Raw genomic sequence first — 559,264 nt, 5'->3', positions numbered from 1 at the left:
CATTTACTGTATTTATTTTCCCCAATTTGAACTATAAAATGGTGATTTCCTGTCATATACCTCTGGGTGAAGGTGCCATTGCACTCTGGTCCTCAAACCAAGGGAGAAATGAGTTGTGAGGTGCCAGAGCCGATGGAGTTTGTTTTTCACCTGATGTGCTGGGCACTGACGGAGGAGGGACCATGTCTAAAACAGAATCAATCCAGTAACTATAATCAGTATTCACTGCTATTGTTGATTTCATTGATGGTAGTCCCCTCCCCCGTCGTCCCCCTTGCCAATTTGCATTGTGTTTCTTTTGCACTGAAATCAATATTGTGGAACAATGTAATAAATGGTTCTATCCAACTTAGTTCTACTCAGAGTAGACCCCTTGAAAGTAAAGGTCAGAACTTGTTAATTTCAACAGGGTTATTTTTGAGTACAGCTTGCAATGTAGGTCCCTGGCAGCTGCTCAACTGCTCTGACCCTTGATGGTGGTCTGGCCAATCAGATAAGGTCAGCCTGAGCCATTATGAGGCAATAAATGCAAATGGTTTACCTTTACTCCATCAGGGATTGTTTGCTCCTTCTTTGTAATATACTTTGTCCACATGTTCCATTGTCCAATGGCTGACTGGTGGAATTAACAGTCCCCAGTTAAGGAGAAAAGGCTGTCAGGAAAGCTCAGTTCACGGCAGCAAGGCTGACTTTGCTTATTATTTCAGATTGCAAAATTTGGATATGTTTCTATGTATGCCTTCTAAACAAACAGGAACAACCCAAATGCTGCCAAATTATGATTTTCGTACAGAAGGGCAGTTATAGCAGTAGCCCACCAATAATTTCTGTCTCCCAGTTGTGTAACAATAGCAGCAACTCCCCATTCCACACACCACTTTCAAATTACACTGCAAATGTAAAGAAAAAGTAAAGAAAAACCATAGGGAAGGCCAGGAATAGAAGGCTCTGTCAGTTTCAGATCTCTTTCAGTTACTCTAAGGCGATTATCAGAGAGTTCCTATGACCTTCCAGATATTGTTGAAAACAATATTATTATTATTATTATTATTATTATTATTATTATTATTATTATTTACATTGTTGGATTTATGACCTTTGTATCAACATGCACCATTTTATGAATGGTTGCCTACAACCCTGGGATTCTTCAGGTTGAAGGGTGGGGTATAAATCAAATAACAGCATAAATCAGGCATCCCCAAATTTCAGCCCTCCAGATGTTTTGGACTACAATTCCCATCTTCCCCAAACACTGGTCCTGTTAGCTAGATATCATGGGAGTTGTAGACCAAAACATCTGGGGGGCTGCAGTTTGGGGATGCCTGGCATAAATAATCCCAGGTCATTCTGCTTGGGCTTATGGGAGCTGGATTTCCCCATCCCTGGTGTTCAGGATGATCTTTCTCATTCTCTGGGACCTATTACAAAACAATTCAGTGTCCATACTGGAGATATGATGCTTCGTGATGCATAAGCAAAGCCAATTATTTAAATTTGCATGAGTATATGTATTTAAACAGACCTCTTTCTGGAAATATGTTGTTCTTTGTCAGCTTGATGCTTTTGGGATGTGGATGGTTATCATCCATTCCCATCATAACTTCTCGGTAATAATGGCCAGATTTTTTTCTTCCCTCAGCATTAGTGTCATACCGTGGCCAACAGAATAAAACCCTGCATACATGGAGTGATATGGTCATCTATTAAAAAAGAAGAGCAGCTGAAGATTGTTCTAAGCTAGAAGGCATAGTCATCCATGTAGACCTGTGTCTTGGGAAGGACCCATTAATCTTAGGCTCGACTCTATCATGTGCCAGCCCTCCACCAGCCCTCCAGTGCCTAAGCCAAAACCAACCTACACCTGGAATCAAGAGTTGGTGGGGCCACCTATGGTCTGCACCACAGCAAACTGGAAAAGACCAAGGAGCCACAGAGTGGACATGGTCATCTATTTAAAAAAGAAGAGCAGATGAACAGAAGGCATAGTCAACAACTTGAGTAGGGATCAGTGAGCTCTGCCTGACAAGCAACTTATTAGGCATTCATCTTGATTTGCATGCACAAAGCTTATGCAGAAGTTAGATTATATCTGGACTTTATGGAGCAAGCTGGATGATAGAGGACTTCAATCCACTTTAACTGCACCAACCTAAATCTCCTGTGTACACTTGAATCCCTCCCACAAAATACTAACAAGGAGGTGGCCAGAGAGATTGGCAGCTTACCCAGACACGGGGTGGGCGGCTGTTGTGGCCCATTGTGGCAGGCTCTGACCCCCAGGAAGCAACACTGCGACTAGGTGGCTGGCAGCTGGGGAATACCTATGTCGGCCGCTTGCATTTGCAGGCTTTCCCACCATCCCTTTATTTGAATTCTGGCCAATATGGCCACGCTAAGTGGGCAGGGTTTTACTCCGGTCTGCTCCCAGCCTATAAAGGCTGGCTGTTCCCAATCCCAGTTGGCTGAAGAACACCCCTCCTTTCCCACCCTATTCAGTAATGCTGTGGGTTTTGTACTGTATATTAATCTTTTGCTTCCTAGGGTACTGGTGGTTCTGTAATGCTTGCTGTTTTCAGAACCAGGAAGCCATTTGCCTGTAAACAGATTGGCCCCATTTGCAAGTTTGGCCTAATCTAACCGACACTTGGAATCAATAATGTTGTAGCCCAATTTTAAATCCCAGGACATTGTCCTGCCCCATTTGTGCACCTAACAACTTACGTTTTTGCAGTGTCACTGCATCAACTGAAATGCCCTTTGTGCACCAAATACTGTAAGCTCAATATAAACTTAATATTGGATTTGCCTTCCCCATAACAATAGCCACAACTTTGGTGGAGAAGGCATTGCATGAAATCCTTTCTTTCATCCATTAAAAAGAAAAGGAGCAGATGCTGAATGTCCTCATACATACTCTATCATGTGCCTGTCCTCCACCAGCCCTCCAATGCCTAAGCCAAATCCAGCCGATATACACCTGGAATCAATAATGTTGTGGCCTACTTTTAAATCCCAGAACATTGCCCTGTCCAGTTTGTGCACCTAACAACTTACAAAAGGGGGCATTTTTTTAGCAATTATGTTGCAATAAATGCAAATGGTTTACCTTTACTTCTCGGTGGTAATAATCACATTTTTTTTCTTACCTCGGCATTGTTGCTTCCAACCAATTGCACCAAAGCAATGATTAACAGTCCTCGGATCCACATGGTAATCTATTAAAAAAGAAGAGCAGATGAATATTGTTTTTAGACAGAAGGCATAATTTTAAATCCCAGAACATTGTCCTGCCCAGTTTGTTCACCTACCAACTTATATCTCTTCAGCTCATCAGCTCAAGCTGAAATGCCCTTTGTGCACCAGATAAGCTCAATATAAACTTAATATAGGATTGTGATGTAAACTGATACCTCTTGCTTGAATCAGTAGCTGAACAAACTAAACAGCAGCAGGGGTGCTAACTTGGAAAAACTATTGGGGGGGGGCAGGTAAGGGCTGCCCTTCATAATAGAAAAAAATGACATGGTATATGCACACTATTTCGATGGTAAAATTGTAGAGTTGGAAGGGATCCCAAGGGTCATCTAATCCAACCCCCTGCAATGCCAGCAACCTCCTAATCTCAGGGTCGTGGGTTCGAGTCCCATGTTGGTCAAAATATTCCAGCATTTTGCAGGGGGTTGGATTTGGTTATCCCTCATTGCCCCTTCCAACTCTACAATTTTCTGATTCAAGTGTGTGACCATAACCTCAGAACCATAAATCTTTTTTTATATATATTGTAAAAACTGGGAAGTTCATTACAGATTAAAATCCATCCATGTATCCATTCCTTTATCCCACTTTTTATAAGAAAAAAGAAAAAGCTTTAAACACCCTTCAGACTAAAAGCCCTCAGAAAACAAACAAACATAATGGGATCCAGTATATTCTAAATGCTACTTTTTGTTGTATGAGCCTCAATTTAAGGTCCAGAGACACCCTTGTTATGTGTTTTAATATACTTAAGCAATTATTTATTTATTCCTGTTTCACTGTATTTTATTCTTGTGAATCGCTTTGGGACATTACGTTGCGGGAAGTAATTCGTACACTTAATAAATGAAGCTGAGAGGTAGTTCCATACTTAGTCTTGGTTTAGGAGAGCTGCCAAGGGGAACATTTTTTTTTCTTTTTTCATTTTCTGTTGCATAAGATTTTTCAACTGTTCTTATATGTTCTTTCAATGCTGATCTGAAGTCAGTTTTGTTCTGTAAGCTCTAGTTTTTTTTCAATTCATGTTTTTCACTTTTCACCACAATCTTCGTTTTTTGCAATGCAAGAATTCAATATTTTATTAAATACATAGCCAAAGTAGTACAATATGATTTTAAATGTAAGTGAAAACCATGAGGCGGGATGGAGGGAAGTCGACAGCTCATATGAGCAAATAATGAAAGAGTTTTATAAGGATGTAAGGATGTAATTAAGATTATAAAATGGAAAACTTAATAAATATATTATTTCAAAAATGAAAAAAAAAGATTGTAAAAGAAAGGAAAAAGACTGTAGACAATAAATCTTCTTGTAATTACTACCACTGCAGGCTGTTTATATACATATGTCGGCAGCACATCCGCACCAGCTCGGGTCAACACTGTACAAAGTCTTGCTGCACTATTCAGATACAACAATTCTTGTCTTCATGCAATACTCCTTGCTCTTTGCAGGCCAGTTTTGCCAGGCTACAGTCTATTCCAAATCCTGTTGAAACGGGATTTCTAAATAAACACACATAGGATTGGACTTTATAGGAGCTCTCCTATGCAAGACACTTATGCATAGTTACTTTGTAGTATGTTGCACTGGACTCAATGGAACTTACTTCCATTTAATGTTCAGATGATAAGAGTGCAAAGGTTCATGTGCTACAGATATTTTTTTTTTAATAAAAATTTACTTTGGATATTAATCTGGTTAAGTCACTATTTTAAATATCTGTGTTTATGTGGCACATATGGCAATGTGCAAATAGTAATTCTAAAGGATTAGCATCCAACAAATATTGCAACAGAGACATGGAAATGTGATATCAATTAACACATTCAGTGTGATTCTATGACAGATTTATGACTGAAATATGAGGGTAGTCTCAGGAGCAAAAGCAAGATGGAAACAGCAGTGTGCCTGCTTTCTGAAGTCTAGGAAAAAATAATTCCCACATGGAAAGTTTATTCTAAATATAATAAAAGTTTCAAGTCAACACAAACCTTATGTCAACTTTTCTTCAACTGAAAATCAAGATTGGAAAAAATGCAGTTCGGATGAATTGAAGATGGTTGCATCAATCATTTTTGTTTAGTGGGTATAGTGGTTCCAGTGTCCAGTGTCCAGAATTATTTGCAATGTGTATTTTAGGTATGGCTCAGCTGAATTTTTGTGAGTTTCAGTCACATGGTATAGTCAACCATATGATCAGCAGACCCACTGTAGCATGACTCAGGAACTTGATGGGTTTGGTCATTTATATCAGTGGAAATGGCTGCTTTGGACCAGAGTGGAATTCTATTTTTGCTAGACTTAACCTGCCAGGTGAGCTAGGAAGGAAAGATCAGCGTGGTAACTTGGTTCCTGGCATAAATAATCCCAGGCAAGCCACACAGGTGTTGAGTTCTATGTATTTTAAAGTGGAGAAGCTATAATCATATGGATAATGAAAACTTTTCCACAGTTATATTAGGAAGTTTCCCGAATGGACTTCAGACTAGACAGGGACAACCATTATTAAATAAAGTTATAATAATAATTGGAAGCGGGTGGCACTGCGGTCTAAACCACAGAGCCTCTTGGCCTTTCCGATCAGAAGGTCAGCGGTTCGAATCCCCATGACGGGGTGAGGTACTGTTGCTCTGCCCCAGCTCCTGCCAGCCTAGGAGTTCGAAAGCATGCCAGTGCAAGGAGATAAATAGGTACTGCTGCGGCAGAAAGGTAAATGGTGATTGTGTGCACTCTGGTTTCCGTCACGGTGTTCCGCTGTGCCAGAAGCGGTTTGGTCATGCTGGCCACATGACCTGGAAAGCTGTCTGTGGACAAACGCTGGCTCCCTTGGCCTGAAAGCGAGATGAGCGCCACAACCCTATAGACGCCTTTGACTGGACTTAACAGTCCAGGGGTCTTTTACCTTTTGTTGTTGTTGTTGTTTAGTCGTTCAGTCGTGCCCGACTCGTCGTGACCCAATGGACAAGAGCACGCCAGGCACTCCTGTCTCCCACTGCCTCCCACAGTTTGGTCAGACTCATGTTCGTAGCTTCGAGAACACTGTCCAACCATCTCGTCCTTTGTTGTCCCCTTCTCCTTGTGCCCTCAATCTTTCCCAATATCAGGGTCTTTTCCAGGGAGTCTTGTCTTCTTATGAGGTTGCCAAAGTATTGGAGCCTCAGCTTCAGGATCTGAACATACACATACACACACACACACACACACCTTTTTTAACCTATATACATACACACCTATTTTTACCTTTTATTTACTTATAATAATAATATTATCCTAATTTATTTCTTATACCCCACCAATATGACCGGGTTAGCCCAGCCACACTGGACAGCTTCCAACAAAATATAAAGGAACAAAACAAAACATTCAATTTAAGCATCTTGAAAAAAGGCTGACTTCAGATGTCTACAAAAAGTTTAATTTTTTAACATCTGACATCTGATGGGAGGGAGGCCAACAGGGCAGGCACGACCCTCTGCCTGGTTCCTTGTAACTTCACTTCTATCAGTGAGGGAACTGCCAGAAGGCCCTCGGAGCTGGACCTCAGTGTCCGGGCTGAACGATGGGGGTGGAGATGCTCCTTCAGGTATACAGAGCCAAAGCCATTTAGGACTTTAAACACTTGGAAATGTGCTTGGAAATGTACTGCACATATGAAGTTCTAGCTACAAAACATCTCAGTTTAGGGTTTGAAGTGGTTTCTTTTTTTCTTCTCCCACAAAGGTCCAAAATTACAAAGATGTAGCCCAATATTTTGTATTGAATGTGCAGGTATCTGCACATTTTCTAAGTTGCTCAAAAGTTTTGAACTTGCCTTAGGATCTTTGGGGTGAAGTACTTACAGTATTTGTGCATTCAAGCTGCAGCCGAAACAGTCATTAAAATGCTAGTGAACGACAACTTTAAATGCACTGGTTAGCTTAAACAAGGTGACACTGAAGTCTTTTATTTTTATACATTATAATTTTGTCTGCCAAGACAACTTCTAGCTTTTTAACCTGCATCACACTGTGTCATTTTGAGGCTCCAGATGGCATCCCCATTAAAAAAAATCAAGTGCAGGTTGTGAAATGTCTTTTTCTTTGACTCACTGTGCCTATTCTTTGGGTAACTTTACATGTTAATATCAAACCTAGGCCATTGTTGGATACCTCAGTGGTAAAGTGAATTATTTAGAAACAGAAGGTTTCCACGTCAGTCCCTAGCATCCCAAGTTAATCAAGCAGCAGGTGTAAGAATAGGCAAATTTCTCCTCATTTTTTTCATTTTTCTAATCTTAAATTAAGGTTCACACATTTCCACAAAAATGTAATTAAATACAGTAACAATCTATGTGGAACTTTGTAGAATTTTGGTGTGGATTTCTCTTAGTAAATACATTTTAAGTTCCAGTTTTGATCAATATACACAATTTTGCAAGCTATTTTCACTAATATATGCCTATTCACTAATCAAAATTCATGTTTCCCTTAATAGAGGCATTAGAAATGCAGACTTGCCAAGTGTCCATATTTTCCAGGAACTTTCCTATTTTAGAGGAAACTGTCCCAGTTTCTGATTTGACCCTGAAATGTCCCACTTTTCCTTAGGATGTTCCTATTTACATTGGAGAAATGTTGGAGGGTATGGAATTATCCGACCCCCAAAGCCATCTGAAAGCAATCCTAGGTAGGGAAGCTTTTAAAAAAAATGTTTAATGTTTTACCATGTTTTATATATATGTTGGGAGCTGCCCAGAGTGGCTGAGGAAACCCAGTCAGGTGTGTGGGGTATAAGTAGTAAAATTATCATTATGAAATGAGATGTCCCTATTTTCATCAGAGAAATGTTGGAGGGTATGGAAATGCTAATGATTAAGCAGTATATAAGTGTCTTAAACAAAATAATTTTGTAAATCTTGTTTGGTTGGAAAACTGCACCACCCGAGAAGTGTGAATTTTACAGGATAGCTCTGTTTCAGTTTGTACTGTATGTTGTTTCAGGAAGTCCACATTAGGCATACTTGTCTTTAATTGTGAATTTAATCAAATTTTCCCTTCCTTCCCCTCACTAGTTGTGAAAGACATTTCCCTGAGACTCTGGTGATCTACTGCCTGTTAATATAGAGAACACAGGACTAGATTGACAAAGAGACAGTAAAATGCAGCTTTTTTGTTCTTTCGGTGCAAATGTACTGCACGGTTGAGCTTGCAAAACAGCCAATGAAATTAGCAAATATTTCTAGTCATTCTAGTTAGTCTTGGCGGGTATTGGTCTCCAATCAGATGTCAAGGAGATGAGTAACTATATAACCTTTAGAAGACATCTGAAGGCACCCCTGTATAGTGAAGCTTTAAAAAAATTGTTTAATGCTTTTTACAGCAGGTGCATATTGACAACAGCAAAAGTTTGGTCTGGTTTCTAGTCAGGTTCCTATAGGAGGGGAAAAAATAGGCTTGGCAGATTATTGTTTGCTCAAATTTTAATGAAAATGCTAATGCTGTTGCCAGACCTAATTGTTTAGCTGGAAAGGGCAAACATGATTTACATTAATTTGAACACCTTAATAACTAATTAAAATTATAGCCTCGTAGCCTTGCTCTCAGACATCCTTGCACTTTTACAAAGCAACAAAGTATTGCTAATCACTCTCTCGTGTGAAATTTTGGTTTGATTTATTGACACTTTAAGGGCATCTTGCAATTTGAACCTAATCAAACTTAACTGCAGATTTTGCACTCCGTGTGGCTCAGGGCTTTTATTCAACAGCTTACCTCTAAATATTGCTTTTCAAGCAGGATTTTCTCTACTGGTTTGCTCTGAGCAGTTTATCTTGGGCCAATTTTGCCCAGTGTGTTGGTCAAGGATTTTACAGATTTAAATCTCATCTGCTAAAGATAAGGGGGAAAACATTTGAAGAAGAAGAAAAACCATTATGGCTAAATAATGCTCTGTTTTGCAAAATGAGTAGTTTTATAATTTACCTGCCCCTTCCCCTTAGCAGACAGTTGTAATCTAAATTTCAGAAAATTAAAAAGCAGGGGATTTCAAGGCTAGTCTTCCACAGGGTTAATTCTCCTGTGAACACTGGAGACACATACTGTAGTGGGCTTTTTCTGTCATATGATTCCTTACAAATATATGAATTGAGCATTGGAGAGCAGGCAGGCATCCAGCCACACTGCAGACTTTAAAAACAGCTCCAGTTATCCAAATACAACTGGCATGCCCTTCGAGCCTCGTAGGGCTTCTCCTTGCCTTGTATCTACAAAACTCTGACTCTTTTCTCCTTTACTAGCTACATTTTAATTGTCCCACATGCTGCTTCTTGAGCACCTCTCCAAGAAGCAAGTGAGATGCTTGCATCAAACAGGATCCAGCAGGAGCTATACAACCAGTGCATTTAGGCAACAAAGTGTACAAGGGCTTTGGGATGCCATGTTGAAGATCCAAAAAGGATGCCTTTGGAAACAAAACTAAAATAGACTTTAGACCTTTGGAAACAAACTAAAATAGACCAATGTCAGCACTGACATAGGATAATGTCAAGCATGATGAGGTTTCTGCATAAGAAGTCCTTGCTTTGCAGGGCAGGCCTGGACAACTTGTAGCCCCATTCCCAGCCAAACACATGCCACCTCACAAACAACGGGTTTTGGAATCTCAGATGTTTTAATCCCCCCCCCCTTTTCCCCTGTCCCGGCCAGGCAACATAAAGTGGAGTCTTAATTCACTCCTTGATACAGCTAAATGAGCTGCATTCACTTTAATGCAGACCTGGCTTAAGAACGGTGTGCAACTGAACATCTTACCCATTATACATGCATGCTCATATACTTCTCCATGGGTGCATGCAATTTGATGACATGACTCCATGTGTCAGGGAGGAGGAAAGGTGGGCTCCCCCTTTTATGAACCTTCTCAAGGGCAGGGGGACAGTGTTGATTTAGAACAGTGGTTTGCAGAGGGGCATAATCCAGAGGGGAAAAGCTGGGAAATACTGGGTGAGGAACAGCTATAAGAGTGCACACCAGGGGAGAGGCAGCTGGCAGATTCAGTGTCTTTGAACAGCATTCCTGACCCCCCTTCGCCTGAGACTAGACCGGCTTGGAAAGTGATAGAACACAAAGTGCTAATGCAACAAGCTCAGATTACCCGATGTAGGAGTGACATAGATTAATGGGGACGGAAGGAGTGAACCTTTACTGGGAGCAACACCATTTTTTTTAGAGAGAAATGCATCCCTTTGTCTCTGGCTCTGCTTATTAAAGAACTTATCTGGTAAGAATGCTCCTTTCATTTGATCTGCTTAATTACTGCCACCGGGGGAGGGTTCTGATTCCTTGAAGCCTGACACCATGTGTACATACATGCATTGCAATGTACATATTATACCATCAAGTACAATGACTTGTACACAGGTTTTGTTCTATTTTCTTAAGATCAAAGCCAGCCCAAATTAAAATATCCCCTGTAGTTACTGAAATGTATTCAGCCTCAAGATCTGCCAAACCTCAAGGTAAGGTTGTCTGTCCATGGTTTGTTTTCATTTATTTCAGTTGCCTGAGATAGAGCAGTAAACACCCATCACCATCACCAAAATCAGGGTACAATATTGAAGGCTGACAAAGTTATTTTGGCGCATGTGGCAGAAAATCTCACAAGCACTTGTGTCCGGAAGTGAATACAGTACAAAAATGGTAGCAGCAAATTGCTGCCCTGTCGTGATGACACCAGAGTCAGCTGTCTGCTGAGAATATGTTACTACGAACCTTTATTATTCATTCTTGACTCCTGGAGGAAGGAATATGAAACTATGGGGGAGCGAAAAATAAAAAGTGTGCAGCCATGCAGATTTACATGTTTCCTGCTCCCCCCGCCCTTTCCCAGTACAATTGGAATTGGGTAATCGTTCATGAATGACAGAGGCTATATTGCTTTCTGGAGTATATGCCGGAGTGCAGCAAGTAATTAACATGCCTTTCCACTGTATGTTTGAGGGTATTTTGTTTCAGTGAATGGAAAGTAAAGGCTGCTTGCTCTCAGGAGAGGGATTTGAAAACCGCAGCTCCACCGGTTGGATGCTGGGGACAGAATTAAAGGTGGGGAAGGGTACAGCCACTTTTCACCTCAGTCACAGATTCAACACGGGTCTCAAATAGCTCTCTGCTTCAGCCCATCACTTCAATCTGCAATTTGTGGTTGTTTAGTTGTTTAGTCATGTCCGACTCTTCATGACCCCATGGACCATAACACGCCAGGCACTCCTGTCTTCCATTGCCTCCCACAGGTTGGTCAAACTCATGTTGGTAGCTTCGAGAACACTGTCCAACCATCTCGTCATCTGTCGTCCCCTTCTCCTTGTGTCCTCAATCTTTCCCAACATCAGGGTCTTTTCCAGGGAGTCTTCTCTTCTCATGAGGTGGCCAAAGTATTGGAGCCTCAGCTTCACAATCTGTCCTTCCAGTGAGCACTGGGGGTTGATTTCCTTCAGAATGGATAGGTTTGATCTTCTTGCAGTCCATGGGATCTCAAGAGTCTCCTCTAGCACCATAATTCAAAAGCATCAATTCTTCGGCGATCAGCCTTCTTTATGGTCCAGCTCTCACTTCCATACATCACTACTGGGAAACCCATAGCTTTAACTATGTGGACCTTTGTTGGCAAGGTGGTGTCTCTGCTTTTTAAGATGCTATCTAGGTTTGTCATTGCTTTTCTCCCAAGAAGCAGGCGTCTTTTAATTTCGTGACTGCTGTCACCATCTGCAGTGATCAAGGAGCCCAAGAAAGTAAAATCTCTCACTGCCTCCATTTCTTCCCCTTCCAGTTGCCAGGAGGTGATGGGACCAGTGGCCTTGATCTTGGTTTTTTTGATGTTGAGCTTCAGACTATATTTTGTACTCTCCTCTTTCACCCTCATTAAGAGGTTCTTTAATTCCTCCTCACTTTCTGCCACAACACAACATGTGTTTGGGTTATGATTGCTTGAATATTTGCTGGGATGCCTAGGTTTCAGCAAACCATACCATTTTTTTAAAAAAAATCTTCTAAGTGTGATTTTGATTGTTCCCTGGCAAGTGAGGCTTGCATTTGGTACCTTTTAAAGTTGGTACCAAATGCAAGAAGCCCTACTGGGATTGGTTCTGCTGGGGAGCTCCAAATCAGAGCTCTGAAATGGATTCAGCTCTAGCCAAAAGCAGGAGCAGCATTGCCGAGTACAGGGAACTTGCTTTGCAGTCTGGCTTGAGTTAAAGCTGAGCTGCAAAGGAAGAAAGGAAAGGACTGGATGATTGTTGGAAGTTGGGTCAGCCAGGGCTCTCTGTTTTTGCAGGTGGAACTCACCGGAACTCAGTACTGGCACCTCTCAGGTGAGCATCACTGCCACTATAAGAGAACAAGGGAGGCGTTCGTGGTGGGTTCCAGCACCTCTTTTTCTAGAAAAATAGTCCTGGGGTCAGCTGGTGTCGTGGTGGTACCTGAGTACCAGGCCCACCAGACTATTATCCCCCTTTGCCACTGGAGATGAATTTCACTGCCAGCCAGTTATATGGGGTGAGCATGCAAAAACACACAGAGGGTAGGGTAGAACTTAACCTCTGGCTGCCATTTTTTTTGTAGCTGCTACATGTTAAGTGTTATGTCTAATTCTGCCCTAAAATAGAAGGCAGCAAGGCTTTATGATCCCTTAGAGGAAATCATGAATTTCTCCCTTCCTTCAACACTGAAGTAACCTCAGTGCCCTCAGGTCATAAGAAGACGTAAATGAGAGTTTCTCAGTAGTATGGAAATTGAGAGTAGCTTACACATTTATGATGTGTGGAAAGCTCGAGGTCTTTCCCCATGTATTTTTATTCCACCATTCAGTGAACTGCAGCTTCTTAGACTAGAGGTCTCTCTCTCTCTCTCTCTCTCTCTCTATATATATATTCCATATGTAGGCATAGAGTTTTTTTGATCTCTTTTTTACCAGCCCGATTCCTCTTCATTAATAAGTGCAGGATAGTTAATTTTCAGCATGACTCTTACAAAAGAGCATTAACATTTGCTGGCTCGAGGGTGTCATCTTGTACCAGTTCTAATTTATAGTCTCAGGAAAGAAATCATTAAGGGCCTAAGTGAATGAGCTGTCTATTCCTAAATCAGGTCGATATAATTTGGTTAGAGGTCCCAGACCTAGAGGACAGTGAAATGGCCCACCTGAGTACAAACTGCTCTGCTGAAGTACACATATTGGAAACACATTATGAAGATTTCCCTGGCAGACTCTTCCAATGTCAAGGCATTAATTTCAACCTTTAATCTTGTATTAGAACCGAGCATGCATCGGTTCCGCTGAAACCAAACTGCCGTGTGTTCCTCTTCTCTGGTGACTAAAGCCTTTATCACTCATAAAGAGACTTTATCACTCATAAAGATGGACTTCAGTGGGGAATGCCCAGGTTCACATCCACACTTAGGGCTTGTTTCCACTGACACTTACCACAGTGACTGGGTCACAAAGTGATGACTACCAAGTGTCATCCTGAGCCACAAGAGATCAAACATTCCAGATCAAGTGATGAGTGGGCTTTCCCCAATATGCATCTATGGTTTGCTGGGTGTCAAGAGTTCAGATTCCCAGCCTGATACACAGTAAGCGTGGGTCATTAAAAAGGAGGATTTATTGCAATAACAAACAGATAGCTCCAGAGGGTTCTAACACAGCTGCCGGCATTATCACTCAAGATGACCCTTCTGAAGACCCCTACAGAATAGATTGAACTGGCGTGCCTTGCTTCTCTTGTTTTGCTTCTGATCTAGCAGCCCTCCCATTCTCCGACTCTGGACTGATTGGATTAGCTCCAATCTCTTCCTATTCTGACCCACTGTCTCTGTGCCGGTTCGCTCTTGTTTGTGCTTTCTGAGAGCTTTGGCTGTGTTCCCATCCACTCTCCACTACAGCTGTCAGGGATGAGCCAGCGGATTCCAGTTCCCTGGAGGGGGACCAGGAGGAGGGAGATGATGAGGGAAGAGCTGTCGGAGTAAGTCTAGAGGCGAGAGTGCCAGGAAGTTCACAGGAGCAGCAAGGGTTAAGCTCGAGCTCAGAATCGGGGGGGGGGGAGGAGGTTTGCCCCAGCTACCCAAGACATGCAGAAAAGAGGAGGGCTGAAAGGCGGGGCCAGCGCAGACCTCAGCAGAGATCTGAACTAAGTGACTCTGATGAGTGATTATGATGTGCTAATGACTTGTAAATACTGTAAATAAGCCATAGTGTGTTTTTTTGAGGAAAAATAAATATAAGATGGTGTCCTATTTTCGGAGAAACACAGTAGCACTGCCCCAGGAAAACAGCCACAGTAAGCATACCACCCGTTCAAGTGATAGATAGGGAGTTTTTATTTTTCAGGAAAAGGGCAGAAAGGTAGGGAGTAAAATTTTGGCCACTTTCTATATCCAAGGTGAGATCCATATTGTACAAATCCGTGTGTGTGTGTGTGTGTGTGTGTGCGCGCGCGCCCTACCTACCTTGGCATTAATTTTCTGGAGGCAATTTCGTACCAGACCAACCTTCGATTTTTCAAAAATCTTTGGGTGAACTATTTCAGCCAAACACTCATTTCTTCCATGTGTTGTCCGCGAATAATGCAGGGAGTGGGAAGACACAAGGGAACTGAAGGAAGCAGGAGCTATGAAACTTGTGCATTCAATATACAATATTTAGAAACCAGAAAGCACACTCAGAAGGGTTCCTACTGGGTTGGTTCCAAATGGAAACAGCGACAGCTAATTCAGAACTTCAACATCTAGGGAGAAATGTGGTTGAGGAGAATTTTAGAACATGCTTATTTCAAATACCATATTCTCTAAAGGAACTATTTCACACATTGAGCTGCCAGGAGCAAAGTGAGAAATCCAGTGTCATATACTGTACGCATGGCTGAAGTATTCCACAGATGTAAAGTTGCTGCTTGGGTGACCTTGAAAAAGTTTTAAAGAAAAAGTCTACTTCTTTCTTCTTGATTATATGCATTGTAGAAAGCACCACCTTAGACGAAGCCTTTCTTCCCATGCGCCTCATGATTTTCTAGGCTAATGTATAAAATAAAATAGAATACATTATGATGCAGCAACATTGAAACACCTTTCTGAATATAAACAAATGAATCATGGTTTTTGTGTGCACACTCCCCCTACCATTATTTGGATTTGGTGCACATTATTTGGTCTGGAAGCTGCATCATGAAATTCAGAAGAGTGCAAATTTCAAAGGATGGCAGTTTTTCATTTTGCATTTTGCTTTAGGTGGTCCAAATTAGGTAGATTCACATTAAAATCCTAACCAAACCGAATTTCTCCTCCATTTCTGGGTCCACCTTTAGAGGGTGGGGAAACCACACTCTTTCAATGCCATTCATAATTTTCAATGCCATTCATAATTCCCCCTTTATATTAATTCCCTCTCCTCCAAAACAAATTGAAGTCTCCAAAAACAGCATAGCTTTTTTTTTTCACAACTTGTTGAGCTTAGTTGTTATCTGGCAGCAACCAGAGGAATGCTTGTGCATTTAATATCCAAGGCCATTTGAATGATCGACATGCATTTAAGGGCATTGTTTTATTGCAAGACTAGAAGTAATCATTTGACGTGGTAGATTTTGCTATCAGCTTTGGCAAAGTATTACATTTACATTAATCTCTGGACATGCCAGGAGCAACAAAACCTGTTCCTTTGCCATTAAATGGCAGCACAAGCTGCCTTTTTTCTCCTTTTTTGGAACTGATGACATGGCTGCCAGCTGTTTCCTAGTATAACTCATATCAGAAATGATGGGCTTAGTTTGCCTTGTACTCAACAACCATGCCCATGGCTGCTGGCACACTGATAGAGATCCGTACTTCTCTTTTTAGGGGCGTGTGCCCATTTTGCCTTGGCCGTCTTGCATTCCTTGGAATCTCACCAAACAAAAAGGAGGACCTGTTTGGAACCCTTGCCTTGCCTCAATTGTATTTGTGGTTTATTAAGTTCTTGTCTGGGATACAAATAAATCTTGGTATCACCCATCTGCTGTTGCTTTTTAAAAGGAAAAAAATCTCAACGATGCAATTAATTGTCTTGTAGTTTGAGTTTCCTTGCCAATTTCATTGGCCGTTTCAACTCCCGCCAACTTTTTAGGAAAAGCTGCTGCTGATAACAGAAGATACTAAAAACAATTTAAAGTGAACAAGATTGCTTTTGGTCTATCAGTGGATAATGCTTGGATGTGTTCTTGCTTGGTCATTCCAAGCAAATTTATTGTACTTGCAATCACCACTCCAGATGGCAAGCTGGAAAAATAAGCTCCTAGCTTTGCACTGGTTATTATAGCAATTCCTATAACACTTCTTTATTTTTTATATGTGTGATTATTGCCTGTAGCAACTTAACTCTTTGTCTGTATTCTTGCATAGAACTAGTTTTTAAACAGTATTACTTCCAAGCACCACTTACTACTTGAATGTGCCTATTGTATATATTTTCTTCAATAGGCTACTTAGCACTGATTAATTAAGCATGGCATGTGACTAAGTTAAACTTAAGTGTAGTAGTAGTAGTAGTAGTAATAATAATAATAATAATAATAATAATAATAAGTGCTCACAATTTACATTGTGGGTGCCCTTTGCGGGATTGTGCATGGTGCTACAGTTCCCAGGGGGCTTATTGGCAAACAGGGGCTGGCTTGCCTCTCAATGTTAATTTTTGGAGGTTCACGGCCAGCCTCAGTAATCACGTTTCTTGCTGGGAGGTGGGGCCAGCCCCATTTATAAATAGGAGGTGGAGCTGACAATAGCCAGGCAGTTGGCTCTGGAGATTCCCCCTCCCTTTGTTTAATGTTTCTTGTTTGCAGGTTAACTTTTTCTTCCTGTTTAGCGGGCCCTGCTGAGGTCTTTGACTGGCTGCTGTTGAAGGACTGGGAAGAAATGTTCCTGCATTGGCAGGTTTTGTCTTCCCTGTAGCAATTCGTCACAACTTTGGTGGTTATGGCCTTGGGTGGAATCCTTTTCTTTCCTTTATTGGGGGGGGGCATGAAGTGGTGACTCTTAAAGGGGTCTTAACCCCTCTCCCCTCTCAAAGGGGTTATATGCCGAAGAATTGATGCTTTTGAATTATGGTACTGGAGGAGACTCTTGAGAGTCCCATGGACTGCAAGAAGATCAAACCTATCCATTCTGAAGGAAATCAGCCCTGAGTGCTCACTGGAAGGACAGATCGTGAAGCTGAGGCTCCAATACTTTGGCCACCTCATGAGAAGAGAAGACTCCCTGGAAAAGACCCTGATGTTGGGAAAGATTGAAGGCACTAGGAGAAGGGGACGACAGAGGACGAGATGGTTGGACAGTGTTCTCGAAGCTACGAACATGAGTTTGACCAAAATGCGGGAGGCAGTGGAAGACAGGAGTGCCTGGCATGCTCTGGTCCATGGGGTCACAACGAGTCAGACACGACTAAAGGACTAAACAACAACAACAAAGGGGTTATATATATGGGTGTCACTGGGCATACACTGAAAGGTTGTCAGTGAACTACCCTGCATGCGGGGATATGGGCTGGGCTGCCTGCTACACTTATGGTACGTCTCGCAGAGCACCCCCATATCTCATTTACCCTGATGTGCCCCAGTCCCCCCCCAGATATACGCTGGGAGGGATACATGCTCAAGGCCTAAGCCAAGGTCTTCCTTCATTCAGAAGTTTAATAAAGTTGTGGCCTAATTTTAATTCCATATAATGTTGTCAGAGTCTTTATTTCTTCCTTATCATCCCTGGGGGCTGGGGCTGTCACCGCTTGATCACGTAGTAATAATAATAATAATAATAATAATAATAATAATAATAATAATAATATGAATACAGTACGTTTAATAAAGTGTTCAATCTCATCATGGAGATGATTGCATTTATAGAAGAGTATTGTTTGGCAGCATTTCCCATCTGAATATGAAGTACTGCATGGCACTTTTATATCATCTATATCCCACCTTTTTACCAAGAGTTAACAGAAAGGTGTGGGGTTCTCTCTTCCTTTTATCCTCTCAACAGCAACCATGTGATATAGGTTAGCAAAGAACACCCAGTGAGCTTCATGGCTGAGTGGGGATTTAAACTCAGATCTCCCCAATTATTATATACCATGCCAGCCCATGGATGAGGAATCTTTTTGAGCCTGCACCTTTGTGTCTATTGAAGATACACACACAAACACATTCTTTTTACTCACATTTATGTCAGTAGTGGTCAATATGAGCAATAGTATTTCTCTCAGTTAGCCCCCAAGGTGGCCAACAAAGGTAGACTTGTCCATGAAGTTGTCTAATCTTTTTCTGAAATCCATACGGAATAGTAGTCTTGGGGCAATAAATGGTTTCCTTCATCTGACTCTGTCTTTGCATCATCCTGCTTTGATTTATACCCTATTAGGGTGCCTGAAACCACAGCAAAGTGAGCTTGTCACATGGCGGCAATATTAAAGAGGTTCCTTGATTTTAAATGATGTTTTGAATCTCATTTGACTGGTGTTTTGAATTTGAATGCATGTTGCCGGTTAGTTTGTTTTCAGTTTTCACATTTTATTTGGTTAGCTGTCTTAGACAAAGATTGACAGCTCCTTTATAGTGAAATACATAGGAAATATTTAGGATCTCAAAACAGGAAAGAAATGACAAAAATTTAAATGGGGAAAAAAATCCATAATGAAACAAATATTTCCTGACCAGGCACATTCTTGTAAATCCACTTCTGAATTTGCCTTGAAAGTGACATAGCAGATGTTGGTTGACTGAGCAAAAAAAATAAAAATCAATTCCACCTTGAAGAGGAAAAATTAACCAAAATGTTAAGTAGTTTTGGTACTGCCCTCTTATTAGGAGGCTTTCTTCTGTTTACTACTTCTGTTGAAATAATAACATATAATTCATATTATTTCATCCATTGATATTGTTACAAAGGTAGCACACCAGCCCCCAATCTCTGCCGAGGGGTGCACAAGATTCCAGGGGGTACCTGGGGTTGTGCTTCCTTTGAGAATCAAGACGCAGTGGAATTTGACTTCAATATATATGGTTTATCACAGGTATGCAACCTGAGTGTACGTGGAGGAAGTTGCAGCTGTTACAGCATTGTCCTCTCAAGTGTTTCTCCCTGCTTCTCTCATGGCTTCAGCCAGCTTCAGTCTAGTCAACCATGTTCCCCAGTCTCTGGGTTGCTGCCTCTCCAACCAGCAGCTAAGATGGTTCAGGCGCAGGCATCCCCAAACTTCGGTCCTCCAGATGTTTTGGACTACAATTCCCATCTTCCCCGACCACTGGTCCTGTTAGCTAGGGATCATGGGAGTTGTAGGCCAAAACATCTGGAGGGCCGCAGTTTTGGGATGCCTGGTTCAGGGCTTTCTTCCTCTCCTCCTCCCCCTCCCCTCCTCCTCCTCCTCCTGCTCTACAAAACACAGCCCTCCTTTTCAGCCCCAGCTATTCCCAGCCTCTTGCATAAAGTGCAAAATCCTCCTTTGACATTGCATCTAGTTACCCTGGTAACCTTCCAAATCTCCTCGGAGCAGGGTCTTTTGCATTATCAATGGCACTTAATGGCCCTGTATTATTGATTAATAACCTTGCACTTGGCTAGTCCAGCCAGGCCGCTTTGCATGTGCTAACCCATAAATTCCTCTGCACCTTGTAGTTTCCCTTCATATCCCATATATTATCTAAATACTACCATTTATTAATTTCTGCTGGGCACTAATAGACCCCAAATCTGTAACAGTATCAACCATATATAGCAAAACATAATCCTCTCCGATACTTGTTATTTGCCCCAGGAATTCTTGTTATTCATCTTGACAAAGGCAGAAAATAAACCCATGGTTTCTGGTTTCTTTGGATTGTTGACAGCGAATATTAATTTAATTGACACAGGGATCTGTTAGGTTCACTGTTTATCAGAAGCCTACCAGAAAATTTTCCCCTATTATTCTATTGCTGGTTTGACAACCTGTATGATTTGTAGATCCCTTGTATCGGTGACAGTGAGCCAGATGGAAAGGCCTTAACATGTTTCTGACAAATAACTAACATAATGTCCCCTGATGATGATGTTTTGTGCCATCTCTTCAGCAAACACTGCTCAGTTTTCCCTTGAAAATGTCAGCAGCTGGAATTTGAGCTGGTTGACTAATAAGTCTGAATTAATGGCTGCTGTTAATTTTAATTGGGATTCAAAATGATCCAGTTTGGCATATATTTAAACTACTAATTAAAGTTCACTCTCTGTATTCATATTATATGAAGCAATTACATGATAGCGTATCTTTGAGTTCAGGTGCCCAGGAACAGAGAATGCGGGAAGGAAGACTGTTCATTGCAGTAATCAGTACGGCGCATTTAACTTCATTGACATTTTACAGAATGCAACTGACACTCCAGTCCTAAGCTTCTGTGCTGGTGCATTGTTGAAAAATGGCTTGATCACCATGTTCTGTAACTTTGAGCTGATGCAGCTGCTCGTGTTCCCCATCCGATTACCTCCTCTGTTGACATAGCATGCCTTAGGATTAGGCTCTAAGGCGTCAATAGTGAGAGAAGCATTTCAATCGCAAGTGAAGGATTTGATGAGGTGTGCAGTCTTTGTCTGGTTCCTTTCTTCTTGGTTGTGGCTGTCTAATATTTTACACCAGGCACCCCCAAACTTTGGCCCTCTAGATGTTTTGGACTACAATTCCCATCTTCCCTAACCACTGGCCCTGTTAGCTAGGGATCCTAGGAGTTGTAGGCCAAAACATCTGGAGGGCCGCAGTTTGGGGATGCCTGTTTTACACTATAAAGTTGGTAACGCAGAATGCTTCAGAGGTCTCACTTCAGAGACCATGTGGCAACATGAAAAAACAACAACACATACACATAGCTGCCAAGTTATCCCTTTTTTTCAGGGATTTTCCATTATGCTGAATAGGCTTCCTCACGAGAAAAGGGAAAACTTGGCAGCTATGCATACAGTGGGACCTCTACTTACGAATTTAATGCGTTCCGAACGCACATTTGTAAATCGAAAAAAAATTGTAAGTCAAATCCCATAGGAATGCATTGGGAGAAAATAATATTGTAAGTCGAAGTAACCCTATCTAAAAATTCATAAGTAGAAAAAAATCCTACCTAAACCTCATCCAAGATGGCGGACGGAGTTCCGTTCGTAGGTAGAAGCATTCGTAAGTAGAGTTATTTGTAAGTCGAGGTACCACTGTATTAGGAGAAACACACAGAAAAATTGTGCACAAAATTTCAAGTGGACTTTTTCTTTTAGAAAAAGCTCAAAGACTGATGAAGAAATGGTGCAAAATGGTGCACTTAAAACTGGGCAAGTTGGAAACCCAAATTAACAGATTCAGTCCTTCCCAATCTAACTGCAGCGGGAGAACGGTAATTTCAGGGCTAACTACTGGATAGTGAAAGCTTAACCTTTACTCAGACCCTGCTTATGACCCCTCCAAATGACCCCTTTCTTGTTCCAATTAGGCTTGGTGGCCTTTGGTATATGCAAACCCTCTGTGCAACACCTTACCCATTGCGGTTTGTTAGTAGACAGATGTTCACGAAAGAGCAAAGCCAGATTTTGATTTCAAGTTGTTAGTAGACAGGGGAAACTTGAGGCAAAGAAAAGTGGAAATACAGTAGTTCTACACACCCACCTGCAGTCCAATGGGGCAGTTAATTGCTATAGTTTGTTCAAGATTTTTAGGGAAATGTGAATTCTACCTTGCTTGTGTGTTTTAGAGTATAGCATTTTGGGCAGTAACCAAATGATGCACTTGCATGACCTGTGCCACAAACTAGATTAATAATGATCACCCACATCAGAGTGCTATGTAGATTGATAGCTATAGTCTTATATATCCTAACCTCTTATGATCTAAAATAAAAAAATTCCTTCGATTTTTTTTTATTTTTTATTTTATTTTACTTCGATCCAGACCAACACGGCTACCTACCTGTAACCTCTTATGATCTGCCACTCTTGTCTAATGTTCCCAACCCTTCTTTAAGACTTTCCTAGCTTCCTTTAGGTTCTTTATAGACTTTCAACTCTTTTTAGTTTTTCAAATCGTTTCTCAGATTTTAAATGATTGTAACCGCCCCAGCCCACCCCCATGCTGGTCTATGACCGTAATAAAGATTTGATTTGATGTACATACTTGCATGTACATGAATTTGCATGTATATGAAACAGCTCTTCTTCTCTAAGTAAGCTGGAAAATTGCTCACTGCTGTCACTCGATTGGTGTACTGTGCCACAAAAATATTTACTTTCCCCTTTCTTGTATGAGTTTTCCCTCGGCTGCACATGCTCTCGATTTTCTTTGATAGGGAGCTTAAGTGTGCTTACTTTACGGCAAAGATCCATCCAAACGTTTGTTGATATTATCCCAAAGCCGTCTGACCAAAGTGCCAGTTAGGTGGCAATAGTGCAACCTGCCAAAGATGCTGTCTTTACTGTGGTTGGCTGAAAAGCCATTTGTGTAAAGCTTTATAATGAGAAATCTTTACAAAAAGCCCCTCTCCTAATTGCTACAGTGAAGAGGCAACTGCTTTTCCCGGTTGCTCCTCCCTCTTGTGTTCTCTAAGCCTATCAGCTTTGAGGTAAACAAATGAAAAGCGACTTTCTGGACAGATGGCTATGTTGTCTCTGCATTCTAATTCACATGCAAACTTTGTAAACAACTCTGTTTTGGCCATATGCACAGCTTTTCATATTCCCCAAACAAAAATATGCCGAGGGTTTCTCACAGTGCAATATTATTAAATGTGCCTATGTCAGGTGTTTATGGGAAGCATCATAGCATCATAGTTGAATGCAAAGCTGCAATGTCAAGCACAGGGAAGGAAGCTCAGGAGGAGGATAAGATTCTCCTGATGGTAATTTATAAGGCGTCCATGAAATGAAATACGCAAATTTTAATTACTTAGCAAAAAGTAAGAGATGTCTTAGGTGCCTATCCAATGTTAGCCATAGCATAGAATTCCAGAAGGTCTACGCTGAATATGACTAATATTGGATATCAATCTAAGATGTGACATGCTAAGAATCTGCTGGCTTTTTATTTTATTTTTAAGCCCCCTGGAGATCAAAACTGAGTGCACTTTCCTAAAAAGTTGTGCTGAACAGAACACACAAATATGCACACCTAGTGGCATTTTCCTTTTATGAAAATTTACAGAATGAAGAGAACATGCACTGAACTTGACAAATTGTACAAAATCTGACTACCCCTGTACAGTTAGACAGATAAATCAACCTGTCCCTAGACTCCAGGTAAATAATTAGGTTTTCTTTTTGGCAGGGGGCTTCAACATGGTCAGGCATTATTGAGAACATCTGGATAACGCCAAGTTAGGTACCACTTAGCTACTTAATCTCCATGCATAATCCTGTAAGTATAACTCATGCTACTACTACTAATAGACATATACATATTGGGGTTGGATCTGATATGTCATGTTCAAAGAAGACCCGCTGAAATAAATAGACATAAGCAAGACTGTCTGTCTATTGGAATAAATGGATCTACTCTTGGGAACGAAATAGTTGGATAGAATCCACTCTGACGGTGAAAAGACCTTATACAACTTAATGTCCATATTTAATTTCTGACTCCTATATTATAAAATAAATGGAGTCCAACGTTTCTCAAAATATTATTGCCAAGGCAAGATAGGACAAGACAAGAAATCCACAGTTCCTTGTTCTTTCCAAAATTATTTTCAATCTCACTAATGCATGCATGTTATATTCCTAATCTTTCAATCTGACATCATTTAAGGAACCGTGACTTTTCTTGAATAAAAAAAATTCAAACATGTTTCTGTCCTTCTGTTATGTCTTGATAAGAAGTGATAAGATGTTCAGTGTTGCAATTTGGTGTTGACAATGTGATAGATATAACATATTTCATATGCATTTTTCAGCAGTATCTGAAAATGGAAAATTTCATGGACATCAACAAAGCCTGTGAACATATCCCTAATTACTGTAGCTTGCTTAATTTATTTTTATTTTTAAAAAGAATACTTTATCACTATTTTGTTCATGTAGTTTGGGTCTTGAACCAATTTGGGCTTTAATATCACTTCTGCCGTAGGTGGCATAATAGCAGTAAGTACAGGGTGAGCTCCCATTGCTTGGTCCCAGCTCCTGCCAACCTAGCAGTTTGAAAGCTCATCAAAGTGCAAGTAGATAAATAGGTACTGCTACAGCGGGAAGGTAAACGGCATTTCCGTGTGCTGCTCTGGTTTGCCAGAAGCGGCTTTGTCATGCTGGCCACATGACCTGGAAGCTATACGCCGGCTCCTTCGGCCAATAATGCGAGATGAGCGCGCAACCCCAGAGTCGGTCACGGCTGGACCTAATGGTCAGGGGTCCCCTTTACCCTTTACCCTTTACTAGCAGTGTGGCTGTGAAATTAGAATTGGAGGGGAGTGTTGAATGCATTCCACAGTTGCAACCTCTGTACTAACACTGGTGGGTTCAAGCAATCACCAGAGCTCTATTTCAACCACATCTGGAGTGGCATATAATAAGCAGTAGTGATCTGAATGGTTGAGCAGAGAGCGGTGGAGACACCCTCCTTTCCTGACACAAGCAACATAGCTGCTTTCCTGGATGGAGTGACAGTGAGGTCCCGTGGTCCCTTTATGCTGGCCTGAGACAAACCACTCACTACTACTCAGCATTTGTTTTGCATCTGTAAAATGGGATTAAGGAAATATAGTGGTACCTCGGGGTCGGAACTTAATTCGTTCTGGAGGTCTGTTCTTAACCTGAAACTGTTCTTAACCTGAGGTACCACTTTCGATAATGGGGGCTCCCGCTGCTGCAACCTGGTATGTTTAAGCCAATTAAATTCAAGAGGCTTCATTGTTCTTACTGTGCATCAATTTGCAGCCAACGTTTTCAAATATTCACTTAGTGCTGTGTAAGAGAAACGTCTCTATCACATTCAATGTTCTTGTGTTAGTTCACAAAACCCTACACAACTTGAGCCCAAGAGCCACCTGATTAATAATAATAATAATAATAATTTATTATTTATACCCCACCAATCTAGCTGGGTTTCCCCAGCCACTCTGGGTGGCTTCCAATAGAATATTAAAATACAATAATCTATTAAACATTAAAAGCTTCCCTAAACAGGGCTGCCTTCAGATGTCTTCTAAAAGTCTGGTAGTTGTTTTTCTCTTTGACATCTGGTGGGAGGGCATTCCACAGGGCGGAATGCCCTACCTTCATCACTGAGCTCATCTGATGGGTCCTTTTTAGAAGTCCCCCACGCTGCTGAAATTTGGTCAGCCTTTACAGGGTACTGAGCCTCTGGTGTGGCAGATTGTACCTTTTGGAACCCCTTGCCAATAAAAGTCCAGCAGAAGCCACTGTTGCTTCCTTTTAGCCTTCTTTCGAAAACTGTCTTGTGCTGTAGTTTCTATGAAAGTGTGATTTATAAATTGTTCTTGGCATCTATCTGTCTCGAGAGGCAATGGAGTGTGCCCCTGGAGGTGAAATCAAAAGGCTGTGTCAGCAGCATCAAAATGACCTCCCTGGGGTGCAAGCCTGGGCAGTGGAGGTCCAGGGATGCCCAGGCAACAAGACCTCCCTCTCAGCCTCAATGGTGTGGTCCAAAGGAAAGCAGAGCAATATATCTGGCACCAGCTTGGCTGCAGGAGTTGCCAGGAGGAGGCCTACAAGGAGTTTTCCAACCGTTTTAGGGACTCCACTCCAGATTTGTTTAGCACTTACTCTTAAGCCTTTTTCTCTCTCCCCAAGATATCCCACAAAGCAGTGGAAGTTTAGGATCAGAGTTTTCCTTCTCTTAGATGGGCTAATTTCCCAGGTGGAGGAGCCCCATCTGTCCCTCACTTCCCTCTACAGCATGTGCAGAAACCAGCTTCCTGACCATTGGGCCCATTATTAGTCTCGTCCACTCAATCCACCAGAGTCTGTATTCACACACAGGGGAAGTCCCTAACTCACCAAGGGCTTGAGACTCACTGGCTCCCCCGATCCCTGGGCCCATAACCTATGTCAGGATTTCCTACTCTCGAGTAGAACCTTGGCAGGGACACATGCCCAGCTGGCATGTTCTCCATACCCTCCAACTCCCGGTAAGAAAAACCCGGGATCAGCAGTGGCGCGGCACCAGAAGTCACTTCTATGCATGTTTGGACATGCGTAGAAACAACTTCCGGTGCCGGCGTTGCCCAATTTCCGTTGCCCAGACATGGGCAGAGCGCCACCCAAAATCGGTTCTGTGCATGTCCAGACATGCACAGAAGGAGCCTCCCTGGCAGGTAGGAAATCCGGGGGATTTACGGGATTTTTCTCTATTTGGGATAACAGCGGGAAATGGGTTTAAATATGGGGGTTTCCCGCGAAAAACTGGAGACTTGGCAGCTATGATGTTCTCTCCCTCCTGATAGATCGTTCGGGAGCTTCACAAGCATTCTCCAGCCTGAACATCACAGAGACTGATGCCTTGGAGACATCAGCACACTCAGGGGATCCACAGAGGTTTGTGCAGTTGCGTAATAGAACTCAGTAGCACAGCACTTTATTTACATATAAACACACAAGGAGCACTGCAACAGGGCTCCCCCTCTTTCTCTAGCATCAAACAGCAAAGAGAAAGAACAAAGGCCAATAGTCCCACTTCTGGAACACAGTAAGACAAACATCCTGTCTACGTCCCTTCCCATTCCTGTGGAAAGTAAACACAGTCATGTGATATACAACAAACCCATGACTGCACATGGGAATGAATCTCCAACACTGGCTACCCTCACCTGGTTTAGCTGGCCAGTCAAAGCCATTCCCTGGGTGTGGCCGCTGCCACACGCTGACAGCTTCTAGGGGCCACAGGTGAGACTTGAGTGCAGGGTGAGGACCAAAGGCGGAAAAACTTTTCCAGAAGGAGCACATAACGTCAGTGTGGGCTGAAAATAGTTCCCTGCTGAGTTTGCCCTTAATCACATTCCCGGGCTTGCTACAGTGATATGTGTCAAATGGCCTTTAGTGCAAGTCATTTAAAAATGTTCATGGCAATACAATGCTCATTTTCACAGTCAGTGATATTTATGGTACTTGGGGATGAGCAAATATGGCAATTGTGGCTTCTCTCCATTTCTCAGTGTCTATAGCATGAAGTTTTAAACAGAGAGAGGAAGGGAGTTGGAATATGGAAGGCAAATGCTTAGCAGTATAACAGATGAAGAGGAATGAAACTGGAGTGCTTTTGAATGGTGCTCTGGGAAGGGAAGGGGAGTGGTGAGTTGCTTAGTTACTCAATTAACCTCTGAAGAGGGTTGATTCGTGAACTGTCTCTTATTGCCCTGAAATTCCAATCGTTTCCAGACCAGAAATTGGCGTTGTGCTAATTGTAGGTTTCTCTTGCAAGTTTAAAGGACAATGAAACACTTTTCCCCTGATTTCAGGCTTCAGACCTGCTTCTTGTTAAAGCATATTATCAAATCAAATTTGAAGAAATCTAGTCATTATGGGCTACATTTTTGTCCCTTTACAGTGCTAAAGTGGCTTCACTCTAATAGCTTCTTCCAAGGAAAACCCAAGATGTGTAGCTATTTGAAGGTACCGAGACTTCCCACCCCTCGCTTCTTAAATGTGGAAAAACTTGCTACTTGCAATTGTGTCTAAAGTGAAATTTGATGTTGCACTGTTCTTCACATAAATAGGAGGTCTGAGGAAAGCCAGTTGGAATTATGAGAGGATTTCCTGGGGAGTGGCCAGATTGTGTGTTGGTCACATATCAGCCTAGAACAAAAATTTATGACAATGTGGAGCTTCACTTTCAAGCAAAACGCCTGAGAAGTTTTGAGGGAAGCCAAAAGAGTTTCAATGAGATTAGCAAAATTTCCCAAGGCAGGTCTACCCATCCCCATTCCTATATTTTACTGGGATTCCTATGCTATGTATTAAAACCACATTTAGCTTTCTTCATACATAAATGCTCATTTGGCACCTGTCATTTAAACTTCTATGCTGAATGAATTGAAACTATTATTATTTGTTTTCAAGGTTTTCAAGAATATCGTCTCCCCCTCAATGTCATTCTGCCCTTGCTATTGGACTGCATATCTATGAAGGGGAGGCAGTTTCATAAAAATCCACATTACGCCCCCTCCCCACTATTTTTAATTCGGTTGACTGCATGCCATTCTTTACAAATGGTATCAGAACAACTGGTTACTGAATAAAATATGTGAGGGTTTATTTCATGAGTTCATGATGTGATTCTCATAGTAATTCCCCCCCCCCCCGTGCCTGTATTACTTGCAATCTATCTTACCAAGCTCCTCGCAAATACAGTAACTTCCAAACTAATGTATACGCTCCATTTATAAAAGGAATAAATCATGACCAAATGCAATTTCTCTGTTGGAAATGCTTTTTATTTGTGGTGAAAAGAGGATGCAGATGAACTATAAAGTAATCTAAATATTCCTGCTTTGTAATCAGATGCATAAAGAAGATTAGTAATAGAGAAGTTTCATGCTTTGAAACTAAATTGACTTGGATTCCCCACCCCCACCTCAATGTATCTTAGAGATATTCATATTAGGAGCCTTCCAGCAGAATCCTAGATGCTGTGGAGTAGATACAAGTGCCATAGAATTAAATAGGGCTCATTCAGTGAGTATAGGAGTGCAGTGTTAGGGAGCAATTCTGTGCAGTTGTCCTATGCTGTCTTCCTTGGAAATATGCTAAGTCCCATTGAGGAAAGCATTATTTGTCAGCAAGGATGCATGAGATGGGACTAAAACTCGGTGTACGTTGACATTTGGAAAGGGCTACAAAGTATGGTTAAATAATGCCCTGAAAGGGTATGAATGCATAAAAATGGTGCTTTCCTGATTGAGGTGTCCTGATATTATCATTCCACCCACCTCTTTTTTTTTTCTAGCTCTCAGAATAGTGAAAATCTATGTGTTTGCATAGGTTTGGAAACTGATCTTGAGTTGTTTGAAAATGTGTAATATTACGTTAATATTTTGTTGTCTTGATTTGATTCTCAGAGAGAGAGAGAGGGAGGGAGGGAGGGAGGGAGGGAGGAGATTGAGACTTGAGACTCCCATGGGTGCAAGTAAATACCGGTAAAGCTTTCATTCTGGTCTTCCTGGCTGCTACTGGTTAGCCCCTCCAGCCCCACACTCAAAGCTTGATTCAAATTTATGAAGAGGCAGCAGAAACCCAGTGGTTCCATCAAACACCTGGCTTGGCTTCATCGTGGGATGGATTGTTGCTGTTTTTATGAACGTGAACATGCCACAAATTACGTCCAAATTAAGTTGCTTCTAAGCATGTCGCGACTTTTGGTGCCGCGACGCTTCTGATCCCGCATTTTTCAGCGGGAGACTTGGCAGCTATGGTACCCATCACTAGTACATTTATATTTGTGTGGTCCTCTGTCAGATTGATGGCAATCACATACCACTAGGTGTGTGTGCCTGGCATACATATTGGCATCTGTGGTGTAGGGCTAGCCCATACATTCTTCTTTTGTACATTTGGTTTCCATGGGTACCAAGCACCTGAACAAAGCTGTTGTTCCTGTTTTATTGGTTGTTTAGGGTGCCTCCATTTTGGAGGGGGAACAAATACGGGTCCCTATACAAAATAAGAAGCTACCAACATGCGCTTGACCAAACTGTGGGAGACAGTGGAAGACAGGAGTGCCTGGCATGCTCTGCTCCATGGGGTCATGAAGAGTTGGACACTACTAAACAACTAAACATCAACAATACAAAATAAACAGATTAAGGCCTTAGCTGCACCTGGAGACCTTATTGTGCAGGGTGGGAAGCATCATATAGTGAGGAAGATTCTATTTTTGGGTGTGCTGGCTTTTGAATGTGTGGCTTCATTGGGCTATTATGTGTTAGTTTTAAAAATCGTGTTTATGCTGGTTACCTGCTGAAACCCAGTGAGTGCAATCTCCATATTTGACAGCACCCTGGAAGGCATCTGCATGCGCCTGAGCCTCCTGAATTTCAATTCCATCCCAGTTAGTTCAGGAGGAGAGGCAGGAGAGAATTAATCAATGGCTGCTCCTTGGTCTATTTATCAAAACACGAAGGCCAGGATTAATACATTCTGGGCCGTGCACTGTGTTGCAAGGAGTTTCCAGCCGCAGGAGTTCTACTTTCAGAGTTCCTAGAGAATTAGCTTTTTAACAAGATTTGGCAATGTACATTTCCTATAGCTTCCTGGATTGGAAATAAATGCAGCCGTTCACTACTGCCTCCCAAGGAAAAAGTTAAGGCTTGCATTCTACCCAACTCATGTAAGTATATTTTCCTTGCAAAAGTTTACTCCTAATTTCCATTTACATATATTCTCACATGTCCTCATTGACTGGACAGATAAGTGACAGGTCATCTTGTGCAGGGTTCCAAATTGTGATTATCATGGCTCTTTTTTCAGCCGGAACTCAACAGAACTCAGTTCTGACACCTCTCAGGTGGGTGCCATTGCCATTATAAGAGAACAAGGTGAGTTCTGGCACACACACCCTGGAAAACTAGCACTGGTGAGGATTATAACTGTGTTCAACTGAAAGTCAGTAGCCTCTTCCTTCAGACCTTTGTGCTGAACATGCCAGGATTGGGAGAGGGGAAAGTGAGGGGCAGTGTCAGGGACTGGTCTGGGCAGGAGAGATGGGAAGGGCCCCCTCAGTCTGCTTAGCTCCTCTCGGGAGAAGAGGAGGAGTGGGAAGTTTCGCCCTCCCCTGTCTCCAGCAGTTTCACAAGGAGAAGAAGACAGGGCTGCTTCACAGCTGTGGGAAGAAATGCCTAGCTACAGGATAGTGGAGGGGCGTGGAGTTAGAGAGCAGCCAGCAGAGACCTCCCTGGAGACCTCACCAAGGGCTCGTAGGTCCCTACACATTCAAGAACAAAGAATGCAAAGGAGTATGGCTCCTGGGACTTCCCGTAGATTTTCAGGATGTTGTTGGGGACTGGAGAGGAGGTGCTCAGAGTGGCCAATGTCTCCGATGCGTGGAGACATGGATCTTTTATCTTGCAACTAGATGGCTGAATAAAAAGCCATAAAATACAAACTGTTTGTTCCTCTTGCCTCTGAGGCTAACTGAGGAATAGAGGATACTCCCACGCCTGACAGGCAGCATGAACAGGGCCTTGTGGTTAGGGAGGCACACATGCCCCCCACCATCCCCTATACAGTTTGAGCCCTCACACACTCACCTGGATGCCTGGGGAAGGCTTATGTCTGTCTTCTTTTTTAACAAAAAAATAAATAAATAAAATTCCTTCCAGTAGAGGGAGACCAACTAAGTTTGTCATTGGTATGAGATTTTGTGAAGTGTGCATGCACACGAAAGCTCATACCAATGACAAACTTAGTTGGTCTCCCTCTATTGGAAGGAATTTTTTTATTTTGTTTCGACTACGGCAAACCAACACGGCTACCGACCTGTAAATTTTTTAATGAGTTACAGAAGCATCAGAAGTTCTGCTGCAGAATCATGTCTTACCTGGCAAGGTTAACTTGCCCAGATATCAAAATAAGTAGTTTTCCTTTACAGATGGAGTGGAGGGTGTGTGTTTAACCACAGCTGTTCTACCTCTTAATACCTGTCCCCAAAGGAATGTGTCTAACACATGCAAATAAATAACTTGCTTAAAGTGCTATGTGCCGTTAAAAGGAGAATGTGCTGCCTCAGCTTATTTCAGGGTCGTACGCTCATGTGCAGACACAAAGTTTCCACGCAGAGGAAAGAAAAGCGAAACGATGCAAGAGAAGCACAATGTCAATCTTGTTTGGGTAGGGAAAACAGTTACATGGGTTGGTTTCATCTAGCTGTTGCTATAACAAATCGACAACGTGTGAACTTTCTCTAGTGAAATAGAAGACACAAGGATTTGGGGTAGTGCCGGATTGTCCTGTTGGAAATATTGTGATGGCAAAGGAAATCTCTAGGCACTGGATTCCAAGCACCCAGTGAAGCAGGCAGGCTATAGTGCAGGAATCCCCAAACTTCGGCCCTCCAGATGTTTTGGACTACAATTCCCATCTTCCTCGACCACTGGTCCTGTTAGCTAGGGAGCATGGGAATTGTAGGCCAAAACATCTGGAGGGCCACAGTTTGGGGGTGCCTGCTATAGTGAGTCGGCACTTCATTGACCGGGGGCTGCCCAGCTTAAGTTGGGCAGTAGCGTGTACGCGCACACACACAAACACACAGTATACAAAAGCTGACTGGACAGATAGTTGAATCATATTTTAACACTGGCAGTAGAACAGAGTCCTTCACAACAAGAAAGAGCAGCACTTTAGGTGGTGGAGGAGAGGCCCAGACATGTGTGCTTACTTTCAGCCACACAGCATCTTTCTCCTGAGACAAATGCCTCAATCTGCCTAATGGTAGGGCTGCCCCTGCTTATTCAAGGAGAAATTTATAGGGGGAAGTGTTCCAGGTTTTATCTAGATTTCTCTGTTCCGCATGTCCCCAATTCTAGCTACTGAATAGGTAGGTCAAGGTAAAGGACCCCTGGATGGTTAAGCCCAGTCAAAGGCAACTATGTGGTATGGCACTAATCTCGCTTTCAGGCAGAGGGAGCCGGCGTTTGTCTACAGACAGCATTCCTGGTCATGTGGCCAGCATGACTAAACCACTTCTGGTGCAACGAGACACCATGATGAGTGCCAGAGTGCACAGAAACGCTGTTACCTTCCCACCACAGTGGTACCTATTTATCTACTTGCATTGGCGTGCTTTTGAACTGCTAGGTTGGCAGGAGCCGGGACAGAGCAACAGGAGCTCACCCTGTTGTAGGGATTCAAACTGCCAACCTTTTGATCGGCAAGCCCAAGAGGCTCAGTGGTTTAGACCACAACGCCACCCGCATCCACACACAAACACACAATATACAAAAGCTGACTGGACAGACAGTTAAACCTTACTTTAACACTGGCAGAGGAACAGAGCCCTTCACAACAAGAGCGAGCAGCACTTTAGGTGGTGGAGGAGAGACCCAGGCATGCTCACTCAGGATCTTTCTCCTGAGACAGCTGCCAATGGTAGGGCTGCCCCCTGATTATTCAAGGAGAAATTTATAGGGGGGAGTGTTTTGGGTTTCATCAAGATTTCTCTGTTCTGCATGCCCCCAATTATAGCTATTGAATACGGGTAGTTGGAAAGCATGGTTGTGCCCTATAGAATTAATAAATACTTTCCCTTAGTTCTTCCATCCTTCCTGATGCAAAAGTTGCCTAATGTCTAGTGCTGGGGAGCAGTCATAATCTGTAGTGTGTGTTGGACCAATGACATATGTACGATATGAAGGGTGTGTGTGTGTGCTTTTAGCAGGACCTGTAAAAAAAAAACAGACAACAACACAAAAATACAAGCCCTTCTCACCGAGCTCAAGGAGAAAGTTGCAAATTAGAAAAACATCTGTGTGGATAAGCTTGACACCAACATTTTCAGAAAATCCCATCCCTAGCAAGAACACATACATCAACTTTTCAAATAATTATAGAGAGGTGGGGAAAGAGTGCAGTTTCAGTCGATATATACAGGCAGTAGGTGCTACATTTTAAAATTAGGCATGGGTACAGCCCAGTGGTTACTGATTTCTTAAACTCCTTCTGGAAAAGAGCATGGTTGTAAAGAGAAGGAGAAGGATATAAGCTCAAAACTGGTAATTTCTCCACTGAAGACAAAAGCAAGTAATTTCCTTTTTTGCCTTTAGCACTTTCTGTCACCAAACTGAAGCATTCAGTCCACTTGAAATGTTTTCCTACTTGTTTATTAGGTAATTAAGCGGAGTTTCACTCCATAGCAATTCCCACTTCTTCATTAGCAGATTAATTGAATGCAAATTGCTCGCTCGATGTATCACTTTGAATGGAGAGAAGTTGAATAAGCTGGCGAGAGCATTAACATGTTTATCAACTAGCCCCTGTTTTCATTCATATGCCTCATTGAGGGTCAATGTGCGCAACCCACAATGCATGAAGGCAAGTGGGTCAGGTGGAAGCTTCTGGAAGCTGCCCGCTTGGGGGAGCAGTTGCTTTGCTGAGGCTGCTGGAAGAAGTAGTTGAATAAAACAGACCAAATTCAGAAAGGAAAAGGCTTGATTTTTTTTTAGTGAGGCATAAACAGATAGCCTGAACAAAACTGAAGCAGAGAGACTGCTGCAAATAGCTGTTTCCAGAAGAGGACCCCTTGACTAAGAAGCTAGACTGCAAAGCGTGTGAGACCAGACTTCTAAAGAAATGAAACCATTACCACAAAACATATTAGATAGGCTAACCTTTTAACATCAGAAACTCAGGCTGAGGAACACTTCTTTGGTTCCATCTGGTGAGCCTTGTTTCATACCCTCCACCATTTCTCTGATGAAAATAGGGATGTCCTATTCGATAAATAGGAACTGCTACAGCCGGAAGGTAAACAGTGTTTCCATGTGCTGCTCTGGTTTGCCAGAAGCGGCTTTGTCATGCTGGCCACATCCACATGACCTGGAAGCTATACACCAGCTCCCTCGGCCAATAATGCGAGATGAGCGGGCAACCCCAGAGTCGGTCACGACTGGACCTAATGGTCAGGGGTCCCTTTACATAGCTGCCAAAGGGAAAACCTGGCAGCTATGTCCCTTTACCTTATTCCATATTATTATTATTATTATTATTATTATTATTATTATTATTATTATTATACTAGTTATACCCCATCCATGTGACTGCTTTGCACCAGCCACTCTGGGTAGCTTTCAACATATATAAAAACATAATAAAACATTAAACATTAAAAACCTTCCCTATGCAGTGGAACCTCTACTCATGACCACAGTCCGTTCCGGAGGCCCGTCCTTATGGCGAAACTAGGGATATCCTAAGGAAAAGCGGGACATTCCAGGATCAAATAAAAAACTGGGATGGCTTCCGTGAATCCAGGATTGTCCCTGGAAAATAGGGACACATGAGGGTCTGTTGTTTGGAGCCAGGACTCTCTGGATGCAACCAGAGCTGTCAAATAGCTCTGCACTGTGAATGATCCTTGCGATTACACCTTAACTGCTTGAAAACTCTAAAAATAAATTAGCCCTTAGCTTTCACTTTTGGGGCGTTATCCCCTGCAATAGCTATTCCCCACTCCTTGTTCCTGCTAGATTAGCATTTTGGCCCGTGATCTGAGCCATCAGATGAATCAATGGAGCCAGTGTCAATAAAGATACAATAAACTTGACCTGCTAATCACCCTGTTAACTAAAAGTGGCTGTTAACTACAACATACCAAGGCAAGATAAAGTGGGAATCATGAAAAGTGTTCGGCACATATGTAACGCTATAAGATTACTTAGATCACCTGGGAAATTTTTCTCATGAAACCATACCATATATACTATACATCAAGGCAGTGACCAGAATATGGACACCTTCCCTGATCCCTTTGCTCTGTGAAATGCTCTTTCTTCCGCCATTTGTGAAATACTATCCACCAGCTGCTTCAGATGTCTTGTAAAGATGCGTCTTTTTGCCCAGCCTCTCCCCAACCCATAAGATTGAGTCCAGTTATTACTGCACTTTCAAAGCCTTTCAAACTTTAAATACATTAGACCTCTCTACCCCTCTCAGAAAACCATACAATGATTCTTTAAATAATTAAAAAAAACATACACCCTTCAGCCACCATTCTGAACATTTTGGGAAATTAAAAACTCGTCCCTTTCACCAGTCAAATTACAGCAGGAGCCACCTAAGGACTGGTTCACACTTCCGGCGCTGCAGCCATTTTGGAAATGGGCAGAGCATGCGTAGAAGCAACTTCTGGTGCCCCTCTGCCCAGTTCCAAAATGGCCGCAGCGCGACTTCCAGTGCCACACCGCTGCCGATCCCGGATTTTTCAATCCGGGAGTTGGCACCTATGACACAACCTCCTCCTCCAATGGCATCCATAGCCTTTAGTTAAACTGTCCTAGGCCGGGGCTATTGCATGACTTCTGATCTCACAGGAGGAACTCTGTACAGATTGAGTTCTAGTGCTTGGACATATTTGCCCCTAAAACAGCAGGTGTGAATGAAGACAAAACTTTTTTTTATAGTAGTAGTAGTAGAAGAAGAAGAAGAAGAAATAATTTAATTGTTTATCTGGTTGGGTTTCCCCAGTCACTTTGGGTGGTTTCCAGCAAAATATAAAAAACAATAAAATGTCAGACACTTAAAACTTCCCTGAACCTTCAGATGTTTTCTAAAAGTTGCATAATTCTTTATCTTATCTGATGGCAGGGCATTCCACAGGGAGGGTGCCACTGCTGAGAAGGCCCTCTCCCTGGTTCTCTGTAACTTTACTTCTCGCAGTGAGGGTACCGCCAGAAGACCCTCAGAAATGGACCTCAGTGTCCGGGCTGAACGATGGGGGTGGAGGCGCTCTTTCAGGTACACTGGGCCGAGGCCATTTAGGGATTTAAAGGTCAGTACCAACACTTTGAATTGTGCTTGGAAATGTACTGGGAGCCAGTGAAGATCCTTTAGGACTGGTGTTAAATGGTCTCGGCGGCCGCTCCCAGTCACCAGTCTAGCTGCCACATTTTGGATTAGTTGTCGTTTCAGACAACAGAGCACATTGTCATGATCCAAGTGGGAGATAACCAGAGCTGGAAAAGGTCCAGCCTCCAGGACAGACAAGAAAAGGCTCCAACGAGCTATAAGGATTGCAGAAAGGGTAATTGGTGCTAGCTTGCCTACAGTAGAGACAATCTATGCTACCAGAGTTAAGAAGAGAGCAGAGAGAATTGCAGCAGATCCTTTACATCCCAGTCATCATCTGCTAGATTTACTCCCATTTGGACGTCGCTACAGGTCTTCATATACAAAATTGGCCAGGCACAGGAACGGTTTTTTCCGTTGTGCCATTAAATTGTTAAATTTGTAGATGTGTAGCTGAAGGGGAAGTCAATTATGGGTAGATCTCTTTGCTTATTTGTATTGTAAGTGGAACAGTGTGTGTATGTTTACATTGCAATATAGCCGAAACAAATTCCAAGTATGTTGGAAAATGTACTTGGCCAATAATAAATTATTCTTATTCTTATATATACAGAGTTTTGTGAATGCCACATCTGGTTGCCACATAACCACCTCAGCTTGTGATAGCATGGTCAAAGTCACTGGACAAAAGCAAAATGTTTGTCATTTGTGAGGAAGTCATGCTAATCGACGTGTGTGAACAAACCCCACTCACACTTCACCTTCTCCTCTCTCAAACATAAGTAACAAGTAGACAATTATCTGTGTTTGTGAGAAGAAAACATGAATGCAGTGTGAGAGGAATTAATGTATACCAGGACTTAATCTTCCCTTTCCATCGGTTTCTGGTTAACAAATGCTGTGTGTAATATACCCTGAAAGAGCACAAATTGAAGTGATGCGAACCCACTTGCCGTCATAGTTTGTGACCTGTGTGGATGCTCGGCTTTCATTCATCGACCGGTAAAAATGCACAGCCAGACTTAGTTCATTGTTAAATGTCTCAGCCATTGACCAGTGTCTAGCACAGCGTTTCTCAACCACTGTTCCACGGCACACTAAAGAAGCTGGCTGGATGATCTCAACCTGAAACTTGCTGAGCAAAGGATTGTGCTGGCAGAGAAATCAGCGGCTTGTGAAGCCTTATTACAGGAGATTGCAACCAACACAGCAATTGGCAAGTGTTTCTTACAGTCATAATTATATAGTCAATATAGGGCGGCACAGAGTTAATTTTTTAAACTTTTTAAATGGTGGTGTGCCTCGTGATTTTTTTCATGGAACAAGTGTGCCTTGGCCCAGAAAAGGTTGAGAAACACTGGTCTAGCACATTAAAGCTTCCCTTAAAACAAAGTAGGAATGACTGACTTTGATGCATTTTAGAGAAATTCTAATGAGCTGCCAGCTGATTCCTGCCAGCCCACAAGTTTTACTATATCAGCTTGGGTGCCAAATTCGACAAGATCCAAAAGATCTGTGAACAAACACCCAACGGTTTATTTTCACCGTAAAACGGCCATGAAAGGTTGCCAGTTGTGAGCAAGGGATTGGAAGAGGGTGGAGCTGTTTATTATTTCGCGCTTCTTGCCATTCACCTGTTCAAAATTGCCCTAAGCTGCAGTTTTCCCCACAGGGTAATAAGATTCAGAGGTCGAGGGAGGGCATTATTGCCTAATGCAGGCTGCCTCAAACTCGGCCCTCCAGAAGTTTTTGCCTACAACTCCCATGATCCCTAGCTAGCAGGACCAATGGTCAGAGATGCTGGGAATTGTAGTCTCAAAACATCTAAAGGGCCGAGTTTGATGAAGCCTGCCCTAATTGGTGGTATCCAGCATGGGGAATTCTGAGCAAATAAATGGAAAAGAAAGAGGCAAGCACTCTCTCCCCCAGTTGCTCTTTCGCTATTGACTGAAGTAGTTTAAAATATCACAAATTTGCAATAAGCGATATTGAGTAGGTTTGCTAATGCTATTGAAGCTGAGTTGTACTCATTCAGTCTCCAGCTTTCCCCAACTGGGGTTGCCAATCTTTCATATCCATGAAAGTTAAACATAATTAGCACAAGACAAAGCCCATTTTGAAATATTTTAAAGTCCTCGTTCTGTTGTTTTGATGGCATTTGGAACGTGGTACTGAGAAAGCCAAGCATTTATATACAGTGATATAGCTGGTGATTATCCAGATGTCTTATCACAGTGAGTACAGTGGTGGATTTTGCCTTTCAAAATATAGCTATGCATTTTAAATTTTTGTTATGTTTCATTAAAAAAAAGAAGTACAAACTTTTTTCATTAGCACAGCAGCAAAGGAAGAATTAATAGACCCAGGTTTTTAGATTTTGTACAAAAAATATCACACTTTATTGCTCATTCCCCCATTTTTTCTATAATGCGTATACAAATATGGGCTGGGAGGACAGAAAGCAGAAATACTAAGCAGGGAGGATAACTAGGAAAGAGGGCAGAAGGAACAGATCCTTCTGTTGAGTTTTAGATTATAATGCAAAATCTTAATATTTGCTGTCTCCTTGTTTACATTTATGTGTTTATTTGATTCTATTTATGAATTGTTCCTCAAAGCAATTTCACAGCCAAAATAAAAACCAATTACAAGCAGTTCCATATGTAAAAGCAATTCAATATGCAAACAATTAAAAACAATTACATACTTATAAGCTATTTAAAATCCTGTACGGATACAGGCTAGGATCACCATCTCCACTTGAAAAGCTTGCTGAAAAAGGAAGGTCTTCAATAGATGCCTCAAAAGCTAGTAGAGATGGCACCACACTAAACTTTAGAGCAGGCATCCCCAAACTTCGGCCCTCCAGATGTTTTGGACTACAATTCCCATCTTCCCCGACCACTGGTCTTGTTAGCTAGGGATCATGGGAGTTGTAGGCCAAAACATCTGGAGGGCCGCAATTTGGGGATGCCTGCTTTAGAACATATTTATGAATAGACATGTTTTAGGTTGCACGGATTATCAAAAGGGTTTTCCAAGATGAGGGTCTCGGGACACTGAAGAACTCCAGCACAGCACCCAAGCACCTTAACTCTGCAATTCCCCAACAGCTCATCCAAAGAGGGAACTCCTGGTTTTGCCAGGAAACCATTGAAATTCTACTCAGTATTGATTCCAGAGTACTGTAGAATCCTGATGTACAGTTAGCAGAGTAAAAACTTAAACATGTTGCAGGATTCGCAAAAAATAGACCAGAAGCAATTAATATTTCATGCAGCAGAGCTTTACTGCTACTGAAGGCAAATGAGCAAAATGGTCACAAATCCAATATATTCAGGATTGGCACAGTCCATAAGAAATCCAGTTGCAGCAGACTTAAACTTACCATAACTTATAATAAGTATGAACCTTACACTAAGCCAGTGTTTCTCAACCAGTGTGCCTCCAGATGTTTTGGGACTACAACTCCCATCATCCGTAGCTAGCAAGACCAGTGGTCAGGAATGATGGGAGTTGTAGTCCCAAAACATCTGGAGGCACACTGGTTGAGAAACACTGCTAAGCATACTATGTACAGAATACCACATCAGAAGGAAGCAAGATAGAAGGAGAAAGTAAAACCGAGGCTCCTTCTGGGGTCTCTCTTCTCTCTCTCATTTTTATAAATACAGTAAATGGACAAAAGCACAAAGTTTCATAAAATGTTTAGGGGTATGTGTACCCCTGCGTTCCCCAAGGGAAAAAGCACCGGGAATAACCCAAACATTGTGAACCTTCTGCTTGTTTCTTTCACACAGAGAAGCTTCCAGAACCCTCTTGGATTACATAGGGAAGATCTCTACACATCAGGTCAATACTTTCTGTACTAAGAAATGCAAACTGGCAATCTTTACCTGCCATAATATATGTAGGGCAGGTGGGAATGACTGGAGTGAAAGGGTATTGTGGGCCACATGCAGGAGACTCAGGCCCACTGAAATGCTAAAATGTAAATTAGTCATGAGTAGGTCCATTGATAAGACACAGATGGTGCTGTGGTCTAAACCACAGAGCCTAGGGCTTGCCAATTGGAAGGCCAGCAGTTTGAAAGCCTGTACTGCTCTGGCAGGAAGGCAAATGGTGTTTCAGTGCGGTGCTCTGGTTCGCCAGAAGAGGCTTAGTCCATGCCTGCCAAGTCTCTCGCGGAGAAATCTGGGATCGGCAGCCGCGCAACACCAGAAGTTGCGTAGACGCAACTTTCGGTGTCGCTTTGCCCATCTATGGGCACCAAAAATGGCCGGCGCCAGAAGTCGCGTCTATGCATGCCTGGAAGTGTGTAGACACAAGCTCCGTTGCTGGCGCCAGCCATTTTCGGTGCCCATCGATGGGCAAAGCGACACCGGAAGTTGCGTCTATGCAGCTTCCGGTGTCACGATCCCGGATTTCTCCGCGAGAGACTTGGCAGGTATGGACTAAGCCGCTTCTGGCGAACCAGAGCAATTGGTACGTCAGACCAATTCCCTGTCAACAGCTATCAATCAGTCAATCACCCATACCCCTCCCCACCCGTTCTCTACATATAAGCATCCGGGGACTTCTATTTCAGTGTATTTGAAGACGTGTGCATGCACATGAAAGCTCATACCAAAATAAAAAACTTAGTTGGTCTTTAAGGTGCTGCTGGAAGGAATTTTTTTTATTTTGTTTTGACTACGTCAGACCAACACAGCTACCTACCTGTAACTAGAACCAGAGGTTGCATCTGCACACTTCTGGACATGCGTAGGCGCGACTTCCGGCACCAGCCATTTTCTGGTGCACATAGATGGGCAAAGCGGCACCAGAAAAATGGCCGCCGGCAGGAGCCAAAATAAGGGAGATTAACGGGAGAGGAGCTGAAACGCGAGATCGCCAGGAAACAGTAAGGAAAAACGGGGGTTTCCCGGGAAATACGGGGTACTTGGCAGCTATGGCTTAGTCATGCTGACCACATGACCTGGAAGCTGTCTGCGGACAAACGCCGGCTCCCTCGGCCTATAGAGCAAGATGAGCGCACAACCCCAGAGTTGTCCGCGACTGGACCTAAAGGTCAGGGGTACCTTTACCTAGGTCCATTGATTTCAAATGGTCTGTCCTTAGGAAATTACAACCATGTGTGGGGAATTTCCATGCAGTGGAAAACATTTTTCAACCAGAGTTGCTGTGGGTTTTCTTTTTCTAAAGGACTAGCAGGGTGCTTTTGAAAAAAAGAAGAGTCAACAATAAGTTAATGTTTTACTTTTTGTTACAGGTAGGTAGCCGTGTTGGTCTGGGTCGAAGTAAAATAAAAAAATTCCTTCAGTAGCACCTTAAAGACCAATGTTTTATTGGCATGAAACAACTAAGGCTTCAGTGTCAGGTGTCCAAAAGCAAATTTCACCTTCAATTCTAATCACTATTTAAGAAGTTACTCAAGTTAATGAGCTCACAAAGGTGGAATGCTAGACTACAATAGACCATGGAAGTAGATGAAGTATGTTCCTCTTTAAGAATGCTTGCGGCGATTAGAAGGGAGCTTACCTCTATTGGCACATATCAGCACTTTTTTTTCAAAATCAAAATCCTCCAGCTTTCTTCCTGGAGAAAAATTCAGAGCTTTAGGGGTTTTAAGGTTTTATTCCCTGTCTAGTGAAGGATGATCTTTAAAAACAGCAGCTTTATTTTAAAATTGTTCAATGATGACAAAAGATTGAAGATCTACTACTAATCTTAGGTGTGTGCAATGGGATACAAATGCAGAATCTGCACATCGGTTAAAGACAAGAAGTGATATCTTAAAGGGTAGAGAGGCATATTAGAAATTAATGTTGAGGCAAATTGATAGCTCATGATAATGGCTAACAACTAGCAGAAGCTAGTTATCACTCTTCTGCAAAGGTAATGTTTCTAATAGAACAAGGGATGCCACCAAATTCTGCAGCACCCACACTTCTTGATGTTGGGATCTCTCTAGTGCAGTCTAGGGGATTGGAGAAAACTGAATTCAAAGTGCTTCCTCCAAGTGAAATATTTCCGCCCTCTGGAGACATCTTAAACCACTTCCCTTGGAGAGGGAGCAGTGATACAGTCAACTTGGCGGTGCTGTTAAGTGGGAGAGGAAAAACCATTGTCTCAATTCTGACCCAAATGGATAGAGCCGAATATCTTCAGAAAATATAATTCAGCCATTTTATGCTGGAGCCTCCCCTTTGAAACTACCTTGTTTGAGACTTCCAGGAAGGTAAGATGGCAGATTGATCATCTTTCTTCAGCTGAGAAAACCCAAAATTGTCAGATTCGCCCATTCCTACTGTTATGTCGTGAGTGCAGTCAGCAAGGAACTGCTAGGAGTCAAGTATAACAAGAACAATCTTCTTTATTGCAGTAGGAATCTTGACTAAGTGGAGGGGAAATGGTGAGCTCCTTTTATACTCTCAGGAGCAGGGGTTGGGGAAAGGATACATTTAGATTTTGGCAGGACCCTATCAGAGTGAGGATCCAAATTGTGCTAACAAGTTAACCAACAGCAACTGTCACCATAGCTGCCAAGTTATCCCTTTTTTAAAGGGATTTTCCCTTATGCTGAATAGGCTTCCTCGCGAGAAAGGGGAAAACTTGGCAGCTATGACTGTCACTGCACCCATTTGAATCGCCCTGGAGCGGGAAATGTAGTTACAGGACTAGCAGAGGAACTCATGTACACAAATTAAACCAATACATAACATCTACTTTTTCCAGTGCTTGGTGCTGCCTTCCTTCCAGAGGTTTTGCCATCCTAATCAGGTTCGCAAAACCAGAAATGTATTGAGTTCCTGCTGAGACACCGTTTGCCTTAAAAAACCTCTAATCGCACAACTGCTTCCCTAGATAGGTCCTATCTGGAAGTTAAACTGTAGTACTCTACCGTTTTATTCTCCACCCTGATTGTTTCTCCAGACTCCCATGACTGATTACAGGGTCTCCAGGTCTGTCCCATCACAGTTTCTTCCTCACTTTCCTGCTCCATCTAACCAAACACCTTGCAACAGAGTGTCTGGAGTGAGAAGCTTCCTGCTTCAAGCATTTGCCTGCAGAGAACTTTGTCATGCCCCCCACCTGCCCCAAAACTGGAGCAGGAGGATGCTAGTATGACAATGATTACCAGTGCCACGGATACTCCGAAATGTGTTTTCCCCAGATCACAATAATAGTTCCCTCCATTGTTGGAGGCAGAAGTGAATATGACGTGATTTCTTTTGCGATTTGGATTAGAATCGGAGCTAGAGAAGAACGGGGGTCGGGCGACCTATTTGGGTACTTTGTGTGTGTGTCGATTTTGTATCCCAAAATGGAACCTTTACAAAACTCTGAGACATCCATACTAATTATGCATTTCCCACAATGATGCACCAGCAGTTGCTTTTGAAGCAATGTTACACAAGGGCACATATGGCATGCTGTCAACATGATAGGAAGGCAGGGACACAGTTGGCTCCTTGACATGGCAATTAATGGCCAGAAGGCTGCCAGGTGTATATGATCTGTCTCGCATCAGCCAGATAGGATATATAACACTTGAAGGATGTTTGGGCATAGCTTGTGAAAGGTACCTAGATATGAACAGTGGAACCGACTCCTTGAATGATGTGCAGAATCTCCCTCACCTCCCCACTGTGAACCTTTTAAGGATGATTAAAATTTGGCTATTAGATCACATCAATATGTCAAGGGGGGGGGAATCCATTACTTGAGCTAACTGAGCAAGGGCTCTTAGGCATATTCTATCACACAAAGAAACAGGCAGCAATTGATTTATTATAGGCTCTTCAAGGTTTCTGATATGGAACTACCAACTAACAAGGTCTCAACTCTTTTTCTATCATCTTGTCAGTTGCAGTTGCACTATGTCCGAAGTTTCACCTTCCTATCAGAGTTGCAATGTGCATGATATTCAGTAAAAAATATCAGGATATCTATAAATGGTCAATTGCAAATGTTTCTAATTTTGGCCCCGATCCAGGGGGGAAAAAATATGCTGAAATCCCATTAAAGTCAACGGACCAAGATTGTTGCAAATAACTTATGCCCTATTCATTTGGGTGAGGCTTAAGCTTTCTCCGGATTGGGGGTGAAATGCACACTTCAGAAGTAAAAACTCACTTTTGGAGTGAAAGGGTTTCAAAAGACTGGGTTAGTTGAAGCACCACACATTCAGTTCCATGTATGAAAATCTGCAAGCATTTTGCAGGTCTTCCAAATTAATGGAAACCTGCCACTATGGAATTAGGGTTCTACAAAGCCTAATATTGCTCTTCCCATACACTAGCATTTGGGACATTTATCCACAGAAATGGATGTCTTTACTATCTTGTGAAATGCATGTCATAGCTATACACTCTTGGCTGCACCTCATGTCCCCCATTCAAATGCACAGACTGGGACTGTTACACCTGGCATGTTCCCTACAGTTTGCATAACCAGTTATTACATTTTGAGTCTCATATGGATCTGACAATAATATTTTCAGACCTGCTGCCTATTCAGCTTTTGCACCGAGAAGCATAAAGGCTCATATATAAAGGCTCAGATATTAGTGGCATCTTTACATGAAATGTTAGCAGACCTGATGCATGATACAGGATTCTAAGTCATCTCAACAGATCTGGGGACCATACATTGTCCTTAGGGACCTGCCGTTGTCAACGGCTCCCTGGAACAGATTTCTTGCCCCAACACATTGTTAGTCGGCTGCATTCAGTAATACTGTCCCCAGCTATGTGAAATATTCTAATGTTTTATTTTGCATGCAGTGCATGCCCCAAAGTAGTAATCCACAGCTTGGCAAAGAAATGAGAACAAGATAGGTTCAGGAGAGATTTATTTTCCACCTGAACATCAGTTACTTATTATTGTCGAAGTTGAGAATCAACATCACAAAGAGACTTCCTGCTCTGCTTGTGATGAATGAGAAATTCTCATCTCATTTTGTGCCTTTCATAAAAGGGCCCTTTTCACTGTAATACTACCAATTGAACAGCTTTCCTGCCTGGGCCTGCCACTATCCTTTCCTGGATGAAAGTATAACTATTGGGGGGGGGGGCAATCCTATGGAAATAGCCATTATGTTCCCAATCTTGACTCAGCCAAAGATATGCTGGTGTAGGTCTCCAAAAAGGGATGTTATAGGAGTATGGCCAGGACAGGACCAGAGATGGGGGGCTTAGGCTGGTACAGGGAACCTTCCTCTTTTTGTGGGGCTGGCATAAGTTTTTATTTAAATTTCCCACAGTGTCCTTGATGTAACATAACTCCTTAGCATGGTATGTTGAAGTAAGCATAGCAAAAACGCATCTAAGAAGCTAAAATAATATATGTGACGGACACCCTTCTTTGGAAATTAAACCAATCTCCAGACTTTAACATTCAAAAACTTTAGTTGCCAAAACTTATAGATGAATGAAAACATAATATTTGCACTCACATCCTTCTCCAAGCATGGGCTTACATCTTTTCTTCCAACTTCCAAACAAACTGTATTTTCCTCTCTTTCCAGAGCTCAGCACTCAGTCTTCTGTATCTGAATTAGGCTATGCCTTGCAGCTCCTATGAGAGATTTCCACTTTTACATTCCCCTGCAGCTTTGCTCTCTTTCTTTCAAGCCGAGAAGCAGCACTCTATTCATCTTAGCAGTGTTCACAGTGGATTCTAAAACACAGTCATCTTGTTTCACATAAAATAGGGTCTTTCCTTCATTAGATACCTCCCATGTGACCAACATTAGAGAATCACATGAGAACTACGAGAGAACTCTCAGTTACCAACCAATCAATTCTAAACACACAGTAATGCATGCAAGCATTTACAATTTCAGTGAATTAAATTGCTATACTTAACATGATAGGAATGCAAAATGAAAGCTAGATCCATTCTGCTAGCTTTGCTCAGGGCCCTGTTGCCACTACTTGCTTCCACCTGCCAATGCTTCCAGGTAAGCCTATCAGGGGTCCACCTTGACTAGGGCCTCCTCAAGCTATTGGCTGGCCCTTCTGCCTGCGTTGTAGCTTATTTAGTTCAGGGAGCCTCCTGCAGTTTAATTGGATGAGCTCAGGAATTGCATAGCTCAGGAATCCCCAATGTTCAGAAGCTTTCCAAAGCAATGGCTCATGTGGACTAATGGCTTTGGGACTACGCATTCCCCCAAAGCCTTGAAAATGAGCCCTTGGGAGCATTTCAGTGGTTCTTTCTGAGCTGTGATTAGTATCTGGGTCTCAAATTAAGAATTGACAACGCTTCGAGAGGACAGTTGAAAGCTCATTGAAAAATGGTTGTTTACTTTCTAACCATGTTTTTGTGGGGTGGGATGCAGGTGTCTCTCTCCCTGTAAAGGGAAGGAGCAACCAGGATGTTCCTGAGAACGTTTACTCCAAGGTAAATTCCCAAGCTGATGAGATGATTGAAAGAGCAGCACTATATCTCATCTGTCTCCAGTTGAGGGTCTGCAATTAGCTCCCTCGCTGAGAGAAGTGGAAACTCTTCCTCTGTTGCCCGAGCAACCTAGCAATGCCACCTTCTTTCCTTTCTAGCTAGCAGGCAGGCAAAGTCAAAGAGAAGATAGGGGTCAGCCAAAGCGAATCAGCAAAACAAAGGCAGGCGGGGGCCATTTCAGAAAAAAGACTTCTCCAAGAAATACAATTTCTGATTCCTACCCCCACCCCCTCTCTCTGGTAGAATCACTGTTTTGGTTTAGCCCCTGCGTGTTTGTGTTTCGGAACTGAAGCTGGATGTGCGACTGCACCTTTGTATGTTCTGTGCATTTATGTGACGTGCCACTGTGTTTATGCACCTAGTATGCTGCTATACAGAGTGTCAGGTAGAAGCAGACTTAAGGAATGTAGCTTTCCCTAGTACAGTAGTATAAAAATATCGTGCTATTAGCTGCCACCATTGCGACTGAATGCAGTGGGCAGGTAAATGAGTGGAAGGGATGAGGGAAGGGGGAGGGCATTGCAGATTTGTTGCGGGGAAGGAGAAGGACTGGATGATATTGGGGTGGCCGTAGTGTTGGACCCGATCACACCCACCCTACTACAAGGGTATTCAGGTTGCTCACCATTTTCTGGGAGGAAACAGCATTATTTCCAATTAGACCTGAGGGAGCTGTTGTTGTTTAGTCGTTTAGTCGTGTCCGACTCTTCGTGACCCCATGGACCATAGCACGCCAGGCACTCCTGTCTTCCACTGCCTCCCACAGTTTGGTCAAACTCATGTTCGGAGCTTCAAGAACACTGTCCAACCATCTCGTCCTCTGTCGTCCCCTTCTCCTAGTGCCCTCAATCTTTCCCAACATCAGGGTCTTTTCCAGGGAGTCTTCTCTTCTCATGAGGTGGCCAAAGTATTGGGGAGCTAATGGGAGCTAACTAAGATGGGGAATTGGGCTTGCTGGTTTCCCCCCCCCCAATCTGTGTTTTATTGTTGAAGACTGTCCCCCACTTCTGAACTCTGACACTCACAAATGTAGCTGACCATTATAATACTAAAAGTCTTTGGCTTCTTCAAACCCTCCCGACTTCTCTGTATACATACTAATATATGGATCACAATATAGTGATCCTAAACTTCAATTTATGATGTAATAACTCACACCCAGGTGCTCCTGCAGCCATTGACCTTCAGCCCTGTGTATAACACATTAAATGTGACTTACTGCATAATATCTCTGGCATTATTGTGATTCATAGCTTAACCATAACACCATGTAACTGCTTGGGACGTGGGAGGAACCCTAATAATATTGTCACTATGACACGGTAAATAACCTCACCTTCAAGGATAAATTCAATAAATCACAACAATGCTCACTTACAACTTCCTCATAAGACTCTCAGGGCAGGACTGGTTCTGTTCAGGTCAATGGGAACATAGGCATAGACAGAGAGTTTCCAGCTGGGCAGAATGAAATGCCTTGGCTTACTCCTGTAACTTGAACAGTATATTTATATGTAGAAATCAGCCGGCGAAGTGTTTAGTGGGATAGAAATAAGCACAATAAACTGTTCATGTCTACAGATTGAGCTGTTGTTAAAGACTCAGGATCACAGAGTGGTACAAAAAAGTTAACAATCCTATGTAAACATAAAACAGTGTGAGATTAAGATAATTGAATAGATCAGCCTGTCTTAATGAACTGTTTTCTTGAACTTATGTATGCCAGACCCTGATTCGGGGACACTTCTTTGAATTGGCCTTACTGGTCCTTCCAGTAATACTGTTACAAAAGGTGGGTGCCTCCCCCCTCTCTTGGCCAAGCAGTGGCAAGAGCTAATGGGGTTCCAAGGTCTGTGGTCCTCTGGAGAATTGAGACATGGTGGAGACTGTTGTACCTTTGAGAAATAGGGTTTATTCACTTATTTACACCTTCTGTCTCTACATGGAGTCCAGATCTTGCAGCACGGTCATTTCAAGAGGGCAACTTTCCAAACCCAGTCTCTGTTCACACCTCAGCCCATGTCCCTCTATGGCCCTATACTGGCCAGGTCGTTTTGCATAGGCTAGCCCAGGAATTCCTCTGCAGCTTGTATTCTCCCTTCACATAGTGACATAGCATTTATTAATTTCTAAGGTTTATGGGGGTTCCCCTCCCAAATCTGGGTGGCGCTGTGGGCTAAACCACTGAGCCTGGGGCTTGCTGATCAGAAGGTTGGCGGTTTGAATCCCCACGATGGGGTGTGTTCCCGTTGCTCGGTGCCAGCTCCTGCCAACCTAGCAGTTCGAAAGTACATCAAGTGCAAGTAGATAAATAGGTACCGCTCTGGTGGGAAGGCAAACGGCATTTTCGTGCACTGCTCTGGTTCACCAGAAAGCAGCTTAGTCATGCTGGCCACATGACCCGGAAGACTCCCTCGGCCACTAAAGCGAGATGAGAGCCACAACGCCAGGGTCGTCTGTGACTGGACCTAATGGTCAGGGGTCCCTTTACCTTTACCTTACCTCCCAAATCTATAACAATACTTTCACTCAGCAGCTTTAGATAGTCAAAAGCTCCATAGATCTTGGAGAAAACGTTCTCCACAAGGTCCCCTGCAGATCAGTGTGCAGGATGCATCAGAATGTATGGGATGAAACATACAGGGAGAACTGGTCATGAAAGCACCCAGGTCTTAAGCCATTTAGGGCTTTAAACATCACCTTGAACTGAGACTAGAAGCCAATAGGTAGCCAATGCAGATCTAATAATATAGGAGTCATACTCCACCTACCTAATCCCAGATAACAATATGTCGGGCCATTTTTGACCAACTGACTTCCCAATCATGTTTCAAATGCAGCTCACATTGGGCTCACTGGGTGGGCTTAGGCACATCAGTATCTCTCAGCAAACACTACCTCACAGTTTTGTTGTGAGGATATAATTCAGCTTTTTGTAAAAAGGGTCAGATATAAATATAATCAAATAATGGGAGGGCTAAATTTGCAGCAACAGTATTTTTTTGAATCTCCGTACTCTATCTTAATCAAAATTTTCTCCCAGTTGTATTTTTAAAATATAAGATACTCTCCTTTTGTCTTTGCTTCCCACACGAGCTAATTCAAAATTGTTTACAACTAGAAAAATAATAAATATCCATAGCACTCAAATTAGTTTCAGGGTCTGTCGTACTGTCTATGGGCTTACAAGTGTGCTTTTTCTTTTTCTTTTCAAGATTCATAGCGAGTTTGGTTTAGAATGATCTGCAAATCTCCCCCAACCCCAGGAACAACATCAACACAAAATAAAAGCTACACACATAAATAGTTTATAGCAGCAGGAACACAAGAAAGGGAGAGAATGCTGTGTCGAATCCACCAGGAACATCTTGCGAACAAGCCTCATTAAAATTGATTGGAGTGTGGCGGGCTTAGAAAATACTAGCATCTTGTGGAACAGGTATTACAGGTCATGAATTAGAGAGAAGGAACTCAAATGCAGAATAAACATGTTGTATGTTGAGTTTCCACTGCAGGCTCAATGTGCTTCCTCTCTGTGTGCTCAGAAAGGGGAAGTAGGGACAGGGAAGAAATTGGATTCAACTCACACTGAAAGGCAAACCTACTAGATTTTGACTTCCCAAAACAATGTATACAATATATACAATATATACATATATACAATATCTGAATCAAACCATAACCACCCTTAGAAATTCAAACTTCTTGGAAACTGCGGTGCCAGATAATGCATTCAAAAAGGGAAAAGTGTGCAGAAAAATGCATATGTTGCTGAAAAAAATCACATACAAATGCATTATATTATGCAAAATTAGTTAGAAAAATGTGTGTATCAGGCTAAATTCACACTACAGTTTTGATGACGACCTTTTAAAAAAGGAACAAAGCAAACTGATGTGGGAATGTGAAGAACTGAATTTAAGTTTGGAAAAAATGAGAAAACAGAGAAGCCATAATGGGCAAATTCACCTAATCCTAAAGAAAACACAGTGGGCTGTTGATGTAGGAAAAGAGTGAACTCTTTTATTTTATTCATATTTATTTGTTTATTTTTATTTTAAAGTATTTCTAAACTGTTTAATATTTTACCTCTCTAAGTGGTGTGCAAAAATGCAAGCATAAAAGGGATAAAATAGTATAGTAAAAACAGATTAAAAACAGAAAATAACAATAGCAGAGTCCAGTTTTAAAGGCTAAGGAAAGCCTGGGTAAAAACCTTGGTTGTCAAATGGCTTGGCTCCCAAACGCTGCAAACCTGGAAGTAGGTGTTGCAGTTTGCGAATGTTTTTTGGAAGCCGAACATTTGATGTGGCTTCCGTGGCTTTCAATTGAGTGCAGGAAGCTCCTGAAGCCAATCGGAAACCACACCTTGGTTGTCAAACGGTTCCGGGAGTCAAATGGACTCCCAGAATGGATTAAGTTCAACAGCCAAGGTACCAATGTATTTCTTTACAACACATCTGAAGCAAGTGATGGATGGTACTTCGTATATGGCAAAGGGAAGGTGTTCCAGAAGGTTGGGGGTCACACACACTGTGATATTCTGGAGAGTGTTTTGCCATGAGTAAAATTTCCCTATACAGTGGTACCTCCGGTTGCGGATGGGATCCGTTCTGGAGGTCCGGTCGGATCCCGAGGTTTCCACCACCTGAGGACCGCTTCTGCGCATGCGCAGACTGCTTCTGTGCATGTGCATGCGGTGAAACCTGGTAAAATACTTCCAGGTTTGCTGCATGCGCATCTCAAAGTTTACGTAACCAGAGAGTTACATAAACGGAGGTACAACTGTATGATCTAAATGATCTTACAGGTCCATATAAGGGTTGGCAGTCCTTCAGGTAACCAACTAGGTCTCAGGTTGTTCAGGGCTTTATAAGATAGCAAGAAGATCCCAAATATAACCTTCCCTCAACAACCCTCAACATCCTTAACCAACCACAGTTCCCAGGATTTTTTGGAGGAAACCATGACTCTATGAATGTGATAAGATGCTATTTTATATGTATAGTGCAGAAGAGCGAAAGAAGCAAAAAGGAACTGGTCTTAGACACATGAGAACCTTTGTAAGTGCTATTTATTCTTTTATGTGCTATTTCAAACCAACACTTTATTCCTTTATAGTTACATTTTGTTATAATAAATACTGTATATTCCTGCATATAAGACTACTTTTTAACCCAGGAAAATCTTCTCAAAAGTCATGGGTCGTCTTATATGCTGGGTCGTATTTCTTACACGGCAAGTATATCCCAAACTCTAAATTTTAATTGGAAAAGTTGGGGGTTGTCTTATACGCCCAGTCGTCTTATACGCCGGAATATACGGTATATCATTTGAACTTGTATCTTTCACTGACTGGTTTAGAAAGTCAGGAGACATCAACGAACTCTCTGTTTGTATCTTCAAGAAGGGTAGTAGGATCTCAATTGAACAGTGTTCAATAAAAAAATAAAATCCTACAATGTATGCATCAACACTGCTAATTTCACACTATATCATATGTGCCATATAAATGTTGTCATCTCCAATGCTAGAAAGTATCCTGTGTTTCTTCTTGCATGTAGTATTGTACATTTCACAGGAAGATTGGTGGTGCTCTTTTGAAAAAAAGACTCAGTTAACTTCTACATTGTCTTCTGGCTCTTCTGTCTACAAAGACATCATCACTTCATTGATGATTGAAGATAATGGGAGAATAAAGGCCTTAAATTAAATATACTTTCCAGATATGTAAAGCATGCATAATCCAAATTCCATTATGGAGAGAAAATCCTTGTAAGATTTAAAAGCACATCCAAGTCATCAATGAAAAGAATCATATTAGAAAAATGTAAATCTGTCAAAGCAGTTTCCTTCATTTCAATGAATAACCTTTTAAATAAAGGATTTTCCCCCTTTAGAAAGTCTTAAATAATTGTCTGATACACTGTAGATGTGAATGTCTTGTGAATTCTAAAACAGACTGAGGATGAATCAAAGGAGTACCAAGTCATTGGCAAATTAGAAAACATGGAAGTGTGATCCAATTACAGTTAGGCACTTTAAAATGCCATTCGTATTAGAAGGAGATATATAAACACATGCTTAATATAAGCGGATGGGTGGGCGGATGAGTTGAATAACACAGCCAATTTGAGTGGGGAACAAGACATTCCTACTCAGCCCCCTAAAAATGACTGGCTGATTGTCCACTAAATCAGGGAGGGAGCACTGGGTGCCAGTAAAACACTGAAGAGATCAGGCAGAGGTTGTTATGTATACTAATCTCCAATGTGTGCATCATGTGGGATGTAATCCATTGGTGTAGTCCAGGGGTCCCCAGACTACGGCCCAGGGGCCGGATGCGGCCCAATTGGCCTGCCAATCCGGCCCGCGAAGACCCTCGCCGCCGGCCGCCGCCACCCGCTCTTACAGCGCGCAGCGTGGCAGCGCTCTTCCAGGTCGGGAAAAAGCGCCGAAAATCCTTTGTGCGCATGTGTATGGGCCTCTCCCGACCCGGAAGAGGTAATTTCTGGTGCACTTCCGGGTCGGGGGAGGCCCATACGCATGCGCACAAAGGAATTCACATTCCTTTGTAAGAAAATATGAAATAACGTAAAACCATGTTTGCAGGGGGGTGGTTAACAAGAAATTTTCCACACCGGGTACCACCTGACCTTCCTACGCCTCTGGGTAAAGGTAAAGGGTAAAGGGTCCCTGGAGGGTTAAGTTCAGTCAGAAAGACTCTTGTGTCTTTATTCTTTTAAGAGGGATCTAAAGGGGACACATGGAAATAATCTTAACTAAGAGATTCAAACGAATCTGCAAACTAGCTTCCAGCTATTGAGGGGAATCTGCTCTGCTACATCACTTACTAACATGAGTAAAGGAAGGATAATACTTATTCAATGTATCCTTTCCTACAATCCTTAACATTCCCACACATTGTTGCAAACATTCACCCACGTGCCAAGACTTCTGCCATGACTTCCTTCCTTCCTTCCTTCCTTCCTTCCTTCCTTCCTTCCTTCCTTCCTTCCTTCCTTCCTTCCTTCCTTCCTTCCTTGTATCAACACAGACCTCTCTCCAAGAGAGCATTCCCTAGCGAATAATATTCTCTTTGCCTGATGATTTGCTGTGAAGGAAGGTAAGATGTCAGGAGCTGTAGGAGAACTGACACAGCCTTAGAATTTGGAGTTCGTTGGTCACATATGAGTCAAGGACTGGGGCGTGGGTGAAGGAAAAATGGGCGAATCTCTTCTTTTACCACCACCCCCTAATTACAGAAGGCTGCTGGAGGAATTCAGATCAAAAAAGCTTGAAAGAATGGACCAAGCCATTTTCTTCCCTCCCCACCACGCACATACACTTTGCACACCTTCAGCAGTCAGAAGGGAATGTGTTTAAGGTTAGCTAGTTACAAAGCTACTTTTCAGTGAACTACAATTACGGCTCTCCAATGAGTGTGTTGCCTCTCCAGATTCTCCATGAAATTACACAGATCTCTTGATGGCATCCGTCTGTCTCGGGAGACAATGGAAGAGTCAAACTCAAACTGTTGGAAAGTTATAGCTCCTGCCATGGCTGTAGTGACCATTACTGGAGAGACGTGTTTTGTTGCAGCCAGAGCAGATGAATGCGTCCGGTTGTGCTGCTGAAAAAGCATCATGGTGTTTCTTTCACTCTGCTCTCCTTCCAGCGGTCATTCCTCCTCTGGTCACTGCATGACCTGGCTTTCTGTAATGAATTCAGACTCTCTCATAATATCTATTTTTTTTACAAAATAGTTTTTGTGTCCACACTCTCGCACATCCTCATTAATTTTAAGATAAAGTCTTCAAATAATGCTGAATAAAGCTAATGATTAGAATATGCATAAATGGCCGACAACCCAAATCTTTAGGATAATTGCATATGCATGAATATTGTCTGTGATTTGCATATTTCCATTTACCTCATGTAGGATTTGATTTATAGGGTACATAAAGATTTTGCTTAATACTTTCTCTAATGCGTGGCTGTTCTGTCATGTTTTGACTCCTGAGAGAAGATTACTAATACATATTTAAACAGAAATAGTATTTAAACATCATTTAAAAAATAGTTTTGCTATTCCCTTGGCCCTAATCCAGTTGGAACTCCTTGTGATTAAGACTGCAGGCCTATACACACATATTTGGGATTACATCCATTGAACTAAGTGGGACCTTGGTGTAGACATGCATAGAGCTGCATTTCAGGCTATTACATTTTTGTCCTTGGATCCTAGTTCTGGTTGAGGGGCAGTCCTGCGGTCAATAGCCAGGCCAAAACAAAACAAAATACTCTATTCTGTGTATTTAAAAATCATTGATGATCTGTAGTTCCATGATATACGTAGTGCTGTCACGAAGCTAGGTGGCACACTTATTTTGTTAGCTACATGTTTTGAAATGTGGGCTGATCATTTTCAAAGAAAACATCGATAAAAAGTTAATAACGAAATAATGGGGGGCATCCGTTGTTTACTGAAATGCACTATACATAGGACTGCCACTGAAGATGGTCCAAAAACTTCAGCTAGTGAGAATTCAGCAGCCAGGATGCTCTGCGGGACAAGACAGTTTGAGTACATTACACCAATCTTTGCCCAACTGCATTGGCTGCCAATTAGTTTCCAGGGCCAATTCTAAGTTTTGACCCATAAAGCCTTAAAGGGCTAAGGACTGCAATACCTCAAGAACTGCCTCTCCCTGTATTAACTGACCCAGACCCTGCCTTCATCCCCTGAGGCCTTTCTTCATGGGCCACTTCCACAAGAGGTCTGGAGGCCTTTTCTGTGGTGGCTCCGAATTTGTGGAATGCTCTCCCCAGGGAGGCTCATCTGGCGCCTGCATTACATATCTTTAGGCACCAGTGGAAAACGTTTCTCTATAACTACGCCTGATTAAACACTTTATGGTCTTTTAAATGTGTATGGGTGTCTGTGTGTTATTGGTTTGCTTTTGTTTTATTATGTGTTTTGTGTTCTCATTTTGTATATTTATGTTGTGAACTGCCCCTTGCTCTTCAGATGTAATAATAATAATAATAATAATAATAATAATAATTTATTTGTACCCTGCTTATCTGGCTGGGTTTTCCCAGCCACTCTGGGCGGCTTCCAACAAAAATCCAAAATACACTAAAATGTCACACATTAAAAACTTCCCTGAACAGGGCTGCCTTCAGATGTCTTCTAAGTGTCAGGTAGTTATTTATCTCTTTGACATCTGATGGAAGGGCGTTCCACAGGGTGGGTGCCACTACCGAGAAGGCCCTCTGCCTGCTTCCCTGTAGCTTTGCTTCTCGCAGTGAGGGAACCGCCAGAAGACCCTTGGAGCTGGACTTCAGTGTCCAGGATGAGTGATGGGGGTGGAGATGCTCCTTCAGGTATACTGGGCCGAGGCCGTTTAGGGCTTTAATTTGAAGCACCAATTTGAATTGTGCTCAGAAATGTAGGGTGGTATAAAAATTTAATAAATGATAATGCAGTGACCTTGTTCAATGGGGCTTCTTGTTCTTTTTCTCCTTCCTCCAGCCCCTGATATGTTCCCAAAGTCTGCTCCAGTGGGTTCCCCAACTCTCTGGGGCAGATATTGGGGGTACACATGACTGCAGGGAGAAGGAGAGAATGGAAAGTCCAGATGAAAAGATGTCTATTTCCATTACAGTGGTTCTCACGTTATGGACTCAATAATGGCTGGTTCATCAGTAAAGAGAATATACAGCAGTTACCTCTTCATGATACAAATGAGCTTCTAGCTCAGGAAATACTGGTGGTTGAAACCAGACACATCATTAACACATTATGCAAAGGGGCTGCATTGGTCCGGTCGTAACTCTCTTCCCTCTGAAATTTATAATAGAAGACTTGATGAACTTTCCAAATGCAGGGGTAGCATCAAGGGAAGAGGTCTCAAGACCTTAAAGATGTTGGAATTGTTCACTGGCCCAGAATGAAAGACAATAATCTGATCTGTGATCAACATAAAAAGATATTACTTTATATACCACACCGGGGGGGGGGAGAGTTCATTCTTGAAAGATGCTTATCAGATTTTTGATAGATTTTTTCCTCCTCCTCTGACAGCCACTGTGGTTTCTGGAAAAACAAAGGAGCTGCACATATGATCTTTAAAGCATGGTAGATTCACAAGAAAAAAATATTGACCTTTATGCGGTAGCCTTTGTTGATCTTACAAAGGCATCTTATCCTTTTTGCAGAGATAGCCTTTGGAAATAACTTGCTGCTAGACTTGGCTGCCCAGAGCCAATTATTACTGTGGTCAGGCAGTCTCATGACAGACGTTGAGCATGACAAGGAGAATGTTCATCAGCCCTTTCTTGTAACTAAGGGGTTATTTTTTTTTAATCTGAAAAGGCTGTACATTATAACTAACTAATAAAAAATGTTCATTATACTCTTGTTGGGGCCATGCAAGTAAAAGTGTATCACACATAAACATATTTAATTGGGGGTTATTCATTAGCCCCCAAAAGACAGAGGTTTGATATCACCAGCCTCAAATGAGATTGATGCTTCATCAAGACATTATTAGCAGAAAGAACTTTCTCCAACTGCTCAATAAATTGGGAACTCTCATACTGTGGCTGGACCGTATCTTGTGAATGAAAAGATTAATGACAAAATCACTGATGGAAAAAGTAGTAGAGCGCATGGCAAACATCGCTAATATCAGGGTAGCATACGAAACTATGAGATTGACCTCTCTTCTATACACTTGCAAAATGTGGATGATGTATTGCTAGTGTATTAAGAAAGCACACCACTTTCACCTGGACTCAATACTGAAATTCCACCTAAAGTGAAATAGGAAGGAAACTGGGGAATGGGGTCTTTTCAGGCGAAACCCCTGAGGTATTTTGAGGAAGAAGAAATGCAGAAGGAGGAGCAGAGCAATCAGGAGCAGGGAAAGAAGCAGTGTTTTGGGAAATGGTGTTCTAATGCTGTTCTAATAGGGGGAAATAATGTTAAGCAGGCCAGTGTAGATCTGGCCCTAGTCATATTGGTTTTCCAATGGGAATCAGAACCTGGATGGAATCACTCATTATATTTGTTCCCAGCATGTGGTACTGAGAGGTGCACTGCTTGTAGATGTGAAGATTAGTGAATATGTACAGTATAATAAGTGTTCAGAAATCTAGCTCTAGGAACTTTGCTCAACCCTTTAGAAAAGCCATTTCTAATCGTGTGTGTGTGTCTCTCTGTGTGTGTTATTAGCAAACCAATTTGATATACAGATATTGGGGGAGGATTGAAATAAAGAATGAGAAATCTCAATTTCAATCACACAGTGGGAAACTGTTTTAACTGCTATAACAAGGGTGTTTCTGGATCTCAAATTGAGGTTCATAATAAAAATTAGAATATACTGGACCCCATTACGTTCATTTAAAAAAGGGCTATCAAGGGTATCTAACTGTCGGAGATGCAATAGGGATAATGCTTCTCTAAAACATATGTTTTTTTCATTGTCCTATATCGAAAGATTTTTGGCAGAAGGTAACTGAAACCATCAACAGAACTGTATGGAGCAACCTTACATTTACAGAGCAAAATAGCCTCCTGAATTATATACCCAGCACATGGAACCTTACAAAAGGACAATACGAGTGGACTCTCTGTGGCCTTCACAGCAAAAAGACTGGTGATGATGAATTGGAAAAATAAAAATGCATCTCCCTTCTACGATTGGATTGAAGACTTATACGAACTCGCAACATATAACAACTTGCATATAAATGCAGACTTGCCATGGACAAATTCAATGATATTTGGAATCCATTCTTACAAATACTGTAATAGGTTAAGATCTGGTGAAGTACAACAACAATCTTGTAAAAATAAAAATCGTTGTCACCACTCTATGTCTCAGCAAATTCCTTAAACCAATTATGAATGTATGATGAAGTATCAAGCTTCCAACAAATGCTGGACTATCCCAGAAATACCAGGAGCATATTCTGCACGAATTTTTGCATCCTTTCAGCTGTAGTCTGAGTCTCTCTCTACAGCTGGGGAATGGGAAGGAACCTAGCAGCCTTTACTGCCATTACCCTAGTAAGTGTTGAGTGCCAAAATGGCTGACTCTCCTCAATAAAACTGACCCTGCTGAGGGAACAAAAAGCTGCACTCTGCAGTGGATACTGATGGAAAATCACTACCAGCAAGAATTCAAGTCCCTGAACTGAGACAAGAGGTCCATTTCTTTGCAAACTCAGCATTTGCTGCTGTCACGTCCTACTCAATTTATGACTGACTAACCATTTATCTTCTACATGGGGACATACTGAATCTCTGGAGTGGCGAAATCTCAAATATTTTAATATCAATGGTGTTGATGTATTGTCAGACTTGATGATCCAGCTTCTTAAACTTACTTTTTATCCTACAGCGTCTGGAAAGTATTTTTGAGAGAGAGAGAGAGAGAGAGAGAGAGAGAGAGAGAGGTACTGCTTCTTATGTTTAGACACCCCACATATTCCAGCATCCAGACTCTATGCTGGTGCATTTTAGTAAGAAAATGTTTACATCCTGTATGTTCTTAGAAGCAAAACTGAAAAAGAAACAGAGAAAACATAAATAGGATACATTCTCCCCGGAAAAAAGACGCTATGTATATAATCAAGCTTTCACAGTAAGTACATAACAGCAATCGAAATTGCCGCTTAATGATTTACTGCCACACATGCTGATAAAATAAGTAGGCATTGTAAGACCATTCCCTGAACTCTGACCTTTAGCTGGGGAAAAAACATTATTTTCACTAATGATCTGTACTGCTGCAGCACTGCCTCGAGATTGGATTGCTCTATTTGTGCTAGTTGCTTTATAAAACAAAACAAAGGATGGCTCACATGGGTCAACTGAGGGATTTGCAGAAAAATCCTCCCCGTGCATGGATGAAAAACTCTGTAAGAATGTGGGGGATCTCTGTAGTCCCCCCCCTCTTCGGTCTCCTCCTCCTTTCCTATTACAGACTTAGTTCCTGCACTGCTTGGTACAATGGAACAATATGCTAGACTGCACCAGCTTATGAAGGCAATGGGAAGGGGTAATGTTGTGCGTGTGACATTGCGAGGTCCTGTTCTGTAACTTCTCGACATCCGAACATCATGCACGTGGTCAGGATGCCAGAGGCTGCTTTGACCCTCCTTCCCCTCTGAGTTGGCCGCTGAAGCAGTTCCACACTTCACCTCTGTGCTTTTGGAACATTGGGGGTCCCCAGCCCTGACCCCCAAAATATGTGCCCTCTTGCACTTCCCATAGTGTTTACTCAGGGAATAGCATGTACAGTGGGAACCTGGAAAACAGAGGTGACATTCCTGTGGATGCCTGAGTCTTCTGCAATAAGGCCCTCTCAAATGGTTACTGCAGGCTGACTCACGGTATGGTAAAGGCAAGGTAAAGGACCCTAGGATGGTTAAGTCCAGTCAAAGGCGACTATGGGGGCGGGGGCTCATGTTGCTTTCAGGTCAAGGGAGCTGGCGTTTGTGCACAGACAGCTTTCCAGGTCATGTGGCCAGCATGACTAAACCGCTTCTGGCTCAATGGGACACCGTGATGGAAACCAGAGTGCATGGAAACGCTGTTAACCTTCCCACCACAGCAGTACCTATTTATCTACTTGCACTTTGACATGCTTTTGAACTGCTAGGTTGGGCAGGAGCTGAGACAGAGCAATGGGAGCTCACTCTGTCACAGGGATTCGAACTGCCGACCTTCTGATCAAAGCCCAAGAGGCTCAGTGGTTTATGTTTGCACAGGTGGCACTGTGGTCTGTGTGACTCCCAGTATGCCACAAGCAACACTATATGGAGTTGAGCATTGTTTTAAACCCAGGGATGAGGAACTGGAAGCTTTCAAGTGCTCTCCATCTGGCCTGTAGCATCCCTTCCTCCGCCTGCCCCTCCAAGCAGATTTTAGGGTTGGGGGAAAAGCCTCTTGATTAGAAGCAATAGGATGCTTGTTTAAGCGTAGCTGTGGTGTGCAGCAGTTTTTTGGGGGTGGGGTGGGGGCTTCCCTTCACTGCATGCTGTGTTTCCGCCTCAGAAAATACCCCCATGCCACAATTAGGCTTAAAAACAATCACTCATTTTGAAGCCTTATTGCAATGCAGCGGGTGCATCAGTGATGCTTGTGAAGACTGCAGCTGAGGAGGAAAGAGCTGATTCTCCGCTTTCCAGCTGCAAGCTCCATGAAGATCATACGTCCTTTTTAAAAATATTGTTTTTTTTAAACAACACTCCCAATAAGCAACATAGAATAAAAATAATAAGTGAAAGAAATGGTATACTATATCACTAGAAGAATTAACAACTACAAATACATATATACTTATCTAACATATAAATATTATTATTATTATCCAAATACAAATATATTTTGGAAAAGGAACTGGCAATCCACTCCAGTATTTTGCCATGAAAACCCCATAAACATAAAAAGGAGAAGCTTTGAGAAGGAAGTGAGAGTTTCCAAGGCATGCTCTGGTTCATGGGGTCACGGAGACCCGGACACGACTAAGACAACTAAACAACAAGTATATTTATTTTTAACCTATATTTTGTATAAGTGTGTTCCATATTTCATTATGCTTGTCCATGCAAAGTCTATGTCTATAAGCAATCCACTCATACGTGGCAAGTGTAGCCATGTCCGCAATGACCTTTGTCACCTGAGATGCAAGTGCAGTCGTACCTTGGAAGTCGAACGCTTTGCCAGTCGAACGTTTTGGCTCTCCAACGTCACAAACCCGGAAGTGGTTGTTTCGGTTTGCAGAAGTTCTTTGGAACCTGAACATCCGTTGTAGCTTCCGTGGCTTCCGATTGGCTGCAGGAGCTTCCTGCAGCCAATTGGAAGTCACGCCTTGGTTCCCGAACATTTTGGAAGTCGGACGGACTTTCGGAATGGATTCCGTTCAACTTCTGAGGTACCGCTCTATTTAGGACCCATCTGATTCTTGTGAATGCAATAGGTTTTATTTATTGATTTTATTCTGAATTTTGAATTGTGGTAGTGCACCCTGTGACCTGCTGGTGAAGGATAGGTAGCAAATATAATTTAAAACATAGAACACAGAGGACACCTAGTCACAGTCTGTCCCATTGTGGTGGAATGTATTTCTATTCAAAGTTTTAGCAAAGTTTGCACCCTTTCATATAAATAAGCATATGCAGATGCCATATAAATGTGTGTCCTATGGTGTGCATTTCCTCTCTGTTTTTTGTTTGGCAATGCATAGGAGGCATAGCTGCCAAGTCTCCTGTATTCCCCGGGAAACCCCCGTTTTTCCGGCTGTTCCCAGCTGAAAAAATGGATTTTTTTTGTTTCCCCCGGTTTATTCTGGTGCAGCGGCCATTTTGGAATTGGGCGGAGCATGCTCAGAAGCGACTTTTGATGCTGCTGTGCCCAGTTCCAAAATGGCTTCAGCACGACTTCTGGTGTGGTGGCCATTTTGGAAATGGGCACAGCAGCATCAAAAGTCACTTCTGAGCATGCTCCGCCCAGTTCCAAAATAGCGGCAGCGCTACTTCCGGTCTGCTACTTCCGGTCTGGTCCCTTATTTCTCAGGCTGGAACTTGGCAGGTATGATAGGAGGCCACTCTCATGGCCCGAGAAAGGCTCCCACATAACCATTTCCTCTCCAGCTCCTGGGGACAGTGCATCTTTCACCTGGGGGTGAAAAAGCAGCTTGGGTGGGCAGGTTTGACCTGTAAAATCAACCCAGAAACTAAAGAGTTTGGCAATGGTCCTGTTCTTGGCTTTCTTCCTCTGCAGTGCAGACTGCAGAGACTGTTTGGGGTTTAAAAGAAAAAAAGTGTGTGGGGGTGTGTGTGTGTAAATCATGGCACTCGGCGTAACATGTAGTTTCAACTACATTCTAAGCAAAAGAAATCAACAGCGGATCACATCAACGATGGTGCTTTGTTCTGCCAATATCCACTCTAGTAATGCTTATCACCAAGGCACCTGTGTTGTGCAAATATCTAAATATAGTAGTGGATTTGAGAGTCCAAATGCATTAAGCTAGTTTCTCATGAATCTCTGTTGGATTTGGATTAGGAGCTAGATACACAAAAAAGGCCAGTGTTTGCATATATTTACAGCTCTTTGTAATCCTCGGAACAGAAATTAGCCTCGTATCCTCCTGCCCAGCAGAAACAATTTAAAGTTTCCTGTTTGACAAAAACCCCATTTTTTTTCCAGGAAAGGTGCTCGAGAGTTGTCTCACTCTGCTTTTATCCAGGAGGCATCTTTATCTACATTTAAATCGCAACATCAGAGATGCTATGATTAATTTATTTTAAAGTGGGCTTTGCTGTCAGGATCATTCTCACTGGAGCAGAATTGTATCTCTCAGCTGGTTTGTGTAAAAGGAAAAGCAAAGTCAAGGGAACTAACCCAAAAATAGCTACACATACACAGCTGCAAAATTAGTCTGATTACTAAACATCTAATACGTTGCTTGAGAAAAGAGGCGGGTGGCGCTGTGGTCTAAACCAGGGGTGTCAAACTCAAATTCATCAGGGGCCGCATCAGCAGTTTGGTCACCCTCAAAGGGCCGGTTGTATCTGTAGGACTATGTGTCCACTCTTTATTATTATAAATTATTGTCACTGCATTCAATTATTACTGTTTTTGTAATAATGTAAGTAATAACTAACATAGTCAGAATAATGGCAAGTAGATATTCAAATGTACAATTATTGTACAATTTATTGAAAAATGATTTTTGGTAACTGCACTGGGTGGTGGAGGCTCACTAGGGTTTCATGCAGGAGCTTTGCAGAGCTGGAGATGCTGGGGTCCTTCTGCATGCAGGACAGATGTTCTGCCAGTGAGCCACCACCCTTCACCAAAGGGACTGGCTGAGGTTGACTCACTGGAGCTGTTCTCCTGGTTCCAGGGTTTAAGGGCCAGAAGTATAAAGCAGCATCCTATGTTTCTGAGGAGAGGGAGAGGGAGGGGAGGGAGGAAGGGAGGAAGGAAAGAGGGGAGAGAAAGAAGAGTAGGAAATAAGGAAGGGAATAAAGAAGGAAAGAAAAAGAAAGAGGGAGAGAAGACAGAGATAAAGAAGGAAGGAAGGAGAGGGAAAGAAAGAATAAGAATGAGGGAGAGGAAGAAAGATGGGAAGGACAGAAGGAAGAAAGGAAGGAAGGAAGGAAGGAAGGAAGGAAGGAAGAAAGAAAGAAAAGAGGGAGCAGGAGGGAGAGAGGAAGGAAAGAGGGGAGAAAAAGAAGAGTAGGAAATAAGGAAGGGAATAAAGAAGGAAAGAAAAAGAAAGAGGGAGAGAAGACAGAGATAAAGAAGGAAGGAAGGAGAGGGAAAGAAAGAATCAGAACGAGAGAGAGGAAAAAAGAAAGGGAGGGGGGGTCGCCGCCTTGATTCAGCGCCAGAAAAGAGCGCGGAGGGACCCAGGGGCAAAAAGCATTTCCCGTGCAGCGTGAGGCAGCGGGTGTCCATTTTAGGAGACGTGCGTAAAGCCTCAGAGTTGCACGTTCGTGAGGCTGAGCCGCTGCTGAGCTCATGTTCATGAGGCTGAGCCGCGGCAGGAGGAGGAGGAGGTGAGGCAGGAGGAGAAGAAGGCGGCGGCTTGCCGGGTCGGTGCCCGGCAGCGCCGTACGGAGAGTCCCGAGCCTCTGGGACGCAGCAGTGCTCTCTAGCACTTTGAATCCTCCTCCTCTTCCTCCTCCACGCGGCGCTGTTGTGTGCTTTATCTGTGCTTCAGCAGCAGCAGCCGTTTCCAGGCGCCGAGCCGTGGCAGGAGGAGGAGGATTCAAAGTGCTACAGAGCACTGCTGCGTCGCAGAAGCTTGGGACTCTCCGTGCGGCGCTGCTGGGCGCTGACCCGGAAAGCTGCCTCCTTCTCCTGCTGTGGCTCGGGGTGCTCCACGCAGCGCTGCTCCGGCCGCCTTTCTACCCCCCCCCAGGCCCCAGCTGTTTGTCGACGCTTTGTTGGCGCGGCACTTCAGCAGCAAGGTCCTGCTGCTGGGTCCCGCTGGCTGGGGCGCTTGGCGGGCCACATGACGAGGTCTGGCGGGCCGGATTTGGCCCCCGGGCCTTGTGTTTGACACCCGTGGTCTAAACCATTGAGCCTCTTGGGCTTGCCGATCAGAAGGTCAGCGATTTGAATCCCCACAACAGAGTGAGCTCCCGTTGCTCTGTCCCAGCTCCTGCCAACCTAGCAGTTTGAAAGCATGCCAGTGAAAGTAGATAAATAGGTACTGCTGTGGCGGGAAGTAAATGGCATTTCCGTGCGCTCTAGCTTCCATTACGGTGTCCTGTTGCACCAGAAGCGGTTTAGTCATGCTGGCCACGTGACCCGGAAAGCTGTCTGTGGACAAACACGGGCTCCCTCAGCCTTAAAGCAAGATGAGCGCCCCATAGTCGCCTTTGACTGGATTTAACAATCCAGGGGTCCTTTACGTTTAACTTTTTTACCTATGTTGCTTCATGAATGAGAAATTCATGTGTGGGTAGCGAGGTGGGTGGTGATAGGGCCACTGAACAATGTACATAATAAAATATTATCACATACATTTAAAAAATCCTATGAACACTATGAGCACCACCAAACGCAATTGGACCTAGGTCTCATCTGCGCTATGCATTTAAGCACCATCTTACCACTTTAAACAGTCATGGGTTCCTAGGCACTTTAGTTGGTTAAGGGAGCTGAGAGACAATTCCCAGACTGGTTTCACAACCAATTCCTTTCCCCGTTAGGAGACCCCTGTGATAGGAATAGGGGTCTCCCAACAGGGAAAGGAATTGATTGTTAAACCAGTTTGGGAATTGTAGCTCTGTGGGGGAATAGGGGTCTCCTAACGGCTCACAGCTCCCTTAAGAAACTACAGTTCCAGATGCTTGTGTTTTTACCCCAGCCAATAACGTTACTTTAATGAAAGTGACTTGCGATATCACAAGATTCAGAGTTTTATGTGTACCACAGCATACCCTCCAACATTTCTCAGATGAAAACTGGAATGTCCTATTCAACAACATCAATAATAATAATAATAATTTTATTATTTATACTCTGCCCATTTCCATTTGTCTGGGTTGCCCCAACCACTCTGGGCAGCTTCCAACATTATATATATATATATATATATATATATATATATATATATATATACACACACACACACACACACACACATAATAAAATATTAAAAATAAAAAATAAATTTCCCTATAAAGGGCTGCCTTCAGAGGTCTTCTAAAGGTTGTATAGTTACTTAAAGTATCTCATTGGTTATCCAGTAACTCCATACCCTCAACCATTTCCCCAATGAAAATAGGGACATCCTAAGGAAAAATGGGACATTCCAGGATCAAATCAGAAACTGGCATGGCTTCTGTAAATCTGGGACTGTCCCTGGAAAATAGGGACACATGGAGTGTCTTCCACAAACCTATGTACGCAAAGAGATTTGCCCAGCATATTCAGGGGAAGGAGAACCAAAATTTTCTGTAAAGTACAGCAATTGAGGAATGCATTTATTAACTTTAAGCTAATTGCATTGCTAACAGCCCAGCAAACCTTAGTGGTACACATGGCAAGAATGTGACTGGCCTTAGGCTATGCAGACATTTCAAACAGAAACCTTTTCTCTTCTTTTCCTCATCTCTTTCCTATCGATTTAGTTTGAAGATAAATTACTTTGAAGCTGCAGCCTAGAAAGGTAATGCAGGAAAAATGAAATCGGCACACCCACTCAGTGTAAAAATATATAAATGTTTACTTCAGCTGTGCTATTACGTACGTAGAGCTGGAGGAAGGTATTGCCATTTTGCCTGGTCCATGCTTCAGACCATCTTCTCATGATCACCTATATTTCTGACCAATTATTGTTGTTGTTTAGTCATTTAGTCGTGTCCGACTCTTTGTGACCCCATGGACCATAGCACGCCAGGCACTCCTGTCTTCCACTGCTTCGAGAACACTGTCCAAACATCTCATCCTCTGTCGTCCCCTTCTCCTAGTGCCCTCCATCTTTCCCAACATCAGGGTCTTTTCCAGGGAGTCTTCTCTTCTCATGAGGTGGCCAAAGTATTGGAGCCTCAGCGTCACAATCTGTCCTTCCAGTGAGCACTGGGGGCTGATTTCCTTCAGAATGGATAGGTTTGATCTTCTTGCAGTCCATGGGACTCTCAATAGTCTCCTCCAGCACCATAATTCAAAAGCATCAATTCTTCGGTGATCAGCCTTCTTTATGGTCCAGCTCTCACTTCCATACATCACTACTGGGAAAACCATAGCTTTAACTATACAGACCTTTGTTGGCAAGGTGATGTCTCTGCTTTTTAAGATGCTGTCTAGGTTTGTCATTGCTTTTCTCCCAAGAAGCAGGCGTCTTTTAATTTCGTGACTGCTGTCACCATCTGCAGTGATCATGGAACCCAAGAAAATAAAATCTCTCACTGCCTCCATTTCCTCCCCTTCTATTTGCCAGGAGGTGATGGGACCAGTGGCCATGATCTTGGTATGATATGTGGTATGATATGTGGTTATATTTACGCATATTCATTGGTTCTGCATATGGAAGCCTAGTTTTGACTATGGTGGTAAACCTATGCAGGGGTGCCAACCTAAATAAAATATTGGGGGGCAGGTAAGCCCCACATAATCAATCACATGACAGGGCATACTCACACTATTTGAATGATAATGTCCATCAACTTGGGGGGTGGCCCTCTCAAATATTTTATGGGGGGTGGTGGAAGGGACCTTGGCTGGCTCCTTTGAACCCACGTCTGATCTGTAACCCTTCTTTATTCCATGGGGGGGGGGTTATATTATTGAATGTCCCTCTATGCAAAACACAGAGAAAATGAATATCCCAAGATGAAGGACAGAATAAAATTCTTCTCCCTGACCTAAAGTTGTCCATGTGCATTTTTTTTAAGCAATGAGGAACGCTGATCCATATGAAATATCATGAACAATCTCAAGTAGCAAAACCTATGTGTATTCAGAACGCCTTACATGTGCATTCCCTCTGTCTCCACTCTCAAATTATAGTCCCCGGTCACAACAGGAGAACATAAATTAGTTCCTGTTTACAGAGATCAGTGTAAAGGAGTTGCCAGAAGGAGACCCAGAACATGTGTAAAAGGTAAAGTTAAAGGACCCCTGGATGGTTAAGTCCAGTCAAAGCCGACTATGGGGTTGTGGCGCTCATCTTGCTTTCAGGCTGAGGGAGCTAGCATTTGTCTACAGACAGCTTTCTGGGTCATGTGGCCAGCATGACTAAACCGCTTCTGGCACAACAAAACACTGTGATGGAAGCCAGAGCGCATGGAAACACCATTTACCTTCCCGTCACACCTATGGATCTCCTTGCACTAGCGTGCTTTCGAACTGCTAGGTTGGCAAGAGCTGGGACAGAGAAACGGGAGCTCACCCCATTGCAGGGATTCGAACTGCCAACCTTCTGATCGGGAAGCCCAAGAGGCTCAGTGGTTTAGACCAGAGCACCACCCGCGTCCCTAGAACATGTGTGACCATTGCTCACAGTGCCAGCTCCTCCTTGTCTTTCCACCGAGGTAGATGTACAATCCACAGCACCAGAATAAAAACAGAAATGGACATAAAGGTCCAGACTTTGAATCATCTAGGGCAGTTTCATGCAGCTTGTCATTGATGCTCTTTGACCGTGCAACTCTTTGAGTTTAGATTATTCCTCAGGGGGACCTAGATATCTTATTATGATGAGATAAAAAAGAAAGGTTAACACAACAGACATTCTTAATGCTGGCAGTTTAAGGAGCAATCCTATGCACAAGAAGTTGGTGTAAAGCCAATCAGTGCAAGCTAAGCCAGCCTAAAGTTGTGCCCATTCCAAAGCTGGTTCATCAGTGGGGCTGCTGCTGCTCTGCCTACCTGGAAGAGAGGGAAATACAGTAGCCTTTTAAATTGAATTCTACATTACGTCGTCCAGTCATGTGACCAAGATGAAAGGACTTAGAACAGGCATCCCCAAACTTCGGCCCTCCAGATGTTTTGGACTACAATTCCCATCTTCCCCGACCACTGGTCCTTTTAGCTAGGGATCATGGGAGTTGTAGGCCAAAACAGCTGGAGGGCCGCAGTTTGGGGGTGCCTGACTTAGAATCCACCCATCTTGCCCTTGCCACAACCCTTTTTCAGGATGTACACCAGCCTTGGCTGAGCCAGGGTTAAGGGGTTAATGCCATCTGAGCCTGGCTGAGCCGGGAATCAGCTTGCTGAGCTGGAAATCCATTGCATCCTAAAAGGCTCTTCCTGGCTCATCTTGCCATAGGATTTCCCTTTAATATTGAATATATTGAAGGCACCCAATTACAGGTTGTTGAAACCTTGGCCTTCATTTCTCCCATCCACCCCAACCAAAATCCCTTTTGCACCCCCTGGTAAAACCTGGTGGCCTCCCAGGAAGCAAATGCACCCCTGCACCATCATCCCAATTCTTCATTTTTTCTATCAAGCCTTTCCTTCGTTCCACCTCCAGCTACTTCTCCATGGAAAGTACTTCACTTCACATAACAGCTTCAATAGGAAATAATTAAAATACTATTCCTTGTCTTTCATAGTCTGCCTTGGAGAAGTCTATTCTGCAAAGTTCCTTTTTTTAAAAAAAAGCCACTAATTAATCATGGAGTCAACTGCTGAATAAAACAGTGCAGAAAATTGCCTGCTTATGAATTTCCCAATCCCGTTCCCGTGCACGCTTCAATTTTAGCAAACTAGTAAATTTAAGATTTTTGTTACTTCTGACAGCGCACATGATTTATTTCCCTCTTCATAAGGAGAGAGTCAGCAGAGAAGAGCCATTGCTACAAGACATCAGTGCCCTTGATGTTATAGCAGAGGCCTGGGAGCTGCTTTTGCTGGTTGAGGTGCAGGGAGGCCATGGGTGGTTGAGGCCTTGGCATGACAATGTTGCAACAAACACAGGACAACCACTTGGGATTTAAACACACCACAACTTAACTGATGACAGATGTCAGCCAATCCATCTGCTGGCTGATAATTTGGCAGGGTTAAACAATGATAAAAATCACCCTACGGCGTACATCAAATCAGGGCAATCCCTCCAAGATTAGCATTTTGAGGGTGCTATGGCCCACCAGCCGCCATCTGGTTGGCTGGAAAGAAGCACATCCCCCTGGATCCCTTTAAGGGAATACCCCGAGTTCCAGGACTATCAGAACCTGTGCACCTAGAGTAAGGATTCAACCCAATGCCTCATCCACCATCAAGTTGTAGCAACTGCTATGAGTTAGGCAAAATCCCCAGATGGGTTCAATTTATGTCAGGGACTGGACTGAGGAGGAATGGTGGGAGCCCCCCCCCCCCGAACCTTCCCAAGGGCAGGAGAACAGTATTGATTTAGAACAGTGGTTTGCAGAAGGGCATAGTCCAGAAAGGAAATGCTGGGAAATACTGGGTGATGAACAGCTACCGGTAGAAGAGGGAACACCAGGAGAGGGACAACTGGCAGATTCAGTGTCCTTGGACAGCATTCCTGACCCGCCCCCTTCGCCCAAGACTAGAAGGGCTTGTAAATTGTTAGAACAGAAAGCGCAACGGCAACAAGCTCAGATTACCTGACGTAGGAGTGACATAGATTAGTAGGGATGGAGGGGGTGAACCTTTACCGGGAGCAACACCATCGCTGCAATGGTTAAAGAACTTATATGGTATGAATGCTCCTCTCGTTTGATCTGCTCATTTACTGCCACTGGGGGAAGGATCCGATTCCCCAAAGCCTGACAATTTGTCTGAAGGGAAATTCTTCCCTGGCCCTGAATATGGCAACCAAAGACTTCTATGGCAAGGTCTTACACAGGGTCTGCTCTCTTATCCTCAGGCAGTCCTGTAATATAAAGAGTAGGTTGGATGGAGAATCCAGTGATGGTGGAGGCTAAGGCCTGGGCATGGCTGGCTTTTATACACTGGGAGAGGACTAGAGGGAAGAAGTTTGGCCTGCTCCCAAAACTGCACCCCATAGCTCACCTGCAATTGGCTTCAACCGCGGGGGAGCCCCATTAACCAGTGTGACTGGAGGAGTAGGACATGACCTCCTCCCTCAGCTGTGCAAGAGCCAGAAGATCACTCCAAACTGCCATGGCTGTGCATGGTCACAACTGCCACTTCCTTCAGCTGGTGGTAAGTGATCCTTCTTTGGGTTCATTCCATAACTGTGCTCCAGGAAAACCTTGTGGCTGGGACCCATTACATCAAATCTTAGCATTGAAGAGAGCCTGCCTTTTATAAGTGATCTTGTCTAGGGGTGGCAAATCTGCAGGACCTCCAGAAGATGCTGAACTACAACTGCCATTATCCCAGCCACACTAGGTGGGGCTGATGGGAGCTGGAGTCCAACCACATGCTCTATACCGCATAGAACAGATATGCAGGTTATCTACCCTTGATGTAGTCCAACCCCCCCCATTCAAAGCAGAAAACCTTGACCACCTGTAACAGATGGCAGTCCAACCTCTGCTTGAAGATCTCTAACAAGGAAGAGCCCTCCACCTCTCTGGTAATGTGTACCATGCAACTGATACTCAGCCAGGATTAGAGACAATAACTGGGTGTTGAGGAGATACCATACAATGAGCTCCACTGCGTATTCATGGGCCATTGCAACCACCACATAAATTATCACAGGGTGTTATCAGATTGCTACTGTAACATTGAAAGGGCAGCCTCGATGCTGTCAGATCTGATGCACAAATTGCTTCACATCCACTTTCAAACTTCTGCTAATCAATCTTTTAATTGCCTCACACCCTATGGTCACATGTCATGATGCAGAGATGTAGAGTAAGATATGCAACACTAAGAATGCTACTTAGTGTTGAATGCACAGAATATAAATTGCAGAAAACAATAATTTGGGTGGATTATCTCTGCTTCATGCCACATTTTTCTCCAAGCCTGTGTTTAGGGAGGCTGGCATCTCCCGCAACAGAAATTTGAGGGATGCATTTTCCACCCCAGTTAATCACACTAATAACATTGTGTTGTGAGCTGTTTGAAATGAATCCCTGTGTTTGATTGCAGACTTATTTTATGTTAGTTGAGAAGAGCAGTCAACAGATAACTGCAGGAAGACTGTGTTATCTGTTTTCCAACTTGTTGGTGTTGCCTAGACTCAGCAGTCCTGCTGCTGATACAAGAATGGGCGCTTGGCAGTCACTGCTGTTTATAGACTTCTTGGATTACACCAACATTCAAGGGTTTCCATAGGACAGTGTTAAAAGATAATTCCTGTCTGCTATGGTGTATCAAATAAGAAAATAGCTGTCATCAGGGCAACATCTAACAAAGTGAAAAGGCAGTGCTGTCAAACACAACAAGATTGTTTGTTGTGAACTCAGAAACAAAACAAGGCTGAGCTCTATCACCCCAATTATTTGGGATTCCTGGGGCTTTAATTGCAAGGACATTATCACAAAACCTGTGTGTGGGAAACAGTTAAAAGATTTTTTTTTTTTTGCTAAAGATGTGAAAACTGCTAAGTGGGAAATATTGATGCGCCATATTGTGATCAATATGGTAAACTGATTGTGCTTTTCAGTGTTTCCCCATCAACTCCTGACAATTCAGTAAAAGAGACTCTGAAGAAAGGAAGCCATATTCCATATAGGGGAAGCATAACATCAGTTCATCTTAAACAACTCCTCACCAACAATAATACAACCACCAGACTTAACATGGACACTGGTACCAGAGACTGCAATAAACCCAGATGCTAACTTTGCTGCCACATACACCTGGACAACATCATTACTGGCCCCAACAACATCCAGCATACCATCTCAGGACTATTTAATTGCTCATCTTCTAACATTGTGTATGCCATCAAATGCCAACAGTGCCCTTCAGCTCTCTATATTGGACAAACAGGCCAAACCCTACGCCAAAGGATAAATGGACATAAATCTGACATCAGGAACCACAAGACAGAGAAACCAGTAGGAGAACACTTCAATCTCCCAGGCCATTCTATAGAAGATCTCAAAGCAGCTGCTTTATTACAGAAAAAATTTAGGAACAGACTGGAAAGAGAAGTTGCTGAATTGGAACTCATTACCAAGCTTAAAACCATGGAGCCACCTGGGATGAATAAAGACATTGGATTCTTATCTCATTATGCATGATCAAGCTTTCTTTAGCGCCTCAGCCCTTGCTTTCCCCCCCAGGACCAATTGCAGTCATCAGCAGTTGTTAACAGCCATCTACAGGTTTACCACTCCCATCAGCCCATCAGCCCATCACCCATTCCCACCCCCCCACCCTCTGTATATACATAAGGGTCTGACTTCTGTTTCAAGTGTATCTGAAGAAGTGTTCATGCACACGAAAGCTCATACCAAAATAAAAACTTAGTTGGTCTTTAAGGTGCTACTGAAGGAATTTTTTTATCAGTTCATACTGATTAACTGGGTTACCTTATTAGTGCCGTGACACCTGAACCTCAGTCCTTGCATTGTTGTGAGGGAAACTTGGATGGGGAAGAGATAACAGGCAGCATAATGAAGGGTGCCACCTGTCAGGAGTATGGGCAGGAGTCAGGCTCTGGGGCCTGTAGTGCTTTGCAGGACTGGGGCATGCCTCAACTTGTGCTGGAGAAGCAAGGAGTAATCACCCAGGTGAGGCCACTTGAGATCTCACTGCACCTGGTGGCAGGAGCTGGGAGGGATAAAAGCCCAGCATTTCCCTTCAGCTCTTTGCCACAGCAACGCTATCCCTGCCTGGTTGCATCTGGCCTCCTGTTCCTTGGACCCTTGCCTTGTTGCTGCCGTGCTTCTTGGACCCCTGCCTCGCCTTCGCCTTGCTCCTGCCCCGTGGACCTTTGCCTTGCTTCTTGTTCCTGGATCCTTCGTCTTGCTCCTTGCTCCTTGGACCCTTGCTTCGCCTTCGCCTTGCTCTTGCCCCGTGGACCTTCGCCTTGCTTCTTGTTCCTGGACCCTCGCTTTGCCTTCGCCCTGCTTCGTGCCCCGTGGACCTTCGCCTCTGCCTTCGACCCTGCTTCTTCACCACCATCTTGCCTCTGGTCCTGACGCCCGCCGACCGGACCGTGACACCACCTTCACTTCTGCTGTCCCTGTCTAAAGATGTGGCCTTTGCCATCATCGGACTCTGAAGATGACTCCGTAATACAGCATCTCCAAAGGCCCTTCAAAGAGGACAATCAGCTCCTCTGAGGAGACAGGGCCAACTGCAGAGCAGATCTTATCAGCATTCAGGCGGCTTCATGGCCGAGACAACATTCATCCATTATACACAACAGGGAGAAAGCGACAGTTACTAAAGCTCAGCGAGAGCTTTTTGTGGTTCTAAGGAGGCTTGTCTGATTCCGAACACATCTTGCCAGTTCGAGCAACACCTACCTGACCCTGACTTTGTCTGAGATGACCCTGCTTCCTATAACTGCTGGAAGAGACTTGACCCTATTTGAGCTTATTGAAAGCCTCTGCAAAATGGGATAGTTACAAGGATTGGTGAAACATCAGCACCCTTTGCAAGCTGAATGTTATCTGGAAAAAGAAGTATACAGGATAAAGACGAGGGACACCCAAGACTGATATTGCTGAACAATACCCTATAGACCAGGAATGTCCAACTCCCAATAGACTGCGATCTACTCACAGTATATAAAACAACTGGTAGTGATCTAACCATTGACATTGGATGGACCTAAGTTGTTGAGCTTTTTTTTAGGAAAGGCAAAATTGTTGAGCCACAGTTGTTTCTCCCCATTTTATGGGGGGAGGGAGGAGATCACTGAGGGGCCGAAGATCTACCAGGTTCTACGAGGTACAGGTACACCCCGCAATCTACCAGGAGATCAAGATCTACCTGTTGGACATGCCTGATATAGACTAATGAAATGTGGTCTACACAGTACTTATATTTTTGGAGGGAAACTTTTATATTTAGAGGCAAGTACGCTAGCTTATTTGGAACTAGCAAAACTTTTTAACAATCTAAAAATAAAGAACACACACAGAAACACACACACACACACACAATTGCAGACTCATTAATTTAAACATAAAATTGTATTTTCCTTTCCCTAAAGATGGTGAACTGGAATTCACGCTCCTGTTTCTTATAACCTATAGATCCCTGGGCCATCTTAAATAGTATGCTTTCTTAACTGTACAGAGATTATCCTGAGCTGGATGTGTGTTAGAAATGGTCAGTGGAAAAGCACATCAGAGAAGATTGCTTTCTTATCCAAGAGAAAATTATTCTAACAATTTACTTCTGTCATGTTGCAGTTCTACTTGAAATATTTATACAATTCTGCTACTTTCCCAGTAATGATACTGGAATGAGCAAATAGATCTCTTTTCATTATGTGACCAAATTTATGATAGCTTAGGGGGGGGGGGGAATAAACAGTGACCTTTTTTTACTTGTCACTCAGCCTTGCTGGGTCAGACCAATTGTGGTTTTTGTTTTGAAGCTATTACAGAAGTTCAAAATAGCTAGAACACCACCTTTCAGCGAATTGCAAATGAACATCCATAACGTCTTCAATTATAACTGAAAAGTTACTTTTTTCTGACTATAAAGATCCTTCCTCACAAGAACTGTTGATTATGATTTTCACATTCCCAAATAAACTCAGCTTTGCTAAATTGCTTGTGATTCTTTGGATCACAACGATTATAAATTCAGAAAACTTCCTTAAATTAAAAGCAATTTAGAACCTTTGAAATATTTGCAAATCCAGTCTAGTTATTGTTTTGCCAGAGGGTGTGCTGAATTATGCATAATCAATATTTATGATTGAAATTATATTAACATTACTAAAATCTAATCTCAGTGGGTGCGGGTTTCCAGTAATTATTCCAGGTGTTGGCTGTGTTGTATGAAAACCACACTTCCAACACTTCCCAAAACAATATAACTTGGGATTATTATTTTTTAGAATTCTTAATGAAACTCCTAATTTGATTGCTGTCACAATCAAATACTAAGTCACATTAACAACAAGCATAGCTGTGCTTAATGAATTCCAACTCCCTGTTGCCAAAACACACAGCAGCAACAACAAGAAATCTGATCAGGGCGTGCATGCAATATGTAGGAATGAAAAAAGGTTGTTATCATGAACATTGTTTCTAGGTATCAAGTTCATCTGAAATAATTCATTCTGACTAACAGTGGCATGGTGTTAAATAAGAGTCCAGTGACTAGTTATTACCATGGGGACATATTTATCGTCCAAACTCCAAAGTTATACCCAAGGCGGTCATCAAATATTGGTATCATTTGGCATCAACCAAAGTCCATGTCAGACTCTGGTTGGACATAGAGGAATTGGGGGGGGGGAGGAACCAGCTGGGGAACCATCAAGAGAAGAAGGCTCAGAGCCCAGGGATTGGTGGTGGGATGACAATGAGCGGTCAGAGGGAGAAAAGGGAGAAGACTGGGAAGAGGAGGTGTCAGAAGCTGAAGGGGTAACAGGACTTAGTGAACTGGGAGAATCTTTGGCAGAGAGAAGGCAAGAATAATCAAGAGACGAAAGCTGAAGCAGGCAAGTGGGAGGAGGGAAGCCCAGAGACAGAGATGAGTCAGGCTGGTCAAGAGTCACTGGTATCTCTCCCTCCTGCTGCGACCAGCTCCCCTCCCACTTTGACTCCCAGTACCAGCTAAGGCATGATATCTGAGCAACAAAGGAAGTCTGCACACAGACAGTCTCTGATTGCTTGGAAGAAGCCCTGTTGAGGAGGAAACCTATATGGCTGACCTTTAGTCTCAGCAACTGATTTCATGGAGTAAGACCTACAGGGAATGAGCTGTTGTGCTCATTAGGTTGTAAACTCAGCCAAGCCTATGAAGATCATGTGACTGGTAATAAAGAGTTAACACCAACTTTGAACTGTTTACTGACCAGCTCACTCTGTGACAGCCCATATCCCAATGAAAGTCCCACTGCCAATCCATAGGGTACTCTGCTCCTCTCTGGAGTGTGCATGCACAGCGTCGCTCCGGAGCGCTCCAGGGTGGGTTGCCGCTGGCGGTGCTAGGACCCCAGCGCTACAGCGCCAGCAACCTGCTTTGGACCGTGCTTTGCAGGAAGAAGCAAAGCAAGCTCTGGAGTGGGTTTCTGGTGGCAGCGCTAGGATCCCAACCCTGCAGCACCGGCAACCTGCTCCGTACGGCGCATTACTGCACATGCGCTGTACGGAGCGGGTTGGCGGTGGTGGCGCATGAGTGCCGTGATCCTCTGCGATCCCGGCGCTCGAGTGCCGGTGGCAGCAAACTGCAAGCAAGCAGCGGCAACCGTTGTCGGTGGAGGTGGGGAGGGGTTGCTGCCCCCCCAGAGTGGAGCCCGGGGCACCCCGCCCCCATTGCTATACCTTTGGCTCCTCTTTGAATGTGCTACCTGTTCACCTGCCCTGTCTGAACATGTGAAGGAGTGATGAGAAGGAGCAGTAGCCTCTCCTGCTATCTCCTACTCCCTCTGGGCTACCATCCTGGTTGTCCCCAAAGGAAGAGGACAAATGAATGAGAAGGGATACCAGGTGCAAGGATATGGTAGTGGCAGTGGCTCACTAACAACAGCTTCTCCGAATATTTCCTAAAACTTTGAACTATCACTACTTATATAACAAACACCACAGACAGCTTTTGCCACCAATAGAGATTGTGCTATCTGATCAGGCAAACATGGGGTAACAGTAAAGAATCATGGAAATGATGGTGTCAGAAACATCTGCAGAGGACTGTCTGAAAAACTGGAGAAGTCCTTGTCAGCTGTCAAGTTTATTGGTGACAAAGTTTAGAAGATTACTCACAGCTGTATCTTCATGATACTCCACACCAACTTGCTATGGATATTGACAGGAAATGGGCTTGATTCACTTTCTGCTTAGGCTGTCTACAGCTTTACAGTAGCAAGGGCATGCTCTGGTTACCTTTTTACCTTTCGCTCTAATTCTCCTGCTACCAGCCACAGAGGAACAGTGCCAACCCATGTCTCAGTGGGTGTAACCCCCGCCCCCACAAATGTCTCAGATAAGACAGGGGTAATTAGTGTTCTTTCAACAAGAAGAAAAGTAATTGTTTTGTTTGAAGAAAATGGTGTTGGAATAAATAGGGTCGGAGGAGGTTAATTATAAGTCTGATTAAGGAGAACTATAGATCAAAGTATAAAATGGAAACATTAAATCAGGTCATGAGTACTTCGATAAATTTAAATAAAGTAGAAAATAATTTAGGAACGCCTATTGTTGAAAAATGCTGAAGAACAGTCTCTTTGCTTTATTAATTGTGTTTAGTTATGAGAAAAAAAACATAGGCTATATGCCTATGAGTCCAATATGGAACAGGACTTCTAGAGATAATGCATTCCTGAGCCAGCTGGACCATAAAGAAGGTTGATCGCCGAAGAATTGATGCTTTTGAATTATGGTGCTGGAGGAGACTCTTGAGAGTCCCATGGACTACAAGAAGATCAAACCTATCCATTCTGAAGGAAATCAGCCCTGAGTGCTCACTGGAAGGACAGATCCTGAAGCTGAGGCTCCAATACTTTGGCCACCTCATGAGGAAAAGATTCCCTGGAAAAGACCCTGATGTTGGGAAAGATAGGGGTACAAGGAGAAGGAACAACACAGGACGAGATGGTTGGACAGTGTTCTTGAAGCTATGAACATGAGTCTGACCAAACTGCGGGAGGCAGTGGAAGACAGGAGTGCCTGGCGTGCTATGGTCCATGGGGTCGGACACAACTAAACAACTAAACAACAACAATGATTTGATATGCATTCATTTTAGTATACAGTGGTACCTTGGGTTAAGAATTTAATTCATTCTGGAGGTCCGTTCTTAATCTGAAACTATTCTTAACCTGAGGTACCACTTTAGCTATTGGGTCCTCCCACTGCCTCTGTGCCGCCGCCGCACAATTTCTGTTCTCATCCTGAAGGACGAGAGGACGAGATGGTTGGACAGTGTTCTCAAAGCTACCAACATGAGTTTGACCAAACTGCGGGAGGCAGTGGAAGACAGGAGTGCCTGGCGTGCTCTGGTCCATGGGGTCACGACGAGTCAGACACGACTAAGTGACTAAACTACAACATGTCAAAACCAGCACTTTGAATTGGGCTCAGAAACTAATTGGCAGCCAGTGCAGTTGTACAAGGATTGGTGTAACATGCTTAAACATCTTGTCCCGGTGAGCAACGTGGCCTCTGAATTCTCAACCAGTTGGAGTTTCTGCACCATCTTCAGAGGCACTGCAGTCATCTAACCCAGAGATTACTAGAGCATAGTCACAGGAGTTCGGCTAGCTGGTGCCCAGACAGGGACACACCTGGTCCACCAGCCAAAGATGATGGAAGGCACTCCACACCACTGAGGCTGCCTGAGCCTCAGGCAAAAGCAAAGGACCTAGAAGTACCCCCATGCTACGTACCTGCTCCTTCAGAGGGAATGTAACCCCCATCAAGAGCAGGCAATCTCCCATCTATCCGGTCAGGGGAACAATCCACTAACAGTGTTTCAGTCTTATCTGGACTGAGCTTCAGTTCATTGACTCTCATCCAGTCTGTTACTGAGGCTAGACAATGGTGCAGCATATCCTCTCCCTTACCTACAGATGTAGAGTTGCATGTCATCAGCATATTGCTGACAATGTTCTCCAAACCTTCATGTAGATATTAATCAGAATAGGGGATAAAAATCAACCCAGGAACCCCATATTGAAGGCTCCACGGGACCGAAAAGCATTCCCTGAGCATCACCCTTTGGAAACGACCATCCGAGTAGAACCAGAACCACTAACTTGGACAGCTCCTCCAGAAGGATACCTTGTTTGATAGTAAGGAATGTTGCTGAGAGGTTGATGAGGATGATCACATTTCCCCTGTCTCTCCCAACAGAGGTTATCATAAAGGGTGACCAAGCAGTTTCAGTACCCAAACCGGATCCAAACCCCTAATTTTAGCTTAGGGTGGGTGGGTCGTGCTGCTTTTGAATGGGAGACAATATCGGTTCCTATCTGTGGTGACCACCCATCGTTTTAATTTACTCAAAATGCCCTGCCCCATCTATCTATGAAATTTGGAGCAGATTTTCATGGTGCAGCTAAAGGGGAATGAGAGGGAGAGAAAGTTCCATCTGCTCATGCAATGACAGTGTCGGATACTAATCTAGGTACTGATTTATGGGGCAAATTAAGGTGTGTTGGAAAAGACTCATTAATTCAGCCCACCAGCCAGCATAGGGATCTCACTTTCTTCCCATGTTTCCTCCCATATATTAAGCTTTGTCTTAATTATTGCGTTTTTTAGAAAGTACTTCAGAAACTCTAAGTTTCTCTTCTTTGATTTCAATTTAATCCAATATGACTATTATCAAAAATAAATGAGATAATCTAACCAAATTCCCATTTCTACCCAAATGCAACTTGACAACATTAATTAATAAAAAAATTATCAGCTGTAATAAATGTGGTCCCAAACATAATGGCAAAAAATTAAATTAAAAATATGAATAAATGTCCATTAAATTCTACACTTGCTCTGGCATAAGTTAGAAGCATTCGGTTCTTCACTGCTAGTTAAAAGACAAAGCAAATTAATTCAGTTGCAAATAAGAAATGGTATCAGTCAGTGAAAATGAATAATCCTTTAGGAAAATAATAAAAGTGTAAACGTCTTAAGCATGCTTATAATTAAACATTTAAATAGAGGATTTTTCTTGTTGTCTTGTTTGTTTGTTCATTTTTCTGTATCACTCTTCATCTGAGCATCACAGGGAGTTTGAACCTTGCTCTCTCAGGTCCTAATCTGACACTCCAGCCACAACACCATAACTTGTGAGTTTGCAAGCCCACTTCAGTCCACAAACCACCAATGTGACTCACAAGAGGCTCAATAATCCTCATGGCTTTGCAATCTGTCCATCACTGTCAAGAACCTGTAAGGCCTCACAGAATAACTGGGGAGGTGCATTTGGCTAACATGAGTCGTAGAGGAACAGCATAAACCAAGCTTTAAAAGGCATATTTTAAAATTAAATGCCTTTTTAAAAAAGGATTGCTTCCAAAGGGCAGCTTTTTTCTATTTCCTATTTCCTCCTTCTTGGATGGGCAAATCTGTCAGTTTGAGTTTTTCGTCTTCTCGTTTTTCCAGTCTTCTCCACAACAACAATTTATTTGTGCCCCCGACCAGATGACCGGCTAGGAGCAATGTGGGAAGTAGAGGTGTGTGTGCAAAAGCAGAAAGAAGAGAAAGAGTTCAGAAATCCTCTCATACCAGCCACTCATCTATTTTGATCTACTGTATATGATTCAGATCGTGTCACTGCCACATCCAGTTAACTCCTTAGGCCTGTGAAAATTGCATGCATTAAACCTGGGTATAGACACTTCTTAATTTCCTCCTTCTGCTGTATATCATTCACAAGTTTCTCCATATTAGCACTTTTGACTTCAGTATTTAGACTTACAAGAGAAGTGTAAATATTTGCCTTGTGCAGTGTCAACCTAAAACTGAGTTTCGTTTTGTTGCTGTAGTTAAGAAGAAAGAGCAATAATATACTCTGGATGAGTAAATTGTAGGTTTACTTTTGTTTGATAGAAATTTGTTAACACAGAGATCATGAACATAGTATTTTAGACAAACCCACCCACCTCAAATATTAGATTCGTTTTTAAATATATATATATATATATAAACCAGATAGTAGTTGCATTTATGTTTCTCTTAAAGAATTGTGTAGATCTGGAAGCTCTGTCGATCACACTGGCCATTCTAAAGATGCATATGAGACTAAGGTAGATTATTTATTCACAGGGTTACTAGGTTGCAATCAGGAGATCAAGACTTTCTTAAATCTTGTTATATATTGCATCAAGTTCATCCAAAGGCACAGTCTGAAGAGTTTTGTGGATCATGGCTTTAACAAGTCTATCTCAGATGCTAGGTTTCGGATATCAATATTTCAAAATTGATATTGTACATATTTTAACCAAGTTCTCCATCAACTGAGATGAAACACACATGCACGCGCACACACAATATTTTACAAGATTACCATAAAATGTCTTGTTCTTGAGGCTTAAAAAAACTACTTATCTGAAATAGCAATGGTTATTTTCCTGCTCCTCCCAAAAAAGGCACCTATCTGCAACTCTAAAATACAAAGCTTAATTATTTCCATAAGACTTAAACTTAGTGGCTATTAACCAGTGAACATCAACTGCACATAGTTGTGCCATCGCCTATGGAACTATAAAGAATTGTGCTCAAGGATCCCATAAATCTTCTTCGCCAAACCTTTATCAGGCATTACAAATATAGGTTATTATAAAACATCCATATTTTAATTTTTAAAAATATATACAAATGAACAGGATCCCATAAATCATTCACCTCCAACTTTTCAGCACCACACTTCAAAACCTGGCTATAGCCTAAGTCCATAATCTTATGTATATTTACTTAAAATGGGGGGAAAGGAGCATTAGGAGCAATGGGTCATGCCACTGAGAGTACTTGAGGACAGGCTGCGTGACCCACTGGAAATTTTGATTATTTTTTCCTAGATTGTGACGTGTACAAAATTGTACTTCTGACTACTTTCTTATTCCTATCTATAGTGCAGAAGTCCACTGACATGTAGGGAAAATCTTCATCCCTCTAAAGCTGAGAAAGGGCAAGTTTCCTTAGTGCAGATCGATGGATTGCTTGAACCCATTGCTTCCCCATGATCTCCATGTATATTTTCCCCCCACGACCCCACATCTGGAGGAAATATATTGTTATAGATTTTGGGGGATCCCCTAAACCCTAGAAATTAATAAATGGTAGGATTTTGCTTATTTGAGAAATGGAGGGAGAATACACGCTGCAGATGAATTCCCAGGCTAGCCTATGCAAAACGACCTGGCCAAGCTAGGGCCATTAAGGAACAATACAGGGGGAATTGAGAGCCATTGGCATTGCAAGAGAACAGTCCTCTCCCCTTGCCCTGAGATGTGCACAGAGACTGGGGGCTTGGAAGGTTGCCAGGGTAACTGGGTGTGAGGTGACAGGAAAGGAGAATTTTTAGCAGGGTATTCTGGGAAGAAGAAGAAGAAGAAAGACTGGGATCCATCTTGGGCAGGTTGACTGAAGGCTGGCTGCACTGCTGTGGGGGACAAATTCCCTCTTGAAATGACCATGTTGTAAGATCTGGACTCCTTCCATGCAGACTGAAGATGTAAATAGGTGAATAAACCATATTTCTGAAAGCTATGACAGTTTGTGTCATGTCTCAATTGTCCAAAGGAACACAGACCCTCGGTGAGTGCTTGGAACCCCGTGGGCTCTTGCCACTGCTTGGCAGAGAGAAGGGGAGCCACACAACTTTTGTAGAAATATTGTGAAGAATGTATGTTTTATCAAATGTATGCTGAGATTTTCTCTGTTAAAACAGAATATTAGAGGAGCCAAAAGAGAGATAATGGTTTTGTGAAGCATGTGGCACTACTGAGCTATGCTAATGTGCAGCTGCTATATACTTAAACCATATTATGATAGGTGACATTCTCTAGACAGAACTAGCTGTATACACACAACTCTACAAGCCAAATAAATGTGTTCTAAACCATCAACATCCAGCTTTTCCAAGGCTTCTGAAATGTTGGGAATAAATTTCACAGACACATAGTTTGACAGAACATAGAGCTTTAGAGCTTCATGTTTATCTTTCTCCCTCCCTCCGCTTTCTCTCCATGACTCTCTCAACCACACAGTATAAAACAAATAAGCTCATTAACGTTGATTTATTTTCTTATTTTGATATTTTTAACAGGCCTCTCGCTGAAGGTTCAACCTCCCAAAGTGATTCGGGGAAGTTGAAAAGTCAATTCAAAGTCACAAAAATAAACAAGATCCAATGATTAAAAATGATCGATAAAAAGAGCCAACAGGAAAAACTGGTTGCAGAAGCACAATACAGGTATCCTAAAAGTCCCAACCCACAAAAAGACCCTCTTTACACTCTCTAACACACCACATGGATCTCATGAGGAAAACTCTCATGGCAACTCTTTCATGGCAAATGTTTCTCCAGTTCACTTTAGAGTTTTCTAGTAACCAAAGGACCTGTGAGAGGGCCCTCAACAAGGAAGCCTCCACTCTTCCTAGCACCTTCTCCAAAGTGAGTTTGCCAGACGAGGAGGGTAGCAGTGAGGATGGGTGATAGAACTGAATGGAACGGCTGCTTAGTTCTAGCCATTTGGTACTGAACCCAGGACCAAAAAAAGAAGTACTGTACCAGAGAAAGTGGCTGCAGCAGCTGCCACCATCTTCATCTCCCAAGAATGCCTTTGGGCCCCCAATGTGTATTTTGAGGGCACAGCCTAAGACGTTGCAGGTAATGAAGATGCCAACAGTTGCAACCCAACTCACCGGGCATTACTCTCCTCAGCCCTGGCTTTAAAACTTAAAAAGATGCCAACAGAAGCCATGATGAGCTCAACAGGGCTAATAGATCCCAACATTGGCCTGACAATGTTTTGTGCTGGTGCTGAATCTGAATAGCCACAACAGCTAACAGCACATCTCTACCCACATCTACTCAGAAGCACCATGTTTTCCTGAAAATAAGACACTGTCTTATATTTATTTTTCCTCAAGAAGACACTATGGCTTATCTTCAGGGGATGTCTTATTTTTTTATTACGCGTCCAGCCTCGCCTCTTCCTTGGCGCCCTCTAGAATTGTGCTTATCTGTTGGGTTTTTTGAGTAATCAAATTACACCTGAGCCGGTCTGATGTCAGTACAGTCAGTTTAAGAAACAGGTGCCAGTGTTTTGTTCTTAATTGCTCCTAAGCGTGGGCATTAAATTACTCTGTGTATATAAGGCTCTGTTGCGAAGCAGTTTCTTGTGGGGAGTTTGAGGTGTGTGGAAGGTTGGGAGTGTGAGTCCACTGACAAAGTGTGTTTGGAATTAGTTTTAAAAGTCTCTGGGGGAAGGCTAGTTGATAAAGAGTTCTAAGTTTGTTTGCTTAAAATTAAAGTCTAGGTTAGAAAAGCCTTTTGTCTCCTGGTGACTTGCTTCAGCCAAGTCAGTTTTTGTTGCCCATTTTTCTTTTGATTCTGCAGGAAGCATACTTTCATGGGCCACTGAAAACTGGGGTGTGAGTTTTTCTTTTGCACCTTTTTTCAGTACCCAGTTATTCTCAATGCTATCACTATGTCCTATTTTCGGGGTATGGCTTATATTGCGCAAATGCGTAGAAATCCTGCTAAGACTTATTTTATGGGTATGTTTTATTTTTGGGGAAACAGAGTAAGTCCTGTTGAATTCAGTGAGGCTTACTCCTAGGTATGTGAGGTTAGGATTGCAATCCCTTAACCAGACAATTGCTATGTGTTTCCGCAGATAATCTTTCACCCCACAAATGCATGTTCTTTTAGATGTAGCACTTGACACAGGAAGACTCACGCCAATCACATATAAGTTTATCAAAGACTGCATTTCATTTGTTAAAAAGCAGCAACATCTTGGGCTTCTTCTCTTCTTTACACCGTTCTACTGCTTTTGGCGAGAATCTTTTTTAAAATCCCAGCTTCCATAAGATCTATACTGCATCCATAAAATTCTGTGAGTGTTTTTAGTTTTAAAAAATCAAGAAAGTTCTCACACCTTGAGTTAAGGCAACAGAGACCAATAAGAACAGATTTATTTTTTGGAAATATTATTTGAAGCTCAGTAGTTATTCAATCAAGCATGGGCAAAAAGCGTGTTTTCTGAAGTCTTTCTCTGAAAGTGTTCACTTGACATTTTGTCAATCAAAATTGATTCCTGAAACCTTAAAGACAGGCTTTGTATATAACTGTGTACAGTATTGCATAGGCATCATGGGATTCTGCATATGACAGATATATTTTTATATGAGTTTGCATATAGATATGAATGAAAAAATAAAATAGTTTACTTTTGAAGCCATTGTCTTGAGGCAGCAACTTCAGACTCTTATTTGTGAGTACTGGTAAGTCCCTTTGAAGAAAGACTTACCTCCGAGGAAACATGCATCAATTTACATCATAATGGTTTTACCCAATATTTAATTAAATGCCCATTCTGGATAATCTGTGCTGAAAAGTTCACTGATTGGAGCATCACAAAATAGCACATTTAAGACAACTCAAACTAGCTCTGGGATTTTGGAATGTCTTCCAGGTTTTCTGTCATCTTTTAGAAGGCAGGTCAAGCTCTTCATACTCTGTTGTGTTTTTAGAAGTTGTATCTGTTAATGTAGCTTTTCCTCCTTTCAACTGTTTCATGATTAGACCATTGGTGGTTTCTATTGTATGGTACCCTGGAAATTTGTTTTTTAAAGTGGTGGTGGGTGGGGAATCTTGTAGACAAAATAAAACTCTTTAATTCAAATGTCAAATTGCAGCATCAAAATCTGAGTGGCGAACATGTTGTATGTGCTGGTGTTATCATTGGGCAGTGATTCATTTCAGATCTAAAGGGGGGGGGATGATGACAAAATTGGGGAAAGCAGACATTGTTTGCAAATTATGGGAAGGGCTAGAGCTCAGATAGAGCACATGGTCTGTATGCAAACCATTCCAAGTTCAATCTCTAGCATCTCCAGGTAACACTGAAAAAGAATCCTGAGTGAATCATAAATAGCTGGGACTCGGAGTCAGTTTCAGCAATAATTCAGCAATACTGAGCAAGACCTGGTGTAAGACAGCTTTCTATCTCCACCCCAATATTGAAACAGAATTGTCTAGTGAGTCCAGGGAACTAGGAAGGGAACAAGTGCATTTTTTTTCTTATTTACAGTGCCTCTTTGGAAAAATAACTCCCTTTTGCTTTTATTAGCAAAGCACACCATTAAAATGACCGGTGCATTAGCAAGTCTAACAAGTAGAATAAGAGAGCAAGAAGAAGAGGTATTTAAAAAGGAGTGGGATTTTTTGTTGTTGAGTATATTGAAAACAATTGTGCACAGTTGAAAACGCTAGCAGTATTATAGTGAATTCAACAATATAATACATATCAAAGTGATGTAAGATAGGAAAATAGAATTAGATGGCTAAATGAACCTTGGAAGGAGAAGGAGGAAAGTCAATGAATGTATGGTATAATAAAAGATGTTTTATTTGAAATGGAAGATTTGAAAAGTTAATAACAATTATAAAATAAAAAAGGGCCAGTGTAATCTGGTCAACAGCACTGCATTGGCCACTCCTACATCACATCATGTGATAGGCCCTTAAAATCACCATCTCTATGAGCAAAATTCAGGTGCCAGATACCACATTTTCCATTTCTTAAAGCTACAAGGAGAGGAGCCCCACAAATCTCAATCTCTGTAAGTACCTACTAGTTCACAGCTAAAGCAATGTTGGGTGCACTTTCCTCATTTAAAGCAGCCACATTTTCTCTTCAATATTTAACAAGATAGTTGAGTATCAATTTTTTATCGAATGCAAACGCAGCATATTATTCCACTAAAATAAGAATTATTTCAAGCTTGCTTAACCTCTCAGAGGGAACAAATAGGAACTCAGATGTTCACCAACAGAACACTTTCCCAAAGTGGAGGGGTGAATCCAGGAAACCAGTCGTTTCACCTCTAATGCAGAGGCAACACAAGCATACATCATGTCCAAATTTTGCAGTTTGCAAGTCTAAGTTAGCATCCTGCATGCCTGGCTTAAAATCGAAATGCATATCAGAACACTGCAATACAGACCCGTCACAGCAGAATGTTAGCCACAAAGCTTTTCTGTGCTGGGCCAACAAAGTGAAAAGTAGGGTCACATCTGCACCGTACACTTAAAGTACCACCACCTCCCCAAAAAGGGTAATTGCCAGGGGTTACAGACTGACTATGGGCAGGGTTGAAGAAAATATTGGGTGTGGCCAGAACAGGCTACTGCCACCCCTGCTCTCTTTCCCCCTCTCCTCTCTCCTCTGCCCCCATCTCCAGTTCAGGGCCGTCTTCAGCATATGCAGTACAAAGATCTCCCCAGTGGCCCCCCCCAGGGTGCCCAGAGTTGTCATCCTTTTGGGGGGACCCCAAAGTTGTTAACCTTTTTTAAGGCAGGCCAGCGACACCTGGCTGGCCGCCTCAGCAGCAACAGAGGAGCCAGAGGAGGCAGCGGCAGCAGCAGAGCAATGCCAGGGCTGGGCGCCTGGTGGATGGGGGTGGGCAAGCAGAGCCCAGCACAACAAAAGTCAATCCCAAGGCGGCAGAGGCGACTGGGCGAAGCCGGGCACCTTGTGTGAGCAGTGTGCGCTGGGCAGGCCTCTCGACGGCCCACCAATCCCAGGCATGCAGGAGGGCGGAGCCAGCTGGCTGACTCAGCGCCTCGCTCGTCCACAGCAGAACAGCTGCGGCACTCCGATGGGCTCTGCTGCACTCAGCAGCAACTGTTGGCTCTTCCCAATCCCCAGACTCCAAATCTTGGCCCCGGACTCTCGGCCTGGCACCCCTGAGAGCCCAGCGCCCGGGTGCCCCGCACCCCTAGCACCTATGGGTAAGACGGCCCTCATCCAGTTATCTTCTCCTGCCCAGCAGGCTGCCTGGGAAGGGGCAGATCACTCCCGCCAGAATCTACAGCAGCCCTACCGAACACCCACATCTTCCCCATACCTATTCAGATCTATGGCTGAACAACCATATGATATGGAAATAATTGTGGTAATTGCTGGTTGAGTGCCTTTCCGCCAGGATCAGGTTTCTCAAATGTGCAGTAAGTCTCCACAGCTACAAAAACCTTCCCACTACAGACAGCCACTTGCTCTGAGTTGGAAGGTGATGGAAACGGGAATGAAAGCCATGGAAATAGGATGCTCATGCCATTGTGTTTACTTTCCACAGTTTTTAAGAGGGCTTGAATATTTTCTAATCGATAGGTAGTGATCCAGATGTTTCCTTCCACCACTTGATCAAATGCTAACCATTTGTTACTTATGGTAGTAGCCCACAGGGAGAGTCTGATAGCATTTTTAAATGCATAATGCTGTTTTCCCAGTTTAGCCGTGAAAACAGAGAGATCTATACTTCTCTTTTCTGTAGATGACACTATATTTCAGGAAAACTGCTGCATTTCACATGCAGTCTACCTAGTTAATGTTATCGCTGCTAACATATGTCAGTGCATTTTTCCTGCTTAGACTTGTCAGGATTTGCTATTAACTTTTGGTTGTTTCCCAGGAATGTGGCTAGCAGGGTTTCTGAAAGCTGCTTCTACACCTGTTACTAAATTCACACTGTGGGTGTAATAATATCTGTTAATGGCTTTGTTCTAATTGAGATTGGTCACAAGCCGAAATGAATGACAGTCTGCTCTCATTTATCTAAATGGCTCTGAGAATTTCCAAAAACACTGGAGTCACTTGAAAGTCTGATGCTTAAACAGTAACCTCAATGCTATATTTAGACTGATTATGTGGGGGGCTAAATAATAAACACTCAAGGTCTAACTAAACACAATCAGAGAAGAGGTATAACTTCTCTACACTTTTTAAAAAAGAAAAGAAAAAGAAAGCTGGAACTCCTAGTGTGGGGAAGGATCTTTCTTATTTAATAACTCAATTTTTGTCCTTTTGGAACTTTGCCTTCCCCACTAACCCCTGGCTTCAGCACAAACTCTATGTTACTGATCATTCGCAGGCAGTATGTAAGAAAATCCATTTAATCCTCGACAGGAAGAGATATGTAGCAGCCTTCCATTGACACCTTACTGTGTCATTTATTTATTACATTTAAATCCGCAGATATGTCCAAAGAGTTCAAGGTGGTGTCCAGTGCCCACAGTTTTCCTGCACCACCATTTTGTCATCGGAACAAGACTCTGAGGAAAGTGAGGCTGAGAAACAGCAACTGACCCAATATGAGCTTCATGGCCAAGTGTCACGGTCTGGTCGGCGGGCGATTGAAGCCCTGACTGAGGACGTCAGGACCAGAGGCAAGATGGTGATGTAGAAGCAGGAACAGGTGCAGGGCTGAGGGTCCAGCAGCAGGCAGTCACAGGGTCAAGGAGCAAGGCAGAGGCAAAGGTCTGGGAGTCAAGGAGCAAGGCGTTGGCAAGGCAAGGGTCCAAGGGTCGAGGATCAAGGCTTCAGCAAGGCAAGGGTCCAAGGAGCGAGAGGCCAGAGGCAACCAGGCAGGGGTAGCGTTGCTGTGGCAAAGAGCTGAAGGGAAATGCTGAGCTTTTATCCCTCCCAGCTCCTGCCACCAGGTGCAGTGAGGTATCAAGTGGCCTCACCTGAGTGACCACTCCTTGCCTCTCCAGGACAAGCTGAGGTCTTCACCTGAGTTGGCCACTCCTTGCTTCTCCAGCACAAGCTGAGGCAGGCCCCAGTCCTGCAAAGCACTACAGGCCCCAGAGCCTGACTCCTGCCCATACTCCTGACACCAAGTGAGGATGTCAACACTGGTCTCCCAGGTCTTAGCCCAACACTAAGCATTATACCACACCTTCTGTTTCCCCACTGGAAGAGGCCAGGTGCTCAGTCCCAACACATCCAAAGTATGCATTCAAAACATTTCATTGTAAAGGCAATGGAAAAGTAAAAGACCCCTGGACGGTTAAGTCCAGTCAAAGGCAACTATGGGTTGCGGCACTCATCTCACTTTCAGGCCGAGGGAGCCGGCATTTGTTCACAGACAGCTTTCCAGGTCATGTGGCCAGCATGACTAAACCGCTTCTGGTGCAATGGAACACCGTGACGGAAACCAGAGCACACAGAAATGCAATCTGTGATTGGATTAAAGACTTTCTGAGGGATCACACACAAATAGTGAGGATTGGGCCTGTTACATCAACCTCTCTGAAGCTGAGCACTGGCACCCCGTAGGGATGCATGCTGAGTCCCTACCTGTACTCGTTGTATACATATGACTGTATTTCATCCGATCCATCCAATATAATTATTAAATAATAAAAATCCTTCAAGTAGCACCTTAGAGACCAACTAGGTTTGTCATTGGCATGAGCTTTCATGTGCATGCACGCTTCTTCAGTGTGTTTAACTTTATTAAGCTTGCAGATGATTCCACCATAATGGAATCTGGATTAGAGCCCGAGATGAATCAGCGTATAGGGAGGAGGTTCAAAAAGTCTCAACATGGTGCCTAGAAAACAACTTGCAACTAAATATCAGTAAGACAAGGGAGATGGTGTTGGACTTTCGAAGGAAGAGAGGGGAACTAGCCCTGTTGTATATCGCGGGGGGGGGGGGGCTGTGTGGAGAGTGTCTCTTCCTTTAAATTCCTGGGAGTTGACCTTAGTGAAGACCTCACTTGGAAAATCAATACAACCCAGGTGGTTAGGAAGGCCCAACAGAGACTCCATTTCCTCAGAGTCTTGCATAAGAACAATGTCAAACAAAAATTGATAATCTCTTTCTACCGGTCAACAATAGAAAATATCCTTTCATACTGTATTACAGTGTGGTATGCTAGTTTGACAGCCACAGACAGGAAGTCCCTACAGAGGGTGGTGAATACAGCACATGATATCATGGGATGTTCTCTGAGTTTGCTAGAAGAAATCGCAGGAGACCGCTGCCTCAGAAGAGTGAGGAAAATTCTCAGGGACGACTCACACCCAGCACCTCTTTCATATCCTACCTTCAGGCAGGAGATACAGAAGTATAGTCAGCCACACCAACAGGTTAAAGAACAGTTTTTATCTGTGGGCTGTTGGGCTGCTGAATGGCAAAAAAATAGTGGTGCAATTGACTTCCGACAAGCACACAGGGTGCGAACAAGACTGAGTTTATTGGGGGGGTTGTTTAATTTCTCTGCACACAGGTGGTGTAGTGACAATAGAGGTTTATTATTTTTTATTATTATGTTTACCTTCCCGCCACAGCGCTACCTATTTATCTACTTGCACTGGCATGCTTTCAAACTGCTAGGTTGGCAAGAGCTGGGACAGAGCAATGGGAGCTCACCCCGTCGCCGGGATTCAAACAGCCAACCTTCTGATTGGCAAGCCCAAGAGGCTCAGTGGTTTAGACCACAGCGCCACCCTCATATGCCCCAATTTCATTGTACATGTGGCTAAATGATAACAATGGGGCAGCCTTTCAACCAATATCACCATGGGAAATTTTAATAGTGTTGTTTGCACTCCAGCTTCCTGTCTCTACCTTCTCACCAAGTAATGATAGACAACAGTAAACCTTGTCCCCTTCATGGACCAGGCCAAGTTCAAATATGTGTGGTCTGCTTTTGTCCACTTAGAAGTGACACTTGTATTGATATTAGAATCTAGAATGCCAAATGAGAATTTAAATATTTGTTTCTTTTTGATGCAGTGTGCCCTATTGTTTGATTTCCTGTTACTATGCATTTCCCCCTGATTTAAACTTTCTTATATTGGACATGGGTTTGACTGAGTCCCTTAGCATTCCAAGAACTGATTCCTCTCTAGGCAGGCCGACTTAAATTCAGATGGGGAGAATTATAGAAGTATCCCTGAAGAGATCTAGGATGTGAAATAATGGGATTCCTTGACATATTCTTAGATTTCACAGATATTGGAAATCTTTGGGAATTGGAAAATCACGGGAGAAAAACGAAGGCACCAGGAGAGGGTTTTTGGGGAAATATTTTACAAATAGGGAGACACTGCAAAAAAGACCTGCTCTTGTATCTCCACCCTCTGGACCTCTTGTGAAGGGGCCTGGGTTGGTTCATATGTGGTCCTTGATATATTGCAGTCCTGAATAGGGTTCTTTTTTAAAAGAAGTAAACAAATATATCAGGAATAAGTCCATCAATACCTGTTAAGGTATCTTCTGAACCTGCATTGGCAGACACTGCAGAAGGTACAACAGCTGATGAATTACTCTACAATTGTACTGTGTCTTTTATTCTTTGGAAGCTGCCTGTGACCTTATATTAAGAATTACATTTCGGTTCTACAGACTGTTTGAATTCACCACATAATGTTATACAGTCTGCAAGGACAATAAATCAGCCGGCATGCTGATCATTACAGAAGACTTATAGTTTTTTATTCAGTAAGCACCTTCAGGCTACATTATTCAAAGAGTGTAGATTTCTCCTCCCCATCCCCAAAGTTGGCATAATGAAAATGAGAAAAATGACTTATTGCTACAGAGGAGGATGGGGGCACCACAGTAGGGTTGTTAAGGGGAAAGTGCACTGAGGTTTCCTTTTTACATTACACTTTAAGGACACAAAATGAATGGATGTTGGAAGTTTGTTTCATGTGGAGCCTCACACTTCTCAAAAATTGAAGATGAAAAGTATTCCTAATAAAGCATTGGCTTGGGGGATATTGTTTTCTACAAGTAAAACCTCTTCTCCCTGTAGTTATAAATAGGCACAAACTTCCCGAGGAACTTTGCTACCCTTCTCAAAATGCTGCTGGTGCCCTGGAAATCTCTCAGATGCTTTGCCCAAGGAGCAGCCCTCAAATTTCCTCTGAATTTTGCTTTAGGTGAAATCAGGGACAACTGTGGGAAACTCTGAAAAATGTCAGGGGTTTTTGACTTCCCTCAAAATTCACCAGGTTCCACTTTAAGGAGACATGGAGTTTTGTTAAACAGATATTCTAGGGGCATCTCTAAAGCCATTTAGATAATAGATAATACATGGTGTGGATTATATGGCTTCTCCAGACCTACTTTTTTATTTCACATTCATTATAAATTGTGGTCACACACAATCCTGCTTTCAATGCTGTTTATACCTGCAGATTATTATTTGTGGGAAGGCAGAACCGGCCCACATACAAGGTGGGATGAAGCAGCTGCCTCAGGTGATAATACTCTGAGGCCCTTCTTCATGTCTGGAGGGCAACAACATGAGAATTGGCCTTTTCTACGGTGGCTCCCCATTTGTGGAATGTTCTCCCCAGGGAGGCTCAGCTGGCACCATCTTTATACAACTTGAGGTGCTAGGGGTCTCACTGGAAGGACAGATCGTGAAGCTGAGGCTCCAATACTTTGGCCACCTCATGAGAAGAGAAGACTCCCTGGAAAAGACCCTGATGCTGGAAAAGATGGAGGGCACAAGGAGAAGGGGACGACAGAGGAAGAGATGGTTGGACAGTGTTCTCGAAGCTATGAACATGAGTTTGACCAAACTGCGGGAGGCAGTGCAATACAAGAGTGCCTGGTGTGCTATGGTCCATGGGGTCACGAAGAGTCGGACACGACTAAACAACTAAACAACAGGTGCTAGGGGAAAACGTTCCTCTTCAAGCAGGCCCTTGGCTGATTAACATCCTATACACTTTTAAGTGTGTTTGTTGGGGAGGTGATAGGGATTAATGGTTTGTTGGTTTTTTGCTCTTGTTTTTATTATGTATATTGCTTTTTTATCTTGTAATTTTATGTTGTGAACCACCATGGGATCTATGGCTGAAGGGCAGTATACAAATTTAATAAGTAAATAAAATAGGTTGAGAAGGAGAGGAGGAGGACAAGTTCTCGGATGTAAGTTCTTCCAATGACTTGCTGGGTGGAAAGGCTCAAAGAGAGGAGGAGCTAAAAGTTGCTGGTCTGTCCCAATGAAGTAGCCCTGCATCCCTTCCCTATGTGAGTGGTAGCCTGATGCAATCTGTGATCCTATGTGGCAGTGGATAGAATGAGAGATCTGGCTTCTCAGAAGTTCTGGTTAGAGCTCTGCTTCTATTACAGTGGTACCTTGGTTCTCAAACTTAATCCGTTCCAAAACCAAAGCATTCCAAAACCAAGGCGCGCTTTCCCATAGAAGAAGAGGAGGAGGAGGAGGAGTTTGGATTTGATACCCCGCTTTATCACTACCCTAAGGAGTCTGAAAGCGGCTAACAATCTCCTTTCCCTTCCTCCCCCACAACAACCACTCTGTGAGGTGAGTGAGGCTGAGAGACTTCAGAGAAGTGTGACTAGCCCAAGGTCACTCAGCAGCTGCATGTGGAGGAGCAGGGACGCGAACCCGGTTCACCAAGTTATGAGTCTACTGCTCTTAACCACTACACCACACTGGCTCCCATGTAGAAAGTAATGCAAAATCCATTTTAAAAACAACCCCTAAAACAGCAATTTAACATGAATTTTACTTTCTAGCGAGACCATTGATCCATAAAATGAAAGCAATAAACAATGTACTGCAGTCACACAATCGATCAATCAGTAGCTGAACTGGGTTCCACACAGCCACACACAGACCCCCCCCCCAAAAAAAAGAGCCACAAAAACAAAAATGCAAAATAAACAGCAAAAAGTGACAGACCTCAGCGTAACACTCAAAACGGAAGTGTGGCACTCAAATTGGCAGCGCAACACTCAAAAGGGAGCACGTTCAGCTTCTGAAAAAAGTTTGCAAACCAGAACACTTACCCCCGGGTTTGCAGTATTTGGGTTCCAAGTTGTTTGAATACCAAGGCGTTTGAGAACCAAGGTTCCACTGTATACTCCTCCTGCTGCTATAGCATGATGTAACGCCTACTGCAAGGTGACTATTATGTGCAAGGAGGGCTTTGTTTTGTGTTTTAGTGGATGAGTATTCAAACATGGAGCCTTTCAACCTGCAAGACTACAGTCCAGGAAAATCCATATCACTCGATTCTGTCAAAGGTATAAACCAACTCTAAATTTAAGGCATTTAAGGAGAATTTGGAGTAAGCGCACATTTTCCACCCCTGGCTGGAAGAGCAAGGTTTGTCTGGTTTTGACTCTGGCAAATTAAACTGGGCTGTGTATGAACATTCATATCAGCACTATAGTCAGGTAACCCCAGAGTAGGCATCTGCTGGAATTCTAAACGAAACTGCATGGAAATGATAGTTTCTTCTTTAGCTGGGTAATGTTGGAGGTATGTTGTTTATTAACAACATTTCTGAGCAAATCCTTCACTAGTGGAATTTCTCCTGAAACACAGCAGAAGGGTATTACCCTGGATGTTCAATCCCGTGGTTGCAATCTTTCTCCATAATGACTTCCTCTCAGTACTGTAAATTGAGTTTGTGAAGCTATCTATTAGCAGGGCATGTGACAGTCTGAGGTGCTTAGACTTCTGTGGAAAACATTACTTATGAATTTTATTAACATGCCTACTCTCCTTCAATCCCTGTATTTCTTTCAAAGTATCCCCTTAAGGTTCTCAGCACCTTTTCTCTGAATTACACCTATATTTCTCATTTGCTCTGGCAGCATTAAATTCTGAGGCAAACACACACACCCCTCATCTTCTGCTCCTGTTGTCCGGAGGCTTTCCACCAAGCCTACCATTTAAATTAATTTCCTTCAAAACAATGACAAGTTCACCCTGATAATGAAGTCAAGCAGTCTGTCAGATTCAGCAAAGCCAAGTGCCACTTCAAATCCCACCATTCATTAAGGTGCCAGAGAACTCTGCCATCAGCAACTGTTTTCTTAATCTCTTCCCTCCCAAAAATGCTGAATTCAAAGAACCAATGGAGATGTTGCCCACCACCATTTGTAATAAACCCTCAGACTTTTCTCCAGCACATTCATTCTGAAGATGACTTACAAGGGGCCTGTTTACTTACTTACTAAATTTACACACACACACACACACACACACACACACACACACACACACACACACACCCTTCTTCCCAAAGCAGCCCAGGACGGCAAACATGCAAATTCTAAAACAATTAAAACCTCTAAAAAATTCAAGTACAGATGCAGACTGGGAAAGAGCTCTCCTTTAAAGGCTTGTTGGAAGAAGAAGGCCTTCAGTGGGACTCAAAAAGACAACAGACACAGCATCTGTTAAATATGTGGCTGCCATATTTCCAGAGGTAAAAATCCAGACAAACAAAGTTGTTGAGCCCCAAAAGTAAAGCTTTTCATCAATCTAATGTGTCTGGACAATATTTTTATTCCAAAAGGAATCAGTTTTTATTTATCCAGTTGCTTCATGCTGCACAATATTAATATCTGCAATGAAAGGTTGGTCAGCTCCGCGGGGTAACATTCTGAAATGGCATTCTGGAAGTCCTTCAGTGTTGCTGACTGTATCACAAAGCAGGCAGTGGATACCATCAAGCCTGAAACCTTGCTGGTTGAAACCTTGCTGGTTCAACCTGTGGAAGGAACACACTCACAATTTCAGGCGATTTCCAGGCATTGCCACTGAGGTGGGGAACATCGTGAAGACTGTAAGGAAGTTGGTGGCAATAGACCTGGATGAGGGGCAACAGGCCTTGAGTCTGGAAGAGCTGGAGGAACTGGTGAGATTGAGTTCCAGCTCTGAAAGCGGAGATGAGGAGGAGGAGGAGGAGCAGGATGACCACCCACATGGACCTTGAGCTTTTCTGAACTCTTTGATGCACTTAAAGATGCATGTGAATTATATCATTGCACAGTATGAACCCACCATGTAACGTAGCCTGATGAACAAGTGTGTGGTTGCAGACAGTGTGCGGCCATACAAGGTGTCTGACCAGCTGAAGAGGCAAAAGTTCCAGCTGCCCACCACTGTGTTCCTCTGCAAGATACCATCAGCAGAAATTGAACCTGACTGGCAGCCAAAAACTTTGGTGTACTGATCTACTCCGTTTGTCATTGTTTGCACATAGTCCTCAAGTGATGAGGAAGATTGAGAACTACTATTGCCACCATTCATACTCATCTGGTAAGTGCTGCTGGTTTTTTTTAAGGGTCTTTCAGGAGTTTTCAGAGGTTTAGAGGGTATTTACAGCCCTGAGTGCTCACTGGAAGGACAGATCGTGAAGCTGAGGCTCCAATACTTTGGCCACCTCATGAGAAGAGAAGACTCCCTGGAAAAGACCCTGATGTTGGGAAAGATTGAGGGCACTAGGAGAAGGGGACGACAGAGGACGAGATGGTTGGACAGTGTTCTCAAAGCTACGAACATGAGTTTGACCAAACTGCGGGAGGCAGTGCAAGACAGGAGTGCCTGGCGTGCTATGGTCCATGGGGTCACGAAGAGTCGGACACGACTAAACGACTAAACAACAACAACAACAACAACAGACTTTTTAGATGGTGTTCCCAATACATGCAATTCATTTGCCCACGTGGTACCTGGGAATGTTACCTTGGCCTAAGTGGAGAGTTGATTGCAGTACTTACTTTTTTAGCTTTCTTTTGTTTGTTTGTACAAATAACTATACCAGGTTTTCATCATTGACTTTAATAAATTTTTAGTCCAGAAATTTCTTTGCCTTTCCATTGGGAATAGTAGGAGTAATAATAATCAGCTATTGTTAATATTTGTCTGAGCAGCCAGAACCACCACATAAATGATTTCCCTCCTCCTTCCCTTTTGCAAGATGGTCCCAAATAGCCACACTCATTGATTCCTGTTAATTTAAAATACATAACAGAGTGGCAAGGGGTGTGTGTGTGAAGGCTTTTTCAGGAGGGAAAAAATCTCTCTAGCGCTTACTGCAGTTGTGCTGTTCATACATTTTACAACAGGCAATTGTTTTGAGAAGTTTTGTTTGCATATTAGAAAGCCCCTGATTTTTCCTAAAGCTATTACATTTCCAAATGGAACTTCGGAAACCTTCATCTCCCCACACCCATTTTTCAAGCTTTGCTTTCAAATACCTGGAGTGCAAGTTTGATGGCCCATTGTGGCTTGTGCTCACGGCTGAAATGTAAATATACGAGGCATTCTGGGTGAAAGGGCGCTGCAGGATTTAATGTAGAAAGGAATGCAAAGTGATAAATTTCCAAACCAGTTCCCCAGCCATGAAATAGCTCTCCCCTCCCCCTTCTTAAAAAACAATGACTTTTATTTTCAGAGATCTAGAACATAGTAAGCCCAAGGCACACATTTTTAATTTAAGAGATTCATTCTGGCAGATATATAATCAAACCCTTCCCTCCTAGTACCCACTGATCTCCAGGTGTTTACCTTCTTTCAAACTGCAAGGGCACTGGAGAATGTTGTGCACTCCTGCCTGGGGCTGAGATGCAGCTAAGTGACTGTTACAACCTCTGGAGAAAAGCCCCAACATGTAGTGTTAACTGTTAGGTTACATAATTTAATTGTGCCAGACTTCCCTGCCTAATTGCTCCCTGCAGCTTTCCCTTGCTTCTCCAAACCTAGGAGATATTGATCTACACCATTCTCACTCAAGACAATTGAGAAAGTATTATGCAGGTGAGGAGCCCATGATCTCTTAATATTCTCAAAGATCAGGAGGGAAAGAGGCTGTGGAAAAATAAGAAGCCCAATAAAATGTCAAATGGTATTTCACACTCCACTTTTAACAACAAAATATTGTTTAGTTCTCTTTGGCTACTTTTGCATGTAGAAGACCATTACGTGGGCCAAGGAAACTATATGACTAATCCACAGACATGTGGATAGAAAAAAAATATAGGCACTGTGAGTTTATCAAGTAATAGCATAAGCACAAAGGGATCTGGGCAATGAGGGTTCATTATGGAGGACCAAGAGGGTGACTGACACCTGGCTGCCCCCTTAAACAGGCTGGGGGGTGGGCTGTTTGCAGCCCCAAAGCCCCAGCCTGATTGGCTGAGTGGGCACTGCCCACCCTTACTTGGGATCCCTCCCCCAGCTGCACTGAAAGATGCCAGCCTCCTGAACCAACCATGGATGTGCCATGCGGCAACAGCCACCCACCAGGTGAATGGATATTATGGAGGGCCAATAGTACTTATTCCTGTTATTTGGGGCGGCACAGAGAAAGTATGATTTGGACCAGTTTTTGCATCTTGAGCTATCTCCTACAGGCCCATTTATCCATCGGGAAATGTAATCCAATGGAACCTAGTGGTGTGTGTGTGTATGGGCATAAAAATCATGGTGGACAATTCACATCATTCTTAAAGGCTCAAAGTGCTGTCAGATCCCCATCTGATTTCTTGACTGATTGCAGAAATAGAACCATATTAGCAATAGCAACTTCCATTTGACACAATACATACAACCCATATTTGGTGTGACATGAGTAAAAGAAAACATGCCACTTAAATTAATCATAGGGTGTCATTTCCCTTTTTATTTTTGTCTGGTAACACCACTATGCCAAAGACGTGTGTTGCCCACTATCAAAACTGGCAACCTACATAATCTAATGAAGGAATTGGCACAGGGCTACCAACTTAACTTGAATAAAAAATTGGGAGGGGGCAAGTAAGCCCTGCCCCCACATAATTGATCGCATGACGTGGTGCACACACACCATTTAAATGACAATGGCCATCAACCTGGGTGGGGTCGGCCCCCTCAAATATTTTAGGGGGGGGGATGAAGACCCCTGAGCCCCTGTGAACTGACACCACACCTGTATGGTGTGATCACAGAGCATATTTCCCCCCCACAATTGTTGATTGACTATGGTTTGTAGCCAATGCTGCAGCCAGAATTCTGTGTGTGCAACAGAATTTCCTCTCCTGTCCACTCCAGCTTGCCCCCCATGCACCCTCAAAATCAGTTATGGAGGTTTGGGGACTCATCACTGTACTGTAGAACTGAGGGATGCACAGGCAGATGTGCACAAATGGAAGTCCTGTCGCATGAGCGTTGGATACAACCCATGCATTCATGAATATATATATTTTTAAAAGGGATACCTGGATATTAATGTCCTCCATTTCCCCTACAATGGCTGCTTACAATTTTACAGAATGGCGGACTTCAATGCACTGTATTAAACAGCATTGATTTTAGCTGGGGGGGGGGGGAACCTGTACGCATTTTCCTTCACCCTCTGATATACGGGACTTAAAATGCTTGACATTAATTGGATCGTTCTCTTTGCATACAGCAGGCTCCCTTTTTCAGTACATCGAAGGAAGGGCACTTCAGGATGCCAATTTGTTGAAACAAAAACACCACTGGACTCTTGTGTTTTTCAGCAGCTTGACATTTAAGAATTAGCAGGTGATAGGCTTTCCTTGGCATGGAGATAAACATTGTCACCTGCTGCTCACGGCAGCAGATCAAGCAGATGTGAAAGGCAAAGCGGCAAGAGCTGCAGTTCAAAAGTTGTCAACCCTAAGGGCATAATGTCCTTTAAGCTGGATGAAATAAAACAGAACTCCATTGAGGCCTCTTGCTATGTTGCCTTTGTGGTATCTGCAGTTGGATGATACGCTGCTTGAAAAAGGTACCGGTAAGAACACAGCACCCAAAATCAGAGAGCTAGCTCCCTTTAAAAAAAGGGCTTGGGGAAATGCACAGAGGAATTTTGCTAATGCAGGTGGCCACAAAAAGAGATGCAACACCATTTGGTTGGTTCCATATTGGACAATGCTGTGCTTCTGTCCGGGTGGCACTGTGGTCTAAACCACTGAGCCTCTTAGGCTTGCCGATCGGAAGGTCAGCGGTTCAAATCCCCGCAACTGAGTGAGCTCCCGTTTCTCTGTGCCAGCACCTGCCAACCTGGCAGTTTGAAAGCACGCCAGTGCAAGTAGATAAATAGGTACCGCTGCGGCAGGAAGGTAAATGGCATAAACGACTTCTGTGTAGATAACTTGAGTAGTGTTGCTGATCTTCAATTCCACAGCCAAATGCAGATATGGAAAATAGACGTAGGCAATTACCTGAAACTGTAAACAAGCCAATAAAAAGTTTTCACATGAAGGGATATATTTGAGTGTGATTGATAGTCCTGGTCAGGTTTTATTCTGTCATAACTGATGTGCCAAATTGTTGCAAATGATACACTCTGAACTGCCTGCTTAGCTTTTCTGCCCAACCACTTGAATTCCTACAGAAAATCTCTGACAGAAATGATGCTTCAGCTTTTTCGGATCTATCTCACAAATGAGCCCCCCTGTGTTTATGTTACATTGCGTAACTCAGGCATTTCCCCATGGTGTATTTTAAATATCCCTGTTATCACTAAATTGAGACTAACTTCCAATCACAATTTAAATTATTTCTAAAACCATGCCTTCTTTAGCATTTTTATTAGGCAGAAACATTATGCAAAACACTGCTGGGAAGGAATGCCAGGAAATAATACACACCTCAAGGCATTATGAATAAGAGACAAAGTTTTATTCGTAACAATTCTTTTTGCCCACTGTGAAACTTTGTATCATTGTTTAATACTTCTGACTCTTGTTTTAGCTTCACTTTATTCCTGAATGATGGGGCCTGACTTTCTGGTCTGCCTTCATTGTTCATTTAAGTGACATATTTGTTCATTGTTCATTTAAGTGACATTGTTCATTTAAGTGACATATTGTTTTAACTTATACTCTCCATCAATAGTCCTCTTAAGAATGAATAGTCCTCTTCAGAATCCTCAATCAGGCAGATTCCATTATGAGGTGGTCCATGGTCTGCATGCCCCCTCCATTCTTCCTCCCAAATGTTTCCTTTAAAGCTTCTAAAACAGGGTCTTCAGCCATTCACAGCCTGAGTGGCTGGTGCGCAGGACCCCTTGCCACTTCTATGCACATAGAGTTCATCTGCCTGAAGTGATGGGTCTTGACAACATTTTGTTGCCCTACGCAGGAATGGTAGGCAGATGACATGCCTGCTGCCATGTAAACATGGGGACATGGAGGGGTTCTGTGACACCATTCAGTTTGCTTTTCATTCAGGGATCATCATATTTTGTCAGAAGTCTAAACTCCCAGCAAAAATAAAAAATGGAGAGGAGACGAATTCTGGAGGTATTATTATTATTATTATTATTATTATTATTATTATTATTATTATTATTATTATTTGCACTCCGCTCATCCGGCTGGGTTTCCCCAGCCACTCTGGAAGGTATTAACCTCTGGAAGGGTGCAAGAATAAATTGTGCTATCTAGTCATCTCATTTTAATTATAAAGACTTTTTCCCCATTCTTTTATGCTTCCACCCATTTCCCATTCATTTTAGTAATTCTTTATTCTGACTGATAAGTATACACTGTTTAATTGTTATTTGCTGATGTTTAATTTTACTGTTTACTATTAGATTTTAATGGTTTATTGAATGTTGCTTTATTTGATATAAGTTGTTTATTTTAAAGTTATTGTGATTTTTTTATATTGGATCAGATTGTTACTATTAAAGTTTGATGTTTATTGTGTTTTTATATGTAGTGGAAGCTGCCCAGAGCCAATAAATTATTATTAGCATTATTCCCTTTGCAACAGGCCTGTGCAGTTTTCCATGAAGACCAAATGAAGTCCACTTGCCAGGTATGATGCAGCCTGCTAGAGGTTCAATAAACCTATTTGTGCTGTATGGTTGGAATCAACAGAACAGGAGGGTTGATCAAGCACAAGCCCACAAAATGAGATTGCTGGGCTGAATTCAATCTGGTGAGTGACAAATTGTGCAAGCCTGCTTTCAAAATTCAGAGCTGTTGCAGAACCGCTGCTGGTGCGAATAGCATTTTGTTTCCAGAATTCCTGACATCCTCAAATGTTGTTTCCATGGTCGATTTCTCCGCCCCACCGTATAACGGAACCTTGTGACTTTTAAAAAATAAATTGGGGATCAAAAGGTTTAACGGAACCTTATCTCAGCCTCAACATGGCATATAAAAACTAGAACAGGACCACTGGGAAAATAAGCTAAGATTCAGCGTGTGTCACAAAATGCTTCAGGTCAGCAGCTCAATAACTACCCCCAAAAAAGTGTGCAAGGAAGAGATTTGTTTATAAATGTCTGGAAATGGGAGATATAACTGAACTGAAATTGGACAGCCTCCCTGGTTGTTGTTGTGGTGGTTTTTTAATCTTCACACACAAAAAAGGGTTTCTATTTTGCTTGGGGGGGGGGGGGAGAGCAAGTGCCATTTAAAAAAGAAACACCCCACCATTTGATACAATTTAGCATTGAAGATGGAATTTTTCCACTAAACCCGGGACAAAAGTTAGGTACTAATGTGTTTCCCTTTAGAGCTTAAAAGGCATTCAGTACTGAAAGCTTTTGAACTGAGCACTGCAACAATTTTTGCACTTCTGACTTTTGCACTTCTAAACAGATGCCCTAATAAATAATAAATATCACTGCATTTTCAGGTATGTTTCCTCCTGAACATTGCCATATATCTTCATAGTAAGACAAATTTGCCTTTATGGCAGTCATACAAATAAGAACAAGCAATGTTAGAAATAACTAAAATTTCTACCATATTTTTTCCCAAAGCCTATTTTTTAAAATATTATAATTATTATTATGATTTTCAATTTTATGCATTTCAATAATTTTACAATCATTTTAACATTTCAAAACTCGACTTCCTTCCTCTTCTTTCTGCGGTTCCTTAAACTTATTTTTTTATATTTTCTGCATATTCCAAATTAACTTAACTTAATCATTGATTCATCTACGTTAAATGTATACTCTTACAAAACTGCAGGTTATTCCAATAGTCCTGCCAATGTTCTTATCTGTTTACAGTTTGTTTATAAATATTCCATAAACCATTTCCATTCTTTTATAAAAAGTTTGTTATCTTGATTTCTTATTCTTCTGGTAAGTTTCAACATTTCTTCACATTGCATTTTTTTTTTTTTTGCATCCATTCTTCATTTACTGGGACTTCTGCTTCTTTCCATTTTGGGACAAGTAATTATTGCTGCTGTAGTCGCGTAGATGAATAAGTTTCTATACAGTTTAGGTACTTCTGTCCCTGTAATCCCCAAAAGAAAAATTTCTGGGTTGTTTTTTTTTTACAAATGTTATTTTAAACATCCTTTTCATTTCATTATATATAATTTCATTTCATTATATATCATTTCCCAGTAAGCCTTAACCTTACTAGAAGACCACCACATGTGATAAAAAGAACCTTCTTTCTCTTTACATTTCCAACACTTATTTGATTTGGATATATATACATTTTTGCCAATTTACTATATGGAGTTCTGAAGGAGGCAGAAAGAATTTTGATAAAGTCTTGCCAAGTCTCTCAAAGGAAAGAAGGAGAGAGGGACCACACAAAAAGACAGTATGTGGAATGCTGCCTGGACAAATATTTCAACCCCTTTGGGGTTCTTTAATATATTACTCTTGATTAATAAACTTTGGCTTTGCTATTAGGATTTCTTAGGTGATGAATTGTGCTGATGTGAGATTTCTTTTGAGTGATGGCGAGATTTCCTTTAGTTTAATGTAAGAAGACAAACAGGTCTAAGCCCTTACTCAAATAAGTACAGTGGTACCTCAACTAATGAAGGTGATCCATTTCGCGGTACTCTTCGGAAGTCGAAACCTTCAGAAGTCAAAGTGTGATTTTGCACTTTGCGCATGCGTAGAATGTGTGTGGCGCAAAAATACTTCTGGGTTAGCGGACTTCAGAAGTCGAAACCTTTTGAAGTCGAGGCATTCGTAAGTTGAGGTACCACTGTAGTTTCAGGTATCATCACACCTTGACCTCACAGCAGTTTTTCCAGCCTATGGACTACTCAGAAAAGTAACTCCAGAAAATAGAAATCTAGGACATATGTAGAAGTAAATAGATGAGGTTGTCATCAAGTTGAAAACATGTGGTAGTTTGCTGGTTACTACTGTGGATGAAGCTGTGAAGTTGTTCCCAACTGTGGAACAATTAAGATGATGGCATTCCCCCCTTTCTTTTCATGTTTAATTGCATTTTTGCAGGGACCCTCCCTTTTTAAATTGGTTTTGGGTTGCATCCAACTAAATAAAACAAGTTTTTATGTTGTACTTCCCCTTCCCCCTTTTACTGATTTATTGTAAACCACCCAGAGAGCTTTATGTTGTAGGGTGGCATGTAAATTTCATGAATGAATGAATGAATGAATGAATAAAAAGTGGTTGCCCAATTTCTCTGCCCACATAGGGTGGGTGATTTTGAGAAGCAATGTGCACACAGCTCCGATTCAGACGCATTAACTTCCCTCCTGCTTTCAGAGTTTGACATTCCACAAACAATATGTGATGCTCCCAGAGGTGACCAGCATAGCTGAAGTTAACACCATCATCTGTGTTTGTGTGCCTGCCTTTTCTAAGGAGATTCCAAGCATTACTTTTTTATTCTCCTTGAAGAATCCTGCTGAACATTCTTTCAAAGAAATTCAAAAGTTGACTTTTGAGGGCAGTACTATTCCACACTCAAAACTGCCCGTCTGAACTTTAAAGGGAATGCTTTCAGTACCAGCTAAATCTCCTGTAATTCTTTTATTTGGGGTGAGGGGGGTGGGGCTCTTGCGTGTGTGCACTGCCTTCCTTTAATTATGTAGGAAATCAATATAGCTGATTTTGAGAGCAGACAACTATTCACATCTCCCACTGAGATTGGATTGCTCAGCCTGCTTGGAAACCAGACCCTGTGTGTACCTTCAGATTTACACTCCATGAGACTGGTTTTGTTACCGCCTGTGCCAAATATCCTGTTACTTTCATGTTTTATTCTGGATTCTCTCTCAGCAGAGCACTGACAACCGGAGTGGTGGAGCGATTGTAATATTTTCTTCTCTTATTCGCCATATCTTAGTGGAAACTCTTTCAAAACAAACAAGAACAATATTTTCATAGAACAACAACAACAACAACAAAAATCCTTGGGGTCTTAAGAAGTCAACGTTCACCAACAATCAAGCTTTCCAGCAAAACTCATCACTTCCAAAATATATTGCTCCTACTAGAGGCCTACAAAACATGTGATCCAATGAGCCAAATGCAGCCCACTGGCCTGTATATATGGGAGTTTGTTATACCTCCTCTTGTTGTTACCTGCCTGAGACTGCAGAACCATAATAAATGACTAGTGGGCGGCATTTGATACGTTGGGTCACCAGTTGTCCATGTCTGCTCTAAGCCTACCCACAAATATTCTAATCACTGTATAAGCTAATTGGCTTGCTGATATAATTGGAAGTGTTTTGTTTCCTAGTTACGTGAATATTGTTATTTTACAAAATCAATTTCATCTGCACAAAGTGGAAAGTTTGTAATATGAAATTGCAGGTGATTAAGTGGTGGAAACTTGCTTATGGTTAATTCCACCTGCACTCCCTGACTTGTCAAAGAGAAACCAAACTAATGGCCATGGACACATTCACTTACAAATGGTCAGAATTATTATTCAATCTACCTATGCTGAAAATGTCACTGAAAACAGTTCAGAAATCAATACTTCAGTGAGAATGAAGGCAAATGTAATTTTTGTACAACAGCTGTACAACAGCTTAAAAATATTCTCAATAGCCCACTTTGGGCATTCACAAACACCCAATGGTAACTGAATCAGGTGCATAAACTCCACTCTCTCCACACTGTCGCATTGGGACATTTGGCAGGCTGTTCCCCCACAGACTTGCCCTCAAGGCATGAGGAAAGCATCAGAAGGGGTGTGATCATTGGGGGAAGACTGTACATGCAGCCCTTCCCTTCTGTCTTACATGATTAGCATCCCTGGGTGAAGTCTGACATAAAACATTTTGTGCTAAATCAGTGTGGGCAGAAGGTGAGAAGATAAATCTAAGCTTCCTGGGAAAGGTGGTGAAGAGGCTTATAGCCAGAGGTTTTAAAAAGGGTAAAGGACCCCTGGATAGCTAAGTCCAGTCAAAGACGACTATGGGGTTGTGGCGCTCATCTCACTTTCAGGCCCAGGGAGCCGGCGTTTGTGGCCAGCATGATTAAACCACTTCTGGTGCGACAGAACACTGTGATGGAAACCAGAGTGCATGGAAACCCCATTTACCTTCCCACCACAGCAGTACCTATTTATTTACTTGCCCTGGCGTGCTTTCGAACTGCTAGGTTGGCAGAAGCTGGGTCAGAGCAATGGGAGCTCACCCTGTCATGGGGATTCGAACCGCTGACCTTCTGATCAGCAAGCCCAAGAGGCTCAGTGGTTTAGACCACAGCGCAGCCAGAAGTACTAGCATGTTAGGACTTAGAACTTCTGGGAGGAAGTTGCTTTGCAACTAGTACTGCTTGTGCCGTACTAACTTTCCATCCTCCTAAGCTATACATTTGGCAATAGTTTAATACAAAATACACCATTCATCACCAGTACTTATGGAGAAAATTCATTGTGTAAAAGGCTGCGCTAGAATTGCTCACCATTCAGGGAGAAGCTGAATGATGCATTTGTCCTATAAAAATGCAACAGTATATCTGATATGAAGAATGAATCTGGTAGTTCCCCCCTTTCAACTCTTAGTCCATATAAAACACCTGAGTTACAACCAATCCTTGATTGTACGGTGTGTTTGCTTGTAGTGGTCTTTTTAGGGACAACTATTTATGAATGTTTCCACTGGAAGTATTTTAGTTTAAACAGAAAGGTTTATGCTATTTAGCTTTCATTTACGGTTAAGGGCGAAGGTTTCCAAACACTGAAGTAGTATATGATATAGAGCTTTCTGCAGCGATATAGCAGAATTTGAACACAGTCGTGGTCATTATGAATTCATAGTCTCAAAGCTTTCTGTGTGTGAAATATGAGTTTTATGTAGCAGAACAGCACTCATCTGAGTGGTATATAATCAGCTTTACTGACTGTCATAAACTTTGTATGAAATCACACAAAAAATATTATATGGTCTGCTTGAAACTTTTCCAAACCAAAAGCACGTAGAAAGAAGAGAAAGTCATGAGGTTTTTTAAAAATAAAAATAACTCCAAGCCAAACTGCTATTCAAGGAAGTACACTTGGGAAAAGTTTTACTTTGATCTTGTGTGCTTAGGCTAAAATCCTTTAAACACTTATTTGGGTGTAAATCCAAATATTTTCAATATGTCTTACTATCAAGTGAGCAGCACAAACACCAGATGTGATGGGAAAGTGTCTGAATTGTACCACCTCAGACTGCAGGTGAGGAGTAAACAGTTCTATTTTTCTAGAAAAAGAGGTGCCAGAACACACCATAACCCCTCCCTTGTTCTCTTATAGTGACAATAGTGCCCACTTAAGAGGTGCCAGAACTAAGTTACGGCTGGGGGGGGGGGAACCCTGGGAGTAAGAAGACTGAATACTCCTACATACAATTGCTCCTCCCTCTGAGCACAGCACTAAATGGCAAAGAATCAATGACTTGCTAGTTTCTTTGCGTTGGGAATTTTGTGGGTATGTCAGGTAACATTTCACAATGGATGCACCAAGCTGTGGTCAGGAGTGACAGCCCACCTTGGTGCTACAGGGTAATTGGTTTTCTACAGACATTTTCTGATAAAATATTGGGGCATGATTTTCCTTTGAAAATGTTTTCCCCATGTTTCAGAAAACACATATTGCTATACCCACAACTGCTACAGTTGGAGCAGAGGGGGGTGTTGTGCCATTCTGTGTGATATGAGTCATTCATACTCTTGAACACCAAAGCATGAAAATTTTGGTGGTCAAAATGGATCTGATAAGAATTCATTAGGTTGCACACAATTCTTTTAAAGTGCACCTACTATGATTGTTTTAGCTGTGCAATGCACAGAAATGGCATGTGTTAGTATCACACAACAACATTTCCTTTATGAAGACAGAAAAGCTTTAGAGTGACCAGAATATATTGTAGTGATCCAAATGATAATTAATCCTTTAGCAGCTTTCAGAATAAATGACTCATAAAACTTACCTTAGGAACTAAAGAATTCCCCACATTTCTGTTCCTTTAAATCCACAGGGTCTTTTTTTTGGGGGGGGGGGCAAGTGAACCAAACCTCATGGCCCACAAGCAACCTAGAGTTATATTACTGAATAATTCTCTAGTTCAGCACCAAGGCCAGCGCCAGCACCCAGTTACTTCATAACTGAAGAACATATGGCTGCTCTTAGAGCCTTGGCTTTTTATACATTTAGAAAGTGCATTAGGAGAATTTATTGCAGATGATATCTCAGAAGCTGCCCTCCCCCCCCCAAAGGAAATATAGGAAAACAACCTACATAATCACATGAGCACTGTTCCAGAGTATTTTTTATTCTCATGAATACAGTGGTACCTCTGGTTAAGAACTTAATTCGTTCCGGAGGTCCGTTCTTAACCTGAAACTGTTCTTAACCTGAAGCACCACTTTAGCTAATGGGGTCTCCTGCTGCTGCAGTGCCGCCGGGCACAATTTCTGTTCTCATCCTGAAGCAAAGTTCTTAACCTGAAGTACTATTTCTGGGTTAGCGGAGTTTGTAACCTGAAGTGTTTGTAACCCGAGGTACCACTGTATTATATCTATTCAAAAAAAGGTTGGTTTATGAAGAAATTACATATCTTTCTACTTACGAGTGTTTATTGAACTAATTGGCGGATGAAGAATTCAATGAAACAGTAGTTGCTATCCGGAAATCACTGTTCAGCAGAGTTCAGAGTTGGACATCAGAACTGGACAGTGCCGATTACAAAGCTTTACAGCTTGTTCTCCACCGGGTAAAGTCTGGCACCGTGATTCATTCAGTACTCTCAGAGACTTTAGTTTGTTAATCTTTATGTTTTGAATTATTCCATAAAGTTTCACATTGAATTGTTTTTGGCCATCGTGTTGCTTTTGATATTGCTGAGCGCAAAAAAGATTTAGCATTTTATTTAGACGTTCTAGCTACAGTGAATCATTTAGTGGAAAGGTAGGACTCACATTTAACAAATAATAAATAAAAGCATGTGTCTGCAGCTTTGGAAGCCATGTATCAGTTCTGCTAGACACTTGAAGATACAGCGATCCAGGTAGAGCATCTATGCATGTGATTGGACCCTTACAGTTTTAGAGATGGGATTATTTACCTTTTAGAAGCTCTAGGCTGCTTGGAGACTCAGAAACTGAATGGGAGTGCTTTACAGATTTGTGATTTGGCCTTGTATAGTTGTGCCTTTTAATTATGTATCTACCTAACCATGCATTGTTTTGGTGCACTGCCAAGACTTTTTAGCTTTTTAGGAAAGGTAGGGAATGTGGACTGTGTGGTTGTTGTTGTTATCTACTGCTGTGACTTCTTTATTTTGCTTGCTTATTTTATTATTTGTTCATCTTCCACCCAAGTAGGGTCATTGAAGTGACTAGCAAAGCTGACCAGAACAATGAAGCAATCATTAAACCAACTGAATAACACAGCAGCCAGAACAAAAAAACAAAACAGCCCAAACTAAGTTTGTACTAAACTACCTTCTAAGTTTTAAAATAGCCCTTTCCCCCCATGAAAATGAAGCCAATTTCCTGGTATTTTCTAATGGAAGTGTTTACCAATTATGCTACTGAGTCTCACCTGGAAGAATGACTGACAAAAAAAAACTATGGATAGAGCCTTAGGTGACTATCTGAGAGCCATAATTCCCATAATGCCTTGGGAGTACCATATTATGTGCTGATGTAGCATCACTTCAGAGGCATTCCAGGGAGCTGCAGAGAGAGCCTTGTGCCACTCTGAGTGATACTGGGATTTTCCAAGGTTAAGAAAGCAAAACAAAACAAAAAACTGAAAAACTCTCTCCACCTCATAAGATTAAGCAATGTATGTAGTGTCCACTTCCAAAATTTCTGAACAAAATTTATTTCTCCACTCTTTCAAGAGGGTTTTGTTTCATCCCAATCCCCACAGTGAATGGTTGAAAAATAAGTTTTTGAAATTTTTACCACAGCTTTAGATGAAACAGCTTTTGTCAAGTTGGAGAGGTGAGGAGCCAGATCTCACTTTTGTCATCCATCCATTTATGTTTCCATAGCCACATTTTAGTTACAATAACATACAAAATAAATTATTTTAAGCAAAATTGCATACAAAAAGTGTATTTGGGGAGAAAGGCACATTAAAATGCTGGCAAATTTTCAAGAGGACTGTCAAAAAACAAAGTGATGCAGAAATGTGGCAAATGGAGTTTACGACTGGAAAAGTAAGAAAGAAACCTGAATGGATAGATTTGCTCATCCCTATTTAAAACCCAATTTGTAGCTTTCAATCCTTTCTCTCAGAGTCTCCTTTATGCCATTTATCTCCACTAGGTAAACTTATTCTACTAGAGAATACTAACACACCCCTTTTCAGTTTTCTCTCTTAATATGCTAAATAAGCACATGTAGCCTTGGTGCATAAGGTATAAGGTAAATTCTCAATTACTGCACTCTCATTTGTTAAATATTGTACAACTGCCATCTGTTCAACAATCTGAAGGCATAACCTCAACTTTCTATTCCCATTCCTGCCAATGGTGAATGCCTGCCAAACCTTTCTGCTTTCTATACTATTTATGAATTAGTATAAGCATTTAAAAAAATTGAAATGGTTTTTATGTATGCTTAGGATGCGTTGGATCTCCAGCTCGATTACATTCCAAACAATGGCTATAAAAGAACATTATATGAAAACTATATGCAACCTAGTAAACTGGCTAAAATGCATAAGAAGGTTCCTCATAGCTGTGGCAAAGTTAGCAGCTAAAATAAGAGAACCCAATGATGGCAGTTTTGTGGAAGAATGGAAGCCTTTTTTGGACTGTTTGATGAAATATTATAGTTTGATGAATTCACGAGCAGGAAATTGGAAATTTGAGCAACAGAAAGATTTAGGACTTACTGCAATACCGTTATGACCATAATACAGAGAAGACAGGGTGAAGCAAAGGGGGAGAAAACATAATCACAGTGGAAAACGGGATGGAAAGTTGACAAAACAAAAAACATAGTTATGTATTGGGGTGTGTATGTGGATTTCTTTTTTTATTGACATTTAATTTATTAATTATTTAAAAAAAATACATTTCTAGCCTTGGCTCAACCGAAGATAAGCCAGTCCAATTTGCTCATCGCATGTCAGTTAGTGTCAGGTTTCAGTGAATTCCAATCCTCTCCCATCTCTCAGCAGAGAGTCAAGGAAGTAGACAGGAAGCTCTTACCAAGCCTTTATTCAATATTCACAGCGAGAGGCCTCTGTACGCTCCTTCTTAGGTTAATGGTGCTGCTCCAACTGAGCACCTCCTCCCTCCCTCCCTAGCTCCAGCACTTCCCCTTATGGTGACCACCAGGGGCTAATTGTCTCTGAGTCCTTTGCTCTTCCACTTTCAATGCACGCCAGGTTCTGGAAGAATGGGGGTCAGAAATGCTGTCCAGTGATAACGTGTCAGCTGGCTGCTCTGTCTCTGTCTCCCCCTTCTCTTCTCACAACACCCCCCCCCAATTCTTCTGTTCACCTGTCTCTGAGCTGTGACCTTCCTCAAACCACTGCTGTAATTCAATAATGGCTTCCTCTTCTCTGGAATATTCGGGGGGGGGAGAGGCGGTCTCCAGCATTCCTCCTCAATCTAGTCCCCCTCAGTCCAGTCCCTGACAGCTAGGGCTAAACCATTTGAGCCAAAGATGGCTGAGCCAAGGCATTCTAGGGACCATGGTGGGAGCAGGACTATAGAGCAGGGACTTAGACTCGATCGTAAGCCTGTTCAGCTCAGTCATATGACCTGGCAACTATTTTAAAGGCTTGCTTTTAAAGGCTTAGGCAGAGCAGCAGTCACAGCCTAAGCAGGGTTTGGATCTTGTGCAACTTTACGATGACTTATCTGACCCTGGCTTGCTTAATGCCAGTTCTTTCCACATAGGATTGCTCCCTGTACCTGTGAAATGTTTGCAGATTAACATTCCCCTTCACATTCCTGCAGATCCCAATTATCTTGATCAGAAAGTGGCAAATTATATTTACCAAGGTTTTTAGTAGTCTATCATTAGTCAGTGTAAAATGCTGTAGAATGCAGTGTTAGAGAGCAGCTAAGGAGTGCCAATTTCAAGGGTTTGAAATCGGAAGATGAGGAGAAATTGCACTTAAACTGGGGGAAGTGAAAGCAGAAATGTGTCAATAGAAATTTACTTCACAAGTTTCCCTAACTGATGGGGGGGGTGAGTAGAAAGATTGGCAAATGCCTCTCAGTTAAAACAAACACACAACAGTCCACAAATCCAGCAATTGTGTGGCTATTCTCTGAAACTGGTGCTCATTGCAGGAACACAAAGGTCTGCTGCCTTTTCATGATGCATGCTCAATAGATAAACTATTGATGGTGGTAAACCATCAATTCATTTGCATATGTATATACTGTATAGCGCTCGTTCATTGTTACACTGGTGGTGAAGGCTGCGAGTGCACCCAACAGGGCCGGAGAAGGCAGGGAAGCTGAAAGAAAACAGCCTGGTTGAACAGGTAGGACAGCATGAAGTCCAGGCAGGTCTTCCTGCACTCCTGCTGTTTTTGCTGCCACTGCCACCACCTCTGCAGAGGGGAGGGGGATGAAGGTGAAACCTACTTTATTCCCTTTATCTCCTCCCCCCACGGTAGCAGCAGCACATTGAGGAAGAGGCCTGAAGTGATCCGATCAGAAGAATATTTGCACTAGCCACTAGCCATAGCAATAAAACGAAATGTACTGAAGATAGAGGTAAGAACTTAACTATACAAAATACATTTGGGAGGCATACACCAATAATCAAATAATAGAGGCATGAATTGATTAGAGGGAAGGAGGGTTAGTGGGAACAGAAGGACTAGCAGCTTCAGCATGTCTAGTCTGAGTTTAGGCTACAGCTACATTCTCAGCTCTCCCTCCGCCCAGCTCACCTCTCTGACTAATAATAATAATAATAATAATAATAATAATAATAATAATAATAATATATTTGTACCCCGCCCATCTGGCCGAGTCCCCCCAGCCACTCTGGGCGGCTCCCAATCAAATATTAAAACAATACAGCATTAACACAATTTCAAAAGTCACAAACAACACATAAACCACATTTAAAAAATACACAACCAAGGGGAAAAGAAGTAATAATAATAATAATAATAATAATAATAATAATAATAATAATAATTTTATTATTTATACACCACCCATCTGGCTGGGTTTTCCCAGGCACTCTGGGTGGTTTGCAGCACATACAAAAACATAGCAAAACATTGAACATAAAAAACTTCCCAATACCTTGAGATACCTTCTAAAAATTGTGTAAATCTTTATCTCCTTGACATCCGATGGGAGGGCGTTCCACAGGGAGGGCACCACTACTGAGAAGGCCCTCTGCCTGGTTCCCTGTAACTTCACTTCTCACAGTGAGGGAACCAGCAGAAGACCCTCGGGGGAGGACCTCAGTGTCCAGGCTGAGCGATGAGGGACATGCCCACTGTGGCAGCTGAATTATGTAGGACAAGGAGGAAGAGTGGAAGCTCTAGCAGGCCCAGCCTTTCAGTGAGAGGAGAAAAAAAAACACCAGCAGAGCCAATTGGGTGTTCCTGCCAGCATGTTTGCACTGCACTGACCTTGCTGATGCCACCCCGCTCTCCATCCCAGTATGCAGCTGCAACCCAGCCAGGAAGATGTTAGGTAACCAGTGCAGCTCCACTGTGCCATCCTTTGCCAGTTAATTAAGACACATTAAGAACAAGTATTTTGTTTCCCATTCAAATGGAGATCCAGAGGGAATCTAATCCAAATAAGTATGTTAGTGGTTGGACATTTGGGGATATGTAAGGCAAAAAAAATCCACTTCACACTTGACTGGAGAGTCTTGCAGGAGCACTAATTGAGTGTATATGGGTGAATAGGTAAATCAATTAGCCTGTTGGTGCGTGCAGATTGAAGTGAGTGGGTCAAATTGTATTTTCCTTGATAGTGAAAAAAATGTTTATCTTTTCCTAGTCAATAAAAGATCAGACAGATGCAGTACAATTTCTGCAGGTGTCATTCTATAAGTTTCTTAGTGTCACGGTCCGGTCGGCGGGCGTCAGACAAGATGGTGGTGTAGAAGCAGGAACAGGTGCAGGGCTGAGGGTCCAGCTGCAGGCAGTTGCAGGGTCAAGGAGCAAGGCAGAGACGAAGGTCCAAGGAGCAAGAAGCAAGGCGAAGGCTCAAGGAACAAGAAGCAAGGCAAAGGCAAAGCAAGGGTCCAAGGAGCAAGGAGCAAGATGTCGGCAAGGCAAGGGTCCACGGAGCAAGGATCAAGACGTCGGCAAGGCAAGGGTCCAAGGAGCAAGGATCAAGACGTTGGCAAGGCAAGGGTCCATGGAGCAAGAATCAAGGCGTCGGCAAGGCAAGGGTCCAAGGAGCATGAGGCCAGATGCAACCAGGCAGGGAAAGCGTTGCTGTGGCAAAGAGCTGGGCTTTTATCCCTCCCAGCTCCTGCCACCAGGTGCAGTGAGATATCAAGTGGCCTCACCTGAGTGACTACTCCTTGCCTCTCCAGCACAAGCTGAGATCTTCACCTGTGTGGCCACGCCTTGCTTCTCCAGCACAAGCTGAGGCAGGCCCCAGTCCTGTAAAGCACTACAGGCCCCAGAGCCTGACTCCTGCCCATACTCCTGACACTTAGTTTTCTTCCTCCTCCAGTTCTTCCTTTCTCGTTCTCCTTTATTTTCTTTTATGTGGTGCCATATTTTAGAATGTAAAGCTCTGCAGGATCTGTGACTCTTAACATATATATTTTTACAGCCTATGTACAGACGGACCTGGCCATGACTACCGTAGTCATGCACTGATAACATCCAAATTTGTCTACTGCAAAGCAGACTACATGGGGCAGCTGCTGAAAAAGTTTGGAAGCTGCAACTGGTCTAGAATGCAAACAGCAGTGATCTGAGTAGGGCAAAGCAAATCATAGAATCCTAGAGTTGGAACAGCCCCAACAGTCATCTAGTCCAACCCCCCTGCAGAGTACATTGGCACCTCGGGTTACAAGCTTAATTCGTTCTGGAGGTCTGTTCTTAACCCGAAACTGTTCTTAACCTGAGGCACGCTTTTGCTAATGGGGCCTCCCACTGCCACCGTGCCACCGGCACACGATTTCTGTTCTCATCCTGGAGGAAAGTTCGCAACCCGGAGGAACTACTTCCAGGTAAGCAGAGTTTGTAACCTGAAGTGTTTGTAACCTGAAGCATTTGTAACCCGAGGTATCACTGTTCTCCACTTTTATGCAAATTTTACGGGCTACTAATTTTCTTCTTTGCTCAAGTTCTAGCTTTAACATGAAAGGTCCTAAATGGTCTGGGGCCAGGGTGTCTGAAATACCACCCCCTCCACACACAGACAGGGGCGTAGGAAGATAGGGGTGGTGGGGGCGGGCCGCCCTGAGCGGCGGGATCCCAGGGGTGCCATCACGGCTGCCCACCCCGCCCCAAAACGCATGCCCTGCCCCTGCGTGCGGTGCGCCCCGCCCCCAGAACACGCACCACGTCCCTGGGGGCAGTGCACCTGCTCTCCGCCCCCGGTGGCGGAGCATGGAACTCTGCTGCTGCACACAGAGAGATATGCAAAGACCTCACCACTGAGGAGAACAGGGGTGAGGAATTAGATCCAACCAGTGAACTGGGTCCCTAATTTCCACACACCCTTGTGGGCCAGCTTTGACACTTGCATGGGACCTGTCAAAGGAGGCTTTCAGCTTTCACCCAATACGGAGAAAAGGGAGCAGAGAGAGATGCCAGACAGACAAGTATAGTCCAATTGGTATAAAGGGGGGAGGGGTTGTCATGTCACAAAGGTCTTTGAGAGCAGAAGCAGTAAAGTGTTGGAAAATGCTGAAAAGTGCAGAATCATTCAGCATGCTGACTCACTATGACTCATCCTGTGTATGACTCATTCTTTATGCAAGTATTGTCTCTATTACAGGGAGACACAGTGGAGCCAGGAAGGATAGATGCAATGAGCCCAGTCTGTGCTCTTTAGTTAGTGATAAAGTCTGCTCAATCTCTGTGTGTTTTTCACTCTGTATTCCAGTTCCTACTGTGCTGTTTATTTGTAAAGAAGTCTGTTATTGCCTCAGTAAAGCTTTTCATTTACTGTGAAGACACTGTGTTATAACTTCGCTGCGTGACAGGTTTGCCACTAGCATAGCTGCCAAGTACCCCGTTTCCCCCGGGAAACCCCCGTTTTTACTTACCTTTTCCCGGTGGTCCCCCGTATCACTTCGTCTCCCGTTTTTCTCCGTTATTTTCTCCTGCTGGCGGCCATTTTTTTCTTTCTGATTTGCCCTTCTATGGGCACCAAAAATGGCCACCGCCGGCTTCAAAGGTCGCATCTACGCATGTCTGGAAGTGCATAGACGCTACTTCCGGTGTCAGCGACGGCCATTTTTGGTGCCCATAGATGGGCAGAGCGACACCGGAAGTTGTGTCGACGCACTTCCTGACATGCGTAGAAGCGACTTTCGAAGCCGGCGGCGGCCTTTTTTAGTGCCCATAGAAGGGCAAAGCGACACCAGAAGTTACATCGACACAACTTCCGGTGTCACACGGCTGCCGGTCACGGATTTTGCAGTCCGGGACTTGGAAGGTAAGCACTAGTATGGCTAAACAGAAAGGGGTAAAGAGAAATCAAGGGGGAGGGAGAAAAAACTGCCAATTTTACCAGATTCGTCCAAATCTGGAACTGCTTCAGGCCAATTTGTACCTTGTCTGGAGTTGAAGGAGTTACGGGCAGATCTGGGGCTATCTCAGCCTGGCTTAACCAACACCCTGATTCCCCCTCAGGCTTTGTCTAAATCTGGTGGACAGTTCTACTATTTAGCATAATTCTTCAAGTAGCTGTGTGATTGGTTAGTAATGAAGTGATGCCATCAGGCATAGGGAATACGAAGACAATGTATAAACCCCCGAAGTTAAAAGCGAATGCATGGCCAAAAGTATATCAATTATTTCACGTGACATACTTCCTCTGAAAGAAACCATGGAGGCCTGTCAGCTCAGCGTGTGCCACAGTTAGAAATTTCATATTATCCACAGATGTGTGAGCAGGTTGAATTTATGCAGGGACCATCTGGTCTCTGTCAACTGAAAAGTCATCGGAGCTTTTGACACCTTTGTTCACCGAGGTATAAAGATCTCCTTGCTTGGGATTTATCACTAGATATTTCATTTCTAATTGAACTACGGTTGTTTCCCAGGCAGGAGGTATCAAATTTTGAGTTGAATTGCTCCATAATTGGATGCAAGAATAATATTACGAAACCAATATTTTTCAGCTTTTCTCCTTGAAAGATCGCAAAATTTCCAAGACACGGTTGTTTTATAAACTTATATCACAAATAAATGGAGAGAAAGCCTTCTGTGACCTCACTTTCCATTGCTTGTTCAACATTTTAGGAGATGTCAATTCATAAGTTAGTAGTAGAGCTGGCTCAAGACCATGGGAAGGCAAACTAAGGCCCGGGGCCGGATCCGGCCCAATCACCTTCTAAATCTGTCCTGCAGATGGTCCGGGAATCATCGTGTTTTTATATGAGTAGAATGTGTGTTTTTATTTGAAATGCATCTCTGGGTTATTTGTGGGGCCTGCCTGGTGTTTTTACATGAGCAGTATGTGTGCTTTTATTTAAAATGCATCTCTGGGTTATTTGTGGGGCATAGGAATTTGTTGATTTTTTTCCCCTTCAAAATATCGTCCAGCCCCCCACAAGGTCTGAGGGACAGTGGACCGACTCCCTGCTGAAAAAGTTTGATGACCCCAGCTCAAGACATTTTGCTGCTTGAGGCAAAGATCAAGATAGTGCCCTCCACCCATTTGTACATCCAGAATCAAACCAGTTTGACAGGATCCCCCCCCAACAGTTGGGGACAGGACAGAACCCTCCAATGCACCTGACGACAGCAGGTACCTTGGGGGGGGGGTGGTCTCCATGGGGGGGCATACTGCTTTAGGGAGGAGTTAGGATTTATGAGTCTCTCTCTCCTGCCCCTTGGCCACTGTGACCTCTGCCATGGACACCTGCTAGACACCTGCTCAGTTTGTCCTCAATTTGTATTTTATAGTGCCACCTATCAACTACCACATAAGCTGCAGCATGATGGCTTTTTTTTTCTTATAAAAATACTATACAGTAAGAAATGCAAATTTCGAAAGAAAACACATTTAAAACTTGGTATTTAAATGTATATATTTCCATGGACTTTAAAAAAGAAAGAAAGAAAGAAATAATCACAGACTACACTTGCTGCTGTTGAAGAAGAAGAGTTTGGATTTGATATCCCACTTTATCACTACCCGAAGGAGTCTCAAAGCGGCTAACATTCTCCTTTCCCTTCCACCCCCACAACAAACACTCTGTGAGGTGGGTGGGGCTGAGAGACTTCAAAGAAGTGTGACTAGCCCAAGGTCACCAAGCAGCTGCATGTAGAGGAGAGGAGACGCGAACCCGGTTCCCCAGATTACGAGTATACCGCTCTTAACCACTACACCACACTGGCTCTCCAGTGGAATAATTATTTATTTGGCCTTCATTTGTTTACATTTCCTAAGAAAATAACTATTGTATCATATCATGGGAGTTGATTTCCTGCCATTTCCTAACACGGCTTACTAATATTTTTTTAAAAAAATATTTAGACAGTACAAATATAATCTACTGTATGGTTATTTCTTATGTTCCATGACTGAGTCCAAACACTGACAAAAGGTTGCAGAGCTAATCTCAGTTAGGTCTAGTTTTTTTAAAAATGGGGTTTTTTTTTGAAAATACGGCTGCCTTCATATTTATGCATGAATAATTTTGCTCATTGTTCATCATTCTCTCAATATTTACACTTTCTGTCCTTGCATCAGAAGAAGAAAATGTCAGACTTAATTATTCTATAATTACACAGAAGGCAAAGTTAATAGACTTCCTGTGAAAAGGGTACTATACTAACAGGTTTTTCCATTCATTTTCCGGTAACCTAAAATATTTATTTTCCACCAGACTTCACAATATTAATTACTCTTGCTGAAAAATTTACTACTGTTAAATTATCTAGAAGAAACTCGTCACTGCTGAATGTAAATGGGTTGTGTCAAGAAGGATTTGAATGGTGTAGGGTAATGTATACCTGCTAGGTAGCTGTCAGGAAAAAAAGCTAGAAGGAAAAATTCAGCACCTGAAGTAAAAATTTTTGAAAGTGAACTTTTGAGATTCCTGTCTGAGCAAAATGGGGAAGAAATAAAGAGTTACATAAGACTACGTTTTTCAGCAAAAAGAGGGACAAATCTGCTATACAATTACCCCTTTACTGCCCAGAATCTCCATTTTCTATGTACTGTACCTGTTTTACTCTTTCATGGATCAATCCAAAAGGCTGGAGTCAACAAAACAACAACAACAGCTCCTTTTGGCATGAAGAAAAGGCAAGCTATTAATAAAGGGAAAACAAACCATTAAAGAGTCTTGTGGCACCTTAAGAATTAACTGACTCATTATGGAAAAGAAACAAATAAAAGGCCTTTCACGCTGAAATATGGCATTCATTCACTGGCGTGAGGAAGATAGTGGCTCTCATGTTGTGCTGTACTGCTATTTATGGTGACTAATTTGCAAAGCAGTTTATAATCTTTATTATGTCTATGCCTCACAGGAAGATCATTACAACCCCAATTTGTAAAAGTGAGACAGAAGACAATCAGAGAATGGCACCGAGAAGTTGCCACGCATCTAGCTAAAAGAATTTCTATGCTTGCACAGGGTTGTTGAGGGTTTTTTATTTTGTTTATTTTGTTTATTTCAGCTATTCTCCATCAGGTGCCACTCCACAGGTTCCCTATTTCAGTTGTGTGTTTGGTGCAAAGGTCTCTAGGGTAGGGATATGGGAGAAGTCCTAGGAGAATGTAAGTGGGATTTGAAATGGATGGTGTTCTCTTTTTTTTGTTTCATGTCCAGAATGGAAATGAATCCAGCAAATATGATTGGTATTTGCTGGTGCTGGTGCTTTTAGTGCACAAACAGCATGTAACTAATTACATCCACCTTTATTTGCATTGTCTCTCCTTTGCGTTGAAATGAAAAGGGTAGAATAGCATGACAATGTGATTGCGCAATATTCGAGGTCCGTGCAGCAGATTTGGCCAATGCTCAAGCCAAGTCCCTATTTAGAGGGACTTGGGTATTGGATGAGTCAGATTCAGACAGCCAAAGATTTACATGGATCAGGACAGGGTATCAGGCAAGAAGAGTAAGGGACACGGGTGGCACTGTGGTCAAAACCACTGAGCCTCTTGCACTTGACGATCAGAAGGTCGGCAGTTTGAATCCCTGTGACAGGGTGAGCTCCTGTTGCTCTGTCCCAGCTCCTGCCTACCTAGCAGTTTGAAAGCATGCCAGTGCAAGTAGATAAATAGGTACCGCTGCGGTGGGAAGGTAAATGGTGTTTCCGTGCACTCTGGCACTCATCACAGTCTGCCGTGCACCAGTAGCGGTTTAGTCATGCTGGCCACATGACCTGGAAAACTGTCTGTGGACAAACGCCGGCTCCCTCGGCCTGAAAGTGAGGTGAGCACCACAACCCCATAGTTGCCTTTGACTGGACTTAACCATCCAGGGGTGCTTTACCTTACCTTACCTTTTACCTATCAGGCAAGAAGGAGAGGCAGGGAAGGTGGCCAACAAAACCTAACCAAAAAGAGAGAGGAAGATAACCTCTGATCATTGGCTACATCTTTTAGGAGGAGGTAGACCCAGCTTTCTTCTTACCTAGCACTCTCCTTGCCAGCCATCTCATGTCAAGCTGTAACCCAGGCATCCCCAAACTGTGGCCCTCCAGATGTTTTGGCCTACAACTCCCATTATCCCTAGCTAAGAGGACCAGTGGTCAGGGATGATGGGAACTGTAGTCCAAAACATCTGGAGGGCCGAAGTTTGGGGATGCCTGCTGTAACCCATTAGTGGGTCCCCAACCCACCAGTTGAGACCAATGGTGAACATTGTACTGAGCCTGTTTCAACTAAATAATAGTTTGAGTCAGCAGAAAAAGTCCCACTAGTGCTATGGGGCTTTCTTCCATCTCTCCCCCCCATGTGCCCCCCACACCCCTTTCAAACCACAAATCCTCTGGGTGTAACTCCATTCCACACATTACCCCACCCTTGCGCTTTTACACGGGGCTGTTCTGTGCTTATCTGTCCAAAATATGGATCAATGGCCAGAAGCAGAAATAATGAAATGGCGAGGATTGTAAAGGCTAACCATGCATAGCTTTGTTCTGAGCAGAATAAAAATGGAAGTGCTCGAAAAGCAAAGCCGACTTACGCTGACAGGAGGAATGCTTTGAAAAGTGTTAAAACATCGCCACCCTTCTCTGCCCTCAAACAACAACATATGCCCACCTGTCGTCAAGATAATGTGGATTTTGCTAGAAACATTACTGGTCTTGGGCATCAAACAACAGCTCCTGCCAAACAGTTACAGAAGGAAGGGAATGAGAATGTTCTCTGCATTTCTTTTTGATTAGGAAATAGAAAAAGAGGACCCATGAATTAATTATCTCACAGATCTTGCTATTCATTCTACCTCATACTAAATGAAACACCAGGGAGTCACTGAGACTAACACAGAAGGAAGCGCAAGCAAAATGGTGCCTCAGAACTACACAATTCCATTAGCTATCCTTTAAAAAACAAAAGTTGCTTTTAAAATTTAAATATTGAAATGAATACATGCGCTCACCTCAGGCCTAAAGCTATGCACACGAATTCTCAGGATGGCATAAATCCAGGACATTATACTAGGTATGCAGTTTATGGATTTAAAATGAGGTGTCAGATTTGCAGGTATTCATTCGTAAGTCCCTTCCATTCTATTTCTACATTAATCTGTGGTTTGTTTGTTTTTTAAAGCAAAAGATCCGCATCAAAATTTGTATTTGGATATTATTTAAACATGTATTTTATCAAAATATGCATAGCTGGAATGCACTACAGTGGTACCTTGGGTTACAGACGCTTCAGGTTACAGATGCTTCAGGTTACAGACTCCGCTAACCCAGAAATAGTACTTCGGGTTAAGAACTTTGCTTCAGGATGGGAACAGAAATCGTGCTGCGGTGGCGCTGAGGCAGTGGGAGGTCCCATTAGCTAAAGTGGTACCTCAGGTTAAGAACAGTTTCAGGTTAAGAAGGGACCTCCAGAATGAATTAAATTCTTAACCCGAGGTACCACTGTGTACTTTAATGTATGCATATCTAATCGTTGTTGTTGTTTAGTCGTTTAGTCATGACTGACTCTTCGTGACCCCATGGACCATAGCACACCAGGTACTCCTGTCTTCCACTGCCTCCCGCAGTTTGGTCAAACTCATGTTGGTGGCTTCGAGAACACTGTCCAACCACCTCGTCCTCTATCGTCCCCTTCTCCTTGTGCCCTCCATCTTTCCCAACATCAGGGTCTTTTCCAGGGAGTCTTCTCTTCTCGTGAGGTGGCCAAAGTATTGGAGCCTCAGCTTCAGTATCTGTCCTTCCAGTGAGCACTCAGGGCTGATTTCCTTCAGAATGGATAGGTTTGATCTTGTTGCAGTCCATGGGACTCTCAAGAGTCTCCTCCAGCACCATAATTCAAAAGCATCAATTCTTCAGCAATCGGCCTTCTTTTTGGTCCAGGTCTCACTTCCATACATCACTACTGGGAAAACCATAGCTTTAACTATACGGACCTTTGTCAGATATCTAATCATACTTTGTCCTAAAGCATACATTTTAAAAGTAATCTGGCATTATTATTTTTTCAACTGACAACCACATCACAAAATTCAGAAAGTATAAAAACCATACTTTCTGATCACTATGGTAGTCCTGGAGGTGTGAAGATGGTTCACTTAAAAATGCAGACAACAAAATTCTCCCCCATCCCTGTGTGTTAAGACACACACAACTCTGTCATACCATGTACTTCCAATTATTGTGTCTCTTTGATTGTGGTCAGCACACTTTTAAACACTGAAATGCAATTGTGCTATTGATTTTTAGGCTGAAACTTATAATTCCTTTCCACTTTTATTATTTCTCAGAGTTGGGAAAGTGAATTATACTGGCCTCTTTTGCTAATGGACATTTGTGCCTTTTGCCTCAAAAGTAGTGAAGTTCACATGCTGTGACTGTGAAATCCTAATTTTCACTTGTAGGCCATGAGACCCAGGCTCATTGTTGTGGACAACTTCCCTATGTACTAACCAAGCAATCAAAATGTACACAGGCCTAGGTTACCCTTATTCTGGACTCTGTTTAGTAGCATCTGGGAGGGGCCACTGCTGACTATGTCAGCAGGTATGTGGGCCTGAGTGTTGTGGTTTGGGCCCCAGGTCACATGACTGAGCTGAAAAGGGCTTGCAACAGGTATAAATCTCTCTTTGCTCCATCCTGCCCCCCATACCGCCCAGAATGTCCCTTTTGTGGGGCTTATGGTGGCATAAATTCTGCAAACTTAAGATCTGCTGAGTGAACTAGGGTGCAGGACTTATAATGATGGCATATCTCCTTCTCATTCAGTGTATGGGACATAGCCAGAAAACCCTCAACTCTGCCAGATCCATAGCTGCCAAGTTCTCCCTTTTTTAAAGGGAAATTCCCTTATGCTGAATAGGCTTCCTCGCGAGAAAGGGGAAAACTTGGCAGCTATGGCCAGATCCAACTCTTCCACTCCAGTAGAACTAGGGCTTGGATTTTTTGTGGGATAACAGTTGCGTGTGTAGACCTTTTAACCACCCCCCAAATAAATTCAGACAAGACTCATATTTTAGGTTTGGTTTTTGGCAGAATTTAGGCCACAACTTAATTGATTACAATCAAGTGAGTGGTTGCATAGGCTCTGGTTCGACAAGCTCCCTGCACCCTTTCAGGTAGCGCTGACCCTGGGCACCAACCATAGGTCAGCCTCAGGTAAACACCTAGGACAGTGGCAAGCAGGAGCCTTGCTAGACCTCCACCCAGATGTCCCCTGGACTCAGGCTCTGGGCACAACCCCTCACAGGGAGACCAACCATGAGTCCGTGGATTCCTTTAGCAGAATACCCAACGCATATGGATGGCTAGGCATCCGGCCACCCTTATCACCTGAACCAGTGCCATTCTACAACCTTACAGTTGTGACGATTTGCTACGCAGCAGGTGAACCCCAAGTGGCACCAGCCAATCAGCCAAGTGGGGAAATTCCTGCTGTGCCCCTGTCCCAAAGACAGACGACACACGAGGGCATAGCAAGGTCAAGCGCAAGCCCTAAATACAGGGAGAGGTGGGCGGGTGTTCCGATGCACAGAGCCCCAAAGAGGAATCTCAGGGACACATGCATGGGCTTAAATAGGGGTCCCTCGATCACTTTGACTGGCGTCCCTTTGGCCCAATTGCACCCAGGATCGAGGGACCTCCAATAGGGTGTTGTGGCTATCCAAACGTTCCCACCCACAACACAGGGTCTGGTTGCCAGGTCGCACCACAACACGTGCCCTCTTGTTAGGGAGGACCCAATTTATCAGCAGAATTTCATGCCTCTCTGTCCCAAGGAAGGAATATACCTAAAACTGAGTTCTGTATTTAGTCTGTGTAAAGAGTTTTAAGGCTATCACTTTCCTACTTTTGGCCCAATTCTAGCCCCAGAGAATTTGAAATAGCTGCAAGAGATCCATAATGCATTGAAATAATTTTTAGGGGTATCATAAAAAATGAGGGATAGACACACAAAATTTGTATGGAATAAATCTTGCTTTTCTCCCCCCCCCCCTTTTGGAGGTGGGGGAACAGCTCCTGAAGTCCCCAGGTTCAGTCTTTCAACTGCATACTGCATCCCAACATTTTCAGAAACCATACCACAATCAGGCAATGCATTAATTGGGGTATAATTGCAAGGCCAAAACCAACCCTTTAACCCATTTTCAACAAGTAGCAATGCGCACAGTGTTTTATTGTTCGCAGTGCGCTCCATTTTCACTCCATGCAAAGCAGCTGGAGAAGCAGAGACCTTTTGGAAGGATTGCTTTAAGAATAATCATAACTGCACATTCTTTTGCAGAAATAAAATCATCATATTTTTCCTTTCTTGGCAGCTTTAAAGAAAATGTGTCTAAACGAAGCTAATGAAAACCAAATTAACATGTGCTAATAGAGATTTTTGTGTGCCGAGAAAAGGGATATGGAGAAGAAATGCTGCTGTCAGAGGAGATAATTACAGTGTGCAGATGGTCAAAGAGGTGTCATAAGGCGATACTGTCAGCAAGAGACATAAACATACTTTCTCCAAGAGAAACAGCATCCATCTTCTCCTACCCCGCTCCATTGGTCTATCGTTGCAAGCTAGAATTGTGTCTGGCTAGATTGATTATTCTGTCAAGAGAAGAAAGAGGAAGGAGGGCATGTGATATAGTCCTTCATGTGATTGGATCACCTCAAAATGTCAACTCCTAGGGGCCAAGGTCCCTTCGGCCCTATCAGTAATAAAACTTGTATATGCTAGCTCCAAATCCATACATTCTCTTTGGAGATCCTGCTCTAGGTAACCTCACTAAATGAAGCAGCTACCAAGCAGATTACCTTTTCAGTAGTGCTACATTATCTATGACAGGCTTCCTCAAACTCCGCCCTCCCGATGTTTTTGGCCTACAACTCCCATGATCTAGCAGGACCAGTGGTGAGGGATGATGGGAATTGTAGTCTCTAAACATCTGGAGTTTGAGGAAGCCTATCTATGAAATGGCCAGCACCAACTGAAGATGGTTTTATTCACCTAGTCTTTGAAACTTTTTTTAATAAGAAAAAAATCCAGGATGTAAATTATTTGATGCTACCTATATGCAAGAAGGTGTTTTGCTGTCTATTGGTAGTTTTTGATTGTGATTGTATATTGCGTTTTCAATATTTTGTTGTAAGCTGTCCAGGGAATGCCTATATAAATCAAATGAATGCTGATTGAATGAATGAATTTATATCCTGCCTTTCTATTAGCATACTAACAAATTATGCATTAGTAAGCAAGTATACATCAGGCAGCTAACAAGATCAAATAAATGAATTGCATGACAGTACAAAGTAGATTGATAGCTAGAAACTTATTTTGGTGCTGGGAATTGATCGTTTTGAGCAAGGCTGGCCCACAACATTTTGGCACCTGAAGCAGACCACAAGATGGTGCTCCCTCCCTGCCATGGAAGAAGGGGTGAAAGACAATCTACATCAGGAACAAGGGAGGGGGAGAAAAATTGACACCAGGACTTGCTGCCCTGGTATATCTTGGCGCCTGAGGTAGTTCCCTCACCTTGCCTAATGTTTTGGCCAGCCCTGGTTTTCAGTGGCCTCGTCAGAGATGGTAGAAGGATGCAGTCCTTGATCATTCCTTTTCCTACTTTCATAGAGTTGTTCATCCAATTTGCTGATGACACCGAACTGGGAGCTGTAGCTAATGCTGCAGCAGACAGAATTGAGTTTCAATATGACTTTAGAGAACTGTACCAAAACTAAGAAAATGTATCATTAGTAGCGACAAATGTAAGGTTCTGCATGTTGGCAAGAGTAACCATTTGCACAAATATAAGATGGGAGACACCTGGCTTGCCAGTACAGTGGTACCTCGGTTTATGAACACAATTGGTTCTGGAAGTCTGTTCATAAACTGAAACGTTCATAAACTGAAGTGAACTTTCCCATTGAAAGTAATAGAAAGTGAATTAATCCATTCCAGATGGGTCCGCGGCGTTCATAAACCGAAAATTCGTAAACCGAGGTTTTCATAAACCGAGGTCCCACTATAGTACATAGGGAAAGGATCTTGGGGTCTTAGTAGACTACAAGCCTAGCATGAATCAACAGTGTGATGCAGGAGCAAAAAAGCTAATGCTATTCTAGGCTGCACCAAGAGAAATCTAGTGTCCCAATCAAGGAAAGTAATAGTACCACGCTATTCTGCCTTAGTCAGACCACACCAGGAATACTGTGTCCAGTTCTGGACACCACAATTTAAGAAATATATTGACAAGATGGAACATGGGCAGATGAGGGCAACCAAGATGATCAAGGGTCTGGAAACCAAGCCTTATGAGGAACAGTTGAGGGAGTTGGGTGTGTTTAGCCTGGAGGAGACAGAGAGGAAGTATGATAGCCATTTTCAAATATCTAAAGGGCTGTCACATGGAAGATGGAGCAAGCTTGCTTTCTTCTGCTCCAGAAGCTAGGCCCGAACCAATGGCTTCAGGTTACACGAAAAGAGATTCCAACTAAACATCAGAAAGAAGTCTCTAATGGTAAGACAGTGGAACAGACTGCATTAGAAAGTGGTGAACTTTCATTCACTGGAGGTTTTAAAGCAGAGGTTGGATGGCAATCTGTTGCGGATGATTTAGTTGAGATTTCTGCATTGCAGGACTTTGCGAACTAGATAAACCTCTAGGTCCCTTCCAATTCTACAATTCTACTACTACTACTACTATTACTATTACTATTACTATTACTATTGGCTGATCACCATCCCACAGAACAGAGACCTTATTTCTTTTTAAACCTGAGAACAGGCTTTGAAATCTAATCGTATTCATGAACATGCCTTCAATATTATTTATTTCTGCATGTCTGTGTTTTGCAAAGTAATTATAGCTTTAAACATTGACCATGCTAATGTGGCATATCCTGCCAACATAGTGCATGTTCCCCACGGTAAATCCCCATTTTCAGGTTTTATATCACAATCATTTGGAAATGTAATAGGGCTGAAACCTGGGATTGATTTTGAAGAGGGTGGGTGGGTGGGTGGGTGTGGAGCAAAAACTGTTACATTAAGTCAAGGAAATAAGAGACCAGTTTCAGCTTTCTGCCATTCATAGGGGTATAAAACACATTTGCTTGCATTACCTCATTTTGGTTTTGTGGTGCTGCTGTCCAGTGTTTTGAAAAACAAGAATATACCTTACATTTTAATTTGGAAGGAAATTACAACAAGGATGCCCATGTTGTGCTTTTTCGGTGAATGAAACCTGTGGACGGATGCACCTTGCAGCTGCTTTCCCTTTCTAATTACTGTTCTGGTTCTGATTGACATGTCAGGTCTCCTGAAACAAGCAGGCAGCAAGGTATGGAGAGCATTTAATTAGAAGTAGGCTCAAGCTACGACTTGTGTTGCTTATCTCCTAAATACACAAAGGGAAATGTCCGGGCTGCAGTCTGAATCTGCAGCTGAGGCCTGTTTTCACAATACCCACAAATAGGTAATTACCAAATGATACTGTGTAGGTCATGGAGTATAGGGAGAGGACCAAAATGTAAGGTGGGCACCACATAGATTGTGATAAGTTGGGAATTTTTTCATGCAAAGCCCTCTGTTGACATGTAAAGGCGAGCTAGAATTATTACCCTGGGGGGCAATGAATTGTAATTGCTTGCTAAACCATTGTGTAAAGGGCCTCTGCCCCCTCAGTTAAATCTCACAGCACTCACAGTTTAATATAGGAAGATGTGCACTTTGGACACAGTCTAGATTTGGATTTATTTGGTCCTCTGCAAACTCAAGGTTTCGATGCTGATCTTCCCTGATTGGCATCTCTTGCTTCCGCTGACCTCTAGGATTCATTGAAGCCATTGTGGACCTTGAATGTCAGGCTCCAGGGAATTGGCTTCCTCCCCCCGTGGCAGTAGAAAAGCAGAACAAAGGAAGTTTCTTACCAGTTAGAAACTTTAACAATCACAGCGAGAGAACAAAAAGCCCATCTCCTAGAATGGAGGTGCTCCCAATTAAGGATCCCACCCCCTTTAATCCCTATTAATCTACATCACTTCTATGCCTTGTAACCTGAGCTTGGACCCTCTTTGCTTTGTGTGCTATCTGTTCTGTCACTTTCTGAGCTCTTCTTGACCTTGGGGAGAATGGAGGAATGCTTTCCAGAGACAGTGAATCTGTTAACCCTCTCTCTTCCAGTGTTTCTTCTCCTAGCTGTTTCCTATCCAGTACTTCCCAGCTTCTGCCTTCTGAACTATGTCCCTCTGCAAACCACTGGTCCAAATCTATACTGTCCTCATGCTCCTGGGAAGATTCAGGATCCGGATCAGAAGCAGGGGGAGAGGGAGGCTCCCACCATTCCTCCACAGTACAGCCCTCCTCAGCATGGTCCCTGACATTGAATGAACAACAAAAGACATTGAGCGGCACAGACAGAATAAAGCATGTACAACCTTTTTATATTCAGCTCGCAGACAGCCCGCAGACTGTCTTGCCAGAGTGGTGCATGCTCTGGTTATCTCCCACTTGGACTACTGCAATGTGTGAGGCTACCTTTGAAGGTGACCTGGAAACTGCAATAAATCCAGAATGCAGGAGCTAGACTGGGGGCTGGGAGCGGCCGCCGAGACCACGTAACACCGGTCTTGAAAGACCTACATTGGCTCCCAGTATGTTTCCGAGCACAATTCAAAGTGTTGGTGCTGACCTTTAGAGCCCTAAATGGCCTCGGTCCAGTATACCTGAAGGAGCGTCTCCACCCCCATCGTTCTGCCTGGACACTGAGGTCCAGTGCCGAGGGCCTTCTGGTGGTTCCCTCACTACGAGAAGCCAAGCTACAGGGAACCAGGCAGAGGGCCTTCTCGGTAGTGGCACCCGCCCTGTGGAACGCCCTCCCACCAGATGTCAAAGAGATAAACAACTACCAGACTTTTAGGAGACATCTGAAGGCAGCCCTGTTTAGGGAAGCTTTTAATGTTTAATAGATCATAGTATTGTCTGTTGGATGCCGCCCAGAGTGGCTGGGGAAACCCAGCCAGATGGGCGGGGTAGAAATAATAAATTATTATTATTATTATTATTATTATTATTATTATTATTATTATTCACCAGTTACAAATGTTTCCTTTGTAAAATAGGATAGTTTTTTTTAATGAACTGTGTTTATTTTGAAAGGTAAGAATCTGACTCACACCAAGTGAAACCATTGGTCTATCTAGCTCAGTGTTGTCTACACTGACTGGCAGCAGCTGTCCAGGATTTTGGCTGGGGGTGAGATGCTAGAGATTGAAACGACGACTTTCCACATGCAAAGCACGTGCTCTACAACTGAGCTACAACTCTTCCCCTTTTGTTCTTGCCTGATCAGGAGCAGAACCTGATCCAGCATATGTTGATTAAAAGTGATTGAGAGATGACTCCATTTGCTGCCATTCTGCCACAAAAAAGGTTGTAATAGATAACACATCTGACCCCTCCACTGACAGCTCTGTCTGAGTTACAACAGATGATCATTACCAAAAATCGATAAAAGTAGAACTTGGGGGCACTAAGTGCAATATTATTGCAGGCTTGACTCTCATTTTCTCTGGCACTTTCCATTAATTTATTATTGCATAATGACTCTCTATATTCTCTGCCGCTCCTCTGAATGATTTGCCCAAATCTCGTTAATCAAACTACCAACATAATCTTGAAATGATAAGGTGGTTTTCCTCCCATACCTTCTTCCTGAGCCTGCCCTTAACAATACGATGGATTTAATGTTCCTACTCTTCCACTAAAATCTAAGTCATTAAAATCACTTCCTAAGACTTTCAAGATATTTTCCTAGAGATAATAATAATGGATATGAAAGGTCAGGAGATAGTCAACTCATATTGTTAATAATAAAAAAGTCAGAACTGTGGACAGAATGAAGATAGTGTTAGGCGTTCAGAAGAATGGTTTTATTGAGAACAATTCGTTTTGCTAGCCTTTAAGGAAAGTCTATGATGACAAAACACATTGCATTTTCTGGAGGAGAGAGGATGTGCTTTGATTAAAATGGGGATTGTATTCCATGCTAGTGCAACACACTTCTAGGTGTGCAATTGAATTTCCTCTTCTCCTGAGCTCCCTGTGCACCCCCAATATTAGCCCAGGGGGTTGGGGAACATCCCAGAGCAGATTAGGGCATGCAGAGGGAGAGAAGAAGAAACCGAGGTCCCATTGCACTGGTGGAACTGCACACGAGGCTTTGTAGCATATCAGCTTTCTATTGAATATACAATGGAACCTCGGTTTACGAACACCTCGGTTTACGAATTTTCGGTTTACGAACGCCGCGGACCCATCTGGAATGGATTAATTCACTTTCCATTACCTTCAACGGGAAAGTTCGCTTCAGTTTATGAACACTTCAGTTCATGAACAGACTTCCGGAACCAATTACACCCATGCTTCGGGTTAAGTATGCTTCAGGTTGAGTACTCCGCGGACCCGTCTGGAACAGATTAATCCAATTTCCATTACTTTCAATGGGAAAGTTCGCTTCAGACTTCCGGAACCAATTGTGTTCATAAACTGAGGTACCACTGTAGTGCCTGACTCACAGTAACTACTCAAACAGTTATTTAGACAGGCAAAGAGATATGAATATAGACGTCTACTACTAGTAGTATGGGGACCCAGGTGGCGCTGTGGTTAAACCACTGAGCCTAGGGCTTGCTGATCAGAAGGTCGGCGGTTTGAATCCCTGTGACGGGGTGAGCACCCGTTGCTTGGTCCCAGCTCCTGCCAACCTAGCAGTTTGAAAGCACGTCAAAATGCAAGTTGATAAATAGGAACCGCTACAGTGGGAAGGTAAACGGCGTTTCCGTGTGCTGCTCTGGTTTGCCAGAAGCGGCTTTGTCATGCTGGCCACATGACCTGGAAGCTATACGCTGGCTCCCTCGGCCAATAATGCGAGATGAGCGCGCAACCCCAGAGTCGGTCACGACTGGACCTAATGGTCAGGGGTCCCTTTACCTTTACCTTTACTAGTAGTATGAGGATGAAGAGGATTAAGATACTGAAACAGGTTTATAAAACCCTTGAGATGTAATTGCCAGGGAAAAGAAGAAGAATGGATATATTAATGTGTATTAATGTCCTTGTATACAATGTGTATGGTTGCAAAACTGGAGCATTAAAAGCTTTCTGCACTCAAGGGTGGGATTTTACGAGTGTGACATGATTTATTAGCAAAACATTTGGATTTGTACCAGCTCCATTTGAAATACTTTATTACAGAACTGCTGCTCAAGGGGCCATTGTTGAAAACTACTTAAATGGAGTATTTTTTGGTATTCCTCTATGCTACTCTGGTTTACAGGTGAACAGAATATCAGGCACATGTCAGCTAGGGGCAAATTTGCCCTTGATTTCCATATTGCAACAGGAAGGTGCATTAATCTTATAGCCATGTTGCAGATGGGTAATTGATGCTTCACCCACCCCACAACAGTACGCTATAGTCCTAATGAGAGCAGAACAATTCAATTGGGGGCCCTGCGTGACAGCCTGAGTTATTATTCAACAATCTCCTTATGTTGCAGTTTTGGATATCGGTGGGGCTTCTGAATAGAAATGAAAAACACACAACAAAACTTCTTTCAGATTGTACTGGAAATAGTAATGAGAAACCCAGCAATTCTGAAGCTCCAAAGGGCTGAATTCAAATTACATAAAAGGGTTAGCGGTGTACTCTTATAAACGTGTCTGTTCAGAAGGATGCTCTATTGAGTTCAATGGGAATTGCCTTCGAGAAAGTGTGCAGCCGAGGCTGATTTCCCACATCAAAGCCATCAGTGATGATAATGATTGTTGTAAGATACATTAATAGATCCTCTGCAAGCACTAGTTTCATTCAATGAAACATTTTGAAAGAAGAATGGATAACAAAGTGCCCAAGTATGGTTGCCAATTGGCCAGTAAACAGTGGGGAGCAGGAGACTGTTGGGTTGGCAGCTGGTTCTCGGGTACTCTGCCAGGAATTATTATTATTTTATATTTTTTTTAAAAAAATGTGGGCTGTTGCAATCATTGAGTGAGCAAGCATATTAATTTAGCATGCATATTTGAACTGGCTCAGTGGGGCCAGTCATTGGGTGTCATATGCTACCGAGTGTGAGACTGCAGTGTTTGTGGTTGCAGATCATCCACAACCTCCTTCCACAGGCTCTGTTTTGCTCAAGGTGGAAGACCACAAGAAAAAGGAGAATAATCTGTATGTATTGCGACAGGTTGCTCTCTTCCTTGTGCAACTAGCTTCCAGCAACCAGTGCTAGAGACCAAGTATAGATAGAAATTGCCCACCACAATAATAATAATAATAATAATAATAATAATAATAATAATAATAATAATAAATTATTATTTATACCCTGCCAATCTGGCTGGGTTTCCCCAGCCACTCTGGGCGGCTTACAACAAAAAAATGAAATAAAACAATTAAACATTAAAAGCCTCCCTAAACAGGGCTGCCTTCAGATGTCTTCTAAATATCTGGTAGCTGTTTTTCTCTTTGACATCTGATGGGAGGGCGTTCCACAGGGCAGGCGCCACCACCGAGAAGGCCCTCTGCCTGGTTCCCTGCAACTTGGCTTCTCGCAACGAGGGAACTGTCAGAAGGCCCAAAGTACTGGACCTCAGTGTCCGGGCAGAACGATGGGGGTGGAGACGCTCCTTCAGTTGGTTATCAGCATGAGTCCCAGGGATATGCAAAAAGGGGTCCTATTTTTGTACTTCCTGACTTGCACACCAGGATATTCAGGGTCCATTTGATTTTATTATTTCTTTCCCAGGGTGTCCTCATTTTATCCTCTTGGCAAACCTGCAAGGTAGACTAGGGGGTGAGATAGTGATTGGCCAAAAGGCTCACCCAGCAAAGTTTTAATACTCTAGCCCACAGCTAGATTCTGTGGGCCTTCAGGTGTTGTTGGACTCCAACTCATTTTAACCCTATCCAGCATGACCAATGATCGGGATGGCGGGAGTTCCTCTGGAGAGCCACAGGTTCCTCTAGCCCTGCTCCAGCTCCTATGTCACATTGGTTCTGCTCTTGGACCCATGTGGTGTGTCCGGATGTTTGAAATCAAATGTTGGCAAGCCTGTGCTTTATTACTGCATGTGTCTGCCCATTCACTTCAGTCTGCATCCTGCCCTGTCCTAATTATTGCCAGGTCCTGGTGGAGGCCACTGTACTGCTGAGGCCACTTGTGCCTCCAGCGACAGCAGTGGTCCCAGAAGTGCTTCCAAGTTGCACAGCCCACTGAACCAGTCTAGGGAATGGCCTGCTAATGGTGCTTCCATGTGTCAGGGACTGGGCAGAAGAGGAAGGGTGGAGACTGCCTTCCCAGACTGACCCTTCCAGAGAAGAACACTTCGGAATTACAACAGGGGTTTGAGGGAGATCACAGCTCAGAGGCAGATGAGGGGGAAAGCTGGGAAATAATGGGAGAGGAGGAAGAAGAAGCACCAGAAGGGTGACAGCTGTCAGACACAGTGTCTTTAGAAAGCATTCCAGATCTCCGTTCTCCCAGAACCTTGTGAGCAGTGAAAGTAGAAGAGCAAAGCTCAAAGGCAGAGGGCACTTCTCAGCACCCGTAGTGATGATGTATGGAGAGGGAGTGGGGTGTAGACTCACTCGGGGCAACTCCATTATTCCAAGAGGCTGCATTTCCAAGCCTCTCTCTGTGAATATTCAATAAAAAGCAGTTGGTAAGAACTTTTCCTGGTCTTATCCATTCCTGGCAACCTGCCGTGGGGGTTGGATCCTCTGCCGCCTGACATATATATCGTATCAGAACTGCTTTAAGGACAGTTTGAACCATGTTTCCAATTGTTGGCCTGGACAGTAAAGCATACAACAAAGTTCTTGACATTTACACTAATGCAGCTGGCAGTGGTCTTCAAAATGGTAAATTTATTGTGTCTTGCCTACTTGGGCATGTGTCCTTAGCTCCAGTTCACAGGTCACTTACTCCAGTGTAGCTTCCCTGAAGGACTAACAGCTCAGTGGCAGAGCACCTGTTTTGCATGCAGAAAGTTCCAGATTCATCCCTCAGCAACTTAAGGTAAGGGTGGGAATATCCCCTACCTGATTCCGTGGAGGGCTACTGCCAGACATAATAGGGATACATGTGATTACATATAATCATTTTTCAGCGCCTTTCTTTATCAAGACTTTGACGAATTTTCCAATTCGTTAAATGAATCCCAATATCCTCTTTCTTCTCCATACAAAACAGTTCCAGATTAATCACAATTGTTATGCCTAGCCAATTTTTATTCATGCATACAGAGTTCCATTCTTGGAACAGAATGGAATGAACATCCATTGCAAACAGTACCTGAAAACAACCAGTTCTATATACCAACCCTGCTACAACATACAATGTAGTCAGATTCTGCAGAGCAGCGTTCAAAATTCATCGGACGATGGCCTGTGCCACAAACTAGATTTGATGAACACTCACATCAGAGTGTTCTCTAAACTGATAGTTACAGTCTTTTATAAACTAATCTTTTATGTTCTTCCATATCTGTTTAACGCGCCTAACCCTTCTTTTAGATTCTTTTAGTTTCTTATAGTCCTTTAGATATACCTTCTGTTTTAATACTTTTTAGCTTTCCAAAACATTTTGCAGATTCTAAATGATTGTACCCCACCCTACCTATGCTGGTCTATGATGACCGTAACAAGGATTAGATTGATTGAACCAGTTCTATATTGTAAAAGATACGTACAGGCCTTTCTAATTTCACTAGGCCATAGCCTCAAAAGAAAACGGAATCATCAAAACCATACAGTTTCTGTGAAATTATTATTTTCTCCATCAGACTGAGTTGGTTTAAGGCAACTTCCTATGTCCCTGTAAAGCATAATTGAAATGGACGGCAAGCAAAAACTGAAGTCAGGTTCCATTTTAGGGTAAACTTTGAGAAAGTTGTACTGTCCTTCCACAAATAGGATCCCCCCCCCTTGTCTGGTGAAATATCGATTCATTATTATTGTAGCTTTGAATGCAGAGATGACGGGAAATTGAGGAGATGTTTAAGTATTGATTTTCTTATTTTTATGTGCATGGGGTTTTGCGAGCAATAGGGCTGCTTATCTTGCTACTCTTATCACTCAGAAAGAGTTTGTGGATTACCTTGCAATTCCTTGTGGATACTAGAATGATCATACATCAGATCCAAGTAATCTTGCACTGAATCATATCTTAATCTGCAACTTCTACTGATACCCTTTGCAGAGTAAGTTCCAAACCCAGTTTTCCTTTCCTGGGGCAGAGCTGACTAGTATGAAATGCAGTAATGTAGTGACAATGGCCTCATGCTCCAATTATCTCTATTTACCAGGGACCATCCTACTTTCCCTTTGGAGGAACTGACAGGGTTGCCTTTAAATAAAATGTGGTCATATGAATTGCTAAATATGTTGTGAAGCACCCTGAGATCTACGGGTGAAGTGTACACATTTTATTATTAATAACAATAAATTTCCAATCATCATATTTCAATCTCTAGCCCCAGATTAGATGAGCTCCCAAATTCTCCATTCTTATGTATGGAGAGAGAAATTCACAGAACAGTTTGTAAGGTTTAGGGTTCACAACTGACAGTTTTTCGTAAGCTTTGTATTTAATTTACTTAATTTTTGCAGCTTTCACTGCAAGTGAACACAGATTTAAGCAGTTTCTCGGGAAAGATAAATTGTGGATTTGGCGCGTGCGCACGCACGCACACACACACACCCCTACCTTCTGGCCATTGGCTGCTTTTAATTAGTTGCTTTCAAATATGTGAATTCAAATTATTCTAAGACCTGCACATTATCACATCATGCTTGTTGCAATAATCAAAAACCGATAAAATATTTATGATAGCCATGAAGATACATTCCATAATCAAGCCCACCATAAATTTAACAGAGTTGGCAAAAATAAAATGTATTCTAATGCTATGATCTTCAACACCAAGTAGAACTGCAGATTCTGCAATAACCATAATTTAGCCCTATTTAGAGGGTAAACCTGTCACAATTTATTTCTCAAGTAAGATCCATATTGGTTTTTTAAAAGACAAGAAAGAATCTATAATAATGACCCACAGAACTGAAAAATAACACAGAGAAACTATTCTTAGAGGCCACTGGTGTTTTTTTAGCATAGTAACTGTGTGTGTCCTTGACAGTAGTCATATTTTGTAGCAATAAACACCACTTTCCTATTTGCTATTAATAACTTGCCGTCTTCCTTACCCAAACATGTGAGAAAAGATTATACAATGAAAAGTAGAATTTCCGTATAGTAAACTTAAACATAATAAAGTATAATTATCTGCATTTACTGGGTCAGTAATTAATCCATCTAGCCATTTGCTGTCATAGAATGTGTACAGAAAATGAACTTGGATATGCCATTATTATTTCAAATATTCTCCCAATAACTCATCTTCCAGAATCTCAAAGGCATCTTTATAAAGACCTCCTTTATTCAAATAGCATAGTAATTGTATCTTTTTATCTCAGGAAGCACATATATGCAGAAAATGGGTACTTCAAAAACTTATGCACTGACCTTTCAGATCCACCATTCTTCTAATCCAGTCAAACGTAAAGGTAAAGGGACCCTTGACCGTTAGGTCCAGTCGTGAACAACTCTGGGGTTGCGGTGCTCATCTCGCTTTACTGGCCGAGGGAGCTGGCATACAGCTTCCAGGTCATGTGGCCAGCATGACAAAGCCGCTTCTGGTGAACCAGAGCAGTGCACGGAAACGCCATCATTCTTCTAATCCAGTCAAACGTACCAGGTAGCAAATCAGTTGCCTGGTTTCAACAAGTACTGCAGTTGTTCTCTTTCTTTTCTTTTAAGAATGGCAGTTCTGCAAAAAAAAGTGAAGCTGCCAAAAAGTGCATATAGCAGGAAATCCAGAAGTTTTTTTTTTAAAAAGTGGTTAAGTACTGGGGGCTCAAGGTGGTTCAATATTAAATGAATAGTTTAATTTGAAGATCTCAACTCTACTGAAACGACACTGATCATTAACATGATCAGCTTCCATCACCTGCTTAAAACATTTCTCTTTTCTCAAGGTTTTGCATGAAATTAGCTCTTGGGTGGAGTCTTTCCTCAGCATCTACAGGCAGGGCTGCCAGAAACCCTGGCCCAAAATCCTGGGGGACTCCTGCCAGTCCTTGTAGACAATGCAGGACTTGATGGACCAATGACAAAGTAGTTTCCTATGTTCCATTGTTTTTACTGGTGTCAAGCTTCAGTTGGATGGCGATCTGAACTTATTTTGGTGTTTTGTATTGCTTTTCATTATTTAACGTTATCTTCTTTGTGTTTTGATGTACTTGAGGGACGTGGGTGGTGCTGTGGTCTAACCCCCCGAGCCTCTTGGGCTTGCCGATCAGAAGGTCGGCGGTTTGTATCTCCACAACGGGGTGAGCTCCCGTTGCTCTGTCCCAGCTCCTGCCAGCCTAGCCGTTCGAAAGCATGCTAGCGCAAGTAGATAAATACTTGCCGCTGTGGCAGGAAGGTAGACAGCTTTTCCATGCGCCCTGTTTTCTGTCACGGTGTCCCGTTGCACCAGAAGTGGTTTAGTCCTGCTGGCCACATGACCTGGAAAGCTGTCTGTGGGCAAATGTCGGCTCCCTTGGCTTGAAGCGAGATGAGTGCCGCAAACCCATAGTCGCCTTTGACTGGACTTAACCATCCAGGGGTCCTTTACCTTTACCTTTTTTTCTTTTTCTTTTTACCTTTGATGTACTTACTGTAATCTGCCTTTACTGGTTGGATTGAAACTGCCATGGGATTACGATGTGATGAAGGGTGAATTATAAATAAGGTGAATAAATGAATAAAAAATAAATAACAGAAGAACTGCGCTCTGTTTAGGCATTTTGTTGGAGGACTGGGGGCACAAATGTGTCAGTGGTGTGGGGTTGTGTATGCTATCCCCACCTGCAGTTTCGCATGTGCATGATCCCGACCTCCTCCACTCCCAATTTTCATGTATTCAGCATGAGGAACTGAAGGCATTCAACTGGATAATAATAATATAACAATTAAAACAGAATTAAAATGAATAGCCAAAATGTCCATCTTTGTGACGGACATGTGTAGAAAAAGATCTTATGTTTGCCATGGGGATGCAGCATGTCTGATTGCAGCAGTTTCTCAAACCACAGTGCTTTTATTTTTCCCGGAGTGAATACCTGTCATTCATCTATGTGGCTGACAATGAAGAGGTGCAATTGGGGTAGCATGGGAGGTTGGGGTAGATCTGCTTCATGCTCCTTGGAAAACGAGCAACCGTAGGTTTCAAGAATCAAGTTGAATCCTAATTTGCATAACCGCACACTTTTAACTACATAGCCCCACTCAGGATTCTATTTCTTAGTTACCCTAGAGTGTGATGGAACCATTGGAAATGCTATGCAGATATCATGATAAAGGCATGCATAACTGTCTTCCAAGACAAGCCTATTTTGTGCCCATCATTCCTGAAAATGTGCAAAGGCAGTGCCATTTTCCATTATCCATATGGGGAAATTGAGCTTAATTGAACAAACAAGTAAGTAAATAAGCATTTTTCTATAAGCCCTTGAAAGGTAACTAAAGGAAAAGGCATGCTACAACAACATTCTCCCTCTTTGTAGATTTTACATCGGAGGGCAGGAACACATTGATTTATTTCTGTATTTGTTTTAGATATTTATATATCCTGTCCTTCAAAAAAAAAAAAAGATCCCCGATTGGCTTTACAATGAAAGCAAAAATGCAACAACACAACAGGACGTGCTACATTTTAATACATTAAAATGAAAAAACAGCAATAAAATCCAGAACACCAGATGGCAGAGCAGCATAAAAACCATAAGTGGGAATAAAAGTACCGGTACTTTTTCAAATAACTGGAGGAACAAAAGTATCCTTTCCCAGTGCCAAAAGGACACCAGAGAAACTGTCAGGGAGCCCCCTTGGGAAGAGCAATCCACAATTAGTGTGCCAACACAACAAAGGCCAAGATGGAGAAGAATGAGTGTATGCAAGCTGGTTTCACAAGATCAGGTCACCACACTGATGCTGCTTCTCTTTTTATATAATGACAACCATCCCGTTCTGTACCTTAAATAATGCTGCCAAACCCAGATTTTAAACTTGGATATTCACTGAATTTTCTGCTCTGTTTCTTCAGGAAACTATCCCGGAATCTGTTTCCACTTACTAAAAAACTTGAGCGCTCCAAGGAAGTACCATGAACATCAACATCATCGCACCACCAGAAGAAGTGTATGGACATTAAATCCTGTCGTGTTTTAGAAGAATCCAGAAAAAGGGCTGAATTATCTTGAAAGATGTAAGATTTGGTGTTTCTGTTGCGGTTATGGTGGCCATATTCCTCTGGACAAAGTTGTTGTTGTTTTGTGTGTGTGTGTGTGTGTGTGTGTGTGTGTGTGTGTGTGTGTGTGTAAAAGTTGGGATCATCTCTCTCACCCACTCCCCGCCCCGCAAAAAAACCCCATCATTTTTGGGATTTAATTTAATTTTCTGGGAAAACCATATCTGCATTTCCCTGAACATTTTGCCAATTCAGCAAAAATCCACCTGGACGCCTTTTTGGGGGGAGGGGGGGGCTAATATTTGTATTAATTTCCACAGAGAAAAAAAAGAAAATCATTACATTAAAGGAAAAAATAAAAATAAAATAAATCATTTATAGCAACTGTATACACAATCCAAAACCACATTATGGGATTACTTGAATCCCCCGACTTCCCTCTACCCCTTCCCTTCGTTCCTTTGTATTATCTTCATTCTGGATGCAATTTTCCAGCCTGATGTGCGGCAGCCCTAAGCATGCTCAAATAATTCAGCTCAGCTGGGCTGTTGTTGGAATTTATTGTAAAATAAAAATAAAAATGAGAGTAAGTAGATGGTAGATGTATTGTTTATCTACTGCAGGCTGAAGCGCTATTGCTGTATATTGTGTCTCACCCCAAAGAGCTTTTATAGCTGGTTTAGGGATCAGTGAGCTGTGGTTTCTCTCAGTTTCTCATATTCCCTATTTTATATTCAATTGAATTAATTTTTCCACATTTCCACGCATGGTTGTGTTTTTTTTTTAAAGTCCTCATAAAGGTTCGCCAGCATTTTAGTGCACTTTTCTGCTAATATACATTTTTGCCTAATATGGCATATTTTTGCAAACCAGTTTCCCCTAATATAATGTTTTTCTATGTTGCTTGCATTAGTGGAAAATCAGCCAAAATTTCAATGTATGGGTGTTTTTCAGTGGGCATATTGTTTTAGAGAGTGCATATTATTTAGATTTGCCCTGAAATGCCGTCAGAATCGAATTTCCCCCTACCTCTGAGCTGAAGGCCACGTGCTTCCAGGTCTGGGCCTAGCAACATTATCAAGTTATCATTTTATAAAAACTTACAGAATCAATACATTTGAAATTTCTTTCAGGCAACAAAATGATATGCATTGCCAGCAGTGGGTTCATTCATGTGTATTTTTGTAAGCTACAGAAGGGCAAGGAGAAATATATACTTTATAGTGAAAATGGTTTCTCAAGCTACATCATCATTCATAGACAATATCATTTGTTTCTTTTGTGGATAAATCCCCTGTTGAAGTGGGCTGTTTGGCTTCAGGCTGATGTATTTTGCCTTCTTATGATTTGGGAATTCCACATTTCCCTTTGATTGAAAAAAACAAATAGAAAACAAAATACAGTTGTATCTAAAGCAGTTTCTTTGTACTCATTTGTCCCTATGTATTTTGTCAGCCAGGTTTGCTGTCTTTGATTTCATAATCTTCCCCCCTCCCCCCTTTAATCTAACAGGGAAATGAGCTACAAAGCATTGTCTCAGCCAGGAAGGGATTGTCACCCACCAGCTTCGTACAGAAACATTTCCTTCGACTTGCATAGAACAGACTTTGAAGGAGAACAAATGTTCCCTGCAGAATATTTCAGGTTTGCTATTAAGCACAAAATTGGCACCTGTTAAAAGCAGACTTCATGAGGTTGCAAGTATTCTGTCCTTTGCAAATCAGTAATGACAACAACAAAAAAGCAACAGTGATGCACAATGGAAGGTTTTTTGGTTTTTGGTTTTATGGTTACTAGAGGTTACAAGTGGGAGACGAATGATTGTAAGAACTCCCTAGCAGAAGTCAGGAGCTCAGAGTGTGAAGATTATGTCATTGTGCCACACCTTTTAAAGGTAAAGGTAAAGGGACCCCTGACCATTAGGTCCAGTCGCGGACAACTCTGGGGTTGCGGTGTTCATCTCGCTTTACTGGCCGAGGGAGCCAGTGTACAGCTTCTGGGTCATATGGCCAGCATGACTAAGCCGCTTCTGGCGAACCAGAGCAGCACACAGAAATGCCATTTACCTTCCCGCCACAGCGGTACCTATTTATCTACTTGCACTTTGACGTGCTTTCAAACTGCTAGGTTGGCAGGAGCAGGGACAGAGCAACGGGAGCTCACCCCATCACAGGGATTCAAACTGCCAACCTTCTGATCGGCAAGCCCGAGGCTCTATGGTTTAACCCACAGTGCCACCCGCATCGCCGCACCTTTTAGTGTGGGCCTAAATTAGGGAGATAATAGCAAACCCTCCAAATATCCCTATTTTCCAGGGACTGTGATGTATTTAATGAAGCCATCTGGTTTCTGATTTGGCCCAGGAATAATAATAATAATAATAATAATAAGAAGAAGAAGAAGAAGAAGAATTTATTTATACCCTGCCCATCTGGCCGGGTTCCCCCAGCCACTCTGGGCGGCTTCCAACAAAATATTAAAATACAGAAATCCATCAAACATTAAAAGCTTCCCTAGACAGGGCTGCCTTGAGATGCCTTCTAAAGGTCTGGCAATTGTTGTTCTCTTTGACCTCTGGTGGGAGGGCATTCCGCAGGGTGGGTATTCTTTTGTTCCTTACGGTGTTCCTATTTTTGTCAGAGAAATGTTGGAGGGTATGGAGCTTTATGATTCCTGAACATACCTATACAACCTCTGAAGACAATCCTGAATTGGGAAGTTTTTAATGTTTAATGGTTTGTTATGTTTTAATATATGTTGCAAGAGGGACACAGGTGGCGCTGTGGGTTAAACCACAGAGCCTAGGGCTTGCTGATCAGAAGGTCAGCAGTTCGAATCCCTGCAACAGAGTGAGCTTCTGTTGCTCAGTCCCAGCTCCTGCCAACCTAGCAGTTCAAAAGCATGTCAGTGCAAGTAGATAAATAGGTACCGCTCCAAGCGGGAAGGTAAACGGCGTTTCCATGTGCTGCTCTGGTTCGCCAGAAGCAGCTTTGTCATGCTGGCCACATGACCTGCAAGCTGACCTGCTCCCTCGCCCAATAACACGAGATGAGTGCCGCAACCCCAGAGTCGGTCACGACTGGACCTAATGGTCAGGGGTCCCTTTACCTTTATATGTTGCAAGATGTTCAAAGTAGCTGGGGCAACCCAGTCAGATGGGTGGGGCATAAAGAATAAAAATGTTGTTGTTGTTGTTGACATCCCTATTTTCATCGGAGAAATGTTGGAGGGTATGTAGCAGAAACCTGCTACCTATAAATATGTTTGCATATTTCGTGGGTAGGGTTGATGATTCTGCTGTACTTCTGTATTTTGGATCTGCTAGTAGTTAATTGTTAATATGAAGTGTGCTAGCTGTTTCGGTTTATTTTTATCTAAAGGATATATTATGTAATGGTTACCGTGGTGCTCTAAAATGTGGAGGATTTTTTAAACTTTTTTTGTACTTGATGTTTATTTGTGATATTTTTAGGAAGCTGTAAACTGCAGATATATTTTCCTGGAAATATGAAGCAATATATAAATTACCCAAGTAAATAAAATAAACAGAGAAATGGATTGCATGTGGTGGCAGGGATGCATTGGGAAGTGATTGGATGGGCAGCTCAGGGACCAGAAAGGCATAAGGGCCAAATGGAGGAAGAAGCAAGGGTTAAAGAAGGGTAATAAAACAGTTTGGTATTGCTCAGCTACAGAAGGAAAACAGTCTCTACATGTGTAAAGGTAAAGGACCCCTGGACAGTTAAGTCCAGTCAAAGTCAACTGTGGGGTTGCAGTGCTCATCTCACTTTCAGGCCGAAGGAGCCGGTGTTTGTCCACAGACAGCTTTCTTGTTCATGTGGCCAGTATGAGCCTCGAAAACAGTGGAAGGGCTGGGCTGAGAAGCAGGCTGCCTTCCAAACTGCTGAGCCAAAGACCCCATCTCAGTATTAAACCTTGACACAGCCGCAATATCGACCATAATTGCACCCAAGCGATCCAGCGTATGCTGGGGAACCGCTGGGGGAGGTGCTGAACGGAGTGACTGAGGCGGGCCTCTGATCACCCTCTTGGAAGGGAGAGCAGGACTGAAATTCCTCTAAACAGGCATCCCGAAACCTTCTTAATAAAACAAGGAAATTACAGAAAATACAAACGTAATTAAAAAGGGCAGTCTGCAATCAAAATGGCCCTCCCGTCAAAACTAGCTAGGTGAAGACCTCCACTACTAGAAAAGAAGGTACAAAAGGGTGATCACGTTAAACTGGGGGGGGGGGAGGGGGTTCCCGGCCCCGGGAAATTCCCCACCAGCCCCTTAAGCAGAAGAGTAGCAAAAAGCAATTCGCTCAGAGAGGGAACTCTCCGCGAAGCCCAAAGCGATGATCGGCTGACCAATAAATTTTCCAAGCCCCAAAGCTGCAGCCGCAGCCGGGACTAGTGAAGGGAAAAGCCGCTGTGCGAAAGCCCCCTGGCAATTAACAGGCAGCAGCAAGCTCCACAGACCGGGAGTGCTCAAGGGGCCAAAGCCCCGTGGGGCAAAAGCCCCTCCAGGGGGAAGGGGAAAACAAGGAAAGGAAGGGAATTAACCAAGGAGGGAAGAATAACTACTGGGAGAATCAAGGGGGAGAAAGGAAAAAGATCACCAAGGACGATCCATCGAAGATAAATCATTCTCTCTCTCTTGGCTGCACAGAGGACATGCTGTTGCTGTTCCAAATGCACGCACCAAAAGAGGAAGCTCTGGGTCACATGCATGGGTAAGTATAAGTCCCTTGATCTGTTTGGACTGCACCCCATTGGCCAGATTGAACACAGCATCGAGGGACCTACTAATCGGGTGTTGTGGCTGACCATTCTTACCCACCCACAACACAGGCGGTCAGTCTCCAGGTCTCACCGCAACACATGCCCTCTTTGAGGGAGGACCCGATAAATCAGCAAGTGGAGTTTTACAAGGCATGGAGGTAAGGACCATAAAACTGCTAATCTGCACTTTGTGAAATTTCACATTTCAGCTGATGGAGCTACTGTTTGAGTCGCAGGACACGGGGGCCATAAAAAAGACATTGTCAATGCTATTTTTCTCAATGAAAATCCCACTGAAATGAGCAGAGGCATATGGAAGAGCGCAAGTGTTGCCCAGAGTGATTGCATCATTAAGCAGTGGCTAGCTAAAACGCTTTTCATTTCAAAGAGGCTTATGCATGAGGAATGAATGGTGGACTGAGACTTGCACATTTAGATTAAATGGCCTTGCATGTTTTTTAAACACTCTGCTTGGGCCTTACTGTCCCCTGTGTGCATAAGCACTGCAGGACTCCGAGGATCATGCTTCTCAGAAAACACAACAGAAAACACTCAGCCAAAGCTCTGTCAGATTCACTGATAGATGTAGAGCTATTTAAATTGAAATATGACATGATTGAAATGTGGCATGCCCTGTATTTTATACTGACAACTTCATCATTTCTTGCTTGCAGGAAATCTGGCTTTCTATATTAGCATATGTGACATGACTGAATTTGCATAAATATTTGATTCAGAAAATGCCTTACAGGCGTAAAAGTAATGGGTAAAACATGGAAAAAGAACATAGTGCTACACCTTTTTTCAAAGACTAATCTTTTGGAAAATTAACTCATTCTCCTGTAATATCTTTGTAAAACTGAACGGAGAGGCTTGGCGTTCAGGATTTTAGCTTCTCAGGAAGTGTGGGGTATGTATATATTGCTTGCTTATTGGTGGGTATTTTTGCAATACTATACCTAATTCCAGCATTGTGACTATCAGATAGTATACATATGTAGATGGACATAAAGAACTCTGTTTTAGCATACATGGTGGGATACAATGATGTGTTCTTCCAGAATCTCTGATCAATGAATGGGCACTAAAACACTGGAATTTATCGCTGACTTGTACTGGCGACCATAGAGCCAATGTGTTATGAAATCCTGACAAAATTTCAGTCCTCCTCTAAATTTCAGCACAGCAAAAAAACCCACAACCCTAAATATAGAGCGGGCGGGCGGGAGATCCATTGCAAGCACCCAAAAGCGTAAGCGCAAGCCGCTTGCCCCAATATATAGGCTGTGGCTGTCAATCAAAAATAGTAACATAACATTCTCCCCAGCAACAATACCCTCAGTGGCCATCCAAACTGACCCGCCCCTACTGACCCGCCCAGAGTGGCGGGGAAAACCCAGCCAGATGGGCGGGGTATAAATAATAAATAATAATACTGACCACAGGGAACGTCTTGTTAACTCTTCTGCAACCCATGCTCTCCTTAAGGGGAGAACCTGCTTTATTATTTTTTGAAATGATTTTGCTCTGTTGGGACTTAGAGCTCTTTGATGGGAAGAGAATACCCATCAATATAACAGAATCCTGCCACTTGTAAAAACAACAATAAGAGTACTTCATGGAGGGGTAGTTAATATAGTAAACAAAAGATGAAATCCATGTGAGATCCAAGAAATAGATATTTGAATAATGAAACAATTGGTTATGTACACTGCATATTATATTGGCATATTATTTAAACGTGAAGTGTGAGTCTAACTGCTAATGATCTTTTCAAAAATAATTACTAGACCAATTTGTTTCGGGCTGCTCAGACATGTAGGTCACTGTTGTGTTTGCCGAAATGATGTGCCTAAATTATAGCTCTTAAATGGCTGGAGTGATTTTGTTCTGAAAAATGTGCTACTGTAATTGATCAGCCAGTTAGTTGGCGGGGGTGGGGTGGGGTGGGAATGGTGGGAAGGGGAAGAAGAGCATCTCCAGCTCCACCAAGCAGGAAAATAAATACATTTCCACTTGTTCTTTCCTCTCTTCATTATCCCAGCTCCCTGGTTCTTCCACATGTGGCAGGCGACAGTGTGTTGGGATGATGTCCAGCAGCATCACTGGGGGAGGAAGAGAAAGAGGCAAGTCCCATTGTGCAAGCAAACAGAAATCCTTGCATTAATGGGAAACATTAGTTGGATACTGCCCCATATCGAGAGGGGGAGATGCTATGATTTCTGCAAGCAAAACCTGTGCTCTATCACTGAAGCTGCAGACCTTCCACATTTATTATGTCATTTTCACTTATTCCCTTTCAGGAAATTTGGAAGGCTTGTATCTGAGATGCATTTTCCCACATACTTCCTCCTAATCTAACATTTGTTTCCCTAAGGAAGACTATAGCCCTGGTGTGCCCTTGAATTCTAAACAGTCCCATTGCTTGATGAACACTAGGAATTAAATTAGGGCTTTGAAAGGATCAATACACTTTTCCAGCTCCGTATATGTGAATAGGTGGTTGCTCTGGGTTTTGATTGACGAAAAATATTTTCGCATGGCGTGAAATACCTGCTGTATTATTGATTCCCATTTCACTATTCCATTTGTGGGTTCAGTGATGACATTAAGCAGATCAAAAACCATTTTTAAATCACATAACCGGAAGAACAAGTATTTCAGGGTACTTTAATTGTTGGGAAATATTTGTGGCAAAATAGGACTGTATCATTGGTTGTTATAGTTGGAAATTTTAGAAGAAAACATTTGTGGAGGAATGTGTGCCGAAAATACAAATGGCTCTTGCTATGACATAATGCACAACACTGAAAATTGTTGCTGCGATCCAGCACTAAATTAAGTGTGCTTTGCAGCCCAACAGTGATAAAGGCAGTGCTTTTTTCTGGGGGGGGGGACACATACCCTTAAACATTTTGTGAATCTTTGTACTTTTGTCCATTTACTGTATTTATTTTTCCTGATTTAAACTATAAAATGGTGTTTTTATTGAGTCGAAATGAGAGTAGCCCTAAACTTTTTTAAAAAGGAAAACTTTTTTAAAAAGGGGGGGGGGAAGCACTGGATACAGGTAGCTTGCATCTTATGTGGGGGTTACGCTCCTTTAAGCAAAATTGTGTAAAGCCAGAACAACCCTTAGAAAAAACATGTATTTATTTATTTTTAATCACTGCACTTACTGGTGAGGAACAAATGCAGTTCTTAAGTCTTCCACCTCCTCTCTCTCACTGAATGCTGCTGCAGAGGATACGAGGACCAATGGGGTTGACCTGCAGCCAGAAGAAGTGCTTGGCTGTAGTTCAATTCCAGAGGTGGTTTGTCTGAGCTCATCGGCTGCTACAGATAGTTTCTTGGTAAGGAACATGGTGATTGGCAGCAGCTGGTCTCTTGAGCTCATCAAACATTTCCTTGTATAGTCTCAGGTTCTCTTTGATCTCATTTATGATCCCAGCAGTACCATGAGGCCACGTTCCATGGAGGGGCCAAACTCTGCAGTCAGATCATTGCTGGGCTCTTCCCTTGAATGCGAAGTGAACTGAGATCTGCAAAGAAAGTAAGAGATTGTAAGCAAAAAAAGCACACCTAGGTTTCACATAAGACAGCTCTTAGAACTGCCATGTCATTGCTAGAGAAATGCATAGATATGATTGCGTAGACCAAATGCGCAGATTGATCTATATGAAGGGAAAGGGTCATAGCTGCCAAGTTTTCCCTTTTCTCGTGAGGAAGCCTATTCAGCATAAGGGAATTTCCCTTTAAAAAAGGGAGAACTTGGCAGCTATGGAAAGGGTTTTTTACAATATGACCGGTGTTTTAGCAAAGAAACGGTCTCCCTGCTAGGAAAAGATAGCAAATGGTGCTGCTATCACCATTTTTCATGAATTGCTGCAGAGTTGGATCCTGACATGCTGTCTCGTACACACATCAGCACTGCCTACTGCTCTTGCTATGACTCTTTTGCTGTATAGCTATGACAAAGTCACTTCAGGCCAACTGTGCTCTAGATTTCTATGCAATCCACAAATGACTACATCACCTGTGGAATACCCTCCCACCAGAGGTCAAAGAGAACAACAATTACCAGACCTTTAGACATAGCTGCCAAGTTTTCCCTTTTCTTGCGAGGAAGCCTATTCAGCATAAGGGAAAATCCCTTTAAAAAAGGGATAACTTGGCAGCTATGCCTTTAGAAGGCATCTTAAGGCAGCCCTGTTTAGGGAAGCTTTTAATGTTTGATGGATTTCTGTATTTTAATGTTTTGTTGGAAGACGCCCAGAGTGGTTGGGGGGAACCTGGCCAGATGGGCGGGGTATAAATATATTATTATTATTATTATTATTATTATTATTATTATTATTATTATTGCTTCCTCTTGATGGTGGAAGTTGCAGAGGGGCAAAGCAATCAATTTCAGGTCTGCATTAATTTTGCATATGCACACCAATAAAAGTCCATTCCATCTCTCACATAAACAAAACTGCATTTAAAAAAAATAAAAGAAGAAAATCACTACAAAATGTGCATATAAATTTCTAAGTATGTATTTTTAAAGAATATTTAGTCTCCAATATGCATCCTTAAATATATTTTTCTCTCAAAATACAGATTGATATGCTTTTTGAGCCAAGAACTGCATCAAAACATTTGGGAAGTGCAAAAGCGGGTGAAAAACTCTATTTCCTCCCTCTATTTTGGGTTGTGAACTGATCAGATCAGAATTAGATCAGATCAGATTGTGTGAAAAGATCAAATTTCTCAAGCATCTCAAGCAGAAGTGACAGACAAACTGGTGTGACAGCTAGAGATGGGCAACTGTTGATTTCAGGTTTTTTTCAGTTTCCCATTTTCCCATTTTAAGTTCACTTCTCTACAGTTCCACATTAGTTTGCGATTTAATTATTTATTTTTAAAGAAGTCCTCCTGAAAATTCCATCAGCATTTTAGTGCAAATTTCTCACACTATACACATTTTTGCAAAGCGACGCCCCCCCAAATGTAATGCAATTTTTACATTATTTTCACTAATGTGTGCCTTTATATGTGCATAATACTATAAAATATACAGATTTTACAACTGTTTTAGCAGTTAACCATAAAAGCAATTACGATATGAAAATAACATGGGGGAAGCTTCTCTCTAAACTAGGGATGGTGAGCCCATTACCCTCCAGATGTCGCATGGCTGATAATATTAGGAAGGTGACAGGTTCACCATTACTGATCCAGGAATAGACTGTCTTCAATCTATAGGAAGCAAAGGTAGATGATTGGTCTATCTAGTTCACTATTGTCTGCACTGACTTGCAGTGGCTCTTCAAGATTTCAGGCAAGGTTTCTCCTAACCCTACTTAGAGATGCTAAACATTGAACCTGGGATCAGATGCTCTGCCACTGAACTACAGCCCTTCCTCTAGTTTAGATTTCTTTCCTACCTAAGCAAAAACCGAGCAGTAAAACTATTGGAACTACACACACAGAAAGTGCATAGCTAGACTATGGAATTTGCTCCCACAAGAAAGAGTGGTGGTCACCGACCTGGATGGCTTTAAAAGAGGACTAGACAAGTTCATGGAGAAGCCAAACAATGGCAACTGTCATGAATGAGCCAGCCCCCAGGGGAAGTTTGCAGCCAGCTCCCAGTGAAGGACGTTGCCAGGAAGAGAGAGGCTAAATGGCAAGACTTGCCGAGAGTCAACTCCCCCCACCCTTAGGAATGTCAACTGCTAGCAGAGTTGTGGAGAGTCAGCCGACAGTTTTTTGGAGAATGAGGAAGGGGTGGGAGCTGATCCCCTAAGCCCAAGATCTAGGAGTAATTGGGGGGGGGGAGAGATCTTCAAGACAGAATATGTCACAAGAATACGTCATCTGTTTCTGGTCTCGCCGGAAACACCCTCCTTAGAAAGGACATCTTTGATTTATAGACAGATGGCTGTGATCGCTACTCTGTGGAACTCTGTTTTGGCAATAAATCTTCTTTTTAATTAACTACTTTGATTACTTGTTAATTATTTTAATTAAATACGTTGATTACTTGTTCTGCAGATCTTCTAAATTGTTATATTTCTAAAAGTATGACCCTTTTCCACCACAGTTTTGTCTTCTGATTCTTCTTTATGGGTTTGCTGGCAAACTATTAACCCAGGCTTCCTGAACCTCGGCCCTCCAGATGTTTTGAGACTACAATTCCCATCATCCCTGACCACTGGTCCTGCTAGCTAGGGATCATGGGAGTTGTAGGCCAAAAACATTTGGAGGGCCGAGGTTGAGGAAGCCTGTATTAACCAGAAACTGCATCATGGCAAGCAACTCTGCCTCCCTCCCTCTCCTCTTCTTCAGTCTTGTAACAAATGTGACATTCCTTGTCTTGACATTTTGTTTCATAGTGTCAGTTGGTGATTCCTTTGTTATTTTGTGGGGAGGTGAGAATGAAAAGGATTTTTTTCCTTGCAGATTAAAATACATTTAAAAATAAAATATGGAGGAATTGTTTAATTAATCTATCCACCCAGTCCATCCACCCATTTTTATTTCGAAAGAGTTCTAAAAAGAAGACTTGCTTCTTTTTTAGCTCAATAATGCAGAGTTCAGAAGTCTGCAGACCACTCTGTGGTGGGATTGCTGCAACTGTTTGCCATAGCTAGCTGTAAACCAGTGAAAATCTCCCTTTCTTGACATTTCCAAGCACCCCATCAAAACTATTTATAGTCTGTGATTCTCCTAGCTTTGCAGTAGCTCCCCTATTTTGACACTAAGATAAATGTGGTTGTCAAAAGTATCTTTTAACTTACCCAGAAAATAACGTCTCTGCTAGGAAAGCGTAAAGCTAAATCTTAATAACCAAAATCAGCTTCAGTTTTATCTCCATGACAGAATGGAAGTTACTTTATTCCATGAAGAACCCACTAAATATTTCTGCAAACATCTAATTCCCTTAGAAACAACAACCACCCTACTCATTAGGAAATCTATAAATAAATAGACATATAATTACATTTGTTAAGTATGCTGCTAATGCAGAACCAGCATGACAATTTTTTTCCCTACTTATACTACTTTTTTTCCTACTCTTTGAAAGGGATGCTGAAATAATGTGATTCTAGAAACTGACCAGATCTACACCTCTTGGGCTAATGGACAGATTGGAATGTACTTCTCTGTCACATTTAGCACTTCTTTGAAATTTGTGGTACAATTCCAGGTCTGTTCTTTCCCCCCCTTTCTAACAAAATGCATTACAAGATGCATATTTTAGAATAAAATGCATTTGGAAATGCACACACTGAAATAATTCTAAGAGCATAATTTGCAGCAAAATGTGCTTTTACATATGCATTTTTGTGCAGGGTTTTTTTTTAAAAAAAAGGCTGAAATGGACTTAAATTAAGATATATGATAGTGACACGGACTGTAAATAGACTAATCCACCCATCCCTCACTCTTTACATAACTACATAGGTAAGGTAAAGGTAAAGGACCCCTGGATGGTTAAGTCCAGTCAAAGTTGACTATGGGGTTGCGGCACTCATCTCACTTTCAGGCTGAGGGAGCCGGAATTTGTCCACAGACAGCTTTCTGGGTCATGAGGCCAGCATGACTAAACCGCTTCTGGCGCAACGGGACACTGACGGAAGCCAGAGCATATGGATACGCTGTTTACCTTCCAGCCAGAGCAGTACCTGTTTATCTACTTGTGTTGATATGTTTTCAAACTGCTAGGTTGGCAGGAGCTGGGACAGAGCTCACCCCGTCATGGGAATTCGAACCGCCGACATTCTGATGGGCAAGCCCAAGAGGCTCAGTGGTTAGACCACAGCACCACCCTCAATCTCATAATTACATGGTGGATGGTTGGATGCAAACATGAGACATAGATTGGGCCTATTTTGTCACTACTGGAGTGAATGTGGATTTTGAATGTGGTCAAGTGAGGCTGGTTATCCCACACCATGCTGTAGAGGGAGCATTGAAGGTAAAGGTTAAGGGGCCCCTGACCATCAGGTCCAGTCGTGTCCGACTCTGGGGTTGCGGCGCTCATCTCGCTCTGTAGGCCGAGGGAGCCAGCGTTTGTCCGCAGACAGCTTCCGGGTCATGTGGCCAGCATGACAAAGCTGCTTCTGGCGAACCAGAGCAGCGCACGGAAACTCCGTTTACCTTGGAGCGGTCCCTATTTATCTACTTGCACTTTGACGTGCTTTCGAACTGCTAGGTGGGCAGGAGCTGGGACCGAGCAACGGGAGCTCACCCCATTGCAGGGATTCGAACCTCCAACCTTCTGATCAGCAAGCCCTAGACTCTGTGGTTTAACCCACAGCGCCACCTGGGTCCCTAGAGGGGGCATTAGGTCCCTAGAGGGGGCATTAGGAATCCTCATTGGCCCAGGCACTCCCTCCCCCATGTAGAGAGCTATATCTCTATGTCTGTATGTCTCTATGCCTCTATGGCCCATTCTCACTGCATCAAAGCACATGACTGGTGGGGTAGGCACCAAATGTGGTCAGGGTGGAACTAGATGGTGCATCCCCATATCTGTTCCACACACGAAATGAATGTGTAAGCGGTGGTAGTCACATACGTCAGAGACTTACTGGTAGTTGACATAGAAATAGAAAGGAAAGAAACAGGAACCAGACAGACAGTGAATAAGATTTTGGGGGGAATCTATCCCATTTGATTGACTCTTTCAGATTGGATGGGATTTGTGAATGCTGTGAAAATCAGAACTCCGTGAGCTTGGTTCTGAGCATACATTTCAGCCTAAGCATTAAATTTGAGGTAAGCTACCAGGGCAGGTAGATTCACATGGTTCATCTTTTCCAAAGCAAGTTAATGTTGCGCAGTCATCTCCTGCATTTCAGATCACATGTGAGTATTCCCGAGAAGCACTTATATCTCTGCTTCTGTAATGCAATGTAAAAGGTACCCAAAACAAACGCTTGTAACATAAACTGCTTTTTGCAGTTTGCCATGGATGAAAGATCAAGCCTTTGAAGCTTGTGGCAAATCTTCTCCCCTTCAGCTGTAAGGCTGGACTCAGTGGGGTCTAGATGGAAGCCAAAGCAAGTCCTGAAAATTTGAGTTTGTACAATGATCTAAAGGGCATTTCCAGTTGTGGCTCGACATCTGTAGAATGCTCTCCTCAGTGAGGTCCCTCTGGTGCCTTTGTTTTTGACATCTTTATTTTTCAGTTTCAGATAATGCATATAATCAACAACCCCCATATACCCGTAAGAAACATTTCATGCATATATAAAGTAAATGATAGAGTCTGACATTAAGCTGGTATGTACAATAGTTTAGAGTTGATTATAGCAGATAAATGCCTTACACTCTCCTTCTTAGCAGATTGCCTTTGTTGACATATTTCTAGTGCCTGGTAAATACTTTTCTTCCCCCAGCTTTTGATTTACCAAATTAATGTTGTTTTGTTACTAATGCATTGCCAGAGCTTCCTGTGGCTGTTGTAGGGGTTGTTCGGTTCTATTACTGTGGTATGGTAGATTTATATTTCTGTTTTAAATGTGTTGTACGTCACTTGGAGACCTTCAGGTAACAACAAGAAGTCCAGTTTGTAAGAAGTTGCCTTCAAAAAGCCTATTTTTCCTGTATGTTCAGAGGAACAGCCAAAGGAACCCAGCAGCATGGTTGCTGTACCATTAACAATTTCCTGAACCAGTCATATAACTGTTGCAACTTGATGAATTAAGGATGCTTTCCTTGCATGATTTAATTCATGATTTAATGTATTTTTAATTTTCTCCTCCTGCCTGCCCTCCTTTTCAGGCGTTTGTCTTATTTGATATCCTTACCCCACTCTCTCTTGTGCTGCTCTTTGTTTATTCTTGCGGTATTCTTTTTGTTGTCGCTTCCCTGCTGTTGTGATAGCTTGGTATCCTCGCCCACACTGTGATGTTCCTGCCACTGCCAAGAAGGAGCCCACAGAATGTTAACACAGCTATCTGATCAGTGAAGTAACAGTTGATCAAAAGCAGTTTCCGCATACCATTTGTGTGTGTGCTTTTTAGAGTGCATTTGGAATTTCCCTAGCAGCTTTAGAAAGCTATCCTGCTTGCCTATATGAACCCACTTCTGCATTCAGTGAACAGTGTGGGGTGAGAGCCACTGTGGTGCTGTGGTTAGGGAGGGGGTCAGACTAGGACCTGGGAGACCAGGTTTCAAATCCCCAATCAGCCATGAAGGTGGCTTGGTGACCTTGGGCCAGTCACTGCCTCTTAGTCTAAGCTACTCCGCAGGGTTGTTGTGAGAGTTCAATGAAGAAGGGTAAAGCATGGGCACCAAAACTGGGCGCTATATCAATATATCATTCAAAACTGGTTTGAAGTCCATATCGCGATATCGGTTTCATAATTTTTTTACCTGGCAATATATCGTGAATCATGATGTTTTATAGGGCTGTGTGATATTGTCACGCCCTTCTTGACTTAAACACGATGCAGAGTTCCCCAAAAATAGACCAGAGGCAATCATATTTCATCCAGCAGAACTTTACTGCTACTGAAGGCAAATGAGCATAATGGTCGCAAATCCAATCCAATCAGCATTGGCGCAGTCCATAAAAATCCAGTTGCAGCAGACTTAACCTAAACTTAACAATAACTTATAATAAGACTAAACATTAACACCATAGCATACAGAACAGAACACCAGAACAAAGAGACAGAAAGAGAAATTAAGCGAAGCCCAGGCTCCTCCCGGCCTTACTATTATAGTCAGCATGACCTTGAAAGAAAGATAACAGAACCATTTTAAACCAGCTGTACTCAGCTTCCCAGAAGGAATAACTCAAACAACAGAAGCCTTCTGCCTGATTCCTTCACATAAAAAGAAACCTTCCAGAACACTCCTGAGTTAATCAGAACAGGAAAGATCTCTACACATCCGAGCAAAACGTCTTGTACTAAGAAATGCAAACTGACAGATATATCATCCAAAACCAGTTTGAAGTCCATATCATGATACTGGTTTCATAGCTTTTTGACCTGGCAATGTAGTGTCAATCATGAGGGAGGGGTGTGTGTACGCGCTATGCAAAAACCACAATGCGGGGGAAACCGTGAAGCCGACCAATGCATCTACAAAGTTCCATCCTTATTTCAGACACCACAGTACATGGGTACATTATGCTGTTTAGCTGGTGATACGTTGTGGTCTTGAAAACCGGATATCACCCACCTGTAATGCACACCACCTTGAGTGCCTTTTATGTATATAAATAAATATAAGGTAAAAGGTAAAGGGACCCCTGACCATTAGGTCCAGTCGTGACTGACTCTGGGGTTGTGCGCTCATCTCGCATTATTGACCGAGGGAGCCAGTGAATAGCTTCCAGGTCATGTGGCCAGCATGACAAAGCCGCTTCTGGCAAACCAGAGCAGCACATGGAAACGCCATTTACCTTCCCGCTGTAGCGGTTCCTATTTATCTACTTGCATTTTGACGTGCTTTCGAACTGCTAGGTTGGCAGGAGCAGGGATCAATCAATGGGAGCTCACCCCGTCACAGGGATTCGAACTGCTGACCTGATCAGCAAGCCCTAGGCTCAGTGGTTTAACCCACAGCGCCACCTGGGTCCCATATATATATATATATATATATATATATATATATATATATATACACACACACACACACACACACACACACACACACACAATAAACACATGAGGAGTGAGCAGGATCATACCCACTCTCCAGGACACACATTTGTTGCTCTCCATGTTCCCAGCAGCCATGGAGGGAGAATGAATATGAAAGGGATCCTGGGTGCATAGTGTATGAGCATAGGGCCAATGGCACACACCAGGGGTGTGGGCAGAGGACCCACCAGCATGAGGGGAAGGCATAGCCAGCAGGTGTGATAGTTTGTAAAAAGGTAAAGGCAAAGGACCCCTGGACGGTTAAGTTCAGTGAAAGGCGACTATGGGGTTGTGGCGCTTGTCTCGCTTTCAGGCTGAGGGAGCCGGCGTTTGTCCGCAGACAGATTTCTGGGTCATGTAGCCAGCAGGACTAAACCGCTTCTGGCGCAACGGAACACCGTGATGGAAACCAGAGTGCATGGAAACTCCATTTACCTTCCCGCCACAATGGTACCTATTTATCTACTTGCACTGGTGTGCTTTCAAACTCCTAGGTTGGCAGGAGCTGGGACAGAGGAACGGGAGCTCACTCCATCATGAGGATTCGAACTGACGACCTTCTGATCGGCAAGCCCAAGAGGCTCAGTGGTTTAGACCAAAGCGCCACCCATTTACTGAACATGTGAAGGAGGCGGATTGTATGAACACCTCTTCTGCTGTTACATAGCTATGGGAACATTCGTGCCCCTCACCTGCTAGCATGTGTTGGTTTGAAATGCAGTTAAAACAGCACCTGAATAGAGCTTTAAATAAACAGAGCATTCTAGATCAGGGCCCACCTGGATTTTCTAACACCCCCCCCCCCGAAAGGCATCCATTGCAACTCTCCATCTTAGACCTGCTCTAGCCCTTGCCTCAAGCCTACACAACTGCTAGAATATTTAACTTTCAAGAGTTTGCAACCCTAGGCATTGGACTGTTTTTTCAAGCTATTAGAGAGAGAACCATAGGAATGAAGACGCCCTGAGCATTCTGCGGGAAGAAGGATTTGCTTGTGAGCTGGAAGCAGATGACATAGAGACCTAAGAAGGGAATGGTGGGGAGATTTAAGATGAGAAATGAGAGCAGCTAGCTGAAGAGACTCATTTAGGTTTCTTTTGTAAATGAGGTACCTTGGTTATAGGGCGGCCATGAGCCCTACTTTACAATCCTCTATTTGGTGTAGTCAGTTGTTTGAAGGGTTAACCGGCTGGTTCAAATCTTAGAAGGGGAATTGCTCATCAGAAATTAGGGCCTGGAGAAGCTGATAGAATTTATGGAATTGTCTGAACTGACTGGGAGAATCCGTGATCGGGGAGAGGAGACGGTGGAAGAAGATTGGAAGAAATTCAAGATTTATTTGGAGAAGAAATATAAGATTAAAAATGGACAATAAGGGAAGTGGAAGTACAAAGAGGCTGAAGAAGCAATTAGATATAGTAAGGAGGAAATAAGATTAATTGTAAAATAATTATCATGAGTTCTAGATCCAAATGATATTTTGAAATATTATTTGTGGTTAAAATGGATCAAGAATAAGATTTATAATGAGTATTTTAGAAGAAGAAATGATCTAAGAAGTAGAGAGTGCTATATTAGTGACAAATAGAAATGCGGAAGGGGGGGAAGGAGGATAGAGTAAGAAAATATATTGGAGCATTATATTGTTAAGGAAACTAAAGCTTGATGAGATGCTTGCTCAAATGTGAATAAGTATTTGTTTTTCTATGTTCTCTTTTTGTTTTTTCTCTTTTATTTTTTTGTTCTGTTTTTTGCTTTTTCTGTTATATTTTTTTGTATTAGTTATAAAACCAATAAAAAATATATTAAAAAAGAAAAGAAATTAGGGCCTGGAATGCACACTTGGTGCCCATGCAAGACACCTGGTCACAGTCTTTGCTGTGCTTGTCAGATGTTTTATATTTCTGTTTAAATTACAGTAATTAGCATATGCAAATTGCATGCTTATCACAATCCTCTCTTCTCCTCTCTTTTTCCTTGACAATGGCAAGGTAAGTTTGTGCATTTGAATGTGGTAATTTTAGAATTTGGTGCAATTAAATTTGGTGCAAACTGGAATATGCAACGTAACAGATGGTGCACAAATATCATTTTTGGGAAAAGCTGGTGGATCGAGGGCAGAAAATAGCAGAACTGATCCTTGGCCCAAAACAATTCAAAGGCTGGCCTTGTTTCATCCATTCTGGTTTCATCTCTTTAATGAGGCCTTCTTTTGTCACCAAGTTGTCCTTTGTAAAAGGAAATGCCCTGAGAATGTATCGGAAAACAGCTGAAAAATTAAAGAGCATCACAAAACCAAATTCACTTCATGCTTCTTTGCCAAATTTATCAGATGCTAAACATTTGGAGAGAAGTTCTCACACATTATGTGTCTCCACTTCTGTAGGCTGGAATAAATGTTATGTACTTCTCCCCCTCAAGCCATCATTTGTGTTTATTTCATGATATTTTTTTCTGGTTTTTTTAAAGGGTTCTTGATATTGTGACTTTAAGATAGGACATAAAATGGCTCTTTTCCCCTGCCCTGGATGAAGAACTATGTCAATATCCTAAACTAACTCCAATCCATATAACTCTCTGCTGAGTAATTTACAATCTCCAAAAAAGCAACCAGTTCAAAAAGTCCAGCCAACATAAATTAGTAGTATTCCATCTGAATACTACTAATCTGAAGAAGTGTGCATGCACACGAAAGCTCATACCAAAATATAAACTTAGTTGGTCTTTAAGGTGCTACTGAAGGAATTTTTTTATTTTGCTTCGACTCAGACCAACACGGCTACCTACCTGTAACTAGTATTCCATTGTAAGAGTAGTTCAGAATACAAGCAACTAGCCCAAGACCAGTGCATTGTCAAAAATTACTCCTGTGATTTTTTGACCACTCTTCCGCAATGAAGGAGAAAAGAAATTGCATTCAAAAACTACCAAAGGGGAAATTTTCAAATGTTGATGAAATTCCAATGAGCAGAATTATTGTTGCATTTACCATGCTTTTGAGGTGCCCAATGGGCATTTGAGACAAAGTGGCTGGGGCAACCCAGTCAGATGGGCAACATATAAATAATAAAATCATCATCATCATCATCATCATCATCATCATTATTTGGACTGCACTCTGCAGCCTCTCTAGATGTCCACACTTCCTGAAAAACCTATATGTTTCAGGCCACGTGTTGTTTTAGAAAATGTGAATTACTGTAGTTAGGTCTGCCTTTAAAAGAAAATTTCTCCCCATCTTGTAAAGATTTAACTACAAAGCTTCACTTTTTTCCCTTTTTGTCACCACACTGATTCATATGGCTGGGGCATTATAGTTCAGTAAGCACTAAATAATCACTTTACTGTGACAATGTAGAGAGACAGGAAGCCTGTAAACAAACAATTTAGTCACTGCTGAAGTAACCACTGAATGATTAATAGGTTTTCTCCCCAGAGTTGTGTCATCTCTAGCATAATGCTTGCAAACCTTCTAATTAGGGTTGTGTATAAATGAAACATATTTTCATGTTTTATCCACTATGCGAGTTTCTTTGTGTTTGCTAATTTCGTTACTCTAACAAAACTCAAAAGCTGCACATCCGACCACACTCTGTTCAATAAACAGCCAGCACAAAAGCCTGATATTTGTCTAATGCAAGAGCTGAGATTTTATTCCCACAATCCATTTAGGTGATTAAGCTTCCACATGATGTATCTTCTAGCAAGGTTCACCTTTCTCTTCATTCTCCACTTGCCTCTAAAGCTAACAGGATATGACAAAATGATGATTGGAATAGTTCGTATGATAATGCCTCAGGTAAAATCCCAATCATTTGATAGCCAAAGCTTCTGCTGCAAGGGACTGTGGGTTCCGCTGATGATCTGTTCAGGTTTTTTGTGGGGTTTTTTAATGTGTTGTAATTGTTGTAATTTGCTGCAAAATTGTGGTGCACAAATGTTTTTATGAAGGAATAAATAAAACATAGAGAGAGACACTTTTGTGAAAATCAGTAGGGTGCTGGATTGGGGGGGGGGTCGCAAAGATTGTCTGGGGTACGTCAATGCATATATTAGTGAAGATAGCATACAAAATTCATTGTAGCAGGATAAATTGATTGCAAAAATGTACATGTAATAAATGTGTTTATTAGGAGCACCCAAAACTCCTTTCCTGCAGACTCCATCCACATCAGCTCCTTATGATGGGCCATACCAATGCAAAAAGGCTAATTGGATAGCGCCTAAAGGACCTTGAATAACAGAACAACCTGGCCATCACAAAGGAATCCTGCCCCTTTCTTTTATCAGATCAAAATGACCTGAGAACAACAAAAGTTGCCAGATTCATTGAGGGTGCAATGAGACTAAGGGCTACCTTTTAAACGATAATCATAGTCATATGACTGATCCTTTTATCCCTGTTTTTAATTGTATATTGCGTGTATTCTGTTGCTATGGCTGTCAGCTATGCAAATAAAGTTTATTGATTGATTGTTTATTAGGAGACACTTGCTGAAATAATTTCATTAGGAGATATATGTGAACTTATTTGCAATTTTCTGCAAAAAAACATGAGGTACTGGGTTTTCAATGTGGGGACGACCCTGGAGAACCCAAAAAAGACCAATTTATCCACCCCTAATCAGGACTGGGGAACGCTTTTCATTTCAAATGCCGCATTGCCTTGTGGGGAATGTTCTGGGAACTTCATGCCTGCGGTGGGTGAGCAAAAGTGGAAGGAGCATTAGGACTGACTCTTACAATAGTCTACAGTTCAAAAGTCAGGGGTTTCAACTCAGTCCCACAGTATCACATCTCTCCATTCTCAATCCAGGCAAGCAAGAGGCATAATCACAATGACAGTTCAAGGAAACATGACATCCAAGCAAAAGCACTTGAGGGGGGCACAGAGAAGGGCTACTGAGGGGTGTGTCCTGGAGGGGTTAGGGTGAGACTGAATGGCTGGAGAGAGAGGCCTGGGGGTCCTTATTTGGCTCCTGGACCCACCCCTGACATCAAATATTAATGTCCATTGCTCCGGGTCACAGTGCTAATCTTCATTGTCTATTAGCATCCTTTCCAGAACCAGAAAACACAATCTGAGATTGATAGATGATAGATGATAAAGATATAGATACACACAAACAAACACACACACTATGGGAAAAGATAAACGTGGGTGGCACTGTGGTCTAAACTACTGAGCCTCTTGGGCTTGCCGATCAGAAGGTCAGAGGTTCAAATCCCCGTGATGGGGTGAGCTCCCATGGTTCTGTCCCAGCTCCTGCCAAACTAGTAGTTTGAAAGCATGCCAGAGCAAGTAGATAAATAGGTAATGGCGTTTCCGTGCGCTCTGGTTTCTTTCACGGTGTTCCATTGCGCCAGACGCAGTTACGTCATGCTGGGCACATGGCCCAGAAAGCTGTCTGTGGACAAACACCAGCTCCCTTGGCCTGAAAGTGAGATGAGCGCCACTACCCCATGGTCACCTTTGACTGACTTAACCATCCAGGGGTCCTTTACCTTTTACCTTTCTATGGGAAAATGTCTTTGGTTTGCAATATTAAATTGATCTCTTATCTACGTGAGTAGGCTGGCTCGCTATGCTTCTTGCTTCAGAGTGCACAGGAAAAGACAAGCACATTATTAATCATGCCATTTGCAATTTATCTGGTGGCACACGAAATGCTACGCACAGTGTGTGTTCTGGTATCTATAAGCAATTACTTGGAGTAGAAGGTTACACGGCAGTCTTTCAAGCCTAACACTGGCAACATATTTCCCCACCCCCCAAGGATAATTAACATCAGGAAGTGACACCTCAGATGGTGTCAAGGGGAAGATAGATTGTTTGATTTTTAAAGAAATAGAAAATTCAAGCTGCATTAAGTGGATTTGAATACTTCCATTCAACGTGTTCTTTTCTCGGAAATAGCATGCTCCTACTGCGCTGCTTTGTTCTCTTGCTTTAGGAGGCCCTCGCCAATCTTTCTACCACCTGCTCATGTATTTATCTCATGCCAGGATTCCTAGTTCAAGACTTAGGAAGGATTCCAATGAATGAGATGTAACTTAGCATTGCTTTTATAAAAAAAAAAGGGAGGAAGAATAGTGGGATTTGCACTGGAGAAAAAAGATACAGAAGGCTTCCAGATATCAGTGTCTGTTGTAGCATTCTGTACTGCCAGGTAATGGAGAGTGCTAGGCATGCCACCTGAAGGAAAGATTATAGCAGTTTACAGCCAACATAATTCCCTAGCATCTGACAAACAACTAGTAAGGAGGAAGGAATGTAAGTACAGGTGCTGAGTATGGAGAATGGTTTTGGTGGTGCCTGGATGCATTTCCTCAGAATATTCTGCAAGCCTTGGAGAAACAACTAGATGCCTACACCTATTCCAAGGAGAGGGAGGACAGCCATGTGTTGAAACAACAACAACAACAACAACAACAACAACAACAACAACAAATAATAATAATAATAATAATAATTTATTTATACCCCGCCCATCTGGCTGGGCTTCCCCAGCCACTCTGGGCGGCTTCCAACCGAATATTAAAAACATTCCAGCATCAAACATTAAAAACTTCCCTAAACAGGGCCGCCTTCCGTTGTCTTCTGAAAGTAGAATAGTTACTTATTGCCTTGACATCTGCTGGGAGGGCGTTCCACAGGGCGGGTGCCACTACCGAGAAGGCCCTCTGTCTGGTTCCCTGTAACCTCACTTCTCGCAATGAGGGAACCGCCAGAAGGCCCTCGGTGCTGGATCTCAGTGTCCGGACTGAATGGTGGGGGTGGAGACGCTCCTTCAGGTATACAGGCCATTTAGGGCTTTAAAGGTCAGTACCAACACTTTGAATTGTGCTCAGAAACGTACTGGGAGCCAATGTAGATCTCTCAGGACCGGTGTTATGTGGTCCCGGCGGCCACTCCCAGTCACTAGTCTAGCTGCCGCATTCTGGATTAATTGCAGTTTACGGGACCCGGGTCACCTTCAAAGGTAGCCCCACGTAGAGCGCTTTGCAGTAGTCCAAGCGGGAGATAACCAGAGCATGCACCACTCTGGCGAGAAGAGAGATTCAGTTTACTTTGCATTTCAACGACAACCTGCCTAATTTGCGCTTCCCAGAACAATGCTTGAACCAGAATGCAGTGAACCTTTTAAATTCGCACCCCTCCGAATTTTGCCACAGTTTTCCGACAAAATAATCTGTACCAAAATGCATCTGTTAGGAGCAGGTGCGCATAAAAATGCATGCATTCCTGAAAATAACATACAGAAATGCATTCTGTTAGAGGGAATTGCTTGCAGAAATGTGGATATTCGGAGAAATGTGTGTTAAAATGCTTGGAAATTTTCACATTTTTTTTTTAAAATATATATATATAAAGCCATCTGGAAATGTGGAGAACTGAACTTGAAGACAGAAAAAGGGAGAAACTGAAGGTGATACATTTGTTTATGCCTAATCGTGAGTTGTGAACTCTATGCATGAGAAAGCGAAATGCTGTTCAACAAAAACTGCAGGACATATTCATTACAAAGATCGCGTGAACGCTTAGATTTATTGAGCTTTTTTGAGGAACAAGCAACCCTCCTTCACCGAACATAGAAGCAAGATACCAGGCTCCTATTCAGTGTAGGGCTAAAGAAAACGTTTTGTCACTGCAAGGCATTCTTCTTGCACAATGGAACATTCCCCCCCTCACTTCCCTCCACATGCCCCCTAAATTTGTTTTGGGCTTCTCCTCCACCCTCTAGAGCAAATTTGCAGTTTGTGCAGGAGAGAAAGAGGGGGAATCCTATTGCACCTGCATTAATTCTTGCACTTGTACAGTAGTACCTCGGGTTACGAACACGATCCATTCCGGGTCGCAGTTCGTAACCCGAAAAGGTCGCAAACCGAGCGCCATTTCTGCGCATGCGCAAAGCGCGCACACCACTTCTGCGCATGCGCGGTACGTGCGTGCGACGAAAACACTTCCGGGGGTGCGGAGTTCGTAACCCGAACTGTTCGCAACCCGAGCGGTTCGTAACCCGAGGTATGACTGTACAAATATTTCATGGAAAGTTCCCCCTGATGTTTAAAGAGAAAATGTTTCTTTTTGATTTGATGGAAAACCTAGGGATCTTGTCCACACATGACCTAAGTCAATATGTTGTTCATGGTGTGATAATGAGGCGGCTGAATGAGCAATCCAATTCCAGCGATGGGTGGTGGCATGCCCCCAGCATATTTATTTTTTCCCAAAATTAAGTTCAGACTCACACATTCTGTGACAGCACATCAAGCTGGGTTTATTTCATTTCCAACGCTGCCAGTGTCTGAAGCCTTATTACTGCGTCAGCCAAACTGATTGACATCTAGAGTTTTCTTAACAATAACTAGAAGGGGAAAGTTCTACTCTTCAGACAACAGCAGATTTAGGGTGTGGGGGAACTGCTGAAGAATTTCTTTACTAGTTCCTCTCCCCTTGATCCCAAATGAAGGATTTCATTGCTGGTTCTTTCCCCCTGTCCAGCAGATGAGAAATTCCACCCAAAATTCCTCACTATAACATAGCATTCTCGTTATTGGGTCTGCCTTTCTAAAAGTCCTGTTAATGAGTGTAAGCATTTTTCTCCAAGAAACATATCCGTTTATTTGGCTGAATATGGTTAGCCCTTGATGCTAAGGCAAGAATAGGTGGTACTACAAGTCATACCTCAGTTTAAGTACGCTTCAGTTTGAGTACTTTCAGTTTAAGTACTCCGCGGACCCGCCAATCCACTTTCCATTACTTTCAATGGGAACGTTCGCTTCAGGTTAAGTATGCTTCAGGTTAAGTAAGGACTTCCAGAACCAATTGTGTACTTAAACCGAGGTACCACTGTATTCCCAACTAAAGAAATTCATTCTTTGCATGCTCAGAGCATGCACCTCAGCCCTGAGGACTCACTGTTTTCCTCTGCAGCCATTCCCGTGGAATTCTTCCAGCTTGGTTTTTCTTCCTTGGCCCCCAGAAGAACTAAGCTCAGCTTTGTGGATGCAAAATGGACTCTTGTTCAGTGGGGGCCCACCACCAACATTGGCACTTAGAAATCACACAAAAGGTCAGGATTGAATCCCCTTCAGAGGCAAGAAGGGAATTATGTAGAGGCTCTTCAAGACCTTAAACTAACATGGGGAATGTCAAGGGCATTCAAAAACCCTTCCACACAGCGGGGGCAATGACACAAGTGCATAAAGGAGTCACAACGCAGTACAAAAACAGTGTTTAACAGTGAAACTCCAAAATCACCTTTTTTGGGGTGTGGAATCCTAAAGCAATCTGAAAAGCGGCAGGACTTCTGGTGAAAAGGCGGTTGTCACTTTTTAGTATTCTTAAGGCATGGGATCCTGAGAATGTCTATCTCATATAATCAAGCCTTCTACTACAGCCATTAGCAGGAGCTGGTGGCGCTGTGGTCTAAACTACTGAGCCTCTTGGGCTAGTCAATTGGAAGGTCGCGATTCGAATCTATGTGACGGGGTGAGCTCCCGTTGCTCTGTACTAAGCATACTAACATGAGTACTAAGCATACCAACATGAGTAGATAAGTAGGTACCGCTACGACGAAAAGGTGTGTGCTCCGGCACTTGTCACAGTGTCCCATTGCACCAGAGGGGTTTAGTCATGCTGGCCACATGACCCGGAAAGCTGTCTGCGGAAAAACCCCAATTCCCCCGGCTTGAAGGAAGATGAGCATCACACCCCATAGTCAAGGTTGCCTGGATTAAATTGTACAGGGGTCCTTTACCTTTACCTTAATACAGCCATTGTTTGACTATTCAGGAACTTTAATGTCAGGAATGAACCAGCTCCTAGTGGAACTTTGCAGGCGCCTGCAGAACAGATAGGTTTAGATTTGACGCAGGCTGAACAGTGGCCAGTGCCAACTCTCTTGGATATTGCAATGCTGGTTGCCAAAGGAACAACTGAGAGCGGGCTGGAACAAAGCCAAAGCTCTCAGGAAGCTCAAACAAGCACGAACAGACACAGAGACAGTTTTGTGGAACAGGAAGAGGTTGGAGCTGATCCAATAAGTCTGAAGAGTCGGCAAATGGGAGAGTTGTTAGGCAGGAAGCAAAACAAGAGATGTAACGTGCGAAAGATCAATATCTTCTGTAGGAACCAGAAGGAGTCTTCAGAAGGGTCATCTTGAGTGATAATGTCAGCAGCTTCGTTAGAGCCGTCCGGAGCTATCTGTTTGTTTTTGCAATAAATCCTCCTTTTTAGTTACCTACACTTACTGTGTTATCCAGCCAGGAACCTGGACTCCTGGCATTTAACAAGCATAAAACAATGCAGTCACGAAATCGGGTCTGGAAAAGACCCTGATGTTGGGAAAGTTGGCGGGCACAAGGAGGAGGGGACGACAGAGGGCGAGATGGTTGAACAGTGTTCTTGAAGCTATGAACATGAGTCTGACCAAACTGTGGGAGGCAGTGGAAGACAGGAGTGCCTGGTGTGCTCTGGTCTATGGGGTCACAAAATGTCAGACACGACTAAACGACTAAACAACAACAACAAAACAATGCACAAAAAGCACTAATCCCACTGGAGAAAACCCAAGAATTATATTTTACTAAGGACGTGTGCGTACATGCGTGCGTGCCTGGGAAGATCCCACCTGGGCTATCTCCTTTCTATTCTGTGGTCCTCAATACTGAAGCCTATAAATGCCCTCACATACTAGAGCTCGCCTGAGTGGCATTCCTTTTCTGCTGTAGCACCTTCTTTCCTTTTCTCTTTCGCAAGCTTGTAAGCTCCCTGTTGGTTTCTGCCTTGCATCTTGGCATCATCACTCTGTCTCCTGTGTCCAGACATGGTCAAAGTGAACAGACAGCGAATAACGTGGCATGTGCAACAAATGCAATATTGAATTTGGACCCTGATTTGGCGCTTCGGAAACCTGCCCGCTTCAACCCAAAGTGCTTTGGAGTCCGTCTGACTGAGCTCGGCATTGAGATCTCAACATAGCTGCCAAGTCTCCCGTTTTCCCCAGGAAATCCCCATTTTTCTAGCTGTTCCTAGCTGAAAAAAAAGGATTTTTTGGGTTTTTCCTGGTTTATTCTGCCGCGGCGGCCATTTTGGAACTGGGCGGAGCATGCTCAGAAGCGACTTTTGATGCTGCTCTGCCCAGTTCCAAAATGGCTGCAGTGCGACTTCTGGCGTGGTGGCCATTTTGGAACTGGGCAAAGCAGCATCAAAAGTCACTTCTGAGCATGCTCCGCCCAGTTCCAAAATGGCGGCAGCGCTACTTCCGGTCTGCTATTTTCGGTCCGGTCCCTTATTTCTCTGACAGCAACTTGGCAGGTATGGATCTCAATCCACTTTAGAAAAATGAAGCTTAGTGCTTTGGCACAGTTCTGGACTGACTGCAGTTTCCAGGAAGTGTTCAAAGACAACTTTGCCTTCATTGCTTCACTATAGTTCTATTGGGAGGTTCCCACGGCATATATAACTGTAACCAGGCTATCTCTGCTCACAGTGAAAGCAGTTGTCACTTCACTGTTTCAGTTCATCATTGCTTTGGCTTCCCAACACGTATTTATATAAAAGATAGCAAAATAGGTATTTGCACTGGTGTCCTAAAAAAATGCAAATCTGTGGGGTTTTTTTCTTTGACCCCGTCTAGAGTTAATTTTAATGGGACACGGGTGGCGCTGTGGTCTAAACCACTGAGCCTTGGGCTTGCCGTTCAAAAGGTAATCAGTTTGAATCTCCACGATGGGATGAGCTCCCATTGCTCGTTCCCAGCTCCTGCCAACCTAGCAGTTGGAAAGCATGCCAAAAGTGCAAGTAGGTACCGCTCTGGAGGGAAGGTAAACGGCGTTTCTGTGCACTGCTCTGGTGTCGATGTTCCATTGCGCCAGAAGCGGCTTAGTCATCTTGGCCACATGAAAAACTTTTCTGCGGAGTGGACAAACGCCAGCTCCCTTGGCTTGTAAAGCAAGATGAGCGCTGTAACCCCAGAGTCGTTCGCGACTGGACTTAACTGTCAGGGGTCCTTTTACATTTAGGTAGAGCTAATTTACAGCCCAATCCTATACATGTTTAAGCATTAGTTCTCTTGTGTTCAGAGGGGTTTAGTCCCAGGTAAATGTGTGCACAACATCGCTGCTTTACTATGATGATTAATGATCTAAAGGCTGTGTTGGTGGAATATTATTTGTAGGAATAGACTGAAGGGTCACATTTTTGCTTTTATTTTTTGGAAGCCATTTCAGTTTTGTTGTTTTACTGCAGGAGAAAATGAAAATATCCAAATGAGTCTTTCCATGCCCTATATTTTGCTTTTGGTAATGTGAAGATTTAAATATATGTAAATACTAACAATTGAATGAGTAGAACCCAGATGGTTAATCAACAAAAAAGTTTTCATTGGTATACCATTTCCTCCCTCTGTATAGAAAGTACAGATGAAATTATAGGACAAATATCATGTCTGATATCATGGAAACTGACTTTCAAAAGTATGTATGAAAGAAGTAACTTTGATTAATGAAATCCTGTTAAAAAAAGACGACATCTATGCACTTTGAATTGGTTCCTGAAGACACCTATAGGGATAATCATGTGCATCACTGACAATGAAATAACATTTAATCATCTTTCTTACAGGTGCAAATTAAAGACTGGGGCAAAACCAAATGACAGAAAACAATTTTCTGCTTTAGTTGTCGCATAAATCTTTGTTGTTGTTGTTTTAAAAAAGTGCTAGGATATGTGTGTATCTTTTCCTTTTGAATCCATTATGGAGTTGTTGCTTGGCTTTGCTGAAGCTCAGATTTCTGTATTGCATAATGTGTTCCGTAAGGAAGAAAAGGAGGAATTGTCTAGGCACTCTTTCCCAACCTTGATTCCCCAGGTGTTGTTGGACTGCACTCTTGCCTGCTCCTGCCCACATGGCCAACCACCAGGAATTATGGGAATTGTAGTTCAACAAGTCCTTGGAGACCCAAGGTTGGGAAAGCCTGCTCTGAGGCAAGGGTTGGGAACCTGTGACCCTCTCTAGATGATGCTAGACTCCAACTCCAGTCAGTCCCAGCCAGCATGACCAATAGTCAGGGATGATGGGGTTGCAGTCTCACAACTTCCAGAAGGCCACAGATTAGCCATTCTTGCTCTAAGGCAGGCATCCCCAAACTTCGGCCCTCCAGATGTTTAGGACTACAGTTCCCATCTTCCCTGAGCACTGGTCCTGTTAGCTAGGGATCATGGGAGTTGTAGGCCAAAACATCTGGAGGGCCACAGTTTGGGGATGCCTGCTCTAAGGGCTGATCTGCACATTGAGATAGACTGACATGGTGCATTTCTGAGATGAACCACTTGGTGGGAGACTGCACAACTAATTGTCCCCATGTAGCAAAAACTCCATGTCCATAGGAAACTAGCTTTTCCAACAGAGGAGTTCAACCTGCCATTTCAGTATTACTTGTTAACTGGAAATTTGTTTCAAAAATTAAATTATTGCAATAAAGAATCAAAGCATTGCAATAAGCAATCATAGTGGATGCTCTTAAAATAGTCTTGAGGATATCAGATATAAGAACTCATATCTCTGTTGGTACATTTCCCCCTCACAAATGGTACCCTAGCAGCAATCTTTGGATTTTATATCTCCAACCAGTTCATATTCTGAACCATTACTTTCATCTTGCATTCTCCGTGGAACTCTGAGAAACAGCAATGAAACTTGAAAGATGCATGTTGTTGTTTAGTCGTTTAGTCGTGTCCGACTCTTCGTGACCCCATGGACCATAGCACGCCAGGCACTCCTGTCTTGCACTGCCACCCACAGTTTGGTCAAACTCATGTTGGTAGCTTCGAGAACACTGTCCAACCATCTCGTCCTCTGTCGTCCCCTTCTCCTAGTGCCCTCAATCTTTCCCAACATCAGGGTCTTTTCCAAGGATTCTTCTCTTCTCATGAGGTGGCCAAAGTATTGGAGCCTCAGCTTCACGATCTGTCCTTCCAGGGAGCACTCAAGGCTGATTTCCTTAAGAATGGATAGGTTTGATCTTCTAGCAGTCCATGGGACTCTCAAGAGTCTCCTCCAGCACCATAATTCAAAAGCATCAATTCTTCGGCGATCAGCCTTCTTTATGGTCCAGCTCTCACTTCCATACATCACTACTGGGAAAACCATAGCTTTAACTATACGGACCTTTGTAGGCAAGGTGATGTCTCTGCTTTTTAAGATGCTGTCTAGGTTTGTCATTGCTTTTCTCCCAAGAAGCAGGCGTCTTTTAATTTCGTGACTGCTGTCACCATCTGCAGTGATCAAGGAGCCCAAGAAAGTAAAATCTCTCACTGCTTCCATTTCTTCCTCTTCTATTTGCCAGGAGGTGATGGGACCAGTGGCCATGATCTTGGTTTTTTTTATGTTGAGCTTCAGACCATATTTTGTGATCTCCTCTTTCACCCTCATTAAAAGGTTCTTTAATTCCTCCTCGCTTTCTGCCATCAAGGTTGTGTCATCTGCATATCTGAGGTTGTTGATATTTCTTCCGGCAATCTTAATTCCTGCTTGGGATTCATCTAGTCCAGCCTTTCGCATGATGAATTCTGCATATAAGTTAAATAAGCAGGGAGACAATATACAACCTTGTCGTACTCCTTTCCCAATTTTGAACCAATCAGTTGTTCCATATCCAGTTCTAACTGTAGCTTCTTGTCCCACATAGAGATTTCTCAGGAGACAGATGAGGTGATCAGGCACTCCCATTTCTTTAAGAACTTGCCATAGTTTGCTGTGGTCGACACAGTCAAAGGCTTTTGCATAGTCAATGAAAGATGCATATAGCCTCCTATTCAGTCTGAGAAGAGAATTCCGCTTGCATTATTATTGCTTCAGTATCAGTTCTGGCAAAAGAGAACATGCCTTTTTGTCTTTCAACATAATGGGAACCATGTTGAATGATTTTTTATTTTTTTGTGAGTTAAAATTAAACCTTTTCTTTGAGTAAAAATCAGCGTTCTTGCACCAGTTGGGCAAATGAACATCCTTTATTTTGAAAGAGGACGTAAGGTGGAGGTCAGCTTTGGAATACGGAAGAAAGATAAAAGTGAATAAATAAATGAATGAATGAATGAATAAATGAATAAAAAGATTAAAATAAAATAGAACTCTTCAAAATAAGCTAACATACTTTCCTTTACGATGTGTTTCTGGATTTTATCTTTCATTGCTGCAATTGTTGACTTCAGGGAGAATTTCAAGCTGTACTGCATAACATTGTGGTACTACTCTGCACCAGGTCGTTCATAGGATTAACTGTGAGTCGAGAACCCACCACCCGCTTGGTAAATAAAGACACAAGGACACAATGTGTTATAGTTAATGGGTGGAAAAGGCCACAACTTTATTGGTAACAGCACGTGAGTGGTATTGGCTTAGGCATTGGATCAGACAGACTAGAAGAATCCCCCCGCTCAACGTGGAGTCATCAAAGGTTAGCAATGAGAAGGTGGAGCCTGTTGATGCAAATACAAGTGAAAGCTCCCCATGATGCCACTGGGGATCGTACCATGGCCCTAGCCACCAGCAGTGCATTGGACAGGATCCACAACCACCAGATTCCTTTAACGGCATACCCTAAAGATGGAGGGGTAGGCGATGGCCCGAACCTTGGCCCTTCCGACACATCATGGATATACCAATGCCTAACCGCCAATAAAGTTGTGATGATTTGCTACGAGGTAGGCGAAAAAACCAAGAGGCATGAGGGTGGGCGGGAGATCCGAAGGAAAAACCTAGCACAAAATGGAGGCTGAGATCTGCTGCGGCTGCAATAAGTGCAGCTTAATCCCACCCCACGCCAGACCTATTGGCTGGCTACCGGAGGCGTGGCGCGACAATGAGGGGAGGTAAGTCAATGGGCAGAAACACCCCCTTGCCTACGCGGGAGCGGCTTCCACTCACAACCCCTCCCCTCTGTAAAGAGGAGAGACTTTGTTCAAGATCAACACTGTTGGGAACTGATTGCAGTTCCACTCCTGCAAGGACCACTTTTCTTCTTGCCATGTACAGCATAATACTGCAACACAGTAAGAATTTTGCTGATGATACATAACTGGGAATGGCTGAAGACCCAACAATTAGAACCTAAACATCCTGCGATCCACTTATCAGTGAAGGAAAAGAGCATGTTCCTACTGCGCTGCTTTGTTCTCTTGCTTTGTTCTCACTTCAGTAAAGGAAGTGAGAACAGCAGAGCAATCTTGTATGGTCATGTGTCAAGCTGTAGAATGCTTTTTAGCTGGTACAATGTGGGGTTTTCTTAAAAAGATATTCCTGAATAAATCGACTAATAATAATAATAATTTATTTATATCCCGCCCATCTGGCTGGGCCTCCCCAGCCACTCTGGGCAGCCTCCCAAAACACTAAAATACAATATTCCTTCAGATATTAAAAGCTTCCCTAAACCAGGGCTGCCTTCAGATGTCTTCTAAAAGTCTGGTAGTTGTTTTTTCCTTTGACATCTGGTGGGAGGGCGTTCCACAGAGCAGGCGCCACTACCGAGAAGGCCCTCTGCCTGGTTCCCTGTAACTTCACTTCTCGCAGTGAGGGAACCGCCAGAAGGCCCTCGGCACTGGACCTCAGTGTCCAGGCTGAACGATGGGGGTGGAGACGCTCCTTCAGGTATACTTGGCCAAGGGCATTTAGGGCTTTAAAGGTCAACACCAACACTTTGAATTGCGCTCGGAAATGTACTAGGAGCCTTGAAGGCTTTAGTCCTATGCTCACCTACATGAGAGTAACTCCCACTGAGCACAGAGTGTCTTGGACCCCAATTAGACATGGTATCCCATGTGTCTCACATTGGATGGGCACATAGCAGCTTCTGGAGGGGCTGGTAATTTCTAGGATTCCAAGTGTTGGGGAAGAGGCAAAATTAACCCTTTCCTCCCTCCCTGTGTATTTACTGTCTTGTGTTTTCAGGCAAGCTTTTTTCTATTGCTAGGTTTGGGTATTTCTTTAATGATTCATTCTCAAACCACCCCACCCCCGACACAATTGTTCTGTGCAAAAGGTACTGGCCCCACTGAACTCACAGAGACTTCCTTCTGAGGAAAAATGCATAAAGACAACAATTGTATAATAAACATATTCTACATGTAAATTATGTAGAATTCAACTAACGTTATGGGGTGCAAATGTTTGGTGCTGTGGGTTAAACCACAGAGCCTAGGGCTTGCTGATCAGAAGGTTGGTGGTTCGAATCCCTGTGACGGGGTGAGCTCCTGTAGCTCGGTCCCAGCTCCTGCCAACCTAGCAGTTCGAAAGCACATCAAAGTGCAAGTAGATAAATAGGTACCACTACAGCGGGAAGGTCAACAGCGTTTCTGTGTGCTGCTCTGGTGTCATGCTGGCCACATGACCTGGAAGCTGTACGCCGGCTCCCTCGGCCAGTAAAGTGAGATGAGCGCCGCAACCCCAGAGTCGGTCACGACTGGACCTAATGGTCAGGGGTCCCTTTACCTTTACTTTCCGAACAGTATTGTGACGGATGTGCATTATTCTGCACATATCCATCCCTCAAAGGCATAAGGTTTCTCCATTATGGAACACAAATGAGGGTCTGAGATAGGAATACATACTGCATTTATCTACTGCATACATGTAATGCAGAAATCAGTGTGTGTGAGAGAAGAATGAAATACAGGACTTCTCTTGTTTCTTATAACTTGCAAACCTTTTTAGAATCCAAATGGAAACAATACCTTGATTAAATTTTGGTTGATCTGTGTGGGGGCTGTTGTTGTTGTTGTTGTTGTTGTTGTTGTTGTTTTACTCAACACCTTCCTCCAAAGGAGCCCAGGGCTTTGGTGGTCAGACTCTAGATCCATCCAAGGGCTGTCAGTTGTCTAGATTAAATTTTTCCCAAATTCCCAATATTAATGGATTGATTTTCTTTCAACCTCAATATATTTTTCATCCATTCGTTATCATTCCCCCACTGTAATTCTAAGGAAGGTGCCACATTTATCAAAATTATCATGTGCATTATGTATGTAAAAGGAGATGATTTGCAGAATGTGTATGTATACATATATAACTTCTTCCATGAAAGTTACCCTTCCCCAGGTCAATTTCATATATTTACAATGTAGCCCCTAAATGTAAAGTCCCTGCACTCTAGCTACTTAATATCTATAAATGCATTACTTTCTTATTTACAGTCCACATAGTCAATAAACATTATTTTCTATGAGAACATGCATACGGGACCTTATTGTGTAATCCCATCTAGGAATTAAGTTAATATTGACCAGCTGGATGGAAACTCATTTTTCTTGTTGTCACTGTATGAACCACTGAAGAAATGCATTATTAAAAGGCTGAAGGGGGGCGGGGGGGCAGGGGGTTGCTGCAGTGCAGTAATTTTCAGCAATGTGGCCAAGCTGCCAGCTGTTTGGGAGATTTGAAATGTTCATCTTTCATTATATCTGTCCCTCTATCCTCCCCACCTGCCCCTGTAAATGCACAGGCTAGATGGACGGTCAATACAAAACTACAGGACAATGCTCTCTGCCTTTCTTGCCGTATAGCTTTCCATCCTTCAGCATACTTTGATTTCACACACACACAGACACACACACACACACACACCATTTAAAAACCCTCTCACACTCCCCCCCTTTTTTCCTGGAGCAAATTTTCCCTCTGGTCTTATCCAAAGGTTATTTGAACAAGTTTAATGTACAAAATAGGGTTGAAAATGGCCAGTACAATACTCTCCATTGACTAACAACTAAACAGACTGCTCACTTCTGAGTCAGGGAATGCTATTAACAGGGCCGGCTCTACCATGTGGCAGAGTGGAACGGATGCATCAGAAAGTTTATTTTGGGTTTCACAAAAGGGCAGCAAATGTCTACATATGTAATCCATATTTGTTGTATTTTACTGCCAGGGAGGAGGAGGAGAGGCCCCTGAGGGATTCTCTGCCCTTAGATCTTCATCTGACCTGGGGTATTTCTTTGTCTGCCTAAGGCAGCAAAATGCATTGAGCTGGCCCTCAGGCTGCATGAGTGGAATCACCCTGAAGCCCAACAAAACATCATAGTTCATAGTTTCTTCAGATTTCACAAGCCAGTAGCACAGAGATCTGAGGCTCACAAACAACTCCAGTCAAAGATGGTTAGTGTACACAAAATATGCGGAGCCTGTGGCCCTTGGAGATGTTGTTGGGATCCGACTCCCATCAGCCTCAGCAAGAATGGCTAATGCTCAAGGATGAGCACCTTGGATTGGTAACCAGTGCAACTCCTTCAGGTCATCCTAACAGATGTCTGAGACCCAGGAGAGTTTGACTATGCTCAGCTTATTGGATCACAGATTGTGTTGGCCATTAAATCCCCCCCAATTAATAATCATAAATAAAAAAGAATAAAAATGTGTACCCCACCACTGAGACCATTCCATTCGAACTATCCAACCTCCCAAAATTTCAGCACCTCTTGCGATGGTTTGACCCCTTTCTGTTTTAACGGTACAAATTCTACAAACACCCTCCATATCTCCTCAAAATCATTTCTCCTGCATATTCCCCATCTTACCATAATGGCACGTGTTAATTTATTATTAATAGCTATATCCCACACCTCTTTATGCCATCCTCCATTTTATATTCTGCTTGCCCCTTCCACTTCCTAGCTATAATAATTTGTGCAGTTGTCAATAAATTTGTGAGCAAGGCCTTCATAGCCTGCGAACCTTCAACCCCACCATAAATTGATAATAGTGCTGGACTTTTGGTCAGCCTTAACCCAGTGATTTCTATTATCTCCTTAAACACCCCCCCACCCCAAATTGTACATATTTATACCCCTACCACGTGTGAACATAAAATTACCTGTTTCCTGGCATCCCCTCCAACATAACACTGAATATTTCTTGTTTATTTGATTTAATTTGACTGGCGTTAAGTACCACTTCCAAACAAATTTATAATAAAGGGCATTTTTTAAAATAAAAGGAATTGCTTCCTAGAACACTCCTATGTTTTGACAGGTCCAGATATGGAAATAATGGCTGTGCCTATACAACAGTGGTATCTTGGTTTAAGAACAGCTTAGTTTACGAACAACTTGGGTTAATAATGCTGCAAACCTGGGAGTAGGTGTTTTGGTTTGTGAACTTTGCCTTGGAAGCAGAACATGTTCCACTTCCTGTTGAATGTGTTCCATTTGTAAATTGAGTCCCCCACTGCTATGGGAAAGCATGCCTTGGTTTAAGAATGCTTTGGTTTTAAGAACGGATTAAGTTCATAAACCAAGGTACCACTGTAATTGCATGGTATGGCAATTCTGGAAATGATGCAGTTTGTGGAGTGAAACTTTCATTTTTTTACAGTTTTTGGGTGGGAAACGTGTAATTTGACAAAACTTTAATGTTCTAGGCAACTCTTAAAGATATAAGACAGCTCACAAAATATGTAACTCTCCACAATAACATGGGGAAGCGCTTTGAAGTATACACTAACAAAAATGTCACCTAATGCTTGGCCTTCATACCACAGGAGTAAATAAAACCACTGCAGACAGAACCAGTTGGTCAAAAATCATTTAAACCACAACCACATTTATTTATGACTTCAGCAAAATTGGCATACAGGATTTATTTTGCTGAGAAAAGGGTGAATGAGGGAAGTATTCCATGAAGTAGACCATTTGTCATCATCATCCAACCAGCAAATAAATCACAAGCCATTTGGCACGAATACACATATTCAGTACATCACTTGATAACTATTTGGTCTACAAGAGCAAAGGTGTTTTAAAATGCTGTATTAAGAAATCTGGCAACAAGTTGGAATTAAAAGTTGCATTCATGGGAAACTTTTCTTTACGAAAATGGAGCAAATGAGCTGTTGACAGTCAGTAGCACCCTATCCCAATATTCTTACTATAAAAGAAAGTTATGGTTAGGAGGTTTCCATAGCAACAATGAAGATATCATGAGAATGACATGGCTTGGGTGGAACGGAGACAGCAAATGTTCTGTCTGAAATGACTCAAGAGGCAGGAAATAATCCCTCCTCAAGTCTCCCACTGCAGACTGGAGAAGAAGATTTTGCAGACTTACTGGCAGAGAAACAAAACGGTGATGAGCTCTGTGTCTAAGCTAAACTGAAAGAAATCCAGGGGTGGGAAAAAATAGGGCTCCATCCCACATTAAACCTTTTACTATATCTATATCTTCAGCTGTGCTCTAGGCCATGGGGGTGGGAAAGGAGACAAAAAACAAACAAACACCATGCGATCAAACTCCTCCTTCGATTGTACCTTCTCAGACTGTAGATGGTGGATCACGTGACTGAATGCTCTCTCACAAAGTAAAGCTCTCCCTGCTCATAGAAAAGTAGACATTTATACTTTTCACCTCTCCCCCCCCCCCAACTTAGTAGTTTTCTATTTTCCTTTAGCTTTCTTTAGTGCATTACTCGTGTGAAGGGGCAAAACATTAAAAAGCTATGGGTCCAGAGGCACCATCTTCTCTTGGGCATTGAGGTGGCCCACAAATAATGTCATGTGACATCCTAATGTCACTTGTTCAGGGGGCCTGCTGAACATTGAGGAGGCCCAGCCCCTGAAAAGAAAATATCAGGGGGCCTACAGTGCCTCAGTCTCCAGGAGCCAGCACCCTTGTATGAGGCTATGAATCTGCCCCACCTTGAAACAATATTTGGCTCCCTACACTGTGTAGGGATTTTCATGCAAAGGCCTCGAACAGTGCTCTGAACCACTTGTGGCAAAGGCAATGGCATGTACCAGCAGCCCCTTTTCTGCACACTTTAACCCTTCATTCATGCAATAAGTTTATTGTGCTAACTCTGATTTCTCTTTAACCCTTCATGCAAGTAACACGAGAAGGGGGCTTAAGTGTAGGAGTATTCAAACATGAAACCGGATGTCTAGAGTGATACAGTTCAGGAGCAGTTTTACCATGTGATGAGCAGGCCTCAGTGATCCCCTGAACTAAGTTTTCAAATATACTTGCTCTTTCTTTTCTCTTACCAAATTAGTGCCTCCCTCAGCGCCTTGGGTTTGTCGACTAGAAAAGCACAGGTAGCTTTCAACCAGATGTTGTTTAACCTCCAGTGCCCATGACTAAGCCTTGTGAGGAACAGTTGAAGGAGCTGGGTATGTTCAGGCTGGAAGAGAGAAGATCTTTCTGACAGTGAGAGCTGTTTGACAGTGGAACAGTCTCCCTCAGGAGGTTGTGGGCTCTCTTTTCTTGGAGGTTTTTAAGCAGAGGTTGGATGGCCATCTGTCATGGTTGCCTTAGCTGAGATTCCTGCATTGCAGGGGATTGGGTCCCTTCCAACTCTACAATGACCTTCAGCCAGGATGGCCAGTGGTAGTTGTGGTTCACCAGCTTCTGGAAGGCACCACAATGGTTACTGCAACACTATCTAACATCTAATATCTAATATCTAATATACACTGCTTTCTGGTGACTCCTTGAACACAAAGCCATTCTAGCATTTTGAATATGAACTCAACTTTAGGCTAATTTGAGGAAGCATCTTTATCCGTTCAAGCAAAAAATAGCTGCCACCAAATTGGAAACAGACACATACTAGGGTAAACTATGTGTTTAGCTCAGTGTTGTCTATTCTGACCAGCAGTGACTCTCCAAGAGAAAGCTATCAGAATTGCCAGGGACCCAGCCTGGAATACAATGCACAAAAAACACATGCTCTGCGGTTTACTTTCATGACTATGCTGGAGGTTAACTATAGTCTAAGCCAGGAATGAGGAACCTAGGTCATCATCTGCACATCAAGGCATGCATAATTATCCATTTTCTTGCTTTTATACCCTGCCTTTCTTGCATCATGGCACCCAAGGTGATGCACCTATGGTTCCCAGGTGGCCACCCATCCAGGCACTGACCAGACTTAGACCTTCAGCGAGATGGTGGCTTCATGCACCTCTTCAAGCCAATTTGGCTTCTGCAAGCTATGTATTAGATTGCAACCTATGGGTTTTGCATATTCAGTTTTCTGCTATGCAACATAATCTGTTATACCCGCCAACTACTTATGCGCCACACCTGCTTTTAAGCACTTCAAAAACAGGTGTCAAGAAGCCGGAAAAAGTCCCAGTGTGTGATCTTGCAGACCAGCAGGTGTCCTTGTAAGAGCTTCTTAATGCTTGTTATAACAAGTGACTCAAAGTTCACATTAACCCAGTATATGAAATGCAATTTATCAGGTTTAAAGTAAATTGCATTCAGTGGTTGAAGTTTGAAGTGCTGTCGAACTGGCAATCGTAAAACTATTGCTGGGAGAGTATGGGTCTGTTTTCAGATGTTGCTATTTTATGTTTAATTGTCTTGTTTTCACGGTGATGTGTTTGCTTCTCTGGGAGGAAGGGTGGGATAGATATCCAATAAATAAAATAAATATGGATCATCCAGCTCATTGTGTCTCATTGGGACACATATTGTAGGCTTTGCTTAGATCCACTCCAATCTGCTTTTGTTCTGGCCATCGGACTGAGTTGCTCTTGCTCACCCTGATGAATGACCTTTGTAGACAGCAGAACCAGAGCAGTGTTATCTTGCTCTTCCTTCTTGATCTCTCATCAGGTTTTAATGCCATTGACCATGGTATCCTCCTGAACCAGCTCTGGGGAATGAGAATTGGGGGCACTGTACTAAACTGGTTCTGGCCCTACATCCAGGAACAAGTCCAGAGAGTAGCATTGAGAGAGGGCCTTCTTGGTCGTGGCACCCACCCTGTGGAATGCTCTCCCATTGGATGTCAAGGAAATGAGTAACTATATAGCCTCTAGAAGACATTGAAGGCAGCCCTGTTCAGGAAAGCTTTTCACCCCCTGCCAGTTACTTTATCTCCAATGGTATTTATTATCTATAGGAAGCTGTTGGGACCAGTCATTAGGAGTTTGGGGGCAAGCTGCCACCAGTGCTGTGATGACACTCAGCTCTATTTCTCCATAGCATCTGAATCAGGACAGGCTGTGCAGACCTGCATTGGTGCAGTGGTGTGACAGATTAGCAAAAATAAGATGAGCTTGAGTCATGGTCAGATGGAGGCACTGTGGGTGAATGGTTCCTGTGTCCAAGAAATTGGTCAAATGCCTGACCTGAACAGGGTTGCATTCCTCCTGAAGGAGCAGGTGAGCAGTCTAGGATTGCTTCTGAATCCAACTTTGTCACTGGAGGTACCTAGGTAGCATAGGAGCCAACTCCTAGGGGCCGTGGGGGCTTCGGCCCCCACGACAAAATATTTGAGGGGGCAAGCCCCCACAAAGTTGATGGGCATTTCTGTTCAAATGTGCACTGTGTTATAGGATCAGTTATGTGGGGCAGGGCTTACCTGGGCCCCCACAATATTTTATTCAAGTTAGCACCCCTGTTAGGTAGCCTCAGTGGCTAGAAGCTCCTTTTATCAGCTTCACCTGGTGTGACAGATCCAACTGTTTCTGGACAAGGACAGCTTAAGTACAGTAGTCAAGACACTGATGATTACAGTCGATCAGCAACTTATGTGCATTTAACTTGTGAGAATTCAATTTGACGCACTTGACTGAAAAACAAGCAAGCAATAAAGCAATAAAAAGGGTTGGGGCAGACAACAGAGCAGAAAAAGTTGGCAATCCCACCTGCCATTGGACTCATCTTGGGAGAGCGTTAAGAGGTGCAGCAAAAGTGTGTTTTGACTATACACGATTATGGCTTTATCTGCTATCCCCAGAGCATAACCCTTCATAAGTTGAGATTCTACCACACTGCATTGAATTCTATGTGCTGGTTCCCTTGAACTGGATCTGGAAGCTATAGTTAGTGTGGAATGCTGCAGCATGGTTGCTGACAAAATATAACAGCCTGTATTGAACATTGTCTGTCTCATACATTTTATATCTGCAGGCATAAATCAAGCCTTTGTGGTAGTGGGCAATGATACACCTCTTTTTTAAAAAATGCTAAATATATTTTCCACCAATTATCATTCACTTTGTGGAACCATCCAAAAACTGTCCTTGATTGGTAAATATGAAGACACACAGAGCGTCACTGTGGGACACCTGCCGAGGTCCATATTTCACCTGGTGGCCCAGTGCTGACCATCAGCCATTGCACCATTGCCACCCACTCTTTCCATCTGGTCCAGAAGGAGATGGTGAGTAATGGGAATGAGGAGGAGCTATATCCTCACAGCCAATGAAATGGTTGCATATGGACCAGCTCAGGGGCGTAGCCAGGATGAAATCAGGGGGGGGGCCAAGGGGCGGGGAGCAAGGGGCGGGGCCAGGGGGCGGGGGCGGGGCCACATCGGAGCAGCCCGAAATCGGGCTGCTCCAACTCCCTCCTCCCCCTCCGCGATCGGAAGGGACGAGGGGGAGCCAGGATCAGCCCGAAATTGGGCTGCTCCGACTCCCTCCTCCCCCTCCGCGATAGGAAGGGACGAGGGGGAGCCAGGATCAGCCCGAAATCGGGCTGCTCCGACTCCCTCCTCCCCCTCCGCGATCGGAAGGGACGAGGGGGAGCCAGGATCAGCCCGAAATTGGGCTGCTCCGACTCCCTCCTCCCCCTCCGCGATAGGAATGGACGAGGGGGAGCCAGGATCAGCCCGAAATCGGGCTGCTCCGACTCCCTCCTCCCCCTCCGCGATAGGAAGGGACGAGGGGGAGCCAGGATCAGCCCGAAATCGGGCTGCTCCGACTCCCTCCTCCCCCTCCGCGATAGGAAGGGACGAGGGGGAGCCAGGATCAGCCCGAAATCGGGCTGCTCCGACTCCCTCCTCCCCCTCCGCGATAGGAAGGGACGAGGGGGAGCCAGGATCAGCCCGAAATCAGGCTGCTCCGACTCCCTCCTCCCCCTCCGCGATCGGAAGGGACAAGGGGGAGCCAGGATCAGCCCGAAATCGGGCTGCTCCGATCCCCTCCTCCCCCTCTGCAATCGCTGGGGCAGGTGGAGGGAAAGCCCCAGAGCCGCGCAAAGCGGTTGCCTGGCTTTCCCTCCGCCCGCCCCACAGCCAGCCGGCTAGAAGGGACGTCTCCCTTCTCCCTTGCTGGCTGTGGGGCGGAGGGAGGGAATGCCAGCCAAACGCTTTGCGCGGCTCTGGTGCTTTCCCGCCGCCCGCCCCACAGCCAGCCAGGGAGAAGGGAGATGGCACCGGGCGGGCAGTGGGGCAGGCTGGCCAGTGGCCCTGCTTCTAGGGGGGGACAATTGCCCCCTCCTGCCCCCCCTGCCTACGCCCATGGACCAGCTGCAGGGAGAAGCACATTGCAATCAAATTCCTCATGCAGGTTCCACACACCTCTCCGTGAAATATAATGGCATACTCAAAGCTGTGCAGCAGCCAAATCAATCATTTCTTTTCTTTTAAAAAATGTGGAGATGAAAAGCTCAGACCACATTTTATGTATGGCCTACTTGAGAAGTGAATTCCTGGGGAAAAAGAAATCAAGGAATTCACCCCCATCCCCCCCAAAACCTTGCCCACTATGTTACTCAAGTGAGCAACAATTGCTTTATTTAAGTTACTGAATCCTTTAAGACAGAGAAGAGTGTTCTGAAAGCTTTCACACAACTCTCCTGGAACAGAGGGCCCAGATGAGCATCCAGAGCACGGTGACAAAAAAAAAGGTTCTGGCCTTGGGCAGGGATGGTGAGCCGTCACCCGGGCATTACCTTCCGTGATGTGTCCCTTTACAGGCTTGATGGGTTTCATCTGTCTGTGATTGGGAATGATTTATGGCTGACCTATATGTCAGCGGGGTTAAGGGATTGGTTATAGGTGTGAGTGGTTGGCGGCGAGCGCAGGCTCGTGTGGCAGATAGGCTCTGGTTCAGGTGATAGGGATGGGGGAACTCTCGCCACCCCTATGTGAAGGGTATTCCGTTAAAGGAATCTAGGGACTCAATGGTTTGGTCAACCCTGTGAGGGGGTTGTGCCCATGCCTGAGTTCAAGGGGACACCTGGGTGGTGGACACAGCATGTTCCTGGCTTTCCGCCTATCTGAGTGTTCACCCTAGGCTGACCTATGCTGAAACCCTGGGTCAGTGCTACCTGCAATGGTGCAGGGAGCTAGTCGAACCAGAGCCTATGCAACCACTCACTTTCTGTAATCAATAAAGTTGCGGCCTGAAGTCTGTCAAAAACCAAACCAAAATTTGAGTCTTGTCTGAATTTATTTAAGGGGGAGGTTTAAAGGTCTTCACACACAATTGCTTTATTTAAGTTACCGAATTCATTAAGACAGAGAAGAGTGTTCTGATTCTGAAAGCTTTCACACAACTCTCCTGGAACAGCTACTTCAGTGGAAACTGATACTTTTGTGGATAAAAGTAATAATCCATGAAGCAATAATCTTATTCACCATTTCCAAATCCCACAAGAATTCCCTCAGTTTCTAAGCTCTTAGCAATCTCTCACACTCTAACCTTTACACAATAAATCAAGAATATGTTTGACTTCACCGGATATATTCAGACAAACTAACATCCCTAAAGTGCAAAAATATGTGCATCTCTCCTCAAAAGTAAGTCCAATTGAGTTCAATGGGCTTTACTTTCAGCTACCTGTGGACAGAATAATAAATAAATAAATAAGAAGAATAATAAAAATTTATTTATACCCCGCCCTCCCCAGCCAAGGCCGGGCTCAGAGAAATCAGGTCCCACAGGGCCCTGGTCTCAGGAGACAGAGTGTTCCACAAGGTCGGGGCCAGTGTTGAGAAGGCCCTGGTTTTAGTTGAGGCTAATCTGATTTCCTTCGGGTCCGGGACCTCTAAGGTGTTACTATTTATGGACCTTAAGGTCCTCTGCGGGGTGTACCCGTGATGGTCCCATAAGTACGAGGGTCCTAGGCCGTAAAGGGCTTTAAAGAACTACAGCCCTAGATTATTTCTGATTATTTGGGCTGCCTAAGCAAGGCATATGGAAGTAAATGATGTGCTAGAGTGTTGAATGTTGTGTGCATGCGCAAATTTTCCTCTACACCAAGGATCACATTTAAATTGTGCCCCAGGAACAGGCACTCCAACTAATCCATGTGGGAATGCAATTCCATCCATTACAACAGCCAAGAAGAGTTCCCCACCACCCTGTGGCTATTTTCAGCAGTAATCACACTATTGTAGGAATATTTGAATTGGCCCATTGTGAGAAAAAGAGCTAAATCAAAGTAGGGGCTCACTAAACTGGCGGAAAAAATAACTCTATGTTTTACAAAGTGTATATTCTAGGCGTGCATAAGATAAAAAGATGCAGTATCCTGCTAATTGCCCTTGAATTTATGAGCTAATCATCAGCCTTGAATGGTTGATGTGTTACAACAGATAACATGGAATCGTGTTCTTTTCATATTTGATTAAAGTATGATATAATTAGTTGGTTTTTTTTAAAAAAAAGTGACTGGGAAACAGTTGAGAGGAGAGGTAAATGGAGTCCACCCATTATTAAAATTTTGACAGCATTTGCTTGATGGCTTTATCAAGCACATTAAAAAAGCAACATCAAAAAAAAAATCATAAGCATTTGTTAAAGGACCATATCATGAAAGTTATTTTTCATGTCCTTGTGACAAATATGAAAGGTAAGATCCCAGAGAGCACCCTCCCTTCCTTCAAGTAGATGACCTCCCTTGAAAGGAGACCAAGAAAATCACAGATTGATTTCAGCAATAAACTCTCTTACCATCTGCCCCAAATCTCCTTGTGTCTAATGAGTTGTCTCAATGTCCTTTTTGTAGCTTTGATTTGCTGTGTGGGCTTAGCTTTGTTGCAACGTGCAACTCAGCTTGCTGTTCATCAAAATCCTGAGCGTATTTTTTTTTGCACTGTTCATAACCTCGGATCCCTTTGTTGTCTGAAGACATGAAGGAAGCCATCAAGAATAGCATTAATTCAGGACCCTTTATGGTTCTGTTCCAAACAAATATGGAAACTGCTACTGTATAGCCATATTAATTCTGCAATACAGTTTTTATATCTGCTTTATATCAGCCCAGGTTTTTCAAAAGAATCCTGGGAACTTTAGCTTGCTAAGCATTCAATAAATCTTATTTTAGCAGACTTCCTCAAAGAACCCTTCCTCAAAGAACCACATTTCCCAGAGATCCCTGGGCAGATTAAAAGTATAAATTTGCTCTCAATGTGATTCAGAATAATCACATTGGCCTGCTTACCTGCACCATTGTTAGCAAGCAAATAAAGCCTTTGGGAACACAATGGCAAAAGCAAAGGCGAGATTCCCAAGCAACTGGTGGAGCCATGAAAGAAGACAGTTTTTCAAAAAAAATATAAAGTAGCAATTGACTAGATTATGAGCTGGTTGCTATCTGCAATTCTTTGCAACGCTAAGTCATTTCCCCCATAGTCATGTTTCCCCATGGCGACTCCTCTCATAAGCAATGACTTGCACTTATACACATCCTAAACAGATTCATATTTTGCCATAGTACAAAACAACATTTTGCTGGCGAGTTCAGTGCGAGCTCTTCTGCTGTGAAGTGAAATATATCAGTCACATTGGGTCACTTATTCTGAGTTGCCTATACCCCGATCAGTCTGGTTATTCAAATGCCATTCAATGTCTGGATGATAATAAGAACTTGTCTTGTGCAAGTGAGGTCATCACTCCTATGCATTTTGAACAAACAAGAAAGAATTGAGTAGAATAAACAAGCACCAGAGATTTGCCTGGTGGAATGGAAAACCAAGGAGCTTAGGTTGTGGCAATTGCGGCGGGGGGGGGGGGGTGTAATTTAAGCAAAAGAATTCATTTAAGAGGTGTTTTATGATCAAGTCAATTTCCTTTTAGCTCCATGGTAGAAAAAGCAATTATGGTACTAGGGGGAAATACAGTCCCCCTTGAGAACTGTGTGTCACATATACCTTTTCTTAGGTTAGTTTCAGAATAGCCCTTATTTGGGCTGAACGACCAAATGCAACTTTATGGATTCTTGGCTATTTTTATAACTTGCTCATAGAAATCGAGAGAGTTCTAGTAGAATTCCAGCACAATTCCAGTCTAAACAGCCTCCCAATAGCTTTGGCACCCCCCCCCCAGTGTATATGGGAAGTATTTAGACATATCTGTCAGAGATTTCGCTACTTCATCTGTTGCATTTGTGAACTAAGCCTCCTTATTATTTACATTTATAACTCAGCTTATTAGCGGGCAGGCTCCTACCCATGTCCTGACCAAGCCCGGGCCAGCTTAACTTCTACAATGTTTTGATGCTTTTGATCATGTTGTGTGAACTATGACATTTGTCTGGCCCAAACTACCCAATAATCTTCATGACTAATCAGAGATTCGATTCAATTTGATTCAATTCATTATAAATAAATAAATAATAACTTAACACAGCACATACGCTCAAGGTGACATCTTACAAATTAATATTATGTGGTTGAACAGAACTGATGGACTACAAACACCGTTCTCTAAAGTTCTGAGAGTTACTTCTGACACTTCAGAATCTTATGGACTCTGATGTCTGCTTCCCAGTGGGGAAGGCAGATGCTCTGAATGGAGTATGACCAGCACAGATGGAACCATCTGTTTCAAGTTGTGTTTAGAAGTAGCCATCAATCAGATGATAGCTTGTTGAGCCACTATTTTTTAAAAAAATGGATTTTAAAGGTTCGGCTGGCCAGGATTTGCTGGAAAAGATCCTTGCCAATTATCTACTCCCCTTATCAGTTCCTCGAAAGGTTGTACTTAAGGAATGAATACAGAAGCCAAAAGCAAAAAAAAATCCCCCATCGCAACCACCACCCTTTAATTCAAGTTGTGTGTTAAAAACCAAAATCTTAGTTATAATATAGAAATATGCATGGGGTGGGAGATCAAAATGCTTTTAGGGGGGGAATCCCATTTTGGAGTCAGTTGAAGGGACGCAGGTGGCGCTGTGGGTTAAACCACAGAGCCTAGGGCTTGCTGATCAGAAGGTTGGCGGTTCGAATCCCTGCAACGGGGTGAGCTCCCGATGCTCGGTCCCAGCTCCTGCCAACCTAGCAGTTCGAAAGCATGTTCGAAATTTTAGGAAAGCAAGTTCGAAATTTTAGGAAAAGATCAAGGTTTTCACAGTCTTGTGGAAGTAATCAGCGGAGGGCCCACATCAGTGGAATACAGGATTATGCTTCCAAGCATTAATTTAGCTACTTCTGAATTTATCTGGTTGAATTAGCTGCTTTACAACTAGTCAAAATGACTTAAATTTGATCACAATGTTGCACAGCGCCCGCTAATTTCAGTGAGGCTCGCACAAGAGAACTTCCTGGTAGATTGAGCCTCGGATGCACGTAAGAGCTGCATTCATTTCTCTGATCAGTGATCTGCAGCAAGCAAAAGTTGCTGAAGTGCCATTTGCTGACCCCATACAGGCAGAAAACGCTGCAAAATAAATGGTTAATTATATTCGTATTAGTGTCTCCAACCCTGCCGGGCAATTTCCGTCATGTAATTAATATTTAACATGATAGCCTAGGGTTAGCTACATCAAATTCACAGGGAAACAAATGTGAACTGGCATTTATTAATCTGCCAGCTGATCTCTAATGAATAACTTTTAAAGCGTTTTGCCACATAACTATCACATGCATAATCACCTTGCATAGCTGTTCTGCATTAACCCGACTTCACTAATAAGGAAACATAGACAGATGCCCCAGATCCTTTGATCCTGCAGAGAGACTCCAAAGTATAAATGGAGCACTTCCTTCCCTGTTCACTCATTGCCAACTCTGCATGCAAAAGTGAGCCTAGAGTTTCTGCTTCCATTGAAGTTACTGGAAAACCCACCTACGCAGAAATCAGCTCTGCTAACTTGCAGAGATTCAGGGTATGTTTTATTGCTTTTCTGTCACACCTAACCAGCACTTTTTTTTCCCCTAGAAAAAGAGATGCCAGTCTTCACCATGGAGTTGTTACAGTAAGTGCCACACTTTTTAACAACAGCAACAAAAAGGTGCTGGTACTGGGTACCCATGAGTACCCATGAGTATCACACAGTGATAAAGCCAACTAACATATCCACAATCCTTGGCAGCAGACTTCAAACAATCACTCATTTGACAGTACGGAGGGACAGGCTGCTGGGGGCGGATACATTCATTTTACTTTTTAAAAAATCCCATGATCAACAGGGATCACCCAGGGATCTACCTGTCGATCGCAGTGGACCGGTTGGATATCGCTGGTTTAGAAGAAGAGGACAGGGAGAGCAAGAGCATGTTAGTCTCCTGTTGCACCAGTGCAGCTGGTTAGCCATCGTTGAGGGAGTGCCAAACTTTGGCCTCTCATGGGGCACCATATTACCCGTCTTGCCATAGATTTCTACCAAAAGGGTGGGGAACCTATAAGCCTCCATATGTTGTAGTACTCCAACACTCATGAGCCCCTTGGCCACTAGTAGTCAGGCTCACCATCCCTGATCTATTGAAATAGACAAGGGAGTGTTTGTCAACACACACACTGGAAACACTGGCATGGAACCTCCTGAAATTGATACTCAATCTTCCCTCATTCATTATCAAATAGAAGAACACTGTATCATCATCAGTGCCTGGAGGCAGTGATTGGTTGAATGTGGGTGAATAAACTGAAGCTGAATCCTGGGGAGATAAGAATCTCCTATAATTATTGCCTTTTTCCCTAGACTTTCTCAATAAAACTCATTTTCTAGAAGAGCTCTGATCATCTATCTGTAGTTCCCTGGGTACCTTACATGATTATTCTGCTCTCCAGATATTGACACAAAGCTATACCCACCTTTCTCCTTTGTATCGGAAAATAACAGCAGCACCACATTTCTGCTGAACAACCAGCAGCCTGCCTTCCAGTAGATTAGAACCAGGATATCTTTGGGAAATGGTTCCCCTACCACAAATGAGCTAAATTCCCACCGGAAATTCTGTGTTCCAGAAGGGCTTATTTTTCTGAACATCAAGAAGAAGTCTGCAGATTTGCAGATACGCACTTGGCCTCAGAAAGTGTGATAAGTTGGAACAGATGGCCAAGCATTCAAAAGGAAGTGAGATAGTAGTAATGGGGGATTTCAACTATCCTGATATTTGTTGGATGTCAAACTCAGCCAAGAGCATAAGGTCGAACAGATTCCTCACTGGCCTTGCAGACAACTTCATTGTCCAGAAAGTGGGAGAAGCAACAAGAGGATCAGCCATTTTAGATCTGGTCCTAACCAATAGTGATGACTTGGTTAGTGGGGTAGAAGTGGCAGGATCATTAGGTGGGAGTGACCATGCTCTTCTGGAGTTTATTATCCAGCGGAAAGGAGCAACCAAGCATACTAAGGTCCAAATTCTAGACTTTAAGAAAGCCGACTTCAGAAAACTTAGGGAAACGCTGGGTGAAATCCCATGGACAGTAATACTAAAAGGGAAGGGAGTTCATGATGGTTGGGAGTTTGTTAAAAGGGAGATATTAAAAGCACAACTTCAGGCAATACCAATGAGACGGAAACATGGAAGGTGCCTAAAGAAGCCAGGCTGGCTATCTAAAGAACTTTTGACTGAGTTAAGATTTAAAAGGGATATGTACAAAAAATGGAAAAGGGGGGAAATCTCCAGAGAGGAATTCAAACATATAGCCAGCACGTGTAGAGACAAAGTCAGAAAAGCTAAAGCACAGAATGAACTCAGGCTCGCCAGAGAGGTTAAAAGCAACAAAAAGGGCTTTTATGGGTATGTGGCTTACTGACCGAACCCAAAGGGTGCTCATCAATGGCTCCTCCTCATCCTGGAGAGTAGTGACTAGTGGGGTGCCACAGGGTTCTGTCTTGGGCCCAGTCTTGTTCAACATCTTTATCAATGACTTGGATGATGGGCTTGAGGGCATCCTGAGCAAGTTTGCAGATGACACCAAATTGGGAGGGGTGGCTAACACCCCAGACGACAGGATTACACTTCAGAATGACCTTAACAGATTAGACAACTGGGCCAAAGCAAACAAGATAATTTTAACAAGGAGAAATGTAAAGTACTACACTTGGGCAAAAAAAAATGAAAGGCACAAATACAGGATGGGAGACACCTGGCTTGAGAGCAGTACATGTGAAAAGGATCTAGGAGTCTTGGTAGACCACAAACTTGACATGAGTCAGCAGTGTGATGCAGCAGCTAAAAAAGTCAATGCAATTCTGGGCTGCATCAATAGGAGTATAGCATCTAGATCAAGGGAAGTAATAGTACCACTGTATTCTGCTCTGGTCAGACCTCACCTGGAGTACTGTGTCCAGTTCTGGGCACCACAGTTCAAGAAGGATACTGATAAGCTGGAACGTGTCCAGAAGAGGGCAACCAAAATGGTCAAAGGCCTGGAAACCATGCCTTATGAGGAACGGCTTAGGGAGCTGGGTATGTTTAGCCTGGAGAAGAGAAGGTTAAGGGGTGATATGATAGCCATGTTCAAATATATAAAAGGATGTCATATAGAGGAGGGAGAAAGGTTGTTTTCTGCTGCTCCAGAGGAGCGGACACGGAGCAACGGATTCAAACTACAAGAAAGAAAATTCCACCTAAACATTAGGAAGAACTTCCTGACAGTAAGAGCTGTTCGGCAGTGGAATTTGCTGCCAAGGAGTGTGGTGGAGTCTTCTTCTTTGGAGGTCTTTAAGCAGAGGCTTGACAGCCATCTGTCAGGAATGCTTTGATGGTGTTTCCTGCTTGGCAGGGGGTTGGACTGGATGGCCCTTGTGGTCTCTTCCAACTCTATGATTCTATGATTCTAAGTTTATGCCAGATGGGCAAATGCATCATGCCACTTCCTCCACTCGATCTTGCAAACCTCTCTTCATTCCCTCACCTCTGTTTCTTATTAGCTGGCCAATTTTTTTAAAACCATTTGCCTGAATAATGCACAGTGCTGCCTTAAAATTATCCATGTCTTCGTCTATGGATAGAGAGAAATTTCCCCATATGGAATCCTCAAAGGGAGTCACACTCAAAAAGCACTCCTATCAAAGGAAATATTGCATCTGCTCAAATCCTTAAATGTGAGCCACATCTAAAGAAGCTGAGAAAAATAAAAAATAAACACCTGAAAAGCAAAGCGGGTGGAAATGACTAACAAAGACCCAAAACTTGAATCCACAACCTGATGAGCTAAATCAATGTCATTCGGGTGAGCAAGGTTCATAAATTAGAAATGTCACCCATCTAGTATGGGTCCACACCCAACACATCTGATCTCTCTTCCCCCCCCCCACCTTTCCGGGCCTTATACAGGAAGGTGTTACAAATAAAATATTTTCCAGCAGGTCTCTTTAATGAGAAGCAATTGTTCTAAAGGAATTGTTTACTCATTAAAATGATTGACAGTACTCCCAAACGAAGCAAACCTCCCATTTCTTTGACACTTGAAGTTGTGTGGGAAGCTCCTAATTTAGCAGCAAGGTGAAATATGTGTCCCACATATTGCTTAAGTTTAAGTTTTGGTAGACACTGCATGGCACGATTATCAGGCCGATATAACGGGCACTGGCAGGTTGCTCAAAGCACCCTAAACAAGTGTTTCCAATAATTGAAGGGGCTATTTTTACAGCAAGTGTTGCGTTATGTGGAATGCGTGCCCTTTGGGTGAGCAATTATCTATGCATTCTGAACCATTAAGCATGAGGGGCACGCCTTTCCTGCAGAAAATAGGGATCCCAGCTGGATATTTTCCATGCATCCAGAAGTCCATTAACTGCAATTAGCCCCCCACACAAAAAATTACACAATAGAGCACTCTACAAATAGTACAGCATAGAAGATTCTAGCACATAATGCTAGAACATGGTTTGTTATGTGCAGCTATAAAACTTTAACAACAAGACCTCTCTTCCTTACAGAGGGGAGGGGTTGTGAGTGAAGCCGTTTCCCATGCCGGCAGGAGGGGCGTATTTCCCCCCCCCCTGCATCAGCTAACCAATGCTGCTGCGCCAAGCCTTTCAGCTAGCCAATAGGGCTGGCTGGGGGGCGGGGTCTAGCTGCATTTGAGCAGCCGTGGCAGCGATCTGAACCTATTTAGCTTCCTGCTTACTTTGGATCTCCCGCCCACCCTCCCTTTAGGTCAACTTTCTATGCTTTTGACCAGGCATCCCCAAACTGCGACCCTCCAGATGTTTTGGCTTACAACTTCCATGATCCCTAGCTAACAGGACCAGTGGTTGGGAAAGATGGGAATGGTAGTCCATAACATCTGGAGGGCCAAAGTTTGGGGATGCCTGTTTTTGACCTTGCTATGGACTTCGGTTGGTTGCCTTGGTTGCCCAAGAGGCCTGGTAGAAATTTTTATCCATTTGGTAAATTGGCTCCAGCCTCTTGGTTTTTCGCCTACCTCGTAGCAATTCACCACAACTTTCTGGTATTGGCGGTTAGGCATTGAAATATGTGCACTGTGTTGGAGGATAGGGTGTGGTCATTACCTATCCCTCCTCTTTTGGGTATCCCGTTAAAGGGATCCGGCTGTTGTGGATTCTGTCTGATGCCCTGCTGGTGGCAAGGGCCATGGCACGACCCCCGGTGATGTCAGGGGAAGCTTTCAGTTGTATTTGCATCAACAAGCTCCTCCCACTGTTTGTTAACTCGAAAAGTGACTCATTGCCAAGTGGGGTGGAGTCAAGCGTTGTCCTCTTGTCCAATGCCTAAGCCAATACTACTCACATGCTGTAACGAATAAAGTTGTGGCCTTATTTTGCCCATTAACCTAAAATAATGTGTCTTTGTGTCTTATTTAACCATATGCTGGTGGCAGGTCCTCGACTCACAACAACAAAACACCTTACTGGATCAAATCAGACTGTATCAGATCAAGTCTCTTGCTATGGCTCTCCAGATGCCATTTGAAGCAAGAAGTGGCAGTGATTTCCAGAGTGTTAGCTGCTAAGTATATTGCCTCCTAGTTTCTGTGGTCAGACTGCCAAAACTTCCCCTTTAAGAATGAATATAAAACAGAAAGAAATAGAGGAGCCACCGGGAATGATTATGAAATGCAGTAGAACTATGATGATATTCAGAGCCTTCCAAACTTGAAGCATGGGAAGTCCCCAAAAATTTACAATTTGGCAGAATATTTAGATTATTTGATATGTATATGTATAATTTGGAATATTTAATGTGATTTGATTAGACTGTTAAAGTGGAAAATTTATATAAAATTTTTATTAAATTGTCCACTTTAACAATCTAATCAAATCACATGAAATATTCCAAATTGTACATATACATATACATATATACACACATCCCTAATGAAAGTATGGATTGGATGTGAGTTTAGCTGGCTGAACAGACATACAGCCCAATGTGTGTTCAAACTTGCTCTTTGCCTACAGCACTTGCTAATCAGAGATATGCCACTTTTGAGGTTCACAGATGTTGGCCAACCTGCCCATCACGAACTTGCCTAATTCTATTTAAAACAACAACCAAAGCTTATCGCCATGGCGACACATATTGCGGTAGCCAATTCAATTACCTGAAGAAATACTTCTATCTTTCCGTCTGATGAATGTCACTGAACAACCTCCCAAGTTCTTGCAGAGTTGTAAACAAAGTGATAACCACAGAATCTGAAGTGTTTTGTTTTTTTAAAAAAGTATCTAGTCAACTAGTCCTCAAACTCTGATATACACACACAACTCTCTCTTCAGAGGCCACCTTCATTCATATAAGTTGAGCAAGTGAATCTGGATTGGCTTTCCGTGTCAAATTGAATGGAGAGCTCACATGAGCCAAAGCTTATGGGATTTTGGGTTGGGGTGAAATTATCCACCCACCATCGCAGAAAAATAGGGAAATGGAGAATGAAGGAAAGGAAGGAAAGCAAAAATCCAGAGCATGCCCCCTAAGGAGAAATGGAAAAACACACTGTTTCCAAATATGAAAAGCTCTGTATATGTGTCCAAAGGCAGATTTTGGGGGCCCTGTGCAATGCCAAAATTTGGCGCCCCACCACCTCTCATGCACTGTTCTACAGCTTTGTTGTGGCACCCCCTGCAATGTGGCACCCAGTGTGGTAACACTGCTCATGCCACCCTAAAAGCTCAGCAAGAAACGTGGACAGTCACATCCCTGCTCAGGAGTGCTTGCTTGCTTCAGAATATTGATGGAAATAGTTACTTGTCCTTCTCGTACAATTTTGGGGAATTCAACCATTGCCAGATTGGGGTCAATTTTTCCCTGAGCTCCCAATTTGTGACAGGACAAATACTTGAAATAATTAGGTGAAAGAAACAGATTAGCAAATCCTTATACTGTATAAACAAATTCTGTGACTATTTCCTTCCCTGAAGTTCCTTTTTCCTTCCGTTTTCTTGTTGCTATGGAAACCTTAGAGGTTGTATTTTCATAATAGACGTCTTACATTTTGTGCCCATTTTTGTCACTCAGCAAACAATCTACATTTACCAATATCTGACAGGAGTGTGTAATAAAGATGCATGCATTTTGTGTGGGGGGGTGTGTGGAATCCAAAGAACTATATTATGTAGTAAAAATTGGGACAAAAATCAACATAAGTTTAACTTATGATTGACCTGAATACCAGGGTTGTAATTATTTGAAGCTGAATACCAAGGTTGTGATTATATTATTCAACCCAGGGCCGGCTCTAAGGCAAGGCTGGGTGGCGCGGGTCGCCACGGGGGGCGTTGCGTGGCTGCGCCCGCTGCAGCAGCGCTGCGCCCACCAGACAGCTGCAGTGGGAAATGGGGCAGGGGGGGCACCGGAGCGATCTTCGCACCACGGCGCCCGGGCGCCCGATATGCTTAAGACGGCCCTGATTCAACCAACGGCATATAGACACAAATATTGCTAATGGCTCAATTACACTGAGCTCAGGGAGCCTGCCTGCAGGCCTGTCTGGACAGAGATAGTCTAAATTCTGTTGTCTATGTTCTGGTAACCTCTAGGTTAGATTTCTACAACATGTTATACATAGGGCTGCCTCTGAAGACAGTTCAGAAACTTCAGCTGGTACAGAATTCAGCGGCCAGGTTGCTCACCAGGGCAAGATGGTTTGAACATATTACACAGATCCTGGCCCAACTGCACTGGCTGCCAATTAGCTTCCAGGTCCAATTCAAAGTGCCTTTTTTGACCTATAAAACCTTAAATGGCTCAGGACTGCAATACCTCTAGGACTGCCTCTCCCCATATAAACCAACCTCCATGTGCCTCCTCTACGAGAGCTCCAGAGGGTGGCAACACGAGAATTGGCCTTTTCTGCAGCAGTTCCCTATCTGTGGAATTGTCTACCCAGGGAGGCTAATCTGGAGTTAGCCTTCATTATACATCTTTAGATGCCAGGTGAAAACGTTCCTCTTCAATCGAGCTTCGGGCTGATTAATATTTACCGCCTTTGTGTTTGTGGGCAGTGGGGTGTGTGTGTTGTTTTGTTTTAACTATATTTACTTTGGGCTTTTATGCTAAATTTTTATCTTGTGAACTGCCCTGACATCTTTGGATGAAGGGCAGTATATAAATGTAATTGATAAAGAATACATAATAATAACAATGCATCAAGCTAAAATATAGATTCAAAGGGCTGAAACAGCTGCCTCCAAGGTTGCCAATAAGTGTCACAAGCTTCCTGCACAATCTCCTATACAGTTGGCACATGTTTGCAATGGTAATATTTGCACCCACATCCAAACGCAGAAAGTATTGCACAGGTAGCTAATGATACTTCTCCGCAACATCCAGAGTTGCTAAAGGGGACATCATGCCCACCCTCACTGAATTAATTCACATGAGGTGGTAGTAGAGAACCAGTTCAGACATAACAATCTTGGTCTAATAAATGACAGTGTATTAGATTCAGTGATAATAGCTACTGTGGTCCCTCCACCCGACCCATCTGCACCTTAAACTTTTCCAATGATTGTTAAATCACTGTTCCCCATGACATCTGAACCAGAAAACTGTGGTTTAAACTCAGTCTACAAATTAGAATATCAGCCCGATTAGATGGTTATTTTGGAACAGGCAGAGAGTCAAAAAGGTGCACACACCTTACCAAGAAAAGATATCTCCAGAGGACTCGATGATGAATTGAGCTGTATCCTGCAAGAAAATGAAAGGGACGGGAAGAAGGGAGAGAGGGAGGAAGGAAGATCAGGGTTGCTTGACCAATTCCTTTTCAACCCCAACCTGACAATCAAACAAATTTTCAGCTTGAACGGTCAACATTCTCCATTCTTCCACCACATGAAATCTTTCCCCTCCTGTGTATTGATCAATATATATAGCTATTCAGTTAAGGACTTCGCCAGCGCTGTTCCTAATGAGACCCCACTTACATTCCTTTGCCATTGAGAAGGCCCATTCTTCTCCAGACCCTTAGTGTGCACCAGAATCAGGTGCATAGTGGAAGTAAAGTGCATGCTGGGAAAAGCAGTGAATCTCTCACTTACCGTATGTCAGGCTCTGGCATTATTGACAACAACTGAGATGCTGCATTGACACTATGAGGAGAGAATACCTTACCTGAACCACAAGGATCCCCCTCCATTCAGAACTATGCTCTTCAAGACCTGTGGAAAGTCTTTCAAACAAGTAGCTGTAAAATATAACACTTTAATTCCTTGTGTGTAAAAAAAAAAGTAAAATGTAACGGACCCCTGGACTGTTAAGTCTAGTCAAAGGTGACTATGGGGTGTGACGCTCATCTCTGCATTCAGGATGTGGGAGCTGGCGTTTGTCCACAGGCAGCTTTCTGGGTCATGTGGCCAGCAGGACTAAACCGCTTCTGATAGAAGCCAGAGCAGACAAAAACTCCATTTACCTTCCTGTCGCAGCGGTACCTATTTATCTACTTGCACTGGTGTGCTTTCGAGCTGCTAGGTTGGCAGGAGCTGGAACAGAGCAACGGGAACTCACCATCGTCGATCGGATTCAAACTGCCAACCTTCTGAACAGCAAGCCCACAGTTTAGACCACAGCGCCACTCGCTCCCTTACCTTAGCTTGTGTGTACAGTGCTTTCATTCAGCACTTCCTTTCAGCTTTGCATTCCTAGGCAATCGTGCTTCTCCATCTTCATTTTCTATATAGCTGTCAAGTGACTTTCTTCATTGAAACCTCCATTTCAGCACGCACACACACACACACACACACAGGCGATAACCAACAGCCAGCCTGGTGGCAATAAAATAGCATGTGTAGGTAAAGTGGAAGCATAATTGCCATAATAAAAGGAACCCCTCCCACCCCAGCTATTTAACTTTTTTTAAGGTTGTGGTTTGACTTCAAGTTGTTTGCTTTTAGCCAATTAAAGTTAATAGCAGCCTTCCTACTGGGCATGGGAATCGTCACATTATGGTTCCCCCCTCCCTTCTCTCCAGTTGGCAGTCCAGCATATGCCAGTGAAAATACTTCTCTCAGATGGCACTCCAGAGTAAACGCACCAACTGTGAGCAGCAGGCCTGAAATGATATACTGGTGCATTTTATTTAGTTGTTAAGCTGACTGATTGTGCCTCGTATGCCAGATTTTTCTTTTTATCACAAGCAAGTGGGTCAGAGGCAGTGCAGTGTCAATTGGCATCTTCTTGGAAGCTCATCCTTTGAGGAACCAACGATTAGGAGCCATCGCGTTGCTCTTCTCTGTTTCACATTTACAACAAAAGCCATACTGCTCCATAGTACCTCTTTTGTAGAAACATAGCTCTCGGTGGATATTGGAGACAGTGGCATATTTGGCAGTTCACCTTTATATAACGCTAATTTGCTCAACGTTCCTAACAAATAAGGTTAGGGGCAACAAGACCTATATGATATCTATTGAGTTTCCCACAGTGCTTAGCAGCAGGACCTCTAAGGCTTCAATACTATACAGTCGTACCTCAGAAGTCAAATGGAATCCGTTCCAGAAGTCTGTTTGACTTCCAAAATGTCTGGAAAGCAAAGCACAGCTTCTGATTGGCTGCAGGAAGCTCCTGCAGCCAATCAGAAGCTGCGGAAGCCCCGTTGGACGTTCAGCTTCCAAAAATAGTTCGCAAACCAGAACAATCACTTCCGGATTTGCGGTGTTCGGGATCCAAAACTCTAGAGAACTAAGCTGTTCGAAAAGCAAGGTACAGCTGTAGTTACATACCTGGGAGTAATCCCCATTTAACTCATTGGGACTTGGTCTTCTGAGTAGGCATGTACAGGATTGTGCAGCAAACTATGAAAGCCTAGAAAATGAGGTGCAGTTTGTGTACCTTGAAGAGATTACTATCACCAAAAATCTAGTCAGCTCCTGAGAAACCATGAATCAAATCTTCTGTCAGCCATGGATTGTCCTCTTGAGTCAGCTTGGCTTCTCCAATAATGCAGTGAGTTGGTGTGTTTTCCTCCCAGGAAAAATGCCTGCCTCACAGATTATTGTAAAGATCGATGAGGATTGACTACAGCAGAGTAGTAACGGGCTGCTTCCATACTAGGGCAGAAGTTGGCCATTAGCGAAAGAGAGCTCAGAGCATGTTCTTCAGATGTGCTTGGAACCTACCTTCAAGCCTGAACTGACAAACAATATTTAGCAGTCCATTCTGTGTTGGTGTTCTCCTACGAGACTCTGGCCCACTGCCAACTAGTGCTATTTCAAAATCCGCCTTCTATTTTTTCAAAAGTTTTCTTTTGCAGCAAAAGAGGGTTTGTTTTTTCTGCTTCTTTTTGGATAGAAGCAGTAGTACAGGAAGACATTTCTCAAATGCTCTGCAGCCTCCCGAACATCATCGTCTGAAAAAAAGCCCAGTTTGTTAATCTTCTTAATATTGTCAAAATTCTTTTCTCTTGAACATTTGCATGGAAGCAGCAAATACCAAATTTACTTTCAGATTTAGCCTTTGGTCAGAGTTGCCTCCAGAGTTTTGCTGCCTGTGGGAAAATAGCCAATGGTGCCCCTTTCTCAAACTCAGGGTGCATAGTACCCAAAACCAGTCTAGTTATTTTAACACCTTAGGCAGAAAAATACCACAAACATCTTGCCCTATCCTTGACAATAATAATAAACAGTAACTTATTCCCTTGGGATGTGGTGGACTCTCTCATTGGAAGTTTTTAAGCAGAGGTTCGATGGCCATCTGTCGTGGATGCTTCAGCTGAGATTTCTGAATTTCAAGGATTAGATGACCTGCAATGTCCCTTCCAACTCTACAGTTCTATGATGTCTGAGGTGGCTGCTTCATTTTGCCTAAGCAGTAGGGCTGGTCCTGCCTGAGTTTTGATTAAATCTGCTGTAGAGACTGGAGAAAAGTAATGCTGAAATTCCTCCACCGTTTTTACTGGTTAGGATCCCCCATATTTGTGGGGCATCATTATGAGTAAGGGAATGTTGGATCTGTTTCTAAAAGACTTCTTCCTATTATTAGATTTGACCTACAATCCTACAGGCACTTATGAGGAACAAAGCCTTACTCAACACAGTATGTCTTACTTCTGAGTAAACAAGCACTGTTGGCTCTGTAACATGAGTGGCGAACATTCAACAACAATAGGTCCCACTGACATAGTCGACAAAGCCCCAGGATTGAAAGCCCCTGGGGCAACGTCTCATGAAGAAAAAACTGCCACCAGCTTGCACATAAAGCATTAAGAAAATTAAGAAGCCAAGTGATATTTCTTGTTCCAGGGAAGGCTATATCACATCTTTACTGGGAAATTGGTACACACACACACACACACACACACAGACACACACACACACACACACACACACACACACACGAAATTTCTTTCACAGTTTCCTTCCACAGAAACCTAACACTAAATGTCTTAATGCAAGTCGCAGAAATGTCAAACTCTGATAATAAGTAATTGTGTGCAATATGATTTTATGCTCAGTTGCTGGCAGTTGCTGGAAAAAAATGAAGGGGAAATGAGAGGCTGTCATTAGCTTCTTGAAATTGCTTAATTCAGCCAGTTTTTGGATGCCCACCTAATGATGCTGAATTCAAGCAGTGGTGCACTTGGACCTCAAGGACCTCCGCTCTAGGTTGGGTGGAGACAGATAACCACCCAGAAAGTTGCTGGTGATGGTGCAAGCAGCAAACAGGTTCTGCATCAGTACCTGGATCACCCTGGGAGCATGGCAGGTCTCACCACTGGGACTGATGCTGGCCCCTGCAGCATCATTTCTTCTTCTTTTTTTAATAAAACTTTTTATAGTCAGAGGGGTGGATGGGTGGGCATGCACATGCTAACAGATGCTCATGTTGTTGTTTTTACTTTGCAAATACGTCATCCCATAAATTGGTGCTTAATACCAAGTAAATGTGCTAAGGAAGGAACGGGAAGCTGCATTTTAACCCTGTAGTCAGGATGGTGCTAGGATCAAAGTGAATTTAAATTTGAAGCTGTGCATACTCAGTAGCTTGTGTCCAGTTAGGTGTGACTCACAGCAGATTCGATGAAATTAATTTATATGGGTCCTCTTTGAGTACAACTTAGTTGGATACAATCCAGAGTTGTTTTAAATCAGGATTGGCAAACTGTTTTATTTTGTTTGTTGCTGTTGCTGTTGTTTAGTCGTTTAGTTGTGTCTGGCTCTTCGTGACCCCATGGACCAGAGCACAGCAGGTACTCCTGTCTTCCACTGCCTCCCTGTTTCTCGCCCAAATACTTTTGGCAGCCATACTTTTCCTGTTTCTTGCCCAAATAATTTTGGCAGCCATAACTAGGATGAAAATCTTATAACAGCACTGATCAACTCTTCGGAACCAAGGCAGAAGGCCTTCTATGTAGTGGTGCCCGCCCTGTGAAACGCCCTCCCATCAGATGTCAAGGAAATAAACAACTACCTGACTTTTAGAATACATCTGAAGGCAGCCCTCTTTAGGGAAGTTTTATCGTGTTTTTAATATTCTGTTGGGAAACCCAGCCAGATGGGCGGGATATAAATAATAATAATAATAATAATAATAATAATAATAATAATAATAATATTGAGTGGGATTGGAGGAGACTGGATTTGGTCACTAATGCTCCCTCTGGCCAAGCAGCTGATAGGTGTAGTTGCAAACTTCTCCCTACAAGTGTCCCAATTTTCCAAGGGCAGACCCAGATTTACTGAAGCCGTCCCGGCTTCTGATTTGATCCTGAAATGTCTTGCTTTTCATTTGTTGTTGTTTAGTCGTTTAGTCGTGTCCGACTCTTCACGACCCCATGGACCAGGCACTCCTGTCTTCCACTGCCTCCTGCAGTTTGGTCAGACTCATGTTCGTAGCTTCAAGAACACTGTCCAACCATCTCATCCTCTGTCATCCCCTTCTCCTTGTGCCCTCAATCTTTCCCAACATCAGGGTCTTTTCCAGGGAGTCTTCTCTTCTCATGAGGTGGCCAAAGTATTGGAACCTCAGCTTCAGGATCTGTCCTTCCAGTGAGCACTCAGGGCTGATTTCCTTCAGAATTGATCGGTTTGATCTTCTTGCAGTCCATGGAACTCTCAAGAGTCTCCTCCAGCACCATAATTCAAAAGCATCAATTCTTTGGCTATCAGCCTTCTTTATGGTCCAGCTCTCACTTCCATACCTCACTACTCGGAAAACCATAGCTTTAACTATATGGACATTTGTCAGCAAGGTGCTGTCTCTGCTTTTTAAGGTGCTGTCTAGGTTTGTCCTCACATATAATAGGCAAGTGTAAATCATGGAATGGCCCAGGGTGAAGGAAGAAGAGAAGAAGGGGAATTGTGTGCTTCACACATGGTCCTCTAATGTCCCCCACACATAAGACCACATAAGATTTAAAATTACCAAGGTGCACAACAAGCCAAACCAAACCCACTGGCAAAGTATTGGGGCCTGCCATGTGACTGACAAGAAAAAATGTGTTCTGTAGACGGAAGAAAACCGAAGGTCTACAGAGCTACTGCTAAATTACTAACCAATGGCAGACTCCTCTGATCCCAATTTGGGATGCCCATATTTTCTTGGTGACCACTGCAAGCCACATCACATCTCCCAGTACAGTGGGGCCTAGGGCGACCTCCCTGAGACCGCTCTAGGCATTGTGGCATCTCCTGGCACAGCGGGTCCTAGGGCGACGTCCCTGAGGCTGCTCTAGGCATTAAGGCATCTTCTGGTGCTGCGAGGCCTGGGGCAACCCCCCCCCCAAAGCCACTCTAGGCCACTAGAGCAGGAGGCCGAAGACAGAGAAGGGGAGAGGGGAGAGGGAAGTAGAGGGTGATCAAGCGGGCGAGGAAGGGGTTAACGGCAGGGAGGGGAAAAGTGACGGAGAGGGAGGATGGTGGCGTGGTGCTCCAAATTTGTATTACACAATTTTTGAGGGCATGCAATGGAGGCAAATTGTGCACTGCCACACCAACCTTAGTATGCCTTCAGCCATCGGCTCAGGATCCTCCTACTGTTGACCATCCAGCCTTCTGCCCTACCAAATTCTAGCCAACACTGCTATTAATACATGGCTGGTGGGGTGTAATCAGCATGGTGAGTCACAAATTATTCAGCTTTGCCCTAAAAGGACTGCTTAAATTCCATTCCCATAGTGAGTTCTGCACTTCCCCAATTAAAATAGGAAACAATGGCCCTAGAATTCAAGATGCAGTTATGTCTTCCACATCTAGGTCACCCAAAAGCAAAAAATAAACTGCATTCTGCAGCTATAAATATGCTGACACTCGTTAACAATTTGCTGCCAAAAGTCTGTTGTGGATGATAAATGCTCTGAATGAATTATCTGTGTGCTGTAGACTCCCCGTATATTATCACAGTCGCTTTGGGTGCTAAATATTCCTGCTCTGTACAAAACGAAGTACAGACAAATAGAAGTTTGTGATCCTTTTCTTCCTACCATCAGAATCCCAGTGTAAGCAAAATTCGTTTTGCAATACAATGCCACCATAAGGTCTGCGAAGCTCCTCATTCTTCACTGAGCTGACCTTAAACTTATGTAAATTAAATGACTGGGAATTTTGCATTGGCCCTCTCTAGAATGACAGATTCTTGCTTTTCTGCCTTATTCTCAATGGGAACTGCTGCTGTGAAACCCATTGGTTGCAAAGCAGCTGCCTTTGGATCAACTGAATTGTGTGTGAATAATATTTTCACACGGGTATTGATGCCTAGTGAACCCATGAGTCAGGGTATCCAATCCCTGTCAATATCTCAATTGGCATATATTTTCCCTTTCAGTCTTTGAGTCCTAATCTATGATCAATGTATGCCAGGCACATTGTTGCAGCTCAAAAAATTTGGCTGCCAACTTTTGAGGGTCCATTTTTCTTAGTTGCTATCCAATTTACCCTACAGCAAATCTGAGATGGATCTGTGGAGTCCCTGTTCAAACAGAAATTTCAGTGGAAATTAAACAGAATCAGCATCATTTCTCCATGAGTCTTTATATACTTTTGTACGATCAACACAAAACCCTATTTGAAATATCATTAGACTGACATGTGATATATATACGGGTTTAAACAATTATAAGCACATAACCGATCAGAAGGTCGACGGTTCGAATCCCCGTGATGGGGTGAGCTCAGGTTGCTCGGTCCCAGCTCCTGCCTTCCTAGCAGTTCGGAAGCACATCGAAGTGCAAGTAGATAAATAGGTACCACTAGAGCGGGAAGGTAAACGGCATTTCTGTGTGATGCTCTGGTTTGCCAGAAGCGGCTTAGTCATTCTGGCCACATGACCCAGAAGCTGTACGCCGGGTCCCTCGGCCAATAATGCGAGATGAGCGCCACAACCCCAGAGCCGGTCACGACTGGACCTAATGGTCAGGGGTCCCTTTACTTTTTAATCATCTTGAAGGTAGCATTTTTCTCAAATGACACAGTTTGGAAGGCAGCAGTTGCCTTCTTTGTCATTCAGTTTTCCAACCACTTTCCACACCACACTGAGGGTGCATGAGGAGAAAGGCATACAAGGTGTGTCTTCAAGGAAGGGGCAATTGTCAGTGGTAGAGCCCATGTCCCAGTATCAATCTCTGGTGTTTCCAGTTAAAAGTATCAGCAGTGGATGATTAGGGGGACCCCACTGGAGACCTGGGAGTAAACACTACTTGGCTGAATGCACAAATGATTTGGCCCCCTATCAAATTTGGCACAGAGTCACCCCAAATGATCTAATTTCAGCTTACTTACAAAGTCTAATCCACTGGAAGTAAGGATGCAGCTAGACACAGCAGACTGTGGAGAAATTTGACTCGGTTCACTTTTCCAAATAATCTTCGAGGTGAAGCACAGCCGTCTTCTGAAATTCACACTTCTCTGAATTTTGCAGTGCAGTTCTCCGGACAAGTAATGTGTACAGAAATGCATATACTAAGGTAAAGTGTACATAAAAATGCACATGTTAGGGAAAAGTTAATTATTGGGGAAAATACACTTTGTGCAAATGTGTATTTTAGGCAAAACTACATTAAAAATGTATCTATTAGAAAAAATATATACAAAAATGCTGGTGAATTTTCATGATGACTTTTTTCATTTTAAAGAATTGCAAAAAGATGTTGGAATGTAGGGAACTGAATGTAAGATTAGGGGGGGAAAGAGAACTAAAATGGAGAGATTTGCCCATCCCTAGTGTAGAATCCTGTGTCTAATTTGCTCCCCCACGGCAACTATTTCAGCACACTTACTCATGTCACAATGGGTTTCTTCATATCCACTCAAATTATTAACTGATACTGGCTTGGGAAACAACACAGGCAAGCATCTTTATACCATAGGTGGGGGTACTATATAGAGATGCTATTTTTGGTGGCAGCTTCATGTAAATCCAAATCTGATAAATAAAAAAGAAATTAATGCTGTGATCCCATACTCACTTACCTGGGAGTGAAACCTATGGGACTTCTGAGTAGACATGTACAAGGTTGCACTGTAAAAGACTTTTCAGATCAATGACTAACGTTTGAAGCACACTCTCTTTGAGTGATATTCAGAAATGCTAAGTTGGAGCTACTGAACAGCTCACTGATCTTTGATTCACCTTAGGCTCAGATGAGAAACAGATTGACTCATGCGCCTGAACTACTTTCCATATGACTCCACATGAGACTTTCCCCTTGGAAACAAAAGAGATGCGAAATTCACTTTGAATCTCATGTTGCATATTTGATGTGGAACTTTTGAGCCAGTGAGAATGAAAATAAATAAAAACTAGGTTGGGTTTTTTTTTTTAAGAAAGTCACTGCGATAAAGAGTGAGATCAAGCTCCTGCTCAAATGGCAATGCATCAATCTCTGATTAAATGTTTTATAATAGGATGTATCCAAAGTAGCGCTGTGTAATGTGTCTTGGAATTCTGCTTGCACAACAGAACCTTTCCCTCTCCATCCTCTGTGAGCTCTCTAAATCTGTTATTGGGGTTCCTTCAACCCTCAGGAGCAGATATGGGGAGGTTATGGGAGACACTCCGGTTGGGAGGAGAGGGGGGAAAGTCCCATTGCAAATGTAGATGGATTTTAAAGTTAATGGACTATGCAGAGGTGTCAAAGAGTGGAGGTTCTTTTTGGAGTATTTGAGGTGGAAAACTATAGCCAAATGAAATCATGAGCAGGATTTGAATAACAGACAAGGGAAGGAGAATAAATAGATGATTGCAATGTAAGTTATAATAGGCCTACAATAGAAAATAGATCACAGTTATGGCAGCAGATAAAGGAATACGACAGGAACATCATGATTGTAAGGATGGGAAGTCAAAATGTAAGCAATTATTATATTGAAAGTGAATTGAATAATGTCAAAATATGTATAATAATAATAATTAGTAATAGTAATAGTAATAGTAATAGTAATAATAATAATAATAATAATAATAATAATAATAATAATTGCTGTTTTTTAAAACAAAAAACAGGGATTGCAAGTCCATGTTTCTCCAGATAATTTAGGCCTAGATCTTCCATCATCTCCAATCGTTGGCCATACTGGCTGGGGGTGATGGGAGTTGGAGTCCGTCAACATTTGGCAGGCCACAGGTTTGCTATCCCTGTTTTAAAAGAGCTAAATCATTTCTCACCCTGAACAGAGAGTCCGCTAAGTAACAGAGGTGGTGGAGGCAACTGGGAGGGGGAACCAAACATAATGCATATCTCATGTTGGAAAAATGATTTCATTAAATATTCACAAGCTGTTCAACCAGTTCCATAAGGTGAATAAACAACAGGGAGAGATAATCACGTGTATTTGGCTTGAAAATAAATGGCCAGGATGAATTATTGAACTGACTCTAATCTCAAAATCACATACTTTTCTTAAAAAAAAAATGCTTACCTCTTTTTCCCCATTATGTGACTTGAGGCACATAATGCTTAAAGGAAATAGCTGTTTCTCTTTCGCATTTCCCCCAGTGCACATGTGCTTGCATATTTTTATATATGCACAAACACACCCAATCACTTTTCGCCCTCTAGAATTTATATAATGATGACCTGAGGAAGCAATGAAAAGCTGATCAGAGGATCAAATGCCTCTCGCTGGTTGAAAATATTGATTAGTGTTGTTAAATTAATTTCTGATTCCCTCTGCTGCTCACAATCATCAGCCCTCTTGGGACAAGCTAGCTCTTATCCTCATGCCTCTAAGGGAAGAAATATTGATAGCAAACAAACCTCAGCCATTTAATAAAGCAGAGATGCAGCTGGAAGGGTTTGTGTGTTTATGCTGGAAATGTGTCTTAGATAGCCTATTGTGTACCCTCCAACATTTCTCCATTGAAAATAGAGATTTCCCCTCCCAACATTCCTCCGATGAAAATAGGGACGCCCTAAGGAAAAAAAACATCTACTTCTGCTTCATTGACTATGCAAAAGCCTTTGACTGTGTCGACCACAGCAAACTATGGCAAGTTCTTAAAGAAATGGGAGTGCCTGATAACCTCATCTGTCTCCTGAGAAATCTCTATGTGGGACAAGAAGCTACAGTTAGAACCAGATATGGAATAACTGATTGGTTCAAAATTGGGAACGTACAACAAGGCTGTATATTGTCTCCCTGCTTATTTAACTTTTATGCAGAATTCATCATGCGAAAGGCTGGACTGGAAGACGGAATTAAGATTGCGAGAAGAAATATCAACAACCTCAGATATGCTGACACAACCTTAATGGCAGAAAGTGAGGAGGAATTAAAGAACCTTTTAATGAAGGTGAAAGAGGTGAGCACAAAATATGGTCTGAAGCTCAACATCAAAAAAACTAAGATCATGGCCACTGGTCCCATCACTTCCTAGCAAATAGAAGGGGAAGAAATGAAGGCAGTGAGAGATTTTACTTTCTTGGGTTCCATGATCACTGCAGATGGTGACAGCAGTCACAAAATGAAAAGACTCCTGCTGGGAGAAAAGCATTGACAAACCTAGACAGCATCTGAAAAAGCAAAGACATTGCCTAGCCGACAAAGTTCTGTATAGTTAAAGCTATGGTTTTTCCAGTAGTGATGTATGAAGTGAGAACTGGACCATAAAGAAGGCTGATCGCCGAAGAATTGATGCTTTTGAATTATGGTGCTGGAGGAGACTCTTGAGAGTCCCATGGACTGCAAGAAGATCAAACTAATCCATTCCGAATGAAATCAGCCCTGAGTGCTCACAGGAAGGACAGATCCTGAAGCTGAGGCTCCAATACTTTGACCACCTCATGAGAAGAGAAGACTCCCTGGAAAAGACCCTGATGTTGGGAAAGATTGAGGGCACTAGGAGAAGGGGATGGCAGAGGATGAGATGGTTGGACAGTGTTCTTGAAGCTACGAACATGAGTTTGACCAAACTGCAGGAGGCAGTGGAAGACAGGAGTGCCTGGTGTGCTCTGGTCCATGGGGTCACAAAGAGTCGGACACGACTAAACGACTAAACAACAACAAAGGAAAAACAAGACATTTCAGGATCAAATCAGAAGCTGGGACGGCTTCTGTAAATCTGGGACTGTCCCTGGAAAATTGGGATACTTGGAGGGAGCAGTTTGCAACTACACCTATCAGCTGCTTGGCCAGAGGGAGCATTGGTGACCAAATCCAGTCTCCTCCAATCCAATCCAATCCCACTCAACAACAACAACAACAACAACAACAACAATTTTATTATTTATATCCTGCCCATCTGGTTAGGTTTCCCTAGCCACCCTGGGTGGCTCCCAATAGAATATTAAAAACATGATAAAACATCAGACATTAAAAACTTCCCTAAAGAGGGCTGCCTTCAGATGTCTTGTAAAAGTCAGGTAGTTGTTTATTTCCTTGACATCTGATGAGAGGGCGTTCCACAGGGCGGATGGCACTACACAGAAGGCCTTCTGCCTTGGTTCCGAAGAGTTGATCAGTGCTGTTATAAGATTTTCATCCTAGTTATGGCTGCCAAAAGTATTTGGGAGAGAAACAGGAAAAGTACATATTTACAAAGAAGCAACTGTGAGTCAAGTGTGAGTTATTTTCTGTATTCTGTTACAAATCTACTTTGGTTTAATGCCCAATTTCCCTTTGCAGTTGTACCTTGGTTCTCAAACGTAATCCGTTCGACTCCCAAAACCGTTCAAAAACCAAGGCTTGGCTTCCAATTGGCTACAGGAGCCCCTTGGCAACACCTAAAGACCCTCATCCACTATGTGTTGGGGTGGATTGTACCTGCACCTTGCAGAGTCAGACCCAGCACTGGTGGCAGCAGCAAGCAGCTCTGGCTCGCCCAGCCCAACCCATTGCCCAGCGGTGTAGTGAGCCGCCACGACACCCGGGGTGGCAAATTGCCATGCACCCAGGGGTGTGTGGCGTCGCTATGTAAGGATGCATGTGTTTTATGTAACAATGCACGTGTCGTTACGTGGCAGGGTATCGCCACCCCCGCACCTTCAAAGCCGCGTGCCTCCAGCGCCAAGCTCCAGATAGAAAGCCTGCTTGGTGTGGCACGTCCGCCACACCAAGCAGGCTTTTTACCTGGAGTTTGGAGCTGGAGGCGCACGGCTTTGGAGTCGCAGGGGCAGCAATACCCTGCCACGTAACAATGCATGCGCAACATCATACTGCGCATGCATCGTTACATGGCAGGGTATTGCCGCCCCCCAGTGACTCCAAAGCCACGTGCCTCCAATTCCAAACTCCCCAAGCCCGCTTGGCACAGTGGGGGGGGGGTGCCACCTGGTGCCCCCACCCCCACGACTTCCAAACCGAGCCTCCAGCCTCCCGGTAAAAAGTCGTACCACACCGAGTGGACTTTTTACCGGGAGGCTGGAGGCTCGGCTTGGGAGTCATGGGGGGGGGGAAGTGGCACCCCAAGTGGAACCCTGGGTGGACTGCCCCATCACCCCCCCATTGCGACTCCCCTGCCATTGCCGTTTCACCACCACACTTACCTGACCTGGGAGTTCTGGATCGCAGGTTCTACTGGTCAAAATGGGAACCGCAGCGATCACCTCTCCCACCAGAAACAAACCAGGATTACTCCAAGAAAATGCACGTGTGAATAAGGAGCACTAGGCCCTAGTGGGGCATCCCCTTACCTGCTTGTGATTGGCCGATCAGCTAGCCAACCAATCAGGAATTTAAAATAAGAAATGATTCCCCCCCCTTCACTTCTCACTCCCCTCTGTGTCCCCCTTGCCTCATGCTGTGCCCCTCCTCCATTTATGCATTTTTCACCTGTGCCCCACTTGGAATATCCTGGGACATCCCGTTGAGAAACACTGATATAAATAGCCTCACAACTTCTACATCCTATTTGTGGGCAGAAAAATAGGAGGAGGGAGTCTTCAACAATTTCTCATGGGCAGGGCCCACTATTAGCATAGAACAGTTTCTTTCCTTTTCTAGTCTGTCAACTGCCCAGAATTGTGGTTGTCACATATCATACAGATTTTTCACATCTTAGAGTGATTCACAAGATGGCACCTTCATTGAGCACAGTCATCACAGGTTTTCACTTTTGCACACCAACGAGAAGGATTGCATTGTGACATTTGGGTGAGTTTTGTTTAGCTCTTGTTAACAACACCAAATCTGGTGGAAAACTGTAAATGAGCGAGGTGGAAATGATTGCGTCGTAAATGAACAGAGAAGCAGTGGGAGCAATGTGAGTGGATATTGCCTATCAAATTAATGAGCCCCCCCCCTTTGGAATTTGCTGTAAAAATCACAGATGTGATGCAAATTCAAAGTTTTTGCATTTGCACTTTTCATAAGTTTGTCATAGATTTGTTTCACTCTGAATATTGTTTCCCAGTCTCTTCCCGAAGGTGTATAAATACTAATTAAGTTAATGCAGAGAGAAGAATATGTTGCAACCATTCTGAATGGGGTTGTTATGGTCCAGGGAGCTTACATTCAACATCCTTGTTGTTTGAGCTCCATTTGACCTCAACAGCTTGGAGCACCTTTTACCTATGATTGTTTTCGGATAGAGATAACTTGGCTACAGTGACTGATACACTGGTATCCTTGAGACTGAATTGCTGCAATCTGTTATAGGTGAGCCTGTCCTTGGGGTTGGTCTGGAAGCTGCAGCTAATGCAGAATGCTGCTGTTAGGCTACTGAATGAGGCACTCTATCATCAGCATGAATAGCACCCCGTTAAATGATCTGCACTGCCAAAGCTGATGGAAGGCACTTGTGTCAACTTCTTCTGGTCTTCCTGTGCTACTGTTACTATCCAAAAAGTAACATGGGGTTGGATCCAGACTTAAGGTCATTGAACTTATCTTCCATCAATTTCCATGAGATCTAAATTCAAGGGGCTTGAATTGGATTCATTCCTGTTTTTGTTTTTGTTTTGCAAGTTCTTGTCGCCATCATTGTAGTTGCTGGATTCTTACCAGTCCTTCATCATAAGATCGTATGGCAGGTTACAGCAAGATAAAACAGCTAGATTAAAATCAGCTAAAAATCAGCAGAATAAGATGGGTCCTAAAACATATCTCAGGTGTAGAGAGATGCATCTTCAGCATATGTCAGAAGTTACACAATGAAGGTGTCTGACAGACCTCTGAGAGAGGGAATTTCACAGCTCAGGGGCTTCCAAAAGCAATGCCTTTTCAATGGCCTCCATTCTCTGAGGCTCTGGGGTTAGTAGAAGTACCAAGAGGGCCCCCTCTGACAATCTTAACACCCGAGAAGGTCTGTGGGAATGCAGGTGGGTTTTCATATTGTAAGGGGGAGAGATTACAGAGAACCTCCCCCTCTCATCAGGAGCAGTTCGTCCCCAAGCAGTCATGAAAGCGCGGGGTCTGAAGGGGCTAGTCAGGAAGCGGAGAGAGAGAGCCAGATCTCCGGCAGCATGGGAGAGACCCTGTTCCACAGGCAGGAAAAGAGAGAGACGGAAAGGAGGGAGAGGGAAAAGATGGAGTGCAGACCCTTTCCCCCGGCACCGGAATTAAGGAGGAGGAGAAAGGGGAGGAGATTCGCTGTCCTGAGACTGCTATGTTGGTCCAAGTCACGAAAAGGGGCAGTGCCAGATTCTGAGACAGAGTAAGCGGACATGAAACTGACAGCTCACCACACTGTAAATAACGTGCAGCAATAAAGACTCTTTTAAAGACAAGTATGTGGGAAGTCGTTACTAAAGAGTAGCCGTAACAACCTCTGAAAGATATATTTTAGGCGTAAGACATTTAGGGCTTTAAATAATAATGTGATACCTTGGATTGAACCCTGCAAGAAACTGGCAACTGATTCAGGTGTTTTAAAACAGGAGTTAAGTGAGTTCTAAATGGAACCCTAGCCAGTAATCTGGATGCTGCATTTTGAGCCAGTTTAAGTTTCCAGGTCCTCTTGAAGGGCAACCCCACTTGAAGGACCTTCCAGATGTTGTTGGACTACAATTCCCATCAGCCCCAGTCACCATAGTCAACGAGCAGGGTGGATGAGAATACCCAAGATTCTCCATCCATGATCCAATACTAAACAGAATGCTAAAATAATGGAGTGACTGGCTTTTAGTTTCTATTCAAATCTAAAATGAATGTCATTTGCTGTAAAAGGGGCTGTTCATCAAATCTTAATGCTTCTTCCAGATAGAGGAGGAGAAACCAAAGAACTAAGTTGCCTTTTTTTATGAATAAGTGCAATAAGGGTGTTCCATCACATTTGTGGCAAGAGGAATGCAAAATCTTTATAGTAATCTGAAGACGTTCCTCTAACTGCGATAAAGATGAAAAAGTAACTGGTACATAAAATATGCCATATACATTTTATTGCTGTGGTCATTAGTGTTCCAGGCTTAATAGGTGCTTTATTATCTAGAAATTCTTTTGCATTTGCATTTTAACTGGGTCGTAGCCACGTTTAGCCTTTTTTTTTTCTCCTCCACAGTACTGTTTCACAACTGCTGCAAAATAGTGAACAAAGACAAAGACACTGACCCCTCTCCTTTCATGCAGCTCCACTGTCGCATTTCCGGGTGGATTAAATATACATGAACCCTGAAGACTTTGTGTTACCTGATCCTGAGGCAGTTGTTTCGCCTCCTAAAATGTGAGACCTCTTAGTTGACAGACAATTTTGTTCATTCACCTTGTTGATTTAAACTTTGTTCTCGAATGGTAACCCCTACAAGACACAGTGTCTCCCTGTCACTTCTTCCAGCAGCAGAGAGAGCACACAAAAATGGATCATTATAGTAAGCAGTTCACGTTGTTTCAATAAAGCTTTGAGTAAGCCATAAAGTGCACTCAATATACTTGGGGAAAGTAAGATGTAAAGCGGTCTTACATTTCCCAGTGTCAGCATTCACACCATTTCTGCTGAAAGGGAAATGATCCGAAATGCATTTTCAAAGGCTGTTGTGCCTTCCCTATGCTGGTTCATTACAAGGTCTCTTGTGTTGCTTTCAGACACAATCAATGCCCACAAACATCCAGCTCCCCCCTTGGTAGTAGACACCCGATAACATCAATTTGAGATTCACAAGTATGCATACAGAAATCACAGCTCTTAAGATCAAATCTGTTCTGTCAAAAGCCATCTTAATTCCTGCTAAACAATTGCTTGTATGGTCAATCTCATGGCATGCATGGGTCTTCATTCAGTAGGCCTAAGTTGGAAATGCTGCTGTTATTGAACAACATAAAGCAATTCATATCTCCTGCCTTACTGAAATAATGCTTCTTCCATTACAATGTATACAGTGTATTGCAAATGGTTTCTGATTTATGTTCAAATTGAAAATCACAGCCTAGCTACTCCAATTTAAGGATATTACCGCTCATCATAATTTGCAGAGCTGACTTGGTCTTTAGATGGAATTTCCCAGCTGGAACAGATTTGGACATTCTGAGGCTGAATTTGTGTTCCCAGAAACCTGGAACATAATCCCCTGTAGTTTCAATTCTGCTTACATTTGTCATCATGGCATATTTCAATGCAAGCAGTGAAACACTCAAGAGTTTGGCTCAGCCCTAGTTTTTAGGAGTTCCAAGCAATACATTGACTATTGGTTTTGTGTAAAATTCTTTTTTTAAAAAAATATTTATTGAATTTTATAACAAAACACATAAAAACAAACCATATGGAAAACACACCATATGGGATACAAAAAATACACAAAATATAAGCATACAAAAAGAATAACATACAAAGACAAAAACAATACAATACAACAATAAAGAAAAATAATCCTGTTTATATATCTAAATCCCTGACATTGTTGACTTCCTCATGTCCCTCCTAACTGCGTTTCATTCATTATATATCATCTTTAGCAATTTCTAAATCATGGTTCAAATCTTGTTTTAGCATTACATAACCTATTTTTTTCTTTTATTTCACAATTCATAAACCATTCAATTCTTGATTAGCACTTATATCTATATCTATCTATCTATATATATATATATATATATATATATATATATATAAACAAATCCTTTTCTACAACCTCTATGTACTTCCAAATCTTAAACATTTTGCAATTTTTTTAATAATAAATTTTAAATTTATTCCAATCTTCTTCCACCGACTCTTCCCTCTGGTCACGGAGTCTCCCGGTCAGTTCTGCCAGTTCCATAAATTCAATCATCTTCGACTGGTTTTGTGTAAAATTCCATGAGACATGAACATTATTTGTGCACTGGAAGATGAGCAGCACATGGTTCCAACAGGAAGGCATGGACAGGAATGTGATAGGCATGCACACAGCGTTCATGTACAAATGCCTTAACTGTGCACACTGTGCAATCCCATTAGCTCAGGCATGCAGCTCAGGGTATATTAGCACACTCTGCTCCAGAGGATTGTGGGACCCTGCAGATGAGATTTGGGGGGCACACAGAGAGAGGAGAGGAAGCTCTGCTATTAGAGCGGAATTCTACTCATACAACATTGGAATCCCAGGGTGGTATACGAGACAAGCAATTAAAACATGCAATACAAAAATCAAACACACACAAAAAATTCAATCGTAGAGTATCAATGCAGCAGTGGAGAAATAGAGTTCATTTTTCTCCCCAAAGGGGGTGGGGGGAATTGCTTTAATTCATGCCAGAAAGCTTCCAACAAGTGGCACATCCATACCTCCAGGGAAAGAGAGTTCCACAGATGGTGCACAAAGACAAACGAAGTTCTGTCTCATGTTAGTATACTATGGTCTACTGTTGCCAACAGGACCATCTGCAAAGCCTCCCTTGAAGTTCTCAAAAGTTAAGTTAGCAGGTTTATTGAAGCGGGGGGATATGTCTCCAAATGCTTGGATCCTAAGCCATTTGAGATTTCATACAGTAATGTCAACACCTTGAATCGGGCAAATAGGCACCCAGCACAGCTCTTTAATGATTGGTGAAGTATGACCCCATAGTTCAGGAGCTTAGCAACACAGCCTGCACCATCTGGAGCTTCCTGGCCACCTTCAATTTTAACCCCATGCAGAGCACATTGCAAGAGTCTACATGGGATGTTTTCAGAGCATGTAGTCGGGGAGATTGGTTGCTTTCATGCCCTGCTTCTTGGATTTAGGATGCTTGGTTAGTCCTGCCCTCTGTTTAAACCAGCAAGTCTCTTCTTATGACCTGTAGCTACTCCTGTGGAATAGCCCTCATGTCCCTGAGAGAGCAGAACTTTTAAGAGTAGTCAGTACTATGGCAATGTATGCACCCATTCCAGCTGGGTGCAGCTAAATATGTTGCTCTACAGAATCCTCTACAATGGTGGTGGTCAACCTTTTGGAAAAGCAGGACAAGCTTTCGGACAAGAGTTGCCTGCCCTGTATCTCCTAATACTGAACTTGACAGAAGTCCAGAAAAGTGCCCTGGTCTTCAACTGAAGCAGAAACAGACTCGCCCTTATAAATCTAAAGTGGAAGAAGAGGCAGTGGTCAAAATGTCTTTCTCTGAGAAGATGGACACTTTTTCTTTGACAGAGCCGAGAAATAAATTCATTGTGTGTATATTTTTCACCCCACACATTTTTGTAATAGTGGACTTTCATGACAGTATGTCAATAATCTGAAGTTGTGGTGACTGAAGGGGATGCCCTGATATAAGACATGCATGAAGCATCCTTGAGACAAAGTTTTGATTCTCCATTTCAGTGGCTCGGTTGTCTCATCAATCTTCTGCAGCCATACGGGGAAATCTATAAAAGTGGAAGAAATTCTGGCCTTAAGGACCACTGAGGGACCAAACTTGTTCTTATCTTCACTTTTAAAACTTCAGTTGCAATAAAAGCCGAATATATATATCACACTATGACACTCAGCCACCTCCCTATCATGAAATGATTTCGAGACCCACACTGAAATGCTCGAAATGGATTTTTGTTATTTATTTTTTTACAAAAGTAGAAGTAGTAGTAAGTCTTAGATGTACCTTTTCACATTAATTATATGAAGTGGATGAGACAGGGATGGGTGGATATTTATGTTCTGTGCAGTTTTGCATGTGTTCATTCGTAAGCCTATTTCATTTCCACATCAATCTGCAATCCTTTAAAAAAATGCACAAAACATCACTTTTTAAAAACATTTTTTTAAACCAAAAACTACACATTTTTGTACACCTTGCACATATTTTTGGTGCGTATTTGAGTCCAGACCTGTACCACAAAATGAAGATAAGTGAGAAAAGTGAATGTTAATGGCATATTACGAGCAGGAAGTGTTAATCAGGTCAATTCACAAAAATGAGAACTGGACCAAATTGTTGAGCAAGCCTAGGAAGAGCTAGGCAGGCCGGTTGCATGGTCTAGGGCAGACTGATGGGATCAACATAATCAGTAAATGTGCCACAAGAAGAAAGCAGGAGCTAAACATACAGGCAAGCAGTGGGCTACAGGTGGAAAAAAGGCAAGCTGCCACCCCCACCCCATATATATATCACACAATATATAACTATATTGCTATGACACAATTCACAGAGCATTTGTCCCATTATATATCTAAGGAATTATGGGTCATGGTAACAACAACAATCATTGAACAAAGGGGAAGAAAAAATACAAGACTATCACAGCATATTATGGTTTAGGAGAAAATTATATGAAAATGATATATTGTTGGTATCTAAAGGAAATCCGCCCTGAGTGCTCACTACAAGGACAGATCCTGAAGCTGAGGCTCCAATACAGGCATCCCCAAACTGCGGCCCTCCAGATGTTTTGGCCTACAACTCCCATGATCCCTAGCTAACAGGACCAGTGGTCGGGGAAGATGGGAATTGTAGTCCAAAACATCTGGAGAGCCGAAGTTTGGGGATGCCTGCTCCAATACTTTGGCCACCTCATGAGAAGAGAAGACTCCCTGGAAAAGACCCTGATGCTGGGAAAGATTGAGGGCACTAGGAGAAGGGGATGACAGAGGATGAGATGCTTGGACCGTGTTCTCGAAGCTACGAACATGAGTCTGACCAAACTGCAGGAGGCAGTGGAAGACAGGAGTGCCTGGCGTGCTCTGGTCCATGGAGTCACAAAGAGTTGGACATGACTAAATGACTAAACAACAACAAAAAAAAAAAACTGGCAAAAATGTATAAATCTAAATCAAACAAATGCTGGAAATGTAAAGAAAAAGAAGGTTCTTTTTATCATATGTGGTGGTCTTGTAGAAAGGTTAAAGCTTACTTGGAAATGATATATAATGAATTGAAAAGGATGTACAAAATAACTTTTATTAAAACAAAAACAAAAAACAGAAGCTTTTCTTTTGGGAATTTTAGGGACAGAACTACCTAAATTGTATAGAAATTTATTTATGTATGCTACTGCAGCAGCAAGAATGTTACTTGCCCAAAAGTGGAAAGAATCAGAAGTCCCAGAAAGGAAGAATGAATACAAAAAATAATGGAATATGGAGAAATGGCAAAACTTACCGGAAGAATAAGAAATCAAAATAACAAACTTTTTATAAAATAATGGAAATGGTTTATTTAATATATACAGATAAATTGCAAACAGATAAAAACATTAGCAGGATTAGTTTTATAAGAGTATATATTTACAGTAGATAATTAAAAGAGCAAGTCAAATGAATTTGGATATACAGAAGATATTTTTAAAAATGAATTTAAGGAACCGCAGAAAGAGGGGGAAGGAAGTCAAATTTTGAAATGTGAATTGATTGTAAAACTAATGAAACTAATAATAATAATAATAAAAATACAAGACTGCATAAGAAACACACATGTATGCGTGTCTTTGATTACAAATGCATGTGAATCATGATTTATCTATTTTTTATGCAAGCAATGGTATGTTTTAAAAGCTTCCCTAAACAGGGCTGCCTTCAGATGTCTCCTAAAAGTCTGGTAGTTGTTTTTTTTTTCCTTTGACATCTGGTTGGAGGGTGTTCCACAGGGTAGGCACCACTACCCAGAAGGCCCCCTGCCTGGTTCCCTGTAACTACACTTCTCGCAGTGAGGGAACTGCCAGAAGGCCCTCGGCGCTGGACCTCAGTGTCTGGGCTGAACGATGGGGGTGGAGACGCTCCTTCAGGTATACTGGGCCGAGGCCCTTTAGGGCTTTAAAGGTCAGCACCAACATTTTGAATTGTGCTCGGAAACACACTGGGAGCCAATGTAGGTCTCTTAGGACCGGAGTTATGTGGTCTCGACGGCCACACCCAGACATCTGTCAAGCTGCCACATTCTGGATTAGTTGTAGTTTCTGGGTCACCTTCAAATGTAGCCCCACGTAGAGCACATTGCAGTAGTCTAAGCGAGAGATAACCAGAGCTTCACCACTCTGGTGAGGCAGTCCGCGGGAAGATAGGGTCTCAGCCTGCGTACCAGATGAAGCTGGTAAACAGGTGCCCTCGACACAGAATTGACCTGCGCCTCCATGGACAGCTGGAGTCTAAAATGACTCCCAGGTTGCGCACCTGGTCCTTCACACACAGCTCAAATGTCTGATGGATGGGAAGGATTTCTCATGGGCCCACTTCACAGGATGTATATGTGAAGGAATCTCCCTCCTTTCAGGGAATTACACTATCAGCATGGACACCAGGGGGAGGGAATACTTTCTTTAAGCCTGCTTCCTGCTTGCACATTCTCCTTACCTGTGGGTAGAATGCCCAAATAGGGTTTGAACGTTTTTCTCATCTACAGAAGTCAACAGAGCAATGTAAGCCACACGAGGCTGCATTTTTTCTGAGGTTTCACTGTATGCTTCAGTTTTCAAAACTACTTTGCAATCAGCCCATAAAATACTGCACATTTTCAAAGGCACTGGCTCATGGTCCTGCAATTTGGGAAACTGAAACATTTTCTGTAGTCCACGTAATGGGACACATCTGCACGCCATCTTTTCCATGAGATGGGAAGTTTCCATCTTCTATGATAGCACCATCTGGCTGTTAGGGATCTTCAGAGAATAAAAATGTTCTGCAGCCAGATTGATGGTGTTCCATAAGCAAGTGTAAGATACGTTTAAAAAAAAAAACATTTAGGAAGAAGCATTTAAACCAGATCATTTGTTTCTGCTAGTACTTAATAGAGGACTTCTAGTGAAAGCTCCCCTGTCATATTTTTCCTTGCCAAATATTAGCATTCCGTGTTTGGAAACAGTCATCCATCAATTTTTGTGACGGCAGGATTGTCCAGAACTGTTGGTTGACATGTGACTTGATGTGCTAGCTTAAAGCTTCCTCCTTTCCTAGCATTCAGTGTATCAGGAAATTTCTTAACACTGTTTCTCATTGAAAGTGCTAAGCGTTTCCTTTTCCTTTCTATGCCATTGGCTTAATTTTGCATCATCAGAAGAGCTCTGCTGGATCAGGTCAAAGACCTGCCAACTAGGTCTACATCATCAACTTCTTCCCTTATAAGGGAGTTGAAGAAAGAAGGAGAACACTTCCAGCCTGGGTTTCCCAGATGTTGCAATACAAGAAAAGCAAAGTGGAATGACTGTATGGAAGAGTGTCAGGCGGCAGAGGAACCAAACCCCCACAGCAGTTTGCCAGGAACAGACGAGACAAGGAAAGGTTCTTACCACCTGCTTTTTATTCAATATTCACTCACAGAGAGAGGCTTGTGAATGCAGCCCAAGTGAGTCTACACCCCCTCCCTCTCCATGTGTCATCGCTACAGGTGCTGAAAAGTGCCCTCTGCCTTTGAGCTCTTTGCTCTCCTACTTTCTATGCTTGCCAGGTTCTGAGGGGGGGGGTCTAGAATGCTTTCTAAAGACACTGTGTCTGTCAGCTGTCTCCCCCGGTGCTTGTTCCTCCTCCTCCTCCTCTTCTCCCATTATTTCCCAGGTTTCCCCCTCATCTGCCTCTGAGCTGTGATCTCCCTCAACCCCCTGTTGTAATTCTGAACTGTCTTCTTCTTCTCTAGAAGGGTCATGCTGGGGAGGCTGTCTCCACCATTCCTCCTCTGCCCAGTTCCTGACACAGAGCAGAGCTAGACTTCTACTCCACAGTACTTGAAATATATGAACTGAAACACAGCCATTCTACAAAATTCACGCTTCTCTGAATTTTGCAGTGCAGTTCTCCAGCCAAGTAACATAAACAAGGGTAAAGTGTGCATTAAAAATACACATATTGTAGAAAACAACTTCAAAAAGGCATTATAATGGGGAAAATGGCTTTATATCAGAGAAAAGTGTTGGCTGAGCCCCAGCTGAGCTGGTATGAGCAATTTATCTTGGTGTATCCTCAGCTGAGCTAGGGTTCGGGGCATTCCTATTATTATTAGGAATAGCACTAGATGTGGTGTGTGTATTTATTTTTCCATTAGCAATTGGATCATTCCCAAGAAGAATATTGTCTGAATTTAGCCCACATTCTCATCCCTTTTCAACTAATAGGGATTTATAAATGGCACATTGTAATATAGAACAGTGCTGGCAAATTCAGACTTCTAACCTTTTAAGAACACTTTAAATTCCATGCCATAAAGACTTGCGTTGGTATGTTAATTGCCCAGTCATATGGCAACTGGGCTACCTTCTGGCCTCTGGCATATTCAAAGTTCATTAATCTCTGTTCCTCACCATTCTTTGTGGCCTTCTTTTATTGAGAACCTCTGACTATATCGAAGATTATAAAAAATTCTGGCAGATTGAGATGGCTGTTATGATAAATTAAAGCTGGCACTTTTGTTTTTAAAGCAGCCTGATCATCTGATAATTATGATATGGTATGAATAGCAAAAATATGATTTTTAAACAACAGATGTTGCTTGCCTTTGCCTTCCCCCATCATTAAATCCCTTGCCTTTGTTTCAAGAATTTTAAATTCCCCCCTGGATCAGTTAGGAAGTCAAGAGCCGTCTTATGAAGCTGGCCAGAGGAAGGCTCAGATTACCCCCCAGGGCCCCCACAGTAAGAAACACATGGTGGTGGGGTCATTGGACCACTTGGGCTAGTCTTGCCCCCATTGCCTGCAGCAACTACAACGTCCTCTGTCCACATGTTCTGTGCATGTGAGAAGGGATTATACGTCCAGTGTGGGAGGAGATTGGTATTGGTCCAGGATCTCCACCTGCATGCAGAGTTAGTATCTACCTAGAACCACTGGGGAGGAACGGGAGTACGGAGGTAGAGGACCACCCCCAGCACCACTATTCCGGTAGGGTGCCATCACAGCGCCCCTCGGACATGCACTGCTCACCCCCCCTCATTCCTGGCACCACACCCCCACAGGCTTCGCGTCACGTCCCCAGAACGAGTGCCACACCCCAGTGGGCCGTGCGCCACGCCCTCACGGGCAGCGTGCCATGCCCCGGGGATGTGCACCATGCCCCCGGGGCACACATCATGCCCCCCGGGGGTGCCAGCCATGCCCCCGCCTGCTCTCCGCCCCCAGTAGCGGAGCATGCAGTTTTGCCACTGCCTAGAACTCCTTCAACTGCAGGCCAAATATATGGCTAGTGGTATAAATGGAGGCTGCCCACACGCAATGATGGTGGGGAGCATGACCCCCACCAGGCGGGAGCCGATACTCTCCATCATATTGATGGAGGGTGTCTGATGTATCTGAGCCAAAGTATAAGGACATGATCAGCATTGAGACGGAGGTAAGCATGGCACCACACTATGATTACCTACGAAAGGGGAAGGGAGGAAGAAGGCAAAGAGGTTGAGGGAACGTTCTTTCACATGTGGTGGACTTGTAAAAGAGTTTTGGGAAATAATCCACAATGAATTGAAAAAAAATGTTTAAAATTACTCCCCCCCCCCCAAAAAAAAAAAAAAACCCAGAGTCCTTTTTGCTGGGGATAATTCAGACTGAAATCCCCAGGTGTCAAAAAGAAGAAGAAGGTTATTTATGTATGCCACTACTGCAGCCCATGTTTCGTTAGCCCAAAAATGAAAAACGAACGAGGTCCCAACTAAAGAGGAATAGCAACTTAAGCACAGCTTGCAGACTTAACATCTGTAGAATTAGAGAACAAGAAGAACACACTCTTAGAGAAGATTGGGAAACGTTTATTGAATATATGGGGGGGGGAATTGTGTACACTTGGAAAAGTTGGCAGCCTTAAGATAAATTCAACCGTTTTGATGGATGAAATAATGGAATACTGAATGGTTTAGTTTCTGTAAAATATGCAGGGATTTATGATGTGCAAAATGAACCATGGAAAGAGAAGAAAGGAAGTCATTGATATTTTAAGGATGCCTAAATGAGTATTTTAAATCATAAAACACAAAATTTAATAAAAATTATATATATTTTTAAAAAAGAAGAAGAAGAAAGAAGGCATAAAAGGGAACGAGAAGATGGAATGGGAAGAAACACACAATTAGCTCTTGGCATACTGCAGATCTGTTAACAAGATTACGTCATCACCAAAGCTGGGAGTGGGGGTGCTGGTAGAGAAATGGTATCACCCAGAAAAGAATGAAAATTGCTTTTTATCCCCACAGGTTTATGATTACAAAGTGAACACTTCCTCCTTAGATTAAAATCAAACAAGGCTAATGGAAATATAACAGGTTCAAAGTCCAAGTGTATTGTGGAAGAGGGGAGTGGGAAACCTTGGTAAGCAAAACTATATGTATTTTGTCCCCTGATGTGCCCACCCACCCACCCAAAAAACACCTCCCGTGTGTCTGCTCCTAAGGTTGCTCTGCTGCAGACACATGTCAACTAATCTATCTTCACTTGGTAGAAGTTAACAATATAAAGCTATACTGTCGCTATAAAGCCGGCTGATTATTCCATGCAGCCGCCACTTTCCAGGTGTGATTTATTTCCCTAATAAAACACAGCAACTATTCTCTGTTCGCTCTGTGCAAGATATAAATAACACAAACTGTTCAAAGGGGGGACAAAATGTATTAAGAGGAAGGGGGAACCAGAAAATGACTTTGGCCTTATAGGTCTAAGGTCCATAGGGTGTACGTTTCAATCTCCAGTCGGATGAATTGGCTCAACATCCCCCAGGGAAACCAGCAGAATATACTTTATCACGGCTAGAAAATAGGAATTGCTTGCTCGGTTTCATTTTAGCTAAATAGCTCATTCTGATCATTAAGTATTGCAACTATCCAACCTATTGGTCTGGGTTCCTTTTCGGAGTATCTGTCTACCCACCCACCAACCCACCCCTAGGTGCTCCTATTGATTTCCCCCTTTTTGATAGCTCTTCACACTATAAGATTTATCCTACAGAGGTAACATTTCTCCTCTGCTTTAGACGGTTTCCAGCTTGCTATATAAATATCAGCTAGCAATTGTTCTCTATAAAGCAGTTGCCTTCATTTCCCATATATATATATATATACACATACATACATACATACATACATATAGCTGTTGCTGGTTGGCATATTTTGAAAATTATACATACGAGATTCATTTAAAAAAGAAGAAAAGCTCCCCCCCATGCTCTTTTGTGTAAATTACTCCTATAAGTCTCTAAGTCAGGACAAGAGCTATATGCTGTGTCATATAATACCACGTTCCTAGCACCTTGATGTCACAAGTTCCTTTAATGCAGGGATGGGAAATATGTGACCCAACCTATATTGTTGGAGTCCAACTTCCATCAGCACCAGCTAGCATGGGCAATAGCCAGAGCCAGCCTTTCTATGACACAAATTGTGGCAACTGCCTTAGGTGAAAGGAGCAGACTGGGCTTTCCCCGGGTGGACCCTTTGCTTGTTTCCCCTGCCTGCTCACTTTAAACTTCAAAAGCGTAAATCAGGCATCCCCAAACTGCGGCCCTCCAGATGTTTTCACCTACAACTCCCATGATCCCTAGCTAACAGGACCAGTGGTCAGGGATGATGGGAACTGTAGACCAAAACATCTGGAGGGCCGAAGTTTGGGGATGCCTGGTGTAAATGATATTTTAAATTGCATGTTAAAGCAGTATTTCAAAGTGCTAACCCTAAGTGACCATAAAGTGCTAACCCTAAGTGACCATAATGCCTCACTCTGAGGAAGGGCCACTTCCTCGAAATGGAGCCCGGAGAGCCCACAGATGGTTGCTTAGCCAGGCAAGGACGTGAGTTCAGAGCAGGTAATGTGACAACAGAGGAGGAAAGCAGCTTGTGAAGTTGAAAAGTGTGTGGGGGGGTGTAGGGGGAGAAACAATGGAAGAGGAGGTGGCCCTGGGGAGGGGAGAGGCAGTCAGTGGCATAGGAAGGGGGGGTCTGGTGGGTGCGGGTTGCCCCTGGTGTGATCACTGAGGGGGTGCCAAAATGGCAAAAAATGTGTTTTATAGATGATAGAGAGATAGATAGATAGATAGATAGATAGATAGATAGATAGATAGATAGATATTAGGCTCATGACACCTTTTTTGGGGGGGGGGGGAACAACAACTCCTGCACCCACCACACACATCCTATGTCATTTGGTAGCTAGGTGAGGTGGGGGGCACTGGGCGCCAAACCACGGGGCCTTCAGCGTGCCTGAGTCACGCGTCTCTCCTGAGGGGGAGGAGGCGGGCAGACTGCCTGCAAGCTCCACGCTGCTTTTTCGAGCAACGTGGGGCTTGCATCTGCCCACTACAGCCACCCTACAGCTGAGGGGGAGGCTGTGGAGAGGCTCCACGCAGAAGGCCCTGCCCTGGCTCACCCCAACACCATGGGCGGCTCGCTCTGCCCCCGCTGCAGGATGTGTGCACTGCACTGGGCACCCGAGCAGCTAGCTATGCCGCTGGAGGCAGTAGCAGCAGCTGGGTCAGACTCTGACCGAACAATGTCTTATGCTGACCCTGTTCCAAGAACAACTCTGCCCTCTACAGTCCAGATGCCTCCTTCTTGTTAAGGAATCTTCAGATCACTAGAAATCGTCCTTCTAGAACCAGCCTGCTTCTCAACAAGGCCTTCTGCCACCTACACCTCTGAAAGGATTCGTTCTGCTTTCTATAGTTTGGGGTGGGGGTGGGCAAATGAAAAACAAAGAGGGATCTATTCATCAGAGCCAACTCCTAGGGGCCAAGGTTGCTTCACCCTCCCAATAAAATATTTGAGGAGGTTGCCCCCCAAGCTGATGGGAATTGCCATTCAAATGGTGTGGGGGGAGTAGAGGGAACTGATCCCCCTTTTGGTGTGTGTGTTTATACCGCAATAAAAACATGAGCTCTTATCTCTCTCCCATCTTACCAGATGGCAAGGAATGGAATGAACGGATCCCATTTAAAAATGTATAATGGTTTTTGGCATCCTGGCTTCATTTTATTATTCTTTTTGAAATATTATTTATTAAGTTTCCCCTTTCAATAAAAAACAATGAATCCCAACAATTATCCATACATCTCCTTCCCATCGCTCTGCCAAGCTTTTGACTTCCCTCCATCCCACCATCAGGCTTTCCTTCTTCCAATCTACATATCGCAGTCTCTTCTTATAATCCAGTCTACACCGTAGGATTTATTTCAATCCTGCTAGTGTCTTCAAACCTCTACAGTTTTTATTCATATAGTCAATAAATTTACTCCAGTCTCTTTGGAATTTTGCTTCATCCTGGTTTCGGATCCTGCAGGTTGGCATCCTGGCTTCAGTGCACCTGACTATCTTTATAAGTTGCTTTGAAGAAAGGTTAAGAAAAGAGACCCATTAGTCCTCACCGGACACTGCTTATCCTGTTGTTTGACCTCTCCTCTTTCTTTTTCCTAGCACTAAGCGTTTATTTCCAGCAGGTGTACTGCTGCCAGAGTGAAACTCCAGGCAGTCATGAACAGCCTTCATTCCTCAAAGTGCTTTTGGGCCTACATAAGATTGGGGCACAAAAGAGATCCTTGGCACTGGGGCCCTAAAAGACCCTGTAGGGCAGCCTATATGACTGAGTAAGGGATGTGTAGGTGAAAGAGTCCGCCTCCCAGCCTTTACAACAACAGCAAAAGCCACAGCAGGAGTAATAGCACTGATATCGAACTCTGCTCAGAAAGACTGCTGGTGTTACACAATACAATTTGCTGCATGAAATTGCTTTAAAGTGATGCTTTCATATTCTTCTCACTTTTTGCAGAGAGTCCTCCTTACCCTGCTTCTTGGAAATGAGAAAAGGCGAATTTCTTCCCTGCAATAGACACTTTTTTCTTGTGTGAACAAAGAGGGCCTATTATCCCATATAGCATTGACTTTGGCACTTGGTTCATTATGGTTTTCTTTTTCCATTGCTCACATCTCCGGTTTGCTTTGTTTTCTTGAAGCAAAGGGGGCAGGAGGATTTCCGGGGAAAAAATAAAATACTGCGTCAACTTTTGCTAGGAACCAGCTATAGGCAAGACATCCAATGCAATGCCAAATGGTGTTGGCACCGCACTCCTAAACATGTTTTCTCAACTTCCACTGTGTTCTGTGTAGCTTATTTCCAGGTAAGTGAGCATAAAGTTGCACCATAATTCTCAGTAATGTCAGTGATCCATGCTTCTTGGTGTGTCTGCTTAGGATTGTTCTACAAAACTTCTTAAACAAGGCTGATTCTAATCTTCAAACCTGTCCTGCATTAAAATCCTTATTGCACTTTTTTTCTTTGCAAAGGATGAGAACCTTCCGTTATATTTAAAAAGCCATTTAAGTGGGAGAAACACATCAGCATTTCTTCAAACCAATTTGAAGGGCAAAATAGCAACCCCATAATAATGTTCTGCTTAAACGTACACAGAAGTGTACTGTCTTGCAAATAGGGGTGCATCTCAAGGCTGCTAGTCATCCTTTGAAGACAGGCATCCTTTGAAGATGAAGTTTCCTGCTTGGCAGGGGGTAGGACTGGATGGCCCTTGTGGTCTCTTCCAACTCTACGATTCTATGATCCCCAAACCTGGCCTTCCAGCTGTTTTGGGACTACAGCTCCCATCATCCCTAGCTAACAGGTCCAATTGTCAGGGATGATGGGGATTGTAGTCCCAAAACAGCTGGAGGGCCAAGTTTGGGGGTGCCTGCTTTAAGATAATTTTTTCAGAATAAGATTTGATGGCAGCACAATCACATATTTTGAATGCCATCCTGTGCTTAAACCTCACTGGCCTTGAAGGTATTTCAGACACTTTAAGGTTGTATCATTGCCATCTTGGACAATGGATGCTATGAAAAGATACTGTTACAAAAGACCGGCTCATCCCACTTCCCAAAGCAAAAGAGCATGTCTGGAGGGAAGGTGCTTTTGAATTATCAGCAGCATTGTTTGTTAGAGGCCTGGATGGCCACCTGCTGCCTGTATTATATGTCCTTCTGTCTGTCCTCAAAGATGCTGTAGCAGCAGATTTCAAAAAGTGACAATCCGGTCAGAAAAGAGTGGTTGAGATTATTTTAGTTTTTTTGAGCTATTTCTGAGGGAAATTGGCAAAAAATGACACTGCTGACATGGGCTACCATACGTTCAGATTTCCCAGGACATTTCGTCGATTTTTGCCCGATTTACTGCTTGTGGCTGCAGTATTCCGTATATGTCTGGGAAATTCCATATGTATGGTAGATCAAGGCCAGCCCACCAATGAGGCAAGGTGAGGCAGGGTCCACCAGGGCAGCAGATGTCCAGCTTTCCCTCCCCTCATCCCACCTATTCCTGATGTAGATCTTCCACGACCCCTTCTTCCTTGCTGGGGAGTAGGAGGGTGTTGGCACCATTTTGGGGTCCATCTCAAGTACCAAAATCGTGGACTGACCCTGCTTCAAACTCTAGCACTTTCCTTGTGATGTGGGAAAGCACATTAAAGAATTTAAACAAAATCCTTTTTTGCAATATGATTTTTGTTTCAAAAGAAGGCAGCCCGAACCACTAAGTTGGCATAAATTCCCAAACAGCAGAACTTGTGGTGACCTCAGTTTTATCAATCCCAAGCTAAACTCCTGTCCTTGTTCGGTTTGCAACTGTTTTAAGTCACTATTTTATATCATGAAATTAATGTCTCTTTCCCCCCTGTAGTAGAACACAGGACCCAGACTCCACCTTCACAATATAGTATAGCAGTATAGTTTAATTGTGAAATATATAAAATACACAATAAAGGAATCTCATTAAAACGTGAAGAAACTTAGGTCAAGTGGTCAAGAGAATGCCTTTCCAATTAGGAGCAACAGCTTATGTGACAGGCTACAGAAGCTGAAACATCCCCTTTTACACAACTAATAACATTGTGAGGGCTCTCCCCATTTTTGCATCGGGCCCAATTTCGATATTTCAAATGTCAGCAGTGTTCTCCAAGCTCAATCTGCAGCACTAACCCCCAGGGCTCATGGAAGCCCACTTCAAAGGAGAGGTGACCTTTCCAGGCTCCACAATTCTTCTCTGGCTTGGATTGAAATCTGGGGTAGAATTCCTGGTCTCCCCATTCACATCTCCACCAGCTCTTGCTTTTCCTCAAAAGTCCCCCCCCCCGCCATCTCCTAGCCCCCTGAACACACTCTCTTCTTCTTCTTCTCTATGTGCACATTTCAAGTGGTAGGAGCAGCAATAACATGTGTTATTGAAGACAGAGCACATACCCTCCAATGTTTCTCTGATGAAAATAGGGATGTCCTATTCCATAATAACAATAATTTTATTATTTATACCCTGCCCTCCTGACAGGGTTGCTCCAGCTTCTCTGGGTGGCTTCCAACATATATAAAAACACCATAAAACATTTTTTAAAAAAATTGAAAAAAAAACTTCCCTATACAGGGCTGCCTTCAGATGTCTTCTAAAAGTTGTACAGTTACTTATCTCCTTGGCTCAGGGGTTGCATAACTCCATACCCTCCAACATTTCTCCAATGAAAACAGGGATGTGCTAAAGAAAAGTGGGACATTTTGAGATCAAATCAGAAACTGGGATGGCTTCTCTAAATCCAAGACTCTGCCTGGAAAACAAGACACTCGGAGGGTCTGAGAGCATTTTACCCTTCCCTCTCACCCACCCACCCCATTCCCCTGACTCCCTGGTAGTAGCACATCAGGATATTAAGCCTTGGGAACCATGGAAGATGTTGTTACCCCTAAGGAAACAAATCCATCCCCAACTCACTTTCAGAAAGCTAAGGTGGGGAGTAGAATGCATAGCTGCCAAGTTTTCCATTTTCTCGCGAGGAAGCCTATTCAGCATTAGGGAATTTCCCTTAAAAAAAGGGAGAACTTGGCAGCTATGGTAGAATGCTAGGCCCACCTAAACAACAAGAAGAACAGGACCTATCTTGCTCCATGTGCCTCTAACAGTAGCAGGATTGACAACATAGATGGGAACCACTGGCCCTCCAGATGTTGTTAAACTGCAACTCCCATCATCCCTGACCAATGGGGGAGCTAATGATTATTGCCTCTTATTGTCTGCAGCTCAAGCTCCTTTTAATGTTCGGGTTTTTTTTTTTTAAAAAAAGAGTTGGCAACCCTGGGTGCATGTAAACAAGCTTATGTCCAAGTACATGAGCCTAAGTGGCTCAAAGATAGCACATAAACATCACAATCTCTTACCCCTCCTGCCTGCAAATTACCAGTTGCTGCTTTGCTTCGGCTTAATATAGGGAGTGTGGCCAGCTGTGAAATTCAAATTAGGTTCAGGCTCCAAAGCCATATCTTTCCTTGCTTAATTTGCAAACTGTTACCATCTCAATCAATCCTTGTTCATATCCTCTGGTAACTGGTTAAATGAATCCTTAGAATGGATTTTGAAAGCATTACAAATTTCAAGGTAAAACTAGCCTTTGCTTAAAATAAGGGGAAATTAAGCATATTCCCTCAAATCCTCCTTCTAGGGCAGAGTTTAATAGTTGTTGGGAAAGGCGGAGAAGGAAATTGATGCTAATTTAGTCAATTCAATGATTCAACATGCCTGTCTTTGAGATAAGAAGTTTTTTAAATTCAGGAGATTTTTTTACAGCCTGAATAGTGCAAATTGAAAACTTCACAATTTCACAGAAATCAAACAGACTTGTAATCTTCCATGGATTTGCCTAATACAGTATAGAGCTTGAATTAATTTTTTTTAAAAAAATATTTATTACATTGCATAACACATAAAAGTTTCAAGAAGGCTGACCAGATGCAAAAGAGATTTTAAAAAATCTTATTTTTTTAAAAAAAAATCCCATCAGAGAGGAAAATGCAACATGACAAGCCATACCTGCTGAAATTCCCTCTCCTGCACAACTATTAAAGCTGCAAGAACTCTGTCTTCGTTTGCACATCTCCACCCTCCTTTCAGATTAGTTTTTCAATGTTGTATTTATAATTAACCCTGTCTCCAAAGAACTCAAAGCAGCAACACCCACTTAGCTTCAACAGTACCACAATACCCAATACACCCAGATATTTTTTGATAAGGTCACACTCATGGACCTTGGTAATAATCCTGGCCTATTGGTTCTAGTAGTCATAAGTATTAGTGTCACTAGTTTGTAGCTCCATGATCACTGCAGATGGTGACAGCAGTCACAAAATTAAAAGACACCTGCTTCTTGGGAGAAAAGCAATGACAAACCTAGACAGCATATTAAAAAGCGGAGTCACTTCCTTGCCGAAAAAGGTCCATGTAGTTAAAGCTATGGTTTTCCCAGTAGTGATGTATGGAAGTGAGAGCTGGACCATAAAGAAGGCTGATTGCCGAAGAATTGATGCTTTAGAATTATGGTGCTGGAGGAGACTCTTGAGAGTCCCACGGACTGCAAGAAGATGAAACCTATCCATTCTTCAACTGATGTTGCTTCCCCATTCATGTCATTTCAGTGATGTGGAGTTACATTCCACTTGTTGAATTTCTGTCCATCATGAAGCCAGGACTGGCACAGAGCAGAGGTGGTGGTCCTGTGCTCCTCGAGAACTTAGAATCAGAATTGTAGAGTTGGAAGGGACCATGGGGGTCATCTATTCCAACATTGGGAATTTTTAACCCAATGAGAGTCTGAAACCTATGACCCTGAGATTAAGAGTCTCATACTCTTTCAACCAAGCTAAACCAGCAGTTCAACTCCAGTACCCATATGCAAAGACCAGTTTGAGAAAGCAATGCTTCTGAATACCAATTGCTGGAAGCCACAGGAGGGGAAAGGTCTCTTGTGCACAAATCTCACTTGCAGGATTTCCACAGGCATCTGGTTGCCCAGTGTGAGAACAGAATGGGCTACTGGACAATATGAACTACTGGCCTGTTCCAGCAGGCTCCTTTCCCCCTCTCTACCCTCTCTCTGTGTGTGAAAATTTCCTATTATTGATGTTGGATTGGAAGGATCCATTTTGTTTGGGGAGTTTTGCCTGCATAAAAACATGTTGTGCATTTGAAGATTATTATACAACATCTAGTATCCGTGAAGTTTGGGAGATAATCCCCTTGTTGATAATCTCATTCAACTCTCGTATTATTTCCCTCCCACAGTGGTGCCCATTAGCACAACTAAGGTTGCCAAGAGGAAGTAGCAATTAGCCAATTTTCATAACAGAGCAGATGTTCTAAGAACTCAACCTCCTGCTGTAGGGGTTACATTTCAGAAAGGGCAGCTGCTGCACTTGTTAGGGGGAAAATAACCTGTTTAAAAGTTTGGCAGTTTATGTTTTCAGGGCAATGTGAACTACGTTAGAAAAGTTTGTGATAGCCGCATGCTCAGCATTACACACACACAGAGAGAGAGAGAGAGAGAGAGAGAGAGAGAGAGAGAGAGAGAGAGAGAGAGAGCATTTCTGGAAAAGTTCTTGGGATCACCAGCAGTTCAAGCTACAGATCAGCTCCTTCACATAAGAAAATGTATGACAATCTCCAACATAAGGAATGTCATTGGGTGAGAATCCAGAATTCCCATGTTGTGATTTCAGGGTAAGGTGATCAGATGCAAAGAAGGCAAACCAAACAAGGGGTCAAAAACACACATAAGTGTGAAAAAAATGTAGTCTTATACACTTATGAATAAAAGAGAAAGAAAGGCCCCCAACAGAGTGTCGGTCTGCTTCCAGGGCATGGTCTGGAGGCACATGAAGCCAGCATCTTGTTGAAGCTAAGGAGGTCGGGCTTTAGTCAGTGATGAATAGGTGACAATCTGAGAAACACATGCATACTGCCTGAGGTATGGCAGAAATTAAGTGGAATATAAAATGCAAGAAAATCAATCAAGGTTAAGTGTTCATGAACACCACCTGCAACTACAGTGCACGTAGAAAAAAATATTGTGAGAATGCATCATAGCTCTAGGCAGGGTGAAGTTTTTTTGTCATGCATGCAATTTACACAGCACATATAACAGAATTTAAAGAGGAGTCAGCTCACCAGCTGTGTATATGAATGTATGCTTCCTAAGTGTGCAAATTCAGACCTCTTCATGCATTCAGAAGGACCCATATGGGCAGTGCTATTTTTCATCATCACCATCATCAAGGTGCCGTAACTCGCCATGAACGCCTCCCTTGTTCTCTTATATTGGCAAATTGTGCTCAACTGAAAGGTGCCAGAACTGAGTTCTGGTGAGTTCCAGCTGAGAAAAAGCCCTACATGTGGCTATGAAGTGTTTAGGAGAGAGGGCACTGGACTCAACCTCACTGCCAGTGCCCTAATGCAGGCATCCCCAAACTGCGGCCCTCCAGATGTTTTGGCCTACAACTTCCATGATCCCTAACTAACAGGACCAGTGGTTGGGGAAGATGGGAATTGTAGTCCAAAACATCTGGAGTGCCGAAGTTTGGGGATGCCTGGTCTAGATAAAGGGAAGTAATAGTACCACTCTATTCTGCCTTAGTCAGACCACACCTGTAGTACTGTGGCAGCTTCTGAGTACCAATTTAAGAAAGATATTAACACTGGCTGCACTGCCATGAATCTGCGTCTGGATATGGCTAGAAAGGGGCTGGGGAAAGTCTCTTGAGTGGCATCTCAGGTACTCAGTAACTCTGTTGATAACATAACAAGAACCCTGCTGGATCAGATCAAAGATTCATCTAATGCATGCTGAATAATACTGCGGGGTTCCCAATCGCAAGGAGATTTTTGAGTGTATGCAGCTGCAAGCGATTAGAATACTCCTTCAGACAATCCCACTTGATATAGAAAGCTTGAGAGTGGAGTGGGCAAGGATGGGGCATTGAAGGTGAGACCCATGCACACACAATCACATCCTTGACACAGTTTATGCACAAATGCATTTTAAAAATTCATCGGTAATATACTGCATGTGTTGCCACTTTCCATATTTAATATAGGGTGCTAATTTCCAGGTAGCGATATCACCTATAACAACAGTGGAGAACCCTTGGTTTGCCAGATGTTTGGGGGCTACAACTCCCATCATCCCTGGCCATTGACCAGGCTCGCTGGGACGGATGGGAGTTGTAGTCCAGCAATGTATGGGAGGAGGGGCAAAGGTTTCCCATCCTGAGGTATAAAAATAGGGTATCTGATGAACCATACAGTAAGTATTTGGACTCATAGACACCAAATATGTAATGCATGAAGACAAGTATAGTTCATCTACTGGTACTCAGGAGCCTGGAGAATGTACAGGCTTTCCCCTAGGTCAAGTCGATTGAGCCAAGAGGCATCAAAAACTTAAAATAAATAAATAAATGGAAACCCTGGGAGAGAGTGCAGTTGAGTACAGAGGACCTTCCCAAGGAATCTTGCAATACACTGGCCCTTCTCCTGCTGCTGTCGGTTATAAGGAAGGGTATTTTTGCCAGCCAAAATAAAGAGGGCACAGACCACACCTTTGGTCATTGCCTATGCCAATTTGAAGCCCTTCCTCTTTATTTTAATAATAATAAATATTAACAACAACAACAACAATAACAACAACAACCAAACCCTTTGTCAGAATGACACGGGAAAGTGTTTCCTCTGTGATCACATGAATGATCGCTCCTCTCTTGCATACTCTTAAGCCAGTGGGGTTCCATCTCAACAAAGTCAAAGCTTGTTTCAAAATTCCCCAGACGTGAATTCCTAGACTTCAGAGGTGCAGCAGCTGTCAGTGCAGGCTTGAATTTTCCCTTTGTTGAATGGGTGGCTGTCTAAAATGATAATGAGACCTCTGCCATGAAAAGGCAGCCAGCTGACTTGCTGCTTTCAACACGAGACCCCCTGCTTTCGCTAGGCGTTTGTACTCTGTTGTTGAAAAGTGAGACTCACAAGTCAGAGCTGCTGTTGAGATTCCTGTTGTTTGTTTTGGCTGTTTTTAATTAGACCTGATGAATATGTTATTGAGGGCACAGCCAGCTTGTTGGCACTTGTCACCTAGGGTTACTGCCCCCCTTCTATCCCTGGGCAGGTTTCCAGTACTTTTGACATGTGTGACATGTGTGACAGTGAAAGGTGAAGCTTTCCTGAGCATGGTGTAGCAATGCTGGGGGGCACTCAGCCAGTTTCTGCCCGTTATATAGCCATTAAATGCTGCTTAACCCCCACTAGGAAACACACCTTCCAGACAATGTATTTGCCCCGTTGAAAAACTTTACAGCAATTTTCTCCATATCTCTTGATTCAAAAAGATAACTTACAATGTAACCTGTTAGATGTCTACATAGATATAAGTCCCACTGAGTTCAGTGAGGCTTATTCTCAGGTAAATCTGTCAATTTCAATTTTTCAATTTCAAGAATTCAGTTTTCCACATTGCCATGTGTATTTCTATTAATAGAAATACACATGACAATGTGGAAAACTGAATTATCGTATTTCATTTATATCATGCCTTGCCGACAAGGAGCTCAAAGAAATCAATAGGGGTTCTTCCCCCTATTTTATCCACAAAAGAAGTCTGTGGGCTAGGTTGGACTTACCAATGGTGATTCACCCAAACTCACATTGCGAATTTAATGGCCAGCTAGGTTTTGAACCCAACTTCCCCAGTCATAGTCTGACATTCTAAGCACCACACCACCCTAGCTTTTGATTGTATATCTGTCCACCAAAAATCAGTGCCCAAACATTTCTACCCCCACACTTATAAGAATACAAACAGCTCATCCAGCTGCCGTATGCTGTATTCGATTACTCCATAACACCTTCATATGTGTTTGTTTCTGACAGAAGTTGCTAGGTAGGCAAACGTCTACACCAGGCACCCCCAAACTTCGGCCCGTCAGATGTTTTGGACCACAATTCCCATCTTCCCTGAACACTGGTCCTGTTAGCTAGGGATCATGGGAGTTGTAGGCCAAAACATCTGGAGGGCCGAAGTCTGGGGATGTCTGGTCTACACAGACCATTCACATATCATATTTTTGAGCTGAAAGGGGACTTTGGAGGACCTGCAATAGTTCCTGAATGGCTCAAGCTGGGAATATTAATCACCACAATATCCCTTCTTTTTGTTTCTTTTCAGCTGGGGCTTCCTCAGAAGGGTTATATAGGGATGGTTCCAACCAATCAGTGATGATATCCAACCAATCAGGGATCATCTATACACTGGGGGCTGAATATTATTTATTTCTTATTTATTATATTTGTAGCCCACCCCTTTTCACCAAGGAACTCAAGATAGTGCACATGGTTCTCACTGTCTTCATTTAATCCCCACAACAACCCTGTGAGGTAGGTTAGGCTGAGAGACAGTGACTAGCCCAAGGTCACCCAGTGAGCTTCATGACCAAGTGGGGATTTGAACCCTGGCCTCCCAGGTCCTAGTCCAGCATTCTAATCCTTGCGCCACACTGGCTTTCTGCGGCTGTGAGCCCTCTCTGCCTGCATAGGCTCCCTGGATGAGGAATTGGGTTGTATCTTAGTCCATGTAGACACATTAAAATCAAATAACTTAAGCTATCCATGAATTAGCAAGGTCATTGATTTCTACAGGTCTACTCAGAGTTTGTTGAATGATTTACAATAAAATACAATAAAAAAATACAATCTTCTGTGTTTGGGTAACTTTAGGTTCATTCTGAACCCTCAAGGATATTATGTAGTCTGTGGCATGAAGAAACACTTACATGGAAGCAGAGTGAGGTGATGTTGCAAATGAAAAAAACAAGGAGATGAGTTCACCATCCATCCTTGTTCAACTCATTACTTCTCTTAGTATGTCCTAAAAAGCAGAGAAGTCTGCAATATCAATAATCCTTTTTAGCTTATTTGCCCAGTTCTGTACTGCACAAAAAATTAGTTAGGCAATGATGTTCATGAAGATGTATCCCTAATGGAAAAAGTGAACTATTAGGTGTCATTGGAAGTTTCTTACTTGAATAAGGGTAATATTTTAAGAGCAGCTTTTACTTATATAAGAGTAGCTGTGATGAACTGAACTGAAGCTGTACATTGCTTTTTGCTGTGAGCTACAATGGAAAAACCTAATGATTATATAGTTTTTTCCCATGCACAGGCAAAAGGGGTGTGTATGTTAGGGAGAGGGAGAGGGAGAGGGAGAGGGAGAGGGAGAGGGAGAGGGAGATGTGTGACTATTTTTAAGCCTTTGACCAGTAACTAGAATCATAGTGTGAGGCAGGTTTCCAGCACTTTTTTTGAATAAAATTTGGTTTGTAATTTCCCTATACTGTATTTACCCCATACAGTGGTACCTCGGTTTACAAATACAATTGGTTCCGGAAGTCTGTACTTAACCTGAAGCGTACTTAACCTGAAGTGAACTTTCCCATTGAAAGTAATGGAAAGTGGATTAATCCGTTCCAGACGGGTCCACGGAGTACTCAACCTGAAGTGTACTTAACCCAATGTATGAGTGTAATTGGTTCCGGAAGTCCGTACTTAACCTGAAGCGAACTTTCCCATTGAAAGTAACGGAAAGTGGATTAATCTGTTCCAGATGGGTCCGCAGAGTACTTAAAACTGAAAATACTCAAACCCAGGCGTACTTAAACCGAGGTATGACTGTAGTTTTAGTCAAAGGAAGTAGGGTTGTTGATGATTGGAACAGCAACATGACAGATTGGCAGTGGCAGTGTTTAGAGCTCAGTCATCCATCCATCTTTCTTCATGGGCAGTTACTAGAACTCAAGTATAAGCTCAGTCCAAAAGTAGCCAAAGGAGTAAAAGGTTAAAAGGTAAAGGACCCCTGGATGGTTAAGTCCAGTCATAGGCAACTATGGGGCTGCAGTGCTCAGCTCGCTTTCAGGCCAAGGGAGCCAGCATTTGCCCACAGACAGCTTTCTGAGTCACTTCCTGTGCAACGGGACACTGTGATGGAAACACTGTTTACCTTCCCGCTTCAGCGCTACCTGTTTATCTCCTTGCACTGGCGCATTTTCAAAGTGCTAGGTTGGCAGGAGCTGGGTCAGAGCAATGGGAGCTCACCCTGTTGCGGGGATTTGAACCACTGAGCTTCTGATTGGCAAGCTCAAGTGTCTCAGTGGTTTAGACCACAGAGCCCCCTGTGTCCCTAGAGAAAGGAGTATCATCAGACAGAACCCTTTTTGCTTTAGCTCTACTCCTGCTGAGGCATGTCCTTGACTTTTCCCCGGCCTCTACACCAGGTACATACTCCATACCACACACCTGCATTTATGAAATCAAAATTTGGCAGAGTCAGATCTTAAATAACAACAAAAAAACCTAACCAATAAACATATACATTCATCACCAACATTTTTGGGCCCATGGACACATCTGCAATCAGAGAAATAGTTGTGGGACCACCACCCTACCACGCCAACCTACATACAACCAAGCATCCTCCCCTGCAACCTATTCTATGAGCTACAATAGAATTTTCTTCCAAGCCAAACTTCAGTGGTGGGAAGGAATCCTGCAGGCGAAAGGAAAGGCCTCTGCAAGCACATGTGTGCCCATGTGCATCATGTTGCTGACCTTTGCTCTGCTGTATTATTATGGATATTCTTCAGATAGTGAAGGCTTGCATGACTTGTGACATGCATGGTCAAATGTAGCCCATAAAATAAAATTTCACTTACAGGCTATGTAGCATGACATTCGCAGGAAAACCAAAATGCTTGTTTACAAAGCTATTGTACTACCAACCTTACTGTATGCTTGTGAAGTGTGGACCACTTAAAAACGCCATTTCCAACTCCTCCAAAGATTCCATCAATGATGTCTCCGAAAAATTTTACACATCACTTGGGAAGACAGGTGAACTAATGCCAGTGTACTGAAAGAAGCAAAGATCACTAGTGATTTCATTGGACTGGTCATGTTGTGTGGATGCCCAATGATCGTCTTCCAAGGCAACTACTCTATTCTGCACTTAAAAATGGAAAGCGTAATGCTGGTGGTCAACAAAATAAGTTTAAAGACTCTCTCAAGGCAAATCTAAAGAAATGTAGTATAAAGCGACAACTGGGGAACACTGGTCTGCAAGCGCTCCAATTGGAGAACTGCCTTTACCAAAGGTGTCATGGGCTTTGAAGATGCTTGAACTCAGGATGAAAGGGAGAAGCATGCTAAGAGGAAGGCACACTTGGCAAACCCTCACCATGGTCAACTCCCATCTGGAAACCTATGTCCCCGCTGTGGGAGGACGTGTAGGTCCAGAATTGGCCTCCACAGTCACTTACGGACTCACTGTTAAAACCGTGTTAATGGAAGACAATATTCCTCAGCTACAAGTGATCATCAAAGAGAAAAGAACATGGCCTGACAGGTGAGAACCCTGATGTTTGGGAGATTCCACAAAGGTAGCAAAAAAGCAGAGGCTTACCGGGTCTCTGGTGGGCCACCACATACAGCTGGTAAAGTTTCCTTTGCTTGGTGTGTCTGAAGGAGTGCAGGTCTGGTCCAAACAAGCAGGAAGATGGAGAATCATCTGGGAAGCCTATGTCTACTTTGCTCTTAGCTGTTCTGGAGAACAATGGGGATGTCAATAACTAGTTACTAGCAGAAAAGAATTGGCCAAATGTCACTGTACATGTTGAGCTAAGCCTCAGAAGCCGAAGTGATAATTAAATTATAAATAAAATTAATTGCACATGCCTCTTAGACACACATTATCTGGTTTTCTTAGGGCATTTCTAAATTAGTAAGCTCTTCCTCCTGCTCCGCTATAATTGGGACTGTGTTTTGAGCACACATGAGAACTGAAATGTAAATATGAAGCCAGTAGCAGCAAATGAGTCTCTACACTGGAAGTTTCTCTGCAGATAACACAACACATTGCAATTTGCCTGGGGGGAGGTGGGGGAGAAAGGAGAAAAAACGTAAGTGGTGTTTCTTATGGGTTTTCATATAAAACTGTTTGCAGTGCTCAGCTGCTACTGTTTAGTTAATTGTATAATCTGTTTCATAATTAGATTTTGTTTCGTTTTGCAAAAAAGAAAAGAAAGTTGTTTCAGGAATCAAACCTCCTAGGCTAAAAAGAAAAAAAAGAAAAAGCCCATATACACCCACACCCACCCAGGAACTATAGAAATGATCCCAAATGTGTATAAGGATCCGTTCGCATGCAGAGCTCAAGTTAAACAGAAGAAAATTGGGGAACAAACATAACAGTAACAAAGTTCAATAAGCTTTTTTTTTACCAAAGTTACCTTCAAATCATTTTAGAACTCTGTGACTGGAATCCCAAAGTGCTTTGCAACTTTCATAAAATGTAACTATGCAATTTGGCATCTTACCATTTTAAAATTAAAACCATAAAAGAAATAGATCCACATGGGGAGACTGGGGTGACAGGAGAACAGGAAAACTTATTTTTTTTCTAAATATATATATATAAAACACTCCTGGACATAAACATGTTTATTTGTGAACAAACAAATATTACAGAACATCAGAATTCTCCAGCATTCCTGTCTTCCTTGTAATCCGATTCTGTCCCCAAAACTTCCTATCACTCAAGAAAAGAGGCCGAGGAAGTGCAAAACACAATATAATGAAATCGGATATGATACTTGACTAAGCGGCAATTGTGAAACCTCACTGTTGCTGAGAATGTCATAATATTTTAGAAGTAATTGAAAGATAAGGAATATTTTCAATAGCATGTCAAGGAAATGATGTACAAGTACTTTTAAAAGGTAGCATCTTGCATTAACCTCTATTGCAAGCTCTCAAAAACCGTGACTTCTTCAATAATGGAAGCAGAAATATTGGGGGTGGCAGCAAGGAGGACGGAAACACAAACACACTGCCACTGTTTTAAGTACCTTCCAACTTGTGGAAGGCAAACCTATGCAGCAGGGAGACATTTATATCTACAGAGAGTCACCACATGTATTAGAACAGTGCCATTCAACCACCACCAGATATTGTTGGGCTATAATTCCCATCAACCCTGACAGGGATGGCTTGGGTTGATGGGAGCTGGAAAATCGGGGTCCAAAAACACAGGGGCAGCCTTCATGGATACATAAGGCTCCCTATTTTACACAGTGATATAAGAACAGTAACAGGGAATGGAAGTAGATGATCCATCCCTTTTCATCCCTCCCCACCACAGTGTGTCTAGATGTACCAACTGTAACTCTTGAATAGGACTGTCTGCATCATACTGAACCTGATTTTTTTTAGATGAACTCTTGCCACCAGAGACAGATTAAAAAGCCAAGGGGCACAGCTAAATTGGAGAGAGTGCATCTAAATTATATTTATCTAAAAGTCTCCAATACATGCATATTTGGAGTTTCTACTGAAGGTTCACATAAAGTGAAATATGAAGCAAATCTAGCATTTCCCTTCCTCTTTCAGGTGAAACATCCAGGTGAGATTTCTTTTGTTGACCACCAGCATTATGCTTTCCATTTTTAAGTTTGGAATAGAGTTGTTGCTTTGGAAGACGATAATCAGGCATCTGAACATGACCAGTCCAACAAAGCTGATGTTGAAGAATCATTGCTTCGACACTGGTGATCTTTGCTTCTTCCAGTACACTGATATTAGTTTCCCTGTCTTCCCAAGTGATGTGCAAATATTTTCAGAGACATAGTTGCTGGAATCTTTTGAGGAGTTGGAGATGGCGTCCATGTTTCACAAACATACAGTAAGGTTGGTAGTACAATAGCTTTGTAAACAAGCATTTTGGTTTTCCTGCTAATGTCCCGGACCTCAAATGCACTGCTCTCGCAGAGCTCAGGCGATGCTGTATTTTGGCATCAATGTCGGCACCTGCCTCATCGGATAAGGAAAATTAGTTCCCTCGAATCCTAACACACTTCCCACAATTTTATAGGGCTGGTTGCCCCCAGAATGATCTGTAACAATCTGGTCCTATGCATCATTTATATACATGAATCTTGCTGAATTTAATGGGACTGAATTTAATCTTGCTGAATTTAATGGGACTGAATTTAATGCCCAAGCAAGTGAACATATTGCACAGGTCAGCTTGCCTAAAGGCAGATATATTAGAGATCACAAACCCAGAACATTGCTGAAAACTGTGCGCAGATGCCAGGCTCTTGCTGCTAATGAGACCAAGAAAGCAACGCTAATATGGGTCAGTTCCAAGGGGCAGCTTACTTTCTGCCTCAAGCGTGCGATCTGTCTCAGGATTCATTCCTTCATCAAAAGAAGGCCCTTCAATGGCCCAGTTCTTGTGGACAAAGGTCACGCTGCCTGTTATGGGGTGCTGCCAGACCAAAGTTTCACCGGAAAGCCTTCCCAGCATTGCAGCAAGAAGCTCATATACATTAATACGTTATGTCCTGTGTTAACAGCTTCCTATATTCCAGGCCTTATTAATAAACCATGACCTGCTGGACCTAGGATTCCCGAAGGCAGATGTGTGAAATTATCCTCAGATTTCAGAAATGCACTAGTTATACCCAGCAACTGGCCATTATGATGGAGCCAAGGAAGAAATAAGCAGACTATTTAGTTATCTGTCACATTTTCATCATGCTTCACAATTATGGTTTGACCATTATGTGGAGATGTCTGCTAAATTGTTTGTTGTTTAGTCGTTTAGTCATGTGACTCTTCATGACTCCATGGACCAGAGCATGTCAGGCACTCCTGTCTTCCACTGCCTCCCACAGTTTGGTCAAACTCATGTTGGTAGCTTCAAGAACACTGTCCAACCATCTCATCCTCTGTTGTCCCCTTCTTCTTGTGCTCTCAATTTTCCCCAGCATCCAGGTCTTTTCCAGGGAGTCTTCTCTTCTCATGAGGTGGCCAAAGTATTGTAGCCTCAGCTTCAGCTTCAGGATCTGTCCTTCCAGTGAGCACTCAGGGCTGATTTCCTTCAGAATGGATAGGTTTGATCTTCTTGCAGTCCATGGGTCTTCCTACATTTGAAAGTTAAGTTGTGCCCAAATGTTAATCCATAACACGTTGTCATGTGTCATTATTACTTCCTGGTGGACCCTGGGGGCTGAGGTGGTCGCCGCCTGGTCACGCAATGGCCTTCCTCTGTAATGGCAGAAGGGTAATGGCAGAAGGGTGGGAAGGGAACAAAGAAGGAAAGAACCTGTCCTTCCAAACTCATCTCTCACCAGCCAGCAAATATCTTGCAGTTCTTCATTGAGATCAGATTTTACCACTGTTTGTACATCACATTATGCATAGAGTTGGAGAGCTAGATTGCATCCTGCTTGCATATTTGTTCAATAGAGGAACTGAAAGAGCCTACAGATGTACAAACTTTGTATGCATAGACTTTATTAATGTTATAACAGATCCCTGGATCTGGCAGGGTCCAAGATTGCTCAGAGAAAGGCTATGCCTGTGCAGTTTTTAGGTCACTTTAATACTATCTGCCAAAGACACAGGGGGCTCAGGGGTGGAGCCAGAAGCTAAGAGTGGGCAGGATCATATCCCCCTGCCCCCACTCATGTTCCATGTAACATATGAACACTTCTCTAATGTTCTCTTCCACAGACTGTGCAGAGGTGCATTCCACTTTCTTGAGGGACTTTATTTTTCCACAGCAAAACCTAGAAATATAGCACAAATCAGTAACTTCTCCTCAGATGGCATGTGCTGGGATGCTGCACACTGACGCTTTAAAAACACAACTGGTGTGAATGCTTTTAGTTGAAAGTCACACTGAAAAATGCTGCATGTTGATTTCATTGCCCATCAATAGGGTGTGCTACTGCTATACTGAACTCCTTGGTAGGATGTATTCAGGATACAAGAATCTCCACCTAAAGCTATTCCAAACAACATCAACAAAAAAACATGATAGCTAGCTATCTTGGTGGTTATTGGACAGCCATAATGCATTTTCTGCAAGATCTCTACGCAAGTTCCCTTGCGTAGCCAGTTCATATTAATCAAGGACCATGTGAATACAGAAATCGGGAAGCCATTTGTTTACTGGGAACGGGTGACACTAAATATTGGCAGGGATGTGACACTATTGGCTCATTTCACCACAGGAGGTTGTATTGCCCTCAGGTTTAGCTGTTTTGGGTGGAAGCCTTTAAAGAAATTGAGCAAATTACCAAGCGACAGATTTTAACAAACTCAAGCTTTCTCCTCTTTCTATTTTTGACTTCGACATAGAAGCTTCACTTTCTAATGACATTTTTCTTTATCTTATTGTAGCAACCAGGCTGACAATAGCAAAACATTGGAGAACCCTGAATACCAATCTGATGTTGGAATATGGTGTTCTTGAGTTGACTACAGGTGGTGGTGGGGTAGCCGTTCTGTTTCATATTGAATTTTTTGCAATTGAAAAACACAATCATGGACTTTTTTTAAAAAAAAGAAGCATTCTGTTCATACAAGAAACCTTAACTGCATGAATATTATGCCATATAAAATTAGCTTTTATATAAGAAGTTGTTTGAAGGAAAGCTGGGTCAAACTCCCCTGCTTTTGGGAACCATTCATCCCCCATGAAAATATAAAGGGGGACTTTTGGCATCTTTTGGGTAATAGCCATCTTCCCTCTGAGGATCAATACAGTCAAACCTCGGTTCCTGAAAGGCTCTGTTTTGGAACGTTTCGGCTCCCAAACGCAGAAAACCCAGAAGTAAATGCTCCGGTTTTTGAACTTTTTTCAGAAGCCGAACATCTGACGTGGCCTCCGCTTGAGTACAGGAAGCTCCTGCAACCAATTGGAGGCCGTGCCTCAGTAGTTGAACATTTTGAAAGCAGAACGAGCATCCAGAATGGATTACGTTCGACAACTGAGGTTTGACTGTACATCTTTCTCTCCCTCTGTCCCCCAAATGCAGTTGGTTCATCAAAACACAGCATCAGTCCCATGGGGGCATTCTGTCCCAGAACTGTCCCTGGACTTCTGAAGGCATCCAATTTGCCACTTGAAAAAGTGGTCAAGGCTTTTATGGCGAAAGAAAGAAAGAAAGAAAGAAAGAAAGAAAGAAAGAAAGAAAACACCTGTCAGGACAACTTTACATATGAGATCACCTCTCAGAAAACACTTAGAATCCTCCCCACCCCTGAAGTTTAATCTAATCTTCATGGAGCATTTTCGTTCACCTGTCTCCCTGAAATGTACAGCCATCACTGGGCCAAATATGTTAGCCTAGCACTACTTCAAACACTTTTCAGACCCGCACTCCACCCTGCTCCTGCTGACATTGATTGAAAATCTCAGCGGATGCTGTCATCACCTCATGTCTCTTGAAAGGGGAATATCTGAAGAGCAACTTTATTCCTCCAGCACCTATTCTTCACACTGAATATTGTAAACTTAATTGAAACGATCATATGGACTAATTTGCATCTAGGAAGAGCAACTGCCTGAAAAAAAGATCACCCTCTAATTAAAGTTTAAACATCAACTGACAAATTTGATGGGGATCAATACTGTCAAAGAGCTGCTTCTCAGAAAATAATTATTTCACATTACAGCAATTATGAGGCAGTCTTAATTCTCAGCGAGGTCCTGGTGGACTTCCGCATGGCTTATGCCTGAATCCCAGTAGAAAATGGTGTCTACAAGCTGGCAAATTCTGTGACTTTTGAACAAACTTTTGAACATTTGTTATAAAGCTATTGGAACGGTGAACAGGAGATAAGAAATTACCAGAGGCTAGCAAATGGTATTTATTTATTTATTTATTTATTTATTTATTTATTTATTTATACCCCACCCATCTGGCCATGTTTCCCCCATCACTCTGGGCGGCTTCCAGCAAATACCAAAATACATTAAAATATCACAGATTAAAAACTTCCCTAAACAGGACTGCCTTTAGGTGTTTTCTAAATGTCAGGTAGTTGTTTATCTCCTTGACCTCCGATGGGAGGGCATTCCACACGGCGGGCGCCACTACCGAAAAGGCCCTCTGCCTGGTTCCCTGTAGCTTTGCTTCTCACAGTGAGGGAACCACCAGAAGGCCCTCGGCGCTGGATCTCAGTGTCCGGGCTAAACGATGGGGGTGGAGACGCTCCTTCAGGTATATAGGACCGAGGCTGTTTAGGGCTTTGAAGGTCAGCACCAACACTTTGAATTGTGCTCGGAAACATACTGGGAGCCAATGTAGGTCTTTCAGGCCACCCCCAGTCACCAGTCTATATTTGGGAGTGTGTTAAATCCATTCCTGGATATACAGTATCAGACCCCAGTCCCACACACATTCCACTGGCAACCCCCAAGTGAGATGCTAACACTAGAGCTGCTTCCTACAAGGTTTCATGAATGGGTTGGAGTAAAATTTGAATGGATGTCCACACAGGGGAGTTTCTTGAATGCTTACTTAGTAACATGGTGCCCAGTAGGAAGCTGAGGGTTCAAATCTGCTGAAGCAGGACCCCATCGAAACTACTACTGAAATATTAGCAGTATCATGAGTCCTGGAAGCAAAAACAAAACAAAACACAATTTCCTTCGCAATAGGTATCAGTACCAACCATGTGGTGCTGGAAATCTTTAGTGCCTATTTTTGCAGTGCACAGCCTGCTAATAAAAATGAGAATGATCACCAGATCGGACCCATGAAGACATTAATAGCACCACACTTTGAAATCTCCATTCAATGAACTGAAGCTTGTGCAGATCAATAGTCTACCTGACACCATCTCTGTCTTCTTCTCAGTCTTTGCTCTCAGTGTTTTGATGGATGAGGTACAAAGTTTGCTGGCTTTCATTAGTCTAGTTGGTAAATTAATTAGCTAAAGCTTTTAATCAACTAAGTGGGTCCAATGTTAATCAGTGGGGATCAATATGGAGAGTTATGAGCAAACTTGTTTCTTTTATAGGCTATTTTGTTTTTGGTGTGTTATTGCAATGAAAAAGAAAAGGTGAAAACAAACTTTCCTTAGTACCTTCAGCTAATTAAATGGTAAGTTATCACACACTTTTTCTGGTCTCTCAAAAAGGTACCTAGGCTGAAGCTTTGGAAACATGCCAATTTATTAGAATTTTATCATTTCTTTAATTGATTGGTTAACCGCAATGTTTTTAAACAGATGCACAACCCTACCAAAAGTAGTATCTACAAGGCTCATGCACCTCTTGCTGTAAGAAGAATACTGGTATATATGCGCATCCAAATTAGGGGTTGTATTCAGCTACCGCATTCTGCTAGCAGAAGCAAGGACAATGTCTCCTGCTAGTGCAGTGCCCCCCCCCAATCCACTCTGGAGGGTTGGAAGGTGCCCCCTCCCACCTCCCCAGCCACGAGCAGCATGTGGAGTGAACAGAGGGGGAAATCATTCAACTGGGCAAGCAGAAATGCTTGCACTGAAAGAACAGTTTCCTTTGTGTTATGTTGAACCACACCCCAGGTATAGAAAAATCAGTCTGCATCAGCTTTACATGTATTTTGTACATTGCCTTGAAACATATGTGTGGAAGGAAACCAGTTCATAAGCTTGTTCCCCTCCCACTTCTGCTTCAATCTGCAGTAAAAAACAACAACCCATAACACATACACATGAAAATGTGCATTATTTTTGTATCCATCTCACCCTAAAAGACACATTGAATGCACATTTTGGTATTCATTTTTTTAAAGTTGGCATCATGTTGCAAAATCTGAAGAAGTGTGACAACTAAACACAGTTAATGGCTACCTAAATCTCTTATTGTTTAAGCTTATTAATCCTGTTCCAGTGTAAAGGTAAATTGGCACCTTTTTAATATTAAAAATGCAGTGTAGTTTGGGAGTCCCATTATATACTTTAAGTGTATAGAAGCGCCTTCATTACATATCTATAAGTGTCGGATGAAAACATTTCTCTTCAACCAGGCATTTTGGCTGATTAACATCCTATGGCTTTTTAAATGTGTTTGTGGGAAGGGGTTATTGGTTTATTTTGTATTCTCATTTTGTATTTTTCTGTTGTGAATCGCCCTTGTATTTTTGTATGAAGGGTAGTACACAAATTGGAATCATCATCATCATCATCCATGTAAATCAGGTCACCCCCCTTAAAAATGAGGATCAAATAATCAAGCACCCCTAAAATTAACCTAATTCAAATTTCTAGGATGACAGGAGAGGATCCATGAAGGTAGAAAGTTTGGAATCCACTGTGATAGACCTACTGCTAAATGAAACGTTCTGATACATAAATTGTAAAGCAACCCTGTGGATGTATTGTACCAAGGTAGAAGTGATAGTACTTACATATCAAGAGAAATGAAATTCTTTTTTCAGCAAGTGTCCTCATGTCACTCCTCTGTCCCTGGAAAAAAGAAGAAGCTTCTTTTGAATTCCATTGTCCTGTTTTATTTCTGACAAGCTGTCAACAGCTCAGTGACATCCTATCTGCCAGAGCAGATCAAAGCAGACACTGTGTATACAGTACCTTGTGCACAGCTCCCAACAAAAGAGCTCAATTGGCCTTTAAAGATATAAAGTGTGACAAGTAAACATCAGTCTGCCTGTAAGAGTCTAAATATGTAAATCTGAATGTGGAGCGATTTTGCCTGGACACCTCAACATGCCTTTTACAGAATGCACTGAAGCAATCATTGTGGATTTAAATTCCATGTTTTGAAGTGCTGAACTCTGAGGTGGATTCACAGTCCGAAAGATATTTCCCTTGAAGCTGGACGAGAGAAGGCAATAAGATTATTGCAGAAGATTAAAACCTTGAAAGACTCCTACTGCAACAGGATACTGCTGATGAAATTTCTATCCTAAGTTCAGATTCTCTTCTGCCTCTAATGTCTTAGGGCAAGAGAGACAGTCAGTTGTGAAAGTCAAAGGGGGGGTCAAAGCTGTCGTCTTTTAGTTCAGCTGGGCAGCAACCCAGGCCAACTTGCCACCTATCTGCACTGCAGTCAGGGCCCCATCCTTGGAGCCAGTCAGCTGGGCTGGTTGGCTTTCTGGGGGAAGGACCTCAGTCTAGGCATGTCCAAAGTTCATTTTGGGGGCCTAATCTGGCCTGCCAGTTGGTTTAATCCTTAAAAAAAGCTCAACAACTTCAATCCTAAAAAAAGGTTAACGAATTTGGTTGTCCCTCACGGCCCTTCAAATCTGGCCTTCCTTGAAAAAAGTTTGGACTGGGTGGACCAAGGAGGGAACCTGTCCTGCTCTGTTCCTAGACAATAAATTAGAGCAGTCCTGGCAGGGGCTGATGGAAGCTGCAGTCCGGAAAACAAACAAACTGGAGAGCACCAGATTCAGGAATGCTGAATTGCAGGCCTGGGCTGGACTTCAGGATTGCTGTCACAAACTTCCCCCCAAGCAACCATTGTCTTACTCATTACCTTGTCATTGGTTGTTGGCATCCATCTGTCTTGAGAGACATTGGAGGAGTGCGCCTTTGGGAGTGAAGTCAAACTGTTGGAAAGCTGCCATGCCTGCTGCAACTGCAGGGACCGATACGGGAGAGACATGCTTTGCTGCAGATGCATTTCTTCTCTCTCTGCTCTACTCAGTGGTGATTTCTCCTTTGGTCCCTGCTGTGGATGCCCAAACTGTCTGTCTGTCTACAGGCACTGCAGTCATATGCAAGGGAATCCCAAACAACAGGACTGATGTTGCTAGCCTTCATATCTCATTGCTGTGTCCTTGAGATCCTGCCATCTACTTACTTTGCCAAACCTTTATTAGAGGCCATCATAAAACATCCATATATAACATTTTAAAATATATACAAATAAACAGATGTATAAAATATGTAATAACCAGGATTTTCATTGGTTTTTCTTCCCACTAAACAGTGCCATTCACCACTCTAAGAGATACTATTGACAAAAACTCAGCCACCCTTGCAGTTGCTTCCAGGTTAATGTCAGACAGATAGAATCTGATATTTTCATTGTTCTGTGATGTTAAAGGGACCCCTGACAGTTAGGTCCAGTCATGGACGACTCTGGAGTTGCGGCGCTCATCTCGCATTACAGGCCAAGGGAGCCGGAGTACAGCTTCCGGGTCAAATGGTCAGCATGACTAAGCCACTTCTGGTGAACCAGAGCAGGGCACGGAAACGCCATTTACCTTCCTGCTGGAGCGTTGCTTTCAAACTGCTAGGTGGGCAGGAGCTGGGACTGAGCAACGGGATCTCACCCTGTCATAGGGTTTCGAACGCTGACCTTCTGATCGGCAAGCCCTAGGCTCTGTGGCTTGGATCACAGCGCCACCTGTGTCCAAAAAGGGGGATAGCATGTGTTTTTGTAGCTGGTTGTACAATGGACAGTAGAAAAGAATATGTTCTACAGTGTCCGTCTACACAATGTCCATTGTTTCTCGGGATGGGATCCTGCTATCCAGCAGGGTAGCATCAGTTGTTGGCACCTGGGGAGGACACACATGCGCCGGGTGTGGAGCAGCCCAGCCCTTGCTGCTTATGCTGCCAGAGCCACCATACTCCCACTGGAGCAAAGCAGGCTGTGCTGAGCCACCGGCTCACCTGCGCATGGAGGGGGGGCAGCCAGCGGACCCTCTTCCCAAAGTGTGGTGCTTTAAGAAATACTGATCTTTAATTGCTGTACTGTGGCGCCTCAATTTTATCTTATTTGAGGTGCGCATTTGGCAGAAGAAGGCAGTGTATCTCATGCTTTATGAGCCATACCACTGCTTTGCAAAATGCATATACCCATTCTCACGCTTTTAAGATGATGAACTCACAGCCCGTGTCCATGCTTGTTTCAGACTAGCATGAAATGGAATTGCGTAGCTGAGGAACTACAGACGAGTTTGGAACATTAGCATTCAAGCTCTGCACACACCATAAAAGCACCCGCCAGCACACCTCGCTTTCTCTTGCTTCCTCTCCGTACACTGCACTGTATTATATATAATTAAAAGGATATTATTTGTCTATATTGAATGGCTGGTTTTTCAATTCCATGGTTCGCCTGACAGCCATTTGTATTTATCTTACTCAATGATGGTTGACAACATTCCAGTCACTTCACACATTCATTTGCATGCCCCCCCCCAAACAATCCTGAAAATGTATGGGTTGTTTGTCTTCTAACTTTCAAACATTTGTATATGCCTTCCTCTTCTCCCCACACCTAATAATAATAATAATAATAATAATAATAATAATAATAATACCCACCACAAAGGGTAGTCCGTAGAGAAATCATACGTCCGGACAAATGCCACTTAGGACACATCAATGCTTTCTGTGGCTTCTTCTAACTTACCTCCGTCGGTGGATTAGGGGTGAGGCAATAGAGGGAGTTCACATATATGCAGAGAACCCTGGGAAGTTCATTTTGTTTCTCTGTGTTCTTCAGAAAGTATCCCTCTCTAATAGCCTTACCCAACCTGGTACTCTTCAAATGTTTCTGACTGCAAGCCCCATCGACCTCCACACACACAGTTTTGGACAGGGATAGAAGTCTTCAACTGATTAATTTATTGGAGTCTTCCTCAATTTTTCAAGCTAGGGCTGAGGGGAGCAGGGGCGGAGGAAGGGGGGTGTGGTAGATGCAGGCCACCCTGGTTGTCACCACTGAGGGGGGGGGGGTGACAAAATGCCGGGCGGCACTCACCGCGGGGCCTGCAGCGCGCTGGAGCCACACATCTCTCCTGGGAGAGACGCGGTGGTCTGAGCGTACACAAGCTCCGCGCTGGCCAAACGGTCCCCCCCCCCAGCTGTAGGATGGCTGAGTGGGAGGAGGCAGGCAGACTCCAGAGGCCCTGCGGTGTGTCACACTCCTATGGGCGGTGTGCCCTGCCCCTGGGCGTGCCCCCCTGGGAGCCCAAGCGGCTTTCTTCACCACTGGAGGGGAGTTGTAGCCTGAAATATTTGGAGGGCACCCAGTGGGGGAATCTGCTCTGTTAGATTCCTGACAGTAAGGGCTAGACTAGCTAATGTCAATCAGGGATGAAGAGCAAGTCTGTCTCAAAATAAAAATAAAAATGGTAGCCATACAAAGAGACACATTTTGGAACTATTTTGCGATGAAGGGGGAAGCTGCCTCATGCTCCTAGTGCCTGCTGTCCGGGGAGATCCGGAGGTTTTGCCCTCATTCAGCTGTGCCACAGACGACAGCCCTTTTATTTTATCCCACAGGAACTAAGGCCTAGTTTGCACTTGATGGAGAAGCATGAAATGAATGCCCTTTTCCTGGGACGTACCAGTTCAGACTGCAAGTGAAAGTTGACCTATTCCCTCTCCTAAGAAATAATGTGCGTGCAGAAATAGCTTCAAGTTAAAAGAAATGAGATTCCGGCTAAACATCAGGAAAAACTTTCTGTCAGTAAGAGCTGTTTGACAGTGGAACGGTTTCCTGCAGGAGGTTGTGGACTCTCCTTCCTTGGAGGGTTTTAAGCAGAAGTTGGGTGGTCATCTGTCATGGATGCTTTAGCGAGGGTTCCTGCATTGCAGAGGGTTAGACTAGATGACTACAGTTCTATGATTCTGTTATTCTAGGGCCTCAAAAAGGCACATTTTTCAATAATGCTTCATTGCTTTCACATGCAGGTTTGTAATCACATTTGTGAAGTCTCTCAACACCTCACTTTCTGCTATTACATCATTTCAAGTGCTGCTTGAGTCCCTGCCCATATCATTCTACTTGCTATTGTCTTCTTAAACTACAAGGGCTTTTCTTCCTATTGTTTTTTAGACTAATCAAACAGTGCCTCTAAACCATTTGCAGATTCACAGTCAGATGTTACTGGTGGTGTGTGTGTGCTTGTGTGTGTGTGTTCATTTAATTATTCGGCTCCTGGAAATTCTTGGTGCCAGCACTCACATTTCATTCACCACAGGCAAATATGTTTTATTCCCTGGACTTCCGCAATTCTCTCCAGACATACTGAAGTATCTGTCAATCACTATTCCGTGTTGGGGCGCAGTGCATAAACAACATTTTCATAAATTAAGCTTCTCCTTAGCATAATTACTTTGTGTGCATCTCTTACTGAGAGGAAAGGAAAATGTTTGTCTTTTGTTTACTGACTACGGAACTCATTTCTTGAAATATGACTATTGTTGGTGCATATTCCTTTGAACAATAGCCCCAAACGGTTTAAGATAAGCTTTCATTATTGAATTTGCATGCTTCCTGTGTGTATGTGTAGAGCACAGAGCCTTGCTTTTGTCTTCCTTAGAAAGATGGCAAGACCTGGGTAAGAATGCTACATCTGAATTCTCAAAATTTGGATGGCCTAATTTGCATATTATGCCCATTTGTTGCTAATTATGTAAATCAGGCACTTTACTTGTTGATCTCTTTACCAGTTCCTTTTTCTCTGATCTAAGCAACTATCTCAAAAGTTGAGGAAGCATCAGAGGAAGCGTATTTTTGCATGACCACTTGCTCCTGCCAGGTTTTGCCTAAGCTTTCTGTTTAGGTAAGGTAAAGGTAAAGGGACCCCTGACCATTAGGTCCAGTCGTGACCGACTCTGGGGTTGCGCGCTCATCCTGCATTATTGGCCGAGGGAGCCGACGTATAGCTTCCAGGTCATGTGGCCAGCATGACAAAGGCGCTTCTGGCAAACACCGTTTACCTCCCCGCTGTAGCGGTTCCTATTTATCTACTTGCACTTTGATGTGCTTTCGAACTGCTAGGTTGGCAGGAGCTGGGACCAAGCAACGGGAGCTCACCCCGTCACAGGGATTCGAACCGCCGACCTTCTGATCGGCAAGCCCTAGGCTCAGTGGTTAACCCACAGCGCCACCTGGGTCCCAAGCTTTCTGTTTTGAAGACAGCTAATACCAGTAGCTTGTTGGGGTGAGATGTAGCTAGCTGCTCTGTCCTAAGGTTTCTAGTTCTGTTGCTCCAGGACCACATGTTTCTATATCCATAGAATCCATAGATCCATATGGATCTAAAGTCCATATCTTAATTAATGTCCAATAAAAGTTTCAAGGGTGTACATGTCTGAAGTTCTTTTTTCTTCTAAGTCTTGAACCTGGCAGATGGGTTCTTTCTTTTTTAAAGCACCCTCATTTAGCCTGCAGAGATTATCCTTGCTTAGAAGAAAATGGATAACTCCAGGTTCGGATTAAGACCCTTAGAGGCCCTAAGCACTTAAAAGATTTTGGTGCCCCCATGCATATCTAATTCAAAATATAAACAATAATAAACTGTAAAATAAAAATTTTATTTTTTGAAATGAAACAAAACCTACATTAAGATGGTAAATAATGATGATTTTTTGTACACTTCCACTTAATGTATTACTATTTTTATCATTATGTATTTTTTATTATCTATATATATATATATATAAATGTAAAAGGTGTTTGTGTGTCTCCACGTTTCTCCAAAACCGCTTGACTGATTGCGTTGAAATTTGGACACCATGTCCCATGTGAATAGGCGAGTGATCATATACAGTTTGCGTAGACAGATGCCATTCCTGTCACAGGTAAAAATGTGATTATTATTTTTTTGAAAAACAGGAACAGGAGAGGTTGCAAAACATCGCCCTCTAGCGACGACTCCACTAGTACTGCAGCTCCCAAAGCTTCCCTCTACAAAGCAGCTCAGCTCAGGTTTGCAGGGAACCCCTGCTGGACAAGAGCGAAACTGCAGACTGAGCTGAGTGGAGGTGGGGGGTGGCCAGGGTGGGGTGGGGGGAGGACAGGGTTGGGATGGGTCATGGGTCGGGACAGGGTGGAGGGAGTCACAGGGATGAGCCACAGCAACGCGTGGCTGGGTACAGCTAGTGGTGTGTGTGTGTGTGTGTGTGTGTGTGTGTGTGTGTGTGTGTAATTTTCTCATTTACTGTGGGAGTCTTTTTTGTGGAACTTGGTTCAGCTGCACCATATGGACCATGGTAAATCCAGCAATGGAAAAAAGTGTATTGCTCCCCTTCCCTTGATGCCCCAAGCATGTGCTTATGTTGCTTAATGTTTATGCTTAATGTTTACTGCAGCCCTGGATAACTCTCATAGTCTCATGAGACTGTTTGAATGGAAGGGGCAAAGTCAGCTCCAAACCCATAGCCCCATCCACAGATACCTCGGAATTTGAACATAATCCATTCTAAAACATTTGAGTTCCAATGTGCATCTTCCGATTGGCCAACAGCTAGGTTTTCACACAGAGGAAGCCGCGTCATATGTTTGTGTTCTAAGGAACATTTGAAAACCGGAGCACTTACTTCTCAGTTTTCAGCATTCAGAAGCCGAAACATTCGAGAACTGAGCCGTTCTTGTTCCAAGGTAGCACTGTATTGGGTTCCACCTTCCATGAAGTGTAGGAAAGTTCAAACTTCACCTCTATCAAGAATTTATGTGAATTTTACCCCAATACTTTTTTTGCCAACAGGGAGTCCTCTCCTCTGTAGACCATTCTTTGCATGACTAGAACACAGTCCTATGTTGTAAACTGTAAAAACCGCCACTGCCGTGTTTTTAGAGCTTTTAGCTCACACTTTATAGCTGCTCATTCATTTGAATAAGTTATTGTCATGCCTGAAGAATGTGCCAAAAAATTAATGTCTTAAACTTGAGCAGGCCCACAGGACTCTCACAAGTTCTGAATACAAAGTGTAAAAATGCCAGCACTTAGAAAATGAAGGCTTTAATTTCCCCGTTATTAGTTTTGCATCTTTTCAAGCACAATAGCAAGGCACCCTCTCCTCACAGGCGTGTGGGAAAATAACTGCTTTTGTAGAATTGCTTCTGACCCCAAAAGGAAATTGTTCTAGAAGCACAAAGTTATCATATTATGCATCACAAAGAAATAAATCAGTTATGTGTTGCCAGCAAGTATTTATTCCCATTCAAAGGGTAGTAAATTTAACAATGCAAAGTAAAATTAATAAGAACAGTCCTGCATTCTTCATTTGGATATTTTAATAAGCAGTTCTGAAGGATAATTACTGGAATTTTTATATAGTTTAAAGCTGGCTCTGCACTAAAATGGGTTTCTATGAATAAATAAAATGTAGCAATTTTCACTGCATCTGTTAATTAAGATATGTTAACTAGATAAGTAGCAATGCCATTTACTCATTGTAATTTTTTTTTTTTTTGGGGGGGGGGAGTAAATCACAGAAAGCTACCTATTATCCCCTTCACAATCTTAGCCCACATACTGAGAATGTGAACTCCATGTGGAAGCACAGCAGGGAAGGTATAAAACTGAGGTTATTTGATGAAGGCTTCTTTTGCTGTTGTATTGATTATGTTTCTCTTCCCTGCTTAACAGAATGTTGCTGCAGTTCCTCTGATTTTTTTTTCTAGAGCAGAAAGTATTGATAGATATACTATTCATACTGTATATTTATAGAACACTTTTATTTCGAAAAGGGAACAACATGCTAACATCTCGTGGGGGATCTGCAACAAAATATGTCATATATCACTAGGCCCGGCACTTCTTAAATGTATGGAATCCCCGCCATAAAATGCATTGATTGTGTTGACAAAGGATTAGACAACCCACAGACATTTTATCAATGAAGATTAATCATAATGGAATCTTAATGGAATCCTTCACGTTTTGAACGCCTGCAGTGTACCTCTGAATACCTGATACTGAAGATAAAGGGTTGTATCCAAAGTGTCACTAAGGAAGCCTTCTGTCAGAGCAAAGATTTTCTGTTGCACAATGGGGTGTGCTCCCGTCCATTTCACTGGCATGTTCCCTAAATCTGTTATGGGGGTTGCCCCATCCCTCCAGGGCAGATTTGGGGAGGGGAGGATGTCTCCATAGGGAAGGAGAGGGGCAAAGTCCCATTGCACAAACAGAAATCAATGAGAAGATGGGATACGTTAGTTGTATACTACTCATAGACCAGAGGAAGTTGGTTACCTTTATGCCATCCTACTTAGCGTTCTGTAAGAATCTGACTGGACTTCTAAGCTAGATTGGCCATTATTGTAACCCAAATTGTTGTTTTTGTCCTGTGTTCTTAGCTGAAATCTATTTTATGATTTAATCTAGAGGGATGAAACTACAGGTGATATGGATGCGTTAGACATACACAGAGTAGACCCATGGAAATTAATTTACTCAATGGGTCTACTCTCTGTTTGTGGCTTATTTGGCTAATTACCCAATGTGCATTAAAAAATGTTTCATCTTTGCAAAACTAGCCTTGCTTTGTATTTTTTCGGTTGTGTACTGGGATCTTCAGCTAAAGGGTGGTATACACATGTAATTTAATATTACTAATAATTATATTGAATACAACTCCCATTATGGGAATTATGGGAGTTGTAGGCTGAAACATTTGGAAGGCACAAGATTGGCGAAGATTGGCCTTGATCGTTGTCCAAAAGCACATGATGAAGCAAAATTAATGAGGCAAGCTGGTCTGGGTTCCTGAGAACTCTATATTGTTTGAGCATCATGGATGAAAGGTGAAATAAAAATAAATAATTTAAATAATTTTTTAAAAATGCAATGAATAATAATATGTAATAAATGTAATAAATAATAAATAAATGTAAATAAATAATTGTGGTGTCACAAGAGAAAAGATCCTGCAGGTTGAATGAAATAGAGGTATGGAGTCCTTAGCAGGGGACCATTACTTGTACTAATACAAGCACTGCAAAAGTAGTTGATTGTTGTTGTTTTTTTTTAAAAAAAACGAATAAAAATAAAATCTGTGACCTACAGAAATAAGCTTTTAAGATCCATGCACTCACTGGTACTTACATTGGGGCTTACGTATTGGCACTTAGGTTTCTGAAACAGCTGTCCCCTGTGTCAAATAGAGGATCTTTCAAAAGTAAGATTGTTGGGTCTGTCATTCCAAGAACAACCATAAACAATCCCCACAGGACACTTCCTTGGACCTTAGGCAATGTGATGTGCTATTTTGCTATAAAAGCCCCCCTCCCAAAAAAATTATTTTTAATCTAAGAAGTTTTCAATTATAGGAAAGGACACTAAGCACATCAAACCTAATCAGTGGTGAAAATAAACAAGAGATAGTTCTATTGCACAGGAGCAATTTAGACCAATTCACCAGTGGAAGTTAGTTTTGGAAATAATGTTTTGTTGTTGTTTTTCCAGATAAAAGGAGCACAGAAATGGAGAACAGAGCCTCAAGCAGGCTATAACTCCAAATAGAGTTTTTTTTTTGTTGTTCAGTTTTTACAAAGGAAGATCAAGACAGCACCTCCAGGTAATGTAAACATCTTTAGATGGAAAACTTTTCCATCTAAGCAACATTAAGCTGATTGAAATATCAAGTACTAGGTGAATGCAAGCTATCTGAAATATCATTAACCTGACCGTGAACATATACAGTTGTATCTACCTGCAGTATCAGCATAACACCATAGTTTATTATGGTTTACTGGTGCACCAGTAATCGTCTACATTGTCACTTTCAACATGCGAAGCAGCTTAAGATGCATGAAATAACCTGCATGAAATAATATTACTACAACAGATAACCTGGCAAGGAAAACACAGCCCATGTTCAACAGAGAAGAGACAACCCAGAACCAAAGTTAGATGTTATTATTCTGCCTGATCTAGTGAGGACTATAGTTGTTTAAGAAATGTATGCAGTTCCTGTGCTATTATTTTATGAAATGAATATTTAATTATGGCAAAGCCATTTGAAATGTGGAAAATTTCCAACATTAATTCATACTATATCAAATTTGGGATGAAATAGTCATATCCAATTTTTAATGTGTTTTTATGTTGCCTTCTGTGAACATATATATATAATGAAGTGTACCTATTGACAACACAGTTTCATCAGTGCCTGGTGACCCCCCCCCCCGCAACCTGGATTGGCTAGTTACTGGTTTTATTACAGCAGTTTTGTTCTTTTTGTTCTCAATAGCAGAGGGTATTGTATGAAAAAATAGTATTTCTACATCACTGGGTTCTCATGACAACTCTGTACATTATGTTGTTGTTGTTGTTTAGTCATTTAGTCGTGTCCGACTCTTCATGACCCCATGGACCAGAGCACGCCAGGCACTCCTGTCTTCCACTGCCTCCTACAGTTTGGTCAATCTCATGTTCGTAGCTTCGAGAACACTGTCCAACCAACTCATCCTCTGTTGTCCCCTTCTCCTTCTGCCCTCAATCTTTCCCAGCATCAGGGTCTTTTCCAGGGTGTCTTCTCTTCTCATGAGGTGGCCAAAGTATTGTAGCCTCAGCTTCAGGATCTGTCATTCCAATGAGCACTCAGGGCTAGTTTCCTTCAGAATGGATAGGTTTGATCTTCTTGCAGTCCATGGGACTCTCAAGAGTCTCCTGCAGCACCATAATTCAAAAGCATCACTTCTTCGGCGATCAGCCTCCTTTATGGTCCAGCTCTCACTTCCATACAGTACATTATGTTAGGCGGTGAGATTTGTCCAAAGTTACCAAGAAGTTTCATGGTCGAGCAAGGATAATCTCATAACCAAACACTGTCTTGCCCCAGTTGCTGAACTGGAATGTGGAAAGGTGTATGAAACCTTTGGGTATGCTGTTTGTTTACAAGATATGTTTCTTTTGCTGCCAGGATGCCAACATTATCCATCTTCACAATCTTGGTTGGAATGGAATCAACCATCACAATTAGGTGGCATTACTCTACATAGCAGGCAATGAAAGGAGTTTTCGCCAGAGAACATCAGCTGCCCCCCTTTTGCATATTCCTTCATGAGCACGTTGGCTTCCATTTTGTCTGGAAAGAAAGGCTGGGGAAATCTAGAAAACTAGTTTCCCTCAAACTCTATTGAAATGCTCAAGAGACAATATCCAGTCTCTTTACAGTGCCATGGATGTCCTGAAATTTTTATTGCTTTTCATCTTCCTCTTTCCTTTGCTTTGTGGCAACATGCACAACATGCTACACTTTTGATTGGTTTGGAGGGAGGGGAGTTTATTAACTAAGCCTTATTAACTACCGTTAAAGTAGTTATCTATACCCTCCAAGCTTCAGATAAAATAGCAATGCTAAAGTAGATTCTAGCCATTATGAAAGTTCACTTAGGTCAATGTTAATGGTCCTAGGAAGCTCGATGTTCAGTTGAAATGCAGTGTGTCATTTCAGTTTGATGTTATAAGGTATAGGGAATTCCAAAAGCTAAAGCTGGCACCTAACTACATTGAAATTTTGCAAGGAGGTTAAAGCTGCAGTGAGGTTGATAATAGCAGTTCTCATGACACAGTTTATCTGGCTTCAGAGAAACTACTTTTGTGAAATACAAAATGACAGGCTGCTGATAAGGAATGAAGCACCAGGGATTGAGGGCAGAATCACAGGAAGCAATGTGCTGAAGACACAGTTTTTGCAAAGTAAAGTGTTTACTTAGGTCTCTCTGGGGTCAATGGTTAGATTGAAATTTTATTTACATAAATGGCTTACATGAACAGTGGAAAGTAGGAAGTTCAAAGGGATTCGTCAGCCGTCCTGCTGGGTGTCATGGTTTGGTCCTGATGAATCACTGCAAATTCTGTTCTTTCTTTTCTGTTGTTGTTGCTGAAGCTAACTTTATCTTCCAAACAGAAAGAGAGATTTGCAATAGTGAAAAATGGAATCGGCTTAGGTAATTAAAAACCAAACTCAGGCTGTTCTCTCTGAGTGTCTTTCATCTGGCTCACAATCTAATTTGTGTTGCATGACAGTAAATATTTGGGTCTGTGAGCCCAGGTGAGAGTTAAAGGGAAAGTAGTTGACCTCTTTGTCTATGGAAGAAAATATCTGGGGCTCTGCTCATGGGGCTGGATCCTTGCGGTGCTAGCCTTTCCCATGTCCAAGGGCAGAGTCAATCTTCTGTTTCTATACAAGGAAAAGAGGGGTGGGGGAATAATGGTCAGAGAAAATAAGCATTGAGTTGTTTTGCTTGAGTACTCTGGCATCAGAAGAACATATTGTATAGCCCATCCAGTACATCATTCTGTTCTCACGATGGCTAACCATATGCTTTTGGGATACTCCAGTAGCCCTATGTGTCCCTAATTCCCAGTTGTGATATCACTTTAAACATCTTCCAGCTTGTACAAGTTGAGGTTGAATCATGACAAGACAGAAGTACTGTTTTGGGGGGACAGGGGGCAAGCAGGTGTGGGGGGCTCCCTGGTCCTGAATGGGGTAACTGTGCCCCTGAAGGACCAGGTGTGCAGCCTGGGAGTGGATTTTGGACTCATAGCTGTCCATGGAGGTGCAGGTCAATTCTGTGTCCAGGGCAGCTGTCTACGAGCTCCACCTGGTACGCAGGCTGGGACCCTACCTGCCTGCAGAGTGTCTCACCAGAGTGGTGCAGTTATCTCCCACTTGGATTACAGCAATGTGCTCTACATTGGGCTACCTTTGAAGGTGACCTGGAAACTATAACTAATCCACAATGCGGCAGCTAGTCTGATAATTGGGAGCAGCTGCCAATACCATATAACACTGGTCCTGAAAAACCAACATTGGCTCCCAGTACATTTCTGAGCACAATTCAAAGTGTTGGTGCTGACCTTTAAAGCCCTAAATGGCCTCGGCCCAGTATACCTGAAGGAGCATCTCCACCCCCCATCATTCAGCCCAAACATTGAGGTCCAGCTCTGAGGGTCTTCTGGCAGTTCCCTCACTACAAGAAGTGAAGTTACAGGGAACCAGGCAGAAGGCCTTCTCGGTAGTGGCGCCCACCCTGTGGAAAGCGCTTCCATCAAGGAAATAAACAACTATCTGACTTTCAGAAGACACCTAAAGGCAGTCCTGTTTAGGCAGTCTGTTTTGGGAAGTTTTTAATGTTTGAAGTTTCATTCTGTATTTAGTGTTCTGTTGGGAGCTGCCCAGAGAATATTATTATTATTATTATTATTATTATTATTATTATTATTATTAGCATACAAAGATCATACAGATATTAGTTGTATAGAGAATATTTTTGATAGGCAGCAGATCAAGGTGAATTCCACAGAGATAAATTATTTTGTTCCTTCTTCAGAAGAAGCCTATCCAAAATATTTGTGATTGCCTCTGCTTTTGCATAAAATACTTTGAATGAAGGGATTGTGTGTATGACACAGTGATTGGTCTGGCTTAGATGATACATCCCTTGGTTTTGTGCCAGTGCAAACTAGGAATGCTTTCTATTTTCTAGTCCAAGTGACTTCCAATCCTCATACATATTTCCAGATACAAAATATTGAAATATATGCATAAAATAATTTAACTTAGGGCTATGTACAAATAGCCTCAGACTTTTCAGGGGCCTCATTTTCCCTTTGGAGACCACCCAAAAAAAAAAAAAAAACCAGAGAGGGGGACATTTTGGCTATTTGCAGAGGGTGCATAAAATGTTAAGGATGGGGAGCAGGAAATTCACTAGTATTCACCCTGCCTCCTCACTGTTGCTAGTCCTGTATATTCCCCTAGAACAGACTTCCCCAAACTTCAGCCCTCCAGATGTTTTGGACTACAATTCCCATCATCCCTGACCACTGGTGGCTGCCATCCTCCCCCCCCCCAAAAAAAAAAAATCAGGGGAAGTCCTCTCAAAAGGCACATTTAAATATGTTTTCAAATATATATTTAAATGTGTATTCCGCTGCCGCCGCCCCTCAAAATCCATTTATAAATATGCTTTTGATAAATTGCTGAGAACTACATTATAACATTCAGGGAAGTGCAAAATTCATTGCAGAGCTATGATCCAATGTGCAGCTTAGTCCAAAAGATGTAGATCACACCAGTTCATATGCAAATTACATATGCAAAGATCTAATCCCTCAAGCATCCCGAACCATAAAGTGGAGATTGTCACTTGCAGCAATTAATTATAGCCCTTATCCAGCAGAGGTTTTGATCTATAAAGCCTGAAATAACAATCCTGATATGTTATGAACACCAGTTACTATTTAATTTGTGCCACTAATGAGCTGGATGTTTTACAGAGCACAGAGAGGACGTGGCACTTAGATGCTTGAAGAGGCCAAGGGCTTCCAAAGTTTGCATTGACCCCCCCCCCTACTGCCCTGGTTGCTCTGCTCTCCTCTTACCAAGCTGTGGGAAAGGGAACAAAGAGATCCCCTACCATCAGGATGGAATGCAAGGGAATTGATCCTGTTTTCTTTATTTTTCCCAAAAACAGAAAAAAAGACATTTCCTTCCCTTCCTCTTCTTACTATGAAGCAGGGAAGGGAAAAATTGGTTTCATATTTTAACTTTTCTTTATACATTTTTAAATGAAGATTGTTGTTGTACCGACACCAGCACACCAGAAAACTACTTTTAAAAAGTTTTGAGGGAAGGTTGAAAAAAGAGAGCCATTTGACCTGACCGCCTGCCTGGTAGAGTCCCCTGGTCTTTTCTTTTCTTTTCTTTTAAGTCATTTATTTATTTATTTTACCATACGGAATTATTATTTAAAAAAATCAAATACATAACCATGCACAGAGATTCCTCCAAATCTCAGGACTCTCCCCCCTCCTCCCTGGAGTCTCATTTTAAACATTAAAAACTGCATCTTCTTCCGTACTCTAACTACCGTATTATAGCAATCCATATTTTCCATGTTAATTGTTACCCCTGGTTTTTTCTTCCCCTTCACCATTTCTCCCACAACTTCTGCTTACTAGGTGGTGCTGATTTCATAAGTGCTCTCAGAATGAACCTACAGGCAGTTGCACTGGCCACATGGGGCCTAGAGGTACCATGAAAAATAAAAAATGGCAGCTAGAGCTGTCTTGAGTTGGGATGAGGAACCTTTTGTGGACTGAAGGTAGCACCCCTTCGTGAGCAACCTCCCCAGGGCCACATGCTCCTGGTGGGCAGCCTTCCAGAGGCAAAACCAGGCAGAGCACCATTCATGAACCCTTACCCCTGTACAAATGAATGCATTTCAGCCATGTGAAAGTTAGAGATTTTTACACAGACATATTTCCATCCTCTATTCAAGTAAGCAAGAAGCATTGTTCAAGGGCACATGCTAGTTAGACAAAAGCACAGAACAGGGATGCTGAGGGATGTGTCTTGGGGAGAGGATATTGGCTGAGGAATGATCTGAGGGCCAGAAAGAAAGGTCTGGAGGGCCAGATCGGAGTTTCTCCACTCCTGTTCTGGAGCATGAGTCTGGCAGCAGCATGTACACTGTATAATGTGTTTCTTTTGTTTTTCTTTTAAAGGAAATGCATTATGGGGGATGCCAAGAACTGTTCCCCACAATCCAGCCCTTGTGGGATCACTGAAGACAGCAGTGATGTGGTCCCTACCCAACAGCAGGGGCTGACCAATCAAAATCTTAGAAAGCCAGCATTATTCACAGTGCGGTAAATTGTGCCCGTGTAACTTATCAATATTCCAAATTTCTTTAGGAGCAGGACTGAGTCAGCTGAGCTGGCCCAAGGCTGGCAAAGGGAAGAAGAAGAAGAAGAAGAAGAAGAAGAAGAAGAAGAAGAAGAAGAAGAAGAAGAAGAAGAAGAAGAAGAAGAAGAAGAAGAAGAAGAAGAAGTTGCCCTAGCCACTCTGAGCTGCTTCCAACATATCGTAAGGAAATACTACTGTCACAGTCCGGGCTGCTTACGAGCAAAGTCCCAGCAAGGAGCATCGGGACCGGGGGCAAGATGGTAGGCACGAACGTCCAGAGAGCAGAGGTCCAAGGGTCAAGAAGCACAAGGGAAGAAGTCACAGTCCAAAGGTCGAAGCACAAAGTCACAGTCCAAAGGTCGAAGCACAAAGTCATAATCCAAGGGTCAAAGCACAAAGTCACGGTCAAAAGGTAAGGAGGCACACGGTGAGGCAGAGAGTGCGCTGCTGTGGCAAAGAGATGAGGGGAAATGCTGGCCTTATATCCCCTGCCGGCTTTTGCCACTAGATGCAGCGAATAGCAAGTGGCCTCACCTGTGCAGCCGTGCCCTGCCTCCCCAGAACAAGACGAACAGGATCCCAGTCATGCAAAGCTTTGCTGGTCTCAGGGCCCGGATCCTGCACAAACTCCTGACAACTACACATTAAAAGGCTTCCCTATACAGGGCTGCCTTCAGACGTTTCCTAAAAGTTATATAATTGCTCATCTCCTTAGCATCTGATGGGAGGGCATTCCACAGGGAGGGCACCACTACTGAGATGGCCCTCTGCCTGGTTCCCTGTAGCTTCACTTCTCGCATTGATGGAACCGCCAGAAGACCCTCGTTGCTGGATCTCAGTGTCTGGGCTGAACAATGGGAGACGCTCCTTCAGGTATACTGGGCCGAGGACGTTTAGCTCTTTAAAGGTCAGCACTATCACTTTGAATTGTGCCTTTAAAATAGAGTTTGGCTTACACACACCCCTTTTGCCAGTGTAGCTTCTTCCAGGTTCCTAGGACACATGATGAAGCGGAATGGTGTTTGGAATAGGTGTAAGTCTCCCCCTGCCATGCCACACCCCTGGAACATCCCTTTGGGGGGGGGGATGAGCCCCAGTTGACCCAGGAAGGAGGACTTACAGCAGCACATCTCCAGCTGAGATGGGATGAAGGACTTCACCTGGCATAGCCCCATGGCAGCCCAAGCTCACCTTCTTCCCAACTCTGCTCATCGCAGCAGTTCTTGACCTTGAATTGCTCCCTCCTTCAGGAGTGTATATTAGGGTGATGACTTTTTTACAACCTCATTTCCCTGTATAATAATTTGATGAGCTTTCATTAAAGATTAGACAAAATCTTACTTTCAAAGAGATTTGATTAAAAAAACCTCACGCACAAAATGATTTTAAAAAATTTTATTTATCAGTTTTTTGACCATTTTTTAAGTCACTGTAAGCAAATATAAAACTGAACCCAAGCTTTAGAGTCATATATATATATATACAACATTATATAGGGTCATCAAACACACAAGGAAGCTTTTTTTAGCTGCAGTAACAGTATAGACGTCACTAGAGGATGATGTTTTGCTACCTCTCCTGTAGGTTCTTTTCCCAGCATGCCTGGCAGGGTCTGCAGGCTGAGTTTTGAGGTCCCCAAAAGGGGCTTTTACCTTGCGCAGGTGTGACATTTGTTGACCCTATGTTGCTAAGAACACTCCCCATTGTGGAATGTGGTGTTGTGTCCAAATTTGATACGAAATGTATATAGAATTGTTAATACAATTTTATGGAATGGTAAAACGGCATACAAAAAATTTTTAAACGGTTTGTGCGTAACCTTTTTTAATATTTCAATGGAATATACCTCATTTTAGTCATTAATAGGCAAATGTTCATCCATTTGTGCTACAGGAAATAATTTTTGAGAAAAGAAATGAAAAAGTCATCACCCTAGTATATATGTTTATCTCATACAATTACATCAGAGGTCTAATATTATTGTTTTTTGGAATGGATACCAATAGCAAGCTCCTACAAAATAGTTGCCTAAACTGATGGTTCTGAAGAAGCCACATTGAATAACAGTACCCGTGCTAACTTGTAAATTTATTCTAAATGCAACTCATGAGGCACCTAATGGTATCATTGGAAATGAAAGGCTCAGAGCCTGCAGTTAAGAAGGCAGACAGATTAGAGACAGGGAGGGGTTGTGATGCTGTTAGGCTGCTATCTTCTTTAAGGGATATGAAGCTTTGCATATTTTCTTCATTATGTTCCTATTTCAGTGGAAGCTTTTGTGACAAGCTCAGCTTCTTTTCAGTCAAAACGCTACATCGCCGGACCTGAGAGCAATTCACATATGCTTCTCTGTGATGACTCAGCCCCAGAAGCTACTATCAAAAGAGTTTTACTCCCTCGGGGAACTTCTGTTTTGTCTCTGTGTACAAATAAACGCAAAAGCAGCCACTTGGAAACACACACGGGAAACTGATTACACCAGTCCCCTTCGCGAAAGTGATTACAATGCTGATGATAAAAAGAAAGGAAAATGAAAAGACAAAGAGAATTCCCTGCAGATGGTTTTTGGATAATGCACACTTTTGGATAGAAAACTCCTGTTTTGTTTTTGCAACTTAAAACAAAACAAAAATGAATAGGAAAGCATTTGGGTCTGTGTGGGAAGTGGATGCCTTTGTGTGTGGGGGGGGGGGAGTATAAAATGCTGCTAGTTGTTCTAAACAGAAATCTTAAAAGAGGCCTGCACAATTTGGAGAGTCGAGCCAACGAAGCTCACAAACCTTTAAGTGGAACCATCAGATTCAATCTGGGAAAATCATGACCGGGATTGGATCAGGAGTCCACTTCAGAATCTGCCTTTAATGGCATAGCTGCCAAGTCTCCCGTATTCCCCGGGAAACCCCCGTTTTTCCAGCTGTTTCCCGCTGGCAGCCGGGATTTAAAAAAAACCCATAAATCCCCTGGATTCTTACCAGCCCGGGGAGGCTCCTTCTGTGCATGGACATGCACAGAAGTGATTTCTGACGCTGCGGCCATTTTGGAAATGGGCAGAGCATGCGTAGAAGTGACTTCCGGTGCCGCTCTGCCCAGTTCCAAAATGGCCGCAGCGCGACATCCGGTGCCGTGTAGGTCATCCAGCCACTCATGGTCTGGAGCAGCTGTTCTGTGTGGGGCTCTGTGGTGCCACACACTTTGAATAAAACAGAGTACTGTAAGTCCCCCTGGGAGCAATGGGACTTGATGATGTTTGGTCACTTTTAGGGGGAATTGTATGGTGAAGAATATTGATGCCACCATGTAAACATATACATGCTGCATTTCCTCCAGTTTAAATCACCTCCACAGAAGACATTTACTCCGCACAAGGAAACCTATGGGCATCCAGAGGCTTCCTCCCTCATCTCCATGACAACAAAGCATACACTTCTTTCCTGTCCTTGCCACACTCTCCTTGCCCTTCAATATTAGTGGCACCTTCCTTTTATACCAGGCTTAGGCAACCTTGGATCTCCAGATGTTTTGGAACTACAACTCCCATGATCCCTGACCACTGGCCCTGTTAGCTAGGGATCATGGGAGTTGTAGTTCCAAAACATCTGGAGAGCCAAGGTTGCCTATTCCTGTTTTCTACCCTCAGCCAGTCTTCACAATCATCATAAGATCGTGCCATCAGAGGTCCAGCAGCTGCTGCTGTCTTTCCCCCAGGGTGCCCTGAAGAGGATAATCTTTATTTTTCTTAACTGAAAAAAAAAGAATAACCTGTTGCCAAGGATTTGTAACAGGATACTGTTGAGTTGGGACACCATGCTTGCAATGCTGGTGTGAAAAGGACAGAAGTTAACTTGAACTACTGCTCTCTTGAGGCATTCAGTTTCCCTATACAATTCAAATTATGTGAGGGAAAATTGGGATGTGATTGCCACATCCCTTCCCCTTCTGTTGTGCCCCCATGCCAGTTATCATCGCATGCACCAATCTCTTGAAGTGTGGATGTCTTCAGGGGGGAGCTTGCTGTACTTGTGACAACCCATGATTGAGAACCTTGATCATGCAGTGGACAAAGATGGCACACCTTAGATGGCCATTGACAGATTGCTGCCAACGGCTCTCTATTCCTTCGCCACCCCAAAGCACATTGCTCATGGTCATGCCTATGCAATATTCATTTCCGAATAGCTCTGTGAATGGTGGCTGGCTGTGCTGCTTTCAAATGGGAACCAAATTTGGTTCCCATCTTTAGTGGCAGGCCATCATCTTAATTCACTGAAAACACTGTGCCCTAGCCTATACATCAATAGATTGTATAGCTCTATAGAGCGATATTTTATAGATTAAATAGATCTAAAGGCCAGGACTTTGTGTTTTCAGAAAATGAAGGTGCCGGTGCAGCTGGCAGGGAGAATGGGGGGTAGAGACCACATAACACCGGTCCTTAAAGACCTACATTGGCTCCCAGTACGTTTCCAAGCACAATTCAAAGTGTTGGTGCTGACCTTTAAAGCCCTAAACGGCCTCGGTTCAGTATACCTGAAGGAGCGTCTCCACCCCCATTGTTCTGCCCGGTCACTGAGGTCCAGTGCCGAGGGCCTTCTGGTGGTTCCCTCGCTACGAGAAGCCAAGTTACAGGGAACCAGGCAGAGGGCCTTCTCGGTAGTGGCACCCACCCTGTGGAATGCCCTCCCACCAGATGTCAAAGAGAATAACAATTACCAGACCTTTAGAAGGCACCTTAAGGCAGCCCTGTTTAGGGAAGCTTTTAATATTTTGTTGGAAGCCGCCCAGAATGGCTGGGGGAACCCGGCCACAGATGGGCGGGGTATAAATAAATTTATTATTATTATTATTATTATTATTATTATTATTATTATTATTATTATTAGAGAGGCATGACCAGGTCAGGTCAGTGAACCTTCTGATCCCCTATGGCTCTTAGCCAATGCCCAACCTAGGTTGCTATTTCCACCAGACCTGGCAGAACACATTAACAAGTACAAAGGCTCCCTGCTGCAGATGTTTTCCCTGTAGTGCATGGAGGAGGGGGAAATTATAGGGACATGACAGATGTGGTGGAGCTAGTTAGTGCATCTTCACCCATGAGGAGAAGAATGCCTGAATAGGACTAATGGCTACTAAATGAAATCCAAGCTCGAAATGTTGGCAAATCTCTGATTCAACCTCTCATCAAAGCCAAATGCAGCTGCGCCTTCCCAGTACATCCTGGATGGAACAAAGTGAGAACAACAGGAACAACGGGAGTTATCCCTTCTTACATCAAATTTCTGATCTTACTCATCTCTTTCAAAAAGGTATCGAACCTGTTTAAGGAAAACAAAACACAACTCAGCAGGAAATATAATTTCCCAGGGCCTTGTCTAGTTTCTCATTGAATCATAAAAAACCAAGACAACTATTTAAAACGGGTGAGCAATTCTTGAGAAAAGATGACTGCCAGCACACACACACACACACTAAATTACTCTGACATTAGCCTAATATTGAAATTGTTCCTGTTTTTAGCCAAGGTGACTTATTCACTGATAAGGGGTGACATGCAAAAGCAGACAAACAGAGCTTGCAAAGGGCTCTCCCTGGGAAATGGTTTCTCTGGTTGGATTCCTTTCATACTACACAGCTAAAGTGAATGTTCAGTTGGGGTGAAGATAGCCAGTGAAGCAAATGATGAGATTACTGTTCAAGAAGAAGAGATAGGAGGAGGGGGTGGGAGGAAACAATTATTAACATGAATCACTCTGATGTTTTTTTTCCCAAAAGCAAGATACAGGTATTAATAATGCCAATCAGAGATATTAAGGACATTGTAAATGCCTTCACACCTTACTTACATAAAAGGAGAGAGCCATTAAAAGTGGTTGGGGTCACAAACATTTAGCTGAACTTTTGGTCCTTACTGGGGAAACCCAGCCAGATGGATGGGATATAAATAATAAAATTGTTGTTGTTGTTGTTGTTGTTGTTGTTGTTATCATCATTATCATTATTACAGTCACGGTTTTTGAAAAAGCTTGAAGAGGGGAAGGCTGCTGAATAATAATAATAATAATAATAATAATAATAATAATAATAATAATAATAATAATAATATTTCCTTTATTCAATTATGTTTCTCCCTTTATCCACGGGTGATGTGCAACATTAAGAACATATCTTATGCAGCATAATCATAAAAACAGAATACACAATGTGATAATACAATAATCATAATAACTCCACCACCACCCCCCATTTAACTTGCCATAGACTAGCTAATGGCCATTTAAGGCAATGGAGGTGGGGGGCTCTGAAAATCATTCTGCCGCCATCTGCCTCTGGTGGAGCTGCTCTTTGAGCCTTGGATTCCCAACCCAACTCCTCGTGAGGAGCTGTGGCTCGGGCTGCTGAAGACAAACCAAGCCCCCTCACCACCCCTGGCTGTCATGCCACAGGTGTCAGCCAGTGTGATGTGGCTGGAGCAGATGGACTGTACCTGTGAGACGGATCCCTGCACATTCGCAGAGACAGTCTGCTTGTGCTCATCAGGCTTTCCCACTTCAGGTCTTTCCACAACCCTTGACTGAAGAACGGTACACTCCTTCTATTGGGGATCGTCATCCTCTTCCACCGAGCACGCAGCTTCAGGAGGGACGCACATGGAGCAGTGAGGGAGGAAGGGGACACCTGCCTAGCCAACCACATCATTCGAATCAACTATGGCGATCAATGGGCTGACAGATGTCTCAGCCAGATCGCCCTCACATCCGAAAAACAGTTATGATGTCCCTGTGGAGATGTCAGTATTGAGTCAGTGGCTCATGCACTTGCACTCTTTATAAAGATTTGAGGAGTGAGGTCATTACCCCTCTATTATTGTTCCTGCCGGGGACAATAGCTCAACCATTGCTACTGTGTCCTTTCTTTTAGCAAATCAAGATGATCAGGTGACAGCAAAAACTGCAAGGTTTTTAGCAGGGGCAATTCGAATAAGATCTATTATTTGATTATTGATGTAAACCCCCAAAATGTATTCTCTATAGTTATGTTTTTACCTCTATCTTCAGTACATTTCATTTTACTTTATTGTTATGGCTAGTGGCTGATGCAAATAAAGATTCTTCTGATTCTTCTTCCCACAATGTGTGGACAGCCTGAGAACAGGGCCTAGATAAGCCTGTGCAACTTTGTAAACTATAGTAGTGGGGTGAATATAAAAAAGAAGGAAAGGAAACATTTGTTCAATTTAAACATTGCTTCCTGCTGTGTTTTCTAAAGCACACACATTCACTGGTAGTGCAGAGAAGCATATACAATTGTACTAATAGTACAGTGCATACTTCAACTCCATAATGTAATTTTAGAAATTACCCTTTTAAAGCTAGAGCTTAGAAGGAGTGGAACACAAGGCAAAGCAAACCAAGGGGGAAATAAGAGAGCATAACTAAAACAAAACAAAACAAACATTCTCAGCGCTAGTACAAAAATTTCCGAGACATGACAGTTGCTTGACAATAATGGAAGTAAAATATTTATACACCTGTCCCTCAAATCAAGAGACATGAAATGTATCCAAATGGCTACGTTTCTCCCAAAACAGCTGCTGATCATATGTAGCCAAAGACACCATGATTTTTTTTTCTCCAAAAAAGAAAGAAAGAAATACTTGTAAATCTCTTTCTCAAAAATAATATCCCCCAAAATTGTTAGAGCACTTTCATGCCACTTCAAAACTTAATTGGAGATTCCCTGATTGGTAGTTTAGTCTGAAAAGGATTAATCTTAAGGATTAATACTCAAAACTATAATCATAATGGAGAACAAAATTGTCAATGTTGAGCAAATCAAACCATGCTATGAAACTGTGGCTTGAGGAAGTTCAGAGACTCTCCACTGACAGTTGAATGAGGAGGCATTCTGAGTAGCATCAGAAACACATGTGGTTTTGAAGTACAAGCAAAATTTAGTACTGCAAACATTGAAGAACGGAGAGCTAGAGAGCGAGAGACGTTTATAGGTTTTACATAGAGGTTTACATACACATAAATTGCTCAGTAAGCTCTGTTGGCTTCTTGAACCAGCTTCTGAAAACTAACAGTCACTCCTTTAGTAACAGAATTAAACAAAATTAGGCGTTGAACTGGGACCCAGGTGGCGCTGTGCGTTAAAGCACAGAGTCTAGGGCTTGCTGATCAGAAGGTCGGCGGTCCCATTGCTTAGTCCCAGCTCCTGCCCACCTAGCAGTTCAAAAGCACATCAAAGTGCAAGTAGATAAATAGGGACCGCTCTGGTGGGAAGGTAAACGGCGTTTCCGTGTGCTGCTCTGGTTTGCCAGAAGCAGCTTTGTCATGCTGGCCACGTGACCTGGAAGCTGTCTGCGGACAAACGCTGGCTCCCTCGGCCTATAGAGCGAGATGAGCACCACAACCTGATGGTCAGGGGCCCCTTTACCTTTACCTTTAGGTGTTGAACTAGAATCTCAGCAGGAGACATGGAATGAAAATCCTGGTTGCCAATGCATAGCTGCAAAGTGGTGTGGGGAGGGTGGAACTTGAAGCAGATAAGCTGCAAGTGGGGACCCAGTGCTTCACCCTTTCCCTACCTGCTGCTTCCCCTCTTCCCTCTCCAAAAGCCTCTTCCTCAGTTGCTTTCCTGTGATGTGATATACACAGGCCTGGGAAACAGTTGGAGAAAGTGGGTTGCAGGAAGAAAACAGTAGGTGAAGGAAGGGGGCCGATGTGAGAAATATTTACGCCACAAGCCCGCTAATAATAACTGCCTTCAGGTACTCCATTGAAGTCATTTGCATTGCTCAAATTGATGCTTGGACAATTAGTAGGCTTTGTGGATGATCTTTTCTGGGTTCTGCTAGTAAACGCCTAGCATTATGCTGAACTTTGAAGTCTAGATAAATAACATTGTAATAACAGTCTCTCTCTCTCTCTCTCTCTCTCTCTCTCTCTCTCTCTCTCTCTCTCTCTCTGTGTGTGTGTGTGTGTGTGTGTGTGTGCATACACACACATATGTACTAATTCAAGAAATAATGAATTGTCATTCCAAATAATGCATTACAGACAACAACTTAATGTTGCAGAACTATAAGTAACCCCATGCTGTGGGGAAAGGCTTATGCCTTCCTATATGTGTACCAGGCTGATTGCTACTTTAATACATATCACAAAAGGAGAACAATGCCAGATTTCAAATTTTTAGTAATTTGAGAAGGCAGGCTATTACAGAATTTGATAATAATTTTAAAGTGTATCATTTTCACGGACATCAACTAGTCTTGATGCTTTTCTTATACAAATATTTATTAATATAGGGAACAACAGGGGCTCATTTCAGACAAGCCAGGTTGTTGCAAGAATGAGCATGCACTTTCTCCCCCTCGTCTATCTTCCTTCAGACACAAGGGAAGAAGACTTGAAGCTTCCACTTTTGGTTTGCAATCCCATCCAAATGTAGCAAACTCCAGGATCCAAAGCCAGAATTAAACTTTGGGTGGGATTCTGGACTGAGAACAAACTATGGCTTGTGTAAACCAAGGGTTGGGTAACTTGTAGCCCTCCAGATCCTACCAGACCACAACTCCCCTCATCACTGAACATTGGGACATGTTGGCTAAGGTTCATGGAAGCTGGAATACAGCAGTATCTGCAGGATCACTGCTGCCCATCTGTTGCAGAAATCATAGCCTGCTGTCTTGGGGAAAAAAATGACTAGAATTTTCAGAGATCCACTACATGTTTTTCTAGAAGGTGTGGCATAACAAAATCTGGAGTAGTTCCAACTCACAGCCAGGGCTGTCTCTAGGCCTGGGCTGGGTGGCGCAAGGCACCAGGACGCCTGGCCACCAGGGGCACGGAAGGGGCGCCAAACGGCTGGTGTCTGGGAGCAGCTGCTGCCGGCGCCCCCCACGGTTGCAGTAGCATGCAGCCATTGAGCTTCCTCCATGAAGCAGAATCAGCGAGACTCCTGCCTAGAGTGGCACCACGCGCCTGCTGCCACTCTAGGCAGGAGTCTCGCTGATTCTGCTTCATGGAGGAAGCTCAATGGCCGCACGCCACTGCTGCGTCCCAGAGCGGCCGCTGGAGGGAGTTGCCAAGGAGGGGCCGGTCCAGGGCGGGAGGCTGAGCAGCCCCCTCTGCGGGAGGTGGGAGCTGCGCCCAAGCCAGCCCCCTGCAAGGTGATGCGCGCCATCCAGTCTCCACCATCCTCCATCTCTGCCCCTCAGCCGCACGTGACTGCTGCAGTGGGGGGGGGAGGGGCGCCGGAGGATTCTTGAACCACTGCGCTGGATACCCTTAAGACGTTACTGCTCACAGCTTATTTGGGATTCATGACTCCCTCATTCTGCTGGGAGTTCAAGACTCCAGGACTGACCTGCTGGGAGCTTGATGGGCCCTGCCCTGCTTCTCTCCACCCTGGCTTGGGGCGGGGCATGACAGGCTCCATAAAGGACTGCTGCTGCTGGGCAGAGAGGGCTCAATTTTTGTTTTTGTTTTCTTTTTGTTATTAAACTGCTTTTATTTTTTATCTACAGACACTTCAGGTTAGAGACACTTCAGCTAACCCAGAAATAGTACCTCGGGTTAAGAACTTTGCTTCAGGATGAGAACAGAAATCGTGCGGCAGCAATGGGAGGGCCCATTAGCTAAAGTGGTACCTCAGGTTAAGAACAGTTTCAGGATAAGAACGGACCTCCAGAATGAATTAAGTTCTTAACCCGAGGTACCACTGTATGTCATTTAAAATTGTGATTGATATTAATCCTGTATTCTTACTTTTAGATTTTATGATTTATGTGGAAATTGTTTTCCATTTGGTTGTGTACTTTTTGATGTGTTTTATTTATTGTTTATGATTTCTGTTATGTTGGTAATTATGTAAATCTTGTCATGTTGTGAGCTGCCTTGAGCATTGTTTTAACTATGGAAAGGTGGCATATAAATAAAATGATGAATGAATGAATGAATTCTTCAATCTTGACCAGGCTTCCTCAACCTCGGCCCTCCAGATCTTTTGAGACTACAATTCCCATCATCCGTGACCACTGGTCCTCCTAGCTAGGGATCATGGGAGTTGTCGCCCAAAAACATCTGGAGGGACAAGTTTGAGGAAGCCTGATCTGGATGTACCATGAGAATCAAAACTTAGAACACAAACCAGCAGCAGCAGCAAAACAGGGACCAAGAACAAAGATGGAAAGAGTAAGCCTCTAGTCCTGCAATGCTGACATGCAGATAATTACAACTGGTAATTTGCATATGATTCCTATGTAGATTTGGCAATGGCATCTAAGAAACTGGAGATCAAGAGTTGAGGGCTTGACTGGAGGCAAGTGAACCCAAATCCAGGCCTGCAAGGAGTTCAGTAATGGAGTCCAAGCTCAAAAACAACAGCTCAGTAGACGAATTTCCTGGGCTCCCAACTCAAATTTATTTTCAAGTAAGCTTCCTTGCCTCAGATAATAATCTTCTGCTAGTAATTTAAGAACATTGCTAGAAGCTTTTTAAAAAAGGTTATTTCTTTTACATTGCACAGGGGTGCTGTTGTGTCCTATAGATGCTACCCCAAAACCTGAATGAATTAAAGAAAAGCACTGCAAGTTATTTCCTGCTGAAGTGGAAGTGGTTCTCTTTTTTTAATTGTACAGAATAGGGTTTCTTTCTTCCCTCTCTTCTTTTTCTGAGGCAATTTGGAACTCTTGCTTTAATTTTGTGTTCACAGATACTGTTTGCCATAGGTGAACCACTTGGTTTTTTTTTGCAATAAGGGGATTTTGCCAATCACTATAGGTGTGCTCTCTAAGTTCAGCCATATGAATTGGAAGTGGAAGCTCAAAATGCAATAGTACTGAAGTGTAGGTGGGTTACCATGAGGCAAGACACAGTGATAACAGCAAGAACCTTTATTGAACTAAGAGAACTAGGCAATGGGGCAAACTAACTGCTTATACTTATTTCTGAAGGCCTGGGCCACTCCCACTCCCAACGTGATTGGCTGTCTAAACTTCCAAGCTGTGACTCAAGACTCAGAGTTTAAGGGCCAATGACAGAGGCCCAAATCCTGAAATATTCTGTGATTGGATATCATGTATCAAATCAGAACACAGGGGCTCAGAATCCTTAGTCCAGACTCAAGCTCAGGCCATTCCAGTCTTTAGGCTTAATGGATGACTCGTCCCAGAAACCTGAGCTGCAGATCGCTCACAATTAATTGAACTGTATTAAGGACCGAAAAAGGCAGGACCATTTTACGAACAATGTAATTTTTTTGTAATTGAAATGTTTGTTTTTTTAAACTGTTTTAAGACTGTTTCCAGTAAAGCTTTGAAACTTATTCTTGTGGTGGAGAGCAAATTCATTTCTGCCCTGTGCAAGGTCCAGATAAGAATGAGTAACTGAATGGGAAGAAGGCAACAAGAACAGAGTTTGTGGGCTTGCGAAGGGTTTGGAAACCTCATTGTATCATAGCTGCCGAGTTATCCCTTTTTTTTAAGGGATTTCCCCTTATGCTGAATAGGCTTCCTTGCGAGAAAAGGGAAAACTTGGCAGCTATGCATTGTATTATCTGATGATGTCATCAGGAGTGCAATGTGATTGTTAAATTTGGAATTGAGCTTGGTGAAAAACCTGTGCTTTATTTCAGATTTCTTTTCTTTCTTTCTTTCTTTTTTGGTGGTGGAGGTGTAATTTTGAATATCAAGCCCAAGTCCAGGGGGGGGGGGGGCTTCATCCTTCACTACCGTGTTTCCCCCTTTTTAATACATAGTCAGAAAGTAAGCCATAGCAGGCTTTTTAAGCATTTGTGCAGATTAAACACCCCCTGAAAATAAGCCATACCTCCGCGCAGCAGCGCCGCTCGCCTCGAGGCAGCGGGACCCAGCAGCAGCGCCGTCCTTGTCTTCCCGCTGCTGTTGCTGTTGCTGCTGCCGGTCCAGGAGGAGGCGAGGCTGCTGCTCGCCCCTGTGGGCTGCATGGCCCAAGGCTGAGCTGCGGCGGGAGGCCCGCGGGCGCTTCCTTACCGCTGGAGTGATGGACGGTGGCGGGAGCGCTGCTGGCCCCTTCCGCGATGCCGGAGTGTCATGGGCTGCATGGCCCAAGGCAGAGTGGTGACGGCAACACAGCAACAAGGGCGATGGCTGTGCGACCGTGGGGGCTCTCAGTGCCGCCTTGCCCGGGCCCCACATTCCCCGGAGGCCTGTCTAAGGCCGGGCGGGATCCCTCAGCCCTGCTCATCCTCATGCAAAACACCCCCCCAAAATAAAGTAGCAGGAACCTTGGAGCGGTTGGCAGGGGGGAAATAGAAGAAAGAATTAAAAAACCGAGACAAAGGCATCGCCGGGCGGAGAGCCTAGCCAGCGGCCTGGCCTCTTCATGGCCCGGCCGAGGAGGCCTGCCGCCCCACCGCCCGGAACCATAGATACCATAAAAACATAATAACAATAAGACATCCCCTGAAAACAAGACACCGTGTGTGTTTTTTTTGAGGAAAAAAAGTTATAAGACGGTGTCTTAAAAAAGGGGAAATACGGTATATTTAAACTTTGTGCTTCTTTTTGACAACCATAGGTCCGTGCTGCAGTTTCAAACATTTAATTCTAGCAAATTGTTACTGCCCTCCTTTTAACACAACTAGTAAAACAATACTTTATGCAATCACAACCAAAACCTGATTTTTTTAAAGAGCAAGGCTGATTATTTTTTAGTATTCACTGCAAACATTCATTCGTTCATTCAAAACCTATGGCTAATTGCCAGCACCACACATTGAAAAATCCCCAGGTGACCCCGAGATAAACTCTAAATCCAGAAATCCATAACAGACAAAGGGCTGCTGTCTAATCAAGCTAACTAGAGGATTTGAAAGCTTCCAGCTCCTTTCAAAAGGGCAAGAGGCAAGCAAGTGCACCAAAACACATACGTAGTTATAAGTCTCTTCGAATAATGAGATAAAACACTGTTTCCATTTTAAGTAGATAAATGAGTACAAAGACCAGGAAATTTAGCTAGTTTTCTACACACAGAGAGAGTTTAAATATCTATTCCCCATTTGTGTTTTATGTGTCCTACTGAGGAATTGCTGTCGAAAGATCAAAGATAAATGCAATAGAACAATTAATTCTGCTATTTATTTATTTTTTGGTCAGAGGAAGAAACATCTTTATTAATTTTTAAACAGTAGATGTATCTAGCTTTATAGTTTCGCACAAAGTCTTTTTAGTTCCATTTAGATGTAATTCAGTTTTGGTCAGCAGCAGAATCACCCAAGCATTTAAGAGAGATTGCCAAGACTGAAGTGGATAATAGTCCATTTTATCGACAATTGTGTAGATATCTTCTATAAAATGTTTTGGAAGGATAAAGCAAAAAAAGACAACGAAGTAGAAAACTTCAATGAATACAATTTTTCAACTACTATCCAATTCTCCCACACCTAGCAACATTGTGCTAACCTCCTAACACAGTGAAATGAGAGGGGAATCAAACATTTGCAGTGCCTGTGCAAAATGAATAAAATCAGACTGGAAATTCTCTGTAAGCATCAGATCTTGGGTTCCAAGCCATTCTGGTAAGCTCTTGTCCATTTTATTATTTGTAGGAAGCACTAGTAGAATTTTGAGGGTATAAAACAAATAAGCTGTAAGCACCAATGTGGTTGGGCAGAGATGCAGACAGGAGTGCCAGCTTGGCCCTGGGACCGTGGGTGCCATGCAGCGTATATGGCCCTTGCACTGAAATTTGTGGGTGCCTGACCCCTTCATTGGGAAATTTGTGGGTGCTTGAGCACCCAGGGTCCCAGTGAGTTGGCAGCTATGGATGCAGAGCTGTCCTGACACCACCATATCACTACAGCTTAACTGGGTGGGACTGAAGCAGGTCAAGGCAGAGGGTGCAACTGGGGTCCACTGACACACTGGCCAAGCCTATCCATTGCTCGTACTGGTGCATCCACACAACCCCAGCCCTGCTGTCATCCTGCTCTGTCCCAGCCAGCCCTATTTAGCAAAGCTGTAGGAAGGCAGGTGTTGGGATGGTGGCTCTGAAGAAGAGTTTGGATTTTTATATCCCACTTTATCACTACCTTAAGGAGTCTCAAAGCGGCTAACACTCTCCTTTCCCTTCCTCCCCCACAACAAACACTCTGTGAGGTGGGTGGGGCTGAGAGTCTTCAAAGAAGTGTGACTAGCCCAAGGTCACACAGCAGCTGCATGTGGAGGAGCGGAGACGCGAACCCGGTTCCCCAGATTACGAGACTACCGCTCTTAACCACTACACCACACTGGCTCTGAGGCTCTGCCCCCACCAAGCCTGCCACCACTATCGATAAGAATATGACATCTTTCTCTTCTGTTTCAAGATACAAGAACTGGGCCTTTCTGAAGCTTAGTCGTGCATCAATAGGGAAATAACAATGGTGGCGATTTGTATTCTGCTTACAATGGAGGACATTACAGAAAACCAAATGGCAGTTCCAAAAGCAGCAATTAATAATAAACATTGGCAATGAGTTCTCTAAGCTTGTAAATGGTCAGGAATATTAAGACTTTATTCAGATATTTTTTTATAAAAAAAATTAAACCCTCTTTCACTATAGCGCTTAGTGTGTTGTCTGGGAACCTATGCATAGCTGCCAAGTTTTCCCTTTTCTCGCGAGGAAGCCTATTCAGCATAATGGAAAATCCCTTTAAAAAAGGGATAACTTGGCAGCTATGAACCTATGGTATTGTACGCATGGTTGAAAGCAAGCAGGTGCGAATCTAATCTTAAATGAGAGACCTCAGGTAAGCCATTCTTGAGTGGTTTTCTTTACAAGGAGAAGACCACTGGTCTTTAGAGTGCATTCCTGACACACACACACACACACACCCTGAACCTGGTGAGCATTGAGAGTAGCAGAACAGAAAGCTCAGAGGCAGAAAGTACAGATCAGCCAATGTAGGGATGACATATAATAGGAGAGACAGAAGGGGTGGGGCTTTACTCGGAGCAACGCTGCGACGAAGGTCCCTTCCTTTCATCTTATAACTTTGACCTATCAATTATTAAAAGAACTAACAGGGATTTCTGAGGTAAATCAAACCTCCCACTTATCCCTCTAGCCTTTCTTTAAACCCTCTAGCACTCGTGGGTTTTTTAAATAACAGAGAGTCCTCTTCCAGCATAAACGTGACCACGTACCCTTTTAAACTCTGGGCTTTAAACGGGACTATCCCTTGTGTCCTCAGTGTAAGGGGTTCAACCACTAGAAATCCCCTACTGTAAAAGCTTGCCTCTCCCCTGAGGTAACTTTGTGACACCCTGGGTCTCTCTGCCTATTTCGCCCCTTTAGTGCACCTCAAAGACACAAACTAACCATGCCACTATTGAAGGAAGTTTTGTCTTTTTAAAGAGTGTCCACACAAATGAGTTTCATGTGCCTTTGCTGGAAAATAACACAGGCGACTTTATGACTGGCACTTTAACGATGGAAATTTAATTGCTTAAGTTCATAATGGTTGCATCAAGGTTTCTTGTGAACATGCTTAGTTTCAGTGGTAATATCTTTGCTAATCATATAATTGATAACCTCACAAATGCCTAACCTAAACCTACTCTCACAGACCTTCTTTTCAACCACCCTCACACTCCCGCTCCCAAGCACCCTCTCAACTGACAAAATGGCTGCCCATTCTATTAAAACGTTCAGCCGCCCCTCCCCTCATGGAATGTTCAGTCAGTTCAACCTGGAGTCTGAGTTAACCCTTGATGGGTCTGGTTGAAAAGGATAGAACAAACAGTGCAAAAAAAAAAGTCACAAACACCATTACCAAAGAGGCTGCATTTCTATACACCTATCTCTGGGAATGTTGAATAAAAGACATTGGTAAGAGCTTCTTGTCTTTCCATTACTGGCAGCCTGCTATGAGGGAGGGGGATCAGAAGCAGCATCGCTAATGCAAAATTCACCATATACGACATCCATATGGTTTCTCCATCCAGATAGCACTGACCAAGCTGGAAGCAGCTCCCATGCCACCATTGCAATTTATGCATTATGCCTGAAACCAGCCCATTAAAGATCATGTTTGTTTGTTTGCTTGCTTGCTTGCTTGCCACGTATTATTTATTTAGCACACATTGTATATAATGCAATTCGCCAGGAACATTTGTGCTCTCATTTAAATATAGAATACAAGACATTATCCCCAGAGGACTATACATTTCCCCACAACTATTGATACATATCCAGCTGCAATGGTCAGCAACATGGATATGGTTGCTTGGGACTCCTGGCTTTCCAACAACATGTATCACTGCCCATTACTAAGAGGAAAGAGCAAGACAGCGGGGAGTTCAGCATGGTGAGGGCACAGTGGCAGAAAACATCAGACTGGTAAACAGCAACAATTTGTGGTGTTGGGAACCTTCATCCACTCTGCCCGGACAGGAGCTACTCCGTATAAGACATCAGAAGTACCCAAAATTATGAAAAGCATCAATGTGCCAGCAAGCAATTTATTATGCATCATCACAATGTCTTGTCAGTATTGCACAGAAAACTGCCTCTTTCCCATGCTGCCATTGCTGAATTTTATTCTGCAACGATATCATTTATTTATGAATCTTGTTTGGGGGCTGGGAGTGGGAACAGACTTTTAATTCAAGTTTCTGCTATGTAGTCTGACAAGTTGAGTAGCACAACACAGAGAAACAGGGATCTCCATTAAATGAAGTGGAAAGAAGCAAAGCAATGCCTGTGAAATGTTTTGAGCTTTATTTTGTTCCCACAAAGAAATATATGTGCCGTGGTATTGGAAAGCACGTGTTTTTTTTTTTCAATACAGCTGGGACAGACATGCGGAGCAACTGTGGATATTTTTAATTGTGCTACTAATGCTACAAAAAGTAAAGTGGAGACTTTGATTTTGTACCAGATTAAGAACTTTCTTCTTAACTGTCAAGGGATGTTGGCTGGAGGGAGGTAGGACAACCAGCCTAGGTGTGCTCTCCTGCCAGAGATACAGCTGGCACCTCACATTAGGAATGGATGAATTGATCTGCTGCAGTCCCAGTAGCATTGCCACCCTCCCCCAGGCTGTGGTTGAAATAAAGGCTGGTAAAATGAACTCAGGCAAACAACAAACTGGATTAAAAATGGCCATAACCTTATTGATTACAGGTGTAAGTGGAACTTTGGGTTATAACTGTTCCAGTCTCCTACCAAACGGCTGAAACCACCCCACCCAAGATGCTGATCTTCAGAGGCCAGGGAAATTCCCAGATAACCAGCCAGCAACTTTATGGTAGAGGGAGTAGAGTGCCCCCATAAACTACCTGGAAGGGAGTAACAGGCAAGAGCTTTTCCATTAAATGAGAGTCTTGTTGAGAAAATGAAATAGAAGGCAAATTGCAAGGTGGATTACTGAAAGCCTATCCAAGAAGGGAGAGAGGGCAGCAAGATATGAGGTAGCAGTATGAAAAGTGTGGCTGTGCAATGATACTTCAGCATTGGAGGGAGAGGAGGGGATTGAAACGGTGGAAGCTGAAAAGCTACAGAGAAAGAGAAGAGAAGAAATCAAGGGGAATGAAAGACAAATGAGATGTTCTGATTGTACACCCATTCTTCCTTATGATCTGTCCAAAACCCCATTATAGAGAGAGGAAGCCAGGATCTTCCAAAGCAGAATGAATCGAAAAGAAGCCAGAAAGAGCATTTCTGAGCCCCAGCAACTCGTTACTGAGCAAGGATTGCTAGGTGAGTGGAGACAAGTATTGAAAGCTGGATGTAGCAAGAGTTTGTCAGGGCTGAGCATTCTTAATTCAATTTATATTCTATTATTTAGATTTTGAATCCTTGAGCTTTTAAATTTTGAAGCTTTAATTTATGTTTTACATTTTTGTATATTTTATTATTGTAAACCATTTTGAGACCCACATGGTGGAAATTGAGGTTCAAATTAACAAAAAAAGCCAAGAAAAGTGTTGTCCTGAAATCTCACCAAGCTCATGGCTCCAAGACTCAGACTGAAGGCTCAGAACCAGAAATCTAACCCCCCAAAAAGTAGGGGTGGGGAACTGGAAGAAGAGGATGATTGTCAAACCTTCTTAAGACAAGGAGATGTTCAACTCTAGTTGGGTGTTTTCATTGGTAATTGAATAGTTAGCACAAGAACTCAGAGCTCTAATTGTGAGTTAATAAATTGGAGAGCGGTAGCTTGATTGAATCAGGAAGATGTGATATAATTTAAACAAGTCCAAGGTTTCCCACCACAACACAGGACACTTTCTTCTCAATTTCAATAGACAATATCAACTGGGATAGCAAATGTTGTTGTTTAGTCGTTTAGTCATGTCCGACTCTTCGTGACCCCATGGACCATAGCACGCCAGGCACTCCTGTCTTCCACTGCCTCCCGCAGTTTGGTCAAACTCATGTTCGTAGCTTCGAGAACACTGTCCAACCATCTTGTCCTCTGTCGTCCCCTTCTCCTAGTGCAAATGTACACTGCCCTTTGTTTTAAGCAAAAATCTGCTCTTATTCCCTTATGGGGTACACAAGAGCCTTATTGGGTTCTCCATCGGTCGGAGAATATATAACAGAGGCCAACCAGAGAAGTTTGAGAAGCAAAGCCTTTATTTGCTGTTGCAACAGGGTCCTTCCCCTCACGCAGGAGAACAAGGAAGGAACCCAGAACAAAAGAGAACCTCCACTTTTATCAGTTTTCCCATCACCAAGAAACGCCCCCAATACATCATTCCTACATCACAGCTATGTAATCAATACCTCACAAAAAAGGAGGGTTCAAGGTAGAAATCTGAGCACTTTTGACACCTCTCCTAGTCCTCCTATTACCCCTCCCAGGTGTGAATTCCTAAACACAAAGAGAAATTAACATTTTCATAAGAGTTGATCACTATCTTTTGTTCAGAGGAGTCTTCCATTGTGAATGAGATACCATTGACGGAATTATGGCTCCCAAGTTGCTAGTCCTGTGGAAATGTGTGCATATGCTGATCCTTAAGCCTTCCTTAAGGCAGGGTTGAGTCCAAGCGGGAGGGGTGAGGGTCTCTGGAGTGGAGCAGAGGCGAAGAAGGTGGTGTTGCGAGGGATTCTGGGTAAATGCAGCTGTCAGGTTCGGTCACCCCTCTCTGTTCATTAGTAATGGTGTCCTGCAACCCCCTCATAATTTTCTATAACACCTTCATTATTAGTCTTTGCCAGCTAACGTTACAGGCAAAATAGAAGCCTGAGAAACATCAGGGTTGAGGCATCTGCCATTGCTGATACGCAGGACAGCACATTCTGCATCTGGGGGCAAAAAAATTAAACATTCAAAACTCCATTGACATAAGAACGTTAAAAATATGAAGAGATGGACAGGAGATGGGGGTACCCAGAGGATGCGAGGTTTGAAGCACCTGCAAAGGTTTCAAGGTACAGAAAAGCTTGCCTGTGAGCAAGGAAGAGTGGTAAGTTAGGGACTGTCCAGAGTAGGGCCCAAGGATTGCCTTTACCCAAGTTCAGTTTGTTTTTGCTCCACGGGGAATATTTTGGGTTTCAGTAACTTTTAGCCGTCACATTTCTTTCTCTTTAACATTTATGTGTCTTATTCTCTTTAACCTTCTTATTTAAGTAAATGTTTCTCTTGTTTCATAAGCTGTGTGGGGTCTCAGCTTTTTCTAACCATTGTGAAGCCTAGAGTCTTATATTTCACCCTCCCTAAGGAGGCTTCAGAGAGACCCCAGGGAACATTTGAAGGCTGTTTGATAAGGGGCAGCCTGGAAAATAAGAAATCTCATAGCTAAACTTTTAAGAGGGGCAGATTCAACTGTGATCAGGCCTCCCTTTCCCAGGCGCCACGACACACAGTTGGTGGTGATGCGGTTGTCACATATATTATCACCACCATAAAAAAAAAAAACCTGTAGCTGATTTGAAGGCATAAAAAGAGGGGGCAGGGGCTATTATGTATTGAAATGCTCAGATACAAGTTGACTTTAATTATCTATCTAATTCTTTATCCAAACTTAATTAATGCATTTCCAAATTTAATTAATGAAGCTTTATTTGAAGATATTCTGAGCGAAACAACTTGGTCTTTATTGTTCATGGCCTAATGACTATCATTTGGAAGTTATTCTTAGGGAAGATTTATTTCTTTTGTATTTCTTTCCATCATGTGTCTCTTGAAGATCAGTCTTTATTACCCGAGCTAATTGCCCTAGATAGACTGGGCTTCATCTAATTAATTTTTAAGAAAGGCAGTTTTGAGAGAGAGTTTGAAGCCAGAAACCTCAGTTTTATTTTCCCCCGGTATCAGGCTCCATCTCTTGTAGGCAAAAGTACTGCATTTTAAAAATGATTTCCTATGGATCCCCACCACCAGCCTTGGAAAGTTTTGTAAGCCACATTATGCAACGCTCATTAGATGAGATGCTGCAAACTTTAATAGAAGATCAACAGGTATGGGGTGCTAGCCATAATATTTTCGTCTTGTATGGTTTCCTAACTAAAATCACAGCCTAGCTGCTTCTTGTCCTACAACAGAAGACATACACATATTTCATTTTATCCATTACAGGATGAAATGCAGCTTGTGTAATTTTTTTAGTTCAATAACAGCACATGTGGAAAAAGTGACCGAACTTCATGTGTTTGGATATCACAAGAAATTTGACTCAACACCTCATCCTTTATCGCTGTCGGATTGTGATCCTTTGTCTGGTCAAGATGTGAACTGGCACCTTATCTTATCACTGTATCATTTTTTTTTTATCTCGAACAGTGATCTCTGGGTGTTATTCCCAAAGATCAAAATGGTGACACAGGAAGCAGACAAAGGTCAACCTACTGTGGTTGTTTTTTTTATCAACACTTCAGTTGTGCTGCAACAAGGAGTGTTTGGATGACAGAGAAGCCTTCTACGATGTCCCTCTTAGCTACTATTTCAGAAGACTACAGGGAAGTCACAATTTGGCTACAACTGGAGAAAGTCATTGAGTGGAGTGTAGGACTTTCATTAAGGGTCTCCTACATCTTTCCCCCAATCAAGCACTTTTAACTAATTATACCTCTTATTCCTCTTTTTCTCATGGTCACTTTATCTCAAAATGGTTCCAGAATTATAGGCATGTGAGGGATTTCCCCCCCCCCTCGTCCTCCATGAAGGAGAAACCCATTTAGCAGAAACTAAAACAGTGAAATGCTTTGAGTCAATTCTAGTGGAAATCAGGAAAGAGGGCAAATAAATATCCTCAGTTTTATCACTCAAATTTTGCTAAAGTGGTGAAAAAACATACATACACAATGATCAGGCGCTATATATGGACCCATTCAAAGTGCCATCCTTGTCGTTCAATGAATATTCCATTTATGGAGTTCTTCTTCCAGGAGACTTTCTATTGTTATTTGCGTTTTTTGTTTTGTTTTTTGCTGCTGTATTTCCTAAGCAGAAGGCTGTATTTAATCACACAGAAAGCCAGCTCCTTCCTTTATACTTCTTTGTTTTCGTTTCAATTCTATTCACCAACTATCCTTGGACATGGCAAACAGACACAATAGTGAAGATGATTCATTGCACCATTCCAGCACAAGGATAAAAGCTATGTTGAGATAGCAAGCACAGTGAATTTAATTTTCCCTGACCAAGGCTCTTTTCTTTTCCCTTTGAAATTATTTTATCAAGGCTCCCCTACCCCATCCCACCCTTTGACACACTTACAGAGCAATAACTTTAGGTTACTTCGGGGGTGGCTGCAACTGGACCAGTATGCCTTCCAGCAAATATGCATTAGATCAAATTTCTTTATGGATGGAGCGGTGCTATAAAAGTGGAACACATAGTGTTATTGATAAAAGCACCAATCAGCTTGCTGCTGAGGCAGCTGCCATGTTGCAATATGAATGTCAGCATTGGAGAAAACATTATGGTTGCTATCAGAATACCACTCAAAATGACCTAGCCATGGTGAACTATCACTGCCCCACCAAGTAAGAATACTCACCTGACAGACTAGGGCCATTATTTTTGTTTATCTCCATTTTCCTAATAGCCTCTGTGAGGAACAAATGAAGAACCTTGATCCATGTGACGAGTAGTCAAACATTTTGGTAGTACAAGGGTGATCTGTAGTGGAAAGGCCTATTTTTGGTGAATCCTACTGTTGTGTGGTTAAGAACGGATCTCCGGAACAAACGAAGTTCGTAACCGGAGGTACCACTGTACATGAAACCTTTGGCCAATATCTTTCAAAACTACATTTCCAGGCCATAAACAGTAAATGTTAAGTAGCCTAAGCCAGGAATTTTAAAAGTTATTAAATACTTGATGATGATGATGATGATGATGATGATGATACATCATTGTATTCTGCCTTTGATTTTAACTGGGTCACTGACTTTCATTTCAAGACAGAGGAAGGAATTCTGTGCCATGCTAAGGCACTGGTTTCATTGGGGCAAACATTTTGGCTTACCTGACAGGATGGTCTCCCTCTCCTCCCCCTGTGTGCTGTTCTGGGGGTTCTCCCAACCCCACCCCAACCAATTTTGGGGAGTGCAGGGGGAGGAAAGGGGAGCACAGCTGGCTTCTTCCGCATGGCTTCTTCTGATGGGAGTCATTGGATGAATCCCACCCAGAGTGCACACTGCAGACTATCAACCATAGAACAAAAGTGATAACAATAATTACTGAAGTAGATACAACACTCCCATACAAACAACCCAGGAGATTGCTGCTTTGTTTTGTTACTGCTCTACAATGGCTTGACAGGACCATGACTGAAGAAGCTTGGTCATCTCTTTTAGCTGTCATCTCAACTGTCTAAATTTATCTCCACTCCATAAAGTATGACAGGGACAGAATCCACATCAGAAGGCATTCTCCTCCTTGACTGGCACCTGATTGTAACTCCTGCCAAACTATGTGACAAGCAAGGAGACAAGCTTAACTTGTCAGATGGCATAACCTGACAGAGAAAGGGGGGAAAACAGATTTAGTGCCCAAACACTGCAGTAGTAATCCTTCAGCATTGCAGAAGGTCTTCACTTGTATAATGTTCCAAAGCAATGAATTAACTTCTTCCATGTGACTGCCTTGGGACAGGTTCTTGCAGCTGGACATCACTAAGTTTTGAGGGCACTTGTCAGTATGAATATAGTATGCGCACCCAATGTGTCATATCACTTTTTGCATTGCCCAAGATGCACGCACCCACCCACACCCACCCTTTGGTTTACCGGAACAGTACTTAAGACAGAGCAGTTGTACAGCCATGACCCCAACGTGCCAACTCACACAATCCATAGGCACTTGATGGAAGGTGTGCATTGGGACTTGGCCTATAAACATGTACAAGCTAACCTGTGCACCTACTGGACCATGAGTTAATCTTCACCAGAAAAACCACAACCATTTCATCTGCCTGGCACAGCTTGAAACATCTGTCTCCGTGCCTTTTTCAACTGTGGATACATTCTAAGTCTGTTTAATGCTTTACACCAAGTTACTAAGTTATAGGTAGCCTATGTACCTGTGTATACAATAGTGGAGCTGCACACATCAGGACACACACAAACACCCAAGTGTAGAGGAACAGCATGCACTTTTTGTTCAGTGTAGCACGCGAACAAGTCAACTGGGGCACCAGAAAAAAACCCTGCTTCTCACCTTGCAAACAGAGAGGCTGGAGAAGTGATAAAAAGCACCCCAGGGTGCAATCCCAAATGGGGAGGGGGAATTATGAAGGTGCCTCATCCAATGACTTACCAGGCAGTTGCTGAGAGATATGGATAAAATGATGTGTGTATCTATAAATATAAATATATAAATGCTCTGAGATAGTGGTTTTAAAGAAGGACTAGGTCTGAAGAGACCGAAGTTCAAAACCCCATTGAGCCATGAAGTTCAGTGGGTAACCTTGAACCCATTAATATCTCTCAGCCTACATATCAGTACTGCTGTGAATATGAAGGTGGGTGGGAATCATTTGCACCTTTGAGTTCCATTGAGAAAATGCAGGATATAATTAAAATAAATAAACGAATATGAAAAAATTACAATATGGCATTCTTTTCCCCTTTGATTTTGTTTCCATAGTTACAAAGGATTTCCATATGGCTTCTTTGCATTTTGTGGTGAAAACTTCTATTTGTGAAAGAATTTTGCCTCATACAGCAAAAACATTCATGTTATAATTGTAGCCTTCCATACAAAGACTTCCTACAGCATCGTCCGAGTACAGAACATGATTGGATTGGATTCCAAAGAACTAGCACACCTTGCAAAGGTGGGCATTTTCTGGAATGCTGAAATTAGCTCCATTTGAGACAAATCATGGGAAAAGAATAGAAAAGCCAAGTGTAATAATTCTTCCACATCATATATTGTACGATTAATGGCTTGTGAGATGCCAGCTTTTCGAATAGTGGCACTTGCTGCTTCCTGTCATTTCTCATTCATGCTGTGAAAGATGAAACATTTTTAAAAGAGCAGGAGCATTTTTTGGTCACAAGAAATTATTCAGACCTTACATCATCTTGCCTGGATCTGGCTCTGGCTGCAGGCCCTTACTTATTTTTCAGGTTGTCTTTGCTTATGCTGGGTTTGCAGGGAAGAGAGTCACCAACCATGTGCCAATCTAGAAACTTTGCCACTCCTTTTACAGCAGGGGTGGGTAACTCATGGCCCACCATGAGTATGTGTTCTTCTATGGTACATGGGTGAATGACTGTTGTATGACGAGCTCCGGACATGCCTATTGGCATGAATCTCACCGCCACCCAACTCCCCTTGCTTGTGGCTCCCAGGGCCAAAACAGTTGCCCACTCCTGCTTTAAGAGACCAGAGACACAGATAAATTTTAAAGCTGTGGCACATCCTTTCACCTGTCTTTCTCTGCTGCCTGTCAAATGCAACTATGATCATGTTTCCTACAAGAGACAGGAAAACAGACCCTCGAAGGAGCAGGTTTGGGGGGGGGGCCTCTTTCAGCATACTCTCTTGTTTTCTCTATCAAAACCAGTTTAGAAAGCCACTTTAGAAACTTGTGCTGGAGAGACGATTTAGAAATGGGAGTGGGGGATTTGCCAAGCCAATGGAACCTACAGGCATACCACATTGCTACTGCCACCCACTCTCCACATTTTTATTCTAAGAAGGAGGAGGTAGTAATTGCTTTTTAGAGTTGTCTTCAATCTTTTCAAACCAATGACCCACTTTCCCCCAAAACATGCATTTGGAGACCCACTTCTTATTTTGTACCGTGTATCTGTATGGCAGTAATACTGCTGTTGTTACACACACACACACACACACACACACACACACACACACACACAACCCCTGACAGTTCAGTCCATTTGCGAACGACTCTGGAGTTGCGGCGATCATCTCACTTTACTGGCAGAGGGAGCCGACGTTTGTCCATAGACAGTTTTTCCAGTCATGTGGCGAACCAAAGCAAGGCACGGAAATGCCATTTACCTTCCCGCCGGATTCCCACCTATTTATCTACAGTGGTACCTCGGTTTCCAAACACAATTGGTTCCGGAAGTCTGTACTTAACCTGAAGTGTACGTAACCTGAAGCGAACTTTCCCATTGAAAGTAATGGAAAGTGGATTAATCCGTTCCAGACGGTCCGTGGAGTACTTAAACTGAAGTGTACTTAACCTGAAGCAAACTTTTCCATTGAAAGTAATGGAAAGTGGATTAATCCATTCCAGACAGGTCCGCAGAGTACTTAAACTGAAAAAACTCAAACCGAGGCATACTTAAACTGAGGTATGACTGTGCTTGCACTTTGATGTGCTTTCGAACTGCTAGGTTGGCAGGAGCTGGAACCAAGCAACGGGAGCTCACCCCATTGCGGGGATTCAAACCGCTGACCTTCCAACCGGCAAGCCCTAGGCTCTGTGGTTTAGACCACAGCACCACCCACGTCCCTTGTTACACAATAGTGGTTCCAAACTCACCTGCTTAAGACCTCTCTTTCACGTAAGCCAACCAATTATTGATATTTAGGTTTCCTCTTACCTTTTATCAGCTTCTACCATTGCAAACTTTCATACACAATTAGGGTCCGGCACCATTTCACCCTGTGAGGTTTGTGTGTGTAGATTTAAGTCAGCTGTAAGAGCTAGTGCGTTTTTCCTCCTGGCCTAGGCAGAGTCTCTTTCTGGGAGCCGAGGATTTGCTTTTCAGTGAGCAATGGTGTTCTCCAGGTGTTACGGTATCTTATGTTTGGAAGTAATAGTGAAGCCTGTTGCTGATGCTACTAGAGTCACTGGTGCATAGTCTGAATTTCAGAGCCAAAGAGTGGATGTACATTCATCTCATAATACCAACCACAGAGGACCAAGAACTCTCCCAGAGTAAGGGCCAAACCAGAACATACAATAGATTCGTATCTGTGCCCTTAAGTGCAGGGTTTCTTTCTTTCTTTCTTTCTTTCTTTCTTTCTTTCTTTCTTTCTTTCCATAAATTGCCAGTGCAAGTGACCCTCCCAGTCTGGATTGGGTCCTTGGCATGAATTGGTACCCCGACTTTAACTTCTTGCCCCCCATTACTGATTCAGATTGGGGAGCATGCCTTGCATATGTAAAAGTGCTCTCTGTGAAGCAAATGGAATGTTGTTTTCCTGTGCAAATAGCAGGAGAGAGACCCAATATGAATTGGGATTACTGTAGGAGGAAAACATCAAAAGCCCCTTAATTTACCCACTCCCGAAATGTGAAAGAGATTAGATTTATGTCTTGTTTGAAGCTAAATCTATCAAATTCACACCTTCCAAAACAATATGCAAATGGGAACACGGCTAAGTATTCAAATTGGCACTTACGTGAATTTTTGCTACATCGAGCAACCAATGTTTGAAAAAAATTCATATGTTAGGGGAAGTGTGGATAAAAATGAAAATACTGGTTTAAAACGGCACACAAAAATGCCTACAAAAATGTGCCCATTAGTCAAAACTGCATAGGAAAAAAAGTGTCCATTAGGAGAAATTAACACTAAAATGCTGGTGAATTTTCCTGAGGATAATTAAAAACAAAACAAACAAAAAACCCCTGCTAATTGCTGCAGAATGAAGAGAAATTAATTTAAGATTGAAAAAATAGGAATAGAGGGGACTAACATTGGCAGATCCTCTCCTCCCACTCTCCCCCCCCCACACACACACACTAGGGTCCCTCCCAATCCAAATTGTTCCCTCTGCACTGCCAATTTGTGTTAAAAACAAAAAACCCAAACCCTACAAACCCTTAGCAACCCTGTGCTTAAGAGCATAGATAAGAAGCTAAGATATTTCCAGTTTCTACCTTGAGTCCTGCACCACATGGAAAATCTAGGCTATCATTCTGCTCACAGCACAGGCTATTTGAATCCTACAAAGTCAATAAGACTTAAGCAGGGGAACTCTCTGAAGGATTGCAGCTTTAACCTTTTAACTTAATTATCTTCCCCACATTTCCCACGGCAGCCTCTAATATCCAGCAGAGCCATCCATTTCCTGCCTGCCATTGACTCAGCCATCCTATACTCTCGTCACCACATCCACCACCCATTCAATAAGGTGTCACTGTGTGCGGAGAGCACATGTAAGGGTGTAGGGAAGGGGGGGAAAGTGTGGTCAACTGTGTGAGCAATAATTCCAGACTCTCTGAATGTATCGGAATGCAAAATCATTTAAAGTCTCATCTTGTCATCTTTTACATCACATTTGCAATAGTGAATGAAAAGCTCATTGCAATCTCTTGTGCATGCTTAAGGGCCTTTGCTTCCACTTAGTAAAATTACATCATTTATTTCAATTCCTTTCAACCCTTTGAGTCTTGGGGCAGTTCTGAACTAATTGAGTGCTGGAAATGTAAAGAAAGGGAAGGTATCTTCTACCACATGTTGTAGACTTGTAAAGAGGTAAAGGCTTTCTGGGAATTGGTATATGATAAGTTAAAGAAAATGTTTTAAAATACTTTTGTTAAAAAAACCAGAAACCTTTTTACTGGGTATAGTGGGTGAAGAGATATCAAGGGAAGATAAAAGACTGTTTATTAGGACGGTCCATAAAAAAACTTTTCTAAGAAAAATGCCTGCTCCAGAGGTCTTAACTTTACTACACTAGGGATTATATAACAACTGTATATCTGAAAATTTATGCATATCAGTTAATATCTTGACCCTCCTCGATGAAAATAGCTGTTTACTTGGCCGTTTTCCTATGTCGTGAAGGCTGACATTTCAATTCAGTGGAGCAGCGTCAAGATATTAACTGATATGCATGAAATTTCAGATATAGCTATATAATCCCTAGTGTAGTAAGATCTTTGGAGCACGCTTTTGTTAAAAAAAAGTTTTTTATGAACTGCCCTACTGTTTATGTATGCAACAACTGTGCCAATAATTCTTTTAGCCCCAAAATAGAAACAACAAGAAGTACCAATGAAAGAAGAGTGGCAGGTGAAGATGATGGACTTTGCAGAACTGGCAAAGCTGAGAGGAAAAATCCGAAACCAGCACAATCAAGTATTCCAAAGGGATTGGTGTAAATTTATACGATATCTGAAAAATTATTGTAAGCAATTAACATGACTAGCAGGGTTGTCTGAAGACTTGTAATGAGGAATTTTCTATCTTTATTTAAATTTTGAGCCATTTTGTAATGAATGTAATTAGAATTGGAAAACGTATAAAATGCAATGATATAAAGGTTAATTTTGAAAGCCAAGAGGCGGGAGGGAAGGATGTTGATAGGCTCTAAAGAGCCAGGGTCGTAAAGTGGATAATGAAGATGTGAATGTATAATATTAAATGGAAAATAAATGAAAATCATACAAAAAAGAGAGGTAGGGCAGTTCTAGACAGTCATTATGTTGAAGTGGGATTCAATTCAGACCAGCAAATTCGGGTTGCAAAATTATTGCGGGCTGGGAGGTCTTGCAAAACAAGCCCACTTCCTCAAAAGATTGGGCATTTTGTGAGAAGGAAATTAATGGGGGAAATGTACTGGAAAGTGTGGAATGTAACTCCAGCAATGTCTTATCTCCCTGCAAATGAATTAGAATGAATGATCAATAAACAGGTCACCTGACTAGAAGTACATTGATTTAAGGAAAAATACTTTAAATGTCTGATAGAACCAAGGACAGCTTATGCAGATGAAGAGGAAGGATTATACGAAAAGCAGAATCTAGTGTCAAACTTCATGGATGCTGTTGTCTGAAGATTTGTACTGACCACCTGTTTTTCTTGTTAAGTAACCATGTGAGGAGGAATTAAATAACCTTTTAATGAGGGTGAAAGAGGAGAGAACAAAATATGGTCTGAAGCTCAACATCAAAAAAACTAAGAGCATGGCCACTGGTCCCATCACCTCCTGGCAAACAGAAGGGGAAGAAATGGAGGCAGTGAGAGATTTTACTTTCTTGGGTTCCATGATCAATGCAGATGGTGACAGCAGTCACGAAATTAAAAGACGCCTGCTTCTTGGGAGAAAAGCAATGACAAACCTAGACAGCATCTTAAAAAGCAGAGACATCACCTTGCCGACAAAGGTCCGTATGGTTAAAGCTATGGTTTTCCCAGTAGTGATGTATGGAAGTGAGAGCTGGATCATAAAGAAGGCTGATTGCCGAAGAATTAATGCTTTTGAATTATGGTGCTGGAGGAGACTCTTGAGAGTCCCATGGAATACAAGAATATCAAACCTATCCATTCTGAAGGAAATCAGCCCTGAGTGCTCATTGGAAGGACAGATCCTGAAGCTGAGGCTCCAATACTTTGGCCACCTCATGAGAAGAGAAGACTCCCTGGAAAAGACCCTGATGTTGGGAAAGATTGAGGGCAAAAGGAGAAGGGGAACAACAGAGGATGAGATGGTTGGACAGTGTTCTCGAAGCTACCAATATGAGTCTGACCAAACTGTGGGAGGCAGGAGTGCCTGGTGTGCTCTGGACCATGGTGTCACACGACTAAATGACAACAAAACCATGGATGGCAGAGTGGACTGTACTAACCGTCCATTAAGCACACAAAAAGGAAAAACTCTGTGTGTGGTACACAACTGGTTCCTAGCTACGATGTTTTTATCCCAATACTTTGCCTGCATAAACTATAACACTTGCACATGTCAGCATTTGTAGTGTCAGAGGGCACACCACACGCAGATCTGATGTTTCACACATTTGTTGAACTGCTGGGAACTTTATGGAATTTTGCTAAGATTGAACTTAATTAAACTGCAAGGCAGTTGAAAATGTAGACATTTTAAGCTTATTGTATTTGAATAACAGGGTGGTTATTCATACCTAGTGGTGGGGGAGTAATTCAATACTGTTTGCATGAATGCCAACCTGCACTTCTTGAACTAATATGTGAATAGAAAAAAGTCAACCTTTAAAATTCACATTTTTTCTCCTGTCAAGTAAAATGGACAGAAATGCATATATTGGGGTAATCTGTGCATAGAAATTCATATATTGATTAAAATAATATATGAAAATCTGTTATAATTGGAGAAAATGTTTTGCAACAATGTGTATATAAGGGAGAATAGCATACGGAAATGTGTATATTAGGAGAATTTGCAGAAAAATACTAATGAATTTTCAGGATGAAATTTTGGGAGGAAGGAATTGCAAACTGATGTGGAAAAATGGAGAACTAAATTTAAGATGCGGAAAATGATAAACTGAAAACCACAGCAATAAGATTCACCCATTTCTACACTTAAATGGGTTTACAAGGTCCCAAAAGTGTTGATGAGTGCAATAACCTGTCATAGTGGCAAACAATATACGGTACTTTATTTGAAAAATATATGTACAAATAAAAGCTTATTTTCCTCCCTTTTGTTTATTAAAAGAAAATGTAACAATACCGAACAGCAACGCTTGCTTGCAGAGGTATTTTTCACTGAATTTCCAGTCATATAATACTTTCCATAATTTCTTTTCTTTAAAAAAAATAGATATTTTTGCACACTTTGAGGAGGTGGGGGGAGTAAGAATGACCCAACTTGATAATGCTGCTGTTACCATTCTCTTAATGCATGGTGTTATTTCAAAGGTCTAGCAAAGGCAAGTTGCTTCATAGCCAAGGACTCCAGATGTCCATGGCAACAACTGCAGTACTATCTTTTTCTGCCATCCATGCAGCTCCCACGCTATAACAACATGAAGGAAAATGTAGACGATAAAGACTGACAAATATGCTCTGAGAATTAAGCTGTGTGGGTTTTTCTTTAAAGGAGCTTTGCAGATATCAGTGGAATCAGACATTCACAAAAGAAGCTAAAGTGTGTGAAATCACCACCCCTCGCTCTCTTAGTAACATCCATTACCCAACAGCATTACCAACATGATGACATTTTATGAATGATTCATAGACATGCCTCTGAATTCCATGCTTAGCATATGTGCCCTAAACCTTGAATTTTGGAATAGGTCAACATATCAGGACACAGGTGGCGCTGTGGGTTAAACCACAGAGCCTAGAGCTTGCTGATCAGAAGGTCAGCAGTTCGAATCCCTGCGACGGGGTGAGCTCCCGTTGCTCAGTCCCAGCTCCTGCCCACCTAGCAGTTCGAAGTGTAAGTAGATAAAGTGTAAGTAGATAAATAGGTACCGGTAAACGGTGTTTCCGTGTGCTGCTCTGGTTTGCCAGAAGCAGCTTAGTCATTCTGGCCCCATTACCCGGAAGCTGTACGCCGGCTCCCTTGGCCAATAATGCGAGATGAGCCGGAAGCTGTGCGCCGGCTCCCTCGGCCAATAATGCGAGATGAGCGCAACCCCAGAGTCGGTCACGACTGGACCTAATGGTCAGGGGTCCCTTTACCTTTACCAACATATCAGTAGAAGACTTCCCTAGAGGGAGCGGCTTAAAGTCTGCAGATGAACACTTCCAAAGCAGGAAGGATGCCAGGAATTTACACTCAGCTGTGGGAGGAATGAATGCTAGATGTTTCCATCCAGCTAGAGGGCTATAGGCATGCACAAGCATATAAGCTTCTTCAACCTGTGGCCCTCCAACTGTTTTGCATTACATAGGATTGCCATATTCCCAAAAGTGAAAATTTTGACATCCCCCCCCCAAATGTCTTTGCCTCTCTCTTTTTTTTGGATTTTTACTGCATTTTTATTTATTTATTTATTTATTTTTTTAAAAAATCACCCTAGTTGCCATATGTCTGGGTTTCCCTGGACATTTTGCCAATTTGGCAAAAATCCACCCAGATGCTATTTTGACAGTCCGATTCCCGGACACATCCAGGAAAACCCAGACATATGAGAGCCCCCATTATCCCAAGCCAGCATGGCTGTGCTGGCTGAGGCTGTTGGGCACTGTAGTCCAAAATATTTGGAGGGCACCAGGATGAGGAAGATTGAGCTAGATCAATGGGGAATCTCTCATGCATGCAGGTACTGAGAACATGGTTGGTTTCCCCTTCCTGATACAGGAGCCATCCTTCCAGACATGTAGGCTTCTGTGGGTGGGGGTTGAAACTGGCTATTCAAGAAAAGATCTTCCCCACCCAACAACAAACACACCGCCACAGCTGATTCATGTGACTGCATGCTTTGAAGAGAGCTGTTCTCATTGCAATTTGTAGTGCAATAGACTTTAGTAGGGTAACTGCTTTTGAGATGACTTTTCTTGTAATTAGATTCTGGTTTCATATACTGTATATACTCAAGTTTTTATGATTTGGAATGCAAACTACCTTGAACACACGCAGAGAGAGAGAGAGAGAGAGAGAGAGAGAGAGAGAGAGAGAGAGAGAGAGAGAGAGAGAAATATGGCAAATAAAGTTTTAAAATAAGTATAGTTCACACTTTTCTAGATGGCTCTTATTTTTAAACATCTATTCACGTAAAAAATAGAAGCCAGATCTGATTGTTTTTCAACTTCCTTAAACTTCTTTATATGCTCCAGCGAGCAGTGCTGTAGATCTATGGTGTGGGAAAAGAGTGTGGTGTGGAAGAATTGTTCTCCCTCTGTCCCCCATGAAGGTAGCCTCCAGCATGACCTGGCTCCTCTGCATAATCACCTGATCACACGGAGGCCCAATTCATGTTATCTGCACCCACTTTTGAGATGATGAAGGATCCTAGAAACCTGGGCTCCAGGCACTGGGTTATTTACGCAAATAGTTGATCTCATCATGTAGTAGATGCAAGGGAGAAGAGCACTGTCATCTGAATGCGCCTGAAAAATAATGTTCCATTCTGTTGATGCTCTTCTGCTGGTGGCCCTCTCCTTAAAAGAGGCCAAAAATATACAGGAGAAAGGAGGGAACCCTGCTCCAGTTCACTTCTCGAACTTGTACTATGTGAGACTGCCTATGAAAAATCACTGTTGATGACTTTGATTTAAGAAGTGCTATGGGGCAACTTAGTGCTCTTGCACTAGTTAGTTCCAAACTTTCTTACACAGCACAAATTTGGATTTGACATTAATTACATTTGTGTTTGGTATGTTAATGAACATGTTTGAGTTCTATTATGCTCCATACAACCTATTCCCCAAGGCTTCCAATCTGCAGGAAAATTATGTGGAATGTGATGAAACTTCCATGATTTTACTCAGGAGTTGCTTGTTAAGTTCAGTGTTTTCCAAGAGAATTCTAAAACTCTAGGAGGAAAAATTAAGCTGGCCAGTGTCCCAAGGAATGCCCCCAGGAGTTAAGCAATCAAGAATACATACTACCGGGTAGTCCTGTAGATTTCTGGATGAGAATGTGCATCTTACTGAATCTGGACCACCTCTAGCTCTTTAAGATTGGATCATTGGTTACAAAATCACTTTAAAACACAGCTGCTTAAGTGCTTTGCCCATGGGTGGATGGTATAAATGTGGAAGAAAGGAAGAAGGTAACTGTGTCATGCTGAAATACATTTCACTCCATCAGAGAAGGGGGAATTGCCTTTCCTATGTCCTCAGGAAATCTTTGCTGATCTACACACAGCAAGAAATTACCAAACAATATTTCTCTGTGCATAACCTTTGCTTAAACTCACAGTACGATAACAGTGACCTTGCATTCAATCACACACAAAGTAAGATCCCCTCCCCAGTAGTTTAATCTTATTAACACACAAAGTACCAAACAGAGAAATTGTCTGCTCTGGGGAGAATAGAAATAAGAGTAAAACGTTAAAATAATGGGGGATGACGAGGCAGGGAGGGATGGCAATTCCTTTTGTTCCGCTTTGTGAAGCTTTTTCTCTGTTCTTTAGCCCTGAAGGTTTGGAATTTCTGCTATTTGTCATGCAAACAACAAAGCACTAGGGCAGATAGTTGAATCAAAGACAGTAAGCATTGCAAACATGCAGACTTATAATGATACAAAAGCACATTTGGAGAACATTCCGGTAAGGACACATCAAAGAGACTGCACAAAATCAACCAGAGCTGAGTCTTGGCTAGCATTGGGTGGGATTTCAAGCACATTGGCACCCCAGGGATCATCCTATAGAGAGAGAATAGCATTTCCCAAATGCTTGATATGTAGCCCACAACTACCATCCTCCACCATGGACATAAACTGGAGGCACAATTCACTTTCACTTGTTGATGCTTTATTTTTCTCTAAAGGACTGATGATAGCCTGGATAATATGACCTCCCAGCCCTTTGCCCAAGTCAAGTCATAAATTCTGGATACTGATGGTGGTTTGTCACAGAGGCTGCATCAAGAAATCCCACTGCAGCCTTACACTCTCCCCTGGGAAGATGACCCATCTACATATTGGTACAGAGACAGTATCAAAGTGGCATGGAGCCTTCCTGCTCCAATGGGCAACACGTGATCAGCAAATCCAACATGCCAGCCTGATTTTGCAAGGCACACTTCCGTCCACTTGTATAAGGCTAATGTGACCCAGCACACAGTTTTAGAAACTCTGAAATGGGGCACTGATTCTTGTCCCCCCCCCCCATAAAAGAATTACATAGACCTGTTCAGCAACTTGTTAGCTGAAGGGCTACATTTGGCCTCCAGTCTACACCTGTTCCTGCTATCAGTTGTATAGCAAATGTTTCCTCAAGTTAGGCAAGCAGGTGGGATGCAATTGGAGCAGGGAAGTATAGTAGTTTAGCATAGTTTAGTGTGGATTGACTTGGATATCGGAAAGAGGAACGTAAGGAAGTAAGGAACAGTCAACGTGTCCTATATCAGAGTTTGGAATTTCAAAGTATGCTGATCTGGTGAACTACGCACATTTGAGTGACTTAATACAGGTGCTTCAGATAAATCTTATGCAAATGAAAATGAATTTTGTGTACATGGTGATAATGGGCAGAGGTCACCCACACTACCTTTATTTGTTTACAGTGGAGACTCACCAACATTTATGTTCATGGGATTTGGAAAACAGTCCCTGCTTTCCCTCATTTTTTCAGCTTGGGCAAAACCTATTTGTTTCACAGGGTCTTGGCGGATAGGCTGTTCAGGGGGGAAATGATGTAAAGGACTGTCAAAGGCAGGATGTAAAGGACTGTCAAAGGCAGGCTTTAGCTGTAGCAATACCTTGCAGATTCTTGGTACCTCCTTCTCGTGCTGAAATAGCCTTCACTGGGTAATCAATCACAGCAGCTCATTGGACACACTTCTTCTGTATTACAAGCCCCCCCCCCAAAAAAAATCAATTTATTTACTTTTAAAGCAAACCTCTTCTTTTTGTTTTTCTTTCTATGTTATATAACTTTTATGCTGTCACTCAATATACTTTATTTAAACAAACAAACAAAACGAGAACCCTTGGGAAAATGTCACGCATTGCAAAAGGATTGCAGGCTTGGTAAGGAAAAAGCGACAGAGAACCATTCCAACAGACAATGTTACAAGAAATGCTCCACGGCAAAGAGTTTTAACATTTATGAGATTCTTTAACACTTGGTAAGAAAAACCACACTTGATGGGTTGAAGTATATTCCTTAAAATGAGGAGCTGGTTAAAAAGAAAAGAAAACGGAAAAGTGAGCTTTTAATTTGCAAGGCCTATCTACGCTACGGATTTATAGTCATTTTTATAACTGTCATGGCTTCCCCCTCCAAGAAAAACAAAACAAAACAAAACATGGGAAATGTAGTTTGGCAAAGGTGCTGAGAATTTCTGCTGGGTTATCTCTGCACACATACATGTTGTCACAGAACTACAGTTCTCAAGGGCTGGGCGGAGGGAAGGGAAGGGAAGGAATACTAAACCAGTTTTATGTCATTAAATTAGGGATGTCCAACAGACATGGTGGGGTAAACACTTGTTGGATGTTAGTGATCCTTGTGAACTTGGTGGGGTTCTCTAATGCACAGACAACACATTCTGCATGGCAAAGCAACATTCCAATATCTTGCGAGATTAGAAGGCTTCACTTTAGTTGAAAGTCCATGGCTCCGTGGTAGAGGAAATGTTTTGCATGTAGAAGGCCTCAGGTTCAATCCCCAGCATCTGTAGGTAGGACTGGGGAAAGGCTCCTGATACTGTGGAGAGCTGCAGTCAGTGTATATAAACAATACTGAGCTGGGTGGACCAATGATTAGTATAGGGTAGCCTCCTGTCTTCCTTTCATAATGTGAACAGTGTCCCCAAATCACTGAAGAACCTCCATGTGCAGAGTGAAATGAATACATGAGACACCCTGCCTCCCCCCCCCAGTGGTGAAGATGCATGTTCCGCTACCGTGGGTGGAGAGCAGGTGGGGGCATGGCTGGCGCCCCAAGAGGGCGTGACTTGCATCATTGGGGCATGGCACACCACCCACGGGGCGTGGCGCACATCCTGGGGGAGTGGTCCTGGGGGAGTGGTATGCCATTCTGGGGTCGTGATGCGCCGCCTGTGTGGGCATGGCGCACGGTGCATGGGGAGATGCACAGCACATGTCCAGGGGGGCTGCCACGATGGCACCCTACTGGAATAGTGGTGCCGGGGGCGGTCTGCTTCCTCCACACCCCCGTTCCTCCGCCAGTGGTCCCTGTCCCCAAAAATGTTGACATGATGGCTTTTATTGTCTTCCCTTTATTTATTTATTTAGGGGGTATGCAATTCACTAATTCCTGATCTGTGCGCTGAGTACATTAGCGTGCCAGGAGAGAATTCCTAATGTAACGTCAGTAATAAATTGAGACAGCAATCCTCGATGCGGGAGTAAGCCACATTGAACTCAGGTAGGACTGAGTAGACCAGAAGCAGCTCGTGTGGTGGGGTGGAGCCACAGTGCCAGCTTCCTGGCAGTGGCCATGCTGTCACTAACCAGGAGGGAGTGGTGAAGTGATGGGAAGCTGGCATGGTATAGGTGGCTCCCACTATAGTATCTATACCATGCTAACCCCATGTCTTGTGTTTTGCCGTTTCAGCAAGTGGCAGGGACACCACTACCAGGAAGCTACTCTGCAGAAAGGTCTGGGATTGTACTGTTAAAAAAAATAACTACAGGGTATTGCAGGCCCAGCATACTTACTCATAGAGAAGACTTGCACTCTTTGTGATTACTATCTTGGCCTTCTTCATATCCACTTCAACCAGGGGAAAAGGAAATTCTGCACAGGATGTGACTGGAGGTCACCTATCATATATCTAGCCTGACTCGACTCCCTTTTAAAGTAGGGCACATGCTGAAATTAGCAGAACTGCAAGTAGTGGGTTTCCCTAAGACTGAGTAATCCTTACTTTTTAAAGACCCTAAAAATAATGGCATCTGGCTGTTTTCCACCATAGGGGTGTGCCTTCAGTTTTGATTCTGACAAAAAGAAGTGCACCTCAAGTATTTGAAGCTGGGGATACACTGCTACAAGCAGTGACAGAAGCAGAAATGTATCGAGAGAGTAACTACGGCCCATCTCTAGCCATACCTGCCAAGTTGCTGTCAGAGAAATAAGGGACCGGGCCGGAAATAGCAGACCGGAAGTAGCACTGCCACCATTTTGGAACTGGGCGGAGCATGCTCAGAAGTGACTTTTGATGCTGCTTTGCCCAGTTCCAAAATGGCCGCCATGCCAGAAGTCGCACTGCAGCCATTTTGGAACTGGGCAGAGCAGCATCAAAAGTCACTTCTGAGCATGCTCCGCCCAGTTCCAAAATGGCCGCTGGGCCAAAATAAACCGGGGGAAAACAAAAAATCCATTTTTTTCAGCTAGGAACAGCTGGAAAAACAGGAATTTCCTGGGGAAAACGGGAGACTTGGCAGCTATGTCTCTAGCATGATGAGGTTAAGTAATGTCAACTCCCCTGAAGAACCACTAAGTCAGAGGTAGAAGTTGCAATAGCAAGGTGTTTATACAGATTGGCTGCAATGTTCTATCTCTGTGGTTGGAGCATAGAAGCTGTTCGCCTGGGCCTTATCACATTAGGGCCCAGAAATATCTGTAGGACTCCCAACTCACTTTTAAGTATGGAGTAGGATGGAGTGATGATGACATAGTTCTCTTGCAAGTGATTAGACAGTCACCTCAGGAGAGTTTCCTAAGGGAATTCAGTGCCTGTGCAGTTTCTCACCTAGTTTGCCAACCCTAGATCATGATTCTGGAGAAATTCAGTTGCAACAATCCTTTGCAGGATCAGAATTTCAGCTACGGTTTGGAGTTTAATAAGGGCCTTTGTCATTAGAAAGATGGCGAGCAAAACCAACATTTTAAATGTGAACTGGTGAGAAATCAAATATTCATTAATAACCTCTACTAAAATAAAAAAATTCCTTCAGTAGCACCTTAAAGACCAACTAAGTTTTTATTTTGGTATGAGCTTTCGTGTGCATGCACACTTCTTCAGATACAGTGAAATGGAAGTTTCCAGGCACTTATGTAGAGAAGGGGTGGGGAGGGGTGGGGATGGGGAGGGGGGATCACTCAGAAGGGTGGTGGAAATGGGTGATTGACTGACTGATAGCTGTTGATGACCGCAAACGACTGCAAATGGTTTTGCATGAAAAAGCAAGGGTTGAGATGGCTGAAGATCGCTTATCATGTATAATGAGATAAGAACCCGATATCTCTGTTCAAACCAGGTCCCTCCATGGTTTTGAGCTTGGTGATAAGTTGCAATTCAGCAACTTCTCTTTCCAGTCTATTTCTGAAATTCTTTTGTAGTAAGACAGCTACTTTGAGATCTTGTATAGAATGTCCTGGGAGATTGAAGTGTTCTCCTACTGGTTTTTCTGTCTTCTGGTTCCTGATGTCAGATTTATGTCCATTTATCCTTTGGCGTAGGGTTTGGCCTGTTTGTCCAATATAGAGAGCTGAAGGGCACTGTTGGCATTTGATGGCATACACAATGTTAGAGGATCCAACCTACAGGCCACCAATCAACCTACAGGCCACCAATCAAAACAAGATCAACAACATTGTCAATCTTTCACAGCAAACACTCAGCCCAGCTGAGGAATCCGTCCTTTCACGGGGACTATCATTCTGCCCTGCCAAATCCCAACACATGATTCAGTTCTGCGGGGACCTGGAAGCATTTTTCCGCCGTTTACGCCTGAAGGAGTATTTTCATCACACACAAGAACAAGACAAAGTAGAACAAACTACATCCCCACAACACAACACCTCTCAACTTACTGGGGAACAACCATCACCCTCCAAACGCATCAATGAACAGAACATTGACCACCAACTACCACCGAAAAGAAGTTACACAAAAAGGGACTCCACATGGACCCCTCCTGATGGACGCAATACCACACTAGATCTGTACATCGAATGCTTCCGCCACAGAATCCAAACGGATGTGACCAGAAAACACCATCGCTTACAACAAAATCTAAACCATGCTGAAAGGAGAGCCATAGAAAATCTCAGGAACAACCCAGACATTATAATTAAAGAGGCAGACAAGGGTGGAGCTGTCGTCATCATGAACAAAACTGATTACATCCAAGAGGCCCACAGACAACTTTCCAATACTGCCTTTTACATGAAATTGGACTCAGACCCCACACAAGCATACAAAAAAGAACTGAACAAGATTATTAAGGAGCTACCCCTACACATCCAAGAACAGATCCTCACAAACACACCAGCGGAACCTCGGCCAGGAACTTTCTATCTTCTACCCAAAATACACAAACCAGGAAACCCAGGACGCCCCATCATCTCAGGTATTGGCACCATTACAGTGGGTGTTTCCGGCTATATGGACTCTGTTCTGAAACCATATGCTATCAGTGCTCCCAGCTACGTACGTGACACCACAGATTTTCTGAGGAAAATACAATATTTGAACAATCTTCCTAACAATACTATACTAGCCACTATGGATGTGGAATCTCTATATACCAACATCCCACACAATGATGGTTTACAAGCCATAAGGAACACCATTTCAGATAAAACCACAGCGGACTTTGCTACCAAACTCTGCCACTTTGTCCTTACCCACAACCACTTCAAATTTGGTGATGACCTGTTCCTCCAGATCAGCGGCACAGCCATGGGCACCCGCATGGCCCCACAGTATGCCAACATCTTCATGGCAGATTTAGAACAACGTTTCCTTAACTCCTACCCACTCAAACCTCTCCTGTACCTGCGATACATTGACGATATTTTTATTATCTGGACACATGGACAACAGACCCTGGAAACCTTCCACCAGACATTCAATGACTTTCACCCCACCATCAACCTAACAATGAACCAATCTATGCAAGAAATACATTTTTTGGACACTACTATAAAAATACAGGATGGACGTATAGACACCACCTTATACAGAAAACCAACTGACCGACAAGCATATCTACATGCTTCTAGCTACCATCCCAAACATACCAAACAATCCATCGTATACAGCCAGGCCTTACGTTACAACCGCATCTGTTCCAACTCTACAGACAGAGAATCTCACCTAAGAGATCTACAGCAAACCTTTTTAGAACTAAAATATCCACCTGATGAAGTTAAACAACAGATCAACAGAGCCAGACAGATACCTAGAGAGAACCTGCTGCAAGACAGACCCAAAAAAGAAAATAACAGAACACCACTAGTCATCACATACAGCTCCCAAGCTAAAACAGTACAACGCATCATCAGAGATCTACAGCCTCTCCTGGACAATGACCGCTCCCTTTCTCAAGCTCTGGGAGGAAGACCTTTCATTGCCTACAGACAGCCACCCAATCTTAAACAACTCCTCACCCACAATAATACAACCACCAGACTTAACATGGACACTGGTACCAGAGCCTGCAATAAACCCAGATGCCAACTTTGCTGCCACATACACCCAGACAACACCATTACTGGCCCCAACAACATCCAACATACCATCTCAGGACTATTTAATTGCTCATCCTCTAACATTGTGTATGCCATCAAATGCCAACAGTGCCCTTCAGCTCTCTATATTGGACAAACAGGCCAAACCCTACGCCAAAGGATAAATGGACATAAATCTGACATCAGGAACCAGAAGACAGAAAAACCAGTAGGAGAACACTTCAATCTCCCAGGACATTCTATACAAGATCTCAAAGTAGCTGTCTTACTACAAAAGAATTTCAGAAATAGACTGGAAAGAGAAGTTGCTGAATTGCAACTTATCACCAAGCTCAAAACCATGGAGGGACCTGGTTTGAACAGAGATATCGGGTTCTTATCTCATTATACATGATAAGCGATCTTCAGCCATCTCAACCCTTGCTTTTTCATGCAAAACCATTTGCAGTCGTTTGCGGTCATCAACAGCTATCAGTCAGTCAATCACCCATTTCCACCACCCTTCTGAGTGATCCCCCCTCCCCATCCCCACCCCTCCCCACCCCTTCTCTACATAAGTGCCTGGAAACTTCCATTTCACTGTATCTGAAGAAGTGTGCATGCACACGAAAGCTCATACCAAAATAAAAACTTAGTTGGTCTTTAAGGTGCTACTGAAGGAATTTTTTTATTTTACTTCGATCCAGACCAACACGGCTACCTACCTGTAACCTCTACTAACTTCAAGATCTCACCACTGAACAGAAAAAGCACCTCGCATTCCCCACCTAGTTATTACCTGTGCTGTGTTCCTGCAAAAACTGACTTGCAATGAAATAAGTACCCCCTTTTGCCTTGCCACACTTGTAAAATTAATTTGGTGTCACAAAAACAAGAAAAAACAAGAGTGGTGCTTCCCTCTCCCTCTCCCACTCCCTCTCCCTCTCCCTCCCCCCCCCTCTCTCTCCCTCTCCCTCTCAAACACACAAATGCATCCCTAACAAACAACTCCATAATATCTAGCTATGCAACAAGATCATAACTAAATGAAGTATAAACTAAAATACTAAAACAAACTGTCATAACTAATACAATCTTTTCTTGGCTCTGTTTCCTTATTCAAACAATAGACCCCGCCCCCCTTCTGATACAGAGGCCACAAATTAATCAATGGATTTAAGAACTATATCTTCCTTTGTCAATGTTTATTACAATAGAATAAATCTTTTATTTATTTATTTTTAATGGAATACCCAACATGTTTTGAAGGACCCAAGCAGCTTCATCTGTATAAAGCTGGATTTAAAATACACTAGAAGTAATATAAAATATGCATACAATCTTCAACAAGTGACCCAAAACAGCATAAATCTTACATATACTTACCAAACTTAAATAATTAAGACATAAAATAAGGGCATGTCCCTCCAAACATATTGGGTGTTGCCACAGGAAATAGTAGTTCTATTGTCTTACAATAAATTTTGAGAACATTTTAAGGTACTTTTACAGCTCTACTTTGCACTCCAGTGATGTGCATGTCTTGTACTGGTGCTGCCCTTTGGACCATTGCATTGCACGACCCAGACCCGTTTCTGGGAATCGCCTCGTTTGCCTTCAGGTTGTTCGTTGCACCCAAAGTCTTCCCATGGATGCTGAACCTGACATTGGAATTGCCTGATAATGCTCTATATGCCATCCTGTGAATATACAGCAAATGGCTATGACAACACCTTATCCAGTGACAATTTTCTTTTTTGGATTTAGAGCAGCATATGATTGGTAATATCTTATCTACATTCACCAATCCCAATGAAGAGCAGGCAACCCAAGCTGTTGCATAGCTTAACACATAATAAAACAATGACTTAAAAACAAAACAAAACCGAGAAAGCCTTTTCATCTTCTCCTTCATTGCAGAAAGACATTATAAATTGTTCGATTTATTTTTTTTTAAAAAAAAATCTCTTGTTGTATTTGAAATGCTGTTAAAAATAGCAGGCAAAATAACAATAAAAATGGAAGCAACAGCTTCGATACCACTCAGTAACAGCAAAGTTCTGGCAGTGGGAGGGTGGAGTTAGGAGGTTGTTTCAATAGAATGCTTGGTTCATTAGCTCACCATGGATGAGAAGATTAGGATTGGCCCGTTGAAATGTGTCACCCCCAATAGATGTTGACATGTAAATAAAATTCAGATGGGTGTTAGTATGGGCAGACACTAAAATGGCACTTAACTGAGTAATTCCATTACACCCTTCTGAAAGAAGTAGCATTCCTGGGATGTATTACAACAGAAGCGAATGACCTCTCCCCATCATTACCTTAACCCCTCTAAACTTATAAACAGAGCTAGACATATTATTTCAACTATCCAAATAAGATTTGTTCTTCTCACAAGTAGGCATCACTATAGACTCACTGTAGCTCTGGGTATATTTAGGAATATTAAAGTAATATTGGCCATTGCTTGGTTTACTTAGGGTATCGTTACTGATACTGCACCACAAACTTTATTGAGCAATTAAAAATATACACAAAGGGACAATCTTTTCCTTTGGGTCATATATTTTTCTTCTTCTTCTTCCAAATTTGACTTTCTTCCAATTGGAGAACCCAGTTTCAAATGTGAAAAGGGCACTTGTTTCTACAGTAACTGTGTACATCAGTTTGCTCCAAGTACTGCATTTCTATAATATATTCAGATAAAGATTGTTTGCTGTTAAACCACTGTGTCGTTATGTCTCCAAGTTGCTTGGGGAACTAAAATGTTCCATATTTGAGGAATGATAACAATAGCTTAAGTTGTTCTTTCAGATTCTATTTCTCCATAAAGTTCAGCTAGCTTCTTAAACTCTGGTCCCCAGTCACCAAGGTAATTATAATCCTGGTCAGAATGTGTAGTGGCTGAATCCAAGGAGCTGATAGATCCAGCTTCTGACCTTTGACCCTCATATGCGTAAGTCTGTAGGGAATCATATGGGGGCACACTAGGATCGAGGTCTGCTTCTGCCAATCTTTGCTTAATAAATTCCTGAACATCTATACTGTCAAGAGAGGATGAAGTAGGATGCTTGGGGGTGGGTTTGACTTCAGGCCGGACATCCCTCCGATACTTCCGTTCCTCAGCAGCTGATGGGTTTCGCAGGGCAGCGATGTCAAAAGCTTCAGTGTCTTCCTCACCTCCTCCTTCATCATCATAGGTAACAACATTTTCCCGAACGTCCTCCTCAGAAATAATCAGAGGCTCCTTTTTGCTGCGTCTTAGTGTGATGAAAAGGACCACTATTGCTGAGAAAATTCAAGATAGCAGATTAGAAGGGCTGCTGGCTGATTAAATGATATATTTTTTTTTGCTGATGAATCATATAGCTTTTAACAGATTCATCTATCAATTTATTAACTGATTAAAGTGAAATAAATGTGCATGATACCAAAACTTCTAATATAGGTTCCTCTCTGAGATACTGTAAGAAGTGAAAGTTAAACTAATCTCTCTCCCCCCACCCTGCCCCATAATATTACATAATCTAATTACAGGGTATCAATGTATTTTCTGGAATTTGACAAGACCCATATTTCATATTCCAACAAATATCAGCCAAGTATCTCTCAGTTTCTTTGAATAATCTATCCTTCTCCAGTTGTCAGCTTGTTTTATCTGTGTCACACACACACACACACAATTTTGGCTACTTTCCAGATTTTAAATATCTAACCTTTATACTCTGGGAGAGTTTTCACTTCCTCATGCTTGAAACATTTGCTTTACTTGCTACTAACATATCCAAAACAACAGCCTTGAAGAAGAAATAAAAATATGACTGGAACCCTTCTCAGTAAATTTGCCTACTATCAAAATATAATTTACCACTCAATGCTACCATTAATTGTGAAAAGGAAAGCAATATTTAATAATTTCCTTTATGGGCTCAATTCTAGTCACACACCAGGACAACAATAAATGAATGAATGAATGAATAAAATAACCAAGTCTGCCCTTATGTGCCACACTTATTGATTAAAATTGGCCCCACCAACCATCAACAAAACTTTAGTTTACGAATGTACCAAACCAATTAAAGATTATTGTTCTCGAGATTAAGTTTGCCTGACAGGTCGATAGACATTAAACACCTGCCTTCAGTAGATTAAAGCTGTAGCAGTGGTGTATATATAATGATTCCATAATTAAATATATCTAAATCCTAATAATATTGTTACATGCCCTCCCCAATCTCCATTTCAGTGTGGGATGTCAGGGAGTTCCAAGCACTCTTACCAGGGTCTGTGTTTCCTTTTGGACAATGAAGCACAACTGAGACGGTTGTGTCTTTACCATATACAGTTCATGTACACATATCTGTAACCTGAGCATACAATGGAGGGACTTACAGCATTACAATCTGAGAACGTTCTTGGTTCTCCCATGGCCAAAGTCTTGGATGCCAGCAGAAATAAGCCATGACCCTCTGTCCCCTGTCCCAACTTGCTGCTTAAAGACTGACACCTTTCCCCCTATCTCACATCAGGCAAACTGAAATATTGACACTTCCACCTCCTAAAAACTCTCACACTGTCTTTTGACAACTATCGCTCAGTGGAAAGAGGGGCTCCCACTCACTTGTTGTATGGCACGGCCTATATCTGCCTATACCTGTTTCTTAATGGCTCTTCTCCTATTCCCTTTCTTATACTTGATGGTTCTTCTCCCAGGCAATCTCCTGAATGGGAAAACTTGTCTGGCAGCCCCTCTTAATGCTCAAAAAACTGGTCAAACACCAGCACTCACTAAATCCAGGCACCCACAAACTCTAGCATCCCAAAACCCATAATATTATATTTGAATAGGTCTAAATCTTAATGATTTTTCACATAAGTTAGGAAGATACTACTTGCCACATTAATAATTTGTGCACAGGTATTAATAGGGGGTGGTGGAAATCTGGTTTGTTTGTTTGTCTGTTTGTTTGTTTGTTTGTGTTATGGTTGATGGATGAAAGGCTGCCACAAATTATCATCACAAATTTTCTTGGAACTTAAGCATAACTAACTCTTTTTTTCCGGGATTGGGGCCACTGGGAATGGGTATAAGCAATTGTAAAATGGACACTGGTCAAAACCACTCAGATGAGGACATGGCGGGAACGAGGGATTTCAATATCACTTAATGAGACTATAAAGGTTTTATGGGGGGGGGCAAGCAAAAATGGGTTGGGCCTTATCAGAAATTTCAAACAATAAAATAAAAATTTCCCTGGAGAATGGAAGCAACGAAGATTGCTAATGGAGATATTTAAGAATAAAGTCATACATTGAATAACTTCCTTTATCTGGATAAAGATTCACTGCTTTAATTTCTACCAATATTAGTATATGGTTCATTATAGATTCATCCCATTGTGAGCAGCATTTGTTCTTCAAAGGGACTTTCTTCTCAAGCTCTGTTCAGTGTGCAAATATACATGTAAAGACAGTATGAACAGGTTGAGTCAGAGCCAAATGAGAGGGAATATTAGCTAATGGGTACTATTCAGATAAAGCTAAGCACATAAAGTATTCAGAGGAAATGCATTTCCAAGGACATTTATCTAATAGAGTCATCTTCTTGCCTGCACTGTCCCCTGCCCCTCTTGATGATGCTTTGTGTCGTTATCAGCTCATCCCACAGAGATAATTAGCAAATGGCTTTCATACACTCCTGAAAGTCCTTCTGGCAGAGGAATCTGTTTCAAAAAGATTCTCCTCCCTTTCTTCTTTTTATTACTCCCCCCAAGAGTACTGGACATGCAACTCGAATTGGTGGCTTCCCGAAACCTTACCAAATTACCTGGGTAGATCAGCAGTGCTAATTACTTAGTGACCTCTGCAAAATTAATTCCACAGGATGCTAGCAGTTCAGCTATCTACTTTAAAGGCTTCTCAGTCCTATTAATTTTAGCTAAAGCCTTTACCTATATATATATATATATATATATATATATATATATATATATATCAAAGCTTTGTATTTCTAATTACCTCCTATCATAAGTGATTCAGAATGGCATTATATTCTAAAAAGCCACATTGTTTCTGTGATCATCTGAAGGCCGCAGAAAGGACACCGGTACTGTATTTAATTCTGAGGGAGGCTTACCCAGGAGAATGATGACACACAGCAAGATGGCAATTAAGGCTCCTGTACTCAATCCTGCAGAGGAGAGGAATGCCTCTGCGTGGCAGGTCCTCACCCTCCCATCTCTTTCACATGCACACACTCGTATCACAAGGGTGGCGCTACTGCTGAGAGAAGGAATCCCTCCGTCAGAGATCACCACGGGGAGGTAATACACATCCTGGGTCGTCCGACTAAATCTCCTCCGCCTGGTCAGGATACTGGCTGTGTTATCTACAAGAAGAGAAAGTGAGTCAGAGTGATCTTAATCATCATCATCATAATCATCATTTATTATTTATTCCCCGCCCATCGGGCTGGATTTCCCCAGCCACTCTGGGCGGCTCCGAACAGAATACAGTGGTACCTTGGGTTACAGACGCTTCAGGTTACAGACTCCGTTAACCCAGAAATAGTACCTCGGGTTAAGAACTTTGCTTCAGGGTGAGAACAGAAATCGTGCAGCGGCGGTGTGGCGGCAGTGGGAGGCCCCATTAGCTAAAGTGGTACCTCAGGTTAAGAACAGTTTCAGGTTAAGAACGGACCTCCAGAACGAATTAAGTTCTTAACCCGAGGTACCACTGTATTGAAAAAAACACAATAAAACATCAAACTTTAAAAACTTCCCTAAACAGGGTTGCCTTCAGATGTCCTCTAGAAGTCTGGTGGGAGGGCATTCCACAGGGCGGGCACCACTGTTGTTCTATGCCTGGTTCCTTGTAACTTCACTTTTCGCAGTGAGGGAACCACTAGAAGGCCCTCGGAGCTGGACCTCAGTGTCCAGGCTGAACGATGGGGGGTGGAGATGCTCCTTCAGGTATACTGGGTTGAAGCCATTTAGGGCTTTAAAGGTCAGCACTAACACTTTGCATTGTGCTCGGAAACATACTGGGAGCCAATACAGGTCTTTCTGGACCACTGTTATATGGTCTCGGTGTAAGGTTACCAGATGTTTTTTCCATTGAATCCAGGGACACTTTTTAACTTCAATGAATTTTGTTCAGGGACTGATTTGTAAATCCGGGGCCTGTCCCTGGGAAACGGGGACATCTAGTAACCTTATCTCGGCAGCCACTTCCAGTCACCAGTCTAGCTGCCGCATTCTGGATTAATGGTAGTTTCTGGGTCACCTTCAAAGGTAGTCCCATGTAGAGTGCATTGCAGTAGTCCAAGTGGGAGATAACTAGAGCATGTGCCACTCTGGCGAGACAGTCTGCGGGCAGGTAGGGTCTCAGCCTGCGTACCAGATGGAGCAGGTAGACAGCTGCCCTGGACACAGAATTGACCTCTACCTCTATGGACAGCTGTGAGTAAAAAATGACTCCCAGGCTGTGCCCCTGGTCCTTCAGGGGCACAGTTACCCCCATTCAGGACCAGGGAGTCCTCTATACCTGCCTGCCCCCTGTCCCCGCAAAACAGTACTTCTGTCTTGTCAGGATTCAACCTCAATATGTTAGCCACAATCCATCCTCCAATCGCCGCCGGACATTCTGGTCTTATCCCATGCCCTCCACTCCCTCACCCATATAGATGTGCTAGTAGCCCACAAGGCAATAAAGGGGCAATCTCAAGCTCCATCTTGGTGAAAAAGTTCATACAACCCTTTTCAACAAGGCAGAATCTCTTCTCTCTCTCCCCCCCCCCCAGTTGTGGACAACGAACAGCAATACAATGTCACATCACACCATTTGCATCTATTTAAAATCAGGGCACTAAGTAAGAGTCAATCCACTTCTAATATAAGATTACAATTCAAGCAATATTATTCTTGCTGGATTCCTTTTTTATTTTTACATATATAACAAGGGGTGGAGGAAGCCGTCTCCTTTTTGCCTTTTTAAAAACAGTGGCTCTGCTTTCTTGCCATACAAAGTTAATCACAGACCTTTTTTTTTTAGTTTCTCTTCAAATATTTCATAGGTGATTTAGCTCAACTACTAGTTTATTCTGTCATGGATGCTTTAGTTGAGATTCCTGCATTGCCTGGGGTTGGACTAGATGACCCTTCATCCAACTCTACAATTCTATGATTCCATTATTGTATCTCTTCAGTTCAGAATTCAAAAGGAGTGAATTTCTGAAGCACCCCCCCCCCCAATGGAGCTTGCCTTCTTGTGGGGCTGGAGTTTATCATGGCTTCAAGCTGTTGTGGTTTTCAAATCTGGCAAGCTAGCTTATTCGCTGGGCCCACATTTGAGCTCTGCCTTCATCAACACTTGCTGGTTTTGTTTTTCCCCACCAATCACTTGCATTATGGGGCTGGAGTCCTCGTAATGGACTACACCGATTTCATTTTCCCGAACAACTGATTTGAAAAGGAGAACCTTTTGGCATTTTGTGAGTAGGCAGGCAAGATCTGCCCTGGTTCTGATTTTCCTGCACACGGTTTCATTTAAAGCCTTGATTCAAAATACTAGTAAGTGACTTCATATCACATCCACACACTTTTGCAATCAATAAAGATACCGTATCATGTATCATTGTCTATACAGTACATTTCACATAAAAATCTAACCTGAAGTAGAAAAAAACCAACATAGGAATTTATCTTTTTCTGCTACGGCATGATGTAGAGAAACTAGTTTAAAAGCTTTAAAAGTATAAAAGCCCCTTGTTGCCTTACTCTTACTTCTTCTTTTTTTTTTAATATGAAAGTAGTAGCAGGGTCTGACTTCCTTGCTTTGCTGTCGGCTAACTGAAAAATCTTTAATAGTTGCAACAGCATTCCCCCCTGAAGTTATAATGAGATTCTATGAGATTCTACTGGTCTAGATTCCAAGCTAATAAAGAGTATGAGAGCCTGAATAGACTGGCATTTATGAACGCTATACTATTTAAGAGTGACTTCATGAAAGGGTTGCAGCGTGATCTTCAAAATTTCATTCTGCCATAGGTCAGCTCAAATGAATAAAGCCAGCAGAGCAGTTTTAGAAGGGGAAGAAAGCATGGTCCCTGCAGAAATATATACACCATACTGCTGATAGCATACTTAGAAAGGTGCATCGTCATATCCTATAGTTACATAAAGGTAAAGGTAAAGGGGCCCCTGACCATCCGGTCCAGTCGAGTCCAACTCTGGGGTTGCGGCGCTCTATAGGCCGAGGGAGCCGGTGTTTGTCTGCAGACAGCTTCCGGGTCATGTGGCCAGCATGACAAAGGTGCTTCTGGTGAACCAGAGCAGCGCACGGAAACGCCGTTTACCTTCCCGCTGCAGTGGTCCCTGTTTATCTACTTGCACTTTGATGTGCTTTCGAACTGCTAGGTGGGCAGGAGCTGGGACCGAACAACAGGAGCTCACCCCGTTGCAGGGATTCGAACTGCCGACCTTCTGATCAGCAAGCCCTAGACTCTGTGGTTTAACCCACAGCGCCACCCCAATTTAGTTACATAGAGTTGCCAAAAGGTAATGTTGAGTGGTTCCTTCCTTGTCCCAAGACGGAGTTAAAAATTGAAGGTTACAGCTCCTGGATAAGTGTCTTTGTAGTTAAAGAATGGCAACATCAACCCCACCCATGTGGGAATCCCTTGCAGATGACCACAGTGGCCACTCTGGGCGGCTTCCAACAAATACCAAAATACATTAAAATATCACAGATTAAAAACTTCCCTAAACAGGGCTGCCTTTAGGTGTTTTCTAAATGTCAGGTAGTTGTTTATCTCCTTGACATCTGATGGGAGGGTGTTCCACAGGGTAGGTGCCACTACCAAGAAGGCCCTCTGCCTGGTTCCCTGTAGCTTTGCTTCTTGCAGTGAGGAAACCACCAGAAGGCCCTCGGCGCTGGCTGAGCAATGTGGGTGGAGACGCTCCTTCAGGTATATAGGACTGAGGCCGTTTAGGGCTTTAAAGGTCAGTACCAACACTTTGAATTGTGCTCGGAAACGAACTATTAACAGCAACCACAGCCTTGAAAATACAAATAGACCAGGTTAGGTGCTCCATCCATCCATTCTCTTGCTTAACATGCCTGGGATTATTGGCTAGGCCAGAGTTAGCCAACATGGTGCTGTCCAGATAGTATTGGATTTTAATTCTCATCACTGGCCAATGCTTGCTGAGGGTGATGGAGCCCAAGATATGGAGGACACCACATTGGCTATTGCCAGGCTAGGCAGTCTTTTTACAGCTGATCAGGAAAGCATAGCCTCCTCTTTGCCCCATGCAGCAATCATTTTTTGAAAAAAGAGTAAGTGACCCATTACATTTGGGTACAGCAGCCATGACAAACCTGCTGACTTAAAAAGAGAAGACGTGGAGACAAGCTTTTCATGAGCGGAAAAAAGTGAGCCAGGGTGGAATAAAGTTTAAATTCACACAGAAGGCATGAGTAGCAGTCAAGGGATGATGAAAGAATTTAAGCACAGAAGATTAGCTGCAAAGCTCCAAAGGGTGGGGAGAGAATGGAAATGGGAGGGCAGATATGAGACAAAGGAACAGATAACAACAGACAGGGAAAAGGATATTCTGAAGATGAAAATCCAAGCCAGGGGTGGGGCGGGGGGTAAGAAATGAAAAGCACAAAAGATGGAAAGGATGTATTTTTTTAAAAAAAAATCCCAAGGCAAGTTTGAGACACAATGAAACAAAATCTGAAAGATGAAGTTGGCAACTGTAACAATATAATGGTTGAAGGAATCTAGGAAGACCAGAGCTTTTTTTAAAAAAAAAAGCGTTGGAAAAGCTTGTCAAATCGGGGTGAGGTGAGGATATTTGCAGGATAAAATAAATATGTACAAGTCATTATTTTATTTTTTCTTTAAATACATCAATCCTCTAAAAAGGAAGAATGAAGCAAAAGGTCATGATTCCAAAAGGCCCCTGACCCCTGGACTCCCTTTGAAAGCTTTGGAGAATGAAGATCTGTGCTCGTATGCAGTCAGGCATTTGTCTTTTTAAAGCAACTCCAATGGCCTTATTCCAGATCCTGATCCGAAAACCCAGGATTTCACTGTGGTTGTCTAAAGGAGGCCACTCAGGTGACAAGGAGGGGAGGGATAGTCTGGGTCAGATTGAAGCTGTTCTGGAGCGCTGGAACAGGTCCCCAAATAGAACTGGGGGACTGTTCACAGCCCTAGTATTAAATAAACTGCATTGTCTTTCCACTGGAACTCAAACACTTCACTATACTCAACAGAAACATTTCTGAGTGAGAATATATTGCAACAAAAGTTGGGTGCCTCCCCCCCCCCCCCCCCGCTGAATGACAGCAAGACTCCATGGGGTTCCAAGCACTCACTGAGGGTCTGTGTTCCTTTGGATAATTGAGACACTGTGGAGACTGTTGTAGCTTTAAGAAATATGGTTTCTTCACCTATATACACTTTCAGTCTGCATGGAGGGAGACCAGATCTTACAGCATGGTAATTTCAAGAGGGGTTTGTCTCCCACAGCAGTGCAGCCCTGAAGTCTAAGCCATCTTTACCAGCCAGCCTTCAGCCAGCCTGTCCAAGATGGCTCCCAGTCTTCTTTTTCTCCCATCTTCTTCCCAGCACACCTTATTAAAAAAACTCTCTTTTCCTGTCACTTCAAACCCACACCCCATCACCATGGCAACCTTTGCCTGCCCAGACCATCAACCCCATTTCCCATGTTAATGACTATCCCAGGTAAGGCTGTGGCTTGGGAAGGAATCTTAGCCTGTACTTTTCCAGTGACCTCCAATCTTCCTTTCAATACTACAGATAGTCAAAACCCTACCTATTATTAATTTCTAGGGTTGGGAGGGAGGATCCTCCCAAATCTTTAACACTATTTTATATTCTGACATGAGTATTCTTCATGAATATTTTTTTTTAAAAAAATCCAGCACCTATCACTGTTGGTACCATAAGACCTTTTATTGGTCTAGATCAGGCATCCCCAAACTTCGGCCCTCCAGATGTTTTGGACTACAATTCCCATCATCCCTGACCACTGGTCCTGTTAGCTAGGGATCATGGGAGTTGTAGGCCAAAACATCTGGAGGGCCGCAGTTTGGGGATGCCTGGGCTAGATACAGCCAAGTATCTTCTGAACAGGCTTGTCAAATATATTTCTTTTGACCTTACAATCTAAATAGTAAGGCATATTTTCTTGAATAATGTGAATCTTGGAAGAAAGGAACCTGAAGCTCCTGAAGAGTGAGGTACTGAATTAAGATGAGGAGATTGCCTGGCTCCCTGTTCAAACAGGGTTGAATCAGTGTGACTTTTTTTGTTTTGTTAAATCTGCCAGCTGGAACTTTGTAACGAGCCCATCAGCACATGCTTGACTTCCTGGCCAGAAAGACAGATGATTATGTATTCCATTTTTCCACATGAATCTCGCCTCACATGGAGTTAGATGGTTATGCAAGTCACCTCAGCTTGAGGATCCTAATTATATAAATTTCAGCCTTGGAACTTTAGCTAGCAGATAACATCTGCCTGAAATGCAACAAAGTCTATAAAAGTTTGGAAGCATGATTCCCCAAAACCCACAGTCCACCCAGGGCAACTGTATCCCTCTTCCTCCTTGCCAAAGAGTATGTTTATCTCAGACTAGTTATATTGAGCTACTGTACTGGAAAATGTATTGAATAAAGACTTTGGGGAAACTCCCAAAGCAACAGAGATATAATGGTAGAGCTATGGCAAGTGAATACCAGAGCACTTCAGAGAATACTTGTTCATTTATTATTCACAATTTGAGGATTTTTTAAAAACATATTACCATAAAATACCAGGAGAAGCGGATATGGCAGATCCTGCCTTGTGCTTTTCCTTCTGGCAAATTTTAATTCGTTGCCCTACACTACTTGCATGAAGTCTTTCAACTGATTTAGGCTATAAAAATATGATTAAAGATGGGTATTATATATCTGTATCTTTAGGTTTCATTTTATAACATTTTTCAGGTGAGACCTGACAAATCTTACCTTGTTCACAGGTTCTTATGTTTTTTTGGGGGGGTTCAGCTATTTGCACACATTTGTATTCTTTAAGAGAAACAGCAAAGCCCTCCACATATTTAAGGGCCCAATAAACAGAACTCATGTGCTTTAAAATCACACAAAAAATATCACTGTTTCAAATTCTTTTTTTATCACTGTTTCAAATACTTTTTGGGGAAGGGTGTAATTGCATTTTGATCTACTAAATGCAATGCCCAAATGGTTAAGAAAGTAGAAACCCTAAATGCCGTTCTTTGGATTTCTCAATTGTCTTTAATTATTGTGAAGTATCGTTCTCATTCTTTTGCTTCAACGCTTTGTGTGCTTGAACAAATGTAGTGAAAAATCACACCACCTACACCTTGGCACATTCGGGGTAGTCCCACAGTTTGCAGAGGTCCAATGATATTTAGGGAAACAAACAAACAATCCTAATGTGACAGTGCCTCCCAAGCCCCCAAATAAATGAAAATTCATTTGCCACAGAATGGCTAAAAGCTGTTTTGTTTTGTTTTTAACTAAATAAACTGGGAAGGAGGAAGAATGGAATGGTGTGACTGGCAAAAGAGGATGAAGAAAGAGAATGGTGTAGTTATAAATAGGGTACAGAAAATTATGTTGTCTGGATAGGTGGTGTAAGTGGTTAAGAGCGGTGGACTCGTGATCTGGGGAACCGGGTTCGCTTCCCCGCTCCTCCTTATGCAGCTGCTGGGTGACCTTGGGCTAGTCATACTTCTCTGAAGTCTCTCAGCCTCACTCACCTCACAGAGTGTTTGTTGTGGGGGAGGAAGGGAAAGGAGATTGTTAGCCGCTTTGAGACTCCTTTAGGGGGAGTGAAAGGCAGAATATCAAGTCCAAACTCTTCTTCTTCTCCCTAGTTTATACTAAGAAGCTCCATTCAACTTCAAACTCAATATGACTTTAACAATTGGTGCCTGAGTTGCCTCTCCTGCCTGCCCTCCCCATCCCCCTTTCCTTTAATGATGTGTATCTTGGCTTTTAATGCAATGGGTAGGGAATGTCCTCTTATTTCTTGATTGTATGCAAGCTGCTCTGCGAGCCCGTTTGACTGAAAAGTGTGATAAAAATGTTATAAATGAACAAACAAATGAATGAATATGGAAGCTATCTTTAATGTTTTCAGGGAAGGATGTGAAAGCTGTTCATAGACTCACCTTCAAGAAACAAAAATGGAGAAGGAAAAGATGATTGAAGAATAAGCAGGCACAGAACACTGACTAGCTGAAGGGGGCAGGGGAGATGCTTATTCTCACCAACCCTTTTAATAATAACAGATATATTTGTTTGTTGCTTTTAAATTCTTGCACCAAGTGATTATCCCCTTGTTAAGAGTTAAAATGGTTTTATGCCACAGTCTACTAGTTTTAGATTATTTGCATTTTAGATTATTTTCATAGTGCTAATTTATATTGTCTATAACCGATTTCATTGTTTTGAACTTTGCTTTCCATTTTGTATTGTTAATAATGTTTGTAAACTAGCCAGAAGATTTATCCATTATACAAGTAATGTATAAATGCAACAATTTTTTTTTTTAAAAAAAAGTAGTCTCCGTTATGATGCTGGTCTTAGTGTTACTCAAGCAAGAAGCTAAAGTACAACTCTATAACCCAACAGAACTCTAAAAAAAAAAAAAACCACCTTTAAATAACATGCAGAGTAAGCTAATAAAATACGGAGCAGGGAGGAAATATTACAAGGTTATTTTCTTCCAAAACGATTCCTAGATATTCATCATTCACAACGCAAAGGTTATGAATATGAAGTCCTTGCTATATAAACCACTTCTGCCATGACAGATGGTGGTTTTCACCCACTGACAAAAAAAAGGATAAGAGAAAAGATGTCATTCTGTTCAACGAGACATCCCAGGCAAACACCAAGCCTTGCTTGCTGAGCAATGTGTGATTTACCTTCATTGTCCTTTAGCGTAAAGTTGGGATTCAAAGGGAAACTGTTGTCCAGAGAAAAGTGGAATCTCTGACCATTTGCAAAGTCATCTCTGTCCGTGGCACCGATAGTCTGGATAACCTGGAAGGAAAATTGAATTGTGGATGTGATGAACTTTGAACTGGATTCAAATTTGGGCAGAACTTGGCAGGATCTTGTAAGCTGAGCTTTCTTTCACAATTTTCTACATGTCTAGTGTCATAGTATGACTATTTTTCCATTAGCTGCATCATCATCATCATCATCATCATTGCTGCTGCTACTACTGTTTTATTTCTTTGCTCAACACATTTCAGCAACAATGTCAAATGAACTAAACACATGCTCAGAATGTATGTCATTCTGTTTTAAATTCTTAAATTCAAAGACATTCTGTTAGTAAGACATTTGCATTAATACTAACAGAGGAGGATTAACGTGTCACTTAAGTATTTTCACATATAAGTTTATTTTCATAACCAGGCCTAATATTGGCATGCTACAGTTCAGTGATTCCATTCTCCTTGGGATTTCTAATCCCGCCCCTGAGAATTTTTGTTTGCCTTTGCTTGATTTTCTTTTGCAAGAAATTTATTTCCCAGCACAAAATTCCTACCTTGCATTGGATCCTATTGTGTAGGATAAAAAAGGGAAATTCAAAGAACTGCCCTTGTTAACAATTTGCAATAATGGTGTACAAATATTTGGAATTGCATAGATGCTTCCAAACTTTCACTTATGGTTAGATTCAAAGTGAGTTGGTGGGGCAAGGGGTCCTCCTCAGGGAAAACATCTGAGGAATTTTGAAAGAAGTCCAAAGAATTGTGATATGTTTACTGCTGATTCTCAGAGTGGTTTGAAATATTCCAAAGAGAGTCGACTCTAGAATGGAATAGAATTCATACCATGTAATCCCATTATTTAACATTCCAGAAGAGAGGAGTGAAGCATTCTCACCTACAAGGTGTAATGAAGCGAATATACATCAGATATCTGCAATCTGTGCTCAGTATTAAGCACAATGGCACTGCATTGACATTCAAAAGCCATCTTTCAGTTAGAGCCAGCATTGCTGACATAGTGCAATAACAGTTAACATTTGCATTGCCAGGCAAAATGATTAAATCTGAGAGACAGTTACACCAGGGTTTATGTTATTTCCCCTGTTGTAACTCAGCACTGAATTGCAGGATAAGAAAAGACACAGCAGCTATGTGGTTTTATTTTGTCCTATGCAAATATGAAGATAAACTGTTGAACAACATCATTCTAGCACTGGGAAATAAAATACAAGACCTGGGAAAATAAAACCTCTGTCATCCACCCACATCGGCAGATTGCTGGAATACAATTCAAAATGGATGCATTTTATTCTGTGCATTTGCACTTGCCATCCGATGCCCTTAAAAACTGTTCTTTGTGGTTTTATATTTTGATTTCATTCTGTGAACCACCCTGTGACCCCCCGGGTATAGGGTGGTATATAAATTCAATAAATAATAGGTTACAGGGAACCAGGCAGAGGGCTTTCTCGGTAGTGGTGCCCAACCTGTGGAACGCCCTCCCATCAGATGTCAAAGAGATAAACAACTATCTGACGTTTAGAAGACATCTGAAGTTTGACATCTGTGTAGGGAAGTTTTTAATGACTGATGTTTTAATTACAGGTAGGAAGCTGTGTTGGTCTGGCATAGTCAAAACAAAATAAAAAACATTCCTTCCAGTAGCACCTTAGAGACCAACTAAGTTTGTCATTAGTATGAGCTTTCGTGTGCATGCACACTCAAGAAATATCTGAAGAAGTGTGCATGCACACGAAAGCTCATACCAATGACAAACTTAGTTGGTCTCTAAGGTGCTACTGGAAGGAATTATTTAAATGATGTTTTAATGTATTTTTAATCTTTGTTGCAAGCCACCCAGAGTGGCTGGGGAAACCCAGCCAGATGGGCGGGGTGTAATAATAATAATAATAATAATAATAATAATAATAATAATAATAATACCGGTAATATACTAAGCAATTCTAAAACATCAGAAACAACTTAGCCAGGAAAAAGGTTGACAACAAGTATGGGAATTTGAGGTGAGAGTTCTGTGCCTAGTCACCCTTTAAGGAGCCCACAGCAGCAAAAAGTTTATTGATGGTTGTATACCATAAGTTACAGGACCTTAGAGGAGATGTAGCTGACATGGACAAACTGCTAGGATGCCATTGCTGCAGTATTCAAAGGAGTCCACTTGTCATCAGCATGCCTCTTGTGTGAGCTATTCACAAAGCCATTAAAAAACATCAACTCCTACACATTGTTGGACCAACTTTCATCAGGACGTGTCTTCTTCCAGATGAGTATATCTTCTGAAAGCTTCTTCCTCTAGCACATGGCTTTCTCTGTGGCCCATGCCCTCTGGGATTTTCTCCCAAGGAATACCTATCTGGCCTCTTCATTGCATATGTTCAGGAGATTGATTACTGTATATTTCTTATGAAAGATTTTGGATTCTTAAGCTCTAAATCAGGCATCCCCAAACTTCAGCCCTCCAGATGTTTTGGACTACAATTCCCATCATCCCTGGCCACTGGTCCTGTTAGCTAGGGATCATGGGAGTTGTAGGCCAAAACATCTGGAGGGCCGCAGTTTGGGGATGCCTGCTCTAAATCTATCTATCTATCTATCTATCTATCTATCTATCTATCTATCTATCTGGTGGTATTCAGTCCTGGTCCTATTCAGACCCACTAATAAGCATGACTAACATAGGCTCATTAATTGCAATAGGTGTACTCTGAACAGGACTTGGTTAAGTACAACCCTGTATATATAAAAGCACTGTATGCTGTCCTGTAGATCTCTAGTGCAGTCTGAAATGTATAATTCAAATTACATATTTGAATCACATGGCTACATACACATACATCTACAGTCTCCTCTATTAAACAAACACTTTTTAAAACTATGTGCCTTTCAAATATATTAAGAGTGTGACTATCAGGTTACCTGGTTAGGCTTTGCATTCTCACAGACAACTACGTCATAGTCTCCAGCAAGCTCTGGAGGGTTGTCATTGACGTCAAGAATTTTTATTCCAACAGGGACATGGCTCAGGAGGCCTGGACTTTCTGTAAAATACAAAAGAAGAAAGTGATTCAGCTGTTTCAGAAGACACTTACACCCTTGCAGCTTGCCCTCAAAGCAATTTTCTGGCACTGAAAGTGGTGTTCAGAACTTGATGTAAAACAATGGCTTGTCAGATATTCGACATGCTACAGCAGAACCAGACTGATATGGCAACCTTATGAAGATGTAGTTTGCTAAGTCTCACTGGCTTTTTGCAAACGGAAATCAAAGTCAAGACTTGAATGTTAAACTATAGGTTTATGACATCCAAGGGTATTACATGGTAGTGAAGTGGGAATAAAACAGGAGAAATTTTCAGAGTCTATTGTAGACTCTCATGTTGTGGGCCAGGAATTAATCAAATGGCTTTATTTGATGTTATGGTGTCATGTCAAAGTTGAACAAAAATCAGGAATAGATTAGCTGATCTTTTTAGAAAGAAATAGTAAAATGTAGAACAGGGTAAAGATATTTTTTTTTTTAAAGTCTGATTTTAACATTTTTAGGTTTGCTATTCTGGGCACCTTTGGAAGGGTAGAATTCAAATTTAATAGCTAGCTAGGATGCTGTTTTTGACTGTTTTTTATTGCTAAAATTGCTTTTTAATTGTATTGTTACATATATGTAGAAGATATCAATTGTATATATGGCTTACAATATATTTTAAGCCAGCTGGAGTTGGGTTTTTATCATAAAAAGGTTCTAAGCATATGACACAAATTCTGAAAGAATGGCACTGGCTGCTAGTTTGCTACCAAACCTGATTTAAGGCTCATTTATTGCCCTAATGATCAACTGAGCCTACACCCTGAGAGAGGGAATTGTCATTGTCCAGGACAGATAGTTGCATAGTTTCAGCTGGGAACCATGGGGGGTAATGGTGCTCTGTCATTCCCTCTTATTGTCCTGTAGCTTTCCATATACAGTCATACCTCGGTTAAAGTATGCCTCGGTTTGAGTATTTTCAGTTTAAGTACTCCGTGGACCTCTCTGGATTGGATTAGTCCACCTTCCATTACTTTCAATGGGAAAGTTCGCTTCAGGTTAAGTACGGACTTCCGGAACCAATTACACTCATACTTTCGGGTTAAGTACGCTTCAGGTTGAGTACTCCGCGGACCCGTCTGGAACGGATTAATCCACTTTCCATTACTTTCAATGGGAAAGTTCGCTTCAGGTTAAGTACGCCTCAGGTTAAGTACAGACTTCCGGAACCAATTGTGTTTGTAAACCGAGGTACCGCTGTATTGCTGAACAAAAACTCTCCTCATTCTCAGCCAACATGCTAGTGGCCACAGATGATGAGAGTTTTAGCTTAGCAACTTCTGGAGAACCACTTGTTAGGGAAGGGATTATGTAGTCTTTGCAGGGCCATACTGGAAATAATGGTGTACTGTTGGTTCAGTGCAATAATAAAGTTCCTGGAAACAAAACAAACTAAAGAGGACCCTCATTGTGTGAGCCAACCAGGAACGTGTCAGAATACCTTCAAACAAGCAATCTCCTGCACAGCTACACAATTGAATTGGCTCTTAATTTCATAATGCCAGTGCTTACCATTAAAGCTCTTTGTCCTATTACACATAAAACAAGTCATTACATATTGATCTAGCTTCGGCTCAGTAGGTGTGTAGGACAACATTGTTCTGATTTATTGCAGATGCTTTCAAAAGGATCCTGTTCTTTCATTTGTACGCTGCAAGATACACTTCAATGGAAGTTTTGCTTTGTGGTTGCTAAAACTATAACAGAAAATAGAGCAGTCTTTTCTACCGTTGAAAGGACTTCATTGTAAGTTGTATTTATTTGATAGGGTACGCACAGAACAAAACAACTGGAGTTGATACAAAGGTCCTAGGTCTTGTATCTGAACCTCCTACTTCCTTTGCACATAACTTTAATGGTGGAGCGCAGATTTGTTCTCTGCAAAGATGCTTCAAGTTCATCGATCAAAGTAGTCTGAACCCAGTGTCAATGAGAATTAGAAGTATTTTCAGCTAAAAGCATGTCAGCGGAAAATGGTCTCCTTGTTACATTCATCACCTCGAAATGAAACTGAAGTTGCTCAGTCACTATATAATAAATGAAAGGGGACTCTCCCTGAGATGTTTAAATGAATTCAGGACTATCTGTTGAGTGCCATGTCCTTTGGAAGCAGGAGCATAGGCTACAAGTTGCATGACAAGCCCCTTCATTCTAGCTTTTAGATGCATGGTAAAATAAATAAATGTGTGCTTGTGTGCTTAAACATTTGATTAAGAGTTTTCTAATTTAATGATGACTTCATTGTTGTTTACATTTTAGAACTTTGTTTTAGATATAATTTGTCTTTTCCCCGTGTCTTACACTGCATTGACAGCTGGAGGAGACTCATACCGAGTGAAAATCATGGCAAACTCAATATGACCCTTAGTGGAATCTTAGGAAACCTCAGTGCAAGTAAGTTTTCCTTGCCAAGGTAATGGGAGTAGAAATCAACCCCCATATATTAATGAACACCTGTTGAGACTTAATTTGGTTTGGTTACATTGGATGAATATGACTAGTTTGTTTGTTTTGCAGGTCCTCAAGTGGCTGTATATAATAAATATAACCTATTTATCCACATTTGGTTGTCTCAGCTCTTCTTCCTGGTGTGCTGGCAATTGTGGGTGAGCTAACCACCATAGATCAGTTGGTCTCTGGGTCTCTAGAAGACCCCTAGGGAACATATGGTGGGCCAGATTAGGCCTGTGAATTGGCAGCTCATGTTCTGCCTCTGGTGTCTGAAACAAATCTGTTAGAAAAAGTGAAAAGGAAATAGCAGTAGCATTTGAAAGAGGCTGTCCTTGAAATAATCCACCAGACAGTAAATCTGGCCACTAGGACCAACCAAATAGTTGCATTAGCAGTGTCACTGCATAGGCAATCATCCAGGAACCACTGCCAAATACAAGGCAGCTTAGGTGATTAACATGCTGTAACAATTATGTGTGCGAATGAATTTTGCATTATCTGTTCGAGTTGCAATCCTGTAATGAAGTTTGAACAATGAAAGGTTGAACTCATTTGCTTTAATTATCAGATATCACATATTAAAATCACCTGATAAGTTGTTGTTTTGGGAACAACAGAAGAATGAGCACAAAGCAGAACAAAAACTGGTTTTTCTCCAGGAAAAAAATGGGGAAATTTTCATTTGTTTTGAATGACAATACTTCCTGGCTAATTGTACAAAGGAAAAGCTCTACTTCCAGAAGCCTTTTACTCAAATGTTTTCAATAAGTCTGGCAATTGCCATGTTTTCTAGCTGCTGCAAGCTGCTACAAACAGCTAGAAATGCTTGTTGGAAGGAAGGAAGGACCAGGGACACTGTTGAACTACCTTGTAAGTTATTCCAAAACAATTTAAATTACGGAAAGTGTGTGGATTTCATTTAGGATTTTCTCTAAAAGAATTAGAAGGGAATGAACTTTGTAATCCACTTCTGATTGACCAGATCGAGACTGTTTCATCAATCCCTAATGCACAGTAATTGTGGACTCAGGTTAGAAGTTAGGAGAGCCAGAATTGCAGCATTTGAGAATCATGGAAACTATTATTTATTGTGATGAGATCAAGCCTGGCCTACCCCTGGACTTAAGTGCTCTCCTTTTCCTTTTCTTTATCTGGTGTGACCACAAGGAAATCAGAAGGTTTTGTTTCCAATCTCAATTAACCACAGTTTATCAGATTTGGGTGACTTGGTAAACTGAGGTTAATCAAGAGAAAAGTGAAATCTTCCAAACTGCTTGTTGCTGTGCCCAAGAGGGAGCATGTGAATCCGAGATGAGGCTAGGATCATTCGTGTCATAATAAACCATGGTTGGTTGTGATGTCCAAATCTGGTCAATATGTACACCAAGTTCCCTTGACTGCAGAGGCTTTCCCATCCACGTCAGTGTGTCTAATGCAATACATGTACAGAATTACCATCGTGGTTGGGGGGGGGGGAATAAAAAAGGCCTCTAATACACCAAACTCCAGCTTTGTGCTACAGTGTACATGAAGTTCTGAGCCAGGGGAGTGATTGCTAAATTCTCCACCACTACCATCCCATAAGCAGTCATCTTATTCACATTTCTGGTTCTGCTGGTGTATTTAAGTTTTGGATTCAGTTGTGTGTGTGAACAACCAAATGGCTTGTCTCTGCTTCGGAGGAACTGCTGAGAAAGGTTGCCTGCTGTTTTGCATGTTCCAGTCTTCTTTATTTTGATTAGAATTCATTGCTCCTGCTTCAAAGTGCCTTTGAAAATGTCGCTACCTTGCTGGGCTATTGTACAGACTGCATTTTCTTCAAATTGTTTTCAATTCCTCTGGCATGCAGCATAGAAGATTTTATCCACATAGCAATGAGTAGTTGCTTTTTTTTTTCATTTGTGCTTTCCCTTTGACAATAAACTAACAAATACCTAATTTTTAGTACACAATTCTGGGGGGGAAAAACCTTTAAAAAAAACCCACCCACCCCCCAACACAATTCATGTCCCCCCCCTATTGCTTACATAATTATACCCTGGAGGATTTTGAATGTCTTATGAAATTATACAGTTGCTCAAGACCATTTTTTTTTTCATAGGACAGGCAGAGATCAAAGCTGTGTGCAGACACAGCTGCCTTTCCTGTGGTCATTTTTCTTATACTTTGGCATTTCAAACAGTCAGAGCTTAATAAAGCCTGTGGTAATCTGACATTTTCGCTCTTTGGGTATCTCTGTTTGTCTCAGGTCCTTTTTCTTTGCACCTGTTCTCTACAGCTCTGCTCAGCATCTTCTTCTGAAACAAACAAAAAGAATCTAAAAAGAGAAGCCCTGGCTTGATCTTTGCAAACAATCCATTTATAGGATTGTTTCTGAAATAAACCTCCATTGTTGGAGATCCACTTTTATCATTTCCTTCTGTAGAGAAATTTCAGAACTATTTTCTGTCCTTTTACCTCATAGAGCATAGGGTAAATGGATACGCTTTATAAGATTTTCTTAAAAGCTACCCAGAACTATTATGGCGTGACACTATAATATAAGCATAAATAGATGGAAATTATACTTTGGAAACTTTCACTTTTAAGAATGTCTGAATCTGAATAGCATCTGAATGAGAGATATTGCCTTGAGTGAACATGTCCTCTCAAGGAGAGACTGGGGATAACCGTTCCTTATATTTATGTGCAATGGACAAAGGCAGCAATCTGATTCCCTCTTACTATCTCTGCACTATCATCGATTAGCTGCAATTCCACTGTTATGTACTGAGCTGAATCCTAGAACAATAGGATTCAGAATCAGCAGTCTGATTGGTCCGCAGGAGCTACCCAATCCAACTCCAGGTGGAAGTGAATCCGCAACCTGATTGGCCTGCAGGAGCAGCCAATCAGGTGGCTGGTGGAAGTGAATCTGCAGCCTGATTGGCCTGTAGGAGCAGCCAATCAGGCTGCAGGCAGAAGTCAATCCACAACCTGATTGGCCCACAGGTGTAGCCCTGAAGTAGCCAATCACGCAAGGCCCATTGTGTAAATAATGTATATAAGCAGATGGTTTTGGGAAAAGAGCCATTCTTCTCTTCTTCTCCCTGATGACTATGAGCTGAATAAAGAGCATGAAATTCACTCTCGACTCTGAGTATATTTCATCCACCTTGCTAGAGCAGAGGGGGAGATACGGAAGCAGGGCCTACTTTCAGTTTTGGGGCCACTGCCCCTACATCCTCCAGTGTAACCAGAACGAGGAGATTGGAAACTTTTGCTTCTGTTTTCAACTAACTGTGGTTTGTTGTCATGTGCAAACCTGAAACCATCATCAATCTTAGCAGCAGTTGATGGCTTCAGAGCCTGGCTATGATCAGAAACTTATTTTATTGATTGATTGACCGATTGATTGATTAGAATTATATACTGCCCTTCATCAAAAGATCTCAGGGTGGCTCACAAGATAAAAAGCACAAAAGCACAAATAAGCAACAAAATAGTAAAACAAAACAAAACACCCACCCTCCCACAAACACATTTAAAAGGCTGTGGAATATTAATCAGCCAAAGGCCTGGTTGAAGAGGAATATATTTGCCTGGTGCCTTAAAATATATAATGAAATCCCCAGGAGAACAGGAGAGAGCAGCTCATCAGGCTCTGGAGATTTGTCTTAAATCTATTTTGAATTGAATCAAAGTAAATTTGAATTGTATTAAAGTAGCTAGGTGTTTTCTTGCCACCTATTTTCCTATCTTGCGCTGCAGTTGCCTCCTTGCATCATTTATCCTGTTATCATTATGTTGGGCACAGGTTTCCTTTGGGGAGAAGGCAAAGGAAAAGTAGGCGTTGAGCTGTTCCCCCTCCTCTCTGTCACCCAATAGCATTTCTCTGTCTCAACACTGAAGACTGCAAGCCAGCGTTGTCATTCGAGAGAGATGGCCTTGTGCTGAGCCACCTGTTTTGTCTTCCTCACATTCAGCGTGTTGCTTTGTGATCGCAAATGGTTTCTAAGAGGAGGCTATAAAAGAGCTGCAGATGGTGCAACATATGCTGGTGTGTCTTCTGAGAGATAAAAGGTGACGGAGGCCCACCAGCCCAATGCTTTGAGTGCAGCACTTGCTCCTTGTCCAATCCCAGGTTTGATTTCGCGTTTCTTGTCTGTCATCTTATTTTTGTGCAGAGGGAAGCATGAAAAGACTGAAGGCATAAATTGAATATTTGATAGCAAAACCAAGTCTAGCCCAAGCCAATTGCTTAATACGAGCTGAGGGTGTGTTTGGAGGGAAATGTGCTTAACTCTCTCTTTCTTAGTGAAATCAACAAGGAAGAAAAGAGCCATCTTTTCTGTTCGTCTGTATATGCAATTATGCATATATAATCCGGTAGGCAGAATTGTAGGGGGGGGGGGATGCCATTTTGTACAGCATTACATCATTGCTTCAAGCCATCCCATTTTAATGGAAAACATCACTATTCTTACTGTCCTTTTGTAATATAGCATTTATGCACATATGCCAAATAAATAATGTATAAGAAGGCAACATTGGAGTCTGATGGTATTGAGAAAGTCTGATGGTATTGAGATTGATTTCTCCTAAACAGCTATATCAGGTAACTCTCCTGGTTTCTCTGCCCACAGTAGCTAGCTAGCGGTATGCATGCAGCTTTATGAATAAGCTCCAATGAGGCTTTTAAATCTTAATTAAAGCTTGGTCTTGCTGTACACCTGCTTATGATTAGGGCTAAATTATAGCTGAAAGCATGCTGCACTGGAAATAAAAACACCGCGTGAAGAGACTATGCGGCCCATATCAGGTCTCAGAGGTTGAACTCTTAATGGTTAACTATAAAACTGTAGAAATTTACTTAGTCCAAAGTATTAAACCCAATCCCAAGTGCAGAAATAACTATAAAAATCAATTTGCTGCCTTCATAAAATACCTATGCACAGCATTAATGGAGCATTTTCCTGGAGCATCCTCTACGAATGAAAGTGAAAAGAAAACTCCATCATCTGGTAGAAGTGAACCATAGAAGGAAAAATGATGGGTTAAGACCCTCCAAGTGTCCCTATTTTCCAGGGACAGTCCCAGATTTACAGAAGCCGCCCCAGTTTCTGATTTGATCCCAGAATATCCCGCTTTTCCTTAGGACATCCCTATTATCATTGGATAAATTTTGGAGGGTATAGAGTTATGCGACCCCCCAAGCCAAGGTGATACAGCCTTTAGAAGACATCTGAAGGCAGCCCTGTGTAGGGTTTTTTTAAAGTTTAATGTTTTATTGTGTTTTATATATGTTGGAAGCCGCCCAGAGTGGCTGGAGCCACCCAGTCAGATGGGTGAGGTATAAATAATAGTATTACAGTCATACCTCGGGTTAAGTACGCTTCAGGTTGAGTACTTTCAATTGAAGTACTCCGCGGCCCCATCTGGAATGGATTCATCCACTTTCCATTACTTTCAATGGGAAAGTTCACTTCAGGTTAAGTACGCTTCAGGTTAAGTACGGACTTCCAGAACCAATAAAGTTCTTAACCTGAGGTACCACTGTATTATTATTGAATAGGATGTTTCTGCTTTCATTGGAGAAATGTTGGAGGGTATGTGGGTTAAACAGGGAAGGCCTACCATTTTTCTAACGATTTTTTTTCCCCAACTTCCCTGGTGATTAAGGGCTACTGGAGTCACATACCCAGTAGTAAGCCCTAATGAAAACAATGGGATTTAACTACTAAGTAAACATTCATAGAAGTGCGAAGTATGGAATATAAAAGAATAAGGAGGAGAAGCTCTGAAAATGGTTCTCTCCTGGAGCCATCATACTAGTAGATGCAGAAATGCTTAGTTCTCTTTATTTATCACACGTCCCCTGTTGTTGTTTTTTTAAACTGGTGAGGATTTTTCCAAAGTAAGCATAATAATAATAATAATGATAATGATAATGATAATAAGAATAAGAATAAGAATAAGAATAATTTATACCCCGCCCATCTGGCTGGGTTTCCCCAGCCACTCTGGGTGGCTTCCAACAAAATATTAAAATACAATGGTCTGTTAAACATTAAAAGCTTCTCTAAACAGGACTGCCTTCAGATGTCTTCTAAAAGTCTGGTAGTTGTTTTCTCTTTGACATCTGGTGGGAGGGTGTTCAACAGGGCGGGAGCCACTACCGAGAAGGCCCTCTGCCTGGTTCCCTGTAACTTGGCTTCTCACAGCGAGGGAACCACCAGAAGGCCCTTGGCATTGGACATTTTGAGTTGGTTTTTTTTTTTTGCTGTTTTTGGTTTTTGATGGTGCTCCCATTTTCCCTCTGCGGAGGTCACATTGGTCTCCCCCCTGGTTTTCACACATCTGAGTCCAGAATTCCACTGAGTCTGCTGCCCTGATCTGGATCCTAGTATTTCCAGCCCAGGGGTAAAATAATGTGGCTTAACTTTTAAGTACATGTAGCAAGGTCTGAAAAGATACCAAACTAATTGCGTTCCACCTTTCGCTCTTTACAGGTTAAGTGCATTGCAGCTTCCTAAGTCATTTTCATAGAAAAGTGAAAGAAACAGAGAGTTTATGTAGAAAATATTGAGCAGAGATATGTAGAGCATCTACTCAGAAGAAAGTCCGATTGAGGCCAATGAGACTTAAACATAAATGGGTATAGGATTTCGCCCTCAGTTACTGTCTGGGAACAAAGCCGATCTCAGGCCATTTATTTTCTACATCCGTATATTACTTACTGTGGTTACTAAGTGCCCTTATAACATTTTAAAGGAGCTTTTTGACATTTAATTTCATAGGTTATTAGTAAAGGCCTCCAAAAATAGTACACAGGGCTTAATCTTTAGTTCAGTGAGGATACTTTCAAATGTCATATACTTCATCGTAATGGCAGTTCCAATACAGAGCTATGTGAGAGCTAAAAGTGTAAGTCTCTGGCTCAGACTTCATAAAGTCAGGAGGGAAGAGCACCATTTAGATATTGATTTGTTTACTCATCCTGATCAACAAAGGATATGGAGTGTGCTGAAAGCTCCAAAACTGTTATTGAAATAACAGTTTCAATAACAGGGGGGGGGGGAGATGCTCCGGAGCATGGTCTGAGGGCACATGATACAGCTATATTGCTGAAACTAAGCAGATCTGGGTCTGATCAGCGATGGGAGTCTGATGGGAGACTACAATATATGCTGCCTGCTGCCTCAGATTCCATGGTGGCAGAAATGGAGGCTAGAAACATGGTAAGAAGTAAGCGTAATGTTGATCGAACTCTAAGGGTTGTTTGAATCACATCCATTTCCACATCGTTACCACCATCACTAAGCAATCCTTCCTTGTCGCGTGGGAGCACTATATGGCGGATTTGTTTTTAAATTGTTTTTATATTAAGATTTTCTTGGGTAACAAAAACACATACACACATTTCAGTTCAGAGTCCTTTACAGATGAGTTACATTTGATGTGAGAGACTAAATGCTATAGACCAGGCATCCCCAAACTTCGGCCCTCCAGATGTTTTGGACTACAATTCCCATCATCCCTGACCACTGGTCCTGTTAGCTAGGGATCATGGGAGTTGTAGACCAAAACATCTGGAGGGCTGCAATTTGGGGGTGCCTGTTATAGACAGTATGAGGTTGGAGGTGAAGAGAGGTGGGGGCCCCCCACAAAATTGTTACCTACCAATTTCAGAAGCTGTGACTGTTATGTTGTACCAAGGGGTTTCTTCTCTGTCGAAGACCTTAGCTGTTTTAATGGTCCCAGTGTTTGCATCAATGGTGAAATACCTATCTTCTTCTGCGTTGTGGTCAATGAAATATCTAGGAAGGACAAATGAAACAAAAATCAAAAGTTACCCTTATATATATCAAAGTTAGAACATTTAGCAGTGAGCTAATTTCTTACCCATTGACATCTGCACTCTGTAAGAGGCCATAGCTCAGTTGCAGAGCACATGCTTGGCATGCAGAACTCCCACGAATCCCTGGCACCTTTGTTAGTTAAGTGATCTGCATTCTAACAGATGAGGTTGGGAACGTTGTCTGCAACCTTTGATGATAAGCTGCTGCAAATAGACAACTCCCAGTTTGCTTTTTCAATGGCTTAATTTAGTAGAAGACATATTAAAACACACTGGGACCCAGGTGGCGCTGTGGTTAAACCACAGAGCCTAGGGCTTGCTGATCAGAAGGTCGGTGGTTCGAATTCCTGTGACAGGGTGAGCTCCCGTTGCTTGGTCCCAGCTCCTGCCAACCTAGCAGTTCGAAAGCACGTCAAAATGCAAGTAGATAAATAGGAACCACTACAGCGGGAAGGTAAACGGCGTTTCCATGTGCTGCCCTGGTTTGCCAGAAGCGGCTTTGTCATGCTGGCCACATGACCTGGAAGCTATACGCCGGCTCCCTCGGCCAATAATGCGAGATGAGCGTGCAACCCCAGAGTCGGTCACAACTGGACCTAATGGTCAGGGGTCCCTTTACCTTTACCTTTATATTAAAACACATCACTTGTGAAATCAAGAACCTGCCCAAGGAAACCAATGTTTGCATTCCCACATTATTATTATTAAGTGGGGGGTGCAAACAGGGGCATAGGAAAGGTGGGGCAGGGGGCGGGTCGCTCCAGGTACCATCATGGAGGGGGGTGACAAATTATCAAGGAACAATATATTGATCCTCCTCCACGAAAATAGCTGTTTACTTGGCCCTTTCCCTATGTCGTGATGGCTGAAATTTCAATTCAGTGGAGCAGGGTCAATATATTAACTGATATGCATGAAATTTCAGATACAGCTATATAATCCCTAGTTTAGTAAAATAAGACCTTTGGAGGAGGCATTTTTTTAAAAAAAGAAAAGGTTTTTTTATGAACCGCCCTACTGCCCTACCCTGTGCTGGGCTTCCCGGGCCCTGGAAAGTTGGCCTATGGAAGAAAACGAGACTAGGCCGAGTAAATTAGATAATATAGAGCATGGTGAAATCACAATAAATAAAACCTCCCCTTCAGTAGTTTCAAGCACTACTACAGGTTCCATATAATATCTGTACTGCTTTGTTTACTGTGATAGCACCTGTACTTTGGAACTGCCCGCCTATTGCAACAAAGCACGTGCCTTTGCTAGACTCTTTTCGGGCGCCTGCTAAAAGCATTCTTCTTTAGGCATGCATACCTAGATGCTTAGGAAGTTGAAGTAATTTTAATCTTAATATTTTAGGCTTTTGTATGTTTTAAAGTAGGATTGTTAATTTCTCTTGATTTTACTGCTGTGGTGTTTTTGTTTTTTGTTTGGGTAAACTACTTTGCAGGTTTTTAAAAAAATAAATTTAATTAAATAAATGAATAAAGAATAAATATAAATAAAATAACCCAAGCCAAAACACCACAATCCATCCTGTACATTTAAGTGTCTGTCCATAGTCGCCTACTTGTTATCAGAGGCCCAGAATCCACATTCCTTTGTAAGAAAATATGAAATAACGTAAAACCATTTTTGCAGGCAAAAAACAAAACAAAACAAAACAAAAACCAACATTTTTTTGCGGGGGGAATTGACAAGAAATTTTCCACACCGGGTACCACCTGACCTTCATACACCTCTGGGTGCAAATAAGCATATATTGGATTGTTGCCTCTAAGTCAAAGAAAGAGGGAAGGGAGGATGGTGGGGTGCTGGCGGAGGAAGAGGGGGGCAGGGAAGTGTACCGCCCCTGGCACCATGATCCGAGTGGGGGCCAGCCGCGCTGGGAGCTCTGCCCCCACAGGCGATGTGCCACACCCTCAGGACGCACGCAACTCCCCTGCGGCTGGCATGCCACGCCCCCAGGATGAATGCCACATCCCCGGGATGCACGCCAGCCACGCCCCCACCTGCTCTCCGCTCCCAGTGCCAGAGCATGAAGCTCCGCCACTGCGGGGGGGGGGAATAACTTTGTGTTTGTCATCTGGAAATGGCTGCTTCTGTTGACTTTGCCTCCCCCTCAGATCTTTCACAGAAGAACTCTGAGAAGACTTTAAGTTGAGGCATAACACTGGAGAGTGTTTCTATGTCCTAATGCTATCAAGTCCTGGAGCTACTTTTGGATGTGAAGTCACGGCATGTTTTACTTGCCACATTTGTGAAGTTTATTGTTTCTTTAATTTTTATGCTTATATGTGTGTCTGCGACATTGTAGTGATATACTTTTTATTACGTAATCATGTTTGTACTAGAGAATTTAGACTTTTAATGTGAGCTGCTTTGAGCACAGATGTACTTGTGGAAAATGTGGTTTATAAATAAATTGATGATGACTAACAAAGGTGGCACACGGTCAGAGAGAAGAAAACAATAACAAACAGAAGAAGCAAGGTGTAGAATAGATATAAGCAGACAAACATGAAAAACTGGAAGCTGTAGTCATGAAGGTGAGAAAGGAACACAGCATTAAATAAAGTCTTCATAGCAGAATCAAAAAATGACAGATTTTGGAGATGCTTAAAAGCTGAAATACACAAGACTGTGCTGTAGCCATGAAAAAAGAAGTTCAGAAGAGAATGGAGAATCAAATGGAACCCCAAAGGTTATCCATGTGGGCAGAAGGACAGACGGTAGCAAGATTTCAAGGCAAAGTAAAATAAGAAAGAAAGGCTAGATTGCCAGAAAGGCAGACAAAGAATTTCATTTTAAAGCTGTTAACTTTTTAAAGAGGAAACCAAGGCAAAACAGCAACAGGACATCATAGCAGAACCATTAAACAGAGGATCTAGAACCAAAAGTTGTAAATTATTCACACACAAAATGTGATATTGTGTTTATCCCAAGGCAGAACTCAAATCGGCAGCCTCACTCATCTACAAGCAATTAATTAGTGAGCCTATGTGACTTGTGACTTATGGCAGATTTGTGAGGCGGACCTGAGATTGCAAATCAGTGAGCAGAAGTGGGATCAAATTTGGTCCAAAGCTCCATTGAAGGCAGCATCCAGCTAGGATTCAGAAGGCTATTCTTGAAGTTCTCCTGAAGAGGCATTGTACACTGCCACAGCTTTCCAAAATTAATAGGGCCATTTCCCCACTTTGCTGGCAGGGTTGCGACCTTAGAGGCACCTGCCTTCATATGTGATGGGAATGTGGGGAGATTCGTGTGCATCTTTACTGCATTATCTGGTTTCATAGGTCAAACTTTTGTCTTTAGTTCTGTGGTCTCTGAAAATGGCCTTGAATCCAAAGATGGGATAGGAAATGTAAATCCTTGCGCTGACAGAATGGTTACTTAACACGACATTGGCTACAAGCTCAGGGGTGCCATCTTGGGGGAGGAGGAGCAAATCCCCCACACGCAATGATTTCTGTGGCTTGCAGTGGGCCCCATTGGGCCTTCTCATGGTTGTGGCAGAGTCAGGAGATGCTGTGTAGGTTGGTGCAAGCTCGTGCAAGGTGCGCCAGTCCCCATTGTGTCTCCTGATGCTTTGGGGACCAGCACGGCCTAGTAGAAGGCTGCACCAGTCTGTGCAACATTGGGAGATGCATTCGATTTCACATGTGCATGCCGGGCTCCTTCAATCTTGGGGGCAACCCAGCGCCTATGGTGTTGCAGATTATGGGTTCCCACTTTCCATGATGGCTCCCATGTTATATATAATACAGGATGTAGTTTTCTTATAAACCATGAAAGCAGAAATGAGTTGCATTTCCACAAAGGTGACAACAGGATCAGGGATGGCCAATCAAGGGAGCATCACAATAGTCCCAAAGTGGAGAACAGCTCTCCCTTTAACTCTCCTCTGCTGCTGCCATTCTCTCTTCCACTGAAAGCGAAGGCCTTGAAGTGGAGAGAAGAAACATACACAATGAGGAAGCAGATAAAGAGAGATTGACAAGCAATGTCTTTCCAAGGATACTTTGCTGAAGGTCACCGTTAACAATTGAAGCAATTACAGTCTTCTGACGGCCTGCAGACCAGCTTATGAATCTTGATTGAAAATTAAGGGAGGCGTTTATTTTCCAGAAGTGTGGCTTCACTGATACCCACAGAGTTTCAATGCGTCATTGTGCATTGTCTTTTGTTGGAACTATTTTCTACACTCCTCAATTATTTCTGAACAGTCATGCAGGGGAAAGTGGATAGGGACTATAATAGCATCAGAGCTTAAGAGGAGCTTTCTGGATCGAGCCAATGGCCCATATCCAGTCCAGCATCCTGTTCTCACAGTATCCAATCAGATACCTGTGGGCATTCTGCCCACCTGTGATTGTCAGCAACCGGTATTCAAAAGCATACTGTCTTTAACAGTGGAGGTGTAGCAGCATGGCTGTGTGGCTAGTAGCTGTTGATAGACATATCCTCCATGGATTTGTCTAATCCTCTTTTAAAATCATCCATGTTGGTCGCCATCACTGCCACCTGTGGAAACAAGTTTTACAGCTTAACTATGTGCTTTGTGGAAAAAGTTCTGTCTTTCATCGATCCTGAATCTTCCAACGTTCAGCTTCATCAAATGGAATGCGAGGAGGAAAAAAAAAAAACCTTGTTTCTACTTTCTCCATGCCATGCATGGTCTTATAAACTTCTGTCATGTCACCTCTGACTCACCTTTTCTCTCAACTACAAAAGTCTCAAATGCTTGTACTTTTCTTCAAAGGGGAGTTGCTCCATCCCCTTGGTCATTTTGGATGCCCTTTTCTGAACCTTCTTCAGCCCTATAATCTCCTTTTTGAGATGGTGTGACCAGAACGGCACACAGTATTCCAAATATGGTTGTACCATACATTTGTGTATCGGCATTAGAGTATTGACTGTTTTATTTTCTTTCTTTCTTTTTAAATGTTCTTCTTTTAATTTTATTTTACATTTAGTGTTTACATTCGGACATAAATCACCACCACAAAAATATAGGATTCCCCAAATCCTTGAACTTCCCTCCACGGGTTCCATTGTTTATCTCTTTCCACTGCATCTTATATTGTCCTCGGGTTTATTTTTTATTTTATTTTTTTAAAAAAACTCAATTGTTTCCATAGTTATTGTTACCTTACAAGTGTTATTGGAGTCCTGGTCATGTTTTAACTGTTTACAGTGTTCTCCAAGGTAAATTATAATTTCCCCCCATTCCATATTAAAGTTTTTATCTTTCTGGTTTCTGATCCTTCCAGTCTTTTTTGCCAATTCGACATTTGCTGTTTAGTCGTTTAGTCGTGTCCGACTCTTCGTGACCCCATGGACCATAGCACGCCAGGCACTCCTGTCTTGCACTGCCTCCCGCAGTTTGGTCAAACTCATGTTCGTAGCTTCGAGAACACTGTCCAACCATCTTGTCCTCTGTCGTCCCCTTCTCCTAGTGCCCTCAATCTTTCCCAACATCAGGGTCTTTTCCAAGGATTCTTCTCTTCTCATGAGGTGGCCAAAGTATTGGAGCCTCAGCTTCACGATCTGTCCTTCCAAGGAGCACTCAGGGCTGATTTCCTTAAGAATGGATAGGTTTGATCTTCTTGCAGTCCATGGGACTCTCAACAGTCTCCTCCAGCACCATTCGACATAATCCATCAATTTGATCAGCCACTCTTCTCTGGTAGGGATTTTGTTATCCTTCCATCTCTGGGCTAAAAGCATCCATGCAGCTGTCGTCATACAAGCTGCCGTTTTATTTTCAGTTCCTTCCTGAATAATTCCATAGCATGCTGTACACTGGATCGACATCTTCATTTAACTATCCACTATGACCCTGAGGTCTCATTCCTGACCAGTCACTGCCTGTTCAGATCCCATGACATGTATGTGAAATTAATGTTTTCCCCCTTACATGCGTCACTTTACATTGACTTAGACTGAATTGCATTTGTGATTCTTCCACCTATTCAGTCAGTTTGGAAAGGTCTTTTTGGAGTGTTTCACAGTCTCTTTTTACTTCAATGACTCTGAAAAAGTTAAACCTTGGCAGCAAATTTGGCCACTCCACTGCTCAGTCCGAACTCTACAATAATAAAAGCCCTCAGTTAATGACTTTACTGCACCCTTCCCCAACTGACACACTCCATATGTTTTTGACTACAACTCCCATCAGCCCACCCAGAACAGCCATGCTGGGGTTGATGGGAGTTGTGGTTCGAAACATTTGGACAGCAGCAAAGGAGGACTGCTTTACTGGAAGGAATTCATCAACCTCCAAGTTAAGACAATATATAAATACAATTAACATTTAAACAAGAACTGGCATCAGAGGCAATGTTATCCTTTTATCAATTTCTTTAAAACCATTGCTTAAAAAACAAATTGCTTTCAACGCTACAGGTGTTTTCTTCCATGAACATGCTCACGGTCTTCAAGTAACTTGAATACATTGGAATATCCAAATACTCAGAGCTTGCTTGGCAGACTTTCTTAACAGATAGATGCAGCCCATTTTCTTGAAAGTCATTTAGAAGGTTCAGTAACATAGCAGCATCCACATTCTTCTCAGTGTAGCCTGGAATCCAAAAAATGAATTGGAAAGCCCAAGTATCTTCTAAAAAGCTATGGATTGCTGCAAACTGGATGTAAACTCAGCCTCACACGCTGCAGGCGAGCCAGTAATGTTCCATGCCACAATGAAATTGTATCTTTACAGAGACTATGAAAAAGAAAGACTGCAATGTGAGATGAACAGAGGGTATCCTCAAGGCAGAACAGGGGCTGGCAAGCTACCCTTCTACAGATGAAGTCAGAGAAGACAATTAGAGCTGAAAAAACACACACACTACAACAGCCTTCTTTTCTGAATTTGACTGGATTTAAGCGACATTTATTCTCAACAAATTTAGTTTATTTTAATTTGGTTGATTGGACAATGTATTTATTTATTTTAGCTCATTGCTTCCTGTACAAGGTTAAGAAATGCAAATAAATGTAACACTATGAAGGCTGGTTCACATGGTAACAGTATAATGACTGCAATAACACTTTGTGAAGGAGTCATCATGTAGTGTTATAAGTCTTCAAACCAACCCAGGAGCAACACTTTACAATGAAGTCAGGCCACACATTCAACAACAAGTTATCATTATAGCAGCTTTCCCCAGCCTAGTACCTTTCAGGTGCTTTGAACTAAAATTCCCATCTGACCCACGCTGGCTAGATCTGATGGGAGTTGTAGTCCCAAACATCTGGAGGACACCAGGTTGGGGAAGACTGGTGCAGAGAACTGAAATTTGTATATGCATGGGTGAGCTATGGGCCAGATTCAACTAAACACTTGCACTAGTGGAAGCCAGAGCGACGAGTCCTGCCAACACAACTGGGGCTAACCATCTCACCTCCCCACATCGGCTCTAGAGGGTCAGGAGAACCCCCAGAACAGCACATGGGGATAGGAGAGGGGAGATCATTCCATCTGGTAAGCAGAAATCAGCAACACTGAGTTCCACTCCTTGAATTTACAAGAATTTCCCCCTATCTTTCTCTTTCTACAATTTTCCAGCCATGTAATAAAGTAAAACTTTCTGTGGCGACTGGTCATGTCGGCTGTTTATGTTCTCAAGTGAAATTTAGTATAATAAACTATCAAAGCAACCATGTGATAGGCAGGAAAGTGTTTGTATCCTACAATAATACCACTGAAATGTAGCCCAACTTTGTGTGCCCTGGATACAGAGGCACACTAGGCACTCTCTCCCATTCTGTGGGATCTAGACCCCTATCTGTAAGAGTAGCTGTCCAGCGCCAGAAGAAGAGTGATACACTTAGAAAACCTAATGGGTTGGGATCTAAACCTGGTCCCTGTACTTGATGACCCCAGCAATTAAGAATCAAGCATACTTATACTAATGGTATATAATACTGTCCCTTCATCTATCCAATGAGGCTGAATGTTGGAAGATTTAGGACAGTACTTCTTCATGCAGCGCATAGTCAAACTATGGGACTCACTCCCCCAGGAGACAGAGATGGTCACCAACTTGGATGGCTTTAAAAGAGGATTAGCTAAATTCACGGAGGAGAGGGCTATCTCAATGGCTAATAGCCATGATGTAGCTATGCTAGGCCTCCACAGTTGGAGTCAACAATGCTTCCCAATACCAGTTGCTGGAAACCACAGGAGGGGAGAGGCTTTTGTGCTCATGTTCTGCTTCCTGCTTTCCCACAGGCATCTGGTTGGCCACTGTGAGAACAGGATACCAGACTAGGTCTAGGGCCTGATCCAACAGGCTACCCTTATGTTCTTGCATTCATAGTTCCACAACTGGTTATGTTTATGGGCATGGCTTTAAGAAAAGTGGGGCAGAATGTTGCAAATTGGAGGAAGCGCACAATATATTAATTGACCATGGTGAGATAGAAGGTTACAAGCCAACTTTGGTGAGCTAGGTGTTAAAGTCCACCAGTGCTACCTGCTAAAACAAAGGTGGGTGGAAAATGGGCTCTTCTACAGTGCCTGCAGGAACAAGTATCTCAAGTACCACAATATATCACTTCATACTATGTAATACTGCACAACAATTAGACAAAGTGGAAAGCCAGAGGCAGCAATAAGGCTCTGTGCCATGCTCCACTAACTCCTCATAAAATGAACACTTCAAAGTGCACAGAAAACACTTTTTAAAAATTGTGCAAGGTTGCTTTAATTTGGGACTTGCACTCCACATTGCCTGGAAATAAAGCAGGTGCATTAAAAAGGGGAAAGAAAAAGGAACAGAAGAGTGAAGCTTGTTGAAATATTCCCTCTGTTTACTAGCATTTAGCTGCTAAGCAAACCATGTAGTATAATTCCTAATGCAGTCTGCAAAATGCCAAGATCACTCGAAGCTCTCTATCCCTCATCAGTCACAGCAATGGTTAATGAACAGCATTACAATGGACAGGATCAATGCCATGGATACAAACAAACAAAATACTCAAGTTTACAAAATACAAACAAAATACTCAAGTTTAATTTCCAGTCATCTCCCATTGCAAGGTATGCTATAACGATACCATATATATATATATAGGGAGAGAGAGAGAGAGAGAGAGAGAGAGAGAGAGAGAGAGAGAGAGAGAATCTTCTAGAAACTGTTGTAGCACTAAGTGAAGATATTTGATGTATTTATTTATTCAATTTATATTCTATATGTGTTGTACCTTTTACATTCATGTGAAGGTGTAATTGCCAAATTTTCTGCACTCAAAGAGCATTCAAAATATATTTGTTGAAATCCTGGCTGTTAACAATGCTGGACCCCAAGACAGAACAGCAATTCCCCATAGCCCCCCCCCCCTCAAGTCAAGGCACATCATGCCTAAGGCTGAAAAATTTCAAAGCTACCTCTCTCTGAGGATAAAGAAATAACTTAAAATATATTAAATAACTAAAAATAAGCTGTCCTTTCATTACATCAAAAACCAGCTGTCTGACTGAGGCGGTAGTATGTCCGATTGTGGGGCTGGCCCCCTCTGTTAAGAACATGCGGGAAAACAGCTGAAATTTTATTCAAATGTTGCCTTATCTAATCAACTAAGGGAATTTCAGATGAATATATTCAACTCTTGCAGGGGTGGGATGACAAATGATGCATTCGTTTGCATTTACTTCTAGTAATTCTTCTTCTGACTACACCAAGTGGCCTTTAAAGTCTGACGTAAAACCAGATCAAAGCCCCTCTGAAGACTTCCTGTTCCAGAAATAAGAAGTGAAGGCAACATTATGACTAGAGGGAACATCCCCTTTCAATAGCTGCTCAAGGTAATGGTTCATCTGTGAGAGTGTTTTGCTGTTGATGTATATTTAACATCCAACAGAAGCGCTTCCATCTGTGGGGAAAAGCAGTGGCTTCCAACCTTCTCGTGGCTGAAGAACCCTTGTGGCCTGTTGTGATAGCCTGTGAAATCCTAACCCCCTCTCCTCACCATTAACCCAACACAAAAAGAAAAGAGAGAGAGTGAACACTGGTGATAAGTGATGTATTGAACATTCAAAAGGCAAATTGGTACTAATTCACGATACATCTATTCAAGATGGCTGAACAATTGAAAATTAGAAATTTTCATAGATGTTATTCAGTGAGTTTATCCTCAAGAGTTCAGTGAAGAACTCTGGTATAAAGACTGGATGACCTCAAACCAGAGAAAGTTGGTCAGACTGAAATCCCATCAATTTTAATGAAGCACAGGCACGTAGCAAGGGAGGGGCGAAGGGGGCGGGCCGCCCCTAGCTCCACTCTAGCAGGGGCAGTGCGGGGGCAGGGCCTCCGGCCCCTGGCCCACACCTTGCCTCCTCCGCCCAAGCAGGAAGAAGCAGAACGCGCTACGGAGTGGGTTGCCGGGCGTCAGCCAAGTAGAGCAGCAACGCCAACCCGGACTGACTGCGCATGTGTGGACATGCACAGTCCACCCTGGCTCATCCTGGCTTGCGCGTCGTGCATCATAACATCATGATGCGTGCGTCAGGACGCATGTGCACTTCGGAGCGCTGCCCCGCCCCCAGGGGGTGCTGCCCTGGGCAGCCAAGCGGTACCGTTCACCACTGATGATGCATAAGTACAACTACTTTTCTTTGAACTGAGGTCACAACCCATGTTAAATATTGTAGCCTAAGCAACTTATATGACTTTCCTCCTAATTTAATAGGTGGGAAAGTGTCAATTCCTGTTTGCACATGAAACATTTTTAATTAACTTGTAGAAGATGAAAAGTATTCCATGTGAATATCCAGATTTTCATAAAGCTTCTTCCAATTCAAAGGAAAACCATGTTATGCTTGGTCATCCCACTATGTATGTATGCATTTAGAAAACTTATATGCTACAATTTCTCAATAGACCACAGGGTGATTTACAGCATAGAACACAAACGTCAGTACGTAACATATCAGAATTCCTTTCCAGGCAAGTAAATTTCCTCAAAATTAAGATTCAGCTCAAGTAAAACCACACAATATACAGAGATGCCACTAGATGTCACCTGTAGCAAATTGGGAGAGTTCCACTCAGATAAATCATCTCTAAGAATTTCAAGGGAAGGTAAAATAATGTTTCAGTAACATCAAGATCAACATGTATCAGCAGCATTTATTGGTCGGAGGATCGGCACACTTCTCTGCAAATCTGAGCTATTCTAACAAACCAGAACACAGTCAAAGAGAGGGAACATGATACACGTTTAATGTTATAGTGCAAGCCTTTCAAACCTGGTGCTCTCCAAATGTTTCAGACAACAACTCCCAACAGCTCCAGCCATAATGGTCAAGGGTCAGGGATTACAAAGGCTATAGTCCAAAGCATATGGAAGGCACCTGGTTGAGCAAGGCTGTTCCAGTGGCTAGACATCACTACAGGATTGGGCTGTGGAGTTTTGAAAGTATGAAGAGCACAAAACTCTTAATCTCAGGGTTGTGAGTTCAAGCCCCACACTGGGCAAAGGATTCATGCATTGCAGGGAGTTGAACTCAATGACCCCCCTGGTCCCTTCCAACTCTACAATTCTGTTATTTCTAATTTCTATGAATTAAGGTTTTTAAGGTGTAGCCTTAAAAATGAGCAATCCACCCTGAGGATTGTTACAGCACCATCTAAACCAGGCATGTCAAACCTGCGGCCCTCCAGATATTTTGGCCTACAACTCCCATGATCCCTAGCTAGCAGGACCAGTGGTTGGGGAAGATGGGAATTGTACTCCAAAACATCTGGAGGGCCACAGGTTTGACATGCCTGATCTAAACCCATTCCAAACCCAATCCAAAGGGAAACAATCAAACACAGCATATGTATTGCTGAACTCTCATGAGTATCTGCTTCAGAAATGTCCTAATAAAACAACCAGGGCACACAAAGTGGATTGCGAGAAATGTTCATTAATTGTTTGTTGGATTAGTGTCATCCTTCAATAGCTCTCTCGTCAGAAGCCAAGTGGCTTACAGCCAGCACTGTAATCAGATACAGAGCACAGCTTGATATTGATATGACACAGAGCTCATGGAATTTGCATCTCGTAGCTAATGAGAGCCATTAGGATGGATAAAACGTATCAAATGAGACACCAGAGCCATCTTTTTCATAAACCTTCAGCCTTGAACATACAAAGTACCGTGTTTCTCACATTTTAAGACACCGTCTTATAACTTTTTTCCCTCAAAAAAACACTGGGTGGCTTATTTTCAGGGAATGTCTTGTTTTTATTACGTCAGGAGCAGTGCCCCTCTTGCTCCCTGGCTCCCTGCGGGGCAGGATTCTTGACTGAAAGAAAAGGACGGGCAACAGCCACCACCAAACTCCGTGAGAGGGAGTCTGAGGGAAGGGAAGTGTGTGCGTCCCTGGCCCAGCCCTCTCTCCCCGGCCCTGGGATGTTCGTGAGGGAGGGAGGGAGGGAGCTCCTCCGAAGGGCTGCTCTCTCTCTCTCTCTCCTCCCAGGTGGGGACTCACTTAATAGCAATCTGCTACACTGGAGCTTCTTAAATTTAAACCAGTACAGTATAATGGAATCTATCTGTGTGATGCAGTACGTATAGCAAATAAGGATCTCTACCAGCCAGCCCAAGACTTAAGAGCGAAAGTTCCAACAATGTAGCACTTTGTAGCACTGATAGCAAAGAGGCTACCGGCTGATAAGAGATACTGTAGAAAACAAGGCAGTTGAGCAGCAATTAAAATGGTAAATGGTAGCAATTGTAGCAATTGAGCCAGCAGGAAAGCGGGGTGAGATAATCTGCTGGTCCTAACTGCTTCTCTTACCCACAAAATGTTAACTTTTAGCAGCTCCTAAACAGCGAGAAGCCACCGGCAGCGATCCCGGTACCAGTAAAAATCCTTAAAGGGGCAGCTCTACAGACAAGCAATAGAAAGAAAAAGAATCCTCACTTTTTAAAAGGTTTTTAAAAGGGGGGAAGGTGGGGGGAAGCGAGAGGTGGGCTCTGTGTGTGTGTGTGTGTGTGTGTGTGTGTGTGTGTGTGTGTGAGAGAGAGAGAGAGAGACACGCAGGGGAGAGAGAGAGAGAGAGAGAGAGACGCGCACACAGAGTCTCTCCCTAAAGGGGAAGGCAGCGTCTTCAATCGCCCCTCTTTTCTTCCTCCTGTTTCATCTCCTCCCCACCGCAAATGCCACTTTTCTCCTCTTCACTCACACAGCCTAGCTAAAAAAAAAAAAATCGAACGGGAGGGGAAATCACGAGTCTGCAGCAACCAGCAGCTATGGCTCTTCGGTGCATTTTTACAAGCTTTTAAAAGAAATACGTGTCTTTGGAGCGACAGCAAAATGGGGAGAGATTTTTAGGGGGGGGAGTTTGCTGGCGGGAGGGGGGAAGGGTCTATCACTATGTCTTATTTTCGGGTTATGGCTTATATCGCACAATTGCTTAGAAATCCTGCTATGTCTTATATTATGCCTACGTCTTAAAAAAGGAGAAACACGGTAGCCTCCCACTGTTTGACTCTCAGTCCACCTAGCTCAGTGGAGTCTACTTAACTTAACAGCAGTGTTTCAAGTCCTAGCTATCCAAAGACTTCTTCTCACCTTTGCTGTCCAAGATCCTTGTAAGTGGAGGTGTCAGAGATTGCAACTAGAACTTTAAGAATGCACGTCACGTGCTATGCCCTCTGCCAATATAACACTGCTTTAAATCAGCCTCCCACAATCATATACCCTCCAGATATTTTGAACCATAACACTCAGCACCCAAAATATCTGGAGGCCACCAAGGTTGGTAGAAAGCCTGTCATAGAACAATGTTCTGTCTGGTCTAAAACACTCCATCTCTCCTCTCCTCACTGGCTCAACTCTCCAAGGGCCAAAGTTTTCCCCTGGATAACCTTGACGGTCCATAATATGAACCTCATATTTTCAACACACAAAGCATTTTTGACGGCCCTTTGCATGGGTAAAAATAGTTCCACAACAGGATAAACAGAGACAAGTGCTACAACATTGCATCACTTCTAATACATAAATGTTAAAACTTGGGGCTTTGTGCCAAAACTACACGTGATTGTGAAAAGACTCTGACCAAGAACTGCCAAAGTTTTACCATAGAGGGAAAAAATATTTCAAAAAAATTACTAAGTGCAAACCAACAGAGTCAGAAGAAAGAGCTGGAAAGCATGCTGGTGTACTCATACATGAATTTTGTCAGGTGAAAAGTAGCTGGTATAATAAAACCAGCATGCAGAATGAGAAACTAAAGAAAATTTCCTAGCACTAGTGGTAGATTTTAAAAATAACTCTTTTTAAAATCCCCTTTATCTTAACAAGCACTAGCGTATCTAATGACATGGAAGCTGACATTGTATGCTCTGTTGAACTCATAACTAAAATTTGATGAATTATAATACTGAAATCCAAGAAAGCAAGTATAAAAGGAGAAAAAATGAAAGGAGGGGAAAGCTGAATGGAAGACAATTAGAGTGGAATAGCTAGCATACCTTCAGATAAGTTAATTGCATTTTAACTCATCATCTCTTTGTCTATATCAAAGTGAAAACTCCAGGAGTCCAAGGGCACCTAACTCTGTAAACTTTACAAAATTGAGGTCACAATTTCCATTTACTCATTAAGGAGCCCTTCATTTTCCTCACAAGTGATTGGTCAATGAACTCTGGGTTGTATCCAACTAAATTTTACTCAGAAAAGATACAGTGAAATTAATTGACCTAAGTTAGTCTCTTTCACTAATTTGAATAGGTGTACCCTGAGCCAACAAAGGTCCGTATAGTTAAAGCTATGGTTTTCCCAGTAGTGACGTATGGAAGTGAGAGCTGGACCATAAAGAAGGCTGATCGCCGAAAAATAGATGCTTTTGAATTATGGTGCTGGAGGAGACTCTTGAGAGTCCCATGGACTGCAAGAAGATCAAACCTATCCATTCTGAAGGAAATCAGCCCTGAGTGCTCACTGGAAGGACAGATCACGAAGCTGAGGCTCCAATACTTTGGCCACCTCATGAGAAGAGAAGAATCCTTGGAAAAGACCCTGATGTTGGGAAAGATTGAGGGCACTAGGAGAAGGGGACGACAGAGGATGAGATGGTTGGACAGTGTTCTCGAAGCTATGAACATGAGTTTGACCAAACTGCGGGAGGCAGTGCAAGACAGGAGTGCCTGGCGTGCTATGGTCCATGGGGTCACGAAGAGTCGGACACGACTAAACGACTAAACAACAACAACAACCCTGAGCATGGCTAACATTGGATGCAATGGGTTGTGTGTGTGTGTCTTCTTTTGGGGGAAAATCATAGCATATAATTACTAACAAAAATCAGAATTAAAATTTTGTATATATTAGGAAAGTTAAGAGATCCAGTTTCCTTGTAAGGCAGGCAGATAAACGCCAGAATCAAGTAGTTTACTCAACAGCAGAACCCAGCACATGACACTGACGGTAAAAATGTCAGTTTGTCAATACTATGTTGCAATTAACCACTGTGAGCATTTTCCTTACAGAAAAATTATATGGAAATTTGGTGGTGTTTTCTGAAGGAAAAAAAATATATATTACATTTCCAAAGAAAGGCAAAAGACTTTCAAAAACACCAGTAAAATTATTCTTTTCATCCTTAAGGCTCTTACTAAACAAAATCTGAAAATGACATTTGATGCAAATTTGGATGTTTCTTCTCATGCAGAACATCTTATTTTAAAATAAGCTAAAAGTGTTTCAGTTACTAGTGACAGATTAGCCCCCCCCCCCAGGTAAAATCAAAGGTAAGCTCTTCTAGTATGAGCAATCTCACTTGCCCCAGGTAAAAATTGCTTGGTTTTCTCAGCCTGCTGCAATGTGCAAAATGGGAACAGTGCAAATGCAGTGCAAACCTACTTGCAAGGATGGCAGATTGGCTTCCCGGGCACAGGGGCAATGTCCCAACCTCCCAACCTCATTTCCCATCCTGGCTTGCACCAGGGAACAAGCTCATGAAAATATCTTAGATGCAAGGAACTGCTGGACTTGTTGCGCCTATAGCATCTAGTCAAACCCACTGAGTACTCAGGTGCCCTTGAAAATTGTGGAGCCTTTGGTTCTTTGATGACCTGTGCATGCCGAGAAGCTCAGCTAACATTCCATACCAAAAAATCACCTCTCAGGAGCTGATTCAGAATGCAGCCAAGCCTTAAGAGCTGGAGATTTGTGTTCCAGACCAAATAATAATGAATTCTGGCAACATCAATGTGAATAATACTAGCCATACTTCTCGGGAGGGTTTTATACATTTCAAGTGTAATAAGAGAAGGGCAGGAACATTGTCTTTATGTTGTAACTTGACAATAGATAATAGCGGGGTACTGTTTGATAGCAAATATTTCTGACTTTCAGTGCATGAAAATGTGCCTTGGGATCTTAAAAATGGGATCCTGTAAAATTTCATGCTAATCATTCAGCTATGTTGATAAAACCATGCATAGAAGATATGTGTTAATTAACATCTATCTATCTACACACACAAACACAATTAAAAGTTAGAAATGTATCTACAGTACTTTCCAACACTGTTAATGAAAACCAGAAAATAATTTACAACCTTTTCATAATAAAAGGATTAGGTTACTGCAGCATATATCCATTACAGATTTGCATACCTTTTGCTAAAAGGGTTTTCTGTAATCTTACCTTGGTTTGTTTACCCTCCGAATTCGCTTATTTAGAGCGTTTGTTTACCTTCAACATTCAATTGTTTAGAGACAGCTACACAATCTTAATTTTTTTAAAAAGAAAAATCCCTCCCACTTCCCATAGGATCCAGAACAAACAAGCAAACCGACAAGCACACTAAAGACATAATGCTAGGTTTAATCTTTCATCTAAGCCGGAAGAAGCAATGCAATTTTCATTTTAGGCAAAGAAAGTTGATTCAGATTTGGAGACTTAAAACCCTAATCTTAAAACATTTGCATCATTATGCAACTCCATAATAACATCCCTGCAACGCTGGCGTGATTTCATGATTTGTGGCTTCATGCTGATGCCTTGTCTTAAACTCTGTTATTCTAAGTTGTGCAGAATGAATCTTTGAATATTGCATATTTGTCTGATTGCTTACAAAAGTCCAAGCTGCTGCACACAACCAACCTACCTCTCTGAACCATTAAGCACATGCTCTCCCATTGAAAAGGGATCGATGGTGGGGGAAAGTGTGGGTTTTGTGGGGAGGTAGAGGCTGCAGGAAACTTGGGTCACCAGAGACAAGGAATAGTTTTAACTCCCACATCAGAAATGCCTCTGGATTCACAAGTTTATGTTCTGTAAGACATCTGCTTACTGATATGGATCGAGGAAGTTTTCCATAGTACAGCTTTATGAAGATGACAGATTGCTCCCCGCTGTTTCCCCACCTCCACCCCATACTGTTTTTAGTTAACTGAAGATCTAGGAATATTCTAGCATACCTTACTACATTGTTTGCGCTGTCTGGGTCTTGTGCTGTAACTGTGCCCACCGCAGTCCCAATCTCGGCATTTTCGTAAACATCCATGACATAGGAAGGCAAAGTGAACAATGGAGGCTCATCCACGTCCCCAACAATGATCTTCAACATAGTTACATCTTTAAAAGGTCCTAAGTGTGAGAAGCGGAAATCGAGGTGGGTATTTGCTCCTTCTATATTAAGAGTATAGGATTTCTTTTTTTCATAGTTCAGTGGCTGTGGGAAGAAAAGAAATGTCACATTACCACTGTGAGTTTGGGTTTAAGTTATTTCACAAAACGCATTATTTCGCTGCCTCATTTCCACCATCAGAGAGGGGTTTTCTAGCCTCAGAATTGCTTGTGTAATATAGTTTGAACAGACTTGATCACAGCGTCCTTTACTGCACTTTAGCTGTAGCACCTTTATACTGTATTATAGTGGCAGGCTTTGGTAATGCTGAGTTTATTCCCTCCACTTCCTGTAGCTTGAAACTATGTACTAAGTGCATAATGGCATCTGACTCCTGGAAATAAATGAACACTCTTGAGTTTGCAATGAGATGATCACCTGCACCCGACTCGTGAAAAAGAGGTGTGCAATGCCCCCCCCCCAATATTTTATTTGAATTGGCACCCATGCTACAGTGGCAAGACACAAACTCTTAAAGGGAAACACTTTTACAGCAATATCTATTGGACTAATGCAGAATATATCTGAAATTAAATCGGACAGATGTAATTAATGGACGCTTAGGCCTGGAAGGCTGCTGGGTGGCCCAATTGCAATGCTTCTGTACAACAATCATGACAATGTGGTTGGGATATCACTAATCATTGTGTATTATCGGTTGTGTTAGATTTATATCCTGCCTGATCCCCAAGGCACCAAGAGGCTTATGTACAGTGAAATGAAACTTGCCTAATTGACAGTGCACAGTCCTGTGAAAGACTGGTCTGTGGAGCTTGCAAACCTTACACTTAATCCTATGGTCCTTGATTATCATCGCACCCATGAACACTCAGATGGGAGTAAGTTGGCTCAGCATCCTCCTATGAAGCAAAAACTGGTAAGGGGTGCTAGGATCCAGTTCCTACAGGATTCTGCACGGGCAAAGTTCAGAAAGATATCTTTGTAGCAAAGGAGTGGCCGCTTTCTGCGTCTATGGGGTGGAACAGGTGCAGAACCCTTGTGCTCCACCTTCATTCCTGGCAGCTAGAGCATGCTTGCCTGCTGGCCGCTGCTGGGGAATTCCCCTTGGCCGGTGGTATTGAGGGCGGTCTTCCCGCCAAAGAGGGAAAATGTGAATGGGCCAATCAGAGGTACCGCTTGGGGGGGTGCTTTGCTGGCTGCCCAGGCACTGGCTGTTGCCCTGTCCTGCCTGGCAGCAAGGCTTAAAAGGCTGGCTGCATGTGGCTTCCACAGTGCGGTTGGCTGAAGAGCAAAACCTCCCTACCCACCCCTTTTTATCATTCTGTTTCCATGTCAGGCCAATTCTTGCCATGCTTCTAAAATCTATATTCATTTTCAGGTCCTGCTTAGTGTCGTTTTCCCTCTAGCTAGGTCTTATTGGTTTAACCAAAGGTTTTCTTGTTCTTCCTGATCTTGCTATGGTCGCTAATGGTTGCCATATTTGAAGCCAGGAAGGAATTTACCTGTAAACAAATGTTCTGCCTTTCCCATAGCAACATGTCACAAATGGTTAAGGCATTGGGTGGAATCCTAGTCTTCAAGCATGGGATGAAGTGGTCCACCACCCAATATAGTATCAACATAGGGCAGATTGACCTATACTAGGTGGTGAACTGCACTGTAAAATTCAGAGAAGTATAGATTTTGAAGGATGGATGTGTTTGTTTTGTTTTGTTAATGTACTGTTTTGAAAAGTGCAGGTGAGTTAAGATCACTTTTAAATGCAAAAGGGGATTAAATTTCTCCCCATTCCTAGTTCTTGTTTTCAACAGTGAGCAACACTTGCCATAATTTACTAGAAGGTTACTTGATGGGTAATGGCAATGGTTTCTTGCCACTGATAGGAACAAATATAAAACTTGGGTCAGCCTTTCGAGATCATGAGATCTTTCAGAGGTTTCTATAGTTTCCCATCAGTTTTATCAACGGGATCAACACATTGAGGCCCAAGTGGTTCCAGTTTATGTAGTACTGTTTCTTAATATTGGCATATTTTATGGGATACCCTTTGATGCTGTTCAAAAGAAGGCTAAGAGAGGCCAGTGTTTATATATTCCTTTTATTCTAGCTAGTCTGTAGAATGGCACTGAAAATGGTGCGTGCAGAATAATAAAACGCCAAGGAGGAATATGTATGCTAACAGATTTCTCTGTATCATGCTTTTCCACGATTGTTTCTCTATAAGTGGTATACAGGAGTGTGGGGTTGTTTTGCAGTGGGGTGAGGGAAGGTTAGTCTAAAATCCTCTCCCCCCCCCCCAAGAGGCAATTCTGAAGCACTTTTCTGAAGTGCTTATTTTCAGCAGCCCAAGTATAATATTAGCCCAGCACTGCCACATGCCCTTTTGTACTGAAGACTACAATTCTATATACGCTCACCTGAAAGTAAGTCCCATTGAACTCAACAGGGCGTACTTTTGAGCACACACACAGAGAGGATTGGGCTGCCAGTCATTTGCCTCACTTGATATTTCATGTGGCAATACAAAAATGGTCACTTGGCGTTTGTGCCATGAGGACAAAATGTGGGGTAGGAAAACTGACATTTCCCACTTCTGATAATGTAAAACCAAAGGCAGCATTCACTCTGTGAAGAATGTGTCCTCTTTACACATCTCAAAAACAGATCCATTGCATCTTTACAGATCATGGCCCTCCTGAGATTCTGAAGCCATGGCCACTCTCATATTGTATAACAGAAGGTCCACTTTTGTCCACTGTTGTATTAGAGACTGCACAGTTGTGACAACAAAATAGGTCACACTCAGCACAAGCTGGTAGGAAGTCTTGAACCCTGCTAAAAGACCTGCCCTGAGACACCCAGAATTGATTATTTCCGACATAACACCCTGTACACAAACATGTTTCCATGGCATCAACACACATTTATCACAGCAGCTTGCTGCTTAGCCAATGATAACATAGGAATGGGCTGTGTTGTCTGATTCCTTCCCATTTCAGGTTCACTGCTGTTCAGTCAGAAGTCCATTCCATTCTGATTTGTATACTTTTTTTAAAAAAATTCTTTATTATCGTATTTTCTGTGTATAAGACACCCCCTATTTGGGGGGACTCCAAAATAAGAAAACACCCCTCAGCACTACCCGTGTATAAGATGAGCCACAATTTTAAACCTAATTTTTGGTTTAAAAACCTAGTCTTATACACAGAAAAATATGGTCATTATTATTTTTTCAATACTTGGTACAGATATGACACCCAATATCATAAAGTGAGGCCTTGGTCCTGTATACCTGAAGGAGCGTCTCCACCCCCATTGTTCAGCCCGTACACTGAGATCCAGCGCCGAGGGCCTTCTGGTGGTTCCCTCGCTGCGAGAAGCAAAGCTACAGGGAACCAGGCAGAGGGCCTTCTCGGTAGTGGCACCCGCCCTGTGGAACGCCCTCCCATCAGAGGTCAGAGAGATAAACAACTACCTGACATTTAGAAAATACCTAAAGGCAGCCCTGTTTAAGGAAGTTTTTAATCTGTGATATTTTAATGTATTTTAATGTGTGTTGGAAGCCGCCCAGAGTGGCGGGGGGAGGGGGACCGGGCCATATGGGTGGGATAAAAATAATAAATTATTATTATTATTATTATTATTATTATTATGAGACAGAATGCATAATTTCAGGTAAATAAAGGTGATGTCATTATCAACCCGTGACCAGAAATGCTTAGGAATCACATCTGACCACAAGGGTCTTTTGCAAAAACAGAGGAAGTAATCTACCATCTTGTTTATTAATATAAACAATGAAGAGGTATCACATAATGGAGAAAGATTTCTGCATTTTTGAATCCCCTAGCTTGTTGCTTGCACTCCATTGATTTTTGTGCACTTCTTTGTATGCACCTTAAAGCACACATTTTTTTTGTGAAACTTCTGATAAACAGATAAAACACGCATTTCGTATGCATATTTTGTGCACTGAAACCACATACGTTGGAAAGCAAAAGAAGCATGTGTGAAGATAAAAGTGCTTTCAAAAATAAAAGCACTTTGGAGGCAAGTCCTTACAAATGTTTGCTTTCTCTATTTAAAAATGTAGCTTTACCCAACCCCTTTCTACACTTGGAGGCAGCTCTGAGCTTAAACACATGGCTGTCATTTCCAGTTCGGCCCTAAGGCTGTGTGCCATGACAGCCCTAAGAGAATTTCATGTCTATCACATGTGAGCCTTTTCTAAAGGCTTTGCTTACCTTCTTCAAGGAAATAATCCCTTCTCGTGTTTCTCTGTCAGTTGATATGGAAAAGACTCCGGAGCCATCCCCATTCATGACTGTGTATTTCATGTCTGCATTTGACCCCATGTCCGCATCATTAGCCTTGATCTTGCCTACTGCAGAACCAACTTGTGCCGACTCAGGAACATACAGCTGATAATGTTCTGGAAAATATATTCAGGCAACATTTCTAGCAATTCTGCTGCAATAACACTTCAGATTCTCAAACATCTCTTCTAAACGGGAAACATGATCGCTGAGTTTAGTGCAAATGCACCAAATATTATTTCACTAAACTGCGGAGCCTAGCTATGAAAGCTTTTCCTCACAGAATGAAAAGCACTGCTCTCTGACAGGAATAAAGTATTAAGAGTATTAAAAAGAACTCTGCTAGATTAAATCATCAAGGCATAGCATTCTGAATGGGAAACTCACATACACAGCATGAAGGCAAATGCACACTCCTGTTGTTCGTTCCCTCAAACAGATATTCACAGATTCAACAGCTATTGACAATCCACTGATCTATCTAATCCTTCTTAAAGTCATCTAAAATATTAGCCATCACCACATCTTGTGGCAGTGAATTCCATTGGCTCATTATGTATAGTGTGAAAAAGTGCTTTCTTTTGTCTGTTCTGAAATGCTAATCAATGGGGTGAACCTGAGTTCTAGTGTTTTAAGTGTTTTAAGTAATTTAAAACACAGCAAGCAAAATTTTAAATCAACATAAAGCATCTAAGATCTTATCTTTTGTTTCCCTGAATTGCCTGACATTCAGAGCTGTAGCAGCATGTATATCTTTCAGCCGCAAGAGAAAAATATAACACTTTTGTGCTCTCTTCATTCTCTCTTCCCAAATGGCCAAGGAAACAAGGGCTGTAAATTTCCCCGAGTTAAAAGCTAAGCAATTTTAAAAGCCTGGAGTGAATTCTCCGCCTACCACATTGATGTGTCTTGCAATTGTGAGAAACTTTTACTACTCAAAACTTTATAGCACTCAGCCAAACCAGATTATATCTCAAATGAACATTCATGCACCCCACCAGCCGACCTTGATGTTAAAAGAAATAAAAGCTTATCCAGAGCCAAGGGGCTGAGAAAGGTGCAATTATGGCTACTATGGCTTTTGCAATGCAGCTGAGATAACACTTTTCAGTTCACTTATGCTACCCTGAGAAAATGGGGAGGGGGCATAATTACATAATTATTCAAAAAATTAATATCCATAAGAAATATTGCAAATAGAATAGGAGAGGAATGAATCTTAGGGAAACCTAAAGTTGTACAAAACCATGAGTTTCATATACTGTATGTTATGTCATTTTTAGCACCTCCATTTTTAGCAGATTTTCATTAGCCAAAATTTGATTAATGGGAATGTGGTCTTTGACAGTCTTGATGACCTTCTTCTCCCACGGATTGGTAAAAGATATAGGATGGTCTATGTGCAGAATACTATATATGCAATATCTATCTGTATATGGGTCCCTCTCCATATGCAAGCAAAGTATCGACTGGGTTAAAATAAATGGCAACTCTACATTTCAGCCAAGCTTCTTCGATAAAGGGCACACAGACCAGATATGAAACCTACTCCTACTTTTTGAAGTAGGGACAGGTCAAATATCTCAAGAAAATATTGGACAGAGTGTGAAATAAAGACAAAGCAACATGAAAAATCAAGAAAAGAAAAAATCATTTACAACTGTTTTTGCAATAATAAAATCTTATTCATACCTGGGCAGGCTTACCTAGACATGTTTTGGACTGTAATATTACTCTGCTATAAAGGCTGTATGGATTAGTCATCTACAGTTTATTCCAGTTCAATACCAGATTTAAGAGGTGTTTCTGGTTATGGGGGACTTCTATTTCCGGATGGAATTATTTACATGTAGGGCAAATCTGTCTATTTCAGCTTCGACCTGTTTCTCAATTTTCCAGTCTAAAGTTCAGTACATATTTCCATATCCAGGTTTGTTTGTTTGTTTTTAATGTCTTCATTAAAATCCACCAGCATTTTACTGCAAAGTTCTCTTAATATACACATTTCTTTATGTGATTTTGCAATTTTTTGAAAACTGATTTCCACTAATATGACAATTTTTCATTCAATATTTTCAGCAATATGTGCATTGTTCTGCACACTTTACCCTAGTACATGCACTTTTGTATACATTACTTGGTTGGCTAACTGCACTGCAAAATTCAGAGACATGCGAAATTTAAAAGACGGCCGTCTTTCAACCTTATCAGACTTTCTTCTTGCAGGAACCATGAGTTGTTTGTAGATAAATTCCAACATGCCAGCACTTGCTCACATATAGGGATCTCTGTGGTTGAGGGCAGCTATGCACCTGAGTGTCCCAATTGCACAAAGCCCTTACTTGTAAAGAGAGAATTTCTCCACTGACATTCATGCACAACATGTGGTTCTTACAGAAAGACCTCGAGGCAGGGAGGAGTATTAAAAGTGTGACCAGTTCCACCAGCAACATGGGTATGCCCTACATCAGGCATCCCCAAACTGCAGCCCTCCAGATGTTTTGGCCTAAAACTCCCATGATCCCTAGCTAACAGGACCAGTGGTTGGGGAAGATGGGAATTGTAGTCCAAAACATCTGGAGGGCCGAAGTTTTGGGGATGCCTGCCCTACATGCATGTAATATATCCATAGGGCTATTGTGAAGGTTACATGTGATTTGACCACGAGGACTTCTCCCTGTGTGTGGCTCTTTGCTGCCAACATTCTCTGGCTGGTTGAGGGCAAAGCAGTTGTATGCCTCTCATCCTGGGTTGGTTTGGGAGGTTGCAGAAATGTAAGAGGGATCATTTTGGAAATCCCTGCCACAAACTTTCTAATGAAAGAAGAGAGACCCTCACGTACTAGTCCCCAGACTAGCTGCTCAAGGGTGCCCTGGTTAGCTAGTGGAGCCTAGAGTGATATATGCCACATACGTCTCTAAATTTCCACGGTGTAGACAGCGTCTGAAGACAATTTGTCTCCTTAACTGTGTTCCTCCCCTTCTCAATTTCACAGACCGCCTGTCTTCTCATTTGCGATCACATAACATTCATTCAGCAACTGCTCACATAAAAAAATAATTATGGAAGCTCCAGTTACGACTCCACAGTTAAGTTTGTGGTGAGCTGTGCACTTAAAGTAGGAAATAGACTTCATTGCCATGCATAAAGAATACAGCAGATCTTCATAAAAAAACTATACCACTTATTCTTTCAAGCTTCAATTCAGTAAAGCGTTTAACCGAATGACTATCACTTAAGACCATGCTTATTAAAAGAAGGCACATGCTTGAAAATTACATTTCCTTGAAGAAAACCACTAAAACAGGCTTTTCATACTGGTTGTGGTTTCTTAGAATTTACAAGTAGCCCCCTTAAGTAAATTTGTCAAGACAATTTTTAAAAACTGGGGGCAGGGCAGGGAAGCAGGTTATTGTTTTGTTTTGTACTTGTTCTTGTTTTGATTATGTATTATGTATTTTGATCTTGTATTTTTTTATCCTGTGAACTGCCCTGAGATCTACAGATGAAAGGTGAAATATATCTTGTGTGTTGGGCCCCCATGACCACCCGTTCCCTAGGAATTAAAGAATTAGACAATAAACAGAATGTTGATTCTATGGGATCAAATAAGGCTACAACTTTATGGGTTATAGATGTGAAGGTTTGGCCCTAGGCACTGGGCTAAGCCTCCACAAATACCACTCCAGCCCATCTTCTAGGAGTGTCTCTAAGAGTGAAACCAACCAATAGTAGTAAGCTTCTGTAAGCACTGTGATATAGTAAGCTGCTATAAGCATTGCTGAACAGTTTTTTTAAACAATACACAGTGTTGTAAACAACAACAACAACAACCTAGTGAACTGATCAAAGACAAGAGTGTTCCTAATGAATAAACACTTGGTGTCTGAAACAGTGAGAGGGACTGACTCTTTTCCTCTCTAAATGATGCCCGTTTCCCCTTTGAATTTAATAAAGAGAAATGGCCCACAGTCAAAGAGTGCTGTAGACTAATTAACTAAGTAATTTACAAAACTAAAGAGTGTGCCACGAAAGCTTGTTCTCTCATTCCTTTGAGACTTTGGTCTTGTTAATACATTAGCAGAGCAATGTGGCTTGATCTTACAATGCTCTTATAATGACTTAAGGCAGGAATCATGTGGGATGGGCAGATCAGGTGGACACTACCCATGTCAGTATTGGTGGAATTGACTGGGCAAATTGGGAGCTGAGGTTCAAGTTGCCTGGACTTCAGGAAAAGGAATGACAGGGGTGGACAAGGGGACGGTGAGGTGTGCTTTCCTGCGCATCAATGGGAATAAAATGGAGCAGCAGCCAAGAAATAATAACAAGGCAATTTAAAATTATTAAACTCACAGCAAGATCTTCAGAAAAATGTTCAGGCATAAAACTAGGGTTGCCATATTTTAAATAGTAAAAACCAGGACACCCCAAAGATTGTTGATATTTTTTTTAGGAAGCCCTGAAATTCCGCCTTTAAAATCGGGGTCAGACACAGGCAGCCCTAATAAAACCCATGAATGGAGTTGGACTGACAATGTTATAAACATCCTTGCCACTGTCCATAGAGTATGTCATGCTTTTCAGTATTTTCTATAACCTTCTTGACCTTGCCATTTTGACTCGGTTTAGACAGTGGCTCGGTTTGCATGTAATACTGAGTCAAATTATCGCTTAGCGTGAAGGCGCAAGTATGCATTTAGAAAATAATGGCTCCTTCACTCCTTCCCTGGTCCTTCGGATGCCATGCAGCAGATACCAAACCCTAGTTTGACTTAGCATTCAGTACAAGTGAGGCCAACATTTAATACTCACAATTGTGGAACTCTGCCTGTCTATTCCTCCTGTCCCCTACATTTGATACTTTCTATATAGACCCATTTGAAAGTGTATGTTAAAATGACAAAGCTATCTTCTTTGGACAGGTCACAAACTGTCAAACATTTATCATGCCAAAGAGAAAACCTGCCCCCAGAATGCTTTCTCCTTCAGACACTACTCACCGCTGGCTCAAGCACACAAGCGGAGTGGAGATTGTAAAATGCTATGCTGTCCTCCGAGGCTTGTATTTTTTAACACTATTTTTCTATGAAGGGACTTGTTTTCCCTCCCGAAATAACCCAGTGTCTTTGCCTCAAGCACACTTGCTAGGCAGGATAGTCCAACTAGTTATCGTCATTCAGGAAGCAGGGATCCCGGCAGATTTTGTTCATCTATTACTTGAGCCAGCTACCTCGGCCACCAAAAGCATCTACAGTGGAACCTCGGTTTATGAACACCTCGGTTTATGAATTTTTGGTTTATGAACACCATGGACCCATCTGGAACGGATTAATTCATTTTCCATTACTTTCAATGGGAAAGTTCGCTTCAGTTTATGAACGCTTCAGTTTATGAACAGACTTCCGGAACCAATTACACCCATGCTTCAGTTTATGAATGCTTCAGTTTAAGTACTCCGCGGACCCGTCTGGAACGGATTAATCCACTTTCCATTACTTTCAATGGGAAAGTTCGCTTCAGTTTGTGAACGCTTCAGTTTAAGTACTCTGCGGACCGTCTGGAATGGATTAATCCACTTTCCATTACTTTCAATGGAAAAGTTCGCTTCAGTTTATGAACGCTTCAGTTTATGAACAGACTTCCGGAACCAATTGTGTTCATAAACCGAGGTATCACTGTATTTTGGTCTCTCCACACCTTGCTCTAGTCTAGTTTTCAGCTGAGAAAATTGTTCAGGGTCAGCATGCTGAGAGACTCACCATCTAACCTCTCCAACTCCTAGCCAGCTTTGCCCTTAATAAAAGGTGCAGGGCATTTGCTATTTTTAAATAAAGAGCAATTAGTTTCAAGTACATTGAAAACTTGTTGCATGGAGTATTCATTTGTTCATATGAGGAAGGAAAATCAATGTCTGGAACACTAACCAATTAAATGAACTCCTATCAATAATTTACTATTCTCTAAGGAGGCCAGATGAAAAACTTTATGATCTACCTGAAGAAACATCTGCAGCCTGAAATTTAGCAAGGTCACACACTTGGTATTTGCAAGATATGGAGCAGGCAAAATTCAGAATGCCTAAATAATGCTTCTTTAGTCACTAACACATGCTAGCCTGCACCAGCTAGTAATGCCAATTGAACTTAGTAGTCCGTACTTCTGAGTAACCCTCCTTTGAATTGTACTGTGAACACCATTCATTATTTACAGGTAGGTAGCTGTGTTGGTCTGATGTAGTCAAAACAAATTTAAAAAAATCCTTCCAGTAGCACCTTAGAGACCAACTAGGTTTGTCATAGGTATGAGCTTTCGTGTGCATGCACACTTCTTCAGATACACTGAAACAGAAGTGCAACAGAAGGGAGGAGGGGGGGATAATGTCAACTCTTTCAATGGAATTGTAACTCTCTCAATGGATATTTTTTTTTTTGGTGGGGCGTGGGGGGATACCCCACCCATCTGGCTGGGTTTCCCTGGGCAATCTGAGAATCATAACAAACAAAATCATTAAGAAAAAGAACCACAAATACTATTTTTAAATTTTATTTTCTGACATTCATAGCCAACCTTCTTTCCCTCTTGGAAACAAAGATGGGATTCCGATGATCCCCACACTAGTTTTCCCACTCAGGCATTCATAAGATGCAAGCCTGCTTAACTTCAGCAAGATGGTGGGCTCATATGCCTTCAGACCATACCTTGAGGCTTTGAAGCTGTTTTGTCCTTGTTCAGGGTTGAAGTAAGCATCTGGTGGCAAACCAGTTTGGGATGTGGATCTGTCCCCCCCCCCAAAAAAAATTGCTGCAAAGTCATTTTTTGGGGGGGGTGAGCAGAGGGGTCATTTGACACAGTGGGGAAAGTGTGTGACTGCTTAAATCCCCCTGCTTGCCATTATGACCCCAGTTACATTGTCCCTAGGTTTTTTTGTTTGCAACTGGGCGAAAGCACAGGAGGCAGGGGAGATAGTCAGAAGACCCCGGAAGTTGAAACACCCACTTGACTGCTGCTTTGGTCCTGCAAATTGCTCCTGACACACTCTGCAGTGAAGTCATGTTGAGCTCAGGTTCTCACCGTCAGGCGGCAGAGGAACCAACCCCACGGCAGGTTGCCAGGAATGAGTAAGACAAGGAAAAGTCCTTACCATCTGCTTTTATTCAGTATTTACAAAGAGAGGCTTGGGAATGCAGCCTCTTGGAATAATGGTGTTGCCCTGAGTAAATCTCCCCTCCCCTTCCTCATTCATCATCTCTACAGGTGGCACTGAGGGCCCTTTGCTTCTGGGCCTTTTGCTCTCCTATTTTTAAGGCTCGCCAGTTTCTGGAATGCTTTCTATTGATAATGTGTCAGCCAGCTGCTCCGGCTCTGCCTCCTCCTCTACCATTATTTCCCAACTTTCCCCCTCATCTACCTCTGAGCTGTGATCTCCCTCAACCCCCTGTTGTAATTCTGAACTGTCTTCATCTTCTCTGGAAGGGTCAGGCTGGGGAGGCGGTCTCCACCATTCCTCCTCTGCCCAGTCCCTGACAGGTTCCCAGTCTCATGTTTGCCAATGTACAAAATTCAGCCCTGATATGCAATCCACTGATTTCCATCATTTGGTGAAACACACACAACCAGGAGCACATTTGCAAAAAAAAGAAAAGAAAATGGCAACCGGAAATGAAGAAAGTAGTGACAAATAAAACTACAGATAAGCGTAACACTGCAAACGCTATCTATTATTGAGAGCAGAAGGTACCCCTCTGAATATGACTCCTGGCACTCTCAAATCTCTGTTGATTATTCCTGCTTCTTAACCAAATACCCCTGAAATGAAAGTAACTCTTAATTACTACAGGCAAAGGTTTAGTCAGGAGGGGGAAAAAAATCAGATCAAACCTTTACATACTCTGAGGGAACCTGGGGGGATTATCGTTGACATCGGTGAGGGTGATATTGACAGTGGTTGATCCAGACAACCCTCCAACTTGTCCTGCCATATCTTTGGCTTGAATGACAACCGAATAATGTTCTCTGGCTTCTCTGTCCATGTTATGCAAGGCTGTCCTGATGACTCCTGTGATGTTTAACAAAAGGAGAAGGAGGAGAAGAGGTGGGGAGGGGAAAAGAGAAATATTATTTCTCACATTTTTAGAAAGGCATAGAAGGAACAGATACCCTCATAGCTCCTCTTCCCTACAGAATGACACCTTAGAAGAAGCTGACGTTAGAAAAAAAAAAACAATCACCATCTCTCATAAATTCTGCTTTGCATTCAGCCAATTCTCAGCCTCCCTTGTACTGCATCTGTCGGAGAGAGAAAATGGCTCATATCGGCATTTTGAAGAAATGTGAACCCCCCACTGCACCGTTGCCTTTAAAGGAAAATGGGGTAGCATTTGATAGTCGGCTTGCTGGAGGGTATGTAGAAATTAAAAAAAAAAAAAACAAAGCACAGCAAAATACCCCTGTTATGAAGAAGTATAATGTATGGATATGTGGATGATCTGATCCATGCAAAACAGAAAGAACCCCAGATGCAATGCCAAAAAAGAATATCATTTCACTGCACATAATTGCTTTAGCAGCAGCTTAATTGAATTATTAATGAATGCAATATTGTGCCTTATGTGTGAGGTCTTTAAAAGAAAATTTGATTTTGGAAACGGGAGCATGTTTTGTTTGCCATTGATAACGTAGCTGCATTCTCATGAATGACTCTGTGAAATTATGTAATTATATAAATTGTGAAAGCGATGCTAACACATGATGACCTTTTTAGGAAAGCTCAAAGTCAGTGGGCTCCAGCGCAACATTACTTCATATACTGAAAAGCTACATATAATTCTGATGTATACATTCCCTTTCACCAACTGTGGGTTGCCTTAGTTGTTTTGGCTCGTTACCTGAGACTTCATTCCTATGCCTAGGAGTTCAGGACAGCTGGATTTTGCAATAGTTCATACAGAAAATTGGGCTCAGCGACCAACTTTGTACACCAAACTTTCAAGCTGTTTTGCATATAGGTCCAGCATCAGCACTTGATCCCCTCTGGCAGCTGACGGGGGGGGGGGGGGGGACACCTTGTCAATATATAGTGCTGATGCTTGCCCTGAGCCCCATTTACTCATCTGAATGAGTGGGCAACCTTTGATGTTGCTAAACTACAACTCCCAATAGCTTGAACTATATACCCATTCCAAATCGAAACAACAGCGCATGTGCTTCTCCAGTGACTTTATTATAGAGACATTCATACTAGCCTCGTCTTACCATTACTGCATAAGTACCCTTGGCACACAGGACAATTCTATACCTCCCTACTGCTTTCAGATACCAATCCTGCTACAACATACAACATTGCCAGATTCTGCACAGCAGCGCTCAAAATTTATTGGGTGATGACCCATGCCACAAACTAGATATCATGAGCACTCATATTAGAGTGCTCTGTAGACTGATAGCTATAGTCTTATATATACCAACCTTTTATGCTCTTTCACTCTTGTCTAATGTTCCTAACCCTTCTTTTAGACTCTCTTAGCTTCTTTTGGATTCTTAAAGACTTTTGTATAGCTGTACCTTGGAAGTCGAACGGAATCCATTCCAGAAGTCCGTTCGACTTCCAAAACCTTTGAAAACCAAAGCGCGAGTTTTGATTGGCTGCAGGAAGCTGCGGAAGCCCCGCCGGACATTCGGCTTCCAAAAGAACATTCAAAAACCGGAACTAGCCTGTTCAGCTTCCAAGGTACGACTGTATATACTTTCTGCTTTAACTTTTTTTAGATTTGAAATGATTGCCCCCCCCCACCCTCCTTACGCTGGTCTACAACTGTAATAAAGATCTGTTGTTGTATGCCCATTGTATGGAAATTGATAACAGGATAGTGAAAATTGATTCTACTCACCCTAATGGTGACCAAGAGACTGATACCATAACAAGTTTTCTTCAACAGAGGGACTCTCCCCCCCCCAAAAAAAATTATCTTCAGATGTCAGGCATCATTTACCCAAACACTTCTGGGTTCTCCAGGAAATGCTCTCTTAGTTTCATTTAATAAGGAGCTTTCTCAAGGATGTGGGAATCCACATTCATCTCCTGCTCTATTACTGTTAAAGATACTCCTTGGAAAGTAGGGCACACCATCAAGGCACAATTTCTGCATACATTATAGCACTCAAGAAATCAGTCCAACAGGAAAGGAGTAAAAACAAACTTGTACACTTACCAATATCCCCCAATGCCTTTAGCTATATGTACCAAGACTTACAATTTATACTTGTACCATGTTCAATTAAATCTCAATCTCCTGAACATCTTTAGGTCTAAATATGTAGCAAGGTGAATTCTTGGTCCATGCCATTAGCAGCACTGGCACTAGACTCAAACATCAACCATGATTGTCCTCTTGACAGATCCATGGAACATGGTCTGTGCTAGATGTATAGGTGATTTGTGAGGTTCTTCAATGATTCCACACACACACCCTGGATTAAGCCCAATATTTAATTATTTTTATGTAACCACACACATTGGTCCCAGAACTATTTAGGTTTCTAAGCATAGTGTTGACCCTGGATTTGTTCCCATATGAACAATCTTAGGAATGTCTAAACGGCCTCGGCCCAGTATACCTGAAGGTGCATCTCCACCCCCATCGTTCACCCTGGACATTCAGGTCCAGCTCCGAGGGCCTTTCTCTTACTGCGAGAAGTGAGGCTACAGGGAACCAGGCAGAGGGTTAGCCAGTGGCACCTGTTCAGACAAAATTTGGTGGCATCTCTAATACCTTTGCGACCTCCACGTGAAACAACCCTGGATCTCCATAGGAGCAAACAATTCCTGGGCCTGAGGCTTTTCTTCCAAGTATGAGTTTGTCACCTGAAAGACTGGGAAGGCCACAAAATTTCATCTCACATGGAGTGCTGCTTTATCTTTTGGTAGAAAATTTTATAACAGAGTTAGCAACAGACCAAACTTTGATTAAAGCCATTTCATCAAATAGCACAATATGCCACTCTAGAAAAAGAAGATAAGATGAACACTTTTACTACTCCATCTGATGATTTATTGTCTACTCATTCAACAAATGGCCAACTGAGCTGACAACTGGTGTGAAATATTTTTTTTGTTATTTGCTGTTTTCTTTATTGTTTTGTATTGAGCAAGCAGGTGCTTTGACATCAAGAAGATGCTGAAAGGTTATATGAAGAGAACTGACTGAAAATCCTTTCAAGGAGCCTATGACAAGTATCTTTACCAATACTGTATTATGATTTGCCAACATCTTTTTCTATAAAGTTATATAATGTTTAGCTATTGACTTTGTTGGCATTCAATCAAGATTTATTGACCAGAAAGTTAAATAATGGTTGCTCGGAAGATAAAGGTTTATCTGAAGGGTCAATACAACATAAAATTTATTGAAAACAAACATTCTGTGTTTCAATGATACATGGATGATATTGCTAGAAAAGAAAATCTTGATTTTTTTTTTTACATATGTTTTAAGATACAGTAATCTGCAAGTTAAGGGACGCAGGTGGCGCTGTGGTCTAAACCACAGAGTCTAGGGCTCAGTGGTTCGAATCCCTGCAATGGGGTGGGCTCCCATTGCTCGGTCCCAGCTCTTGCCCACCTAGCAGTTCGAAAGCACGTCAAAGTGCAAGTAGATAAATAGATACCACTCCAGCGGGAAGGTAAGCAGCATTTCCATGCACTTCTTTGGTTCACCAGAAGCGGCTCAGTCATGCTGGCCACATGACCCGGAAGCTGTACGCCGGCTCCCTCGGCCAGTAAAGTGAGATGAGCGCTGCAACCCCAGAGTCATCCACTACTGGATCTAACGGTGAGGGGTCCCTTTACCCTATACCTTTTAATCTGCAAGTTGCCAGCACACCAGCATGAAGAGTCAAGGCAACCAAATGTGGATAAACAGGTTAATTATAACAACTTGAGGATCTGCAAAATGAATTAACTAGTCAGATTCAACCAATGTAACAAGTTGACCAACGTTCACCCCAATATGTCCATCAGGCTAAAGAGCACCTCCCAGTGTCTCAGGCCATGCCTAACAACTGTGACTAAGGAATGCCCACAATACAACACTGCCTCGGATAAGCGTTCCATTCTTTCTTAAATCTTCTTGCCTACCTGGACTGCATGCCAAACAGAAGGGCCTTTAACAATAGAATGGTTTTTTTTTAGGCTGACAGACCACCTCTCCATCTTGTGGACTCCACTCTAAATCATAGCTTTGGCATCCCAAGTGGTGTTCTCAAGGTTCCACGCCCGGTGCAACTGAACTTTTCGTACTCCACTAAATCCCTGAAAGTGTCCCAGAAAACCAGAACATCCCATCCCCCCCCCGCTGTCATATATGCTGGCAGGCACGGGTGTTCCCAATCTCTCTGGGAGCTTCCGATAAGAATTAAGGAACCTCTGGCAGGTTTATAGTCTGTTTTATTTACAACAACATCCTGAGAGCAGCATGGGGCCACCCTCTATCAGGATGTCAGTTGCTCACTCTGAATCCCCTCCCCTTCCATAGCAGGAAGTCCGCCAAAGACCACCTGTCCCTCCCCTGTGCTTCTGCTGTTCTTTAACCCTTTCAGTACCCCGAGTTTGACGGGAGGGAGGGATTTCCCTGCCACTCTCGATTGAAGAATCCCCCAAACGCTCCCTCCCTCCTGGTTGCCTAGCTACTATCTCAAAGCTGTCTAATTCTCCCCCTGACTGTGCGGCTTCTGAATCTGCTTCTGGGAATGTTGAAGGAAGGGGTGTGTGAATCCCCCCCCTTCTTCCTCTATTAGAAGCTGTTCTGTCTGTGACTGCATTCCCCCATCTTCAGAGACAGACCAGTCTCTGGCATACGATTCAGACCAGGCCCTGACACATGTGATAGCATGATGGCCATTTCAGACACTGTGTTTTGGGGCACCATGAGAACATGCCCCCCAAAAGTGCATATTTTGGGCTCAGTGATTTCCAGATGAGTTCTTCTTCAGTCACTGGTGGTAGCTTTTTTGTGGTTGAGGAAGGCAAACAAAGTGTCTTCCTCCAGGTGGTGGCAATGTTGTACTTATTAGGACAGGGCAAGGTGGGGGGGGGCTCTAGATTGGAAGAAGAGTTGCAGAGCCATGCCCACCTGTTACCAACATCACTGGCACAACCTTTTATGGGATAATGTCCTCCCAGTTCACCACTGATGTGAGGAAGTAAATTAGCTCCAGAACAACTCTATGATGTGACAGATTTTGATGACACCCTGATATTGATTCCAGGGGATTCCGATGAACGCATGCCCACCATCTCACCAACAAATTCTAGAAAGAATGGGTTGTATCTAGCTAAGACGAACTCAGAAGAGGCTCATTGATTTCAATGGCACTTCTCCAGGTATGGTATGGTAAGTCAGATACAACCGTATGGAATTCAGCTGCAATTGTCATTCTGGCACACAAAGGAAGTCTTTGAAGAGTGATCCATTACATTAATATGCTATCATTTAGGATTTTGCAACTTTATTTTTATGAACTGCTTTGTGGAAACCATTTGCAGAAAAATGACTGAAGAAGAGACATTTATTATCCTTCTGAAGTGGTCATTCATCACTTGAAAAGTGATCCATGAATATCCTCTAAATCTTCAGATATTTAAATGGTGAGACAAGCATATTTTGCAGAAGGACATGAATAGACTATTATGCTGTGAGTGATGCATTTTTCTCATGCGGAAATTGCAAAGAAATGAGGTTTCTGAAAGCCTTGAATTTTAAGAAAATATTTTAAATTAAAACTAACTGCAATGTAAAGAGTACTGCAGCCAAATTATCTGACTACTCATTTCCACTTAACTTATGTATATATACACAATTCAGCCTCACACTCCCTCCTGGGATCCCCTGCATTATCACCTCCTCAATAATGCTCATTTGCCAAAGTTCTGACCTTTTTCATTCAAGTGTCCAGGTGAAATTCAGCCTTCCTGACACTGAAAACAACCTTTCATTGTGTTGCCAACATGTATTTCCCTTCTATAAATATTTTCTCCTCCCTTCTAATGGAAAGGGAGGAAGACAGCTGCAGAAATTTGATATTTGAAATTTGGGGGGGGGGGGGAAGCACTGATAGTTGAAAACATGACACTCCAATATCATTATATATTTGCAGACTTTTCATAACATTAAAAAGCATGGATATTTTAAACAAAATATGGCAAGGTAAAGGAAGGAAAATTCACTACAGACGGAGGGGAAAACTGAAACCTGGGGGTTGGGGGAATAAAAGTAATTAAGCTGTGGGGAATTCATAATGTCTGAATCTGCCTTGGAAGACTGACTTGCCCATGGTCTTACCCCTCTCATTAAACTTTATTTGAACCCACATCCATAGCAATCATCCTCAGAACTTGCCTTCTCAAAGAATACTCCATTGAAGAACTTCTGGTGGTTTCATTTCTTGTATACATTTGTTTTTCACTGAGAAGAGAGAAGGGATAAACTTGCCAAAATGTTAGGTTCCATTGAAAATGATTTGCAGGTGTGCGATTTTGCTCACAATACATTATTTTCTATAGGTGTTTTTTCCTTTCCTTTTCATCAGGAAGATGGTGTTGTGCTACTAGGAGAAAATGACCTTGTAAAAACCGACTGTTACGATCTTTGAACAATTGCCACACCATTCCCCCTTCTGACAACTTTTTCTAACTGTCAGCCTTACAAAAGATGACAAAGCTCCGTTTTGTTCTTGTTGTCTGGAAGTCCTCTTTACTTCAGGATTGTGTGCACGTGTGTGTCTTAACCACACAAAACTGACAGTTATCACAGAACTACATATCATAAATACAAAATTGAAAAGAACATATCAAAGAAATGGTTCTGCAGTGCATGTTCAACTGTAAACTGGAGTTTGCGGGTTTTTTTCATATAATGTGTTTCCATTTATTTATTTTTATTCATTTAGTTAAAAAGCTAAGAGTCACTCAAGAGATTTATGGTCTAATATTTCTTTCCCTCCAGATTTGTGCCTTCAAGTAAAATAAGCTTAAATGATGTGGAATTCATAATTCAGATATGCTAAATCCCTTCTAGTGTAAAAATGCTGTGGTGAGTTGCACAATGTGATGTAATATAGCACAGTGGAGGGAAATGTTGTTACAAAAAAGTATTTTTATTTTTTAAATCCCCTTTCCTTGCTGAACTGGTTTTATACCATTTTAGAGGCATTTATTCCCCCCCCAAAAAAACCTCATAATTCTGTAGCAAATTTGAGGCCCCCCAGTACACTCTGTGTGCTTTTAAAAGATTTTTATACAAGAGAAAAAGAGCACCCTCTAGTTAATGATAATGGACACATTTGCTAGTCTCTTCCTTTGCTTTTTACAATTGGAATAGCACAAAGACAAATATCAAGAGAAAGAAGGATTGTCTATTTTTATATCCAGGGGAAATATATTGTCCACTTTAGAATCTGAATGTGTCTGCCCAAACTAGTAATCCTCTGATGCAGTTGAAGTCTTGCCTTCCAGACTTGCTAAGCTTTATGCCTGAGCTTACATATGTGCCTATTACGAAAGGTTGACAAAAACCACCTTGTCCTGACACAATGTGAGGTAGAGCCACACTGTACATTTACAGTGCATTCAAAACAAATTTAGAGCATACGAGTTCCCCCAATTATCCTGAGAACTGTAGTTTGTTAAGGGCAACAACTTCTTATTTGTAACCCGCACATCTGGCTGGGTTGAGTGGCTTCCAACAAAAGATTAAAAATACATTAAAAACTTCCCTAAACACCCAGAAATTCCCTGGACATCCAGAAATATAACTGGAAGTGGATTCCAGAATATTTGGTGGCTATATCATCATTAAATTCAGTTATTGTTGGTTTAGGTGACTGATACCACTAACACTATAAAGGAAAGTTAGTCTACTACTAAATGCATTGGTGACCATAGGAGCCAACTCCTAGGGCCAAGGTACCTTCAGCCCCCCAAATAAAACATTTGAGGGTGCAACTCCCCACCAGCTGATGGGCATTGCCATTGAAATGGTGTGTGTGTGTGTGCGCGAGAGAGAGAGAACACCATGTATTGTGATCAATTATGCAGGGCGAGGCTTACCTGCTCCCCCATATTTAATTCAAGTTGGCATCCCTGGTGGTGACCAAGTCGGGGTTGCTAACCTGTAGCAACCCATATTTTGCTGGGCTACAATTCCCATCACTCCTGACCATCAACCATGTTGGCTGGGAATGACAGGATCTTGAGGCTGGCAACTTCCAAAGAGCTGGGGGCAGCCACTCCTGTGGTATAGCTAGGTAGAATTGCCAACTTATTTTTATTTATTTTTAAGGTAAATCATTTTTATTAAATTTTCCACTTTAAACATCCAATCATATTCCAAATTAGACAAATATCAATTAAACAATTGATCCAAATATTCTGCCAAATTATATAAAAAAATTAATCAGACTTCCCATGCTTCAGGCTGAGAGGGCCTGATCATCCTATAATATACTGCATTTCTAATCAATATAGCCCAAATCATTTCCAATAATTCTATTATTATTCTTCTATCTTTTTTTTCCTTCAAGCTCCTGAGTCATTCCAGCAAGTGAGTTTAACCAAACAATATATGATTCTGTGTGAATGTTATGCCTATGATTCCCATCTGTGAGTTAGCAATGTCTCCTCACACGCTGGTATCTTGCCAAGTCAATCCAGGAATCCAAGAGTCTTTTCACAGCCAGCAGCCGCCATCTTCAAACAATTCCAATAAATCAAATCAAGCCTCTGTTCATTAGTTTCTCAAGACCAGCTACATAGTACACCCTTTTCATGAGAGATATTGCCAGATCAAAACTGGAAACACACATCTAATGAGGATAATTATGACTCACTTCCCCTTTGACTGTTTGGTAGCCCGATCTTGGCTCCAACATGGTGGACCCCAATTATAACTGCGGCATATCCAAGAAACGTCTTGACCAAGCTGCAGCTGCTAACAAGATTGCTTCTCTTTGATGTTCCTGTTTTAGGGAATCTTAAATCACCTTCCAGGCAAATCCAAAAATAAAAGCTTTAATTGTTTATATTTTCATTTCCACACAGTCTTTTTTAAAACAAAACAAAACAAAACAAAAACCTATATTATCATAATAAATTCAACTTTCCATTCTTGCTTGCTTTATAAATGTTATAGACGATTCTTCTAAGGGAGGTTTTGTTAAGGCACAGCAAAAGAAAGTCTTGCCCCCCCCATCAGCTCCATCACATACAATTCTAGCTCTGGTGTAATCATTCTTTGGTTGTCTTTCATTTCCTCAGAGGCTAGGTTTAGCAGAATAAATCTTCCCTCTTCGTCTGAAGCATGTCCAAAACTTAAATCCAATTATTATTCTTAAGCCATGGAACTTGGTTCGCTCATAAAAGTGGTGTCCAGGAGTGCCAGACCATCTCGGGGGCTTCTATCCAGTGCCCCCAGCCCCTCCTTCTTTCCGAAGTCAAAGCTGGTTGATGGGCATCTGCGGATGAGACTGCGTCATCCCATGCCCCCCGGGAAGATTTAGGGAGGCTGGTTACTCCCATCTCAGCCTCTAATTACCCCATGATGGCTGGAGAGATGTTATTTTCAGCCATCTTCTACGGTACCCCAAGCGGAAGTCGGAATTGCCCACCACTTCTCCAGTGACATTAGCAGCAGCCTGATCTGCAAGCATTCCCAGGCAATAAAACTTAGGTTTGTCCAGTGAAAACATTGACTGCTGATTTCTGCATAAGAAAATTGATGTTAAAGGCAAAAGAGCAAGTGAGGGGCATTTTCCGCTAGTCAGCAAGTAGCTGTATTGCATTGTTTCATAGTGAGGGTAACTATTTGTTTATAGTATTTATAAGTTCCCTCAAGCAATCAGCTTCTAGGTGACTAAAAGAAAGTGGAGCTGGATTTTTATTTATTTGTTAATGTTAAATAAAATTGTGGTGGCACAGACAAAAAAAAGTTCCCCCATGTGCACAACTAACTCTGGGACACCCAATGAATACTAGTACAGAGAAGAGGGATTAACTTGCCCCCCCCCTCCTTTGTTGAGTTGGGTTCATGTTGTTTGGTTTGGTTCAATATTACAGATTTTGCCCAATACTAGTTAGAGAACATAACTAATTTGGCATTATTAATTTCAATATTTATTCTTTGAATATAATTTTGTGGATAGAACCGTACGGAACCATGGTAAGACTTCCAAATGAACTTTTTTACAGTAACCTGATCAAATAAATATATTGAGGTTTCATAATCTTAGCACCTGTAGCTTTTTGAGTACAGTGGTACCTCTACTTACAAATTTTTCTACTTACGAATGGAGCTCCATCCACCATCTTGGATGCGGTTTAGATAGGATTTTTTCTACTTACGAATTTTTAGATAGGGCTGCTTCGACTTATGAATTTTTTCTCCCAATGCATTCCTATGGGATTTGACTTACGAATTTTTTCAACTTACAAATGTGTGTTCGGAACGCATTAAATTCGTAAGTAGAGGTACCACTGTATGTGTTTGATTTGTGTTTATTTTATTTATTTATTGGATTGCTATCCTACCTGCCTGTGTTGAGGTAAAGTCATTGATGTCAATAATTACTGACTGGGTGGGTTCCCTCTCCAATGCTAAAATTAACCATGGGTATGTTTCAAGGATGCAGGCCTACATATTTGTATCTGCAAGCAAATCCCATTGAAGGCAACTAGGCTTACTTCTTAATAGCATCTGTAGGTTTTTGTGGTGTTTTTTTAAAAACAACAACAACAACAACAAACCAGCATAATACAAGCATAATGCAAGCAAAAGTAAATTTGAACCTCCAGGGAGGGTGAAAGACGCTCTACAGCAAAGAGAGTAGGCTCAGGAAAACTAGAAATAATATGGGAAGGAGAGAAAAAAAGATGTTCAGATGGTGACAGTGCAGGATCTCTTGTGGATTTTACACGAGCTCCGGACATTTCATAATTAGTCATTTAATAGTAGTATTAGTAATAATAATTTTATTTGTATACCTCCCTCCCCTGCCAGAGCTGGGCTCAAAGCAGCTAACATCATATTAATAACACAATATACATAAAACAAGCAATCAATCGATTAAAATGCATCCCAAGATTAATTCAAACAAATTATAATGAAAATTAAATTAAACAAATGACAGTCCTTAGGTTAAATTGAAAGCAGCTAATACTTGCCAGGACCAACTGTTTTCACTATTATAAGGAACTGTGAGCAGACTTCTATTATCTGAAGCAACCGCCACCAAAATAATAATTGTTTTCCATTCTTTCTTTGAAAGAACACACAAAGAACAGAGGGAACACATGGAAACATATACTGTATAGGCAATGACTTAAGCTGCAAACCATGGAGCTTTATGCTTTAAGAGGACAATAAAAAGAGAAGGGAAATGCGTGTTGCTGGCTCCACATTTCAGAGCTTTTAACTAGCCTAGTGCACATTATAGCCAATTTGATATTTCATTTTTGCTGTCTGCAGCAGTGCCTGTATTTCACACTTTTCATGGCAGTGATAGCTGAGTGGAGATAACTACACTCCCCCCCCCATATTCCTACATACAGCTGTTGAGCAACACTGAAATCATTTTCCAACTCATTAAGTACATTCCTCCACCCACAAAGACTGAGCCGCTGATAGTAAAAACAGAGATTATTCACACAAGAGCATGCAGGTGCAAATCTGTCAAACAGCAAAGCACTAGAAGGCTAACCGGCTCCAAACCATCACTTGCAATCCTCTTCTTGCAGAGACTTTTATGCACTGGGTGTATAGACCTCCTGTGCAGATGGTATATTATTGTCCTGTAGTAAGTGAACATTTCCACAGCCAAAGCAACAGCAGCCAACCCCTCAACCCCCAAAATCTGGATAAATTAGACAACGTCAGCATCCAGCAGGGAAAGGCAACCCATTACTGAAAAGCCAGGTGCTCACATAAAGCTTCAGGAACACTTTTACAAATATTAAACTAATCATCAGGCTCTTAAGTATCTAAATGCCAGTAAGTTATAGATGCAAAAGCAAGGGAGTTTGGGATATAAATCTCCTTATCTTATGCTGTGATACTCTGATCTGTATTCGCTTCCTCTCTCTCTCTCTCTCTCTCTCTCTCTCTCTCTCTCTCTCTCTCTCTCTGTGTGTGTGTGTGTGTGTGTGTGTTTATCACATCGCTGTGTACATGACAGTTTGATGAGAGTCATTGATAAAGGGTTCTTCTTCAATTTCGGAGGACTCCTTGAAAGTATGGAGAGTTTCCCATAAATGAAACTTCTGTTATTTGGCACAGGTAGTTGAAAAAAATGAAACAATGCTCTGCCTTGACCTGGATTGCATTATTTACTTCATAGACAAAACATTGACTCAGAAAACTTTTAGTCAAAACTCTCCCCCATACAGGAATCATATGCCATTTTTTTTGGTCTTCTTTCCTTCCTTTTCTGATAGCAGTCTCACATACTGTATATATAGTTTGAAAGATGTAAAGAAAGGGATAGGAGGGAAACTGACAGGTGAGAATACTGGGAATAATTCTGGGAGAGAAAAGGTACAGTATATTTTTTAAAAAAGGTAAAGGAACCCTGGACTGTTAAGTCCAGCCAAAGGCAACTATGGGGTTATGGTGCTCATCTCACTTTCAGCCAGCATGACTAAACCCCTTCTGGGACACCATGATGAAAACCAGAGTGCAGGGAAACGCCATATACTTTCCCGCCACAGCAGTACCTATTTATCTACTTGGACTGACCTGCTTTCGAACTGCTAGGTTGGCAGGAGCCAGGACAGAGCAATGGGAGCTCACCCCTATCGCGGAGATTCGAACCGCTGACCTTCCGGCTGGCAAGCCCTAGGCTCAGTGGTTTAGACCACAGCGGCAAAAGGGTCCCTACACTTAAGACATGGGAGGCTCTGGAGGTGAAGCATTCCTTTTTGTCTATGCTGTAGCTCATCCGAGAGCATCAAAGTATTCCACACATATTTTATTCTGCTGCAATAAATCTGTTTCTGTTCTTGAAACCCAGGACTTGTGCATTAGATATGTATGGGGCTAAATAAAGGCCTAGACAGGCAGACAGGTAAACAGGCAGACAGATAAATAAATAAATAAATAGGTGTGTGTGTGTGTGTAAATGGCCCTTCTCCATTATTTGCATCCCAGCCACCCGCCCTCACTACCTTCCACATGTAAGAGGGGGGAGCAGAATGCCTGCTCGTGGCATGTAGACTTCCCATGAGATTGAGAACTCTACAGTCAAAGCAACCTGGCTGCATTTCCAGTAGCTGCAGAATAACCCCAGGCTACCTCGTTTTTCTTGTTTAAGAACAGGAGGCTGACAAAACTATCTGCTGCCTTATCTGAAATAATAACGGAAGGTAACAGAAGTAGCTGAAAAGACCTCCTCTCTTTTCACAGGCATGAATGACCTTGCAAAATGATAGACAGCATGTTTCAGAAATACGCTCCTGAAATTCTCCTATTTCTCATCACCTATATTTTGGAGTTTTGAATCTTCTCCTGTTTCAATGTGAATCCAAGTGGAGTGGAATGCAATACAGAATGAACTGGAGAAACAAGAGAAGGGAACAAGGGGAAATCACTCATCCTGAAGCATCTCATGAACAGCTGAAATTTTAAAACAAATGTAAGGGAGTTCTATGAACCGAAAGTAATCCAGAATTCCTGCCTTGTCTGAGCCAAAACCTTTTCGCAGAAGCCTAGGTAGATGTTACAACAGACAATGACGGCACCCACCTGGGTACAGGTACCAATATATTACAGCTTAGTTTGAGGGTTCATAGCATGCGGTATTTATAGAGAAAGGTGGTTGCCAAGTATAGCAAGTATGAAGTTAACCAGCACTCCTGTGAAGCAGGAGAAAAGGTTGAACAATGGAACTGTTGGAGAAGCCATTCCTTGTTTTCTCATTCCAACTTTTAAAGTGATAAAGCAAACTCTCCAGATATAGCACCTGGCAGGGCTAACCAGAAGACATTGTTATGCATCCTAAGCAGTAAAAAATGCTTAACTGCAGGGCAATGAACCTTCAGATTCTTAAAACAACAAATTTACTTAAGAAAAGAGCAGGATTCTGTCCCACATGGTTTCAGAGAGGAGTTTCAAAACTAATAACATATGTTCAGGGAATGCGGGAAAAGCTTCCGGCAGATAGGGAATGACATTTCAGTCTTCTCCATGGTACGGTTTTCCCAGTAATTTGTATGTAATGCCTACCATCCTTGAATCTCATTCTTCTCCTGCAATGCAGGAAAATTTCCAAATAGTTTTCCCTACCATGAGGGTACAGCAAGAAGTACTTTGATGTGGGCTGTTTATTTGCACAAAATGTGGTTGTCATCCTGCACTTTGTAGTGCAATTATTCTGTCACTTTCCTAACTGAAAAAAAAAAAAGCCTGAAAAGATAAGTGACAGAAAATTGCACTGGAAAGCGAGGGGTGACCACGTGGTGGCAAGGCCATATAACCTGTGCAGAAACAAATCAAGATTAGGGATGGAGGATCTGTTGATTTCATTCTCTCTGTTTCTCATCCCCCCCCCCAAAAAAAATCTTAAATTCAATCCTCTATATTTTAAAGCAATTAGTGAACTTTTTAAAATTCTCATGAAAATTCATCAGCATTTCAATGCAAATTTCTCCTAGTAAACACATCTTGATATGTACATTTGATGTCTGTACATATTTTAAAAAAATTCCTTCAGTAGCACCTTAAAGACCAACTAAGTTTTTATTTTGGTATTTGCTTTCGTGTGCATGCACACTTCTTCAGAAGAAGTACATATTTTGTAAGCAATGTCCCCTAATAGAATGCATTTCTCTATGTAATTTTCACCAAACTGCGGGAGGCAGTGGAAGACAGGAGTGCCTGGCGTGCTATGCTCCATGGGTCACGAAGAGTCGGACACGACTAAACGACTAAACAACAAAAAAATGTTATTTTCACTACCACCTTCATTCTCATGCACACTTTCCCCTAATCTAGGCATTTCTGTAAAAAAGAAAAGGAAAAGGAAAAGAAATAACAGAAATAACACTGTGAGTTGGGTTGAGCTGTTTTTCTTTTTCTCTGAAAACTGATATTAATTATTCAGCACACAGCAGTTTAGCAAAGGAGCTGAGTGATTTATGCATGAACCGTTTAATCACATTTGAGGGGGAAACGCACCCTGAATTCTGTTTTATTGTGAACAATTCAAGTTCTTCCTTTGTATCCATGTTATCTCGCCCTGCCAACATCTGATGCTTCCTAGGGTTAGCATCAAAAGTTTAATATAATATTTGTGCTGATATCTTCAATACATTTAATTTTAATACGTATAATTGCATTTTTTTAATAAAAAAGCTTCTCCATATCTGAATAGGTCACCCTTTAAGAATGACTATGCATTGTGAACTTTTTAAAGACCAGGATGGCTTCAGTTCTATGGATCCATCACTGCTTCGCAACAGTGGCTCCTTATCCTTCTCGGCAGCTTCTGTAGACAGGGCTATAACCTGTGGTTTTAATTTCCTGTTTTCACCATAGAAGATAAGTGTCCTGAACAGGCTTCTGAATAATATGTGTGGGTCCATGAAGCAGTAGCAGAATTGTTATGTAAGAGGTTTGGCATCGAGCTATCACACACACACACACACACACACACACAACACACTAGCTTAGCACTAAAAAAAAAGAGTAAAGATAGAAAGACGGACAGAAGAGAGAGAGAGAGAGAGAGAGAGAGAGAGAGAGAGAGAGAGAGAGAGAGAGAGAGAGAGCAGAGCTCTGGAAGTTTTGTCTTTAAGCTGACTCTTGGTTATTTTGCTGCACAATCCTAGGCATGTTTACTTTGAAGTAAGTTCCACTGCAAAAAGCAGAGACATCACCTTGCCTACAAAGGTCTGTATACCGGTAGTTAAAGCTATGGTTTTCACAGTAGTGATGTATGGAAGTGAGAGCTGGACCATAAAGAAGGCTGATCGCCCGGAAAAAGAACCTGATGTTGGGAAAGATTGAGGGCACAAGGAGAAGGGGACGACAGAGGAAAAGATGGTTGGACAGTATTCTCAAAGGGACCAAACTGTGGTAAGCATTGGGAGACAGGAGTGCCTGGCATGCTCTGGTCCATGGGGTCACGAAGAGTCGGACATGACTAAACGACTAAACAACAGCAACAAAATGATTGTGCCCTAGAACAGTTGGTGTCAGGTATCAGGGAATATGGACCCCCCCCCAAACAGCAGGCTGCCAGGGATAGACAGAGAAGAAAAGCTCTTACCAAAGTCTTTTATTCAATATTCACAGAGAGAGGCTCAGAAAGGCCACCTATCGGAGTAATGGCGTTGGAGTAATGGACTAACCCTCTTCCCCTCTCAATTGTCAACAGCACCACCCACCCTATGGTGGCCATTTGCCTCTTAGCTCTTAGTTCTTTGTTCTCCTACTTTCAATGCTTGCTGGGTTCTGGGAGAAGGGACATCTGAAATGCTTTCCAGTGATAACATGTAAGCTAGCTGCTCTGGCTCTGCTTCTCCCTCCTCCCCCTTCTTCTATTATTTCCCAGCTTTGCCCCTCATCTATCTCTGAGCCATGACATTCTGCAAACCACTGTTGTAAATCTATACTGTCTTCCTCTTCTATGGAAGGTTCAGGAGGAGGGGAAGGCAGTCTCCTCTTCAGTCCAGTCTCTGACAGTTGGTCATGGAACCGATCAGAAAAGCAGTGACCCTGGAACTGATCTTGAGTGGCACCCAGGACTTGGTGCGAGATCTATGTGTTGCTGAGCTGTAACTCCCATCATTGCTGACCACTGATTATGGTGATGTGGGGGGGGGGGCAGATGGGAGCTGCAGTCCAACAACTACTTGAAGAGTGGCAAGTTCCCCATCCCTGTCAATGGGGAACAGTAGATCACCCCCTCTATAAGGCAAATGTAAGTATCCTGAGACTGAACTTTGGTACTGATCAAATGTTATAAGATTAACTTTACCTCCATTTTGTGGTTTCTTAGACCACAACATACTGAGCCAATCCTTGGAGAGAGAAGAATGAAACAACAGGGATAAGAATACCAATGGATCCCTTTGTAGCAGTACTTGGATACTGGAAAGTGGAATAAAACATTAGGTCCAACTCATATTTAATTTATTAGTTGCTTCAAGGATGCTAGTTTCACAGTAACAAAAAACAAAGTTGTTACCCTCACTCCGCCAAAGGTTAAACAAGAGATGGTCCATAAGGGACTCATTAAAATACCATATTTTGTATTAGATACAGAGGGTAGAATACATGCTATGGATAAGCTGCAAGTACAGTGGTACCTCTGGTTAAGAAATTAATTCGTTCCGGAGGTATGTTCTTAACCTGAAACTGTTCTTAACCTGAGGTACCACTTTAGCTAATGGGGCCTCCTGCTGCTGCCGTGCTGCCTATGCACGATTTCCGTTCTCATCCTGAAGCAAAGTTCTTAACCTGAGATTAAGACAGGCATGATTCTGGTGGGTATGTGGGCTGGATTATGACACTGGAGAAGAGGGCAGTGATTTGTCAGGGAAGCTTCAGAGCTGGAGGAAGAGAAGGAAGGGGCAGAACAGGCAAGCGAAGCTCCCAATGCTTCAACACCCTCTCCCAGAACCAGGAGAGAATTGAAGTAGGAAGACCAGAAACAGCTTCTGCACAGGCACAGTCTCCAGCTGTGTGTGCCAGTCTTTTGGGGGGAAGGTACATAAACTAGTAGAGGGTGAGTGGTCCCCTGTTGCTACAATTGCTCCATAGAGGGTGGACCTAGGAATAGCTGCCTAGATGCCAGATTGGTGTGCTTAGGTATCCAGAGCCATAGAAGTGTCTGTGAGTGCTGCCTTGTCAATAAAGGGTTAACCCTCTGCCATGTGCATTCCTTTGGTAAGTGCCCTTGACAAGCTACTGCAAGTCTCTTTATTACATTTGTGGCAATAGATAAATATCATTATCCCTTTGTGTGGGTGGGTGGGTGGCACATATAGGAATATGCACCCAGCTTGAGATGTCAGAGAATTCGTCTGTAAATTGATGCAATCATGGAAGTTGCTGCAGTTCACACGTTTGCCTATGGTCAAGAATGATGCACAATTGATGGTGTAAATCATATACATATGTAATACATATGTACAGTAATGAATGACATTTTCCAGTTGCTTTGATGTTTCCTTTTCATTGTAAGGAATACTTTCTGCAGGGTTGGTCAGAAACACACACACACACACACACACACACACACACAACACCTACCAAGCAGGACTGAAACGTGGTTATATTTCTGCAGGGTTGACCACAATTATGACAGAAGTTGGGCAGAAATGCAACAGAAATTAAGAATAATGCCAGCATGGCAGGCAGCTGAACAAATACGGTAAAGTAGCATTTGGTGGAAACTCAACTATGGCAGAACAGAAAACAGTGCAGGTAGGAATAGAAATTGCTGCATATCTACCTCCAGCCCAACTCAGGAGTTCCCTTTGCATGCAGGAAGGAGCCCACCAATGTCTGGTTGGATCTTTGAAAGCCTCTTGCTTCAAGCAAAACATATGCCGACCCAGACCTCTATCAAACCATTGATATGCCAAACAGATACTGTTTCACAGAAGCAGGACCAGCTTTTCAGCAAAGCGGCTGAGCATACGCACACAAAATCACAACAAACAGAGCAGGGTTATTATGCGGAAGTTAAACAAAGCAAAGGGGTAGGATTGTAGCAAAATGGATTAGCTCAATTTGTACACTCAAATTTAAACCTTCATGCTGTCCGTAATCAATTCCAAAAGACACCAAATGGCTTTGTCTGAAGGAAATGAGTTTGGGCTGAGGTACATAGTGAATAGCAAATAGGATTTTTTTTTTTAAAAAAAGAATCCAGTTCTTTCTTCCTTATCTTGTCCGTTTTTACATAGTTATCCAGTAACATGCCTACTCCCAAATATCACTGATCCACTTCAAGGTGTTTTTAAATAAAGAAATGCAAGGATAATTGCAAACACAGGATGGGGTAAAGTATTAAGGCCAACTTAAAAAAAAAACCCTGATAAAACAAACATTAAACACTCATCCTATTGTGACACTCACTTATTTACTCGGAAGCCTAGCAAAACCAGTTTCTTCCTGTCTCTTTCTGCCTTGGCATGATAACAATAAAGATTCTCGGTTGCTTCCAAATATGTTTTATTCAGAGTAAACCTATTGAAATTAATGGAGTTGAGTTAGTCCAGAGAATATTAGAATGAGCTGAAGACTGTTTATGCAGCATTGCTGGAGAGGGATTTGATGTTGGGCAGTAGTCAACTAAATAATTGTGTGAGCAGAATGTCTTCTTGCACAATGGGAATTTCCCTACTCCTCTCCCTGAGCGTACCCTGCAGCATCCCCAAATTTGCTCTGGAGGGTTGGAGGAAACACCAGAACAGAAATATGGGGTTTAGGGAAGTCCTGTTGCCCAACACATGCCATTCCACTAAAGGCAATTATTTTGTTGAATACCACCCAATTCTTTTATGCATTGTCTTTTTTGCAATCCTCCTTATGAAAGTGATGAAGGATGAGATGTAAGTGTGAGCACTAAATAATAATAAAAAAGAACAGAGTGACTTCTGCAAATTAGGGCACACAGCCCCCCCCCTAACAGTTACAGAGGCTTTGGTGAGGTCCTTGTTTACCACACACCTCTGTAGCACATTCTCATTTTGGTTTGTCTTGGGCTGGATCTACACTGATCTGTAAAAACACTTTAAAAATATAGCTCTCATTGATGACCGATCACTGCTCTACAGCTCCCTCTGGTGTCACATTTTTTTAAATAACAAATTTTAAACATTTTATCTGACCAGTGTAGATTAATGCTTGATTTGCATACCTGAGGCAGGGGCTGAGATGCACCAATGGGTTTTCCCCAACATTACTGCTGCTGGGGCAAACTGGCTTGGTAATGTATGAAGTGATGTACTATATTACTCAAACGTACCAACATTAATTGCGAAAAAAACCTTGAGCAACAACTTGTTGATTGCTTTTATGTTTCCAGTATAGCCATATTCATAACTAGAGTTGTGTAGGAGCTGTGGGGCCAAATGCACTGGTCTCACCCTGGATGTCAGCATCCCTGCAGGTTCTGCTTCAGAGCTTCACCTGCTCTGCATGAAGCTCTGAAGATGCTTTCTACATATTTTCAGCTAAAAGCCTCATTAAGATTTTCCGGCTCAATGCACGAAGGTTTGCAAAGAAACAGACAAGGACAGGGATGTTGAGAGCTGCCCCTTTTGCCCCAGCACAAGTTATTTAACCCCAGTCTTGATAATACCTAAATAGGGCTCATTGTTCATATATATATATACATATATAGAAAATGTTATTTTGGGAAACATTTTTCCCCTGCAGCAATGAATGAATCACACCTGAAAAGGAAAACAATGGATGTTCACTGCAACCCAACTTGAAATAAGTACAAATAGTTGTTTTATTTAGGCACATTTTAATATAGTTCTTAATAACCTCTTGTTAAACTGTAATTATTCTTATAGGAAAATATCAAAACCAAAAGAAAGCGAAACCCTGCTCGCAACTTGCCTCTTATTTTAAAATGCCACTGCATTGTTTCAGGCAATGTAAGCCTCTGCCATTAAAAAAGAAAGAACTATTTTAATTTTATACCAAATGACACGATAATAATTAATATGTGAAAAGGCAGCAAAAGTGTATATATACATACATGACAGGCCAGCTGAGCTGAGCTGAATGATGGTATAAAAGGGTGCTGGTGCGGGGGAGGAAGGTTCCTTTAATTTTCCAGTTCAGAGAAAAGATGGAATGGGAGCTATCAATTGGTTATTTAAATATGCAATAATAGAGGGTAAATGATTTCAGCTGTAATAACCAGTGTGTGTGCGTTTTGTTAAACTGAACATATCTGAAACTACGAAATGTATTCTAAATCAGTCTACTCCAGACTTCCTCTAGATGTTATTTTAGGGACGACAACTCCCACCAGTCTTGACCACATGAGAAACCCAGGGAGTTGATTCATGCCAAAATACTGGTCCATGTAGCTCAGAATCGAGTGGTTCTCCAGTATTACACAGATAGAGTCTTTCCCAGCTGTATCAGTAGATACTGGGGACTGAAGCAGGCACCTTTTGCATCCAAGTGCTGAGCTCCAACACTTCCTATGTTGGCTAGGGCTGGTGGGGGCTGGAGTTCAGAAATAGCTGGGCAGCATCAAGTTGGAGAAGCTGCTCTGCTCCAACAAACAGTAGCTTTCTAAGGGCTCTGGCAGAGTTCTTCCATAGTTCTGCCAGCTGAAATTCTTCTACTGAAAAATGCCAGGAACTAAGCCAGGGACCATGTGCTCGGCCAATAGGCTACAGGCTACAGTTGTTTCCCTTCAACGTGCCTTCCAAAACAGCCATTGTTTTTATGAGTGCAACATTTATGCAAGATTATAAAAACTACACTGATATGAATGGGTAGGTATTTCAGTAAAATAGAGGAGATTATCCATGTTCTCAGGCTTAGATCTAAAATTTCTTATGGGGCAGGGACACAATTTCATAGTGTGTGTTTCTGGGGTTTGGGGAAGGGTTGCTGGGCAGAGCAATCAATAGGGGAGGCAATAGTCATAGCAGTTTTCAAAGGCCAGCACTTTGGTATATTTATATTTTTAAAAAATGTATTGGATTCTTGAGCACATATGGAACTATGAATTTGTTTTTTACTGATTTGGACCACTGATCCATCTAGACCAGGGCTGTCGACTCCAGCCTTCCTCAAGAAGATGTTGCTAGATTACAACATCCTTCATAATAACAGTGTTCACCTCCTGTCCCAGATAAGGAAGGCACACGTCTGATAGTTTACTCTTTTATTGGTGAAAGAAAAACTTACAGCAGCTTCCGCAGTGCTCCGGATACAGATTCTCATATGCTTCTAACCTCTAGGCAGCTGTCCACAGGTTTGAGTCCTATGGAGCAGTTGCAGCAACAGCGAGCCCCCTCCCTTCCTCTGGACATAGCTGCCAAGTCTCCCGTATTCCCTGGGAAACCCCTGTTTTTCCAGCTGTTCCCCCCCCCCAGTTTATTCTGGTGTGGTGGCCATTTTGGAACTGGGCGGAGCATGCTCGGAAGTGACTTTAGATGCTGCTGTGCCCAGTTCCAAAATGGCTGCAGCGCGACTTCTGGTGCAGCAGCCATTTTGGAACAGGGCAGAGCAGCATCAAAAGTCGCTTCTGAGCAAGCTCCACCCAGTTCCAAAATGGCGGCAGCGCTACTTCCGGTCTGCTACTTCCGGTCCGATCCCTTATTTTTCAGGTAGGAACTTGGCAGGTATGCCTCTGGATGATATGTCCTCCTCTAGCAGGCTGTGTATCCACAACCTGAGACTTCTCCTGCATGGAATTCATCACTGCTCTTTCCTTTCCAAAACTCCTCCTGGTTGTAGGAGACAGTGGGGTTGGGGAAGGTGGGGAATCTACTGATCTGCCCCTCACCTGAACCCTGGTTTCTCCACCACATCCTGGTGCCTTCCTCCACTTCAGACTGCCCTGCTCTCCCTCCTCCCCTCAACTCCTGCCTTGTGGGTGGTATGACACCCCATAAATCACTGGCCCCCTCTCCTGGACCACTCCCCTAGTCCCCTCCCTCCCCCACCCACTCTTTGGGTGTCCCTGACAGCAACTCATGTCAAATGTTCACTGTCCTATTTTGTGCTTTCCTCAATGGTAGATAAAATCAATGCACTAAAGTAGGAAAAGAAAGAAGAAAAGTATACAGTAAGCTTTTACAATTAGGCCTAAAAGCAAAGGAGAATAAAAATGCTGGTTCATAGAGTTGGTTTGAAGACTTTTATGGAAACATCACCAAATTTTGTAGGAAGTGAAATTTCTATGTTCCTGCTTGGGGAAGAAAGACAACAGAAGGATTTTGACAGAAGCAAATAAAGTTTTAATAAAATGACTGAAATTTCCCAGTGGGGTTCCAAATAGTCCTACACACACACACACACACACACACACACACACACACACACCACTACCATCACCTCCTCTCTGGCATCAGCAGAATACACTGATAACACAATCTTCACAAAAGCTACTCGCACCTGAATCACATTAAATATTCTTGAATGAATGAATAATCCACGTAGAATTGCAAATGGAGCACATTATGCAATTCACTGGAGAACTCTCAATAGCTCAAACTAGCCTCAAGTTAAATGCCATTCTCATACCACAAGGAACCAACAAATGACTATTTCCATTTCTGTGTTTCCCATTCAGATATCGTGCTCGACACACTCTTCCAACTTTTCAAATCACATAAATGAAAAGACAAGAAATTAAAACTAAACATGGGAAGGTTTTGTGCATTGCAGTAGGGGGAAGCACAACACAAACCAGGCCCATAAAAGGTACTGGGCCAAGAAAGTGGGGAAAACTAGAAAGATACTCAAAACCATATTTTACCATTAGGTGGATACATAGAAAGCCCACAATATAAGATGCTGAAAAAGGAGAAAACACAATTCTGAAGGCAAAAAATATGGTGATTTTCACACATAAACTGTTAAAGTCACAGGTCACAAATCTCAGATGTTTCATAGCATGGTGCTATAATAATAAATCACTTATAAATAAATCTATATATATCAAAATGTAGGCATTGCACACACGGATGAAACAGCCTTTCTCCATAATCGCTGAACCGAATTGAAACAAATTTGGGCAGAACGTACCTTGCCCATCAGGGAGGGATCTGTCATAAATAAATAATCAAAAAAAAATTTCACACCTAAAATAATGATTAAACACAAAAAAGTGGTGCCCAAATTAGACATCACCTCCAGAAGCTCTGAAGACTCCAGCAGCTGCGCTGCCAGATGACATCACAAAATTCCACAGCAACCAACTGAAAACAGTCCTTTTGTAGCAACAAGGCCCAGCTTTTTCAATAGGCTGCAGCATTGCCAAGCAGGGAAAAACAAACAGAATAGGGCCTTTCACAGGGATGAGGCACAACAAAGGGGGGGAACACATAGCCATGGGGTGGAGGACCCTGAGTCAGCCAAAGCAGTGAGGGGTGGGTTGGGACAGGGAAAACTGAGTAGGCCAACCACCAAAATGGCCATTCCACCTCCCAAGCCCAAGCCCAAAGCCTCTTCCGGCGGCTGCATTAATAAACACCTGGCAGCATTAGGCAGTCGTTCATCATTTCCTCTAACACACACTTGGGGGCACGGTGAGGGGTTTTTGCTTTTTAATTTAGTGGGTGTTGTGTCACATGTGAGGCTACGGCGGCCATTTTAAGTAAGGGCAGTCGTGCCCCTTTTAACCTAGGCTTTATACTATGACTGATTGTCAGCCTCTGCATCTTTAAAAACAACAACAACCATGCAGTTTCTCTCCCCAGTTTAAGTCCCCGGATATTTGCAGTGGCTAATTCCCCCCCCCCATTTACAATCCCCTACCTTCCCCTCGCCACTTCCTGGGTTTTTTATGGAACCGAACAGCTCAGGCACTTCAGAACACACCCTCTGTTGCTACGGGGCTGTGGGGCTTCGCTATTTAACCCCCCCCCCCCCGTTTGGCATTTTTAAAGTAGTTCTCAGGGTCCCAGGGTGTATCATCACCCCCGATCTTTGCCCAGACCTCCCCCCCCCGACTTTGGGCTTTGCCCAAACGGACCTCTTCCCACCTTCCTCAACACCAAATACTCCTCAATTATACCCAGAATAAAAACCATAAAAAAGAAAAAGTTACAAACAACACATTTAAAAAGTTACAAAAAAGTTACAAACAACACATTAAAAAAACAAAATACATCCCATCCTACATTCCAAAAAAATTACACCAAAAATAAAAAAAACAAAAAAACAACCACCCACACCAAAATCATACACTACAGCCAAAATAAATGACAACCCCAACTAGAGAAATAAAACATTGCAAACAGCACAATAAAAAAACCCAGCATCATATCCTACATTCAAAACACCTACTCCAAAATTAGAAAATCCAAATAACCAAACAAACAAACAAACCAACTACAAAACACACAATGCTCAAATCATACAATACCCACCAAAATAAATGACAACCCCATAAATAAAATCAAACAATAGTAAATTCTGCTTCTCATGTTCTTATTTCAAAAAAAATAATATATATCACGATGCGTGCACAGTAACAGAACCCAGAAGCTGACAGTTCCTTCTCCAAGGGTGGGGGCCAAGGTATGGAGAAACGGGGGAGGGGCAAACACTCCCCGGAGACAACAGAGGGCTCAGTCGGGGGGGTGGGGGTGGAGGGGGCTTGATAGCTCATGAGTCAGGATAGGGTGGGGCCAGTCACAGGGATGTGCCGGGGGTGGGGGGAGAAGGGGACTCGATAGCTCATGGGTTGGGACAGAGTGGGGCCAGTCACATGGATGTGCTGCAGGGGTGGGGGGGAGGGGGCTTGATAGCTCATGGGTCGGGACATGGTGGGGGCAGTCACAGGGATGAACCAGGGGTGGGGGGAGAGGGGGCAGGATAAGTCATGTGTCCAGACAGAGTGGGGGAAATCACAGGAAAGAACCACTGCAACGTGTGGCCGGGCCAGCTAGTCACTTATAAATCACTTATAATCACTTATAAGGCATTACAGTATTCCAGAAATCCTTGTCAACTCTGTGGAACTGTAGTAGGCTCCAATTTGGACTTTATGAACATTTGTTTGTTGTTTAGTCATGTCCGACTCTTCGTGACCCCATGGACCATAGCACACCAGGCACTCCTGTCTTGCACTGCCTCCCGTAGTTTGGTCAAACTCATGTTCGTAGCTTCGAGAACACTGTCCAACCATCTTGTCCTCTGTCGTCCCCTTCTCCTAGTGCCCTCAATCTTTCCCAACATCAGGGTCTTTTCCAAGGATTCTTCTCTTCTCATGAGGTGGCCAAAGTATTGGAGCCTCAGCTTCACGATCTGTCCTTCCAGGGAGCACTCAGGGCTGATTTCCTTAAGAATGGATAGGTTTGATCTTCTTGCAGTCCATGGGACTCTCAAGAGTCTCCTCCAGCACCATAATTCAAAAGCATCAATTCTTCGGCGATCAGCCTTCTTTATGGTCCAGCTCTCACTTCCATACATCACATAGCTTTAACTATACGGACCTTTGTCGGCAAGGTGATGTCTCTGCTTTTTAAGATGCTGTCTAGGTTTGTCATTGCTTTTCTCCCAAGAAGCAGGCGTCTTTTAATTTCGTGACTGCTGTCACCCTCTGCAGTGATCAAGGAGCCCAAGAAAGTAAAATCTCTCACTGCCTCCATTTCTTCCCCTTCTATTTGCCAGGAGGTGATGGGACCAGTGGCCATGATCTTGGTTTTTTTGATGTTGAGCTTCAGACCATATTTTGCGCTCTCCTCTTTCACCCTCATTAAAATGTTCTTTAATTCCTCCTCACTTTCTGCCATCAAGGTTGTGTCATCTGCATATCTGAGGTTGTTGATATTTCTTCCGGCAATCTTAATTCCTGCTTGGGATTCATCTATTCCAGCCTTTCGCATGATGAATTCTGCATATAAGTTAAATAAGCAGGGAGATAATATACAACCTTGTCGTACTCCTTTCCCAATTTTGAACCAATCAGTTATTCCATATCCAGTTCTAACTGTAGCTTCTTGTCCCACATAGAGATTTCTCAGGAGACAGATGAGGTGATCAGGCACTCCCATTTCTTTAAGAACTTGCCATAGTTTGCTGTGGACGACACAGTCAAAGGCTTTTGCATAGTCAATGAAGCAGAAGTAGACGTTTTTCTGGAACTCTCTAGCTTTCTCCATAATCCAGCGCATGTTTGCTATTTGGTCTCTGGTTCCTCTGCCCTTTCGAAATCCAGCTTGCACTTCTGGGAGTTCTCGGTCCACATACTGCCTAAGCCTGCCTTGTAGAATTTTAAGCATAACCTTGCTAGCGTGTGAAATGAGCGCAATTGTGCGGTAGTTGGATCATTCTTTGGCACTGCCCTTCTTTGGAATTGGGATGTAGACTGATCTTCTCCAATCCTCTGGCCATTGCTGAGTTTTCCAAACTTGCTGGCATATTGGGTGTAGCAGCTTAACAGCATCATCTTTTAAAATTTTAAATAGTTCAGCTGGAATATCATCACTTCCACTGGCCTTGTTATTAGCAGTGCTTTCTAAGGCCCATTTGACTTCACTCTCCAAGATGTCTGGCTCAAGGTCAGCAACCACACTACCTGGGGTGTACGAGACCTCCATATCTTTCTGGTATAATTCCTCTGTGTATTCTTGCCACCTCTTCTTGATGTCTTCTGCTTCTGTTAGGTCCTTGCCACTTTTGTCCTTGATTTATGAACATATGTGGAACAGAAACTAGCAGATATTTCATCGTTATGAATAAATTCATCTATTGGGACTTCCATCTATATCATTGCTCTTTATGTGTTGTTTATGTGCAAGATAAACATTTGATATTGTGATAAGAATATATAGAAGAGTATTGTTTATGCGAATGCACAGCCAGTTACATCTTGTGTGTTTGTTCAACTGTCTAACAGCATCTGCGTCACCCAGAAGATCACAGCCGCAGAGATAAGAACAGTTGTTCCTTGTCTAGAGAGGTTACTTCTCACTCATGGAGAAGCTGTTTTCAAAGGAGCCCAGTCATGGAAGCACATAGCTGTATTGAGGCAGCACCAGGTGTTTAAATTTTGTGTCCCTAGTGAATTTTGCTCCCTGTGGCCCCCACACACTATGCCACTGCATGAAACCAGAAGAAGGTGGCTTGTAGGTAGGTTTTAGGAAGAGAAAAGATGCGAGAGAAGGGAATGTGGGACTGTGGCATTGAAAACAAGCGACAGACAGGGCAAAGGTGGAAGTAGGGCAAAAGGTGGAAGGAAAAGGCAAGATGTACAGATCAGAAGAAACAGAAGTGGTGGTATAATGAACCACAACAGGAGAAGAAGAAGAAAAAAACCCTGTGGATAGTAACATTCTTTATCTGGACCTGTGACTAAGATTTTAGGGAACAAATTCCTGTGGAGGCCCTGAATAGTTACAGCAGGGGAAAAAAAAGATTGGCCATGTATGCAGCTTCACCTGAATTTTTGAAATTAATTGGAAGTGAGTCTTGTGGAGAAAATGCTGAATAGTAACTCACTGTGAATATGGAATGTATAGTTTTGCTTGGCCATTATTCTAGCTGGCATTAGTGGCTATAACTCAAGTTCATTTATAGCTTATTTAAAACAGTGTGTAAATTAGCAAGGAAGTTAGTAACAAAAGGCCTGAAAATTCATTTCATTCCATTATCTCTAATTATAATAAAAGTCCAATCGATTTTTACTCTTTTCTGGAGGTGTTAAAGTAGTAAATTCTCAAGTACCTTCTGGCAGCCTCTGATCAACTGTGGAGCTTAAGATTTATTTCTTAAGAAGGTAAAATTCATTCTAAATATTTTCTCTGCCTTATGTTACTTTAACTAAGTATTTGATGCCAGCCTTTGAAAAGAGAATGTAAAAACCTGGTATACCTCGCACCTCTTTAAGTTTAACATTAAAGGTAGCCTGACCTTCTGCAAAACTTAAAGGGGTTAAACACTTTCAAACGTGTTTAGCCCCCTCAAAAAATAAAATAAAGAAGAACAAACATAAAAGAAACATAAAAGAAAAAATCTGGCAAAATGGAAAGGGGCTTTCTTCGGAGACTAAAAGGTTCCACAAAATATTCCCCCTTAATTTTGGACCAGCACTGATCTGAGTTATATAGTAAGTAGGTGTTTGAGAAAGTATGTTTAGGAATGCGTACATTTAGATAAAACACTTTCATAAATGCTTATTTTGCGAGGAAATAAATTCAGAAATATGTGTGCAAATGTGTATCTATAAAGATAAATAAATCATGTGGGGGTTTTTTAATTGGAAAAAAGCAACCTATATTTTAATGTGGAAATGAGATGGAACTGTATCATGAATGAAGACATGTAAAATTGACACTGGCTGAAAATAGACTGATCAGTGCACTCCTATTAGAATGGCTGCTCTTCATTGCCTGCCAAGTACGGAATGATGTTTCTGATTTGCTATTTAAATTCCTATACATGGGCTCACATAATTGCATGTGGATAGAAAGTATTTCCTGCCCTTGCTGTTGCATTGTCCAAACAACTATGATACTTTCCTCCATAATTACAAGAAAACCAGATACGTTCCTACACTTTTCTCTCAGTTTTATTAAATGGTAAATAGTAAATATTGCCTGCTCCTCTCAACCCAAGCTCCACACCAAGGAAAATGCTCAAGTGCCGAAATTCCTCTTCTATGTACAGTAATACCTTTGCATTAATATCACAGTCTTTAAATATGCATTTGTGGTGTATGTTATGCAAGTGTTCTGCATTAGGGTGTGGTATGCTTCCCTCTTGTATACAGTGCAGACAGATATCTGAGTCTCACTGTAAGCTACATCTGTTATGGGTTGAACAACAAATGAGACATTTTATATGATGACTAGTAAGCAGTATTGTCCATGAAGCCCCAACCAGGGCTCAAGTGATCCTGGCAACTGTTCACAGTACAATGAGTCAGTCACACACACACACACACACACACACACACACACACACACACACACACACAACAGATACAGTTCAAACTGAGTATCTGCCATACAGTCATACCTCGGTTTAAGTACGCCTTGGTTTGAGTACTTTCAGTTTAAGTACTCCGCGGACCCGTCTGGAACAGATTAATCCACTTTCCACTACTTTCAATGGGAAAGTTCGCTTCAGGTTAAGTACGCTTCAGGTTAAGTACAGACTTCCGGAACCAATTACACTCATACCTCGGGTTAAGTACACTTCAGGTTGAGTACTCCGTGGACCCGTCTGGAACAGATTAATCCACTTTCCATTACTTTCAATGGGAAAGTTCACGTCAGGTTAAGTACGCTTCAGGTTAAGTACAGACTTCTGGAACCAATTGTGTTTGGAAACCGAGGTACCACTGTATATCTCAACCCGTCCATTGAAGCATCAATCCTTAGACCACCTCTGCACTATACATTTTAAAAAAGTATTATACAGTACCACTTTTTTATAAAAAAAAATCACAGAAGAATTCTGGGAGCTGTAGTTTATTAAGGATGCTGACAGTTCCCACAAGACCCCTAATCTCCCTTCACAGAGCTACAAACGGCCTCGGTCCAGTATACCTGAAGGAGCGTCTCCACCTCCATCATTCTGCCCGGACACTGAGGTCCAGTGCTGAGGGCCTTCTGGCAGTTCCCTCACTGCAAGAAGCCAAGTTACAGGGAACCAGCCAGAGGGCCTTCTCGGTAGTGGTGTCTGCCCTGTGGAACGCCCTCCCATCAGATGTCAAAGAGATAAACAACTACCTGACATTTAGAAGACATCTGAAGGCAGCCCTGTTTAGGGAAGCTTTTAATGTTTAATAGATTATTGTATTTTGATATCCTTCTGGAAGCCGCCCAGAGTGGCTGGGGAAACAAAGACAGATGGATGGGGTATAAATAAATAAGAATAAGAATAATTACAATTGCGTGACCAGGCAGACACCCCCCTCCAGCCCCCAGGGACCACCAGAATGAATAATGACTCATGACAACGTGTTATGGAATTAAAATTTGGGCACAACTTTATTAAACTTTCAAATGGAGGAAGACCTTGTCTTAGGCATTGGGCATGTATCTCTCTCAGCCCCCCAGCTGGTGAAACTGGGGCTCCTCAGAGTAAACGGGATATGGGAGGTGTACCCCAGGATGCATGTGTACGCAGGCAGCCCACCCCATACCCGCAGGGTAGTTCACTGAGAACCTTTCAGTGTACGGCCAGAGATACCCATTTACAACCCCTTTAAGAGGGCAACTTAGAATTGCTGCCGCAGCGGGGGTAAATCTCCACGCCCCCCCCCCCCATTTTTGGGAAGAAAAGATTAAAGGATTCCACCTAAGGCCTTAAACTGCGAAAGTTGTGACAAATTGCTGCAGGAAGACAATACCTGCCAATGCAGGAAAATTTCTTCCCAGCTCTTCAACAGCAACCAGTCAAAAGACCGTAGCAGCGCCTGCTAAACAGGAAGAAAAAGGTTAATCTGCAAAAATAATATTAAACTAAGGGAGGGTTTGGTGGGTGAAGCCAGGGCCGTCTTAAGCATACCAGGCGGCCTGGCGCGATGGATCGCTCCGGCGCCCCCACGCCCCATTTTCCAGCGCGGTGGGTGGGCGGACGCAGAGCGCAGCACGGCTGCCGCCTGGAGGGCTGACGCCCTGTGCCATCCAACCTGGCCCTGGGCCAGGGGTCACTGCCAACCCCCTGTTGCGAAGCCCCTGCACACGGAGGAGGCGGCCTGAAGCAGCTGAAACAGCTGAGAGGTGCGACTAGGGCTGCATCCGGTGTGCCTGGGGCGGCCTCCGCCACGCCTCTCAGCGGGCGCAGCAGCGCCCCTGGTGGCCGGCGCCCTGGTGCCCCAGGCCTAGAGACGGCCCTGGGTGAAGCTCCTGAGCTGATTGTCTGGCTGCCACCGCCTCTGCTTCCCATTTATGTGACTGGCTAAATGACCAACTGAGGTTTGGCGGGAACCTCCAAAGAATCCCTGAGAGGCAGGCCAGCCCAATCAGCCGGTAGGTCCCCAGGAGCCCGAGGCGCCACGCGGGATCCCGCAAAGGGGACCCACAGTGTAAGGTGTGAGCGCTCATTCATAGAGTTCCCTGAGAAGAGGGATTGTGCATTAAACCACACTGCGAACTTTAGAGGGAAGACAGGTAGGTGAGAAGGGAGGCAGCATTTCACTTTCTTTGTGGAGGCATCACCTCTTGACACAGCAGATTGCAGAACACCTACAACTTTCAACACTTGCGAGTCTCTTGAGTACAATAATTTGACCAAGGTCAGCCATCCTTTTCACAGGGGTGCTAACAACGTTCCATCAGGACTGATTTCAAATGCATTAGATCTTCAGCTTCTCAAATTCACAGAGACAGGAGAAGAGTGGCTTTCGTGTAACCCGTCTTCACCATTTAACAAGCGCTTGGAAGCTATCTCCAAGAGAGAAAAAACCATTGTATCAGTTGTATCTTGCAGATTAATGATTTAAAAAAGGGACTGTCACTGGCCTTATTCTTTTTTGTAGTTGGTAAGGTTCAGAGCAGTGGAATTTTCCGCCTTGATAAATTTACATGAAATCTAACAAAGTAAATGTATTTCTTCAAATATTGCAGTGGTAGGGAATGACAAGGAATCCCCTAACAGACAAGATGGCTTTTATAACAACACCCATATTTTCTAATGGGATTGCAAGTATACTCAATATACACTGTTCTGGGTGCAACTTATTTCCGCACAAATGTGCATAGGAGAACTTATTTCTGTGCAAACATGCAAAAAATGTAAGTCTTTGAGACCATATATATATATATATATATATATATATATATATATATATATATATCCTCCTAAAGAATATGAGATTGCTTTGTTAGTTGGATAAATTAGGGAGTTGAGAAAGCTGAATCCTGTTAAAAATATCACTTTAAGTGTAATGATGACAACAGCGGTAAAAATAGCCTACTAAGAATATTAGGGAAGCAAGAAATCCTAAATTTATAAAATCATCTGTTGTACGGACTGAATATTACACAGAAAACATAAGAATGCTTGTGGAATTTGTAGGAACCAACAGGTAGCAAAATATTAATATTACATGCCTCTTTTGGAAATTTTCACCTTGTGAAAATCTTGAGGGAAGCTTAGTGCTAGCTGTACCCCAAAATGGACCAAAGATGTCAAAGTTAGGTTGTAAGGCGTAAGGTACACACTAAATAATAGGCACCGCCATCCTTATTATCTGATCTATTATTATTTTCAAAGTAAGCAGTGACTGCTGCTTTGAGTCATCCCTGGAGGTACTTACTGCAACATGTTTGCCTGAGGGATGCTTGCAAACTACAAAGTTTGCAGCAAAGCATCCATCTGCCTTACAGCCTAGCCTTCCTTGACAATGCTGCCTGGTAACTTACAGTTTCATCAAAATCTTTCCAATGAAGTGTAAATAAAGCCACCATCCACAGTTCATTAGTCCTCCTTCAGTCTCACCAGCTGTAGCCGGTCTTGCTTTCTGTGTTAGCACTTAGCTGCCAAGTATCCCGTTTTTCGCGGGAAACCCCCAGATTTTAATCCATTTCCCGCTGTTCTCCCAAATGGAGAAAAATCCCGGCAATCCCCCAGATTTCCTACCTGCCAGGGAGCCTCCATCTTGGGTGCTGCTCTGCCCATGTGTGGGCACCGGAAATAGGGCAGAGCGGCACCGGAAGTCATTTCTACGCATGTCCGGCAGCCATCTTGGTGGTGGCCACATGGTGGTGGCCATCACCAAGGTGGCTGCCGGGCATGCGTAGAAAGCCACTTCTGGTGCCGCTCTGCCCTATTTCTGGTGCCCACACATGGGCAGAGCGGCCCCGGAAGTGGCTTCTACGCAACTTCCGGTGCCGCGCCGCTGCTGATCCCGCATTTTTAGCCAGGAGACTTGGCAGGTATGGGGTTAGCAAGATGCCAAGCAAATTGTGGAAATGTGTGTGGATCATAGCCTGGGGTGGGGGGAGCATGTAGACACACACTACATTGTCACCAGCATACTGAAGCCCTATGATGGAGCTTATGTTATATGGTTTATTTACACATATAAACAACCCAGGCCTGTGGTGGTGAAGGGTTCACATCAACTCCCAAGAAGGTTTTGCTTCTTTCATAGCCACAGCCTTCGATTCAAGCAGAAATCAAAAATTGCTTTCTGCCTGATTTTAGCTAACATGAGAGCAAACTCTGCTCTTAACTCTGGCCTTTTGTATTTCTAACTAACAGAGAGTTGAGGGAGGGAGGTCCACCCATTTGCCCTCTGGCATAGAGCTACTCAATTGTTTCCCTTAATGGCCCATTAACATATTCCAGCCAGGAATTAGAAAAGGGACAGGTATTCAGCCTACCCCCCCAACCCCAACCCCCTCATAACAGCATGTTATTGTTGAAAAAAAGTAATTTGACTTATGTTGCAGTATTTTCACTAGTGTTGAGATGAATTTGGGAAACTCTAAATGTGAATTTATGAATTATGTGTGGTGGAGTGTGATAGTCAAGTATTCTGGTTTTGTAAAGTGCCCAGGGATTCCACAAATGCAGATTAAGGCCTTATCAAATTCATCCCAGAATCATACATCTCTACTGACATAATATACATAATTTTGCCTCCTGTTACATTACCAAATTCACAGCAGAGGCACTTTAGGGAAAACAGAATGATGGAAATCAGCTCTTCTTCTCTGTTGTTGTTTAGTCGTTTAGTCGTGTCCGACTCTTCGTGACCCCATGGACCATAGCACGCCAGGCACTCCTGTCTTGCACTGCCTCCCGCAGTTTGGTCAAACTCATGTTCGTAGTTTCGAGAACACTGTCCAACCATCTTGTCCTCTGTCGTCCCCTTCTCCTAGTGCCCTCAATCTTTCCCAACATCAGGGTCTTTTCCAAGGATTCTTCTCTTCTCATGAGGTGGCCAAAGTATTGGAGCCTCAGCTTCACGATCTGTCCTTCCAGGGAGCACTCAGGGCTGATTTCCTTAAGAATGGATAGGTTTGATCTTCTAGCAGTCCATGGGACTCTCAAGAGTCTCCTCCAGCACCATAATTCAAAAGCGTCAATTCTTCGACGATCAGCCTTCTTTATGGTCCAGCTCTCACTTCCATACATCGCTACTGGGAAAACCATAGCTTTAACTATACGGACCTTTGTCGGCAAAGTGATGTCTCTGCTTTTTAAGATGCTGTCTAGGTTTGTCATTGCTTTTCTCCCAAGAAGCAGGCGTCTTTTAATTTCGTGACTGCTGTCACCATCTGCAGTGATCAAGGAGCCCAAGAAAGTAAAATCTCTCACTGCCTCCATTTCTTCCCCTTCTATTTGCCAGGAGGTGATGGGACCAGTGGCCATGATCTTGGTTTTTTTGATGTTGAGCTTCAGACCATATTTTGCGCTCTCCTCTTTCACCCTCATTAAAAGGTTCTTTAATTCCTCCTCGCTTTCTGCCATCAAGGTTGTGTCATCTGCATATCTGAGGTTGTTGATATTTCTTCCGGCAATCTTAATTCCGGCTTGGGATTCATCTAGTCCAGCCTTTCGCATGATGAATTCTGCATATAAGTTAAATAAGCAGGGAGACAATATACAACCTTGTCGTACTCCTTTCCCAATTTTGAACCAATCAGTTGTTCCATATCCAGTTCTAACTGTAGCTTCTTGTCCCACATAGAGATTTCTCAGGAGACAGATGAGGTGATCAGGCACTCCCATTTCTTTAAGAACTTGCCATAGTTTGCTGTGGTCGACACAGTCAAAGGCTTTTGCATAGTCAATGAAGCAGAAGTAGACGTTTTTCTGGAACTCTCTAGCTTTCTCCATAATCCAGCGCATGTTTGCTATTTGGTCTCTGGTTCCTCTGCCCTTTCGAAATCCAGCTTGCACTTCTGGGAGTTCTCGGTCCACATACTGCCTAAGCCTGCCTTGTAGAATTTTAAGCATAACCTTGCTAGCGTGTGAAATGAGCGCAATTGTGCGGTAGTTAGAGCATTCTTTGGCACTGCCCTTCTTTGGAATTGGGATGTAGACTGATCTTTTCCAATCCTCTGGCCATTGCTGAGTTTTCCAAACTTGCTGGCATATTGGGTGTAGCACCTTAACAGCATCATCTTTTAAAATTTTAAATAGTTCAGCTGGAATATCATCACTTCCACTGGCCTTGTTATTAGCAATGCTTTCTAAGGCCCATTTGACTTCACTCTCCAAGATGTCTGGCTCAAGGTCAGCAACCACACTACCTGGGGTGTATGAGACCTCCATATCTTTCTGGTATAATTCCTCTGTGTATTCTTGCCACCTCTTCTTGATGTCTTCTGCTTCTGTTAGGTCCTTACCACTTTTGTCCTTGATTATGGTAATCTTTGTACGAAATGTTCCTTTCATATCTCCAATTTTCTTGAACAGATCTCTGGTTTTCCCCATTCTATTGTTTTCCTCTATTTCTTCTTCTTCTCTAGAGGCCTACAAAACCTATGGTTTTATTCATAATACACCCGGGTGGGGAAAATACATTCATTTAATTAAAAGCTCCACGTATTTTTTTAATGGAATATTGAACTAGATTGTGGTCCCACTTTTTAAACACATGCAGACATAAGAACAAAAGTTCAGTGATGGATAAAGGAGGCTTATTAGTCTATAATCAGCATTCACAAAATTAATATGTGTGATTAAGGAACATTTGCACTGATGTCATGACAAGATGACAGCTTCCTGAGCTCCCACAAAAGAACTAAATCTCATTAAATGCAGGAATCCCTGCATTTGCTTTAGAAAAATCACTTTATGCCAATGCAGCAGTGAACCCATGGGAATTGTAGTCATCCTTTGAAATATGGAATCAGCAGAGTTAGGCCCCAAACTGGCATATGTGGAAAGGAATCTTGGGCTGCATTCATGAAGCAGTTTACTTCATGTCCCTGATGTTTCCCTAACTGTTGATTTCCAGACTGTATTTGAGCTTTCACATAGTGTAAAAGGCACTTGCGGAAATCTAGAGAATTATATAGGAAGTTTGGCACTATTTCAGTGTTAACTGCTTCCAGGAAGAAAAAGAGAAAAAGAAAACCTGTTTGCAACCTCATTAACCTAGAAAATCTCTGGAATACGGTGATAGAAATTGGGGCAGTATACTGGCATAAAAAACAGAAGCAGCTTAGTCATGCTGGCCACATGACTCGGAACAACTGTCTGCAGACAAACGCCAACTCCCTCAGCCTGTAAAGCGAGATGAACGCCACAATCCCAGAGTCGTCTGCGACGGGACTTAACTGTCAAGGCCATTTTCTATTTCTTTTTTTTGCAGAAACAGAAAAACACATGTGTGCAAAAGGTGGGGGAATAGCAACATTGATGAGTTCATTGCTGTCTCACACCACACCCGCTGGTGTGAATGGAATTTAGTGCAATGTGCCTATCTATCGAGAAAAAGCTGAAGTTCCTTAATCAACAGGTTCTGCAGTGTGAATGTAAGAAAACAGGATAATAGCACGAGCATTATAATCAGGAAAATTAATGCAGTATTTCCCACTTCTGTATGCACCCTCACTCTCCCTTCTTTTTAGAATTGTTAAAACCACAACCTGCTCTTGCTTCTGGTAAAGGTAAAGGACCCCTGACAGTTAAGTCCAGTCGCGAACTACTCTGGGGTTGCGGCACTCATCTCGCTTTACAGGCCGAGTGAGCTGGCGTTTGTCCACAGACAGTTTTTCCAGGTCATGTGGCCAGCATGACTAAGCCGCTTCTGGCGAAACCAGAGCAGCACCCAGAAATGCCATTTACCTTCCCGCTGGAGTGGTACCTATTTATCTACTTGCACATTTTGGTGTGCTTTCGAACTGCTAGGTTGGCAGGAGCTGGGACCGAACCACGGGAGCTCACCCCGTCACTGGGATTTGAACCGCCGACCTTCTGATCGGCAAGCCCAAGAGGCTCAGTGGTTTAGACCACAACTGTTGTTGCTATGCACCCTCAAATGCATTTCTCCGCAGATAATACTAGCATCCCACCAATTCCTGCTGAAATTTAAACAGTATTAAAAGAGGAGGGAGGAGGGAAAACCTGGGAATCTGTTGAAAAGTGGGGATTAAATCCCTTAAATACAGACTTGTCTTATGGTAGTGCTGAGGCTACAATCCTCAACAGATCTTACTTCTGAACAGATATATGCATAAGACTGTGATGAAATAAATAGGAAGCCCCCTTCTTCCTCCTCCAAATTTACCAGTCTTATTGAAACTTTTTACCTCCCTTCTATCCTCCCTTCTATTTTCTTGGATGATTCACCAAGGAAACACCTTCACATTTGCTTCTAAATATTATTCTAGGTAAGTCTCAAAGATAACTCTGGCTGTCAGGAGTTACAATACATGTGGGTGGTAGATAAAAACCAAGAAGGAAGAAAGTAAGATTCAAAATGCAGAGTAGAAACTTTGGATACACTATTTTGAGGTTGTTTTGAGCCAGATATTCTGAAGAATTCCTTGCAACAAACAGAATGGTTTGACTGCTGTATAAATAAAATGGAACAGACTTGTTGCATTTTTAATGACAAAAATTCCAAAGGGGGGAGCTCCCCCCAAAAAAGTCCCTTTGGTGAAAGAATTTGATATTTATAGAAAAACCATGAAATAATAATTGGCAGACTTGCCAGTAAATTTTAGTTTAAGCCAAGTCAAACGATCTGTTTGAAACATATGTCTGCAATAAAGAAAGGCTTGACCAAGAAGATGAGCTTTGATTCTCTAATGTGACCTCTTCTTAGCAGAGCAAAGTAGAAATCAATCACATATAATAATACATTTCAGATTGCTCAGCAGAGGCTATCAGCAAATGGCTCCGGGTGAAATTGAACATTAGATCTCCAAGGCGTAGTCTCTTTCACTACATGCTCACTTAACTCCCCCTAAGATTTGTTAGCAAATTTGTCTTTGCGTGGACAAGCGGAGTCCCTCCAACCCCAGGCGACCCCGGAGCAGAATAATGACTCAAGACAACGTGCTATGAATTGGCCACAACTTTATTAAGTTTCAGATGTAGGGAGACCTTGGCTCAGGCATTGGGCATTTATCCTTCCCAGTCCCCAGCTGGGGACCTGGGAGACTTCAGGGAGACTTCAGGGTTATCCAGAATGTGTGGGGATTGGGCTGGCTCTGGAGAACATATGTTCAAGCAGAGAGCCCACCCCCCATTTCGCCTCCGCTGGAGGGCAGAGCAATAACAACCTCTCGGCATATGGCCAATGCCTTCCCTCAAGATCCCTTTAACGTCATAGCTGCCAACCCTCCCTTTTTTTTGCAGGAAACTCCCTTATTCCAAGCCACAGCTGTCAACTTTCCCTTTTTTTTGCTGGAAATTCCCTTATTCCAGCGCCGTTTCCCGCTGCTATCCTGGATTGTTAGGTATACCATAGACTGTCCCCAGGACAGGTGAGGCTGCTGATCCCTTATTTTCCAATCCGAAAGTGGACAGGTGAGGCTGCTGATCCCTTATTTTCAAATCCGAAAGTTGACAGCTATGTCTGGTATCACTGCTGCAAGGGGGTGTGGGTCACCGCTTCATGCCCCCCCCCCGGAAGATAGACTAAAGGATTCCGCCCAAGGCCTGAAACCACCCAAGTTGTGATGTTTTGCTATGGGAAAAGCAAAACCTGGCAATGCAGGGAAATTCCTTTCCAGCCCTTCAACAGCAACCTTGACGTAGCAGCGCCTGCGTACCTGTGGAGGTTAACCTGCAAAAGAAGACTTAACTGAGGGAGGCAAGGGTGGAAGAAGCTCTGCAGCCAACTGCCAGTTCGCAGGTAAGATTCACCTTCTGTTGTGTGGGCAGGACGGTCCCTCCCCTTACCTGGCCGATCCCCTGGCAACGGCTCCCCAGGCGGGATTGGACAATTGGCTGAGGTAGGTGGAGACCTTCAGACATCCAGCCTGGGGAGGATGAGGCCAGCCTGGGGAGGATTACTACCAGGAGTCGCATTGAGATCCGGGAGGCGCCCCCAAAAGGTGCCCCCCCCATTTGATGTGGGGAGCGGTCATTTCGGCATTAACACCCGAGAAACACTTCACTCTGACACACCCCAAAGACTCATTCTTACAGCCCAATATTATGAATTTTTATTCAGCAATTATTCCATCCCATCTCTATATAGACTCGCAGGCATGAAGAAAACAAGCAGGAATTCCACCCCAACTCCCCAGAAGTCAACATCATGGGTATGCCTTGTGACTGCAGAGATACTACCGTACTGGCAGAAGTCTCCTTAGATAGCAGATGATTCTCTTACATATCTGCAACTGGGACTGACTCAATACTTTGTGAAAGAGATGAGGCAAAGTAACTTACAGCTCATAGATTCTGACTGAATGCAGACAACACCCCTTAAGTCAGGGGTGTCAAACTCAAATTCATCGGGGGCCGCATCAGCAGTTTGGTCACCCTCAAAGGGCCGGTTGTATCTGTCCACTCTTTATTATCATAAATTATTGTCACTGCGTTCAATTATTACTGTTTTTTGTAATAATGTAAGTAATAACGAACATAGTCAGAATAATGGCTAGTAGATATTCAAATGTACAATTATTGTACAATTTATTGAAAAATGATTTTTGGTAACTGCACTGGGTGGTGGAGGCTCGCTAGGGTTTCATGCAGGAGCTTTGCAGAGCTACTGGTACCTGGAGATGCTGGGGTCCTTCTGCATGCAGGACAGATGTTCTGCCAGTGAGCCACCACCCTTCACCAAAGGGACTGGCTGAGGTTGACTCACTGGAGGCCCAGAAGTATAAAGCAGCATCCTATGTTTCTGAGAAGAGGGAGACGGAGGGGAGGGGAGGGAGGAAGGAAGAAAAGAGGGAGTGGGAGGGAGAGAGGAAGTAAGGAAAGGGGAGATAAAGAAGAGTAGGAAATAAGGAAGGGAATAAAGAAGGAAAGAAAAAGAAAGAGGGAGAGAAGACAGAGATAAAGAAGGAAAGAAGGGGAGGGAAAGAAAGAATAAGAATGAGGGAGAGGAAGAAAGATGGGAAGGACAAAAGGAAGGAAGGAAGGAAGGAAGGAAGGAAGGAAGGAAGGAAGGAAGGAAGGAAGGAGGGAGCAGGAGGGAGAGAGGAAGGAAAGAGGGGAGAGAAAGAAGAGTAGGAAAGAAGGAAGGGAATAAAGAAGGAAAGAAAAAGAAAGAGGGAGAGAAGACAGAGATAAAGAAGGAAGGAAGGAGAGGAAAAGAAAGAATAAGAACCAGAGAGAGGAAGAAAGAAAGGGAAGGGGGGGGTCACCACCTTGATTCAGCAGCAGAAAAGAGCGTGAAGGGACCCAGGGGCAAAAAGCATTTCCCGTGCAGCGTGAGGCAGCGGGTGTCCATTTTAGGAGACGTGCGTAAAGCCTCAGAGTTGCACGTTCGTGAGGCTGAGCCGCTGCTGAGCTCACGTTCATGAGGCTGAGCCGCGGCAGGAGGAGGAGGAGGTGAGGCAAGAGGAGGAGGAGGTGGCTTGCTGGGTCGGTGCCCGGCAGCGCCGTACGGAGAGTCGACAAACAGAAAAGAAGCGCCAACAAACAGCTGGGGCCTGGGGGGGGAGAAAGGCAGCCGGAGTAGCGCTGCGTGGAGCGCCCCGAGCCACAGCAGGAGAAGGAGGAGGCAGCTTGCCGGGCCAGCGCCCAGCAGCGCCGCACGGAGAGTCCCGAGCCTCTGGGACGCAGCAGTGCTCTGTAGCACTTTGAATCCTCCTGCTCCTCCACGCGGCGGCGCTGGGTGCTTTGTCTTTGCAGCAGCAGCCGTTTCCAGGCGCCGAGCCATGGCAGGAGGAGGAGGATTCAAAGTGCTACAGAGCACTGCTGTGTCGCAGAGGCTCGGGACTCTCCGTGCAGCGCTGCTGGGCGCTGACCTGGCAAGCTGCCTCCTCCTTCTCCTGCTGTGGCTCGGGGTGTTCCACGCAGCGCTGCTCCGGCCGCCTTTCTACCCCCCCCAGGCCCCAGCTGTTTGTCAGCGCTTTGTCGGCGCGGCACTTCAGCAGCAAGGTCCCGCTGGCTGGGGCACTCGGCGGGCCACATGACGAGGTCTGGCGGGCTGGATTTGGCCCCTGGACCTTGTGTTTGACACCCGTGCCTTAAGTCAATCCTATAAAAATGAAGTATGTAGACACCTCTGGGGGAAAAAAGTGTTAGGGGCTCTTGGTTAACTGGATATCAATTCTTGACAAAAGATTATTCATTTTCATACAGATGTTCTGTGACTGGATATCATGTATCGAATCAGAGAACAAAGGAGCTCAGAATCCTTAGTCCAGACTCAAGCTCAGGAAAACACAGGCCATTGAATACATAACAGTTTGATTCTAACACATCATGGTAAGCCAAGCCTTGTGGTTTGTTGCTCCAGGCTCGAAGGTGAGTGGAGTAAAATGGGAGCAATTCATCAACATGCTCTAACCTGCTTCTTCTTCACAGCAAGTCATGGTCAATGGCTTACTGTGAGGTGTAAACAATGGCTAATGCCTGCTGCAAAAGAATGCATCATCTAAAAACAAAGCGGTTTTTCGGTACAATTATTGATTTTTATCAAATGCAAATTGCATGTTGCATGCAACATATCCTCCAACTCTTGAATTTGTTTCAGAGGAAATAATCTTTTCCTTTCTTTCTTGGGGCTTTAACCTTCTAAGCTAACTCAGGTATTGCAGCAGTTGCCAGAAGTCTTTAAAATTTCTGCCCAGAGCCCTTGGCCCCAAACAGTTAATATCTGAGGAGGCTATCAAAAAGACAATGAGAAGTGGAGAAAGTGAGGATGGGTAGAAAAAGCACAATGCTAAAGCAGTCATGGCTATATGAATAAAACATGCAAATAAACTCATCTGCATGTACTTTCAGAAATGTAATCCAACTCTATCTATGAGTGATTTGGAATTTTTCTTTAAAACCAAAAGTGAAAAAAATGTAATTTGACGACAATGGGGTGAGTGGAAAATGAAGATGGATGGATAGCTTTGCATACTTAAAGCATGTCTCTGTTGCCATTATAGTTTGTATTTTTTATGTTCAAATGATTCATTTGTGCATTCCTTATTTTTCCACCCTAACAGGTATGACTCAGTTTGTTCGATTTATGAATCAGTATTACCAAAAGAAAAGTAAATATAAAGTAAAATAACACAGAGGACAACACAAAGTTTATAAGTGACACATTTCTCTATCAATGAGAACAAACACCCATCAATACAATGTCATTTTACTTCATGCCCAAACATGCCCTACAGAATCATTTTACTGGAACATGTTGTTGAATGTGTTTCCCACATATAATTTCAAAACCATCCATTTTTTCCCATCAAAAATAACAGTTCCATTCATTTTTTTGCTGAACAGCAATATTTTAGTGACTAATGGAGCTGTAAGCTTAGTGCAATTTTGAAGATACAATTTCACATTTGAGAGTGAAAAGAAGAATATGGTATTTTAAACAGTGTAAAATGTCAATAATCAAACAGCAGGCAAGTTTCTGGTGTTCAAAGAAAGACTATACTGATCTCAAGGAGAGAAAACTCTCCATCTAAATAAGCCATGAGGGCCCTTGATTAATGCTTTAAGTTCCTTCACTATACAATATGGAAATGTACTTTTCAGAAATGTAATTGCAATATTCACTCACAGAAACAACAATTTTCCAAACACAACTGTGACATTTTTAAAAACCCATTTAAAAAAGATCACGTACAATAGATTTCCTTAGACTTCACAGAAAACGGAAACAACCCCCCCCCCAATGTTTAAGAGGCAGAGTTGGGCTTAAAGAACCCAAGTTGAGAAGCACAAAGATGATACACTGAAGGTGATACACTTTATTGCATTTTTCATAGCACACAGCATGTATCTAGAAAAGTAACCAGTTTTTGGGAGCACACGAAGAATAAAAGTCACAATAAAATGCCATTTTTGTTCACTTACTGAGCACCTCTGCTCAACTTATCCTTTCTGTACATCTAGGTTGGGAAGCAATGGATAAGACCACCTATGTTTGTCATCAATCATCATCATCATAAATCAGGAAAGACCCTATGGCTCCCAAACTGTCCTTAGGAGTGGCTCTTGGTGCTAGAAAATATAAGCACCATTTATGTTCATTAGCAGTAGCCCTCCAATTACTTGTACAAACAAACACTTAGATACATCCCCTTCAAATGTTTAAAGGTACCAAGTCCAGGTACTAAGTCTATCAACACAGACCTTGAATCCAGCATTCCACAGGAAGAAGAACATTAAATAAGCAAACTGTATCTGTTTTTACATCCGAAAATTGCAAGATCATTCACAGTCAGCACAGATGCTTCAGAAACAACCTTATAGATTTAACTCCAATTTCAGCATACGTGGGACAGAACAAGCAGAACAAGAAACAGATCACACCCTAAACTTTATACTGCAGATCATAGGTAATACTATACAATGCTTTTCCATTACTGTAGATAGCAACAGGTGAACTCTTAGACCAAGAGAATAAATATTGTGCTTTAGCACCTGTAATATATACAGAATGCTCTATGAGCAGCAGGAGAATTCTCTGTTCATATAAGGGGCAATCCCCAAGCATACTAGGAATATCTCTCTTTATAGAATGAAAGTGGAAGCCCCTATGGATATAAGGAGTAGGATGTTAATCACTGTACATAAAATATATAGGCACAAAAAAAGGATACTCTCCAAGAACCAGAAAGTAAACGTCTACAGATAATGCATCAACAACTGAAATATATTCTTCACATGGATAGAGGATCAACATTTATATCATAACAACACTGCTTAAAATTCAAGTAGTTCCAAAGACTTGTTCTCATAAATTCAGTTGACAATAAGCAAGTGATCAAATTCAGAAGGTTGCTCAAAAACAAAGCTAAAATATGCCACTGTAGACAAACCATGTTTTTTATGTGGAAAATTTTGAACATAAGAACTTTGTTGTGGTGTAAACTGTCTGAGAAGTAAATCGTTAACTGAATAAGAAAAGCCTTCTCTTTCACTTCAGCCAGAGAAGAGATAGACAATACAGGAGTTCTCCAACAGTATGCCAAGTGGCAGTTAAACGGTCACAGTTGTTCTCTGTTGCTAAGAAGATAACAATGTACCTGTGATGCGTCTCCATTTATGTACATGCAATCCAAAGGGGCACTTTATGATTGGTCATTTAATGAATATTCCATTCAAACTTATTGGTCCATCAGAAAACAGTTGATTGGCCTGAAGGGAATATAAGGCCAGGCACAGCTCTGTTTGGTGTAGTCCTTGGTGTACCATAAAGAGATTTAGTGAGGGATTTGAGAAGAGCCTAGAGAGAGAATCTGGAGGTGTTGAGTCAACCTGGATGCTGAAGTCATAGAAGATCTATAACAGGGGTGGCCAACTCCCGAGAGACTGCAATCTACTTTCAAAATTAAAATCTGGCAGTGATCTACCCGTTGTTTTTTTGTTGTTGTTGTTGTTCAGGCCAAAGTTGTTGACCTTTTTTAGGGAGGGGAAATGCCCCAGTTTATAGGGGTTCAGTGACTTTTTTGCAGCTCTTATGGGGGGGAGCCCCCTATTTGGAGGAGGAACAGAAGCAGTCACTAACCTTATGATCGCTGGCCAGATAACAGCCCTACGTGCCCAAGCCATCGTGTCTATCCTGGGAGAGACGCGGTGGCTCGGGCACACTGCAGGCCCCGCTGTGAGTGCCGCCCGGCATTTTGTCACCCCCCTCAGTGGTGACACCCAGGGCAGCCTGCCCCACTGCACCTCCTTCCTCTGCCCCTGCCTGTGGGTCATCTCAGGCAAAGGTGGGAAGGGTAATTGCCTCTGGTTATTCATGCAGGGATAGGAACCAGAGTAACCACCTAGACATTTTCTTAAAACAGTAGCACCATTAATGACCATGAAAAAACTAATTAAAGCAATAGTCACACTAACAAATAACAGCAAGTTACAGTAACTGCAGTTGCCTAGAGTGCTATTCTGCTCATGTTGTGCATTGAGACTTTCAGTGGGCATTTGTCTGACGACTTTCTTTTTAACTGCTTTTGATTTTTCTTCTTAGATTGTTTTTAAGCTAAAGTCTTGAATCTTTTTTGTATTGTATCCATTTTGGGTAAGCCACCTTTCTGTCGTTTTTTAGACGGACAGGGCGCATTTATATTAATAGTGATCATAACGCAACAGCACATATTGTTTATGACTTTTAACTGAATATGGGGAGGAGAGAACCTCCTAAAATATGCCTGTAGATATGTCACGCGCGGGGAAACGGATGTACTAACCTGTTTTAGGGTCAACAGAGAAATATGGCTGTCCCTGAAGAATACTGTACACGACCCGAGCACTGTTTCCATAGGTGGGGTCATCAGCATCTGTAGCTGTCACCTGAAGGACTGAGGTACCTATGATATCCAAGAAAACATTGTTTAGCTGACATTCCAATGAATATGCAATATCTGCTTTTTAGCAGCACCCTTTCTAACATTTTCCTCAAGAAAACTAAAGGTAAGTTAAGTCCAGTCATAAACGACTCTGGGGTTGCGGTGCTCATCTTGCTTTTCAGGCCGAGGGAGCTGGCGTTTGTCCACAGACAGTTTGTCCAGGTCATGTGGCCAGCATGACTAAGTCGCTTCTGGCGAAACCAGAAAAGCGCACAGAAAGGCTGTTTACCTTCCCGCCAGAGTGGTACCTATTGATCTACTTGCACTTTGACGTGCTTTCAAACTGCTAGGTTGGCAGGAGCAGGGACCGAGCAATGGGAGATCATTGTGGGGATTCGAAACGCTGACCTTCCAATCAGTAAGCCCTAGGCTCAGTGGTTTGGACCACAGCGCCACCCATGTCCCTAAAGACAACTAGATCCTGCCTAATAACTCTCTTTTGATAGACTACTGGCTTTCTTGATGATAAGGTGCAAGAGCTCAGGAGCTCAACTTAGTGGATTTCTGCAGAAGATTGATATTGACAGCCAAGCATAGGCTTCTCTTTGGCATCTATGCTCTGTAGGGCTTTGAAAATGGTGTCCCTTGGAACTTGGTATTCATGTTATGGGCTGCAACTTTGTACCATGACTAGAAAGATCCAAGCTGATATGGGTGGGTTGTGCTTGTTGTAAGATATATACATTAATACTGAAACACATACAATTGTTTCCAAACAGAAGCTCTAGAAAAGTTACTATAGACAAGGTAAAAAACTTGCATACATCCTGCCGCCCATAGTTAGCTCCCTGTAGTTACTCGAAGAAAGGGTGCTTTTCACATACAAATGATAACTGACTCATATACTGGAAATTAAAGAGAGGCTGTAATCTTAAGAGTGTTTAAATGAAAGTTAATTCCATCAAAATCAAGAGAAGCTACTTCAGAGAAAGTATATTTGGAACAGATCAGAAACATGTCATTGTCTGGAGAGGTAATTACATTTCATTTATCAGACTTATTAGTCGCTTGTTATCCGAAAGTCTCCAAGCAAGGTACAGCATATATATACTGTATGTATGTCTCTCAGTGTGTGTACTGTATGAAAATTTTTAGTTTCTTCTCCCGTTAGATTCACAAAATGTTTAGGGGTATGTGTACCCCCTGCGTACCCCCAGAAAAAGCAGTGTGTGTGTATCTGTCTCTATATCTGTGTGTATATATCACACACACACACACACAGAGAGAGAGAGAGAGAGAGAGAGAGAGAGAGAGAGAGAGAGAGAGAGAGAGAGAGAGAGAGAGAGAGAATACATATTACCATGGGGGGGGGGGTTGGGGAAATCATATAATACATTAATATTTCATATAACATAACATCCATTAAAAGACTCAAATAATAAACAAAGCAATACTCTGACCCATTAGTTAAAAAATAAAAAAAGTAAACAAAACCTCACCCTCCCTCTGATCCAAAAACCATTCACATTGAACCAACCATTTCCCCCTTTAACCTCCCCACCCCATCGATAAGTCTGGTGTCAAGGACAACAGTTGCAAATCAGTGGTGGTTGAGTCCGGTGTCCTTCAGGGATAGTCCGGCATCTCTCCTCTCCCTTCAGGGGAGAATTATAACAAAGCAAAGCAGGAAGATGGTAGTTACCTGCTTTGCAGTTGACCTGGCCTGGTTCACACGAAGAAGCTAATTTTAAATGTCTCAAAGGAAGCAAGTGAGTGCTGATCAGAGAAATCCAAGATTTTAAAATGTAGCTGAGATTGGTCATTACATTGTAAAGCAGGAATAAGGAATCTGTGGCCCTTCAGAAGTTGTTGAACTCACACCATTGTCAGCTTGCATGGGCAACGGTCAGGATTATGTGAGTTGTATTCCAAAATCTGAAAGCCCACAGGTTCCTCATCCTTGTTGTATGTGTGTGTTCATTAAATAATTTTTTATGATTAACAAGGGTACATACAAAGTCTCTGTTTTCAATTCATAGTTAAATTCAGTGTGAAACACTGCTGTCATAGACATTTTGAGGTTGTGGGGGAGAGAGGGGTGGGGAAGAACAAGGGGGTAGTAATTTTTTCATTCTTTTGCTTAGTGTATGTCAGTGGTCCTCAACCTTGGTCCTCCAGATGTTTTGAGACTACAATTCACATCATCCCTGACCACTGGTTCTGCTAGCTAGGGACCATGGGAGTTGTAGGCCAAAAACATCTGGAGGCCCAAGGTTGAGGACCACTGGTGTATGTGTAGAACTAGCCCTATTGAATATATTACAAGACAACAACACTCACACTACAAAGAACTCATAAGCCACCTACTCTCAGCAGCTAGGAACATCTTAACTAGACCACTGGAGAGACCTGTCAGGGGTAAACATGGACCACTGTTACCAAAGTGTATGGCAAGCAGCCCTACTAGAAAACCTAACCAATAAATTGAAACTAACATAGGGACAAACAAAAGAGGATGCCTTTATGGTTCCCCTTTTTTACATATACTATGTAAAAATGTTCTGAAACCAAAGCGTGGCTTCTGATTGGCTGCAGGAAGCTCCTGCAGCCAATCAGAAGCTGTGGAAGCCCCGTCGGACATTCGGCTTCCAAAAATAGTCCACAAACCGGAACAGTCACTTCCGAGTTTGCGGCGTTTGGGAGCCAAAACGTTCAAGAACTAAGCTGTTCGAAAACCAAGGTATGGCTTTACAGCCCAACAAGACAACAGCACAAACTCCTCCTCCCTCTTGTAAAATCATTACATTTCTAAGCACCTTTTACTTGGGAGCAGTAGGTTGTAGTAAGTGTGGAATTGACTCCTGATCCTGCTGTGTTCCCTTGCTGAACAGCTCCTCTGCTTTCCTGAACATATTGTCACTGGGCAGTTTCTTAGCCCTTCTAAGGAAGCAGAATTTTGAGCCACATGGCAGGGGTAGTAGGGATTGAACACAACTGCCCAAATGCATCTGGAAATTTCCCCTGAAATCCTCTGAAAGATTTCACACATCTCCTCTAATATTTGGTAGCCTTTTAAAATCAGTTCTTTTCTCCCTATATGCACAGAGGCTTAAATAATTCAGTGTACAATTAACACTCCAAATTAATCCCCTATGTGCTTTTTAGAAGCTGGATTGGTTATTATGAACTCCATACTTAATTTTTAGAAAAGAGAGGCCAAAGGCTCAAGGCTCCATCAGAAGCCTCATGACTGTTTTGGAGATAAACGTGAAATGCAAGCAAGCTTTGTCCATGGCAAGATATGTGCAGGTTGACTGGGATTAAAATGAATATCTTCTACACTGCTTTTTAGTACTAACTGATATTGGCATGGTGATATTATTTCTGTGTAAGAATCTCAGTTGGTACAGAAAGTGGTTAATGAACCCAGAATGGGTGCTTAAGAGCCACAATCAGTGGCAATGTTGCCAGCCACATCTATTGTTTATAAAATTTCAAATAAATAGTGTATAATGCCTTGAGACACCTCAAGAAGGCAAGAGGAGATTTGGAAAAGAACAATATGAAAAGGGATGGTTGAATACACTCTGTGTGAGCTAGAAGATCAGGAGCACTTTGGAGCAGCGAGAAAGAAAGAAAGAAAGAAAGAAAGAAAGAAAGAAAGAAAGGAAGGAAGGAAGGAAGGAAGGAAGGAAGGAAGGAAGGAAGGAAGGAAGGAAGGAAGCTAGTTTTGCACTCAGAAAAGCACTTTCTGGCATCTCTCTCTGAGCTCTGCTGAGACAGTGGATATCCTACTTTCAGGAGTGCTATGCTATCTTTCTCCAGCTATGCTCAATTTATTACATGAACACATTTAATCTCCAGTGATCTCCTTCAGATGAAACAAAACCTGTGCAGGTGTTGCCCTGGAAATGTTCACCTGAGGGAGTGGGGAGCATGTACGAATGTATTTCAAGGTTGATCTGGTGCTTTAAAACATAAGTCCTGGCAATAATTCACTCTGTTAGCAAAATACAGGGTGTGGAGGCTCTGTATATGGAAGGGTTAAGCAGTATTCAAGAATAATGAACACGGAGGAGAAAGTCTGTCCTAGCCTCTCCTTCTATCTTGTGCCACATCTAAGTAGCTTCACAGTTACCAGTCTCCTTTCAAGAGGCGGCAAATGGTACATACGACATTCCCCATAGTGCTTATTGTCTCTCTTATTCTAGCGAGGACTAGATACAATACACAGGGTCTGGGCCTCTTCATGCCTCAATGGGAAGAATGGAAGTCAGCGATTGTTGGGTAGTAGCTTAGTGGACTGCTATGCACCCAGCATGGTGGAACCCTTGATACTGTGCTCTCAGCAAAAAGAAAGAACAGTATTCCATGAAACAAATATAAAATTGGTCCCATGTTTTCTTCCTGCCTCAGTCAATTTCTAGGGTTGCTTCAGTAATGCAATTTTCACAAATTCCAATAAGAACTGACCTGATCCGTACCTCCTAGACTAATGTGCACATTGGAGTGCCTGTGTCACCCACCAGCTTTTGCGGTTCCCAAATGTTCCAACATATATTTTGAGAAAGTATACATGTCCACATGCATATTTAAATGCAAAATGGTATGCCCTTTTCTCTTTTTAACTGCAGATTAATTCAGAAAGAGGACAGAACATAATTATGGGTGAATATATGGGATTATGAATCATGGGACGCGGGTGGTGCTGTGGGTTAAAACACTGTGCTGCTTGGGCTTGCCGATCGAAAGGTCGGCGGTTCGAATCCCCGCAACGGGGTGAGCTCCCGTTGTTCAGTCCCAGCTCCCGCCAACCTAGCAGTTCGAAAGCACGCAGTGCAAGTAGATAAATAGGTACCACTCTGGCAGGAAGGTAAATGGCGTTTCTGGGTGCTGCTCTGGTTTCGCCAGAAGCGGCTTAGTCATGCTGGCCACATGACCCGAAAAAACTGTTTGCAGAAGTGGACAAATGCCGGCTCCCTCAGCCTGTGAAGCAAGATGAGTGCTGCAACCCTAGAGTCGTTTGCGACTGGACATAATTGTCAGGGGTCCCTATACCCCTTTACCTTCATATGAAAATGTGACGTGGAGCAGAAATAGATTGGATTGTCCATTCCTACCAATTTCTTTCAGATTATGTTGATGTTGGAAACACCAATAGCTTTATGCTAGTTCTTTCTCACCACTGCTTTAGCGTTGGAATTTTGCAAGTTATATGCCAATGAGAAGCTGAAAAGGAAAGACTTCAATATGCATCTCTGCAGACAAATCTTTAATGTTTAATGAGGCAGTTTAATAAAAAAAATGGCAAATGTCTGCTGAGAATTCAAATTTGTATGCATGACTTGCCATCCTTTTGGTGCACTGTTAAATTCTCAAATGGATCAACGTTGAACAGGCAACACTCCTTTAACACTCTAAGGAGTGAAAAAAGGAAAAAAAAAGGAAAAAAAAGACAGAGTTATATGAAATCTCCAAACATCTGATTACCCACATAAGGCTGTTTTTTCTCTCTGCCTCCCTCCCTCCTTCCCTCTCTTTTGGTTTAAAAGAAGTCGTCAACACGATACAACTTTAATTTTGTTTTATGCAGGCAGTGAATATTGTCAACAAAACGATAAATAGCGCATGGAATCAAGTTGCTACATAATTGCATAAAAGTCATGAGTTTGCATTCTAGAAATCTACAGATACCCCCTTCATATATATATATATTTGGGGGGGGGGCTATTCTGTTCCTTTTAGTTGTGAATATTTGTGTAATGGAGGGGGAATATAATTAAAAATAAATAAGCATATTGTGTGTGGATCTTATGCCTACAGTCCCTTTAACTAACTAAAAAGAAAAATATTAAAGAGACTGCAGATTATTTTAAACCATAATGTTTTCTCATTACAGCCCAATAGCCACATTTACATTTTTGAATCCATTATCTATGAATTATATTAGCAGATTTTCAGGGAGAAAATATGCTTCTTTCATCTGTGCATACATACCTCACTTCAACCACACAGGGGGGGAAAAATCAGATTCAAGCTGTATGAAATGTGCGAAATCAGACATCAAGCACTTCTACCCAATGACAGAAGGCACCCACCTGACACTCCCCCAAACCATATCAAACTTCCACATTTTAAGAGTCAAACTTCCAAATTTTAGAAGTGAAATAGAACATTGATCATATCATCTGTTACAAGGGATCTAAGGGACCAAAGGAGACTTGAAGAGCACTTCTAAGGGGTTGACCGCTAAGAAGGAGTTTGTATATAGTTTGTATATAGTGATAGTACACCTAATGGAGGCTTTTGCTTAAGGTAATTTTGTTAATTTTAAACTTTCGCTGCCAGCCAGATATGGGTGAGCTATCTTATTATTAGGTCTGTTAATATGAACTGGATTGATTCAAGTGAGCATACTGTTGATATTAATACTGGATATTTATAATTGACCTACTCGTATGTTTTATGCTCATTTAAAACTTTTGACAGATTGTGAAGCTGAGGCTCCAATACTTTGGCCACCTCATGAGAAGAGAAGACTCCCTGGAAAAGACCCTGATGATTGGGAAGATTGAGGGCACTAGGAGAAGGGGACGATAGAGGACGAGATGGTTGGACAGTGTTCTCGAAGCTACGAACATGAGTTTGACCAAACTGTGGGAGGCAGTGGAAGACAGGAGTGCCTGGCGTGCTCTGGTCCATGGGGTCACGAAGAGTCGGACACGACTAAACGACTAAACAACAACAACAAAACTTTTGATACATTTCAAGTGTATTTTCCATTGTTGAACGGCCAATGCTAAATTGCATTGTGTTACAGTTTTATTATGCATTATTGCAATTGTTCTATTGTATTTAAATCATTTCCCGCCTATGAACTGGTTTAAGCACAATCCATTCAAATTTAGGGTTAAACTCTCACATCATCACAAAATAGAGCAATCATGGGGAAGACAGTTGTATTAAAACGAATGCTGTAAAAAAAAAAAAAGAACAGCATTAAGCACAAATCAATAAAAATCTTAATTTAAATCTGCTAGTCAGCCTTTCAACTGTCCTTACCATGCCCAGCCTCACAGTGTTTCAAATCTTAGTTTGAAGGTAGCTATTCGCCATAATACAACATACAAAATAAAATAAACATCCCAAATATAATCAAGCTTTTTCAGCACTATATTTTACAAGTGCCTTGTTGAACTTGGCTTTAGGTTAGTGTCTTTAAAGCTTTGCGGTATATAAACAAACTAACATATATGAGGACGTTCACACTCCAGAAAAGCACTTTCACAGCTCTGATGCAAATGATTTTTAAAGAGATGTACATGGAAGTAGCACTGAGCCAGAAGTGGGTTTTTTTGGTAGTGTCTGGTGGTCTTGGTCAGCAACCAGTTCCATCAGGACCACTTTGAGAAGGAATTCGGAAGAACTGGACTAATTCCCATTCCCCCAACTGTCCTGCAGCCAAGTCCAATTGTTACACACATCATTCATCTGCAACCTTCTTTGTTTATTGGTTGTCACAAAGCCCATTCCTATATGAGGCTGAATTTGGTCTGGGACCTCCAGTTGCTAGCTCCTACTCTAGCTCCAAGCACGACACTGTACTGGCAAAACAGCACAGTTGTTGAGAGTTTGTTTTAAAATATTCGTTTTAATCTGGACTCTGCTAGGCCTACATCACACCGAGAAGCTATGGTATGTTTTATGCACACAATAGAGTTGCCGTGATGGATTGAAATAGACACTATGCCATGTTTGTGTCTTTCCTGTGGAAGTTGCTTGAACGTGAGTGCTTTCCATAGAAGCTCACAGAGAGGACCTTGGCAATCTGATTAGGATGGTAGAGAAGCAGCCATGTGAGCTAAACAAAGTAGGAGCATGAAGTGTTTTGGCAAACTGAGGCTGGAAGTGTGTCAGTCATCCACATCGTTCATTTTCTCCCCTCATGGGTGGATTATTGCAATTCACAGTCTGTGTTTATGTGGGTCCACCAATATAATAAGAAATTAGATTTACTAAGGGCCAAGTCTCTTCAATGTGTGCTTGTGAAATTAAAACATCTGAATACATCATGTTATGTTTATCTGCCCTATGTACAGTTCGGCTCGTGCTAGTATACTAAACTCCATAATCCAGCCTATGGCTGACAAACCAGTTGACCTACAGCTTGCCTGGGTTCTTCAAGATGTGGATCCTTATATTACTCTACAGGTTGCTAAATTCCTAACAGCCGTCCTCTCGTACAAGAGACGGAATGGAATGTTAGCTGATTATTTATAGTTATAAGAATATTCTATAATGACATCAGATATTGATTTTACTGTAGTGCCTAAATTTTTAACCATAATCTTAAACTTTTCTTTTTGAGTTGTTAATATTTGTCCTTGTGAGCTGTGAACTGTGTTATATTATTTGTGGCTTGTACGAGTCCGCTGTTTTATTTTATTTATTTTGTTGTGTTGTGTTTTATGATGGGCGTAAAGCTGAATAAACATCTTTTGTAATAAGAAAATTGATGGGGGAAATTAATGGAAATGTCCAAACCCCTGTTGCCGATTTATAGAAATGGGTAGTTCTTCTTCCTAGGTAGGTGGTTGAGCTTTTCCTTTCCTACTGCTATCTGTCTTGCTTTGTTCATTTTGCATATATTAAGGAATACTACAGGATCTAGTCTGCAGCTCTATGTTTGGTAACTGAATTTTTATTGCTCTAATTTGCTAGGAACTCATTTCACAACTAGATGGGCTGGAGGGAGACAGGAGTTATGTGACTGCTTTGTCAATGCTTGACATTTGTTTAGCCACGTGCAAATCCTATTATTATTATTATTATTATTATTATTATTATTATTATTATTACCCCACCCATCTGGCTGGATTTCCCCAGCCATTCTGGGCAGCTCCCAAGCCAATTACTAATCATTTAAACATACTATACCTGACTTTGTATTAATTCTGATCTATTCAATTCTCTATTTTCCATTTTCGGTGTAGATTCTAAGTCATTCATAATCCCATTTTGTATTTTTTTCAATTTTTCATTTCTATCAAGCTTTGTATTTCAATAAACCAAGTAATTTGTTTCAGTTACATCCAGGAGTCTGTGGTGTTTGCTCAGTGCGTGTAAGTTGTACTCCTTGGTCCATTGGGTTGCTACTAAGCAGGATCAAACCTTGAGTGGGATCCCATGAGTGTCCAGGATTCAGCAGTGTGTGTGTGTGTTGATGTTGATTAGATCAACAGATTAACACTTAGTTGGGGGGGGGATTATATGTGTGACTTCATCATTTGTGCACTTGGACTAGATGCCACATTAACTGATGCTGTGGCCCAAGCTCTTGCTTGCAAGTTCAATGAGACAGTCAAGACCAGGCATCCCCAAACTTCGGCCCTCCAGATATTTTGGACTACAACTCCCATCATCCCTAGCCACTGGTCCTCTTAGCTAGGGATCAAGGGAATTGTAGGCCAAAACAGCTGCTTGGCTTGCTTTACATGACTTACAGACAGCACCAGAGGCCTCTGGGGATACAAGCACCTCTTAGGGCATGCCCCAAACCAGGAAGGAGGTCCTCCATCTTTATTCAGAATGAATGAGATCTCAGCTTTAGGAGGTCTAGTCCTAAGCTTCTTATTCCAAGAATAATAAGAATTTGTCTTCGACAGCCTCTTCTGCCTGATCCTTCTCAGCTCTGCCTGCTTCCACTGCAACAGCAGAGGACTTGGCTTACAAAATGTCATTTTTAATGGTGATTAACAATAGGTAGGGCTGTTAAAAAGTCTGTACCCAGACCATCTAAAAACTCCACATCATAAAAATATAATGTACTTTGTGCAATTTTAGTAAATTTGCATGGCTTCCAGCTCAGTACATTCTGCAATTGTATGTAGTCACTTGGCATTTTCTATACTACTTTTGCAAAATTACGTGGGCGAGGCAAAGAGCTATTATGCAGGGCATTGAAATAGCACCTCCACTGGACATCTCATTCATTGGAGGCATTTCCCATACACATGCAAACATACCTGGCATAACCATTAAGCACTAGAAAATTGCTGTTTTTTGAAATAAAATAATAAAAGTTGAGGTAGCTGATTTTAGGGAACCATGCAGTATCACAGCATACCTACAAACAGCCCTGATAATAGGTGTAACCCACTGAATGCAAAATAAATTCCTTTACTTTTAACAGTGCTTGCAGAACTGCCTCAAGAAAATTTAAATGAACAGAATACCCAGAAACTTGATGGATTGTGCCAAAACTCCGTTCAAGGCTTTCAACAAACCACTAAGAAAACACACGCTTTAATATTTACCATAAAGCATTTTTGCTATGTGCAACAGTGTGTATTTTAACATTAAGCTGAAGAAGAAGAAATACAAATTAGAATTGCCATCAGGAGAAACAGTATGCATTTGAGTGCAATTCTTTTCCATTTGGATTAATGGGGATTTGGGGAGCATTTTAATGGTTCACACTTTAAAACACTACTGAGAGGGTGCTATATTTTTAAATACCGGAATGGAAGCTTTTACTTTGCAGTTTTAATGGTGCCAATTATGCTGTTGTAAATTGACAAAGTAGCCCATCCACTGAATGGCACCGACAGCAAGCCCCACATATACTATACCAGGCATCCCCAAACTTCGGCCCTCCAGATGTTTTGAACTACAATTCATATCATCCCTGACCACTGGTCCTCTTAGCTAGGGATCATGGGAGTTGTAGGCCAAAACATCTGGAGGGCCGCAGTTTGGGGATGCCTGTACTATACTATACTATACTATACTAGGAAAACAACTACAGTACCAGACTTTTAGAACACATCTGAAGGCAACCCTGTTCAGGGAGGCTTTTAATATGTTCTATTTTTTTCTGTTGGAAGCCGCCCAGAGTGGCTGGGGAGACCCAGCCAGATGGGCGGGGTATAAATTGTAAATTATTATTATTATTATTATTATTATTATTATTATTATTATTATTATACTATTTGGCAATTGCTCTCCAAAGTGTCAGACACAAATTGCATCCAACCAAGTCAGATGGGTAGGGTACAATTAATAAAAAAAAATTATGTATTTATTTATGTATTATTATTAGGAAGGACTGAATCTAGGACCTCTTGCATGCAAACAATGGGATCTATCACTGACCTATGGTAAAGGAGCAGGTAGGCAACCAGACTAGATTTACATTCAATCTGATCTAATAAGATACTTCTTATATTTTTATACACTGCTGTCCAAGAATGGGCACACTCTCCTTTGAATTCCCAGCCTGTAGGTTTAGATGCCACCTGCCAGGATCCATAGGGATTGAGCAGGTTAGGAATGAATGAAGTCAAGTTCTTGATCTCCTTTGACATAAGCTGGACAACGTTTCTAACGTTAACTTTTGACTGATTTGTCAAGGCTGTGTAAATGCTGTGAAGTATCCCTGAAAGAATTGCATCCAACTTTCTGGTCCATATATTCTGTCTTAAAAGGAAGGAAGGGAACTTCAAAAAGTGTCGCTTTTGGATCCTGAGTGCAAGGAAAAGAACCAGTGGCTCGCACCTCCTGCTGATAAGAGGGGAAAGAAGTGGTTTCACAACGGGCTCTTGATTTTGAGAATGACATTGATGTGCTCTTTAACAATCTCCTTACTAAGCAGATAATGACTGGCTGAAAAGGCAGAAGGGAATCATGAGTGAAATTAAAAGTGAGGAACTTATTAATAGAGAAGGATGGGTCTTTAATATAACACACACACCCCACAAAACTAGCATTCTTTCCCCCTACAGCTTTTAATAATGGATTTCTTTGGAAGTATAGATTTTCAGAAGTCCTGAACGGCACACAGATTTCTAGAATGGATCACCTCCCCAGGAACTGAGGCAAAGAATTAGCTTCAAAGTCAGCCAGACAGTTGAAAAATGAGAAGTTGCGGGGAATGGAGGTAATGAGAAGGAAATATCTTGAGCAAATTATAATTGTGGAAGCTGCACGTTTTTGTCATTGGAGTCCAAGCCCAGCCTGAATAACCTGTGTACCTTCCTCTAAACATAGGAATAACCTTTTCCACATGTACTGTGCCATGATGAGCACTTGGTAATTCTCTCTCCCTTTTGCATTCCCACATAAAAGCAGCATGATTTTATTTTTTTAAAGTTCCTGGTGAGCAGCCATGTCCAGGCCTGAGGCATTACACTGGTTGTCTCAAAATGCTGCAGGCTTCCCTCTAAATTCTTTACCGATTTTGCCAGAGGAGCAACCTCCAAACGAACTTTACATGTCACTTTTAGCGCAGTCAAGCAAAAATCCCAACAGGATTTGTTTGGATACTCCTCCCAAGCAACAGTCAGGTGAAGTAACTTGCCCAAGACCTGCTTCTATGAATGGGAAGCTGCACTACAGCACAGCTGCCAAGTACCCCATTTTGCCCAGGAAACCCCCGTATTTTCTTACCGTTTCCTGCTGGTCTCCCAAATGGATTTATCTCCTGTAAATACCCCGGAAAGCTGCTCCTGCCAGCGGCCATGTTTCTGGTGCCACTCTGCCCATTTCCAAAATGGCCGCAGCGCCAGAAGTCGCTTCTACGCACTTCCGGACATGCGTAGAAGCGGCTTCTGGCACCGCGGCCATTTTGGAAATGGGCACAGCGGCACCAGACGTTGCTTCTACACATGTCCGATAGTCGCGTAGAAGCGACTTCCGGTGCCACGCCGCTGCTGGTCCCGGATTTTACAACCCGGAGCTTGGCAACTATGCACTACAGCTGCAGGATAATGTTACCTTCTAGTAGGCACCATGCTGAATATGGGCCATATGAACTGTATCTTAAAAAGGCTTAGTGCATCCAAGATGTGTCAGAGAACTTGCATGTTCTCTCCCTCCTGGTCGGTCTTTCGGGTGACTCAAAAGCCTTCTCCAGCCCAAAATCACAGCGACTGATGCCTCAGAGACATCAGCACACTTCAGGAACAGCAGAGTATGGGCAGTCAGCGTAACAGGCTCAGTAGCACAGCATTTTGGCTAAACTACTTTATTTACATATAATACACTCGGAGCACTCTAACTCAGCTCCTTCCTCTTCAGCATCAGACAGCAAAGAGAAAGGACAAAGGACAAAAATCCTACATCACGGAAACACAGTAATAAAAACATCCTGTCTCCGTTACTTCCCACAATGTGGAGTGAAAACATACACCGTCATGTGATAAAAACAATCCCATGACTGCAAGCACGGGGAAAGAATCATAACAAGATGATGCTATTCATGCAGGCCACGGAGCCTTCTGGAGAGCAATTTAAACAATCCCACCCTCCTCAATGTTACCCATGTTGCTGTTGCTGCAGCAAAATAGTTTTTGCACAGGGTGCTGTGTCTACAAAAACAAAATAGTTCAATAACTGTTTAGCCTTTGAGCTTTGGTGTGATATAAGTGAAGAACAAATTGGATTATGCCAGGCTCAGGGTCTTCAAGGTGGTGGCTCAACAGATATTGAATAATAATAATAATAATAATAATAATAATAATAATAATAATAATTTATTATTTATACCCCACTCATCTGGCCGGGTTCCCCCAGCCACTCTGTGCGGCTTCCAACAAAATATTAAAATACAGAAATTCATCAAACATTAAAAGCTTCCCTAAACAGGGCTGCCTTGAGATGCCTTCTAAAGGTCTGGTAATTGTTGTTCTCTTTGACCTCTGGTGGGAGGGCATTCCACAGGGTGGGTGCCACTACCGAGAAGGCCCTCTGCCTGGTTCCCTGTAACTTGGTTCCTCGTAGCGAGGGAACCACCAGAAGGCCCTCGGCGCTGGACCTCAGTGTCCGGACAGAACAATGGGGGTGGAGACACTCCTTCAGGTATACTGGACTGAGCCCATTTAGGGCTTTAAAGGTCAACACCAATACTTTGAATTGTGCTCAGAAACGTACTGGGAGCCAATGTAGGTATTTCAGAACTGGTGTTATGTGGTCTCGGCGGCCGCTCCCATTCACTAGTCTAGCTGCCGCATTCTGGGTTAGTTGTAGTTTCTGGGTCACCTTCAAAGGTAGCCCCACGTAGAGCGCATTGCAGTAGTCCAAGCGAGAATAACTAGAGCATGCACCACTCTGGCGAGACAGTCCGCGGGCAGGTACTGAAGTCCCTTCTGCAAAAACTCTGACAAACCTATCCTTTATTGGAAAGGGTTTTCCCCCCATAAGGCTTTATATTATTGATTATCTGCAGGTTCTTATGCTTTGTATGTGAGGATGTTTAGCTGAGATTCCTGCATTGCAACGGGTTGGACTAGATGGGTGTTGGAGTCCCTTTCAGCTCTACAATTCTATGTTCTTAATTGTCTGATGTTGTTTTGTGATTTATTTACCTGTTAGTTTGCAGTTTTGTTATGTAAACTAACTTAGGGGAATCAAGGTTGGTCTATAAATGACTTAAAACCAGCAAATAAATAAATAAATGACAACAACAGAAGGAGTGACAGAAAGGACAGCCATGACTTCAAGTTACAATAAAGGAGATTCTGACTAAACATCAGGGAGAACTTTCTGACAGTAAGAGCTGTTCAACAGGTGAACAGTCTTCTTTGGGAGGTTAACAACTCTCCTTTCATGGAGGTTTTAAAGCAGAGGGCTAGATGACCCCCAGCTCTACAATTCTATGATTATATGGCATTTTGAGCATTCAAATTGTTCTCTGTGAGATCCTCTGTAAAAGCACACATTCAAAACAATACCAGATGCAAAATGAATACATTCTAGGAAGCAACATGAATGCTCACACTGGTTCAGGTGCTACAATAGGAAGCTGTTGCCACAAAGGCCCTGGTTTGGTTCTTCTATGCTGTTATAGCAACTGTGTTCCAGATAGAGATAAATTAGAAATATATATTGAAAGGAAATGTGCTTTCATTTGCAATGAGAATGATTGCACCTTTTATTTTGCACATAGCACATACTTATAAAGCTTTTTCTATATTGGTAATTTCCTAAAAGAAGATGAACAATATTTGCATGAACAATAATATAAATGACTATACAAGTGGTCTTTTGCACTTGCACCTACAACGGACCACCCAATCTGTGCATGCACAGTATATAATCACTGCATATTTCATATTTTCCAATATAATTTGTGGACGTTAATCTTTTCTTGGGAAGGGTCATTAGAAGAAAACAAATATTATTGCAGGACTTTCAGGTAAAGGGGGAAAATCATATTGGCTTGTATAAAATATGTATGTTTATAATATCCTACTCTTTTAATGAGTTGGGCACAATATAAGCAAAGTTAGGCACTTGTATAGGGATGCGGGTGGTGCTGTGGTCTAAACCACAGAGCCTAGGGCTTGCCAATCAGAAGGTTGGCAGTTCAAATCCCTGCGATGGGGTGAGCTCCTGCTGCTCGGTCCCTGCTCCTGCCCACCTAGCAGTTTGAAAGCACAACAAGTGCAAGTAGATAAATAGGTACCGCCCCGGTGGGAAGGTAAATGGCATTTTCGTGCACTGCTCTAGTTCGCCAGAAGCGGCTTAGTCATGCTGGTCACATGACCCGGAAGCTGTCTGCAGAAAAACGCTGGCTCCCTCAGCCTATAGAGTGAGATGAGCGTGCAACCCCAGAGTCGTCCGCAACTGGACCTAACGGTTGGGGTACCATTACCTTTACCTAGTATATCCCTCCGATTTCAATTTCTTTGATCTGCTTTTTTGACAGGCCATATTTTACAGGATATGTTCTGAAGACACATCAGGCCAACACCTTGCTGAAGCTAAGCAGGTCAGGCTCTGGTCACTGCTTGGATGGTGACTGCCTGCAAACCCCATGTCTTGGGTTCCATGATGAAAGAAAGGAAGGTGAGCTCCAAATGCAAGAGCATACATAAATAATAAATATATGTGGCAACATATATCCTGAGTTTTGATGATGTACCTACTCTTGGTAAGAAAGAAAGATAAGAGGACACTCAGTCTAGAGACTCAAAGTGCCTTCATAATTATTTTATTCCCAGAAAGCAGTTCTGTTAATTCCAGGAACTCACAAAAAATAAAAAAATAAAAAAATTACTGAGTTCTCTTATACCATTCCCAGAAAACCTACTTATAAAAGAATTGCTTTGAGGAATCATTTATCTTTAAGGTAGGCACAAATATTTTGAATGCAGGAAGTTTAATTATTCATTTGAAACATAAAGCAAATGACTCCCATCACTATTTATTAACAGCTTCATCTGAGAGACAAGTAACAGCTCTGCCATGGAGGAAGACAAGGGAAAATCAATTAGACTAATTAGATACGCAGCAGAGGGCCGAAAAATGAAGTCCAAAAGGAAATTGTAAGCAAAGAACATTATTACAAGTGACCCAAGTCTCAGCCTGTTGGTGGCACTTTGTATTCCTCTGTTTCAGTCCTAAACTTAAGACTCTGTATGAGATTTGGAAGATTTAACATTTTTGATTATAGCAGAGTTGTCCTCTCACCCACCAAACACACAGTCTTCTCTCTTTACACTCCTTATGTTTTTGTTTGTAGGAAGAGATGCTGGAGGAATTCTAGGCATCCATATTATGAGACAAACTTGCCTGATCTGCATCTCCTGGATTAATTCAGAGTTCAAAAAAGTTCCTGCTCAGCATCCACACTAAGTTCTACTAAGTGGTCTGAGCAGACTACCTTTTATATCTTTGGTGTTTTTAAAACAGCAATAGCCAATTGAAGCTCTTAGGAAGTAGGCCAAAAAGTGGGCCATAAATGACTCCGAGAGTAACGTTGCAACGAAATGCTGTCCAGAATAGAGAATATTTGAAACACTTGAAAATACTCCATCTTTATGCTGTGCTACTTTTCAAAGTTGTTACAATATATAAATGTTGTGCATCAACCCACACCCAGGAGAATAAAGACACAAGGACACAGAATTTAGGTTAATGTTAATGGGCAAAATTTAAGCCACAACTTTATTGGTTACAGAATGTGAGCGGTCTTGACTTAGACATTGGTATCAACAATGGTACCTGACTCCTGCCCGCCTTGCCGGAAGTCTGGAAGGGTTAACCACCAGTAGGGGGAGCTCCGCCGATGCAGATCGACTCAAGCCCCCTGGGTTTCCCCCTGGGGTTGTGGCATGGCCCTAGCCCCTCCCTGGGCTTCGGACAAGATCCACACCCCCAGATTCCTTTAACGGAATACCCTTACGCATGTGATGGCCACACTTTCTCGAAAGAGGAGCTTCTAGAGTCATGCCACAGTTTAAATTGGTGCCATGCCCCCACAGCACTCTGATTGGCCTTCCGGCGAATGGCGTGGTCGGGCCACCCTTAACGTGATGCAGGATGCTAACCCACACCATGCTGAGGCAGGGGTGCGACCTGGTGGTCCGAGCGCAACCCAGTCCCACTCGGAAGCGGAAGCGGTTTTTTTGTACCCTTTTCATTATTCCTTTTGGACTTACTTATCAGACTTCATTGTGTTTATATGTGGTCATTTTGTATTTGTGTTGTAAACCGTCTTGTAATCTTTGAATGAAGGGTGGTATATAAATTTAATTAAGGATAAGGATAAAGAATAAGAATAACTGGTAGTCGAAACAAACAAAAAAAAATCCTTCCAGCAGCACCTTAAAGACCAACTAAGTTTTTTATTTTGGTATGAGCTTTCGTGTGCATGCACACTTCTTCAGATACACTGAAATAGAAGTCCCCAGACGCTTATATATAGAGAAAGGGTGGGGAGGGGTATCACTCAGAAGGGTGGTGGAAATGGGTGATTGACTGACTGATAGCTGTTGACTGTAAACGCCTGCAAATGGTCTTGCATGAAAAAGCAAACCCTCACCGTGATCAAATCCCACTCGGAAACCTATGTTCCCGCTGTGGATGGACATGTGGATCCAGAATTGGCCTCCACAGTCACTTACGGACTCACTGTTAAAACCGTGTTTATGGAAGACAATCTTACTCGGCTACGAGTGATCGCCAAAGGTAAGAGAGTTACAACCAGCACAAAATGGCTGCCATAGGCAACAACAAAAAGAGGTGATGGCACTCCATACTGGTGAGTACCACCATGAGAAAGGACAGGCTATAATACTGTCTACATGTGTTTGCCTTTAAATACATTTTGGTAGATTCAACTGGTGCCAAATACTATACAGCTAAATGGTTACTAACACCTCTTCTGCACGTTTAACTCTAGTTACCAGCATATTACAAGGTATAATTTAAAGTGCTGGGGGATATCATTAAAACCCTAAATGGTGTGGAACCTGGTTATACCTATATGGGCCTGCCTGGATCTGGATATTGGTGACATATGCCTCCCTTGAACGTCCATCATTAAGTTCATTCAGATTGGCAGGCACAAGACACAAGGCCTTTTCACTAGCTGCCCATCATTGTAGAAATTTATCCCACGTGGAATGAATCCGAATCTTTCTTTGGTTGAATTCAAGCAGGGGCACAGGATCCCCACTCACAGTTCAATTGTTTTATATCTTATGTCTTGAATTCATATTCTTTTCATTTTCTTTCAACCCAGGTTTGACCATGAAAGAAATGCAAGAAAAGAGGCGAGACAGGAGAGGGACACCAGTTCTTTAAGGCCAGAATGAAGTAGCAAGCTACCTTTGAAGGTGACCCGGAAACTACAATTAATCCAGAATGCGGCAGCTAGACTGCTGACTGGGAGTGGCCACTGAAACCATATAACAGCGGTCCTGAAAGACCTACATTGACTCCCAGTACATTTCCAAGCACAATTCAAAGTGCTGGTGCTGATCTATAAAGCCCTAAATGGACTCGGCCCAGTATACCTGAAGGAGCGTCTCCACCCCCATCATTCAGCCCAGACACTGAGGTCCAGCTCCGAACATCTTCTGGCAGTTCCCTCACTGCGAGAATTGAGGTTACAAGGAAACAGGCAGAGGGCCTTCTCGGTAGTGGCGCCTGCCCTGTGGAATGCCCTCCCATCAGATGTCAAAGAAATAAACAACTATCTGACTTTTAGAAGACATCTGAAGACAGCTCTGTTTAGGGAAGTTTTTAATTTTTGATGCTTTATTGTGTTTTTAATATTCTGTTGGGAGCCACCTAGAGTGGCTGGGGAAACCCGGTCAGATGGGCGGGGTATAAATAATAAAATTATTAATTATTATTAATTATTATTATTAGGCATTCATATCCTGGTGGAATGAGCCTGATCTCTCCTGTTTGGTGTTTTTGCTGGAATAGCAGTTGGAGACTCTTTTGAACCTGGACAATCAATGGGGATATAGATGTCACTGCCAGGTCTGTCTTGCATACTGTTGGGCTATTCAGTTTCTCTTGTAATGTCATCTCAGGACATTTCTCACCATAAGATCAGCGATGTAATTTTTGCTGAAAATGCCAAAAACGGACTTTAAATATATGAAGAATTCTAAGTCCTCAGTTTGGTATATTAAAAATAAATCCGGCCATAAAAGAACTGCTTATCTCTAGGAATTAACCTCCCCCCACCCTCGGTTACATATGCATTTACTAAGCTTAGATTTCAAACTATGCCCGCAGAATATCTGACCAGTAAATTCTTTAATAAGCCAACAAATGACTGCCTTTGTGTCTGAGGATCAGGCCAGATTGAAGACACGGAGGCAGCATGCTCTATGTCCTCTATTGCCCTGTATACTGCTCACCTAGGGAGTAATTTCCCTCTTCCTTTCAGAATTTACTGGAAGAGGAAACAAATAATTTCAAAATTAGATGGCTGCTGGGTGATCCATTCAAGTTTGTTACCTCTAGGTAGAGGGAAGGGGAATGCTTCCTTCTATGCAATATGGTTTGATTTTATTTGGTACGTGCAATTCATTGGATATGGCTTTCACCCATCAAGAATGCATGGAAGACTGTGGAATGACACTTTCAAATTAATTACTTTATCAATGATTGTGAAAACATGGAGCTGAAAATAAGTTATGTCTTATTAGAGGCAAATCCGCACTCTGGAAAGGGAGACTGGCAGGGAAATGTATCCGTTGTAATAATTATCTTTTTGAATTTGAATTCAATAAAAATGTGTGTGTTTATATATATATATATATATATATATATATATATATATATATATATATACAGTAATACCTCGGGTTACGAACGCGATCCGTTCCGGATCGCAGTTCGTAACCCGAATAGTTTGTAACCCGAACGCGATGGGCGCCGCCATTTTGCGCATGCGAAAAGCGCGATTTTCGCGATTTTCGCGCTTTGCGCAGGTGCAGATCGCGCGATCGCACGCGCGCGCGGCGAAAACACTTCCGAGTTTGCGCAGTTCGTAACCCGAACTGTTCGCAAACCGATGTGGTCGTAACCCGAGGTACGACTGTATATATATATATATTACTCCTAGGCATGATGGCTATTTTCTACATCTGTTTCCAGAGGCAATATGCCTCTTAATACCAGGTGCTAGGAATCACAGGTGGACAGAGTGTTCTTCTGTTACTGCCTTTGTCCTTCACACAGGCATTTGATTGGCCAGTTTGAGAACAGAATGCCGGGCAAGATGGACCACTGTTCTAATCCAGAAGTCTCTTCTTATGTTCTCATGTTCGCTGTGAGTCCTGGAAGACCTGCCCCCTAGCTTGCAGGCCTTTCTCCACCTAGCTTGGAGGACAGGGCCCTGATTGACTTCTGCTACAAAAGCTGAGTCTGTCGAAGAGGCCAGAGGACATCTTGCCTGTGTCTTAGTGCAGACCCAGGTCATTGAGCCTGAACTTCCACAGCTGCCGCCTGCCTTGAACCAGCATTGCCAGGATTCGCAGCAACAGCAGCAGATGCGTTCTATGCTTAAGATTTTATTTTCTTGCCAGTTGTGCTGTTTTAAATGTGCCTTTTATATTTGACTCCCTTTAGCAATGTTTTATTTTGAAACGTTTAAGTTTCGGGTTAGTTATGTTGCTTTGAATGTATACTTTATAGTGGACTTTCTTCAGTAAAGTTTTATTTGATTTTTTTTTAACTGTTGTAAACAGCTTTGATACTTTTTTCTTTAAAAAATGAAGTGGTATAGAAAGTATAATAATAATAATAATAATAATAATAATAATAATAATATTTAATAATGATGATGATGCTTCCCTTCTGTGCCTTGAGAACCTGTTCTGCTTGGCTATTGATAATCCAAGTGTTTTCTGCGTGGCTTTGGGTGGTCATAGGCAACCATTTGAACATACAGTGGAACCTCGGTTTACACCTACCTCTGTTTATGAACGCCTCCGTTTACGAACGCTGCGGACCCGGATGTGTTTACATCCGGGTTCCGCGCCGCCGGATGCACAGATTGCTTCTGTGCACCTCACGCATAAGCTGAAGTGATCTGCGCAGCGTGCACGTGCGCAGAAGTGCTCTATTGGCACTGCCTTCGGGGAGCAAATGCCTCCGTTTACGAACACCTCCGTGGAATGGACTGCATTCGTAAACCGAGGTTCCACTGTACATTTTATTATATCTGCTCTAATGTTAGGCAAATACAGTGGTACCTCGGTTTTCTAACATCTTGGAAGTTGAACGTTTTGGTTTTCGAATGCCGAAAACCCGGAAGTAAATGATTCCATTTTCAAACGCACCCCAGAAGTCGAATGGCTTCCGCCGAGAGTTTTTTCTTCAATTTTCTCCATTAAATTTGCAGACCACTCTTTGTGCCTTGGTTTTCGAATGTTTCGGAACTCCAACGGTTTTCCAGAACAGATTACGTTCGGAAACTGAGATACCACTGAGCTTCTTATCACTTGATGCAAAAACAAAGAATAACAAAGCAAGCCACCCCAGGATTAAAAAAAAAAATCTCAATTATCTGCATAGCGGATATCTTCATCTGCACTTGCTGCACAGCTTGATAAAGCTAACTTGGTTCGTCTACACAACAGGACACCTGCAAACTAATTGGGCCATTGTACACACCTTATGTGGAAGTGAACAAGCTCAGCAATTTCCTTGCTCATAGCAAGTTTTATCTTTTATGACATTACCATACCATTCACATTTCTCTTTCCTCCCTACCAGGCATAAACAAATGTTGATGTTGTCTGCCACAACAGACGCATTAGCATGAACAATCATCATCGTTACCATCATTGTCATTCAGAGTGATGACAAACCATCAAGGTGTATGTAGGCATCTCTCTCATGTGCATATAATCAAAATGCTTATGAGAGGCCAGCAATTCAGTTCACTCTGATATAGTCTCCCAAGGAGCTCTTTCAGCTACATTTAAAACTAACCAACCTTGGCCAGACAGCCCTTTGCTCCTAAAACAGATAGAAAGAAATAATGAGCCAATCAGGTACATTGCATAAATGCCCTTGGGAGGTTTGTGGGCTTCTAATGGTTCTCTATGAAGGGCCACCCTCATCATCCCTTTCACCATCAGGCAAGCAGGAAAACCTGAGACCAGGCAGGATTAAATTCCAGAACTGCTTTCTTCGGGAAGACCAGCAACGCCACTTCCCTCCCTGTTGCTCCTCACTACTATGCAGCAAGCAGAAAATACTGACTTTATTGGGCCAGTCTAGCTCTCTTCTGTCTACTGACAGCTACTCTCGTAGGCAGGGGTCAGCAAACTAAGGCCTGGGGGCTGGATACAGCCCCCCAGGCTCATAAATCTGGCCGTGAACCCTGCCGCCAGCTCGGTCAGTCCCCACAAGCTGCGGACATCTCACCGCGCGGGAACTGACTTCTGAAATGCTGGCACGGCTTCTGGGCAGGCGGCGATACTGACACGGCTTCGGATTGGCTGCAGGAAGTTCCTGCAGCCAATCTGAAGCCTCGCCGCCCACAGCTGAGGTAAACCCAGCGCGGCCACAGATGGAGAGGCCGGTGGGCGGGAGGCAGGTCTGGGCCGTGCCATGGGCATCCTGACGGGTGTGTCGCAGGGCTTCAGCTGGAGCTTGGCGCGCCTGCTAGCCCTGTACCTGGCACCTGGCTTGGCACTGCTGCTGCTGGCGAGCTCAGCGACCGCGCTGGAGCAGCTGGAGGGTGAGCTGTGCACCGCCTGTCCAGCACTCCACATACGCGGCCTGCCTGCTGACCTGGCCTCGGACAACAGGCCACAGTGCCTGGTGCACACCACCTGGGAGCTCCACGGGGATGGCCCAATGGAGTGGCTGCTACTCGTCAACAATGCCGGTGAGCGGGCAGTGCCGAGACATACTCCTGAGCACACACAGAGTGTGTTCCTGCTCCAAGTCTGGAGGCAGCTGCGGGACCGGTTTGCAGGGTATTTATATTTTTCAAAATATAGTCCAGCCCCCCACCAAGGTCTGAGGGACAGTGGACCGGTCCCATGATGAAAAGGTTTGCTGACTCCTGCTCTAAGGTGTGACTGTCCCCCCCCCCATTCTGCTACCTACAGCCCTTTTAAGTAGAGATGCCAGGGATCAAGGGGCATTAAGCAGAGGGGAGAAGGAGAGAGCATGATATTTCCCCCCACATCAGCATGGAGATGCAGTGGTGACAACAGCCTCTCATGTTCTGCCTGCTTTGTAGCTGCAACAAAACATGGGATCCTTGCCAGTAAAGGAATCTAAGGCAATCCTAAAGGAGCCGACAAGCTTCTAAGAAGATGATGGGTAATACGTAGCGCCTTCCAAATGACCCTTATGTCACAAACAGCACAAAGGAACTAATGCACACCATTGCAAGCACATTGCTCTAGGTATCTCAAAAAAGCAAGCAAAACCACCTGCTCAATGACAGGAGAAAGCCCACAGAATCAAGAGCACAGTAACACAGATCCCCATTTATTCTCCTTACCCATATCAGACATCTCTGGCACGGTAACGATGTAAGGTCCATCTGTGAATTTTGGTGCATTGTCATTGATGTCTTGTACTTTAATGATAAACTCCGATTCAGGTTCAAGTGGCTTGTTTGTCCGTCTGTCGATGGCTTGCGCATGCAGCACATAGTGGGTTTTCTTTTCTCGGTCTAGGCTTTTGGTTGAATGGATGTCTCCCGTCGTGTCGTCAATAGTAAAGATAGTCCCAGCCCCTTCACCTGTAAGGATGTATTTGACTGATCCATCGCCTTTGTCAGAATTGGAATGCAGCTGTAAAAGAAAATGAAAAGAAGGAAATGAAAATATGCAATACATGTAATATAATATTTCATCATGGTACAGGCTTGTTTGGTTGGTTGGCGAGGGAAAGCAATTCACTGCTCAAGGGTAGGAACTGTCCAACTTTTGCCAGGATGGGCCTCCTGAACTGAAAGCAACCCCCATTAATTTGTCAGACTATCAGAAATACGAGAAAGGCAAGTTCCCTGGCAGGGCTAAGTTTTGTCCTTAGGTTAGGCTAAAAAAAGGAGGTAAGCAATGTCGCAAGATCACATAGCCTGTATAGACACACCTACATCTTTCAAACATACATCTTTCAAGAGATGTTTGAAAGGGATAAGCTCTTTAGAAACAGGGAATTGTCCCAATGACTCCAAGCACAGATGAGCATTATTAGTTGAAACAAAATTTAAAAATAAAGTAAAATTCTTCCAGTAGCACCTTAGAGACCAACTAAGTTTGTCATTGTTATGAGCTTTCGTGTGCATGCACAGATACAACACAAAAGCTCATACCAATGACAAACTTAGTTGGTCTCTAAGGTGCTACTGGAAGGGATTTTTATGTTTCAACTACAGCAGACCAACACGGCTACTACCTGTAACTAGAGCATTATTAGTGTGAGCTTACAAATCCCTTCCCTACCAACAGTCATTGGATATTGTACTGAAACTGTATGAGTGATTGATAAGCATGGTGGCTTTGAGCTCAGCTCAGCTGCGATACAAACTGGGAAGGGCCAGAGAACAGCACTTACTGGTCTCTCCACACCTCTCTAAGGATACAATGTTCATACATGGAGTTGTATAGAAAAGGAGGTGCTTGGCAATATAAGGTCACAAAAGCAGGGGGGTTGAAGTGGAAGATCCTGGAAAACAGCACAGTTGGCAGGATAATAACTTGAAGAGCAGAACTCGACAAGAGCAGAACCTTCCATTGTGGGTCCCACTTGTTGGTCACTAACTGTGATATAGTTCAGTAATACTAATGAGGAGTTGTCAGAAGTAGATGTCTCTCTTTAAAGTAAACTCTTTCTATGATCCTGAGCACTAAAATGACCTATGGATTTATTCTAGACCAGTGTTTCCCAAACTTTGGTCTCCAGCTGTTTTTGAACAACAATTCCCATAATTCCTGACCACTGGTTCTGCTGGCTAGGGATGACAGCTGGAGACCCAAATTTGGGAAAGCCTGTTACAGATTATGAAACTTTTTTGTGTGTGTCCTTAGTAAAACTCAAAAATTCTGTCCATGTAATAGGAGATCCCACCCTTTGACATTACGGTACTTCTGTCTTCTGGATTTTAAATGCTATGCCCCTCATTTTCCATGTACCATATATTCCGGCGTATAAGACAACTGGGCGTATAAGACGACCCCCAACTTTTCAAGTTAAAATATAGAATTTGGGATATACTCACCGTATAAGAAATATGACCTGGCGTATAAGACAACCCCCAACTTTTGAGAATATTTTTCTGGGTTAAAAAGTAGTCTTATACACAGGAATATACAGTGCATAGTCTTTTCCAGCTGCACAAAATTATGTGGGGAGGGGGTCAGTGGTGCACCCTGGTTGGCCCTTTCAACATGTGGAACTCATTCATATGTGATATTAGACACTTTCTGACACATGGGGATAGGCTAAAAAGACACAAGAAGGAGTAGGCAAAAGAAAGACTTTAAGATAAATTTAAGATAAATCCTGATAGTCTGCTTAACGTCCAGTTTGTGCCATTTTCCCACCAAGAGTTTTCCCAGATCAGAACAAAATGTTGGCAGTATTAAGTCCTCAGTTCTCTACAGGGGCTAAAGGGATATCTGCCATTCCGGGGAAAGGTGAATGGTGTCAAATTTGTGTGATTTTTTTAGCTCAAAGCCTAAGGTGTGAAATCTGTCAGAGTAATAAAATCTATGCTATATTCCATTGCTGCAAATGCCCAAATATGCTAAAATCGCCCAGGTAGCTGCTAATGGAAAACCTAAATAGGGGAGAGGAGGAGAGAGAAAGAGCAATCACCAGGCCTTAGGTTTGTAGATTCCGAGAACCCTTTGTCTTTGAAGGTACAGTACTTTTTATACTCCAGTTATAAAACAGCCACTGAAAAAATGTGTCTGAGCTACCTCTGTTCCTTTCTCTTCATAAACTTTTCTTCAGTAAAATATACCATTTTTTTGTTCTTGATTTTCTGAAGACAGTGTCCAAACTCTGAAGCAGTAAGAGATCCTGTACAACTTATAACAAAATGATCATCTCAAGTGCTTTTCTGCATCCAAGGGTTAGCATTTTATGTTTCAATGGTGGTAAAATAGAAGAAAGATAATGTCAACAAAGGTGTTGCTATTATCAAGTTTTCACATTTTTTCACCCTTTCTGCTATTTTCGGTGGGACCCAGTAGTGCTCCCACGAGCCTGCTGCTAATGTTTTGAAGCAAAAAGGAAGAATGGTTTGAAAGCTTTCTTTCTCTCTTTGACCTCAATGAATTCATTCCAACAGCTTTGCCCTGACAAAAGAACAACGGACAGCCAGTCAACCCATTTTCTGGCATACTTTGAAAGGGTTCTGGTGAAGGGGCACATCAAAGCAGTTTCTGACCCTTTTTTTTGCTTTAAGGGTACTCAAGAGCATGGCTCTGTTGCTTCACTGTCTCTTTACCCATCCAACCCAAGTTGCAGAATAGGGTTCTGATTTGTAACCACTTTGCCATCCCTAGAACCACCAAGGGTTTTCAGGATACCAGGCTGATCCTAGAAAAGGCAGAGGTTCACTCAGTTTCCTAAGTGGTGGACTCTTGGGCTTGAATTTAGGGGAGCTTGGTGGACTCTTGGGCTTGAATTTAGGGGAGCTAGATGACAAACTGTTCTCTGGTTAGCTATTCGACCATCACTTATGCTATGCTCACCACTATCACTCGCCAGTCCCACGTCAGGTAAGCAGGAAGAAGACTACCCTTGGAATAATCATTTTGCTTCTCTTCTTTTTCTCTGGACCATTCATTCCTCCCATCACTTTCCCCTCTCCTCCATTTCTCTGTGATAAATCCTTTGTTCTTTCTGTGTTCCCAAGAAGCGGCAGTTAGTTCATTCGGTTAGAGCAGGCTTCCTCAAACTCAGCCCTCTAGATGTTTCGAGACTACAATACCCATCATCCCTGCTAGCTAGGGATCATGGGAGTGTTATGAAATTTAAACTGAGTGACTGTGCTGTAGTTGGAAAACACGTCAAAGTGCAAGTAGATAAACAGCGGGAAGGTAAATGGCGTTTCCGTGTGCTGCTCTGGTTCGCTTCAGAAGCAGCTTTGTCATGCTGGCCACATGACCTGGAAGCTGTTCGTCGGCTCCCTCGGCCAATAACACAAGATGAGCGCCGCAACCCCAGAGTCGGTCACGACTGGACCTAATGGTCAGGGGTACCTTTACCTTTTAACTGTGCTGCAGAAAGCATGCTGAGACGGCTATATGTTCTGCGCATAATTAAGAGAATGCAAAATAAATCTTCAGCTTGGGTTAATTATAGAAAATAACAGAAGTTACATTAACACTACAAACCATGCCCCATTCAGTGACCCACCCACCAGGGTACTGAGAGAGGTACACAATGCTCCTTATATACTATACCCAATTGCTGACACAGCTCAATTAAAAAAAAACTTAACATCACCTGCTGTACTGCCACACAGCTGCAAAACTAGGTCATGACATTTACTTCTGGCTTTTAAAGAGATACACATCTTGTGAAACAATAATGAACCTTAAAACTTAACTTAAACCATTCAACAGGGAGTTGTAGGACAAAAACACCTGGATGACCGAGTTTGAGGAAGCCTGGGTTAGAGCATGGTGCACATCAAGCTTGCAGGTTTGATCCAGGAGCTTTCATTTCACCCCACTTATGGACTCCAGGGCCCTCTGAGTTTCCTATTGTAGAAGTCATTTGGTGTGATGCGCCCCCTGTCAGGACTCTCTGTTCACTCCAGATGGCACCCACCACCACCTCCTCCTTTGCTTATTCTCACCCCTCACATTATGGAAGCCATGGTTTCAATTATAGCCTCACTGCCTTTCAGCCCTGCCTCCACAGTTGTGACTGCTGCCACTTCAGCTGTGGAACAGTGCTCTACTCACGGTAGGAAGGTAGTCCTCCACCCAACTGAGGGTGGCCGTGGTATCAGAGCTGGTTTCTGGGCCACTCCACTGCCATAGCTGCATGCCATACGGTTGATGATTCAGTGTGCATGTGCTTGTGATGCAAGTTTTCAAACAGACCACCACCACCACCACTTGACAGGTGAACACTGAATGGGCTGTGAGATGTTTAAGAGCAAAGCCACCCAAGCAAGCAGATGTGTTATGGGTATGTTCTGAGGAGGCCCATGCAGGCTTCAATATATGATACACCAGTTCTAGGGACGCGGATGGTGCTGTGCTCTAAACCACTGAGCCTCCTGGGCTTGCCAGTCAGAAGGTTGGCGGTTCAAATCCCCACGACGGGGTGAGCTCACATTGCTCTGTCCCAGCTCCTGCCAACCTAGCAGTTCGAAAGCACACCAGTGCAAGTAGATAAATAGGTATCGCTGCAGCTGGAAGGTAAACGACATTTCCGTGCACTGTCACAGTGTTCCAGTGTTTTCTGTCACAGTGTTCCGTTGTGCCAGAAGTGGTTTAGTCATGCTGGCCACATGACGCGGAAAGCAGTCTATGGACAAACGCTGGCTCCCTCGGCCTGAAAGCGAGATGAACGCCACAACCCCATAGTCGCCTTTGACTGGGCTTAATCATCCAGGGGTCCATTACCTTTACCTTTTCTTTTACACCATTTCTGGAGATACATTGGAACTCTACCTACTCCACCCACATCTATGGTCATGGCCCACTCTTCACTAGTAGTGGCCCACTGATTGACACACTATCCCCTTGATTATCCATCATTTTTCTAACAATTGCATCAGGGAGAATGCAGAGCCACACTCTGTGGCCTCCACTTAGCTACTATCCACAAATTGGGATGGGAGGGAGAAGTCAAGAGCCTTCTGTGTGTCTGTAGACTACTCAAGTCATTTAGATCCCAGTACGGTCCGAGTTCCGAGTTGCATGGGGAGCCTAAGTGTATACAGCAGGCTCCGTGTGTTATTTTTCAATACACAGGGGATGGGGGCAGCAAGAATACAATGGTGTGACTGTCAGCCTCACTCTTCCCCTCACATGATGCTAATCACATGAGCCAATACTGCCGGAATAAATAATAGTCACGTCCTTAAAAGTAATTGTATATATTTCAACATCCACACTGCATTTTCTTTTCTTCCTCAAAAAATTAATAATGGAGGGTATGACCCGTAAAATGGATCTCATTTGTACATAGCACCAATTATTTTTGCTAGTGCTTACAATTTTATGTAACCATTTCCTTCCAGGATGGGGTACTGGTTTACACAATTTAATATGAATATATTTTTTAAGCTATGTGGTCTCCACTAACCACTTCTGAAATGGAAGAAATTTCAGAAGCAGCTTATGCTATGGCATTGGAGATGGAGTGGGCTGTTGCCTATTCAAAAAACAACAACCATTATTCTATGGGGCAGGAACACCCCCCAGGGCACATCCAGTGCATGATTCTGGTGACTATAAATCATTTTTCATTAAATGACCTCAATCAGAATCCAAGCATTAAATAAAGGCTGCAACCTTATGCACAATTACTTGGGAAGAAGCCCCACTGAACTCAATGGAACTTACTTCTGAATGAACATTCTCAGCACTGTAGTATAAAAGGATGAAACAGAATATTTTAGTTAGTCACCAATTAAATTACACAAATGCTTTTCTAGAACACACATACTTTTAGGACATATATACCAAAAGTCTGCCTTCGTCATTATTTGTCTGAAAATTTACCTGGTCTAAAATAGCAGGAAAGTGGAAAATAATAGCTTCAAAGAAAACAACATCTGAGGTGTCCCCTTTTATCAACTCAGAGTTTTTGACATATCTAATAACAGTTTGACTTCAGAATGATTTATGGTGGCTCTTCAGTCTTTAACTGCCCCTTTTCTTTAGTGCATAACTAACCTGGACAGGAGAAACAAACCAAAGTGCTCTTTGTATTTTGCAGAATGCTCCTGAGTTTTCTTCTTCTTCTTCTTCCTTGGGTCCAATTAGTTGCCTCCATCTATTCCCCCCTCCATTGCTGGGGACATTCATGAAATGCAATTGTTCTTAATGTAATGAAACATAGTGAGGCTTTTTATAGCTGATGCTATTGTTTGTTTGCATCCAGCACAAACTCCTTATGAGGAATTTCTCCAAATTAAAGCAGGAACCTGACCCAGGAGGGAGTGATGCACAGAGGTGCGAAGGACAGAGATGCTTCCAGGATGGTGGGGAAATTGTTAGGTTTTTAATCATGGACTAATCTGGTTTGAATCCTTGTGACAAATGCACTCACAATTCAGAGAGGATGAGAGATTACTGGGCAGAGCAATCCAAACCCCCGATCCGCCATGGTGGATTTGGATTTGGAGGTGGAACTGTTCCTTTGCCCAGTCTTGTTTTGATCTGGTGGCATATGTCACCAGGGGAGCCACCCAGAGAAGAGAACTCCAATGCACCCATCCAAAGGGTGGGGAGCCCCTCAAGGGTAGGAAGAATGTAGAGCTGGACCAGCATAGGACTGCCTCTGAATTTGGAGAGACCATAGAGTTACCAGCTTCCCTAACCTGGTGCTTCCCAGGCGTTTTGGACTCTAGTTCCCATCAGCCCCAGCTGGTCAGGGCTGATCAGAGTTGTAGTCTGAAACATCTGGCAGGGAAAGCTGTCATCAGGTATTAACAGATAGCCTGATTACTATGCACTCGGCTACAACATTTAAAAGCCAAGCATTTAAATTTGTAGATGATGAGCTTTATTTCCATTCCTAAATTCGCACATCAGAGATGAGAGCACTCACTCTGCTGGAATATATGAATTAATAGCCACAATAAGAAAGAAAACATTCCGTACCACCCCCGGTTGCCGTGCTTCTGTCATTACGTCCTGAAGCTAATGTCTAATTTCCTCAGAAATCCAGCCGGAACAAAGAGACACGGCTAAAGTGCAAGTAGTAACGCCGCCATTCAATTCCGCAGGGCTTTAGATATTAATGTAAACAGGTTAATCTGGGTAAAGCCAGATTAGTTTTGCAAGACTAAGTTGCATCTGAGGCAATTAAATCCCATAGACTGCATTGTGACTAATGCGCGTGCCGATGTCCCTGTGGAAAGGAGCTAGCACATAGTGCCAAGAGCAGGAAAGCTGACCTGGAAATGGCTTGGGAAATGAACGAGAACCAATATATAAAATAAACAGGATATAAAGAGGGAGAAACTCTCAGGCAATTACTGTATGGCCTTGGGAGGGAAGGGAAACGGCAGCTGATTTAACTCTGGTCTGCAAGCGGAATGCAGCCTAGCAATCATATAAGAGGGTCCATGCACAACATGTGAATAACCAAACTAAAAATAGCCTTCCTGCAGCTCTATAAACCTCCTGTTCCGATTATCTACCTGGGACCATAACCTGGGGGTTGGAGGAAGGATCATATGAAACTGTGTTATGCAAAGTCATTTTAGTTCAGTATTTCCTGTGCTGGGCCGGTATGCATGTCACAGAAACCCATGATTAATGGCTTTCCATAAATGAGCAGAATGCTCTGGCTTTGCTCCCTCTCCCCCTAGTGACATACCCTTCAACATTTATCCAATCAAAATAGGGATGTCCTATTCCATAACAACAACAACAACAACAACAACTTTATTATTTTTACCCCACCCTTCTGGCTGGGTTGCCCCAGTCACTCTGAGTGGCTTCCAACAGATATGAAAACATAATAAAACATCAAACATTTCAAAACTTCCTTATACGGGGCTGCCTTCACATGCCTTCTAAAGGTTGCATAGTTACTTATCTCGATGGCTTGGTGCGGTCACATAACTCCATACCCTCCAACATTTCTGTAATGAAAATAGGAATGTCCTAAGGAAAAGCAAGAGAGTCTGGGATCAAATCAGAAACTGGGGCAGCTTCTGTAAATCTGGTACTGTCCCAGGAAAATTGGGACACTTGGGAGAGTCTGTCGTGAGTGTAAGAAGCCATAGGCTGCAATAGATAGTTAGATGGTAGAGCTAGGTAGGTCAACTAGACCACAGTAAGTCACAAGCTGCTTGGGCCTGATTTAGCTATTTCATTTACTGATTGGCAGGGTTTCAATGTCCCTAATTTTTCCTTTCTTCTCTTGTTCCACTATTTTGGATTCTGATCATCCTTTCACCTCCTTTTAAAGCAGGGAAAAGGAAAAAAAAGAACAGGGGGCATAGAATCATTCTGTTCAAGGCAAAATCATAGCATCCCTCAAGTCACCTGCTTCTGCCACTGTATTAATCACCCTGCAGGAAGGTTATTCAGGGGTCTATCTCAAAACACGCACAACTCCTCAAACCCAGCTCACCCAAGGAGCAGAAATCCCAAGGTTACTGCAGGTCTTTGATCTCCTGCCATATGGCAGCCCTTTAATGTGGGCTTATGCTCCACAAAAGACAGGATTAGCTTTAGAGAATGAGGATTCAGACAGGCACATTCAGGGCAGCTTCAATCCTTGCCTATGTAACATGACTCCTGGCAAGTGCCGGCATCAACATCCTAGAAACACCAGTATAAAGGAAAAGGAGGCAATATAGACTAGTGCTTTTTTCTTTTTTCTTTTTGCTACTCGCCACATGAATGTAATCAAGCCGGTTATGTGAACTATTTATGTACAGTAGACATAAGCATGTAATTTTATAAAAATGCTAATGCACTGAAACAGCAGCAGAAAGCCACGAGAGGCACACTACTAAGCAAGATAAATAATATGCAATATACACAATGGAAATTCAACTTGGTAGTGCTAAGAAACGTAGATAAAACCCCTCAGGTTTTGGTTCAGTTCTCTTCTTCAGTGGCTTGCAAATGGTGGTCCTTGCAAATGCAGTTCTGGAACTATACTGCTGCCTTAGAAGCTCTGGTTTCTCTCTCCTTTGCTAGTTGGGCAAAGTCATAGACTCCCAGTTATGCACCGGGGGGGGGGACTCCTCACTCCTAGCCCATTGGTCTTTGTTTTGCTCCCCCCCCCCTTTACCTGCACCCAGGGAACAATCCCATACACAATAATCTGTCTTAAAACAAGCCAATGAAAGTTAAAGTGATGCTAAGTTACACCAGAGCCAAACTTGGTTCAGCAGTAGTTTCTGGCTGAGATGGCCTAAGTGTGTTAGATGCAGAACAGGGTTCTATAATTGAATTACACCACCCTTCCTGCTAGTTTAACTTACCCCAGATTGATAAGTCATGTGACTGAGTTGAACAGGGTAAGGAACAAGCCTCAGGGCCCCACCATACGATACCCATTACCCTCATAGGTTGGCAGTTTGGCAGTGCAGAGTTGGGGAGCAACTGGGTGATATCTTGACCCCTATAAATATGCATTTATAACTAATCCCAAAGACCAGCACTTGAAGTCACTCCCCCTGCACCTCAGAAGTGTTTGTTAATAATAATAATAATAATAATAATAATAATAATAATAATAATAATAATAATAATAATACCGGTAATAATAATTTATTATTTATACCCCACCCATCTGGATTGGTTTCCCTGCCACTCTGGGCAGCTTCCAACAAAATATTAAAATACATTGGTCTGTTAAACATTAAAAGCTACCCTAAACAGGGATGCCTTCAGATGTCCTCTAAAAGTCTGGGAGTGTTTTTCTCTTTGACATCTGGTGGGAGGGCATTCCACAGGGCGGGTGCCACTACCGAGAAGGCCCTCTGCCTGGTTCCTTGTAACCTCAATTCTCGCAGTGAGGGAACTGCCAGAAGGTGTTCAATGCTGGACCTCAGTGTCTGGGCAGAATGATGGGGATGGAAATGCTCCTTCAGGTATACTGGACCGAGGCCATTTAGGGCTTTAAAGGTCAGCACCAACACTAACTATAGGGGGGAGGCATTAAAAATGGCTGGAAAAGGCTCTCCAGATTTTCTTCACCTTTAAAGATGAGGAACCTGACCAAACTATGGCTTCCAAATTCCATAGCCTATTTTAATGATATATATGATGCAGATATGGACAGTCTCATAGGCAATAACTTTCTTTTATCTATAACAGGGACTATAAATTGAGAAGAAACTATTTCCTCAGTTCAGCCAGCAAACAGAAAAACAAAATTGCAATTGACCCATCTGGCGAATGAGATTTTTGAGTGCACAGCAAATGATTTGATAGAAAGTGTCTAGGAAGACAGAGCAGAGTATTTGCTTTGGTGTCTAACATAGGCAAGCATCAGTTTCTGTTTCAAGATTTACTCATTTAAAGTCCATCCATTCCTTGTACATTGGAGGCGCCTGAGTAATAGCTAGGACATGCTGACGCATAAGTAAGAGGCTTCAAAATAACATCTAAGAGCATGGCGTTTGATATTAAGCGATCAACAATGTTGGTTACCTTTAATTCAAACGATGGGCAACCTCCTGATCACAAAGAGCAAAAGCAGCCATGTGTTAAAATATGTCAAACAAAATGAGACCCCTTTCTCTCCCAGAATTATTTGTGTACTTGGCCCTGATCTGCATATTTGCTTTCAGCAGTTAGTCCTCTTGTTAATAACCTCTCAGATGAAGAAGAGGGTTGTTTGTCCCTCTTTTCTTTCAAACAGGGATGCAAGAGCTTTTTTGTTTTTCAGGAGATCTTTTGCTGTGGATTCCGGATTGTCAGTTGCTATTTTATTGCTCTGTTTGTGCCTGTTGTTCTAATTATTGACTCTTTTCAATATCCTGAAGTACTAGAACACAGGAAGCTGCCTTAAAGCAGGTCAAAATCTTTGTGCATCTAATGGAAGATTGCATATTCTGACTGGCAGTGGCAAGCCTCATTTGCTGGTTCTTTTTAGTGGGAGATGTCAGAGGGGAACCCAAGAGTTTCAGCAAAATATACCACACACCCCTCTTAACGGTGTCCATCATTCTGCTCAGAAGTGGGATATTTGTTTGATTTTGTGTTTTGTTCTGTATTTTGTGTTCAGTTTTCATATATTTATTTTGTAAACTGCCCTATGATCTTCGGATAAAAGGTGGTATACAAATTTTAACAAAATCAACTCACTTGCACTTGAGGTTTTGGCTTCAGGTGTTTGGGATAAAATGTTGGGGGCAACTCTAATGTCAGTAAGACAAAGAAAACTGTTTGGACTAGAACAGGCACCCCCAAACTGTGGCCCTCCAGATGTTTTGGCCTACAACTCCCATGATCCCTAGCTAACAGGACCAGTGGCCAGGGATGATGGGAATTGTAGTCCAAAACATCTAGAGGGCCACAGTTTGGGGATGCCTGGACTAGAACAATGACTTGCATCTGCATCCTGGGAATGATATCTGGGCTCAACATCTGAGGAACTTCTCTGCTTCTGCTTTCAAACCCATGTGAATTGAAGAGGGTTGTGTGGTGCATTCTCTGTCCCATGAGAAACCTGACCAGTTCTTTGGGGCCCTGCCATATTATTGAATCTGTCCTGGTATGCATGCAGCACCCTGCTATAATGTAGGGCAGGTGTGGCGTTTTTACGCTGTTTGTTATAGCTTTATCAACCCGACCCATCAAGGGTTAACTCAGACTCCGTGTCGACTGACTGGACATTCCATGAGGGGAGGGGAATGGCTGAATGTTTAAAGATAAGGGAAAGCCCTTTGGTCAGTTGAGAGGGTGCTGCGGAGCGGAAGTGTGAGATGGTTGTAAAGAAGACATGAGTAACAAGGTTATTACTAGTACATGAGTAACAAGGTTATTACCATTCATGAGGACACCCATTAAAAGGACAACATTTCCTTCAAGAGTGGAACTGTTAGTTTGTATCTTTGGGGTGCACCAAGAGGGCGAGCCAGGCAGACAGACCCAGGGTGTCATAAAGTTACCTCAGGGAAGCGGCAAGCTTTTACAGAAAGGGATTCTTAGAGGCAGAACTCCCTATACTGCGGACACAAGGGATAGTCTCAGATACAGCCCTGAACTGTTAATAGGTACCTGGCCACGGTTGTGCTGGAAAAGGACTCTCTTTTGTATAAAAGAAGAGGAAATAGAATAAAACCCTCGAGTGCATGAGGGAATACAGAAAGGCTAAGGGGAGCAATAGGGGGGGGGCTCGGTTTACCCCAGACCATCCCTGTTAGTTCTGTTAATAAGTGAGAGGTAGAATAAATAAGACGGAAGCAAGGGTCTTTCGTCGCAGCAGGCTTCCTCAACCTTGGCCCTCCAGATGTTTTGAGACTACAATTCCCAGCATCTCTGACCACTGGTCCTGCTAGCTAGGGATCATGGGAGTTGTAGGCCAAAAACATCTGGAGGGCCAAGGTTGAGGAAGCCTGATGTAGGGCAATGTCAGGACCGCTAGACACAAAGCTAACTTTCAGGGAAGCCAGTCCACCATTTCTGAACTTCAAGATGAACAACCCTAGAATTTGGAGGAACGTAGTCTGAAAATCACTGAGCCGGGACAAGCGAGCATCCACTGAGAAAGAAAAAAGTACAATCAGCAAAATGTCTAAAAATGCAGAGTGCAGTAGCAACTGGCAGCTCTGAGGGCTGAATTCTTTCCATTTAGCAGGCAGTGAGAGCTCTGATATCAGTTGCAGAGCAAAAGAGCATATGTTTGTGGGGGAAATAAATGGGTCAGCAACCCAGCATTGCCACAGGCTGCTCATGCAGATGTTCTTGATTTGAGCCACTTTAGACACACTGACAAACCAGCTGTTTTCTTTTGTTTTTGCTTTTGCTTCCACAGGCAAATATGGAGAGTCGGTGACTTGTTCTACTTAGCCTCTCCCTATGCATAAAGCAGCACTAATACTATTGGATAATACTGCAGCAAGCGGAAGCTCAGAGAAATTCTCCAAAGGCAAAAAAGCAACGCAGCCAGCAAAACCCCACGGTTAAGACTATTTGGGTCTCCACTGGACCAAAAGTGAAAAAAGCCAGCTTACTATAGGGATGTTGCAATGCCAAACAACATGCAAAAGTCATGTGGATTCACACAATGGCACAGAGAAAAGAACTGAGTACACAGAGCAATGAAAATTACTATTATTAATACAACTGGACTGCTGACTGAACAAGTACAATATAGAGACTTCTTTGGAATATAATAATAATCATATAAAGTATAAAAAATGCACTTGAAACAGTGTCAAGGAATGTTTTAAAATAAAGATTACAAGCACCATTCATGATGTGTGTATGGCAAACTAAAATAAATCACCCCAATCTATTTTAAGAATATATGTCATGATTTCTTGTTGCACTTCATAATGACTGCAGTAATAGTGAAACTCATGCTTCCCCACCTTTCAAGTGATAGGATTTGCAGTTTTGGCATACCTATCAGCGTACGGAGTCATTTAATTTTGTTGAATGACAAAATTCACTCAGTGCGCAGCGCCAGTAAATACAAGCATTCCTGTTGAACCCTCACATGTGCTCTGAAACTCGCCGTGGGACAAAGTGTAGGAGGGGTCTTCCTTGCCGTCTCTAAATGAGGCTGCTGTTTTATCAACAATACACAATTCAAATCCATTACATAGTTAAAATATCACAAAAACACCAACCCAAACTATTTTTTTTTTAAAAAAATGGTAACAACTTCACAGAAAAAAATGGCTTGGCGAGACTTTAAGGGTGAAACCACATATTTTTGCATCCATTGTGTGGAATGACACAATTTCCAGTGAGAAAAGAACAGGGGCCAAGCGGGTGCTTAATAATAATAAAATTAATAATGATAATATATTATTTATACCCCGCCCATCTGGCTGGGTTTCCCCAGCCACTATGGGAGGCTCCCAACAGAATATTGGCCAAAGCAACAGAGTGAGCAGCTGGGGAGTGAGGCAATAGCTGAGGGAAAGATTAGTTGCAACCCCGCCCCCTTGCTTCACCAGTGAAAATCATGTCCTTTCTGGAGTACAGCACCACAGCTCTGAAGCTGCCTCACACATGCTCTACCTCTGCCATATATCGCCAAATCATCTGGGCTTTGGAGATATCTGGCAGAGGTAGAACATGTGTGAGGCAGCTTCAGAGCTGTGGTGCTGTACTCCAGAAAGCTCTAGAATTAATATCTCACAGACAGGGGCACAGCAGCAGGGTTCTACAGAACTCACCACTGCACCTGCCACTACCACCGCCACCTGCCCTCTCTCACTGCAGTGAGAATTGGGCTTCCCTATGAAGTCCACCCCCCTCCAGTGATCACCCATTTCAGTTCTCAATAGCCAGCATAGCTGCCAAGTTTTCCCTTTTCTCGTGAGGAAGCCTATTCAGCATAAGGGAATTTCCCTTTAAAAAAGGGAGAACTTGGCAGCTACGATAGCCAGTAGCTTATTCTCCTCAACAGCGACTGCACTGTAGGAGAGGAGAGGAAGTATATGAGGCATATAGGGTCACTGATCACTTGTCTACCCACTGAAACATGCAGTGGCCTAGCTGGGTGGAAGGAAAACAGACACCTGTATCACTAAGGAGATTGCAGCTGCAGAGATAAGAAAATAAAAGTCATTCTGTTGGCTGGAGAGGTCACTTTCTGCTTTGCATGGAGAAGCAGTTTTCAATGGAGCCCAGCAACAGTTGCTGAAATTTTGCACCCCTAACAATTGTGTGCTCCGAGCAACCCTGTGCCCCCCCCACTACTGCTTGTGCCGCCCTAAAGTGTTATGAAACTTGCCTTTGAAGAACAGGAGGTTTGTTAAGATGTTCAAATTAGGGTTCATCCTAATTAGCGCGCCCTGCTGCTTTTCCCTGGTGAAAGCCGAGCTTTAATGCTCAACTGGAGCAAATTCCAATGGGGGTTTCTCCAGATTCATGTTTGCCCTGATTTAAAGCTAAAGAGCAGGTTTCCCCTAGGAAACGAGTGGGACAAGGGGGGGGGGGACTGCTTGGGCTCATTCCTAGAAAACACAGTTCAAAACCTGTGCTTTCTGAATACAGAGAAGTGTGGATGAGCCCTTTGTAAATATCTCCAGCCAGGCCTGTTTGACAAATCATTTGTTATATAAGCTAAGGGCACTGGGTTGCCATAGAAACTAAATAGCTGGAGGCACTTCTGGAAGATGGAGGGATATGCCATTTTCCTTGGCATTCCAGGCTGGAGGTGATATCATATGTGTGTGAAAAGGAGCAAAAGAATGGCAGGGAAGTGCCCCTATAGCAGGCAGGTCCAAAGTCCGTTTGGAGGGGGGGGGGCCCAATCTGGCCCACTAGTCAGTTTAATCCAGCCCCTTATTTCCTGGGATAAAATCCTTAAAAAACACCTCAACAACTTTGGGAAACAACTTCAATCCTAAAAAAGGGTCAACAGCTTTACTTTGGTCGGCCCTCATGGCCCTTCACTTCATCAAATCTGGCCCTCTTTGAAAAAAGTTTGGGCACCGCTGCCCTATAGGAATGTGAGGTGAAGCAAATTTCAGCCCATCACATGAGCTTTGGGACATCTGTTGGAGTTAAGCTGTATTTAGACATGTGTTCATCTCTCTGTGTGCATGTGTAAACCATGTATAACAAAAAACACCATAAGCCTCCAGAGAATTACAATGAAACTACAAATTCAACCCCTGGAATTTTCACTGCTTGGTGTATGGGGGCATTTCCCAAGGATGCTCTAAATCCTGCTCACACACACACAAAAACTTGCAGGAGGAGATTCTGAAAATTTCTTTTTACAGAAAATGATGTATCTGAACACATCTAAATGAAGAGGAGGGGGAAGTCAGAAGATCACCTCCTCACCTAAGATCACACTTAGATTTGGAAGAATTTAAACCCCCGCCATTACACACACCAGTAACTGTACAGAAGCTAAGTCTGATTCCACAAAAAGAGCCACAGATACATAGGCAGAAATGAAGAAGCTATGACTCTCCAGATTATGTTGACCTACATCTCCTATCATCCATGATCATTGACCATGCCACCTGGGTCTAGAGGGGGTTGAAGTCCAACACCCCTGATTTAACTGGGCCTGGAAACTGGATGGCAATGGCACCCAGTGTAGCTGAGAAAAAGAATGGTGTGCTCTCAGTTTAAGTCAAAACAGAGCAATAGGCAAGTTTTCTGAAATGTCTTCAAGCACACAAAAACTTTGCCAGATGAGAAAGAATCAAGTGCATTCAAAAACTTGGAATAAAATGGCCCATGAGAAAACACGCATTTGAGCTAAATTCTCTCTCCCTGAACAAGTCAGTTTGCTGAGCGAGAAAAAACATCAGGCCATATGTCATTGACAGGAATATAATCGCAGGGTATCAGGCAAACGCAAATGTAAGCAAATATGGGGGAAATGAATATTAAACATGTATATTTACATAATTATATCTATTAAATTGACAACGTACGAACATACGAATTGCCTTGCTGAATTAGATCAAAGATTTGTCTAGCCCATCATTCTGTCTTCAGGAAGGGTCCCTGGGAAGCTCATAAGTAGGCAGCCATCATCGGCTTGTTCCCAGCATTCAGTAATCAGAGGTATGCAGAATCTGCGCTTGAAGGTTTCGCCACGATTAGCTGTCACAGAAACAGCCATCAACAGGTCTATCCTTGATGAATTCGGGTGATCCAACATTTGATCCTGACTCAAAATATTTACCTAGCTAGAAATTTGGAGGGGCAAAAGTGACCTCTGAAATTAAATAAAGCAGAGCCTTCCGTCACTGAAGCTCCTCAGTCACAGTTCCTGCCTTGACTAATTGGATGAGCGACTTCGCAGGCTGCCGAAGCCCCAGAGCTAATCGAGCGGAAGGCTCCTCGGGGAATGGAGAGCTGCCCTGGGCCAGGCAGCCAAGGCAGCTGTTACGGGCTGTGTGGCCTAAGGCTCACCATTGCCATCTGCCTGCTGACGCTTCTACCTGGCTAGGTATTTTCAAAATAATAAGGTAAAGGACCCCTGGACGGTTAAGTCCACTCAAAGGCAACTATAGGGTTGCAGCACTCATCTCACTTTCAGGCCAAGGGAGCTGGCGTTTGTCCACAGACAGCTTTCCGGGTCATGTGGCCAGCATGACTCAACTGCTTCTGGCGCAACGGAACACCGTGACTGAAACCAGAGCGCATGGAAACGCCATTACCTTCCTGGTGGAGCGGCACCAATTTATCTACTTGAACTGGTTTGCTTTTGAACTGCTAGGTTGGCAGGAGCTGGGACAGAGCAACGGGAGCTCATCCTGTCACGGGGATTCGAACCACCGACCTTCTAATTGGCAAGCCCAAGAGGCTCAGTGGTTTAGACCACAGTGCCACCCACGTCTCACTCATATATCTGATTTGGCCAGTGTGAAGTTGCTTCTGGAGATAAAGGTACAATTGTGAATATAAGGGCCCACCGTCGCCACTACCGAAAGATGGCTATGATTTGGTACAGGAACTCTGCTCAGTTTTATCTTCTTTGAGAATTAGATGAAAACCAGTTTCAGAGGTCCTGATTATAGCTACCAAGAAACATTCTATGCTCCTGATACTCCTAGTATTTAAATAATGTGATTGTCAGCTATCAGCCATGGTTATGCTGAAACTCCAATCCGGAGTTTGATGCAAACATTAAAATAATCCCTCTGGAGTATTTGCCTAAGGCCATTATAGGAAAACAGCATTCAGTAAAATCTATCAACTTTACAAGCCTGGGAAATAGATTTAAAAAGGCATTAACACATTCTAAGGTTACAATAATAGTAACTTTGAAGAAAGATGGATTCCTCACATTAGAAGAATTAAGGATAAGAATGGATGCAGAAAAGTCTCAGGGGTGCTAATATTTGCAGCACAGGAGTTTCATCAAAAAACATCCAAGAGGGGGAAAGATAAACAAGGAATTAACAACATTTGAGAAGATTATCAAGCAGAGAAGAAAATTCCCAAAGGTGTCATCTGCCATATGCTGGTTGCTGTTAGGTTTAAGGAAGTAGTGTTGGTAGTCAGTTTAAAATTAGACGGAAAAGAATAATGCAGAGAAATATATCAGAAGGGGAATGGAATTGCATACTTAGAACAAATATACAATTGTCACCATGAATAAGTGTTAGAGAAAAGTATATTAACTATAATAATAGTTACTGTATCATTGCCATTTAATATCCAATGACTTGGAAAGATGTATCCAAATCTTGAGGCGCATTATTGGAAATGTGCATTTAAGGGTGCTGATTTAATGCATACCTGCTGAGGGAGTTAAAACTTATTCAGAGATGATTGTTCAGGTCATTGCAACTCTTGTCGGATATATACAAATTCTAATTCTATGTGGATGCCCATAAAAGGATATTCAATCTGAACATAGAACAATAGTAAGGAATTTGTTGAATGCTGCAATAAATTTGGTGGTCATTAAATGGTGAATATCTAAAATACCCTCAATTAAGGAATGGATAATGAGGTCTGATATATTGTAACAATGGTTAAGCTAATAGAGCTTGCTAGATTAAAATAAAGGAAGGTTGCTGAAGGAACAGTTTGAGAGGTCGTGGTTTATATAGTACCCATTTATATAGTAGTAATATAATCTATAATTTTTATCCTTTTTCACAGATGACACGAGCAACATAAGGAATTTTAAAACTGAATGTAGGAATACATATTGTAATAAGATAAGTGAGCATGACTTGGGGTTATTTTGAGACTCGTGGTAAAATTATTAAATATAAATATATTAAATAACATGTGAGTTTATTACGAATGTTTTATAGGTTTCATGGCTGTCCCAACTGTAGCAGACATTACACTGTGTTTCAAATATGGCCCTTTTTTGAGGAATCAGGACAATGCCAGCTCCAGGATTTGGGGGGCTCTCAGATAAGAGAGCTTCAGTGTGGCCTTAACATGGAGGAGACATAATACTGGGTTGCCTACCTGAGTGCTCCATGGGAAAAATCCCCAACAATTATCCACACTTACCTCTTGAACCACTCTTTCCAGGCAGAGATCTGCACTTTAACACTACGTATCTGAGTGGGGTTTCCTGAGCTTTCCCCATGAAAACTCGCTTTTCAAAGCTGAATCAGAGTAAACATCAGTTTGGGTTTTCCATGGATTGACATTTTCTCCGATGGAGCTTTAAAGAGTGGGTTTTCACGGGGAAAGCTCTGGAGCAGAAAAAAAGGGATATAAGGACATTGAGCTTTAAATCACAGGCTGTGCCTGGAAAGGTAAATATGGATGAGGCCATAGCTGTGTTGTTGAGACAATTGGTGGGCCCTGGGTCCTGATGCCAAGACTGATCTTTACCAGCAGCCCTACTAGGCAAACAAATCTACAAGATGCAACCCCAGGTACACTGGCCCTGCTTGCTAATGTAAATAGGAACATCTTTATTTCTTAAATCAGTCTTATTCAACCTTGAATCTCCAGGTATTATTGGACTACAGCTGCCATCGACCCCAGCCAGCTTAGTCAATGGTCAGGAATGATGGGAGTTAGCAACTCCACTTAAACTCAGGCAGTGTTGCGTCCTGGCCATGGCCACATCTGCAACCCAGTGGCCTGCTGGGAAGGATTGCAGCCTGCCTGCAGATTGGCCAATTGCAAGCAGGCTTAGGTGTGGGAGTTCCCTGGGGGTGGGCCCAACCAACCAATAGATGTCACTTGAGTTTACTCCTGGGAGGATAAATTGAAGCCTGCCCATCCCTCCTCCCCTACTTGTCATCAGATCTCTCCCTCTCCCCTCCCTTTTTTTCATAAGTTTTTGCTTTTGGGCTCAGTCCTTTTTTAGACTTTGTTGACTGCCATATTTGGGGTCAGGCAGAACTTGGCACTAGCCATTTGGTTTTTGCCTGCCTCTTGGCAATTTTCACAACTCTGTGAGGTTAGGCATGGGGTAAGTCTTAGTCTTGGCTGGAGGAGAGGTTGCAGCCTCTGCCTGCCCCTCCTGGGTTAAGAGTATCCCGTTAAAAGGATCAATGGAGTTGCTCCCGTTAAAAGGAATTGCTTCTGTCCAGACACCCAGATGGGGGCTAGGGCCATAGTACTCCTCCAACGGGGAGTAGTGACCAAACTTGGCCCTCCAGCTGTTTTGGGACTACAATTCCCATAATCCCTGGTCACTGGTCCTGTTGGCTAGGGATGATGGGAGTTGTATTAGGGGTGCTCCTATTTGATGTGGTTTAACTTTAGACACACTCCCAGCAGATTTGCTGGTGGGATGGAATAAATAGCTTTACCCAATGCCTATGTCAAACTATTCACATCTGTAATCAATAAAGTTGTGACCTATTTGTACCCAATTTAATGTTCCTGGCTTGTCTGGTTATTCATCACTTAGGGAGTGACAAGGTCACAGGGCTGTGGCACACAACTTCTGGGGACCCAACATTAAAGAACCCCATTTAGATCAACTGGTGATGCTTTCATATGTAGCTTCCTTTGGAGAGTTGACGGGGAAATGGTTAAGCATCTATTCCTCTCTCCTCTCTCCATACTACATACTTCTCCACTCCAAATAATTGTCTCCAAAGTACATTTTCAAGTCTGGGCTTCATTTATAGACAGACAGATGTGTAGCTTGCTTTCAGTGTTTACTCCTTATGTGAATGGCACCTTTGGAATTCACAAGTGTTACTATTACTTATTAGCTGCTTATTACAGCAACATATCAAAAAATCAGCAGGTTCTGTACTCTTCCAACATCTTTTATTCTCAGTTCAGAGAAACCCAGATGATTTTCTTTCTCAGCTGATGTTGCTGGAAGAGATTTCATGGGCAATCTCCGAAGAGCTGTTCTGCTCACTGCAGCTAGCTGTTGTTTGACCCTGAACAGAGCTTTGGAGTATATGAAACATGATAAATTAATTACAGGCACTCAGAGAATCAGATCTTCCCTCTCCTTTGTGTGAGTTTCAGCATTGTCTCAGTCAATGGTAGGGATGTCATCCATCATCTACGTTTCAGTGATTTTTTTACCTCCCAGAGAAGCCATTAATAAATGTTCCAGCAGCGTAGGATTATGTCACTTCACACCATAGGTCTACAGAGGTATAATATAAAATTAAACACGTTAAGCGTTATTGGGCAATTTGATAGGATAATAGTACGACAACTAAATCCTTTACAACAAATACTTGATCTTAAGGAATGCTGAGTGACATATTTTTTTTTAAAGATGCTAAGTGCTAGTGCTGTTTATTTCCAGAGGAAATGCTGCTGTCATTAAGCATAATCAGGTACAAATGAATCTGAAATGTGCACAATGCTTTGTAATTGTAAATCCTCGCAGCACTTCAGCTATAAACAAACAGCAAGAAAAAGTTTCATTTCGTACAAATCGCATGCAAAATGATACGGCACTTCTGCGGGGGATCGTTGCTATTTACAAATAAGGAGATAGCCTTAACTTCTCTCTTGAGATGATGGGTGGATTTCTATTTTCCCCATAGCAGGGATCCAGTATAGGGTTAACTGTGTCCCACAAAATCTGGAGCCCATGACTCAATTGTTGCTTGGGTCTTTACCTCTGTCCCATCATACTGTAAGTAGTCCTGCTATTTTTGGATGAAGGGTGGTATAGAAATTTAAGTAATTAATTATAATAGTTTAAAAGCTCCTTATTAGTGTAGTGTAGCAGAGACTCTCAGTCTTAGTGTAGTGTAGCAGTTGACTCTCAGTACATTCAGCCTTCTTTGATTTCGCATCCCCATGCAAGTGGATCACTAGGCTTCCTTTAGGAGCAAATCAAGCATCCCCTATGATCCTGGGCCACACTATACACAACCTCCCCACAAATGATGGCATCACTTCTCCTATTGAGTCATTTGCACAACTAATGACTGAGTAGTACAGTGGATACCTTGGTTCTCAAATGCCTTGGTACTCAAACAACTTGGAACCCAAACCTGGAAGTTAAGTGTTCTGGTTTGCGAACTTTTTTGGAAGCCGAAAATGCTCCATTTTGAGTGTTACAATTCCGATGTGAGTGCCACACTTCTGTTTTGAGCGTTACGCTTCTGTTTTGAGTGCCACATTTCCATTTTGAGTGTTACGCTGAGGTCTGTCTGTTTTTGCTATTTATTTTGCATTTTAGATTTTGCAGCTCTTTTTGTATTCTTTTTGTGATTGTGTGGAACCCAGTTCAGCTATTAATTGATTGATTGTGTGACTGCAGTACACTGTTTATTGCTTTCATTTTATGGATCATTGGTCACATTAGATAGTAAAAATCATGTTCATAGCTGCCAAGTTATCCCTTTTTTAAAGGGATTTTCCCTTATGCTGAATAGGCTTCCTCACGAGAAAAGGGAAAACTTGGCAGCTATGCATGTTAAATTGCTGTTTCAGGGGTTATTTTTAAAAGTCTGAAACAGATTAATCCATTTTGCATTACTTTCTATGGGAAAACCCAACTTGGCTTTAGAACGCTTTGGTTTTGGAACAGACTTCCGGAACGGATTAAGTTTGAGAACCAAGGTACCACGGTGTGTGCAAATGGTAAACACAGCATGGGGATCCCTAGGATTAAAGTCAACTTGCTTACATAGAGCTCCAGTCTCAAATGACGTATTACTGTAGGTCCCGTTTGAACAAAGCAGCAAGCCATGGTTTTCTGTTATTAAAACATGCAGTTGCAGTAACAACCCTCAGGCTTGCACACTCTCACTCTCTCTTCTTTTGCATACCACGAGGTGAAAGTTAAAGCTTTCTTCTGGTGTTCAAAACACACTTTAGTTTCCTGTTACATCGAAATACACAAAACTGGTTTATTTAAACCACAGGGTTTTTTTTTTATAACTAACCAGGATCAAATTCTGAATACAAAACGTAATAGTTTTGAAAATGCATGATAGTGTATTACAGTATCATAGCAAATACTATTACTGTATACAATTTTAACAGTCATGAATAATCTTAGGAACTGCAGTTTGTTAAAGGTGCTGGGAATTGGAGATCTGTGAAGTCAGCTTCATTTAAAAAAAACTATAGTTCCCAGGATTATTTTGGGGAAGCAATGACTGTTTATTTGTTTAAAATATATGATGTGGATGTGACCTATGACTTCCTAGGGGAAAATAATTATTGCCTACCAAGGGCAGCCAGAATCTATGTGCCCCTTTAATATGCATCTTACTCTTGCTATATTGCACAAGGTCCTCTGCCTGGCAATTAGCATCAGAGGTGGCGCTGTGGTTAAACCACTGAGCCTAGGGCTTGCTGATCAGAAGGTCGGCGGTTCGAATCCCTGTGACGGGGTGAGCTCCCGTTGCTTGGTCCCAGCTCCTGCCAACCTAGCAGTTCGAAAGCACATCAAAATGCAAGTAGATAAATAGGAACCGCTACAGCGGGAAGGTAAACGGCGTTTCCATGTGCTGCTCTGGTTTGCCAGAAGCGGCTTTGTCATGCTGGCCACATGACCTGGAAGCTATACGCCGGCTCCCTCGGCCAATAATGCGAGATGAGCGCGCAACCCCAGAGTCAGTCACGACTGGACCTAATGGTCAGGGGTCCCTTTACCTTTACCTTTTTACCACCCTCTTGCATCCATTCTAATTAGCAAATCTTGAAGGCGGTTGTTGTTTTTTGCCTTTGTCTCTATTGAAATCCATTTTGTTAGTTTGGGCCTAGTTCTCCAATCTGTTGAGGTCATATTGAATCCCGATTCTGTCTTCTGTGCCATTAGCTACCCCTCCCAGTTTGGTGTCATCTGCAAATTTGATGGGCATCCCCTCAATTCCTTCACCCAAGCATTCAGTGCCCTTTGGTTTAAACCTTTCAGAGCTAACAACTGGATTTTCAAGCATCATTTTGAACAGAAACGTCAGAATACAGCAGAAATGAAAAAGATGAGTTGAATAGGGATATTTATAAAGTATCAGCAGAGCAAACATATATAACTGAGAGCATTAAGTAGACAGCATCTTCTTAAAAGAGGCCATTTTAATTTCAGAGGGCACCAGTCTTTGAGACCCAGGAGGCCCATAAATAAAAACTGGAAGTGTATAATGTAATACCTTCAACCAGCTACCCATAAAAGAACCTCAGGCTCTCCAAGCTTTTGACTTTTGTTAGTGACTAAGGATCACAGCCTATCACATTTACTAGTGAGTAAGTTCCAATGAACACAGTGGAACTTACTTCTGAGTAAACATGTATTCCTATGCCAAACTACCTGGGAGTAAACCCCACAGAGACTTACTTATGCTTATACATGTCTAAGATCTCTCAGCAATAGGACAGTTCTCTCCCCGCCCCCCCCCAACAACATTCTGTATATATGCCTCTCTCTCATTATCCCAAAAGTCCCCTTAGATTTTGGAATTCAGAAATAAAACCTGGTAATTCAGAAGATGAATTTATGTATTAGGAACTCTCTCCTATTTTTTGTGAATGTTGTTTACAAATCTTGCACAGAATGCTGTGTGCACACAATGTGCGACAACTTTCATCTCCTTCATGTCTTTCCATTCTGTACATTATCAAGTGTAAATAAAACGCTGCAGAAAAAAGGAAAACAATATTGCTGTGCTCATATATAGTTTCTTTTTTAGGAAAGCGTTTATTATAAAACGAAGAGCTGCAGTAACATTGCAGAGCAGATGTTCTGCATGCAGAAAGTCCCAAGTCAAATCCCTGGCACCTCAGAAAGTTTGTTTTCTGAAATCCTGGAAGCCCCGTTCTGTGCCCAATAAGCACAGGATGCCATTGCCTGGCGGCGCTGTCGCCCATAGATTGCAGTAAAATACTGGACAAGGTTTTGCCCGGGAATCCTCTCTGTGTGATGGGCTCATGGGGAAAAGCTGTCCGACGAGCCCTTGCTGCAGAGGGGAGGGGAAAGCCTATCTAAGTCTGCTTCCCCTGGAGCTCACAGCCATTTTGCTTTCAGAGCTTCCCGTCTGCCCACCCTTGGGTTAGAGCCTTCACTGAGCAATTTTGGGTCGCTGGTTGACAGAACAAATGTTTTCTCACAGCCAGAACAAATGTTTTCTTCCCCCTCAACCTGATTGACACTTGGTTGGGTTTTCTCATCTTTTCCTCAGTGAAATTATGGCATTCCTTTATTAGACGGAAAAATGTTGTTTGTATGAGGGCATAAAAAATGTCGAATCATAGACAGTGGTATAAGCCGACGAATCTGTTCTGCGTGCTATTAACTATTTTAGCTGCATCACTAAGGGCTAGCTTTCCTGTTTTGATCAAAAAGAACAGCACAGATATGCAACGATAGAGTCAGCCTAATCATTTCCTTTTAAAGCGTCTTAAATCCAGACGTTCCCAATTCAATTACTGAGCAGACAGTACATTGCATTAATCAGATTGCATTCGTCATAAACCCCACACAGATGAATAATCCTGTTAAACAGCTTTCCAACTTATGCCTCCGCTGGCTTTTCCTGGAGCAGACAGGAGTGAGTGGTTTGTGTCGGTGGCCTTCCTTTTAGACGAACAGTTGGTTATTTAAAGTTATAGGCAGCTCCTTGCATTTTGTCTCTCCTGTGTATAGCCACATGCTGTCTGTCTCAGTGACCCAGAGGTCCCACTGAAATCACTCCTCTACTTGTTAACTCAACATTAACAAGAAAGAAAGAAGCACTCCTGCAATTTTCAGGTCAAAACAGATTCTACATAGTTAACTACTAGTTTTTCCTATCAGATTTTTTTGGTCTTGCCACAGCAACAATAAAATTACTTTTATCCAAGAAAAAGCTGTGGCCTGCTACCCTTATATCAACAAACATCACATAGTGCTGTCACTTACAGAATTCAGAGAAATCATAGGCATTGTAAGGAGCACGAAGGGGCAACAGGAAAGGAGAACTGTCAGGTATAGAAGCCAAAGGTCAGGGAAGGCAGGCAGGAAGAGGGCAAGGAGGCCACTGGAGTGCAGACAAGCAACAACAGATTGATGGGGTCAAGGAAACCATAAGATCTGGGAGCTTTACACAAACTGTACATGGATAGCTAAACAATACATTCATTTTTGTATTATGTATTTATTTAACAAGTGTTATAGATCCCTTCATGGATCAATGCCTTGTCGTGGCGAAGGGGCTTGAATAACTCAGAGAAGCTATGAGCTATGCCATGCAGGGCCACCCAAGATGGACAGGTCATAGTGGAGAGTTTTGACTAAACATGATCCACCTGGAGAAGGAACTGGCAAGCCACTCCAGTATCCCTGCCAAGAAAACTCCATGGACAAAGACAACAGGCATATAAAAGTTATGACGCTGGAAGATGAGCCCCTCAGGTCGGAAGGCGTCCAACATGCTACTGAGGAAGAGCGGAGGACAAGTACAAGTAGATTCAGAGCTGATGAAGCGGCTGGGCCAAAGCCGAAAGGACGCTCAGTTGCGGATATGCCTGGAAGTGAAAGGAAAGTCCGATGCTGTAAAGAAAAATATTGCATAGGAACCTGGAATGTAAGAACCATGAATAGAGGTAAGCTGGATGTGGTCAAAAATGAGATGACAAGAATAAATATCGACATCCTGGGCATCAGTGAACTAAAATGGAAGGGAATGGGTGAATTCAGTTCAGGTGACTATCATATCTACTACTGTGGGCAAGAATCCTGTAGAAGAAATGGAGTGGCCCTCATAGTCAACAAAAGAGTGGCAAAAGCTGTGATGGGATGCAATCTCAAAAATGACAGAATGATCTCGATACGAATCCAAGGCAGACCTTTTAACATCACAGTAATCCAAGTTTATGCACCAACTACCGGTGCTGAAGAAAGTGAAATTGACCAATTCTATGAAGACCTACAACACCTTCTAGAAATGACACCAAAGAAGGATGTTCTTCTCATTACAGGGGATTGGAATGCTAAAGTAGGGAATCAAGAGATAAAAGGAACAACTGGCAAGTTTGGCCTTGGAGTTCAAAATGAAGCAGGGCAAAGGCTAATAGAGTTCTGTCAAGAGAACAAGCTGGTCATCACAAACACTCTCTTCCAACAACACAAGAGACGACTCTACACATGGATATCACCAAATGGGCAGCATCGAAATCAGATTGATTATATTCTCTGCAGCCAAAGATGGAGAAGCTCTATACAGTCAGCAAAAACAAGACCTGGAGCTGACTGTAACTCAGATCATCAGCTTCTTATAGCAAAATTCCAGCTTAAACTGAAGAAAGTAGGAAAAAACACTGGGCCAGTAAGATACAATCTGAATCAAATCCCTTATGAATACACAGTGGAAGTGAGGAACAGGTTTAAGGATTTAGATTTGGTGGACAGAGTGCCTGAAGAACTATGGATGGAGGCTCGTAACATTATACAGGAGGCAGCAACGAAAACCATCCCAAGGAAAAGGAAATGCAAGAAAGCAAAATGGCTGTCCAACGAGGCCTTACAAATAGCGGAGGAGAGGAGGCAAGCAAAATGCAAGGGAGATAGGGAAAGATACAGGAAACTGAATGCAGATTTCCAAAAAACAGCAAGGAGAGACAAGAGGGTCTTCTTAAATGAGCAATGCAAAGAAATAGAGGAAAACAATAGAATGGGGAAAACCAGAGATCTGTTCAAGAAAATTGGAGATATGAAAGGAAAATTTCGTACAAAGATTACCATAATCAAGGACAAAAGTGGTAAGGACCTAACAGAAGCAGAAGACATCAAGAAGAGGTGGCAAGAATACACAGAGGAATTATACCAGAAAGATATGGAGGTCTCGTACACCCCAGGTAGTGTGGTTGCTGACCTTGAGCCAGACATCTTGGAGAGTGAAGTCAAATGGGCCTTAGAAAGCACTGCTAATAACAAGGCCAGTGGAAGTGATGATATTCCAGCTGAACTATTTAAAATTTTAAAAGATGATGCTGTTAAGGTGCTACACCCAATATGCCAGCAAGTTTGGAAAACTCAGCAATGGCCAGAGGATTGGAGAAGATCAGTCTACATCCCAATTCCAAAGAAGGGCAGTGCCAAAGAATGCTCCAACTACCGCACAATTGCCCTCATTTCACACGCTAGCAAGGTTATGCTTAAAATTCTACAAGGCAGGCTTAGGCAGTATGTGGACCGAGAACTCCCAGAAGTGCAAGCTGGATTTCGAAAGGGCAGAGGAACCAGAGACCAAATAGCAAACATGCGCTGGATTATGGAGAAAGCTAGAGAGTTCCAGAAAAACGTCTACTTCTGCTTCATTGACTATGCAAAAGCCTTTGACTGTGTCGACCACAGCAAACTATGGCAAGTTCTTAAAGAAATGGGAGTGCCTGATCACCTCATCTGTCTCCTGAGAAATCTCTATGTGGGACAAGAAGCTACAGTTAGAACTGGATATGGAACAACGGATTGGTTCAAAATTGGGAAAGGAGTACGACAAGGTTGTATATTGTCTCCCTGCTTATTTAACTTATATGCAGAATTCATCATGCGAAAGGCTGGACTAGATGAATCCCAAGCAGGAATTAAGAATGCCGGAAGAAATATCAACAACCTCAGATATGCAGATGACACAACCTTGATGGCAGAAAGTGAGGAGGAATTAAAGAACCTTTTAATGAGGGTGAAAGAGGAGAGCGCAAAATATGGTCTGAAGCTCAACATCAAAAAACCCAAGATCATGGCCACTGGTCCCATCACCTCCTGGCAAATAGAAGGGGAAGAAATGGAGGCAGTGAGAGATTTTACTTTCTTGGGCTCCTTGATCACTGCAGATGGTGACAGCAGTCACGAAATTAAAAGACGCCTGCTTCTTGGGAGAAAAGCAATGACAAACCTAGACAGCATCTTAAAAAGCAGAGACATCACCTTGCCGACAAAGGTCCGTATAGTTAAAGCTATGGTTTTCCCAGTAGTGATGTATGGAAGTGAGAGCTGGACCATAAAGAAGGCTGATCGCCGAAGAATTGATGCTTTTGAATTATGGTGCTGGAGGAGACTCTTGAGAGTCCCATGGACTGCTAGAAGATCAAACCTATCCATTCTTAAGGAAATCAGCCCTGAGTGCTCCCTGGAAGGACAGATCGTGAAGCTGAGGCTCCAATACTTTGGCCACCTCATGAGAAGAGAAGAATCCTTGGAAAAGACCCTGATGTTGGGAAAGATTGAGGGCACTAGGAGAAGGGGACGACAGAGGACAAGATGGTTGGACAGTGTTCTCGAAGCTACGAACATGAGTTTGACCAAACTGCGGGAGGCGGTGGAGGACAGGAGTGCCTGGCGTGCTGTGGTCCATGGGGTCGCGAGGAGTCGGACACGACTAAACGACTAAACAACATAGATGGCTTTACAGGGACCCAGGTGGCGCTGTGGGTTAAACCACAGAGTCTAGGGCTTGCTGATCAGAAGGTCAGCGGTTCGAATCCCTGCAACGGGGTGAGCTCCCGTTGCTTGGTCCCAGCTCCTGCCCACCTAGCAGTTCGAAAGCACATCAAAGTGCAAGTAGATAAATAGGGATTGCTCCGGCCGGAAGGTAAACGGCATTTCTGTGCGCTGCTCTGGTTCGCCAGAAGGAGCTTTGTCATGCTGGCCACGTGACCCGGAAGCTGTCTGCGGACAAACGCCGGCTCCCTCGGCCTATAGAGCGAGATGAGCGCCGCAACCCCAGAGTCGGACACGACTGGACCTGATGGTCAGGGGCCCCTTTACCTTTACCTTTATAGATGGCTTTATTTTTTAAAAAAAATCTGTAAACTGTTCCTGTGAAATACTGATAAAATCAGCAGGCTTTAAAAACAAGAAATAATATCCCCCCTACTACTATTACTGCTCTGCTGAACAACAACAACTAAGGTGGAATCTAGACACATATAAAAACCGCTCTGAAAATGCTTTTGTTAAAAGCTTTTTTTTCAAAACAACATCGAATTTTCCATAAGGCTCACCATCGCCATCTAGTGTCACCTTGTATATTGCACTTAAAACACACTTGAAACGTTTTATTTGCAGCGGTATAGCTGAGTCCAAAATAGCATGCAAGCTTTCACAGCAGAACTCTTCAGCAGGCTGCATGTTAAATAATACCAAGCGAGAGGGAAGGCAGGGAGGGGAGATAAAATGGAATCCAAAGAGATTGTATGACAAATGAAATAATTTGTAGACTCGGTTGCAGACTATCACCTACAAACCTTTTGTCTTTTATAGGGAGGAATAGACAAACCAAACCCCAGATAAAACTACCCAACTGGGCTTCTACCATGCTTGCTGATTCATCTAATTCTATACTTACTGAATGATCTAAAATGAACCTCCCACTGTGCTAATTGAAGGGTTACTGCAAGTTTTCTCTTTACATCTGATTTCTCCCTCACAAGGGACCGGTGAGTTTAGATTAGTGCCAGAAACAGATCCAAATAACTGCTGGCTTCTGTGTTTGCAAAGGGAAATAGCCAGTCCCATCCAGCATGCCTTGAAGCACTGAATTAAATCTGCAAAACTTACCTTCTATCTAGTCTTAAGACTGTTGCAGACTGCAGATGGGGGCTTCTACTATGGCCAACAGCAGTTTTTCTCTCACACACACAAGCTTAGTTTGATGTGCTTAATATAAAGTTTGAATAACAGTACTGGTGAACTCAAAAACTTACATAGCAGTTTTTAAGTCTTGTTTGGTTCTAGTAGAAGTTGTTTGTTTTTACTGTACAGTGGTACCTCTGGTTATGAACTTAATTCGTTCCGGAGGTCTGTTCTTAACCTGAAACCGTTCTTAACCTGAGGTACCACCTTAGCTAATGGGGCCTCCCGCTGCCACCGCACAATTTCTGTTCTCATCCTGAGGTAAAGTTCTTAACCCGAGGTACTATTTCTGGGTTAGCGGAGTCTGTAACCCAAAGTGTTTGTAACCCAAGGTGTTTGTAACCCGAGTTACCACTGTATACTTCCCCCATGCCCTATAAATAGTACAGTAAGGCTACTTGTGTTTTCTTCAATAGCAGCAAGCGGGACTGGATTAACTCTCTATGATTCTGGGCTATGATGCAAATTTCCTAGTGAGGCTAACCTGTAGTTGTCTTGGGTGCCCTGCTTTCTGTGTGGTTGCTGGAAGTCAGTGCTTGATCTATGCGGCGCTCATTGCTTCTGATATACAAAGGGGGCTACAGTTGCCACCACAGCCACAGGATATGCAACATATCTGTCAAGGAGCTAGCTAAAAGAATCAGATCCATTGGTTCTAGCAAGTTCTTGGCTTACATGGCTAGCTTTGATAATTGCTCACTGATGATTGTTTGTTTCTACAATTGATAAAGGATCACGGTTGGAAGTATACAATTCACCTTATGCAGGATTTCAGTAGGTTCTACTCAATTTGCATTGGAAATCACATCATTGTTTATGAGAAAGAGCACTGAAGTAGTCTTCTGCTTGCTCTGGTATCCCATTTAAAGAGTTCTCAACTCATGTAGCAGTCATTTTCTACAAAGTGTTCACAAACTGGTAATCTATGGCTGGAAGTGCGTGATAGGAAATCATTCTTCAAAGAAACAGAAAAAAGGTGCTTGTAGCTTTAAAGAAGATTTCTTTAGTGACATTCCAGGATAATTGGTTACAGCTGTGGATGAAAATAAAAAAAGAGGAAGATGCAGGTTGCACTTGCCTGCACGAGGAAAGATTACCCACATGTTGTGAGTTTATATCGTGGTGGAAAGATATATGCAAATAGTTTTGTATATAAAGGTAAAGGGACCCCTGACCATCAGGTCCAGTCATGACCGACTCTGGGGTTGTGGCGCTCATCTCGCATTATTGGCCTAGGGAGCCAGCGTACAGCTTCCAGGTAATGTGGCCAGCATGACAAAGCCGCTTCTGGCGAACCAGAGCAGCACACGGAAACGCCGTTTACATTCCCGCCTTAGATGTGCTTTCGAACTGCTAGGTTGGCATGAGCTTGGACCAAGCAATGGGAGCTCACCCTGTTGCAGGGATTCAAACCGCCGACCTTCTGATCGGCGAGCCCTAGGCTCTGTGGTTTAACCCACAGCGCCACCCCGTTTCCAGTTTGGTATATAGTTGCAACTTATTTGCTTGTGAATCAGCCAAGAAATAATGTAACTCTTGACTGAGTATTTTGCACAATTCTTGTAGTCAGCCGCTGGGAAGAAACTCTGCTATAAGCTGTTTAAGACGGTTTATAGAGTCACCATGCCAGCAGCGAGCGCAGTAGAAGTGTGTGGGCGGCAACCTCCAATAGTGGGGAGCTGTACTGATTGTCCACACAAAAGAGACTAAACTACAGCATGGGCCAGGGTCTTTAAATGAAACACTGGACAACAAAAATGCATTTTACACATCGCTTTGTGCTTTTAAAAAGCATTTTTTCTAAGAAACAAAGCATGCAGATGTAACAGAGTGCTTGTTGATTATATACCTTTGCCTCATTGGTTGTGCTTTATTTCTCCCCCCTCCCCTGCCATCCCAACCAATTAGTGAGCTCAGTTACATAATGCAGTTGCATGACAAGGTCATCCCTGAGTTGAAACTCATAATTTTTCCCGAAGTTACAAACAGTTGAGGAAAGTTCCCCTCCCGGAATAGTCAACTTCAAATTTGCACATGTTGACAGCTAACTTCCAACTCATTTAATTTGCTTTGACAATCTTGACCTGGTTTAGCTTGCTTGAAGAACTTCAGCTAAAATTGTTTCCTCTGCTGTGGCAGCACAGTGGGCACATGGCAACCAAATGAAAGCTATAAACAGCTGACGCAGAGCCCCTCACCTGAACTTGTATGACCTCAGTGACTCACATAAGATAATAAACATGGATCCCAGATGAGGACAATGGAACGTCAATGAGATAAGGGGTCACTTGTCACACTTACATTTCTCAAGACATTTTCTTCATTTGGAGCCACAAGTGTGAAACAATTCACCTAGTCTATCTCAGTTTTTACTAACCCTTTTACTCATCCACATATATATACGATAGTGTTTTTTTTGTGTTGGTAAAGCACCTGCCGCTGTGGCGCGCCAGATCTCTCCGGCGCCCTCCCGCCCCGTTTCCCAGCGCGGTGGGCGGGTGGGCGCAGCGCGCAGCGCGGCTCCCACAGGCGCAGCTGCGCGGCGGACCGGCGAATCGGCCGGCCAGCGGGCGGGCGCAGCTCGCGGAGCCTTTCTGGCGGGCCGGCGCCATGGTGCCCTGCACCACCGGGGGTCTACCTAGAGCCGGGCCTGTAAAGCACCAACTCTCTTCCAATTAACAAAAACACCTCTATATGGGGAGCTGAAGGCAATTCTTAAATGCCATTGGTGACCAGGCTTGGAGGTATTTAAAAGCCAATTGCGTCCCATTGAATTGTGTCCCATTAACTTTTGCTGTTGAAAGTTCTCCCACAAATGTGTTTATTTGTTTTTTGTTTGTTTGTATGTTTAAAAGTATAGAGGGTTTCAATGACAGTTCAAGCACAGAGAGTAAAGAACCTACTATTGTCCCAGCACATTTGCTTCAGTTCCTTATTAGAGATAAATCAAAGTCATTGGTTCTCATCCAGTTTCCAAACAATTCCACCTCTGGTCTTATTCTTCTTGGGAATCAGGTGAATGACCGCTTTAAAGCCTGAATCCTCAATAGTTCTATCACTATCAATAGTGTTGATCAAGAGTAAGTAAAGTCAAGATCAGGGCCATTATCTATCTCTATGCTAATACTAAGAGGCAAGGTGTGTGACCTTCATAGGAAATTTGCTATCAAAACTATTTTACCGGTAGTTCCCCTCAAAATTTCATAGGACTTATTACAGGAGCCTGTTTTGACCTCACCACGCAGTAATGCTGTTTGTCTGTCCAGTCAGCTAAGCTCACATCAAGTTCATACTTTTAGGGAATCAAAAGTTTCCCTTGATAACTGGAACACAATCTGAACAGCAAATGATGTGGCAAATGCAGATGATGAATTAGCTACATAGAGGGTTGAATCTGACTGAGGTAAAAATGTGACAGGGATTAGGAGAAAAGGCAACAAAACAGAGAATCTGGGAAGAGGGAAGTTTCTCTTTTTCTTAGAAGAGCTTGTCTTAAAAGGGTCAGATATACTATGCAGGAACAACCAATCAATGCATCATAATATATACTAGGGTTTGATCAGTTGCTAACAGATTACAAACAGGAAACTAAAGCAGCTTTAAATGCAGATATTGAGGGGGCAACAGAGTATAAAATATAAAAGACAAAATTACTGTTGAAGAAATTTGCTTCAACTTTAGCTTTAGGAAAAATCAAGTGCCCACCCTTGGGATGTGCTAAGCCTTCTCTAACTCCACTTATGAAAAGCTGTTTGTTTCTCCAAAAATTCTTCAGAGGATTTCGCTTTTGTAGTTTTGGCAATATTTGCTTAAAATATCACTACAGTTGGAATATTGGAAGCAACATTAACTTTAAGCTGTTCCTCTGTTAACCTAGATATTCCAGTCAGGGATTAACAACTTTTAAACCTACCAAAACAGTTAGGGGAGTCCAGAAAGAGCTTCATGAATGCTTTTGCTACATAACTAGATGTGCAAATACACCAGGGATGTCAAGCATCTCACAGGCAACAAGCCCTTGCTGGTGGACCTCCCCCGCCCCCATTATCCTGTACCAACCGGTGCATTTCTCTACTACGCTTGTAGTATAGCTGGAGAACCAGATTCCTCTGAGCATGTCCAGAGTACATTTACCCTCTCATTCAATAACAGTGTTGATTTCAGGCAGAAGTGAGACCAGGCTCTTCCAGGTTGCCAATTGCATTATGTTAGAAGCCCCCCCCTCCCAAAAAAAGTTTTTTGAAATATTTTGGATACATATAAACCATAGGGTCTGTTTTAAAGTGGCTTCTGGAATAAATTTAAGAGGAGCAAGGATTTTAAGAGGAGCAAGGAGCTCTATCACCACCATTACCCAGCACTACTACTCATTAATTTCGAGCTTCACTCAAGTGAGAAACCCTTCTGAGACAGCAGCACTGCTGCCATTACGTAGACTTTTTCTTGTTTTGAAGTTGAGAGTTATGCCTCAGGACCCTTTTTACTTGGTTTCTACAAATCTGCATCTGTCTGTCTTAAACACTGTTCTTGTCATCAAGTCAGAAGCTTGCAGAACCTGATTGCAGTGTCATCTGAGTCATTCACCCTGGCAATGTGGAGGCTAGCTTGAAGCTGGAATTAGGCAACTGGAATGCATTATGCAAATGAAGAAAGGTGTTTTGAGATGTACTTCAACTTGCATCGTAGTTGTCCAGCATTATCACATCTGGAAATCAAGCAATTCATTTTCATTTATGAACAAAAACATGGAGAAGGGGAGGTTATTTTTGTTATTGTTATTTCTTCCAGTAGGTAAAAACATAAGCTTTTAGGAAATTTGATTATTTTTTTTCTACTCTATGTTCCCAGTGCTAAAGAAAAATGAAGAAACATGTTCTGCACTGCATCAGGCCCATACATATCATCCACAAAGTCTAACACAGTCCATCAACCATCAACATTGCACAAATTGAACAGATGGGAGACTGCCAGAGGCAGGGTTGGGCCAGAGGTCTGGGCCAGCGAGGGAGGTGTCCACCAGGTTCTGGATGAAGGGAGCTGTCCAGTGATGCCCAGTGCTGAATCACAAGACTAGATAAGAATAAAAAAAAATGAAGGCTACAGATTTACAATGGACTCTGCTGTCCACCTCTTCCTGGAGCACTGAAGGGCCATGAATGAAAGCTCACATCAGTGCTTGCCTTCTCCTGAGTATGGCTGACAGAAGAGAGGCCCTAGGTTATCAACTGGATGCAATGTATCCAGGACTAGGTTTGGGCACATGCCCATAACAACAACAGCAACAACAACAACAACAACAACAACAACAACAACATATTATTATTATTATTATTATTATTATTATTATTATTATTATTTATACCCCTCCCATCTGGTCGGGTCCCCCCAGCCACTCTAGGCGGCTTCCAACAAAATATTAAAATACATAAATCCATTAAACATTAAAAGCTTCCCCAAACAGGGCTGCCTTGAGATGCCTTCTAAAGGTCTGGTAATTGTTGTTCTCTTTGACCTCTGGTGGGAGGGCATTCCACAGGGTGGGTGCCACTACCGAGAAGGCCCTCTGCCTGGTTCCCTGTAACTTGGCTTCTCGTAGCAAGGGAACCACCAGAAGGCCCTTGGCACTGGACCTCAGTGTCCGGGCAGAACATTAGGGGTGGAGACGCTCCTTCAGGTATACTGGACCAAGGCCGTTTAGGGCTTTAAAGGTCAGCACCAACACTTTGAATTGTGCTCGGAAACGTACCATATCCCATATCTGTGGCTGGCAGTGGAAAGTTGGGGGCCTTGTTAGCCTGCTGGGGCAGGATGTCACCAAACAGCAGCCTACAGCTGTCCTTTGATTGACATTAATGCTGTGGTCCCAATCTGTGATGAAGACTGCAGTTAAGTTACTCTTAACAAAAGAGGTTTAAGGACTCTCTCAAGGCAAATCTAAAAAAATGTAGTATCAACACCATCAACTGGGAAACACTGTCCTGCGAGCACTCCAATTGGAGAACAGCCTTTACCAAAGGTGTCATGGACTTTGAAGATGCTCAAACTCAGGATGAAAGGTATAAACATGCTAAGAGGAAGGCATGTTTGGCAAACCCTCACCGTGATCAACTCCCACTCGGAAACCTATGTCCCCACTGTGGAAGGACGTGTGGATCCAGAATTCGCCTCCACAGTAACTTATGGACTCATTATTAAGACCGTGTCCATGGAAGACAATCTTACTCAGCTACAAGTGATCGGCAAATAAGAAGATCTTCTCTTAGGAGAAATTCTTATCAGCTTCATGTCCTGGGCACAACTGGGTTCTGGTTTATGCTCAAGGCAGTACACCAGGGCTTTATAAACCTACTTTTGTGTCTGCTTGAACTCAAAGAGATGTGACTCATAATCTGCATTCAGATTGATGGGTCACAAAGCTTGCTGATCAAGCTCAGTTCCCAGAAAGTTTAGTTTCTAGTGCTGGTTAATAAAGTTCAGTGAAGATGACACTGTCCAGGGGAGGCAGACAAATTGGGAGATGACATTATCAAAAGTGAGGACAGGAGCTCAGCCCTAATACCAGATGCCTCACATTCATGGTGGGAGCAGAGGCAGGTGATAATTCCATTCAATTGTTTAGCGAAATTAAATCAGAAAACTGGACAATGCTTGCACCATCATTTTATCCCAGGACACACACACACACACATGAGATAATCAGTGCTTCCAGTTCTGGGTCTGATTAAAGGAGGATGATTAATTTGTTAACTCACATTCCCTGCTCTTTGAACTCAACTCAAAAGAAGAATTTCTGAGCAGAGGGAGGGATTGTTTGTCTCTCCTCACCCCAGCAAGGAACATGTGCAAGCACACTGTCCTTATTTAATCATACTTTATCGATCCCTTTCTCCATGCAGCTCAGAGCAATGCACATGCAGTTATCCCCTTCAGTGCTTGAATTATAGCTTTATTTCAAGACCAGGCCAGACTCAATTTAACTTGTATATCCAGACACCATACGCTAAATTCATGCTTAGGGTAGATAACAATGAATTCAACAGCTATGACTAACTTAAGATCACTGAGTTGCACTCAACCAACTTTCACACAGATCTTAAAAAACAAAACAAAAAACCTACATTATTAATAGACATTAATTACAATGGGTCTACTCTGAGTAAAAGGATAGTCGACTTCAGTGGGTCTGCTTTGACTATTGATTAGTTGAGTGTAGTCTCGTCTCCACAGATGTGTTAACTAGCAAGTTTGACATATAATTATCTGCTGGCAAAGCACTTGAGTAAGTAACTTGAAATAATTACAGTCAGTTATAAATTATGGAAATAATATATTTATTACAATTGAAGTTACAACCTTAAAATAATGTGGCCTAATAATCAAACAAAAACGGTTTCACCGCAGGTGCAAAACTGCAATAAATACTTAGTTAAACACAAAATTTAACATTCACTTTTGTGCATATATTTTTTTAAGTGACTCCCTCCAAATAGCCTGGATGCTTTCAACCACAGAGAAGCCTCATGGCATTCCCCCCCCCCTCCATTTTGAGGAGAAATTCCTCGGTGATTTTTAGCTCAACTTCAGTAGCAATATCTCACAACTTTTCTCTCTGCCTTCATAATCTCATGGGCCCTTTTCTCATTCTCATCTGAAGTTTGCTTTAGGGGGGAATTCAGAGGCAGCTCTATATTTTACCATCACAACAGCGGTGTGGGGTTGAATACTCCACTGAGCTTCATGGTTGCACAGAGATCTGAACCTCGCTCTTCATAATCCAAATCCAACGCTACCCTGAGATTCTCACCGCAAAAAGCAGGTAGCTTAGGAGGACAGGAGAGTGACCAATTTGTCTCACCAGGTGATTCACTGTATTTACAAACACCAGTGTTCCTTGGTGGGAATGAGCACCAGCTACACCCTCCTGGCAGTGACGCTGCTACTAGCCAGAACAGGGGTGGAACCAGATGAGGCAGATATGTTTGGGAGAGCTCCTGGTTGGTGGTAGCAGCCCCGCAGGTGTACACAGCAGTTTGACCACACCCCCAATGAGCACAGTGCTGCCATCATGCAGGCATCACTGCATTTCCCACCCATTGCTGCTACTTTACTAATTTCTTGCTACACTGAGGCTTTTGAGTCCTTGGTTATGAGTCCTAGAAGATGTGTTCCCTACCTTGCTGGCCCTGATTGACTTCCAACTACAAAAGGCTGAGGATGCTGAACAGACTCTTGGGCTGGGGTATTGTTTAGATCAGGCATCCCCAAACTTCGGCCCTCCAGATGTTTTGGACTACAGCTCCCATCATCCCTGACCACTGGTCCTGTTAAGATCTGGGTTGTCTTTCTTTTTAATATACCAGGCACCCAAGAGACTTGTGCCCATATGCACTGCACTCCAAATCTCCAATGTAGGTCTCTGTGTGTGCACAGAATGAAAGGAGCCTGTGCTCACATACATTTGTGCAGCTAAGCCACTTCACAGGAACCTGGACCCCAGAATATGGTCAGAAGGCACACGAGGTTACTGTCTTGTTGAATAAGCAGGCACTAACAGATGTTGTTGTTGTTGATCTACCCATGATTTTGAAATAGCCTAGTATAAATGATCCCCATATCACTGTTATTTGTGGGAGTTATTTGAGAGAACACTTACATGAGCTAAAATAATTGTGTGGGAATTCATTCTTCAAAGAAATAGATAAGCCATATGGATCCAGCTTCCTTCTCCCCTCAAAAAATACAACCACCTTTATCCCTCAAATCAATTGTGTGTACGTGTAAGTATGCTATTGTTATTTATATTTCGGGAAATCTATTCTGGAGGTGCTTAAACACATTATTTTTGTAAACAGCTAAGAAACTATTGTAGTTCAGTGGCACGTAAAATGCTTAAATAAAATAAAATAAATAAAATTAGAATTGCCGCTAATTTGGACTGGTTGAGAGGTAATCAAATGCACGTCAATCCAGATAGGTCTGAGGCACCCTTAATGGATGGTTCCCTAGACTGGATAGGTAGGATTCAACTTGATCTGGAGGGGGTCTACTCCCCCTAAAAGAGCAGGTAAACAAATTGGAAAAATTAGGAAGTGAGAGCGTCATATGGACAGATTTGACCATCCTTATTTTATCCTTTATTTTGTCCATCTTCATTTTATGTCAGCCTTTTCCTCCCAATTCCATGCTGCTACTTTTGTTCCAGCCAGGAGCCACGGAGAACTCACCTTCAAAATTCACAGTATGTCTTTTTTCCTTAACAACCATAATGCGACAAAGTTTTAACGTTAGCTTCCTACGCTTTACAGTTGAATTCCCCAGCTCTTAAACTCCCTCTTTTCATATAAGCTCCCTGAATGTTCAACTTGTAACAGAGCATCCATCAAGCTATAATTTGAGAAGTAACATTTATGATCTTTTATTTCCCTTGAAAGATGCCAGCTTCTCCTACCAGACCTCATCAATCCAGAGAACTCTCAATAATAGAAGCCTCTCTAAACACTGAACTGGAGAAGGACTAAGACACACAGAATTGTGGTTAGAACAACTGGACTTGAAGCAGGGATACCGGAGACTAAATACATCCTTAGCCATAAAGCTTTTGATGAGTCACACACACATCTGGCTCCAACAACCTCATTGAGTTGTTGAGAGGGGATACCATGGGATGACTCTCATGTTTTACCACATTGTGTTCCTTAAAAGGAGTGATGGGGTATAAATGTGAAAAAGTAGGTATACAGGGTCCTGTACCCATACTGGGATGACATGAATGCCTACATGCAGAGAAATACGAACATGATTCAATGAAATCCTGATAACCTCCCCTTCCCAAAAGAATCCCAATGCATTTTTTCCAGTGAATCGGGAACAGAATCCTAAGCTTCTCCTCTGTTCCTTCCCTAGGTAATCTGTATGCAGGTGTGAGGGAGAGATGGATAAGCACACGATAGTGGGTCCAGGCCTGTCATTCCCAAGAACTGTTCATATGAATTCCAACTGAGGAAAATAGGGTGCTGATGAGTGCCATTCCAATCTTTCTATGCATAAGTACCGCCTTTGTGCTTTACCTGAAGGAGCATCTCCATCCCCATTGCTCAGTCCAGATGCATGCTTAAATATGTATTTATTGCAAATATGTGTTTATATTTAAATACATATTTTGTCTCAATGTATGCATTTCTAAATGTAAGAAACAAATGGTGTTTATACACTTTAAAAACTCAGACCAAACAAAATTCTCCCTCAGTCCTAAGTCCTAAAGGAGCAGGATAGGAATCTCTCATAAGGTTTTGCCTTGCACTTGCCAAACTGCAATTATGAGAGAAAGCCACAACACTTACATGGGCTTAAATTAGTAATGCAGGTCTATATTGAGGAGCATGTTAGAAAAAGAAATAGATGTCTCAGGAGACTTGGGTCCATCAGAAATGCAAGATAATAGAAGCGGCTTTGGAAGCCATGTGGTGCTTGCATAAAATTCTCTTTTTAACTTCTGTTTTAGCATCCTGAAATAATACAATAATTTCTGAAAGACATTCCCATCTTTCTTAAGCAACTATTTTTTTTATTTTTTTTACTGGATAGACTTGCTGCCAATTACTGTCAGCAACTCCAAGGCTTCATCCAGAAGCCTGTAATATGAAACTAATGGTAAAAGGTAAAGGACCCCTGTCCAGTCAAAGGTGACTATGGGGTTGTGGCACTCAACTCGCTTTATAGGCCGAGGGAGCCGGCGTTTGTCCACACACAGCTTTCCAGGTCATGTGGCCAGCATGACTAAACCATGATGGAAACCAGAGCGCACGGAAACGCCGTTTACCTTCTCTCCGGAGCGGTACCTATTTATATACTTTCACCAGCATGCTTTCGAACTGCTAGGTTGGCAGGAGTTGGGACAGAGCAACGGGAGTCATGGGGATTTGAACTGCCAACCTTCTGATCGGCAAGCCCAAGAGGCTCAGGGTTTAGACCACAGCACCACCCATGTCCCTCTATCTAATATGTCACCATAAATTGCCTGTACTCAATGCAGAAGGGGACAATGATTTGTTATACTGGTTCCTGAAATATGAAGCAATATGAACCTTCTGGATTGGCCAGGCCAGCAATAAAGTCTAGGAGTCGGCCTTTTTATTTTTCCTGGTTAACAGAGGGATGCCTTTTTTTCTTTTTTCTTCTACTTGTTCCATGTCATGCAATAATAATAATAATAATAATAATAATAATAATAATAATAATAATTTATTTATTTATTTATACCCTGCCCATCTGGCTGGGTTTCCGCAGCTATTCTGGGCGGCTTCCAACAGAAATATTAAAACACACTAATTTCTTAAAGATTAAAAGCTTCCCTAAACAGAAGACATCTGGTGGGAGGGCGTTCCACAGGGTGGGTGCCACTACCGAGAAGGCCCTCTGCCTGGTTCCCTGCAACTTGGCTTCTCGCAGCGAGGGAACCGCCAGAAGGCCCTCGGCACTGGACCTCAGTGTCCGGGCAGAGTGATGGACTCAAGGATCATGAACTGGAAACACTTAATGTTTAGATTTGGGTACTGTTGCTTATGCACAGCCTAACCCTCACAGCATTCATGCTCATATGCTTTCAGTTTAAACTACATTTTTACCTGCTTAGATCAGGGGTTGACAAAATAGTTTAGGAGGTCTGGGGTAATTTCTGGGTCACCTGTAGTAGATCTGGGGGGTGGGGTTGCTGAATCCCAATATTTTTACAAGCACATGCAAAATTGTAGATAACAAATACAGATATCTATGCCATGGCTGGCCTTGTGCTAATCACTCATGAGCCTCTGCATTTCTCTCATCTAAATACAGATAGGTATTGGTTGCCATTGACCAAGTACAGTCCTGCCAACCAGTTTTTGAGTTTTGTGTTCACATCCCTGATTTGTAGTAATTCAGATGATTCTTACTCATATCTGCAGGCTTTTCCAATGCATGGCTTAAAGGATGCAGCAGATAATTGTCTCCGCCCACTGAGACACCATTTTGCTCCTGGATGTGGTTGCTGGACCTTGGAGAAGGGATGGAGAGATCAGCCCAAGTTCATCCCATTTCAATTTCACTTGCACTCATTTCATCCCATTTTATGTGTTTTTTTTTAAAAAAAAGAGGGCATAAAAGGCTCAAATTTAAATTGTATGCATTATTATATGCATCGCTGTACATATTTGTGTGCATTCCCTCAATATGCTTTCCCATAAGGTACACATTTTTACTGTAGAAGACATATTATTGTGCATACTTTTTGCACACTGAAACTACATTGCAAAATCTGGAGAACTGCACAAGCTGATTCAGAGTTGCATTCCTGACTGCAAGCAAGTCTGGGATGCTCTACCAGATGGGTAATAGATGTATTCAGTTGTGCACTTGTGGTAGGCGTTGGAATAATCACTTTCTGCAACTATTTTTGCATTTAGTACATTAACCTTGTTCTAACCACTTTAAAATACATCTGTAGGGAAGTTTTCTTTCGCTCCAGGAAGAAAATTTCCTACAGCTCTTGGAAGTATATTTAACAAAGAATGTCTGCAATCAATCATGGTCCAGAACCTAGTCACATGCCTGGATTCTCTCTCTCAGGCATATATATCCACAGAAAACTACAGCATGAGAATTACTATGAAACAACAATTATTAGCACATCATTCCAAAAGCAATTGAACCTGTTTCTGTTTCCAATTTCCACTTAAACAATATTTAAAGAAACAGGTAGAAAAAGTGAATCTTGTAGCAGAGGTATGAAGGGCGCAAAAAGAAAAGAAAAGAAAATTATAATAGAACAAATATAAATCTGTATATAGGAGAGGTTGGAAGTCTCAAGTGGTGGAGGGGGTGGTGGGGGGTGGGGTGTAGCTTTTCAGATTCTTGTAAATTTCTAGGGTGTCCTTGTTTATTATATATATGTTCTAACTTTCTGTTTTATTTTGGAAAATGAGAATATCCTATATTTTAAAATTCTTTTTTCAATTTTTTTGTTCAAATTGTTAGATATTTATGTATATATGATTTGGATTTAATTTTTATTTACACCTATTTTTGTTTGTGTATGTTTTCTGCACAAGATTTTGTTTATGTTGTGTTCATTTTTTTATTATTGTGTATGTTTAAAAAAATAAATGAAGTCTTTTTTTAATTTTTTTAAAAGAACCTGTCGCAGTTAAAGGTCTAGAATGTAATATTACATTATTTCCAAACACCTTTGATTTTAATGTATTATAAAATAGTTTATTTGCCACAACACTACAAAACATGCATGCCATCCACTGCTTCCAAGAAAATCATCTCACTCTTTATAATGCAGCCCAGATGGCACACCAACAGAATAGATGAGTTAAAGGCATTTTTGACTTTCTTCTCCGCCCCCCCCCCCTGCAAAAAGCATCCAAAAAGGAAATAACATTGTACTCGTTCACTTCTTACCAAACCTCCTTCACTCCCTCCTAAAATTCATGTCCATGACTTGGGCACTACATCTTCCCTCTCCCTAACATTATGCCCACCCAAAAGACAGGCTGCAGCTGAAAAAAAGGAACATAATTTAATTTAAGAGGTGATGTGAATCCACTGCTAGCTAAGGCTGTATTTTCATTTCCCCACTTTTAAAGAAGGTTGACCTTTACAGATATGATGCGATAACAGCTTTCCATTACATTTAGCATGATTTAGATAAGAGGTCACTTTGCTGTCATGCCCAATCATCTAAACCATAATTTAGTATGAAATGCATGGACAATAAGGAGGGAGGTGAGGAAAGCTAACGTCAAGTGATAAAACGAATGTAGGTAATAAAGCTTCAAAAATCTGACAATGGGTTATGTAGAGAGTGGTGGAATCATAAGGTCTCATGCTTAAAATGTTAAAGGTAAATGTGAGGTGAGACATTTCTGATGTATTTCATCAGTACGGCTGCTTTTACAAGCATGGACATTAACACTACAGTCCCTGCATTGTAGAAAATCAGGTGTGTCATCATACAGTTGAACCTCACTCCCTGCACAATGTTGGGGAGAAAAATTCTAACCTGCCTTTCTACTGCCACACTACTTTTCTACATGCAGGGTTTTTGTGTGCGTTGGGGTCGCATTCAGACAGATGGGCCACAAAATCCAGTGACTCAAAAATACAGGGATAATTTTAACTACACAATGAGCTGTTTGTTTATAATGATATTATTATTATTATTATTATTATTATTATTATTATTATTATTATTACCCCGTCCATCTGGCTGGGTTTCCCCAGGCACTCTGGGCGGCTTTCAACAGTGCATCAAAAACAGAATAAAACTTCAAACATTAAAAACTTCCCTAAACAGGGCTGCCTTCAGATGTCTTCTAAAAGTCAGGTAGCTGTTTATTTCCTTGACATATGAAGGGAGGGCGTTCCACAGGGTGGGCGCCACTACCGAGAAGGCCCTCTGCCTGCATCCTTGTAACTTCGCTTCTTGCAGTGAGGGAACCACCAGAAGGCCCTCGGCACTGGACCTCAGTGTCCGGGCAGAACAATGGGGGTGGAGACGCTCCTTCAGGTATGCTGGGCTGAGGCCATTTAGGGCTTTAAAGGTCAACACCAACACTTTGAACTGTGCCCGGAAGCGTACTGAGAGCCAATGTTTAGACCTGTCCTTGACAAGTAAGCTAATGCTAGAGTCCGTTTTGCTTTTTCCAAGTTCTTATGAGGTTCAGAGACATGGTCTGAAGGCAGTTTTGTTTAAACTTAGAAGGTCTGGATCTAGTCAGTGCCAGATGAGAGATTACCCAAGAACTCATGTGCCCCATCAGGGAAGGAAAGACAAATATGTATGTAATAAATTAAATACATCCCTACCTGCCTCTCAACTATATAATCATACACCTGGGAAGTTAATTAGCTTAACTTATTTATTTACATCATTTGTTAGTTGCCCTTCATCCCAAGATCTTGGTGGGGGGTAGAAGCAAAATTCAGCAAAATATGGCATCCATACATAAGACCGTAAAACACAACAAAGGAAAACTGCAGCAATGACTAAGCATCTCAAAATCCTGGCTAAAAAGCTATGGTTTGAGCTTGACACATGAATGCCATTAAAGTAGGTGTCAGATGAATTTCAGGGGCAGGAAGTTCAAAAGGGTAGGAGAGGCCTGCCTGCATGCCACAACATAATGTGTCGCTCCTAGTGGCAGAGCACTAGTCCCTAGATGTTCTACCAGGGAGGCCCTCTGTAGAATCCTGCAATTAGAATTAATCCACCTGGAAGTGACATTTCATCAGGCCTTCCCTGTGATGGAGCTCCCTGCCTTGTCATGCACCTACTTGCATGTATGCAGCCAAATCTCATGCTTCTACAACAGGCATAGGCAAACTCGGGCCCCCAGATGTTTTGGGACTACAACTCCCATCATCCCTAGCTAACAGGACCACTGGTCAGGGATGATGGGAATTGTAGTCTCAAAACATCTGGAGGGCCAAGTTTGCCCATGCCTCTTCTACAACTATCAGATCAATTTTTGACAACTATGAGGTTCCTGATTCAAGTCCTGACAAACGTAATAGCAAAAACCATAATATTAAGGAGAACAGTCAAAATCGTGCCCATTTGCTAACAGAAAACTAAATTTGCTGGCAGAAAACATTTGTATTATGACAGTGCACACACCATGCACACCATTTAAACCAGAGAGTTGTTTAAACCATCAACTTGATGCTTCATCTAACCCCACATTAACATTATATACTTCTCCTTGCCATTCCTGCCTACCTTTTCAACAACCACTTTGTCCATTAAGCAGTTATTGTGACCTTCTACATTATTGCACTATGACACTGAAAAGCAATTAGGTTGAGTCAAGCACTGAAGATGTTTGGTTACATTTATTAAGCAATTAGCAGTTTGGAGTGGCTCTGTTGCATTGTCAACTAGCAGTGAATACCCCAACTGTGACTGTTACAAGGAGTGAGCCTTGCAATAAGCGCTTGGAATAATACTGCCCAAGTAATAAACTGGAATGGCCACATTAGAGCTGGACAAATTAGTCCATTAATATATGTCCTGCTCTATATTTGCCAGCACTTTTCATGGCCCTAAGAAATAGTTGTTTACCAGCCTCAAACTGTAGCCGAGAGAATAGCATACCGACATAACCTTGCTTGTTGCAATATTGCAGCAATTGTCAACAAGAATAAAGACAGGGTGCTTTTTTATGTTGCTTAAAGCACTCAAACCTTATTTTAAGTGAAACATTCTTTCTTCTTCAGCTGACCATTTTACGGAAGTATCAGGTGTGCTTCTTTGCCCTTCCTGTCTTACTAGTGGTTGTTTCTTAAAGGGTAAATAAAAGTGATTTCTCAATCTACAACTGAAGAGGAACACGGCTGGAGCAAAAATAATCTCACAGCCTTTTCCTTCTGAGTTACTTTTAGTTGTCACACTGCTATGAAATCTAGGATACCATATACATTTGCTTATACCAGCTTTGAAATACTAGAAAACCCTTTACTACTTAGAGTAGGCCTCTTCAAACTGTGAACTATCACACCCAAACCAGGGAATGTATGCTAGCTCACCATGTTTAAGAAAAGCCCCCAGGAGGGCATGGGGGAAAGGGAGATATCAAGTCCTTTGCAGACTTCCAAGATGGCTGGCAAGTGTGAGCAGACTGATGGGTCACAAGCTAGACAAGCTCGTATGACGGAACAGCAACACATATTCCGATACGAATTTTCCTGGCTATGAAGATAATGAACAGCACCCAGGCTGGAGCCTAAAGGGGTCATACTTATTCCCTATCCATGTGTAGTCCTCTTTCTGTTCCTTAAAAAATCTAATTCAGTAGCTCTTCTGCAGCACTCAAGGGGAGTGATTGTTAAGTATAATCGTTCAATTGACACTGAAATGGAAAATGTTTGTACGTATATTGCTGAAAAAGTTTAAAATCGGAAAATTCCATTGAAGCACACTGAAGCTCTCTAAGCTTCTGAGTTGATAATTAACTGTTGGTGTTCTCTGCTAGCACTCATGTGAGTGTTTAACCTTGGATCATGTGATTAAGGTATTCAATTGCAAATCTCAATTTTTAAATGGAGTTGCCTTTGCCTTTTGTTCCCAGTGAGATAAAGATGCGATAATGAGCCTCTCCAGGAGCTGTACTGTATAGCCTTAGACTGGATGCAGGCTAATGCAAGCTATGGTCTGATCATAATTATGTTATTTATTTAAGAAGAAAATAACTGCTTAGATAAGTGTACACTTTATGGAATTATTTAGATGTATCATTGATTGTTTCTGTACCTGGTTTGAAGAAGTTCTGGTTAGTAAAGCTTTGAATCACAATTATGTGTCTGGACAATTTTTATTCCAAAAGAGTGAGCTTTTATTCATTCAGTTGTGTCATGCTGCATAATATTGACATCTGCAATAGTGATGGTGCACAAAGATAGCCTAGGACAACCTGTGGTGGTCTACAACTCTTACAGTGATCCCTGCAAGCATGTCTTTAGAAGTGCAAATTCATAACATCAGCCATAATTCAACTGGATAAATACTAACATAGTTTTCACTATTTCCCCACTTCGAACAAATCCACCAGACATTGGAGTAGGAGTGCAAATGAGGTGTGAAAGTGTTATCCACTCCGGATATAAGTATTATTGGCTTCAGGTTTTGTTGCCCATCTTGGCAGGGCTGATCTTTGAGAGAGACATCAACCAATGTAAAATGTGGTGGTGGGGACAGGGACTTGCAGGGATGTCCATAAGTTAAATGGCTGCTGCAGTTTAGAGCATTTTTCATACATGACACCAAAAGTTGAGCATCACCTGTTCTGCTTGTATCATGTGTGAATGCTGTCAATGTGGGAGAGGATTCCAAATGAAAAAAATGTACATTGGCTGCAGTCGTTTGGGCAGGGGGGGGGCAAGCCACCCTTCCAACAGGGGTGTGGCTGTTGCATACTGGGACAACACAGAGTGGGACATGGTGGCAGTGAGAGCACTTTGGCAGAAGCACCAGTTTGGCTATGTTGGTGTGCCCATGTAGTCTTGACCTCATCAACACCCTGCCTCCACACCAGTCTAAGGACCAGCAGTAATGTCCAGATGCCCACTCCTGAGCCCATGTTAAATGTCATTTCCCCCCTGCCCTGATAATTTGCTATCAAGAATCTAGTTAAACAGAATGTGAAATGCATTACTATCTGGCATTCAGAAAGAAATATACAGTGGTACCTCGGGTTACAGATGGGTTACAGATGCTTCAGGTTACAGACTCCACTAACCCAGAAATAGTACCTCAGGTTAAGAACTTTGCTTCAGGATGAAAACAGAAATTGCATGGAGGCAGTGTAGCAGCAGCAGGAGGAGGCCCCATTAGCTAAAGTGGTACCTCAGGTTAAGAACAGTTTAAAAACAGACCTCCAGAACAAAGTAAGTTCTTAACCTGAGGTACCACTGTATATGTATCGTTATTTATAGATGAACACACACCTGTTTATTTGTTTAACTCAGTTACATCTTTGTGATGAGGGTAAATCAAGGTCATCTAAAAAGCTATTTATTTACTATTGTGCACTGCTATTTTTATTATCATTTCTGAATGCAACTGATGTGGTGGAAAATATCACTCACAAAACAAGGTACTTCAAGTTGACGTCTCCCTATGTGCAGAAGCACCTTAGCTGTCAAGATGCTTTTCTTCTACTGCTCTGTGCTTCCTACTTATCTATAGCTTATATCTTTCTCATTTATCCTTATCTGTATCTCAGTCCATAGACTGCATTATCTTTTTCATCTGCCACATGCATTTCAGAGCTCAGGTCCAAATAAAACCAGTTCATCACATATATGCTGCCTGCATTAAATACTTTGCAAGTGACATGCCAAACAAAATCATAAACCCAATACAACTGAGGGACTCACAACATTGTGAATTTTTGTTTCAACCCAACAACAAAACCACATTAGGAAGCATTGACCTTATGGGCTGGCAGTCAGCTACTACAAGACAGCTATGATTTAAGCAGAAAGTATACATCTGAAGAGTCACAAAACAAAACATATTTTTTCTATTTGCTGATTTTTTATATCTGCTTTTGACATTTTCGTCATTTATGCATGAATGTGCAGTAGCTTTCGTCCAATGTTTCAACACTGAGTTTTACCTAAAGCAAAATCTTAGTATGAATATCAAAGCTCCTGCTCAAGCCAAGTGTCCAAGGAATTTAAGGGAAGCAAAAGGCATTTAGATAAGGATAGCCAAATAACATCAATGCAGGTTTCTTGATCATGCTGTGCTGCAGGTATCACCTGACTCTCAGCAGCACTGAGGGTGTCCAGCTCTGAGTCAGGAGCTAGTGAAGAAACTGTTTATAAAAGTTGTCAGCATGGGAGCCAAGTTGCCACTGAATTTCACTCAAAGTGAAATTTCAAGGTGAATGCAAAAGTTCCTGCTTGGCAGACATCTGGGGATTTTCAAAAGAAGCAGTCTAGCCATTTGAATTTTCAAAGGAAGCAAAAAGATTCTAGCAGTAGATATAGATATATGGATCTGATGGACAGTGATACAACAGGAAGCCTCCAATTGTAAGAATGCACATTTCCCCTCTGCAAATATTGCCACCCCCAAATTAGAGGGATAGATTAGATAGATAGATAGATAGATAGATAGATAGATAGATAGATAGATAGATAGATAGATGATAGATAGATAGATGATAGAAAGACAGACAGACAGACAGACCTTAACTTTTCCATATTTAATTGAAAACTGGAGTATAACCAGAACATCATAAGTGCATCCTCAAACAGACAAACACTCACCACACTGCCAAAAACGAATCAATTTTGCTCAAACCTGTACAGCACAGCTTATTGCAGAAGTTGCTATTGAGAGAAGAATGGCAAGCATTTTGCTTCCTGCTCTGCCATTTACCCTAAAGGAAATGGAGGTTTAGCTGATATGGTCCACAGAGAAAGAATTGGAACCAGGTGAGATGCAAGAGAGGCCAAGATAAATAGAAAGAATGACTGCAGAACGGTAAGATACCAGTTGCACATGAACCACAGGGGGGGGGGGGAGAGATGAACAATTGCCAGTATTTCTCCGAAAACAAACAGAAAGCATCACAAGTCGATCATGTTAAGTATGTGAAGTCCTGATGGAACACATGGCATTATGAGAAATAGATTGGTCTTGAGCTCTGCCAGACTAGAGCACATGTTCCAGGAACAGCAGCTGAGATGGCTTAATTACAGAGCTGGGTATTAGATGGTGGCACTGTAATCACCACCATAAACTGGGAAAGAGGCTATTTTCAGTGTGAAAATATCAGAATGCTGTGCTTTCTGCCTTCTGTCCATCATTACACACATGATATATATAAGCCACGTGCAAAACCTTCACTGAGAAGATTAAAGCATTTTGTATGGTTAAAATCAATCCTCCTTACTGTCTGGTTTAAAATGAAAATATGCTATAATACCTGCTATGCAAAAACGTTCAGATACATTTAATAGACATGACTGATATCCTCTTAAGGCCATCGAGGCTAACAAATGTTGATGAATATGTTTTTTAAAAAACAAATCCAGATTATTATTGCACTTCTTTCAGGATATATTGTCTTCACGATCCGCACCCAGACTTAGAGCAGCATATTACTTCACATTTTTAAGGTCACTCTAACCATGACCTGGGAGCTTCAGATTGCACTAGGGCTGGGCGATATTTGGTTTTCAACATCATGGTATATCACCACCTAAACATCACAATATTATATCATATCACAATGTCTGAAATAAGGATGGAGCTATGTAGAAGCATTGGTTGGTTTCACGATTTTTCCCACAGTGTGATTTTTGCATAACACACACACACACACACACACACACACACACACACACACACACACACACACACACCATGATTCACAATATATTGCTAGGTCAAAAATTATGAAATAAATATCATGATATGGATTTCAGTGAAAGGAAAATACATATTTTGTTCTCCTAGGCCATTCAACTCCTCTCTAGTGTCCTTCACCAACCTGGTGCCCACCATAGCCATTATAGGCCAAAACATCTGGGTTGGCAAAGGCTGCTTTAAAATCATTGATACTATTTTGTTTTGGCTTCTGCAAAATAAACAGCAATTTGGCTGGTTTTAGCTTTTGTAACTGTAACTATGAGCTTCATTGGATGGTTTCCTGGAATTTGATTTGTGGCTGTCTCAGGTCCCTTCCAGACAACCTGTTTACTGAACATTCCTCCTGACTTGTTTACAGGGAGGTAGCAGCTATTACATCAAGCCAAAAGTTCCATTTCCCCATCAGTTTCCTTACCACAAAATGTTCTGTTTTGGTGAGAAGTTGAGTTTGTTGCACAAGAGCTCCATATCAGCATTAATTGTGCAAACTGTATTTGTCAGTATGGGACTGAATCCCACCTGGTAAGTCTAGAACAGGCATCCCCAAACTGCGGCCCTCCAGATGTTTTGGCCTACAACTCCCATGATCCCTAGCTAACAGGACCACTGGTCAGGGAAGATGGGAATTGTAGTTCAAAACATCTGGAGGGCTGAAGTTTGGGGATGCCTGGTCTAGAAGCACTCTCTGTCGGATTTTACGGCCAGGTTTTATTGTTTGGTAATTGCTGGGGTTGGTTTTCTTGATTTATGATTTTCTTGAATTATGTGGTATGTTTTAGCATTGTCCACTTTACTGTTCATGTCACCTAGACAATATTTCTTATTAGACTACTCATAATATAAAAAGGTAAAGGGACCCCTGACCATTAGGTCCAGTCGTGACCGACTCTGGGCTTGCAGCACTCATCTCGTGTTATTGGCCGAGGGAGTCGGCGTACAGCTTCTGGGTCATGTGGCCAGCATGACTAAGCGGTACCTATTTATCTACTTGCACCTTGACGTGCTTTCGAACTGCTAGGTTGGCAGGAGCAGGGACCGAGCAATGGGAGCTCACCCCATCGCAGGGATTCAAACCGCCAACCTTCTGATCGGCAAGCCCTAGGCTCTGTGGTTTAACCCACAGCGCCACCTGCGTCCCTCATAATATAGAATATATTTATTAGTTTGTTTATTATTGGGGTTTAGATTGAAGTTGCAGTGAGGGGCAAAATTTGCATCTCCTCCTCCCCACCCACCACTGTCCTACTTTTTCAGAGAAAGAAAGGCAGTGATCCCACACCACATCTAATTTGGCTATATAAAGAAGCTCTGTCGAAGACAAGTTGGTTTGCACTGTAATCCTTGGGGGCGGGCTGATTGCTACTGCTTCACAGAGGGGATTGGGTTTCTCTCCCCTGATTTTGCATCCTTTTTTTTGGGGGGGGGGGTGCTCTGTCCCCATGTGAACTACCAGAATTACTTCACTCCATTTGCTTGCATTGGATTGGGGTGAAAATATTGTGGAACCTCCTTTTCTAAATAGTCAGATTTTGTGTACTCTGGAAAGGAAATCCAAGGGTCAAAGGTTCGTATCCAAATAAGACTCAGATCTTCCAAACTCCCCAAGTCTGAGCCTGAACTAAGCTTGGATGAACTTTCCCACCATGCCTAGTGGAAACCCAATCTGATGGTAGGTAGCTGTGTTGGTCTGCCGTAGTCAAAACAAAATTTAAAAAACCCTTCCAGTAGCACCTTAGAGACCAACTAAGTTTGTCATTGGTATGAGCTTTTGTGTGCATGCACACTTCTTCAGATACACTGAAAAAGAAGTCACCAGACTCTTATATATAGTCAGAGGGTGGGGAAGGGTATTACTCAGAAGGGTGGTGGGAATGGGTGATTGACTGATAGGTGTGGAAACCCGTTGATGACTGTTAACGACTGCAATTGGTCTTACAGGAAACATACATGTGTGTATAGAGGAGATGTGAGCTTTTTAAGAAAAATGTTATATATTTGCTATTATGTTTTATAGATTTCATACATGTTATGAATGTTCCTAACAAATTGGATATTAGTTTAATAAACAGTTGTTTCTTGTTGTTCTGATAACAGTGTGCCCCAACTGTTTGAGGGCCGACAGAGTGTTACGTTGTTGGCTGCACGTACAACATTTGCAAAAATAAAAGATGCTCATTACCTTTCCAACATACTGAGGATCTGGTCCAAAGTGCTCTTCTAAAACAAAGAACTGGTTCCAAACCCATCCACGTTTGGGACGATGGTGAACTTCCGTTTCCCCCTCTATATGTTTGGTTTGGTTTCTGGTCACCTTGATGGAGCCATGATGTGCAGTTCCACAACACCTCTGCACAAAACAGAGACAAACTAGGACTGGGCAGATACAAGATGTGCTCGTAATTCTCATTGTAGGATCGCTTTCCAGTTCAAGGTGTTTCTTCCCCTTTCACCTCTTTTGCCTTCCCGCTATAATCCGTTAGTAGGCTCCCATGGAGGAAGGAAATAACTGATTTAACAAAACAGTCCGGAAAGTTTCTTTTAGCCTGTCCATGGTTCAGCTCCTCATTGGTCAGAGACTGAGTTCATTTACATCATGAAAAGCAAAGTGAGGAAGAGGCTGGGGTTTAACCTGTGATCTTCACAATTGACTGTTGGAGCCACACATTTTATACCTAATGGGGGGAAAAGGAGAAAGAGAGAGAGGGGAGAGAAAACACTTTAACACATCACTAAGAACAGTAATTTCAGATTTTTGACCTGCAGTAATGATTTACTTATTACTACATTAACAGGTTCTGCCAAGAGAATGCCCTAAAGCAACCAGCATTCTTTTTAACCTTTTATAGAAACTGTGTGTGTTTATGCATCTTAAAATTAGTGTTGTGTTTCAATAGGTGCAGATGGCAAGAGTGGACTAGCACAATATCTTGCAAGTGTGTGCAGCTTTGATACAGGAAATTTATTTTATGTTTTATTTATGAAGATTTATAACCCATCCAGAGCCCTGCAGCTCTGGCCAGCTAATACTATTTCCTTATCTCGTGCATTCTTCACGAACCTTGTCAAGTAGGCTGCTTTCTAATCACGCTCCCATGAGTGCAGTTCATGCCATTCCATCTCAAGAGAGATTAGTAGTACTAGGAAAAGTGCAGAGACACTCAGAACAAATACCCTGGGATGTATCACACTTTCCACATTAGCACAATATGGCTGAGGTCTATAAAATCATGCTTGGCTAATCACAAGCACTTGTGAACACCTTGTTATTTGAGTGATCTTGTATTGCTGGGCCTCTGAATTGATTAGCACTCCTCGCCCTTGCCACCAGGAGATGACTCCTTAGCCATCTCACAGTCCTATGTCACACACACACACAAATAGTTCTGCTAGTTCTGCTGACAATCATACTTGTCAGGGCACATGGGGAGAGAGAGAGAGAGACTCTGAGATCCTGGGACACAAATTTCCTGCATTGGAATGTTTTGAGTAATGATACACAGAGAACACATGCAGAGCACTGTTTCTTTTTCATGAAGCATCTGGGGGAGGGGAGGGCAGGCTTTCTGGGTAGGAGTCATACCTGCCAAGTCTCTCACGGAGAAATCTGGGATCGGCAGTTGCACAACACCGAAAGTTGCGTAGACGCAACTTTTGGTGTCGCTTTGCCCATCTATGGGCACCAAAAATGGCTGGCGCTAGCGCCGGAAGTCGCGTCTACGCATGTCCGGAAGTGCGTAGACGCAACTTCTGGCGCCGGCGCCGGCCATTTTCAGTGCCCATCGATGGGCAAAGCGACACCGGAAGTTGCGTCTCCGCACTTCCTGACATGCATAGATGCGACTTCCGGCGCCGGTGCTGGCCATTTTCTGGTGCCCATAGATGGGCAAAGCGGCACCAGAAAAATGGCCACCGACAGGAGCCAAAATAAGGGACATTAACGGGAGAGGAGCTGAAACCGGAGACGGCTGGAAAACTGTAAGGAAAAACAGGAGTTTCCCGGGAAATACAGGGTACTTGGGAGCTATGGTAGGAGTTGGTCTTAGCAGCTGTAAGACTGCGCTACCGCTCCTTACTGCAATACAACAGCAAAATGATTATTACATGCACACACATGCACAAACATACACAGAGAATTCAATCAAATATATATATTAGAAAGGAAAAGAAGAAAACAGCCACCACACTGTGTGGAAGCCATTTTGTAATTCTGAGAACTGTATTTGCTAGAACTTCAACCACAACAATGCCATGAATCTGTACTAATCAAAAGCTCCTGTGAGAAATCAGGGAGGGTGAGGGATTGGCAACTGCTGTTGAAAACAACTCAATGGTGATAAGAGGAGGTGGTAGCTTTTTTGGGGGGGGTATGACACCACCCACCCCTGCAGACACCAAACACACTGTATGCCTGCCTGCCTGCCCCCCCGTTCTCTCTCTTTCTCTGATGGCAGGTTACTGAGTACTTCTAGGAAACAGGTATTTCTGAGAGAAGATTTTGGAAGTGTTTTTTGTGTGCATGTTTGTGTGTGTGTGTGTTTGGCAGGAGAAGAAAGATGCCAAAATTCTGGAGAGAGACATGAGAGATGGGAACGAAAGAGCACAATAATGTTGTGTTCCTGCAAACACACACCTACAGATGCCTTAAAATCTAGCAAAAGCAGCTGCTTCAGGAAACAGGTTGTCATGCGCAGGCCTCCTACACCCATGGGTGCCATTATCTTATGGTAATCACACCTCTGCCCTTCGTCATGCATTGTTTAACAATCTAATGTGACAAAAGAAGGGGAATGGTATTATATACTCAATGCCTGCTGGAACAAAGTTTGAAGAAACTCATCTTTCCAGGGTACTTCCTGGTCAGGTACTTGAAAATGAGTAAGGCAAGTCACAGGAATATGCAGGCCTCAAAGTGCCCCGGTTCCAGCACGGCTTATGAATTTTTCTCTCTTGTTCTGTACACATGCTTCAAAAGGAAGATTCCCATTGGAACAAGAGGCACTCATGCAGTGTTTGTGCCACATCCAAGTACAGTTCCATCAGGCAGCAACAGGGCAGAGAGCAAACACCAGCTCAATCCTTTTCTGCTAGCTGCTAATTAAGGAGCAAATCACCCCCGGAGATGCACAGATTTTTCCAATACAAAACAAGTCACAACATAATGTTGGCACAAGAGCTTCCGCCAAAAGGAAAGAGGAAAAAAATAATTATCTGGATCTACATCTGTATATATTTGCTTGTGCCACTTCACACACAACAACCATCCCTCTGACAACTGCCCCACAAAAAAAAAAGCTATTCTTTCCACATAATTAGTCTTATAGGATTGATCCTGCTAAGACTCGACCAGGACTTCACAAGTCTGTGGCTCACTGCTGCATCTGGGGGGGGGGGAGGCTTAAACTAAAGATGAAGCTAGCAATATTGATTGCCTGTGATCTGCTTTCCAGGGAACACAAATACTGTATTAACCTAGATCACTTAATCATTTGAAACCAGTATTATATCTGAGGCGAGAAGAGCAAGGGCTCAGTCACATCTCCCTATCCTTTTTCCAATAAATATTCAACATATTATTATCAATAATAAAACCAGCAGCACTCAAAGGCTACGAATGGGAGTTATTTCAATCACTGCACGGGTGAGAAGATCTTAAATAATTCAGCTGTTCTACTTTCCTTTTCCTTTTGCACAACCAACACAAAATTACTTCTCCTTAAGCCAAGAACAAATAGAATATGAACACTTGATATTAACTTCTACAAAATGCCATGGAAGAGACACCATTCAGTTCCAGTTCTTTTGGACAAACAAGACTTAATAGATAAACTAAATCTTCTTCATTCATGTGACGGATCACAAATTACACAGAGGCAACATTGGAGCTAAGTAACCTGGAGACAGAAAAGCAGTTCAGTAGACCCTGGCAAGTTTTCCAGAGGAAGCAGGCCAAAGTCAGTAGTGATGTGTTAGCAACTCCTCGTGTCACATGATTTTGCTGGGCTGAAAAGCTGCAGTGTGCCCTCTGACCATCTAGATCAGGCATCCCCAAACTTCAGCCCTCCAGATGTTTTGGACTACAATTCCCACCATCCCTGACCACTGGTCTTGTTAGCTAGGGATCATGGGAGTTGTAGGCCAAAACATCTGGAGGGCCACAGTTTGGGGATGCCTGATCTAGATGGTGGTGCTTCTGCGGAGCTCTACTACCAACAAACTGCTCTAGTGATGCAGGAAGAAGTGGACCTGGGCCTCACTCTCACAGTCCCCAATCTGTGGTCTGCAGCACCAGTCATGGCTTCCCTGATAACAACCATAGTTATATGATGCATGAGTTTCCAAGCACATGTTTTCCCCACTCACACTTGATATCATTAGGCATGAAACCTAACCATGCTGTGCAGCAAGAAGACAGAAAAATAATAATTGTTGTACATCTCTATTACAATCGATAAAAATGTATATAGAAATTCACATAGACAGTAGACCTAGGGCAACTTGTACTCCGGTTACTCCACATGCCTTTGGACCTAAGTCCTTTTCAGACAACCAACACAGTTTGACTGAATGCTTGAGGGATCCTGATAACATTGGCAAGCTTAGCAACATACTTTGTATGCACATTACGTCTGATATCACAATCTATTGAATGTGCTGAAATATGAGGTGGGCATAGCTGCCAAGTTTTCCCTTTTCTCGCGAGGAAGCCTATTCAGCATAAGGGAAATTCCCTTTAAAAAAGGGATAACTTGGCAGCTATGGAGGTGGGGCCCACCTGCCACCACAATCCTGAGTCTGCCCAGTGCACATTTATTGCCAGACACCTCATACAAGCAGGTACACCGACAGAACATATGCCAGAGAGAAACACACTACGAGCAAAATGTTAGGGTCCCAAGGACTTGGATTGATATCACTCACCAGTTGTCCCACTCAGCACTGCCTTCTACGCTGTCCCAGCCTGAAGACACTACTTTCCCATCATTGTCAGTCTGTGAGGATGACACTCCTGTACTTCTCTTACTCCACACCTAGACAAGACCACGCAACTGCAGAATCAGTTTTGGACCCTTTAAAGCAGGTTTGGGGAACTTTGGGCCCTCCATAAATTGCTGAACTACAACTCCCATCATCCCTGGCCATTGGCCGTGGTTGCTGTGGCTAATGCGAGTTGTAATTCAGCAACATCTAGAGGTGCAGTAGTTCCCCACCCCTGCTTTAAAGTTTGCATGCAGCTCTCTCAAAGTGGTGGAGTTGCTAGAAGGGAATGCCCTGCCATGCTACTTAACCCTTCTGAAAACTGATGGCTCGGTCCTTTCACACATCAGCCGGCAGGAATCACTGGGAGCTATCCATGGTTCTGATATGCCTTGCCTTGTGCTGAGCCACACTTGGACTTGTAATTGCTACCAAATCATCTGCAGGTGCCAAACCTCAATAGAATAAGGTACAAAGACATGCAACAGTATTTGGGGAAACCACTTCCAGAAGAGGCCTGGGAATGTGGAAGCACAGGATGGGGGGGGGGCGGGGAATGTGTAACCCTTTCCTCACTCGTTTCCCCCCTGCTTCAAATCACCCCTTTGTACCCACAAAGTTTCAGATTTGTTTCTCTCGTCCACCTTTCCATCCATGAACAGATTCAAATGACTAAGCTCAATTATCACCTATGTGGTGCATTCGAATACCATCATACCAGTAAAGCTTTTGTCTGATTGTTCTGGGTTATGGACAGATCACATTTTTATAACACTTTGAGGATACTCTCTTTCCCTCCTTCCTTTGTGTTTACTTCACTGTGTGCTGAAATTGGTCTGGTTGCAAAATGGAGCAATTTGGCAGCTGCATTACCACTATGCGGGTGTAATATGTGAATAGGTGAACAGACAGGTGAATAAACACAATCTTAGAAGTATTGTACAATGAAACAAATGCTATAATACGCATGCTTGGCTGATAGTTCAAGGGCTGGCTGTTCTGCTTCTCTCTGCAATTTTAGGCTGAGTATTGAGGTTCCTGCCTGAGAGGGATTTTCTGCACCTACCAATATTATAGTGGCATGGTCGCTGGGGGTTTTCCGGATTTGGGGGTGGGACATGCATATATACAAAATCATTGGTATTCGGTTAGTATTGCAGAATAGTGCACTCAAAAAGCTGTTTTTCTTCTTCTATTGAAAAAAAATCTGACTTTGATTTGCAAGTTCAGTTCAGAAGATATGTGGCTGATAGAGATTGTGGCATTGAGTTAAAGTACTGCCATGAGCTGCAGACAAAAGTTTATGACAATAACCAGGTTTGCCCTAGCTCAGGCAAACACATAGCTCCTTTTCTAATCTCCTACATTCCCACAAGATTAGAATTCCACAATGCTAGGCATTGGGGGGGGGGAGCTGAGAAAGGGGTATCCGTGCTTGCAAGCTCTTAATTCTATCATATATTAATGGGTACAGGAGCACAAAAAATATATATAAAAGGAGTATGACTACAGTCAGTGGACCGGCACAACCAGTCATTACTTAATTCGTTCCGGAGGTCTGTTCTTAACCTGAAACTGTTCTTAACCTGAGGTACCACTTTAGCTAATGGGCCTCCCGCTGCCGCCGCACAATTTCTGTTCTCACCCTGAGGTAAAGTTCTTAACCTGAGGTACTACTTCTGGGTTAGCGGAGTCTGTAACCTGAAGCGTCTGTAATCCGAGGTACCACTGTATGAGTATGTGCACATAAGAGAGGGCAAAAGGGGAAAGCAAACACAATGTATACAAAGGAAGGTCATTCTTGCACTAAAAGATAACCCAGAAACAAAAGAAAACACAGTTCCAGTCACAATTTTAAGGTAGCATTCTTCATTGGTGGGAGAGACCACCTATAGTACTTTATGAACAAAACCTCTCAACTGCATTGTGGCAGGTTTGTGTGTTTGCCTTGCTCATCTCAAAAGGAAGATGCTACAGGACTTTCAGTTCCCACATCTGCATGCTTCCCATTGGCAAGAGGACATACACCCCCCCTGCTCCCCCAGTATGTAATTAGCCAGTTGCCCATTGGGGGAGAGTGGCAACATTTTTCTGCCTACGCTATACTGCTGATCTGATGGACATGGATATATCTAATTGTTCTTTTTGCCACAACCTGTGGGTGCACGAGGGCATGAGCTCAGTAAGCAGCCAACACTCTCTGACCTCCCCAAAACTTTATGCAAGCAAATCAGGATGAAAGCTAAACAAACAGGTCATCTGGAAGTGACTCCCATCTGCATTGGACTCACCGTGTTTGGGTGTCAGCATGAAGAACAAGCTTACACTGAATACCTTTGCTTCACTCCACATGTAACCGACATTCCATTAGGCAAATCCGAACCCAAACGTTCCTTCTCAACTCCACGTTTTGATCTTTCACCGGTTGCTCCTTTTCCTTGTTCACTAAGATACTTCTTGTGAATGGGCATCTGTGACCCTGCTAGAAAGAAGAAGAAAAGTATTATATAGACAACTGTCTCTTTGAGGAAGGTCTCGAGAATCCATTTATGACATTTCTTTCCTCTTTTTATGGAACAGTCTACATGTAGGATTTCTGTTGTTCCTTGACAATTATTTCTTGAATGAGGTCTCTCCATGTTTATGCTGCTTGATCAATTTTATTGCATATATTCTGCCTCTGATGGAGCACAGCAGTTCAAACTACTTACGATTTCTAACTCTACCATTGATAATACCTGTGATTTTTGCAATTGTGTGTGTATGTGTCCATGATGGGTTGTTTTTTTTCCTGTGCAAGAAAGAACATACGCTACCACTGAGCCAACTTTTCCTTTTTTTAATCTCCTGGGAACCCTTGCAAAATGAGTTCCATATCTCCTGGATTGCTGCAGGTTGGAATTAAAATAAATAATTAAATAAGTTGATGGAGGGGTACAGGGAGGGAGGGATAAAGTTCTTCTTGTGCTGCTGAAACTCATTAGAGTATACTGGATCCTGCTTAGAGAAGCAGTGAGACTCTAATGAATTCCCAGGGACCCAACTCTACCATCGTGATGCAAGCTAAATGAAGCTTTGCAACCAGGAAAGCACAAAGGCCAAGATGAACTGTAAATCAGCTGGGGTTTCAGAGGGCTTTAGAGCTCACCTGTTTGGTCAGACACCAGCAAGACACTTCCAAGGTCCACATCACATACAGTCATACAGTGTCAACTGGCTGGTTTGCCTGACTTTCTTCAGCCACATCCCCCATACTCTCCAAGACTTCTCCAATGAAGATAGGGGTGTATTATTATTATTATTATTATTATTATTATTATTATTATTATATCCTAGCCACTCTGGGCAGCTTCCAACATAAAAACAGAATAAAACATCAAACATTTTAAAACTTCCCTATGCAAGGCTGCCTTCAGATGTCTTCTAAAGGTTGCATAGTTACTTATCTCCATGGCTCAAGGGGCAACATTTCCCCAATGAAAATAGGGATGTCCTAAGGAAAAGCAGGGCATTCTGGGATCAAATTAGAAACCAGGATGGCTTCTGTAAATATGGGACTGTCCCTGGAAAATGGGGACACTTGGAGAGTCTGCATTCACACTCTTGAGTGAGTTGTCAAACCTAACGTTTGAAATCAGGATTCTGTCACTATCAAAGATGCCACCAACTAGACTAAATAATGCTATCAGCTACAAATGAAGCAAATGAACCAAAACAACAAACAAGATGCACCCATATTTCATTGTGCTTACATATTCATATTTATCTGTGCAACCCATTCATTTGCCCAGATACCTTACAAGATAGAACACAGGGTTGCACTGGTATGTTATTGAAAAGCAACTTCTTCACAGTGGAACATGTACTCACTAGGTGGTTTGGGGCTGTTGCATTGCCAGTTTTCCCCCACCCCTCCTCAGTGCACCAGTGGAATGTGCAACTGTGAAATAAGCTACATTTAGAGATGGGGAGGTAATTTTTTTGGAAGGCAGGAAGAATGTGAAATGATGGGAAAGGATCAATAGTTATATTTAAACTCCAATCCAGAGAAAAAATAATGGTGTCTAAGTTCTAAAACATGAGTCGGCAAACTAAGGCCCATGGCCGGATCAGGTCCAATTGCCTTCTGGATCCGGCCCACAGACAGTCCAGGAATCGTGCACGCGTTTTTTCCCTCTCCCGCCCTCTCCCTCACTCGGTGACGGTGGCACCTCCTCCCTCCCTCCTCCTGGCTTCTCCCCACCCTGCCTAGAGGAGGAAGGGGGCTGGGCTTTGTTGGTGCCGGCAGCAGCAGCGCTTGAGCAGCCACCATTTTATGCAGCCCCTCTCCAGAGACCTTTCACGTGCAACTCATCATTCCTCCGCCACTGCCACCACCCACCCCTGCCGCTCGCAAGACACAGGTAAGCAGCCACCAGGGCTCATGATGGTCTTGCATCATTTATTTTCCTTCAAAATATAGTCTGGCCCCCCACAAGGTCTGAGGGACAATAGACCGGCCCCCTGCTGAAAATGTTTGCTGACCCCTGTTCTAAAGAAAGCAGGAGACGAAGCTATTCATGACTATTGGAAGTCTCATATGATATAATAGGATGTCTAGGCCCACCCACACAATCTTCTCTGGATTTATTTATTTATTTGTTGAGGTAGGGAGGATCATGCAATATACTATTTTTAATATACTATTACCCACCCATAGCAGTTAAACCAGGTACATTACAAAAACAAACAAATCATCAGGCTAAAATGAAGAAATTTATAAATGGTGGCAAGACGTTTAGGGAAGGGGTCAACCCCTGAAACAGTTTTGGAAAGTGGAAATGGAGCAATGTAAAGCAAGGGCATGGAAATTGGGTGAAAATTAATCAATTCACTAAAGCAAAACTGGGAAAGGGAAAGAGAACAAGTGCATAATATGCAGAGCTGTCTCTGTTACGGCTGGATTTGCTCCCAGCTGTTAAAAGGAAGAAACAGAGGCTGAGAGAACAAAAAACCTGGAAGAGAACATTTCACATGCACTGTGATGTATTGAGAGAGTCTACGGTGATGGGGGTGCTGTGGTCTAAACCACAGAGCCTAGGGCTTGCCGATCAGAAGGTCAGCAGTTCGAATCCCCGCAACAGGGTGAGCTCCCATTGCTCGGTCTCGGCTCCTGCCAACCTAGCAGTTCGAAAGCACATCAAAGTGCAAGTAGATAAAGGTAAACAGTGTTTCCGTGTGCTGCTCTGGTTCGCCAGAAGCGGCTTTGTCATGCTGACCACATGACCTGGAAGCTGTACGCCGGCTCCCTCGGCCAATAACATGAGATGAGCGCCGCAACCCCAGAGTTGGTCATGACCAGACCTAATGGACAGGGGTCCCTTTACCTTTTTACAGTGATGGCAACTCCGATAGTGCTTGGATGAGCTGTCATATCATGAAGGACAAGGCAGGACTTATTTATTAATTAACTAAAACATTTCCATGCTGCCTCTTCCCCCTTTTAGAAGTTAAAAGTAAACCAGCAATAGCATGGGATAAGAGTGGGGGGGGGGGTTAGAGATATTATGAAGGAGGGTTTGAGTCCAACAGGCAGGAAAGGCATGCCAGAGGGAATGGTGTAAGAGGAGGAAATAAAGTTGAAGGCTGTCTAGGGAGGGTATTCCAGATAGTGGGTACCACTATCCCAAAGCTATGCTCCCTGACTCTGCAGATGGAAGTTCAGCAAGCTGCAAGACATGGAGCAAGTCTGACTCTGCAGATCTTAATGTGTGGAGAAGGGCATGCGGCAGAAAGCAATCCTTGAGATACCTTTTGCAGGTGATAAATAGTACTCTGAATTCTCACAGTAACAGCACAGGTGAGTATTCCCCATCTGCCTCACCCCAACACACACACACACACACAATCTGTTTGAGTTATACCATTTTAGGCCCGCAGCTGAAATGTAAAAAGATCCTTAATTACTGCAGTGTGTGTGTGTGTGCAAGAAAGTAGAGAATGATTGGCAAAACGGCCTTAAAACACTCAAGAGCTCATTAGTTGGGGCTTAAGCAATAAAGCCCTTTATCTAACTTTAGCTGTCCTCTTAAAGCTGACTTCTCAAAAACCTGTTGCTTAAGCGTTGATGGGAAAGCCAGCTTTAACAGCTCAGCTGCTGGCAAAATGCCCGACAATTTAAGACTGTGATTCATTTGTGGTCTATTTTTCTCATTCCCTCTCAGCCAGTTAAAGTCAAGGGTAACCAAAGCAGTGATCTGAACCTTCAACCCAGAGCTCAGATGCTAAGTGAACCAAAACTTTTCTGACGTTTGAAAATGACCACTTAACTCTACTTCCCTCCCCATTATTTTTCATTTCTACCTGCCAAGACTGGAAATGTAAGCACTAAAATATTGCAAAGATCGACAACACACACTCACAGCATTCCTATTTGAATCTAGAAGGCAAAAGTGTTTCCCTGGATCCAGCAAAAAGGCCAGCGGCATGCATAACCTGGTTCCCTTGACCACAGCCAATACAGATGCCTCAGCAGGCAAGGATATGCAACTTCATTTGAACTGTGATGGGCATCTAAGGCCCACTGAATGGGCTGGATGTTTGTTTGTTTGTTTTTACAGATAAATGTCCCTCTTTATCCAGTTACTGGAGAGAATTCATTTTGCAACAAGGCTTTTGCATTTCAGAGGATAATAACTGTATTACTGGATCAGAGCACTAATTCAGCATTCTGTTTCCAACAACCAGCAGCCAAATGTCTCAGACAAGAAGGGCTTCATAGAGCAAAACTGGAACCCATACACACAACGAGCAATTGTATAAATGTTCTTTTAGCACAGCGATTGGAGCTTTTCTTTCGATGCAAACAGAATGCCTGGAGGGAGGAGATCTGGTTCAGGAATAATTGCTAATTGCATGAATGGTGTCACATCTAGTTTGACCCTAAATGATAGTTTTCCCCCTATGGTATGCCTCAAGAGCCTGGTATTCAGAACTCCATGGAAGTTCCATTAACAACTCAGAGGCTTACTCATTAATTTGCCTAATACTTAACAAAAGAAAAACCAGCCATCTGAGCTAGAGATCATTGGCATACCTTATGGCACAGAAATCCCCTTATCGTTACGTGGTTTGGCCTTGAATCTACTGCTATCCAGCTTCATTACTTCACTGCATGTTCTACTATTCTGAGAGGCTTCTATCCACACTTTCCACACACCAATAACAAACACGCAAGTCTTCTTTTATGACTCCCATGTAAGCTGCCTGTCTGCTGAGCATTTATTCTGCAGGAGCAAAGTCATGTCCACTGGTGGTGTAATATCACAAATACCAACGGCGAGCTCACTTGTCTGAATGCAAGTCCTTACGTAGCCACCCTCTCACAAGAAGGAGATATCAGAAGGGTTGGTGAAACTTGCATTGAGGGGGAAAATGAATAGCAAAAAATACAACAGATGGGAGAGAAGGAACCCAAAAAAGCTCACTGTGGACTTTGTAAGCTCAGGGAGAACATAATAAGAGCCATTAGGCCAGCATCTTGTTCTCAAAGTGGCCAACCAAATTCCTGTGGGAAACTTGCAAGCACAACATGAGTGCAGCAGTACTCTGCCCTCCTATTATTCCCAGGAAATGATATCATACTGCCTATGATAGAAGAGGTAGAACATACCAAGGATGGCTGGTAGACATTGTTATCCTTGTCCTCCATTGCCCCCCCCCAAAAAAAAGATTCCTATGTTGAATCTTCCAACATTCAGCTAAAACGGATGCCCACGAACTCTAGTAATAGGAGAGGAAGATTTTTTTTTTGTTACCACCCACTTTCTGCATGCCATGAATACTCTTATAACCTTTTATAAGAACACTCTTACTCGCCTTTTCTCTCAGCTAAAAAGTCACAAAAAATAACCTTTCCTCAAAGAGGAGTTGCTCAACCCCCTTAATAATTCCACCTGCCTTTTTTGAAACCTTTTAAAAAACTGCAATAGCCCTTATGAGTTGAGGCGACCAGAACTGTACACAGTATTCCAAATGCAGTTGCACCATAGATTTGCACGATGGCATTATGGCATTGGCAGTTTTGTTTTCAGTTCCTTTCCTAATGATCACTTGCGTGGATTTTTGCCTTTTTCACAGCTGCCACCACACATTGAATTGACCACTGAGCTATCCACTACGACTATAAGGTTGCATTCCTGGCCTGTTCACTGCCAATTCAGACCCTTTGGGTGTAGATGTGAAATTGATTTGGGGGGGGGGGGTTGAGTGTTGTTGTTTTTTGCCCTGATATGCATCACTTTCGCACTTTTTTGCAGTGAATTGCATTTGCCATTTTACTACCCATTCACTCTGCTTGTAGAGTCCTTTTAGGCTCTTCACCAGGCATAGGCAAACTCCGGCCCTCCCCTCCAGATGTTTGGGACTACAATTCCCATCACCCCTAGCTAAAAGGGCCAGTGGTCAGGGATGATGGGAATTGTAGTCCCAAACATCTGGAGGGGGGAGTTTGCCTATGCCTGCTCTTCACCATCTCTTTTTTGGTTATACAGTGGAACCTCGGTTTACGAACACCTCGGTTTACGAATTTTCGGTTTACGAACGCCGCAGACCCATCTGGAACAGATTAATTCACTTTCCATTACTTTCAATGGGAAAGTTCGCTTCAGTTTATGAACGCTTCAGTTTATGAACAGACATCCGGAACCAATTACACCCATGCTTTGGGTTAAGTATGCTTCAGGTTGAGTCCTCCGCGGACCTCTCTGGAACGGATTAATCCACTTTCCATTACTTTCAATGGGAAAGTTCGCTTCAGTTTATGAACGCTTCAGTTTATGAACAGACTTCCGGAACCAATTGTGTTCATAAACCCAGGTACCACTGTAATGACTTTGAACCTTTCAGTATCATCTGCAAACTTGGCCACCGTAAAGCTGGCTGACTTTTGGAAGAAAGAGCACAGAAAGGAGGAGTTGGGATGGAGTGGCTGGAAACCTGAACAGGAACACTTCATACTGCAACATTTTAATGCCAGTCTCACTTGCAAACAACAATGACAACAACCCCAAATGCTTTATCCTTTCTTCCCTGAGAAGTTGCTTTAGCTGCTTGCTTATTTGGGTTGTGTCCTGGCTGTTTCAGCTACAAGCCTTCTTCCAGCCTTTAGGAATGTATTGACGCTGCTGAACATTAATCTTCAAACTTCGGAGGACCGTCCTGCAGCTCACACATTCATCTATGAGAAGTCAGATTGAGGAGCATTAAGTCTTTGCAAAACCTCTGAACGGACACTATAACTGAACTGATTAAAAAGAAAGCTCATACCAAAATAAAAACTTAGTTGGTCTTTAAGGTGCTACTGTGTATCTGATGAAGTGTGCATGCACACGAAAGCTCATACCAAAATAAAAACTTAGTTGGTCTTTAAGGTGCTACTGAAGGAATTTTTTTTATTTTGATTAAAAAGAAATACGGTTGGGACAAGAGTAGGAGACAGTGGCAGCGTGTTCTAGACAAGGCACCAACTCCTATCACAGCATTATCCAGTATCCTGACCTGCACTGCTGATCCAGATTTCAAGACATGAAAACATCATAAAGCCTACTGCAAAATGTCAGAAATCATATGATGAATTATTTAAAAGAATCAAATAGTGGGAAATATAGTGTTTTATTCATTTACTGCCCGTAAATACCAGCTGCTGCAAAAATTCTGAAGTAATCTGCTTTGCCAATGATAGTTTTATCAGCTAAAACAGCGATGTGGCATCTATGGCTTTCCAGATGTTGCACCCCTAACTGTAGGCCACGCTAGCTGAGCTTGATGTCCAATAACATCTGGAGGCCAAATGATTTCTTACCCCTGAACTTAAGACATTTAACCCCCCAGATTTCCTGGGCCAAAGGAATGGATTTCTATGGAAAAGTCTTTCCTTTTTTAAAAAAAAATAAAAATAAATAAATCAGATTGTTTAGTTTGCTCTGATACCTTTTCATTAGATGTTCTTCCATTGACAGTCTTCACTGACTGCATCATGTTGTTTGTAGTCCTGCTCTCTTAGCCTAACAGCTTGCTATAGTTTAAGAGGAAATTTCTAAATTTGTAGCCACTGTGAAAACTTGCACAAATGCTTTCCGCAAGCAACATTCATATGGAACCAAATCCCACCCCACCCCACACTTTGCAGTTTAGCATTATAGCACAAACTGGCTGTGAGAGAAAGCTGCCACCTGCACACTGGAACAAGAGAACATCTTGACACACACACACACCCTAGAAAGTTATTGCTAGATGTCAGGTGCTTCTTTGGGAGGAAAAAAAAGATTTCTCTAAAAGGAGGACAAGGCAACAGCATCTGGTCAAGGGCTCCGTGTTCTCCTTGAGGCTACATAAGCAGCAGCAAAAAGATTTCATTTTCCGTTGAACAAATTTGACAGAGCCCTCTGCTCACCTTCATCTATCTGCCAGCCATGCCTCACTTGCACAAAGATGCAGAAACACAGGAGAAAACAAAATGGGGACAATGATCAAACATAACCACTGCTACCTTGCTGTTATGTCTTCTCAACTGAGCAGACCCCTTCCCTTCCGATTAACTTTTCAATCAGTACGAAGTGAGGAAGTCATTTAGACTGCCTCACCTGATGCTTGAATTTTGAATGAAAAAGGAGAGAAAATCCAAGGGCTGGGAGATGTGCCTCCCTTTGGGGAAGGGGACATCCAAACCCCTAGAGATCTTTCCCAACTCTGGCTTGAACAAACTCTTGTGACATCCCTTCTAAAAGTGCATTCCTTCCTCCATACCACCTTCAGAAGGAGCCAATACCATTTGCTTGAGCTCATGTGTATTCAACTCACTCTTTTGAAATATTATTTCCTTTTAGCACATTTCTATCTGTGGTTTAAAAAAGAACTTATTATAATTAGCTCATGAAACCTAAGACTTTGGCCTTCTCCTCTTTACTTTGGTCTTTGCGGAAGCCTAACATTCTCTGATTCCTGGCAATATTTATTTCCTTAAACTGCTGTACTCCTCTCAAGCACATCAAGTAGCAGCATGTCACCTATATGGAAGATCTAAGAAGAAAATAAAAGACCTTGCAGCTCTGATTCAAGTGTTAGCACTCCTTCCCAACATACAGTACTCAATTTGACACATCAGTGGAACAATAATAGGGGAAATGGGTGTGGGGAGGAAACAACACCTTGAAGAGTACACAAAACCTACAATCTCTCAATCTTGGGTCACCTTGATTTTCACTGACAGGATATGAAAAATTCCAAGTGCACTCACTGCATGTTTTTATTGCTGTTCTCTGGTTTTTACATCTTGATTGTGTAGGAAGCAGAAGCAAACAGTAAGTCCATTATTTACGGAAGCAAGGAGATTAAAAGCTTGATTTTTCATAAGATGCTTTACAATTTCCTTTTACAAAAGCACCTTATACATTGTCTACTCAAAAGTAAACCCCATGGAGTCCTATGGGGCTCACTTCCATGGAAGTACAGTGGAACCTCGGTTTATGAACACCTCAGTTTACGAATTTTTGGTTTACGAACGCCGCGGACCCATCTGGAACGGATTAATTCACTTTCCATTACTTGCAATGGGAAAGTTCACTTCAGTTTATTAACGCTTCAGTTATGAACAGACTTCCGGAACCAATTACACCCATGCTTTGGGTTAAGTACACTTCAGGTTGAGTACTCTGCAGACCCGTCTGGAACAGATTAATCCACTTTCCATTACTTTCAATGGGAAAGTTCACTTCAGTTTATGAACGCTTCAGTTTATGAACAGACTTCCGGAACCAATTGCGTTCATAAACCGAGGTACCACTGTAAGTATAGGGTTGCAGCCTGAATGTGCATTTTCCTATAGTACCGGTAATATAAAAGTGTTTGCGGATTACATCCCGGATAGAATAACTGCACATGATGAAAGGAGTCAATTACATAACAAAATAACCGATTCTTTATCTTTCTTCTGCTACTTGCACATAGCATGTTAATTTGGAAATAATTGTTACATCCTAAAACTTCAAAATACCTATTCTTAAACACTAGGTAATTTAGCATTTGTCCAGTATTGTGTGTATATACTTCCATCTGTTTCCGTGCACTGCTCTGGTTCGCCAGAAGCGGCTTTGTCATGCTGGCCACATGACCTGGAAGCTGTACGCCGGCTCCCTCGGCAAATAAAACAAAATGAGTGCCGCAACCCCAGAGTCGGCCACGACTGGACCTAATGGTCAGGGGTCCCTTTACCTTTACCTATACTTCCATCTGTAAACTCTTTTTGGTACCAAACTTTGTTTCTGTTAACAAATATTTTAGGATCTTAGACTGTTTCACTATATTACAAACCTATTTTAAAATTCACTTAATACGGTATATTTTCATGGTAGTTTTTACAACCTATGGCAAGCCTATAAAGCAGTTATCACCACTTCCCCAACCTGTGAAAATCACTAATGCATTTTGTTTCCTTTGAGTTGTGACATCCTTGTAATATGTGTTTATTCACAAATATATATAGAGACTACTGGGAGCGAGCAGACTCCCAAAGCATTGTCTTATGTAGACAATGAAGAAAACATATTCTTTATTTGTTAGCTAATGTCCTATGGTGTTACACATTTTTGCATGGATTTTATTACCTAGGCAGACACATGATGTGATCAATGAGAGCAGCAAAGTAACCAGACTGTACAATGGTGATGGGATAAAATCAGGCCAAATCTTTGACAGCAGGAGGCAGGGGAAAGGTTGGCATAGCATTGGGTCCCAGGATTAGTTCATCATTCCACAAGCCCCATGTTGATGGAATGGATCTGCGGGGTTTGGATCACTCCAAACCTGTATGATGGAAGGTGGCCCATGTTGAACCTTGCCCATGGTGCAAGCCAAGCAAGCAAGGTCTCATTAGGGGACCAGGGTGCAGATTCCAACCAGCCAGATACTGAACCCAACCTTTTTCCCATGAGCCCATCACACAGAGAGGATACTGGACAAAACCTTGCCCAGTATTTTGCTGCAATCTATGGGCCACAGCGCCACCGGGCAAAGGCACCCCGTGGGGACAGAATAGGGCTCGTATAAATGTATAATTGCTGTAATCCATTTTGATTCTTCCCCGTCCCATAGAATTGCAGTCTACAATGTTTTTTTTTTAATAGATAGACAGACAGACAGACAGACAGACAGACAGATGGCCTAACTAGCTTCACAGCCACAAAGGCACATTTTAGTTTAGAATATTTTTTGTGGGTATGTTCACTACTTTGGTCACAAGCAACTGAAGAGCTTCTATATACCCTGCTTGACATAGTACGTGTCTGGATCTGATACCGAAAGTTTAATTCTTTCTAGTAAATCTGATAGAAAAGAACGCAGAAGACTGAAACATAAGACAACAACTGTGACATCATGAATGGATGACAGAAAAAAGGAAACAACAATTGTGTATGTTGATGAGAGACAGATATATTTAAACCACTTAGGTGGGAAAGCAGCACCATAGTGACATAGGTCTCAACTCAGATTTTGACCACCTTGGATGTCAGAATAAACAAAATAGCATCCTATGAAGACTGCATCAAAAGAATGAGATGACAACCTATTTTAATTGGACCCGTGTTAGAAACACAGATATATAAGCTAGGTGACAAACAGATCCTTAAACCAGGGTTACAATTGCCAAAACAGGATGCCCAGTTGCTATTTTTGGACCAGATGGCTCGAAAGTTGTATATTGTTCAATACAACTTTTTGGTTTCTTAAATTCATTCTGATTGTGCAGATAAACTATAATGAATAGAATTCTACATGATTTGTTGCTAGCGTGTGAAAACAGTCAAGATCCAAGGATCCCCAGGCATGCACCTCCAGATGACGGAGACATCAGGCACCATCCTGGCACCCAGGCATCTTCAATTGGTTGCAAGGGGCCGATAGCCAAGTGCAAAATGTGCCTGATACCTGGCAAAACTTTAGTGCTGAATTGGACATACAGGTTTATCTTCTAGACGAAGAATTTTCCATCGATTTGTGCAGGCTAGATGTGTAATCCTGGGTCCTGCAAATTTACAAGAAGGTGCAAGAAAGAAACAAAAGACTATTGATAAGCAGGATCTCCACTGAGATAAAGAGGAAGACAGTGCAGAGGCAGGCCGTTTTGAACAGGGGCACTGGACCCGCTTACAAATCGCACAGGAGATCATAGGATTTGACAAGACCTAAACATCATTTGAAGACCCATTTTCATACTCAAAGGAGCAAAATGGTAAAGGGCTGATATCTTCAGTACTTCCTTTTGTATCTCTCCCCTGCTGCTGTGACCTAGATGAGCATTAGTAAGAGGGGAAGAAAATGTTATACATATAAAGAAAAAAAAGTTCAAGCAGGAAAAAAAATATATAATGAAGCAGAAGCCAGTTAGGATGAACTTTAAAGTTCTCACCAATGACATTTTGAAACATGTCACATTTTCAGCTTTTGAATAATGTAGTGAAAGATCAGATCTCAACCAGGAACTGAAGTTCAGGATCAAACATCAGCTGCAGAATTAGCATGCAAATGGAAAGGTATTGCAACTAAATTAAATATACCTGCACACTGCTATAAAGGTGGAAAGGGTTTGGTCGCCTACAATATTAAAATATTAGAAATAATAAGAGCCTTGTGTGTAATGCACACACACACACACAGAGACACACATTCACACAACCAGTTGACTCATGCATGTATTTATTTGCTTTCAGAGACCACACCGTTATAAAAGCAGGTGTCATATGTTATCTGCAGCAACTAGGGCAAAATCTAAATCTGTACTCAAATTTCTACAAGTCAAACCTTACTCAGCAATTTCATACGACCCACACCTGGATGTATTCCTGCATTCTCCTTGTTGCTCTTGTTTACTGGAGTAGGTCATACAAACAGAGAGAGTTGCATGCAGCTGTGAATGGGTGGGTATTATGTCTGCAAAGTGTCATTCCTTAACACCATAAAAAATTACCTTTATACAAATAAGGGGAGAAAAATGAGTACAACTGTGGCAGCTTAAATAACCCCCCCCCACACACACACACAAAAGCTTCCCAGATTTTTTGCCTTCTGGGTTTAATAACAGGTCCCAATAATTATATTTAGTATAACATTGGACAAAGGATATCTTTGGGGAAGAAAAAAAATACAGGAAAAAAATATAATTCAGGAAGATGATTCTAATATTACTTTTTATTAGCTTCATTTCATGATATTGCTCCTTGAAAAGATATGAAAGATTGAAGAGTTCTGCGGTTATTGTTTTCTCTGTGACTTTGCCACCGGGGTTGGAAAGTTTTGTTACCAAGCAAATGAAATCCATTATACCTGACAGCTGCATAGCCAAAGCTTCATGAATCTGAAGCCAAACTCGAGATTCCACAACCATGAAGTAGCAGTCCTTAAACCTGCTGTGAAGATCCCTGTGATCAAGTGTTGACTAGAGCCCCCAAGATTCCAGATACATTCACTCATAATACTCAAAACAAAAAAATTAAAAAATCCATTCCAGTAGCACCTTAGAGACCAACTAAGTTTGTCATAGGTCTGAGCTTTTGTGTGCATGCACACTTCTTCTTCATAATACTCTTTTTTTTTCATGTGCAGAGTCCTTTAAAAGAATGACTTCACAGATTTATCTCTCTTAAACTGTTAGTGAAGTTTTGATGGGGAAAGTGAGCTCTTCAACCAGGTCAGCAAACTAGAGTGGTACCTCGACTTACGAATGCCTCGATTTCCGAAGGTTTCGACTTCCGAAGTCCGCTAACCCGGTAGTATTTTTGCCGCGTGCGCGTTCTGCGCATGCACAAAATGGATGCTTCGACTTCCAAAGGTTTCGACTTCCAAAGAGCGCCACAGAACGGATTGCCTTCATAAGTTGAAGTACCACTGTATGTCTTTTTTCCACTTTTTGACTTTTCTTCATTCTATCACATTTGTCTTTTTCTTTCAGCTTCTTTTGCAGTTTCTCTCTGCCTCCTCAGTTTCCTCCTTGATCACGCTCAACTTCCCATTTTATGTGCGTAGAGAGGAGACTGTCTTCACACTGATGTCAACATCCCCACATAACTTTCAATCCAGATGTGTTCTCCTCCATATAGGCATAATGCAAGCACACTAGGAAGTCTTCAGACACTTGATGAAAGCCACAAGAAAATCCTTCCTTGCCTCAGGTGGTTTCAGATAAGCAAGTGATCACTGACTTAGTAACACCACTCTAAAAACAAATGAACCACTACATGGTGACTTTATAGTATTACAATGCATGTTTTCCATCCAAAACGTTTATGTGGCTAACAGAAGCAATGGGATAATGATTGTGCAAAGGAGAAAAACAACAACCCACTAGCTTTCCACTTGATTATGAACATTTAGACTCAATAAAGTTATTATTAATTATGTGTATTCAGGTACACAGAAATACAGCCAAATATATATCCTACTTATACATTTATAATTTATCAGTGTCACCTCAAAATAAAGTATTATTATTTATTGAATTTTTATACTTCCCTATACCCGGACGTCTCAGGGCACAGAATAAAATCCAAGTATAAAACCATAGTGTGGCACAAGTAAGAAAGGAACTATGTCATTCAACATTTCTGCGAAGGTGATCCATCTCATAAACATGCAATAAATAGTTTGAATCTGAAAAGAAGGTATCAAAGAAAAGTATGGTATTGTATCTATAGATTAACTTGTTCATGTCAGGTCATTATATATTTCAGTCCAGGTGTCAATTTTAAATATATGTCTCCTTTACATCAGCCTTTGTACAAGTCTTTATGTATTGGTTTTCCTCATCTCTTAGAGCTTCCTCAAACCATTTTCTTTTACTTCAAACAACATTTGATATATTTGGGCACATGGAGTCAAGTAACAGTTGTGTACATCACCAAATAAGAGCTGTTTGACAGTGGAATGGATTACCTTGAAGGGTGGTGGACTGGTTTTTTTTTTTTAAAAAAAAGGTTGACTGGCCATCTTCTCATGAATTCTTCAGCTGCCATTCCTGCACTGCAGAGGGTTGGACTAGATCAGGCATCCCCAAACTAGGCCCTCCAGCTGTTTTGGGACCACAATTCCCATCATCCCTGACCACTGGTCCCGTTAGCATAACTGCCAAGTTATCCCTTTTTTACAGGGATTTTCCCTTATGCTGAATAGGCTTCCTCACGAGAAAAGGGAAAACTTGGCAGCTATGCCCGTTAGCTAGGGATGATGGGAGTTGTAGTCCCAAAACAGCTGGCGGGCTGAGTTTGGGGATGCTTGGACTAGATGATCCTCAATGTCCCTCCACTTCTACAATTCTATAATTCATAGAAATGGCAGCAAAGGGTTGCAAGGAATATTTCTTTTTGCTATCCCTGCTTTGGCTACTTAATATCAGTAAAAAGAGTTGTAACTATATATGTAGATCACATGCAGGGACTATGCAGAATCAGTTCATGCAAATGGCAGTTTTACACGATCCTCTGTAAGGCTACAAGGCTAATGGCAGCTCCAAGGATTCCCACTGACCAAAAAAGTCCTAGGGCCCATCTGGAATAAACATCCTAAAAAGACAAGGTTGTTTCCTTAAGGTCACTTCTCCATCTTATGCTACTTAGTGAGGAAAAACATTGCTCAAACAAAGCTTTCTTAACAGCTATTCATCACATTCGCCAAATGACACTCTCCAGAAATGAACTATTTTACAACATTTACATAGTTTCCTTTTCCTTTTCTTCATACCTCATGGTTATATGACATGCCTTAGCTCTGGAAGCCTAATTCATCATTTTCTTTTTGCGCACACACGCTACTTTTGCTCTGTTGGATTTCAAGCTAAGTATAGAAACAAGAGCAGTACACCAGGGAATTCAATCCCCAAGCAAGGACCTAAGATCTTCCTTCCAAAATATCCAGCAATGGCATATAATGTCAAAAATGATCACAGTGTTCTACTTTTGTGTATGAGCAAGCTGGAAAGAACGAGACCCTAGTCATAAGGCACCCATCTAGTCATAAGGCACCCATCCAAATTTCTCCGTACGTATGGCATTTGCTTCAAGGAATACAGCCCGATCTCCGGCATTTTACATTCCTTTCAGTACCCATGAATAACTGTATTATTCCTTATCTATTTTGCAGTACTTTTGTGTGGATCTCATTTAGGCCCCTTTTCAGTCACAAATGGGGGAAAAATAGTTCAATGTTATTTTCCATAATAGGGTTCTTACTGACTGCAAAGTGAACCACTTAATGTAAGAAGGTAAGAAGATTGCCCATTTGATCCAAGATCCTGTTTTCACAGCAGCTAACCAGGTGCCCGTGGGAAACCCATAAGCAGCACTCTCCCCTCCTGTGGTTTTTAGCAACGGGTCTTCAGAAGCAGAGGCAGAGCATAGCCATCATGGTTAGTAGACACTGATAACCTTATCTTCTATTAATGTGTTCAATCCTATAGGCCTGTGGCCATCACTGCAGCACAATCCCATACATGCCTTCTCAGAGGTAAGTCTCTGGATTTAATGGATGGCTTAATGAATATTGTCGGAGGGTCGTCGTGTCTACTCTAGAGTAACTCCGTTTGAGTCCAGTTTGTCTTCAAAGATGTTTATTGTGCTAATTATTTACAGTGTAGAGACAGCTTAAAAACATTACCTCTCATCCCGAAACAGAATCCGGCAATGGTGTACGTCTATTCCTATGCCAGCAAAGTAATCTGGGCACTCCAAAACGCTGCCCCCTTGACCTGCGTTGCGGTGCTCTCCTCATTTCTGGCGCCCGAAGGAGCAATGCCCTTTCAGTTTCCTCCCTAAGCAGTCGGTTCCCTGGCTCTGCAGTATTCCCAAGTGTCTGCCTGCATCCCTCCACTTCCGAGCTTTCCCATTGTTCTTCACTCTGATTTCTCTCCCTCTCTGAGTCTCCTCCTCCCCCTTTGGCTGCTTCAGAACCACTGGTGCTCTCTGTACTTGATGAGGTGGACGTTAGGATGATGGGGGCTGGCTCCCTGTAGGGAGTCCCCCTTACAAATATGTTGACCCAGTATGCAGCAGCAGTGAAAAGGTTAAACATATAGGTTAAACATATATGCACACCTTTCTAATTAATTTGACCACATCTTGCTAAAATGGCTACAGCGGTGGACTATAAATAAACAGGACTGAAGGCAGTACTATTTTTTTTTCCTAGAAAAAGAGGTGCTGGACTCACCATGAATGCCACCTTTGCACTCTTATAATGTTAGTGATGCCCATCTGAGAGGTGCTGGAACTGAGTTCCGGAGAGTTCCAACTGAAAAAAAGCCCTGACTGAAGGAAAGGTTTGGTGAAAAACCACCTGGGGTTGCAGTCACCTTTCCACTCAGTTATAGCCCATTTTTATGACCACATTCCAACATCCATTGCCATGATTTATTTGGCAAAGTGCTTAAACTAGGTACCGCTCCGGCGGGAAGGTAAACAGCGTTTCTGTGTGCTGCTCTGGTTTGCCAGAAGCGGCTTAGTCATGCTGGCCACATGACCTGGAAGCTGTATGCCGCCTCCCACAGCCAGTAAAGCGAGATGAGGGCCGCAACCCCAGAGTCATCCGCGACTGGACCTAACAGCCAGGGGCCGCTTTAAACCAGGAATTAATAACTAGATCAATAGTTTTGTTTCATTTTATAACATTTTTAAAAATGCAAATAATTAATATGTTGCACACACAAATTAAAAGACTATGCCCTAAATATAGTCACTTGTTATATATTGGTCAACATGTTGGAATCCTCAGCCATCACCTTCCCTCTCTCCTGCTCCAATTCAAAAACAAAAAAGGAGGGGAGAATGAGAATTGGAATGCACAGAACCCCCCCAGTCTCCAAGGACACTAAAACTGGCCACCCATGACTGACAAATAGACACCTTGCTTGTATTTTTCGTTAGGTGAGAATTGCAGATACTGGCACATTAGTTTTTCACCTCAGCATCTCTTTTTAATGTGTTCCTAAATTCCCCAGTTTCTACAGGTAATGACAGAGGTTGCATAGCCCTAAGCAATAGGTGTTTTCTTTTCTTTCAGTTGCTTCTAAAAGGGAGGGAGGGAAACAAGATGCACAAAAGGCAAAACCAAAAAACTAAAAACCATGCATAACAGCCTACTACTCCCAGCCTGTATTGAGCTTGCAAGTGCTTTTAATGCAGCATATTTGCCCATTCATCCTATTCAACCCAGACACTGCCACAAGTGTGACTAACTTAAACTTGTGAAATTTGCACACACAGGGTCTGTCGACACAGGTGTACCAAAGTAATTCCCAGTTGAAATCCCCAACATTTGCTCATGGAACGTCCAGCACATTGTCTGCCACCACTACCCCCTATACCTGTATATGCAACATGGCTGAATAATCAATAATTTTCTATTAAAAACAATAGCAACAGCAACAACAGCAACAACAATCTCTATTTAAGAAAGGCAAATAGGATATATGCAAAGTATTTTAAATACTTCAAATGCACCTTTATAGAGAACATCATCAAAACCATTATCATTTAGGTTAAGACAAAATTTCCATTTTTTAAAAAATATGGATGGAGGTATACACTTATTTATTTTCATAACTTGTACCCCACTTAACAAGCAGAAACTCAAAGTGGTTTACATAATAAAAGGAACAAGGCGTAGCATAATATATGGAAACTGCTACTTAACTGGAGTACAGAATACCTGTGATTGAAATAATGAATATGAGAATGAATTGGAAAGACTGCAACCCAATTATTTGCAGTACTTGGACAATGAGAGGGGAAATGTGCTGAGATGTCCTGACAATGATTTGCAGGATTTCCCCAAGTTAACACTGAGAGAGACAGAATCTGGAAGGGGGAGAAAGATGTATCAAGAAGCATACATATGCCACACAAATGGAGGGCTTTATTAACACAGCCATATCAAAATGCCATGTGGTTTCCTGGTGCAGGCATCTGGCTGCAGTGACATGTCTTGCTTTATCTTGTCACACTCATCTTGTACAGTGCAATCTTTTACTGGTGACGCTGCACAGCAGTGACACATCTACCAGACTAAATATATAGGGTCAGATTCACTGAGGCAGGCACAGAGAGGTTTAAATTACTACCCATCATGTCCGCCTGTCCCTTTGCATAGTCCCTTGTTATCTCACACCAACCCTGCGGGGAAGACAGATGGTACTGCTGGTGACATATGTACCCGGAGCATCTTCCATGGCTGGTCAGCTTAAAAATGCACTACAAACTCCATAAGATCTCCAACAGTAGCAGAAAATGCATCATTCTGTACCTTGACCAAGTCATCCCTGCATCCCTGTGCCAAGACAATAAACTACCAGTATAACAAAAGGACCAGCAGGTCCAGTGCAAGCACCAGTACTACGTCCTTTCACCCATCTTGGCCAAAATATAGCAAAAGGTAATGACTTCATTTCACCAAGGTCTCTGCCTGCTATTGGAGGTTTCTTCAATTACCTTCTTCTTCTTTGGCGATCATGCATAGCTGAGTAATATAATAATAATAATTTAATAATAACAATTTATTATTTATACCCCGCCCATCTGGCTGGGTTTCCCCAGCCACTCTGGGTGGCTCCCAATCAAATATTAAAAACACAATACAGCATTAAACATAAAGAGTAAGATTGTCTTCCATGAACGCAGTTTTAACAGTGAGTCCGTAAGCAACTGTGGAGGCCAATTCTGAATCCACATGTCCTTCCACAGTGGGGACATAGGTTTCCGGGCAGGAGTTGATCACGGTGAGGGTTTGCCAAATGTGCCTTCCTCTTAGCTCATTTCTCACTTTCATCCTGAGTTTGAGCGTCTTCAAAGCCCATGACACCTTTGGTAAAGGCCGTTTTCCAATTGGAGTGCTCGCAGGCCAGTGTTTCCCAGTTGTCAGTTTATACTACTTCTTTTTTTAAAAAAAGATTTGCCTTGATAATTCAATTACAGTATAGCCTTTCCCTATCAGAGAAAGGAACCTTGATGAAGATACAGAACTTTGTGGAGGTCTGTTGCATTGCAACAGAAGCCTGGGAGTGGTGTCCTTATGGCATTTTTCCTGTGTCAAGACAATAAACTACCAGTATAACAAAAGGACCAGCAGGTCCAGGGCAAACAATTTAGTTCCTGCCTATACTGGCACCACATTACCTGGAGGCTGGGCAATGCTAATACACAAAGGAACCACATCACCGGTGCCATCTGCATGATTCCTTTATGCAAAATGTTATTGAAGCAGCCTGGGAGGAAGTACAATGGAGGTGAAAGGCAATCAGAAAAAAATAGGAGATGTGCTTCAGGGTGCTTCTAATTATAGACAATATCACACAAAACTAGGAGTTTGGGTTTTGCAGACTTTTGATTTTGCAGCAGACATGGAAAGTCTCCAGAGAAATGTGTCATACCACTTTTTAAGTGACACTCATACTAAGAAGGGGCAAGGTGGAATGATCATTTAGTATAAATGCTTAGGCTGCGTACACAGCATAGACTCAAAGCACATTTAAAAAACATGGCTTCCCCATGTGTACTTCCCCGCTTAAAGGTAAAGGGACCCCTGACCATTAGGTCCAGTCGTGACCGACTCTGGGGTTGCGGCGCTCATCTTGCGTTATTGGCCGAGGGAGCCGGCGTACAGCTTCCAGGTCATGTGGCCAGCATGACCAAATTGCTTCTGGCGAACCATAGCAGCACACGTTTACCTTCCCACTGTAGCAGTACCTATTTATCTACTTGCACTTTGACATGCTTTCAAACTGCTAGGTTGGCAGGAGCTGGGACTGAGCAACGGCCAACTTCCCTGCTTACAGAGCTACAATTCCCATCGCCATTAACAAACTACACTTTTAAACTGTGGAATAGCTTGAAGATCATGATAAGCTTTGATTTTCCATTTTCTACTGTGTCCCTTGAATCACTTACGCACTTCTCATTAACCATCTTCAGAGGCAAACTATTGCAGGAGCACAGCAGCTTTGGTTTACTCTGGTTCACAAAGGACTTTCTTTAATTCATGAGCAGGTGTTTCTATTTAAGCTTTAGAATCAACATGAATTCATGATTTCAATATGAAATCCTGTGGGCTGCTGCATTTCACTTAACATTGTCAAATTCTTTCAAAATGATATGTTCCTTATGTTTTCAATGCCAACGGGACGGGGGGGGGGGAATTACAGCAGGCATAAAGAACTAAAAAATTAGTTTTGACAAAGAAGGTTTAGTCTACCTTTCTTCTTAGATCAGGTGTTACTTTTCCCCTTTTCTTCTTCACAGTGCAAGGCACTGTAATGTATATGGAATACTGGTAAATATAATAGAAGATAGAGAAAACAAGAAAATAACCAAACACAGACTGAGGATCCAGTAAAACAGGGATTTATTTATTTTCAGCTGGAACTCACCAGAACTCAGCATTGGCACCTCTCAGATGGGTGCCATTGCCACTATAAGAGAACAAGGGAGATGTTCATCACCTATTTTTTTCCTATAAAATTAACACTAAATATTTGCTCAGCCTGACATATGAAGGCCTGACATATGAAGGCCATTTTCTCTGTTCACATCCGTACAACACTTCTAGGGTAAGGTTACCAGATTTTTTTCAATGAATCCAGGGACACTTTTCAACTTCAGTCGAATTCAGTGGATTTTGTCAGGGGACTGATTTGTAAATCCAGGGACTGTCCCTGGGAAATGGGGGTGTCTGGTAACCTTATTCTAGGGCAGCAACATGACATTGGCCAAAATGCCCTATCTCCATAACATGACAATACCTGCAGGTTACGCTGATGGGGAAGAGGCTCAAAAGAAAGTAAAAATTACAATCAGCCATGTGTGAGACAGAAACAGGTAAGAGATCTCTCATGCCATGTCAATAAACCTGCAATCATGTTTTTGGGGAAGGCTTTTGTAAAGTCAGAGATGCCCCATGTTCAGATACACAAGATTTTGATAACATTCCCTCAGGCAGAATTCATTGGCTAAACTGAGACCTGGAACAAAATAACATCCTTCCTTGGTGTTGGAACGCTAGTGAACAGTAAAAAAGGCTTACTCCTTGTTGCTTGGTACCAAGTCAAGTAGGTGGAACATTATATGACAGGTCATATCACTTGAGTTACTGAGGTCAATCAAGCTAGCCAAAAGGAAACACTCACTCATCCACTGAGATACTAGCTTAGGGAAGCTAATCATTGTGGATTTTCTGGTGAATTGTTTTAGGACAGTGAAGCCAAAGATGAAAAAGAAATGATGCTGGAATGTAGCAGGTGAGTACAGAACAAAAAGAGAGCAAACATCAAATAGGCTCTTTTGAATAAATAGCTTGGCTATGTGATATATACTAATTTCAAGGTGGCTATTACATAAGGAAATACCTGATGCATTCCTGATGGGGTTTTTTATTATTATAAAACATTAAGACAGGCAGACAAATAAAAACACACACCACTGCCCCTAGGATAGTCTCCATACCTAAGGAAAACATTTAAAATGAATTATATGACTTCCCATCTTTTTGCTCTGAATGCATGTACATAGGACTCAAAAGTCTGATAATGATTTAGACAGCTAAAATTGGCCCAATAGCTGATATCCTTATATTCTATGTCTGACATCTTACAGGATTCTAATTAGTGAGGACAAAGATACGATTCATTGTAAGATTGCCTCTGAAGGAATGTAAGAGGGAAAGTAGCATTTGGAATATGACAGAAAAATAATTCCTCTTCCTACACAGAGAGATGCAAGGGGGGGTATTAAACTATTACATATTTTTTCTCACTCTCAGTGTCATTGTTTTTGGGTGGGGGGAGACTCTCTCAGGAATGCATCCTACCCACTCCCAACTCTGGATTTTCAAAGGTGAATGTGCGGAAATGTAAATTTGGGCCTTTTTTTAAAATAGAGAACTGGGCAGACCTTAGATACCATTTGAGAGATTGTTACTGCTGGTTAATGAAAAGTTAAATTAGAACAACAGTATATCTTCTGTCCTGCAGTAAAAACTCATTGTAAGTCTCACATCAGCATTGCTAACGATAGGCCTTCTTTTAGTGTCCTGGCTCAAAAAAAGGGTAACAAAATTGTTTTCTACTATATAACTTGAGCAGCTTTGACAGTCACCCCCCCCCCCCCAAGGCCTCTGCAAAGTGTGAATCGACATCAAGGGGAAATGCTCAAAGAGGTCAGTATGAGATCAGCATGCAGAGTGGGTCCAAGTTCATTTTAGCTTCCACGGCTGAGCTGCAATAAATGCGTTCCATATATCAAACTATATAATACACCTTGTTTTATTTGATTGTGCAGTTGCAATGCTGAGCTCTGAATGGTTTCTGTTTGCTGCCATTGCTATGCTGAGTGACCAACTGCATTCTAGTGAGGATGAAAAAGAGGAGCCCCCACCTTCCTTATTGAGGTTATTAATTTTATGCATATGGAAGCAAACTGGATGAATAAAAACTGACTCTTGGAAATAAAAGTACTTCAGTCTAATAATATGGTTCAAAAGCTTTACTTACAGAACTTGACTCCAAAGACAACTTGAAAACTATTAAAGTTGCATTCAGAGAGTTGCATAATATCATATACTGGCCCCAGCATAGGTCAAATTTATCTCGTATCAGTTCTAAAAAGCAAAACTCTCTCTTCCAAACAGCCTCCATTAGCTCAAGGCTCAAGGCTGTTTTCCTACAGAAGAGAAATTAGCAGGTCAATTCTCTTCTGTAGTTTCACAGGAAAGTCTCACACACCCAAAATGAAGACCTAATTAGCACATGCATAGACTTGTAACACTATATCTTTCCTGTGATTTTGAGCTCATCACTTTGTGAGGTGCAAAGGTACAGCCCCACTTAATGATTAACATTAAGCTCTCTACTTCTGCTCTTGTTTAGCTTCAACTGAAATTTACATACAGTACACATACAGACACATTACAGAGTTATTTTCCATTTCAATGTACATTAAACAATTATACTTAATGTTCCTTTCCAGGGTCCAGGGATCTACCCCACAGCTGTAATGCAAAACAAGGAAGATACCTACACCTGGAATTGGCTACAACCATCTTCTGAAAAGTGGACATGACATAGTGGAGCACATCATAGCCTAGTGCCCAAGACTAAACACTGATACCTAACTCAGGATTTTTCTTATAGGCTGAATCAGATTGAATTCCAGTGGAATTCCTCAAAATATGGTAGTAACTGTTGATGGTTTGAGTGGTAGTGCTTACTGCAACCAGCCACTCAAAAGACCAAATCTAGGAATGTTGTAAGATATCTTGATTAAATTGGTGATTCTGATGTACTCTTTATTGTCATTGTCCCATACAGAACAACAAAACTGAAAATCTACATCAAACTTATTTATAGCTTGCATTTTTTAATGTATTTTTAAAGCCAGATATTGTAAGACTGTCCTGGGTTCCTTCTAGAGGAAGGTTGTGATAAAACAATCCAACAATTACTACCGTTATTGCTATTTGTTTGTTTGTTTTTCAGATTGCAGGAAAGTCATTTTGTATGTCCATGCTTCTTGTGCCATTATCTAAAGACACAGAGCTGAGAGGGGTATTCAAGGCACCAGTGAGGTCCTTGGAAATACATCAGGGTTAATCATTTTTGCTGGGAATGGGGTGTTTTTTGAGGGGTTGGATACTTGCTCCAGCAACTTGATCTGGGGTTAAACATAAATCTACTGGAAGTAACTATGTACATGCCACTAGCAAATTTTTATCTACCAAGTGCCCCATAAAGTATCCAGGAAGCTGAGAGCATAGATTCTTTAAGAATTATGGATCTCTGTATACATTAAACAGATACAGTCTATTAGCTGGACATTATATATGTGTATATTGATGCGTTAATTGAGGTATTCAATATTACTAATCCAAGAGTTGGATTGGCAACAAATGCAAGGAATTTATTCTCAATGTTATGAATGCTCTTGTCAGGAGACCAACAACTGTTACTTTAAATGTTAGATTCTGAATTAAACTGGGCTTCTCTGCAATCTTCTGAGGCTTCCTACAGGCAATGTTTAATACAGTAAAAACAAAAAACAAAAATATTCTTACCACTTCCATATGAATAGGTGAAAAGAACCATAGAAGTACTTTGGGACAGACACATTTATCTTTTTCAGAAGATTTACTTTTTTAAAAAATGATAGTGATAAGTGTGACAGTGTGATGCAGCAGCAGCAGCAGCAAAAAAAAAGCTAATGCTATTCTAGGCTCCATCAACAGAAGTATAGTGTCCAGATCATAGGAAGTAATATCACCACTCTATTCTGCCTTGGTCAGGCCACACCTGGAATACTGTGTCCAAAACCACAATTTAAGAAGGTTGTTGGCAAGCTGGAAGATGTGCAGAGGAGGGGAACCAAGGTGATCAAGGTCTGGAAAGCAAGCCTTATGAGGAGCGGTTGAAGGAGCTGGATATGTTTAGCCTGGAAAACGGGAGACTGATGAGATACGATAGCCATCTTCAAATATCTCAAGGGCTATCACATGGAAGATGGAACAAACTTGTTTTCTCCTGCTCTGGAGGGTAGGACCTGAACCAATGACTTCAAGTTACAAGAAATGAGATTCTGACTAAACATCAGGAACAACTTTCTGACAGTAAGAGCTGTTCGACAGTGGAATGGTCTCCCTTGGGAGGCTGTGGAAGTTTTAAAGCAGAGGTTGGATGGCCATCTGTCATGGATGCTTTAGCTGAGATTCTTGCATTGCAGGGGGTTGGACTAGATGACTCTCAGGACCCCTTCCAACTCTGCAATTCTATGATTCTAAGCAATTATATTTGTCCTTTGTTTTTCTGTGGGAAACAACAACACTCTGCAGCAACCAAAACATTCTGATAATCAGAAGTTCAGGTAATGGAGACTGCTTGAAACATGGTCACAAATCACACAATGTTTTCCAAACTGATTTCCATATTACAATGGGAATTCCTTTGTATTTTCTGAGATGCTTTCCTGGTTCTGTATGAAAGAAAGAGGTCTTACTTCCTGATAGTCAATCTCTTTGCTTTTAAGGGCTACAATAAATGCACAGTAGTTGCAATTATTTTATTCATTTGTTTGCTCAATATTTCTTCTTCTTCTTCTTCTTCTTCTTCTTCTTCTTCTTCTTCTTCTTCTTCTTCTTCTTCTTCTTCTTCTTCTTCTATCACTCATAGCCGAGTAAGATTGTCTTCCATAAACACGGTTTTAACAATGAGTCCATAAGTGACTGTGGAGGCCAATTCTGGACCCACATGTCCTTCCACAGTGGGGACGTTGGTCCCCAGGTGGTAGTTGATCATGGTGTGGATCTGCCAAGCATGCCTTCCTCTTAGCACATTTCTCCCTTGCGTCCTGGGTTCGAGTGTCTTCAAAACCCATGACACCTCCAACTGGAGCTCTCGCAGGCCTGTGCTTCCAAGTTGTCAGTGTTTATACTACTTTTTTTTTTTTGAAATGCCTTGCAACAGTCTTTAAATCTCTTTTGTTGACCACAAGCATTACACTTTTCATTTTAAAGTTTGGAATAGAGTAGTTGCTTTGGAAGACGATCATCATTTATAAGATAATTTAATCATAAGATCCTAGTTGTTGTTTAGTCGTGTCCGACTCTTCGTGACCCCATGGACCAGAGCACGCCAGGCACTCCTGCCTTCCACTGCCTCCCGCAGTTTGGTCAGACTCAAAGTACCTTTGATAAAATACAATAAGACTCCACTACAATAAAAGCAATGAATCACAACTTATAAAAGCACTTAAAAATACAGCATCATTAAAAAAACACCCTAGGAGTCAAACAGTTGTCTTATTCCTAGTCCTTTTTTCTTCTCCTATCTTCAGGTCTGCTCTTAAAAAAGGTGATGGGTAATGATAAACTCAATCTGCTGTTCACATGCTTAGGTTACATTTGATATGCTATGCCCCCTTGGGGACTGGATTCATTCACCTGTCAGCCCAGATTAGGCTCACCCTGAAATTCTGCAAGATGAAGCAGACCTTGTTTCATACAGAGTAAATCATGCACTAGTATTCAATTTTAACTTGCATCTCAGTGAAACAGATCACTGAAATTTTTGTTTTTTCTCTTAGGGGGTGTTCTGAAAATGTTTAGATTTAAATTAGGGCTGAGATGAAATGGGGTGTGTGTCATTATTTTCCAAAAACACCTTTTTTTAGTGCTTCCCAATTTTCCTGTGACTGTGAATTGTGATTAAAATGTTTGCATGTTCTCAGTGAGGGCAACTGGTGGTCCCCTTGGATAAAATTAGCCTCCTAAACAACCCAGGATCATTGCCTTCACTCTTAATACTATACATTGGCTCACAGCAATGATGTTGTCACTCAGCCAGATGTGATTGGATGCACAGTATTGCAATATTGGCATGTTCACTGATCACTAGGACCACGATGTAGACATTAAATCCCTGGATTACGCTTGAAGGAGCAGTAGATCAGAGAAACAATTCCTCTGAACTTGTTTAAGAATGGACAAAGATTCCTCACAGGCAGATGACTTTTTCAGGCAACATTTCAGGTAACGGCTTTCACCTCGCCACTTGAAACAGGTGAATGCTCATAGAAGCCCTAGTTGGAACCCAAATCTACAGGTGTCAACACAACTAAAATGTAACAAATGCTATATTAGGACATAAAACATAGAATAAACCTACAGGAGGTAGCAGTAATTGCTCAGGTTACTGGAAACATGAAGTAACCTTCATTTAAAACTTGCGTAATCTCTGTTAGAGCTCTGAACTACCTACATTGCCCTTTAAAAACAATGACAAGAAGATTTGAAACAACATTCTTACTGTTCAGTCAGTTCTGAAGCTGAATTTTAGGAAACCCTCTGATGAAAGCAGGCATCCCTGAACTCTTAATATCTTTCTGCTAAATTAGACATGGAGTCCAACTCTATTTCAAAAGGAATTTGGATGGGAGACCTTGGTGGACCAAAGCTTGACCTGGGCTTCTTTCACATGTTGAGTAGATTGTGTTAAACTAGTTATAAGGTGAGCACTTTTGTCCCATTTTCTATTGTTCATTTCACACTGCACTCACCTGTTCTGTCAAATCCTGACCATTATACCGCCCTGTTGCGGTAAATGTCATTCATGCAACAGCAAGCAACAAACATCACCCGACATCAACAGAGATGTTGGTCCTGCCCACCCTCTATGGACATGGGCACTACTGTTCCCCCACAATTCACCATGTCCCTCTCGTTCTACATTCTGCCATTCTTCTAGCCTTTACCTTTCGGGCAGGACTTTCTATGCTGAAATATCAGCCGACTTTTTATTTATTTATTTATTGGCCAGGAAAAAAGAAAAGGAAAAATACACAAGCCTTAAAATGGGTGGGAACACAGTGTATCACATGACCAGCTGTGGTGTGAACCTGCGGAAATAGCAGGAAAGTTACCATAGAAAACTCCCACAATTTTCTGGGTTAAGGCTCGGAAAGCTCAGTTAGTAGAGCATGAGGCTTTTAATCTCAAGGTTACGGGTTCAAGCTAGGGCTGCCATACGTTCGGATTTCCCGGGACGTCAATGGAAAACAACTTTGGGGTTTGCTCGATTTCGGTGGTTTCCTTTAAAAAATTCCTCAACAAATTTGGGGCTCGTCTAAAAAACGCTCAACAACTAGGAGTATCCTGGTTTTCACTTTTTAAAATATGGCAAGTTCGAGCCCCACATTGGGTAAAAGATTCCTGCATTGCAAGGGGTTGGGTCTTCACGGTCCCTTTTACGTCCTGTGAAAGCTCAAATATAATGCTCAAATTAACAGTCAGTGAAACACTGGGGAAAAGTGCAGTTTATTCTGGCTGACTCGGCTTCTGATTTTGCTTGTAAGCCAAAAAAAATAGCAACTCCAGCCCACACAATGACTCACTGCGGTGTCAAGAGACCTCAGTATGGCATGAGAAAGCAATATTGTCTACAGCCACTCTTTTACCACATTGATTTTGAGTCCAACCAGACTTGTTAAAGGGGAGTAATCTGCAAACAATAACCTTGAAACAGCATTCACACTTTGTGGTATGCTCTTGAATTTGGGTTTCCTTATCTTTATTATAATCTGTCCTTATTCAATATTCTCTTAACAAAACCACTCTTTTCTCTTCCAAGCCTCTTACTCCTTTCTCTAGCATAGTGAATGCTTTGAGTATGAGACCAGTGGCCAGTGCTCCCCAAAGGAGTTAAAACAGGAAGGTTTTTCAAGTTATTCAATGGAGTAAAGTAAAGGTAAAGGGACCCCTGGCCATTAGGTCCAGTCGTGGATGACGCTGCGGTTGCAGCGCTCATCTCGCTTTACTGACCGAGGGAGCCGGCGTATAGCTTCTGGGTCATGTGGCCAGCATGACCAAGCCACTTCTGGCGAACCAGAGCAGCACACGGAAACGCCGTTTACCTTCCCGCCGGAGCGGTACCTATTTATCTACTTGCACTTTGATGTGGTTTCAAACTCCTAGGTGGGCAGGAGCTGGGACCGAGCAACAGGAGCTCACCCGTAGCAGGGATTCGAACCGCCGACCTTCTGATCAGCAAGCCCTAGGCTCTGTGGTTTAGACCACAGCGCCACCCGCGTCCCGTATTCAATGGAGTGGGAGGAAGCCATTAAATAAGAATGTTGAGGATGAGCTTGTGATGAGAATCAGCATATTAGCTGTCTCATTCAGATCTAACTCTAATTGCACTTTTTAAATGTATTTGTGTGTGACCAACTGATCAATAAAATGGATGGAAAGAAACACAGCATGGACATATCAAGATGGACATTCCAATGCAAATTTGGATGCACATGATCCCCAAAGCTGGTATGCACTTGGAATCCTGCTTTAAGGTGCTAATCTCCTTAACTGAATCAGGGTGAGTATCTTAGAATCCTAATTAAAATGGGGGGGGGTGATGCACTTGGTGATTATAAATATATTTAGATGTGGAAAATTCCAGAAATAACTTGGGGCTCAAAAAGATCTCAGACTTTGAAAAAAAGCATGATAAAAAGTTGTTTGACCTTGTTCTCATGACAGCTTGATGTATGTTAGTAAAAGAAGGAGAGAGAAACAGCCCTCAATCCTTCCAAAAGAATTGATGTTTTACCTCTCCTGCTACATCGACCAAAAGGTTAGTGAGTAGGGGTTTCAGAAAAGAACAATGCAAAGGAAAGGCAGATACTCAAATTGTGAAAGAAGTGGATCGCTTTTCATGAGTACAGCAAAGAGATGAAAGATAACACAGAACCTTTTCCAGTAAACGTTTATGCCAAGGAATATTATACCATCAGTTGTATGAAAATGGTTATTACAAAGTGCTCTTAAGATTTCTAGGATATAGTAACCATGCCTTTTTAACATCTCAATAATGTCTTCCATACAATAGCATTTATTTTGATGTTGTGACATCAGCAGCTTCAATACGTAAGGGAATAAATTACTTTTACAAAAGCATCCTTTTCTGTAAAATAACTGCTCATCTCAATTGTATCCCTTCCCAAAGCCATTCCATTGCTTTTCTGTTTAAACAAACAAATAAAAAAAAACTTTAATTGTTGAACAGGCTATCAGTATTAAGTTTGGCTTCAATAAAAAGAAGCACATATATGTTTATTGCAGAATGACCTGCATGCCTTGTGATCTGAGATCGATTTCCTGTTTTTGCTTTATACTAAATGCAGCCAGGGTTGGTGGGGGAATAACTTGTACAACACAGGAAACAGGAGGTTAACCCCTTTCGCCTATATCATTTTCCCTAATGTAAATCAATTTCCTTCAAAGTGCTAATTGCTCTATGGCAGGGAAAATGCAGGCATAAATATATCACACCTGTACTTTCTCATAAGAGCAGCTTGAGGAAGGCAATTTGGATTTGGGAAAATGGCATAGCAATGTAATTTATATCCTGTCCCACACCATTTTACCAAGTCACATTAGAGGACACATCCCAGTGGCTTCATTTAGTTGTTTGCTTGTTTTAAAAAATGATTAATAATTGCTCTCCTGGTATAACTTATAATTTGACCTCTATGCCAAAATTAAATCACGGTGCAAGAAATTAATGATAGGAATTGTTGTTATTGGCAGCTGTTTGTCTCAAGAGACAATGGAGTATGCCTCCAGGGGTGAAGTCAAACCAGAGCCTATGTTTGCATGCAGGGGAAGTACCTCACTGGAGGTTTGAGACCCATTTACTATCCTCACCTGGTTTAGCTGGCCAGTTTGAGCCATTTTTCAGGGTCAGGCTGGTGCTGTATACTGACAGCTTCTAGGAGCCACAGGTGAGAGCTGAGTGCAGTGTGGGGACCAAAAGTGGACAAACTATCCCAGAAGGAGCATGACAGGTCACCCACCAGAGGTACCGCCCCTCTCCTAACATCCCATGCACCCCAGATATGGCATGCATATGTTTATATGGTTCTCAATCATTGGGCTTTGGGACAAATAAAAGCAATCAAATGTGTGACTGAGACCTCACCTCAGCAGTTTCAACCTTCAAAGAAATGTCATTTGATCTTCTTTGTAAACAAGTTTGTGAGACCACACAAATTCTTTTCTAACATTCCAGTCTAGTAAGGGCAATATGTATATAGAAGAAGTGTATATGAATGGATTGGAGTTCAAGTGAGCTGGCTTGATGCAGATGTATATCTGGATGAGTATCTACATTCAATACCTATTCAGATGGGTCACCTTTACAATGGTATGGGTGTGTGTGTGGGGGGGGGGTGTCACCCACACATCCATTCACAATGGAATGCAAATGGAATTGTGCATCCAAAACCATTCTATTAACACTGCACACAAACTGTTGCATTTGATGATGGAAGGACTTATCTGGCCTTCAGAACAAACAACAAGAACAACATTTTCGGAGCCATTTCTCTTTTCATAAGTACCGGGCAGACTTAAAAATACAGCATTTGACATTAACTTCCCTTGAAATGGCTAATAAAAAATAGGAAGCAAAAAAGGATCATAAAACCTATTCATTAATTCCGTTCCTATGGTGAGGTCACGGAGAGGCCAGATTGATTTTTATTAGAATAACAAACTTCAGAGAGTGAATTTCACCTCAAATGTGAAGCTAACTGACTGATAACGTGCCCTGAGTTCCATCATTCTACAAAACCTAAAAAACCGTATTATGGGTGAAGAGGGCAAGACACAAAAGGGCTGCTCATGAACTGATTCATTGACATAGTTCTACCTGAACCAATGCCTTATTCATATCAGAAATCAAAGCTAACATCACTGCAATTGAAATGAATGTTTTATGTTTTGTTACTGGCTATGAGACCTGGATTCTCCAAAATTGACAAAATTGGGGGTGGGGTATATACAGTGTATATACAGTGTTGGACAGTGTTCTTGAAGCTACGAACATGAGTTTGACCAAACTGTGGGAGGCAGTGGAAGACAGGAGTGTCTGGCGTGCTATGGTCCCTGGGGTCACGAAGAGTCGGACACGACTAAACAACTAAACAACTAAACAGCAGCAGCAGCAGCAGCAACAACAACAACAACAACAACAACAACAACAACAACAACATGAGACTTGGATTCTCCAAAATTGTCAAAATTGGGGGTGGGGTATATACACTGCAAAAGTTGATGCCATGAAGGATTTTGAGGCCCTGAGGAAAGCTGCGGTGTTTGAAAGTGTGAAACCTAAATGATCACGAACTCTTCTCTTTGAATACCTGACAATTGTTCACAGTGAACTATTCCTTGTGATCCACTTTGGTGCTGAACATGCCCGAGCATTGGAAGAACACAACCCTCCCATATTCCTGAATCCTAGCCAAAATGAGTAGTAGCAACATAGAAAAAGCAACTGTAGACATACAGAGGAACAGAGAAGACTGGAGTCTCTGATAATATTAAACTAAAATTAAATTGTTGATTTCATAAACGAGTTGGCTGGCTGGCTGGCTGGCTAAAAATAAATACACATATAAAAAACTAAGCTTCCTCCCAATAGCCCTAACTGCATCTATAGGAACAGGCTCTCATTCCCCTCAAATATTCCTCTCAAACTCCAGAAGAAAAATGTTTTAATGTTTCTAGTGTTCTCTTGCAGCATTGGTGGGTTGCAATTTCTATAATCTCTAGTTGAATTCTGGGACTAGGACTGATGGGAGTTGGAATCCAACATGGAGGGCCACAAAATTCCCTATCTCTGATTTAAAGGGAGATGAGCCTACATACCCCTTCAAGGGAGATTCATTTTCTGTCCCCACTTCAGGGGAAAAACAGGCATCTCCCCCACCACTCTTGGGATGTGATCAAGAAGGAAAGTGTGCAACGTGGAAACATTAGTCAATGCTTCCCATCTTGAATTTCTAAAATAAAAATGAATCCATGCTTGATGTGGAGACTCAAAAATATGAGATCCTAGATCCATACTTAGAATTGCAGTGTTTGAAGGGACTACGAGGGTCATATAGCCCAAGCTCTGCAATGCAGGAATCTTCAGCCCAATAACCCATTACCATGAGACTAAGAGTCTCGTGCTCTCCCAACTGAGCTATCCCAGCAGTGATTGAGCAACAATTCAAGCACCTGTTTTCTGAACTTATTGGATTTTAGTTTTGACAATATTATACTTGAACATTTGCAATCGCAAATAGACCCATTGGACAAAAAATGACATTTGGGGCAGTGGGGGTCCAAGAATAAATATTCCACCTGTTTTTCACAGCTTTCTCATTGCCAACACTTAATATCTGTATAGATTGTTTTGCAGCAGCTAAAACTCCATGCTAACTGCAGATGATATTCATGGTGGATGATTTAAGGGTGGGAATTAAGCATCTGCTCGTAGGGGCCTACAAGCAGGATTATTTGTTAAGACCTTTTTTTTGACACTGAACTGAGCAAGCTTTGAAATAAGTATCTGAATGGGAGAAACAATAAATGCCTATGTATCTGTTATCTTCTCATTACAGGTAGGTAGTCGTGTTGGTCTGATGTAGTCGAAACAAAATAAAAAAGTTCCTTCCAGTAGCACCTTGGAGACCACCTAAGTTTGTCATTGGTATGAGCTTTCGTGTGCATGCACACTGAAGTGTGCATGCACACGAAAGCTCATACCAATGACAAACTTAGTTGGTCTCTAATGTGCTACTGGAAGGAACTTTTTTATTTTGTTATCTTCTCATTTCCGAGAAGATAACAAAATTAAAAATTGTGTTCCGAGTACAATTCAAAGTGTTGGTGCTAACCTTTAAAGCCCTAAATGACCTCGTTCCTGTACACCTGTAGGAGCATCTCCACCCCCATCGTTCAGCCCGGACACTGAGATCCAGCGCCGAGGTCCTTCTGGTGGTTCCCTCACTGCGAGAAGCAAAGCTACAGGGAACCAGGCAGAGGGCCTTCTCGGTAGTGGCACCCGCCCTGTGGAACACCCTCCCATCAGAGGTCAGAGAGATAAACAACCACCTAACATTTAGAAAATACGTAAAGACAGCCCTCTTTAGGGAAGTTTTTAGTCTGTGATATTTTAATGTATCTTGATGTGTGTTTGAAGCTGCCCAGAGTGGCGGGGGAGACCCAGCCAGATGGGCAGGGTATAAATATATTATTATTATTATTATTATTATTATTATTATTATTATTATTATTATTATTATTTGGTAAAGTGTGAAGTAAGCTCTTAAAGGACTGGAGCTGTTTTCTGCCTGCTAAAAATTCAGCACCAAATTATCCAATGCAGTTATCTTTTTGGCGGCCACAAAATAATGCATGATTTGGGGGAGAAGAAGAAAAAGAAAACCACCACCACACCTTAATGCCATAATGTGCTTTCCTCTCTCAGGGTTTCAGGATTCTTAATGGAAATGCTGTGTGATGCCCAGAAAGAGGAATCACGCTGATGCCACCATTAAACATTACTTCATTCAGAGAATCAGCAAAAGTCATATTTACTTGTCCAGTTAATTGCAGAGATCATACCCCAGGAATAGAGTAGGGAGTCCATTAATCACCATGTCACGTTCATTCTACTGACATAATCTATATTACTTTAAAATGAGTTGCACTCACTTTCCCTCCCCCCCCCTCATATAACAGACATTGCAAAATAACCCTGACATTGCAAAATGTGGAAAAAAAATATTTTTGGGTATACACAAAGAAAAAATGGTCTATTATTCCAATATTACTCCATAATAACATGCAGATCTTACAGTCACTATATAACTATATTACCAGTGCTTTTTTTCTGGGGGTACACGGGGGCATGCATACCCCTAAACATTTTGTGAATCTAAGTTTTGCTTCATTGAGGGGCAGTATTTCAATATGAGTAGGAAAATGTGAGTACCCCTAAACATTTTTTAAGGAAGAAAAGCACTGTGTATTACTAAACAACAGACACTGAATTTTGCATACCAAAACCCAAACTAGCCAACATTGCAGCACTCTCAAGGTGTTGTAAACCACCAATCTTACTGGCTGGGTGGGGCTGATATAAATTTGAGTCTACATCTGGCATAGAATCCTAGCAAACATCATGACATTTCAACCTGCTCCTTTATCCCATAGTGTTTCTGATCAAGTTGATGTGGCCCAGCCATTAAACTAGATTTAATAATTTGCAAGGGTCATGGCCACCGGCTCTAGGGCATGCCAGAAATGTATCTGAAACAAAACAAAACACCTTAAGATAAAACAGTGAACATGGACCATGGACCAAACAGGCTAGAAATTTAGATTATCCACTGAATCCCACAGTTATCCTAATATTCCACCATTGTTTTATTGTCTGGCGCTAAACCATTTTCAGCAGCAAGGCTGCTGCTAGCAATGTAAAGAACTTGAGGAACAGTCCCTTGACATAAATCTGCTGGTGCTGATTTATAAGTAGAGGTGTCTGTGAGAAATTAAGATGGAAGATTCTTGGGGTCTCGCCCACTTTGCTTGTATGGTGATGGGATTCACTACAATGTTGTTGTTTTAAAGGAGGGAAGAGACAGTGGCCCGCCACAAAAAATGCCAGAATTGATCCCCCTAGGGCTGCTTAGCCCAATCCTTTCCACGTTTACCAGAAGTAAGTCCAAATCAGTGATATTTACTGCCAAGCGAGTTGTCAGGAGCATCCTACATATGAGTAGGCATCCGACAGAGACACATGCCCAACTAGCATGTTCTCTCCCTCCTGGTCGTTCATTCGTGAGTTTCAAAAGCTTTATCCAGCCCAAACATCACAGCGGCTGATATCTCTGAGAGACATCAGCACACTTCAGGATTCCGCAGAGTATTGGCAGTTCGCGTGACAGACTCACAGCATTTTGGCTAAACTACTTTATTTACATTTAATACTCGAAGCATTCTGACTCAGCTCCTTCCTCTTTCTCATCATACAGCAAAGAGAAAGAGACAAAGGAACAAACGTCACGGAACACAGTACTACAAGCATTCCGTCTCCATCACTTCCCACAATGTGGAATGAAAACATACACCATCATGTGATAAAAAACAATCCCATGACTGCAAGCACAGGACAAGAATCCTAACACGAGTATGCTTAAAATTACAGCCTCGTGTAAAGAACAGAGTCAGTTCTTGTTCCTATCCAAAAAATAAAACAAAATAGCACAAAACAAAACACCTTCAGCCTTTATCACAAATAAAGTTAATAGCTAAGAGTAGATACTAACAAATAATACATTGCAATGGGGGAATATATAGATTTAATTCTGGTTTTGTTAGAAATGTGCTCATATATGGTTTTGTTAGAAATGTGCTCATACATATGAGGTTTGAATATGGCATTTGGTAAGCCACACAAAGCTGAAAAGTGAAGATAAGAAGGGAGTACTATTTTCCCAGGCCTCCACATGGCTTCATTACCAGGCAGCCCATTAGTTCCTCCTGACCTAGCCTAGCTGTAATTGCTGCTAGGTCAGGCCTGTATGAATGTCAGGCTCCGACCTTACTGTGGATTCCTACTCCACTGATTCCCAGATGTCACTTCCTATCACCCTACTTCATTCACACTCCTTCCTTTGGAGTGTGAGTCTCTCTGTTCTGACCCTGGGCTTTCCGAATCAACCAATCTGTGAACCTGCCCAGGTGAACCACTGCCAAATCCTGCTGGGACCATCAGCTCTACTCCCTGCATGGCAACTTCCAAGAGCTTGCTGCAGAGAGCTATGGCCTTTCCATAGCGACAAGTGTTTCTGTACCCTAAAGCAAGCCTGCTGGGTATCACAATGATTTTCAGAAGTTCCGTTTTACAACTTGCTTTGAACAACAAAACTGCAACCTTTTGTCACAGGGATGAGGGGGGGAAAGTTATAAATGTTTGCTAAAATGTCTGGCTGTGATCCTTGCACCCAACACCAGTGTGTCATTTCCTTAATAGACTTGTTCAATGAGAGTTTATCGAAGTGTATCTTTTAATACATGCCATATTTATTCCAGTGAGAAAGGCAGAGAGACGCTAGGTGAATCAGTACACTGTAAATGCCTGTCACACAAATGCTAAACTGTTATGTAATGGAATACTAACAAGAGTGTGATGATTTGCAAAACATATAGTTCATACTTGTAACTCAGGACTGAGATGCTCATCATTTACTTATTTATTTGCTTTTAAAGGTTGAGGAACCTTTATTTGCCCGTAGGAGACACTTTATTCCCAGGGGATAAATCTAATCACTACAGGCACCCTGCATTAGTTCAAGGCTTTCTTCTTTCAGGCTGGGATCCTGGGGAAGTGAGGAGAGACAGATTCTGGACCATTCATGGTTTGAGCAGAGTTGCTACTTATTGAAAAGAACAGACCAAGTAAGGTGAGTCTAGTCTAAGCAACAGCTTGACAGGTCAGGGCAAGGCAAGGCAAAAGACAACAGAACCTTGGAGAGCTCCCTGGTGGCAATAACTATTTAAGGGAACTATTGCCTTAGCAGCATCTTATCTGCCTGCCCTGATTTCTCCTGTTATTCCTGCACTCTCCAGGGATCTGTCTGTTGCACAAAGGGCCACTGCCCTATTGTGCAGCCACTGACACCACTCTGTGGGGGTGATGAGGACTGCCTGTGATGTATGTCCTCTGAAGTGGAGATCATGGGCAAGTCTACATCTTCTTGCCAGGATGCTTCAGGAGCAAAGGTGGCAATGGCTCACAAAGTGCTGCTTCATCTTCCTCTGAGCTGCAATGCAGATTGTGGTCTGAGAGCATTACAAAAAGGCCATTCAAGATTTTGTACTGTCTGCCCTTCCTGAACATGAAAACTGGCTCTAAGGAATCAACTAGAAATTATATATAGAGAGAGTGAGAGTGCGAGAGAGAGAGAGGATGCCAGCAACAATGGCAGCTGTATGCTAGTTCTCTCACCTCCCACAATGTTGCTCATGTAGTGACATAATCTTATTATGCACCGCTCGCCTCCACCGACACTAGCAGCTGCCAACAGTATGGGACAGGGGGTGGTAGGAAATGTCATGCTATAGACTTGGCACAAGGCTGCCATGTCAAATAGAATAGCTATAGTTCTGAATGCAGGGCCCTTTTTATTCCAGGAGCAGATACTACAGCCTAGAGGTGCCTGCATATAACCCAAAGAATCTACTGAAATTCCCAACTCCTCCGAAGCAAGTAGCATGCCACCCAAAAGGCCTCAGCTGCAATCTGTGTTGTTATTCAGCACATTCAACTTGAAAAGGGTATGAACAATTAAGTAGCAGCTTGTGTAAAAAGCATTCCCAGATACTGAGGTTTTACACATTCTCTAGGGCATTTCAGGGGAAACAAGCAAAAAGAAATAACTAATAAACTTAACATTGATAAGTGCAGTCTGATGTGCGACTGTATGTGGAGACGGAGGTACCTCACTTCCAGCTATATATACCTCTTATTGATTGCTGAATGATCTATTAAAAAAAAGTTTTGGAACAACTGACACTTTCCTGAAAATAACTGTATTAACTACCATAGCAATTAGAAAGTCAAACAAATATCAAGGATAAAGAACAGGGCTACACAAATGTTTTGAGCTATCCACTCTGACCCCAAGGTCTCACACCACCAGCTTGGACCCCATGAGTTTATATGTGAAATTAAGATGTTTTGTCCTTCATGTCTCACTTTAGACTTGTTTACACTGGATTGCGTTTGCAGTTGTTCTTTTGAAGCACTCTACAATTCTTTTTGATTTTTGTTTTAATGACCCTAAACAGTTCGGTATCATCAGCAAGCCTGCTCACCCCTAACACTAAGATCATTTATATATATAAAAAAATTAAAAACACATTTCCCAATACTGATCCTTGGGAGTCTTTACTTTTGACATCAGGAGAATGGTTCATTTATTCCTCCTCTCTTTTTCCTATTACTTAAGAAGTTCCTGATCCACAAGAGGACCTCATTTCTTGTTCCATGATGGCTAAGCTTATTCAGGAGTCTTTTGTAATGTTCTCTGACTGAAACTGCCTTGGTCGGATTGGTTGATGATCTCCGGCAGGCTAGGGACAAAGGTGGGAGCTGTTTCCTAGTTCTGCTGGATTTCTCAGTGGCTTTTGACTTCATCGACCATATCATCCTTTTGGACCGTCTAGAGGGGTTGGGAGCTGGGGGCACTTTCATACAGTGGTTCCGCTCCTTCCTCCTGGGCCGTGTTCAGAAAGTGGGGGGGGAGTGCTCAGACCCCTGGGCTCTCACTTGTCCTCTCCCCCATGCTTTTTAACATCTATATGCAGCCGCTGGGAGAGATCAGGAGGGGGTTGGGGTTGGGTGTTCATCAGTATGCGGATGATACCCAGCTCTACCTTTCTTTCAAATCAGTGGGATATAAATTGAGTAAATAATAAATAATAATAATAAACAATAAATAATTAAGAGAACTCTGTTTGGGGGGGTGTTCATCAAATAGATAGTATGGGGGGGTTCATGTATAGATTCCATTAGCAATCCTGCAAATGCTTTTCTGAAATAATAAGGAAAAGCACTTCTAACACAGAAGAAAAATGTAAATGAGTTTGGCAACTTGCTTGGAACCCCCCCCCCCCCACTGTCATCTAATTTAAAGGTTTCCTTTTAGTTTGAAAATTTAGCATCATTAAAATGTAATTAAACTCTAATACAATTAAAACAGTATTTAAAAAATCAACATGGCATGCTGGACTTCTGCTTGAAAATACAAGACACATACAGTCAATTATTGGAAGAAAGATACCTCTCCTCCTTTAGCAGAATGGTTTTCTAGAGTTTAGGACGAAGCTACAATGACAAACTAACATTACAGTGCTTCAGGAAGCTTTGTTAATGTTTGAGAAAGTAAGGCAGCTTTGAAGAAGCAATTAGAAGGCTGGCAAGCAGCCAAATTGGCTGGACTATGTGACTAAAGTTTGCCCAGCAATCTAGAGGCCTAGCAACAGGCTGTGATTGGCCGTTTACCTTCCTGCCAAAACGGTACCTATTTATCTACTTACACTTGACATGCTTTTGAACTGCTAGGTGGGCAGGAGCTGGGACTGAACAACGGGAGCTCACCCCGTCATGGGGATTCGAACCACAGACCTTCCGATCAGCTAGCCCTAGGCTCTGAGGTTTAGACCACAGCGCCACCCGTGTCCCGTGCATTAAATGTAGGGATGTGCAAACCCATTCCCTTTACTTTCATGGATATTTCCACTTTTCAGGACAACATCAGTACACATTCAGGATGCTTATCTGCAGAAGCAAATATATTATTTCTCGGCTACATTGGGTCTGAATATGTATTACTACCTGAAACTTCACATTGTGTTGCTCATTCAAAAGTAGAGATACGAGTGCAGTTCTAACAAATTATTCTTCACATTACACAGGCAATTGGCTTAATTGTACATGATCGTCTCTATTTAAAAGCATGGACAAGGAAATAAATTTATGCAGATCTGAATCATTATTGGACATAACTATATCCTGTTTCTCATTCAAAAACAAGGTTTATGAATACAGAACTGAATCATTGGTGAGGATCACATGTGTCTCTGGCTTAACTGTGAAATAGCTTGTAGAATCAAAACACTGTTTTGCAGATAATATTTAAAATATTTGCAGAATTATTAACAGTGCACTTTCATATATATCTTCTCACAAATAAGTCCCACTGAGTTCAGTGGAGCTTTCTCTCAAACATTAGACATGCATAGGTTTGTGTAGTAACTGTTCCTCTGATATTTCTACAGTTGATCGCACAGCAGATCACAAGTTCCATACCATTTCTAACATATCTCTGTTAAGCACTATCCTGCTTTTGCCCTATATTCTTCCTAGTATGTCTCACCAAATGTGCCATCTGAAATTTTATAGTCTAGAGGGAAAAAGGTCAAGCAGCCGACTTTTATTTCCTTTATCTCTCCATCAATATTTGCTCAGCACATTTTTATGAAGGAACATGATGTCCTATTAGCCAGTCATTCTAAGTGCTAAACTAATTATATTACTAATTACTGCAAAGGTCATGTGTGAGATTCAGGGGAACGTACTAAACAGTAAACGAGTTGCTTTTATTTGCCAGCACAAAGACTTTTAAATCCTTGCTATAAATAGTGTATTTCCTTTCAATTCCCAAGCAGAGCAAATTATATGCTATCATTTTTTTTAAGCTTCAACAGTACTTGAAATAAATACAAATGATGCAAAAGATACCCATTTAACTACTAGGGACACTGATGAAGTTCACCAATATTGGGTTTATAATACAGATTTTCAATGCTCATAATAACACTTGTTCTTATTGCTCTTTGTCCAAAACTCTTAAACCATTTCTAACTAATAATGAGGTATATTTCCAAATGATATCCCACTTTTGCATCAGTTCAGTGAGCACCCATTCATCCAGGTCAGTTGGGTCAGTAGATGCTGCTTCTGCCTGCCTAGATGTTGATAGCTTTAACCCTTGCTTGATCTTGATGAGACACTGTCCTGTCTCCCTAACAGCTGCACTTTTGCCCAGCCTTAGTATTCTCATTGCCTGGTTGGGGAATGGAGCTTCCCATTTCCAAACAACCAAGTCCTGCAGCCCACTTCCACTATTCCTGTTTGGAAGCCCTATGTCACTTACAGCATCAGGGTTCATTCCATTTGAGGGGGAAGTTGTGGGGAATGAAGGATGCAGCCCATGGGATCATAGGTAACATTGGCATCCCTCCCCTCCCCACAAGTGCCAATGCTGTCAAATCAGCTGGCATCTCCTCCATTTCCATATTGCAGCAGCCAACCAGGAGCCATGGCATCTGGAATCATAATGCACAACACACAAGGGTACCTTGCGGTTGCTTAGGATCTACAATTCCAAAGTGGCATTGCCCAAATGTTCGATAATGTTACCAGCTAATTTAGAACTAATAAAAACAACCCAGCAACTCTCATCATTTTTAGCCCAAATGTAATTCAGGTGGAGAAGGGATTTATAGATCTCAACAAAAAGTGATGCGTTGGCCAATGTTAAAAGAACTGCAAGGCGGCATTTGTCTATTTCAGGCATGTCCAACTCCCAAGAGACTGCGATCTACTCCCAGAATAAAAAAAAATATGGCAGTGATCCACCCATTGACATTAGAGGGATAGGAAACATGCATGGGGTGGGTGGGTGGAAGGGGAGGACACACCAGAGTTGTTGAGCTTTTTTTGGGGAGGAATGACAATCATCGTATCAACAATCGGCATCAACAAAGGCAAAACGCGTGAACACATTACGCCACGGAGGAACAGAGACGGGGGTCAGGGGTCAGATACATTCATTCAACAGTTATTTTAATCCCACGATCAATAAGGGTCCCGTGATAAGACATCGATCTACCAGGAGCACCCAGGGATCTACCTGTCGATCACGGTCAACTGGTTGAACAAGTCTGGTCTATTGCATCTTCTTATAAGCAAAGGAACCACCAGGGTTAGCAATGAACAAATCCATTGTGTTTACTACAGATCGGCTCAATAAGGCTTTTTACCAGTTTCCTTAGATTTCAAACACTTCAGTTATTACTGTTAGTAATACAGCGGAATGGACTGCCTCAGGAGGTGGTGGACTAGCCTCCCTTGGAAGTTTTTATGCAGTGGTTGGATGAACCTCTGTCAGGGATGCTTTAGTTGAGATTCTTGCATTGCAGAGAAACCAGTAGGAGAACACTTCAATCTCCCAGGACATTCTATACAAGATCTCAAAGCAGCTGTTTTATTACAGAGAAATTTCAGGAACAGACTGGAAAGAGAAGTTGCTGAATTGGAACTAATTACCAAGCTTAAAACCATGGAGCCACCTGGAATGAATAGAGACATCGGATTCTTATCTCATTATGTATGATCACGCTTTCTTTAGCGCATCAGCCCTTGTTCCCCCCCCCCAGGACTAATTGCAGCCATCAGCAGCCGTTAACAGCCATCCACAGGGTTACCACTCCCATCAGCCCATCACCCATTCCCACCCACCCCCACCACCCTCTGTATGTATGTATATATATATATATATATATATATATATATATATATATATATATATATATGGGTCTGACACTTCCGTTTCCAGTGTATCTGAAGAAGTGTGCATGCACACGAAAGCTCATACCAAAATAAAAACTTAGTTGGTCTTTAAGGTGCTACTGAAGGATTTTTTTATTTTTTTTTGCATTGCAGGGGTTGGACTAGATAATGCACAGGGTCCCTTCCAACTCTACAATTCCATGATTCTAAGTAACTAATGTACGGGCCTTTTTATAATTATTATTACTTTATTTATATCCCGCCTTCCCCCCTGACCAGTGGCAGACTTCGGGGCTTCAAATTTCAGTGGCACCTTGTGCAATGCTAAAATTGCCTCCACCTCTCATATCCCACTCTATAATGTTGTTGGGGTGCCCCCTGCAGCACAGCACCCAGTGCAGCCAAACTGGTTGAGCTACCCTAAAACCACCTCTGCCCTGACAAGGATTCAAGACAGCTTACAAATAAAATTAGAAAAGCTAAAAAACAGTCTTTAAAAAAGCATTAAACATTAATAGAATTAAAACATGCCCCCTCTCTCCATATATATATATATATATATATATATATATATATATATGCAGACACTTACAATGAAAACAATAAAAAAATAGCTTTAGGGTGCTCCACCATCTTAAGCCCTACCATATGTGTGTGTTTGTGGCAATTATTGCAGCTCTCTTGTTCTTTGCCAACTATTGCATTATTCCTACCTTAAGGCCACCACATGAGAAGGTACTTGAAGAGCTTCTGAGTTATATATATATATAAAAGTCAAGTGTATTTGTCCTTTGTGGCTGCAATTCAATAAAGCTATAAGCCCACATGGGAAATAATTGTCTAAACAGCCAGGGGTTTCTTTGGAGCTTCCGCTGCAGCTGAAAAGGCAAGGCAGGTTTTACTTAAAATTTAATCTAAAGAATTGGTTGGTTTGCCAGTGTATGTTTGGTTATTCAGAATTTTCCTCAATTATTTTCACTGCAGTCTGAAGCATGTTTGAAAACCGCCAAGGGCCTGTGGGCAGCAGTTTTAAGCATCGTTTGACTGGGGCGAAACAGTTAAATGCTTTGCGGACTAGTATTCTAACAACCAGGTAAAGGTAAAGGGACCCCTGATAGTTAAGTCCAGTTGCGAACAACTTTGTGGTTGCAGCGCTCATCTCGCTTTACAGGCCGAGGGAGCCGGCGTTTGTCCGCTCCGCAGACAGTTTTTCTGGGTCATGTGGCCAGCATGAATAAGCCGCTTCTGGCGCAACGGGACACCGACACCCAAGCAGTGCATAGAAACACCATTTACCTTCCCACAGGAGCGGTACCTATTAATCTACTTGCACTTTTTGGGGTGCTTTTGAACTGCTAAGTTGGCAGGAGCTGGGACCGAGCAACGGGAGCTCACTCCATTGCGGGGATTCAAACCACCGACCTTTTGATTGGCAAGCCCAAGGCCAGGGTTTACATCCAAAAGTCACATCTAAACCACATGAAATCATAAACTTCCTAAATGCTACAGCAGGTATCACAAACCTTTTTAGACTGCAGTGCCAGCCACAACATGTCTGCCATGGGGTGATGGCGTAACACAAAATAGGAGAGAGAGTACAATGATGAAGTTTCCCCCACAAATGTATTTCTATATGGGAAAAGGTTGAACCTGTTGAATTTCTGCCTGGGGTCCTGAGGATTGCCATTGCCTGGTGTCCAAACAACTCACTTCACTTATTGACTAAAAATGCTGACAGGTAGGGCCAGCTGAGCTTGCTCTTTTTGCACAAGTCATTTAGAAGTGTACCTGCACATCTTGCTTCATAACTTTCTTACTAGGAACTTCCTAGAAACTTTTTAAAAAAATGTCACTGCAGGTGCCATGGTGCCTGCTACTGCCAGGCTGGCAACTCCTCGGTCCTGGTGACCTTGGCATCCAGCATTCTGGAACACAAAGGCCTGGTCAACACAGTCACACATTCATCACTTGACAAGTAGAATATCAAATGTACGCCTGGCTGAGCCATTATAGATCTAGCACCACAGGTAGCATTTACAAATCACCTGCTGTCACCTCAAATGCAATAGTTTTCTGTGCAGTTGCTTCAAATGTTCATCTCTCAGTTATCAAATACTGAGTAATTTAATTAAGAATAATAATAATAATAATACACATGGATTTTTTTTCTAACAGATTGACATCCATGCCTGGCATTACTCTTGCTTACAGGACTGCACTCACAGAATCATTCTAATGATCAACACCAGAAGATTTAGTTCCATTTCTACTAACGCACCATTCACCAATATGCCAGGTCAGCACAGTGCAATACTGTACATCATTTTTAAAGTGTGAGCTGGAGGAGGAGGAGGAGGAGGAGGAGGAGGAGGAGGAGGAGGAGGAGGAGGAGGAGGAGGAGGAGGAGGAGGAGTTTGGATTTGATATCCCGCTTTATCACTACCTTAAGGAGTCTCAAAGCGGTTAACAATCTCCTTTCCCTTCCTCCCCCACAGCAAACACTCTGTAAGGTGAGTGGGGCTGAGAGACTTCAGAGAAGTGTGACTAGCCCAAGGTCACTCAGCAGCTGCATGTGGAGGAGCAGGGACACGAACCCAGTTCACCAGATTACAAGTCCACCGCTCTTAACCACTACACCACACTGGCTCTCCTATAGGAGAAACCTATACAACTTCATGTTCATACATTTAAATTGCACCAAAACTCTTGCACAAAAGTGGCTTAAGATTCATTTTGATTCGTGCTCCCACACTTACCATTTAGACGAGATCCACAAACATAATTGAGCCATTCTATTTTGACAAGATCTACAACTTACCACAATCTTCCGATTCCCTACTCAGCCAGGTGGTAGTTGATTAGCCTTTGCCCAGAAGGGTCAAGTGAAATTTGATGAAGACCTCAAGTCATAGAGATGACAGTCAACATATCCAATTTTTCAGTGGCCAAGAAACACATCTCTCAGTTTCAAGGAAACAACAGTATGTATTCTTCTCCCTGGAAACAAATAAATAAATAAAATAAAATAAAGTAAGATGCTGTTGTAGAACAGCAGCAGCAGCTGCGTAATTAAGAAAAAAAAAAGCTAAGGGGAAGGAAACAGAGAAAGAATATAAAAACATAGGAGAGTTCACTTCCATTTGGGAAGGAAGGGGTTACAGCTTGATGGCAGTGCATGCAAATTTTCTGCAGTTCAATATATGGCATCACTAGTAAAGTAAAACCAGGTAGCAGATGATATGAATGATCTCTGTCAGATCCTCAAGAGTCACTGTCAAGTCAAAGTAGACCCTACAGGTCTAGTTTGCCTGTTTTTCATTTGGATTAGGAGCAGGTTTCTGTAGAACTATCCAAATTCAGAGATTAAGTAATGCATATGTTAAATTACTCTGACAAGAAGAATAGTTCTAGTAATAGCAAATAACCGCATGCCAATGAACAGCATATTGCCAGGTTATAATATAGATCATGATGAACCAGAAATTGCTGTAAATATACTGAGCTATCAGTCTTGTGTAGAGGAACTTTCAAAGTTATGACACACAGAGAGAAATATTTAAATTCCTAAATGGAAAAAAAGATAGCAACATCCACAATAACTAATAGGCTTCTAAAGTGTAATGCAACACAAGTGTGGCTTCGGGGCTTGTTCTTGCATGTCAAAAGTACTTCAAGCTCCTCTGATAAGGTTTTATGAACGCAACACTATACAGTAGTCAACACTGCTGCAGATAAAGAATACATGCCCAGAAACTCCTCACAAGTGCTGTCAAATAATTAGCTCTGTGTCCTTGACATAATTACTCTGATAGGAAGTACTGTACATACATGCATATTTGAGATAGGTGAATTCTTACTTAACCAAGCAGGAGATAAAATATGCTGCATTATTCTGACCTCTAAGAAAATAAAATGGCTACAGACAGGGAGAGGAAGGGAGGGAGGATTTCAGAGCACCTCCAAGAAGTTTCACATGTACAGTGGAACCTCGGTTTATGAACACCTCGGTTTACGAATTTTCGGTTTACAAACGCCGTGGACCCATCTGGAACGGATTAATTCGCTTTCCATTACTTTCAATGGGAAATTTCGCTTCAGTTTATGAACAGACTTCCGGAACCAATTGTGTTCATAAACCGAGGTTCATAGACCATTTGTCTTCCTTATTCTCTCAGTTCTCCTTGAATGAAAACTCCTCACCAATTTTGCTACTGCTTTCTTAGATCCCAGTGACCCAGTTTCCAGTTCATCAGGTAAATAGGAAAACTTACCCCTCCCCCCTCTGTGTGTGTGTGTGTGCGCGCACACACACACGCACACACGCACACACAATGACCTTGTGTTTGGACACTGTGATTAAATATACCAAGACAAATGATTTGCTCTCAGATTTAGCAACCCCAGCAAAAAGAGATATCACTTTAAAATAAAGAATAATGTATATGCATTGGTAGGTGACCAAAAAGAAATCTCTAACTCATCACACGGTGCTTTCAAGGGAAGCTTCAAAACAAAATGGAGGCACTTCAAAATACCTATTAATTTTGCTTCTAAGAAAGGAACTAATCTCTCATGCCTGTAGGCAATTAGGGTTATGTGGCCTTCTGGGCTGGAAAAAATGACAAACTGGAGAGTATCAGACTGAATAAACATTAGGATACCAGACTCATGCAGCCTTTGGGAATCACTTGACAACATTATTTTTTGAGACATCTCAAAGCTGAGTGGCATTAAACCTTCGAGGAACCAATTTCCATTTGAAATGATGAACCAAAATTGTCCATAAAGTGAGAGCTTAGCTTATAGTCCTGTTTTTCACAAACATATTCAGCAGTGTCAAATTTTTTGGGAGGGGGGGAATTATTTTGGCACAATTTGTGGAAAGATGAGTTCAATCATTTACACTGCCCTAATTTTTCAGTTTTCATTACATGACCTCAATGACATCATTCCATAGCTTAAGGATGGAGAATATGTAGCCTTCTATATGACGCTAGACTACAGCTCCCATCATTGATAACTATTGGCCATGCTGGCTGGGACTGATGGGAGATGGAGTCCTCCAACATAGGGAGGGACACCAGCACATGATCTCATACACCGCGTGATTCTTGATTGGCCAATTCTACCAATGTAACTAATCAGCAACTGGGGTGGTGGAATGGAAGTCAAAGGAACTTTAAATCATTTCACTAGGAACAAGAGGCGGCCTAAGAAAGCACAAACTTTGTTGTTCTGGAAACTATACTGCATCCCCCAAAACTGCTGCTACATGAATTTATTTATTTATTTTTACAACTCAGGGCTGTACCCAATGCTGCTATTCTGCTTGCACAATGGATTTCCCCTCTCTTCTCCTCTGTACAAATGCCCTCAAAAACTGCAGAGTCACAAAACATTAAGTGGCATATTTTATAATTTCAAGGCAGTGTTACCAAAGGATCAAACCATACAATGAATAATAAAACATAAAACAGTACAATAAAATAAAAGAATGCTATGTCCCCTCTCCAATGACCCAATGCACCAGCCACTATTAAACACACCAATCAATAATCAATGATCAAGGAATGGTCAGGGAAAACAAAGTTTTCAGAAGCGTCTTCAACATAGCTGTCAAGTTCTCCCTTTTTTTAAGGGAAATTCCCTCATGCTGAATAGGCTTCCTCACGAGAAAAGGGAAAACTTGACAGATATGGTCTTCAACCTTGTTAGGTCTACAAGCACATTTGCACTCTGGAGAAATGGCTGTGGGCACCAAACACACGCTGCAGCAACCTATGCTATTTGATACAACAGAATGCTTATTCCACGTCTGAAGCAGAGAGAAGAGCACTTGTGGGCACCACAGAAAGCTTCTGTGGGCACATGTGCATCTGTGGGTGCCACACTGGCAACATAAAAACATGAAATAGATGGCACATGATGCCCTATTTCCCCCACCCCCTAGAAAAGACTATCATTGAAAGCTGCCTGACAGGCAGGAACCCCAAAGGAACCCCAAGGAACCCCAGAACGGAGACGACCACAGGGGGAGGGTTAGAGCACCCCGCTATCCCATTATTCATTTTTCCCAGCTATACTAATAATCTCCTTTCAAATCTAAAAAGAAAAACACATCTCTGTTCTCCTTTCCCTCTCTTGCCTAGATTTTCTGCAAGAACTTTCATACTTTTATAGAATTTATATCTTATTTTCTTATTCCATTTTAAATCTTATCTTCTAGTTTTAGCCTCTCCCCCCCCCCCCTGTTCACGGCACATCCCTTCTCGGATCAGCAAACTCCATAATCCGTAAACCAGTTTCAAAACCGTTTTAGCCAGCCTTTAAAGAAAAAACCTTTTTCCATTCACCCCACTCCCTTTCTGCGAAATTTTACATGTCCAAATTTTCCATTCCCTCGCTGTTGCCCCTTTATTGTTTGTATAATCCACTCAATGTAAGTAATCCTCTCCCACGGTCTTTGTTCCCTATGGGGATTCTGAAGTCCAGACATAGTTTCTGCTCCCCCTTCCATGGGAGCGTCGTTCCCCTGGCTCACGTGCTCAAAAGCTTTTTCCTCTTTCTTCTCATTGCAGACTTCCTCCTGATCCAAAAGCTGACATACTTCTCGATTTCCTTCTATTTCTTCTTTATTCTCTTGTTCCAACGTTTTTTGTCCCTTATCTCCTTGAAGAAGTTGATTCGTTTCCTCTAATTGGGCAATCTGTTTATGTGTTCCAATAGTAAGTTCCCATAAGAGTCTCAGAGTTTTTCCTTTAAATCCAACTGTATAATTGTATGTTGACATTTTTGTACTCCTCTCAAGGACACAGTGCTATCCCAAAGCACAGGAAGTGGTTGCATTTTTCATTCGATCACCATTTTTCCAAACTGGTTACAATGTATTCACAAATTAAAGTCCGTTACTTGTTTCTAAATTGTAATCCAAAGGGAGTTTTCGTAGGCAACTTTTACAGCTCAGTTTATCAACATTGTTTCAGAACTCCCTATTACACAAATCTTGCTGAGTTCGTCAGGACTGCCGATTCCGGCGGTAGTAAGAGACTCTTCTCTCTTATTAAATCTCACACTCTCCCCTCTACCTTGTCACCAAAGGGGATTTCAGCATAGTTCTTGAAGATGCATAAATATAATAAATCTACAAATGTCTTGGCAATGGGTATTTTCTTAACTGTTTCCACTTTCAATCAATATGGGGGAGATCGGCTTCCGTTTTTTAAATCTCCTCCCGCTCCAAATTTAAATTCCAATAAAGTTTTTAAGCTCTTTTACTCATGGACATCCACTTTTTCTAGTCCTTTTTCTTTGGAAGTATCCAGCGTTTATTTTATTTTATTTTTGAAAATAATTTTTATTACATTTTCCAAATAAACAACTTTTTTTTTTTACATTCCACCTTATATACCCCTCTCATTTCCATCTCGCTCTGCCGAGCTGTGACTTCCCTCCCTCCCTTCATTCAGCTTTCTTGTTTCCTCTTAATCTCACAGTTATTTTATACTAACATAAATAAATTAAATTCATAGGGTTTATTTCAGTCCTGCAAGTGTCTTTAAACTTATACAGTTCTTCTCTATGTAATCAATAAATTTACTCCAGTCTCCCTTGAACTTTGCCTCTCCTTGGTTTCGGATCCCACAAGTTAACTCTGCTAGCTCTGCATAGTCAAACATTTTCGTCCGCCACTCCTCAATTGTTGGTAACTCATGTAATTTCCATTTTGGGGCTAGTAATGTCCTCGCCGCAGTTGTGGCACACATGAATAATCTCTTATCACCCTTTGCTATCTCTTCTCCCATTAGTCCCAATAAGAAAGCTTCAGTTTTTTGGGGGGGGAAGTGTACTTAAACATCTTTTTCAACTCATTATATATCATTTCCCAAAGTCCTTTTACTTTCTCGCATGTCCACCACATATGATAAAAACCACCATCTTCCTCCTTACATTTCCAGCATGTTTTGCTACCCATTCTATACATTTTTGCTAACTTTACTGGTGTTAGGTACCATCTATACATCATTTTCATTACATTTTCTTTCAAGGCGGTACATGCAGTAAATTTCAATGTTTCATTCCACAATTTCAGCCACACATCATACTCAATGTTATACCCAAAATCCCTTGCCTCTTTATAAACCCCTCTTTATAGGCGTTGTTGGTGGCACCAACACCAAGGGCTACCCAGTTACCGCTGGCAGTGCCTTTTTAGTGGTAGTTCCCCATTGTGGAATGCCATCCCTAGTGAGATGTCCCTGTCTTATTTATTATAAAATTTCAGGAGTAATTTGAAAACAGCACTGTTTACCAAGGCATTTGGCAGCTGCAGAATATTGTTCCTGACAACCTCAAGATTCCTGGATAGAATGATGTTTTTAACCATGACTGTCTTTAGATGTTTTTCTCTAAATGAAATGTTTTCTTTTTAAAATAATGTTTTAATTGATTTAGATTTTTAATAATAATAAGGTGGAACTGTTTGCATTCCTGTGCTCCTTCGGAAGAAGGGAGGGATAGAAATTCTTTAAATGAATATCCTACAAGTACAATCCACACTTCTGCCAGTCATCTTTGTCACATAAAAACTGAAGAAAAAAGAAGAAGAGGATTCTTCTAATACCTTGAAACTATTTTTTTTTTAAAGATGACATAAATAAAAAAAATAAATTCAATTTATTTAAGTAATTCCACTTTGGATCAGTGTAGGGAATGTCCTGTTATGAGTCTCAATATATTTTTAGAGTTCTGAATATGATATAATCACTCTTTTGCCACTATGTTGGCACATGCAAAAGAATATTTTATTGCACTGAAGATCAATGGGAGACACTATGTTAAACTACAATAAACCACTGAGTGGTGTAAATGTTTAGCTTAGCAGCTTGAGTACTTTTTTCATGCCATTTTGGGACACACACAATTCAATTATACCAAAATATTTTTGTTGATTTCACTCAGTGGTCTCTAGATGTCACTGTATTTTTCCCCTTGATGATTGTTGCTCACCCTGGATGAAGCTGAAGTTTTTAAGAGCTGCATATAGATGTTATTCATCTCACATTATGGCACAAAATAAATCTGTGTAACTGTATTTCATTTTCAACATGAAGGATAGGCTTAATTTGCAATTTCTGCATGATGTACTTAATCAGCCTTGCTAATTATGAGACCTACTGAATTTTCCAGATCAGCAAAATTTGCCAATGTCGGGAGCTTTTTAAACTGAGGACATTTTCTATTGACCATATTCCAAAGCCTCTTCTTTATCACTAATGCATAATGGAAGAAGGAGAAATATCAGTGTTTCAATTAAAAAAAACAAACCCTCAGCATGGAGAAGTGTTGTGGGGCAGAGGGATTTTAATAAAATTAAAGGGTGGGGAAATTCACAAGAAACAAGATCTAGTCATTCCCCCCCCCCCCAAGTATCAACATTACTTGTTCTCGAAGCTACGAACAAGAGTTTGACCAAACTGCGGGAGGGAGTGCAAGACAGGGGTCACGAAGAGTCGGACACGACTAAACGACTAAACAACAACAATCAACATTACAGCACTTGAACAGGAAGTGTTATGTATAAAATGGCTCCAAAACATATCAAATCAAGGCTGTTCTCCCACATTGCCCTCCTCTCTCCTGCCATCTCTCTGACACATTCACACATGCACTCTGCATCTCAGGCAGGTGCAGTTCAGACCACCATGAGCACAAAGTATTCATGCACACCCTCCTCCCTTTCCTGATTTGCTCAAACCCTAACTTGCTGTGCCATACAAATCAAGCAATTTTTTTTAAAAAAAATTATGCACAGACTAAGGTGGGTTAGGCGTGGTTCCTTGTCAGTAGCAATAACTATCGTTTAACCAACCTGGACATGCTGGCAAACCGAGGCTTTAACAAATCGCAGAAAGGAGGGAGGAATTTTGTTTGGAGAGAAAAGTGCTCAAACCCCCAGGTTACTTACGATCAATCAACAGTGGTTTGGCCATGATAGCTAAACCAGAAGAATGGGCAGCTATATGCTAAGGATTTTATGCATAATTTTGTGCCCATTTAGCTTCTTAGTACCTAAAGCCTGGTAACCTGAGCAATGAGGAAACTTATACTGTATCCCAGAAGTACATGTGGAGAAAAATAATAATGATACAAATATTCTACAAACACTTGGGTGCACCTATGATCATCACAATGAAATCTCAAATTAATGAAGCCCTCAGGCTATCTTCAACTTGCACATTTGTGACATTTGTAAACAGATTTAAAGGGGTTGTTGTTGTTGTTGTTGTTGTTGCTTTGCACCCAACTGCAAACAAAAAATGTTTTGAATACATTGCTTTAAAATGGCCATTTTTTATATTTAAAAAATTAGAAGTAACTGTGAGCTCAAATACTTTTGAAGACATCAGCCTTATTCGCAGAAGTCACCCTTTGGATAAATTCCCATAATTTTAAATGCCACCCACTTATGCACATATACAGAGACGTTGGGGAGATTTTCACCGCAGGGCAGTTGCAGCGCTCATTAAAATATAATAAGCTCCACGATGAATAGAATAAACACTCATTACAAATTAATGAGAATAATTAGCATCCAAATCGTCCTGTGGAGCAAGACTCATTGGTTTTTATGAAGATCATGATATCCCCAGCCATGGTCCAAATGAATCAAAGTGTCAGATTGTAGAACAACACATGGTCCAAATGAATCAAAGTGTCAGATTGTAGAACAACACAAATAAAGAGCCCACAGATGCATTAACTGTTCCAAAGTCGTGCCAACCTCTGACCTGGCTGTCAATTAGGAGATGCAAACTGGCACACCTAATTAGGAGATGCAAACTGACATTTTCAGGCTAGATAGCTTTCTCAAGAGCATGCATTATTTTGGCAGCTGGGAACAAAATCCAAATGTCCATTTTTCGATACATTCCAAAATAAATTACAAGAAGTGATGCACTTTTAATAATATACACTGCAGTGGTAGCTGTTATTTATTTATTTATTTATTGTCTTCTCCTTCAAATTGTATGGTAACTACAGCAAAGTGAAAGAGCTACCTTTCTCTCTTTCGTTCCCCGAAGGGATTTGTGCATTTGGCATCCGTCTATAGTGGTTCATTTAAAATTGACCTGGCAGCATCCATTCCACCTGGTTGCAGCCGAGGAAGAGAAGGGAAGCAGGGCTATTCATCTGCTCAGTGGAGAGACCAGCTGTTTTTGGATGATCCTCCTCTCCTTCAAATGTCAACTGGCCACCACCCATTCCATCACAGCAGAAGGATAAATAAGAAGCTACTCTATCAGCTCTGCAGAGAGATCAGCTCCTTCTCTCCCTGAATTGCTTCCATACCAGCTGGCCATTGTAAGAACTACTGTGTAACTTAAATTGTAAGAATGGGTGCACAGATTTTTTTTCCCTTCTTCCCTTCTCATCCCTTTTTCCTTTAAATGTGGTACAGGCCTCCAAGCAAGCAGTAGAATGGATCATGTTTTGGAAGCCTTTCTGGCTGAAGAGCAAAGTTAAAATCCTTGTTTTCTACGTAATGGGTCACTATAGTTTCAAAAAAATGATTTTAGTTGAAGTTCCTATGTTGTATGTTTAAATTTGTTCTATAGATTCCGTAGGAACCTTGCCCTGGGACCAAATGGTGCCTTATAGGTATTCTAAAAACATAAAGCTAGTGTGTGGAACTGGTTGGTAAGGGCTAGGGAAATAGGTGCTCCTGAGAGGGACTAACATTTCTATAGTCTGGGGAAATCAGAGAAGCATGTGGAATCCTAAAGGAACTGATAATACAAATCCACTCAAAGGTTAACAGTGTATAAATATTTGTGCTAATTGTGGTCTGTTAAGCATCATGCAGTAATACTAGTGTGTTGACAAATGCTCAGTAATACATTATATTAAAAAGGCAAACAATCTCTGCTAATATAGTGGTCGTGCTGTGAATGTGGCTGGCTATCCTTTTTAAAATGATCCCTCTTTAAATGACAAAGTTGTGCATTTGGTGATGGCTCCAGCACTTGGTACTTGGCTTGCTTCCTAGCTTGATGGTGCAGGAGAGAAATATGGGGCATCTTGTTAATAGTTATGAAGACTGCTCATTTTGATGGTCACTGGGTTGTCTGCAATGTACCAGTATGAGTGTTTAGAAGTTCATAATTTAGACATCAACACCGATGATACTGAATAGCTCACCATTTATTAAAACAGGCAGGTGTAGACCAGCCTTCCACACAGGTTGTTCTTCCCACCTGTGGAGAATGTAATTCAAAGTCTTGGAAGAGCAACAGCAATCTAGGAAGCAAGTTCAAAGCTGAACTATGGCACTATCACTGCATATGTGGTCTAAACCACTGAGCCTCTTGGGCTTGCTGATCAGAAGGTTTGGCAGTTCAAATCCCAGTGATGGGGTGAGCTCCCATTGCTCTGTCCCAGCTTCTGCCAACCTAGCAGTTCGAAAGCACGCCACTGCAAGTAGATAAATAAGTACTGCGGTGGGGGGAAGGTAAACAGCGTTTCTGTGTGCTCTGGCACTCGTCTCGGTCCTCTGTGTACCAGTAGCGGTTTAGACATGCTGGCCACATGACCCGGAAAACTTTCTGTGGACAAACCCCACCTCCTTCAGCCTGAAAGTGAGATGAGCACCACAACCCCATAGTCACCTTTGACTGGACTTAACCGTCCAGGGGTCCTTTCCCTTTCCCTTATGTTACTTCAAGCCATCTTTGCAATTATTTATCCAAGTTTACAACACAGGTGGGGTGCAAGTGGCACTGTGGGTTAAACCACAGAGTCTACGGCTTGCTGATCAGAAGGTTGGCAGTTTGAATCCCCGCAATGGGGTGAGTTCCTGCTGCTCGGTCCCAGCTCCTGCCAACCTAGCAGTTCGAAAGCATGTCAAAGTGCAAGTAGATAAACAGGTACCGCTCCAAGCAGGAAGGTAAATGGTATTTCCGTGCGCTGCTCTGGTTCACCAGAAGTGGCTTTGTCATGCTGGCCACATGACCTGGAAGCTGTATGCCGGCTCCCTCAGTCAATAACGCAAGATGAGCGCTGCAACCACAGAGTCGGTCACGACTGGACCTAATAGTCAGGGGTCCCCTTACCTTTACAACACCATTCATCCCAGGATTAGCATAGCTTAGTTATCACAAACTGAATATAAGGAGCCCACCACAAGAGGGGCTCACGGTATGGAATGCTGTCCCTTTGGAGAGAAGGCACTTTTCAACACATGGAAAGTAAGCTTGTCAGGGAAATGGTTACACTAGAATCCTTCTCCACGAAATCTGTGGAGCAGGTTGTCATTTTGTACCTTCACACTAGCTCAATTCCACGTCATCCCCACAGCATTCTTACATCACGTTTTTTTTCCAACACACCTTCAACTCTGCCCATGCAATGAGAGAAAGATTGAGGACTATATACACTTTTTCTTTTACTGTCCTTTATATTCCTCAGTTAGATCCAGGCTTCTCTCTTTAATCCCGACGACCATCACATGGGACATCGACCACATGAAGTACCTATTGGTGGACGCCAACCCCTTGGTTTCATGTGATGTGGCCACCTACATTTTACAGGCCCTGAAACTCAGGGCCACCTATTTGGCTAACTTGCCCAGCCCTAGTCCTTTGTAAATCTCTCTTATACCCACAGTCAACACGCCTTGCTTTGTCTTTTACTTTACCAGTTCCACTCAGCTGGATTTTATATTTAATGATATAGTTGTATTTGTTGTATTTTATGTTGTTGTGTGACAGTTGCCTGTTTGATCTTTTATATGTGCTATGGCTATATGGCTAATACAATAAACTTTGATTTGATTTGATTTTGTACTTGCTGACTCCCACCCAGCACTGGTTGGGAATTATTAGCAACAAAACAAAGACAAAAATCAGTGCAGCTTTGAAATCAGTGGTTTTAAAGGTTTGGTTCATCATCTTGATTCAAAATGGCATCTAACTGTACTCAAATATAAAGAAAAAATTGTTCCCTGATTTCAAGAATCGGCATACAGAAATTTGAGAAAGATCAAATCATATTCTCATTCCAGGGTTAACAGTATATACACTGAATTCCATGTGAGGTTATTTCCTAATAGCATACAGTATTAACTCTCTCACACACACTTTCACACAATCACAGACACTTATTTAGCCTTGTGGTTTTATCTTTCTCCTCTCCCCTCCCCCCTTTTCTAAGGTGTTGGGAAGAGAGGCTAAGTTCCAGAATACTGAGCTTGACAAGATTTTGTGCTGAAAAGTCCAGTATTCCATTCCAGTTCTGCTAAGTGCACATGGGGAGATGGAGAGAAGATTGGTGGGGGAAGCGCTCCACTCCCCTAAACCACTAAATATTTGGGGTGGGAAGAGGGTGGTTGTCTTGTGATATGAACCTTCCAATAAACACTTCAAAACTCCAACAAAGAAAAAGAAGGAAAAAGAAAATGCTTAGAAAGATAACAATGCTTTTGGGGGGTTAAATTAACAACAATGTACAGTTATTCTATTATTTTGCACTCCTCTGACTCATACACTTATGGACAGCCTTTTAGAAGTGTTATTTCACTCATAAAGGGAAAAGAATGGAGATATTTGTGACGTACATTGATCAGGGAAGTGAGGGAAGAATAGCAGCAGTCACCTGGAGAGTTAATGATAGCCTTTAAAGAAGTATCAGTTCCCTCAAGTAACAGGATATTCTTGCAGCATCTCAAGGCTGCTTAACAGCCAGCTACACAACTCTGGTTTCTTTCCCTTCCTCAGCCTCTTTTTTTCCTCCTCTCATCCCAGGCAAATGCCCACCCAGACAGAGCCAAATGTTTAGGACCCAATCTGTATTCCTAGGGCCAAGGTGTAATCTGGTATCCTTGGCTCTAGGAACCTCAAGTGAATGTCTACTCCCATCAGTACACTTTAGATGTGAACCTGTAGAAGGCACAGCCCGATCTACCCATTATAAGACAATAGCATTGCCCTAACAGCCACATCTTGACAATCACAATTGACCTTTACTTGTAATTAAAACTCCTCCATATCCTTTGCATCTAGTCCATTTCACCATGTGGTTCTGGTTACTCCTGCCTGTGAGCTCTCCAAATCCTTGCAACCAATATCACTTATTTTTCCTATTTAATTTCCAGTTAGTAAGAGTATGATTCAGTAGCATGCTTGCTTAGCCACAGGACAGGAGAGAACTGCTGAAGTCACTTCAGCATTATTATTTATTAAATTTGTATTAGCAAGCTCTGTACTATCCCTGCAGCCTCTATGAGACATGGCTAGCAAACAGATGGCTTTAATAGAGGTAGGTAAAAAAACAACAACAAGGAAGCCTGCAGACACCCAAAGTGTAAAAGGTACATGATAAACAGTTTAAAGCATGAGTCTTCAAACAGTCTGCCTGCCAATTCAATAGCATAGGTCTTCCTAGTACAGTCTGAAAAACAATATCCCAGTGCTTACTCTGATCCCAGACAGCAAACCACATTCAGCCCCTGCCTGCATTTCCCTATTTTTTAAGGCTCTCTACATCTGGAAGGGCTGATCCCTTTGCAAGGTCAGTCACGGGTCACACCAGGAGCTCCTGGGAAATGTAGGTCCTAGACTTAGCAGTCTCCCACTAGACGCTCCTTGTTCTCTTGCTTAATAAATCCCTTTAGCTTTATTAACGGATGACGTTCTGACTCAAACACTGCATATCCCCCCCCCCCCCCCCGCACTCTTCCAGGAAGTCAGTGTATGGAGACAAGATCACCAATCACATCAGCACATGCTTTTGGCTTCACACAGTTTCCGGTGCTTTCTGATTTAGGGGAGAATTCTGATCCCACAAGGAAAGGTGACATGGAAATTGCCTTATGTGCCTACACTGCACTCCTAGACTAGCTCCCATGCACAAAAAGGAGACCTGTATAAGCAACTCTCCCCTCCCCACATCTAGCACCCATAGGTTTTTATTCCAAATCTTTCCTCTAACTTTTTCTCCCAAAATTGCACACAATCACGTAGAGGTTCCATTTAGGTAATTGTCACCCTAATGCTGAACTATTGCTTTGGAGGTGAAAAGAGACCATCCAAAAACAAGATAGCATTACTGGGGAAACCCCAATGCATGCAGGGGTATTTAACCGTTGAACTTTGCACCCACCTCCAAAGTTTATTGAAATGCAAACTAAACATGCATCCCTGCACATTGGGGGGGGGGGGGTGTATAGCACAGGACAACAGTAAAATGAGGCATTGACGTGCAATAGGAGTGAAAGGAGTGAGCGGGTGATGCTCTGAAGATTTCCAGGAATTGTGACATGTGGGAAGAAGGGAGAGGAAAGGAGGGAGGTTAAGCTGATGCAAAAAAGTAAAGGAAAATACAAATGCACAGAGTGGGACTCTCAGGCAAAGAGAAAGGCAGCAGGCATATAAAACAGGAAGAGGTGCGAGGGCAAAACAAAGGCACACATAAGTCCCTTAACTTGCAATCTTACACCTACTTACCTGGGAATAAGTCCTACAAACTCAGTCTTACCTCTGAGTAAATATGTATACCCAGACCAAGTCTTGTTGTGTTTAATGGGTCAACCTAGGCTTTGGTTTAGGGTTCAGGGCTCTTGTGCTTTAACTGTGGTATAGCAGACAGAAATTCAACAAGTCTTTCCTAGCTTGGAAATGATTTTTGCAAAAAAAAGCTCCACTATGACTGTACCATTATCATCATCATCGTCATCATCATTTAAATTCCTACACCGCCCTTCATCCGAGGATCACATAGCTGTTTACAATATTAGATGAGATTCCTGCATTGCAGGGGGTTGGACTGGATGACCCTTGGGGTCCCTTCCAACACTACAATCCTGCAATTATGTGAATAAAAATGACATGTAAAACAAAAGCCATGGAGACGTTTGAGGAAAGTACTGTCATTCCAACTATGCACCAGGAAATAGAGTATTTGAATCATAAAGAGATCTGCAGAACATGTTGACTCAGAAGGAAATCTTGCTGTGTTCAATGGGGTTGATTCAAGGGTAAGCATGCAAAACACCACAGACAAAATAACCCCGATTGAACATAATGGGCCTACTTTACTTCTGAGTAAATATACAATACACAGGACTGAACTGTTACTCTCTGTAACAGTATCTTTAAAAAAGTAGATACTGCTTGAAGGTGGATGATACATATCTTTTCTGGGCTGCTGTTCAGATGCCTGTAAAATTCACCACCCTATAAAAGCCAGGCTTTTGGACTTGCCAAGAGTCAGCACTTCAGGTTGCTAATGCTATATATCACTGTTTTTAAAAATACCTTACTCTAGTCAAACAAAATTTCTCTCATCACTGAAGAAATCATGGAAACACTTTTTTGGGATATACTAGAGTTCTTCATGTTCACCTCCACATGGAAACATTTCACTACAACAGAAAACAACAACAAAAGAAAACACAACCAAACAGCTCCACAACCTGCTTAGAAGAAGCCAGGTATTTAGCTCATTCTAGTAAACACGGAACAACTGATTGGTTCAAAATTGGGAAAGGAGTACGACAAGGTTGTATATTGTCTCCCTGCTTATTTAACTTATATGCAGAATTCATCATGCGAAAGGCTGGACTAGATGAATCCCAAACCGGAATTAAGATTGCCGGAAGAAATATCAACAACCTCAGATATGCAGATGACACAACCTTGATGGCAGAAAGCGAGGAGGAATTAAAGAACCTTTTAATGAGGGTGAAAGAGGAGAGCGCAAAATATGGTCTGAAGCTCAACATCAAAAAAACCAAGATCATGGCCACTGGTCCCATCACCTCCTGGCAAATAGAAGGGGAAGAAATGGAGGCAGTGAGAGATTTTACTTTCTTGGGCTCCTTGATCACTGCAGATGGTGACAGCAGTCACGAAATTAAAAGACGCCTGCTTCTTGGGAGAAAAGCAATGACAAACCTAGACAGCATCTTAAAAAGCAGAGACATCACTTTGCCGACAAAGGTCCGTATAGTTAAAGCTATGGTTTTCCCAGTAGTGATGTATGGAAGTGAGAGCTGGACCATAAAGAAGGCTGATCGCCGAAGAATTGATGCTTTTGAATTATGGTGCTGGAGGAGACTCTTGAGAGTCCCATGGACTGCAAGAAGATCAAACCTATCCATTCTTAAGGAAATCAGCCCTGAGTGCTCCCTGGAAGGACAGATCGTGAAGCTGAGGCTCCAATACTTTGGCCACCTCATGAGAAGAGAAGAATCCTTGGAAAAGACCCTGATGTTCGGAAAGATTGAGGGCACTAGGAGAAGGGGACGACAGAGGACAAGATGGTTGGACAGTGTTCTCGAAGCTACGAACATGAGTTTGACCAAACTGCGGGAGGCAGTGCAAGACAGGAGTGCCTGGCGTGCTATGATCCATGGGGTCACGAAGAGTCGGACACGACTAAACGACTAAACAACAACAACAACAGTAAACACGGAACTCAGTTATCACAGATGAAATGAACTTCAGCTTGCAATTGTTGGACCTAGACTTACTCATATTTCAAGAAGGCCCACAGACATCAATTGGACTTACGTTAATTGTGCTATGACAATGCAATTGATTACAACAAGTCTGCTCTGGGCATGGAATGGAAGACTTTGTTCGACCCATATTTTTTAATATTAAGAATAAAATAAAATGGGGGCAAATGAGTGAGGAGCGCAAACAGAAGGACTGAGGAAAGAATAGCTGGAAGGTACATGAGTTTGACCAAACTGCGGGAGGCAGTGGAAGACAGGAGTGCCTGGCGTGCTATGGTCCATGGGGTCATGAAGAGTCAGACACGACTAAACGACTAAACAACAGTAGCTTGACAATTTTCTGGTGAGACACCAATAGAGAAATGGTGTTTTACTGTGTTTTTAATATTTTGTTGTGAGCTGCCCAGAATGGTTGGGACAACCCAGTCAGATGGATGGCATATTATTATTATTATTATTATTATTATTATTATTATTATTATTATTATTGGTCTCCAGTTGATCTGGCAACCCTAAAGGCTGTGTGCAGAAGAAGGGTAATAATATGCTGTATTATATACAAAATCTTAAGCATGTTCCCCTCCCCCCCAATTTGTATCCTCTCACTTTCAGCTGTTTATTTATTTAAATGTTTAAAAATAAATAGAGTGAGACCATTTACTGCTGCAATCCTGCACACACTCGCTGAGAAGT

The 559,264-nt window shown here is 42.4% G+C and overlaps 1 protein-coding gene across 1 annotated transcript; it reads right to left on the bottom strand.

Annotated features, from left to right (window-relative positions):
• Positions 1 to 310,418: 310,418 nt before the first annotated feature.
• Positions 310,419 to 543,035, bottom strand: CDH18 (cadherin 18). The gene is made up of 13 exons (XM_035126031.2): positions 542,876 to 543,035; positions 496,826 to 497,016; positions 489,739 to 490,231; positions 435,831 to 436,125; positions 411,956 to 412,075; positions 365,897 to 366,064; positions 357,934 to 358,121; positions 353,520 to 353,773; positions 335,911 to 336,047; positions 325,633 to 325,754; positions 322,618 to 322,735; positions 313,758 to 314,009; positions 310,419 to 310,909 (listed from the first exon to the last, which is right to left on the bottom strand). Exons 3-13 carry the CDS (start codon positions 489,964 to 489,966, stop codon positions 310,419 to 310,421), a joined length of 2,373 nt encoding a protein of 790 aa, XP_034981922.2. The 5' UTR covers positions 489,967 to 490,231; positions 496,826 to 497,016; positions 542,876 to 543,035.
• Positions 543,036 to 559,264: the final 16,229 nt, after the last annotated feature.

The sequence above is a fragment of the Zootoca vivipara genome, chromosome 8 (genome assembly GCF_963506605.1).
Source record: "Zootoca vivipara chromosome 8, rZooViv1.1, whole genome shotgun sequence".
NCBI classification, from domain to species: Eukaryota; Metazoa; Chordata; class Lepidosauria; order Squamata; family Lacertidae; genus Zootoca; species Zootoca vivipara.
The sequence above is the reverse complement of the archived record's forward strand: the minus strand, read 5'-3'. Positions and strand labels throughout refer to the sequence as shown.

Excerpts from the sequence above, each read along its gene's own strand:
- CDH18 (XM_035126031.2), bottom strand. The coding sequence starts at position 489,966 with ATGAGAATTACGAGCACATCTTGTATCTGCCCAGTCCTAGTTTGTCTC. Across the intron at positions 436,126-489,738 it reads ATCCTCAGTATGTTGGAAAG|CTGCATTCCAATTCTGACAA; the intron begins GTAATGAGCATC and ends TTTCTTTTACAG. Across the intron at positions 412,076-435,830 it reads GCCAGAGATGTCTGATATGG|GTACCTCAGTCCTTCAGGTG; the intron begins GTAAGGAGAATA and ends TGGATATCATAG.